This window comes from Pristis pectinata, chromosome 8 (assembly GCF_009764475.1).
Source record: "Pristis pectinata isolate sPriPec2 chromosome 8, sPriPec2.1.pri, whole genome shotgun sequence".
Classification (NCBI taxonomy): Eukaryota; Metazoa; Chordata; class Chondrichthyes; order Rhinopristiformes; family Pristidae; genus Pristis; species Pristis pectinata.
The window spans coordinates 9,208,188-9,784,903 of NC_067412.1; the positions used below are offsets into that span (position 1 = coordinate 9,208,188).

General features: G+C 41.9%; 1 protein-coding gene across 1 annotated transcript; it reads right to left on the bottom strand.

Annotated features, from left to right (window-relative positions):
* Positions 1-72,537: 72,537 nt before the first annotated feature.
* On the bottom strand, positions 72,538-330,125 carry cacna1ha (calcium channel, voltage-dependent, T type, alpha 1H subunit a). The gene is made up of 33 exons (XM_052022258.1): positions 330,012-330,125; positions 329,587-329,720; positions 322,523-322,620; positions 303,977-304,136; positions 278,834-279,143; positions 251,761-251,853; positions 245,092-245,878; positions 234,503-234,894; positions 161,751-161,902; positions 159,298-159,483; positions 157,760-157,877; positions 156,482-156,637; positions 152,430-152,517; positions 152,133-152,341; positions 136,917-137,366; positions 134,256-134,356; positions 131,840-131,963; positions 131,552-131,620; positions 130,485-130,669; positions 127,988-128,114; positions 125,417-125,542; positions 124,875-124,964; positions 120,837-121,029; positions 117,539-117,690; positions 115,814-115,923; positions 105,009-105,142; positions 100,443-100,513; positions 90,016-90,094; positions 89,559-89,680; positions 86,116-86,445; positions 78,487-78,673; positions 77,151-77,323; positions 72,538-74,672 (listed from the first exon to the last, which is right to left on the bottom strand). The coding sequence occupies exons 1-33, from the start codon at positions 330,102-330,104 to the stop codon at positions 73,476-73,478; spliced, it is 6,996 nt and encodes a 2,331-aa protein (XP_051878218.1). The 5' UTR covers positions 330,105-330,125; the 3' UTR covers positions 72,538-73,475.
* Between the last annotated feature and the right edge of the window lie 246,591 nt (positions 330,126-576,716).

Here is a 576,716-nt window from a genome sequence, read left to right on the forward strand (position 1 = left end):
TCTCTGACTGTCCACTTGATCTATGCCTCTTATCATCTTGTACACCTCTATCAAGTCACCTCTCATCCTCCTTCTCTCCAAAGAGAAAAGTCCTAACTCACTCACCCTATCCTCATAAGACATGCTCTCCAATCCAGGCAGCATCCTGGTAAATCTCCTCTGCACCCTCTCTAAAGCTTCCACATCTTATCAATGCATTACCAGATTCAGAGTTCCAAATTAAAGTGTCGCTCATTGCCCAAATATGTATTTTTCAGAAGGCAGTAAATTTGACCAGAAAAGTTATTGTAGTTGCAGTTCTAACCAATTCTATCCTATTAGTAAAAAGACTATTAGTATAGTAAAACTTCAATAATTGCTATCCGACCGTTTGGAAATCCTAATGGTTCCAAACTCACCAGGTAGTGTTTGCTGTGCTCCTTTCCAACTCACCGGGACCCTGATTCCTGTACTCCCTTCTGACTTGCTGGGATACTGGCTCCTACACTCCCTTCCAGTTCACTAGGACCCTGGTTCCTGCACCCCATTCCAACTCACCAGAGCCCCGATTCCCATGCTTCCTTCCAAGTCACAGGAGCCCCAGTTCCTGTGCTCCCTCTGACACACTGGAGTCCCAGTTCCCATGCTCTCCAGCGTCCCATTTCCCACGTTCCCTTTAGAACATAGAACATTACAGCACAGTACAGGCCCTTTGGCCCATAATGTTGTGCTGACATTTTATCCTGCTCTAAGATCTATCTAACCCTTCCCTCCCACATAGCCCCCCATTTCTCTATCATGCATGTGTCTATCTAAGAGTCTCTTAAATGTCCCCAATGTATCTGCCCCCACAACCTCCGACTTTAAACTTACCAGGTTCACTGGGAAGTGTATTATTTTTCCATGTAACATCTAAAAAAGGTAAATTAAACTAATCTGTTATGTATTATTAGGACTAACATCCAACAGTCCAGCAAATCTGCCAGTCCAGCAAGACCAAAGTTCTGAGCATGCCAGATTATCAGAGTTTCACTGCATTGGAGACAATGAAATGGACAGAAACTCAGGAAAGTTGACTGGAAAGAGAAAAAGAGCTGGAAAGTAAGAAAGACAGAAACAAAACTAGGACTTTCATGTCTTCAGGATATTCCGAAGTACTTTACAGGCAATGAATTACCTTTGAGGTGTAGTCAAGGCTGCAATATAGCACATCTTTTAATAAAGACATTGAATCCTGGTACAATATGGCCAGAGGAGAGAATCAGAATTTCAATCAATAATTTTTAAATTTAAGTCAACTAATTGAAATGCCAGAACACAAAGAACAATCTGTTTAAAAAGGTGTTGGCTGTTTTTGATAAATCAAACTAGTTTTCTGCAACTTTGAAGAAATATGATTCACTGTTGATCTCTCAAGAGCTTTGTGTAATATTGATGAATTGATAAGCTTCCAACAAAGTTGTTGTTTTTTCCAATTTGAAGAGTGTTAAAATCCAATGTCCTAAATTCTTATTTTTCCCAACAAGAATGAAGCTGAAAATGCTGGAAACCCACAGCATGGTTGACAGCAGCTATAGAGAGAATACAGGGAGAATTGACATGAGAGTTAAATGCTTCATCCGAACTTAATCAGCAGAAGGTCACGGGTTAATTTTCCTGCTAATCAGGACCAAGGGAACAATAAAGAATTTTTTAAATGATCAGTTCGTACCAACTTCACAAGCATTCAAGGATGCATTGCTAAAACAATTTATAGAATGATAAAATGATATGATGCAAGGCGTCCATTCGGTCCATCAGCTCTATGCAGGCTCGTTGAATGACCAGTTGGTTCCATTCCCCTGCCCTCACCCAATAGCCCTGGACTTATTCCCCCTTCAATTATATAATGTTTTCTATGGCAAACGTTGGACTGCTGGTAAGCTCTACTTTTAAAACTGTTGCCTTCAAGCAAGAGTACTTAATATGCATATGATGCTTAAGGTATACAAACAGACGTATGTGTACATTCACATGATTGCATCATTATGCCCTCTGAATTCAGGACTCTTCGACACATATTATACATAAATACACCACAAAATACTTACGGGTCCTCCCCAGGTTATGGAGGAGTTCCGTTCCAGTGAACTGTTCATAACCTGGACAGTTTGCAAGTCGGAAGTGCAGTCACAAACTGAGTTCCCAGGCAGCAGAAGATGCCTGCAGCAGTTGAAAAGTCCATCCCTCTGGGCAGACACATGGGGGACATTTAAGAGACTCTTAGATGGACACATGAATGATAGAGAAATGGAGGGCTATGTGGGAGGGAAGGGTTAGGTAGACCTTAGAGCGGGATAAAATGTCGGCACGACATTGTGGGCTGAAGGGCCTGTACTGTGCTGTAATGTTCTATGTTCTATGGTCTCCCAAACGCTCATTCATATGTACAGGCTGTACATAAATTGGGCATTCATAAGCTGGGGAGGATCTGTATCTGATTTAGTATTGTAAGTTCCCATTGAACTTGCATTAAATGTCCTCTCCCCATCACCAGCACTGCCACAGGAGCAAACATTTAATTGCGAGAACCAATGCAAAATAGCCTTATAACAACAGCCATGTTTGGATTTTCTATCATAGTCCACATTCAGAATCATTGTGCTTTTCATCTGAAAAAACAGAGTATTATTGGTATCACTTCACACAATCAATCACCGCAATCCTTTTGGCTGATGGTAATATTAAAGTCAACTTCACCTTACAACTACCCCAATACCAAGTCAAATAGTAACTACTTTTTAAGGTTCGGTTGTTGAAGGTTAGTTATATCAAGCTACTTGGCTTCCACTTTAGAAGAGCAACACAACAAAAGTATAATTGTAACACTATGGAATGTATTAACCTGAACAATTTTCAGCCACAATTTCATCAGGGGGTGTGTGGGGGTGGGGGTGGGGGGTGTCTGGGGTTTGGGGAGGTGAGGGTGAGGGTGAGGGTGAGGGGGGTTGGTGGGGGGGATGTTGTGGAGAAGAGGGGTGGGGATTACCTAAAGTGGGAGAATTCAATATTCATGCCATTAGGTTGGGCCTCTTTTGTCCACCCGTCACTGCTCTGCTTTTCCCTCCCATACATTGGGCTTCCCCTTTTCCTATCTTCAGTCCTGAAGAAGGGTCCTGACCCAGAACACTGACCGCCTGCTTTTCTCCACAGACGCTGCCTGGCCTGCTGAGTTCCTCCAGCATCATCGTGTTTTTCATCTAGATTCCAGCATCTGCAGTCCTTTGTTTCTCTGTCTTAAATATTAAATACTATCAGAGTACCTGCCACCACCACTTCCTCAGGGAGTGCGTTCCAGATTCCAACCACTCCCTGTGTAAGGAAATTCCCCCCTCTGATCCCCTCTATATCTCTCACCTTATACCTCCACCCTCCAGCAGCTGTCTCCACCTTTAACCATCCCTCCATCTTCCTTGCTTCATCTTTCCCTTCTTTTTGTCTGCCTCCATCTATTGTCCAGCTGCCATTGACTCCACACTCCACCAGTCCCCCTCCGTAACCTGGCCTGATCTGCGTGGCGTCCTTTAAGGCCCCCTCGGTTCACCAATCACCTCTGGCTCCTGTCTCACCACTCCCCCTCTTCTCTTTATACTATCTCCCATCTCCACTCTTAGATAAGATCAGATCTCTTTATTCGTCTCATGTACATCGAAACACACAGTGAAATGCATCTTTTGCATAGAGTGTTCTGGGGGCAGCCTGCAAGTGTCACCACGCTTCTGGCGCCAACATAGCATGCCCACAACTTCCTAACCCGTACGCCTTTGGAATGTGGGAGGAAACTGGAGCACCCGGAGGAAACCCACACAGACACGGGGAGAACGTACAAACTCCTTACAGACAGTGGCCGGAATTGAACCTGGGTCTCTGGCGCTGTAAAGTGTTACACTAACCGTTACACTACTGTGCCTGCATGGTTTCGACCCAAAACATCAACAATTCTTTTCCCCCCACTGAGTTCTTCCAGCAGACTGTTTGTTGTTCTTACCTTATGCACAGTTGTTTTGTTCACCCCACAACATGGTAAAAAAGATTCTTACTATCTACCCTATCGATTCCACGCATAGTTAACCTCTATTTAATCTAATGTTGTCCAGCTAATGACCCTCCTACCAGCAGAACCAACTGATCCACCCCTTAGCCTAAATATCGAACGGACTTATTAATAGACTAGAAACCCACAAAAAAAGGTAATAGTAGTTGTCGTTTGAAGGTCCTCCATATTCTTTTCAGGAGACGTGGAAATCAATCAAGGCAATGGGTGTACTATTCCTCATACATATTTTCCCCTTTGCACCTTAAAATGACAATTGGACGCATAGACCTCTGTATATTAAAAATACCACCCACCTCATACACTTGCTAAGATGAAGTTGATACGGGCAGTAGATAACCAGATGCTATTTTCCTGCCTGTAATGCCAAGATTTGGTAGCTTAAATTCGTCTCCGATCTTTTGTTTTTGATTAATTTATAGTCTGGGGTACAACATACTATCCTTGGGCTACATCTGCATGCCTTTAGTGAGCAGTGAGTCACTTGTGCTCACCTCTCTGCTATCTGTTCCAACCTGAAGTGGTAACTTGACCCACAAAAGCAGGCTCCCAATCAGTAAGGTCCTGGCAGCTCAGAGACTTTTAGCCCAAAGTAGCAAGCGGCACCTCCCAATAATGATTTGACAGCTGGCTTTTCAGCTCTCAAACATAGCAGGAGATTTCAGATATCTGTGAATTTCTCTGACAAGTATTCAAATACAATTAAAAACTACTAAAGCTAATCATAATGCTGAAAAATATGTAAAAGTAATTTCAAAAATTAATATATTTTAAAATACTTCAAAACATTGAAAACTAGAAAACGCAAAAAAAATTGAATACATTTAACTATATTTAAGTTAATCAATTAATACAAAAAAACTTAAATTACTTACTTCTCTCTGGTGGAGACATTCTTCTCCTGTGATATGAATGAAGTCACTCACTCTGCACTAGCATTAACCTATTAGTGGCTTAGCTGGAAGATTTCCCTGTATAACTTTAGGCAGACTGTAAGTTAGAGTGCAATGTGAATGAGAGTTTGTGGATTCCACATTTGCATGAGAGGTCCTCAGAACTGTCACAGAGCCACTCAGCAGAGAAGCAGGCCATTCGGCCCATCACGTCCTCTTCTATACTAATCTTATTTACCAGCACTTGGTCTGTAGCTTTCTAGGCTTTGCCAATTAAAAAAGCTTCTTAAATGTTGTGGGAGTCCCTTCCTCCACACCCCCTCAGTCCATTCCAGATCCTTCTGGGTGAAAAAATTCCGAGGCTTTCTAAACCCCTCACCCCTTTCTTTAAACCCCCTAGTTTTAAACACATCTGCTATGAAGAAAGATTTCTCTCTGTCTACCCTATCTATGCCCCTCATAATTTTGTATACCTCATTCATATTGTCAGTCCAGCCCTTCCCACGAGGAAGTTGTGTATCACTGATTGATGTGGTGTTGCTGACAAAGCCAGCATTTAATGCTCATCCCTAAGTGTCCTCAAGGAGGCGCTGGTGAGCAGTCTTTTTTGAACTGCTACAGTCCATTTGATGCAATATATTTGCAATTCAGGACAGTGTGTGGCTTGGAGTGGGTCCTGCAGGTGGTGGTGTTCCCATGCATTTGCTGTTCTTGTCCTACTTGGCAGAAGGTGTGGGTTTGGGAGGTGCTGCTAAAGAAGCTTTGACAAGTTACTGCAGTGCACTTTGTAGCTGGTGCTATTGCAACCTCAGAGTAATGGATAGTGGATCAGTCTACAAAGTGCAAATTAAACCCTTAAATCAAAGATCAGTAAATAAACTCATAGTCTCAATACATCTGTGAAACCACTAGATGACAGCAATTCACTCTGCTCACAATAACAGTGCAATAGAACTGCAGACCCTATTCATATAGAAATCCAGGAGCTGATGTTTTTCATATAAACCATGGTTGTTATTTTGTTAATTAGTTAGCCAATTAGGAACATGGTTTCCTGTCCTGATAAGTGACTAGATGACCAGCCCAGTACTCAGAGTTATTAAAGTGGAAGCAATCTAAGAAAAGGAACAAACAGTTTGGTCTGGAAGTCCTGATTAAAATCATGTTGAACATTTTCATGCAGCCAATTAATTATTGCCAATGCCATTCCAGTCCCCTATACCCCAGGTGTAGTAACCTAATAGACTGAAAGTCATAAAATTTTGATGCTGGAAATCTGCAATAAGTAGCAGAAATGCTGGAAACACTCGACAGGACAGGCAGCTTCTGCGGAAGAGAAACAGTTTAACACTTCAGGTCAGAACTGTTAACTCTGTTTTGCTCACCATAGATGCTGCCTGACCAGCTGAGTGTTTCTGCTGTTATAATATAATAGACCCTTTGAGATCCACATGGATAATTTGAATATTGTAATTATTGTAGAGTCCTAGAGTCATACAGCGTGAAAACAGGCCCTTCGGCCCAACTGGTCCATGCCAACCAGAATTTCCCATCTAAGCTAGTCCCATTCCCATTTCCCTGCATTTGGTCCTGATCCCTCTAACATTTCCTATCCATGTACCTGTCCAAGTGCTTTTTAAATGTTGTAATGTACCTGCTTCAACCACTTCCTCTGGCAGCTCATTTCATATACTGACCACCCTCTGGGTGAAAGCATTGTCCCTCAGATTCCTACTAAATCTCTCCCCTCTCACCCTAAACCCATGCCCTCTAGTTCTTGATTCCCCAACCCTAAGAAACAGACTATGCGCATTTACCCTACCTATGCCCGTTATGATCTTAAGAAATTTGTAGTATTGATTTTTAATTTCAATTAAATGTAAAGTAATCTTGAAATATCGGAATTTATTTATCTATTTAATGACAGGATAAGAACAATGCTCGCTGTAGCAGCATTTATTGTCCAGCTATAATAACCCTGATCTGAGAGGCTGCTGGGCCACTTCAGAGGGCAATTCAGAGTTAACCACTTTGCTCCATGTCTGAACAGTCCATGAATCCATGAACAGACCCATCAGCCCAACTGGTCCATGCCAACCAAGATTCCCACCTAAGCTAGTCCCACTTCCCTGCATTTGGTTGGTACCTCTTGTTATTCCTTTTTTGCACTATTTACTTATTTTTGTAACTTATAGTAATTTTTACGTCCTTATGTCTTGTCTTAGGAGGATAGGTTGAGTGAGCTCAGGCTTTTCTCTTTGGAGAGAAGGAGGATGAGAGGTGACTTGATAGAGGTGCACAAGATGATAAGAGGTGTAGATCGAGTGGACAGTCAGAGACTTTTTCCCAGGGCGACCATGGCTAACACGAGGGGACATAATTTTAAGGTGATTGGAGGAAGGTATAAGGGGGATGTGAGGGGTAAGTTTTTTTTACACAGAGAGTGGTGGGTGCGTGGAACGCACTGCTGGCAGAGTTTGTGAGGGCAGATACATTAGGGACATTTAAGAGACTCTTAGACACATGAATGATAAAGAAATGGAGGGCTATGTGGGAGGGAAGGGTTAGCTAGATATTAGAGCAGGATAAAATGTCAGCACAACATTGTGGGCCGAAGGGCCTGTACTGTGCTGTAATGTTCTATGTACTGCTGCCGCAAAACAACAAATTTCATGACATATGTTAGTGATAATAAACCTGATTCTGAGACACTTATCTGACTGAACTCTGCTCCTTGCTCTCTACCCCTCACCCTCACCCTCACACCCCCATGTACAGTGAAGGTACAAAACTGCGCTGTAAAAGCCAAAGCATGCGTTGAAGGTTCCTGCAGGCCTCCAGAACTCTTTCCCTAAAGAACACATTGGCTGCAATGGAGCCTCGCAAATGAATGATTTACTTATTGGGAGTGCAAGATGCCTGAGTACATTTAAGGCAATAAAATGTAAAATCCAACTGAACAGAAGAGATGAAGTGTTTTTTGGCGGGGTTGATGTGCTCTCTGGATTGTTGTTTTGAAGGCACTGCAAGAAGCCATGAGCCAGTAAGGGATCAAGCTAATTATTTATGAAAAAAATATACGGGAAGCCTTGAGCACAGTTGTGGCAGCAAGTATGAAAATCTAAGCAGAGGAAACACAATTTGAAGGATTAAAAGCTTCCTGTTAGGCTTTAAGTGGTTCCCTCACATTTTTTACATACTCCAAGCAGTCAGGAAGCAGAGTGCAATTGTGCTGGGATTGGAAAAAGAAACAGAGGCAAACTAAGTGCATCTATGGCACCAAACTGTGAAACTGCAAAAGAAATGTACAGGAAAACAAAATAGGATTATGATGCTCTGAATGCTTTCCTTGGTTTTAGAACACAGATAGAACATAGAACAGTACATCACAGAACAGACCCTTCAGCCCACATTGTTGTGCTGACATAACTAATCCCGTCAACCTACAGAATGCCCATATCCCTCCATTTTCCTCTCATTCATGTGCCCATCCAAGCCCCTCTTAAAAGTCCCCAATGAATTTGCCTCCACCACCCTATCAGGCAACGCATCCCAGGCATCCACCACTCTCTCAGTAAAAAACACCCCTCACGTCTGTTCTGATCCTACCCCCTCTCACCTTAAATACATGCTCTCTGGTATTGGATCGCTCAATAATAGGAAAAAGATATTGCTTGTCCACACTATCTATGCCCCTCATAATTTTACACACTTCCAACAGATCACCCCTCAGCCTCCACCGCTCCAGAGAAAAGAGCCCAAGTTTGTCCAGCCTCTCCTGATAGCACATGCCCTCTAATCCAGGCAACATCCTAGTAAACCTCCTCTGCACCCTCTCTAAAGCCTCGACATCCTTCCTATAGTGAGGTGACCAGAATTGTATGCAATACTCTAAATGTGGTCTAACCAGAGTTCTATAAAGATGCAAGATTTGTTTTGTTATCTATTGCAAAGTACCCAGCATGCATAATATAAAAACAGAGGCTTCTGTTTTTATACTGCGGAGTTTTTCAAAGCCTCATGTTGTCCCAATGTACTTTATAGCCAATGAAGTATTTTCAAGTGTGTTCACTGTCACAATGCAGCAAACACAACTACCAAGTTGCACATAGCAAGATTTCACAAACAGCAATGTGATAATGACTAGAAAATTAGGGTTCGGGACTGAAAACTGAACCAGTGAAAGTTGATCGATTTGCAACCTCTCTCACCACAGATGTTGCCTGACCTGAGCATTTCTAGCACTTTTTGTTCTTCATTAATTTTAGGTTTTCAGCAGCTGCAGAATTTTACTGTTATTTTATTGATGTTGTCTGAGGGATAAGAGTCTTACAGGGCACTGGGAGGAATTGATCTGATCATCTCATCTTCAGAGTGGTGACATGGGATCTTTTACTTCCGCTGGGGAGAGCACAGAGCGCCTCGGGTTTCCGTCTCATACAAAAGACAGCACTGAAGCATCAGCCTACATTCTTATACTTAAGTCACTGAATCAAACATCTGACTCCAAGGCAGAAGAGTTACCAGCTGTGCCACACTTGACAATAACTTTAATCTAATGTCGATGTTATTGCGAGAAAAGTGGCAACTCTACACCAGGGCACTGGAGAGAGTGGGGTCCATTAGGAATAAGTGAGGATAAGCTTTAGGCATGGCTTTAGCTGTTGACAAATGTTCAAAGTTTGTGACAAGTATCTTGAAATAAGGAACATGAGAGTACACCACAGGAAGGGGATGCAGATCTAAAACATGCAACGCTTAAGCAGAAACCTTGGCTCAACTTTTCTAATCTTGTGTTCCGGTAGTTTGGTAACACACTGAGGATCTTGCATGAGTTCTTTCACCATCTGCTTTATGATAAAGAGTTACGGGAGTAACCTTCCTGTCTTTGCCAGCACACAAGTATCAGCCTCTCACTGTACTCAGAAGCAAATACACGAAGATGAATACAAACAGTGGCCGATGCTCACACAGGAGTTTAGTCAAGTTCAAGTTCAAGTTTATTGTCATGGGCACACATACCCAGAGTATAAATGCCATGAAAATTAGCTTCTTGCAGCAGCACCACAGTACATTGCAAACATAAAAAATATAAATTATACATAACTTACATGACTGAACAAACAAAACTAAACATGTCGACATTAGTGCAAGTTGAGGTAACATAATCCAAGATAGAATTGAGGTTTTACAGGTCGGTCCAAGAACTTGATAACAGTGGGGAAGAAGCTGTTGTTGAACCTTGAGGTGTGGGTCTTCAGGGTCCTGTACCTCCTGCCCGGTGGCAGCATTGAGAAGAGGGCATGGCCCGGATGGTGGGGGTCCTTAATGATGGATGTCGCCTTCCTGGGAGACGTAGATGTTCCTGATGGTGATGGTTTAGGGCTGATGACCAAAGATAAATTTCTCTCCATGGAATATTACAGCATAGAAGGAACCCTTCTGGCCCACCGTAACTGTGCTTTCTGCAAAGCCTGGCAATTTTCTCACCTTAATCACAGCCTTTTTGAAAATTACCATTGAACTTGCTTCCACCACCATCTCCCCCAGTGATATCCACATCATATTAACTTGGTGCCTATAAATGATCCTGCTTATATAGCTCCATTGCGAATTCCTTTACATCTCTACCGAGGCAGACTGTTGTCCACCGTAAGAGACCAAATTTGATAATGCAGCAAACCTTAGCTGATAAAATCTGTAAAACCATTTATCTTTTCCCATTCAACTTCTCTTTAGTGTTCAAAAGTTACCAACAAACCATACCAACAAATTAATGGAGTGAAAAGCTGGTGTGTCCTACAGAGGTTCAAGATATTCATTGCAGTCCAGATGAAGGGTCTTGACCCGAAACATCAGCTGCCCATTTCCCTCCACAGATGCTGCCTGACTCGTTGAGTTCCTCCAGCAGTTTGTTTTTTTTTTGCTCCAGATTCCAACATCTGCAGTCTCTTGTGTCTGAATTCACTGTCCTGGCAATGAGAATGAAAATTACACTCCACTATCTACATGTCACATCTAAGAAGAGGTTATGCATTTGATAATATATCATTTGAAACTATACTGTGGATCCAGTCTGACCCCAAGTAGATGCATAATACTTGTTAAAACCATGTATTTAAGTCCTGTCCCTTCAATTTCTGGATATCAATAATATAGTCTCTCAGGAGCTGACCAAGTGGGTATTCTATGAAACATTGATTTCAATTTAGAGGTCTAGTGTTAAAAGCAAATTCCTAATCTCTTGTTGATCAGTAAATGGCTTTAGGTTTAACCTCCTCTGCCTGTATCCTATATTAGCAGGGAAGCAACAGCCTCAAAATGTGTTACGTATGCATTCTCTGTGTGTATGTAATTTTCCATTTTCCTATGTTAAATATCTAGTGCTCATCGCCTAACCTATCTACCTAATCAGTCCAAATCTCTTCCTGCCCTATTGATTTTATTATGTGGTTGGGGAAACATTAAACATTTTAATAACATTAAAATATCCTCTCTGTTGTCTCCGATTTACAAATGATTTGCACAATAGAGGACTTAAAACTGAACCTGGCGATTGCTTCTTCGGCTTATCATCTTCTGTTCTGCATGTCTCACGTGTGACGGTGAGACCGCCTACCTTCACCTTTGTAACATCGTCCAGCTGTGCCCCTGAATCAGCTCATCTGCCACTGAAACCGTCATCTATGCTTGCTGTTATCTCCAGAACTGCTGACTCCAATGAGAGTCTGAGGGAGAAGGGAAGCAGTATTCCTGTCATTACTGCTAAAAACGCTGAAGTAACACGGGGCACTCTCCAGCACTGATTCTACTTTCTTGTCAAACTTGAAATCTGCTTTAAACCGGCTTGGAGTCCAACTCAAGTTATTGAAGAGATCTATTTGCATTTCGGTAATAATGTTAAGTATCATTATTTTGAGATTCTGCTCTTCAATTCACCAAAACCCTTCCTGGCTCCTTCCTCCCAAAGAGGTCCACGGTGTGGACTCAGTGTTGCATTTATTTTGCCTCGGTTATCTAAGAAATTTATTCCAAAGAATGGAGCATCTTATTTATAACTCTCTTTCATTCCCGTGTTTTGCTGAAATGTTCAATTTCAAAGAAGTGGAGAAAGTGGTTGAAGGCGTGAAGATTGCAAATAAAGATGATTTGACAATTTGCTACCTTGCAAGTTTATTGAATTTGCATTGGGTTTTTTAATACTCTGGTTTCACTTCATGGTGTGGTAAATTCCATTGTTACATGTATTGACTTGCATCAATTCTAACAACAAAATCTTCACTCACAGTCATTTTTAAAAAATTGTTTTGTCACTGACAGCAATCAAAAACCAATTATAACACTGTGTAGAACAAATACGGCCTCAACCCAAACAGAAAGGCAGAGAAATGCTGAAAACACCCAGCAGGTCAGGCGAGCTCTATGAAGTGAGAAACAGAGACAGTGTTTCAGGCCAATAAACTTTCATATTTCCTTATGATTTAGAAGAAGGCCATTTGGTCCATCTAGTTGATGCTGGTCATCAGCATAAACCCATCAATCACATTCCCCCACTTATTTCCCTGTGACCTATGCCCTCTCACATGACCATCAACTGCTCTCTGATTCCCCTCCCACTCATCCACACTAGAGGTAATTTACAATGACTAATTCACCCTCCACCCGCACGATTCTGTGTGTGGGAGGAAGCTGGAGTAGTCAGGGGAAAGCCATGTGGTCACAGGGAGGGAGTGGAACAGGGAATTAAAGTAACAGCCAACTGGAAGCTCAGGGTCACCCTTCCAGCCTGAATGGAGAAGCTCTACAGATTGGTCACCTGATTTGATGTAGAGGAGGCCACATTGTGAGCAATGAATGAACACTGAGCATAACTCAATTGCTGCTTCACCTGAATGGTGGGAAGGGAAAAAATAAAACAGTAGGTGTTGCATCTCCCGCAGTTGTAGTGCAGTCAACATAAATCCTAACAGTAAACCCACAATTGATAAATTACAGCAGTGTTTTCAATGTAATATCACTCTCTGATTCACCCTCCTATATTCTGTGGGAATACCTCTACTTTCACAGGTAATAGGGGAGGTAGTTCGATGAGTAGTGCTATTACTGAAATAAAACCTATTACTGGACAAGTGTTGTACAAGTACGCAATCCTATCTTACAGAGTTATTCCTTCATCTCTGTCCTTCCTCTTCACTAATCCCCCTCACTTCGCGCACATAATAGGCTTAAAACTGCTTGTCAGCACGCTGACAAACTTGTATATTTTGTCTGAAAACTTCCCTTTCCATACTCTTTTTAATTTCTTGTGTCAGTACAGGACCACTGAGCTTTATTGTTCATTACATTTTGGAGGTGGATTACCTGCCGACAGTCTTTCAAAGGTGTCCCTTTTCACAGGTGACTTGACCAGTTCATTGAGGTCAGGAGACGCAGCCATCTGGATCTCCATGGATGTGATGGTTCATGTTCTGTTGTACTGAAGCCTTCGGATAGATTGCGCCTTACAATAGCCTGAATCTTGCCGTGGTAATGACAATGAAACCAGCAACTTTCTGTGACGATATTCCAGGTAGTGGGCAGGCAAGGTAGTGTAGCAGTTAGCGTAACGCTATTACAGCACCAGCAACCTGGGTTCAATTCCGGCTTCTGTCTGTAAGGAGTTTTTACATTCTCCCCGTGTCTGCGTGGGTTTCCTCTGGATGCTCCGGTTTCCTCCCACATTCCAAAGACATACGGGATAGGAAGTTGTGGGCATACTATGTTGGCACCGGAAGCGTGGCGACACTTGCGGGCTGCCCTAGAACACTCTATACAAAAAGATGCATTTCACTGTGTGTTTCGATGTACATGTGACTAATAAAGGTCCTATCTTATAAAAACAACAGTAACTTTGGAATTTCTGTACACCAAATGGCAGATGCATGGCATCTGAAATAAAAAACAGAAAATGTTGGAAAAACTCAGCAGATCGTGAAGCATCTCTGCAGAGAGAATAATTTAATGTTTTAGTTTGAGTACTTTTCATGTATATCCCTTATGTTTCAATATGTATTTATTTAAGCATTATGTATAGTGCTTGAACAATGATATTCTTGACTTCTTGGTTTAAAATATAAGAGAATTCTTTATAATGTCTGGAGGTTCAGCCAGCTTGATGGCATGATGTCTGCTGGGTGCCAGGGTTCCTTTTGAACTGTCAGCAACAGACATGACAGAAAGGGAAATCCATAATACAGCAATTGCTTGATCTCGGCGGAGATCTTTACTGGAGCTCATTGCTTCACCACTGACTGCAAATTCTGAGTCAACATGCCCAGCCTGACATAAATTAGATATGAAGAAGTTATAGGACAAGAAGGATTGGTCAACTTGTTTCATGGCAATTTCATAATGCTTATTGGTATTGGTATTAGTTTAGTATTGTCACTTGTACCGACATACAGTGAAAAAATTGGCTTGCATACTGATCGCACAGGTCAATTCATTACACAGTGCAGTTACATTGGGTTAGTACAGAGTGCATTGAGGTAGTACAGGTAAAAACAATAACAGTACAGAATAAAGTGTCACAGCTACAGAGGAAGTGCAGTGCAGGTAGATAATAAGGTGCAAGGTCACAACAAGGTAGATTGTGAGGTCAGAGTCCATCTCATCGTATAAAGGAGAAGCCCTTGGTTCTGGATTAACTGGTTCAAAAGATGACGTTCCAGGATTGGTGATTGGGTTGAAGAATGATGATAAAATTCCTGGGGTTATGTACCCACCAACGGGGATTATATCCACATTGAAAGGAACCGGGGGGGGGGGGGGTGAAAATTATATTGTTTTCCCAAGAAAAGTTAAAAAAATAACTATTTGGAGATGGCATTTATTCTGAGTTTTGTTCCACAGTGTAATCACGAATTGTTTGACTTAAGACAAGTAATTCACACCGTGGGTAGTAACATTTAAATTAGCAATATCCCTGCTGGCATATTTTTGTAATCAATCTTGACTGAGTACAGCTGAATGCGGAGCATCACAGAACTGAACAAAGGTCACAGCAGCTTTGTTCCTGAATGCACCCGAGACCCAGGGGCTCAAGTCTGCATTAAATAATTCAAAAGAGCCTTGATTTCCTCTTTCTTCTCTGGCTGACTAAGATGCTGTTATTTGGTGGGTCCTGAGAGAGCACAGCTGGAACCTTGCTGAGTGCTAATCACTTATCTCATCAGGCTGTCTGCAGACCGATTTATTCCTCCCAGGATTAGCGCGTGTGCACAACTCGTGGAAGCCTGACAACTCACACCAAGCTTTTCTTTACCTCAGCCACCGCAAATGAATAAAAACGAGATTAAACAAGCTTCATATCGTGAGATGCAGACTGATTTCTAGTCTCACTAAAGCAATCAGTTGCGTCAATAAGCAACAGCCTTCAGTTTTTCACAAGTGATCACCTTCATGCCTTTTAGCTCATATGTACCATAAGAACGGTTACATTAATCTACTATAAATGGCAGGGTGTATGTGGGCAATTTATATACCAATATAATTGATACATTGGTGTGTTTACCTAATAAAATCAGGCCTGGTATATTTTGACATTTATTTTTTAAAAGACCATGCATTTTCAATGTTGTTCATACTTTGCTACGTTTTACTTGAAGCAATAAAATTGTGAATCATATCACGGCACAGCACAGCGGGCGGCACGGTAGTGTAGCGGTTAGCGCGACGCTATTACAGCGCCAGCGATCGGGGTTCGATTCCCGTCGCTGTCTGTAAGGAGTTTGTATGTTCTCCCGTGTCTGCGTGGGTTTCCTCCGGGTGCTCCAGTTTCCTCCCACATTGCAGAGACATACGGGTAGGTTAACTGGGTTTAAAAATGGGCGGCATGGACTCGCTGGGCCGGAAGGGCCTGTTACCAAGCTATAAATAAAGTTTAAAAAAAAATTAAATTACTGAAGTATATAATGTTTCAAAACTTGAAATGTGTTTTTCTCCATTATTGTCCTAAAATTTATTGGTGACAAAAAAACTATAAAATCACGAGTGTTTTCCTAAAATTTTTCCAAAAATTCAAGTCCCCAGAAGCACTTCAGTGGGATTTATAGATGCGTACATTTTATGGTATGTCTATATACATGTAAAAAACCTGCCACTTATGTACTTATTTGCAAAGATCTGACCAGCTAAGAGTTAAATATATCCTTGAATAATTTTACTGATTTAGGCAGAGGTTTGCTTACGGTACTTTGGCAGAGAGATATATTCTGTGGATAAGTCAACATGATTAGCCATCAGTAATAAAGTTGTCAGTGGGTTGTCTTGGCTAAGACCATGTCTTGTGTCTTGAAGTAACCTGCATAAAATCACAGGCTGTATGCATATGTTATATCAGATTGAAAAGTATCCAAAGCTGTCTGTTTTAGATTACCTTCCTACCTCCAGTTTTTTTTCTTTCATTATATAAATTTCTGAACAACTCACAGTGGATTTACATCAGAGAACTTGTTTTAATTCTGTTTCAAGCAAACAGCTGCCGAAGCTGCTCTGAGCAACACTGGCCTCTTGAGCACCCGGCACTTCCTTCACCTCCCCAGCAGGGGCAGTGTCTTTAGCCATCAAGGCCCCAAGCTCTTGGCTTCTCTTCCTAAACTATCTGCCTTCTTCTCCTCCATTAAGAAGCTCCTCGAAATTACGTTTGACTAAACTTTTGTTTACTTGTCTTCGAAAAACATAAAAACGTACAGTAAAGGAACAGGCCCTTCAGCCCACTAATTCTGCACTGTCCATGACGCCAATCTAAACTAACCCCTTCTGCCCGCACTTAGTCCGTATCCCTCCACTCCCTGCCTGCTCATGTGCCTGTCTAAATGCCTCTTAAATGTTTCTATTGCATCTGCCTCCACTTCTCCTGGCGGCGCGTTCCACACAACTACCACTCTGTAAACAACTTGCTCACAATCTCCTTTAAGCTTTCCCCATCTCACTTTAAACCTATGACCTCTAGTATTTGACATTTTCATCCTGGGAAAAAGTTTCTAACTATCAACTTCATCCACACTTCTCATGATTCCATACACTTCTATCAGGTCGACCTTCTCAACCTCTGAAGCTCCAGAGAAAACAATCCAAGTTAATCTAACCGCTCCTTATAGATAATACTCTCTAATCCAGGAAATATTGCAGTGAACTCTTCTACGTCCTCTCCAAAGCTCCACATCCTTCTGGTAGTGTGGCGACCACAATGCTCCAAGTGTGGCCGAACCAAAGTTGGATACAACTGCAACATGACTTGCCAACTTTTATACTTAATGTCCCAGCTGATGAAGGCAAGCATGCCGTATGCCTTCTTTACCACCCTATCCACTTGTGTTGCCACTTTAAGGGAGCTATGGACTTGCATCCCAAGATCCCTTTGTACATCAATGCACCTTAGGCTCCAGTTATTCACTACATACTTCCCCCTTGCACTTGACCTTCCAAAATGCAACACCTCACACTTGTCCAGATTAAACTCCGTCTGCCATTTGTCCGCCCAGATTTCCAACCGATCTATATCCTGCTGTATCCTTTGACAACCTGCCTCACTGTTCACAACTCCACCAGGTTTTGTATCATCTGCAAACTTACCAATCAGATCACCTACATTTTCATCCAAATCATTTATATGTATTACAAACAGAACTCCCAACACCGATCCTTGCGGAGCACCAATGGTCACAGACTTCCAGTCAGATAAACACCCTCTGACTGCTATGACCAAGCCAATCTTGGATCTAATTTACCAATGTGGATCCCATGTGACTTAATCTTCTGGACCAGCCTACCCTGAGCGACCTTGTCAAATGCTTTACTAAAGTCCACGTAGACAACATCCACTGCCTGACCTTCATCAATCATCTTTGTCACTAATTTGTGAGACAGGACCTCCCATGCTAACTAAGCCTAATCAGTTCATGCTTTTTCCAAATGCAAGTAAACCCTGTCCCTAAGAAGCTTCTCCAATAATTTCCCTGTCACTGATGTAAGGATCACTGGCCTATAATTTCCTGGTTTGTCCCTGTTGCCCAAAGGAACAACATTGGCAATTTTCCAGTCTTCTGGCACCTCACCCGTGGCTAAAGAAGTCAAGACCCCAGCAATTGCCTCTCTTTCTTCCCTCAGAGGTAGATCCCATGAGGCCCTGGGGACTTTTCCACCTTAATGCTTTTCAAGACCCCCAACACTCCTCCTAGAATATCAACATACCCTCCCTAATCTCACTTTCATCCACATTCTTTTCCTTGGTGAATACCAATGTGAAGAACTCATTAAGGTCCTCACCTACTTCCACTAACTCTACACATAAATTCTCTCCTTTGTCCTTGAGTGGACCTATCCTTTCCCTGTCTTAAGTCTTGATGTCTTTTTTTTGGCTTGATGCATACAACTTATCTGATGAAACGCTGCAAAGATTTGGGAAATGCTTTAGTGCCTTAGAGGTGCTCAATAATTGGAGGCAACTGTAAATACAGTTTTACAAACCAAATTTGCAACATGTCCCCACTAGATGGCTGTCTGCTTACTGTGTCTCATTCTGACGATTGTGAAATTCATGAGCATGCTACAACAGGGTAATTTTAGGTTCAGTTAACAGGTGTTTTATTTTCTTACAATCGCTGCTTGTTTAATTGGATTTGTTATCATAAATAAATATTTAAAGCACAACCCAATAACAAACATATATCTGTTGCTGGGAACAGTAAGATCTGACAGGTATCTTTTTGAAGAGGTATTTATTCACTGTCGAGTGAGTCTATGGAGTGATTGCAGCTGCTATAATGACACAGGGACACACTCCATCCGGTATGAGTTGTACAGAATGGCCCTAGTATGGTGTAATCATTAATCACTTTCATGATGACAGATGTGCCTTTTGCATCTTGCCACACTAATGGGTGTTGTATAACCAAACATACAAAACAAGCCAATAATTTATTCCTTTTGCTCATTATCCAGCCATCTACAAAGCCTTTATTACAGTAGAGACAGCACTTCAAACAAGCTTTGCTACAAAGACTTAGTGATTGAAAGTGCTGTACATTTGTAGCTTTCTTTAGAATCTGAGTAAGTACTTTAACTCAATCACAATGGAGTAAATAACTGGATCAAGACCCTCAGATGTGGGACGTCTAAACAATAGAAGAGGCCTCTGTCTTATTTTTTCATTCAGTTTCTGCTCTGTATGTGATTAGATAAAATACTCACTTCTAAGAGCTAATGTTCTTTAAGATGATTGTTTTATGAGAGGCAAGTGATTGTGGCCTCTTGTAGGGAGGTACAAGAAGCTTATTGGGAGAGACAGTCTTTTCAGACGTTTGGCATAGACATTTTTATTGCAAGAAAGAAAACAAAATTAAGCCAAGTGGCCAAACTTCACAATTAAAATTCTCTTTTTATGATTTTGATCAGAAATTTAAATAATTTCTTCAATAAATACCACTTAATTGATATTTACTATTACAATTTTACTAAATCCTGCATAACAACAGTGGTTACATGTTAAAAGTAATTGTGTTTATTAAAAATGAAGGTTATATGGGGCACTGCTGGGATCACAACTGGAGTACTGTATTTAATTTAGTCTTCTTATTTAAGGAAGGATGTGAATGTGTTGGAAGCAGCTCAGAGAATGTTTACTAGACTATTGTCTGTATTGGGCAGGTTGTCTTATGAGAAAAGATTGGACAGATTAAGCTTGTATCCTTGGAGTTTGGAGAAGTGAGAGGGGGACTTGATTGAAACAAGTAAGATCCAGAGGGTATCTGACAGGTTGGATGTGCAGAGGATGTTTTCTCTTGTGGGAGAATCTGGAACTGAGGGTCACTGTATAGTAATATGGATAGCCCATACAGGACTGGACATGCATTTAAGGTGAGAGGGGGAAAGTTCAAAGGAGATGTGCGGGGCAAGCTTTTTTATACAGAGAGTGGTGGGTGCCTGGAACGGGCCGCTGGGGGATTGGTGGTAGCAGATCTGATAGTGGCATTTAAGAGGGCTGTTAGATCAACAGATGAATATGCAGGAAATGGAGGGATATGGATCATGCACAAGCAGAAGAGATTTAGTTTAATTCAGTATTGTGTTCAGCACAGACATTGTGGACTGAAGGCCCTGTTCCTGTGCTGTACTGTTCTATGTTCTGTGTTCAAAGACAGAGGTTAGACACTTTATTTTCTCTCAGAGATAAATCTTTGGAACTCTTGCCCTCAAGGCATGGTGGAAAGAGTTTTTTTAAGCTAGGGTGTTAGACACTTGATTGGAAAGGGTGTGACAGGTATCTGCACGTGGCTGGGATTCTGGAGCTATGATGGTCAGATTAGCCACGATCTTCTTAAATGATGGAGCAGACTGAGGGTCGAGTAGCCTACTCCTGCTTGTAGTTCATCTGTTTGTACGTATAGAAAAAACATTGTATATAGTGCACGTTCTTCTTTCTTCTTTAACCTGATACAAAAGGAACAGGTAAAAAGAGAAGGTCTACCGAGTTCACTTTCTGCTCTCCCGAGAGTTGCAAGGTGAAATGTTAATGCATCTGTTGCTTGATCACAGTTTAAAAAGGCCTGGATGTATTTTGAAGAGCTGTGACCTGCAGGGCTACAGACCTAGTGCTGTGAAGTGGAATTTGGCCAGACAGCTCTTTCTCAGTCAGTATAGACATGGATGGTCAAATGGTCTTAATCTGAGTTGCAAATGAGCCATTGTTTTCTATAATCATATTAGTCAATCCCTAGCTACTTCATACTTAAGTAGGTGCCTGCTGTTCCTGGCATGTTCTTCCACTGTTCTCATCCAATTCCTCAGTCACACAGCCAGCAGAGCTGCTGCCTCACAGTTTCAGAGACCCGGGTTCAATCCTGACCTCCGGTACTGTTTGTGTAGAGTTTGCACATTCTCCCTGTGACCTTACAGGTTCTCTCCAATATGCCAAAGATGTGCGGGTTGGTAGGTTAATTGGCAACTTCGGAGTCAGGGATTCATAGAGTAATACTGCACGGAAACAGGCCCTTCGGCCCAGCTGGTCCATGCTGACCAAGATGCCCCATTCAAGCTAGTCCCATTTCCCAGTGTTTGGCCCATAACCGTCTAAACCTTTCCAATCCATGTACCTGTTCAAGTGTAAATTGCTCCTAATGTGTAGATGAGTGGTAGAATTTGGGGAGAGTGAATGGAAATGTGAAGAGAATAAAGTGGAATTAATGTAAATGGGTGGTCAGCACAGAATTGATGGGCTGAAGGGCCTGTTTCCATGCTGAGTGACTCTATGAACTGGAGTCTATCCCCTAACTTGTTAGCAGATGCAGTGTGAGGGAAACAATGGGCCATGGGGTTACAGATTGTGATGTAACACAATTGCTGAGTGCTGACATGCTTCAATTTTTACCTGCAAGATTGGATTTGAATCTGGTCCATCTAACACAGCAGTAGTGCCACACAGCAGGATGGAGAATTGATGGATTGATGATGGATTTTGCTTTCACATACTTTTCAGTTCACATGAACTGGTGGTTCTTTAGACTGGAACTTCCCAACTAGAATGTAGGGATACCTACACCACAAGGACAGCAGAGGTTTAAGTGGCTCACCACTGCATTCCAAAGGCAAAAAGAATGATATTAAACACTGGCTTTCTCAGCAACATTCACATCCCATGAGAGAATAAAAGATTCACTATGACTCTAACATTGTACTGAACATTCTTCCCATGTACCAGGTTATTTGCACTCCTGAGGAATTTAATCCCCATTTTAAGCACAGTCCAGAATCACATGAAGATTTTAATTTGGTAGCCTGGTTACAGTGCATCGTGGGTATCCAGCACAAGACCCCAGAAATTAATGGGGGAGTTTGTCAATGTGACTTTGCCCATTTTCAGTGTTTGATGAAAGTCAGGATCTCTCATGCCTGACCTACACCTAAATTTCAGTTGTCACCATTAAGTATCACGTCAGTTTGAGGTAATTGGATCTACAACAAGCCCCTTAAATAAATTAATTCGTGGGTTGTACCTGTGAATCACAGACTCATAGAACATTTACGGCACAAGGAGGACATTCTGCTCTTTGTGTCTGTACTGCTCGAAAAATTTCAGCTTCCAGCACTGGGTCCATAGCCCCACAGTTCAGAGCTCTTCATGAAACATATCCAAATATTGTTTTAAATATAAAGGGGGTTTCTGCCTCCATCGCCCTTTCACACAGGGTGAGTTTTAAACTCCCACCACCCTCTGGGTGGGAAGGATTCATATCTTCTCCCCTTTAATCTTTCTGCCAAATCTATGCCCCCTGTCTTTTAATCCCTCAGCTAAATGACATCAAGAGGATAGATTAAATACTGCCATTGAATGGAATGTCCAGAACAAGAAGTATGATGTTAAAGGCCAGAGGAAAATTGTCCAGGGGTGATGTTAGGGAGAATCTTCTTCATTCAAAGGAAACTCTTCGTGAAGAAAATCTTTCTAGCATCACCCCGAAACTCTCTCCCCAAAATAAGATGTTGGAATTCAAGAACAATTAGGAGTTTTCAGAACTTAACAAAGGCTTTAATGTTTATGGAATAATTAAGATCTAACTAAATGCAGAGCACACTGTAAAGGATCAATGGCCCACTCCATTTCTTGTATCTCAAGTCCTTGATGCTAAAATCTCCAGGAATGACCCATCAACCTGATCTTCGATAAGGTAAGATATCTTTATTAGTCACATGTACATCGAAATACACAGTGAAATGCATCTTTTGCATAGGGTGTTCTGGGGGCAGCCCGCAAGTGTCGCCACGCTTCCGGCGCCAACATAGCACGCCCACAACTTCCTAACCCGTACGTCTTTGGAATGTGGGAGGAAACCGGAGCACCCGGAGGAAACCCACACAGAGACAGGGAGAACATACAAACTCCTTACAGACAGCGGCAGGAGATGAACCCTGGTCGCTGGCGCTGTAAAGCGTCATGCTAACCGCTACACTACCGTGCCTGACAGGGACTCCTGGAGGCCACCAATGAAGGGGCATACTTTCCAGCTTCCATTTGCCTTGAAATGGTGCACGTCTACTGGCCACTGCCAGCCCTTGCTCACCCTGTCCCATGCACCGATCCCCTGTTGGGAATGACCTGCGGATCAGCTTGGCTTTAATCCAGCTGATTTTCAGGAGCGTCAAAGAATGATGTTTAGGGCATGTCTACAGGGCCATAAGGATCTGAGGATCTCCATTACCAGCCCTCCATTTTCAGATCCCTCCTAATTTCCTGCTGTGGTCAATTTCTCCTCCAATTAATTGTCTGCATTTACAACTACTTTTACCCAAACATTACATCATGTCACTCCAGTAAGAGGGACTCAGGTTTTAGATAACTCAGGTTTCATTCAGAGAGTCTGAACTGCAAATCTGCAATGTGACTTACGAACTTATCAAGGAACAGGATGCTCTTTACAGCCTTTGTGAAAAAGACCTCCACATATTCCGTCCAACCTGTCTTTTCAGAAATTCCTTACATGCTTTAGATGAAATCACATTGAAATATCAGGACTGAAATTGGCCATAGCCACCAGCTCATAGACTTATACAGCAATGGATAAAGGTTTACCTTTCACCCGACCAAATCTGCATTGATTATCAAGGGCTAATCCCATTTTGTTCCCCCCACAGTCTCATCCTCTTCCCTCAAATTCTACCACTCACCTACACACCGGGAGCAATTTACAGTGTCCAACTAACCTACAACCTGCATGTGGGAGGAAACCCACACAGTCACAGGGAGAACGTCCAAACTCCACACAGACAGTACCAGAGGTCAGGATTGAACCGGGTCGGCAAGGCAAAGGGTCTACCACTGTACTGCTAGTATGATGGACACAAACCTCTCACCACCCCACTTCATCTCCTCCTCATCAATGTATCTTTCCACTGCCTTTTCCCTCATGTGCTTACACAATATCCTCACTCATACCTTGCATAAAGAAGTTCTATATTCTACCCATACTTTTGGCAAAGAAGCTTTCTTCATGTTCCTTATCGGATTTATTAGCGAATATCTTATATTTATGACCCTTAGTTTTGACCTCCTCCGCAAATGGAAATTCTAAACCTCTTACCTCGACTTGCAATAAGCTGCATCCACAAGATGAAAGTGAAACCTCTTGCCATCATTGTCAGTGTGTACATCTGTTGCAGGCAACAAAGAGACAAACGACACCAAAACTCCTTGCTCTTATCAGTCCTCCCCCAGGTGTAGATCTTGGCACAACTGAGTATCTGTCATCAATCCTTCTGAAAATAATAATTGAATTTAACAAGTAGCATGAGCTCGAAGTCGAATTTCGAGCAATTTACAACAGTGTAACAGGACAGCAGCTCTCCGTGGTCCACTGAAGGAAGAGTTTTGGTACTGGCACACTTCATGGAAATGAAGCAGCTCAGATAAACCATTCTGAGCACTGAATGTCTTTCAGAAGCTTTATGTTTGTTAGCTGTGAAATAAATAGTTCCAAGCCTGCTTCTCAGCTTTACTCTTCCATTACTGATGCCATTCAACATGTTTTTGGCGTAAGTATAGTCTCTCCACCTCTTTATGTTTGGGATAGAAACACATATTCAGTTTTTGTTATTAAATTTGCAACTTTGACACAATGGCTAAATTATCAGACTGGTAATCTGGATTAAACTATCCAGAGATACAACTTCAAGTCTGACAATCATAGCTCTGAATTTGAATTTGGTTAATTAAATAATCTGAGATGGGCCAGTAAGATAACCTTAATACAGGTGGATTTTTATTAAAAGCAGATCTGATTCACTTTAGTTGTTGAGGGAAGGAATCCTACCTATTCCGGCCTATAAGTGATTCCTAACTCATAGCGGAGTCTTTGTCTCTAAACTGCCTGCTGAAATGACCCCATTGGCTAATCCAGAAACACAAGAGACTGCAGATGCCAGAATGCAGTCTGGATGAAGGGTCTTGACCCACAACATCAACTGTCCATTTCCCTCTACAGATGCTGCCTGACCCACTGAGTTCCTCCAGCATAGAAACATAGAAACATAGAAAACCTACAGCACAATTCAGGCCCTTCGGCCCACAAAGCTGTGCCGAACATGTCCCTACCTTAGAAATTACTAGGCTTACCCATAGCCCTCTATTTTTCTAAGCTCCATGTACCTATCCAAAATCTTAAAAGACCCTATCGTGTCCACCTCCACCACCGTTGCTGGCAGCCCATTCCACGCACTCACCACTCTCTGAGTAAAAAACTTACCCCTGACATCTCCTCTATACCTACGCCCCAGCACCTTAAACCTGTGTCCTCCTGTAGCAACCATTTCAGCCCTGGGAAAAAGCCTCTGACTATCCACACGATGAATGCCTCTCATCATCTTATACACCTCTATCAGGTCCCCCCTCATCCTCCGTCGCTCCAAGGAGAAAAGGTCGAGTTCCCTCAACCTGTTTTCATAAGGCATGCTCCTCAATCCAGGCAGCATCCTTGTAAATCTTGTCTATGCCTTCCGCATCTTTCCTGTAGTGAGGTGACCAGAACTGAGCACAGTACTCCAAGTACTCCAAATCAGCAGCTCATTTTTGTGCAATAAGCTATACATTGTACAGCAATGGGCAATTAATTCTGGCTTTGCCTGTGAATTCTATATCCAAATAAATGAAATAGATATGTAGTGGTGGCTGCAAGATATCTGGCTGAGAGTTATAATGCAATATTAACTCAGGTATCCCAACATTGTATCCTGCTTTTGAAATTTCATTCCATCAAAGTCACTTGATTAAAATTTCACAGGTGAAATGCATATTGTACTTCGCCTCTGAAATTTAGATCAATTGATTTGATGGAACCAAATTTCAAAGCAGGGTATGATATTAGGTGGACTTTCCATCTGTGTCAACATCACACTATAACTGTCAGCCAGATATCTTCCATATAAAACCCTGGTTTGGCTCCAACTAGAGCACTGAGGCCAGTTCTGGTGACACACTTTAAAAACAACATGAAAGACTTAGAGACAGTGCAGGAGAGATGAACTGAAATGATTCCATGGACGAAGGACTTCAGCTACCTGGATAGATTGGAGCAGATGGGATTGTTCTCCTTGGATCAATGAAGTTAATGAGACGATCATGAAGGATATGGACAGAATAAATGGAGAGAAACTTGTTCCCATTGGTGGAGGTGTCAAGAGCCAGGGGATATACAGTGAAGGTAATGGCAAAAGATTCAGAAGTGACATAAGGAAAGTGATGGGCTGTGTAGTCTCCTTCCACACTATATGGCAGGTCCCCTTTGACACTCACCAACTTTTATTGATGTACCATAGGAAGTATCCTATCTGGATGCATCACAGCTTGGTACGGCAACTGCTCTGCCCTGGACTGCAAGAAACTGCAGAGAGTTGTGGAAACAACCCAGCACATCACGGAAACCAGACTGCCCTCTGTGGACTCCGTCTATACCTCTCGCTGTCTTGGTGAAGCAGCCAGCAGAATCAAAGACCCCACCCACCTGAGTCATTCTCTCTTTTCCCTTCTTTAATCAGGCAGAAGATACAGGGCCCTGAGGGCACATGCCACCAGGCTCAAGGACAGCTTCTATCCCGCTGTGATAAGACTATTGATGAGATGGACTCTTGACCTCACAATCTACCTTGTTTGACCTTGCACCTTATTGTCTGCCTGCAATGCACTTCCTCTGTAACTGTGACACTTTACTCTGTATTCTGTTATTGTTTTTACCCTGTACTACCTCAATGCACTGTGTAATGAATTGATCTGTACGAATGGTATGCAAGACAGGTTTTTCACTATACCTCGGTACAAGTGACAATAATAAACCAATACCAATATTAATACCAATACAACTAAGCATCAGAAGCTTGCCCTGTTGGAAAATTGTGGTTGCAACAATAAGTTTCAACATAAAGGAATGTTCCCAGGCATTTCACAGGAATGTTATTAGGTAAAATCGATAGATCAAATCCTGCTTGAAGAAATAGGTTTAAGGTGCGTTTTATGAGTGGATAGGTGATGAAGTGACTGAACTTCGAAGGGGACTCCAGAGCTGAAGGTGCAGGGATGAAAAATGAAGATATGCAAGAGGCCAGTAATGGAAGAATTCAGACATCCCAGGATTTCTTGTTCACCCGGGCATCATTGGGAAGGCCACCAGGAAGGCTAACACAAACCCCAATCCTCTTAGAGTTCCAGTTTAAAGATACAATCACATATTTCCAAGTCAGGGTGATGCCCAACTTGGAGGGGATCTTGCAGCTGGTGATGTTCCCATGTCTTTGCTGCCCCTGTAAGGTGGTAGAGGTTATAGATTTGGAAGGTGTTGATGACAAAGCTTTAGCATGAGGCAGCAGTGGAATTTATAGATGATACGTCCCTCAACCAGTTGGTGGGGGAAGTGAGTGTTTAGGGTCATGACTGGTTCCAATCAATGATTTGCCTGGAGGAAGTCAGGCTTCTCAAGTTATTGGAGCTGAACTCAACGAGACAAGTTGGGAGCATTCCATTCCCCTCCAGACTTGTGCCTTGTGAATGATGGAAAGACTTTGGAGAATCTGGAATGCTGTGGGATAGGCAACTGTAGACTGCTCTTGTAGCCACTTTGTATATGTGGTTGGCGCAATTAAGCTTCAGGTCAATGGTGGCCCTGGCTGGTGACGATGGGGAACTCACAGAACAATACCATTGAATGTCTTGCTGACCACATTGCCTCATCATCTGAGCAGTTGTGAATATAACTCACTATTGTGCAATGAACGAACACCCCTACTTCCGATAGTATAATGGCGAGTTTCACATTTATTCCCATTCTCCAATTTCATGAAGACTCCTTGATGTCACAATCAGTCCAATGCTTCCTTGATATCAAGGGCAGCCACTTTCACTTCACCAGGATTGTAGGAACTCAGAAGGGTAGGGGAAGATGAGACCGGGGGGAGTGTTCCTTGAAGCAAGCCCATATTCTACTACATACAGTGTTGTACCACCCAACCTTTTGAGAAAATTACAATGGAAAATGTATGCACACTGCCTTTCTCAAGCTGCTGATTTATACTATGAGCTATAATTGTGATATAATTATTGTGATGTGATTATTGTAGGTTTATTGCAAATTAATGCACAGTTGGTACAAGAGGAAGTTCTTGCTGTAATTGATTGCCATCTGTGATTCAGTCCAATGGATATGAAAATGTACATAACAGAACTGTCTATGTTAATTATTTGTGAGGTAGGGTGGAGCTTGTGTTGTTTTCAATCCCTTAATGGTGAAGAAACAGTGCAAAGAGTTTACTTAGTGATTATATTTTGATCAAAATAGCACATCTGTGCCTTTTAAATGGTGTCCCAATGTTTCAGTCTGCTATTCATACCTTCCTACAACCTGCTCACTGACTCCCTACCAGCCTGACTTAAACAAGTCACGGTATGGCATGGCACGGTAGCGTAGCGGTTAGCGCAGCGCTATTACAGCGCAGCGATCGGGGTTCGATTCCCATCGCTGTCTGTAAGGAGTTTGTGCGTTCTCCCGTGTCTGTGTGGGTTTCCTCCGGGTGCTCCGGTTTCTTCCCACATTCTAAAGACGTACGGGTAGGTTAATTTGGGGGTTTAAAATGGGTGGTGCGGACTCGTTGGGCCGGAAGGGCCTGTTACCACGCAGTAAATAAAATTTTAAAAATTTAATTTAAAAGTCAGAGCAACAGCCTGCAGCAGAACAGCTGTGAGCTTCTTGAATTAGAGAGCTTTGACTTGTTGGCCAATAGACACTGAGATTTATGACAGTAACAGTTGCCTCCATGAGCCTCAAAATGGTGGCGAGGCACTCCCTACAGTGTTTCTATTTGATGATCTTCTGTCTTGGTTAGAGGAGAGGAACTTTATGGAAAATGGGTGGTAAAAGGTGGGTAGGTTCAACAGCGATACAAGGAACAAAGGAAGACAACACAAGAGAGACTCCAGATGATGGAAATCTAGAGCAACACACACAAAATGCTGGGGGAAATTTCCTCCAGCATTTTTTTAAAGATTTCTTTATTATTCACATGTACGTTGAAACACACAGTGAAATGCATCTTTTGCATAGAGTGTTCTGGGGGCAGCCCGCAAGTGTTGCCACGCTTCCGGTGCCAACATAGCATGCCCACAACTTCCTAACCCGTACGTCTTTGGAATGTGGGAGGAAACCGGAGCACCCAGAGGAAACCCACACAGACACAGCGAAAACGTACAAACTCCTTACAGATAGCGGCCAGAATTGAACCCGGGTCGCTGGCGCTGTAAAGCGTTACGCTAACCGATACACTACTGTTTTTGTGTTCGTTGCACAAGGGAAGGCAAGAAATTGGATGCTGACTGCCGCATCACTTCACTGAAAGCAACAAAGGTGGTTAGAGCATTTTTTCCATTTCTCACAGGGTCAGACCACTCCTACCTTTCCCACACCCTGCCATTTGCAGTCACGGTTTCTCCAAATGTCTGACACCAAAAGCAGTCATTATGGATCCGTGGACTTTACCTCAAGAGATCCGGATCGCAAATGAGAACTTTTGCCTTCGTTATACAGGGCCTTGGTTAACTTAGGAAATCGGTACAGGAGAAGGACATTTGGCCCGTCGTGCCTGCTCTGCTATTCAGTACAATTATGGCTGATCCTCCATCACAATGCCATATTTGCGCTTTCTTCCTATATCGCTTGATGCCATTTGTGAATAGAAATCTAATCCCCTCTTCAATATATTTAGCAACTTGGCTTTCACATCCTTCTATGGTACCTCCTTAGCTCTGAGTGAAGAAATCAGTACGAAATGTCTCACCCTGTATCCTGACATGTGACCTCCCTGGTTTACTCCCCCATCTCCTGCCAGGGGAAATATCCTCCTTGCATCCAGCCTGTCTAGCTCTGTTGGAATTTTGAGATCACTCATTCTTCTGAACTCTAGGGAAATCAGGCTTTTTTTACCCAATCTCTCCTTCTATGCCAGCTCCACCATCCCTGCAATCAGTCAGGTGAACCTTTGCTGCACTCCCTTTACAGCAAGTACACCCTTTGGAGACTCAAGCTGTACATGATGCTCCAGGTGTGGTCTCACCAACACCCTGTATAATTGCAGTGAGATATCCTTGACCCTATTCTCAAAACCTCTTGCAATGAAAGACAAATTAAAATATTTAGCAGATCAGGCAGCACCTATGGATGGAAATGGACAGTCGACGTTTCAGGTGGAGACCCTACATCTGGACTTCATAGCCTTCAGCAGTCCAGATGAAGGGTCTCCACCCAAAACGTTGACTGTCCATTTCCATCCATAGATGCTGCCTGACCCATTGAGTTCCTCCAGCTCTTTGTGTGTTGCTCCACATTCCAGCATCTGCAGTCTCTGGTGTCTCCAATTAAAATGACCCACTGAGTTCCTCCAGCTCTTTGTGTGTTGCTCCACATTCCAGCATCTGCAGTCTCTGGTGTTTCCAATTAAAATGTTTAGTTTGGTAGGCAGAACAATTGCAGACAAGAGCAAAATGCTGCACGTTAAAGCAAATAGGAAGCACGTTACTGTAGGACAGTTAACGATAATCAGTCATTCACATCTAGCTTTATTTTGTCTTCAGGACAGCATGCTACAACCAATGGACTGTTTTATTCATTTGCACAGTAATGATCACATACTCCTTTGTTTACTTGGACACATTCAGGCATAACAAGAAAGAAACTATCCTTACTCCTTACCCCCGTGAGAATCAACAGAATAAATGGGTCAGATACAATCATCTCAATTCACATACTGTAAATTAATGAAGCTGTATGTGGTACAAATCAAATAAGATAAGATCTTTATCTGTCACATGTACATCGAAACACACAGTGAAATGCATCTTTTTGTGTAGAGTGTTCTGGGGGCAGCCCGCAATGTTGCCACGCTTCTGGCGCCAACAGAGCATGCCCACAACTTCCTAACCCGTACGTCTTTGGAATGTGGGAGGAAACCACCCAGAGGAAACCCACGCAGACACGGGGAGAACGTACAAACTCCTTACAGACAGCGGCGGGAATTGAACCCGGATCATTGACGGCAGTGCGCTGATGTGATACATCTTTAAACGGACTGGGACAATATTCAGGAAACGGTAGAGAAAATTATACATTTTGAATTAACTAATTTACATGAGAATAAGCTGTGATAATACCTTTAGTGAATGCAGTGTTACAATGCTGACAACAATTGGCATCTTCTTTACAACGTACTCACACAAACACTTTAGCATTAACAAAAGGGAAGCACATTGAGCACAAGAGACTCAGAACAATAATGACAGCTTTACATGGAGAGGACTTTGTTCTGGAAAGATCATATTCCGCAGAAGATAAACCAATAACAGCTCATGGCTGGAAAGGTGGTTATATTTGCCTCCATCTTATACTCCATGAGGATTTGAAAGGCACAACGTAATAAGCAGTGCACTGAATTTTGTTTTATATTCAGCAGGTGACTAACTCTGACAAGAACTTTTGTCAGATAATCAGAGAGAAGTGCCACTTCTATCAAGGAGAGGATTCAACTGGAAACGTTTTTACTCTAATTCTTTTCTAGTCCTTCCAAGAACACCAGTGAAGAATAGATAAAAACATAAAATACAGGAAGATCAGGCAGTATCCGTGGAAAGGGAAACAGTCAACGTTTTGAGTCTGTGACCTGTTGTCAGAATCTCTATCACCTAGAAGGACAGAGGCAGCAAAGGCAAGTCAAGACGGTACTCAAGTTTCCTTCAACGTTGGGCACCATCTTGCCTTGCAAATATGTGATTGTTTCTTCCTTGTTGCTGGACCTATAAACTGAATTCTATAAGGGTTGGAGTTAGATTTTGGTGGTTCAAGAAATCAGCACACCAGCGTTTTGTTAAGAGTATTTGGGGAAGGATGCGGGATGCTGCTGGCCTTTCCAGTGATATCCAGAAAATCCCAGGATGCCTGAACTCCTCCAGTACTTTCCTCAGGCACATCTTTATCCTTTATCCCTCCAAAGGTGACTGCTTCATCTTCAGCTGTAGAATTCCCTGTCCAAGTCCAGTCTTGCAGAGAAGGCATGGGAGAGGTGGATAGGGCAAAGTGGGCATCACTGAGAGGTGAGGCCAGGACTGCTGGGGAGGATAAGATGTAGGTGAAGTCACCTGATTAATAATGGCAGTCAGAAAGAAAGGGATGACATGAACAAAGGAAGATAACCTTTCTCATCTTCACCACTCCCCCTTCTCTGCCACATTTTTTCTAACTATGCCCAGTTCTGTTGAAAATTCATTGACCAGCATCGTTACTCTCCACACTGATGTGTCCTGACCTGCCGAGAATTTCCAGCATTTTCTGCTCCCTATGAAAAGGCCATCTTGAGTGAGACAGGTCAAGACTGACAGCGACCTAGGAACCACTCCTGCGTCCATCCACCAAGGACAAGAGATCAGATAATAATGCATGAGAGAAAAAGGGAAACATCTTCAATCAGACCTGATCACATCACAAGAACTGATCGGGGAATTGCCTGTCACGAGGTCCAAACAGAATGTTTTCTGTCACTGAGAAAAAATATATGTGACACAGCGAATCTGTCTCCGCTGTTACAGCAGAATAACTCCTAATCACTTAAAAATATGAATAAAGACAGTGGAATAAAGACTCACACTCTAATAGTTTTGTTTACAGAAGAAAGGGACCAGGAAAAGAGACACAAACTGAGATTGATAGATTTTCTTGGAGTGTGCCATTGTGTGTATAATAGTCCATTTGTCTCCGTTGTTGCAGGAAGTACAGAACATACTGTACTTCACTGTAATCTCATGCACTTCCCAAGAAGATATTTATTTCTAACAATAGTGGGTTTTATTTTGTATAAAATATCCCAGCACTACCCTGCAGATATAGAATTTTTTTTGTCTCTGCTGTTTATCCAGCTGGGCTCATCAAGGCAAGAATGCCAGTGATGATTGGAATACTTTCTCAATATAGTTTGCAGAGAGGTTAAAGGACAGAGCTGAGTTCCACAGTAAAATAAACTAAGAGAAAGATAAAGAGGGGGAAATTGGGGTGGCAGGGCAACTGCTGCGTCAGAGGGGTGTGTTGGGCTGGAGGAAGATAATGTGAGCGAGGACGAGAAAGAGGGGAGATTGAGGTGGTGTGGGTGGGGAGGAGGGGGACCCCGTGGGCCAGTGGGATGGGCTGGGTTGGAGGAGGATAATGTGAGAGAGAAAGAAAAAGGGGTAGGTGGTGGGTGGTGTTGAGAGAGAGAAGAGGGAGAGGGAGAGGGAGAGAGAGAGAGAGAGCAGGGAGAGAGCAGGAGAGAGGGATGGAGAGGGATGGAGTGGGAGAGGAAGGGGAGGGGGAGGGGGAGAGGGAAGGAGGGGGAGAGAGGGAGGAATGGGGGAGGGGCTGGGAGGTAGGGGAAGGAGGTGGAGGAAGGGGAGAGAGGCAGAGAGAGGGGAGAGGGAGGGAGGGAGAGGGGGAGAGGGTGAGAGAGGGAGGGAGAAGGGGGGAGGGAGGAGGGAGGAGAGGAGGAGAGGGAGGGAGGGGGAGAGGAGAAAGGAAGGGGGAGTGAGGCAGAGAGGGGGGAGAGAGAAGGAGAGGGAGAGGGGGAGGGAGGGGGAGTGTTGGGGAGGAAGGGGGAGAGAGGGGAAGGAAGGAGGAGAGGCAGAGAGAGGGGGAGAGGGGAAAGGGGGAAGAAGGGGTAAAGGGAAGGAGGGGGAGTGGTGGAGGGAGGAGGAGGGAGGGGGAGGAAACGGGAGAGAAGCAGAGGGGGAGGGAGAGGGAAGGAGAGGGGAGGGGGAGGGGGGAGAAAGGGGAGAGCGGGAAGGAGAGTAGGGAGGGGGAGGAAGCAAGGGAGAGAGGGGTCGAGAAAGAGAAAGAGGTAGGTGGTGTTGAGAAAGAGAGAGATGAACTGGATGACCTCATCTACAGCTCATCCCCAGGGCAATCCTGGCCTCACCAGATCAGACATGTCCCCTTTGTCCTATCCATCTCTCCCACACCGAGTCTGCAACTTAAAACTTAAAACTAACTTATTTTCTCTCTCCTCAATTCTGATGAAGGGTCTTCAACCTGAAATGTTAACTGTGTTCCTAGCCTGATCTATTGAGTGCTTCTTGTACTTTTTGTTTTGTTTCAGACTTCTAGCATCTGCAATCCTTTTGCTTTTCAGTTAAAGTAGTAATGAATGTAGGGTTGTCCTCAAGTCTTTTACAGCCAATGAAGTACCTTTTCAAGTGCAATCTTCTGCTATTGCTCTTTGATGAAGATTATTGCTGAGGTTGTAGCTTTATGTAAGGCGGTGGATGCTAAACCATTGCAGGAAGATCTTTTAGGGGACAGGTTTCTAAACTTGCTTTGCTTCTCCTGCAATTCTTTTCTGCAAACCACTACCCCCATTCTCCAGTCTATAAACATTGAATAAAAGCATTCATTTTCAGTATTGCATGTTCCTTCCAATATTATCTTGGCCAGACCACTCTGCACAACTCTGACCCACAAACCCCAGGAAGATCTGCCTCTCAGTCAGATTTAGGAACAGGATGCTCTATGAACCACAGTCTAACTCCTGTGACTGCATTTTCCACTTGTCCAGCCAGAGTGTCCCTTTATACCCTGGCCCATTCACAAATGGTCCAAAGTAGACCGGGATTCCTGAGGAAGGTTGTAACTCAAGACCTCCAGACTTGGATCCTGCAGCACTGGGAATGGTCTGCAGCTCTGGGTCCTGAGGGGCAACTTCCTCCTGCAGAAGGTGGTGTGTATATGCAATGAGCTGCCAGAGGAAGTGGTTGAGGCAGGTACAATACTAACAACGGCGCCAGCAACCTGGGTTCAATTCCCGCCGCAGTCTGTGAGGAGTTTCTACGTTCTCCCCGTGACTGCGTGGGTTTCCTCTGGTGCTCCGGTTTCCTCCCATATTCCAAAGACGTACAGGTTAGGAGGTTGTGGGCATGCTATGTTGGCGCCAGAAACGTGGCAGACACTCGCGGGCTGCCCCCCTGAACACTCTACGCAAAAGGTGTATTTCACTGTGTGTTTCAATGTACATTCTGACTAATAAAGATATCTTATTTGAAAGACACTTGGACAGGTACATGGATAAGAAAGTTTCAGAGGGATATGGGCCAAACACACGCAAATGGGGCTGGCTTAGATGAGCATCTTGGTCAGCATGGATGAGTTGGGCTGAAGGGCCTGTTTCTGTCTATGACTCCAGGACTCTCACATTTGGCTCATCAGTCACTTCATAATCGACAGAGCTGGACTGGAATGAAGTCCTCTGTTCTGAGTTAGCTCCTGAAAAGAAGAGGACTGTGAATAATAAAGCTGGCACAGTGAAAATGAAAAGAAAAATGGCCCAGGACCTTTATACTCGAATCATGCCATGAAATCTTTGAGGTCCTCCTGACCATGTAGAAAGTTAACATTTGTTAACAGAAGTTGTGTGTGGACTAGTTCTGTCAGTGATCTTATGGTCTATTGAAATAAGTGGTACAATCATCACAAATTTAAGCAGCAGCAGTTTGACAGGTCAGATCCAAACATTTGCCACCCTGTGTCCTGCAGTCATCAGAGGAGCGCAGCGCTCAACACTTTTCGTCACGCTTGGCATGCTCTCTCTATGCCAAGTGAGTGAATAAGCCGCAACAGTATATTACTGCAGCCCTAAATGGGCAAGGCAGCAGGATGCTTCACTTAACCATTACATTCCCAAATTCACCAGTAGCACAGAGGCTGGCACCAATCATAGAGCCAAAGAGCCACAGAATCATCGAGTAAGACAGCACGGAAACAGGCCCTTAAGCCCAACTCGTCCATGCCAACCTAGGTGCCAGTCTAAGCTGGTCCCACTTGCCCACATTTGACCCATATCCTTCTAAACCTTTCCTATCCATGTACTTATCCAAATGTCCTTTAAATGTTGCTATTGTACCCACCTCGACCACTTTCTCTGGCAGCTCGTTCCATATACGCACCACCCTCTGTGTGAAGAAGTTGCCCCTCAGGTCCCTTTTAAATCTTTCCACTCTCACCTTAAACCTACACCCTCTGGTTTTTGGTTCACTTTCCCTGGGTAAAAGACTGTGTGCATTCACCCTATCTATGCCCCTCATGATTTTATACACCCCCATAAGGTCACCTCTCAGTCTCATACACTCCATAGAATAAAGTCCTAGCCTGCCCAACCTCTCTCTATAACTCAGGCCCTAGAGTCCTGGCAACATTCTCGTAAGTCTCCTTTGCACTCTCTCCAGCTTAATGACGTCTTTCCTTAAAACAGGGTGACCAAAGCTGTACACCATTCTCCAAGTGCGGTCTTGCCAACGTCTTGTACAACTTGACATATCTCCTCGGCCAATGCTGTTCAATCAGATTTTACAGCACAATGTGCTTGGCAATCAACATATTTAAGATAAGATTTCTTTGTTAGTCACATGTACATTGAAACACAGTGAAATGCACCTTTGCATAGAATGAGCCCAAGTGTCCCCTCACTTCCGGCGCCAACATAGCATGCCCACAACTTCCTAACCCGTACGTCTTTGGAATGTGGGATGAAACCAGAGCACCCAGAGGAAACCCACGCAGATAGGGGGAGAATGGTCAAACTCCATACAGACAGTGGCTGGAATTGAACCCAGGTCGCTGGTGCTGTAATAGCGTTACGCTAACCATTGTAGACATTTGGTATCATTCTTCCTTATCCAATATAACGCAAGTATCTCCTGCACGGGCTTCTCTTCTCACATGCAGGCTATTACCTTCAGCTCCCTCAAGGCCATTCTGCAACCTTCTGCACATCCACAATTTGTCCCTTGGCAACATTGTCCACACATATGGGTTCCGTGTGCACATCCAGCTCTGCTTGTCCACCATCTGTCTCCACTCCCTTTATTCCTAGACTACTTGCTTTCCTCCAATCAAGCAACATGGTCAAAGCCTCAACCATTCACCACAAATTGTTGATCCTCAGCCCATTCCTTTCCCCAGCCATTGACCCTGGCTGGACCAGACTGTTCCCACTCCATTCAATCCTGAGCAGAGGTCCCAATCCCTCATCCCTCCCACCATGAGGACTATCCGCTTCCATCTTAGTCTCAGCCACGTCCACACTTTCTGTAGCTATCAACCCCATTTATTCCCATTATTATATCCACTCTCAGTCACTACAGTGCCCACCAAGCTGTATTCTATCAGTATTTCTCTGCAAACTTTAACTCATCTAAAACTCTGCCACCCATAATACCAGATCTCACCCTGCCTTTGCTGAGCTACATTGAAACCTAGCATTCGAATGCTGCCAGTGTAAAATATTCATGTGTTTGAATCCCTTCATGGCCTCCCTCCCTCTATTACTTACTCCACTCAACAAGCTCCCACACTGAGCTCTGTTTTTACACCCTGGCTTAGAACATAGAAGAGTACAGGAACAAGCCCTTTGACACACACCATCTATGCCAAAGATGATGCCAAATTAATTTAAATCCTTTCTGCCTGCGTGTGATCCATATCCCTCCAGTCCCTACATATTCATGTATCTGTCTAAAAGCCTCTTAAATGCCACTATCATATCTGCTTCCACCACTACCCCTGGCAGCGTGTTCTAGGCATCTACCACTCTGTGTTATAAACATGCCCCGCACATCTCCTTTGAATATTTCCTCTCACACCTTAAGTGCATGCTCTCTGCATGCCGGGCAGGCATGGTCATGTAGTGGTTAGCGTAATGCTATTACAGCACCAGCGACCCGAGTTCAATTCCAGCTGCTGTCTGTAAGGAGTTTGTACGTTTTCCCCGTGTCTGCGTGGGTTTCCTCCAGGTGCTCCGGTTTCCTCCCACATTCCAAAGACGTACAAACTAGGAAGTTGTGGGCATGCTATGTTGGCGGCGGAAGCGTGGCGACACTTGTGGGCTGTCCCCCAGAACAATCCACACAAAGATGCATTTCAGTGTGCGTTTCGATGTACATGTGACTAATAAAGATATCTATCTCTTTAGTATTAGACATTTTGACCCTGGGAAAAAGACTGTCTACCCTATCTATGCCTTTCATAATCTTAGAAACTTCTATCAGGTCTCCCCTCGGACGCTCCAGGGAAAACAACCGAAGTTTGTCCAAGCTCTCCTTATAGCTCATAATCTCTAATCTTGGCAGCATCCTGGTAAACCTCTTCTGCATCCTTTCCAAAGCCTCTACATCCCTCCTGTAATAGGGCAACCAGAATTGTACACAATACTCCAAGTGCGGCCTAACCAAAGTTTTTAAAGGTTTCTTGTGCATTTCCCATTGGCAAGCTTACTTTGAAATGACTATCCCCCCCACCCCTCCAACTATCTGAAATTCCCCCTCCACTTCATTCTGAGGGGCTCTTCTTGAAACTTACCTCTTTGACCAAGCTTTTCATCATTCCTTGTATATCCTTCTTTGGTGGAGTATTTTTGAGGAAAAGGGTATTTGAAGATTAAGACCTCAGATATGGCACAAATCTCATCTTCTACCCTACCCTCTTTTATGCTTCTGAGACCTGGACCGCTAGGCATCTCAACTCACTGGAAAATACAACCATTTGCAAAATCCTTCAAGTCTGGGTTTTTTGTTGGATAGATTTGCTGAGGTTATAAATGCGCTCTGAATGAAGCTTGAGAGCACGTACCACCAGGCTCAAGGATACCTTCTATCTTGCTGTTATCAGACTCTTGAAATGACCTCTCATACGCTAAAGGAAAAACTCTTGATCTCGCAATCTACCTCGGCGTGGCCCTTGCACATTATTTGTCTACCTGCACTGCACTTTCTCTGTAACTGTAACACTATATTCTGCATTCTGTTTTTCTTTTTACTACCTCGATGTTCTTATTTATGAAATGATCTGTCTGGATGGCACACTAACAAAAGCTTTTCACTGTATCGTGGTACATATGACAATAATAAACCAATTCCAATTCTGTGCACATGTTAGAGTTTATGAGGTACACAACTCACTTGAATACCAGGGTTTTATTCTGAGAACATTGGAAGATTTTCCCATGGCAAAGAGTCGAGGGATTAGAATCCCCAGAGAAATTACTCAAAGGCTACGAGTCTTCCCCGCACAATTTTCTTTTCGTTTCCCATCATTTTCCATGGGACATTGATTCACATTAAGTTATTGAAGTTGCTGGTCTTTTGTTGACAACAAGAAGCAATCATTGACCTTTCACATAACTTAAACTGCCAAACCTCTTCCTCAGGACTCAACAGCAACTGTATATGGAGAAGAATCTCAAAGTTGAACCATTCAACTGGCAGAACTAAAAATATTTTTTGAAGTTTTTTATATATTCAGATTATTCAAATACTTGAAATTGGTAAAACGTAATTGCAAATGTGCATGTATTTTATAAACATCTGCATAGTTCTTTTTAAAAGAGATTGAAGCACTTGGTGTAATAATTTTCTCATGGGAAATCTACAAAGAAAACAAAGGGGTTGAGTGTGTGGATGGGTATGTGATGCATTTGTAGAGTGAGTGCATGCATGAATGTGCAGTTGCCTGTGCGCATCCATGTACACCAATGGTGTGTGATATATGTGCGCATATGAAGCTTTTGTGCATGCGTATGGTATGATTGTACGTGCAGATGATGAAGAGCTGAGAATTGTCCTCTTCTGCAATACAACTATTATCTTTAAACTGAATTGACACTCTGAGCCTCACATAAATCTGGTTCTCCTCATGAACTTAATTCCTTATGGGTTGTTGAGGAGCAGCAGTGAAGGACTTTGCGGCACACTACCTCACAGCTCCAGTGACCTGGGTTCAATCCTAACCTCCGGTACTGTCTGTGTGGAGTTTGCAAGTTCTCTCCATGACTGCGTGGATTTCCTCTGGGTGCTCTGGCTTCCGACCACATGCCAAAAGTGTGCAGGTTGGTAGGTTAACTGGCCATTGTAAATTGCCTCCAAATTCAAATCTAGCAGTTTATACTTAATGTTCAAAACAGACAAGTGGTAGAATCTACTAGTAGAATCTAATGGTAGAATCTGGGCAGGCACGGTAGTGTAGCGGTTAGCATAACGTTATTACAGCGTCAGCGATCCGGGTTCAATTCCGGCCATTGTCTGTAAGGAGGTTGTACGTTCTCCCTGTGTCTGCGTGGGTTTCCTCCGGGTGCTCCAGTTTCCTCCCACATTCTAAAGGCATACGGGTTAGGAAGTTGTGGGCATGCTATGTTGGCGCCGGAAGCGTGGTGACACTTGTGGGCTGTTCCCAGAACGCTCCACGCAAAAGATGTATTTCACTGTGTGTTTTGATGCACGTGTGACTAATAAAGATATTTTATGGTGTGGCAGGGAGAGGTGATAGGAATGTGGGGAGAATAAAATGGGCTAGGGCAAGATTAGTGCAAAAGTGGGTGCTTGATGGTTGGCGTGCAGTCAGTGGGCAGAAGGGCCTGTTTCCATTCTGTGTGACGTACCTTAATCCCCCCCTTAAACCCCAACACACAGCACTTGGCTCCTGCCTGCCAATTCCTATCACGATGGTAAGGGCTGAGGTGGTTTACACTGCAGGCAACAGTACCTGTGGTGTTAATATGTGTTCAACCATCACTGCAAAGACCGAACAAATCTAAAAGAAGTCCAAAGCTACTGGCAATAAATACAAGCAGCATGAGAGGAAGTTGGCAGCGTATGATGTGGCAGTCATCCATCAGTGCACAGACAAAGGAGTGGGTGAGAACGGAGGAGGCAGCAGCTCTCCAATCATTTCTCTGCAGGAAGCACCATCAATAAATAGAAACCTGTTGTTCAACAAGTCCTTCCTTCAACCATGTGAAGCTACAATGGAACCTGGTCTTTAAATCTTAATCAAAGCTGCTGCAAATTATTAATTGTGCATTATGCTCCTACAAGTAATATCCAACAGCACTCTCTGCATATTTGTCATTCAAATACAGCAGTCTATAGTTAATGTTCATTTTTCACAACACATTTTTATGTTCCCTTTGTAATTTTTTTTAAAAAAGGAATACGTTTTTGGTGTTTGCTTTCTTGCGTGTTCACCTCCTGGTATGTTGTCTGACCAACATCTGCTGCTAAAGGTCATGATTAGATTTGGACTTGGCTTCTGCCCCCTTCTTCTGATGTTGAGTGCTTGGATATAGAGCATGCCTGACCTGAGGTTAATGTGTAGGGTCTGGGTCAGGTTACTCATCAAAATACGTTACAGATCTTTGAGCTCACGTTGGCTTTGGATAGCCAACATAGGGTTGGGTTGGGATAAAGTTTTAATTCTTGACTCTTCACTGGAACTCTACCTACGAAAAATCCCTCACTGATGCACTGAAGTATTTGTTTCTGTGGCATCCTTGCAATTGGAAATTCAAGCTGAAGGACATTGATAGATGAGATGTGAAATCTAAAGTATCTAATTTCTCAACTATCACCTCAGTCTGTCTAACAAAATTGCTTTAGAATATGCTCTACAGGGGGAGTCTGTATTAAAACTTACTGCACTCAATTAGTCCCGCTCTACTGCTCTTTCCCATAGTTTGACTTTTATTTTTCCTTTTAAATATATATATAAATACTTCTCTTTTTTAAGATTAACAAGCAATCTGTTTCCGTTGCTCTTTCAGCAAATGCTTTGACGATCCTAACAATTTGCTATTGGAAAGAAAATATCCTTATTCATCTTGACTGAGTATTTAAACTTCTGTCTGAAGGCCTGCTCAGGAGATTGCAGTTATTGGTAGGAATGAGCTGACCTGAAGTTAAAATATTTCACACATAAAAAAGCATTTAAGAAAGCAGCATTGCCTTGTTAACTACAAATATCTGCTAAGAGTCACTAACTTGAAGAGACAGAAAAGTCTAAAACTACTATTTGCAACAATTTCATTGCTATTTTTTATCACTAATTAAAAGAAATGAACTAAAAGGCTCATTACATTCTCCATTTAGGATCTCCCAAAATGGTTGTGACAATGACAGGAGTGCCACATCTGAAAATAGATTAGTCACATTCTCCCACAAATACACAATATTGCAATTACACTTTGACATTTTTCCTCTCTTTATAATGCATAATGAAAATGAGATAGCAATTAATATATTGCATTGAATCTATTCCTACTTTAAGCAGCACACGAGCATCAAAAATGACTTCAAAATGAGTCCCTAGTATGTACAGAAACAGGCCATTCAGCCCAAAAGGTCCATGCTGGTATTTCTGTCCCCATCAATTTCCATCAAACCTTATCGAAACCAGAGAATATCCTTCCTTTCCTTTCTCCATCATGTGCCTATTTCCCTTCCCTTTGTATTCACCTCAATTACTCTGTGTTGTAGAAGTCACTGATGTAGTAGTGATGTACTAATGACTACTCCATGGGATAAAGACTACTCTCCAGAATTCCTTATTGGATTTATTAATGATAGCAGCATAGAATTGTTATGGCAGAGTAGGTGACTCTTTAGCTTATGAGGTCTATACTTAATATTTATAAGGTAATTCTATCAGTCCCATTTCCCTGTTCTTAATTACGCTGTAAATTACATTCCCTCAATGCCTATCCAATTCCCTTTGGAAAGTCATGATTGAATCCTTACATCCACCCTATCAAACTGTTTCATTATCCTCTAAGCCCTGTCTATTCCTTGTTTGGGGAAGGAGTCTCAGCTTGTTCAACCCTTCCTGTCAGATATCACCCATCTGATATCATTTTTTTGGTTGGATGAAAGGCTTCACACTCTGCATCTGGGTGGGGATTGGAGGAATCCTTCTTGGGCACAAGCTGGAAACTGATTTGGGGGATGGAAATTTAAAAAAAAACTGCAGATGCTGGAAATCTGAAATAAAACAGAAAATATCAGAAATACTCAGCAGGTCAGACAGCATCTGTGCTAAGAGAGACAGAGCTAATGTTTCAGGTTGAGGTCAGCCGTGAGTGATCTTGGGGAGACTGATTAAGAGCAAGTGTATAGACAGTTCCTTCTAATCAACAGCCACTGCAGTCTGCCTTAGGTTAAGGTAAAACAGAACGCAACTCAGTGAAGATGCAGAAGGATGGGAGCACCATCACCTTGGGTCCCAGAGTGGGGTTGGCACCTTCAGAAGAAGGCGGTGTCATCTGTAAGAAGAAAAATCGTACTACAGACATGTTTTAATCCACAGCAGTTTCATGAATTATGAAAGGCAGAATCATATTTGTACAACATTTGGGGTTTCCTGCAGCATTATATTAATAGAGGTTCAAGAATATAGGTGTCAGAGTAGTGCAGCTAGGAGAGCTGCTGTCTCACAGCTGCATGAGTCTATGTTCAATTCCGACCGCAGGTGCTGTGTGCGTGGACTTTGTACATTCTCTCTGTGACTGCATGGGTTTCCCCTGGGTGCTCCAGTTTCTTCCTACATCCGAATGACGTAGAGTTTGGTGGGTTAATTGGCCACTGTAAATTAGTCTGTAGGCAAATGGTAGAATCTGGAGGGAGTTGATGGGGATGTGGGAAGAATAAAATAGGATTAGTGTAAAAGTGGGTGCCTGGTGGCTGGTGAAGACTCAATGGGAAAAGGGAACTGTTTCCTTGGTGTATCTCTCAATGACTTGGATGTTTCTGTGTCTTTACGTCATGGTTCTGTTTTCAATCTACCTCTACGTTTATGTCCCAAGTTATTATTTAAATGGTGAAAAATTGCAGCATGCTGTTGTGCAGAGGGACTTGGGAGTGCTTGTGCATGAATTGCAAAAGTTTGTTTTGCAGGTGCAACAGGCGATCAAGAAGGCAAATAGGACGTTGGCCTTCATTGCTAGAGGGTGTGAATTTAAGAGCAGGGAGGTTATGCTGCAACTGTACAGGGTGCTGGTGAGGCTGCACCTGGAGTACTGCGTGCAATTCTGGTCTCCTAACTTGAGGAAAGACATACTGACTTTGGAGGTGGTACAGAGGAGGTTCACCAGGTTGACTCTGGAGATGAGGGGATTAGCCTATGAGGAGAGTTTGAGTTGCCTGGGACAATACTCACTGGAATTCAGAAGAATGATCGGGGATCTTATAGGAATATAAAATTATGAAAGGAATAGATAGGATAGAGGCAGGAAGGTTGTTTCCACCGGTAGGTGAGACTAGAACTAGGGGACATAGCCTCAAGATTCGGGGGAGTAGATTTAGGACGGAAATGAGGAGGAACTGCTTTTCCCAGAGAGTAGTGAACCTGTGGAATTCTCTGCCCAGGGAAGCAGTAGAGGCGACCTCATTAAATATATATTCAAGACACAGTTAGATGGCTTTTTGCATAGTAGGGGAATTATGGGGAAAAGGCAGGTAGGTGGAGCTGAATCCACGGCCAGATCAGCCATGATCTTATTGAATGGCAGAACAGGCCTCCTCCTGCTCCTATTTCTTCTGTTCTTATGTAAGTTGTTCCTCTGATATGTGTCCCTGCCAATGGTGTCTATCTTCTCCTATTCTGTCCCTCCTCCTGACCACACTCCATTCCATGCACAACAGCTTGTATTGATGTGGCTGGGGTTGGAATGGAGGGCTGTGTGCTTTAGGTCATCAAACAATTCATCTCAACACAAAAGGTAAATAAGATAAGATACCTTTATTAGTCACATGTACATCGAAACACACAGTGAAATACATCTTTTTGCGTAGAGTGTTCTGGGGGCAGCCCGCAAACTTCACCACTCTTCTGGCGCCAACATAGCATGGCCCACAACTTCCTAACCCGTACGTCTTTGGAATGTGGGAGGAAACCAGAGCACCCGGAGGAAACCCACGCAGACACGAGGAGAACGTACAAACTCCTTACAGACAGCGGCTGGAATTGAACCCGGGTCGCTGGCACTGTAATAGCGTTACACTAACCACGACACTACTGTGCCTAACTTGCAACAGTTTGATGTTCTTTTTCATATTAAATATATTGGGCAATAAATGGGAATAGGGACACATTACAAAATACTGGTCAATGAAGGAAAATTAGGCAACTCAATGCCAACTCAAACATGTTGTGGAAATCCAACTAATTTACTTTTTATCTCCTTGGTTTCTCCTGATTTACCCCTGATGAATGGTTCAACTTCTTCCTTGCTGAACAGAGTGCTGATTTTAACCCCCTCTGCTCAGCAGAGTCAGAATGTCATGAGCTACAAGCACAATTCCTGCCACATTCCGACTCTGCTACCATTTTATCAGAGGCGTTCCACTCAAATGGCCAGGGACCTCCATAACCTAAAACAAATCACCCTTCTCTGAGCTCCGTGCTGTTTTGAAGGGCTCTTGGGCAAATCCGGGGTAACATATGGTTATGTGAAATAGGGGCAGAAATAGGCCACTCAGCCCCTTGAATCTGGTCCACCATTCAATAAACTCATTGCTGATCTGATGGTAACCTCAACCCTGCATTCCTGGCTACCTGAGGTAACCATCATCTTCTTCTCCTGAGGAATCTATCGCAGCCTTAAATACCTACCACTGTCTTTTAATGAAGAGAGATCCAAAGGCTCACAAACCTCAGAGAGAGAAAAAAAATTGACTCTTCTCTCGTGAACGGATGACCATTTATTTTTAAACAGCGATCCTTAGATCTAGATGCTCCCACAAGAGAAAACATCCCCTCCACATCCATCCTGTCAGGACCTGTCCTTCCGTGTAGGTACATTGCACGTCGCTGAAATAAAGAGAACATTGTTTTGAAAAGTTGTATTGTACTACTATTTCTATTTCTTCTTGTCCTTAAGGACAAACTTGGGCTCTTTTCTCTGGTGCGGCGGAGGCTGAGGGGTGATCTGTTGGAAGTATATAAAATTATGAGGGGCATGGATAGGGTGGACAAGCAATATCTTTTTCCCATTTTTGAGCGATCCAATACCAGAGGGCATGCATTTAAGGTGAGAGGGGGTAGGTTCAGAACAAACAGGAGGGGTAAGTTTTTTACTCAGAGAGGGGTGGATGCCTGGAATGCGTTGCCTGATAGGGTGGTGGAGGCAATTTCCTTGGGGCCTTTTAAGAGGGGTTTGGATGGGCACATGAATGAGAGGAAAATGGAGGGATATGGGTATTCTGTTGGTAGGAGGGTTTAGCTATGTTGGCACAACATTGTGGGCCGAAGGGCCTGTTCTGTGCTATACTGTTCTATGTTCTTATTCTACCTCAAAATAGTGACGTGACCCTGAGTCAATCACTCTCCAGTCGGTTGCTGTTAATTTCACGTGTCCCAAGACAATATAGAAAATATAAGTAAATTAGATCTCAACAACACATGCTGCACACAAAGGTCATTAATTTTGCTGAATTAACCAATACTTACATTGTGTGACTATTGGGAGTTGTTTGTAAACCTGCTACTCTCCTATTCTCACTCCTACCTTGCAACTTTCCTCCTTTAGACGCTGTTATAGAGAGAGGTTGAGCAGGCTTAGACTTCATTTACTGGAACATTAGAGACTGAGGGGTGAGCTGTTATAAGACTGTTGAACGGTCCCCTAGTACGATAAGATGGACTCTTGACCTCACAATCTACCTTGTTATGGCCTTTCACTTTATTGTCTGCCTGCACTGCACTTTCTCTGTAACTGTAACACTTTATTCTGCATTCTGTTATTTCTTTTCCTTTGTACTACCTCAATGCACTGATGTGATGAAATGATCTGTATGGATGGCATGCAAAACAAAGTTTTTCACTGTACCTCAGTACATGTGACAATAAAAAACAATTTAAATTTACCTTATAGAGGGATGTAAAATCATAAGGAGCATAGATAGGGCGAATGCACACAATCTTTTTCCCAGAGATGGGGAATCAAGAACTAAAGGGCATAGGTTTAAGGTGAGAGGGGAGAGATTTAATAGGAACCTGAGGGGCAACTTTTTCACCCAGAGGGTGGTCAGTTTATGGAATAAGCTGTCAGAGGAAGTGGTTGAGGAAGGTACATTAAGAACATTTAAAAGACAGTTGGACAGGTGCCTGGATAGGGACGGTTTAGAGGGATATGGGCAAAATGTGGGCAAATGGGACTAGCTTAGATGGGCATCTTGGTTGGCATGGACCAGTTGGGCCGAAGGGCCTGTTTCCATGTTGTGTGACTCTATGACTTCAAGCTAATTGATCTGCTGTACATTTCCAATGCTAAACTTTTGAATTTGCATCAATAACTAGATGGTTGTCGCAAATCTTTTGAAATTTAAAAAAAATTTTATTTACAGTGTGGTAACAGGACCTTCCGGCCCAACGAGTCCGCGCCGCCCATTTTAAACCCAAATTAATCTACCCGTACGTCTTTGCAACATGGGAGGAAACCAGAGCACCCAGAAGAAACCCACGCAGACACGGGAGAACGTACAAACTCCTTACAGACAGCGACGGGAATCGAAACCCGATCGCTGGCACTGTAATAGCGTCGCGCTAACCGCTACACTACCGTGCTGCCCGTAACTGAATAACTAAATGGTTGTCGCAAATCTTCTGAAATGACGTAGCAGCAATGTTAAGTGCCTTGTTAGCTCTTTCCCTACAACCCTTTCTGTCTCCTTGTCATCCCTGACCCTCTCCCTTACCCAGGCTGCTCCTGCTAGCTTCCTGTAGACAATGAGGTCTATCTGCTGCAAGTCATGGTTAGTGATAAGACAAAACCTTCAAATTGTCAGTGCAATGTCATTAAAAAATCCTAATCTCTGTGACCGCAAAGATCAAGTGATATTTGCAGCAGGATGTGGGAAGAGACTGCTGTTGCCTAGGAACAGCAGCTGCTGCTGTCATCTGTGAAGACTGACTTGTCTGACTTAAATCAAGACTGACTTCATTAGCCTGCATGAGGGAGCAGAGGGAAAACATCACAGCACAGGCATGATTTATTTCTGAAGTAACAATATCAATCTGATACCGTTGACAGGATCAGAAGTAATCAGAGAGAGCAAAAGCAGAGGTCTAATTAAATCAGTGGATTTAGGAGTGTTATCAGGAGAGCAAGCAATTCCTGAAAGATGTTAAGAGCTTTGACAAAGGGTTCATGGGGCATGGATTCACCCTGAGCGATGTACAAAAATGGGAGACCACAGATTTTTACACTCTTGCTTAATTTTATTCTCCACTGAGGCGTGCGTTAGAATGCTGTCATTTTACTCCATTCCCTCTTACTTTATAGCACTGCAAGCAGGTCAACAAATTGGTGCAGTAAACGAGCCTGCTTTGTCTCTTTGGGAGCCAAAAGGGCACCAAAGACCATTTAAAAATGGACAGAGAGATTTGCATTCAAATAGCACCTTTCACACCTTCTCCAAAACGTCGCAAGTGCTTGACAGACACACAAGTATTTCTGAAGTGCAACCACTGTTGCATTATGGGAATAGTAGCAGCTACTCCTGCACAGTAAGCTCCCATAAACAACAATGCGATAATCTGTTGTAGGAATGTTAATTGAGAGATAAGTGTTGGCTAGGATTCTTGCTCTCCTTTGAAATGTTAAGAGATCTGTTTCATCTCCCTATGAGGGTTGGCAGAACCCCAGTTTAATGTCTTTCCTGAAAGATGGCACCTCAGACAGTGTAGCATTCCTTCAGTACCATACTGGACCGTCAACCAAGATTTTTGTGCTCTGTTCTCCAGGATGGAGCTCAAAAGCATAACATAAGCAGGGGGCACGGTCCCTTCTTGCCTGTTCCAATCTCCCCTCCATCCCCCCACCCATTCTCTCCCACAAGTCTGGGCCCCTTGGTACTGCCCAAATGCAATGATGCTCAACCCTGGAATAGGATATCCAGGGGAAGCAGTGGTCCACTTGTACTCCTTCCAATCCAGTGTACAACATTCGGTGTTCACACTGTGGTCTCCTCTACAGTGGGGACACCAAATGCAGATTGGGTGACCATTTTGTGAAGCACCTGTGATCGGTCCACAGGGGTAACCCTGAGCATCCCATTGCCTGCTACTTTAATTCTCCTTCCCACTCCCACTCTGACCTATCAGCATCCTGTACTGTTACAATGAGGCCCGAGGCAAGCTTGAAGAACATCACCTCATCTTCTGTCTGGGCACATTGTACCCTCCTGGACTCAACATTGAATCTACAACTTCAGGTAACTGGACTTCCCTGTCTGTATTAGTCATTCATCTGTGATATTGGCTCATTTTGTTTATTTTTCTTCCCTTTATTCCTTTTTTCCCTTTGGGAGTCTAGACATTCCCAGCCTGACCTGCCGGGCACATCTTCCTGCTCTGCATTTTGCAACTCCTATATTCTTTTGTCTATGTTCTCACTCTCCAATTGCTCCCATTCACACATTGACCAGACAACCTTGTTCACAGCTTATTCCTGTGGTCACCCTGGTTTTACCCCACTCTGAAGCTTAACAAGCCTCTTTTGTCACCTTTCCAGATCTGACGAAGTGTCTTTGACCTGAAACGTTAACTATGTTTCTCTTCCCACAGATGCAGCCTGGCCTGCTGAGTATCTCCAGTGTTGTCAATCTTTATTTTAGGATTTGCGTCTCTAGATAGGAAAAGCCAGCCCTGCCACTGACGTAGAACATTATGATCCTGAAGCAAGAGGGTCACTCACTGAACCACAGCTGACAGAATATAAAATGGAAGATATTGTCGGAAGTATTCGGCTGCTCAGGTTACATCTGTGGGAGGTAAGAACATAAGAATTTGGAGCAGGAGCTGAACATCAGGCCCTTTGAGCCCTCTCTACCTTTCATCATGGACCTGGCTGATTTTCCACCTCAGCATTTTCTTGCACTATCCCAATATTCCTCAATTCCTTTTTTATCCATAAATCTTTTGATCTCTGTTTCGAATGAACTCAGTGACTGAGTCTCCACAGACCTCCGGGGTAGACATCTGCGGAGACTTAGTCACTGAGTTCAATCGCTACTCTCTCCTTGAAGAAATTTCTCCTCATCTCAGTCCTAAATGACCTACCCTTTATTCTGAGACTGTGGACCCTGGTTCTAGATTCCTCAAGCCAAGGGAAACATCCTTCCTGCATCTAGCCTTGTGACTCCTGTAAGAATTTGTAAGTACCCTCTCATTCTTCTGCACTACAGGGAACACAGGCCTCATCCACTCAATCTCTGCTTAAACGCCATCCTGGGACACAGTCTAAGAATCATTGCTGAAAATGAAATAAACTGCAGTTGATGGAAATCTGAAATAGGTAAGATATCTTTATTAGTCACATGTACATCGAAACACACAGTGAAATGCACCTTTTGCGTAGTGTTCTGGGGGCAGCCTGCAAGTGTCACCGCGCTTCCGGCGCCAACATATCATGTCCACGATTTCCTAACCCGTACGTCTTTGGAATGTGGGAGGAAACCGGAGCACCCAGAGGAAACCCACGCAGCCACGGGGAGAACGTACAAACTCCTAACAGGCAGTGGCCGGAATTGAACCCGGCTCGCTAGCGCTGTAATAGCGTTACGCTAACTACTACACGACTGCGCCTCCCTACACCGTGCCTGCCTACTAAAACCAGAGAGTGCTGGAAAAACTCAGCAGGTCAGGCAGAATCTGTGGAAAGAGGAACAGTTAAAATTTCAGGTCTGGGATCTTCATCAGAGCTGGGAAAGAGAGAAACAGTTAGTCTAAGTAGCAGGGAAAGTGGGGGAGGGCGATGGGTGGAACTAGCAGAATGTCTCTGATAGAGTCACGGAGTCATACAGCATAGAAACAGGCCCTTCAGCCCATTGGGTCTATGCCATCCATCATGCCTATTTATACTATTCCCACTTGCCTGCATTAATTCCATATCCCTCTGCACCCTGCTCATTCAAATACCTGTCAAGATGCCTCCTTCATGTTGCTACTGTTCCTGCCTCCGCCACCTCCTCTGGCAGCTCATTCCAAATACTAACTACTCTTTGTGGAGGAAAAAAAATTACCCCTTCAGATCTCCTTTAAACATCCTCCTTCTCATCTTAAAACTATGCCCTCTATTTCAGACACTCCTACGCCCTCTATTTCAGACACCCCTACAATAGGAAACACGGCTTGGTATGACAACTGCTCTGCCCAGGACCACAAGAAACTGCAGAGAGTAGTGGACACAGCTCAGCGCATCACGGAAACCAGCCTCCCCTCCTTGGGCTCTGTCTATACCTCTCGCTGCCTTGGTGAAGCAGCCAGCAGAATCAAAGACCCCCACCCACCCGGGTCATCCTCTCTTTTCCCCTCTCCCATCAGGCAGAAGATACAGGAGCCTGAGGGCATGTACCACCAGGCTCAAGGACAGCTTCTATCCCGCTGTGATAACACTATTGAACGGTTCCCTTATACGATGAGATGGACTCTTGATCTCACAACCTACCTTGTTGTGACCTTGCACCTTATTGTCTATCTGCAATGCACTTCCTGTAGCTGTGACACTTTACTCTGTATTCTGTTATTGTTTTTACCCTGTACTACCTCAATGCACTGGGTAATGAATTGATCTGAACGATCGGTATGCAAGAGAAGTTTTTCACTGTACCTCGGTACAAGTGACAATAATAAACCAATACCAATACATTGGATGTCAACCCCATCTATGCCTCTCGTAATTTTATACAACTCTATCATGTCACCTCGATAGGGTGATAAAATGTGGCGGTTAAGCTCCATCATCCATGTAAGGTGTTGCTCATGTTACATACAGACCTTCCCTGGCTAATGAGCACCCGACCTCTGTATAGCCCATACATATGAATGAGTGTTTGGGAGACCGGCGGGATGGATTTGCCGGCGTTTGTTCTTGACTCCAGCAGGAACTTTCCCACATCGAACCCAAGAAGGAGACATTCTAGTTAACACGTTGATGTCCATTTTCCTGTCCCTATCTAGAGACACACCATCCAGTGTCCATATCAAAACCATCGATAGCATTTAAAACCTCTTCTGCAGTAAAATCTTTTAAAAAGAGTATCAGTATTAGCCCAAGATAGACTTGGGCTTAATTTGTTATATCAGCTTTATTATTAAGAATGGCAAAACAAGATTTAAAGTGCTCCTCCAGACTAATTATTCCGATGGGACAACCCAGCTCTGCAGGCACCTTCTGTTGTGTGGGCACTCGGTTCATGAACTGTCCGGGTTATGAACAGTTCACAGGAACGGAACCCCGCTGTAACCTCGGGAGAACCCGTGGTCGGTATAATATTGTATTGTCCGGCCTGCAGCTATCTGAAGCTGGAGAATTTGAGAGCGAGTCCTGTGGACTGTAATGTGCCCAGATGCGACAATGAGATGTTGCTCCTCGAGGCTGCATTGGCCCTTGGACAACAATGCAGGAGGCCACAGGCAGAAAGGTCAGTGGGAGTGGGATGATGAATTAAAGTGGCAGGCACCCGGGAGCTCGAGGTCACTCCTGCTGTCTGAGCACAGGTGCTGTGTAAAGTGATTGGAGAAACCAAATGCAGATCGGGTGATTGCTTTGGTCTGGAATATCTCAGCTTGATCAAAACAGCAGCACAGGCACAGATCTTGTGCCTCAAAGGGGGAGAGAAATCAAAGAAACCAAGCAACATTTTTTACTGTGTTATGGAGCACACTTAGATCATAATGTTAGACTAAAGCAGCATCTCACTTTAACTTTTATTTGGCTGCCAATGTTCTTTGCCTCTTAGGTGAAACCAAGCAGCAGCCTTGGCCTTTAGAACTATAGATGACTCTGCAGTTCTGACAGAAATCCTCTAGTGAACTTATAGGAGCAAGCGTTCATACTTTTACATCTGGCAATGGGCAAGATGGATTCTTGGCCTCCCTCTGGTTTGGGATTAAAGAACTGTCCGAGTTCACAATGCAGAAATTTAATTCTTCACATTCCTGAGTCTGAAACCTCAAACTTTCACAGAGAGACGGAGAGGGATAGAGAGAGGGGGGGGGGGGGGAGCGAGAGAGAGAGAGAGAGAGAGAAAGAGAGAAGGAGAGAGAGGGGAGAAAAAAGAGAGGGGGGGTGAAAGAGGGAAAGGAGTAGAGAGAAAAATGGGGAGAAAAAGAGAGAGAGTGAGAGTGAGAGGGAGAGGGAGTCTCCTGAAGAAGGGTCCTGACCTGAAACATTGACCGCCTGCTTTTCTCCATGGATGCTGCCTGGCCTGCTGAGTTCCTCCAGCATCATTGTGTTTTTCATCTAGATTCCAGCATCTGCAGTCCTTTGTTTCTCTAGAGGGAGAGGGAGAGGGAGAGAGATTTGAACTCTATATGTAATAAGAGAATCAATGTTCTCAGTCCTTACTGACTGCACAACTATGTGTATTAAAACTAACGTAAGGTGTCTAATCTATTGCTCTGTCTGTGCCATGTCTGTGTCAATCTTTGGGGTGCAAAAATAAATCAGAGTTTTATCTGTCCATCAGCCACCGCGATCAGAGAAATGTGATTCTGATCCTGTGCACATCTCAATGTCAAAAACAGTTATTGTTCAGTTGGCCGTCACAGATTTCTTTATGTTCGAGGCAATGTTGTGTATCACTGGGAGAGGCCTTACTTTCGGATGCAGAGAATGAGGCTAATATGGGAGAAACCATCCTCAGATAGTGCTCTCCACTCACTTCCTATTGATGCTTGGCTTACTTTGGAAGGACAGTGAATAGCTTTTCTTGTGGTTCAGTGGACAAACAGAGAGTTTGGTGTGGGTCAGGCACATCCAGAAACACTTTTGATCAGATGCCCCATCAGGTCTGAGTGGGTGATTTTAGGCTGGGCACTGAAAGGGAATTTCAATGTCTCCCTCGGAAAAGGAGGAGGAAAAAATGCTTGTAGTTACACAGTGATATTACCTTACCTATTCAAGTGTCTCTTAAACATACTGATTGTATCGGACTCCATCATATCCTTTGACAGCGAGTTCCAAATATCAATCACTCTCTGTGAAAAATAACTTTTTCTTCAAATCCTCTTTAAAACTCCTTCCTTTCACCTTAAGCCAATACCACCTTGTTTTTGACATTCCCACCATGGGAAAAAGGATTCTGACTATCTACCTTTCTGTGTGTCTTATAATTTTATATACTTGTATCAGGTCACCTCTCAGCCTCCTTCATTCCAGGGAAAACAAACCCAGCCTATCTAATCTCTACCCATAACTAAAGTCTTCGAATTCAGGCAATGTCCTGGTGAATCTCTTCTGCACTCTCTCCAGCACAACCACATCCTTCTTATAATGTGATGACCAGAACTACACACAATAATCAATCTTGACCGCTTGCTTTTCTCATACGGATGCTGCCTGGCCTGCTGAGTTCCTCCAGCATCGTCGTGTTTTTCATCTGGATTCCAGCATCTGCAGTCCTTTATTTCTCACAATAATCCAAGTGTGGTCTAACCAGTGTTTTGTAAAATTGCAACATAACTTCCTCGCCTTTATGTTCCATGCCCCAAACACTGAAGGCAAGAATGCCACATATCTTCTTCACCACTCTATCCCCTCTGTTGCTACTTTCTATAGACTTCAATACCAATGTCCCTCTGTTAGTCAACATTCCTTAGTGCCCTACCATTTCCTGTATATATGTATCTCTATTTAACTTCCCAAATTGCATCACCTCATACATGTCGGGATTAAATTCCACCTGTCAACACTCTGCCCAACTTTCCATCTGATCTATATCCTACTGTAGCTTTAGACAACCTTGCTATCCACACCACCAGTTTCACGTCATCCACAAACTTACCAATCATACCTCCTGAGTATGCACACGGGAAGGTGAAACAATGACAGGAGACACGAGAGACCGCAGATGCTGGAATCTGGAGCAACACACAAGATGCTGGAGGAATTCAGCGGGCCAGGCAGCATCTGTGGAGGGAAATGGACAGTCAACATTTCAGGTCAAGACCTTCCATCTGGACAATGACCAGATTGTTAACAGGTTCCCCTATAGTTCAGTCATTTCCCACACTCCTTGTCAGAACAGACCTGTTTAAGGAGGTGGATACTTGGTGTGTGGCTCAGTACCTTCAGTGGAGAGTCAGTCTCATATCATTCTCATACAATATTGGAGGCCATTTGGCCCATTGAATCAATGGTGGCTCTCGGGGCATTCCCACTCATTTTCCTGTCACATGTCCATCAACTCTACCCTGAATCTCCCACCAGCCTCCTACACCAACAGTTCATTACAGTAGTCAATTAACCTACCAATCAGTATATCTTTGGGATGTGGGAGGATATCAGAGGACCTTGGAGAATGTGCAGTCACGGGGAGAATGTGCAAACTCCACACAGACAGCACCGGAGGTCAGGATCGAACACGCGTCAGTGGAGCCGTGAGGCAGTTGTGTGTTTTCTGCCGCGCCACTGTGCCATCTCAAAGTTGCGAAAAGGTAGAGTTTTTAAGGGAGAAATAATAATAACACTGACTTGTATTTATACAATGCCTTTAACATAGTAAAATGCCCCAAAGTTCTACACAGGAGTGTGATCGGCCAAAATTTGTCATCATGTCACACAAGGAATAACTTTAAAGAGTGGGTGGATGTGAAGATAGTACTAGAAAGGCCAGAAGGTTAAGAGGAGGTATTTCATAGCACAAGGCTCACTGATGGCAACCCCTTTAATGATGGAATAAAGGTAATGTAAGAGAGGAGAACTAGAATTAGGGGAATGAAGGTACAGTAGAGGGTTGTAGGGCTGGAGGAACCCATGTAGGTGGGGAGGGGCGTGGCCATGGTGGGACTTGTACACCAGGATGATAATTATAAAACGGATGACCAATACTCTTGCGGGACCGAGAGACAAGTGAGGTATGATGGCTTGGAGTGACTTAGGGCAGCAGAATTTTGGATATGCTCATGTTTACGGAGAGTTAAGAGGAAGGTTGGCCAGGGATGCAATAGAATAGACAAAAATAATGAAGACTAATAGCAAGGTTCTAAAAGTTTTGCTGATAATGCTGAATAGATTACCTATTAACGACAATCTGCCCAAAGCACCATTAAGAAAATCAAAGTCAAAGTTGAGTTTATTGTCATCTGCACAAGTACATGTATACACAGGTGCAATGTAAAACTTACTTGCAGCAGCATCACAGGCACATAGCATCAGCTAAGCAGCATTCACAAGAAATTCATCAATAAATAATTCCTAACCCAGCATTTTTATTTAAATGCAAACATAAAGACGAAAATTTCAGAAAACAGATTTTTTTGTGGCCACTTGAGTAACAAACACTTGAAGCAATTAGTACCTGCCTTATAATGCCCATTGTTAACAGTTAACAGCCAAGCTGCACCAGAATGTTTGTCCCTATATCTGCAGTCGGAATCCTGTACACAGCAATCTCCTGATTGCACAGCCCATATGGTGTATTTGCAATCAATGGTTCAGGGACCTTTAGCATTACTTTGTAAATCTGTGAAAATGATACTTATCAAATGCTGAATACCCTTTTTGTTGGTGTTGAGGAAGCAGAACTCCCCATTTACTTATCACATACATCAAGAATTTTGTTTTAGTATTGGAATAACTGAGAACTTTACAACACATTGGTAGGTGTCATTTTTCATTGGAACAACGTCTGCATAATAAAACAAATGGCAAGTCGTTTTCTCCCTGTCATACATTGCCAGTGTATAGCACCAAAGATAAATCACTGCTTCCTCATTTCACTAATAAGCTAACAGAATGATTCCTTTTTTCCCCAATGACATTCATTAAATTATGAATGTGGGTCAAAATTCACGGTCTAACTGTCATGCGCTCATTACATTTTCTGCCTCTTTTTATATCCCAGATGATGATTAAAGGAGAAAATTTGTTGCAACATCTTGCCGGATAATTATTGCAAATTCACATCAAGTAGTTTATTATGCCTTTGGGTCTCATTTCGTTTCTAGTACGGATTGCACTTGTTAAAGAGATGGTGGGCTACCAAGAAACTTTGATTATAGCACTCAGTCTTTAATGCTGAAATGAATCATTTGTAGCCACAGGAAGCATTCTGTTTCATATTCCAGTGTTAATTTGATTATCTCTTCCAAAGTATTGAGTTCTCCAGATGGCAGCTTTTGAAATAAATGGAAGTTCATTAAGGTTTAATGATCCAACAATATGGAACTGTTGCAAGTTCACAAGATAATTACAGCTGAGGAAGTGCTCGACCATTCTTAATTCATCCATCCACAGCGGTATCAATGTAACCCACTGCAGCTATCTAATTGTTTCTTCGATATTTCCAGGCCTTTTCCTTGGCATTCTTTCCTAATCGTATGACAAAGAGTTTTCTGTCACCTGTCATAGAATAGTTTGTATCTATGTCCTATGCTCTGCTCCAAAAGTATTATTTCAATTAACATTCGATTAACTTTTCCCCTTCACTTTCTATAAGGTAATCTCTCAGATGCGTCTTTGCTAGGCTATTAAGTACATTTCTCCATTTCTTGGATGTTAAGCACTTGGGATCAGCCTTAGGACTATTCACTGGGCTTAAATGTCTCTCTTTCCTTAAATTGCAGATGTGATCACAATATTAAAGGAATGATCTGACAAGAGCAACACCGCTGGATTACTGCTTCCTCTGACATGTACGATGTTGCTTTGACAATGGCTTAACATCTCATTGCCTTTGTAAGTATTGTTTCAATATGTTTTAATTTAACTCTGCCAACATACTGAGGTCCCTTCCAGTTTAATCCCTAAGTCTTCCAGTTTTCTCATCTTTCCAAGTCAATTTGGTGAGTCCAACATGAAGGTTTGTTCTGGATCTCCAGGAATTCACAACTCATCCGTCAGCCCCTGCTTGCTGACCTACAGAGGTTGAACAATCCTTAAAATTTTAAATTCTCATTCCGGTTTTCGAATGCTCCACAATCTGTCATTGCTGTCTGATTCACTCGCAGAGCCTTCAGAGATCTTTGGTTTTTCTCAAACTTTGGACTCTTGCTCCTCCCAAATTTAATCTCTGCTCCACTGGTGGCTGTGCCTTCAGCCACCAGGTTCTTGAGTTGTGGAATTGCCCCTTAAATCACTCACCTTTAATGGGTTCCTTAAAGTCTACGCTATGAAGCACCTGGGAACATTTCTGTCATGGCAAAGATGTTGCTGTTGTTATTGTTGAGTTGGTTTGACTACTTGAGTATTGGATATACCCAGGCAAGTGGAGCGTATGCACCATGCTCCTTCCAGGTGGCCAGGGAGGCTTTGACAAGGCAAGAGCCTGAGCAATTCACCACAATGTTAAGTATCTTCACAACTCTTCCGTCACTGAATGGAGCATTTATTTATAGTACACAGCTTGATTGTTTTCTTAATATTGAAAAGTATATTTTTATAGCTATTATTACAAAAGGAAAACTTTATAAGGTGATTAAAAGTAACATGCAGTATAATTTGCTTCATTAACCAAGGCATATATTATAAGGACAGGGTATAACAAAAATATTGTTCTTTCCTGATTCAGCAGCAAGAGGTACTTGCAAACAAAGGAGGCACCATACACATGTTTAAGGTTATAAGAAACTACATTATTAGAGTTAAGTAAAGAATAAAATACAGAAAGAAAGAAGAATACTTAATAAAATGCAGAAGGAAGCAAAATAACACTTATCGACCAATCAATGAACTGATCTATGTAATGCTGGAGAGAACCTCACGTGTCCAACAGCCTTTCACGCAGCTTTCTCTCTGTCTCTTAGCGCAGATGGAACATTCCGATTTGCACCAATAAGTGGCCCCTTTTTATACCTTTTAAAAACCTAACATAATTTTTACCCCAGTACTTTTCCATCCCCTTGTAGTACCCGCCTGTACTTTCTTACCTCTCGTGAGCTTCGGCCTAGGCACATAACTTGGAAACAGAGACAGCAGGTCTGTAAGGAAGAAAACGTTCTTCACCAGTATCTAATCTCAAGGACGTGCGTCCATCCATGCACATCTTCAAAGTATTACCACATTCCAAACTGACACCATTTTGTCTTACAACCACCATTTTGTGTTACACACTACTGCGCATACTAAGGAGGAATCAGAAATGACTTTTGGCTAACTTAACTCTTTCCTTACAGCTGGTTATACTAGAAATATACAACTGCACTTGGTGGATGAGCTTGAGTACTGCCGACAGATCAGATCACCACATTACAATGGGATCAAACTAGAGACACTGCAGAGAAGATTTGCAGAAGTGTTGCAGACTTTAGCCACGAAGAAAGATTGGATGTATTCTTTCTTTTGGCTGAGGGAGGATTAAATTGAGGAGCATAAAATTATGAGAGGTCAATAAGAAGGACCTACCTCCACTTAACAAGCAGTCAAAAACCAAGGGGAGATGCAAGAGACTGCAGATGCTGTAACCTGGAGCAAAACCCAAAACGCTGGAGGAACTCAGTAGGTTGGGCAGCATCTGTGGAGGGAAATGGATGGCGACATTTTGGGTAAGGGTCTCGACCTGAATCGTCGACTGTCCATTTCCATCCACAGATGGTGCCTGACCTACTGAGTTCCTCCAGCAGTTTGTTTTTTGCTCCAAAAACCAGGGGGCATTAATTTAAAGTAATTGATAGGAGGATAAGAGGGAAGATGAAGAGTTTTTTTACCCCTGAGAGGGATGGGGGTCTGGTACTCACTGCCTGAAAAGGTGGTAGAGTCAGAAACCCTTCTCATGTTCAAACAGTACTTAGATGTGCAGAGCTGGGATCAGGTGGGTTGCATGGACAAGATGGGCCAAATGACCTCTTTCTGCTTTATAAGTATTCCATGATTCTAGGATTTGCTGGACTGTGGGAATACTGCAGGGAAATTGGACCAACCCCTTAGCAGTTTAAAAGAGCCAGCATAGAATGACCTCCTGTACTGAAAAATCCCATTATAGCTTTCTAATAACATTGGTTCCATTTGGTTCCTATCTAGATGAAATTATGTGGGAAATCCAATTAAATTCTGGTAATAGTATTGCAAAGAGTTACTTCCTCCTAACAGCAACCAGCTCTTAATGGCAGATAATTAGCAGAATGGGTGTTGGGACGTTGGATTGTGCCCAATGATAATGCATTGATGTCATGTGTAGAAGCCTCTGAATACATCTTGTACAATTGAAACCATGGCATTTTCATTCATAATAAAAAAACGACACTTTTCTCAGTAGTTTACGCCCAATTCATTTGTTCTTCTTGTCTCATTACATAAGATAACAGATGAACATACAACCTCATTGAACATTATTTGCTTTAATCTTTTTCAATGTTTCTAATGTTCCCATAGCAACATCTTTTGTACAAACAACCTGCCAAGTACTGTCTGCTTCACTGAAGCCATTAGATCAGAGCAGGAGGTGCATAGTACAAAGCCTTACCTTCAATGTTTTGCCTGTAGTCTCCTGCAGTTCTCAGATTTTTGTATTAGTTCTGTGAATAAACTTTCCAAGTTCAAGTTCAAGTTTATTGTCATGGGCAAACACACCTAGGGTATAAATGCCACGAAAATTAGCTTTTTGCAGAAGCAGCACAGTACATTACAAACAGGACAAACATAAGTCACATAAACTTAATCCCACAGTTATAAGACTATTGAATGATAAGATGGACTCTTGACCTTACAATTTACCGAGTTTTGGCCATGCACCTTATTGTCTACACTGCACTGCTCTATAACTGTGCACTTCACTCTGCATTCTGTTATTGTTTTCCCTTGTACTACCTTGATGCACTGACATGATGAAATGATCAGTATGGATGGCAAACAAAACAAAGTTTTTCACTGTGCCTTGGTACATGTGACAATAATAAATCAATTTACCAATTACAATAAATTATACATAACTAACACGACACAACAGACAAAAATAACTGCCTAACCTTCTGAGTTCCTCCAGCATTTTGTGTGTATTGCTCCAGATTCCAGCATCTGCAGACCTCTTGTGTCTCCAATAATGACATTAATACAAGAGAACTATAGTCTGAGGTAAAATTAGAGATTTTCAGGTTGGTTCAAGAACCTGATAACACCTTCCATTCTAGATGTGATAAACCGTCACTAAAATACACTTCTGAGACACATTATTTGCCATCTTTATCCAGTAGGTGATTCTGGCTAAGTCATATATTGTGGCCACAAACAATCTTCAGAAGGAACTCAGCGGGTCGAGCAGCATCTGTGGGGGGGTGGGAGGGGGGGAAGGAATTGTTGACGTTTTGGGTCTAAACTCTGCAGTTCTGATGCAGGGTTTCGACCTGAAACATCGCCAATTCCTTTCCTCCCACAAATACTCTTCGAGCCACTGAGCTCCTCTGGCAGATTGCTTGTTGCTCCAGATTCCAACATCTCTGTGTGTCTCCTCTCTTGTGCCTCTTGTGTCTCCACACTTTGTGGCAGCCCTGTTGCTTCAGAGGTGATTGATTGGTGGGGAAGTATTGGTATTGGTATTGGTTTATTATTGTCACTTGTACCGAGGTACAGTGAAGAGCTTGTCTTACAAACTGATCGTACAGGTCAATTCATTACACAGTGCAGTTACATTGAGTTAGTACAAAGTCTGGTGGTACGTGCCTTCAGGCTCCTGTATCTTCTATCTGATAGTGTTCCAATCCGAGCTCTGTCATGGGAAAGGATTACCAGGCGGACAGAGGAGAAGATTCAAGGATGTGCTCGAAGCCCACTGGAAGGAATGCAACATCACCACTGACTTCTGGGAATCTCTGGCCCGTGATTGCTTCAAATGGAGATGCAGCATTCAGGATGGGATAGAGAACCTCCAGTTCATGCATTGGGAGCTCACAGGGACCCAAAATAAACAACAGAGGGAGCATATCACCTCACAGGCTACCCAGCCGCCCACCTCTTCAGCCACCACCTGCAGAAGGGTTTCACATTAGCCACCTCAGAATTCACAAAATCAGCGAAGGACTGCCTCAGAAGAATCTGCTTTGGAATTGTCTGAAGTTGAATGTAAGTTTTTTGTTATTAACACATGAACAACATTATCACAAGCACATCAGGACTATTATTTTCCTCATTTCCCAGATAATCACTGGGAGATTCACCAGAATGCCTTCACCGGTCAGGGCATAGAGTCAGGAAGTCATGTTGTAGCTGTATAAAACTGTGGTTAGGCCGCAGTTGGAGTATTGTGTGCAGTTCTGGTTGCCCCATTACAGGAAGGATGTGGAGGCTTTGGAGATAGTGCAGAAGAGGTTTACCAGGATGCTGCCTGGATTACAGGGCATGTGCTATCAGGAGAGGTTGGACAAACTTGAGTTGTTTTCTCTGGAGTGGCGGAGGCTGAGGGGAGACCTGATAGAATTTTATGAGAGACAGAGACAGGGTAGAGAGCCAGAATCTTCCTCCCTGGGTCGAAATGTTGAATATTATTGAGCATAGCATTAAGGGTGAGAGGGGAAATGTTGAAAGGGGATGTGTGGGGCAAGTTTTTTTTTTACGCAAAGAGTGGTAGGTGCCTGGAACAAGCTGGTGATGGAAGCAGATACGATAATGGCATTCAAGAAGCTTTTAGACAGGCACATGAATGTGCAGGGAATGGAGGCATGTGGATCATGTGCAGGCAGAAGGGACGAGTTTAATTTGGCATCATGGTCGGCACAGACAGCGTGGGCTGAAGGGCCTGTTCCTGTGCTGTACTGTTCTATGTTCTTAATGTTGCCTGGGACGGAGTGTTTCAGTTATGAGGGGAGGCTTCAGAGACTAGGTCTGTCTCACCCGGAGCGGAGGAGGTCAAGAGAGGACATGACTGAAGTGTATAAACTTATGAGGGGTATAGATAGACTGCAGGAAAATTTTCCCCATATCAGAGGTAGATAAAACTTAGGGTCAGGAGGTAAGAGACTTAGGATGCAGACTTAGGGTCAGGAGGTAAGAGACTTAGAGGGGATCTGAAGGGGACTTTTTTCACCCAGAGAGTGGTGAGTACCTGGAACACACTGCCTGAGAAAGTGGTGGAAGCAGAGTCACCAACAACATTTGAGAAGTGTTTGGACGGGCATTTGAATCACCCAGGCGTAGAAGGCTACAGGCCAAGTGCTAGAAAATGGGATTGATACAGATGGGTGCCCACTGGTCGGCATGGACATGGTGGGCCGAATGGTCTGTTTCCATGCTGTATGACTCTTTCTCTCTATTGTTTTATATAGAATAAGGAGATAAATGAGAATAAATTTATTTCACAAAAGTCACTCAACAATCAAATAAAAGCAATAAAACTGAAAGAAACTGAAATTGTGCTATGATCTGCAATGGAACAAGTAAAAGTTGTGTTGTGGAGTCATATAGCACGGAAATGCCCTTCGGTCCATCGGGCCTGTGCTGACCATCAAGCATCCATTTACATTAATCCAAGTTTATTCTCCTCGCAGACTCCCCTTGGATTATACCACTCACTAACAAACTAGGGGCAACTTACAGCAGCTGATTAACCTACCAATCCACGTCTTTAGGATATGGGAGGAAAGAATGAGACAGAATCTGACCTCACGATCTACCTTGTTGTGACCTTGCACCTTATTGCACTGCACTTTCTCTGTAGCTGTGACACTTTGTACTGTTATGGTTTTTACCTGTACTACCTCAATGCACTCTGTACTAATCCAATGTAACTGCACTGTGTAATGAATTGATCTGCTGATCTGTACGATCGGTATGCAAGACAAGTTTTTCACTGTACCTCGGTACAAATGACAATAATAAACCAATACCAATACCAATATCAGAGCACCTGGAGGAAACCCACGCAGTTACAGTGAGAACGTACAAACTCCACAGATAACACCCGAGGTCAGGATTGAACCTGGATTGCTGGAGCAGTACTATGAGCTGCATTACCACATTATGGATTAGCTTTTCATGGCTTTGTAGCACTGAAACAGTTCACAGATTCTACAAGGCTTCTCAATTGTTATACTCAGAAACTTTGATAGGATAAAAGATACATGTGCTCCAGGAAGGGAACATCAACACATCTGTATGAAGTTCAAAGAGGACAAGCTCTTCTCATGGAAACAGGACAGAAAATGGTAATCTAAATGTAGTTTGTCACAATGTACCAATCCTGAACAGCCTTTGCTCTGAATATTGATGGCTCATTGTTCTTAAAAAGCACACATCTCAGCCAAATGAACCAGCACAATCGAAGTCAGCAGTGCACTGCTGGAGAAAAGATGCAGTAAGCTTCTTCCAATGAAAGGGAAGGAACTGAAACAAAGTCAAATGTCAACCCTTCAGGAAAGGTTGAACTCCATTTATAATTTCAGCCAAAGGAAAATCAGAAGAGCAAAACACAGAAGTCTAAAAAAGTTGGAAGGACAAGATGTGGGGGAAATTATATCAACAACTTTGCAAGCAGTTGCTAGTCACAGCAAATTCAAGCCAATAAAATGGGAAGTAACATTTACTCCTGGTTTCTGCAATCTTTTAATAACTTTCCTTCCAAGAATCTAGTCACACAGTTAGAAAATTGGTCCCCTACCTGGCATCTTGCTCATAGAAAAAGATCCAAGACTCAAGCATCCCAAAGAAATCAAGCTTCAGCTGTCAGGGATTCTGAAACAGTGGAAAAAAATAAGTACGAAAAGGACTTCATCCACGGTTTAGAAAGATTAATAAAAAATCTGCCTTGGTTTGAATAAAATATTTTTTTGACGAGTAAAATATAAAATTTGATACTTAATTGAAAGCTGCAGGAATACTCACCGTCTCTGTTTTGACTTTGCTGTCATCATATTCACACCTTACGCCATCTTCCAGGAGGACAAGGAACTGGTCCAATTGGAATTCAAGCCAAATACTTGTGGCATCTTTTCAGAACTTCATATCCTTCGTTAAGTCAAATCCAAATTCATCCAATACTCTTCTCAAGTTTTAGTTTGACTTTTAATTTCTCTAAAGCCAAGGAGATCCAACTTTTACTGCACCACTGTTCCTTATTATGGCAATGTATATCTGAACCCAATTCATCCTGTTAGAATGTTTCTATTTATCTTACGTCATTTTACATTAAAATATTTCACTCCAGTTATAAGGTTTGGTTCCATTTTTATCTTGCCTGTACCCTGTGCCTTTAAACCACCACTGTGTCCAAGGGCTCACGGAAACCGATAGGGAGATGTCTAGGATACTGTACCCTGCTTGGGGGTGAAAGGAGTTTGAGAGGGGTTTGATTAGAGAGCTCCTCCAGCATTTTGTGTGTTGCTCCAGATTCCAACATCTGCAGAATCTCTTGTGTCTTCGACCAGAAGTGTCCTGCTCACATCACCCACTGTTCTTTCTCAAGATTTTTATAACAAACTGAATTCATAGTCATTGAGGAATATTGCATAGAAACAGACCCTTGAGCCCTCTGAGTCCATAGCAACTATCAAGCACCCATTTACACTTATCCTGTACTGACTGATTTTCTTCTCCTCAAATTCCCATCAACTCCCCCCAAATTCTACCACTCACCCACACACTAGGGACAAATTTACAGTGTCCAATTAACCTATCAATCCATGTGTGTTTGGGATATGGGAGGAAACCAGAGCATGCAGGGGAAATCCAAGCAATCACAGAGGGGATGTACAAAGTCCACAAGACAGCACCAGAGGTCGGGATTGAACCCAGGTCACTGGAGTTGTGAAGCAGCTGTGCCACTGTGTTGCCCTTGTTTTTAGTTTCTTTTTTCTTTATGTCACACCACTAAGGCTCTACCTAAATTGCAATCCTGAAGAAATGACAGGGCCCAGTATATCAGCTTTCTACCACAATGGATTGGATTGTCCATCCTGTTCCAGTCCTGTGGTTTGTGACCTCCCTCTTGGTTGCTCCCACAGATCTCCAGCTTTCCTCCTAGCTGCCCGCAAGCTGCCCCAGACTAGCTTGTTTTTGGAACAAATTCCATGAACCAAACTGATCATGTCCCCAGATTGGTGATATCCATTGCATTATACCGAGGGATATGTAGTGAAAGAAAAATGGATAATTAATGAGATAATACACTCCACAGACATGATTAAATATTTTTAAGTATAACATTTATATGGCTTAAGCTGCTTCCACTTCTGAAACAAATATGCCTTCTGACCTTTAGCAAATTACAACTAATAAATATTACCTCACGATTTTGCAGTCCAGAACTCAGTCACAATTTTTTTGATGGTTATCTTGTGATTTAACTATTAATCACCTTTAAGATCTCTTTATTAGTCACATGTACATCGAAACACACAGTGAAATGCACCTTTTGCGTAAAGTGTTCTGGGGGGCAGCCACGCTTCCGGCGCCAACAGAGCATGCCTACAACTTCCTGACCCGTACATCTTTGGAATGTGGGAGGAAACCAGAGCACCCGGAAGAAACCCACATGTTCACGGGGAGAACGTACAAACTCCTTACAGACAGCGGCGGGAATTGAACCCAGGTTGCTGGCACTGTAATAGCGTTACGCTAACCGCTACACTACGGTGCCTGCCCACAATGCATACATCCACTACTTTATTTCTGAGAAGTAGACTCAGTGCTGCCTCTTTATTTATTTTTTTGTGGGACCTGGACATCACTGGCAAGGCCACTATTAATGCTCTTGAAAAGGTGCTTGTGGGCTGTTTTCTTGAACTACTGCATTCTTTTTGGTGAAAGTGCTCCCACACTGCTACATTGACTGTTATGGAGTCATACAGAACAGGCCCTTTGGCCCACTAAGCTCATGCCAACCATCAAGCAAGCGGCTGCACCGATTTTACTCTCCCCACGTTCCTATATACTCCCCTCAGCTTCTACCACTTACACAATAGGGCCAATGAACCTACAAACCCGTACGTCTTTGGGAGGTGGGAGGAAACCGGGCGAAACACATGTGGTCACAGGGAAAATGTGCAAACTCCACACGGACTGCAATGTAGGATTCAACCCGAGTCACTGGAACTGAGAGGCAGCCGCTCTATGAGCTGTGCCATCTATATTGCTGGTTAGGAAGTTTTAGGACTCAGACCCAATGGTGACATATTTTCAAATCAGGACGGTAGGCAACTGACTGGGGAACCTGCCAACGGTGGTGTTCTTTCGGCACTGCTGTTTTTGTCCTTCTTGGGGGTAGAGGTCACGTGTTTGGAAGATGTTACTCGACTAGCCTTGGTGAGTAACTGTAGTGCGTTTGTAGATGGTGTACACTGCAGCCACAGTGAATGAAACAGAGTGAAACTTAGACAGAAAATACTGGGAATACTCAGAGTCAGAATCAGGTCTATTATCACTGACTTATATGACGTGAAATTTGTTGTTTTGCAGCAGCAGTACAGTGCAAGGACATAAAATTGTTATAAATTACAAAATAAATAAATAGGTGCAAAAAAAAAGGAATAACAGGGTAGTGTTCATGGGGTCACGGACTGTTCAGAAATCTGATGACAGAGGGGAAGAAGCTGTTCTTAAATCATTGAGTGTGGGTCTTCAGCCTCCTGTACCTCCTCCCTGATGGTAGTAATGAGAAGACAGCATGTCCAGGATGGTGAGGGTCCTTAGTGATGGATGCCACCTTCTTGAGGCACCGCCTCTTGAAGATGTCCTTGATGGTGGGGAGGATTGTGTCCGTGATGGAGCTGGCTGAGTCTACAACCCTCTGCAGCCTCTTTTGATCCTGCACATTGGAGCCTCCATACCAGGCGGTGATGCAACCAGTCAGAATGCTCTCCACCGCACATCTATAGAAACTTGCAAGAGTGTTTAGTGACTTATGAAATTTCCTCAAACTCCAAATGAAGTAGAGCCACTGGCGTGCCTTCTTTGAGATTGCATCAATGTGTTGGGCCCAAGGTAGATCCTCCGAGATGTTGACACCCAGGAACTTGAAGCTGCTCACCCTTTCCACCGCTGACCCCTCAATGAGGACTGGTGTGTGTTCTCCCGACTTCCCCTTCTTGAAGTTGACAATCAATTCCTTGGTCTTGCTGACACTGAGTGTGAGGTTGTTGTTGCGACACCACTCAACCAGCCGATCTATCTCACTCCTGTACACCTCCTCATCACCGTCTGTGATTCCACCAACAGTGTCATCGGTGAATTTATAGATGGTGTTTGAGCTGTGCTTAGCCACACAGTTATGAGTGTAGAGAGAGTAGAGCAGTGGGCTAAGCACGCATCTTGAGGTGCGCCTGTGTTGATTGTCAGCGAAGAGGAGATGTTACTACCGATCCACACTGACTGTGGTCTCCCGATAAGGAAGTCGAGGATCCAGTTGCAGAGGGAGGTACGGACACCCAGGTTTTGAAGCTCGTTGATTAGTACTGAGGGGATGATGGTGTTGAACACTGAGCTGTAATTGATAAACAGCAGACAGACGTATGTCAGCACATCAAGCGATCCAACAGAGAAACAGGCCCTTTTGCCCACCACGTCTATGTCGAACTGTGGAGAGAGAAATCAAGTTCATGCTTAAGGAGCTAGAAAAGTGAGAAATAGGCTCAGAAAGAAAAAAACGGAATGCTTGCAGTAAGCTAATGAATGAGTCCTTTGATGTAACACAAAGGCTGTCTTAGAGAGGGTGACCAATGCTTCTTAATGACAGCTGATCTGTAAATAGAGGGAAGTGAATGCTGGTAGGAGGGGGCCAAAGTCAGTGCTGGCACTGTGGCATGTAGAACAAGGTGGTTGCTGGAAATCCAAAGTAGAGGAAGATGCTGCATCAGGCAGCATCTGTGGAAAAGAACAGGTGGGTGATCTTACATTAGACCTCTCATCTTAAATGCCTGCCCTCTAGCATTAGACATGTTGACCCTGGGAAAAAGATACTGCCTGCCTACTCCATCTATGCTGCACATAATTTTATAAAACTTCTATCAGGTCTCCCCTCAGCCTCCAGAGGAAACAGTTCTGGCCAGTTCTGATACAAACAGAAGGAGCTGGTTATGTGAAATTGTTGAATTCAATATTGGAACATAGAACAGTGCAGCACAGGAACAGGCCTTTTGGCCCACGACGTTGTGTCAAAGAAATTCAGCAAATGACACCTAATTAAACTAATCCCTTCTACCTGCAGATGGATTGCAGACTCTGTGTAAAAACTTGCCCTGCACATCTCCTTTGAACTTTCCCCCTCTCACCTTAAATGCACAGTATTAGACATTTTGACCCTGGGAAAAAGATACTGGCTGACTACTCTATCTATGCCCCTCATAATTTTATAAAATTCTATCAGATCTCCCCTCAGCCTCTGCTGCTCCAGAGAAAACAATCCAAGTTTGTCCAACCTCTCCTTATAGCACATGCTCTTTAATCCAGGCAGCATCCTGGTAAACCCCTTCTGCACCCTCTCCAAAGCCTCCACATCCTTCCTATAATGGAATGACCAGAATTGAATGCAATACTCCAGATGTGGCCTAACCAGAGTTCTATAAAGCTGCAGCATAACTTCTTGACTCTTGAATTCAATGCCTTAACTATTAAAGGCAAGCATGCCTTATGCTTTCTTTACCACCCTATCAAGTTGTGCAGCCACCTTCAGGGAGCTATGGACTTGGACCTCAATATTCCTCTGGACATCAATGTTGTTAAGGGTCCTGCCATTAGCTGTGTACTATTGATACCCAAGTGTTCAAAACAGGGGTGAAATTGACTTTTTTTGTTTTTGAATGATTTTAAGATCTCATCAGGATTTACTTTACCCAAATAATTTGCTGAGAACAATAACCAACATATAAGAAATCCTAGTCATACTAGAGCATTGGCATCTTCCTCTGTACACTTTCAGATTAGTAAATTGTCATATATACCAGGGTGCAATGAAATTCCTTGCTCGAGTAAAGCTGACAGAGTAAACAGTATACATGGGTTAATAAATACAACAATAAGTACAGCGATGAGCACAAAACCAAGGGAATGGTGCAAAGTATAGCAGTGCAAACTGAGGTAGTGCAAAAAGAAATGCTAAAGTGACAATAACAGAAGAGGTAGAACTAAGGGTTCGAGATCGTGGCAGCACCACCGGGATGGGGATGTGAAAGAGGTGATTGGTTCAGGAGTCTGACAACAGGGGGGAAGAAGCTGTTCCTGAGTTCGGACATCTGGGCTTTCAAACTCCTGTATCTTCTCCCAGAAGGTAGACGAGAGAAAAGGGAATGGCCAGGGTGGCAGGTATCCTTGACGATACTGTCAGCCTTCCTGATGCAATGCACCGGGAAGGTGCACTGGATGGAAGGATATGACGAGCCTGTGATAATGGTGGAGTCATACAGCACAGACACAGGCCCTTTGGCCCACCATGTGCATGCCAACCATCAAGTACCTAATGATACCTGTTTCCCAGTACTTGGTCCCCAGTCTGTGAAAGAAACACAAATCAAGATTTAGAATATAAATAAGTATTCGCCATGCCACAGAAATTACTTTAAACACAAGGGTGAGTATATTAACCTCTTGCGGAAGTACAACTCATTAATGTATTAACTAAATTCATTAGGCTTTTGACTTCTCTTTAAAGCACCACCCTCCTCAGTGGGAATTTTCAAATGTCAAAGCATTACTCAGAAATAGCAAAGTCATTACTGTTCACTGAATAGCAAAAGAAGCTCAAATCTAGGATCACGCCCTGAAAAAATAGCCCATTAAAAATAATTTAAAGTAATGATTCTTTTACTCATAGTGATGCAGAAATGGAACATGATTCCTTTTCTTAACAAGCACTCCCAGGTCAGCTACATGGAGATAAAGGCAGAATAAATTCATTCCTCATCGTTAATGAGCCTTAATCCTAAACACTCACGACTATACAATTCTGAAGTCCTCAGCAATCCTTCGATCCTTTTTAAGTAATACTGACACTATCAGTACCAATTAATACCAAACTGAGAACAGCTTTATGCTTGTTTAAAAGTGGAGGAAGCCAAACCAAACTTATTTTACTTTGTACTTGGTAAAATAGAGAAGGCTTTGATCTCGTTAGGCTGTGTTTAATCCACACATTAGAGACAAATGGACAACATTCCGACCCAGTGAATCAATTGCTTCCCACCAACATGTGGAAAGCATTTAAATTCAGCACTGATTCTAAGTCTTCAAAGTGTTTGATAAATGTCTTTGAAAGTGAGACTGAATGAAAAAAAATAAACAATGAACAAACTTCCAATGTCACATTGCTAAATTGTACACATTATTATCACAAGTTATGCCGTTGAGATTTCCTACTGTTAAACACAGTTTGGAACAGCACAAACCGATGAAGTGTCCACTGTTTGCCATGATCGATGGCAGATTGATGCTTATTTCCAAGAATTTTTGTTTCAAACATTCCTTATTGTAAGCAACATTCTCCACAAGATACACTTGTGATATGGGTTCCAGATACCAGATGTCAAATGGATTGAAATGCTAAACTGGCCAACAGTTAGTAACTTAACAAACTTTGCAACTCAAATCCCTCAGATGGCCTGATATGAAGAACTGTCATTTTCATTACAAATTACAATTAAGTATTCAAAGGGAAACAAGATAGGAAATAATTATTAGAAATCAGTCATCAAAAATTTGGACCAACATTCTTTAACCGAGTAATCTCTTAATGCTCACTTTCCTTTGAATATGCTTCCTCAAATATAATCCCAACATTGAATACTGTTCCAACCATTTCCTTAGGAGTTCAAAGTAATACCAAAACTCTGATAACATATCTTGCCTAGCATTTGATAGTTTTATTCACGTGCGAGAAACTGGGCTAGAAATTCTTCAGCACATAAAAAGGCATGTCAAAATTGTGCTGTGCAGGACATCAGAGTAATATTGGGACATACGTGTTATAAATATGATTCCAGAGCTGTGTGATGTAATCATATGTTAGGCTCAAAGTTGAGTGATAAGTACAAAGTTTAAGCTACATGCTGTGAACAGGTAAAGTAATGGCTCTAATTTTTCAACTAGCCTTGGGGCAAACTCAGTTGGCTGATGTGGATGGGCTCTTCATGCCTCCAATAGATGATGGGACATTGTGCCGTTGAAGTGGACATCATGATGATCACAGCATCCTCCCACTCAGAAGGAGAAAGAAGGACTAGTCATGCAGAAGGAAGACCTCAGAACCGTACATCATCTCTTTGGTTGACTCCCTGGGTTGTGGCCTTTAACTAATGCAGGAACAAGCCGTCATCCTCCAGTGAAGATGTGCACCTGCGATTGAAGCCTGATGAAGTTATGTGTTCACGATAGAAAGAACTGACCTCACTCATGCATTGCATGTCACTTGACGTCAGCACATACACAATGCCCTCTGTGCGTACACTCCCCTGCACATCCGCTACAATTCCTGAAATACCGAATGCATGCACAGCATGGTGATAGCATTTTAGATAGAATTGCATTATCTATGGGTCAAGAATTTCTAGGCCACTGTCTTTTAAAATCCCCTTAGGCAAACATTTGATCTTATCCCAAATTTCAGAAAACCACCTTGTCAATATTGTTTCTCTTCCAAAGTGAAAAATAAATTCTTTAAATAGTACATAATTAAAAAAGTGTTTCTTATTTCTGTCAATCGTCTTCAATTATTGATACTTAGAGTATTACAGTGAATATGCAGTTTTTTTAAAGACAGAAGCGTTGATTTATTGTACATTTAAAAACAATTTGAACATATTTTTATGTGAAACAGATTAGCGAAAAGCTCAAATAAAAGTTGAGCACAGAAACAGGCGTTTAGGAATGAAGTCACAGCTATCCCCCTTGGCATGATAGATGCAATATAGTAAACATAAACAGGTTTGCTTTCAAAGGTTACACAGAACACCACTGACCAGGAAATGCATGTAACGTTACAAATACCATCAATAACTTACCAAACTGTAATGAAAATGCAATTGAATAAATAACTTGCTGTTTAATTTTAATTTTTTTTTGTTCGATGTGTTCCTAATATTAGTAAGCCTTATTATTCTCTATGGTTTCTTTAATTTATTGCAAATTAGACTGGTTGAAAACACGATTGTTTAAAAAAAAACAATGAATTAATCTATTATTGCACTGACTACAATCCAGTAGTAATTTGGTTCTCGATAAAGGAGCTTTACGCAAAAAAAAGTAAACATTTAGAATATACGGCTAGTATGAGCAAGCAGAAAAGGAAACCAAAATAAAAATCTAAATTATATACATTCCACCCAAACACCAGAAAACACCACTCAACTTTGATTTCAATTTTAAGTGTGCAAAACATTACTGTTCTATATAAAAATATGTGCATTATGAAGACATAATTAAATTATTTGTCACTAATACGTAATTATTTGTATGTACATTGCAAACATTACAGCATTGTACAGTTCTCATCTTTTCTGCACTTCTGTATACTGTGGGTTTGCACAATAAAGTGCCAGTACACAATTCTGACTCAAATCAATGTGATTGAGCTATGGGGAGCTAATCAAGTTCCATTCTAAAAATGTTTGCATATCCCATTTTTTTTTTGCATCCCTTTACAAACTCCTTGAAGCAATGACAAGGGATCAAACGACAGGTTCCATTAGCCAGAGTGATTGTCTCTGCTTTACATTGGTTAACTGGCATGAATTAAGTCATTTTGCCCCGGTGTACATCCATGCCAGCTATACCACAAAGTCATCTGTGTCTTCCCGTGTGCTAACCATTCGAGTAAGTCCCCGCTTCCTAAGGGGGCTTCTGGTGACGTTGAGAACATCTTTACCGGTTTCAACATTGTGAGGGTCAGAGTTTTCACCTGGCTTTTTTAAATGGTCTACTTTCTTCAAGTCGGTGGCCACCTTGGAATCTGCCGAGATATTCGAAGGAGTTGAGTGGTTGCTGTCGGAAAACAGGTCAGACAAACTGGTTAATGAACTCATGTCGGATTGGTCAAATGAAAAGTCTGGAATGGTAAGATGTTTCCTTTGACAAGCAGGGGGCAATCGGCGCTCTGTTTTGGATGTCTGCTCCCCAGGCTGCAGATCTGTGGGTTGTGAAGTATCTCTATGGACCACCGATTCAATAGATGGCGTGCGCCTGCGTAAATGTATCCTGGGTCGGGATTCAGAAGCTGGCCTGCTTTCCCTCTCGACCGGAGGCTCTACTGAGATGCAAGGTGGACTCATCTTCTCCTTCCTTTGGGCATTAAGAACACATTCAGGATCTGAATGAATATGGACGGAAGGCTCCGGGTTACCTTCGCCAGAAGACTTGCCTTCAAGCTCCAAGTCTGCGTCTTCATGGTCAGTCGATGGACATATTTCAATGGAATGTCTCCTGGAGTCAACAGCCCAAGAAGGCTTCATTAAAAGTCCCTTGGCATCAATATTTAGTAACTTCTTTAAATCCTTCTCCCTGACAACTCCAGCCAGACTCGTTGTGCTGTTGGAATTCTTTAAGGCCACATCGGACGGGCTGGGAGAGAGGAAAGGTGACAGCGACAGGCTCCTGGCTTCCGACTGCCTCCTCCGGTTTCTGGCCCGGTTGATGTGCCACACCTCCTCGTCGGCCCAGTCCCCGGAGTTGAAGAGGGAGCCGGCCGGGCTGTTGCTTCCGCTGCTGGGGCTGGGAGAGCGGCTCGGGATGCTTCGCTGGCTGTAGACCTGTCTGTGCGTGTGGACGCTTGACTGCTTGCTGCGTTGTGTCAGCAGCGGCGAAGGTTGGGGGCTGACCTTTGGAGACAACGGTGTCGGGTGTATCAGCGGCGGAACCAGGATGCGATGAGGTGAAAGATTTGGGTGCAGGCCGTCATTGGACTGAATCTTTAGGCTGTTCTTAGAGTCAGCATTCAAACAATCCACAGAATCATTCCTGATAGACTCCTAGAACATAAGTAATCGCTAATGTCAGAGAGAATTGACACTGCTGATGTTTTATCATAAGTAATTTGTAAAACCTTGCTTCTATTAAACACAGTGAATTTAAACCACGGCTTATATCCTTGGTATTACCACACCCAGTCACACCATAAATAATTCGTCACTTCCTCACCTAAGGCCAGTAACTCAAGTTATGGTGTAGAAAGATTTGTTTTTGTTGTGTCGTTCATGACGAGTTAACAACTTTAAACAAAAACTGTTGTCACAGATGAAGTTGCTCAAACTCATTTCAATATAACTCAGTGGCTTGCAGCAACACACGAGATGCTGGAGGAACTCAGCGGGTCAGGCAGCATCTGTGGAGGGAGACGGACAGTCGGCGTTTCGGGTCGAGACCCTTCATCTGGACTGAGAGATAGAGGGGAGATGGCTAGTGTACAGAGGTGGAGGGAAGGGGCGGGGCAAGAGCTGGCAGGTGATAGGTGGATCCAGGTGAGGGGGGGGTGATAAGCAGATGGAGGAGGGAAGGGTGGGAATAGCGACAGAGGCCGGGAGGTGATAGGTGGAGGTGACAGAGGGCCGCTGGTGATGGAATCTGATAGGAGAGGACGGTGGAACCAGATAAGGGAGGTGGGGAGGGCAGATGGGAACAGTGGGGGGAGGGGACCCAGTGGGAGGAGTGTGTGGGTGACGGGCAGATGGATTGTGTGGAGGAGGGGAAAGAAAGGGGGTGATGGTGGGCTGGGGGTGGGCGTAGGAGGAACTGGGTTGATCAGGAGGAGAGAAAAAAGGGGCCTAGGGGGAGCAGGCTACCTGAAATTGGAGAATCCAATGCTCATGCCATTGGTTTGTAGACGACCCAGCTGGAATATGAGGTACTTTGTCTCTGGTTCACTTCACAGGGCTGTTAAGAGCCAACTTTCTGAGGTAGGATCATTGACCTGAAATGCTAAGTCAGGTTTTCTCTTCACAGATGCTGCCTGAGCTGCTGAGTATTTCCGGCAATTTTGGAATTGGTATTGGTTTATTATTGTCACATGTACTGAGGTACAGTGAAAAACTTGTCTTGCATACCGATCGTACAGATCAATTCATTACACAGTGCATCGAGGTAGTACAAGGTAAAACAATAACGGAATGCAGAATAAAGTGTCCTGGGTATAGAGAAAATGCAGTGCAGGTAGACAGTAAGGTGCAAGGTCACATCAAGGTGGATTGTGAGGTCAAGAGTCCATCTTATTGTACTAGGGAACCATTCAATAGATTTATAACAGTGAGATAGAAGCTGTCCTTGAGCCTGGTGGCACGTGCTTTCAGGCTTTTGTATCTTCCGCCCGATGAGAGGGGGAGAAGAGAGAATGTCTGGGGTTGGTGGGGTCTTTGATTATGCTGGCTGCTTTACCGAGGCAGCAAGAAGTATACACAGAGTTCATGGAGGGGAGGCTGGTTTACGTGATGTGCTGAGCTGTGTGCACAACTCTCTGCAGTTTCTTGCGGTCACGGGCAGAGCAGTTGCCATACCAAGCTGTGATACATCCAGATAGTCTGCTATCTATGGAGCATTGATAGAAATTTGTGAGGGTCGATGGGGGCATGCCAAATTTCTTTAGCTTCTTGAGGAAGTAGAGGTGCTGGCGAGCTTTCTTGGCTGTAGCGTCTATGTGGTTGGACCAGGACAGGCTCTTGGTGATGTTCATTCCTAGGACCTCGGAATTTTCCATTGTTTTTCAGGTTCCCAGCATCTGAAGTTTTTTTTATTTTACATGAGCCAATTTTAATTCAAGAGTCCAGTCACATATAGACCAGACCAGCTAAAGAGACTGATTATCTTCATTAAAGGACACAGATTAACCATTTCCCATTTTAAGCCGATTAAAAGCATCATTGCCGCTTTTCGTGAAACCAGTTTTTTTCTTCACTTATGTAGTTTTGAAATTGAATTTATGTTCTCAAACAACCATGGGGAGGATTTGTTCAGATCAGACCTTTGCATCACTAAAATATAATGTCTGTACAAGTAACATACATTTTTTGAAATGTAGTTATTGTTAAAAGATGACAGGGATGCAAGCTAATGGCACTAATCTGTAATATTTGGTGCCCCTGGGGTAATAACTGCAAGCCAGAAAGCCAAGAGAATTCATTGAGCAGTTTATCTCAGTTGTAATTGAACAGTTCAGAGTCCAAACCCGTTCTAATATTTAATTCAATACCACAGAAAACAAAATAAAGGGGAAGAAAAATAGGACATAGAGAAGGTTGAAATATAGGGAAAGAAAAAAAGCTCCATTAACAATTAAAATCTGAGGGTTTCTACGTTACCAGTGGTAAAGGAGATCATTGTATAAGATCAAATTCACTAACAACCTGTGCTGCAAAACAGCCACTGAGTGAAAATTAGAACCAAATGTCACTGATTTTTGTTCCAAGCCGCATTAATACAACTAGTGAAGGTTTTCTTAAAACAAGATCTATTAATACCTGTCTATGTTGCAGCCTGTTCATACTGGGTGATCGCGGTGGTCTCTGTGGAGGAGGGATTTTGGGGAGGGTGATGTAGCTGGTCGAAGCGTAGTTATGATGAATTACCTCAGGGGGAAATCCAGGACAAGCAGAGACTTCAACAGGCTGGGACTGCACTGAAGACATGGAGCCTATTGAAAAACAAATCAAAGAACAAGGAAACAAATTAAATACCTTCAAAGAAGTGATTCTTCTTGTTTGCCCCACGATACTTTAACCCTCTTGCAGAAGCTATGACTAACTGATTATAACTGTAATTGAAAAGCAAAAATCTACAGATACTGGAAATAGAAATCTGAAATAGAAATAGAAAATGAAAGAGTCATTTACCTGAAGCATTAAATGCTTCGCTCTTCACAGATGCTGCCTGACCTGCTGAGTGTTTCTAGCATCCCCTCTTTTACCTTTTGATTACAGTTTTAATATGTGGAAATACAAACTGGTTCCTTAAGAGGGATTATATCAAGTTATTCTGTTAGTCTTTGCTATCAGAAGAAACAACAACATGATTGAGTCGAGACAGAGTTCAGAGATCTTGATAGCACTTGTTGTAGCCCTCGACTTATAGCATGATCCAAGACATTTGTGAGTAACACAAGAGCCAAACAGTTAGGTCCAGAAATTGTGCATTGTTAATGCAGACCTCATAACGAACCTGTGTAGGAACCCACGAGATATCAGATGTGTCGGATCTTTAAGATTGGGCATTGGGTCTACGTCCATCTATATGAGGTGTGGTAGTCAAAGGACTGTGATCAGAAGCTTCTGAATTTGGAGACTGAGTTCGTTTCAAGCACACTACTGAAGCTATTATGCGGCCATTAAAAAAATGAGCCTGGTTGAGAGTAAACAGAAGTAACCCAGGCCTAGGAGAGAGGGGAGAGGGGTCCAAATGGGGGCAAAAGCCTGGATCTGTGCAGGGTGGGGAACAGAGTGTTTCAAAGTGACCTTCAGATCTGAGGTCATGGGAGCCGCCAAGATCCCTGTGTGGAGAGAATAGAAGAATCAAGGCTTTGTCCTCCACCCCTCACCCAGCCCCCCTTGCCTGGGCAGCTGAAGGCAGCACATTGGACCCCTAGATACCTGTGTCTGGAGGGTGTCTCCCAGAGCTTCCACAAACCAGTGGTGGAATTGTACAGCCATAGCTCTGGACTGATGCTCATAGATATTCTGGGAGGTATTTCACTCTTTCACTCAAGCGACTGAACTTCTTAATAAGGAAAACACAATTTTCCAAGTTTTTGACCTACTGACTGAAAATGTTCTCAAAACTATTTTTTAAAAAAATATATACCTGTGAGTGATGTAACCTGATAGGGATCAACTTCAGGCAGTGGAAAATGAGCTTGGACTGATCTAACAGGTCGGAACATGTAGCTATCATTTGGCAGAGAATGCATTCGAGATACAGAGGCTTTCCGAACAGTTAGCAAGTTTTCTGTTTGCTTCCCTTCTCCGGAGTTGCTATTTCGAGGATCCTCCTGTTCAAAAATAACAAGGCAAGACCGTAAATTGTTTGCATCATGTAACGTTATACAAGCATTACGCAGCATTGCTACTTTCTGACCCATACTGGGCCAGAATTAGTAGAGAACCATTCCTCTCAAAACACTTGAAAATGACTGCTTATAAAATCCAAAAATGATATTTGTTTATTCACTCAGGATGGGGATGTTGTTGATTCTATTCTACATCCCTATTTTCCCTAAGCTAAAGAGCATTGCTGAGTTTAGAGTCACATATTGGCCAAAATGGATAAGGAGGACAGACTTCCTTCCCTAATGTGCAACAGTCGAATAGTTTCATGGCTACTGTTACTGATACCAGTGGCACGGTATTGTAGCGTTTAGCATAACACTATTATAGCACCAGTGACCCAGGTTCAATTCCGGCCGCTGTCTGTAAGGAGTTTGTACGTTCTCCCCGTGACTGCATGGGTTTCCTCTGGGTGCTCCAGTTTCCTCTGGGTGCTCCAGTTTCCTCCCACATTCCAAAGACGTGCGGGTTAGGAAGTTGTGGGCATGCTATGTTGACGCCGCAAGCGTGGCGACACGTGTGGGCTGTCCCTCAGAACATTTGATGCAAAAGATGCATTTCACTGTGTGTCTCGATTTACGTGTGACTGATAAAGAAACCTTAATCTTAATTTTATTTACGTTCTATATTTACCTATTCTGTGATTCTTTTGCCATTGGATGGTTACTGTGGGATTTAATGCTTAAGTTGCACTTTCCAGCAGATATATTAGTGAACACTAATCTTACCTGAACCCATTTTATTCTCCCCACATTTTACCACTTGCATATACACTAGGGGCAATTAGCCTACTGACCTAAACATTTTTGAGATGTGGGACAATACCAGAGCACCTGAGGGAAACCCATTGTGGTCACAGGGAAAACGTTCAAACTCCACACAGACAGCACCTGAGGTCAGCATTGAAACCGTGTCTCTGGAGCTGTGAGACAGTGGCTGCATTAGCAGTACCACCAACCACCACCAATTGTAATTGAAGCCCAAGCAAAATATTGTCAGCATAGACTCATTGAGTATACAGCATGGAAACATGGCCCTTCAGCCCAACTCATCCATGCAGGCCATGGTGCTCACCAATCTAGTCCCACTTGTTCACATTTGGCCCATATCTCTATAAACCCCTCCTATCCATGTACTTATCCAAATGTCTTTCGAATGTTCTTACTGTATCTGCCTCAACCACCTTCTCTGGCAGCTTGTTCCAAATACGCACCGCCCTCTGCATTAAGAAGTTGCCCTTCAGGGCCCTTTTAAATCTCTCCCCTCTCACTTTACACCTATGCCCTCTAGTTTTAGGCTGCCCTTCTCTGGGGAAAAGACTATGCGCGTTCACCCCATCTATGCCCCTCACGATTTTATACACCTCTATAAAGTCATGTCTCAATCTCCTACTCTCCAAGGAATAAAGTCCTAATCTGCCCAACCTCTCCCTATAGCTCAGGCCCTCGAGTCCTGGCAGCATCCATGTAAATCTTCCCTGCACTCTTGTGAGTTTAACGGCATCTTTCCTATGGCAGGGCGACCAAAACTGTACATAGTACTCCCAGTGCGGTCTCTTCAACATCTTCTACAAAGCAGAATGCTGGGTGTAAACATCACATATTTAAGACCATAAGATATAGGAGCAAAATTAGGCCATTCAGCCCATCGAGTTTGCTCTGCCATTCAATTATGGCTGTTAGTTTTTCAACCCCATTTGCCTGCTTTCTACCCATAACCCTTAACTCTTTTACCAAACAAGAACCTATCAATCTGCCTTAAATACACCCATCGACGGCCTCCACAGCCCTCCGTGGTACTGAGTTCCACAGATCACCACCCTCTGGCTAGAGAATAGTTATATTGGGTTCTATAAACTCCTCTTGTTGCCTTGGTCTCTACTCAGTGTTGTGTATTAATAGCACTGCCAAGATTGGGAAAAAAAATCTCACTGCATCTATATCACTTCAGCACTTTGTGGCTGTTATGGGTCTACAATAGCAGTGAAAGGCAAGCTGATATCAAATCAGTGGTTGATCTTTCTGTTCTATCGGCTACACAAATACTAGTAATGCAGAGCATTTGGGAATGCAAACACAATCTCCACATTCTTGCAATTGACATTAAGTCTAAGAGTTAAGTTTCAGGCAGTTTATTGCATTTCAGCAATGCTACAACAAGCTGCCATTAAAGATAAATCCAGCAGAGCTGCTTATAAAACTGTATCCTCTTAACAGATTTAAATGTTGAATTAAGTGCATCTTAAATAGTGCAAACACACTTTGCAGTGCCAGTCATTATTACTTAAGTATTATTGTTATTTAAAATATTTTCATCAAAAGTCAACAGATACTTTACAAACCACACATTGGTCACAACAGGGTGGATAGTTGCAGAAGTAAATGAAGGGTTTTGGTAAGAAAACAAATGCAGCAAAACACAACACAGCACTTAATAATACAGTTAAACAGCTTCAACATTCTGATTTCCATTGGTAAATTTAAGAATGGGCAACATGGTGACTGGATGAAGCTAAAATATTATCCATCCTCAGAACTGTCCTTATTATTGAGTCTTGATGACTAAAAGACTTTGTTGAAAGCAAATTTGTTTTTTTAAATAATTATTTGCATTGTTATTTTTTATTTCACTTCTCAATTTCTATTCCAACCATAGCTATATAACAAAATGTGTAAGGTATGTCACTGGCTGGAATGTAGACATATATTCTTAATCTGCTGAAACACTCAGCAGGTCAGGCAGCATCTGTGGAGAGAGAAACAGTTAATGTTTCAGGTTGAAGAACTGCCTGAGCTGCTGAGCTTTTCTAACATTTTCGGTTTTTATTTCAGATTTCCAGCATCTGCAGATTTTGTTTTGATCTTTATCTACTTTTAATCTTTACCTCTGTTAGTTTTTGGCCTTCATTAGCTGCTGGAAGATTTATTGCCTCAGTTGCTCTCCCTTGCAGGTTTTTCCTGATTTAGAGGACCTGACTATGTCAGTAGTTTTCATCATGATGCATGGATTAAAAGTCACAAACAACTCACATTGTACTATTTTTAAATTCTATAATCTTTCAATTTGGATTTATTTAAATTATGGGCTTTTACACTAATAAATCATTGAATATCTTAAGGTCAAATATATACATGGAGTTGCATGGACACTTGGATTACTTCACCGTAGAGATCTTATGAATGGTCACAGTCAAGATGGTATTGGTTTATTATTGTTACTTGTACCGAGGTACAGTGAAAAACTTGTCTTGCATACCGTTCGTACAGTTCAATTCATCACACAGTGCACTGAGGTAGTACAGGGTAAAAACAATAACAGAATACAGAGTAAAGCGTCACAGCTACAGGAAAGTGCATTGCAGGTAGACAATCGGGTGCAAGGTCACGACAAGGTAGATCGTGAGGTCAAGAGTCCATCTCATTGTATAAGGAAACCATTCAATAGTCTTATCACCATGGGATAGAAACTGTCCTTGAGTCTGGTGGTACGTGCCCTCAGACTCCTGTATCTTCTGCCTGATGGGAGAGGGAAGAAGAGAGAATGACCCAGGTGGGTGGGGTCTTTGATTATGCTGGCTGCTTCACCAAGGCAGCGAGAGGTATAGACAGAGTCCATGGAGGGGAGGCTGGTTTCCGTGATGTGCTGGGCTGCGTCCACAACTCTCTGTAGTTTCTTGTGGTCCCAGGCAGAGCAGTTACCATACCAAGCCGTGATGCATCCAGATAGGATGCTTTCTATGGTGCATCGATAAAAGCTGGTGAGTGTCAAAGGGGAGATGCCAAATTTCTTTAGCCTCCTGAGTAAGTAGAGGCACTGGTGAGCTTCCTTGGCCATGGCATCTGCTTGGTTGGACTAGGACAGGCTATTGGTGATGTTCACTCCAAGGACCTTGAAGCTCTCAACCCTCTTGACCTCAGCACCATTGATGCATGTACACCGCCCCCCTTCCTGAAGTCAATGACTAGCTCTTTTGTTTTGCTAAGATTGAGGAGAAGGTTGTTGTCATGACACCATGTCACTAAGCTCTCCATTTAAATTAGGATTTCTGTAAACCTCAATTAAAATGAGTGATTTTCATACTTTTCAGTTAGTTTTTTTTGACATGACTTAAACAAAAGAAAGTGTTCATCCTCTCAACGGTGACGCTCTCTTCAAAGTGAGGTATGGCAGTGTGTTGGTGATGCTTGACAACCCTATGATGGCAAATGAGCCAAGATAACACAAGGTTCTTAGTCAGGGGAAAAAACCTTGGTCTACCTTACACCGTTTCAACCTCATTTTCAGCTGCTCACTACTTAACCAGGAGTTTCTTACACTGATTACTGTACCAAGGCACAGTAATCAGTGTAAGAAACTCCATCTGATTTTACTTCTCTGTTGCCCAACACAGTGCTCCCCCTCCAGCAGTTATTTAGGGTTGACCATCTGTAATGGTAACGATATAGCTTTATAATGGAGGCAAGTGACATCAAAATCCACAAGAAGCAATGATCAATCCTCTGTTGAAGGAACTATCCAGCCCTTTCTAATGTAAAATACGTCAATCTTTTTAAGAACCTTATTAAAACAATCATCACGTTCCTGATTCTTGCCAATTAACAAACCAGTTGTAGGCAATAAGGCCTTAGAAACTGCTACTGAAATAAGAACCAGTCTGGCAGTATTGTTGAACAGAGTTTTAGGTATTCAAGTAATGGTGAATAGTCTGCTGACGAAGTAGAGGAGTTAAGCACAGGGCAATAGACTGCAGAAAATGAGTGTTCATCTGGGTTATGATGCCAATTAATTTAGTCTGAGATAACATATTTCACTAACTTCTGAACTTAATATTTCCAGCTCACTCTCTTGATCTTTTCACATTAATTTTGGTTGGATGAGGCTTTGCTAATCCCTGCTGGTACATGGAATTTAAAGCTGCACTGTTGACAAGCCATTTCACTTCCAAGAGTAAGAATAACTTGGGAGATTATTACGTGCTTTGCTTGGCTTCATTATATCTGTCCTCAAATGCTTTGCGACACCCAAGACCTTTTTGCCCAGAACGTTCTGTGGTGGTGAGGGTAATGCATCTGTGGATTTCACAGTGAAATCATTTTTTAATAAATGTGGAATAGACGTGAACACTACACAAGTGGCATGGTAGTGTAGCGGTTAGTGTAACGCTACTACAGCACCAGTGACCCGGGTTCAATTCCAGCCATTGTCTGTAAGGAGTTTGTACCTTCTCCCCGAGTCTGCGTGGGTTTCCTCCGGGTGCTCCGGTTTCCTCCCACATTCCAAAGACGTACGGGTTAGGAGCTGTAGGCATGCTATGCTGGCGCCGGAAGTGTGGCGACACTTGCGGGCTGCCCCCAGCACATTCTCAATAATGCAAAAAGATGCATTTCGCTGTGGGTTTCGATGTACATATGACTAATAAATAAATATCTTATCTTATCTAAATGTTATCCTGCAACATTATAAATATATGGTATTGTGGTTTCAAATAGAATTGTCAAATAAATTTGTTACTTATGAATGGCATTGTTCAACGTTCCATTTAGGAATTTGGAGCTAGTCCAGTAATTAGGTATGGATAATAAATGCTGGCCTTACCAGTGGAAGATCCCAGAAATGAATATAAAATAAAATTAGGTCTTTTAAATGCTGAATCTACTCCACTTGTAACACAGTGTGAATTCAGCAATAAAAGTACAGGAATTTGCTGGTGACTTTGCGATTCTGCTTGTGAACTTTCTTGACATGGTGAGGTTGTTTGTGCAGATCAGAAAGCAGAGGCCTGGGTTCTGGTGAAAGGTCATCAATTTAAAATGTTCACTCGGTTTCTGTCTCCACAGATGCTGCCTGACCTGCTGAGTATTTCCAGCATTTTCTGTTTTTATTTCTAAGGTCAGGGTACAGAGTAGTATCGTGGAGCAGTGAGTAGAGCTTCTGCCTCTCAACTCTAAGTGATCGAGGTTCAATGCTGACTTCCAATGCTCTCTGTGTGGAGTTTGCATGTTCTTTTCCTTTGCCCGGATTCTACCCCCTCCCCCAACACCCTGGACTCTGGTTTTCTCCCACATCCCAAAGGTGTGCTAGCTGGTCTATTAATTGACCGCTGTAAATTGTCTGTTATGTAGGTGGGAAAATTAGGACAGAATTGTGAGAAAGAATGAGATTCCTCTGAGGGCTGGCACAGACTTGCTGGGTTGAATGGCCTCTCCCAATGCCACACGAAAAATGAGAAATCAGCCAGAATTTAAGGTACACCCAAACCAGCAGGTTATCGAGGGTAACTGCTTGCCTTTGTCACTGGGAGCTCACTCTTTGTGAGGCAGCTGATTTTCACTGTAAGTGCATCACTTGAGTTTCATACACATTCTTACGACAAAGCACAATGAATTATATTTGAAAAAGGCTGGTGCATCCTAAAAAGATAAATTATTTTAACAAGATTTTTTATATTACAATATTATGCTATGCAGGTGTCAGTAGTAACACCCACACCTCACGAATCTTCTCACAGCCACCAATGGGCAGGAGGTACAGAAGCCTGAAGTCCCACCTCACCAGGTTCAAGAACAGCTGCTTCCCTTCAACCAGTTGGTTCTTGAACCGACCTGCACAAGTCTAAGCACTACCTCAGTATAGCAAGACGATGACAACTTTGTACTATAATAGACTTTGTTTTTTTTTGTTCTAATTATGTTCTTTCTGGTATAATTTTGTATAATTTATGTTTAATTTATATTTTTCTTGGGAATGTTGTGTCTCTGATCCCATGTGCCTGCAATGCTGCTACTAAGATTTTCATTGCACCTCTGCATACATGCACTTGTGCAGGTGACAATAAACTCAACTTTGACTTTCATTTTGAATCACAAGGTTTCATGTTCAAATTCCATTCTATAGGCAGAGGGAATGCTGCACAATTGGAGGTGTCATCCTTCAGATGAAATATGAAGCCCAGGTTCTCATCTGCCCACTATTGAGACCACTTCTGAAAATGGCACTCTTTTGAAGAACAGCCAGTGAGTTCTCTCCAGCATCCTGAACAATGGTTACCCCTCAACCATCAGCACTACAACCACTATCACACAGTGGTTTACAAAATGGCTGCTGCATTTCCTAAATTATGAACATGAGTCATCTTTAAAAAGCACTTAACAAACTGTATGGAGCTTTGGGACTTCCCAAGATCATAACAGACCTATGTATTAAAACAAGCCTGCTTTTCTTACTTGATAGATCAGAAGTGTTTGCAGCCTATGCTTCTAATTCAAGTGAAGGTACCACATCTTTCTCGAGGTAATTCTGAACGCTTTTCAATTATGCCGCCAAGATTTGATCAACAAGCCAGCTGATGATCATTCTGAGTAAAATATTCAAACAAAATCACACCCACCGTTAATTGTTTTACGTGTACTGGTGATTCAAATCTTAGTGAATCCTGGCTAGATCCCGTGCCTCTGCTGTCAGGGGTAGGGTTTTGCCCAATGTTGCTGGATGGAGTTCCCTGTGCACGTAACATTTCCAGCTCAATTTCGGCATCAAGTTCGGCATCTTCTTTGGCTTCCTTGTTGCTCTCTTCCAAATGCTTCATTAGCACGGCGACCACAACGTTGACCAGCACAAACTGAGCAATTAGAACAAACGTGACAAAGTAGACAGGCGAGAAGAAAGGGAGGTAGGTGAGGCAATGCCTATCCTCACTTCCACATTCTCGCAATGTATCCTGCAAAAACACAGAGGGAGTAACGAGTTAGCTTTTAGTGACAATGCCTTCTGTTGGTGCACCATTTTCAATGAGGTGACATTTTCCCAAGGTTTTCAACATGGTGAAAATGGATGGAAGGAGTTAAGGTAAGGAGAGTCATGGTGAAACATGTGCGCTTTTGGTTCTGGGGGAAGAGGCATCATGGTGAGAGATTCAACAAGAGGTCAAGGACAAGACAGCTCGAAGCTCAGGCCCTTAAAGTAGGACAGAGAGAAAATGGGGTCACCCAGTTCAGGATGATGAGGAGGAATTTTCTCTCTCACAGTGTCATGAGTCCTTTGAATTCTCTCCTCTGAAGAGCTATGGAGGCTGAATCAATGAATATGCTACGGCTGAAATAGACGGACTTCTGGAACTCTGGAAAGTAGAGGATTACAGAGGTCAGGCAGGAGAGTAAAGTTATGGCCAAGATCAGGTCGGCTATGATCTTACTGAATGACAGAGCAGACTTGAGGGGTTGTACGGCTGAATCCTTCTATTCCTTATGTTCATTGTCTGAGAAACTAAAGCTGGACAAGTGGAGAGCACACAGTGGAGAGAAAGAGACAGAGAGACAGAGAGAGAGAGAGAGAGAGAGAGAGAGAGAGAGAGAGAAAGAGAAAGAGAGAACACTGGGCTGGTGGAAATCTGAATGGGAAAGAGGGTTTGCAAATGATATTAATGATTTGGAATTCTGTCAGACACGGAGGAGAGATGTGATGGGAAGCCAGGTTTAGTGAGGGATGGGATGAAGGTTGAATGATAAAGTTACACAAGGAATATTGGATGAGAAAGAAAATGCTGGAAATATTCAATACATTAAAGGTCTCCATTTCTTTATATTTTTACATCAGAATTTGAAAATAATGTTGTACTTACCTGTAAAACATAAGGCCACATTATTTGGCACTTTGTTCTTCAATAGAATATTTAGTGAATGTCATCATTTTACTGAGGCTAGCAAAGTTTAACATTTATTGCAATACCCCCTTAAGAAATGAAGAACGTGTGCGCTGAAGGGCTTGTAAATAACCCTCAGGTGCAGGTTACACTGATAGACCAATCACACTTCACCCCTGTAATCCCAGCCAAAGCCACATGATAAAATCAGTGCAATGACTATTCCTAACAGTCTGTAATTGTACATTTAGTCGGTATTGTTAGGTGGTGGGTCTCTCTTTTAAAAACCTACTAGGTATTTCCTTCTATGATGTGACTTCTGACTGCTGTCCTCTTTATCTCTTTAGGGAATCAAGTTGATCATTAGTAAATTCTCTCTCGTGAGGCTGCTGTACCTGGTTCAATCATAATTATAATAATTTTACTGAACATTTTAAAGAGACTGTTCTCACGTGAAGATCCTTTCACTTTCTGTGAAATGCAGGTGTCATCATTTTGAAAGGAGATTATTAGTTCAAATGACTACAGTCCATGATATTGGAGTTTTAAGCTTTATCCATTCCAAGCTCAGCACAAACATGTAGCCTGAGATGGTCATGCAACTGTTTCAAGAAGAATATAATTAAAATTCCCATTTTTAACCCAATGTATGAACCCCAGCAGAATGATAAATTGCAATATAATGTGAAGGACATAAAAGCAAGAATTAGTTTTATCTCAGCCTTGTCGTGGTAAAATACCAATATCTTACTCCCTGTAATGGATGTAGTTCCTTTGTAGATTAAACACCCATAAAAGGTCACAGCTCATCTAACAAATGCGATTAGTTTCTTTGAATTCCTATCCACCCTGGGTAGATCCCCAGTGGTATGTCATTATCATTTTGGACTTGTATCCCTGTCAATTCCGCAAATGCAGGCTTAACCAAGTTAACCAACCTATAGTCAGATTTTTCAGGAAGCCTGTCAAAAGAAAAATCATTGATAACTCTGTCAGTGACAAGAAGATTCATCGGGGTGAGGGAAATAGACCTTTAGGGAGTGACTTGAATGATTACTCAGACCAAACAAAGTCAACCATCTGAATAGAGCTGTCATTGATCTCACAGAGTCATACAGCACAGAAATAGGCCCTTCAGCCCATCACCTCCATGCCAACCATCAAGTATCTATTTATACTATGTCCATTTACCAACACTTGGCCATATTCTGGGTTGTCATCCTAAATGACTTCCCAACCAAAGGTGAAAATGCAACGTCATCTCTTTATTTGAAATTGTTCTCCCTTCAGGACTAGGACCCGGTGGCTTGCTCCCAAGACTGTTTTTTGTTTTGACTAGTGCTACTCTGTGTTCAACTGCAGGAAAGATTCAGATGCCTTGCCCATTATTTTCTCTTTTCTACCTCCTGCCAGCTCTGTTCACTGACAACCAGCACAGCTGGTAGCAGGTGGGTACAGAGACAAACCAGGAACAAGCCCACCTTCATTGTTCAGTGGCAGCAAACTGAATAATGTCAACAAACCAACAAAAATAACAATAGTACCATCAGTAGTGTTTACAGGAGGCGCTGCCTTAAGAAGGCAACATCCATCATCAAAGATCCCCACCATCTGGGACATGCTGTCTTCTTGTAGCTACCATCGGGCAGGAGTCCCACACCACCAGGTTCAAGAACAGCTACTTCCCTTCAACTATTCAGTTCTTGAACCAACCTGCACAATCCTAATCACAAAAGTTTAGCAAAACTATGACAACTTTGATCACTTTGCACTAAAATAGACTTTGTTTTCTTCTAATTGTGTTCTTCCTTGTAAAAATTGTGTATAATTTATGTTTATGTTTTTCTTATGAATGCTGCTTACATGATGCTATGTGCCTGTGATGCTGCTGCAAGTAAGTTTTTCATTGCACCTGTGCTTACATGTACTTGTGTGTAGAACAATGAACTCGACTTTGACTATGAATGTCGATAACCAACCCACATCTTCCCTGTAACATTTACTTTCAAAAACATTATCTCAGAATATATTTCAAAGTAGATATTAATAATTACAAATGAACAAACCAAAGCGACTTGAGTATAAATACAAGTAAGTGAGATCATTCAGTTTTTCTCAGGACGTTATAATTAATAGGTTCCTGGCGAATTACTAATGCTTGAACTGACAGTTCAGTGGAATTAATTACATACCTTCATTATTCCATTCCAGTTATCACCAGTAGACACTCGGAATAAAGTAAGAAATGCCATCCCGAAATTCTCGAAAGTTGCATGTCGACTCAAACCCTCGCATGGATTTTCATCATTACACACTGAAGGGCAAAATAATCCAATTCCATTTATTAAAGACCAACAATTTCCATATTCCAAATGTCTATTGATGTAGTTCACTTTTTAGTTGAACATTTGCTGTTTTGTATTAACCTTTAGATCAGAATTATTCTGTGACATTGTAAGCAAACGGGATGCAGTATTACATTTTACCTTTAGAATGAAGAATGCTACACTGCATCAAACCCCGCCAGACTGTTCAGCTGAATAAGTTACTGCAGTTTCATCTACATTAAAATAAAACACACAAACTCGCAAATACTAATTATTCCTTCTCACTGGATATAATGAGGAGATCGGTCAATTAAAGTCTCACCCAGTTTTCCGAAGAGTTCAACTCCAAGAGCCGCGTAGATAAAAAACAAAAGCATGAACAATAAACCAAGGTTTCCCACCTGAAATGTAAAAGAAGAAAAATCTTAAAGAATCTTAAAGAATGCAGAGAGATCAATGTGCACAAACTGATGCATGGTATCATTTAAATTCTGCGAGCATTTGAGTGTACAGGACCAAATAGATTTTCCTTCAAAGGGATAGCACAGGCTAGAGAAACAAAAGACTGCAGATGCTGGAATTTAGGTGAAAAACACGATGATGCCGGAGGAACTCAGCAGGCCAGGCAGCATCTGTGGAGAAAAGCAGGCGGTCAACGTTTCGGGTCAGGACCCTTCTTCAGGGACTGAAGATAGGAAAAGGGGGAAGCCCAATACATATATGAGGGAAAAGCAGAGCAGTGATAGGTGGACAAAAGAGGGGAGGCGGGGTGGGCACAGGGTGGTGATAGGTAAGAGATAGTGATAGGCAGGTGCGGGGGGAGGAGGGGCGAGCAGATCTTGACCCAAAACGTTGACTGCCTGCTTTTCCCCACAGATGCTGCCTGGCCTGCTGAGTTCCTCCAGCATCACTGTGTTGTTCAGATAGCATAAGCTCACTGGGCTGGATGGTCTTCTGCCTTGTAAGATCTGATGTCCTTATATTTTAAAATAGGAGATACAGGTGTTTGGCATATAATGGGATAGAGCTTGCTGAACCTGGCACATGCCTTGCATGGGTCACACTAGCCTGTTGCAACCTCATGGTTCCCAAGCGCCCCAGAGGTTTCAGTGCCACAGCCATCCTGCGAGATGGAATGGTTTATGAATGGTGGCCAGGACTCAACCAGTAGATCCTTAAGATCCACTGGGGGATGGGTCAAAGGCACCTGTCTTTCACTATCTCTTACCTGCATCTACCTATCACCACCTTGTGCTTACCCCGCCTCCCCTCTTTTGTCCACCTATCACTGCTCTGCTTTTTCCTCCTATATATTGGTCTTCCCCTTTTCCTACCTTCAGTCCTGAGAAAGGGTCCTGACCCGAAACGTTGACTGCCTACTTTTCTCCACGGATGCTGCCTGGCCTGCTGAGTTCCTCCAGCATCACAGTGATTTTCATTCTTGGACTCTTAATTTTACCTCTCATGGTTATTCCATTAGAGTCACTTCAGCAATCCTGTTTGCACTACCTCAGTTTGCACATTCTGTTGCTTTGCCCTCATCACTGTAGCTGTTGTTGCATTTATTATTACCATGTATGCTGTTTAGTCTGTGAGCTTCACATGAGCAAGGAATTTCATTGTACCCTGGTGTACATGACAATAAACAAATCTGAATCTTTAACATGCTTAATGATGATTGTGTGGGTGGGGTGCTCCTGTCAAATCTAAGCCCTTGCCCCACATTACCCAGACTAATCCTGATCTATGTCTATGTTCCAGGTTACGACAGCCTCTATTAATAGAGTAGATCAGGAAATATCTGTGAGCTGTTGTTAGGGCACTGATTCTGGGATTTGTTCACACCTCAGCAGACAGAATTGGGTTGTCAAAAAAGACACAATTAAGCACTAAATATCTTTTGTCAGAAGTGTGCAATACAATAAATTGATTGAATGCCAATTAATCCAGGAAACTATGTGCTGGGCCATTTAATCAAAGAATGAAAGATGTTTTTTACTGAGGGAACTCCAGACAAAGATTGTTTTATGACTAGCCCCAAGAACAAAAGCTGTAACAACACAACATCACAGAGGTTAAACTACCATGTTTTTCTTCATTACATCAATAAGGGGATTATTTCAGGGATTTTTTAGTGACTTAATTTCATAGAACATAGAACATTACAGCACAGTACAGGCCTTTCAGCCCACGATGTTGTGCCAACATTTTATCCTGCTCTAAGATCTATCTAATTCTTCCCTCCCACATAGCCCCCTATTTTTCTATCATTCATGTGTCTATCTAAGAGTCTCTTAAATGTCCCTAATGTATCTGCCCCACAAACTCTACTGGCAGTGCATTCCATGCACCCACCACTTTCTGTGTAAAAAACTTACCCCTGACATCCCCCTTATATCTTCCTCCGGTCACCTTAAAATTATGTACCCTCGTGTTAGCCATTGTCGCACTGGGAAAAAGCCTCTGACTGTCCACTCAGTCTATGCCTCTTATCATCTTGTAGACTTGTATCAAGTCACCTCTCATCCTCCTTCTCTCCAAAGAAAAAAGCCCAAGCACACTCAACCTATCCTCATAAGACATGCTCTCCAATTCAGGCAACATCCTGGTAAATCTCCTCTGCACCCTTTCTAAAGCTTCCACATCCTTCCTATAATGAGGTGACGAGAACTGAACACAGTACTCCAAGTGCGGTCTAACCAGGGTTCTATAGAGCTGCAACATCACCTCACGGCTCTTGACCTCAATACCCCGACTAATGAAGGCCAACACACCATACGCTTTCTTAACAACCCTATCGACCTGTGCGGCAACTTTGAGGGATCTATGGACATGGACTCCAAGATCCCTCTGTTCCTCCACACTGCTAAGAGTCCTACCATTAACCTTGTATTCTTCTTTTGAATTCGATCTCTCAAAGTGTATCACTTCACACTTATCCAGGTTGAACTCCATCTGCCACTTCTCAGCCCAGGTCTGCTTTCTATCAATATCCTGTTATGATCTACAGCAACCTTCTACACTATCCACAACACCACCAACCTTTGTATCATCAGCAAACTTACTAACCCACCCTTCCACATCCTCATCCAAGTCATTTATAAAAATCACAAAGAGCAGGGGTCCCAGAACAGATCCCTGCGGAACACCACTGGTTACCGACCTCCAGGCAGAATGAGCTCCAATTCTGAGCCAATTCTGAATCCACACAGACAGACTTCCCTGGATCCCATGCCTCCTGACTTTCTGAATGAGCCTTCCATGAGGAACCTTATTAAACGCCTTACTAAAATCCATGTGCACCACATCCATTATTCTAACTTCATTAATGTGCTTTGTCACATCCTCAAAGAAATCAATCAGGCTCGTGAGGCACGACCTGGTCCTCACAAAGCCATGCTGACTGTCCCTAATCAGCCTATGCTTCTCCAAATACCCATAGATCCTGTCTCTAAGAATCTTCTCCAGCAATTTGCCCATCACTGAAATAAGACTCACTAGTCTGTAATTCCCAGGGTTATCCCTACTCCCTTTCTTAAACAAAGGAAAAACATTTGCCACCCTCCAATCATCTGGCACTACTCCTGCGGCCAGTGAGTTACAAGATTTCATGTTAAAAGATTAGGCTCATTGATTAGCACTTTGAATGCTGACATAGTACAGTACAGCATAGGAACAGGCCCTTTGGCCCACAATATCTGCCCCAAACACGATGCTGAATTAAACTAAACCCTTCTGCCTGCATGATCCACATTCCTCTATCCCCTGCATATTCATGTGCCTAAGATAAGATAAGATCTCTTTATTAATCACATGTACATCGAAACACACAGTGAAATACATCTTTTGCGTAGAGTGTTCTGGGGACAGCCCGCAAGTGTCGCCACGCTTCCGGCGCCAACATAGTATGCCCACAGCTTCCTAACCCATACATCTTTTGGAATGTGGGAGGAAACCGGAGCACCCGGAGGAAACCCACGCAGACACGGGGAGAGCGTACAAACTCCTGACAGACAGTGGCCTGAATTGAACCCGGGCCGCTGGTGCTGTAATAGCATTACGCTAACCGCTGCACTACAGTGCCTGCTCTACACTACCTTGCTTGCCCTCTTAAACAGCCTCTTAAATGCCACTATCGTACCTGCTTCCACCACCACCCCAACAGCTCGTTCCAGACACCTACTGCCCTCTGTGTAAAAAAACTTGACCCACATCTCCTTTAAGCTATCCCTACCTCCTCTAGTGCTTGACATTTCTACCTTGGCAAAAAGATTCTAACTTATACAAAGGAATTTCAGTCTCCAGTCCAAATGGTTTTATTTGCTTTTAGCTCCTCCATTGCAACAAAACTATTTGGAGCATTTACATAATAAAATTCTGCAGAAGCACTTGGGATGTGTAGTCAAAAACTCATCTTGCAGTGAAATATCACATCAAGGTTATGGAGAATGTTGCTCAGCTTTAGAACGTTGACAGTGAGAGGATAGAATTCAATGGCAAGGAAGCAGACTCTGTGGCAATGATTAAAGACAATGGCTTTGAGAACTACATGAAGGTTACAGCACCAGAGACGGCCATTCAGTCTATTGAGTCTGAGGCTGGGTTGCTGGTGCTCTGCTAGCTGTGCCATTGTGCTCTGTTCTGCGCTCCCCCTCTTCTGCATGAGAAACACTGTACAAATTTGACTGTAACCTTGATAAATTCTCTAAGTATTTTATGGTGAAGTGCTTGTTGGTACTGTTTATGGAAATCAATACACTACAAGCCTTAGACTGTCTGAAACACTTCCATTACACTGAAATCCGATCTCAGCTAATCATACAGATTATTTTGTAATACATGGAAAAAGTTAATTAATTCAGCTGTTTTGTTATTTGTCTGAGATGTTAATTTGAGCATTTATTAGATTTTTCAATCGGGAACCCTCCATTAAAAACCTGGACTGGTTTAAACGTGACTATGTTCATACTCAGGAGGGAGGCAGCTTGGAATGAATACTGTCAGTGTAAAGCAAATCAATTAAGACTCAGCAACAGATCAGTGACTTCTTTCAAGTGAACATGCAAAGAAAAATATAAATTGCTTTGAAAGTTATCACATTCCCAGGTAAAATAATAGTTTTGCACAAATCCCGCTGCAAAATCAATTTAGTTTGAGATATTTTAAACTGGTAAACTGAATTGACAACTATTGTTTTATAATTTCTACATTGGCAATCATGGACTCATTGCAACTCATGAAATTAGAAGTGAGAACCATTGATTTTGAAAGTTTAGCTCAGATACCCAAGATGGATAGGAAAGGTTTGGAGGGATATGGGCCAGATGTGGGCAAATGGGACTAGCCTAGGTGGACACCTTGGTCGGCAGGGGTGAGTTGGGCCGAAGGGCCTGGTTCCGTGCTGTATCACTGTATGACTCTATGACCTGTTCTGTAATGTGTTCTGAACTGTATTCTGAACTGAAATGTAACTAAGTTCTGAAGGGATATACTGGAACTTCTACTTAGCATGGTAGTTGTAGGAATTAACACATCCAAGGACAGAACAGGTTATACAATAAGCCATTCACTTTATCCCAATATCCTTGTGCAATGGTCTTTGTTTTGCATTCTGACCTGTTCTAATTATCTGTGAGAATGTAGTGTTAGATTGTGAAAGATTGCTATCCATGTTCAGGAGGTGCACCGCCAGGGGTCAGAAGAGAGGCTCTCCAATTCAGGACAGAGATGAGAATAACTTTTTACATCCAGAGGGCAGTGAATCTCTGCCAACGAGTAGCTCAGTCGCTCAGTATATTCAAGAGAGAGACCGATAGATTCTAGATACTAAGGGAAGCTAGGGATCTGGAGTTAGTAGTGCTGAGGTAACAGTCCAGACATTTTGAATAGCAGAGCAGCCACAGGGCTGAATCGCCTACTCCTGATTTTATTTATCTTCTTATCTTTGGGGAGAAACTCTGGTGTTAGAGGCACTGCCTCATGAAGGCAACATCCATCATCAAAGATCCCCACCATCCGGGCCATGCCATCTTCTTGCAGCTACCATTGGGCAGGAGGTACAGAAGCCTGAAGTCCCACACCACCAGGTTCAGGAACAGCTACTTCCCTTCAACCATTCGGTTCTTGAACCAACCTGCACAACCTTAATCACTACAGTTTAGCAACACTATAACCACTTTGATCACTTTGCACTAAAATGGGCTCCTTTTTTGTTCTAATCGTGTTGTTTATTGTAAAAATTGGTTATAATTTGTGTTTAATTTATGCTTTTCTTGTGAATGCTGCTTTATGATGCTGCTGCTAGTAAGTTTTTCAATGTACCTGTGCATAAAAGTACTTGTGCATATGACAATTAAGTCGACTTTGATTTTGACCTTGACATCAATGAACAAATGGAGAAGGACACCTAAATAAGGATGAAAAGCACCTTGGAGATGATGATGTCGCCATGCATTCACTGTCCTTTGTTCTCTGAGACACAACCTCTCCTCCTTCCTCAGAACCAAGACTCCTCCCTTCACCCATAAACACCACACCCTCCCCATCCACCAGTGATCCTCCCCACTCACGACCAATGCCCCTCCCCACCGACAAGTAACAATAGTCCCTTATCCAAAATCACCACACCCTCCCCACCCACAACCGCAAGAAACTGCAGAGAGTTGTGGACACAGCTCAGCACATCACGGAAACCAGCCTCCCCTCCATGGACTCTGTCTACACTTCTCACTACCTCAGTAAAGCAGCCAACATAATCAAAGACACCATCCTCCCCAGACATTCTCTCTTCTCCCCTCTCCCATCAGGCAGAAGATACAAAAGCCTGAAAGCGTGTACCACCAGACTCAAGGACAGCTTCTATCCCACTGTGATAAGACTATTGAACGGACCTCTTGAATGATAAGATAGACTCTTGACCTCACAATCTACTTTGTCATGGCCTTGCACCTTATTGTCTGCCTGCACTGCACTTTCTCTGTAACTGTAACACTTTATTCTGCATTATGTTGTTGTTTTTCCCTTGTGCTACCTCAATGTACTGATGTGATGAAATGATCTGTATGGATGGCATGCAAAACAAAGTTTTTCATTCTACCTCAGTACTTGTGACAATAATAAACCAATTACCAATTTAACCTCTCCACCTACAATTACCCTCACACCTACACCTACACCACCCCCTGCCCCCCACCGAGATGCTCCTAAAATTCATTTGCCTATCAACAACGACAACATCTGTCACGAGCCAGGATGAGGAAGTTCTTTAAAAAGTCTTGCTTTAACTTGATATATTTAGGACTGGTAGCTTGGTAAAGTTTGACTGACCACGCATCTGAAAACAGGATTTTCATATAAAAATATAAGCATTTTGAATCACAATGTCAGTTCAACAAGTGACATTTGAAAAGTATATGAAACCAGTGACATTTACAAAAATAGCCAGGACCAGTTCCGATAGATTGGGGCTTTGTTGCAGTCTTTCAAGAATGATCCATTAGTGTCCTCCTGGCAAATGTTGCGGTTTGATTTCTGAAGCCTCCTGAAGGTGTATGAATGAGTGGAAGTGGTGGAAACTCTCAAAACTGATGAATTCTGCCGTAAACTTGAAGCAGGTTTGTGAACATCATCTACAAGAACAACCTTCTTAAAACAAACACACAGGGAAATCTTGGAATCTCAATTTGCTCCAAATTCAACTTATGCTAAAAAAAAATTCAGCTATTTGCAATAATTACATTGATGGCCAAGAAATTGTGCCAAACAAGATTCAAGTTTATCCTTCTGTGGTGTTGTTCTCCGAGAGTGGCGCTAAACATGCACCCGTTCAATCACACTGCAGTTCGTTGGGTAATCAGGAGGTGAACTACTTGCATCTGACTTGGTCTGATAAATAGAGCCATGCAACATGGAAACAGGCCCTTTGGCCCAACTCATCCATGCCGACTGAGCTGTCTACCTGAGCTTGTCCCGTTTGCCTGCATCTGGCCCATATCTCTCTAAACCTTTCCTACCCAAGTACCTGTCTAAATGCCTTTTAAACACTGTAATTCTATCCACCTTTACCACTTCCCCTGGCAGCTCGTTCCATTTACCCACCACCCTCTGTGTGAAAAACTTACCCCTCAGTTCCCTCTCATCTCAAACCTGTGCCCTGCAGTCTAAGACTCCCCCACCCTGGTAAAAATACTGTGACCATTCACCCAATGAATGCCCCTCAAACAAAGGAGTTACATGGCTAGCCCAGTTGAGACTCTGGTCAATGGCTAACCTCACCCTTAATGGTGAGGCGGTCAGTGAAGCTGATGTCATTTAACATCCAATGTCAGGTAGTTTTGTTCTTCCCTGCTCCAGATGGCCATTGTCTGACTCTGGTGCAATGCAACCAGAGTAACATACTGCAATGCAAATGTTACTTCCCAATCACTGGCCCATGAGTGGATGTTATCCAGATCTGGCTGCATGCAATAACAGGCTGTTTCATAGAACATACAACATTACAGCACAGTACAGGCCCTTCGATCCACAATGTTGTACCAATATTTTATCCAGCCCTAATATCTATCTAACCCTTCCCTCCCATTTAGCCCTCCATTTCTCTATTATTCATGTGTCTATCTAAGAGTCTCTTAAATTTCCCTAATGTATCTGCCCCCACAACCTCTGCTGGCAGTGCGTTTCACACACCCACCACTCTCTGTGTAAAAAACTTACCCCTGACATCCCCCTTATATCTTCCTCCAATCATCTTAAAGTTATGTCCCCTCGTGTTAGCCATTTTTGCACTGGGAAAAAGTCTCTGACTGTCCACTCGATCTGTGCCTCTTATCATCTTGTTCACCTCTATCAAGTCACCTCTCATCCTCCTTCTATCCAAAGAGAAAAGCCCGAGCTCACTCAACCTATCCCCATAAAACATGCTCTCCAATCCAGGCAGCATCCTGGTAAATCTCCTTTGCACCCTCTAGTAAAGATATCTTATCTTATCTTACCTAAAGCTTCCACATCCTTCCTATAATGAGGTGACCAGAACGGAACACAATAGCCCATAGCGTTCAGCAATATTTTCATTGGCCCATTGAAAGATCCTGGGTAGTCTTGGCTTGACATGTAGCAGGAATTGGGCTATGTCAGAGATTCAGGAGGTAATTTTCACAGAAAAGATTTCATTGTAATGGGTGGGATAACTCCACTTTATTCAGGCTCCTTGCCGCGGAAAGAATAACCTTTTGTCTGCACACATTGGAGCCTAAACTCTTAATTTCCAAGGTCGACTAGGGCATAACCGTAGAACCTGACCCAAACCAGACCTGACTACAGCCAGTCCCAACCAACCCCAGTCTGAATACTTGTAAACTTCTTAATCATAGCCAACCTCACTATCACTGTAAATAAAATAATCTCAAACATGCTATTTGATCTGTCTGAGAAAGACCAACAACAGAGAATACAAGTGATAATTGAACCATAGAACCATAGAACAATACAGCACAATACAGGCCCTTCAGCCCACCATGTCGTGCCTCCCAACGTGAGCAAATCATCCTGAAATTAAATTAGAGAGTGCTAGAAATACTCAGCAGTCTGGACAGCATCTGTGGAGAAAAAACAGGATCAACATTTCAGGTTGATGATTTCTCATCAGCACCAGTTCACTGACCTGAGACATTAAACCTCCTTCTGTCACCACAGATGCTGCCTGACCTTCTGAGTATTTCCAGAACTCACTTTTTCATTTTAATTTCCTATGTTTGCAGTATTTTTCTTTGGGACAGATCACCCTGATCTGCATAAAATGCAGAGCCAGACCAGCATGGAATGCGTCAACCCGATCTAAACTCAAGTGTGTCTTCAGAAAATGCCTGTACCTGAGCCTGATACTCAGTCACTTTCATTGTGTTCAGGTCAGGTGGACAGTATCCATGAGGTGGCCCGACTCTCTGAAGTCTAGAACCATTTATTTCTATTTGTGCTATCAACTCATCTATCTTGTTTTGAATGCTGCACACATTCAGATAAAGAGTCTTTATTTTTATCTGATCTTTCTGACCCCTGACACATTTTTAGGCAAGCTGCAAAAAGTGTGAAGGAAATGCACCTTCATGCCCAGATCATCCTTCCCTTGCTATCAGTGACTTCTGCATCAATTGCCAACACTACAGCCAGGCATGAACACAATGCAAGGAGAGCAACGAATGCCTAGCCTGCTTTAGGGAAGATTTCGACCCTGCAGACTTCATTAACAATAACTGCAGTCCAACCGTACCCTATGGTAGTTATAGAAAGGGTGACTAACTCTGATACAGGGTTTCAACCCTTAACATTGATAATTCCTTTCCCCCACAAATGCTGCTCAATCCACTGAGTTCCTCCAGCAGGTTATTTGTTAACTCTGTATATTCCTCCATAACATGAACATTGTTTAACATTCAATGTTTCAGAAGCCAAGAGTATAATAATTATACTATTAACGTTATATGCTACTTTTCAAAACAAATCCATATTTTCCTGCAATAATTACATATCTTTCATCAATATTTCTGGATGTTAGGCAGAGCTGCCGAAGCAAAACTGTTGGGTAAAAGAATGACATGACAAAGTTTTTTGAAGTTTGCAATTATGCTCTCATTGTTCAGAGTTCTGTTTCCTCAAAATATTATTGTTTAACATGCATGCCAACATTTAAGACCAAGAAAGTAATAGTGACACAAACACTGAATACTTAAATAGTATTAAAATTGCAGTGCATACCTGCGGCAAAGCCTGCACAACTGTGTCGAGTAAGGCTCTCATTCCAGTTGCCATCTTGAGTAGTTTCAGCACTAGGAAAGCAGAAAATTAACAAGACGCATTTAATATGGGTCGAGCCAAATAATTATTGAGTCATACAGCATGGAAGCAGGCCCTTCAGCTCACTGAGTTCAGATTAACCATCAAGCACCCATTAGCACTACTCCAATTTTTTTTACTTTCCTCACATTCCCAGCTACTCCCCTCAGATTCTACCCTTCGTCTACTCACTAGGGGAAATTTACAGTGGCCAATTAACCTGCAAATCTGCATATCATTGGGATTATTATAAATCAAGGTAATTATATAATGATGTAAATATTATAAATCAAGTATTGCAAAATATAAATGAAGAAAATTTATATTTTGTTTATATAATAATATAAATGAAGAAGATGAAGAAAAAACTGCTTTGTTGTGTTATTCAAAATATCATGATGGCATTTCTGTCTACTTTGGCTGGGTAGAAAGCATCTTATAGGTGCAGCACCAGCATGGAAATTTGGCAGAAAGTCACGCATTCATCGTCAAACCAGCTTAACTTCCCTTCTGCTGCAAATGGTCAGGTTCTGATATGAAACACAAAGTCTTTTGGAACACAGGAGGCTGCTGAATGACCTGATAAGGGTTTATAAAATGATGAGGAGCATAGATAGACCGTCAGAATCTTCCCAGGGTAGAGGAGTCTCGAACTAGAGGGTCAGAGAAACAAAGGACAGCAGGTGCTGGAATCTAGATGAAAAACGTGATGAAAATCTAGATGCAGGCCAGGCAGCATCCGTGGAGAAAAGCAGGCGGTCAACGTTTCTGGTCAGGACCCTTCTTCAGGACTGAAGATAGGAAAAGGGGAAGCCCAATATATAGGAGGGAAAAGCAGAGCAGTGATAGGTGGACAAAAGAGGGGAGGTGGGGGGGGGGGCACAGGGTGGTGATAGGTAGATGCAGGTAAGAGATAGTGATAGGCAGGTGCGGGGGAGGAGGGGAGAGCAGATCCACCGGGGGATGGGTCAAAGGTAAGGAGAGAGAGGGAAATAAAAAGGGGTAGAAAAAAGAGAGAGAGGCTAGGAAAGGGTGCTGCTGCTGCTGCTGTCTGTGTGGAGTTTGCATGATCTTCCTGTGACCTCAATGATTTCCTCCTGATGCTCCAGTTTCCTCCCACATCCCAAAGACATGCCGGTTGGTAAGTTAACTGGCCACTGTAAACAGCCCTTACTATAGAGGTGAACAGTAGAATCTAGGGTGTGTTGATGCAAACTTGGGGAGACATTACAGGGAAAATTATTGTGGGAATGCAAGTTGGCATAGACTCAGTGGGCTGAATGGCCTCCTTCTTTATCATAAGGAAAGAATGAACAAAAAAATAGAAACTAACAGTTCCCAGAATGATACACATTTCTAACACAGAGGATAAATATCTCTCCAGTCCAAAGTTTGGCTATCTGTTTGAAGAGGACAGCTAATGTGATGGATGTATCATTATTTGGAATGTCAATTGGGTTCCAAATTAAATGCACCATCAGGTTTCTAATGGGAAGTGGGCTGATACTGTCTATGAATTAAATGAGGCATCTTACAGACTGAAGAAAAGCTCTTCATCTCATTACCCTGAGACTGAGTTGATCACAAAGCCAGACTGAGCTGGATTCAACCTGTTACCTGGAGCCACCAAGTGGACCCAGCACATCCACGCTCTCATGCGGAAAGGCAAGTTCTCTGGCCCTCTGCACCCTCCAATCAAACAACCAGGCTTCTAGCAGCACAATTCTGAAGCTCCACCTTCAACAGCCCCACCCCCCGACCATTTTGATGGAGGTTGCAGCAGAGCTATGCCGGCTGTCAAGGATTAATTAACTTTTAAATCTCTCTGTCATTCACAAATGTAGAAAAGATACTGAAAATGAAGTAAATGATTCAGGAAAATGATTCATTCAAAAAAAAGTTAATTGAGAGCTCAAAAACACCTGGCAATATTTAAAAAGACTGAAGTGTTCAGATGATGTGAGATTTAGAGGAGTTGTAGATAGCAAAGAAATTTGTCAAACAATACTGCAGGATAAAGATCAGTTGGAGATATGGGCAGAGAAATGGCAGGTTATCCAGACAAGCACAAAGTGATACATTTTGGAGCGAATGCAAGAGGAAAGTATACAGTAAATGGCAGGACCCCTAAGAACATTGATGTACCGAGGGACATTGAGATGCAAGTACATAGCTCTCTGAAAGTGGCAACACAAGGGAATAGGGTGTTAAAGAAGGCATATAGCATGCTTGCCTTCATTAGTTGGGGCATTGAATATAAAAGTTGGCTAGTCATGTTGCAGCTGTATAAAACCTGGGTTAGGCCACATTTGGAGTATTGCATGCAGTTCTGGTCACTGCATTACAAGAAAGATGTGAAGGTTTTGGAGAGGCTGCAGAAGAGGTTCACCAGGATGTTGCCTGGATTAGAGAGTATTAGCTATATGAAAAGGTTGGATAAACTTGAATTGTTTTCTCTGGAGCATCGGAGGCTGAGAGGTGACCTGATAGACGTATAAAAAATTTGAAAGGCATAGACAGTCAAAGTCTTTCCCAGAGTGGAAATATCAAATACCACTCTGTGGCGATTCCCCAGTACATAAGGCCAAGTGACAGACAGTAATAACAGATGTGGCACCAATGTGCCACTCAGTAACTCTTGGACCTCTGTACTCCGCAGTGGAACACGCACACAGATCTGAGCCTCACTGGCATTTCAACACATGAAAGTTGGAACTTCCTGGAATCGTCGGCTCCAAGCAGCAAAACTGACCCCATAGCATTCAGCAGGGTCTGCATTTAAACCCACAATGTGCTCTAAATTTCTGCATTTTTAAAGGTCAAAATATTCCACCAAATTGCTCACGTTGCGAAGCAGATGGGTCAACTATAAAATGGGTATTGAATGACTTTTGGACACAGAATAAATGAAATAGTACAAGTGAAGCTGGTCAGTGTAAGCATGTTCTTATAGATCCTTTCTTCTTGCTGTTTCTCTCTACTCCTCAGCTCTTGTGGTCACCTCTGTTCCTTTCTTTGTTCGACATTTTTCTGTACTGTTCTGCAATTTTCTCTTTCTTTTATTAGATGCTTTTTGGGTGAGAGGGGGTGAGAGAGCATAAATGGAGAACTGCAGCTTTCCATATGCAGGAGTACACTGTAAAGTGGGAAATGTAGGTTATAAATTAGCCACTAATGTTCAAAATGATCTGGAAGACCAAGTAGTGTGTCCATAGCCATCTCTAAAGATCCTGCTACACATCCAGTCCCTTGCTCTCTCCCTCCTGATTTGGTTCTTTCCCTGTGATATTTCAGTCTTTGCGAAATCTCTCTCCGACATGGTATTAATGCCGACACAAGAGATTCTGCAGATGCTGGAATCTGGAGCAAACACACACAACATGCTGGAGGAACCCAGCAGGTCAGGCAGAATCCATGGAGGGAAATAAACAGTCGGCGTTTCGGGTCAAGGGGGTCTCAACCTGAAACGTTGACTGTTTATTTCCCTCCATGGATGCTGCCTGACCTGCTGAGTTCCTCTAGCATTCTGTGTGAGTTGATGATATCAATGCTACCTTCTTTTGAACTAATGCTTGGAGCTTCTTCTAGTGTCATTCACTTGCCTCTATGTTCAGTTACCTTGTACTACTGCTACTCTTTTGTAGGGATGGAGACTGAAGTGAGTGAATTAGAACACAAAGCAGTCTATCCATTCCAAATTTTGGAACAAGACAGGTGGATTGAGACTGGAATGGCCCAATCTTGAAGCAGTGTCTAAGCAGCCCTGAGCTAGAGTGGATCAAACAGCAGGCATGACTGAGGAATGGGGTCTGAATGACTGGGAACAAATGGCGCAGAGGAAGGAGTAGGATCTAAACAGCTCCGTTATCAGGAATAGGATTAGTGGGCTGAGACGGGAAATAGAACAAGCTTGGGGACACATTTCTTTGGAAATGCTGACATGCTTGGTTGACAGAGATGCCATTATAGCCTGATCTGTAAACGGTGATGTTCCCTATTGAGACAAAAGCACGCCTCAAAAATCCCGACACAGGAAGAAAGATTAGGGTGCATAGGACGTGAGTATCATACTCAAATTATACAGATTTGTGTACTGTTATTTTACAAGTTTTATTCATCTGTGAAAAAATCCTGCCTGCAGCTAAAAATCCACCTCCCCCTTTATTACTTCTAGTGAATTAGGCCAGAGGCTTGAGTTGCCAATTGCCAGTGACGTTGGCATGATTCAAATCCCGAGGGAAACTCTACATCTGAACCATACCAGTTGATGCCAATTATGGTACCAGGTACCATCTGATTCCCATGCACAGATGACACTGGAAATGTCACAAGCTTTTTCTCTATTAATCTTTACAACATGCAAAATTACTCATAATAATTGGTAATCCAGAATGTGCAAGCTGGAAGGAGATAAATAAATACACTTAATTAAAAGAAAGCTTCTAGCGTAAACAAGAAACCTTTAAAAGACATAAGAGATAGTCGTACCTCTTGCAATCCGTAGTACTCTCATAATGCGAATGATAGTGGGGTTTATAGGGAGTGAGGCATTGATTTCAATTTCTTCCAGGGTTATTCCCATTATTGAGAGAAGCACAATAGCCAAATCCAGTTGATTCCACCTGAAAAATATAAAAGATCGTAGATAAAATACAAATTGCCAGAAATACTTAGCAGGTCAGGCAGTATCTCTGGAGAAAGAAGCAGGACTGACCTTTCAAGTCAATGCCCTATCTTCAGAACTTGGGAAAGTTAAGGATAAAACATATTTTAAGATGAGACAAAAGGGGGAATGAACAAAAAAAAAGGGAGATGTGTAATATATTGAAGGGCAAGAGTGATTGGGTGACAAAGGGGGTGTTGAATCTAGATGAAAGAGATCATGCAGTCTTATCATAGAGCATCTATAAATTCGAAGAATACTACAATTTAAGCTAATCTTGTACAGCATATACCACAGAAGCAAAGTTTATCATGAAATAAATCAGCTGCAATTGACCCAAAAATTCAACTTAACTTGCACCATGTATTGAGAAATGAATGAATACATTCTTGCTGCACACACTTTGCCAGGGATTGTGTCCACCTTTAAGGACTCGGCATCCAGAGATGCCTATATCCTTCAAGCAAGTTGTCTCCAGATGGTATCTGTTTGCTAACTTTACTTTTTAGATTAAGAAATAAAATCACGCTTGTTCGACATTCAGTAAGTAAAATTTACATCGACCAGATGCAACTCACCAGGGAATTGTTTCCTTCCAAAACGACTGACTGTAATTAACAAAGGGCAGAGTGAGGGTGCAGGGAATCAACAGTCAGAGATTAGGAATGATGAGGTTCCATGTTGCAAACTGCTGTTTATTGACAAGTGGTGCAGGAAAGGACTGGTTGGTGAAACTTAAGGGGATTTGCAGAACAAACATTAGTTTAAAATATTTGCGGGTTTTTTTTGCTTTGGGGTTTGGACTGAAGAATTGGATATAAATATGCAGTGCTTTGTTTTTGCTTCTGATAATGTGTTACTGCCCGCAACGGGTGGTAATTCACGAGAAAGCCTTTAGGTGCTAAGTGCCTGCTGACTGTGTAAGACATAGCAGTGTTTTTTCGTGATAAATTGTCACATTAAAATCTTCCCATGCTGGGAACCAAACTAATACAACTCCTTTCTAACTTCAGATGACGTCTCAGCAAATGCATAGTTTCTCCCTCATGAAATATAATTTGGCAGCAGAAATCTGAAATATTTACTTTATCAAACGTAATTAAGCAAAACAAAAAAAAATGTCTTACAGCTAAGCTGTCTCCTCACCCTGTGCTAAATCAATTCACTTGTACTCAGGACCACAGCCTAAGGATATAGGATAAGCCATTTAAAACAGACAGGTGGAGGAATTTCTTTATTCAAAGACTGGTGAACTAGTGGAAATCTCCACTGCAAAAGGCAGTTAAGGCCTGATCATTAATTGGAATTGGTTTATTATTGCCACATGTACTGAGATACAGTGAAAAGCTTTTGTTTGCATGCTATCCAGACACATCATTCCAAACTTAAGTATATTAAGGTAGTGAAAAGGAAAAGCAGAATGCAGAATATAGTGTTACAGTTACAGAGAAAGTGCAGTGCAGGCAGACAAATAAAGTGCAAGGGCCACAACGAGGTAGATTGGGAGATCAAGAGTTCATCTTTTAGTGTATAAGAGGTCCATTCAAGAGTCTGATAACAGTGGGATAGAAGCTGTCCCTGAGCCTGGTATTACATGCTCTCAAGCTTTTGTATCTTCTGCCTGATGGGAGGGGGGAGAGAATGAACGGGGTGGGAGGGGTCCTTGATTATGTTGGCTGCTTTCCCAAGGCAGCAGGGAGTGTAGACAGAGTCAATAGAGAAGAGGCTGGTTTTCATGATAGACTGGGCTGTGTCCACAACTCTCTGCAATTTCTTGTGTTCTTGGGTAGAGCAGTTGTTATACCAAGCTTGATGCATCTGAATAAGATGCTTTCTATGGTGCATCTATAAAATTTGGTAAGAGTCATTGGGGTCATGCCGAATTTCCTTAGCCTTATATATTCATGAAGGAGTTAGATGAAGTACAAATGGGTAAAGAGATCAAGGAATACATGGAGAAAGCAGGAACAGAGTACTGAATTTGGACGATCCCTCATGATCATATTGAATGGTGGGCAGACTATTTTCTATTTACGGTGTTTCTGTGTTTCTTGGCTGAGAAAGCATTCATTTAAAAAAAGCACCCCTTGATTTTTGTTTCTAATTTGTGCTTAAATTTTTGTATGCTTGGGCATTGGTATTGGATTCAAAAAGAAGTAGGGCATTCTAAGTAAAAGTTTTATCCTTTGAAAGTTTAGAGGATCACTCTTTGACTTCTTCTCAGGCAGTCCCATGAGGTCGATGACTTGCCTCCACTTCAGTTCTGAGGTGGCCAGTGAGACCAATGTGAGACCTGCAGACTCTGCCACAGACGGGTCAGAAAATGCCCGTTAGGCCAGATGATGGGATGTTTAAGAGGTTAGATGACTTCCATGTCCTTCCATCAACAAGACTCAAGGTGCTCAGTGCCTTCCTAGTTGCTCTTCCCCCTTGAGACTGGTCACAGAAGAGGGATTCTATGAGTGAGTGAGGACGTTGCACTTTTGCAGGGAGACTTTGAGTGTTTACTCCATCAGAGAAGAGTGCCTGATTCAGGAGCTTGGTATCATGTACATGAATAATTCCTCCAGCAGTTTGTTTTTTTTTTGCTCCGGATCTGCAGTCCCTTGTGTCTTCATGTGAATCCTGTGGCCCACCCATTGGAACTTAGTGTTGGCCTGAGAGAGAACACCGATGGTGATTTACTTATCCTGTCAATAGATTTGTAAAGTATTGCAGAGACAGCATTGGTGGTACCCCTCTGCTGTTTAAAGCCCCTACAAGATGTCATTCATGTCTCCAGTGAGGTGGGGAGTCCTTGTGCCCACTGGACAATGAACATAGCGCTGGGTTTGAAGTCTTGATCTGCAAACACTCTTTTCCTCAGAAGGCCGTGGAAGTGACTGTGAACTTCATCGTTGATGTCTGTCTTTGCTGAGGAGGGGCTCCCAATATATGGAAAGTAGTCCACATTTTACAGGGTCTAGTCATGGACCTTGGTAATTGCAGAAGGAGGGTGGGAAATGTTTGTCGCAGGGATAGGTAGGTAGAGGACCTTTATCCTACAGATGCTAAGCATGAGCACCATCTTCTTGTACAGTGAACAAGTCAATGACAATCTGCAGCTTGGCCTCCAAATGTGCACAGACACAAGTGCTGGCTGTGGCTCGATGGCTGGGGTTGGAAATGACCTTGGTTCTGGAGTGGAAGCAACACAATGAACAGTTCCTCATCCATCCGGTACGTTAGCTCCAGTCCACTGGGAAGCTTGTCGAAGGCGAGGTCCAATATTATGATGAGGAAGATTGAGAAATGGATTGGAGCAATGACGCAGTCTTGTCTGACCACAGCCCGGACTGGGATTGGTCTTGGTTTATTATTGTCACTTGTACCGAGGTACAGTGAAAAACTTGCCTTGCATACCGATCGTACAAGTCAATTCATTACACAGTGCAGTTACATTGAGTTAGTACAGAGTGCATTGAGGTGGTACAGGTAAAAACAGTAACAGTACAGAGTAAAGTGTCACAGCCACAGAGAATAGACAATAAGGTGCAAGGTCACAAGAAGGTAGATTGTGAGGTCAGAGTCCATCTCATCGTATAGGGGAACCGTTCACTAGTCTTATCACATTGTATCTATAGTGAACCCGTTGATTAGGTTGAGGGTTTACATGTTGATGATTGGCTGTTGTAAAGTGGAAACAAGTTTCTGAATGAATTTGGCAGAGGCAGGAGTCAATCTTCCAGTGTGAGGAGGGATCTGTTAACCTCGATCAGCAGTAGATACACCAATATGTAGCAACCTTCCCACACTAGGAGAACATGGCTGGATAATCACAGAGTGCATCTGGATGGCTGCATCCCTACCAATTGCTCTCAGACGAGGTCCGGTGTGAGGATAACACAGCCTTGGATGGCATAACCACCGGGACTGGAAGACCATAGCCACTGGTCTGAGGGAGTGAAGAAGGATGGATGTATGGGGAGGGATGTGGGGATAGGGATAACAGGAGAGGGAAAGGCGATGTCTCAGGAAGGTAACATCCGTCATTAAAGACCGCCACCATCCGGGTCATGCCCTCTTCTCAATGCTGTCACCAGGCAGGAGGTACAGGAGCCTGAAGACCCACACCTCAAGGTTCAACAACAGCTTCTTCCCCACTGCCATAGGGTTCTTGAAGCATCCTGATAAACCCTAATTCTACCTTGGACTATATTTCCCTCAATTTGCACTGATGTCGTTATGCAACACACAGTCTGCTGGAAGAATTCAGCGGGTCAGGCAGCATGCTGCTCGACTCGCTGAGTTCTTCCAGTAGACTCTGTGTTGCTCCAGATTCCAGCATCTGCAGCCTCTTGTGTCTTCACTAACGTTTCCTGACCCAGAACGTTGACTACTAACCCGTGGCTTCCCCCTTACTGTGGTGGAGAGAGCTCGGACCCGCATCTCTGCCATTTCCCGCACCTCTGCTCCCACCCCCACCCCTCTCAGACCCAACAGGGATAGGGTCCCCCTTGTCTTTACATTTCATCCCACCAGCCTACGTGTCCAACACATCATTCTCCGCCTCTTCCGCCATCTCCAACGGGATCCCAGCACCAAGCATACCTTCCCCTCCCCACCCCTTTCTGCCTTTTGCAGGGACCGCTCTTGCCATGACTCCCTAGTTCACTCCTCCCCCAACCCCACCCATCCCGCTCCCACCCCAGGAACTTTCAACTGCCCCCGTTATAGGTGCAACACCTGCCCCTACACCACCTCCATCCAGGGACCCAAACAGTCCTTTCAGGTGAGACAGAGATTTACCTGCACCTCCCTTAATATCATCTACCGCATTCGGTGTTCCAAGTGTGGCCTCCTCTACATTGGCGAGACCAAACGCAGACTAGGTGACCTGCGCTCCGTCCGTAACTGCAATCTGCATCTCCCCATTGCCAGTCACTTCAACTCTCCCTCCCACTCCATCACTGATATGTCAGTCCTCGGCCTCCTCCACTGCCAGGAGAATTCCAAGCGCAAACTGGAGGAACAGCACCTCATTTTCTGTCTTGGAACCTTGCAGCCTAACGGCATGAATATTGAATTCTCCCACTTTAAGTGACCCCCAAAACCACCACCGTCCCCCACACCCACCATGCCTTTTCTTCCTTTTCCTAGTCTACCTCTCTTTTTTCTACCCCTTTTATCTTCCTTACCTTTGACCCATCCCCCGGTGGATCTGATCTCCCCTCCTCCCCCGCACCTGCCTATCACCATCTCTCACCTGCATCTACCTATCACCACCCTGTGCCCACCCTGCCTCCCCTCTTCTGTCCACCTATCACTGCTCTGCTTTTCCCTCCTATATATTGGGCTTCCCCTTATCTTCAGTCCTGAAGAAGGGTCCTGACCCAAAACATTGACCGCCTGCTTTTCTCCACAGGTGCTGCCTGGCCTGCAGAGTTCCTCCAGCATCATCGTGTTTTCTTCACTAATGTTATTATCATTATTTTTGTTTTCTTTCATTGCATGAGTTATGTATAATTTATGTTAATTTAAGTTTATGTAATTTATGTCTGTCATGTTGTAAAGTACTGTGCTGCTGCTGCAAAAAGCTAATTTTCGTGGTGTTTATACCCTGGGTATCTATGCCCATGACAATAAACTTGAATGTGAGAGATTGAAGAAGGCAAGGAAGAAAGATCAAAAATTAAAAGGTAATGGATTGCATCTATTCCTTCATGTGCTGTTGTAGCGCATGAAATGTAGAATAACTCAATGAGGTATGCATTATGTAACTCTTATGTAACTTAACTGGGGAGAAAAATCCCTGAGCCTTGATTGAAACAATATTGTACCATTTTGAGACAGTTTTGAATTAACTAACCAGCTGTTATTGTGAGGGTGTGTAATTATAATGGGCTTAATTATCAAGAGAATATTTGCAAGAATGAGCTCTTTAGTCACAGAATTATAACTTTTGATTATCTGATAAATACTTTGGGTATATCCTTTCTCATAAACAGTTCTATCATTGTAATTCAAAACATTAAATATAATTTAATTCTAATGAAAAAAAAAATTCCCACAGCCTTGCTCTTAAACATTAAACAGAACAAATATACTGGTCATTGACGCAGAATATATGGAAGCAAAACCAAATCTGAAAGTAGCTTATTAGAAAATGGATATTACACTCAAGATATTATATATGAGATTTATTGTCAATATTAACAATGAATAATAGCTCTACACTTGCTTTGATCAAAATTAACTTCATTTAGAATAAAAAGACAATGTTCTACTGAACTACTACATGCTGCTTTAAGGAACCTGGCATCATGCAATATTGACAAAAGGGAACTAAAAATGCTCAGAGCTGCTTTCTGAAAGCGAGCATCTTGACAATACAGTGAGCTCGTACAGGTTTCCGGGTACATTTTCAATTAATCCTGTCACTGTCAGGTTGAGTAGAAAATCATTAAATGTGTTTTGCACATAATATTTCAGTTATTCAGCAGCTTGGCACTTAATTTGTGTTGTGTAACAAATTTGACATCAAATCTTCTTTGGTTAAACAAGGGAAGCTTTCTGAATTAGCTCTTCAGATTCTACTAACAAGAATTGCAAAATATGTCTGTCAGGTTCCGAAGAGACCCATGGTGTGTGTGTGTGTGTGTGTGTGTGTGTGTGTGTGTGTGTGTGTGTGTGTGTGTGTGTGTGTGTGTGTGTGTGTGTGTGTGTGTGTGTGTGTGTGTGTGTGTGTGTGTGCGTGCGTAAAATATATATATTATTATGTTGTTATTGTAGTATATTTATTTCATATATATTATTTATATATTTTATGTTATATATATTATATATATGATATAAACTCAATATTATATATAATATATAAAATGTATACATAAAATGGGGGTGGGTGAGGTGGCCTATTATAATGGGAGTACAGGATAAATACATTGTTTATCAAGTTTCTCTCGAGCAGTCTGTATGTAGCTGGTGATCAGGTGCCAGCCAAGTCAGCCTTGCCAAAGTCATTCTGAATTACTCAAGAATTTCAGGATAGGAAAAGAAAAAATAAGGTTCTTTCTCCTACAAAATACTACAGTTTCCCTTCATCCATTAGTTGTTGCCTGCTGGGTTTAGCGGCTTGTTTGTTCAGAAGACTACCGTTGTTGAAACTGTTCTTCCTTTCCTAGGCTGTTCCATTAACGTTGATGTGGCTACTTGTAATGACAGCTTTAAGATCCCTTAGACAGACAAAAGTTCAATGACTGAGCAGAGGCGTGGCATTGTTTCTGAAAAGTATTTTAACTCTCCTTTCTATGATATTCAAAGACATTTATTAATTCATGGGAGGCAGTTAAGAATTAATTACATTGGGGCAGGCACAGTAGTGTAGTGGTTAGTGTAACACAATTACAGCGCCAGCGACCCGGGTTCAATTCCTGCTGCTGTCTGTAAGGAGTTTGTACGTTCTCCCCGTGTCTGCGTGGGTTTCCTCCGGGTGCTCTGGTTTCCTCCCACATTCCAAAGACGTACGGGTTAGGAAGTTGTGGGCCATGCTATGTTGGCACCGGAAGCGTGGCGACATGTGCGGGCTGCCCCCAGAACAACTCTACGCAAAAGATGCATTTCACTGTGTGTTTCAATGTACATGTGACTAATAAAGAAATCCTAATTTAAAGTCATATATAGGCCAGACTAGGTGAAGCTGGCAGACTTCCTTCCCTGAAGGACATTAGTGAACCAGATGAGTCTTTGCATCTACCTAGTAGTTTTGTGGTTAGACTGATTTTAATTTCAGATTGGTTTAATTACTTGAATAAATTCCCCAGTTACCTTTGGGCTAAATCATACTGGGGTAGGACATTTAATGGCTGGTGGCATTAGACAGACAATTTTCTGCACTTGTCATTTCAAAAATCTTCTTGCCAGAATTGCAAGCAGATAGTGACATGTTGAGGACAACAGCACATCTGCAGATGTAGTGCTAACCAATCAGGTTTAAAGTATGAGAAAAATGCAGGAGTTGACGAGGCTGAATTAAAGGCGGTGAATTAAAGTCAAATCATAGAAAGAGAAAAAGTGGGAGAGAAAAGATCGGACTAAGACAGAAAAAAAAGGGATGCAAAGTAACAAAAAACTGTAGAATTTACAATTTAACATTTTTTTCAGAACCTCTTGCCACCCGAAGGAATGAGACTGGTTAAAGTTGTTCCCTTTCCTTGTCAGGGAGTTTAATTGGCAATCCATTAATGATGATTATATGATTAATAAAGGTACATATGTTCTGAATTACGAGCCTTAGCTGCCTGTAGCAAGTTTAATGGAAAATTAATGTGCAATTCCAAAAAAATTCTTAAAAATAATGATGGCTAAGAACTAGAGAGTATTTGCATAAAGAAGTTGCAAGAGGCATAAACCAATCAGTATGTACTGGAGATTTGTAATCTCTTCTAATGCATAGAATTTGATGAACATTTTACAGATTGATAACAGTGTTCAAAGTTAACAAATAATTATTTTCCCAGGAAGAGTTGGTCTAGCAATTTTGTTTCCTTCAGGATATAAAGGCCTTTCTAAATGATTATGGAATCACCACCACATTTTGATGCCTGCACACACTGCCATTTCAATACTCTCTCCTCTCTTGACAAAAGAAATGCCTCTTTATTAAATTAAACATTTGACTTTGATTTTGACAGATCACAGAAGCTTTTGCAATCTTCATCCTTCTGTGTTCATGGGCAATGCTTTATCTGACTTACTAGAAAAGACAGCTTGTGTGTCACATCAGCACTTAACCATTAAACATTGCTTCACTATACTTCTGGTGACAGTGTCAGCCTGATTTCTTATTAATTCCCTTTCAAGGTCTCTGACTTCAGACTGAATTGGCACAAATTTCAGGACAGTGGGGTCTTATTAATTGACTACTTACCTTCCATGTCTAATTGAATAACAATCATATTTTATTCATCCTCCGTTTGTGCTCTATTTGATAATGGCATAATGTAAGCCATGAAATTTAAAATATATATCTGCTAAATTTCCTTTCAAAGAAAGGCATCTGTTAAACTTTAAAGTTAACTCCAAAGTTCTATGCTCCATTTCTCCTTTCCAAACTATTGTTAATTCATGACATATTGCCTTTTATTCTAGATCTCTTGCCTCTAATAATGTAAGTAAGTGCATTTCTTAAGTTCATGTACACAACATCCATTGCATTTCCTCCTTAAGGAAATCCCCAAGGCCTGTCAAGCTCAGTCATCTCTTCACAAACCATGCTGACTACTTCCAACTAATATTCTTCCATGAGCAGCATACTTAAGTAAAAATATTCTTTTTTTTAACATTGCTGTTAATTGAGCAGCCTCTAATAGCTCTGTCTGTTTTTTTTTATATATACATGATACTACAACAGCTAAATTTGCCACAAATGTGCATTCAGATTCAAGAGACAATATTTCAAGAGTTCCCACAATTTCTTCCTCAGGGACTCATTTGGTAAAAATGTCTTCCTTTGGTCCTTTTTTTTACTTCCTTTAGCCAGGAAACAGTTAAATAAAATTCTTTTGTCTATCTTAATATCATCATGTTAACCACTTTAGGATTCACCCTCCCTCTCATTTTATTTGCTTGAGCAATGACTTGTGCAAAATGCTTTTTAATACCTCACATTTCCATCAAATTGATAATTCTATCTTTTCATTTTTATCTGCTCCCTTTTTACTGCCACACTTGTAAAATAACTTACTTTTGATATATTTTAAAATCCTTTCCTTCTACTCATCTTTCCTTATTTATTCCATTCCTTCTCAATATATTCTGCTTTGATGTTTCTATATCCAATTTTCGTTCATCTCGCAGCCGGATTTATGCTAAGCCTTGTATAACATAGTGGAAAAGGAGATCGAAACAACAGGACAGCAGTTAGTTCTGAAGGGATAGCACCTCATAAACCAGGGGACACAGCTACAAAATAAGGGGCTGGTCATTTAAAACTGAGGTGCGTAGAAATTTCTTCTCTCAGGGGGTAGTGAACCTCTGGGATCCTCTGCCCCTGAGAGGGTGGAGGCCAGATCATTAGATATATTTAAGGTGGAGATAGATAAATATTTGATAGATCAAGGGATGGGGAAATGGCACCGAAGAGGAGTTGAGGCCAGCATAGATCAGCCATGATCATATTGCATTGTAGTGTAGGCACTATGGTAGTGTACATGCAGGCACGGTAGTGTAGTGGTTAGTGTAACGCTTTACAGCGACAGCGACCAGGGTTCAATTCTGGCCACTGTCTGTAAGGAGCTTGTACGTTCTCCCCGTGTCTGCGTGGATTTCCTCTGGGTGCTCCGGTTTCCTCCCACATTCCAAAAGACGTACGGGTTAGGAGGTTGTGGGCATGCTACATTGGTGCCGGAAGCATGGTGACACTTGCGGGCTGCCCCCAGAACACTCTATGCAAAAGATGTATTTCACTGTGTGTTTAGATGTACATGTGACTAATAAAGATATCTTATCGTCATATCTTGAATGATGGGACAGGCTTCAGGGGCCTGGTGACCTACTCCTGCTGCAAATTTCTTCTACTTTTATGATGCTCCTTTTATATAACTTTTGTAATATACCAGCAGGGAGGGGAGAACAAAACAGTGTGACATACCTGTCTTTAAAGAATCTCCTGAAGCCAAAAGCAATGAGCTTAAGAACAGCTTCGAAGACAAAGACAATGGTGAATACGTAGTTACAATACTTCAGAGCCTCTTCAAGGGACTGGTGAGAATAAGGGAAGGAAGAGACATTGTTAGCACACTAATAGCAGATTAGGGTGCCCAGTGGGAGATAATATATTGACTATTAACATTTATCAGTCAGGCAGAAGCATGTACCACCAGCTCTTGAACGTCTCCCCAGGTAAAGCATACTGTGTGATTTTCGTCAGTGCCAAATGCACATGCATGCTCTTGGCATGAGTGGAAATAAGTACCTTGGCAGAGGAAATAGCCACCTTATTTATAACACCCAAAGGTATAATCTGGTTGTGTTAACAATGACTTATCCTGCAAAAGGAGTTGGTCTTTCACCCTGGCAACATAAGTTTAAACTGGTCTACTCTGTTGGGCTGGAAGACTTTTTGTTGTCTCAAACCAGGTCTTATTTTGCCAATAGCTGCCCACCACACTTAAAGGCGCTACAGTGAGACTGGAAAAGTAAATTAGAAATGTCAGTCCAGCTAACCCATGTGAACATTCCTAACTATACTGTATCCGCCCTAACTCTATTGCACAAACTGGGGATACATAACTGCGCCCATAAATTATTTTTTATTTAATATGTTACTGTTAAAATATTATTAAAATATTTAAACATTTTAAAAAGAGAATATTTGACACTCTAGTGGTAACTTTTCTCCAGATGCTGAACAGGTTTCCTCTCATGGTGGAATCTAGAACCAGGACCTATGGTTTCAGAATAAAAGATCACCACTTACGACAGAGACGAGGAAGGATTTCTTCCCTTGGGGGCGAGGTGGGGTGGGATTCTTGGATTTTTGGAATTCTTCACCGCAGAGAGCCATGGAGGATAAATCATTGAATATATTTATGATCGGGATGGACAGATTTTTAGTTTTTCGAGGAGTCCTAGGATATGGGGAACGGAGAGGGATGTGGAGCTGATTCCAAAATCAGATCGACCATGATCATAACAAGTGTTGGAGCAGGGTTGGAGGAATGTTGGCGCTGCCTCAAGAAGGCAACATCGATCAGCAAGGATCCCCACCATCCAGGCCATTGCCATCTTCTCACAGCTGCCATCGGGCAGGAGGTACAGAAGCCTGAAGTCCCACACAACCAGGTTCAGGAACAGCTACTTCTCTTCAACCATTTGGTTCTTGAACTAATCTGCACATCCCTAATCACTACCTCAGTATAGCAACACTATGACCGCTTTGCACTACAATGGATTTGTTTCTTTTTGTTCTAATTGTACTTTTTTCTTGTAAAAATTGTGTATAATTTATGCTTTCTCTTGCAAATGTTGTGTCCCTGATGCTATGTGCCTGTGATGCTGCTGCAAGTAAGTCTTTCATTGCACCTGTGCACACACATACTTGTGCATGTAACAATAAACTTGACTTTGACTTGAAGGGCCAAATTCCTCTCTTGCTCCAGTTTCTTATATTCACATTAGTGTAAAATTCACAAAAACAATTCTTTTAAAACATGCACTTGTTTAAAGTCTGAAAATGACGCATTATGTGATATCAGAGCTATTTTACTCAATTTATGAATGAAACTGGAATTTAATATTTACAGTTTATGGCCATCTCAAGCATTTTTAAACAACATCATGGTTGTGGGTCCACCTGTCAGTCGTACACACTTACAATTGGTTGGTGGTAGTGTTCCATGGACATGGTGATGACATTTATACCAATAATGAATGTGATGAACAGATCCAGATAGTGGTTGGTACATAATTTATGGATGTAAAGTCGAGCAGGGGAATAGTCAGCATAATATGGTCTACGTTGAGCTTCTGGAGGAGACAAGAGCAAAGAATAAAAACTTAATTATATTACAGAGAGTAAATAATAAACAGTAATGTACACATATTTGTATGTCATGCTGATTACATTAAACTGACAACACAAAATTATGTCTTCTTGGCTAATTCTCAAATGATTTGGCACAAAATAAGAATATAAATTTTCTGGTTGACTAGATGGGAGTTGTAATATAGGAAGTGCTGTTGACATTTATTGCATTTCTCACTGTGAAACACACCAGAAAGCTCAGAGTTAAATTCTAACTTCCACTGATATTCACATGTCCAAACTAGAATCTCCTACAAGTCCTCACATACAACTCTGAGGAGAGACAAGCCGGTGGGTGTGAGAAGGAAGGTTAGGGGCACGAGACCACCAGCCAATGTCACATCATCTCTATGCATCTAATCCACCAAGGGGAACAGCAGAGAATCTGCACACAATGGATGGCCAGCGAGTTCAGCACCTCTTACAGCCATACAGGAATGTCTGAGCACATGATTCACAGTGAGAGGATGAATGCTTTAAAAATTATAGAAATAAATATGTTGGTGGCAAAACTTACACATGCAACATTGTGCCTCACATATATTATATATATATATATATATATATATATATATATATATATATATATATATATATATATATATATATGATTATATAATATAATAGTGACATGAGAAGCCACAAATTGGTCTTAACACTAATACTTATGTAGCAAAATAATGTTGGTCATTCAAAGAACTTTGTCACAGAGTTCTGGGATGAAGAAAAAGAGAAATGTTTTAATGCACTAAAGCCGTGCCAACAGTCACAAGAATATCTTGTTCATGATATAGGTCAAATTTGTTCTACTGCAACTATTAAGAAATATACCATGCACATCCTACATGCTTGTTTTGCATTAACGCATGCAATTTACCATGCACTGTTGCATTGCACAGTGCTAGGTCTGAGGGACGTCATAGTTGAGGGAACAGAGAATATAACTGCAGATCTTACAACATAAATGGTGTACACGGAAGGAACCTTTCCCTTCCCACCTCAGCATCTTTTATTAATGCTTAACTATGAAGCACTGTGGCACTCCCTTTCCATTACCAAGTACAAGGTGCTAACATCACCTGTCATTGTGATTGGACACCACTATAAAATATGCCAGTGATACTTAGAACCGACTTTATCCATTGTTCATCTGGAAAGTGCCTCATTCTTGCCTAGGTTAAAATGCAAATAATAATAATATTTGGATTTGTTGTTGCTCTTATTAATCTGAGTAGTAATATAAGGTTTACTCCGTGCTACTTGTTTGATCAGTAATAAAAATGCATTTTATTGTCATAATAGTTATTTTCAGTCAGAATATTTGTTCATCTCAATAAGTAGAATTTGTGTTATTAATTCAATAGTTAAACTTTACAGGATATAAACTATATATGTTAATCCTCCTTGCAGTCTACAGATCAATTTAATACCCTTTTCCATTCATGATACAAATGAAATCTCTGCCAAGGGTGAGGGAGTTTGTAAAAGTTTAAACTGGATTGGACGAACATTGCCCAATCCCTCACCTCAAATGATGCAAATTAGTTACACAAAATGAGTCCTAGTTGGACTTGTGGAGTGCACTTATGGACAAAGGGCTGGTCAATCGTCTCCCATAGGTGAGAGACCACAACAGTGTCTGATTTTGTATTTGCTTCCAAATGTTACATAGGTGATCTCATTTCCTAAACTCTGTGATTCCGATCCTTCTTTTGTGAAAAGATCTCATTCTGCTCATTTAGTTGAAGTTTGTCTTCAATATATTTACGAGAAGTGCAGAATTAGATCATGCAGGTAGAGTAATGAACAGAATTTATATTGTAAAGAGGACTATGTAATTCCCACAGAATCAGATCGACAGAATAAGGTTCACACCTTCTCAAGCATGTACCCTGAGTAGCCATATTCTGAGAACGAAACAAAAGATCTATAAGTGAAAATCAAAAACACTGCAGATGCTGGAAATCTGAAACAAAATCAGAAATTGCTGGAAACAGCACTGTATTGCTGCCGCATAACAAGAAATTTCACGTCATATAAATCATTGATAATAAATCTGATTCTGATTCTAACACTCAGCAAGTCAGGCAACTGTTATGGAAAGAGAAACAGAGTTAGCATTCAGGTCTGAGACATTTCGACCAGCACCGAGACCAGTTCAATCGAAGGGTCTTGGATCTGAGATGTTAACTGTTTCTCTTTCCACAGGCTGCCTGACCTGATGAGTAATTCCAGCATTTTATTTTTTTTGTTAAGGAAAAGGTCTAAACAGCTAAGTTGTTCCAAACGGTACAACTGCAAGCTGTAGGTCATAGCCTTTTGGGTATGCGTAGCTGTTAAAAAGTATAGCGGGAAAGGCAATGCAATTAATTAAGTCCAAAATTCTTCAGCTAAGCTGAAAGCAGAGTTGTAATAAGACATATTCCTTCCAACCACAATACCTACACTTTATCGTTTGATAAACAGGTCACAACATCAAGACAGCACTTAAACGGACAGCACAAACTACACATCTTTCTGAGTCTGCCGCATTCAACCAAAACCTTGGGATTTCTCGGGGTTACTGCTGATGGCAAATGCGAAGTGGGAAAAAAAATCATTTGCTTTTACAATCAAGCATTTTTTTCCTCTGTTTCCCTATATCCTTATGAGATATGTGCTGAAACATGTTGTGATTTTTCTGCAAATTGCAATCAGGTAATGTGTACCTTGAGAGATATCTATTTACAAACTAGTCCATTCAATGTAGCTGAGAAAGCATATTTATGGAACAATTTTACTGGGGGAGAGAAGAACAGACTCCTGATTCTCAATGAGCAGAAGGATACTGCTGTAAATTAACCCATCCTCACTCCCATCACGCCTCTGTGCGGGTTTTTGTCTGAAAGGATTAGGAAATTTTTTTCATTTTAGAAAAAAATTCTTCAAAATAAAACTGCAATGCAACCAGCCTTATCAGATCCTCATGCAAGGTGAACTTGGCGTGCACTGGCATGCTGTGGGGATCGCAATTCTCTTCCCAGTTTGGAAACAGGCATGGCTCAGAAAGATTAAACGTACTACCGACCAGCTAGGCACAGTTCCTTACTCCTGCGCTTTTTCTCCAGCCGGCGCAGGCGCTTCTCCTCCCTCCGGCGGGCTTCCTCGGCCTCCTGATGCTGCCGGCACTTGTGGAAGTTCTCCACCACGACGCCCACAAACATGTTCAGCACGAAGAAGCTGACAATCAGGAGGAAGGAGATGAAGTACAGGAGCATCCATGGGTTGTGGTTCCTCTGGGGCTGTCAGTTGGTAGGAAGGGCAAAGGGCAGAGTTAGAACATACTCTCATCTCATATTTTGCATGAGGGAGGTCATTTGGGCCATCCAATTTATGCTAGCTCTCATAGAAATCCCATCAATCCCATTCTCCCACCTATTTCCCTGGAGCCTATTCTCTTTCAGACTGATTCTGCTCCCACTCACTTACACTCGGGGTAATTTACAGTAACCGATTAACCTAACAACCAGCACATTATTGGGATGAAAGCTAGTCACCCAGAGGAAACCCACGCGGTCACAGGGAGAACATGCAAACTTCACACACGCAACATTCGAGGTCAGGATTGAACCCGGGTCACAGGAGCTGTTCAGTTCTGGTTGCCTCACTATAGGAAGGATGTGGAAGCTTTAGAGAGGGTGCAGAGGAGATTTACCAGGATGCTGCCTGGATTGGAGAGCATGTCTTATGAGGATAGGTTGAGTGAGCTAGGGCTTTTCTCTTTGGAGAGGAGGAGGATGAGAGGTGACTTGATAGAGGTGTACAAGATGATAAGAGGCATAGATTGAGTGGACAGTTAGAGACTTTTCCCAGGCTAACACAAGGGGGCATAATTCTAAGGTGATTGGAGGAAGATATAAGAGTAAGATATAAAATATACAGAGAGTGGTGGGTGCGTGGAACGCACTCCCAGCAGAGGTTGTGGGGACAGATACATTAGGGACATTTAAGAGACTCTCAGACACATGAATGATAAAGAAATGGAGGGCTATGTGGGAGGGAAGGGTTAGCTAGATATTAGAGCAGGATAAAATGTCGGCACAACATCGTGGGCCGAAGGGCCTGTACTGTGCTGTAATGTTCTATGTTCCTTGCAGTGCCAGTGCATTGCGCACATCAATTCATTTCACTTCTCTGAAAATACGTAATGATAAAAACAACATCACTTTTGATCTCATGTGGTGATAATTTCCACTCTTCCACACAGAACTGATTCACGGAAGGCTGATATACACTTAAAGCCTGATTGTAGATGGCAGTTAACTGTTGACACTAAAGTTAGTCCATACATGCTGCAGAACACATAAGTCTGGGATTTACTGACAGGCTTGGAGGGCTGAATCTAATGGTTGGTTCTGTCATGGGACCCTCATGGTCAGGTCTAACACTGGATCTGAAACCTCATTCTTTTCAGTGTACGGCAAAGATTTAGGGGAAGGTGAGATATTTTTTTCTCAATTATTTTGCTCTAGTAGTGCACGGTACGGTAGTTTAGCAGTTAGCATAACACTATTACAGCGCCAGCGACCCGGGTTCAATTCCGGCCACTGTCTGTAAGGAGCTTGTACGTTCTCCCCATGTCTGCGTGGGTTTCCTCCGGGTGCTCCGGTTTCCTCCCACATTCCAAAGACGTACGGGTTAGGAAGTTGTGGGCATGCTATGTTGGCGCTGGAAGCGTGGCGACACTTGCGGGCTGCCCCCCAGAACACTCTGCGCAAAAAGATGCATTTCACTGTGTGTTTCGATGTACATGTGACTAATAAAGATATCTTATCTTATCTTAGTTTAATGTTTTTAATTGTTAATGTGCTATGTATTCTTAACAGCTGAAAAGATATTAAAATTAATGACATCAGTCACAGGTGGATCCCAAGTTTGCCCGCCGTCAGTGGAAAGGGGAAGTTGGGAGACCACGCGCCAGTTCTCATTGGTGGATCAGAGATGGAGAGAGCCAGCAGCTTCAACTTCCTGGGTGTTAACATATTGGATGACCTGTCCTGGGCCCAGCACATAGAAGCAATCACGCAGAATGCACGCCAGTGCCTCTACTTTCTTAGAACCTTAAGGAGATTTGGCATGTGACCAAATACTCTAACAAACTTCTACAGATGCACTGTTGAAAGTATCCTGACCGGTTGCATCATGGTCTGGTACGGCAATTCCAACGCACAGGAATGCAGGAGGCTGCAGAGAGTAGTGGACACAGCCCGGTCCATCACGGGCACAGCCCTCCCCACCAATGACAGCATCTACATGAGGTGCTGCCTCAAGAAGGCGGCATCTATCATCAAGGATGCCCACCATCTGGATCATGTCCTCTACACGCTGCTACTGTCAGGCAGGAGGTACAAAAGCCTGAAGTCCCACACCATCAGGTTCAGGAACAGCTACTTTCCTGCAACCATCAGATTCTTGAAACAACTTGTACAACCCTAACCCTACCTCAGCAACGGAACACTACAGACCACATCTTGCACTACCATGGACTTGTCTCTGATTGTGTTTTTTTTACACTAACGTCTTGTTTTACAGTCTTTTTCTTCACTGCCTTGTATAATTTATAGACAATTTATGTTATGTGTGTTGTCTGAACGTACATGCCTATGATGCTGCTGCAAGCAAGTTTTTCATTGTACCTGTACCTCACTGTACTTGTGCACATGACAATAAACTCGACTTGAACTTGGTGTTTTGGAGAGAACCTCTGCTCTGTGCCAATAAGCCCTGACGCAGGGTTTCGACCCAGACAATTGACAATTCTTTCCCCTCCCCCACAGATTCTGCTCGACCCGTTGAATTCCTCCAGTAGATCGTTTGTTGCAGCAGAACCAACAGTACTGTGCTGGTATTTATGTTAAACGGAAACCTCCTTCCATCCCATGTCATTTGGATGACATCTGCATGCCCCTCCATTCCTTTTTCCTTTACAATGGCTCTGTTAGTTGCATATTCTAATCACTCCTGGAGTAAATAAATTTCTCGTAAATTCTTTCACTGCAGGGACCAGCTGGAGTACATAGACTGTGGCCCATGAGTAAGTCAGAGAGCAGAGCATGCTTTAACCATTGGGTTTTTCTCCCACAGTATTCACACAAAGCCCTGCCCTCAGCTTTACCACCTGTCAAAGGAATTCATAGCATTGCACAGCACTGAAACAGGCCTCTCAGCTGACTGTCAACAACCACTTACACCAATCCTAGATGAAAACCATTTTATTCTCCCCACATTCCCAGCAACAAATCATTCACCTACACATTATAAGTAATTTACAGTGGCCAAGTAACCCACCAATGCACATGTATTTGGAATGTGGGAGGAAACCGGAGCGCCTGGAGGAAACACACAGTCACTGGGATAACGTGCAAACTCCACACAGACAGCACTCGAGGTCAAGATTGAACTTGAGTTGCTGCTGCTTCAAGGCAGTGTCTCCGCTGGCTGCATCATTGTTACGTCCACATTAATGGTGTTTTGGCATATGACTCTGCACTGTCCATAAGATAAGATAAGATCTTTATTAGTCACATGTACATCGAAACACACAGTGAAATGCATCTTTTGCGTAGTGATTTTGGGGGGGCAGCCCGCAAGTGTCGCCACGCTTCCGCCGCCAACATAACATGCCCGTAACTTCCTAACCTGTACGTCTTTGGAATGTGGGAGGAAACCGGAGCACCCAGAGGAAACCCACGCAGACATGGGGAGAACGTACAAACTCCTTACAGACAGTGGCCGGATTTGAACCCGGGTCGCTGGCGCTGTAAAGCATTATGCTAACTACTATGCTACCGTGCCTGCCCCAATGACAGAACAGCCTTATCTCATTTTCTTTCATGTCAAGAACTTGGACAGTCTATGTTTTGGCAACTATCTTACAGTTATCACCCATAGTTTTTTGGGTTCCAATGAGTGGAAATATGACGAATGACTCTGTAAACAGATAGCGTTGCTTGTATTAGGAAGAAAAATGTCATTAATTCTCGTAGCTTTAAGTTTATTGCAACTTGTGATATAATAAAGGACAATAACAAACTGTTAATGGAGGTAAATAATTAGAAAGGTATTATGAACAATGTTTCAATATTACCTGTTTGTCTATCCCTATAGCATCGAGGCCATGGTACATTATATTTACCCAGCCATCTTTGGAGGACAAAACAAAGAGTGACATCAATGCCTATAAAGCAAACAAAAGGAAAAAAAAACACATGATCTCTCCTGAAATTTTGATTTCTCTTGCCTTTTAACACAAATGCAAAGCTTGATAAACAAAATACAAACCACTCCCAACAAAGTGATGTGCAAAAGAATTTTATTCTGTTGAGGATACCAGTATTACTTGCAAATGATTATGAAGGTGATACTGCCAGCCAAGTTTTCTGTACACATTAGTTGAATGAGAAAAGCAACACTGTGTTATTACACTTGAGAGCTGATAAAGATATTACACCAATTCCACATCTCATATTACACGCACCAGTGTTTGCTGGCAACATGAACAGAACAATTACCCTTCAATTTCAAGTCTTATTATTTTACAAGAAGGACTATACATTAACTAATGTTCCCCATAAATAGCATGCTTTCTCTAATTGATTATTCCATTAAGTGCACATGCTTACTGCATACCTGTCCCAGATTATCAAAATTATATTTACGGCGAACCCATTTGAAGTTAGCTTGGAAACAATCTGACTTGTTTGTGATGTTCCTGGTGTCATGTCCAACACAGTGGTAAAACTTGCCTTTAAACAGCTGCAAGGAATATAGATCAATCTTAGATAATTCAAACTACAAGGTTAAAAATGAACATAACTGGTCTCCCCTTCAATCTTATGCTCCAACACCACAGATTTCCCCACCCCCTCCAAGCCCACATTCCAGGGAATTATCCTAAAATGTGTGAACATACAAACAGATGAATTAGGAGCAGGAATTGGACACTGACCTTTCCAGCTTCTTCTACCATTTAATAAGGTCAAGGCTGATTGGAACCTCAACAATAAATTGTTTACTCCCCAGTAACCTTTCACTCCCTTGCTTATTCAGAACCTTCACATAGAACATAGAACAGTACAGCACAGTACGGGCCCTTCAGCCCACGATGTTGTGTTGACCTATATAAACCTACTCCACGATCAATCTAACCTTTTCCTCCTACACAGCCTATAACCCTCCACGTGCCTATCTGAGAGTCTTTTAAATGTTCCTATTGTATTCAGCCTCTACCACCACCCCCAGCAGTGCGTTCCATGTACCCACCACTCTCTGTGTAAAAAAACCTACCTCTGACACCTCCCCTAAACTTTCCTCCACTCACCTTAAAACTCATGTCCTCTGATATTGGTCATTGCTGCCCTGGGAAAAAGGTGCTGGTTGTCCTCTCTATCTATGCCCCTCATAATCCTCTACACCTCATTCTTAAAAATATGCAAAGACTCTACCTCCACTGCCTTTAGAGAGAGTTCCAAAGATTCATGACCCATTGAGAAAAAATATTCCACCTTAAATGGGTGATCTTGATCCATATACAGGAGGAAACATCATCTCCATATCCACCATGTCAAGGCACCTCAGGATCTCAATTGACATCCCCTATTGTATAAGCTGTCCATGGGACCAGCTATTAGCAGATCATGGCGAGAATCCTCAGAGCCTGAGGATTAACTGTCAATCCTTTGCTCTGTGCGGCTGTTGCCAAGGCTGGGCCTTGGTCCAAAGTGAGTCATTTCATAGAAGACTGTCTACCTCATAAAGTCTTCAAATGGTTCACTGCAAATGTTCACGTCAAGCTATAATTTATATAAACTCACATAGTCTGGAAAGGATTAACATTAGTGCTGACAGAGACAGAGAAGCTCTCCCCTCCCAATCGCTAGTCCAGTTTACTGCATACAATTGAAGGACAACATAATATTAAAAAAGATAGAATGCTTTTACCCAGTCTTCCAAGGCATACAAAATTGCAACAACTAGAGTGGCAAGAAAGTATGGAAAGTTTTTAAAACATAATTCATCGAACATTAAGGCATTCCAGTGACTATACCTGTTGTGGAGACACCTTTTTTGTTTTTCTTTTGAGACAATACAATATTGTTTGCAAGTTAGTAAATGGAAGGGTTTCACTCACTAACTGGATGTAGCAAGTTGTTAGAAGAAACAAAGGACTGCAGATGCTGCAATCCAGATGAAAAACACAATGATGCTGGAGGAACTCAGCAGGCCAGGCAGCATCCGTGGAGAAAAGCAGGCGGTCAATGTTTCGGGTCAGGACCCTTCTTCAGGACTGAAGATAGGAAAAGGGGAAGCTCAATATATAGGAGGGAAAAGCAGAGCAGTGATAGGTGGACAGAAGAGGGGAGGCGGGGTGGGCACAGGGTGGTGATAGGTAGATGCAGGTAAGAGATAGTGACAGGCAGGTGCGGGGGAGGAGGGGAGAGCAGATCCACCGGGGGATGGGTCAAAGGTGAGGAGAGAGAGGAAAAAAAGGTTGGAACAAAAAGGCTAGGAAAGGGAAGAAGAGAAGAAGTACGGTGGGGGGGGGTGTTGTGGGGAAGGGGAGTGGGGATTACTTAAAGTGGGTTTCCCCTTTTCCTATCTTCAGCCCTAGGGTCCTGACCCGAAACGCTGACCGCCTGCTTTTCTCCACGGATGCTGCCTGGCCTGCTGAGTTCCTCCAGCATCATCGTGTTTCTCATATAGCAAGTTGTTTATATTTGTGCTTGTGGCATAAAATTGAAGAACAACATTATATTAGAAAAGAAATGAAGTTTTGTGTTACATAACCTGATCATATTCTCATGAGGTACTTTTCACCAATACTGCTGGATAAGTTCGCAGGATGTACTGTTTGTTGACATTGACCAGGATTTAGGGTGCTGTAGTGATTTCTTTATCATGTAGTTAAGTGGTATTAGATTTTACACAGAACCACCCTAATTGCTGTGGTGAGTTGCTCCACACACCTTAAACTGATTTACTGTGTATTTGTAAAAAAAAAGTTGAGAGGTTTGACAAGGTTTAAAGGTGGCAAATTGTCCTTTGGTGCAACACAATATAACTTGTCTGTTTGCTAAATCCAGTTTTAGTTACTTGAAGGAAAGTCAATTTCCTTGGTCCGTGGGATTGGGGTTGGGGTGGGAGCTGCTGGGATGCAGGGAAAGAAAACACTTTGACCTCTCATTGACAAATCAAATATACCTGGACCCCCAGGATTCCGAAGATGATGAAGAAAGCACAGCAGATGAGGACAATATTCCCAATAGGTCTCAATGAAGTGATTAAGGTTTCCACTACCAGTTTAAGACCTGGGGCTCGACTGATGACCCTAGCAAAAAGAGGAAACTGCTGTCAGTAATCATTGTCAATGGAATGAGAAGCTCCCAAAGTTACTATTAATGGTGAATAAAGAATTATTTAGCTAGGTTCAAAGAAGATGGTTTGATGAGTTTGCCTCTATAAAGTTACAGGGAGAGAAGCACAACAAAAGCATTGACAATACTGAAATAAAATCAGTTGGAGCACAGAAAGTAAGCTGACTTTTTCAAGCACGACCTACATTGAGCTAATAAGATTAAAACAGTCTCTTCATATTTCCTTACAATTGGAATCTCCAGCTCCCCAAATCTCTTAAACCAATATACTCACTATAAACATTTCAACACATGTGGTGGTTACAAACGACAACATTTCTGCTGATTTTCTTGACTACAGACTTTTATCATTTGCTCCTATAATTCAGCACGTCCTGCCGTCAGCAATATTTAGCTTTTATGATAAGTATTGTTCAAGGAGTTTAACATGGGTACTATCTCTAAACGATTCATTTATATTTGAGATTTGCTTGGGTAACTTGGAATGAAATGCTACAATATCCTTGTGTGGTGTGCATGTAGGTGTTCAGGAGGGGTGTGCGTATGTGGGCTGTGTATGTGTGTGCAAGGAGTGTGCGTACATGTAGGTTAAGCATGTGTGAGGTATATTTCCTATCCACTATTCCTGAAACAAGCATCACTTCATCCGTATGCATGCTTATATCTAAGAATACAAAGGCAAAATAGAGAGTTGTTTTTAATGACAGCAGAAAAGTACACTGAAGGTTTTACACTGCCTATCCATTACACACTACTTTCCACTTATCTTTCCATTGATAAAAGTGGCAAGGAAGATGGTCAGACTGCAAAATGTGGCAATCAATCCATCACCGTCTATTGCCCACTTTTACCAAAACTTGCACCATCTCTTAGACCAAACCTGCATAGGGACGTACTGGGACATTCTCTCATCTTCCCTCTCCCATCGGGCAGAAGATAAAAAAGCCTGAAAGCACATAACACCAGGCTCAAAGACAGCTTCTATCCTGCTGTGATAGGACTTTTGAACAGATCTCTTGAATTATAAAATGGACTCTTGACCTTATAATCTACCTCGCCTTGCACCTTCCTCAGCATGGACCTTATTGTTCACCTGCACTGCACTTCCTCTGTAATGTAACACTATATCCTGCATTCTGTTATTGTTTTTCCCTTGTAGTACCTTGATATACTGAAGTGCTGAAATGATCTGCATGGATGGCATGCAAAACAAAGTTTTTCACTGTACCTCGTTACACATGACAATGATAAACCAATTACTGCCTGGCCAGTGACAGCAGACCACATTGCAGGTCTCCTTTAGCCAGCCAGGCTTGGCTGTTTGAAGGAAATGTTAGTTCCCCTCATTACCTCACCATTACTGTATTTTATTTCACAAAACAGAATTAAGGTTGTGTGCAGCAATGAGGCAGGAAAACATGGAGATCACACCTGGTTGGTAACTGCGACCAACCTGCAAACTCATTCTTTCTCAGTGTATTTCCAAGTTCAGTGCAAGAACTGACTGAAGAAAATCCTCCCACAGAATAACCAGAAGGAAAGAATAGCTGACGTTAGGTCCTTTTCCTTGACTTTGAAAAGATTGATTAAGTGAATTCAATATCAAGTTGCTCTACATCAACATTTTTTCTTGTAGGTTTACCAGAAAAAAGCCTGGGGAGTCAATTTCCTTCTGGTTCAAACAGCAATATTTCATAAATTTCATGGATGGCAGAAGCCAGCATGAACCTAAGAGGTGTCAGGAAATGATTTTGAGTTCAATAATTTATGAAAATTATTTTGGAAAATGCATTAACTTCATTTGAATTAAAGTTGTAGAATAGGTAAGGTGGGAAAATAGGAGAAAGATGAACCTCTTTTTCGTTTTACTTCAAGTCGTTCATTGAAGGTTTGTATTGGCACAGTGAAATGCACATCACACATAATCGCACGCACAAACACATCTGCACATGCACACAAGGATACAAACACACATGTACATCTACACGTACAAATACATGCAAGTTTCCATACATTCGGACACACGGACCCACCTCCACAAACACGCAGGCACACGGATGTACACACACACACACACAAACATGGATACACTCACACACGCGTATGCATACAGGCCCCTGCAGACAAACACATACATATGCATGCACATACAAACACACACAATTCCATACACATGATCCCAGCTCAACACACACACATACACAAATATTGTAGTATGCAAATAAATTAAAAATAGTATTAATGTTAAGCTCCTGAGGATCCTGCAGCCCAGGGAGGTAGGAATTTCTACTGGCTATATCAGTATTTGTGAAGACTCATCTTACCGGAGAGGGCGCAGAGTTCTCAAGAGACGGAGCACCCGGAGAATGCCAAGGATTTTCGCTCCTCCCGCTGATGCCAGGGAGACGATTATGTCAATTACAGAGACAAAGACTAGGATGCCATCCAAAATGTTCCAACTGCTCTGCAGATAGGCACTTTCACCAGAAAAGAATCCTAATGCTACAACCTGAAGATATAGCACATTATTAATAGAACAATGCCTTACCATTGCAAAAAAGATGAATATATGTACTAACTTGGAATGCAGTTGAAGAATTGTCATTAGCAATATTGTGAGCTCTGCACTAAAAGATGAACGAGACTTCAGAATGTTGTAGACTGACGCAAAGCATCTCTAGCCAATGCAAAATATGAATAATAAAACTAATTGGAGATTAAACTACAGAGCCAAAAGACTGGAATTATAAATAGGAGACAGCAATAAAATAGTAAAATGCTCTGGTGAAATAGTGTCTATAGAAATGCACAAGAAACAAGAGAGACATTTAAACATTGCTGATGCCTAGTCTTCAGGGGTGTGAGATAATAAGACCGATGGGAAATACTCCATTTATCAGTCTGTCTGAAGGCATCTGAGAGGATATAATAGTTGTACAGTTAAGAAATAGGAAATAATTAACTCAGTTTTACCTCAAATTAGACGATGAGATTGGTGTAGAGAACATGGCTCCACACAAGTAAAAATAATCATAAGATTCACATCAGAAAATTCTTCCCCCAAAGGTGAACTATGTGTTGAATAAAAGTGCAGATGCACAAATAAAGGCTTTGATGGTTTCAAGAAAATGGATGCTTCATCAAGGTTGGATGATGAGGTGTACTGAATGAATTAATTAAGATCAGCTAATCAGCATTTAAATTACCAAGTGACCTATCAACTTGAATTTACCTTGGAGCTTCGGTGACCTTAAACATTAGCTATTTCTTTCTTTATGGATGCAGTCTGACCTGCTGAGTATTTGCAGCACTGGACGATGTAAAAGGTTGGATTTATTCAGACATCTAATGACAAAGAGAGCAAGTGCAAAAAACAAACATGGGAGATTACCTTAAGGGCCATTTCAACCACAAAAATAGCAGTGAAGATATAATTTGAGACACTCAGAAACATCCGCTCCTGTTGAGAAAGCAAAAAAAATAATGTTCTGAAGTGTTGGGTAGTTGAATGAGAGCAGTGAACCGTGACACAATCAACAATCTGAAAAATACTTCCAGGTATATTATTAAAATAGTACAAAGAGTGCTGTGGGGTAAAGGAAGTGATTAACAATTACAGAAAATGAAGTAAAGTGAAAACATAAAAGAAGTTGGCAGAGACGGAATGACAGATACTCACCGTACTGCTCGGGTCAATCTCAGGTCTTTCAAGGGCAATGGTGATGCAGTTGAGAAATATGAAAACCAGTACCACATGATCAAACATTTTGTGAGCAATGACCTTCTGGCACATGATGCGGAATCTTAACGTAATGAAAATAAGGACATGTCACTCATTTGTAAATTTTATCGAGAATACAGTTAATTTACTGGACAGAAACATGTCACTCAGCCCAGCCCTTCCAATCCATGTTGGTGTTTGTGTTCCACCCAAGATTACCCCTATGCTTCTCATGTAAACTCATCCTGGGACGAAGACCAGGATGGAGATAGGGTTCTTGTCATTGCTTTGACTAATAGCTTGACAGGAGAGAAGTGAGGCGTTGCATTGACATGTGTTCATCATGGTTCATGAAGCTGAGTCTTGGGATGACAAGCTTGTTTAATGAGGAATAATTGAGCAGGTTGGGCTTGTACCCTCTGGAGGTTAGAAGAATGAGAGGTGATCTTCTTGTCAGCTCAAAGATTCTGATGGTCCTTGACATGATAGACGCTGAGAGGATGTTTCCCTACATGGGGACTCTAGAACAACAGGGAATTGTTTCAAAGTAAGGGGTTTCCCATTTAAGATAGAATTTCTACTCTGGAAGGTGATGAATTTTGCTTATTTATTACGGCACAGAAGAACAATGGGCCATTGTGTCTAAGTTAGTTCCCAGCAGAGCAATCCTATCAGTCCTATTGTCCTCCTTATTCTCCCTTCCCTCTGCAACTTGTTATCTCTCACACAAGCCCATCAACTCCCCTTTGGCTCTTTCACTGTTTATCTGCACTATAAGGGGTAATTTGCAGCAACCAATTAATTTACCAGCACATCTTTGAGTTGTGAGAAGAAATCAGAACACCCAGAGCAAACCCACAGGGAGAACATGCAAACTCCACAGTACTCGAGGTCATGTTAAAACCCAGGTTCATCTATGAGGCAGCAGCACCAACTGACCACCCTTCTGTAAGTACTGTACATGCTCAGCAATCTTTGAAATTCTCACCTTGGAGAACTCTGGAGGCTGAGTCATTGAATACACTCAGGGTACATCTTTGGACAACAGAGGAACTACAGTTTATGGGCAGCAGGAGGAAAGTGGAGCTGAGATTAACATCAGATTGGTTATGATCCTATTGAACGCAGGAGGAGGCTCAAGGAGCTGGTTAGTCAACAACTTCTGTTACTCATGTTTCAATATAACCTATATATACATGGTAGTGTAGCAGTTAGTGTAAGGAGATTGTACGTTCTCCCCGTGTCTGCGTGGGTTTCCTCCGGGTGCTCCGGTTTCCTCCCACATTCCAAAGACGTACAGGTTAGGAAGTTGTGGGCATGCTACGTTGGCGCTGGAAGCGTGGCGACACTTGCGGGCTGCCCCCAGAACATTCTATGCAAAAGATGTATTTCACTGTGTGTTTCGATGTACATGTGACTAACATAATCTTGTCTTATCTGATCTTATTTGCAAAGCATTCAAGGTACGTTGCATTCAGTTCTGGTCACCCCATTATAGGAAGGATGTGGAGGCTATGGAGAGAGTGCAGGAGACGTATAACAGGATGCTGCCTGGATTACAGGGCATGTCCTAAAAGGAGAGGTTGGACAAACTTGGGTCATTTTCTCTGGAGCAGCGGAGGCTGAGGGGAGACCTGATAGAAGTTTGTAAATTATGAGAAGCATAGATAGGGTAGACAGCTGGTATCTTTTTCCCGGCATTGATATGTCTAACACTAGAGGGCATGCATTTAAGGTGAGAGAGGGAAAGTTCAAAGGAGATGTGTGAGGCAAGATTTTTACACAGAGAGCAGTGGGTGCCTGGAACGCGCTGCCAGAGGTGGTGGTGGAGGCAGATACGATAGAGGCATTTAAGAGGCTCTCAGATAGGCACATGAATGTGCAGAGAATGGAGGGATATGAACCACGTGCAGGCAGAACGAATTAAGTGTCATATAGCTTAATTAACTCGGTACAACATGGTGGGCTGAAGGGCCTGTTCCTGTGCTGCACTGTTCTATCTTCTGAAGCTACAATCCTCTTCTTATACAGTTGTTTGGCCTTTTTAGTAATGGACATCATTTCAAATTTATCATGTAATTATAATAATTCAATTACAGAATAACTAGACCAATTTATTATGATTTGCAGTATTTATATTTTACACAAATGTTTTCCATTGTCTTGTTAATTCAAGAGTTGCATTTTTTATAACTGAAAGGTGAAAAGAAGCATTTAACATTTTCGAGTAAATTTACGTTATTTTGCAGAATACTTCAGAATGAAACTTGAGACTAAATTACACAGATAGGATAATATTTTTGACTGTCTGGTAACAATGCACTTTATGTCAAAACAAGGATAAAAAGAGGTCGGAAATGGAAATTGAGGGTACCGGTTTTGGGGAGCGAAGAGGTAGAGAGCCCAGTCCTCATGTGTTTTACACCATGCTGGTTTGTAAGGCTCCAGAAATCTACGGATTCTAAAACAGTAACCCTGGAAAGGAAAGAAAGACAGATTGTTTACTTCTGAAGGTACATCAATACCTACAAATAATCTGTGAAACATAAATATGTGGTCATAACGTCGTACAGGTCCTTTGGCCCAACAAGTCCACAGCAGCCATCAAGCACTCACTTGCACTAATCTCATTTTTCTATTCTCCCACATTCTCATCAACTCCCTCCAGATTCTACCACTCACCTGCACACAAGGGGCAATTTACAGTGGCCAATTAATCCACCAACAACCACATCAACACACACAGTCAAAACGGAGATTAATATTGAACCTGAGAGATGAGATAGCAGCTCTACTAGCTGTGCCACAATGCCCGCCGAATGATGGACAGCTCTATATGCATTGGTTAAAGGGAGAGTTGTATTACAGGCATATCGAAGATTAATGGAAAATACTGAAAATACTCAGCTGCATATTCAGCAGCCTCAAACCTGAAACATTAACTGTTTTTCGTTCCTGCCTGACCTGCTGAGTGCTTTCAGCATGTTCTGCTTTTATTTCAAATTTGCAGCTTTTTGAGCTTCATGTCAAATTCACGTTTTATTTTAACAATTTAGAAGCAGCTTCTTCCCCTCCACCATCAGACTTCTGAACGGTCCATGAACCTGTGAACACTACCTCGTTATTCCTTTTTTTCTGCACTATTTGTTTATTTTGTAATTTATAGTATTTTTTATGACTTTGCACTGTACTGCTGCCGCAAAACAAAAAATTTCACGACATATAAGTCAGTAATAATAAACCTGATTCTGAAGCTTCTTAGAATAATTACTTGACTTTTGTTATGCAAAAGTTGAGACTCTCAGAAAAGAATAATATCAAAGTTGGAAGGAGAAGACAAAGAATGAGTGGTTTGGTGATGATTTTATACGCCTGTGATTACTGCAAGGTTACCGTGGGTTCACTTGCATGCGATTTTGTGCCTACAGAATAATCCTTCCAGTTTGTGAAGGGGGTTTGTGCCTGGAAGACACAGGACACACTGCCCGCAGTGCCCCCTCCTTAATTTTGGAAGCCTGCCACTCGATAAGAGTGCTGTCCATGCTTAGGTACCATGGAAGAACTGAGGAAGGTCATTGCCCCTTCAAGTGAGGCATTCTGTCACTCCTTCATGTGTCTTCCTGTTGTGAGCTATCCTACCATTGTGTACAATAAGCCAGTGGTGTAGACATTCAAGGCAGCAATTGCTTGGCAACCACAGCAGTGGCAAAGAAGTCCCAATCCTGAAATCTGTTCCAATTTTGCCTGCAGAATGTGGCACAATGTTGTCTTTGAAACTACCAAGAATTTTAATTTGCTAATAGAAATATCCCCTAAAATATCATGGTTCAACTTGATCTCCAAACAGATGCCAAATCAAATGTGTCGTGCCTCCATTTTATCCACTCTTCACCAGCAAACAAAGAGATGTAACAAGTAGAATGCCCACAGCTGTAACTGTGAGGCTGCTACACTTACCACCCATGGAAGTACATTGGTGAGTTGTCATAACCAATGAACTGCACCGGAAAACATGAAAAGTCAAATCAACTAGTGCAAGCAGCCAACAAAATTTACCAGACTGCCTGTTAAGATCGAGTGCCCGCAAATGACTGGGATGGCTGTGCAATCCATAGAATCCCCCCCGTCCCGTGCTAAAGGAGGGGAAGGGATAAGCATTAGTTTATGAAACATTTGCGGTGCCTAATGAGACCCAAAGCCTGACAATGTGCAGCTGGTTTGCAAAATGCTGAATTGGTGCTATTTCTGCACAGCAATCGTCCCTGAACTGATCAGAAGTACCGAGAAACAAAACAGTAACCTTACTCCAAAGATCAAGTGCCTATTGTAAAATACTCAAAGAGGTACTTGACTCTGTTAGATATATTGCCATTAGGTTTTTGCTGCAGCATTAACAATTAGAATTTTGTTAAACTATTAAACATTTACATGGGATAGTAATAATTAGTTTTTTAAAGTAAAGATGGGAATAATGCTAACACATAAATACATTTGTATAAAATTAAACTGTCTGCTATTTTAAGGGGGCATTAACTTTTATTTTAAATTAACTAACTTTGCGGAGTAATTTCAGCTTTATATAGGATGTGCAGCACAATAGCAGGCCATTCCACCAAACTAATCCACACTTGTGTTTATGCTTCTTTTAAACTTCATACCATCTCTCTTGATCTAAATATATCAGCAAGACCCTTTATTCCCTTCTCCTTCATATCATTATGTAGCCTCCCTTGAAATGCATCTACGTTATTGCCCTCAACTACTCCCATTTCACAACTTCACTGCTCTTTTGTTAAAGACATTACTTCTGAATTCCGTATTGGATTTTGATGGCTGTGTTCCATTGATGGCCTCTTGGTATGTGAAAACACTCTGCACTCTCTCAAAATCTTTCACCATTTTAAAGACATTCATTATATCAACCTTTTCTCATAAGCTTTGAAGATATAAAGTGCTGCCTTATATAATTCCATGCAGCCTATATTTAAGCATCTCTCAAAATGCAAAGGATTAATCAGCAGGGGAAAAAAATTACATCATCTATCTCGTCTTCATAATCATTTGGGTCATCTTTGTGGTTATCCACACGAAGGAGAACCTCATTTGGAACACGTAAGGTTTTGCCATTGCAGTCTTGATAGTCACAAGGTGTTATGCTTATAGGATTCAGTGTGACAGGATGTCGCATAACTGGTACTTGAAGTAACTCGGGTAGGTCTAAGGATCCTTTGATGTCCAAAGATTCAGCCCGATGTTGCAAGGACCAGCCACTCAGACTGCCGGCCTTGCTGGACTTGGCATCTTCTGATTCATTATCTTCCTCACAGCTTCCGTGCCCTTCGCCGGAGAGGAGAGATTCCCGTTCGCTTGACTGATTCTTCTTTTTCAGACTGGGTGCCCTTCCGAGGCTGTGCCAGCTTGAACGACGACTGCCCCAGTTGCTGTTGGTACTCCAAGGGGCACATGGCGAACTGCGAATGCTGGACTGGAAAACAAAGGTAGAGTTGGCAACAGAACAGTGAAATGATAAATGAAGTAAGCTGCAATATGCCACGGCCGAGAAAGCTCACCAGTGTCTCTACTTCCTCAGGAGGCTAAAGAAATTCGGTATGTCCCATTTGACACTCACCAATTTTTATCGATGCACCATGGAAAGCATCCTATCTGGATGCATCTCGGCTTGGTATGGCAACTGCTCTGCCTGGGACCGCAAGAAACCGCAGAGAGTTGTGGACACAGCCCAACGCGTCACGGAAACCAGCCTCCCCTCCTTGGACTCTGTCTTTACCTCTTGCTGCCTTGGCAAAGCAGCCAGCAGAATCAAAGACCCCACCCACCCGGGTCATTCTCTCTTCTCTCCTCTGCCATCAGGCAGAAGATACAGGAGCCTGAGGGCACGTACCACCAGGATTAAGGTCAGCTTCTACCCCACTGTGATAAGACTATTGAATGGTTCCCCTATACAATGAGACTCTGACCTCGCTAGCTACCTTGTTGTGACCTTGCACCTTATTGCACTGCACTTTCTCTGTAGCTGTGACACTTCACTCTGCACTGTTATTGTTTTTACCTGTACTACCTCAATGCACTCTGTACTAACTCAATGTAACTGCACTGTGTAATGAATTGACCTGTACGATCAGTATGCAAGACAAGTTTTTCACTGAACCTCGGTACAAGTGACAATAATAAACCAATACCAATAAAGCTTCAACTTTTCTATTATTCTAACTGCTAAACTGTTTCCTCTCCTCCTGCCCTGAATCTTCCATCCTCTTCTCCTGTCTATACTTTTTCTGGGGTATGGGGTAAATAGAGCTATAGAGTAATACCGCATGGAAACAGGCCCTTCAGCCCAACTCGTCCAAGCTGACCAAGATGCCCACCTAAGCTAGTCCCATTTGTCTGCGTTTGGCCCATTTCTCTCTAAACCTTTCCTATCCATGTAACTCTCCAAGTGTCTTTTAAATGTTGTTGATATACCTGCCTCAACCACTGCACTGTTTCCACCATTGCAGCCCTCCCCATTAATAGTTAGCCATCACATGACCCTAACGTGAGTTTTCTCAGAAAGACATTGAAGCCTCTAGCACTGTCCTGCTGCCACCAAACAACAACTTTCACGACATATAAGTCAGTGACAATAAACCTGATTCTGATTATTTGACATTTCTACTCTGGAAAAGAGACTCTTACTATCTACCCTATCCACACTTCTCATAGTTTTATAAACCTCCATCACGTCTCCCCTCAGCTCTAACACTCCTGAGAAAACAATCTAACTTCTCCGTATAGCCAATACTCTCCTCACTCAAGACCAAGGGACAGGTACCATCTCTGTGGGTCACTGGGTTGTGTTTGGAAGTAGGAATTTTTGGGTAACTTTCCCTATGGATCACATTTCCCTTCCTACCTGAATGTCATGAGGAGTTTTCATGGCAAGATCATCACACTGGCAAAGATCAGAAAGGGACTTTCCTAACCTATAAGACTCCGTATTACATGGGTGGTGAAGTTGCACATACATACACTGTGTGAGAATATAGTGAAACATTTCATGTGGGTCTTCATGTGTAGCATACTGGCCTGAATTTTGTTGGGTTTTCCAGTTTAATAAGGGATTGCCAGAGTTTCCTAGTAAGTTTTGGGACCCTTGTGCAAGGGCAGAAGTCATGAATTCATTGGCTGAGTTCTGCTGGCAAATTTGAACAGTGCTCAGCCATTGGACCAGACTCTATGGCAAATCAGGACCTTGCTGAGCTTCCAGAGTGTTTACGTTGGAGATTCTGCTTTTGGATTTTGTCCCAAATCTAATCTGACAGAACATTTCCAAGTCTGTTCATTTGAAAGCTGGTTAAAGAAAACTTCTGGGAAGAATAAGATAAACTGCATTTGGTCTAATTATTTGTTTTAATATTTTTAATTATTTTGAAGTGTTTTTGTGTGTTCGTAGTTAGCTTTTATTTGTGGATTTTGTCAAGTTTATTGTCAAATGCACAAGTGCAGGTGCAATGAAAAGCTTACTTGCAGCAGCATCACAGGCACATAGCATTAAAGGCACAAAATTCACAAGAAAATCGTAAATTCAGTATAAATTATGCACAATTGTACAAGTAAGAACACAGTTAGAAACAAAAAAAAGTCTATTGTGGTGCAAAGTGGTCATAGTGTTGCTATACTGAGGTAGTGATTAGGGTTGTGCTGGTCGGTTCAAGAACTGAATGGTTGAAGTTGCTGTTCTTGAACCTGGTGGTGTGGGACTTCAGGCTTCTGTACCTCCTGCCCGACGGTAGCTGTGAGAGGATGGCGTGGCTTGGATGGTGGGGATTTTTGATGATAGATGCTGCCTTCTAGAGGAAACGCCTCATGTAGATATAGATACATTTTTATTGAAAATAAGAGAGATTTGGGATCATTGAAAAAATCACCTTGCTTTGACAGACAGCAAAGCTTCAGGTTGTGGGGTGAGGACTTGGCATTAGTCAAGGCTTCCAGTGTATTGGGGATTGTCCTGACCCACCCACATTAATTGATACATCATTTGAGACCTTGCCCTTGCTTCTGGCCTCACTACTTGCATCACCTGGGCCAGTGAGATTGGCCGACCAGATCCAGATATGTCCAGCAGAGTGGGGGGTGCAGGCAGCAGGCCTGACTCAAGAAAACTTGGGCTTTCTCGTGAAAATATTAAAGTTGGAAAGAAGATTTCAGAGACATTTCAACTGGAGATACAATGGTGCAATATAGAATACCAGAAAATGGCTGTGATTTGGGGAGATTCTGTGAAAGATTTTCTGAGGAAGTGTCACATTCTAGGAATGCACAACTAAGTGTTATAAATCAGCTACAGGAAAAGTCTTTGTTCTTTCTAAAAGACTACCTTTGGTAATGGAACCAATGAACATCTATCGCCGAGGAAATTCTTCAAGAATCAAATGGTCAGAGAACATGTTTATTACCTTTGTGCTTCTTGCTGGCTATCTATTACCCATAACCACCACCAGTACTCCGTAACAACATGAGGTTTTATCGAAACCTTATATCCTATACATAGGTCAGTTTTAATTGTACTCAATGTCTTTTGCTCTCAATCCGTTCAATGTGAGGTAGCATATCATTATGAAAGATCACATCCTTGCTATTAGGGATGTCTTTGAAGAATTGTTGCATATATTACTTTATGCAGAAAACTCTGTGCAAGAGTTGGCAAGGTGTTTAAAAGTGTGGCAAGGGAATAGGTTATTTTAGATTCACATCGTGTAATGAGACAGGGTTAATTAGTAATCATAATGAAGGATTTTCTGGGGAAGTATGATTATTAAATGATGAGTTTACATTAAGTTTTACAGTATTGTAGTTAAGTACAAATCTAGCATCATTAAATTTAACTAGCTAATTATATAGATATGAGGAGCAGGTTGGCTGAGGTAAGTCAAGAATTGAAAGATATTATGGCAGTATAACAATGGCAGACATTTAAAGAAAGGTTTCATAATTCTTGAGAAATATACATTTCCTTGAACGAAAACCTCACTGGAAAGGTAGTATAACCAAGGGCAACCAGAAAAATTAAGGACAGTTTTATATTAAAAGTTTACAATATTGCAAAGATTAATAGGACTACAATAGGATATTAAGAGGATTGGAGGTTGTATCGATAGTGGATGCAGTGGCTTTAACCTTCCGATATTTTCTAGATCCTAGAACAACCCCAGCAGAATGGAATGCAGTAAGTGTAATCCCAGTGCTTACATTGAAAATACTGGGCAATTAGTAGCAGGGAATATGTTGGAATCTATATTTAAGGATAGAGGTAACACAGGTTGATAATATAATTGGGCAGAGTTAACAATGGATTTATGAGAGGTAAATTGTGTTTGACAAATACATTTTTTGAGGATATATCCAGCAGGGCGGTTCAGGGGCACCAGTAGATAGAGGCATAGAGTTGTACAGCACAGAAGCAGTACCTTCAGCCCAACTCATCCATGCCAACCAAGATGCCCACCTAAGCTAGTCCCATTTGCCAGCATTTGGCCCATATCCTTCTTACTCCTTCCTATCCATGTACTTATTCAACTGTCTTTTAAATGTTGTTATTCTACCTGCCTCAACTACTTGCTCTGGCAGCTCGTTTCATATACACACCACCTTCTGCATGAAGAAGTTGCCCCTCAGATTCCTTTTAAAACTTTCCCCTCTCACCTTAAACAAACCTATGCCCTCTAGTTTTTGATTCCCCTTCCCTGGGAAAAAGACTGTGTGCATTCACCTTTTCTATTCCCCTCATGATTTTATACGCCTCTATAAGGTCACTCCTCAATCTCCATGGAATAAAGTCCTAGCCTGCCCAACCTCTCCCTTTAACTCAGGCCCACAAGTCCCAGCAACATTCTTGTTAATTGCTGCACTCTTTCGAGCTTAATAACATCTTTCCTATAAGGGCATAACCAAAACTGTACACAATTATCCAGGTGTGGCCTCACCAACATCTTGTACAACTGCAACACAACTTCCCAATGTTCTCAATGCCCTGACTGATGAAGGCCAGCAAACACCTTCTTCACCACCCTGTTTACCTGTGGTGCCACATTCAGGGAACTATTTATTTGTACTCCTAGGTCCCTCTGTTCTATCATACACCCAGGGCCCTACCGTTCACCCTGGTTTGACTTCCCAGTCAAAATGCAACACCTCGCAACTTATCTGAATTCAACCATTTACCATTTTTTAGCCCACTTACCTAGCTGATCAAGATCCCCTTGTAGTTTTTGATAATGTTCTTCACTGTCGATACCATCTATTTTAGTGTCATCTGCAAACTTACTAACCATGCCTTGCACATTCTTATCCAAATTGTTTACGTGAATGAATAACAATTGGCCCAGCTCCAATCCCCGTGGCACACCGCTAGTCATGGGCCTCCAGTCCGAGAAACGAACCTTCCAGTATTACTCTCTGCTTCTTACCGTCAAGCCAATTATGTATCCACTTGGCTAGCACTCTGTGGATCCCATGTGATCTAATCCTTTAGACTAACCTTCCATGCGGGACCCTGTCAAAGGCCTTGCAAGATTCCATAAAGACAATATCCATCACCCTGCCCTCATCAATCCTCTTGGTTACCTCTTCAAAAATCTCTAACAGATATACATGGATCAACAAGAGGCCCCATTACAAACTGCTGCACAAAACTAGGTTATAGAAGATGAAAGACACGATGATGCTGGAGGAACTCAGCAGGCCAGGCAGCATCCGTGAAGAAAAGCAGGTGGCCAATGTTTCAGGTCAGGACCCTTCTTCAGGACTGAAGATAGGAAAAGGGGGAAGCCCGATATACAGGAGGGAAAAGCTGAGCAGTGATAGGTGGACAAAAGAGGGGAGGCGGGTGGGCACAGGGTGGTGATAGGTAGATGCAGGTAAGAGATAGTGATAGGCAGGTGCGGGGGAGAAGGGGAGTGCAGATCCACTGGGGGATGGGTCAAAGGTAAGAAGACAGAGGAAAAAAAAGGCTAGGAAAGGGAAGAAGAGAAGAAACATGGTGGGGGGGGGGGTGGTGTTGTTGGGAAGGGGGGTGGGGATTACCTAAAGTTAGAGAATTCAATATTCATGCCGTTAGGCTGCAAGATTCGAACATGGAAAATGAGGTGCTGTTCCTCCAGTTTGCGCTTGGAATTTTCCTGGCACTGGAGGAGGCCGAGGATTGACATATCAGTGATAGTGTGGGAGGGGGAGTTGAAGTGATTTTCCATCTTTGAGGTAAGGGGACCGAGTGTAATAATTGAGGTAAGTGTAATAAATTCAAGTTTACAACATTTACAAAGCCATATGAGAAAGTAAGCTGTGTGGAGAATGCAAAGACGTGCAATGGAATAGAGACGGACTGGTTAACTGATCAGACAAAAAGGTGGTAGGTGGAGTGTAAGGTGGGAAAATGTAGAATTATCCACTTCTGTGGCAAGAAGGGGTGAGAATGGTCATTGTTGCTATTCAAAGGGATTTTGAATTCATATACATTAATCCTAAAAAATCTGATGCGCAAGTACAACAAGTGCTTAGACATGCAAACGGTGTGTTGGACATTATTACAAGGGAGTTGGGCAAGGAAGTCTTTTCAAATCCAATTATGAAGGGGTTTAGTGAGATCTCACCTGAAACAATGAACACAGTTTTGGTCCCTTTAGTCAGAGGTGGTGCAATGAAGGTTCACTGGATGGATTGTTGGGATGAGGGCAACATCCCAGGAGGGGAAATCCAGTAGAATGAGAGGTGACCTCATTTAAAAAAAAAAATATATATATATACGTTTAGAAAGGGTTTGAAAGGGCAGATGCTTAGAGCTCCCCCAGTCTCCAGAAGCAATATATTGGTGTACGATTTCAGGTTAAATTTAGAAGGTTGTGAACTTTTGCAATTCTCACCCTGGAGTTCTGTGCACAGTAGATGAAAATATTCAGCACTGAGCTTGCTGGATTTCTGAGTTCTCAGGCAAGCAATGAACATAGCAATGTTGCTTACATTTTCTGATGACATAGAAGGAGGCCATTCAGCTCTTTGAGTCTGTGCTCTCTCTCAGAGCAATCCCATCAATCCTATTTCCCCACTTATTGTAATCTATTCTTTCTCACATTCCAGCAAGTGACCCCTCCCCCACCCACATTCTCCTGTCAGCTACCTACACTTGGGGTAGTTTACAGTGGTTAATCAACCAACCAGAGAGACTTTGGGATGTGGGAGGAAACCAGAACACCTGGGGGAAGCCTACGCAGTCACAGGGAGAATTTGCAAACTCCACACAGACAGCATCGAAGGATAGGGATTGAACCCAGATCACTGGTGCTATGTGATGGCAGCACTAACTGTTGTGGTGCCTCAATGGCAATAGAACAGGAGATTGATATTGATGAATAAGGTTATCATGATTTGATTGAATGGCAGATCCCTTTTCTTAAATTTTATGTGACAGGTTTTCTGGATAATATAGCGTTGGAGAGATAGATCATTTTTATTGGTCAAGGAAGTACCAGTATTCCTTTATCAAGTATCTGGAATAATAAAACATACCTCTCATATAATACTTACATCAGTATTACATTTTACAATTGTATGAAGTAATACAGAAATTTATGTGGAGAAGATAAACCAGTAAGAATGTTGTGTTATTAATGAAAAAATGTAATAAAGCAACACATTATATCCTTCTTTGATTTTGTTAACATTTTGAGACTTTTCCCATTCGCTCTTTTTCCATTGCTGAGACATACTGTTCTGTGTCAACAATGTGGGGCAATAAAATGTGCAAACAAGATAAGCAGGTCATTTTGCTTTAGAATTTCTGGACTCAAACACATGGAGATCACTTAACACAGTACATTCAGCAATGAATTACCTGCTCAGTGCCTACATGAGAGAAGGAATTGCATTTATGAAATTGCCTTTAACTTTTCTTCCATCCCAAAGTACTTGACAGCTAATGAATTATTTCTGAAATACTTGTTTCCTGTTGTAGTGTCAGTCAATGAATGACCAAAATCTGCTCTGGATGGTTTTGATGAGGCAAGATTGTTGGTCAACAGGCAAGAAATGAAACCCAACCATCAGATCAGCAGTAACCAGATAATGTTTTAGTTAGGGGTGTCTTCACCATTTGGAACCCTTTTTAAACTTATTGGCAAACAATTGGTATTCACTCTAATATCCCTTTCTCTTATCAGAACATCAGGTTAGGGTTGGGGTTATAGGTTCTTTTGTTCTTGGCAAGATTGGAGGAGCAGTTATGGGAAGAGACTGGACAAGCTGGGTTTGTCTCCCTTGGGGCTGAAGGGTGACATGACAGAGATATAGAACATTATAAGAGGTGGAGATGGGTAGATAGTCAGAATATTTTTCCCATGGTAAGGGTGTCAAAAACAAGAGGGCATCGGTTGACAGTGAGAGGAAAGGATTTTAAAAAAGGATCTAAGGGGATCTTTTTGTTTTACACAGAGAGTGGCTGATACACGGAACTCACTGCCGGAGGAGGTAGTGGAACCAGATACAATCACTATGTTTAAGAGACATTTAGACAGGCACAGAAGGATACAGACAAATGGGATTAGTGCAGATGGGCAAAAAGGTCAGCATGGACATGGTGGGCCGAAGGGCCTGTTTCTGTGCTGCATGGCTCTACTACTCTATGACTTACATCTTGAAACCTTACTCTGGAACTTGAGCACTCGTTGTGAGGGGGTGCTGCCCTGTGAGAGCCGGCAGTCAAAGGCATGTCTGCTTGATGTATATTGAACAACCTGCAGAACTATTCCAGGAATGGTGTCTCCTGAGCATCATTAATGCAGTCCAGAACAGATTAATCTCCATCTATTTACTGTTTGTAACATTTGATGTATTGAACTGAGGTATTAACTCTGTTTCTCTCTTCTCACACTCCACCTCACATGTTAAATATTTCCAGTACTCTCTGCTTTTATTCAAATTTTCCAGTATTTTGCTTCAATACGATTTCTCTAGTGTACTTGACAACACGAGAACAATTAGTGCATTTCCAATTAACTTATTACAAGTGAAGTGTTATGAGGCATTTCTTAAAAGGTGCAGTATAGCACTAAATAACAGAAGGATTTATTCTGGTTTTCTTTGATGATATCACTGGTAATTTTGGCTAGGAGGTGTCATTTAGCTCAACACTGACAGAATACAGCTGAAATAACAATTATTAATGCATCTGTGCCGCACAACCATACTTGCAAAGGAATTACTTCAACTTCAATACACTGCTGAGTTTAGTACCACCTTACAATTGTTAACTGAAAATACATCATCAGTCCTTGCTTAATGAAAACTACCTCAGAGAAACAGAAATATGCACTAAAGTGTTATAATTTACCCATCTTATGCACTAAAGAGTTATAATTTATATACCTTTGTTCTGGATAGAGTAAATGGGAAGGGCTCCTTACAGGGGGATCTAAAGCCAATGGGCATTGACTTAACAGTAATTGTTAGAAGGGTTAGAAGGGAGGTGAGGAAATATTTTTCTCTGAGAAGGTGCTGGAGGTCTGGAACTCACCGCCTGAAAGGGAGGTAGAGGCAGAAATCCTTATCCTGTTTAGAAAGTACTTGGACGTGTACTTGGAGATCCGTGATCTGCAGGGCGATGGACCTGGTGCCGGAATGTGGGATTCGGCCTGGTAGTTCTTTAGTGAAAGGCATGGACAGCATGGGTTGATGGCGTCATCTGTGCAATAAAGTTCTCTGGCTTCCATGAAGAATAATGACTCTTCTTTAACACTTGAACCTCTTTTGTCCTACATGCAGACTGCAGTGTACATTCAAATGTGGGAGGAAGAAAGTGGACATGATTCTAGTCAAAGGGACTTCTTTCTCAACAAGACTTAGGCAGAAGGGAGAATTTGACAAAACGTTCCCCTTTCCAAACCTTTGTTCTGCCCCTCGGTTTGATCAAAACTTGATTCTAAGGCTCTCTCTCACTTTTACACTTGGGAACTGAGCATCACTGGACACTGTGGACCACTGGATATTCCTGGTCTCTGTCAGCAGCTGTAATCAAACAAAGTTAGGTAAGTGAGACCAGTGCAGTGAATTGTGTGTGTGTGTGTGTGTGTGTGTGTGTGTGTGTGTGTGTAGGTGTGTGTGTGTGTGTGTGTGTGTGTAGGTGTGTGTGTGTGTGTGTGTGTGTGTAGGTGTGTGTGTGTGTGTCTGTGTGTGTAGGTGTGTCTGTGTGTGTGCTGGCAGGTGTGTTGTGTGTTGGTCTGTGAGTGTGCATGTATGTTGGCATGTTGGTGTATTTTGTGTGTGTTGCTCTGTGTGCATATGTGTTGGTGTGTGTGTGTTGCTGTCTTTTGTGTGTGTGTGTGTGTGTTTGTGTGTGTTAAGGGGACGGCAGTTGGTGGGAGAAACTAGGGAATGTTTGCCTGCAAATTTGGCAACATATGCATCCTGAAAATGCTAAATGTCTCACAGATGGATGATCTAGAATACCAGTGGCCATAAAGATATTAGCTCAAGTATCAATATCAAATTCAACAATTTCAGATAACTCACTTTTCCGGCATGTATCAGAACTGGCCATTTCTACCATCAGGTTATCTGTCTGCAGTATTAACCCAGTATTGTTCCCTTTGCACAAACACTGCCCGATTTGGGCATTTCTGGTGTTCTGCTTTTGGCTTCGGGTCTGAGCAATAGTTTTGAACTGCATTTCACAGCTTTACGCGTCCTTTTGTGTGTGCGCACTCTCTCCACCAGCCCTCATTAATCTATTCACCACGTGGCTCTGTGAACAGGGTAACCCTGACCTCACCCTATCAAAGATTTTCCATTTGCCCTGTCCATCCCTCCCCCACCCTCTCTACTATTCAAACTATTTTCTTTCTTTCCCAGTTCCTTGATCTGAAATATCAGCTGAGTGTTTCTCTCTCTACAGATGCCGTCTGACCTGTTACACTTTCTCCCTGTGTTGACGTGGGGTTCCTTCCCACATCCCAAAGACGTGCTGGTTGGTTGGTTAATTGCTTCCTGTACATGACCCCAAATGTAAGTGGGTGATAGGAGAATTAGGGGCTGTTAACGGACATAGAGTCATGGAGTTGCACAGAGCGGAAACCGGCCCCTCAGACCAGTCTGTCCATGTCGACCAACTTGCTTACCTCAGCAAGTTCCACCTGCCTGCGTTTGGCCGATATCCCTCTAAACCTTTCCTATCCATGTACTTGTCTAAATGTCTTTAAAGGCTATGATCTGTGCTGACCACGATGCCAAGTTGACCTAATCCCATCTGTCTGCACACAATCCACAATCCCTCCATTCCCTGTCTGTTTATGTGCCTGTCTAAAGTCAAGTCGAGTTTATTGTCATATACACAAGTACATGTCTGCGTAAACTCGACTTGACTTGACCATTTCCTCTGGTAATTTGTTCTATTTACCCACCACCCTTAGGTCCCCTTTTCTGGCATGTGCGAAAGCAGAACTTACATGGAAATAAAGCAGGGGAATGGGATTGAGGGCACAGCCCTCCCCACCATCGAGGACATCTTCAAGGGACGGTGTCTCAAGAAGGTGGCATCCATCATTGAGGGCCCTCACCACCTGGGACATGCCCTCTTTACATTACCACCATCGGGGGAGGAGGTACAGGAGCCTGTAGACCCAAACTCAACGATTCAGGAAGTTTCTTCCCTTCTGCCATCTGATTCCTGAATGATTCATGAACCCATGAACACAACCTCATTATTCCTTTTTTGCACTATTTATTTATTTTTGTAATATAGATTTTATGTCTTTGCACTGTACTGCTGTTTTTGCAGCAGCAGTACAGTGCAAAGACATAAAATCTATGTTACAAAAATATGTTTCATGATATATAAGTTAGTGATAATAAATCCGATTCTGATTCTGCTTTGAGAGTTGGGAGGGATTCGATGGACTGAATGGTCCCCTTCTGGGGCAAATGGGAATGACTTTCAGAATGCAACAGAGGCAAACAGTAGGGCAATGACTGCTTGGGGAAAATATCTCATGAAAAAATTCAGAAACATTGAGTGAGATAAGCAAAGGTCTTTGTCCTGGGAGGTCAAGAACTGAAAGATCAGAGTGGGAGTGAGATCAGAGACTTAAAGTAATAGGCAACTGGATGTATGTGCTCAGAACAAACTATTTGTCTTTCACTAAGGGTACAGTTGGGAGGAGATTTAATGTTGAATGACGAAAAAGTAATTGTAAATTAATCAGAATCAACTGGCTTTAACCAAGAATTGCAAATATAATGTAGTCACATCTATTGGAAAAATAACTGTATTTCATAGTTGATTAGATGTGCACATAATGTCACAGACCATTAAGCACAGTTCCTACATGACCAAAATGCTAAAATTATTGACTCCCACTATCTAGTTGCCTGTCACTTTAAGTCTCTATCTCACTCCCACTCTGATCTTTCAGTCCTTAGTCTCCTACGCCGTTCCAGCAGTTCTGACACCGTTCTCCATCCACCATCCTTTGGTACCTCAGTAATTATCCTGCATTTACACCTCCAGACTGACTTATTGTCCCTTCCCTTTTCCTTTTACCATCTTATTTAAACTGCAAAATCAAATCCATTTGTCACTGAATCCTTCCAGCTTTCTACCCTGTCACAGAACTTCCTCCATGCCCTTCCTCCCACCTCCCAATAACCCCTCCCCACTTAACACGAACTTAACCTCCACCTATGTCCAGTGCTACTGAAAGTTCGTTGACCTGAAACACGAGCTCCACTAACCATAGGGATGAGCTGGTTACCATGGTTGCCATGGATACAGAGGCACCCCACTCCCCCCCCCACCTTAACGACCTTCTTTTCTTCCCAATCCGCATGAAGGATCTTCGACCTGAAACATTGACTCTTTTCCTCTTCCCACAGATGCAGCCTGACCCATTGAGTATTTCCAGCATTTCCCGTTTTTATTTCATATTTCCAGCATCTGCAGTTTTGTTGACTTTCTATCTCCACAATTGGTGCCTGATAGCGTTTTCTGTTTTTATTTCAGATTTCTGGCACCTCTGCTTTTGTTAATAGTGTTAATGTTAAAAGTATTACTTATTCTGAGTGAGTCAAAGTAGGCTTTCTATATTATTTCAACATCTTACACAGAAATAACTTGTGCATGGTATAGCAATGACAATAAACTTGCTGCTGAATGCTGCTATTTTTGCAGACAAATACAACATCAAGTCCACAAAACATCCGACCACAAAAATCTGGGATCACATTCCAGTACTGAGTCTGTGCTGGGTTTTGCTTTTGAGTGAGCCATTGAACCAAGAGAGCCCGTGGATCTGCTGGTCGGTTTGCTCCTGGGCCTGGCCAAGGTGGCCATTCACGGGTCCGGGCGGCGGGCAGTCAGGGGTTCTGCCCGAGCCGATTGCCTGCCCCTCTTCCGGGGTTATGTCCGTGCCCGTGTGTCCCTGGGAAAGGAGCACGCGGTATCCAGGGGTGCATTGGGGGCTTTCTGGGACCGGTGGGCTCCACAGGGGCCCGAGTGCATTCTGGGTAGAGATGACTGTGTTATAATTTGAAACTATTGACTGTAAATAGAGGGAATTGTGGAATACTGTAGTATTGTAATGATGTGATATTGTGTAGTGGTTAGCGTAACACTGTACAGCGCCAGCGACCCGGGTTCAATTCCCGCCGCTGTCTGTAAGGAGTTTGTACGTTCTCCCCGTGTCTGCGTGGGTTTCCTCCGGGTGCTCCGGTTTCCTCCCACATTCCAAAGACGCACGGGTTAGGAAGTTGTAGGCATGCTATGTTGGCGCCGGAAGCGTGGCGACACCTGCGGGCTGCCCCCAGAACACTCTACGCAAAAGATGCATTTCACTGTGTGTTTCGATATACATGTGACAAATAAAGATATCTTATCTTATAATCATTGAATAAACCACATTTGGAAAAGGAGAAAAAAGAGAGCCCATGGTACTACTGTAAATAGCAGAGCTACCACTGGTATCCTGGCAAGAATTTATCCCTCAGTTAACATGTTCTTTGGTTTATCATATTCTATTGCATTTCTCATGACACAGATCGAGGCCACTCAGCCCATCGAATCTATGTCAGTTCCCAGAGCAATCCCATCACCCCACATTTCTCAGAACATGTTCTCTCTCACATGCACATCCACTCCATTCTGAACTGCCAATGACCCATCTATGCAGGGGGCAGTTTAAAGGAGCAGCCAATTAACCCAGCAATCAGCACATCTGTGGGAGGAAACTGGAGCACTCGAGGGAAACCCACACCATCGCGAGGAGAACATGCAAACTCCACACAGGCAGTACTGGAAGTCAGGATTGAACCCAGGTCACTGGAGCTGTGAGGCAGCCATGTTAATTGCAGCACCCATCATGCTACCCAACAATGGTCATTATCACAGCGCAGTTTGTATGTATAAAGTGGCTGTCATGTTTCCAGCATCACAATAGAGAATACTTCATAATGTAAGGAGCTTTTAACAGCCTGACTTTGCAGACAACACTATCTAAATGCAAGTCTTTCTTTCAAAGACTTTGAGAGTCCAGAGGAGGTTCACAAGAATAATCCCAAGAATGAAAAGCTTAACATATGAGGAGCGTTTGATATCTCTGGGCCTGTACTCGATCAAGTTCCGAAGGATGAGGGGGGATCTCATTGAAACTCACTGTATACTGAAGGGCATGGATAGAGTAGACGAGGAGTGGATGTTTCCATTAGTAGGAGAGTCTAGGATCCAAGGGTACAGCCTTTGTCCCTTTAAAACTGAGATGAGAAGGAATTTCTTCAGCCAGAGGGTGGTGAATCTGTGGAATGTGTTGCCACAGAGGGCTGTGGAGGCCAAGTCATTGGGTATTTTTAAGGCAGAGGTTGATAGGTTCTTGATTGGTAAGGGGGTTAAGGGTTATGGGCAGAAGGTAGGAGAACGGGTTTGAAAAAGAATCAGCCATGATTGAATGGCAGAGCAGACTAGAGGGGCCGAATGGCCTAATTCTGCTCCTATATCTTAAGGTCAACTTCATAAACTGTTGGGAGCTAATTTTAAGCTGAAAGAAAATAAAATGAAGGAATATTTTCTGAGACACTGTTTGCACATCACTGAAAATTTACCCCAGGTAGACTTAAATTCCACATGTAATACAAACTCCTGGTATAATAGTTTAGAGGTGGACTTGAACATATGACAAAAATAAGTAAAAGTCTGACAGCGTCGACAACAGCTTACCAACGACCTCTGGTCATAATTCAAAGGATCAATGGAAGCACTGCTGCCCCGTCTGGACTCTGTGTAGGTGTGGACTGAATCCATATAAGGTGAACTCTTTGGTGTAGGCATCGGGGTTGCAGCAGTCCGCATAATAATTGGTGGTGGTACACTGCCTCGTGAATCCAGGTGTCCGTTTGATGTCATGACAACTGAGTACATTTTTAATTCTGTGGAAGGCAGAATGGGTAGTTATACAAAGGTAGCAATCATGAATGGAAGATTTCTTGGTACATAATCAATAACAACCACTCTCACCAGGAGAAGGATCTTTAAGTCGTTCACACTCATCGTCGAAATTGGTTGAAGTCTTTTCTTCATCTGATTCTGATCTGTTGGCATCTCCCTGAAACATTTATTTATTAAACAACATTAACAACCTCAAGAGGTAACTTAAAATACCGTGGGTGGCATGGTAGCATAGCGGTTAATGTTACGCTTTACAGCGCAAGCAACGTGGGTTCAATTCCCACTGCTGCCTGCAAGGAGTTTGTACGTTCTCCCCGTGTCTGCGTGGATTTCCTCTGGGTGCTCCAGTTTCCTCCCACATTCCAAAGACGTACGGGTTAGGAAGTTGTGGGCATGCTACGTTGGCGCCGGAAGCGTGGCGAAAGATGTATTTCACTGTGTGTTTCGATGTACATGTGACTAATAAATAAATATCTATCTATCTAAAAACAGAAAATGCTGGAAGTACTCAGCAGGTCAGGCTGCATCTGTGGAAAGATAGACAGGGTTATGGATACACAAGACACTGCAGGTGCTGGAATCTGGAGCAAAAAACGAACTGCTGGAGGAATTCAGTGGGTTATCCAGCATCTGTGGAGGCAAAGGGATTGGTTGACATTTCAGGTCAAGACTTTGCATCAGGATTGAGAGTAGTCAGAATAAAGAGGTGAGAGGTGGGGCCACACAGAGTTAATGTATCAGGTTGAAGACCCTTTATCAGAAATAGACCATAGAACGTTACAGCACAGTACAGGCCTTTCAGCCCACAATGTTGTGCTGACATTTTATCCTGCTCTAAGATCTATATAACCCTTCCCTCCCACATAGCCCTCCATTTTTCTATCATCCATGTGGCTATCTAAGAGTCTCTTAAATGTCCCTAATGTATCTGCTCCCATAACCTTTGCAGGCAGTGCGTTCCACGCACCCACCACTCTCTGTGTAAAAAACTTACCCTGACATCCCACTTATACCTTCCTCCAATCACCTTAAAATGATGTCCCCTCGTGTTAGCCATTGTCGCTCTGGGAAAAAGTCTCTGTCTGTCCACTCGATCTATGCCTCTTATCATCTTGTACACCTCTATCAAGTCACCTCTCATCCTCCTCTCCAAAGGGAAAAGCCCTAACTCACTCAACCTATCCTCATAAGACATGCTCTCCAATCCAGGCAACATGGGAAGGAAACAAAAGAATCTTGTTAAACTACAGGGGGGGTGTGGGAGGGTGGATGTCTCTGTTAGGGTAAAACTGGAGTGACCATGGGGATAAGCAGTAAACAAGGTTATCTGGTCAGTGTGCGATTGGGAGTAGTTTGCAAGTGAGAACATAGACAAAAGAATATAGGAGTTGTGAAATGCAGAGTGGGAAGTCGAGGCCGGCAGGTCAGGCTGGGAATGTTGTCCACTCGCAGAGGAAAAAACAGAAAGATAAGGGAAAGACAAACAAACTGAGCCAATATCACAGACAGACAACTGATACAGACAACAGACAGAGAAATCAAGTTACTGTAGTTGTAGAATTCACTTTCACAGTTTACTCTATTTCTCTTCCTGCAGGTGCGGCCTGACCTGCTGAGTATTTCCAGCATTTTTTGGTTTGTATTTTAGATTTCCAGCATATGCAGTTTTTTTGATTTTCATGAAAAGTAACATTATTTTTGTGTTAGAAAGCAAATTGGATTAATGGATCCCTTTAACTTAAGTTGATGGATTGTATGTTTGCCTGCTCGTATCCCACATTTCTGGTGAACCTCTGCCGCATACTCATCGAAGCCAACACATCTGGCAGGCTTGCGGAAAGAGAGTGGAGACCGATTCTAATGTTGTCTCCACTTCTCGTCCTGGACGTGCAGTCCAGAGTCCAGTCACTTGCTGCAACGTAAAGTTTCTTTTCATGTCGTTTTTAGTTCTTCTGTAGATCATTTTATTCAATGTCCCCTTGTTCTTGCCCTTCTGTCAATGAAACCAGGTTCTCTTTACAATATTTTTATTAATTCCACAAGGAGAATGCAGAGTACATGAATCAAAAAGATAAAATACTATGAAATACATTGTGTTAAATCATACTTGAAATCACAATACTCTATATTAGTAATCAAAAATAATAATTAATTAATAACAAATAAATTGGAATAATTTTATTATTAAAAAAAAATCTAAACCCACTACCAAGACTGAAGCTGTTTAGTTAAAGAAAAGGACAAGGAAAAACCCTTGACACATAATGATATCAGCCAATATCTCTACTTCAACCACCAGATCAAAGGTTTTGAAAATAGTTCAAAAAAGGTCCTCACAGTGTTTGAAAGTCTAAGTTAGATTCAGAAATTGAACAACGGATCTTCTCTAAATTTAAGTATGACGTAACATCCCGTAACCATTGAACATGAGTAGGCGGAGTAGTAGGTTCTCTCTATATATTCTTTCCTTGCAATTCGTGATTGTAAACCCCTCTATCTTTGGAATCCTTCTGAATCTCTCCAGCTTCTTGTTTATCCATATTAATAAAGTTCCTTATCCCTGTAAACACTTCAAGTAAATCTCTTCTGCATCCTTTGCAGACACTTCACGTCTTTCTTCAATTGTGTTATGCCCTAAACTAAACAACATACTGCAGTTGTAGTCAAATGAGTTACCCTCACCCCTGACAGAGTCCTGATGCAGGGTTCTGACCTGAAACGTTGACAATTCCTTTCCTGGACAGCTGCTGCTTGACCTGCTGAATTCCTCCAGCTGATTGCTTGTTGCTTCAGGTACCAGCATCTGTAGTCTCTTGTATCCCCTCACCCCTCCCTCCCCTCCTCTCCTCCCCTTCCTTGTTCTTGCTTCTCAGGATCCTTTACACCTTTTAAACTACTTTCTCAACTTATTCTGCCACATACCCAGAGATATCACAGTTCCTCTGCCCCCTTATAGAACTGTGCCCTCTACTTCATGTTGCATCTTCTCAGTCTTCCTATCACAACGTAACACTTCACACTCCTCAGGTAATAGATTTCATCTCCCACCCCTTCCTTCATCCATTCTACCATCACCTCTATATCTCATAGAGTCAAAGAGTAATACAGGAGGGGACCAGGCCTTTCCGTCCACTGAGTCTACACCGACCTTAAAGATCCTACTTACACTAATTTGTGGCGACTCACCGTCTAGTCGGGCGAACCGGCTCGGCAGTCGGGTCGCGCGGTGTCGGAGCGACGAGGCCCAAGATGGCGGCGGGCCTCGTCTTTCCGAGCGACGGGGAGAACCCGCGCGCGGGAAAGTCCTGATGACGTAGGACTTACGTCATTGCCGGTTTTTTTGGGCGGGAGTTTTCTCCCTTAAAGGGCCCGCGCGAGGCGGGAAAATAAACCAGTTCTGTTTGGCAACCCTCCGAGTAGAGTCTTTTGTTATTCTGCGGTAGCAACCGCTACAAATTCCATTTTATTCTCCTCACATTCCCATCAAGTTCCGCCATATTCTTACTCCACTCACCTACACACTAAGGACGACTTACAATGGCCAATGAACCTCCTAGCCTGCATATCTTTGCAAGATAGGAAGAAACCGGAACACCTAAGGGTTATCTATGAGATCACTCTTAACTCACCTAAGGGTTATCCACGAGATTAGGGAGAACTTGCAAACTCCACAAAGACAGCACCCGAGGTCAGATTTGGACCCGGGTCACTGGAGCTGTGAGGCAGCAGCTCAACCAGTTACACCACTGTGCCACTTTAGAAGTTTAATGGTTGCAAAGGAATAGAAACAGATGAAAGAGATGGCCATTCAATTGCTTGTGACTGCTCCACCATTCAATAAGTTCTTGGCTGATCTTTCTCTCTCACTGCCACTCTCCTGCGGCAACTCCATATCCCTTGATTCCCATAATATCTAAAATTCCAATATCTTACCAGAGGTTTATGAAAGCAGATAGGAGGGAACCATGTGGAAAATTTCAGAAGATGGAATTCTGCAGGCTAAGAGTGGAGTTGCCATTGTTAGACAGACAGAAATGTGAGACTTAAAGTCTGAACCTCATTGGCAAAGTATCGGGGGAGCTCAGACAGATACTTAAAACGAAGCCTAGCGAACAACATACCTCTGCTTGGAACCCTTCCACGAGAATAGCAACCAGTAAGTTGAAAAGCACATAGTTGCCAAAAGTCATTAATGCCACAAAGTAGAGGGCAGCCCAGGGTGAGGTTGAGGCCATTCCATTATATAGGACCACATTCCAATCCTCCTGAGTTAGGATCTGAGGACAGAGATATCGTGTTACTGTGGGGTTATCTGAGATTTCTCAGTATTCCTATTTCTAGATTGCCAGCACAAGACATGTCAGCACTGACTGAATGCTAAAGTCACTCAACGTACATACCCATCACACCAGATCCACACAGATACATATAGTTAAGAATACAATGATACAGAGTTAGTTTTAATTCATTTTAGCAAAATTATACTTAATAACTAAAAATAAACATGCACCTGCTGTGTGTAAGTAATGGCAATCTAACAGCAATGCACAACCTTCCTTATACAGGAGCCTGAAGACCCACACTCAACCATTTAGGAACAGCTGCTTCCCCTCCGCCATCAGATTCCTGAATGGTCCATGAACCCATGAACACTACCTTGTTATTCCTTTTTTTTGCACTATTTATTTATTTTGTAATTTATAGTAATTTTTATGTCTTTGCACTGTACTGCTGCTGCAAAATAACCAATTTCTCATCATAAAAGTAAGTAGTAATAAACCTGATTCTGATTCTGATGTGAGAAGCTGCAGAGAGGAGTGGACTCAGCCCAGTACATCACGGTCATATCCCTCCCCACCATCGGGAGTATCTACAGGAGGTGCTGCCTCAAGAAGGCAACATCCATCATCAAAGATCTCCACCATCTGGGCCATGCCATCGTCCCGCTGCTACCATTGGGCAGGAGGTACAGAAGCCTGAAGTCCCACACCACCAGGTTCAAGAACAGCTACTTCCCTTCAATCATTCGGTTCTTGAACCAACCGGCACAACCCTAATCACTACAGTTTAGCAACACTATGACCACTTTGATCACTCTGCACTAAAATGGACTCCTTTTTGTTCTAATTGTGTTCTTTCTTGTAAAAACTGTGTATAATTTATGTTTAATGTATGCTTTTCTTGTGAATGCTGCTTATCTGATGCTGTGTGCCTGTGATGCTGCTGTAAGTAAGTTCTTCATGTACTTGTGCACATGACAATAAACTTGACTTTGACTTTGACAAACTGGAAGAATAAATTGTAAATTCGTCACAAGTAGATGGCTTTTTTACATACATTCAATTTAAATGTTCTTGTCATTACTTACAATACAGCAATTCCATCTGGGAGAGCCTCACCTGAAAGACAGTGACAATGGCCCACAACAAAGAATCAAAATTCTTTCTGTCTGGAATAGTGTCTCCACTCTCAGTCTTCAAGCTGAATTTACATCCAAACAGGTGCATGCCCAGAATACTGTGTGTCAAAGCAGAATAGCCTTTACAAAATTAGGAATAGTAGACAACAGCATCTCATCTGGAGCCCAACAACCCTTTCAAAATAAATCTTACATAATCAAGGGCAAAATACTTCAGATAAAATGGAACATCTCCTTAAAAGTGGAGCCTGGTTCTTGACAGGGAGAGATGTGTCTCATTTTGTTGCTAAGATCTCCTTAACTGGTTTTTACATCGGATTACACAGGGGAATAGAGACAGTAATAGGCCATTTGACACTACCTAGAATGAGGGACCACAGTCTCAGGTTACGGGGCAAGACATTTTGAACTGAGATGAGGAGAAACGCCTTCACTCCAGAGCGCAGTGAAGCTGTGGAATTCACTTCCACAGAGGGCAGTGGGGGCCAAGTTGCTGAATATATTTAAGAAGGAGATTTCTAGATGGAAAAGACATCCAGGGATGTGGGAGAGAGTGGGAATGCAGTGTTGAAATAACTGATCGGCCACGGTCGTGTTGAATGGTGCAGCAGATCTGAGGGGCCAAATGGCCTACTTCTATTTCATGCTCCATTGAAGCTCCTCCTGTCTTTTCTTATCTGAGACAGTCAGCATGATCCTCTATTTCTTCCTCCCTCATACAGACTCTGATCAAGTGGGTCTATACTATTGCTTCAACCACTCCCTGTGCGAGTGATCCTCAATGCTTTTTGGATAAAGACATTTCTGTTGGATTCCCGACTGACTCTCTTATATCAGAGCAGGCACGGTAGTGTAGTGGTTAGCGTAACACTATTACAGTGCCAGTGACCCGGGTTCAATTCTGGCCGCTGCCTGTAAGGAGTTTGTACGTTCTCCCCGTGTCTGCGTGGGTTTCCTCCGGGTGCTCCGGTTTCCTCCCACATTCCAAAGACGTACGGGCTAGGAAGTTGTGGGCATGCTATGTTGGCAGTGGAAGCGTGGTGACACTTGCGGGCTGCCCCCCAGAACAGTCTACGCAAGCGATGTATTTCACTGTGTGTTTTGATGTACATGTGACTAATAAAGATATCTTATTTTCTAGCTGTGCCTTTTACTCGAGGAAACATTTTCTCTGTATCCATTCTGTCAAAACATAGTACAGCACAGGAACAGGCCCTTCGGCCCACAATGTCTGTGCCGAACACGATGCTTAATTAAGCTAAACCTTTTCTGCCTGCACACGATCTGTATCCCTCCATTCCCTTCACGTTCACGTGCCTAAAAGCCTCTTAAACGCCACTGTCATATCTGCTTCCACCAGCAACCCTGGCAGTTCCAGGCACCCACCACTCGCTGTGTAAGAAACACTTGGCCTGCACATCTCCTTTAAACTTTCTCCCCTCTCACCTTAAATGCATGTCCTCTTAAGTAAAAGATACACTGTGCTGAATTAGCATGCAAATGAGTTCTCATACTCACCTGAAGATAAATATGAACAACATGAGCAGCATGCAGAATGTAGCCACGTTGTCCATGGTCTTCATCAGGACCACCAGTTGTCGCCTCAGGGCAGGTAGGAAACGGACCAGCTTCAAAACTCGGAGGAGCCTGAAGGTTCTCAGTACCGAGAGGCCACCATCGGACTGACCAATAATTTCCCAAACACTGTCAATAACAAGAAAATTATGTTTATTGCATTATACTTAGAATGGGAAGAGGGAACAGTCTCTATGAAAGGCTTGATAAACACGAATGATGCTGGAGGAACTCAGCAGGCCAGGCTGCATCTGTGGAGAAAATCAGGAGGTCGACTTTTCGGGTCAGGACCCTTCTTCAGCATGCTGCCTGGCCTGCTGAGTTCCTCCAGCATCACCGTATTTTTCATCTAGATTCCAGCATCTGCAGTCCTTTGTTTCTCTATGAAAGGCCTTTTTTTTCAATAGCTGGTAGTTAAATTCTTTGTGTTCAGTAGGGGAAGTTTTGTAATAGTTTCATATTTCTTCATACTTTCAAGGTTAGAGTGGTGTAAAGGAATTGTAAATGCAGGAGAGGGGAAATTTCCAAGGAATAAGCAGAACTCATTCTGATTATTGCTGTCATTTTAACGAAGTACTTTGGCAAGCTGCCAGATGCAAACCATATGGGTTGAAGTTATGGCAGACAATATGAGTAACAAGCAAGTTAATCTTTTCAACATAACAAGGCAATGCTTCCTTTAAAATCACAGGCACAAGAACTCCACACACGTCTTTGCTCATAGTATATTACGTGACGAATTTGCCTCTGCTTCAGCTAATATTTTCAAATTGTGTACATTATTCCTTCTTTTATTCAGCTTTTAACGCTACCTGTAGAATCTCACTTGTTCCACAGTTGTGCGCAGGACTATACAAGTTGCAGTTGGTTGAGGAGCCCTGGGATGAAGAAATGTGCTGCATGGCTCTGTCACTCTGTGACAGGACAGTCTGAGTAGAGAGAACTAGACTCGGAATTAAGGACAGCACAAATCCAGGGATGATCAATGAGAACGTAGCTGGGGAAGGAGCAAATACTTGCTTGAGTTCCAATGTTCTTGGAATGGGTGTAGGAACAGTGATCGAGGGTGGTCTAGAATGTCTACTTGTCAGCCAGTCTTTGACATGTATTGCTCCGTACTGAATATTGACTGATTTTCATACGCAAAGATTTTAGGGTATCTCCAATTCACGATCAGTTCCATTTTACAACCTCAATTAATTATCTACTTTCCTGTTCTGGCCAGACATTTGGGGAGTAAAGATTGACGACAATAGCAAATCAAAATTATTTCTTTTTAATTGTTTAATAAACAATTGTTTAAATAAGAGAACACAGTGGGTGTTTCACATCTTGGAAGAAAATGATGACTGGCATATTCTTCTGAGTTGCAATTTACATTATGTCTCTGTTAAATGAGTAGATGTTCAAATAGAACCATAAGATGAAGGCTAAACCTCATGGCTCTCAGAGATAGGAACATAGAAGATAGGAGCTCTTATAGGCCATTCAGCCCTTCAGACCTGATCATCTACCTCAGTGTCCTGTTCCCATCTTCTCCTCATATCCCTTGATTCCTTTAGCAGTAAAAAATATAAATCCCTCTGGAATATATTAATGATTTGGATTCTGTCATAGAGAATCCCATAGGTGCATTACCCTCTGGGTTAAGAAGTTTCCCCTGATCTCATTTCTAAATGGCATACCCTGTATCCTGAGGTTGTGATTCTTGGTTCTTGACTCTCCAGCGGTTGAGAACATCTTCACTACATCTAGTTAGTGTAGTCCTATTAGAATTTTATAGGTTTCTATATGATCCCCTCTCGTTCTTCTGAAGTCCAATGAATATGCAGCCTGATCACTCCTCGTATCTGTACTGCCATTCCAGGAATCACTCCAGTAAACTTTAATTATGCTCCCTCCATTGTAAGAATATCCTACCAACCAAAGCTTCCACAGAAGTTCAAATGTGGCCTCAACAAGGGCCTGTGGAGCTTCAACTGAGAGTCATGTGGAAATTTCAAAAATGGGTTTATTAGACTTTTGTTAGGGGTTAAGGTAAGTGGAGTTAAGATACATTTCGACTATAATCTGGTTGAATGATATCTGTGGTCATTTACTTCTGACCTGACACTTATCCCTAAGTTTAAATGCTCTAACACTGGCCCTAACCTCTGGATTTCCCTCCCTACATCTTGCTGCCTCTTTCTCCCCCTATAATATGTTCCTTAAAACCTCTCTCTTTGACCAAGCTTTGAGCATCTGCTCTGATATCCCCCTTATGTGGCAGGACATAATGAGTTGACTCCCGTGAAATATTGTGGGCCCTTTTGTGAAAGTTGCTATATAAATGGAAGCAGTTGGTGTTGTTGTTGCATGCCACAAAACAATAAGACAGTAAAAAAATGCAAATCTACCTGATAATGACAACAATTCCATCGAAGATGTTGTATGGATTCTTAATGTAACCAAAAAGACCAAATGCAAGAAGCTTTAGGATCATCTCCAGTGCAAACATGCTGGTGAATACAATGTTGCTGATCTCCAGGGCATTGGTCAATTCTTCAGGCTGTGAAAAAAGTTGAAACGGTTTAATAAACATTTGATAAGAGTATTTTATTGATTTGTTAAAATGGCAAATTATTATTGCCCAATTGATGCAGCGATACAATCTTAACATAGGCTGATCTCACTTAGTCCTGTACGTATCAGATACTTTGAATACAACAAAAATTATAGAGGAACATGTGGGTGACTTTTGCCACGGTAACATCCCTTTAAATCATGCAGGATTCACTGCTTTCAGCATAATGTGCTCCTTTTTAAATAATCTTTCAAAGGTTATAAATTGCACATTTTCATCCAACTCCTGCCATTAAGCAACAAATGATTTCCGTTCACAACTAAGAAGTCAGCACATGCAGGACATACTAGAGGGAAGTAGTTCAACATTTTGGTGAATTGCAACAGTCTAACTTTATGAAAAGCAAGGCTAACCAGTATTTGATACAAGCTCTTGATGGGTACTTGGTGGTCAGCATGGATGGGGGAGGGCCAAAGGGCCTTTTTCTGTGCTGTATGACTCTATCATTCTTCAAAAAAGGTACAAGTTTTTTATGTGCTCCTTCTGCATAAAAGAAGGAGCACATAAAAAACTTGTACCTTTTTTGAAGAATGATAGAGTGGATTTAGTCTAATGCAGAGACACAGGGAAAAGTGCACAGAAATATTCGAGGTGCTGGAGGAACTCAGCGGGTCAGGCAGCATCTGTGGAGGGAAATGGACAGTCGACATTTCGGGTCGAGACCCTTCATCTGGACTGAAAGATAGAAGGGAGATGGCCAGCATAAAAAAGGTGGGGGGAAGGGGTGGAGCAAGAGCTGGCAGGCGATAGGTGAATCCAGTGAGGAAGGGTGAGAAGCGGTTGGGGAAGGGGAGGGTGGAAATAGCCGACAGAAGCTGGGAGATGATGGGTGGAGGTGACAACGGGTGGAATCTGATAGGAGAGGAAGGTGGAGCATTGAATCGAGTGAGGGAGGTGGGGAGGGCAGATGGGAACAGTGGGGGAGGGGACCCAGTGGGAGGAGTGTGTCTACAGAAATATTGTTCTCTGGATTAGCCAGAGAAAGCTCTGCTTTGCTTTGCTTAATTGCAAAGCACCATTTTGCTTTTGAGCTGTCTCAGAAATTCCAGACCCATATTCCTGGAATGATACCCCACAGGATGAAGCCACAGTACCATTTAACCACAGTAGAAGCAACAGAAGGAGTAAACAGATTACTTTATGGTTATGCAATTACATGATTTTGTTCTGGAGAAATCAGTCACACAGAACTATATCTTGCACATTAGATATAATTTGTCAGGTGATAAGCGGAGCCTTTCCATTATAGTGAATGTTAGTTCCAGAATCCTTCATTTAGAGTTGTCTGGTAGATGTCACATTAGCTGCTGGATGGGGATGATGTCACTAACTACACAGCAACACTCCAGAGGGTTTACAAATGTCATATGGCGCGGAAGTTAAAAGCGAGTCTCATCTTCTCTTCAGGTACTTGTTAGTCACAACCTATAATTTTGAATCCTAAAAAAGGAACATTTGCTTTGACAATTAGTCACTCAAAGTGATAAACAATGGCTGCACTGTTAACACAATGTTCAGTCAAAGGCAAAGCTTGCGGTGAAACGTCAAAGGAACAGCCATTGTAGACTGAGGAACGTTAATGATGCAGTGTGTGTCGGATATACATACTGCACTATTGGTTGATGATTAAATGGAGCATCCCAATTCTGGAAAATACGGAAATCCTTAAGAGAACTTTGTACATTCTACACAGGTTTATTCAAGAAGATTTTCTAATTCTCCTTGTTTTTTCCATCAACAAAGCAAACGTAAGTTGTCAGTCTTAATTAAACTTGCTGCTAACTGCTCACATGGAAATAGTGAACTAAATACAAGACCTATTTGTTAACCAAGCCAATGATTAGCCATTAACTACTTACATTAATAAAAATGTACAAAGAGGAGCAGGGACAGAAATCAAAATTCCAATCCTGGAGTGGAAAGGAATTTGATCAACTCGAGGAACGTTTAGGTGCATTAAAGTGAGGATGTTGAGAACCTACAGTACTGCGCCTGTGAATTAAACTTCCCTAAATTAAATAATATTGAAACAACCAGCTATCTTTTGTAATGGTGATTGTAAAACCAAGCCGACTCACCATCTGGTTTATGGGCAACTCTAGATCCATGGAAATTTGAGTGACTGTAAATAACCCTCTGAAATAGTTCAGCTAGCCACTTATCCCAAACCGTTAAAACCAAAGATGACGGACCAAATCCTGCTGCATGGGAGCAGTAGCTACAAAGTTCTTTGCCCAAGTCCCAACTTGCTGTGAATCTAGGGTTTATCCAGTGAGAGATGTCATTACAACCATCAATCCCACATGGAGCCCAAGCACACAGCTCAGTCTTGTTGGGATTTCCTAGCGTTTTGCTGGGAAATTCACCCCTTTGATCCAATGCCAGTAATCCCATTAATTTAAATCAGGATTCTTGGTCCAGAGAACAGCACAGTAGTATAGCAGTTAGCATAACGCTATTACAGCACCAGCTACCCGGGTTCAATTCCGGCCACTGTCTGTAAGGAGTTTGTACGTTCTCCCCGTGTCTGCGTGGGTTTCCTCCGGGTGCTCCGGTTTCCTCCCACATTCCAAAGACACACGGGTTAGGAAGTTGTGGGCATGCTATGTTGGCGCTGGAAGCATGGCGACACTTGTGGGCTGCCCCCAGAAAGATGTAGAAAGAACACTCTACGCAGAAGATGCATTTCACTGTGTGTTTCGATGTACACGTGACTAATAAAGATATCTTATCTTATCTTTTTGTTTTGTTTTTAATTATTTCATTTTAACATTTTTATTGATTGTGAATATTTTAATGAGGGAATAACATTTCTGTACAGAAAGCCTCACTGGCTTTAACTGGTGACTCCACTGCCTGTGTTGCTGCTGCAAGCAAGTTTTTCATTGTACCTGTACCTCACTGTTCTTGTGCACATGGCAATAAACTTGACTTGACTTGACTTGAGAGCACCTTCACCAGCAGTTCAAGGAGGCAGCTCACCATCATCTTGACAGGAGTAATGAGGGATAGGCAATGAATGCTGGCTTTGCTGCATCCCAAAAGTTGAATTAAAAAGGACTTTCAGGGAATTCCAGCAATGGTCCCTCACCATTACATCACCTGAGGTCTACAGCCCCGGTGTGGAGGGTCAACATCACATCCTCTGGGGGAAATAAAGCCCCAAGACAGAGATGCAAAACATTTCATTGCTCAGTATTATTTTGTATTATCATGCAATATCACAATCAATGGATTCTAATGTATCACTTACTTAAACCTGGGATATCCAAAGAATTGAACAAAAATGTCTCAAACTTACATCATATTCCCCCAACTATAATATTACTTCTACATGGGTATGGGAGAGCAACGCTCCTCAATCAGGCACAAGGGGACCAAGTGCTGGTAAATGGGATTAGTATAGATAGGTACTTGAGGGTCAGCAAAAATATGGTGGGCCGAAGGGCCTCTGTACTGTATGGTTCTATGGATCGACTGCAGGAAGATGTCATAAGCTGATAACATTATTGTTGCAACACAAGTTTAAGTTGTCAAATCAAGAGGTCTTTATTCTAACAAGTATGCCAAGGTAAGATCAAGCCAAGCAAAGTACTACAGAGAGAGACACAAGAGACTGAAGATGCTGGAATCTGGGGCAACACACAAAACACTGGAGGAATCAGGCAGCAGCGATGGAGGGAAATGGACAGTCGACATTTCTAAAAAAAACCTCTTCTACAGGTTCCTTTGAGCCAGGAAGAGGAGAAATATCCCCTCCAACCCCACAAAGAACCCTCACACTACCTCCTACTCTCAGCAACTAGTCAGGAGAGTATACACGTTGTCACCAGTGTAGCAGTAAAAGACATTTGGTTTTAAAACAATTTCAAAATACAATTAAGATTCACGCCGTACAGAGAATTGTGCTCACAGACTATAGCTTATTGCAAGTATGAAATTAATTTGTATGTGGCACAGTTGTAGTTTCCAGTTAATTAAAAAAATTATGCTGTGAGTCATGTAGTAATGTATTCTCCTTTAGACAACACAGAAATAATGAATCTTATTAGTGCCGAATGTCAATGCACTAATTTCTATCAATCTATATACTTCTACAAATGATCTATTTTAACAATATGCTATAGCTTTGTTCATTTGGGAGTGGTTGTGGGATCTCTTGTAGGATGAAAGGCAAAATGCCCAAAGAAAATTCACCTTTCTGGATGTTGAAAAGGTTGCATTAAATTAGTTTTATGATAAATTTGATCATTAACAGGATTTCTTCAAGTTATTTAGAACATTTCATCTCAAGACTGCCTGAATAGATATTGAGTTATAATTAAAATAAAATCAAGATTCAACAATTACAATAAAGGTCTTCCTTTGTGAAAAATATAAAGACTGCAGGGTATTTGAAACCTCTGACTGTTGGAATGATTTTTGTTAATATTCATTAGCATAGTGCAATAAAGCATCACACCAAAACTTCATTCAAAATTCTGCTAGGGTTTGTTAAGCAACTTTAATTAGAAGTTATGGGGGCAGCAGCCAGTAACACAAATAAGAACCGGTCTTCAAACCATTCAAAGGAGTGGGAAATCCTTTGAGTATTGCACCATTGTAAATCACTTAGGGAAACAACAGATAAATTTCCATGTTAATCGGACTACATTGAAACCCCCAGGATGAAATCAGAGAAGGGTCCAGACAGGCTATCTTACATCATGGATATATAGAACCATAGAACACTACAGCACAGAAAACAGGCCATTCGGCCCATCTAGTCTGTGCCGAAACTTTACTCTGCTAGTCCCATTGACCTGCACCCAGTCCATAACCCTCCAGACCTCTCCCATCCATGTATCTATCCAATTTATTCTTAAAACTGAAGGGTGAGCCCGCATTTACCACGTCAGATGGCAGCTCGTTCCACACTCCCACCACTCTCTGAATGAAGAAGTTCCCCCTAATGTTCCCCCTAAACATTTCCCCTTTCACCCTAAAGCCATGTCCTCTCGTACTTATCTCTCCTAGTCTAGGTGAGATAAGTCAAATACTTATTCTGCAAATCAGTATTTGCGAAATTTGTGTATCCAGAGATCCGTCTCTCAATACAGTGGTAAACAAAGACTGTCTTGCGTGTCTGGATTCCTAAAAAAAAGGTGTTTGAATATTCAGAGGTGGCCTTGTCAGTTGAGATTTGCTCCCATTGTAAATATGTAATTCTACAGAAAGACTTACACCCAAACTGTTGAAGTAAACCATGTAATTGTGACTATTAAAGCTGTTATCTTTGTGCTAAAAATTCATAAAACCTCAATGTACTTTTGAGTTCAGAGAGATTCTTCCAAGAGGTTCTCCCAGGGGATTCAACCAAGAGAATTTCCCTCCGTGTTTCCACTGTGTGTCTACCTGTGTTGAAGAAAGACCTTTGAAATCTACAGCTGGGGTCTCTGTGTGGCTCATTCAAAGTCACAACACCACTGATACGATAGCCTGGCTAAATAATAAGGCACCAAGTTACTAATATAGTGACCAGAACTTCAGGTGTCCTTCCAAGTTCAGCAGTACTGCTGTTGTGACTGGCAATAGTTAACTTGCTGACAAGCAGCAAAATGCTGAGCAGGTAAACAGGATTATTTCTGCTGGGGTTTATGGACAAGGGGTAGACTGATTTTCAATCACCTCAGGAAGAAATTCCAAATAATGTCTGTTCTAAGTCACGGTAAAACTACTAATCACAGTTAATCAACCAAGCCTGCAGCACACACTGTTTGTGTATGTGCCGAACAACTCAAAGTCAAAGGCCACAGAATTATTACATGAAAAGAAGCAGCCTGGGCTAAAACAAACCATTAAATCAGCTCATCAAAACCTAGTACTTGAAATGTTATGGCTGCACTTTTGCCAACTGCAGATAACACTGGATGGGATTTGAGTCCCAGAGAACTGTTAAAATAATGTAAATGCAGGAGAATGCAGATTTATGCATCATTATATCATTATTTCAAAGAGCAGAAGAAGCTGTAACCAAAATTGGAAATGCGTGAATCGGACCCGCTACAAAATTTAAAAGGTCACTATATTCCTCATAAAGCAAAATAGGCAAAGGCATTAACAACTCCAAAGGAAAGTTTTGAAAGTATCTCAACAATGTGTCACTACTCCAGACTTCGGATCTCATAAAACACTTCTTGCTGCACACTTGAGAAATTTTCAAGTTCATGCATCTGTCACCTCTTTGGTTTCTCTGTACACGACTGCCAATTTAGTGGCTGTGAATATTAAAGTTTTCTATTGTGGATTTGTGCCCGCTGGAAACTAACTATCTGGACACAGACTCTAACAGCTGTCAGAGACAGAAGCTTTTCATCCCAACAATCTGGACTGCATTTGAACCCCAGGATTTGAGCTGGAGGGCAAACAATCTAATTCCCTCCACCATTCTGGTTGTCGTTATTGCATAACTCTGCAAGAGTTGGAAATCAGAAAGAAAATCATCTTCTTTCCAAATGTACAGAACAAAAGGTGGAAATAAGGGATACATTTGTACAATGTTATCATTTAAAATTAACCAGCAAAGAAGTTGATTGAAAAATAAGGTGGAATCATACAATATAGAAGACCCTTTGATCCATCATGCCAATGGTAACACTTTGGAAGAGTTACTGAATTAGTCTCAATCCCTGTACTCTCCATAAAATTTTCCTCTTCCAATATAAAGAATCCAAGAAATGTCACACTACCAGAGCAGTCATTTAGCCCACTGAGTCTATGCTAGCTCTGAAAAGAATAATCTTGCCAGTCTAATTCCCCTCCTCTCTCCCCGTAGCCTGCAAATTATTCTCTCTGAAGTGTCCATCCAATTCCCTTATGATGGCACTGATTGATTCAGTTCTACCATCCCATTAGGCAGTGCATTCTGTTCTTTCTTCAATCCTCCTTGAATTTTTCCCCCAAATTATTCTTTTAAAATTGACTATTGAATCAATTTCAGCTACCTTCTGCGAATAGTGAATTCTATACACATTCTGAAATATACCTAATTTGTCTTAAGTACAGTATGTGTTCTTCTGAAACGTTGTTCCAGTCTAGATCAATAGTTCCGTTTCGGGTTCATTGATCGCTAATGATGTACTTGAAGACACAACATTGCAAAATGATGATGACTTCACTAAGACATCAAAGTGTATTGAATCCAAATGACTAAGTTAATTAAAAGCAAACAAAATTAATCCCCCTACACACTAGAAGACAAATTGCAAATATTCAGTATTTGCAACTATGTGAACCATAACACGCAACACCTCCTGTGGATATTTTTTATGACAGTTACTCTTACACTTCCTGGAACCAGAATTAGTGGTTATGAGCTCCATTCATGAAAGCTGTTTTTTTTTTGTTTTGTTAAGATTTGACCCTCAAAATATTGCATGGAAAAATTGCACTAAACAAATTCACAGATCTTGCACCAAAAGTCAGGTGTAAATTCAGACATTCTTGACAAATTTTTACTTTCCATTTTGCTGCTTTGCCTTTGATGATCAAATTTTGGCAGATCACTAATGGACTGAAGTTGAGTTTGGACTGGACACTAGTTGGGTTTAAACAATGTTAGGTTAACAATGAGCCTGCTAAGGTAACAGATCTTCCAGATTAAGACCAGTTCTGGGCAATTCTGGTGAGGTTATTGGAGTAGGTCATAAGAGACCGAATGATTTATCACTCACTAAAGCACATACTAAATCAAAAAGATGTAACATGTATTAGTAAAGGATAACTCGTATCTGACTAACAGTTGAAGCTTCTGAGGAGGTCAGTACTCTTGTGGCCAGGGGAATGTCTATGGATGCTGTATGCAGAGCCCTCTTATAAGGTTCAAATTACTCTGGACCGAACAGCCCTCTGACATTAAGAGTCATGGCAAAACCCTGAAAAATGCTTCTCATATCTCAGGAGTCACCTTCCTCGCGAAGGCGGACATTGATGATGAAATTCACCACCACCATCGGTATGTCAGTGTATCCTTTGATCATTGAGGAAAAGGGCGTTTGAAGATCAAGACTCCAGGATATGGCACAAAATTAATTGTCCATCAGGTAGCACTGATCTCTGCCCTTACATGTGCTTCTGAGCGATGGTCGACCTACAGTAGGTGCCTCAAGGCACTGGAAAAGATAGCAACAACACTGTTTCCACAAAACTCTCCAAATTCACTTGAAGGATAAGTGAATCAACTGTCAGTGTCCTATCCCAGGACCTAATTACACGACTTTGTTTGAACGCCCGATACCAGACTCGCAAAACAGACACACTGTTCTGAGCTCTATCATGAGAATAGAGTATTAGGCGGACAGAAGAAAAGAATTAAGGATGTTCTCAAAGTCTCCTTGAAGAAATGAAACATCCCATTGACTCTGCCTCATGGCCACTTAAAGTGGAGGAGGTGCTTTCCGGACAGCACTGAGGAGTCTAGAGTCCTTGCACTGGGAGAACAGAAGAGTGAGTCCGCCATCTCATGAATCCCCACACAAATAAATGCCCTCCTGCTCCATCTGTGGAAGGGTCTCTAGGTTATACACTGGCCTCATCAGTCACCTCAGAACCACAAAACTGGAGTGGAAGCAAATCATCCTCAATCCTGCGTGACTCCCTATGATAACCGTGTTACGCAGTTACGTCAGAGGGAGCCATTGGGCACATTGTGGTCATTCACCAGGTAAACTGGTTGATAAGATCTTTATTAGTCACATGTACATCGAAACACACAGTGAAATACATCTTTTGCATAGATTGTTCTGGGGGCAGCCCACAAGTGTCGCTACGTTTCCAGCGCCAACATAGCATGCCCACAACAACCTAACCTATAACGTCTTTGGAATGTGGGAGGAAACCGGAGCACCCGGAGGAAACCCACGCAGACACGGGGAGAACGTACAAACTCCTTACAGATAGTGGCGGGAATTGAACCTGAGTCACTGGCGCTGTAATAGCGTTATGCTAACCGCTACACTACCGTGCATCAGCAAGTCTCCCACTGAAGAAGGAACAAGGCAAACAGTTTGCTTGTCTAAGAAATGCAAGTCAATGAAATCTGGTCTATAACATTTTTACTTCTATTACTTTAGCTGGTGGCTCAGTAGAGCTGATGCCTCATAGCTCCAGCAACCTGGGTTCAATCGTGACCATGGGCGCTGTCTGTGTGGAGTTTGTGTGTTCTCCCTGTGACCACTTGAGTTTCCTCTAGGTGCTCGGGTTTCCTCCCACAACCCAAAAATGTGTGGGTTGGTCGGTTAATTAGCCACCTTATATTGCCCCAATGCATGAATGAGCTGTAGAATTTGTGTTTGTGTTGGGGGAGGGGGTGGATAGAGTTGATGGGAATCTGGTGAGAATAAAATGGGTTTGGGTTAAGGATTAAGGATAAAAATAGGTGCCTGATGGTTTGCATGGAGTCAGTGGGTTGTATCTCTCGATGACTCTATGAAGTAGAAATACTAGTCAGTGCCAAGACTAAGACAGTCATTACTAATACCATAGGAACATGAGATACAAGGAAAGGTTGCTCAAAGTTGGGTTGTTCTCCCTGGAGCGTCAGAGGCTGAGGGGAGACCTAACAGAGGTCATTAAGATTATGAGAGACATCGATAGGGTAGACGGTCAGAATCTTTTCCCCAGGGTAGAAATGTCAAACACCAGAGGCCATGCTTTTAAGGTTAGGGGGGAGATGTTTAAAAGTGACGTGAGGGGCAAATTTTTTATGCAGAGAGTGGTAGGTGCCTGGATTAGGTTACCGGGGTAGTAGTGGAAACAGGCAGTTTGGTGGGGTTAAAGAATTTTTTAGATAGATACATGAATGTGAAAAGGATGTGGATGATACACAGGAGGAGGGCATTTAGTATAAATTGGCTTCAAGATCAGCACAACATCGTGGGCCGACTGGCCTGTCCAGTGCTGTACTTTTCTATGTTCCATGTAACAATTTAAAGATAATTTAATTCAACTCCAGCTTATCATCGTGCCCCATACCATTCTATAAAGAATCTGAGCAACCATCTCAGATCTTTAGTGATGCCAGTCACCAGTCCGTCTGAGAGGGGCAGAAAGTGTGTCAGAAAATTGCCCCATCCCTTACACACCAACTGCCTCAATGGATACTACCCTCCTAATGTAACTGAGGAGCAACTATGGACACAAAATCAGGTTGTTCTGTGTTGGGCATCAGATAGATTATCTCTCTGCTTCACCCAAAAGCCCTTCTTTTACAAATAAAAAGGCACAATAACAGTTATTGTCTGATCTGTAAAATGATCTGTCTGGAAGGCACGCAAAGCTTTTCACTGCATCAGGGTACATGCGACAATAATAAACCAATTCCAAAGAGCAGATTGCAATGACCATGCAACAGGTAGCAGTGTTGTGTACTCATTCGTCGTCTCCTGGTTTTGCTTATTTGTCAAACACAGAGTAAAAGGAACAAAACATATTTGAAACCAAGCAAGAACTACGTCAATTCATTGTGAAAAAGGCTTTCAGGAGGAAGCAGAATCTCGATTTTGATCCATGCACATTCATCAAACCATTTGATAAATAATGTGTTTTCAGTATCAATGCTGCGGCAATCAACACTTCCAAGTACACAACTCCTTATCAAAGGTGGTCATGGCACTGCCTTTACGTAGATTGCAGAAAAATATGATTTTAAATTCTGCATTATTTAACAAAACTGATCCTCTGTTTCCTCCTAAAGTATATTTTCTGCATAAAATATTACAAACCTATGAACACCACCTCATTATTCCTCTTTTGCACTATTTATTTATTTTTGTAACTTATAGTAACTTTTATGTCATGCACTGTACTGCTGCCACAAAACAACACATTTCATGACATATGTCAGTGATAATAAACCTGATTCCGATTCTGTTCCTATCTATTTATTCTGGTTTTAAGATTGTTGACAGTTCAAACAAAATACTTTATTAAGCACGCATGGGTAAAATGGTGATGCAGCACTTCGTAGCAATAAGTGTGGGTCAGGGAAACGAGCATAACAACAACTTGGTTCCAGATTCCCGGGAGAGGTGTGAAGTAAAACTTTTCTCATAGGGGAGGGATGAGGGGGATCACTGTTCAGCTGCATTCACCCATCTTTTAGTAATCCATTCAGCAGTAATAAAGGCATTTGAACAGATTGCTTGCAAGAGTTGGATAATCCAGGGAAACATACTGGGGCTTCAGGGGTTAACGGCCACTGAGTTTCTGATCTTATTGCAGAAAGCCTATTTGCTAGTGTGTCTCAGTGGCACTGCAGAAGGTGTAGCTGTCTCATAACTCCAGGGATCTGGGTTTGATTCTGACCTCTGGTACTGTCTGTGTGGAGTTTGCATGCTCTTGCAGTGATGGTGCGGGTTTCTCCGAGTACTCTTCCCACATCCAAAAGACATGCTGATTGTTAGGTTGATTGGCAACCTTAAATTACCCCCAGCGTAGAAAGCTGATGGGAGAGTCAAAGAGAAGTGAAGGGCATGTGTGAGAGTTTAGATTACAGAGAAATAGTGGGTGGATGGTGTCGATGGGATTGTTCTGAGGGCCAGCCTATACTTACTGGCTTCCTTCCAGCTCAGTGTTCATTTCGAGAGAACTAGAACATAAAAGCAATGCTGAGACTTTATAAGGCATTGGTCAGGCCACATTTAGATTATTGTGAGCAGTTTTGTAGCCCATATCTAAGGAAGGATGTGCTGGCGTTAGAGAGGGAGAGGAGGTTTATGAGAATTAACCCGGCAAATGAAAGGGTTAACATATGAGGAGCGTTTGGTGACTCTGGGCCTGTATTCACTGGAGTTTAGAAGGATGAAGGGAGATCTCAGTGAAACCTACCGAATATTGAAAGGCCTGGATAGAGTGGACGTGGAGAGGATGTTTCCAGTAGTGGGAGAGTCTAGGACCAGAGGTCACAGCCTCAGAATAAAAGGACATCCCTTTAGAACAGAGATGAGGAGGAATTTTTTCAGCCAGAGGGTGGTGAATCTGTGGAATTCATTGCCACAGACAGCTGTGGAGGCTAAGTCATTGGGTATATTTAAAGCAGAGGCTGATAGGTTCTTGATTAGTCAGGGCGTCAAAGGTTACGGGGAGAAGGTAGAAGAATCGGGTTGAGAGGGAAAAATAAATTAGCCATGATTGAATGGTAGAGCAGACTCAATGGGCCGAATGGCCTAATTCCAGACTTATGTCTAATGGTCTTATAGGTCAGTTGGAAATATGGATATTTACATGAGGATACAGTATTACAATAGTGATATAGTATAGTTCAGATACAACTTAACAAATTCTCAAATCCCAGACCAATTATCCAGAGAAATTGGTTCAAATCTCACCAGGGTTGCTGGGGAATTTAAATTCAAATAACTAAATAAATTGGTAAATTGGTTTATTATTGTACAGTGAAAAACTTTGTTTTGCATGCCATCCAGACAGATCATTTCATTACAACAGTACATTGAGGTAGTCCAAGGGAAAAGCAATAACAGAATGCAGGATAAAGAGTTACAGTTAGAGAGAAAGTGCATTCACCTGTCTTTTACTAATCCATTCAACAGATTGCTTGCAGGAGTTGGATAATAAGGCAGAGAATAAGGTGCAAGGCCATAATGAGGTGTTTTGTGAGGTCAAGAGTCCATTTTATCAAATTAGGGGACAGTTCAATAGTCTTACAACAGCAGGATAGTAGCTGGTGGTACGTGCTTTTAGGCGTTTGTATCTTTTGCCTGATGGGAGGGGGGAGAAGAGAGAATGTCTGGGGTGAGTGGGGTTTTTGATTATGTTGGCTACTTTACTGAGGCAGCGAGAAGTGTAAACAAGAGTTGTCTCAGTGGTGGTAACCATAAAACTATTAAATTGCTAATAAAAACCCATTACAGACAAGTGGGATTAGTTTAGATAGGCATCTTGGTCAGCATGGATGAGCTGGGCTGAAGGGCCTGTTTCCATGTTATATAACTCCAGGGGTCTATTAATGTTCAATAACATTCTTCAAGAAAGAACATTTGCCATTGTTACCTTCCTGGCCTATTTGTGACTTCAGATCTACAACTCTTAATTGCCCTCTCAGCCCAGGGCCACTTAGGAGAGGAAAATAAATATTAAAAATGTAAAAATCCTAACAAAACTAATGTTAAAAATGACTGTGTTTATATATCAAGGTTGAGGATCTTAAAGATGCTATTAAACTGTGTTGGATTCAACTGTCTTAATTAGTTTTTAACGTGAATAGTGTTTAATACACCTCAAGTGGCTGCACAGGGAATGGCTGCTTCCTAGTTTATTGGCTCGTCCATCGGGTGAATATGTGTTTTTTCATTGGTTGGTTTGGCCACAGGTATCTAATAGGTTTCCTGATTGGATTATTGTTAGCTAAGGAGTACCTCTTATCTCAGGTATAAAAGGTGTCAATCTTTGTTAATCCCTCTCTTGCTCCCTTCCCTCCCTGGCCCCAGCTCACCTTTAGTTCCCTTTGTCTCGGCTCATCTCCCAGTAGTAAAGCTAGTGCCATGTGCTCTGTGACTGTTTCTTTGTTTTAAACTTTTTCAATAAAACTTTGAGAAGCACCAAGTTGTTTTCAACTCATTCCTGGACTCCTGAAAGAACCTGCGGATTCAAAAATAACCAGATCCGACAGCTGAAAAGAGTGCCAAAGCCGAAAAGATTTACGAGAATGCTGCCACAACTCAACAGACCGAGTGATAGAGGGAGGTTGGGCAGGTTAGGAATTTATTCATCAGGGCGTAGGAGAATGACAGGTGATCCTAGACAGGTGTGTAAAATGAGGTGAATGCAGGGTTGGGGAATCAAGAACTAGAGGGCATAGGTTTAAGGTGAGAGGGGAGAGATTTAATAGGAACCTGAGGGGCAACATATTCACCCAGAGGGTGTTCAGTATATGGAATGACCTGCCAGAGGAAGTGGTTGAGGCAGGTACATTAACAACATTTAAAAAGGCACTTGGACAGGTACATGGATTGGAAAGGTTTCGAGGGATATGGGCCAAATGTGGGCATTTGATGGACATCTTGATCAGCATGGATTGGTTGGGCAGAAGGGCCCATTTCTGTGCTGTAAGACACTATGACTATTTTAAAATGAATGTTTTGTTGGACCAGGAATCAGGGTAGATCAGCAAGATTGAGGAGTTTTGTAGGACGGGAGATGAGAAGATATTAGGAATAGAGGTTACAAAGGCATGGGGGAGGTTTCAGCAGCAGATGACCCGAGGAAGGTCAGATTTCAGCAATGCCACAGAGATGGAAGCCAGTCTTGGTGCTGGTGTGGGTAGACAAATGGATTCTCAACCTGGGATCAAACATTACCAAAGCTGCCAGCAGTTTTACTCAGTTTCAGAGAGTTGCCAAGATGGACATGAAAGTCAAGAGCAAAGTCTGGTACGAGGGTCAAAGGAATGGCTTTAGTCTTCCAATATTTAGATGGAGATCATCTCTACTTATTTGGAAATCACACAAGCAATGTGTCAAAGGAGCTTCTGGTGAAACAGAGATGAGCATGGTTTCAGATGACATCACAGAGGGCAGCCAGTGGGTGAGAAATAAAAGGGACTTCGAATAAATCTTTCTGGGATTCCAGGGGTAATGATGCAGGAGTGGGGAGAAAAGCCATCGTAGACAATTCTCCAGTCACAGTTCAATGTAAGAACAGAATCTGGTGAAGGCCAGTTCACCCAGCTGGGCAGTGGAGAAGGATAAGATCAAATTTTTTTAGGTGCAGAGTGGTTCAAAAGAACGTAGAGTCATAGTCACATAGTACATCAGCTGTATCATTGGTGAAGCCTATTTCCATGGAAAATGGAGCCCTAGTTGAAGGGATTCATACATGGAATTTGAGGAAAACTGGGTATGGATTTTGGAGGGATATTACGTTGGAGGGCTTGGGGAGTTAAAATGGTTGGAGAAAGGCAGTAACCCGAAGAAAAAGAGAGATCAGGGTCAGGCTATTTAGAGGGGAGATGAAGGCAAATTTGGAAATGGGGTTGGGGGGGCTAAGAGTGTCCAGAGATAATGGAATTGATTATATTATGAGCCAACAGGGGGCTTGATGGGCCAGGTGGCCTTCTCCTGCTCTTATGTTCTAAGAGGGAAATCTGATTGGTCAATAGATTGCTGGAAATAGGACCATGGGAGTAGGACATGAGTAAAGGAGTAAAGGGAGCTGGAGAGATCTCTGGAGTAGTCAGCCAGCAACAGCATGGAGGAATCAGAGTGCATTAGAGTCCAAATTTTTCAGTGGGCTGGAGGAAGTCAGAGATGTGGATGGATGAGACCATGGAATAACTGAGGAAAAGAATGAGAATATTAAAAGTGTTGCCCCACATCTCCAGGTTCAGTTCTGCCCCGTGAAGCTCTCTATGTGGAGTCTGCACCTTCTCCTTGTAACTGCATGGGATCCCCCTTCCCCTCACCAGATGCTCCAGTTTCCTCTCACGTCCTCCCTGGTTAACTAGTTACTATAAGTTACCCCTAGTGGAGGTGGCTGGCAAAAGAATCAGGGTAGAGTTGATGGACATGTGAGAGAGAATAGGTTACATGAAAACAAGTGGGGGAATGGGGTTGATGGGATTGCTTGGGGGCTAGCATAGTTTTAATGGGCCAAATGACTTTCTTAGAACATGGAACAGTACAGCACAGGAACAGGCCCTTCAGCCCACGATGTCTGTGCTAACCATGATGCCAAATTAAACTAAATCTCTTCTGCCTGCACATGATCTATATCCCTCCCATGTCGTAAATCGAATATGAGGACAAAGAGCCTTTATATATTGATACTCTGACACATTATCAACTTTCTTTAAAGTTTCCACCACATTTAGTACATCACCATTCATTCTCACTGAAACAGACTCACTCAACTTCCAATTGTTTGTACATAATTTACAATTTACCTTTTTTATATTGTAAGAATATGGGATGGAAGTATTTCAAAATAAGTACTATTTTAGCAGTTTTAGTTTATTCCAGGATTATTTGAAGAGGTCAACATAAGGAAGTAAAAAACAGCGAAGTAGGAACCACATAGTAAAGCAAAATATGAACGGTGCGGGGCAAAGGGCAAAAGATCTTTTGCTTTTCTTTAAAATCCCTGTACAACATAGTCTTATTATAGCACGGAATTGTTCCTTAATGGTGGAGAATATTTTTGAAAAGCCTGTAAAAATTATTGTATAATAAACCACACAAGTTTAAGATGGCAATAACTTTTCCCAATTTAACACATGATTATTTTGTACAATAAATGTTCTCAGTGCCAGGGAAGGATAACTCACATGTTCACGGAACTAGGTACAAGAAAATTGGACCAAAAGTACCAGACTTGAAAAAACAGACCCATGCTTGTGAAGGGAGGCTGCCACAAGGAGGCATCAAGGAGTGAAGATGCCTTTCTGATTATAAATTAATAATAATCATACCGGTTAACAGCATGAAGCAAACCTTTGTAATAGACCAAAAAATTAAACAAAAATCCAAAAATAGTCATTATCAGGTCACAGGAGTCATTAAAATGACAGCCTTCCAGAGTTCATGTACATTTAGCATACATCTAAAGTATAATTTGCAGAGGTAATAATTACTATCAGTCCTCCTTTTGAAAATCTCAGTTTTTAATACACTGTGGAGTGTTTTATTTGTCTGAAAAAAAGTTTCAAAAGCGTCAGTGAGAGCAATGTCTCAGGAGGAGCTTCTGCACTTTGCAAGTGACAGAACTGAGTCAGTAACCTAGAGTGTTTTCAACAATCTTGTCATTCAACTCAACGCATGTTAATTCAATTCCTGAAAACTGTTACACTTAGTAACCCCCTTCAATTCCCTGATGACAATATTCTACAAAAAAATAAACAGGAAGAAAAGTTAAACTGTGTGATTTGATGGTTGGACTTCTCTTCAAAGGGTTTCCATCTTCCTGTAGAAAACCTCTGTCTCATGAGATGGAAGACTGAAATAGAACCAGAACATTTGAGAAATACTCAGCGGCTCAGGCAGCATCTGTGGCGAGACAAACAGATTTAGTGTTTCAGGTCCACAGATGTTGCCTGACCTGCTGAGTATTTTCAGCATTTTCTGTTCATATTTCAGATTTCTATTATCTGCAGTAGATGAAGGGTCAATGAAATGACCCTGTTTCTTTCTTCTGAGAGGCTGCCTGACCAACTATTTCCAATGCTTTCTATTTTTTTCTAAATTCTAGCGTCTGCCGTATTTTGCATTTTTCATGCAACGTAGATTAACAACCCAACATTTCCAATCAGTAGATTCACTTTTCCAAAATCATTCAAACCACTTTGATGAAACCACACCTGGTTGATATCAGAGTCCCCGGTGAATCTTTGGATAAACAGGGCAGGATCCAGTATTTGCTTTGTGGCTGAAGATTATGGTCTTGATTGAACTTTCTACCAACAATTTTAATGTACTCATCAAATCAGCAGCAAACAATCTGGCGCACATTACTGAACTAATCCCTTTGAAATATTAATGGGGTATGATATTACACATTGATGAAACCCAGAAGGAGGTGTAATGCTTAAAGCAGAGAAACAGAGAGGGAGGGAAGCTTGGAAAACCTGGCAGAGTGGAACAGGTTTCAGTGGCCTGGGAGTGTCGTCCCCTCCATCACAAGCCCATGCTACTTGAGGATGCCCTGTTTTGACTGCCTTCCCTTCCCACACTCTGGTATTTGCTTTAACTATCTGTCCAACCTCTAGCTCTACTCCATACCTTATATTTCACCAGTTTCTTTCATGTCTTAACACAACCATTCCTTCCATTTAATTATTTATTTTTCTTGACATAATGTTTAGGTCATAATGCTATTATTTGAAGACCAAAATGGCATTCAACTTGCGCATACACTTGGGTTGTGAATCACGCTGAAGCCAAGCTGGACTAAAGTGCAATCAACTGGTATCCTTCAGAAGCATAAAGAGTGGGCAGGTCAGGACCTTCGGCATACTGCGCTGATTTGGTGACAGAGCTCAAGCCTCCAGTCAGTGTCCTCTCAACCTCATTCAGGATGCCTGTTTGGAGAGATTAGTAATTTACAGATTGGTTGTTTCTTATTTATTCTAGTTATTGCTTGAGTTCTCCAAAGATGCATGGAAGATGAACACTGCATATGAAATTTGGCATGATTTCATATATCATTTTCGAATGTTCGTTTCTGTGTTGGGCTCAAGCGATGGTTAGTGGCAGAGGGAAGATAAAGTGAAGGGGAAATCAGGGTTTAGTTTACCGCATTGTGTTTTAAGATTTCCTTGGCACATCATGCAGGAAGAGGCCTGCTCTGCCCAGGACCACAAGGAACCGCAGAGAGTTGTCGACACAGCCCAGCACGTCACGGAAACCAGCCTCCCCTCAATGGACTCTGTCTATACCTCTCGCTGCCTTGGTGAAGCAGCCAGCATAATCAAAGACCCCACCCACCCGGGTCATCCTCTCTTCTCTCCTCTTCCATCAGGTAGAAGATACAGGAGCCCGAGGGCACATACGATCAGGCTTAAGGACAGCTTCTATCCCACTGTGATAAAACTATTGAACGGTTCCCTTATACGATGAGATGGACTCTGTCCTCACGGTCTACCTTGTTGTTACCTTGCACCTTATTGCACTGTACTTTCTCTGTAGCTGTGACACTTTACTCTGTATTGTTATTGTTTTTACCTGTACTACCTCAATGCACTCTGTACTAACTCAATGTAACCGCACTGTGTGATGAATTGCCCTGTACGATGGGTATGCAAGACAAGTTTTTCACTGTACCTTGGTACAAGTGACAATAATAAACGAATACCAATATTGCCTCTTTTCTCCTTGTTGCTGAACAGATCCACAGGCAGCTAATGTGAAAGGCTTCTCCTAGCAATGTGAGATTGTGCAGCACCATGCATCTCCACACTCACTTGGCCAAGCACTTCAGGACTTCTCAGAGGTCTAGGCAGCAGGGGGGGAGTGTTGATTCACGTTCTGGGTAACAGCATGGCAGTCATGTGGTCTGCACTCTGGAGTCATTGGTCACATCCAGCGGAGAGCCTTTGTTACCCAGTAGCCACCTTTTGGTTTGTTGTCACAATCCAAGTGCAGATGGCAAAGTGACTGCCTCAGAATGAAGGCGTCATGACTTGTGCTGGATGGTGCATTGTGATCTGAAAGATTCACCGTCCATTGTTGTGTAACAGTTGGATGTTGAGCTTCCAGTGCAGGGCAAACTGATGGATGCACAATCAATGGAAGCCCATGCCAAGGGTGAGCTTGCAAAGTTTGCAAACCTATGTGCTCTCTGTCCACTGCTTAGAATGAAATGTATTGGTATTGGTTTATTATTGTCACTTGTACCAAGGTATAGTGAAAAACTTGTCTTGCACACCGATAGTACAGGTCAATTCATCACACAGTGCAGTACATTGGGTTAGTACAGAGTGCATTGGTGTAGTACTGGTAAAAACAATAACAGTACAGAGTAAGGTGTCACAGCTACAGAGAAAGTGCAGTGCAATAAGGTGCAAGGTCACAACAAGGTAGATCGTGAACAAGATAGTCATCTTCCTTTTAACAGAATGCCTCAGTGAAATCCCTTACGTAACAGTGGATATAAACCTACAAATATCTCCGTCTTTAGAATCGGAGGAGTGAAACATACTGACGTCTTCACTCCAAACATCTTCACAGCCATGGGCAATGTGGTCCTTGCACTGCTCTAAAGTTTCAGTGCGGGTCACAGCAGATGCACACATTAATGAGGATATTCTTTTTGAAGTGTGAACTTGAGGTGACAAAGAGTGAGGGCTTGAGCAAAAGCTGAGCGGAGGCGAGGATAGGGTCTAGTAATGTAAAGGAGATGGGAGATGGCATTTGGAGACAGTGAAGCATTTGGGAGAGAGGTGCTGGTGACAGGGGACCAGATATTGGGGCAGACATATGAAAAATGGCATTGCGCTTTCAGACGGTATGGCCAAGAGGCAGCATGTAGCAAGAAAATGGTGAGGATCAGGCTTAGATCCTTAGGGGTGTGACATTCCAGGCGAGTAGCTGGCTACTACTAGAGAGATAACAATGGAATCAGGCGAGTGCAGACCTGTTAGACAGTAGGGGAGGGACCATGGGAGAAGGATGGGAGGGGAAACTAAGCAGGCAGGTCGATAAGCATAGTTAGATTAGCAGGTTATTACAGTCACAGATATATTTTCACATTTGTTTTAATATTCAATCCATTTCAATATCTACCTGCAATGGAGTCAAATTTTATTTTGCTAACCCTCAAAGCATAGAGATCTTTCCATTGCACAGCCATCAGGTATTCTGTATATGATCTTTTTTTTAACAACTCATATTAAATAACTCATATTAAATTAATTATTCATATTTTGGCTTTTCTAATGCAATGTGGCTTTCAGTGCAAGCAGAAACAATGGGAAGCCAGCCCCCCAGATGATGAGTGGAGTGAATTAAATTGCAGCTGTGGCTACCAAATGGACTAGTCTGACACAGGTAGATGTAAGTTATCATTAAAATGTTAAGTGATGTCAGAGCACTGTGCTGCATAATTTTAAAGCAAGCAATGAGTTTGGTCTTTAGTTTTAAATAACCATTTGTGGGAATAATTATTTCAGACAGGGGTGGGGAAGCTGGGCTAGAATTTTCCCTTTAACCTTAATTTGACAGAAGGTACCTTCAGAAACAATAACCCCTCTCTTGAATAGACTGCTTGCTGTTTCCAATTGCCATATCATATTGACCAAATCAGATGTCTTATCCATAAGACTTCTGGATCAGTTTCCTGCATGTGTATCGACATTCCACGGAACGCAACTTTCTTTCAGACTGATTGCTCCCCGACAACTCACAATATCAGCCACAGCAAGCAAGGTTTTGAGAGGGACTAGAGAATAGCATAACACTTCATAACAGGTTTGTGCACTTGAACTTTGCTGACTGATTAATGCTGTTTTAAAGTAACATGAAGACGTTCACACAAGTGCAGTTCATAGCCTGTGTTAATTAGAATAGAGGAAAGCCTTCCCCTAACTGTTGGGTGATACTATTAATCGAACAACTTAGCCGATACTAAAAGACGTTGAACGTCTTTAATGAACCCACATGAGAACAAATAGCATGGTTAGTAACTCATAGATATTAGTTTTATGCAGATAATAACTGTTCTCATTTCCATAATATCCCCCGGCTTTGAACTTCCATTGCAATAATATTTTTCACTCATATTCCAGCCGATCAGTTAGTGATACTTCACATAGATTCAAGGCTTATTGTGGATTAATCCCTTTTACATTACAACAGCGAATGCTTTGGTTAGAATAGGCACTATATAAATGCAATTCTATCTTCCTTCAAGGACACTAAGAGTAGAGCATGCTGTATTTGATTACATCACAAGGCTGCTTGATGTGCTTAATAAGTTCACACTCATTACAATTTAATATGTTATAATATGCTTGAATGTTGAGCATTAACACGTTGATCTGCTTGTCATTTTAGTTGGAAAAAAAATGAAAACAGAGCTAAAATCAACTTCAACATGTAAATTGAGACACTGCAAAAAATTGCTCTAAAATAACAATTACCTCCTGTGGTTACTGTAGACAATTAATTTGTGAAGCAGATGGCATGCCTTGAATTGCTACTAAAAATTTCATCTCAGATTCAATCCACTGTTTCCTTTACCATATGCAATGTATAAAGAAAATTTGGTGTAAACCCTTGTTTATTCACAAGTTTACAACTCCCCAGGGTACACAGCAACATTTGTGTGTCTGCGAATAGCTGCCAGGGAATTCTACTGTCCAAACATATGCAGATATGCAGAAACAAGGTCATCTTTCTTTTTAAGTGGATGTCCTTTTAAGAGCTTGATTAATGCCCCTGGGAGAGAAAGTGGTTACATGCAACCGAGTTACTGCCCCCAAACACTATAAATTGTACCATTCTTAATTATAGACTTTTACAATCCATTTAGTGCAATATTTATTGTCCAAACCACCCACCCCCTCCATTCTCCAATGCTGGACTGGAATTTGGCAGCTGCTTGCTGATATTGTAACAGGGAATGATTAGGTATGTTCCTTCCAAGGCTTGCTAGAAACCTTGCAATGCCCACTGTTTGTGATCTGCCAATCTATATCTCAACCATAACGCCCACTATTTCCATCACGCATCACCGAAATATTGACATCCTGATAAGCAGGGACCAAACACGAAAGGCATCATTTTAGAGAAACCTGCCCAAATATAAGCCGATGGATTTTGGATAGAAATAATTGATAAATTTTACCCAGTGATTTAGTAGGTTGAAATTGTCCTCAAAGATTCTAAGCTGGAGGTCACCATTTGGGAGTATCCAAAACCACAACTGGACCGTCCATATAAGTACTGTGGCTACAAGAGCAGGTCAGAGGCCAGATATCCAGCCCAGTGCGTCACTAAAACCAGCCTCCCCTCCTTGGACTGTGTCTTTACCTCTCGCTGCCTTGGTGAAGCAGCCAGCATAATCAAAGACCCCATCCACCTGGGTCATTCTCTCTTCTCTCCTCTTCCATCAGGTAGAAGATACAGGAGCCTGAGGGTACGTACCGCCAGGCTCAAGGACAGCTTCTATCCCCCTGTGATAAGAACGGTTCCCTTATACGATGAGATGGACTCTGACCTCACAATCTACCTTATTGTGGCCTTGCACCTTATTGTCTACCTGCACTGCACTTCCTCTGTAGCTGTGACTCTTTACTCTGTACTGTTATTGTTTTTACCCTGTACTACCTCAATGGACTCTGTACTAACTCAATGTAACTGTGTAATGAATTGACCTGTATGATCGGTATGCAAGACAAGTTTTTCGCTTTACCTAGGTACAAGTGACAATAATAAACCAATACCAATACCAATCCTGTGGTGAGTGATTGGCAGTGACCATTTCCTGATACCCCAAGGACTTTCCACCATTTACATGGCACAAGTCGGTGACTCTCCACTGACCTGGATGAATGCAGTGCCAACAAATCTCAAGAAGTTTCACACCATCCAGGGCAAAGCAGCCCACTTGACTGAGAAGGCATCAACCACCCTAAACTTTGTCTTCACTGCCAGCATACAAGGTGTACAACCTACGTGATGCACTGCAGTTACCCACCCAGTCTACTCTGACAGCACCACCCAAAGCCGTGACCTCCACCACCAAGAAACAGGACAGCAGGTGCATGGGTTCACCACACCTGCAAACTCCTCTCCAAGTCACCCATCATGTTGACTTGTATCCTTTATGTTTAATAGGCAGGCACGGTCGTGTAGCAGTTAGCCTACTGCTTTACAGTGCCAGCAACCTGGGTTCATTTCCGGCGTTTGTACATTCTCCCCGTGTTTGCGTGGGTTTCCCCCGAGTGCTCTGGTTTCCTCCCACGTTCCAAAGACGTACAGGTTAGGAAGTTGTGGGCTCGCTACGTTGGCGCCGGAAGCGTGGCGACAATTGCGGGCTGCCCCCAGAACACTCTACACAAAAGATGCGTTTCACTGTGCGTTTCGATGTACATGTGACTAAAAAAGAAATCTTATCTTATTTATGTTTTCCTTGTGAATATTGTGTCTCTAATGCTATGTGCCCGCGATGTTGCTGCAAGTAAGTTTATCATTGCACCTGTGCATACTTGTACTTGTGTATATGACAATAATCTTGACTTTTACTCTGATATATGGCCAGACAGTCAATGTTATGTGATCCAAATCCTTCTAACGACATGAATACTGAATTCTCCCACTTTAAGTAATCCCCACCCCCCTCCATACTTCTTCTCTTCTTCCTTTTCCTAGCCGCTTTTCTTCCTACCCTTTTTTTCCTCTCTCTCCTTACCTTTGACCCATCCCCCGGTGGATCTGCTCTCCCCTCCTCCCCCGCACCTGCCTATCAATCACCACCTTGTACCCACCCCGCCTCCCCTCTTTTGTCCACCTACAGGATCACTGCTCTGTTTTTTCCTCCTATATACTGGGCTTCCCCTTTTCCTATCTTCAGTCCTGAAGAAGGTTCCTGACCCGAAACGTTGACCGCCTGCTTTTCTCCACGGATGCTGCCTGGCCTGCTGAGTCCCTCCGGCATCATCGTGTTTTCCATCTGCAGTCATTTGTTTCTCAACTCTTTGCCCAGGAGCATCTTCACCAGAAGGACTGCAGAAGTTTAAGAAGGTGACTCACTGCCACCTTCTCAAAGGCAATGAGGGATAGGCAATGAATGCCAGAGCTGCCAAGATTCCAAAAATGAATTTTAAAAAAGTCATCTCTTTAAGTTATTCCAAATCAAGTTTAGAAGAGTGAGAGGCATTTAAGATCCAAACGGTTCTTGACAGAGTGAATACGCAGAGGAGCTTTCCTCTTCTGAAGAATGTAGGGACAGATTAAATGTAAGAGATTGTCCTCTTAAGACAAAGATGAGGCAATTCTTTTCCTCAATGGTGATGAGTATTTGGGACTCTCTTCCTCAGAGAGCAGTGGAAAAAGAATCTTCATTTTTTCTTAAGACAGATAGATTCTTAATAAGCAAAGGGGTGAAAGGTTACTGGAGACTGTTGGGAATTCAAAGTTATAGTGAGATCAGATGTGATCTTATTAAATGGCAGAACGAGGTTGAGGGGCTGAATGGCCTATTCCTGGTCTTAATTCTTCTATCAGAGAATGATCGTATGAAAGTGGAAGAAGAATCCAATTCTGAAAGTTAGTTTGGAAGAGTTATTCAAGGACCTGATGGATTATCCTTAATATCTTCATGTTCATTTTACAGTAGAGTTGCCAATAGTACAGAAAAATGATTATAGTTCTGTATATAGTAAGGCTTTTGACAAGGTCTCGCATGGTAGGCTAATCCAGAAAGCTAAGGTGTAAGGGATCTGAGGTGTGGCAAACTGGATGCAGAACTGGCTGTGTGATAGGAGACAGAGGGTAGTGGTAGCTGTGTGTTTTCCTGACTGGAAGTCTGTAACAAGTGCTTTACCACAGGGATCTGTGCTGGGACCTTTGTTGTTTGTAGTACGTATATATAAATGACTTGGATGAGAATGCAGGAGGTATGATGTACAAGTTTGCAGATGACATGAAAATTGGTGGAGTCCTAGCAAAGAAAGTTGTCTAAGGATACAGTGGGACATAGATCAGCTGGAAAGTTGGGGGGTGCAGTGGCAGGTAGATTTTAATCCAGACAAGTGTGAGGTAATCCACTCTGGGAGGTCAAATTGTGGTCAGACATAAAGAGTAAATGTCAGGTACCTGAGGAGCAAAGATGTACAGAAAGACTTTGGGGTGCAAGTCCATAGCTCCCTGAAATTGGTGACACTAGTGGGTAAGGTAGCGAAAATGACTTTTGGTAAGCTTGCCTTGATAGGCTGAGGCATTGAGTATAAGAGATGGGACATCATGCTGCAGTTGTACAAAACATTGATTAGATTGCACTTGGACTATTGTGTACAGTTCTGGTCACCACACTACAGGAAGGATATGGCGAGAGTACAGAATTGATTCAGCAGGATGCTGGCTGTATTTATACGGAGAGATTGGATAGACTGAGTTGATTCTCACTGGAACACAGGAGGCTGAAGGGTGACCTTATAGAGGTTTGTAACATTATGAGGGGCATAGATGGGATAGATAGTCTTTTTAGAAAATATTAGGACAGATAAGTCCCCGGGGCCTAATGGAATATTCTCCAGGCTGCTCCGCGAGCTGATGGGGGAGATTGCTGAGCCTTTGGCTAGGATCTTTGAGTTCTCGCTGTCCACAGGAATGGTACCGGAGGATTGGAGGGTGGCAAATGTTGTCCCCTTATTCAAAAAAGGTAGTAGGGATAGTCCAGGGAATTATAGACCAGTGAGCCTTACGTCTGTGGTGGGCAAGCTGATGGAAGGGATTCTTAGAGATAGGATCTATGGGCATTTAGAGAATCATGGTCTGATCAGGGACAGCCAGCATGGCTTCGTGAAAGGCAAGTGTTCTTTGAGAAGGTGACCAGACAGATCGATGAGAGTAGTGCAGTAGATGTGGTCTACATGGATTTTAGTAAGGCATTTGACAAGATTCCACATGGTAGGCTTCTTCAGAAGGTCAGAGGACATGGGATTCAGGGAAGCTTGGCCATGTGGATTCAGAATTGGCTTGCCTGTAGAAAGCAGAGGGTTGTGGTGGAGGGAGTGTATTCAGATTGGAGGGCTGTGACTAGTGGTGTCCCACAAGGATCGGTTCTGGGACCTCTGCTTTTCGTAATTTTTATTAATGACTTGGATGAGGGGGTAGAAGGGTGGGTTGGCAAGTTTGCCGACGACACAAAGGTTGGTGGTGTTGTGGATATTGTAGAGGATTGTCGAAGATTACAGATGGACATTGATAGGATACAGAGCTGGGCTGAGAAGTGGCAGATGGAGTTCAATCCGGAGAAGTGTGAGGTGGTACATTTTGGAAGGACAAACTCCAAGGCAGAGTACAAAGTTAATGGCAGGATTCTTGGTAGTGTGGAGGAGCAGAGGGATCTGGGGGTCCATATCCACAGGTCCATGAAAGTTGCCTCACAGGTGGATAGGGTAGTTAAGAAAGCTTATGGGGTGTCAGCTTTCATAAGTCGAGGGATCGAGTTTAAGAACCGCAAGGTAATGATGCAGCTCTATAAAACTCTGGTTAGACCACACTTAGAGTACTGTGTCCAGTTCTGGTCGCCTCATTATAGGAAGGATGTGGAAGCATTGGAAAGGGTGCAGAGGAGATTTACCAGGATGCTGCCTGGTTTAGAGAGTATGGATTATGAGGAGAGACTAAGGGAGCTAGGGCTTTACTCTTTGGAGAGAAGGAGGATGAGAGGAGACATGATAGAAGTGTACAAAATATTAAGAGGAATAGATAGAGTGGACAGCCAGCACCTCTTTCCCAGGGCACCAATGCTCAATACGAGAGGGCATGGCTTTAAAGTAATGGGTGGGAAGTTCAAGGGAGATATCAGAGGAAGGTTTTTTACCCAGAGAGTGGTTGGGACCTGGGGCGGTGGTGGAGGCAGGTACATTGGTCAAATTTAACATATTACTATATAGGCATATGGAGGAATTTAAAATAGGGGGATATGTGGGAGGAAGGGGTTAGATAGTCTTAGGCAAGGCTTAAAGGTCGGCACAACATTGTGGGCCGAAGAGCCTGTATTGTGCTTTACTGTTCTATGTTTTCTCAGGGCAGGGGACTCTCTAGAACTAGACGGCACAGGGTTAAGGTGAGAGGGCAAAAATTTAGAGGGTGGTGAATATCTGGAACGAGCTGCCAGAGGTAGTGGAGGCAGATACAATTACAACCTTTAAAAGGTGTTTGGACGGTATTGGATAGGAAAAGCACTGAGGGATACGGGTCTAATGTAGGCAAATGGGATTAATGTTGACAGACATCACAGTCGGCCTGGACAAGGTGGGCGGAAAGATCCTATAACCACTTACTCTCCAAGTGTCTTTCCTCCTTTAGCCACTTCCTGCTTTTGCAGCACATTTACCTGAAAAAGTCAACTCTTATTTCTTTCACCACTGATGTTGCCTGGTCGGCAGAGAATTTCCAGCAGTTTTAGAGTCATACAGCAAGGAAACAGGCCCTTCGGCCCAACTGGTCCATGCCGACCAAGACGCCCATCTAAGCTAGTCTCATTTACCCACGTTTGACCCATATCCCTCTGAACTTTTTCTATCTACGTGCCTGTCCAAATATCTTAAATGTTGCTACTGGATTTTTATTTATGATTTCCCGTTCATATTCATGGTGCTCAAGAAAAGCCGAACTCATCTGATAACATTTTCCCTCGGTATTCACTAGCAGTAATGCAACAGAAAATACTGGAAACACCCAGCAGGTCAGGCAGCATCCGTGGTGAAAAAAAACAGAGCTAACATTTCAGGTCGAAGGCCCTTCGTCAGAACTCTGTCGGTTCTGCTGAATGTTTCCAGCATTCTCTGTTCTTATTTCAGGTTTCTGGCATCTGCAGTCGTTTTGCTTTTCATTCACTCATGGTACAAAGCCATGACGTTGAACGATATTACTAAAGGGAATTAAAATCATTAATGTGCCCTGTGCACAATTTCGTTTGGAATCCATTTATAGAAAATCTTCAATTCCAACTCTGGTACCATTTGTTAAGGAAAAACACTCAGTTTTCCTTAATTGGTATCCTCAATCCTTACATTACTCTCAACGTTCTCAATAACCTGAGTTGGTGTAACACCCTCATCATATAATCCAGTTTATATTGCTTTCCTTTGCCAGTAAGGAGGGGTAGATTAGATTGCTCGCAACATTCTTTGCTGCCACTTTGCAGTTGTTCCTTGAAAAACTACAATTATCATCATTTTGAAAAGAGCACTCTGTCAGCAATGTAATTCAAGCTTTACAAGAGGTAGCGGGTGAAAAGGGATGATGACTATAGTACAGAGTGGGAGGTTCTGTCTCTCTGATCATGCTGGTGTCTTCTGCCCTGATCTCGGGGTCAGAGTTTCTGCCTGCAAAGCTAACACTGGAGACTACAAGCAACGCAAAAAGTGCTGGATGATCTCAGTGGGTCAGGCAGCATCTGTGGAGAGAAACGGACAGTCGACGTTTCGGGTTGTGACCCTCAGTGTCTCCACTGGAGACTACAAATTTTGTTTTTCATAAATGTGGTAACAAAACTGGAATGACAGAGAGATGATGAAGAAACTCAGAGGGGCTAAATTCAGTTAAAGATTCAAGTGTCTCTCAAGTTAAACATGGTGAGTTGTCAGACGTTAGTATCTCGCTATACTTTAGCTGATGTCACTTCAGTCTCTGCTGTCAGATGTCTGAGGGAAGGCACTTCCTCAGTGGTTGTAATGGAGGCAATCTTACAATTAGATCTGGAGTTATTCTCACGTTCCCTTATGACAAAGGAAGCCATTCAACCCATCTATTCTATGCAGGATCTCTGAGTGAACCAATGAATTCCATTCCCCACTTACTCCCCTGTAATCTATTCTCTCTCAGATGCCTGTAACTGCTCTCTGATTTTCCTACCACCCTTCTACACTAGAAGCAGTTTACATTAGGCAATAAACTTACCAACCAACCCTGCTTTGGGATGTGGGAGGAAACTGGAGCACCTGGAGGAAACTCATGTGGTCAAAGGAGGAACATGTAAACTCCACACAGACAGCATCAAATAGCCGGATTGAACGTTGGTTGCTGGAGCTTTGAGACAGCTGCACTACCTGCAGCTTCACTATGGCAACCAATTAAAGACATGACTCTTTTAATATTAGCATTTCACCAGCAATGACTTGGTATGTAGTGCCACATGCAGAATTGAGCTGACTGAATATCGGGAAGATTGTGATGGGTTGGCTGGGAAGTACTGATAGGCATTCTGGATACTACGTCTTAGAAAAGATTAAATTACGAGAAGAGATTACACAAATTAGAACTGCAGGTCTAGGTATCCTGTGATGAATGACTCACCTCCTGACACCCCAAGAGCTTTCCATCATTTACAAGGCACACGTCAGGAGTGTGAGGGAATACTCTCCAATTGCTTAGATCAGTGCAATGCCTACAATTGCCAAGAAACTTGACATCATTATCAAGGACAAAGCAGCCTGCTTGACTGATCATTCCATCAATCCGACTGAACACTGATTCCATCCATCACTGTTGCACAGTGGCTGCAGTGTGCACCACCTACAAAATGCACTGTACTTACTCACCTAGGCTACTCTGACAACACCTCTGTAGTATGAAAGCACATGGCTGTCACGTGACAGTGACGACAGTGACCCCTCTAGTCGGATGACAGCATTGCTCATTGGGTCGGAAGTCACACCACTGTCAATCGAGCTTTGGCTCCACCCCACCCATGAGGTGTGGGCATAGGGATTGGCCTGGGAGAGCACCTTTGTTCCTGAACCTGCCTGAACATTGGCCCTGGAAGGCACCTTTGTCCTTGACCTCCAAGCCATTGGCCTGTCTAAATTACCTGGCCGGGTCTTCCAGCACTATGAAGAGTGTTGCACTTCCCTGGCCCTTCCTCTTTTGACTGCCCCAGGAATAGTGAGACAAAGCTGCAGAGACCACTGGTAAGAGTCTGCACTACCATGTGGTTTGGGAATGATTTAGTCAGATTCCAGGGAGTGTTAGGGCCAATGCTTGTTTGAGTCAAGGTATTCAGGCATTGAAGTGTTTATCCCTCAATAAGCTGTACCTTGTTTATTGTGTGTATCTCATCCTCGTAGCGATTCCCCCTCACGTTCGTGGTCTCCTGTGTGTGTGTGAGTGTGCATGTGTTCCCATTCATTCTGTCCTGCGTTTGTCTTTGTTAATAAACCATTTTTAAATTACAAAGACTGTGTCCAGAGTTCCTCTACCTTTAAGATTCCAAAAGAACCTTTTCACACAACAACTTCCCAAACCTACAACCTCCACCACATCAAGACTGACAGAGGGATCGGGGGCATGGGAACACCACTATCTACAGGTTCTACTCCAAGTCACACATTTTGGAAAAATATTGCTGACCATAAAGCCTAGAGCATCCTCCCCAACAGCACTGAGGAAGCACCTTCACCAGAAGGACTTCAATGGTTCAGGAAGGTCACTCACAGCTACAGTCACAAGGCTAATTAGAGATGAACAATAAATACTGGCTTGTTAGTGACACCCAGATACCAAAAATGAATTTAAAAAACCTTTTACTATCTGAGGCAATACAGAGCATAGAACAGTACAGCACAGGAGCAGGCCCTTTGGCCCACGATGTCTGTCCTGACCATGATGCCAACTTAAACTGATCCCTTCTGCTAAACCTTCTCTTAAAACCTTCCCTTCTCTTAAACTAATCACTTACGTTATGTGTAACCATCCAAGTAAACCCGATGTTCTCCCTGCACACCCTGATACTGCAATGCCTGCCCACACTTTTGGGAGAATGGGCAACAGAATATGTTCAAATAAAATTGTTCAGCTGATCATTTCACAACAAGCAGACATGAAGAGAAATAGCCCCTCATCAACAGGTTGACCTTCGAAATAATTATCTCACAGCTCCAGCGACCCAGATTCCATCCTGACCTCCATTGCTGTGTGTGTGGGAGTTTGCACGATCTTCTTGTATCTGCATGGGTTTTCCCTGGGTGCTCCGGTTTCCTCCCACATCCCAAGGACGTGCAGGTTGGTAGGTTATTTGGCTGGCGTACATTGTCCCTCGTGTGTCCCTAGTCTGTCTACACTTCTCTCTGCCTCGGTAAAGCAGCCGGCATGATCAAAGACCCCGCCCACCCCGGACATTCTCTCTTCTCCCCCTTCCCTTCAGGTAGAAGATACAAAAGCCTGAAACCACGTACCACCAACCTCAAGGACAGCTTCTATCCCACTGTTATAAGACTATTGAATGGTTCCCTAATACAACAAGATGGACTCTTGACCTCACAATCTACCTCGTTCTGACCGTGCACCTTATTTGCCTGCACTGCACTTTCTCTGTAGCTGTTACACTTTATTCTGCATTTTGTATTGTTTTACCCTGTACTACCTTGATGCACTGTGTAATGAATTCATCTGTATGAATGGCATGCAAGACAAGTTTTTCACTGTACGTCAGTACATGTGACAATAATAAACCGACACCAATTCCAAATGCGTGGTAGAATCTGGGGAGAGTTGATGGCAATGCGGGGAGAATAAAACATGATTGATGTAGCTTTAGTGTAAATGAGTGCTTGCTGGTCAGTGCAGACTGGGTGGCCTGAAGGGTCTCTTTCCATGCTGTACAGTCCTATGTTCCAGCACTTTCATCCTGAGATAAGAGAAGACTTCTGCTCAGTTTCCTGTGATTCCTCTACCTATATAGATGTGTTTCTTGGAGGAATTTTAGCTCTTCTTGATCAGCAGGAAGTGAGCAGGGAAGCAGTTAAAGTGACGTGGATTCAGTTTTTTGCTCTGTTTCCTTGATCTCCCCAAATTAGCATTGCTATCTTTAGTGTTATAAAACTCTCGCTTTCCAAGCTGAGAGTACCATTCAAATATGTCCTGGCAGCTAAAGTCAGCTTGGCGCTCGACAGAAACCTTTTTTTTTGTACACAATTACTGTGAGTTTATGCTGGGAGTTAAAATACAGCCTTACTGCTCTACTTCCCGGAGGTCAGGATCGAACCGGGGTTGCTGGGGCTGTGAGGCAGGAGGACAGTGACAAGTGCAAAGAAAACCCGGGCATTGGGAAAGACTGCAAACCTGAGACTCAAAAATGAAAGAGTATTTTGCTGCAAGATTTAGGGAGAGTAGCTGGTTTGCTCTTGCACTAATTTTGTATTCAGTATATACCGTTCTTTGCACTAATTGTACTTGCACAATTTTTTTGCCTGCGTTTATTGTATGTCTTCTGTTCTATGTACGTCCTCTGTTGTGAGAGTCTGGGGAAAACGGCATTTCGTTCCTCCATGCGTTTTTACAGCATATGGGTGAATGGCAATAAAGTAACTCGAACTTGAATAGAGCCAGTGAATCTCAAAGGGCTGAATGGCCTCCTCATGTGCTGTTAGATTTGCCACAAACAAATTATTGTACACCAAAGACAAGTTACTTCGAAAGCAAGAATCCATTTAAACAGCAGAGAGCAGAGAAAAAACAGCAACGCCTTCCAATAAAAATAAGGTACTTCAGCATTGGATAGTTACATGTATATTATGTGCAGAAGAACCGTCACTCGCTGCAGTTTGGCCACGGTGCATGAATGACAGGGATATTACCCGATGATTCCCGGCTGCTGCATTGCCCTTGCGGGCATTCAAAATAAAGGTAAAATTATAGGCTGATAAAATGTAGTGCAAAGCAAAAAGAAATGTAGAAACTGAATCCATGAAACAGAAAATACAGAATCTAAGTGCAGAAGTGGGAATTAATGAGAAATTAAATGATAGTTTTAACATAGTCATGTGTCTGCACTCGTTCCAGAAGGAATTATAAACATCAGGTATAAAAAGTAGATTTCATGCAGTGTCTACATTAAAATCTGTGGCAAGGCTTCTGACTCCCACAGTTACAATGATGACATTTTCTCCCACCCTGTGTTCTAATCCCCTCTCCCTGTTTTTGCTTCAGGACATCTGTTCCAATAGTGCCTTCTTCCATACCAGTGGTTCTGACATATCGTCACAGAAGGACAGAATGAAAATAAAAATAACACACTGCAGACATTGTAAATCTGAAATATGAACACTAAATGCTGGAAACACTCAGCAGGTCAGGCAGCATCTGTGGAAAGAGAAGCAGCGTTAACGTTTCAGGTTGAAGACCTTTTATCAGAACTAGGGAAGAAATAAAATGTTAGTTTTAAATTGCAGAGGGGGTGAGGAAGGGACGGATAGGATAGACTGAGCCAGAGTTCACATGGGGATAACTTGTGGAGGTCATCTAGTTGATGGGTTAATGAAGACAGTTGGCAACAGAGAGAAGTTCAATGAAAGTATTGAAAAGAGGTTGGTTAGAGAATGAGAATAGAAACAAAGGAATATAAAATGGGTCTCTTACAGCAGAAATGGCCAGTCCTAACAGAGAAAGTAAGTTAACTGAAGCAGAAGAATTAGATATTGAGTTTGGAATTCTACAATGTGCCCTGACACGTGATAAGATGTTGTTCCTCAAGCTCAGATGGGCTCTATTATAACAATGAGGCCAGAGACAGACAGATCAGAGTGGGATTGAGATGGAGAATTAAAGTAGCAGGCTACAGGAAGCCCTGAGTTACCCCTGCAGACTGAACTACAAAACTGTCACCCAATCTGCGTTTGGGTTCTCTAATGTAGAGGAGACCACATTGTGAGCATCGAATGCAATAAACTAATTTGGAAGAACTGCAAGTAAGTTACTGAACCATACTAGTTTGAAGCAGGAATAGGCTGTTCAAGCCTGTTCTGCCATTCAATATGATGCAAGGATTCCTTTCCGCAGTCATTAACAGAGCCTTCGACTGTGGTCATTCCATTTCCTGCTCTTCTACAGTCATCCCATCCCCTCCCAAACTCCTTCCCACAACCATAACAGGATTCTTCTATTCGCCCCTATGAGTCTCTATGTTCATCAGATCACCCTCTGCCATCTCCAGTGTGATACAACTACCAAACACACCTTCTTCTCCTCTCTTGCAGCACATCAAGGGTTGGCAAATTCTTGGAACACCCTAGTCCTCTCTTTAGTCACCCCAGTGGCTCTCTGGTTCCCCTTTATCTATTCAAGCAAGCATAGAAGCTGCAACATCTCCTTCCTGCCTTCACACCACCCAAAACACCAAACGTGTCTCCCATCTAAAACAGCGATTTGCTTGAGATGACCTTGTGGAACAGCTCCAGTCAGTCTGCGTAAACCTAAGCAGTCAACTGCTGTTTTAATTTTCTACCTTGCTCCCACTACGACCGCTCTACTCTTGACTGTTCGCACGTGCCTGACACCGCACACTCTACTCCAAGCTCTGTCATGGGAAGGGATTAGCAGGTGGACAGAGGAAACGATTCAAGGATGTGCTCAAAGCCTTCCCGAAGAAATGCAACATCCTCACTGACTCCCGGGAATCTTTGGCTCACGACCGTTCAAATTGAAAAAGAAATTTTCAGGAGAGTATTGAGACCTTTAAGTCCATGCTTCAGGATTACACAGAGACCCAGCATAAGCAGTGGAAGGAGCACACCAGCTCACGTTAGCCACGTGCCCAACACCTCGACTACCATCTGACCCATCTGTGGCAGAACCTGCAGTTTGCACATGCCTGACGCAACTAGCTCTGTCTTGGGAAGAGAGTAGTAGGTGGGCAGACGAAAAGATACATCAGGTAACTCAGAACTCCCAAAACCAGAGTGGAAGTAAGTCATTCCTAATCCAGAAGGACTGCTGCGGAAGAAAATACTCCTTAATTGTTGTCTTGTTGAGGAACGTGTCTTCCATTAGACACATAGTATATTTCCTGGACTTAACAATTGTCACTTCTTGACAGGCTATCAATAATGCTTCTGCTATTGCCATATCCAGCTCCTCGAGACCACCTTCCTGTCCCTTTCCCACATCTTGTCCCCTTGTAATGTCATCTCCTGTAAGATTTAGTGCCTCCTACCTTCCACCTTATCTCAAACCTACCCTTGTGCTCTCTCCTGTCATCTTCTCTATCCTTGAACTTGGTTGAAGCCTGTTAAATCCCTCACTTATTTCAGTTCTGATGACGTGAAACATGATCTTTGCTTCTCAATCCATAGGTGCTGTCTGACCTGCTGGGTATTTCCAGCATTTGCTGCTTCATTTCAAGCACCGTTTGATTTGTGATCCACGGACACTGAAGGTTCTTCATCTATTATAGGCATTTTCTCATGAAAATTATTGCTAATTGCCCCTGGCAGTGAAGCTCCGGAGATAATTAGTGTCAAGATAATAGTTATTTTGTCTCTTCCAAACCAACTCCATTTCTTCTCAAGACAACAGTACTATTTAAAAATGATTTGGCATTTTTTACACAATCTTTTTGAGACCAGCATATACTAATTAAAAACTGTAAACCTGCAAAAACACAGTTTCGTATGTTCCTGAATAAAACTGCAGGTGCTGGAAATCTGAACCAAAAAAAGAAAACGCTGGGAAAACTCAGCAGGTCAGGCAGCATCTGTGGGAAGAGAAACAGTTAATGTTTCAGGTTGAAGGTCCTCAGAACTCTGATGAAAGATCTTGGACCTGAGACATTAACTCTGTTTCCCTTTCCACAGATAATGCCTGACCTGCTGAGTATATCCAGCATTCTCTGTTTTTGATTCAGATGGTTCTGTTGCAACAACAGCGAAAGATAACATTAAAGAATCTCAGATCTACAATGAGTTGGGTCATAAGCTGAGCATTGGCTAACTCACATCAACAAAAGAACAGCAGACTGGTGCCTTATTGCACAAAACTACACAGAATATTCTAAACATGAACTCGGAATAGAGTATGTGCTTGTGGGCCGCACATTAGCACAGCTGGTAGAGACGCTGTCTCACAGCTCCAGCGATCTGGGTTCAATCCTGACCTTGAGTGCTGTCTGTGTGGAGTTTGCTTGTTCCCCCTGTGAACATGTGGGTTTCTTCCGGTGTTTTGGTTTTCTCCCACATCCCAGAGATGTGTGGATTGAGAGATTAACATGGCATTGTAAATTGCTCCTAGTGTGTAGGTGAGTGGGAGAGTCTGGGGTAGTTGATGGGAACACGGGGAGGATAGATTATAGGGAAAATTAATGGGGGATTAGCTCTGTCATCTGCATGGACTCATGGGCTGAATGGCCTCCTACTATGTTGTGAGAAATATGAAAATATATGAAATACACCCCTGACCCCATACAGCTTGTGGCAAGTGTAGAAACAATTTTCAATCGTTTGGAAGTTCTGTGTAGAACAGAATGGCCTCCTTTCTCCCACGTAATGGATTGAGGGAAAGCTGTGAAATGGATTCTCTGTGGCTAAAGGAAATGGGTCCCAGTTGGAAAACTTTGTCACAGAAAATATGGAAAAGGAAGGCTGCCTTTAACTTGCAGTTAAATGTCCTTGGGATGAATCATAGGATTATTAATTGGTTTCATTAATAATTGGTTCCTCCTTACTGAGTACCAATGGGTCAATAATCATATCGAAAACTTTCTTTTCATCATTGTATTGTGACGAAGCTCACTTCATTGTCAGATGGTTCAATGTGCAGGATTTTCCATCATTTGTAAAGGCCTCCATAATTTTGAAAGCTCAATATGAAATATTTGGAAGACAACTTATTTCCTACACTTTTATGAATTATTTATTTTAAAAATCAATCTCTGGATTCCATAAACAGCAGAGAATTCAGTTCCTGACCAGAAACTCCTGCACTGCCTTCCAGTTCTATCTCACACCAAAACTGGCCCCCTTTAGTTGGAAAGCTCCGTGGATTCCCATAAGTTGCTCAGAAGGGGGGGGGGGGGGGGAAGGGGGGATGGGTATATAGAGGCAATGTATTCAGCGGGGTCACACGATTAAATAATCTCCTGCTTTAAATATACCCACGAATGGAGCAATCTGTATGACCAGTGCAAGGTATTTCCAAAACTGCAACATCAGGAGCCAGCGACAATGTGGCAGCAAGATTTAAACAGAAAAATTTATTCACTGTAGGTGTAGGCACCCTGATTTTAGTCTGCCAGTGATTTTTAAAATACTTAGTTGATTTTGGCTTTCTTTCGGCTGACTGTGGAAAGAATTGCATGTTTTATCTATTTTCATCATCAAATTCTGTAAAACAAACTCTGAATAAAGAATTTATCAAATGATGAAAACAACTCATCACCCTTGGGTGATAGGGCCATGCACGGCTCAGTTGACCAAGGAGAAGAAAGATTTTGGAAAAGCCTAGCACATAAAAATAAACCTCACAACTATTAATTACGTGCTGTGATGAAAACCGTTTCTGAAATTAATTTAAAATCATGGACACCAGCAAAGAGCAGTGATTGTTAACCAATTGGTACTGAAGCAAGTTATATTTAGAGTTATTGCTATATTTACAGCTTCCTTCACAGCTACATTGCTATATATACTGTTGTCGTGCAAATTATTACAGGCTATCTGAGAGATCTTGGTATTGGTATTGGTTTATTATTGTCGTTTGTACTGAGGTACAGTGAAAAGCTTGTCTTACAAACTGATCGTACAGGTCAATTATATCTTATGGTTATATATAAAACTTCATCCTATTTAGTAGAGAGGATAACAATTCCCTTTTTTATATGGATAAGATATCTTTATTAGTCACATGTACATCGAAACACACATCTTTTGCATAGAGTGTTCTGGGGGCAGCCCGCAAGTGTCGCCACGCTTCCGGTGCCAACATAGCATGCCCACAACTTCCTAATCCGTACATCTTTGGAACGTGGGAGGAAACCAGAGCATCTGGAGGAAACCCACGCAGACACGGGGAGAACGTACAAACTCCTTACAGACAGCGGCCGGAATTGAACCCGGGTCGCTGGCGCTGTAAAGTGTTACGCTAACCGCTACACTACCGTGCCTGCCCATTAAAAGTATTTTCAGACTACAAATGTAATTTTCTGCAAACTCTATTTAAAAAAATACTTCTGTGGGAATTGCCAAGATTAAACATAGGTAAATGACTGTTAACTAGTGAAAGCATTAAGCTAAATTGAAAGGCAATATTTTTATTGGTATTGCTGTGACATCTGCAAGTTAACATCAAGGGCACGGAGGTGGTGCAGGGTTCTGGTGGGGAATGCATTATATGAAAGAAGGTTACACAAGAGATTCTGCAAATGCTGGAATCTAGAGCAACACACACAAATGATGAAGGGTCTCAACCCGAAACGTCGACAGTTTATTTCCCTCTATTGATGCTGCCTGACCTGCTGAGTTCCTCCAGCACTTTGTGTGTGTTGCATATGAAAGAAGGTTACAGCGCTGATTCCTGATAGTGGATGGTTACTGACACATTCACTGAAACATGAATTACAAAGTTATGCTAATTGTTTAATGCAATGGTCTAGAAATTCTATGGTACTGGGAAAGGTGCATTAAACTCAGAGTGCTAGACACACCAGTACATGTTTCCTATAAGGGCCTGCTCTACAATATTTTATTCACTCAAGGCTCAAAGTGTTTGTAAAATCATTGAAATCTATGACAAAGAGGCCATGTGGCCCATTGCATTCATGCCAGCCAAAAATTGACTTCAGCTTGTTGTCTATAAACTGGAAGATTACAGCTCCTCAAGTATTCATCCAGGTACTTTTAAACCACCCTTTCAGGCAATGATTTGTAGACACCCCACAACATGTTACGTGAAAATAAAAATTCTCAGCCTCCTGCTAATCCTGCTGCCAATGAACTTAAATCTCTGGTAAAGGAGATAAATTATTACTCTTTACCCAGTCCAATCATCTTATAATTTTATACATCTCAATTAAATCTCCTTTCAGTCTTTCTTGTTTCAAAGAATACATCCAAGAGTAGACAGTCTCTCTGCATAACAATAACTCTCCAGCTTTGGAAACGCTAGTAAATCTTCTCTGCACCCTCTCCCACACTATCAATGTCTTGTAGTGTGGGGTCCAGAATCGCACCCAACACTCCAGTTGTGGCCGATCCTCGTTCTTTTAAACAGCTCGAGCGTGACCTCCTTGATCTTATATTCTAAGCCCCAGGCAATAAAGACAAGCATGACGGTTGCATCCGATAAAATAGGCTTTACGTATTTAATATGCAGACTAGCCTTCCTTCTTCATATTTCGTTATCGGGGGGTAAATGGGAGAAAGCCAACAGGTTGCCAGTCTGAGTTGCAGTGGATGACGTCCTCAAGGGAGATTGTCCTGGGAGGAGGAGGGGCATCAGTCTAGGAGGAATCAGAATTTTGAAGCCAAGATCATTGTTGGGACTAGGTAGAAGAAGGTGTCATAAGAAACTGCTGGTGTGGAACTGAGACAGCGATCAAGAGGGGAATAGGTGAGAGGGAAAGGGTGGGTTTGTGACTCTTTGGTGTAAGGCTTGCTTCTGCTAGAGTGAGCTGCACCACCTGTGGGCCGTGCACACAAAAACAACGTCCCCAGGGGAAGCTCAAGGAAGTTACACGTTCAGGCATCTCCATGCAGTCGGGTCTCTCACACACACGCACACATACAAACGCACACAAACACATGCATGCACACACACACACGCACACACAAACACACTCACACTGAAATCCCAGAAAGAAAATTGCAAACTTCAAGATAACTTGGTAAGCCCCAGACAGCGGTTCATCAGAAAACCAATCAGTTAGAACTATACGATAAAACTTCGTGGTCTATATATCTTCCCAGAATAGTCTGGTTGAGATGCTTACCATTTGTTTTCTGGATGTGGCTTTATTATGGGGCTGGAAAATAGCCAGGCCCAACAGTAACAAGTGTGATAATATTTAGATAGATTACTAGAAGTACACTGGAAATGCAGAACAGGTCACAATAGGATGAAATTCTTCCTTTAAAGTAGAAAGCAGAAGAACAAACCAAACGTATATTTTAATTAAAGCTTTTTACAATCTCAGGACTTCTCAGAGCACTTTACAGCCAACAAAATATTTCATTTTGGGTTGAGTAAGGTAAAGAATGCAAACAGATGAAAGCTTCAACTGACTGAGGAAAAGAATACTCAAACAACAAGACCCGAAACCCAGAACCAAGCTCATGATCCACCAAGTGGCAGCGATGTTGACATCCTACAGGAGGCACCTCAAAGCCCCCCCTACCATCCATGCTGTCTTTAGAAAGTCCTCTAAATTAATTGGCAGGGCAGCAAATTGACATCTGCATTCTCTCCTGATATTCAACATCCCTGCATGGAAAACCTTATCACGTTCAACCAGCTCTGGTGTGTGAGCTGCATCCTCTACCTGAATCCTGAAGCAAGCATCTTACTCCGAGCTCTGTCATGGGAAGAGGTTGCTAGAGGGAACAGAGAAAATGTTTCAAGATCATCCTCAAAATTTCTTTAAACATATGCAACATCTCCAATGGAAATCCTAACCTACAACCACTGGAAATTGAGGAGCACCTCAAGTTTCTACAAGAGGAACATGGAATGTTAGGCACAAACAACAGAACCTTCTGAATTACCTTCCCACCTGCTCCATCAGGTACCATCCTCCCCTTCTTTGGCCGAGTCTCTGATCCCATATAAGCCTCACTTGTCACCTCAGAATCCATGGATAGTAATATTGGTATTGGTATTGGTTTATTATTGTCACTTGTACCGAGGTACAGTGAAAAACTTGTCTTGCATACCGTTTGTAACAGTAACTCAGTTTTTCTCCCACTACTGCCTCTATTGGACATCTCTTACAGCTCTCTCCTGCATTTCACAGCTTTTACATGTCCCTTTGTTTTGAACCCCCACAGTACTGCAAAGAATGCCAAGCATTCTTCCAATCAATGGCTTGCTAATGAAATAGCATTTTCATTGTACATCTCAAAGAACGCACCCCGATGCTTCTGTTGATGACAAAGAACAGTGAGCATTCTCCCATTTTTCTATTTAGAAAGAAAATTCTCTCCCTCCCCGGGTAGATGAAAAGAGACAGAGGAAATTAGTCTCTGTTGCAGAACACAAGACGTCCACCAGATCAAATCCCACTCACATTGATCTATTATAACCATCAGAATGCTGCATTTTGCAATTATTGGAATAAAAAGACTTATCGTTTTATAAATATCCTGCTACATCTGACTCCAGGACATCCCCTGTGACAATCCCTCAGCTAAAACAATGGCTGTCAGTGAAGCTGGCAGTTTATAATTAAGTGCCTCATCCAAAACAGTTATATTTAGTTGAGATGGTAGCTGAGTATTCTGGTAACAACACTGCAGTGTTCAGCACTAATTTTCTTTCACTTTGATTGCACATCCTTTGGAAGGTAGAGAACTAAAAATGCACATGAGATTCTTACTGATGCAATTAAATCCTTGACATGTGGCAAAGGAACCAGAAGGCAGATGAGGGGAATGCTTTTCAAGCAGAAAGTTACAGTGATCTGGATGCACTGCCTGGAGACTGATTCAACAGTTAACTTTCAAAAGTCCATTTGAAATGCATTTGAAGTTACAAAGCTCTGAGGAGAAAGCACTGAGTGGGACCAACTGAACTGCTCTTTCAGTTAACAGGCACTAGTAATAATGGGCTGGATGGTCATTGATAGACTGGATGCCAGCCTATAGAGCGGGCAGCGTCGGAGTGGGCAGCGGAGTGAGTGGGAGCAGAGTGGTCAGGCTTTGGCTCAAGGGGCTTTGGTGTGAAGGGGCAAGGAGGGTAAGTAGCTGGTAAGTAGGTAAAGGTAAGGTTTTCCTGTTGTCTATTATAGATTTGTAGGTGGGATTAACTAGGGGGGAAAGAAAAACAAGGTAGTCAGATGGAGGACATGGTCATATGCTGCAGCTGTTTGATGTGGGAACTCGTGGACCTTGCTGCGGTCCAAGATGGCCACATCTGCAGTAAGTGCTTGAGGCTGGATGAACTTCGGCTCAGAGTTGATGAGCTGGAGTCACAGCTACAAACACTGCGCAGCATAAGGGAGGGAGAGAGTTATGTAGACACGGTCCATCAGGAGGCAGTCACCCCCCTTACAGCAGGTACATCTGAGGTTCAGGATGCAGATAGAATGGTGACTGTCAGGGGAGGGAAGAGGAAGAAGAAGTCAGGCAGGCAGACAGAGCAGGGAACCCTGGAGGCTGTTCCCCTCAGAAACAGGTTTTCCGCCTTGGAGGCTGTTGAGGGGGATGACCTGCAGGGGCCTAGCTGCAGTAACCAGGTCTCTGGCACTGGGACTGGTACTGCTGCTCAGAAGGGAAGGGTGGGAAAGAGACATGCGGTAGTGATAGGGGACTCGATAGTCAGGGAAACAGACAGGAGGTTCTGTGGCAGTGAGCATGAATCCCGGATGGTATGTTGCCTCCCAGGTGCCAGGGTCCGGGATGTCACTGATCGGGTCTGCAGGATTCTTGAGCGGGAGGGAGAGCAGCCAGAAGTTGTGGTCCATGTTGGCACCAACGACATAGGTAGGAGGGGGGATGAGGTCCTGAAGAGCGAGTTCAGGGAACTAGGCGGAAGACTGAGGAACAGGACCTCAAGGGTAGCAATCTCGGGATTGCTGCTGGTGCCACGCGATAGTGAAGGCAGGAATAGGAGGAGGTGGCAGATAAATGTGTGGCTGAGAAGTTGGTGCAGGAGGGAGGGTTTTAGATTTCTGGATCATTGGGATCTCTTCTCGGAAAGGTGGGACCTGTACAGAGAGGACGGGTTACACCCGAACCAGAAGGGGGCCAATATCCTTGCGGCTAGGTTTGCTAGGGTGGTTCGGGAGGGTTTAAACTAGTTTGTGAGGGGGAAGGGAACTGGAGGAGTAGGTCAGAGGAAGAAGGGAATGGGGAAAAGTTAGATCAAACAGGTAGAGAGGCTTTGGGGAAGGAGAAGCAGAATACAGGCTAGAAAAGTAGTAAGGTAGATGGACTGAAGTGTGTTTACTTAAATGCAAGAAGTGTCAGGAATAAGGGAGATGAACTGAGGGCTTGGATAAGTATGGGGGACTATGATATCGTGGCTATTACTGAGACGTGGCTGACGTCAAGGCAGGAGTGGATATTGAATATTCCTGGTTTTCGGTGTTTTAAGAGGGATAGGGAAGGGGGGAGAAGAGGAGGACGGGTGGCGATACTGGTCAGGGACACTGTTACAGCTGTGGAAAGGATGGATGTTGTAGAAGGATCATCTCTAGAGTCTGTATGGGTGGAAGTAAGGAACAAGAAAGGAGCAGTTACTCTACTAGGAGTATTCTTTAGGCCCCCCGGTAGCGGTAGAGATATAGAGGAGCAGATTGGCAGGCAGTGTTTGGAGAGAAGCAAAAATAACAGGGCTGTTATAATGGGAGACTTCAACTTCCCAAATATAGACTGGAACCTGCTCAGTGCCAAAGGTTTAGATGGGATGGAATTTGTTAAATGTGTCCAGGAGGGATTCCTGATGCAGTATGTTGACAGGCCGACTAGAGGGAATGCCATGTTAGATCTAGTTTTAGGAAATGAACCGGGACAGGTGAAGGATCTATTGGTGGGTGAGCATTTGGGGGACAGTGACCATTGCTCCATAACCTTTAAAATTGTCATGGACAGGGACAGGTGCAGAGAGGACAAGAAGATATTTAATTGGGGAAGGGCGAACTATGAGGCTATAAGGAGAGAACTTGGGAGTATAAAGTGGGATGTCCTTTTTGAAGGGAAATGTACCACGGAGATGTGGTCGATGTTCAAGGATCTTATGCAGGATGTTAGGGATAAATATGTCCCGGTGAGGCAGAGAAGGAATGGCAGGGTGAAGGAGCCGTGGGTGACGAGAGAGGTTGAACGACCAGTTAGGGAGAAGAAGGTAGCATATATAAGGTATAAGCAGCAAAGTTCAGACAGGGCCTGTGAGGAATATAGAGTAGCGAGGAAGGAACTTAAGAAAGGGCTGAGGAGAGCTAGAAAGGGACATGAAAAGGCATTGGCTAGTAAGGTTAAGGAAAATCCCAAGGCCTTTTTCACCTACGTGAAGGGTAGGAGGATGGCTACGGTAAAGGTAGGTCCGATTAAAGACAAAGGTGGGAGAATTTGCCTGGAGGCGGCGGAAGTGGGAGAAGTTCTCAATGAGTACTTCTCTTCGGTATTCACCAAGGAGAGGGGTCTTGAGGATGTGGAAGGGAGTGCTGGTAAGGGTAATGTTCTCAAGGTTGTAGATATCAAGAGAGAGGATGTGTTGAAGTTGTTAAATAATATCAAGACAGATAAATCTCCGGGGCCTGACGGGATTTTCCCCAGGCTGCTTCGAGAGGCGAGGGAGGAGATTGCTGAACCGCTGGTAAGGATCTTTGAGTCCTCGTTGTCCACTGGGATGGTGCCGGAGGATTGGAGGGTGGGGAATGTTGTCCCCTTGTTCAAAAAAGGTAGTAGGGATAGTCCAGGGAATTACAGACCGGTGAGCCTTACGTCTGTGGTGGGTAAGCTGTTAGAAAGGATTCTAAGGGATAGGATCTGTGAACACCTGGAGAATAATGGACTGATTAGGGACAGCCAGCATGGCTTTGTGAAGGGAAGATCTTGCCTCACAAGCCTGATAGAGTTCTTTGAGGAGGTGACGAGGAAGATTGATGAGGGCAGTGCGGTGGATGTGGTTTACATGGATTTTAGTAAGGCCTTTGATAAGGTACCTCATGGTAGGCTTCTTCAGAAGGTTAGAGGCCGAGGGATCCAGGGAAGCTTGGCTGTGTGGATTAGGAATTGGCTTGCCTGTAGAAAGCAGAGGGTTGTGGTGGAGGGAGTGCCCTCGGATTGGAGGGCAGTGGCTAGTGGTGTCCCGCAGGGATCGGTTCTGGGACCTCTACTTTTTGTGATATTTATAGATGACTTAGACGAGGGGGTGGAAGGCTGGGTTAGTAAGTTTGCAGACGACAATAAGATCGGCGGTGTTGTGGATAGTGTGGAGGGCTGTCGGAGCTTACAGAGGGATATTGATAGGATGCAGAGCTGGGCTGACAAGTGGCAGATGGAGTTCAATCCGGAGAAGTGTGAGGTGGTACACTTTGGAAAGACAAACTCCAGGGCAGAGTACAGGGTAAATGGCAAGGTACTTGGCAGTGTGGAGGAGCAGAGGGATCTGGGGGTTCATATTCACAGTTCACTGAAATTTGCCTCACAGGTGGATAGAGCAGTTAAGAAGGCCTATGGGATTTTAGCTTTCATAAGTCGTGGGATTGAGTTTAAGAGCCGCAAAGTGATGATGCAGCTTTACAAAACTCTAGTTAGACCACACTTAGAGTACTGTGTTCAGTTCTGGTCGCCGCATTATAGGAAGGATGTGGAGGCGTTGGAGAGGGTGCAGAGGAGATTTACCAGGATGCTGCCTGGATTACAGCGTATGGAAAATGAGGAGAGGCTTAAGGTGCTAGGGTTTTATTCACTGGAAAGGAGGAGGATGAGGGGAGGCATGATGGAGGTATATAAAATATTGAGAGGAATAGATAGAGTAGACAGCCAGCGCCTCCTTCCCAGGGCACCAATGCTCAAGACGAGAGGGCATGGCTTTAAGGTTATGGGTGGGAGGTTCAAGGGAGATGTCAGGGGGAGGTTTTTCACCCAGAGAGTGGTTGGTGCATGGAATGCACTGCCTGGGGTGGTGGTGGAGGCAGATACATTGGACAGGTTCAAGAGTTTGTTGGATAGGCACATGGAGGAAAGTGAGATAGAGGGATATGCGGGAGGAATAGTTTAGATAGTGTGAGGGTGGTTTGATGGACGGCACAACATGGTGGGCCGAAGGGCCTGTTTTGTGCTGTATGGTTCTATGGTTCTATGGTTCTTTTGTATGTACGGCTAATGATGTCTTCAAAGCAAATGAAATCTTTTTAGTTATTGATGAATAAGTCACATCAAAATCTTTTCCATTCTCCATCATTGCTAATTTGGATGCAAGTCCTTCATTTTTCCTCAATATTTGCAGCTAATAATCGTCTGACAAAAACAGAAAATGCTGGAAACACTCAGCAGGTCAGCCAGCATCTGAGGAGTCAATGCTTTAGGCCATGACCCTTCAATAAACTTCTGATGGAGGGTCATTGATTTGAATGTTAACTCTGTTTCTCTCTCCACAGATGCTGCCGAGTGTGTTCCCAGCAATTTTTGGCCTTATTTCAGTTTTCCAGCATCTGTAGTGTCTTTCTACCATGCAGATAATTCCTGTTAGCCTGTATAATAAGTTCTTTAAGGAATGAAGAAAGCCTGGACCATTAGTGTCGATCAGCAAGGAACTCTGGACAAAATTGTAGCTTGGTGCAACGCTGCAATGATAACTGATACATGTATGTTGAAACTAGAAACCTTGATGGGCTATAAAGAAATAAGAACTGTAGTAATGTGGGACTTAAAATCCTGGAGTAGCAAACAAATTTCTGGACCAGTGAAAGAGATACACATGGTACCTGGGGAACTTGTAATCAAGTAGTTAAGTAATTCTGGAATTTAAGAAATAGCAGGTTTCGGTATCAATAATCATGAAATTGTTGGAATAGTTTAAAACCCATCTGATTCACTGGCATGTCATAGGGAAGGAAATCTGCCATCTTCACCTAATCTAGCCTAAATGTGACTCCAGATCCAGCAATGTAGATGAGAAAACAACAAGATGCCGGAGGAATTCAGCAGGCCAGGCAGCGTCTGTGGAGAAAAACAGACGGTCAACGTTTGGTGTCAGGACCCTTCCTGAAGATGAAAAACACGATGATGCCGGAGGAATTCAGCAGGCCAGGCAGCGTCTGTGGAGAAAAACAGACGGTCAACGTTTGGTGTCAGGACCCTTCCTGAAGATGAAAAACACGATGATGCCGGAGGAATTCAGCAGGCCAGGCAGCAAGCTGAAGAAGGGTGCTGACCCGAAACGTTGACCACCTGCTTTTCCCTCCAGCATCTTGTTGTTTTTTCATCTAGATTCCAGCATCTACAGTCCTTTGTTTCTCTAGATCCAACAATGTGTTTGACTCTGAACTATCTCCCTACCACAGGGGTAGTTAAGGATGGACAATAACAGTAGGCATTGCCACTGACATCTGTATTCTGAAAATGAAGAAATAAAGTCATTTCTTGCTAACACAACCTTCGGCCCACCTTGTCCATGCTGACCAAGATGGCCATCTAAACTAATCCCATTTGCCCACATTTGGCTCCTATCTCTCTAAACCTTTCCTTTCCACGTACCCGTCCAAATGTCTTTTAAACTTTATTATTGTACCTACCTTAACCACTTCCTCTGGCAGCTCGTTCCATATAATAACCCTCAAAACAAATGGCTTTGAAGGTTATTAGTAAATGCACCAAGGGAGTATTGTGGAGCAGAGGGTTTAATAAACCAAGGGTCTGCTCTTGCCTGAAACTATCACTGTGCCACTACCAGAGAGAGTTGATGAAACCATACAGACACATTTAGTCATATTTTTGTACATGGAAGTACCACTGCGATAAAACAACCATCTGCCAATAAATAAACCTTCCTTCATGTGCTGCTTGTACATGAAGTACTCTTGAAAGGACAAGACAAGAATACTACAAATTATCCCACAGAAATGACTGGACAAGAGTATTCCTTATTTTGTTTAGTTTGTTTTTTTGGTCCAGATTCCAGCATCTGCAGTCTCGTATCTCCGAGAATACTCCTCGTGATTGATTTAATTTGCACAGCACAATTCCTCTGCGTTAGGATTGCACTCATAAGGAAGTTAATTATTTACACCAGGAAATTTACAGTTGTCAAATTACTCTGGAAATTGATAAAGCTTATAACGGATTACCAGCAGGACATCGTGACGTCAACAGAAGGAAAGGTCCATGTGGATAACACCCGCTGATGTGGATGCCATCTTAATTGAAATCGTTCAAGTTGCAGGGTTTGTGTGTCTGGTTTAAATTACTGGGTTTGATTAAACCTAATGGATCGTTAACAAAAACAATTAGTACCAAGTGTCTGCAGTCATAACTAATCATGAGAGCAAGTGATTAGTTACCTCTGTCAAAGACTTGATCAATGTTCCATGACTACTGATGTGACTGTGACCATTGTAAACCACTTTCTCTTGACCACCATGTTCTTTACTATCCATCCATGGGCAGCCAGAGAAGCATCTCTTCTTTCTCCAGCACTGATAACTCTGGAGTTCTCCCCATCACACAACTTACCTCCACCCCAACCCTGCCCCACAAGAATGTTGCTTTCTCCCTCAACCACTTCCCTCCTCACTGCCAACTCTCACAGATACCAGCCTTCCCTCCAATAACTCCATCTACATTTCCTGCTGCCTCGGGAAAGCAAATAACATAATCAAAGACTCCTCCCACCCTGGTCATTTTCTCTTCGCCCCCCCTCCATTCAGGCAGAAGATACAAAAGCTTAAGAGTACGTATGATGAGACTCAAGGACAGCTTCTATCCCGCTGTTATCAGACTCTTGAATGGACCTCTCATACGCTAAAAGATGAACTCTTGTACTCTCAATCTACCTTGTCCTGGCCTATGTACTTTGTCTGCCTGCACTGCACTTTCTTTGTAACCACAACACTATATTCTGCATTCTGTATTCTTCCTTTTGTATCTCAATGTACTTACGCATGGAATGAACTGTCTGGATGGCACGCAAACAAAATCTTTTCATTGTATCTCGGTACATGTGCCAATAATAATTTAGTTACCAATTACCTCCCTGGGGAAGTGAGATCATCTGAAAACAAATGAGGTTCCAACGGCAACTGATAACTCCACTCCCATCCTTTTCCAACTCCCCACATTGTTTGCCCAACGTCCTCCCTTAGATGAGCAGAAATTCACTCAAACTGAATATTGGCAAGGTTACGTGTTGCCCCTGCATGCCAGCTGTTCACGTACCGGGATCTCCGTCTGCTGCTGAACACATGAACACAAGAAAATAGGAGCAGGAGTAGGCCATTCAGCCCCTCAAGGCCTGCCCTACCATTCAATATAGTCATGGCCGATCTGCCTCAAGACTCATCTCCTCCTCTGTTCCAGTCCCAGATAGCCCTCAAATCCCCAATCGTTCAAAAATTTATCTATTTCCTCTTTAAATACCCCCAATGATTGAGCCTCCACAACTTTCTGGGGTAGAGAATTTGAGGTTCATTCCCCTCTGCAAAGAGAAGTCCCTACAAACCACAGTTTTAATCTTGTAGCTATAGTCCCTCTTTCTAGGTTTTCCCCCAACTGGAAACATCTCGACATCTACCCTGACATACCTTCAAGGATATTATATGTTTCAATAAGATCATCCCCTATTCTTATATAAACTCCAAGGCCATCTCCCCTCTTCCATGCCTTTGTCATGTCTATTCCGATATTGTCCGTATCCTCACTCACCACCAATCTCATTCATCCATCACTGTGGTGGTGACTGACATGGATTGGATCCTGGGCCAGCAATACCTCAATTTAGAATGTTCATCCTCGTTTTCAACTCTCCCTGGGCTCTCACCCCTCCCTTTCTCTGAAGCCTCTTCCTGCCCTACAACCCTTCACGATCTCTGCACTCCCCTTGTCCAACTCTAGTTTTAACGCTCCACTGTTGGTGGACGTACTTTGCACTGAGCTCTGGTATTCCACTGAGCTCTGAAATTCTTCTAAACTCCAGAATTCCCTTCCAAAACTCTGCCACTTCCCTCTCTCTCCTCCTCCACTTTATGGCATGTCTTTTAAAGTTCCATCTGTCCTGACAGCTCCCCATCTGGCTCTGAGATACATTTTTGTTTATAGCACTTCTGAGGGGTGACGTGGGATTTTGCATTAAAACAGGCCATTCGCCACAATTAGTCCAATCTTTCATTATGTTAAAGATGCTATATAAATGCAAGTTAATAAAAGAAAATCACTGTGTTTATTTAAAAAGTCCCATTTGCTCTTCATTTTGAGAATTTCTGAGATTTCTAACCTCCTCTCCTTCTTACAAATGGCTTCCAGATTCTCTATGCTCTCAGTTTCAATGACCTGAGTGTTCTTGTTGTTTAGATGGAATAACTGGTTCTGTTTATATTCTCATATTATTTGATTTTTATTTAGGAATGGCAAGAACGTGGAACTCACTTCCAGAAGGTGGGGTTAAGGGGATTGGGGTTAAATACATTTCAGGGGAAGTGAGGCAAGAAGAACACGCCGGTGGTGTCAGATAAAGAGGGGTGGGAGGAAGATCATGTGCAGCAAAGTTGCCAGCACAGGTCAGGTGGACCGAATGGCCTTTGGGTTCAGTGTCATCAGCTCAGTATACTTCCCAAATCTTCTAATCTTCAAACACCTCATCAATTGTGGAATATGCTGTTGATTAAAATAATTAAATTGACCAGGAAATGTTCATATTTTCCCCTTAGATTATTGGGTAGGGATTTCTGGGCCACAGATTTTGTAAGTGTCCAACTTGCTGGTACCTTCAGAGTGAAAAGTTTGCATTCCCTCAATGTTCTGAGAATAGAATTTTAAATTCTTGGGGCCATGCAGTTATCACCAGTTTGTCCTTCAACCATTTCTAAACACTTTGCAGTACTTCAGTTTTTTTTTGTTTCGAGATGGGGTCTGGAGACAGCAAGCCTTGTATGCTGCTCTACTTGTTAAGATTACAGACCGGTTGTCAGGCACAGTCTCTGGAAGCTGATAAACAAAAGAGGAATGCTCTGCTTCAGCCTTTCATCATAAAACAGTAAAAGGCACTCCAATCCATGCCAAGTAATTTATCTCGAAGAAAGATTTTAACCATGCCCAAATGCGCTCCTCCATCTCCTCACACCTGCATGTTGCTCCCTCTTCAACAATCTGACATGGTGCAGGCTTGTGTTCTTTGCCTCTTGATCAGTCACTCAAACCTTCTGATGCACTGCACACAGCTCAAGTTTGTCCCTTGCTCCCTGCAGCATTGAATGGTGTTCAAATATCACCAACAATTTGTCCTGGTCCAGCCATGTGGAAGCTATGGCCAAGAAAGCTCACCAACACCTCTACTTCCTCAGAAGGCAAAGGAAATTCAGCATGTCCCTGATGAATCACATCAGTTTTTACAGATGCACCATAGAGAGCATCCTATTTGGATGCACCACAGCTTGGTGTGGCAACTGATCTGCCCAAGACCGCAAGAAATTGCAGAGTTGTGGATGCAGCCCAGTCCATCACGTAAACCAGCTTCCCCTCCACTGACTCTGTCTATACTTCCCACTGCCTCGGGAAAGCAGCCAACATACCCCTCCCACCCAGGTCATCCTCTCGTCTCCCTCCTCCCATCAGGCAGAAGATACAAAAGTTTGAGAACACGTACCACTAGGCTCAAGGGCAGCTTAAATGTTATCAGATTCTTGAACAGACCACTCATACGTTAAAGTTTTTAAAAAATTTTTAAAATTTTATTTACAGTATGGTAACAGGCCCTTCCAGCCCAATGAGTCCACGCCGCCCATTTTAAGCCCCAAATTAACCTACCCGTACGTCTTTAGAACGTGGGAGGAAACCGGAGCACCCAGAGGAAACCCACGCAGACACGGGAGAACGTACAAGCTCCTTACAGACAGCGACGGGAATCAAACCCCGATTGCTGGCGCTGTAATAGTATCGCGCTAACTGCTACGCTACCATGCCGCCCCTAAAGATGAATGCTTGATCACCTCATCATGGCCCTTGCACTTTATTTGTCTAACTACACTGCACTTTCTCTGTATCTGTTATATTCTGTGTTTTTTTTTCCTTTTGTACTACCTCAAGTGATCTGTCTGGATGGCATGCAAACAAAAGCTTTTCAGAGTATCTTGGGTACACATGACAATAATAAACCAATTACCATATGTGGTCATCTTTTTGACACACTACTTCTACCCAATAAACTGCACAGTGACCTGCTGAAGTTTTCTCCAGGAATTTCCCACTCCTCCTGATGCAGTGTGCAGTGCACTGAGCTCAAATATTATTCTTTGCTTTCTGGCAGATTGTTTAATTAACTATTTTGGCATTGAGATGAAATAATCCCTTTTGCCTCCTCAACACATGTGCAATGAATAAACCGTCTCTACCACCCTCCCACTGCACGGATCAAATATTCGCTCCTGCCTTCTGATACTCTCCACCATGTTCAAACACTGATTCTCTTCCCTGCTGCATTGCTTAATTACTCTTGGTTACCACCTGAGAGACTGCACAGTGCTTGCTCTCGACACACTGCTCTCCTGGGGTCTGCTTGGCTATAAAATTAACACTCAACTCAAACCTGAATGACCATGGATAAATCAAATCTGAATGAAGCCCATGCTGTCAGAGCTTGAGGGACTGAGTTATAGGGAGAGGTTAGGCAGGCTAGGATTTTATTCCGTGGAGTGTAGGAGACTGAGGGGTGATCTTACAGAGGTATATAAAGTCACGAGGGACACAGATAGGGTGAATGCGCACAGTCTTTTTCCTGTGTTTGGGAAATCAAGAACTAGGGGGCTTAGGTTTAAGGTGAAAGGGGAGAGAATTAATAGGAACATGAGGGCAACATTTTCACCCAGAGGGTGGCCAGTATATGGAACGAGTTGCCAAAGGAAGTGGTCGAGGCAGGTACATTAACAACGTTTAAAAGGCACTTGGGCAGGTACATGGATAGGAAAGGGTTAGAAGGATATGGGCCAAAAGTAGGCAAATGGGGCTAGCTTAGATGGGCATCTTGGATGGCATGTATGAGTAGGGCTGATGGACCCGTTTCCATGCTGTATGACTCTGTGACGTATAATTGTTTCCATTGCCGACTCGACCCAGAGACATATCAAACCCTGGCACTGACTTCAACTCAGATGTAGCATCCAAGCCTAGAGAAAGCACGGCCACCCCACGCAAAGTCCCTCATACCCTCATCGTGACTGGCATGGCCCAACAACATTCTTACTGGGTTCAACATGCTGGACGCAGGGAGAAAAAGTTTCCCCTGGCTAATGTAATCACAGCCTCAACATAAGGCTAGACTATTTAGGATTCAGATGGAAAAAAACTTCTCATGTCAGGGGGGTGGTGAACCATTGGAATTCTTGGCCCTTGACGGTTGTAGAAACTCAGTCTGAATTCATTGAAAACAGAGAGTGATGGGTTTCTGGATACTGAGGGAATTAAGGGATATGGGGAAATTGCAGGAAAATGGTGTTGAGGTAAGTGATAGCCATGATCTTAATGAATGGCAGGGTAGGCTCAAAGGGCCGAATGGCCTAGTCCTGCTCCTAGTTATGTTCCTGCTCCACTTCTTCCCAGTTATCACACGGTGCCGCTCCCAATTTGAAATGGACACCCGAAAAGCATCTTCCCATCCTGGGTCAAGTCCCTCATCTGCTCCCGAGTGTTTATCTAACACACTCACTGATGCCAGGTCAAACTGACCTGGACAAAGTACCGGCAAAGCACGGCCCAGCCCAACTGCAAGGTGACATATTGGACTTGGGACGGATAGCCAGGCTTGAACATTCATTCCCATAGTACAGCGCTCATACTGGAGTATATGTAACTGTAAAGACATGAACCCCTTGATACTAACATTATCAGAATAAAGTGCAACATATTGTGTTTTACACAGGAATATAGGGCAGCTTTTTGTGATGCCATGAACACTACAAAATAAACTACAACACAAATCTCATGAAACCACTGATAAAGATACAAGACCTGATGATAACAGGTGAGATGTCATACTGTTCACTCTTGTGAGATCAAGCTACTTTACAAAATGAAGACAGTCATTTTAGAGTCATATGTCTTGCCTTGTTTCAATGACAAACACCTACTCTCATAAGTCAACCTCTATTTAATAGCTGTACACCCACAGAACTGGAGGCCTCTAGTTACATCCATTGAAGTGGATGGTTTAAAAGTAAACTGTGCAAACTGAATAAACGATATGATTTCACATTTCCCCTCATATTATATATTTTTTTTCCTATTTTGTGCACATCTTCTTACATTTAAATTGACAAAATAAACTAGAACAATGCCTTTATATATTTAAATTAACAAAATACACTAGAACAATGTTAATATCAAAGGCTTCATGTCTAGACACACAAACACAGAGCCAGAATCCAAACTCAAGTGTGTTCCAGATGGAATTTTGCCAATGAACTTCTTGTCTGATGCATGATTTGATAATTCATTTAAATTACAAGTGAAACACTAAAGTAACAGGATCAGGAAGATCAATTTCTCTGTGGATAGTCATTTGCCATTATTGCGAAAAGCATCATTTAATTCTGGAAATGAGTGCTGATTGAGACTAATAAAGAACATTTATCAGAAATGTGACACATCATACCTATAAGAGTAGGAATTTCATTTGAGGACCACACAATACAATAAACAAAACTAGGCACATTGTAAGGAAACAACACATCCTAATGTTCAGATAAGGTCATCTCATGGGAGAAATATGAAGTAATTTATTTTGACATTTTAGCTTTTAAGGTGCATTACTGTTTGGAAGAAACATATGCGAGTTATGTATATCACCAAATCGCTTGTGGCATTTTCAGGTTGGATGAAAGAGTTTTGTAATAATGGTCATAGCAGTCATCGTTTGCCATAGGTTCCCACTACCTGGAGAGTGAGGGTACCTAAATGATGTATCAGTTTATCCTCAAGGCATGCAAGCCGTGGGTGATTTTTGTGATGCGTGCTTTGCCAGATGAAAGAGAGGGATGACTTCCAGCAAATTAAATTTCTAAAGACACATATTTACTCGTGTTTTAGCATCTTACAATAGTCAACCTTCCCAAAAGCACAATCAGTACCTTTGTAATGAACTTGTCATCCTTGACATCGAAATATATAATTTTCTCCTGCTTTGCAGTAAGATCCATGGGGAATGAGTTAATATTATTCTACCAACATTTCTTTTATCAGTATTACTAATAATGAAACCTTTAGAAAAGAAAAACAATGGAAGGTAACAACAGTAAAGCAAGCATAATATTTTTATGTGCTATATCTCACAGTGGAAGTTCCATGGCTGCCTCTGTGAGCTTGTTGCAAATTGCTAGAAAACCAGTGGCTGTATTCCATGAATCCCATTCTTGCTTGCTTTTGACAGATCTAATCAGTGACGCCAGTTTGCTCTGGCTCTCCCCACACCTTTAGCTATTATTGTTGCCATCAATTGGGACTGCTGAAGTATCTGAGACTGCACTTTGCATTAAATCCACAGGGATATTTTACTAATATTTCAACCAACAATTGACATTTTTTTGTCTTAGTTCACATACTTAAACCTTTGGAAAAGGTACACAATGGAAGGACTACAAAGAAAGTATGGTACTTCATATTTCCTATAAATAAGGATAACCTTTAGTAAGGATAAATGATCCATCAAACCTCTGTGCTCGAGTAAAAAAAACAATTCTGTCAATCTAAGCTGGGAAATGGAGTTCGGAATAAACAGCAGGCACACCAATGTCTTAAATAACAAAATCTGGTAACCTTTAATAATAGCGGATATGTTGAGAGCCAATGACTCAATGATCACGATAGGGAATTTTGACCTGCACTGTAGTTAGAGCATGTTTTATTTTTAGTGAAGGTGCCCTGTATTTGTAACATTCATCTGTGCCTTTAATGGAGTTATTTACTTCTAGTGGGAGCCTGTTCCACACATTCACCACTGTCAACATAAAGCACTTTCACATTTACAATCCCACATGAGCTACACAAATGTTATATTTATTTCTAAGTTCCTCAAATAACCAGCTTACATATAAAGGGAAATAACTTGGACCACATCTTTCAAGTATAGTGTGTACCAAGTACTTCTGACATACAGAATCTAATCAGATATCCTCTGTTTAATATTTTACATATTATCAAAGGCTAGCTCCCAGAATCTCCTTGCTTGCAGTTCTTGGCAAGTTTAAAGACAGAATGGTTGTTCATTTGAGAAACTACCATTTTCAGTTTATATAAGTTCACTCCCCAGAGAACATTTGTTGGAAAGATCATGGTATTTTTACTTTCAATCACAAATTAATATTCTGTAAAGCCCAAATGTCTTCCTGTCTAATGTCCCATGCTGTTCTTATTTTAGTTGTAATTTTAATCTTTTCAATTTTCCTTGTGTGATCTTTTAATACTGATTGCATATGTTTACTCCATCAAAGCACAGTGCTGTGTAAAGCTTACACAGATAAAATGGGTGCAGGAACCCCGGAGGAGAAATGAGAAAGGTGGCCAAAAGCCTGATTAGAGAGCAAGTTTGAAAGAAGGAAGAGTTGGAGAAAGTGTGTTGCAGAATTCCAGGTCATGGGCCCAAGATTGCCAATACTATAAGTACCATTCTTGCCAATGGATGAGAGGAATTATATAAGAGATCAGAGTAGTAGGAACCAAAGACCCAGCAAGGAGGGAGGAGGTTTGGAATAGAGAAGAGAAAAGCTACGAAGTGGGGGGTTGGTGCAAAGCTAAGGAAAGAAACCCGGGGGACTCAAGGGATAATGCAACAAAGGATTTAACAGAGACACAAGAGACTGCAGATGCTGGAAGCTGGAGCAACAAACAAGATGCTGGAGGAACTCAGCAGGTCAGGCAGCATCTGTGGAGGGAAATGGACAGTTGACATTTCGGGTCGAGACCCTTCATCTGGCTCTTGGTATTTTTTTTTATTTTCAATGATTTTGAAGAATCGCAAATTAATATTCCAGATGAAGAGTCTCGACCTGAAACGCAACTGTCCATTTCCCTCCACAGATTCTACCTGATCCACTGAGTTCCTCCAGCATTTTCTCTTAAAGGATTTAGCATCCTGAGCAAGTCGAGCTGACTACCTGATCCGAGCCTGAAAGGACCCACATTCGGCTTGGGGTAGACGGGGGTACATTCTGATAAAACATTTGTGGTCAGGCTGGCTGGGGCTGTGCATTGGTGACCCAGCACATTAATTCATGCAGGTCAGCTTGATGTGTTTAGTGTTACAGCATGTATCAATGGCAATCCTTGTGGGCAATCGCAAGTTTTTTTGCTTTTCTGCAAAAGACACCTGGTCAGCTCAGACCAGGTACGGAAAAATGCATCTCTTCTGGGCTCAGATTTATACTCAAGCAGGTCTCTGTGATCTATGGTAACCCATGGCATACATTTTGCTTTAATTAACACAAAGGTCAGGAGTTTCCTCCATCTGTTAATTCGGGAAAGACCAGAAACTGAATTGGAAACTTGAGAATATTTATTCTCAGTATTCTGAATCACAGAATGGTTACAGTGCAGGAGGAGGCCACTCAGTTCATACTAGCTCTTTGTGAAACACTCTAAGTGGTCTCACTATCCTGTCTTCTCCTTGTAGCTCTGCAAATTATTTCACTTTCATATACTTGCCCAGTTTCATTTTGAATGATACAGTGCATTCCAAACCTTAACCACTCACTACATAAACAAATCCTCATGTTATTTTTGGTTTTGTTTGACAATCAACTTTAATTTATGTCCCTTGGTTTGTGACCCTACCATCATTGGGAAAAGGCAATTTTAACCAAGCTTCCCCTGCAGAAACCTGGGGTGGGAAGAGAAGCCACTGTTGGACATGCTTTGGTAACAAATACAAAACAGAATCAAGTACAGTCCTATTTGCCTAAGGAGGACGGTTAACAATGTGAGGAGCTGTGTTAGGGTGGAGATGGACAGGGATATTACTGCCCCCTGGTCACAGACCCAGAGAATGTCACAGGTGACCTTGGTTCAGGCCATGTCGGTCAGATTCAAAAATCATGATGCAATTAGAATGAACATGATCTTGGGGAATGACAATATATTTAGAGATAAATAGGTTACAGATTGCCTGGCAGATGACAATTGTAGGTGCATCAAGGCTGAGCTTTTACAAGGAAGGCAATGCCGATAGTTTTGCACACAAGACAGACAGAACTGGAGAAAGATTTGACAAGCATGGGGCCATGTCAGGAAATTACTTCTTAGTTTCATTCTTTTAGTCCATTCTTTACCTCGTTTTACTTTTGAAATTAATTTTACTTTGTGTAATTCTACTTCTTTAAATTTTGTTTTTACTCTTTTTACTTCTATCCCTTTTGTTTCTTCCAACTGCTTCTCTTCCAAGTGGCTGATATCTCGTCACCTTTGCCCCACTTCACACATTTCTACATTCTCTCATTGTATTAGTACAAGTCAGTGAATCCATCCACCCTCACTCTCTCCACAGTTACCCTAAGATTCCACTAAAGACTTTGCTTACGTCCATATGAATCTTAGAACATAGGACATAAAACAGTCTCACACAGGAACTTGTTCTTCAGCCCACGATGTTGTGCCAAACTATTTAAACTAGTAATTAAATGCCAAACTAAACTAATTCCTTCTGCCTACACAATGTCCATATCTCTCCATTCTCTGCATATTCACATGCCCATCTAAGAGCTTCTTAAATGCCACTATTGTATCTGCCTCCATCACCACCCCCAGTAGCACATTCCAGGCACCCACTACTCTGTGTAAAAAAAACTTGCCCCGCACACCTCCTTTGAACTTGCCCCTTCTCACCTTAAATGCATGCCCTCTAGTACGAGGTGTTTCAACCCTGGGAAAAAGATACAGACTCTCTACTCTGTGTATGCCTCTGATAATCTTGAATCACATTGGAAGACGTCCCCATTGTATTTAGTTGGATTGGTGTGGGATGGTTGTCTGGCCATTTTAATTGGAGATGCAAGAGATTGCAGATGCTGGAATCCAGAACAGCAGTCCTGATGCAGGGTTTTGACTTGAAAAGTTGACAATTCCTTGCCCTCCCACAGATGCTGCTTGACCCCTTGAGTTCCTCCAGCAGACTGTTTATTGCTGTCCATTTTAATTGCTCATCATGGTAGTTTCTGCCAGGCAAGTAAAGTTAAAATTGTCCCTTACGGATACCAAAAGTAAAGATTCTTGTCAGCTTCTAGAAGATCTACAAGGTGTACAAGATGATAAGAGGCATAGATCAAGTGGACAGTTGGAGACTTTTTCCCCAGTGCAACAATGGCTAACCATAACTTTAAGGTGATTGGAGGAAGGTATAAAGGGGATGTCAGGGGTAAGTTTTTTTTCCCCACACAAAGAGAGTGGTGGGTGTGCGGAACGCACTGCCTGCAGAGCTTGTGGGCACAGAAACATTAGGGACATTTAAGAGACTCTTAGACAGCCACATGAACGATGGAAAAATAGGGGGCTATGTGGGAGGGAAGGGTTAGATAGATCTTAGAGCAGGATAAAATGTCAGCACAACATTGTGGGCCGAAGGGCCTGTACTGTGCTGTAGTGTTCTATGTTCTTCTTGGTTTCTTCTGAGTTAGTGATCTTAGGTGCAAGGAACAACATTGTGCACATGGCCTATCAGCAAAGTAAAAGCAGAATTTGTGCCATTGATCAGTCCTTGCATGGGACCTTCGATGACTCTTATTTGTTTCTGGTGGAATCTTTATAAGAATGGATGTCATGCATTCACAAAAATGTGATTTCTCCCACGTTACACAAGCCGTCAACAATCTCAACCCAAGTCCTCATGGGAAGGTGGGCAAGGTGCCAGACAGCTGTCAACACCTGTGCAAGTGTATCCTGACAGAAATCACGGAGAGGAGGAAATTAGGTGGCAGGGATGGAACCTTGTGAAGTACTTGGCTTGTGATGAGTAGTTTATAATGACGATGGAATGTACAAGGAAGACAATTTTCCAGAGTCTGGAATCAGTTTACAAATCCGTGGAAATTGCAGCCAAGCTCATACCATATTTTTGGTACAGAATTTAGATTCTATACATGAAATCCTTCTGAATGCATTTGGGTTTCTCTCAAACAGAACTACATTTCAAGGGCAAAGACACAGTGTGATTGGAACACTAATACCTAAACGATAAGGCTGCTACAGCATACCTTATAAACACTGCAATTTTTTTCTGGTTACTGGAAGCAATGCCAGATAATGAGAAGACAATTTTGAGAACTTGGGTAACATTTATAATTATCAGCAGATACAAAGAGTATTCTTTGTCACCAACAACCTACCTCCAATGCCCCACACAAAGACACAACAGGAAAAGGAAAAAAATCAGACATATAATTCCACTAAATACCATATTATTTGGTTTCATAATACACAGTGGCCTCTACAATTAGTTGGTGACACAGTTTTGCACAATAGTTGAAGATGTCTGACACTGAAATGTCAAATGGCATCTGTAATTAAAAACTATTCTAAAGACATTAAATCTCTGATAATGACGGTATCCTTTATCGAGATATTAAAATGCAGAGTATGGGAAGAGAGCATGCCCTTGATCACATGTATCTAATAACAATGTAATTTGCAACAGCTCTGGTCAAAGGAACCCGTGAATGTGTGCAATTATCTTGTGGTCATACACTTCTTGTCGAAAGTAAAATACATCACAGCACATTTCTGCTGAACAACTTTTGAAGGTCACCATTTAATCACTCACTTGAGTAAATATGGTTTTCCTAATGCTGTGAAATGATGCATTATGTCAACGACTGAAAGTTAAAGGTCACATGTCATTATGGAATGCAAGGTACAGATCACAGAAGAGGAAATTCTGGTTATCATTGTGGAAAGATTTAGAATGTACCCGTGTTATATATTTGTTCTCGCCTGCGTCTTTGCTGTTGATTTGATCAGATTAGTTAAACTATCAATATCTGGCACAGCCAGACATGTGGAGTGTAACTCCACAAATCAGATGTCAAATCAATATCAAGGTAAAGCAGACTAACTTTAGAAGCTGATGTCGTCAGAACTGAATCAGAAATATGACACTGGGTTTCAACCTGTGGGCAGAAACGCAGGCTCGATCAATTCGGATCTGTTAACACGCCACCAGTGAAGTTCCAGCCCAAAACAGGATGTTTCTTTCTTGTAAAAATTAGATCATAAGACCATAAGACATAGGAGCAGAATTAGGCCATTCTGCCCATCGAGTCTGCTCCGCCATTCAATCATGGCTGATTTATTTTTCCCTCTCAACCCCATTCTCCTGCCTTCTCCCCGTAACCTTTGACCCCCTTACTAATCAAGAACTGATCAACCTCTGCTTTAAATATACCCAATGACTTGGCCTCCACAGCTGTCTGCGGCAATGAATTCCACAGATTCACCACCCTCTGGCTGAAGAAATTCCACCTCTTCTCTGTTCTAAAGGGACGTCCTTCTATCCTGGGGCTGTGCTCTCTGGACCTAGACTCTCCCAATACTGGAAACATCCTCTCCACATCCACTCTATCCAGGCCTTTCGATTGTGTATAACTTATGTTTATATTTTTCTTGTGAATGTTGTGTATCTCATGCTATGTGCCTGTGATGCTGCTGCATGAAAGTTTTTCATTGCATCTGTGCATGCGTGTACTTGTGCATATGGCAGTAAACTCGACTTTGATGTTGGGGGCAGCTCTTGGTCGTTGGGAAGTACAGTAACAGGAGAAAAGAGGATTTTGATAGGGATTGGAGTCTGGGTCACAGGAAAACTGACATACAGAACATAGGAAATGGAACAGTACAGCAGAGTACGGGCCCTTCGGCCCACGATGTTGTGCTGAACTATATGTACGCCTCCTCCATGATCAATCTAACCCTTCCCTCTTGCACAGCCCATAACCCTCCATTTTTCATACATCCATGTGCCTAAGAGCCTTTTAAATGTCCCTATTGTATCAGCCTCTCCCACCACCCCTGGCACTGCATTCCAGGCACCCACCACTCTGTGTTTAAAAAAAACCTACCTCTGACATCTCCCCTGAACATTCCTCCTCTGACCTTAAACGGATGTCCTCTGGTATTGGCCATTGCCACCCTGGGGAAAAGGTGCTGGCTATCTACTCTATCTACGCCTCTGAGGGCCCCTCTCCCTCCCCCTACCTTCTTATTCTGGCTTTGCCCTCTTCCTTTCCAGTCCTGATGAAGGGTCTCAACCTCAAACGTCGACTGTTCATTTCCCTCCATGGATGCTGCCTGACCTGTTGAGTTCCTCCAGCATTTTTTGTGTGTATTGCTTCATAATCTTACACATCTCTATCAAGTTGCCTCTCATCCTGTGTCGCTCCAAAAATAAAAGCCCTAGCTCGCTCAACCTATCCTCACAAGACATGTTCTCTAATCCAGACAGTACCCTGGTAAATCTCCCCTGAACCCTCTCTAAATCTTCCACATCCTTCCTATAATGAGGTGACCAGAACTGAACACAATACTCTTAAGTGTGGTCTAACCAGAGTTTTATAGAGCTGCAACATTACCTCACAGCTCTTGAACTCAATCCCTCGACTAATGTAGGCCAGAACACGATACGCCTTCTTAACCACCCTATCAACTTGCGTGGCAACTTTGAGAGATCTATGGACGTGGACCCCAAGATCCCTCTGTTCCTGCACACTGCTCAGAATCCTGCCATTAACCTTGTACTCCGCCTTCAGCCTTGTTCTTCCAAAGTGTATCACTTCACACTTTTCTGGATTGATATAGCTTGGGGGATTTCTCCTCTTGAATAATTAATAGGCTTAGCACCTAAGGCTTTAATGCAACTTGTAACCGTGCACTGTCAGCAGGATGTGGGACCTCTTTTTAAAGTGGTTCCATGGCAGACTAACACGAATACATACAAAAGTGGGACTGAAGGGATAATAGGAAAATGAGTTTGAAACTGGGAATAGCAGAACCAGGAGGGGCTAGAAAGCAAAAACATACATAGAAAAAAACACAATCTGTGTTCATGGGGACTGACTTTCACTTTCATAAACATTGAACATTTATTGTGGCTTTTCCACTTAGACTAATTCTTGCTCTATATACAAGTACGGGAAGCTTGGCTAATAGAGTAATCTTAAGTATATGAACTTAGGCCACTCAGTCCCTTGAACTTGTTCTGCCTTTCAAAATGATCGTGGTTGATCAGATTCTTACTGCAACTCCACATCCTCAGCAACCCGTACTAATCATTTAACACCCAGTATCTATTTACATTTGCTTCCGTCACCTTTTAAAGGTTCCAAAGGACCATCAACCTCCTAGAGGAAACATTCTGCCTCATCTCTGCCCCAATTGGGCAACACCTTATTGTTAAACAAGATATTCCCACAAGATGAAACATCCACACTGTCAAAACCCCTCAGGAACTTACATATTTCAGTCAAGTCACTTCTCACTCTCCTAAACTCCAGTGAGTATATGTGTGGCTTTTTACCTTCCTTCATAAGACAACCTACCTATTCCAGATATTGGTCTAGTAAACCTTCTCTGAACTACTTCCAATATATCAACATCATTTCTTAAATAAGGAGACCAATATTGTGCACAGTACTCAGATGTATTGGTATTGGTTTATTCTCACATGTACCGAGATACAGTGAAAACCATTTGTTTGTGTGCCATTTAGACTGATCGTACCATAGATAAGTACACTGAGGTAGTAAAAAGAAAAACAGAATGAAGAATATGGTGTTGCAGGTACAGAGAAAGTGCAGTGCAGGTAGACAAAAAGTGCAAGGGCCACAACAAGGTAGATTGGGAGATCAGAGTTCAAGAGTTCATTTATTATTGTTTGAGAGATTGGTTGTGGTCTCATCAATACCCAATATAACTGACGCATAATCTCTTTACTTTTGTATTCAATCTCCCTTGTGGTAAATGATAACATCCTGTTAGCTTTCCTTGCATACTAGCCTTTTGTGAATTATGCACTAGGACACCCAGGTCCCTCTACATCTCAGAGCTCTGCAATCTCTCACCATTTGGATAAGAGACTTCTATTTTAGTTTCCTGCCAAAATGAGCAATTTCAATTTTAACCCATTATACTCTTTCAGGTCTTTTTTTCCCCACTCACTTCACCTACGTAGCCTCTTTAAATCCTCTTCACAACTTACCTTCCTGTCTACCTTTATATGAATTTTGGTCCTTTTGTCCAAGTCATTTCATATAATTTGCTAAGTGTTGAGACCCCAGCACCGATCCCTGTGGCACATGACTTGATGTATCTTGCTAACCAGAAGGAGACCTGCTTATGCCCACTGTCTATTCTCTGCCAGTCAGCCAATTTCCTATCTGTACCAATATGTGATCTTCTACATTGTGGGCTTTAATTTTCCTCAACAGTCAAATGCTTTCTGGAAATCTAAAGTATAACACATCCGTTGGCTTCCCTTTATCCACAGCACCTGCCGCTGCTTCAAAGAACTCCAGTAAACTGTTCAAACCTGATTTCCCTTTCACAAAACCACATTGATTTTGTCTGATTACCCTGAGTTTTTCAAAGTGCCCAGCTATAACATCTTCTCGCATTTACCCAATAACAGATGCTAAGTCAACAGGCTATTAGTTTCCTACTTTCGCTCACTCTCTCTCTTTAAATAAAGGAGTTACATTCACTATTTTCCAATCTTTCCAGAACCCAGGAAATTTTGGAAGGTTAAGACCTATGCAGCAATTTTCTCACTAGCCACTTCTTTTAAGATTTTAGGATGAAGCTCACCAGGACCAGAAGTTCAATTTGCACTAATGTTATGTTTATTTTGTTGTGTAAGTTATGTATCATTTATGTTAATTTAAGTTTACGTTGAGTAACGTTTGTCATGTTTGTAATGTACTGTGCTGCTGCTGCAAAAAGCAAATTTTCCTGGCGTTTATACCCTGTGTGGTGTATGCCTGTCACAATAAAGTTGAACTTGACCTGGAGACTTGTCAGACTACAGCTCCAACAACTTCTCCAGTATTACTGCCCTGGTGATTATAACTTGCCTGAGGTCCTCCCTCCTTTCCAATTCCCAATTTACTGCAATTTCAGGATGTTACTGGCATCCTGTGTAGTGAAGACTGCTGCAAAATAACTCTTTGCTTTCCATTATTAAATTTCCAGATTCACTTTCTACAGTAAATGAAACTCAAAGAATAAACACAGATGTTTGAAATCTGAAACAAAACAGAAAATGCTGAGAACACTCAACAACTCAGGCAGCATCTGTGGAAAGAGAAACAGAGTTAAAGTTTTAGGTTGAGACCTTTCTGGGGTCTTGGATCTGAAGCACTAACTCTGCTTCTCTTTCCACAGATGCTTCCTGACCTGTTGAGTGTTTCTAGTATTTTCAGCTTTTATTTTTTATAGGATCAACGCTCACTTTGTTAATTCTTTCCTTTTTTAAAACTCCATAGAAATCGTTACTATTTTTACATTTCTAACTAGCTTTTCCTCATACTTTGTATTCCTTCCTTGTTAATCTTGTCATTCTTTGCTTTTCTGTACAATCTACTGACCTGTCACCTGTCTTTGCTTTTTTTTTAATATACTGATAGGATCGTTTACATTTTTAGTTCACAACCAATGATGGGTTCTTCCCTTGGAAATTGTTTTTCTCATTGGTATGTATCTATTCTCTTAACTTGGAAACATCCCCTTAAATGTCTGCCACTACATCTTGAATGACGCATCCCCAGCTTACTTTGCCAGTTTACTTTGCTAGCACTGCTTTTAACGTCCTTATATTCATTTAATTATGCACCTTGGGCCCAGTCATCTCTCCCTCAGACTGAATATAAAATTCAATCATGTTATGAATGCTGCTACCAAGGGTGCCTTAACAACGAGGGCATTAATTAATCTCATTTTAGCATACATTTCTGGGGCCAGCGTAACCTACTACCCGGTTAGCTCCAGAATGTGTTGTTCTAAGAAACTCCCGGTCCAGTCCAGATAAAGGGTCTCAACCTGAAACATTGACTGTCCATTTCCCTCCACAGGTGCTGCCTGACCCATTGAGTTCCTTCAGCAGTCTGTTTTTTGCTCCAGATTCCAGCATCCGCAATCTCTTGTCTCTTTTGAGTTATATTACTCTAATGACCTTAGTATATGAAATCACGGTCCCTGATTTTTCAGACAAAATTAAACCTTACTGTTGAGTAAAGCTTACATCTAATTGTTCACCAGAACAGTAAAGTTGCAACTCATTATATGTTAGCTGACTGCAAACCTTCTAATGAGCCTTGAGCTCATTTCTTCTGGAGAGAATGAGCAGAGGGCACTCAGAGCTGGACAACAAAATGGTTGAAGGAAGGAAAGGAGGAGGGTGATTGGGGTTCTGAGCAGGAGGCCAAGTCCATCAAGGTGTTCAAGAAAGTTCAGCGAGGAAGAATCTGTGATGCACCTGTTCTTCACTAAACATGTTTATAAGATTATGAGAGGCAGAGATGGAGCAGACAGCCGTTATCTTTTTCCCAGGGTCAAAATATCTAATAGTAGATGGCATGCATTTAAGGTGAGAGGGAGTAAGTTCAAAGGAGGTGTTTCTTTTACACAGAGAGTGCTGGGTGCCTGGAATGCACTGTCAGGGGTGGAGACAAGTATGATAGAGGTGCTTAAAAGGCTTTTAGATAGGCACATGAATATGCAGAGAATGGAGGGATATGGACATTGTCTAGGCAGAAGGGATTAGTTTAGTTCGGCATGTAATGCAATGTTCAGCACAACATTGTGGGCCGAAGGGCCTGTTCCCGTGCTGTACTTTCTGTGCTCTATGCAGGCACGGTAGGGTAGCGGTTAGCATAACGCTATTGCAGCACCAGAGACCCGGGTTCAATTCCCGCTGTCCATAAGGAGTTTGTCCGTTCTCCCCGTGTCTGTGTGTGTTTCCTCCAGGTGCTCCAGTTTCCTCCCACATTCCAAAGACATACGGGTTTGGAAGTTGTGGGCAAGCTATGTTGGCACCAGAAGTGCGGCGACACTTGTGGGCTGCCCCCAGAACACTCTACGCAAAAAGATGGATTTCACTGTGCGTTTCGATGTGCATGTGACTAATAAAGAAATCTTATCTATGTTCTGTGTCAGTAGGATCTGCCACATTCACAGCCTCAGATCAGCTGCATTGCCTGTGACTGTCCGGATGACTGCGGCAATGAAATTTGAGCGTTTCTGTCTCCTTCCAGTTTCCAGCTGGAAATATCTGCAACGTAGAAATTAGGAACAGGGGGAGGTGAGCAAGCAATTCAGTCCTTCATCCTGCTCCAAAATTAATAAGATCAACCTGATCTGACATTACCTTTATTCCCATCTGCCCACCGTAGCCTTTCACTCCTTTGTTTTTCAAGATTCTCTCCACCTCTGCCTTAAAAACATTGAAATTCTGTTCTTTGAGGGTGGTGGAAGCAGAGTTCCAAAGATTTACAACCCTCAGAGAGAATAAAATTTTGTCTCAGATCTGTCTTAGATGGGGACCCCGTACTTTTAAACAGTGGCCTTTAGTTCTCTATTCTCCCACGTGACAGAATATCCTCACCACATCCAGCTTGTCAAGACCTCGAAGGATTTTGTATGTTTCCAACTTCCTCTTCTAAACTCTGGCGGATGTAAGCATCGCCTGTCCAACCTTTTTGCATAAGATAACTGGCTCATTGCAGGTGCCAGTCTAGTAAACCACTGAACTGCTTCTAATACATGAACATCCTTCCTTAAATAAGGAGACTGATACTGTGCACGGTGCTCCAATCTTGTGGCTATATAAGCGAGGTTGCAGATACTTTCTCTTCAAACAAGTTGACTCAAAGAGAGAGAGGGAGAGGTTAGCAGGGGGAAACAAGACCTCATGAGGAAGGAAGGCCCTGCCATCTGGCAAGATGGCATTGATTGGATAGTGAGTGGCACTTGTCAACTTCTCCCTCCCAAGTTTAACTCGCTGGATTGCACCAGGTACAAATAGATGTCACACCATGTTTAGGTTGACAATATCTGAGTGTAAGTGACCAACGAAATGCTGGAAGAACTGTGCATCTGGGGAGGGAAATGGACCCGAAACGTCAACTGTCCATCTCCCTCCACAGATGCTGCCTGATCCGCTGAGTTCCTCCAGCATTTTGTTTGTAGCTCCAGATTTCAGCATCTGCAGTCCTTTGTATCTCCATTCTGAGTGGAGTTGACTGTTGGTTCCACAACATTCTCTTGACATGTCTTGCCCACCGGATCTGTGATCCTTTCAACAATGTATAAATGCTGAAGATGTATCGTGCTGTTGTCATACGCACTTTATACTTGGGAGCCACGAACAGCATACAGCAGACGTGTCAAACAGCTTAACCACATCCACACGACCTGTCAGTGCAGAATACTTCACATCAAGTGGCAAGACAAGATTCCAGACACGTAGACTCTGTCCCAAATAAACCACCCCAGCGTTTACACATTGTTGAAAGAATCACAGATCAGGTAGGGAGGACATGTCAGAAGAACGTCTGACGTCAGAATACCAAAGCAGCTACTTTATGGAGAGCTGGCTGAGGGTAAGTGATCATGTGGTGGACAGAATAAGGGATTCAAAGACTCTCTTATAACATCCTTGAAGAGTTTCAACACTGGGAACAACAAGCATCGGATCGTCCTGTCTGGCGTACCCGCAAAAAAAGAGGTGCTCACTCATATGATGAAGCTAGAATAGAGAAAGCAAAGAGGAAAAGAGAATCTCGAAAGTCAAGAACCACTTTTGCTACAGCATCCCTGCACCTCTGTCCGCTGTGTGAAAGGAGCGTTCAAGCTCAAGTTGGTCTAATCAGCCACCTCCGTACACTGGATGTCATGGTCTTACTTGACGAACAGTAACATTGGCTCCACAGTATACAGGAGAGAGACTCCAAGCTCTGTGGAAAGCTCTGAGCCCAATTGCTGAGGGACTTTTTGCCTAGTTCTAAGCTTGCAGTTATGTTTGTATGTATGTTTGTTTGTATGTATGCACATTCCAAAGACATACGGGTTGGGAAGCTGTGGGCATGCTATGTTGACACCGGAAGTGTGGCAACACTTGCGGGCTGCCCCCAGAACACTACACAAAAGATGCATTTCACTGTGTGTTTCTATGTACACGTAACTAATAAAGATATCTTATGTATGTATGTATATCTCAAACATCATTCCTTGTGAAGGTTGAGGTTGGAGAACATCTCAGCATCTAAGGTAGATCTGCATTCTTCTGAAAATCCTTCTTCCCCCCTCCTCCTCCATCTGACAACACCACATATCTCGTTCTGCTTGACGCCAGGTGATCTCCACAGGCAATCTGTACTTCAAGTGGAATCCATCCATGTTCGGGAGCAATTCATTTGCACAAAAGTCTAAAGTCAGCAAGAACTCCTTCAGCACCTGCCACACTCCATCATATGGATGTTTGCACTTGAATCAACTCCTACAAGTACCAATCACTCATTGAGTCACAGCTACAGCAAGAAGGAATAAATCAACAACTAACATGAATAGAGTTCATGACCCCCTTAAAAGGGATCAGCCATTCTGATTGAAATGTCATTTATTCAAAACTTCAAGTCTCTTTCTCTTCCAAAGGATGTTTCCCATCCTTGCTAAGCATTTCCAACATTTTGTCATTATTTGAGCTTTCTAATGTCTACAGATTGCTTTTGCATCCTTTCAAATCGTGCTCCTGCGTGAGTCAACCATGTATTCTTATGCAAGGGTCTTAGCAGGATGTTGTGCTCTAAAGAGGCTGCAATGACATCAAATTAGAGTCGCAAATTGAATAATATGACTTGCCTACAATGCGAGCTACTGGCAGACTTTCAATTGACATACAGTAACCCCTTCACCAGACATGTTGGTTGTAATGTTGAACATTAAGGAACCCAAAGCAACAAACAATCTGCTGGAGAAACTCAGCGGGTCGAGCAGCAGCTGTGGGGGAAAAGGAATTGTCGACATTTTGGTTCAAAACCCTACCCGAAACGTCAACAATTCCTCCCCCAACCCCACAGATGCTGCTCAACCATCCGAGTTCCTCCAGCAGATTGCTTGTTTCTCCAGATTCTGGCATCTGCAGTCTCCTGCGTCTCAAGAACTCAATTTTGCCCCATCAGATCAAACAAAGAATTTTTGCTTACATTCCGAAGGAAATTAAAATTCCAGATTATACTAATTGTTACATCAGAGATAGATGACAACAAGAGAAAATTAAGTGAGACAAGAAAAATATCGCAAAAATGGAGACGCAAGAGACTGCAGATGCTGGAATGCTGTAAAAAGGGTCTGGATTGCTTGGTGATTTTCTCTGCTTAACCACAAAATGTGAAAGATAATTAATGTGCCCTACTTTGAAATACTGTACAATACTTTATTAAAGCAAGTTGTCAAACCATAAAATATAATTACCATAAAACATAATGACCATAAAATTATCTCCCTCCAGCAGAATTAATCCATTATCCTTTATTAGTCTCTATGTTACTGTAAGTATACTTGAACACAAAGAGCCAATTCAAGTGTTGAAGACAAAAGGATATCCCAGCTTAAAAAAAGTTGCTAACAAATGCTAACATATTAATAATGGCTTTACATTCTATAAAGATAATACTGAATGTATTATAGTAAATTCATTTCCTAACTCAGGAAAGTAAGGTTGCAGAGAACAACTAGAATTGGTTTGCTTTGTGTTTTAAGTTATGTGCCTTAATATTTAATGCACAGTCCTACAGTGGAATCTCCTTATAAGCAATCTCATATTATAACAAACTTTCTACTTGGTTTCTGGGAAAATGTCTTTATAGTGTCCAAACAGAAACCAAAACTTCTGTAAAATTAAATCTTAATAAGAATTGCTTTACCAATTAAAATTTATAAAGGTTGTCATTCAAAACATAGACAAGCATTAAAAACAAGGAAATAATTTCAGTGAAACTCTGATGTTATATCTCTGCCATCAGGCAGTCTGCTGTCAGGTAGCAACTGTGATAGAATTTAAAACTTGACCAAATATCTTTTCTCCACATGCTTCCTCAGCTCATACAACTTCTAACTTATCCGACTGAATCATGCATAAATGATAATCGAGCGGCCTATTCCCAAATGTTTTTTCCACGTCTCTCCGAAGTATAAGCTGTGATTTCAGTCAATTTCAAATTTCCATTCCCTTCCTTCTCACCTTCCACCCCACCAGACTTTGCATTCAACAGGTCATAGAACAGTACAGCACAGAACAGGCCCTCCGGCCCACAATGTTGTGCCAAGTTCATCATTTGCATTTTCTGCCAGCTTCAACAAGATTCCACCAACAGACAGATTCCCTCCCACCCTCCCTTCCCCTTCCAACATTTAGAAGAGTCCCTTTGTGACTCCCTAATTTGCTTTTTCATCTCCACCAATCACTCCTTATCTTCCAGCACTTTTCCATCCAACTGCATAGAGTCGTACAGCATGGAAACAGGCCCTTCAGCCCAAGTGGTCCATGCCGACCGAGATGCCCATCCAAGCTGGTCCCATTTGCCCGGAGATACAACACCTGTGCTTTCACTCCTTCCCTTCCCGTCAACCAGACGCAAACAGTCTTTCAAGATAAAGCACTAACTCACTTGCACTTTGTCCAATCTATTGTATTGCATTCAGTGCTCACAATGAGGTCTCCTCCACATTGGCCAGACCAAATGCAGATTGGGTGATCACTCTGCAGAGCACCTGCATTCGGTGACTCTGAGCTTCCTGTTGCCTGATATTTAATTTTCCACCCCACCCCCACTCTGACTTATCTGTCTATGGCCTCCTACTCTGTCATAACGAGACCCAGTGCAAGCTTGAGCAACAGCACCTCCTCTTCTGTCTGGGTTCATTGCTGTCTTCTGGACTCAATATCAAGTTCAACAAGGTAACTCACTTTCTCCATCAGTATCAGAACTGTCATTTCTTCTGCAAGTCATCCAACTGTGATATTGACTCAGTTCTTCTCTCTCCGTTAGCATAGTCTGACCTTCTGGGCACGTCCCACAGCCCTGGATTTCACAATTTTTTTCCCCACTAACTACCCTCATTTCATTGTTTTTCTTCTTCTTTCTCCCTAAGTGCCCCCATTGACCCACCAACCAGATGACCTCTGTAGCTTATCACCATGGCAATCTTGGCTGCGCTCGATCAGAGATATTCCCTTTGTCCTATCCCTCTCTCCCCCATCTTCACTGTGACTTGAAACCAACTTTCTCTCTCTCTCTCTCTCTCTCAGTTCTGACAAAGGGTCCTCAACTTAAAACGTTAACCATTTCTCCTTGCACAGATGCTGCCTGACCTGTTGGGTGTTTCCAGCATTTTCTGTTATTATTCAACTCCAGGACCCCAATTTAGATGCTATCCTCCAATGGCTGCGTTACGCTAGAAGATAATTCTACTTGCTACTTTATCTGGTTGTTCCACCTTAATTAAGAGCAACGATCTCAGCAAGACAATTGGCTTTCAATGGCAAATAATTTCATTCAAATGATAAGCATTTAGTAATACTTTCAGTCTAATTACTTTTCAAAACTTATTCAGCAGAATAGCAGAAAGGCATAACTGTGTCAAAAAACACTGAGGCGCAACCATTTCTTTTGCAAGAGATTCCAGCTATGAGATAGATTAACACTAACCTGCTCATGATACTCAATACCCATGCTCAGTGTGTTGATCAGAATGGCAATCATAATCCCACGATTGAAATATTTGCTTTCAACAATTCTTTTCATCTTTTCAGAGAACAATGTCCAGAGCAGCACGCATTTATTCATTTCCTTTGGTTTCTTTTTGTTCTTCTGTATCTGATCTCTTTGGTCACCTTGCCTGACGTCGTGTGTGAATTCATACACACCATCGGCATCAGAATCACCACTTTCTGAATCGTTGAGCTCGAGCTCTGGGTTTTCCAAGACACGGGCACAATACGGACAGTTCTGAAGCTCACAGGTCAAGTCTCCAGCCTGAGTACTTGCCGTAGAACACGGCATATTGAGCCCTGACAACTTGCTTGCAGCTCGAAAGATCCCTTCAATAAAGACAGCCAGACAAAACTATCAAGATACAATGAAATTTACATAGTTTCTAGTTTATCACTTATCTGGAAACCTTAGTAATGCTCTCTATTATTATTTTTATAACATGGCAATATGAAGATACAGCTACTGTTCATTTAGACTGCCAGATTAATGGTATAAGTCATTCATTTATTTCATGAGCACAAATGACATATGTCAATGGCAGCTCTTGAATATTATATTCCTCCTTTCTTTCCTTTAGTCTTATGGGGTAGATCCATTCCCAATCCATTCACCAAATGAGCAAGTAAGACTGAATAGCCTATTTCAATACAAAGCATTGAATATAAAGACAGCTAATTAAAATCTATTATAAAAATAATCTAAATTGTATCTTCTATATTTGATTCAATAACTTTTTTTGCATTAAAATAGGAAGGATGTGATTAAGGTAGAGAAGGTGCAGAAAATATTCACAAGGATGTTGCCGGGACTGGAGGGATTGAGTGATGAAGAGAAACTGGATAGGCTGGGATTATTTTCCCTGGAGCGAAGGAGGCTGAGGGGTGACTTGATAGAGGTTTATAAAATCAGAAGGGGCATAGATAAGGTGAATGTCATGGTCCTTTTCCAAGGGCAGAAGAGTCTAAAACTAGAGGCAAAGATTTAAGCTGAGAAGGGAAAGCTTTAAAGTAGAGGTAAGTTTGTCCACACAGAGGGTGTTGGGTACATGGAAAGGTGTGTACAACTACAACGGGTATATGGAACAAGCTGTCAGAGTGAGCGGTCAGAGAGGTGTGTACATTTACAACATTTAAAAGACATTTGGTCAGGCGCATGAATCGGAAAGGTTTAGAGGGATATGGGCCAAATGCAGGCAAATGGGACTAGCTCAGGAAGGCACCTTGGTCGGCATGGACAAGTTGGGCCGAATGGCCTGTTTCTGTGCTGTATAACACTGACTCTAAGGGAAGTGTATTATATTAAAGTTACATTTTTGAGTGCAGTTAAAAAGCAAAGACAGATAAAATATTGAGAACATCTTTCTTAGTAGGGAGGGAGAAGAACCATGGTGATAAAGCATTACCATTTTGGCCCTTTTATATCTCCAAACAGTAATGGGGAACTTCCAGCAACAAGAAACCAAAATAGCCTCTTCGTTTAAAGATCAGGGTAAAACAGTAAAGCATGGCATCTGGGATTATATTTGCTGTTTAGTGCACAAAAGCTAAATCTTTGGATGTTTAAGTCACATGATAAATTGAGAATGTAGAGCATTTCAGATTTATCAGCTACAAACCCAAATTTGGCAAAAGAAAATGGCCCATTTTTGATGTTTATTTTCCAAGGTGCTGTTGATGAACATTTGCAGATTCACCAGATGTCTCTCCCTCAATGCAATCGTTCAACATGAGCAGAAAACAATCCGTCTCTCTGTATGGTGGCTGCCCCACAAAACGTTTCCAAAGAACACATTGCACATGTCTATAGGATGCCCCAGAAAATCCTTATAGAGTAAATGCTCCAAACAGGGAAAATATGTATGGCAAAAACCATAAACTATTATATAGGGAACAGGTAAAAGATTTCAACAGTGTTTCTTTCAATAGAGTTCCTTCCCTAAATTACCTAGTTTTAAACTGTGCATATGATGTGCTGGTGATCAGAAGCAACAGATAGTGGGATAGTGATAAGTCAATAATCTCAAGTCATAGTGAAGGTATAACTGATGTTGCACAGGAGGACATTTTATGGAGTTTTAATTTCATCTACTTGAGGCAATGGCACCCCAGGCCACAATCAGACTACGTAAGATTGACATAGCAATTTGTGCATTTATCCTAAATTGCTTCCTGTGGTACATTCAAAGGACAACCAGTTGGTTGCATGGATTAATTGTGACTGCAAATCCAAGCAATAATTGAGTCGACTATTGCATAGGTGATTTACTTTGAAGTACCTATTTTTAAATTATTTTTCATTTGTATCGAGTTTGTAGTAACTTCTCCTTTCTCATTCCTTTTTTTCCTGAAAAAAAAAGCTTGTGTTCTGTTCCTGCATGACCCATTTTTTTTTATTATCTTGCCTTTAGCTCTATACTTGTAAAGCCTGATCAGCAATTAATCCAATCTGTTTCCCACTGCTAGCTACACAGTGGTGGGAAGGAGAGGTCTTTGTGCCTTGTTTGCAATAGAATATTGCACAGTGGCACAGCTAGTCGAGCTGATGCCTCACAGCTCCAATGACTTGGGTTCAATTCTGCCCTCGGATACTGCACTGCATGCTCTTCATGTGATGGCATAGGTTTCCCCCAGGCACTCCAATTACCTCCTACATCCCAAAGACATGCAGATTAGTACGTTACTTGGCCACTGTAAATTGCTCCTCGTGGTAGATTCTGGTGGAAGCAATTGGGAATGTGGGGAGGTCACTGGGAAAATTAGTGCGAGAATGGGATGGCTCTGTGAGCTGATATAAACTTGATGGCCAAAATACCATCCTCCATGTCATAAGGAAATACAGTTAATAGATATGAAGCACCCATGCATAAGCAGGTTAGTAGACCAGTAGCAAGAAGCTTTCACCTCTGAACCAGATCCGTGAGCTCAAATCCCACCATGGCAATTGGAAATTTAAATTCAGGTAAAGATTATGAGGGGCATATTTAAGACAGACAGTCTTTTCCCCAGGGCAGGGGAGTCTAGAACAAGGAGGCACAGTGAAAGGAAGAAATGTAAGGGAGATCTGAGGGGCAAATTTTTCACACGGAGAGTGGTGGTTATCTGGAACAAGCTGCCAGAGGCGGTGGTAGCTGCCAGAGGCGGTGGAAGAAATGTAAGGGAGATCTGAGGGGCAAATTTTTCACACGGAGAGTGGTGGTTATCTGGAACAAGCTGCCAGAGGCGGTGGCAGATACACTTACAACGTTTAAGAGGCCGTTGAACAGATACTTAGAAAGGAAAGGGATGGCAAAGAGGGATATGGGCCGAATGCAGGCAAATCGGTAATTCGGGAAGAAAAAATGAGGTACGAAGGCAAGCTAGCCAGGAATATTAAGGAGGATAGCAAAAGCATTTTTTCAGGTATGTGAAGGGAAAGAAGTTAGTTAGGAACAATGTTGGGCCCTTGAAGACCGAATCGGGTGAAATTACTACGGGAGACAGGGAGATGGCAGTCGAATTTAGTAAGTACTTTGGATCTGTCTTCACGGGGGAAGACGCAAGAAATCTCCCACAGGTAAGGATGGACAAAAGGCAGAGGGTGACAGAGGAACTGAAGTGGATTGACATTAGGAAAGAAATGGTGATGGGTAGACTAATGGGGCTGAAGACTGACAAATCCCCAGGTCCAGCTGGTCTGCATCCCAGGGTACTAAAGGAGGTGGCTCTAGAAATTGTGGATGCATTGGTGATCATTTTCCGATGTTCCTTAGATTCGGGGTCAGTTCCTGAGGATTGGAGAATGGCTAATGTTATCCCACTTTTTAAGAAAGGAGGGAGGGAGAAAACGGGGAACTATCATCCAGTTAGCCTAACATCTGTGGTGGGGAAGATGCTAGAGCTAAGGATGAAATAGCGGCATATTTGGATAGCAATGATAGGATTGGGTCGAGTCGACATGGATTTACCAAGGGCAAATCATGCTTGACTAATCTACTAGAGTTTTTTGAGGGTGTAACCAGGAAAATAGACGAGGGAGATTCAGTGGATGTTGTATACCTCGACTTTCAGAAGGCATTTGATAAAGTGCCGCACAGGAGATTGGTGGGTAAAATTAGGGCTCATGGAATTGGGGGGCGGATATTAACATGGATAGAAAACTGGTTGGCGGATAGGAAACAAAGGGTAGGGGTGAATGGATGTTTCTCAGAATGGCAGGCCGTGACTAGTGGGGTGCCGCAGGGCTCGGTGCTGGGACTGCAGCTGTTTACGATCTATGTTGATGATTTAGATGAAGGCATTGGGAATAACATTAGCAAGTTTGCTGATGATACAAAGTTGGGTGGCAGTGCGACATGTGAAGAGGAAGTTAGGAGAATTCAAGGTGATTTGGATAGGTTGGATAAGTGGGCAGATACTTGGCAGATGAAGTTTAATGTGGATAAGTGTGAGGTTATCCACTTTGGGAGCAGGAACAGGAAGGCGGATTATTATCTGAATGGTGTGGAGTTAGGTAAGGGGGAAATACAAAGGGATCTAGGAGTCCTTGTTCATCAGTCACTGAAAGTGAATGAGCAAGTGCAGCAGGCAGTGATGAAGGCTAATGGAATGTTGGCCTGTATTACAAGGGGAATTGAGTACAAAAGCAAAGAGAATCTTTTGCATTTGTACACGGCCCTGGTGAGACCACTCCTGGAGTATTGTGTACGGTTTTGGTCTCCAGGGTTAAGGAAGGATATCCTGGCTATAGAGGGCTTACAGCGTAGGTTTACGAGGTTAATTCCGGGGATGTCGGGACTGTCTTATGCTGAGAGGTTGGAGAGACTGGGATTGTACACGCTGGAATTGAGAAGATTGAGAGGGGATCTGATTGAAACATACAGGATTATTAAGGGATTGGACAAGATAGAGACAGGAAATATGTTCTAGATGTTGGGGAAGTCCAGGACCAGGGGGCATGATTTAAGAATAAGGGCTAGGCCATTTAGGACAGAGGTGAGGAAAAACTTCTTCTCCCAGAGGGTTGTGAATTTGTGGAATGCACTGCCTCGGAGGGCAGTGGAGGCCAATTCTCTGGGCACTTTCAAGAAGGAGCTAGATAGGTTTCTTATAGATAGGGGAATCAAGGGATATGGGGACAAGGCAGGAACAGGATATTGATTGTTGAGGATCAGCCATGATCTCAAAATGGCGGTGCAGACTCGAAGGGACGAATGGTCTACTTCTGCTCCTATTGTCTAAATCGGATTAGCGTGGAGAGCAATCATGGTTGGCATGGATGAGGTGGGCCAAAAGGGCCTGTTTCTGTACTGTATGATTCTATGATACTAAAAAAATGGAAGTTTGCAATAAAAAGCTTGTCTCAGTAACAATAACCATGAAACTACCCAATTGCCATAACAACCCATCTACTTCACTCAGGGAAGGAAATGTGTCAACCTTATCCTGTCTGGTCAATATGCAAGTTTAGACTTCTGGTTCACGGGCAATTAGGGATGGACAATAAATGCTGGCATTTTCAGTCACATCCAGATCCCTTTAACATTAACTCTGTTTCTCTCTCCACAGATGCCGCATCACCAACTGAGTACATCCAACATTTTCTGTATTTTTTTCCATTGCTAACTTCAAGTGGAACGAAGCAGTACAACCAGCTTCCCAAATTTGTGTTGTTTTTTTTTTGTGTGTGTGGGGCCTACTTCAAAGTTGGTGACTGCCACATTTCTGGAAGCATCATGCACACTCGTGGCCTTCAGGGGCTGATTTACCTGATGATTAAAATGGAGACAAGGGACACATTCAATAGAAAGAGACTGAAGTATCTGGAGAAGATGTAGCAATAGGGTTAATTGAAATATATTTAAATTAAATATAATTGAAATATATAAGAGGCATAGATAGAGTGGATAGTCAGAGACTTTTTCCCAAGGTGAAAATGGCCAACACGAGGGGACATAATTTTAAGGTGATTGGAGGATGGTATAAGGGGGACACCAGGGGTAAGCTTTTTTTTCATACACAGAGAGTGGTGGGTGCGTGGAACGCAGTGCCGGCAGAGGCTGTGGAGGCAGATACATTAGGGACATTCAAGAGGCTCTTAGATAGACACATGAATGATAGAAAAATGGAGGGCTATGTGGGAGGGAAGGGTTAGATAGATCAGGATAAAATGTCGGCATAACATCGTGGTCCGAAGGGCCTGTACTGTGCTGTAATGTTCTATTTAGGACAATGGAAGAGATTTTTATATTTTTGACAGAAGATTGAGAGGCTGTGACATGTACCATAGTTAGTGATTGAAACACAGCTCATGGTCATTTAAGAATTTTTGTGCAACAGCCTATGAGGGATGGACAATAAATGCTGACCTTGCCAGCAATGCCCAGATCCCAAAAGTGGATATTAAAAAAAAAATCAACATTGAATTTATCAATTTCAGATAATCAGCCATTCCAGTTTTGTATCTCACATTTTCAGCTTTCATTTATCCCCTCTCCCCCTTTTTTTTTATATATAATCGCTATCACATATCTCAGTTAATCTCCCCTGGTCTCCACCTGTGCCCCTCTGCATTTAAAGGACATCTCTAACTTTCCTCAATTCTGGCGAGGCATGATCAACCTGAAACATCAACTCTGCTTTTCCCATCGCAGGTGCTGCCTGGCCTGCTGAGTATTTCCAGCATTTCCAGTTTCTGTTTAACATTCAAGGGTTGGATGTTGAAGGAATGGGCAGCAAGACAATAAATAATAAAGCAACCACACAGGGTTAGGACTATTGGTCATGAGGAGGAAGAATACAAACACAGGGTGATTGGTGCTAATTGCTTATGTCATAATTTCGGTGTACTTCTCTAATCTTTAGTCCCAATCACTTTGGACATAGACTTTGTCTTATATAAAACAAAATGGCTGCAACAATGCCAGCCTAAACTGTGCTTATTTTAGACAAAGAATTTAGTTAGCATTCAATTCTACTTCAAGTTAACTCTGATCCCAGCGCACAACATGAGAATTCTTGTTATTAATGTCCGGCTGTGGTGAAGTACTGAGACATAGCGGTTAGAAAGTCAGTCTGCAAGGTTTTTGACAAGCTCGCATATAGCAGGCTGAATGAAAGCCCATGAGGTCCAAGGGGGAGGATGGCAAATTGGATCCAAAATTGATTCAGTGTCAGGAAGCAAAGGGCAGTGGTGGACTGGTGTCCTTCTGACTGGAAGGCAGTTCCCAGTGAGTTCCACAGGGCTCAACACTCAGTCACTTGCTGTTTGTGGTACATGTTAATGAGCCAGTCCTGAATGTTGGGGACATGGTAAAGAAATTTGCAGATGAAACAAAAATTATTTGTGCGGTTGAAAGTGAGGGGAAAGCTCACTGTGCTAATTTTCATGGCATTCATACCCTGTGTATGTATGCCTCTGACAATAAACTTGAACTTGAAAGCTTTAGACTGCAGTAAGATACAGTTAGTCTTGTCAATTAAGTAGGAAAGTGGCAAATGGAATTTAACGTAAAGAAACGTGACTTAAAGCATTTGAGGAGGTGCTTTGGGACCAGAGAAATGAAAGAATACTGAGAAGTGGGCAGGAGAAGAGAAACCTTGGAGTAAATATCCATAAATGCTTAATGTTTTGATTTGTAAGCTAAGGTACAGAATTTAGGAGCAGGAATGTCATACTACAACTGTGTACAATACTAGTTAGAGCACAGCTTGAGATCAGCATGTGATTCTGGTCACCATGTTACAAGAAAGATGTGAATGCACTGCAGAGCAGTCTTTCAATGAATTGTTGGCAGAACTCAGCAGGTCAGGCAGCATCAATAGAGGGAAATGGACAGTCGATGCTTTGGGTCGAAACCCTTCGTCTCGACCTGAAACATCAACTGTCTGTTTCCCTCCCCTGGTGCTGCCTGACCCACTGAGTTCGTCCAGCAGCTCATTTTGTTTTTCTCCAGATTCCAGTATCTGCAGTCTCTTGTGTCTCCAGTCTTTCAAGCATGTTGCTGGTGTTGGGAAACTTTAGCTTAGATGTGATTGGATAGGCCAGAGTTGTGGTATTTGGAGTAGCACAAGTTGAGGGGAACTTAACTGCGGTGTATGAGTGGCCTGGATAGATAAGATATCTTTATTAGTCACATGTACATCGAAACACACAGTGAAATACATCTTTTGTGTAGAATGTTCTGGGGGCAGCCCGCAAGTGTCGCCACACTTCTGGTGCCAACATAGCATGGCCCACAACTTCCTAACCAGTACGCCTTTGGAATGTGGGGGGAAACCGGAACACCCAGAGGAAACCCACGCAGACACGGTGAGAACGTACAAACTCCTTACAGACAGTGGCCAGAATTGAACTCGGGTTGCTGGTGCTGTAATAGCGTTACACTAACCACTACACTACCATGCCTGCATAGTAAATAGGAAAGACCTGTTTTCTTTAGCTGAAGTATAAAAAGCAGGGACAAAGACTTTAAGCAACTGGTAAATGGATTAGAGGAGAGATGTGAAAATAAAGATTTCACCCAGAGATCTAAAATATAAAAAAAATGCTGGAAGAACTCAGTAGATGAGTGTGCGGTTCTGATGAAGGGTCTTCGACCTGAAACATTAACTCGATTTCTCTTCCCGCAGATATAGCCTGAGCTTCTGAGTATTTCTGCCATTTTATGCTGTTATTTTAGATTTTCAGCATCTGCAGTTTTTTTGATTTTCACCCAGAGTCCGCTCAGGGGCTAGAACTATCTGCTGGTAGCTCAGAGGTTCTCACGTCTTAAAAGTACCTGAATATGTACATTGCAGTGTCTGAAACTGCAGGGCAATGCACCCAGGGCTGGAAGCTGTGAGCAGCGGAGTAGCTCTATTTTCACTAGCGTGAACATAATGGGGCGGCACGGTGGTGTAGCAGTTAGGGTAACACTATTACAGCACTAGCGACCAGAGTTCAATTCCCGCCGCTGTCTGTAAGGAGTTTGTACGTTCTCCCCATGTGTCTGCGCAGGTTTCCTCCGGGTGCTTCAGTTTCCTCCCACATTCCAAAGACGTACGGGTTAGGAGCTGTGGGCATGCTATGTTGGCGCCGGAAGAGTGGCGACACTTTCGGGCTGCCCCCAGCACATTCTCAGTAACACAAAAAGACATATTTCACTGTGTTTTGATGTACATGTGACTAATAAATAAATATCTCAATATCTCATCTCATCAAAATATGTCATAAATTTTCTGTGATTTCAAACAGATTGAAGAATGTAGGGAAAAGATGTCTGGTAGATAAAACAGCTCCATCTGGGACGGTGACAAGTTAAACCCTGGCATCAGATGTATAAATTAATAAATACATAGTGCTCCAAGATAGGGTGTATGAGGAAGCCCATATTATTTAATTCTGTTTTGTTTTTGCAATATCTGTATTAACTTAAGTGAAATTCTAAATCGTTAATCACAATAATTTTCCATTAAAAATAATGATACAGAATACATCTTGGATATTGTGTAAATTGTAGATGGGCTTGTTGTTCATTTTGAAATTATCAAGATAAAGGTGGTTATCAAACCTAGTGGGGCCACAGTGTGTGCAAGGTTGCAAGGACTTAATTGCAGAACAACTCAAAAATAGATTAAAACTGATGTATAGTGACTATGTTGACCTTCAATTAATAAAGTTACCTGATCCTTTATCTTTCAGTGAATACATTATCATACAATAGACAAGTAACTAATGCCGGTCACACATATCTACAAGACCTGTACCCAGCAATGGATGGGTTTATTGGTCCAAGTTCAATAAAACCAAACTGCTATATACAGTGCAGGATATGAACAATAATACTAATATTTTCAAAGCCATTGTTTTGTCCACAATTCTTATAAGCAACTTGAACTGAGCTTTGAAGACAGAAAATGCTGGAAACATACAACCAGTCAGGCAGCATCCATGGAGAAAGAAACAAGAGTTAATGTTTCAGGTCAGAGACCCTTTCTCAGAGAGGAGACAAGTTAGTTTTAAAGCTGGAGGCGTGGTGGAGAGGGATAGATAGAAAGCAGGGAATAACTCCGAGGTCAGATTTGTTGTGGTGATTAAATGAAGCCATCTGGTTGGTAGATTAATCACCGTAGCAACCCTGCCCTCACCCTACTGGAGAGATTCCCTTTGACACATTCATCCCTCCCTCGCACTCTCCTCAACTTAAAACTAACTTATTTTCTCTATTTTCCAGTTCTGATTGACCTGAAACGTTAACTCTACTTCTCTTCCCAGATGCTGCCTGACCCGTTGAGTGTTTCCAGCATTGTCCGTCATTACTTCCAATTTCCAGCCTCGGCGGCCTTTTGAGTTTCATTTACTGTCGAACTTTGCTCTGTCGGTTCATCACATTAGAACTCAGCTGCATAATCAGTTGTAAATCTGCATTACTCTTAATCTCTTTGTTTATCCTGCTTTAATAGGTTTTAACTATCAGAGAAATTGCAAAATTAATTTACTTCATCATGAAGCCTTTAACCCATTCGAATGGATGTTGAGGTGGCTACGGAATAGTGACATTCTCTTACCATGGTCTCCCACCAAGTGGTGTAGTTTGCCAAAGGAATCTGTCAAGTTCATCTTAGGCTTCACTTTGCCCACAGCGAAGGATGCATTACCACTTCTCTTGTCCTTTGGTTTTGGTGTGGAGCTGTTTGTGCTAGTCACAGATGGGACTATAGTCGGATAGTTCATACCCCCGTGGTGCGTAAGGCCAGCCATTAGCTTCACGTTAGCTGCAGTGGAAGACTTGCGCGTTACTTGTGGCCCTTCAAAGTGGCAGTCAGCATGGTAGATACTATGGACGGACTCAGCCCCTGAAGGGGGGCTCTGATGGTTGAGTGCAGAGGAAGGAAGCATGAGCCTGCTGTCAACCCTCAGGGTTTTCATCTCCACGTCACAGACCTCTGGGCTGCCCCGCTGTGCCCTTGAACTGCCGTTGCTGATATGATAATGATGGTGGTGGTGGTGGTGATGGTGATGAATTAGATGATGAATCGACTTCACGCGTCCCTTATTCCGGCACTTCCTCTCCTGTCCATCTGAGCTGCTTGAGCTGACCTTCTTACGCCTTTTGTTGCGCCAGGTATTATAAAGCCGCAAAGTTCGGCGCTTCACTTTCCTGTAGAGGTGGCAAATGTACCTCAGGAGTTCCTCGTAGCAGCTTCCTGGCTCAGAGAAACTTGCAATTGTGCTATCGTTTGAAAGAAAGCGAGCTCGCTGCTCCTGCATTAATTGATTTTCGCGTTGCTTTGTTTCTGAAAATTGTGTTGCTATGACAACCAGGCACAGGTTAATCATGAAGAATGAACCAACCTAAAAAAATTTTTTTAGAGATAAAAATACATAATCAGTTTTAAATTTGTAAAGATATGTTCAATTGCAATGATCACACTATAGCGTTCTTAAGCTCTAATGTTTTGATTGCAACAAAATGGATGAAATTCATCTCACATTCGAGGGAATAAGTATCTCAGAGGTGCCTCACATGAGTGTTCTGCTTTGGTTGTAAAAGTTGTGTCAAATATGCTGATGTTATATATTTTGTTAGGATCAATACAAACCTTTGTAAGAATTTGGGAGGAAATATGGGCTGGAAATTGCTGTGTTTTTATGGAGTTAAATCCCTGTTGTGGGTCACCTGACGCTGTTTGTGCAAGTCACATTAAGAGGGAGAACTCTGACTGTGAGGTTCACAGAACAGTCCTGTTGATCTCAGCCCAGTGTTTTCTATTGACGCATTGCCAGTCTGTGCAGATGCCAGCATGTAGCCCAGCAGGTGCGATCTTTGCAGCTAGCTCTTAAAGGAACAGACCACAGTGTAAGCAAGACTCTTTCAGCTACCGGGTAGTGTTGCTACTCAAAGAGTGTATGCTGCAATGTTGGAAGGTGAGTGCGAGAGGGTTCCTAAGGGATCAGAATGACTGGACAGGCTGGTGAGGAACAGAGCATACAAAAACATTTCTATGCACATGGAGGACACAAAGATTCTCTCGGGGGAACAGCCAGGCACTCCTGGAAGGAGGATGAGGGCATGGGTGACCCTCTCAATACTTGCACTTTGGACAAGCTTGCAGAACAGGCAAACATACGATAAGATATCTTTATTAGTCACATGTACATAGCATGCCCGCAACTTCCTAACCCATACGTCTTTGGAATGTGGGAGGAAACCGGAGCACCCGGAGGAAACCCACGCAGACACGGGGAGAACGTACAAACTCCTTACAGACAGCGGCTGGAATTGAACCTGGGTCGCTCTCCTTGAGTATAGAGTTGAGTGATCCTCCCAATACAGCAGTGAGCTGCAGACTGTCAGATGGGGCAGAGATCAGAAGCTGCAGCCTGGAAATGATCCGGAGACGGGATCATAGCTGAAAGTCATCATAGCGTTCCAGGCACAGTTGCAAGGCTGCATGGACTTCTTTGGTGACAATGAAGGCAGTCTAATTGTTAGCCCTTTAAATAACACTGTATCAGGGAAACCAGGGTTAGTAAAATCTGACTGTTCTGTGAGTAAATAAGTGTTTTCTTGCTGGCCTGAAAGTGGCTGAAAATTCACAGAAGACTGCTGACATCATTTGGGGACATTCTACAGCAGAAAACAATGCCAGAGAAAACAAAAATCTCCCCAAATAACAAGATGTAAATTGCCCCCCTAGTGTGTAGGTGAATGGTAGTACTGGGAGGGGAGGCGAGTTGATGAGAATGTGGTAGAATAAAATTAATGTCGGACTAGTGTAAAAGGGTTATTGATGGTCGGCACAGACAGTGGACTGAAGGGCCTGGTTATGTGTTGACTCTGTGCCAAACTCATCAGTCTGGGAATCAACCTGGTGAATCCTTCCTGCTTTCCTTCCATTGCATCCCACAGCAAAATATTTCATCCAGCAGTTTGTTTATTTGCTCCACATTCTAGCATCTGCAGTCTCGTGTCTCCAAGATGAATTCACAGACAGGCACTAAGTCACCCAGAAATTTGTGCAAAATCTACTCTAATTTCCAACTGCACAGTGTCATTCTTTGAACAAATCTTGGGTGAAAACATTCTCTTTCAATAGTGATCAGAATAACAGTTTGTTCTACCAGCTGGCAAAGAGTGAATCTTCCATCATGAGTGCTTGAGAGAAGTGATTTTCCTTCCTAAGTACCCAGGAACATTGTGCTTTTGAATTTCTTCTTTGCTTGAATGGCAATCGCACCTTCATTTTCTCTGTGGGTTTTAGGATTAGGAGACACAAGCATGTGGAATATTGTCTGATGCCTCTTTCCACTAATTTCCAATAAAAATCTTGGCACCACAAGTTCCAGTGCAGCCATTTGGATGACATTTCCTTCAAAGATGCCATATCTGTCTTAATGGCATCATTGACATTATGAAGAAAGGTTGGGGCTTTTGGCATTCAAAATGGTGTTGCAGCCTTAACAGCTGTTTCAGAATACCATTATATATTTTTAGGTTGTGTTCAGTACCATGGGCCCTCTCACCCCATTACACTGAGACTGAGCAGTCCCCTTGAAGAAAGCTGGTGGTCACCGCAACAACTTCCATTTACGTAGTGCCTTCAGTATGCCAAACATGAGGCTGTTCACAAGAGAGTCAGCAACAAACGTGAACTGATCAAAAAGGCATCATTTTATGGTGCACATCCAAAAGCTTGATCAAAGAACCAGGTTTTAAGGAGCTTTGTAAAGGGGCGAGAAGCATAATGAAGGAATTCTAGAGCATTGGGCTTTGGTAAGTGTAGGCACAACTGCTAATGGCAGACCAATTACCTTCATGGATCAACAAGGGGCTGAAATTGGAGGCAGAAGTTGGGAATTCATTTAGTTCACATGCTTATTTGAAAATGGTCCAAAAAGGCAGGAACACTAATCAGGTCATGAAACGATTAGGTTATTGTAAAAACCCATCAGATTTAATTATGTACTTCTATGGAAAAGATCTGCGGTGCTGAGCCAGTCTGGTCTCTGTGTCTCCAGACCCACACAATGTGGTTAACTCTTAACAAATCTCCAATATAGCACCAGCAAGCACCTCAGTTACATTAAATGCTTGGAGGTGTTCAAGAAGAGAAGCTCACCGCCAGCTGTTCAACTCATAAAATCAGACAGCATGGAAACAGGCCCTTTGGCCCATTGAGTCCATGCCAACCATCAAGCACTCATTTACACTAATCCTATTTTATTCTCCCTACTTTCCCAAACTGGGGAATTAAGGATGGGTAATTAATGCCAGCCGTGCCATAATGCCCATGTCCTGTGAATGAATAAATTAAAAACTTGGAAAGCTTTTGCTAAGGTAGCTGGGCATACCTCAAACACCAGTTTAAAGAATGAGTAGTACAGGATAAATATTATACAGATAAAGGATTTTAATCGCTGCTCTCTTAGGGCAATTTGCATATTGTTAGAATAAGTGTCAGGGTTTAAAATTATAGTGAGGGTAGGAGGAGGGTAAAGGTTGCCAAAGGTTTTAATGCTGAACATTTACAGCGTCTTCTTCTGTACCTATTCCACCACCCAGACCTACACGTTACAATAAGGAAACTTTAATCTGACTGGTTGACGAGACATACGGTTGCTTTCCTGCTCGTGTAAGATCAGGATTCCTGAAGAAATATTCCACAAATGAACCTCTGATGACTGCAAATTTCCATGCCAAAGCCAATTGAACAGCAAATGAACGATGAGCCCAATTTACTACAGTATTTAAAATCCAGGCTTTTTTTTAAAACACAGACCTAGAGTGATACCTGGAGTTGCAATCGTAGAACAATACAGAGTAGTAGAAATTCAAGATGCAATTTTTTTTATATAGTAAACACTTAAAATTAATTATTATTACAACTATCATAGTAAATGGCAATTTTAGTCCTTATAGCAGAACACATTCTATAAATATAAAAGCTAATCATAAAATATTCAACATAGAAATAAACTGAACAAATATTAAATTCAAAATTTCTGAATCAGCATGTTCAACTAATGCTTTTTTTTACTGGAATTGAACTCTCAGCTAGAAAATTGCTTTCATTGACTGTTAAGTAAATGGAGGAAATATTTCATACATCAGTTCATAAAATGTGAAATTTTAATTATATCGGCTTCATATTGATTGTCAGCAGAATGAATGCCTTTACCTCTGAATTATGGCTCTAAACTGAGTTACAAGTTTTTTTCCCATTTATATTTTTTCTGTTTAGTCAGGTAACTAACTCATAAATTACGTATATTGTGATACCCTGGTTTTCATTTTAAAAAGTGTTTTGGTCCACCTATCAGTACAAATGAATTCCTACATTCACTTAACAGTAGCCAGAGCATCTGTTCAAGTCTCCAATGAAGTGTTGTTTAGAATGATGCTGATCCACTTCTGTATGCTTCTGGAACATTTGCCCAAACTTAGCTGACTGCTGCCCATGCACAACATATGGAATGACCCTCACTGTCTCTGAGATTCTGGAAACTGGACAATATGTGGCACATTTACTAAAGGAAGTTCCATGAACATAGCAAAAAGCTGTAGGTACAGTGATAGCAACTTTCAAACCATATTTTGGAAAATTGTGATTATGATACTTTTTCCCAGGGCGACAATGGCTAACGTGAGGGGACATAATTTTAAGGTGATTGGAGGAAGGTATAAGGGGGGTAAGCTTTTTTTTTACACACAGAGAGTGGTGGGTGCGTGGAACGCACTGCCGGCAGAGGTTGTGGGGGCAGATACATTAGGGACGTTTAAGAGACTCTTAGATAGACACATGAATGATAGAAAAATAGGGGGCTATGAGGGAGGGAAGGATTAGATAGATCTTAGAGCAGAATAAAATGTTGGCACAACATTGTGGGCCGAAGGGCCTGTTGTGTTCTATGTTCTATGATACTTGCTTCGGAAGGCAAGGTTCCTAAGAGGTCAGATGCAAAGGAGGTTCACCAGGATGTTGCCTGGGATGGGGTGCTTCAGTTATGAGGAGAGACTGGGTTTGTTTTCCTTGGAGTGGAGAAGGTTGAGGGGGAACCTGATGGAGTTATACAAAATGATGAGGGGCATAGATAGGGTATATTTTTCCCCAGAGCAGAAGTCCAAGGCAAGGGGTAACAGGTTTGGAGGGGATCTGGGGAGGACTTTCTTTCAGCCAGGTGGTTGGAATCTGAACATACCACCTGAGGGAACTGTGGGGAAAGTCAAGCACTTCAATCACTAAGGCATGCAAGACTACAGACCAAGTGCCGATAAATGGGGCCAATGTAGATGAGTATATGATGGTCAGCATGGACACGATGGGCCGAAGGGCCTACTTCTGTGCTGTAGGACTCTGTGACTAGTAATGATGTGGCCATGTATACAATGTGGCCGTGTTGTTGCACAGGAAATTGAACTGTAATTAGTTTCACTAACCAATAGATTTTAAAGCACAAACATAACAATTTCAGGATTAAATTTTGGCAAACATGCAAATGTGCTGCATGACACGAGTTACAAGGAGGGGTTGTGTAGACTAGGACTCTATTCCCTGGAACGTAGGAGATCGAGGGGTGACCTGATAGAGGTATATAAGATCATGAGGGGTATAGACAGGATGAAAGCACACAGTCTTTCTCCCAGGGAGCGGGCGCTCAAAAACAAGAGGGCAGAGGTTTAAGATCAGAGGCGAGAGATTTAAAGGGACATCAGGGGCAGCTTCTTCACGCAAAGGGTGGTGGGTATTCAGAATGAGCTGCCAGAAATAGTGGTTGAGGCGGGCACATTAGCAACAGTTAAAAGTCACCTAGACAAGTACATGGATAGGAGGGGTTTAGAAGGCCATGGGCCAAACGTGGCCAGGTGGGACTAGCTCGCTGGGCAACACAGTCAGCATGGACCAGTTGGGCCGAAGGGCCTGTTTCAATGCTGTATGATTCTATGACTCTATGACATCACCCGATTTGACTTCTGTATCCTTGAAATATACTTTTCTATGGGCAAATAACCTATTTTATATAGCTTGTACAAAAAACTTTAAAACTTAAGTCTTTTAAAATTAAATTATCATATATTAATCAAAAGTCATTAAACATCACCCAGAGTTTACAGTCCATAATAATATTCAAAACTAAACCTCATCCTCCCAAGTCATATTTTGGAAACAAATATGCTAATTTTCACTATTTTTCCACAAAGAAAGAAAGAGATTTAAAGCCTTAGACATACTTACTATTATAAGCAGTATAAAATATATAAAATTGTAAAAAGAATGTGCATCCATAACATAATACATGATATCCACCCATCCCTCCAGGGTAATAACCTGGGGAAAAAAAGCAAAGAAATATTACATTATTTTGGCACTATTTAAATAACAGATGAGAAAAATAATCAAGGTAATATACAGTGATCATTTTCCTATTCAATTTTGTACAATATTGTTGGATGAGGGCAAAGATATTTAATAATGCAACACAAATCTGCAATTTTTTATTAAATGCTCCATGATGCATATATTTATGAAACATGAAGTGATTAATACACATTTTTGACAAATGATTCCAGCACTTTTCCTTGTTCTGTTTTCTCTTTTTATGATCACATTACCAGTCGGGGACCATTAGCTTGTGATGTGAGTTCAAGCCAGATAGGAGCCACTTAATGTTTCCTGGTGGACTGATGGACATTTAAACTGTCCTGCCTTGGAGTCCATTCTCTGTGCATCTAGTTACATCTTTGAGCAGAGTCCTTCTGCCCCAACGTCATAGAATCAGTGAATGCTTATTGTATAGAAAGAGGCCATTCAGTCCATCATGTCTATGCTGGTTCTCTACCATTCCCTGTCCCTTTCTCCATCGTCTTGCAAATTCTTCTTCACCAAACACTTAACTATATCTCTCCTGAAGGTCACAATGGAACCTACCTTCACCATACCTGCAGTCAGTGCATTCCAGATTCCAATCACTCGCTCTGAAAAAGTTTTACTCTGTGTCACTTTCAATTCCTTCTCTATTTCACACCTGTAACTTCTAATCTTTGGCCTCTCCACCAATGGGAACAGCCTTCCACTCACCTCTCTGTCCAAACGCCTCATCATTTTATATACTTCCATCAAATCTCACCTCAGCCTCCTCTTTCCAAAGAAAACAGACCCAACCTCTCTAATCAATCCTTGTAGCTTCAGTCCTCATGTGAGGAACCGTCCTCATAAATCCCTCCTGGACCATTCCTAATGCCTTCACATCTTTCCGATGATGCGGTCACCAGAACTGAATGCTATATCCAGTTAAGGCCAGAGCAGTGTTTATAAAAGGTTCAGCATAACTTCCCTGCATTGATATTTGATGTCTCCACTGACAAAGCCCAGAAATGTGCCTTATTAACTGCTTTCTCAATCTTCACTACTGCTTTTACTGACCTATGCACACATACCCTGAGGTCCCTCTGCTCCTGCATCACTTTTAGAACAGAATCCTTTATTCTATATTGTCTCTCCTCATTCTTCCTACCAAAATGCTCTTTCCAATTTTTACAGATGCACCAAAGAAAGCATCCTATCCTGATGCGGCACAGTTTGGTATGGCATCTGCTCTGCCCAAGACCGCCAAGAAATTGTGCAGAGTTGTGAATGCATCCCAGTCCATTGCGCAAACCAGCCTCCCTTCCATTGACTCCGTCTACACTTCCCGCTGCCTCCGGAAAACATAATCAAGGACCCTTCCCACCCAGGTCATTTTCTCTTCCCCCTCTCCACTCAGGCAGAAGCTCTAAAAGCTTGAAAGCACATACCACTGAGGACAGCTTCTACTCCACTGTTGTCGGACTCTTGAATGGATCTCTCATACGCTAAAGATGAATTCTTCATCTCCCAATCTACCTTGTTGTGGCCCTCGCACTTTATTTGTCTACCTACACTGCACTTTATCTGTAGCTGCTGCACTATATTCTGCATTGTTTTTCTTTTTACCACCTCAGTGTACTTGTGTATGGTATGTTCTGCCTGGATGGCACACAAAAGTTCTTCCATTGTTCTCAGTACATGCGACAATAATAAACCAGTTCAATTCAAACCAATTACCTCACATCCGTTCACATTAAACTTCATTTGCCATGTCTCGGTCTGTTTCACCAGCTTGTCTATAACCTGCCACAATCTATCACTCTTTGTGGTGCACAATTACACCAACTTTTCTCTCACAGCAAGCCACACTGATTTTCACTCTGTAAGGTGTTGGAACAACAAAAGGTGAAACTGCCCTTTCTAGGCTACTGCAGAGTCACAGCTGAACCATTTCCTGAAGGAACAAAGTGCATTACAAATGGTGAGACATGACTACATAAGTAACAGTAACAGCAGTCTATGCGCATTTGGTGAAGGTCAATCACTTATGAGCCGATATAGAAGATAGGAAGACAATGATAACATTTGCTGCTGTGTAACGTTTACAGGGGCCAAACCTTCTTCCATTATAAACTGAAAAATCAATAAACAGCGGATGCTGGAAATCTGAAATAAAAACAGATAATGCTTAAAATACTCAGCAGGTCAGGCAGCATCTGTGGAAAGAGAAACAGAATTAACATTTCAGGTCACAGACCCATTGTCGAGGAACTAGGAAAGGTTTTCTTTCATCAGATGCTGCCTGACCAGTTGAGTGTTTCTCACATTTTCAGATTTTATTTCTCCTGTTATACTTCGTCAGCTAAATTTCCTGCAATATTCGTCCTGCTCTTCCAGGAAAATGACTTAAAAAGGAATTCCCAGAGGGAAACACATGCTGAAAAAATGGGTAACACATGCTAAAAAAAAATGGGTCTCTTTTATTTCTTTGGTATGTGTTGAGTGTGAGGCAGTCAGCTACATATTAGGAAGGGAGTCTATAAAACAGTCAATCAATTGAAAAATTACCATAAAAAGTATTGTTTCTATAATGCATTTTCTTCTTTGACCTGAGGCAATGGTACAGCCAAGAAAGCACACCAACGCCTTTGCTTCCTCAGAAGGCTAAGGAAATATGGCATGTCCCTGATGACTCTTACCAATTTTTACAGATGCACCATAGAAAGCATCCTATCGGGATGCATCACAGATTGATATGGCAACTGCCCAAAACTGCCAAGAAATTGCAGAGTTGTGAATGCAGCCCAGTCCATCACGCAAACCATCCTCCTCTCCATTGACTCTGTCAACACTTCCTGCTGTCTTGGGAAAGCAGCCGACATCATCAAGGACCCCTCCCACCCTGGTCATGCCCTCTTCTCCCCTCTCCCATTGGGCAGAAGATACAAAAGCTTGAGAGCACAAACCAGCAGACTCAAGGACAGCTTCTATCCCGCTGTTATCAGACTCTTGAACAGATCTCTCCTACGCTAAAAGATGAACTCGATCTCCCAATCCACTTTGTTGTGGCCCTTACACTTTATTTGTCTACCTGTGCTGCACTTTCTCTATAACTGCAACACTATATCCTGCATTGTTTTTCTTTTTACTACCTCAGTGCACTTATGTATGGCATGATCTGTCTGAAAGGCATGCAAACAAAAGCTTTTCACTGTATCGCGGTACATGTGACATGCTAATTGTAGCAGGTGTTCTTTGTGAAGAAGGGGCAAGTCCAGCGGAAGAAATGAGATTGGGCCCAGTGAATACCATCCTGACACAGTGGAGGAATGAAGTGAGCAGAATGTAAACACTGGTGAATGCTCTGATCTTGATGCATTGAAGCAATTTTAACAACACACAACAAATTGACAGTCAACTATCTTATCTAACCAATGACCAAGAAAGGTAAGAGAAATTAACCTCGTGCAAATTGTTACTTTTGAACTAATTGTCACAAATTTTCTGAAATCGTTTGAATAAACTTGGAATAAATTAAAAGACATTTGGATAAGTCCATGGATAGGAGGGGTTTAGAGGGATATTGGCCAAATATGGGCCGATGGGACAAGGTTGGTGGACAACATGATTGGCATGGACAAATTGGGCCGAAGGGCCTGTTTCCATGCTGTACAACTCTATGACTCAATTTCTCAAATGTGGCTTGCTAACAGGGAGAGACGATCCTTTTCCAGGGAATTACAATCTGCTCTACAAATGCACCTAATTTATAGATGTGTCACTGAGTAGGACACTGAACAAAAAAACACAGCAATGAAAAAAATGAACTTGTCTCCAAATACAATTAGTGGTTCATTAAAGTAAGTGTTATTTAAACTACACCATTCAACTTTCCATTTTTAATGAGGTAACGGTTCAATTTGTCAACAGTTTCACATTGGGAAGCAACTGAGAACCCAATAAAATGCAAGAAAAGGGGGAGTTAATGTTGAATTATTGAAAACCGTCAGCTCAGTCAGAAAATGGTGCTTTCTTGACATTGATAGTAAGATGAACTCTAAGAGTCTTCAATGTGTTTCTTCAGTCTGAATCTAAACCACAACCACCTCCACATTTAGGGAAAAATAAGTAGGACAGTGAAGCTGACCATTTCCTCAAATGAATGTAATAACAAGATTCAGGCAACACAAACAGGCATTAAGCACACTGCAAGATAGTTCAATCAGTACACTGCACTATTCCTTATAGACTGAACAATTTCAGGTTAATATTCAAGAATCCAAAGTTGGTGGGCGTACTAGCAGCTGTATTCAACGTTTCTCTTAAGATCCAACTGAATTAAGGCAGTAGACTTACTGTATTGCTTGTCTACATTGCAAGTTCCAGTTAAATATACAAATGCTTAATCTGCTGTTATTGTTTTACATAGCACTCAATGTACATGCAAGCATAGCTTGATCAATTGACTATAACCTTTACCGTCTTCACTTAAGCTGATGTACGACATGGCGTAAGAAAAGCCTCAAGCAGCACACTTAAAGAAAGAGGGAATAAAGAGCCCTGGAAACTCAAAATATAAGCAGAAGATACCGGTAAAGGGAGATGAGGCAAGATCTCAAAGTTAATTCTGCTGGCATTCTTTAAATTGGAAACAGAAGACATTTAAGACCCACAGACATATATACCCTTCAGAAGTACAGCTTCTTCCATCACACACATTATTAAACCACAACCTTGGGCCACAGAACTCCAGTTCTACACAAACTCACTACTCAAGCCAGCACCACTTTCCAATCTATGAAGTGAAGTCTTTTCTTTCTCAACCAACTCCTTTTGCCAATAATGTGGTGCAAGGTGGATCTCCCCTGACTCAGTTTTAGAGGGAACCCATCTCACACATAAAGAACTGCAAAACCCTTAGGTTACAGCATATTCAACAAAAAAATAAGGGACGCTGATAAAAAAACGTCAAACAGTTATAGCGGGCGATACCGTGTGCAGCATACCATAGCAGCTGTGACAGCAGGTGCTTGCATTCTGGTTTCAGCTCTTGCTAAAAAGACACTTCAGATATCCACAGCATATTGTGTGTTGTTTATTTATTGGATCTGCTGTCGTGTTCCTAATCCCTAATGGGTGACATTGACACCTGAATGTTTGAAAAGCTGTAGACATACTTCTGCATTCAGGCTGCTTCTGTCAGCACTAGCAAGGAGTTCAGGAGAGTGAAAGCACAGGTTATTTTTAAGTCACAGCAAATATTGGTTGTCATTGACTTTCTACTTTATTAACAGCCACCAGGAGATTAAGTTGAACCAGTGCTGCCAACTTCAGTTAAGGGAAAAACAGCAACTAAACTGATCGTTTTGGAATCACCAGCAGAGAAAGTGATTGTGGAAACCACTGATGGATGCAATGATTTTGCCAAAAGTAGTAAGATAGCTGTGCAGTAACATCCTCCCAACTTCTGCCGAACTGAACTAACCCTGAATACCTACAGGCTCTTGCCTCTTCTTTGAGCGGCCCTCTCTCCCGCTGCTTTGTAAAATGTCTAAGAACCACAGGAAACGTATCTTCTGAACTTTCACAAATACTATTTAACAAATCAAGTTGAATTATGGCACCCTGCAGGTGGTCACTAATTACTTATCAGTGTGTGTAATTATATAATAAAACTGTTGAATATTCAGCAAACCTAGTCAGCAGAAATTTACATTTCTCCATGTGAAATATAGTGTTTGAACTCAGAGAAAATGTACATGTTTAAAATAGTACTGCATCAACCCCAATATGAACATCCGGTACTGTCATTTAGAAGCATTCCATTTAAGGAACTGAGTGAGAGGAGAGTGGGGATATAAAGAGTGCATGAGAGCTAAACAAATGCATATTCAAAGGTGTGAAAGTGTGAGAGGGTGATGGAGAAGAGGAGGTAAAACTTGGGCAGGGGTAGTTGAATGAGACTGGGGACTCAAGAGACCGCAGACACTGGAATCTGGAGCAACAAACAGTCTGCTGGAGGAACTCAGCGGGTCGGGCAGCATCTGTGGGAGGAAAAGAATTGTCAACGTTTCGGGTCAAAACCCTGCATCAGGACCTGAAGCGTCGACAATTCGTTTCCTCCCACAGATGCTGCTCGACCTGCTGAGTTCCTCCGGCAGATTGTTTGTTGAGTGAGAGTGGAATTGGGTTAAAGGGAACGAGAGGTAGGGTCAGAGAGGGTGACACGATGACAGAGAGACAGAGCAAGAGTGGAGTGAAGGCATAACGGGGTGTACGAGCAGCTCGAGAACAGCAAAAATAAGGTGGGTTAGTAGTTCATGAGTATGACCATCAAGCTTGTTCTCTAAATAAGTGGCTTAAATAACACAGGGAATACACAACTGCGAGATTCCAGCATTAGAACATAGAAGACTACAGCACAGGAACAGGCCCTTCGAACCACCAAGTTTGTAATGACCATGATGCCAATTTAAACTACACATCTGCCTGCATATGGTCTATATCCCTCCATTCTCTGCCTGAACATGTGTCTAAAAGCTTCTTAAAAGTTGGAAGTTTATAAAATTATAAGAGGCATCAATAGGGTAGACAGTCAGAATCTTTCTCCCAAGGTAGAAATGTCAAGTACTAGAGGATATGCATTTAAGGTGAGAGGGGGAAAGTTTAAAGGAGATATGCGGGGCGAGTTTTTTTTTAGAAGATAAGAAGATAAGATATCTTTATTGGTCACATGTACATCAAAACACACAGCGAAATACATCTTTTGCATCGGGTGTTCTGGGGACAGCCCACAAGTGTCGCCACAAATCTGGCGCCAACATAGCATGTCCACAATCTCCTAACCCGTACGTCTTTGGAATGTGGGAAGAAACCGGAGCACCCGGAGGAAACCCACGCAGACATGAGGAGAACGTACAAACTCCTTACAGACAGCGGCTGGAATTGAACCTGGGTCGCTGGCGCTGTAATGCATTATGCTAACCGCTAGTGGTAGGTGTCTGGAACAGGCTGCCGGGGTGGTGGTGGAAGCAGATATGAAAGTGGTGTTTAAGAAGCTGTTAGTTAGACGCATAAATACACAGGGAACGGAGGGATATGGATCATGTACAGGGGGAAGAGATTTAGTTTAATTCGGTATCGTGTCAGCACAGATATCGTGGGCTGAAGGGCCTGTTCCTGTGCTGTACAGTTCTATGTCCTATGTTCTATGTTCTAAACATTACTAAATATCTTGTCGCTATTGGAACGGGATAGGGAAAGATCAATGACATAGGTACAACTATAAATGAAGTACTACTGAGGGAGTTTTAGGACCAGAGGGGTAAATTACTGAAAAAATACTCAAAAGGCAAACTCCCCTGAATTACTACCTGAGCCACATGCCACTTGGGATATGGTCAAAAAGATCAGAGAGCTGGATGTGTAGTTCAAAAAAGATGTGATATAACAGTATTTTGATTCACAGGCAATGCCACCAGCACTGGAGAAAGAGAGGCTGTTCTGCTGGGATGGGATCATTGTCATTGGTGAATCGAACAACCAAAGCTGTAGACAGAGCTTGAAGCTAACAAAAAGTGCCTGGACACGGGAAAGCTTGTACATCGAAGGGAAGAATTGAGGCCACAGAACAATACCATGAAGGGGCCGGTTTAACAGCATCAGTCAAATCAGAGAAAAACTGTAAATGCATGGTGGTCTAACTGAACATCCAATGTATTTGTAACGATCAAAAGATGAATGATTGGCACAAATAGATTTGATCTAATAGACATTGCAGAAATGGGACTGTATGATATTCAGGTTTTTAATGATCATTCAGGATCTGGGCAGCACTGGCTGGGGCAGAATTTATTGCCCATTGTTAATTCCCCTTGAGAAGGCAGTGGAGTGCCATAGTTTTTCTGGTAGCTACACTCCCAGAGTATTCTTGAATACAGAAGTAAGTTGTGAAGACGACACAGTTCTTCACAACAGTTAAAGATTTTAGTCCCAGTGATAATGAAGGAAAATTGATGCGTTGCCAAGTTGATAGCCGACCCTAAACTGCAGGTGGTTATAGAGTCATAGAGTTATACAGCACGAAAAGCAGGCTGTTTGTCCCAACTTGTCCATGCTGACCAAGTTGCCGAACTGAACTAGTCCCATTTGCCTGCGTTTGGCCCATATGCTTCTAAATCTTGTCTATCCATGTACCTGTCCAAATGTCCTCTAGTTTTGCATTCCCCTACCCTGAGGAGAAGACTGTGACCATTCACTCTATCTATGCCCCTCATGATTTTATATCCCTCTTTCAGGTTACCCCTCAGCTTTCTGTGCTCCGGGGAAAAAAATGTCCTAGCCTATCCAGTCTCTCCTTATAACTCAAACCCTCCAGTCCCAGTAACATCCTCGTAAATCTTTTTTGCACTGTTTCCAGTTTAAACTTTATTAAACTTTATTTATACAGCACAGTAACAGGCCCTTCCAGCCCAAAGAGCCTGCACTGCCCAATTACACCCATGTTAACCTCCTAACCCGTATGTCTTTGGAATGTGGGAGGAAACCAGAGAACCCGGAGGAGACCCATGCAGACACAGGGGGAAGGTACAAACTCCTTACAAACAGTGGCGGGAATTGAACCCAGATCACCAATGCTGTAAAACCGTTATGCTAACCGCTACACTACCACGCCACACTGGTTTAATGATATCCTTCCTATAATAGAGCGATCAGAACTGTACCCTTGCGACCACTGCCCTAGTCCTCCCTGGAGGTAGAGGTTATGAGTTTGGGAGATGCTGTTGAACAAGCAGGGGTCCCCACTGCGGTCACAGTGAACGGGTGGAGGAGGAAGGAACTTTGAAAGTGGTGCCAATGAAGAGGGCAGCTTTGTCCTGGATGGTGCCAAGCTTTTCAACTGTTGGTGGCGTTGCACACATCGAGGCGAGAGACAACACTCCATCTCATTCCTGCCTTGTGACTATTTGTAAGGGCCAAGGCAATGTATGTAAGTGTATTTGAATATCAGAGAGCCTTTTGAAACAGGTCCTCTTGAAAGACTCGCACTGAAAATAATGAAGGGAGGGAGGGGAAAGTATTTCACAATTGATACATCGTTGGTTGGCAGAACGGGGCTTATCATCAGCCTGAAGAACGTTACGTATTGAGGCATTCAAACATACAAATTAGGAGCAGGAGTAGGCCACTTGCTTCCTTCGAGCCTGCTCTAGCACTCAATAAGATCGTGGCAGATGTGACTGTTACCACAACTCAGCATTCTTGTTGGCCCCTGCAGAATAACCTTTCACCGCCATGCATTCCTTTGCCTTAGGAAGCTCTGCTTCTATCACCTTATGAGGAAGAGAGTTCTAAAAACTCACCAAGTCATTTTTTCTGCCTCTTCTCTCTATAAAATGGGTGACCCCTTATTATTAATCACTGACCTCTAATTCTCGATTCTCCCACATGACGAAACATTCTCTTCACATTCACACTGTCAAGAACTCGGGATCTTGTATGTTTGAATCATCATCTCTCACTCTTCTAAACTCCAGTGGATACAAACCTAGCCTGCCCAACCCTCCCTCACAAGATTTGTCTGAACTGCTCCCAATACGTTAACACCCTTAAACAAATACAGCACTAAGTGCTCCTACAAAATATCCGATACCACTGAAGCATCACTTTCCTACTTTTCTATTCAGTACCATTCTCAATAAGTGGTAACATTCCTAATTACTTGCTGTACCTGTGTACAAGCCAGATTCGATTGGCACCCAGATCCCTCTGCATCTAAGTGCTCTGCTATGTTTCATCATTTAGATAAGACGTTTCCTTTTTATTTTTCTTGGCAAAATGGACAATTTCACATTTTCCTCACCTTACACTCTGCTAGATTTTTGCCACCCATTTAACCTGTCTCTCTCTCTCTCTCTTTATAACCTTGTGTTCTCTTCACAATTTATTTCCTTACCAAGCTGTGTCATCAGCAAATTTGGTACCTTCATCCTGGTCATTTAGAGAAATTGCGGAAAAAAAGTTAGGAGTCAGTACCAATCCCTGTGGAGATCAACTCTTTGTCAACCAGAAAAAAGATCCACTTAATTTTTTTTGTTTAATTTCACAAATGAGCTAAAGGTTCAAATAAAAAGGTTAAAATTGCAGATTGATACAAAGCTAATGAAAGTAGATCGCAAAGGTGAATATAATAAGCTACAGGAATTGAGCAGAATGGCGGCAGATACAATTAATTCTAGAGAAATGCAGAATGCTTCATGTGGGAATATAAAGCACTCAGGACTGGAAAGTTACTTAAATGGAATAAAGTGCTTGATAACTGAAAGAGATGTGGGGTGGTAGGGGGTGAAGGGGTTGATGATAAATTAAAGCTACTGCAAGATGAATAGTTCTAATGGCAGTGAGTAAAGCAAAAAAGATATTGGGATGTATTTGAAAATTCAACATCAAACAAAATAGTGAGGTTATCCTCCTAGTTTTGAAATCACTGGTGATTCTGCACACAGAGCTCACCGCTGCACTACAAAGTCAAAATTTCAGCAACTGAAATGACTGGGGAATAGACTATCATATATGGTTAAAATGCCTCAGGCAAGGCCTAATGTTCAAAAGTAATTTTTCCGCACACATGGTAGTTTGACTACATATGACACATGATGATAATTTACCATTTGTTTACATAAGATGGACCAAATGAATTATTCGGATCAGGCAAAGTGTTAACCCCAATAGAGTCATACAGCATGGAAACAGGCCCTTCAGCCCATCTCATTCATGCCAAGGTGCCACCTGAGCCCATCCCATTTGCCACTTGCCTGCACTTGGCCCATATCCCTCTAAACCTTGTACCTGTCCAAATGTCTTTCAAACATTGTAAGTGTACCCGCCTCAACCACTTCCCCTGGCAGCTTGTTCCATATACCCATCACCCTCTGAGTGGAAAAACTTGCCACTCATGTCCCCTTTTAAATCTTTTCCCTCTCACTTTAAACCTATGCCCTCTAGTTTTAGACTCCACTACCATGAGAAAAAGACTGATCATCCACCTTACCAATGCCCCTCATGATTTGATAAACGTCTATAGGGTCACTTGTCAGCCTCCTGCACTCCAGGGAAAACCGTCCCAGCTTATCCAATCTCTCCTAATAACTCAAGCCCTCCATTCCCGGCAACATCCATGATTTTTTTTCTACACCTTCTCCAGCTTAATCACATCCTTCTTATAGCATGCTGACCAGAACAAATAATACAATAAAGAGAAGAAAATACATTATGGAACAAAATGTTTCCTGAGGATGAAGGAGACATCATATCTAGTAATGCAACCGGACACAGGTTAATTGTACATGTTGCAAGTTAAATAAATACTTTAGAACTAATTCTATGCGGTCAGTGGAAGGAATAGGTTGTGTGGTTTCCACATTCCTTTGTATTCTGTCCTTTTCTATATTCTTAAAATATTTAGGTATCAAAAGCAGTTTTACTTTCAATGAACAAAGACTGTACATTTGGCCAGATTGCACATTTGGTCTTCATTGTCAAATGAAGTTCAGGGCATAAGCGAAGGACTTTGGTAAGACAAAATAAGCAGCTCACATATTACTTTTGAAGTACGCACCTAAATGGGATTGAGGAATAAATCTGTGATCAACGTGGCCATAACAAGGTAACCAACCACAAGGGTGAATGAATCTAGAGCAAAAAACCAATCTGCTGGAGGAACACAGTGGATCGAGCATCATCTGTTGGTGGGGGGGGGGGGGGGGGGGGGGGGGGGGTTGGAATTGTCAAGCACAGATGGTGCTCGACCTACTGTGTTTTTTGCTCCAAATTCCAGCATCTGCAGTCTCGTCTCTCTAGGGAGGGAAGGGTGAGATAGATCTTAGAGTAGGATAAAATGTTGGCACATCGTGGGCTGAAGGGCCTGTACTGTGCTGTAATGTTCTATGTTCTAGGGTTTATGTCCAGATGGACAGAATTGCAAGGTAGAGTAGTTATACTTGTGCAGAACTATGTTTAGAGAAACCTGGGGAGCACTATGCACAGTTTTGGTCGTCAGATTATGAAAAGAGGCAACAGAGAGGGGGCAAAATATACAAATATGATGCTGGAAGATGGCATAGATTTAAGGTGAGAGACAATAGATGTAAAAGGGACCGGAGGGGCAACTTTTTCACATAAGAGGGTAGTTGGTATATGGGAAAAGTTGCCAGAGGAAGTGGTAGAGGCAGGTACGATGTTTGAAAGAGATTTGGGCAGGGACATGGATAGGAAAGGCTTAGATGGATATGGGCCAAACATGGCAAATGGGACTAGCTCAGGTGTTTACCTTAGTCAGCATGGACGAGTTGGGCCAAAGAACCAACTCTATGAGTCTGTGACTCTTTTGGAGTTTAACACTTTGCCCGATCCTAATAATTCATTTGATCCATCTTATATATTTGTCATACTCTCTTATATTTATGACATAGGAGGATATTTGGCCCACTGGTCCATGCTAGCTCTCAACCCATTCCCACCAGTCCTGGATCACTTTCCTCTCTAAAGGGGGAGACTGAAAGATCTTGCAAAGATCTACAATATTATGGAAGGTTTTAGTAGAGTAGACACAGAGTCTATACGTCAGTTGGTGGAAGGGGTAAACCACATCCATGGATCGAGGATAAGCACCAACAAATCAGGCTGGGAATTCAGAGAAAACTCTTTAACCCAGAGAGAGAGGCAAGGATGCGGAACTTGCTCTCAAAGAGGGCAGTTGTGGTAAATGGTACAAATGCATCGAAGGGGCAGTCAGAAAAACATATGAGATAATGGAAGGTTTTGTTGATAGAAGTAGATGAAAAAGGAGGGGAGGAGACTGGAGTGGAACATAAACATTGCATGGAATGCTTAGGCTGATTTATGTCTGCATTTTCTAAGCAATTTAAAGCAACAGTACTGTTCTACGTAACTAGTTTCTGTACTGTTTGAGCAGTCCCTACATAAACGCTGGTGGTGCCTTAGACTATTGTACTTGATAACTTCAGTAATCTTTACTTTTTTTTAAATAATGGCCAACCTTTGCCATTTCCCCAGTTATCACAAATTTGCTTTATGAGTAAGATTTAACCTAATTAGATGTATTTTGAACACTCTTGTTCAGTCACATTTACAGTGATGTTTATCGATTTTCATTAACTTTCAATCTGAGTTTGTTAAAATTTCAGAATTCCATTTTCAGTGAAACATGCAGTGCTAAATGCAACATTACTTCCATCTGAATCAAAGTCAATTATTTCTGAATTTCCAAGGTAAACAATTCCAGGTCATTAGGTTTAACACAAACAATAATGCTTTTAATTAACTGTAAAATCTGAAACGAGAAGGGAATTCATTTGGGATTTAAGTAAACAGATCTTTGCTTTAAAGGAACCTCATTTAACCTCTGGGGTTAGCTGCTAGTTTGTTTGATGCATTAGGTTTTTGACCATATTTAGATGTTAGTTATGGTTCAATGATAACATCCTTGCTTGAGTCAGGCTCTGGGTTTAACCCCCACTTATATCAGTGGTTATTTTATTGCTGTATTTGAGATAAAATGGCTGCAGAATAGCCATATTATAATAGCAACAACACTCAAAAGTATTCCTTTTTTCATCTTCAATTATATATATCGCTTTCCCATGCCATCTTAAGTGGTTTCAAAGTTTGTTTTGTTCTATTTTTAACCTAGAAATAGTTCTCACTGAGAAAGAGTAAGTTCTTACTGGTTCTTGCTATAATTTTGCTGGCTGGAAATTCCACCAGTACCATGACTGGCATGATAGAAGAGAGGTATCGCTAAATATGCGTACTGTACACACTTCATTCCCAAATAAGTCACCCCAAGGGATAAATGAGGGAAATCATTGCCATTCCATACGACTGATAATGATTTGCTGCCTGCCCATTTACAGCTAGTGCTACTATTCTGCTGTGGGAACGCAGACAGCAACAACAGTTGGAACAGAGTATTCCTGGTAGGACAACAGATCCATTACTCCCAATTGTAATGCAGAATCCACTCCCAAAGGAAAGAGGCAGCACTGAGGCTACTCCAGGAGATCACAGAAGAGTGGTTACCTCGGGGAAGAAGGCTATTCAGCCCATTTTAAGTCTGTGCTGGCTCTATGTAAGATCAATCAAACTAGTCCCCCTTCCTTGCTTTTCTTTTTGGATACTTGTCCAGCTCCCTCTTGAATGCTACAGTTTAATCCGTTTCCAGTCCATTAGCGACGCGTTCCCCATTGGGGCATAGTAGTGAAATAATAGAATCGCTGCCTCACAGCATCAGTGACACGAGTTCAATCCTGACCTCTGCTGCTGTCTGTGTGGAATTTGCACGTTCTCCCTGCGGTTGCGTGGGGTTCCTCTGGGTGCTCCGGTTTCCTCCCACATCCCAAAAGACGTGCAGGTTGTCTGCACTTTAGTCGACCACTGCAGTCTACCCCTAGTATGCAGGTGAGTGGTAGAATCCGAGAAGGCACTTATAGGAATAGGGGGACTGTGAAACGGGACCTGTGCAGGATTGGTGTAAGTGGTCGACCTGAACTCGATGGGCTGAAAGGCTGTCCCACTATCTGACAATCCCTACCAATTGGCTATGCAGAAATGTTTTCCCTCATACCACTCATGAGACTCTATTGGGAATGGAAGGACATCATTCTGTGCAAGAGACAATGATGCTCCAGGCAGCTTTTTCGAGAAGAACCAGTCTACTTGCCTGCTGAATATATAAACCCAAAAATAAATTTATACGTCCTACTTGTTTTTATTTTCAATTGTTAGTCTGAGGGCTGTGAAAGCAGAATACCTCAAGAGCTTCAATTCGAGTTGGTTTACTGCTGTGAATACATATGCACTGTCAGCAAGGTAAACATCCAAGTGTGTGTCACAAGAGACTTTAACCCAGAAATTGGATCCATTTGCACATGCTTTTTAAGGCAGTGATTGTGCGTAAAAGCTGTTGTGCTCACATTAGATTGCTTAGGCAAACATTTTTAGGTTGATTAGTGACCATCAGGAAATTGGCTTCGGCAGCTCCTGGCGTGGTTCCCTTTACCACCGCTAACCTTTGCCCGGCATCAGTTCTCAGCTAATGTTGTCATAAGAGGTGCAGTGTAAACTCCCTCCTCTGGCAGCTGAAATCAGAGCTTCTGGGAGAAAGCTACGACCTTCATTATCAGCTCTCAAAAGCAGCACATTTTGGGAATGATTCAAGGGTCCGTGCTGTCAAACTGATTTCTTGCATACAGTCCCACTCTGTGTCACTTTTCAATGTTGCAAGTAAAAAAAAGAGAAAATGATTGACATAGCAATGGGAGTTCTGAGAGACCCTCTCACTGCTCCCCCTACTGTCCCCTCTAGATGAAGGGTCTTGACTCAAAACACTGACTGCCCATTTCCATCCACAGATGCTGCCTGACCCATCAAGTTCCTCCAGGTTCTTGTTCATTGCTCTACATTAAACCTATTTGATTCTCCCCACATTCCCATCAACTCCCCACAGATTCTACCCCTCATCCACACATTGGAGGCAGTTCAAAGTGGCCAAGTAACCCGCTGACCCCGCACATCCTTGGGACGTAGGAGGAGATCGGAGCACCCGGATGAAACCCACGCATTTACAGGAAAAATGTGCAAACTCCACACAGACAGCACCCGAGGTCAGGATTAAACCTGGGTCGCTGGTGTTGTGAGGCAGTGTCTCTACTAGCTGCACCACTTACATTTTATCAACCCTTGAACATTTCAATAGCTTAACTTTTGCAGGTGAGGCAGCATCTATAAGAGGCAAGTGCAATCCAGATGAAGGGTCTCAACTGGAAACATTGACAGTCTGTTTCCCTCCATAGATGCTGCCTGACCCATTGATTTCCTCCAGCACTTTGTGTGTTGTTCCCAATTTCCAGCATCTGCAGTCTCCTGTGTCTCTACTTTTGAGCATTGATTGGAACATTTGAAAGATGGAGCTTGCGTAGTAAATTAATCTGTGGGCACAATATCTACCTTTCAATAAAGGGGGTTGCGAAAAGGTAAAATACCAGAAAAAAACTAAAGGGTCTATCAATTGTTTAGCAAGTATGAAAAAAGTCAGAGCAATTCAAAATTGGATTGCCTAATTGATGTTGGACCATTACCTTGCTTTAGCCTGGAGCTAGCACTGATAGACTCTGTGAAACTAGGAAATAGATCATTTGCTCAACTATTCTGGAGTTTATTCCTGCTCTGAACCAATCTCAATCTTCAATTCTTCTGTAGCTAGTGGAACTGAAACAACATTGTTGAATTAATTCTGAAGACTGGTTCAAAGCACAAATATCGTAATACCTACACCGTTATCCACTTGGTTATAGTTTACCAAATCAAATTATGACTTGCAGTATAACAGCTGCTATAATTGTTGAAGAAGCTTGAATTCTTGACTGCTAAAATGAGAGACAACTGTGAAAGCAGTGTGGACAGAATGTAAATTATGAGAAATATTCTTTGTCAGGCCTTTCATTGAGGCCATGTAGCAGTATACCAGAGGTTGCTTTGAAATCCAGGCCTGTGCTTGGTAGACTAATGGAATTCTTCCCATCCTTCAGTTCCCTGTGGGATTGGCAGCTCAGCAGGTGTCCTTTGAATACAGAAGAGAGCAAAGCAAAGATAATTGTGTTGAATGGGAAAAAGAGATATACTCAGAGAGATATACTCTTTTCCTTGGATTTAGTCCTGATGTATTAGTTATGCAAACAACTGTTTGCGCTTCAAAAATGGGCTGTGTGGTTGACAGAGAAGAAAGCTTTAATCTGCAGTAAAATGGCAAATGGAATTCAGCGTGGAGGAATACTAGATGAAAGCAAACAAGGTAAAGAATGATAGGACACTGAGAGTGTAGAGGAACAGAAAGATCTCGTGGCGACGTCCACGAATCACTGAAGGCAGCATTGCAGAGAGCAAATATGGTTAAGAAGGTACACAGGAGATCTTTCTTTATTAGCCTAGGCACAGAGTATCAGACAGGTCAGGTTCGAACTGTTGAGGCCACAGCTACCTAGGTCTCATTAAGGGAAGGATTGGTACCCACAGAGAGGATGAAGGATATTTATGAGGTTCCTGTTAAGGCTAGAGAAGTGTAGTTTAGGCCAGGGTAGGGATTATTTTCTTCAGACTGGGAGGCTGTGGGCAGAATTAATCATAGTTTATAAAACTGAGGGCCCTGGTAGGAAGAACATAATTAAGGGCAAGGAATGGGTACAATTAAACCTTCCAGGAACGACACAGCTCAGGTATATTTCTCCATGCCACCCTCTCTGGCTCCCACAAGCCTGAATCACATGCTTAGGCAAATGAAAAGATCCAACGTTCAAATCCATTCACAACTCCTCAGCAAGGGAAGCATACAGCAAGACAATCTACAGGCAGAGGCAGGTAAGTGGCAAGTAACATTTGTATCCCAGAAGTGGGAAACAACGACCTCCAACAAGAGAGTTTAACCCCCTACTCTTGACAATGGTATGATCATAACCAAGTCCCCCACCACTGACCAAAATCACATCTGGACAGCGAAGCAAATATTGCAGTAACAAGAGCAGATCAGAGCCTGGGGTTCCTATGGCAAACAACTCGTGGCAAAGCCTTTCCGTCATCTACAAGGCACAAGTCAGGAGAGTGTTGGAATACTTTCCATTTGTATGGATGATTGTAGCTCCACCAACTTTTGAGAAGCTCAACAAGGACAAAGGACAAGGCAGCCCACTTGATTGGTATCTCATACAAGACTCCAAGGATTCATTCCTTCCACCACCGCACCCAGTAGCTACAACACGTACTATTTGCAAAATGCACTGTGGTTACCCACCTGGGCAACACCTACAACCTCTTCTGCAAGGGTTTCAGGAAGATGGAAACACCATCACTGGGATGTTCCCCTCCGAGATGCACGTCAATTGGCCTAAATTCTCCACCTATCTGTACTGTGGTGCAGCGGATCAAGAAGGCATCTTACCTCCACATTGTCAAGGGCAATTAGGGATGGACAATAAATGCTGGTCCTTCCAGGGATGACCAGATCCCAGAAACTACCAACAAATGTTTTTTTTAAAAGAATGGGCAGTATTCTGAGAGTTTATTCCTGTGTAGCACTCTATGACATTTGTGCCTGAACTTTGTTTCTATAATCAACATCAAATTTAAGTGACATTTCATTCAGCATTTAACAACTTGGTTCAAATTCTTTTGCATTCTTGTCTGGAATAAAAATAAGTTCATCAAGCTAACTGGTGATCTTTTCTTTATGTCTTCACAACTGTCAAAGTACAGCCCAGCCCACACATTGTTCTGAACTAAATTAACTTCATTGGATCTTTAATTAAATTTTCTTGAGATATATCATCACACATTACTGGGTTTGTTGATGGACAAATATACCAGAAATACATCCAGAAAAAGCACAGAAATTAATTTCCTAGGTGTTATGGTGTTAATTATCATTGAAGTTGAACATTAGATATTCTGGTTTAGTAACACTCCCAAGGATTCAGCTGCATTACCAATGAAACTATGCAGAGAAGGAATATTTGCGTCACTGTCAGAGAAAGTTAGAATGGACCCGGGTCCCATCCTCTAAGGTTTATTATTATTTATATCACCAGTGGGGAGAGAGTTAATGAAAATCTCAGGCAACAAACTCCACAGAATGAAGGGAAAAAGATCACTTATTATTATGTCCTTCTCCAGTACTTCCCATTTTATTACAGGCCTATAATATTAACAGTTGATTACATATATGCATACCTAACCAGGAGTCTTACAAAGAACAGGAGACAGTTCTACCACCTCAATGGCAGCTGATAAACTGCCCTTGGGTCTCCCCCTGATGCAAACCAGATACCTTGTTCTCTGTCTCTGAACAAAGACAATGAGCCTGTGTATCCTGCTCAAAGTACCTCAGTGCTGGTAAGGGAGGCGTAGCTGGACAGTTCTGTCTATGACACCACAGAAATGGAATGTGGTCTTACAGTCATACAGCACGAAAACAGGCCCTTCAGCCCAAGTAGTTCATGCTGAGCAAGATACCCATCCAATAGCCTTTGGCCCACATCCCTCTAGACCTTTCCTATCCATGTACCTGTCCAACTGTCTTTTAAATGTTGTTATTGTACCTGCCTCAACCACTTCCTCTGGCAGCTCATAAAGTCAAGCCCCTCAATAACTCATCAGTTCTCCATTTTCTAACAATAATGTGTGATTATTTTTCATTTTGTAACGTGTATATTTATAAATTACTGCGTGTCTAACTGTTGCATTGCTACTTTCACCTCAGCCATCTCTAACAGTCACTATTATTTGTCTTACGTTGCTCTGAGCCAGTAAATGATGGGGTCCCAGGGTCGTGAAGCTGAACTTGGATAGGAATCTCATTCCTGGTCACCAGTTAAAACAATAGCAAAGTAATTGATATGGCCTCCTTTAATGTACAATATCCCAAGGCTGGCAAGAATACTAGACAAAATTTGGCACCAAGCCTCAAAGAGATTAGGAATGATGACTAAAACCTGGTTTAAAAAAGATTCCAAGAAGGAAATGGAGAAAGACAAACAGAAACAAGAAGGGAGTTCTAGACCTTAAACTGCCAAGAGCACGACTCTGGTGGTGAAGCAAAGAAAATTACGTGCTACACAAGAGCCAGAATTGTAGGAACAAAAATCTCAGAGACCTGTAGGATTGAAGATTACAAAGGTAACGATATAGACATGTCTGCTGTTGGCAGCATAAGTAGTTTAGACAGTAACTGAGGTATGGACCAGACCTCACCGTGGTGAAATACTTTGCTGACAACCACAAGGTTCACACGCTGGTAACAGCCATCTGGGAGAGGATACAGCAAAGTTCAAAGAATTAAAAACATTAACTCCTTCAGATGTGGGGGGGGGGGGGGGCGGGGAAACATATGGCTGTGGGAGAGAAATAAGGGGTCAGCCATTCAGGACTGAGATGGGAAGAAATTTCTTCACACAGGGAGAGGTGAATCTTTGCAGTTCACTACCTGAGGGGATCATGGAGGCTCAGCAGAGCATATCCAAAATATTTTTAGATATTAAGGCAATTCATTTTGAGAGGATAAGAATGAAAAAAAACAAGGATGTACTGCTGAGGCTTTATAAGGCGTTGGTCAGACCACATTTCGAATATTGTGAGCAATTTTGGGCTCCATATCTGAGGAAGGATGTGCTGGCCCTGGAGAGGGTCCAGAGGAGGTTCATGAGAATGAGCTCAGGAAGGAAAGGCTTAACGTATGAGGAGTATTTGATGTCCCTGGGCCTGTACTCAATGGAATTCAGAAGGATTTGGGGGGGGGGGGGGGGGGGATCTCATTGAAACCTACCAAATAAAGAAAGGCCTGGATAGAGTGGACGTGAAGAGGATGTTTCCATCAGTAGGAGAGTCTAGGATCCGAGGGCACTGCATCAGAATAAAGGGACGTCCCTTTAAAACTGAGATGAGGAGGAATTTCTTCAGTTGGAGGGTGGTGAATCTATGGAATTTGTGGCCATAGAGGTCTGTGGAGGCCAAGTCATTGGGTGTATTTAATGCAGAGACTGATAGGTTCTTAATTGGTAAGGAGGTCAGAGGTTATGGGGAAAAAGGCAGAAGAATGGGGTTGAAAAAAATCAGCCATGATTGAATGGTGGAGCAGACTCGACGGGTCGAATGGCCCAATTCTGCACCTATATCTTATAGTTTTAAGGAATATGGGCTTTACTGCAGAAAAGTGGCACTGGTGAAAGAGTTCAGCCAGGTTCCCATTGAATGGTAGAGCAGGCACGAGGGGCTGGATGGCCTAATCCTGCTTTTATTTCTTATGTTCTTCAATCAGTCTTAGACTGGGACTCAAAGTATATTGAAGAAACCAGGAAGTATCACAATGCAGTTCAACTTTGCATTGCACAGTCTGGAAGGTTGGCATCAGTGAAGGCATTGTTAGTGTTTGTTATTCTGCGGTAGAAGAAATAGTTTTCTTTTCTTTCTGCATCTCTTTGTATTGTATTCAGAGGTTGAAATGTCCTCTATTAACCAGAGATAAGGCTAAAATAAAAACAATATTTGGAAGGCATTTTGTTCGCTTTTGACCACTGAGGGTATTTGTGAAATATTACATTAAAAAGCATCAGTCCCGCACAGTCAACCAGACTGCAGCCGAAGCATCTATTGGGAATCAGAGTTCAGATGCCAACACTGTAGCATTTATTAGGGCTTTTTATTATGTGGGGCGAATCAACTCCATCCCTATGGTACAGAAACAAACAAGACAAATGTAGACACACTGAAATTTAACCAGATAGAATCAACAGATCTTTCAAACTTGAAAGTTCTTGACATTTCTGCATGCCATTATCTCACTGTATGGAGTTCTGTCACCTTCAAAAGGAGAGAAAGGAACATTCCAATACCAGGAATCAAGAAAAGAAATCAAATCTAGATTCACTTTCTATATTTATTTTTTCTGGGCATAATCGTCACTGGCAAGGCCAGCATTTATTACCCATTTTCAGACAGAGGTGGTCCCTCTGGTGAAGGGATCACATGTTACTGCAAATATTTGATAAGGAATCTATTTGTAATCATTCCCTAATTGTAGTAAACTGAAATGGGAATGCACAAAAGTATATGTGCAGACAAAACTCAGTCATTATTATTTTATCGCTTTCTTTTCGACAAATTCTGGAACTCTCTTAGTTATCCATATTTTTCTCCCACTGTTTTTATCAAATAGCTTCCTTATGGGAAAAAAAATATAGGTTACCAATGTTGGCTTCTTGTAATCTATTCCGTGAAATGTGTTACATTGTTGATCACGCCATCTCAAACACCTTGCCATTCCCAAAATCAAAAATAGAGTTAATGCTGAGTGGAACCAGCTACTTGGTGCCAGGAGTCTCAAATTCTGACGATTTTTGTTTGAAGTATTTCTAGGAATGAGTTAAAGACAGACCAAAGCTTTATGTTTACAGGCAGTATCCAGGCTGAGTCTGAACTTTGAAGTGCTGTGCCAGCCAATACTTCAACGCATGTAGTTTCAGTTGTCAAAAAAATGCCTGATATTTTCTCTTAAATAAAATGTTTAATGTGGTTTCAAAACTATCCAGATACCAAGACAACCTTGTGCACAAATCATTGCAAGTGGAAGAACTGTTTAAGAAAGCAAAATAAAACCATGATCTTAGGTTGTATTGAGTATGGAGTTTAAAGCTGAACCGCGAATGCTGAGTTTCTATAAAACACGGGATCAATCATAACGATAGAATAATGGTGCCAGGGATCAGGGACTTAAAACTTCAGTGACGTGGATAAACTGGAGATCGAGTGTCCTTTAACCTAAGAAGAGAGGCATTTCAAAAGAATTAGTCCGAAACATCGAGCAAGGTGAATAACGCAAAGGAGGTTAGAAAACCAAAACATTTAGAGATCAACAAACAATCATGGAGAGCTCACATGGTTGTATGAAGGCAGAATTTTGTTTAATGAACAGGGTGGATACAGGGGAAACAGTAGATGTAGTATATTTGGATTTTCAGGAACCAAAGGACACAGAGGAAAAAGGAGGGTTAGCACGAGGGAAAGCTAATTCACTCAGCTCGTAGTTATGACCTCCAATTCACTGAAAGAGTGATCTAACGAAGTGAATTATCATTTTCTAAAAGGAATTGGATAAATACTTGAAGAACATAGAGCGAGGGAGTGGGATTGACTGGATTACTCTTCTAGAGAGCCAGCATGGGTTTGATTGGTTGAATAGCTTCCTTCCAAGCTGTATTTATTCTATATCTATAATTACATATTCAATCAGAAGAACTTACAACCCAAACTTGCATCTCCAAGCTTTTGTCACCATTTTGCAATGGGAGTTAATGGATCTGCATTCTTGTTTTACTTCTTGTGAGTACCCAGATGGGTAGATTCAGGAAAAGGGGAGATGGTGGTGATTTTGACAGTGCATCAGTCTTTGTGGTAGGAAGTATCCCAATGATAAAAAAAACAATCAAGGGGCTATAAGGAGGAAGAAACTTAAATTCACTTGATTGATTGAAAAGGGCTAAAAGTCCCCTCGACCTGATGACTTGCATGCCAGGTCTTAGACGATGTATTTGAAGATAGTGGATGCATTGGTTGTAATCTATCAAAACTCCCTGGATCCTGGAGAGGTCCCAAGGACTGGAAATGTGCAAAAGTAATAGAACTATTCAAGAAAGGTGGTCGGAAAGGCAGGACATTTAGAACATCGAGAAACAACAATGGAGAGCTCACATGGTTTCATGAAGGCAAAAATTTGTTTGACAAACAGGGTGGATATAGGGGAATGAGTAGATGTGGTATACTTAGATTTCCAGGAAGCATTCAATTAGGTACCACATAAAAGGTTATTGCATAAGATTTTAGCACACAAGATTGGGGGTAATTTATTGGCAGGTGCAGAAGACAGGCTAACTAATGGAAAACAAAACATTGTGGATAAACAGGTCATTTTGGATTGGTTATCAGTAACCAGGGAGGTGCTACAGGGATCAGTACAGGGGCTTCAACAGCTAATAATCTACCTATAACCTATTATGATGACTTGGATGAAGGGACTAAGTGTACTGTGACAAACTTTGCCGATGATACAAAGATAGATGGGCAACTTGTGAGGAGGATACTAAGAGGCTGTGAATGGAGAGAGGTAGGTTAAGTGAGCAGACAAGAGGAGAGCACAGATGGAGTAGAATGTGGGAAAATGTGAGGTTATTGACTTTGGAAGATAGAATGATAAAGGAAATTATTACTTAAATGAAGTGACACTACAAAATGTTGCATTACAAGGGTTTCCGAGTACCCTTTCTTTGTTCCACTTGTAAAAGGGTCAACCCGAAACATCAACTGTCCATTTTTCTCCACAGATACTGCCTGACCTGCTGAGTTCCTCCTGCGTTTTGTTTGTTGCTCCAGATACCAATATCTGCAGTCTCTTGTGTGTCTGCCAAGCAGAGGGGAATGTTGGCCTTTATTCCTTGGGGTATGAAGGGTAAGATGGGGTATGATGCAACTTTACAGGGCACTGATGAGATCACACCTAGAGTACTATGTAGAGTTTGGTCTCCATACTTAAGGAAGGATGTGACTGCAGTGAAAGCAATGCAGAGAACATTTAAATTGCTTAATTCCTTGGTTGAAGGAGTTGACAGATGAAGAAAAGTTGAGCAGGTTGGACCTACACTCAGTGGAGTTTAGAAGAACGTGAAGTGATGTTCTGGAAACAAGAATCTGAGGGCGATCGACTGACTCGATGAACGTAGAACATAGAACAGTACAGCCCAGGAACGGGCCCCTCAGTTCACCAAGTCTGTGCCGAACACGGTGCCAAATTAAACTACGTCTCTTCTGCCTGTACATGATCCATATCCCTCCACTCCCTGCATATTCATGTGCCTATCTAAAAGCCTCTTAAACACCACTGTTGTACCTGCTTCCACCACCACCCCGCAGCCCATTTCCGCCAGCTAACACTAAAAAAAAAACTTGCCCCACACATCTCCTATATTCCCACTCTCACCTTAAATGCATGTGCGGGGCAAGTTTTTTGTACTTTTAGTATTTAACATTTTGTATCTCTAGTACTTGACATTTCTATCCTGGGAAAACGATTCTGACTGTCTACCCTATCTACAGTTTCAGTATTGGGGTTGCCATTTGAGACAAACGAGGAGGATTTTTTTTTCCTCTCAGAGGGTTGTGAATCTAGGATTCTCTACACAAGAGAGCTGTGGTGGCAGAGTCAATGAGCACGAGGTGAAAACTGACAGACACTTAAATTACACAGGAGTCAGGGGGAATGAAGAGACTGTGTGAAATTGGTATCATAGCCAAAACTGGAACAGCCATGATCTCAATGAATGACGAAGCAGGCTCAAGGGTCCAACTAGCCCTGGTTCTTACGCTCTTACGTAGACCCGGTTGGTACACGGATGGGAGACCACCTGTGAATACTGTAGGTTTGCTGCCCGGAGGTTAAAATGATCCAAAGAGCAGGCTAAATTCAACAAGGACCTCAGCCACATTTCACTGCCCAGGCTAAACAAAGACACTTCCAACATCTCACATGGACTGCAGGCCTTCCTTTATTAATGGTGAAAAAAGTGTTTGATGAACAGTTTATTCTTCATGCTGCCAGCCCAAGGTGGGGCAGTTTATCCGTCACGCCAACTCAGAACCAAAGATCCCGAAAGGGACTAGCCCATTTCCAGTATTATTCAATGCTGCCGTTCAAAATCAGGGTCCTTTACGGGGAATTTAAACATTGGATTTAATCAGTTCCATCATGTTCAGTAATCTTAAGCATTTTTATTTGGAGCAAACACAACTCAGAGCACTGATGCAGCACACACAAAATGCTGGTAAAACTCATAGCATTGATGAATTTGATTTCCCCTGTGTAAGTATCTTAGTCAAATGTAGAAAACTTCCGTATCAACAGCAACTAGGTAGTATTTACACGAGGAATTTACTCTTTCCGCATATTTTCTAATGACATACAAAGAGGCCACTGAGCACGTCGAACAATCAGAGCACTCCCATCAGTCCCATTCTCCCACTTATTTCCCTGTAACCTATTTTCCCCGTAACCTATTTTCCCCACATACCCATCAACTTCCCCCCCCCCCAACTCCTCCCAATTCCCCTACACCAACCCACACCAGGGATTATTTACAAAAGCAAATGAACCAACCAGAATACCTCTGGCATGAGAGAGGAAACTGGAGTACCCAAGGGGGAACATGCAAATTCCACATGACTCCAATTTTCCTGTACTCTTCACACTGCCAGCACTGGAAGTCAGAATTGAGCACTGACTGTTATTCTGTGAAGATGTGCATCAGAGAAGCTTATTGTCAATTGATTATGCAAAGTGAAGAAGAGCAAATAACTTGCTGTCAGTCCCTCATCTCTACAGTCAAGCATTAAGAACACTAGCTTGGAATACATAGAACAGAGAACAGTGTAGTAAAGGAACAGGCCCTTCAACCCATGATGTTGTGCCAAACTAATTAGGCTAATTACACCTAATCCCTTCTGCCAGCACATGGTCCATATCCCTCCATTCTCTGCATTTTCTTGTGCCTTTCTAAGAGCCTCTTAAACGGCTCTATCATTATCTGCCTCCACCACCACCCCTGGCAGCGCATTCCAGGCACCCACCACTCTGTGTAGAAAAACTTGCCCCTCACATCTCCTTTGAACTTTCCCCCTCTCATCTTAAATGCAGGCCTTCTAGAGTATTAGGTATTTCTACCCTGGGAAAAAGATACCGGCTATCTACTTTATCTATGCCTATTCTTAATTTTATAAACTTCTATCAGGTCTCCCCTCAGCTCCACTGCTCCAGAGAAAACAACCCTAGTTTGTCCAACCCCTCCACAGGCCATCAGATATTAGATTTTACTTCAACTCCTTGCATGCCACCTTCACTTCTTCCCAATGTCTCTGAGCAGGGATCGATCATGTGACAAGAGAAACTAACATTGCATAGCAACGCCGTATCACAAGCATTGTTGCTACCCAATCAGACTCACAACAGTGTTCTTTAGCAGGTGAGTCAGTCGTAACGTTATCACATTCACAGCCTCACTCACGTGAGCAACGTTAGGTGCAGGCATTTGAGTAATATCACACTAACGTCTATTTCTTGGATCAAATAAAATACTCAATCCCACCGATGATGATTCCACACTGTAATATATTAATACCTTACTTTGTCACACCTATACACATATTGCAAAGGCCTTCTAAACTATAGAATTTAATCAGATGAATACCTCAAAGACAATTACTTAATTTGGAGTGTGGATAATTTTGTTACTTATTATCTGAAAAGGAAGTAAAAAAAATAAATAAAAATACATATATTAATGCTCCTGGATCTTACCTGAAAAATAGCAATCCATGCATACCCTATGTTATCAAAATTAATGGCACCCTTATGTGGGTTTACATCTCCGGTTCGGCACACATTGTAATATTGATTCCAGTTTATGCAGCCACTTGTGTTCTTCAGTTCCAGGCCGTACTTTGGGTGGTTGTTAGAATCTAAGCTAAGAAAACATTCAGCTCCATTTTCCTTGAAATTTGGAAGGTCCTGACACTTCTGCATGCCATTATCCCGTGGCAGTGAGCAAATGAATGGAGTCTCATCACCATCAATCTGGTAATATAGAGGTAAAGAAACATTGTAATACCTAAGAAATAAAATGAGAGGGGAATTAGTCAATATTCATTCTCTTCAATTCTGTATTCACAGTGTAAATTTAACCCCTAAAGGTTTATATTGCACAGACAGTACAGAAAGATCCACGACGACACCATTAATTGGTAACTTAGGCTTCATAAAGTGAATGCACATCTCTGCCATTCACTTTGGATGATGGTGGCTCATGTTCAAAGTATTTTTAAACTACCTTTTGTGCTTAGCAAGGAGCGTTACTGTAACTGCTGTGGATTTCTTTCAGAAAATAATAGTTCAGGAGTTGCTGGGAATTTATTGGCTCTCTCTGGTTTCTTTTGGGAAGGTTATGGTGGGCTCGCTTCATGATAGGGGAGCTTTATCATTCTCTTATGGAAGTATATTTGGAAAGAAAAGATTTGTAGGGCAATAGGAAAATCTCAAATGAAGGGACACCCATGTTGTTGATGGGTGGGGAGTGCCAGGATTGTGATCCAATGCATCTAAATTACGGTGATTAGTGGTCAGGTCAGGATAACACTTGGCTTGGAGAGATACTTGGGTGGAAGGCGTTCTCGTGCAGCCAGTGTACTTGTTCTGAAGATCATGGGTTTGGGAGGGCAGCATGTAATGTGTGTGTTCAGAACCATGATCAAATAATACCAGATCCGGCATAACTTAAATTACACAATCAGGCACATCATGTTACAGATATCCTATTTTGGCACCCTGGGTACTGTATGCCTTCTGTGGGCAATTTTTGTTACACACACCATTAGCTTCTGTGATTTAAGATGTTTATCATACAGTTACACAGGACAGAAAGAATACCCATCAGGCCCTTGTGTTTGAAAGAGCTATCCAATCAATTCCACTCATTTGGACTTTTCCTATTACCCTACAAATCTTTTCTTTCCAAATATACCATCCATAAGAGAATGATAAAGCTCCCATCTTCATTTCAATGTGATGGACTCCATGATCAATAAGTAGTGATCAAACTACTCATTTTAGCACATGAAAATATTTTGGATCAAAGATAAACTTCTATTTAGAATTATTCGACAGAGTTAACATTTAGGTTATTGAAACAGTAACTGTTTCTCTCTACAGATGCTGGGTATTTCTAGCATTTTCACTTTTTATTTCAGATTTCCAGCATCTGCAGTATTTAACTTTTAGATTTCAAGTTCAGCCTCCAATTTTTTGGGAAAATAATCAGCGTGCTATTAACTAAACCTGTGTTTCCATTAACTTCATACTTTGAAGTAGTGACTTTTATTTCTTGAAGACATCGAGATAGGAACCTGTCATCAGTTGCATGCACCAAAATTTACAATGGGGTAGCACTTGTACATTGAATTCTACTTCTGAAATTCCATTGACTAACAAACATTGAAAATGATGAACAACATGCATGAACTGTCCCACTGTGCATTTTGCGCACAGGATAAAGTTTGAATTCCCATCACTTTGTCTCCTTGCTAGGGCAAGATTTCCTACATACTAGATGCAGTCCATTTGAGTACAGACCCCATGACTTTAATCATGTGATACCCACTGTGCACACCTTTTCAGAGTTTTTTTTGATAAAAATCAGAAGCCAAGATCTTGGGTGATTTTTCCTCAGGCTAAATGCTGCTTTTCTGAGTAATGAAATTGGCAGAGATTAGGAATAAAATCTTCCAAGATCTTCACACTCCCACTGTCTCCCTTGTACAACATGCACAAAACCCATACTCATAATATATCATAGCAATATGTACAACTACTTGCATGACTTGCAATTGTGTTTCAAACCAGCATATATTTTTGGAAATTAACATTTAATCAAAAATGTGATAGAGAATATTTAATTCTGAGAAAGTCAATTCCAAAACCATTAAAACATAGAAGATTAGAAGATTCTGAAAGGTCTTGAAAGGGTGAACGTGCAAAGGATTTCTCTTCCTGTGGGAGAACCTAGAACCAAGATGTCTTTATTAGTCATATGTACAGAGTAAAATGCATCTTTTGCGTAGAGTGATCTGGGGGCAACCTGCAAGTGTCGCCCTGCATCCAGCGCCAACATAGCGTGCCCACAAACTTCCTAACCCATACGACTTTGGAATGTGGGAGGAAACCGGAACACCTGGAGGAAACCCACGCAGACACAGGGAGAACGTACAGACTCCTTACAGACAGCGGCCGGAATTGAACCTGGGTCACTGGCGCTGTAATAGCTTTACGCTAACCGCCACACTACCGTGGTGAGACACTGCTTACAAATAAGGGTTTGCCCATTTAAAACAGAGATAAAGCAAACTTTTTTTCTCCATAACACTTTAAAACTCTCCTTCTGAAATGGCTTTGGAAACAGGGTCTTTGAATATTTTTAAGGCAGAGGTAGATAGACTTGATAAGCAAGAGGGTGAAAGATGAGAGGGTAGCTGGGAATCTGGATTTGAGGGTCAATCAGACCATGATCTTAGTCAACGGGGAAGCAAGGCTTGAGAGTTTCTCAGGTAAAATCCAGATTGTCCATGTGATGTACGTGTGGACACTCAGAGTTTCATTTGGCTAACTGATGACGTGAGGGGTATCCATTTGTTGTGATTCTACTGCAATTCTAGGGTGGCATAGTGGTGCATCAGGTTCAATCCTGACCTCAGGTGACGTCTGAGGAATCTGCGTGTTTTCCCATATGGTTTTTCCAGGTGCTCTGGTTTCTTCCACATCCCAAAGGCAAGGGTAGGTTGGTAGGTTAATTGGCCACTGTTAATTGTCCCCTGGTGTGCAGGTGAGTGGTAGAATCTGGCTGGAGTTGATAGGAATGCGGGGAGAACAGGTTAATGGGAAAATTATTGTGGAATGCGATTTCTCTGTGAGCTGCAATGCACCTGACGGGCTGAAATGGCCTCCTTCTAGGGCATAACGAAGTATGAAATACGGCTGCTCTAGCTAAGCCTAGATTTTAGAAATTTCCCAGATACGTGGTTTCTACCTGATAAATCAATTGAGTCACTGATCCGTTCATGAACTTAAGCTGTTTCCTGCCTATATATTAGCTCCTTTGAAGAAATCTTTGGCTGTGGGCAAGTGTAGTGCTTGTGTCATTGCAAATCATGACAACCTACTTCATGTATCCCATTAATTGGAGAACAACATCCAATATCAAACTATTCGCTAGCTGTACCTTCAAACTCGATAACATCAATTGCAACAAAACTCATTACTGGCTGGGCCTCCATTCTCAAAGGCTCATCTCTCACACAGCATCTGAACTCTACTCCAATTACCTTAATACCATGCATGAATTTGCATTACTTTCACACAATTTATCTTCCACTGAACCCCCCTCACAATGGGAGATAACCTTCCCTTAGACAAGGACCATTATTTGCTGAAAAAAATATTATATAATACTTTTTAAGTGCATACAAACTGAATGTGGTATCTAGAAATTTGATACACCACAGTCAGAATTCTATTCCTTTAGTTTTTTTGGAATTAACTCTCAACATGAAAACAGAAAATGTTGTAAACAGTCAACAATATTCAGGAGGATCCTGGGTGTGGTTATTATTTCAAGTTAGTGACATTTCTACAGAAATTAGTTGGATATGTAACAGTTTTTAGATCTGTGACAGAAGGAAAAGCAAGAGAGATTAAACATTGACAGGGATAATGGTGGAAGGTCCAGGATAATGGTAATGGGCAAATAAAAGAAAAAACGATGGGACTTGAAGCAGAAATGGAAACAGCAGAGTCTTTGGTAGTAAGTGCCGTCGAAAACCAAAAACAGGAACAGTAGCCTTGATATGAAGCTGTTGAATCCACAAGGCTGGAGAATGCCTAATCAAAAGATGAGATGCTATTCCATGAGATTAGATGGAGTTCCAAATGTCTCAGAGTAGAAAACCGTGGATTGAGCAGGATTGGAATGGGAAGCAGAATTGAAGTAAATCAATGGTCAAGGTCACGCTTGCCAGTTGAACCATATTTTTGACTCCTAGGTCTTACCATCTACATTCTTAATTGTTCTGATACCATTCATTGATTCTAAGTTTCTAGTTTGCTGGCCATATCTCCTTCTCATCCATTACAGATAAATCCCTCCTCGCAATGGTCTTACACCTACACACTCCCACTTCTTCCATGAACAGCAGTCAACATGCTCCCTGACCATCACCGGCTTCCTCTTTTTGGCTGAGCTGGTTCTCATTTCACTTAACATGCTTCAGCAGAATTCAAACTGAGCACTGTGTGGGTTATTAGTGAGCAGGTGCTGCCTGATAGCACTCTCAACAACACTTGCAATGACTGGGGTTCTATTGTGTTGCTATGTGCATAAGCAAATAAAAAGAGACGAAGCTATAAAGAAAGCAGAAGGCAATAACTCTCATTTGGCTACAGTGTCCGGGTACACTGCAGGTCATACCATGTAATGACACCAAGTTCTTAAAAGGTACATCGCATATCCAGAACTCGACACCCTCCATAACGGAGGCAACAAGAGACTGCAGACGTTGGAATCCGGAATGTCACACAAGATGCTGGAGGAACTCAGTGGGTCAGGCAACATCTGTGGAGGGAAATGGACGGTCGACATTTCAGGTTGGGACCCTCCCTCTGGACTGCTCTGGTCCAGATGAAAGGTCTCGACCCGAAACATCAACTGTCCATTTCCCTCCTTAGGTGTTGCCTGACCCGCTGAGTTCCTCCAGCATCATGTGCAACACCCTCCATAACTTTGTTATGACTGAAGGTAGATTAACGAGAGTAAATTTGCTGGACTGGACTAGTCCTGACTTTTGTTGGACAGTCCATCCTGTGAAGTCTACAACTTGTCAGATCGCCGTGAGTGTTGAAGCTGTGCTGGGACAGCTTGGCTCAAGATCGGGCTAGTTCACAAGTAGGTCTTCAGCAGGTCAGCTTGGATGTCCACATCCTTTGTCTTTCCTACATCCAATCCATTCAGCCTTTTATTGGTATCACATAGAACACAGACCAGTATAGCCCAGGGACAGGCCCTTCAGCCCAGCATGTCTGTACTGACCATGATGCCGATCTTAACTAATACCATCTGCCTGCACATGATCCATATCCCTCTATTCCCTGGCTAGTCATGTGTCTAAATATCGCTATTCTATCTGCTTCCATCCCCCCTGGCAACACATTCCAAGCACCTACAACTCTCTATGTAAAATAAAACTTGCCTTGCAAATCTCCTTGAAACTCCACCCCCCACCCCCCCATCACCTTTAACCTAAGTCCTCTAGTATTTGACACTTATTTCCTATCTACACTTCTCATAATTTTACATACTTCTATCAGGTCTTCCTTCAGCCTACTACATCCCAGAAAAAACAATCCAAGTTTGTTCCAACCTCTGCTTATAGCTAATACACTCCAATCTTGGTGAATCTCTTCTGCACACTCTCCAAAGCCTCCCAATCCTTGCTATAGTGTGGTGACCAGAACAAAGAATGACTTAATTGAATGACGACTGATGGTGGACTCCTTAGGAACAGGTTGAATAGGATCGTCCAGATAGCACCAAGATCATTAAGATGATTTCTTCCCCAAATTTCACCGATAAAACTGGGGACTTCACAAGATCACAAGACAAGGGAGCAGAAGTAGGCCATTCAGCCTGTCGAGTCTGCTCCAAAGAAAAGGGGAAAAGAAAAAAAGTGAGAAATGGGGAAATGGGGAGGGGGGGGGGGAGAGTCTGCTCCATGAGGAAAAAAAACTATTCTAACCCCAATTTCTGGCCTTATCCCCATATCCCTTGGTCAATTAGATATCTATCTCCTCCTTAAATGCCTCCAATGATCTGGCCTCCACTGCTGTACGTGGCAAGGAATTCCATAAATTCACTACCCTCTGGCTAATGGGTAGATTTCTCCTCATCTGTTTTAAACCTGTACCCTCTAATTCTAAGATTGTGCCCTCTGGTCCAGGACTCACCCACCAAGGGAAACAGCTTGGCCTTATCTACTCTGTCCAGTCCTTTCAACATTTTAAATGTTTCTATGAGGTCCCCTCTCATTCTTCTGTACTCCAGTGAGTACAGTCCAAGAGCTGACAAACGCTCATCACATGCAAGCCCTTTCATTCAGGAATCATCCTCGTAAATCTCCTCTGAACCCTCTCCAACATCAGCACATCCTTCCTAAGATATGGGGCCCAAAACTGTACACAGTATTCCAAATGAGGCCTCACTAGTGCCCCGTTGAGCCTCATCAACACTTCATTACTTTTATAATCTATACCTCTCGAAATGAATGCCAACATAGCATTCACTTTCCTTACCACCAATCAGACCTAGTGGTTAACCTTTGGGGTATCCTGCATGAGTACCCCCCAAGTCCCTTTGTACTTCTGTACTTTGAATTTTCTCCCCTTCTAGATAATAATCTGCCTGTTTATTTCTGTTTCCAAAGTGTACAACTGCATATTTCTCAATATTGAGTTTCATCTGCCATTTCCTTGCCCATTCTCCTAAACTACCTAGGTCTCTCTGCAACCTTCCTGTCTCCTCAATACTCTCTACTCCTCCATCTATCTTGGTGTCATCCGCAAACTTAGCCACAAAACCATTTACTCCATCATCCAAATCGTTAATGTACAAGGTAAAAAGAAGCAGCCCCAACACCGACCCCTGCGGAACACCACTAGTAACCGGTAGCCAACAAGAACAGGATCCTTTTATTCCCACCCTTTGCTTCCTGCCAACCAGCCAATGCTCCACCCATTCTGTTATCCTACCCGTAATTCCATGACCTCTCATCTTATTAATCAGTCTCTTATGCGGCACCTTGTCGATGGCCTTTTGAAAGTCTAAATACACATCTACTGCCTCTCCCTTATCCACCTTACCTGAGATTTCTTCAAAAAACTCCAATAGGTTGGTCAGGCAGGATCTTCCCTTCACGAAACCATGTTGGCTTGGACCTATCTTGCCTTGCACCTCTTGGTATTCCATAACCTCATCCTTGAGGATCGATGCTGATAACTTTCCCACCACCGATGTCAGACTAATAGGTCTGTAATTTCCTTTATGCTGCAACCCACCTTTCTTATACAGCAGAACTACACTTACGACCCTCCAGTCCTCCGGAACCATGCCAGAGTCTATCGATTCCTGGAAAATTATCACCAGTGCCTCTGCAATCTCTAAAGCCACCTCCTTCAGAACCTAGGGATGCACCTTATCTGGTCCAGGAGACTTATCAGTCTTTAGTCCATTTAGCTTTCCTCACACCTTCTCTCTAGTAATCTTAACTGAACTCAGTTCCATTCCTTGAGACCCCTGACTATCTGGTATATTGCTGATGTCCTCCACAGTGAAGACTGATGCAAAAGACTCATTTAGTTCCTCTGCCATCTCTTTATCATCCACTATAATCTTTCCCACACCGTTATCGATTGGTCCTATATCAACCTGTCTCTTTTACTCCTTATATTTAAAAAAAACTCCTAGTATCCTTTTGAATGTTATCTGCCAACTTTCTTTCATAATTCATCTTTTCTTTCCTAACGGCCTTCTTAGTTTCTTTCTACAGGTTTTTAAAAAGTTCCTAGTCTTCTGTTTTCCCACTAATTTTTGCTTCCTTGTATGCCCTCCCTTTTGCTTTTATTTTAGCCTTCACCTCTCTCGTTATCCACATTTGTGCTTTTTTCCCCCCATTCAAAACCTTTTTTCTTGGAATATATCTATGCTGCATTTTCCTTATTTCTTGTAGAAATTCCATCCATTTCTGCTCCAACGTCCCTCCAGCTAGCTTACTCTTCCAACTAATTTGGGCCAGCTCCTCTCTCATACCACTGTAATTTCCTTTGTTCCACTGAAATATCGATACACCAGTTATCAGCTTCTCCTTCTCAAATTTGAAACTGAACTCACTCATATTGTGATCACTAGTTCCTAATGGTTCCTTTACCTTTAGTTCCCTAATCACCTCCGGTTCCTTACACAGCACCCAACCCAAAATAGCCGATCCCCTGGTGGGCTCATCAACAAGTTGCTCCAAAAAGGAGTCCCATAGACGTTGCACAAACTCACTCTCCTGAGATCTACTGCCTTGCTGGATTTCCCAGTCCACCTACATGTTAAAATCCCCCATAATTATCTTAACGTTGTCACTCTGACACACTTTTTCTATTTATAACTGCAACTTATGGTCCACTTCCTGACTGTTATTAGGGGGCCTATATACAACTGCTACTATTGTCCTTTTACCCTTGCTATTTCTTAGCTCCACCCATAAGGATTCCACCTCTTCTGACCCAATGTCCTTCCTTTCTATTGATTTTATATCATTACTAACCACCATGGCCACAGCACCCCCTCTCCCTACCCGCCTATCCTTCCTATACACTGTGTACCCCCGGACATTTATTTCCCAATCACATCCGTCATAAAGCCATGACTCAGTGATTGCACTGAGCGATTCTTTGAGATTGCAAATCAGTCAAAGATGGGTTTCCTTCAAACTTAGTAAACCTAAATATTCAACAATATTTTCTTATGATATGGCAACACATTACACATTCCATAGAAGACAGAGGGTGGTTGTAGATGGAGTGTATTCTGACTGAAGGTCAGTGACCAGTAGTGTTCCACAGGGATCTGTTCTGGGACCCCTGCTCTTTGTGATTTTTATGAATGACTTGGATGAGGACGTGGAAGGTTGGGTTAGTAAGTCTGCAGATGACACGAAGGCTGGTGGTGTTGTGGATAGTGTAGAAGGTTGCTGTAGATTACAACATGACATTGATAGGATGTAGAACTGGGCTGAGAAGTGGCAGATGGAGTTCAACCCAGAAAAGTGTGAAGTTATCAAATTTGATCTTCCAAAGTGTAAGGCAGAATACAAGGTTAATGGTAGGACTCTTAGCAGTGTGGAGGAACTGAGGGATCTTGGGGTCCACATTCATAGATCCCTCAAGGTTGCCATGCAGGTTGATAGGGTTGTTAAGGCGGCGTATGGCGTGTTGGCCATCATTAGTCAGGGTATCGATTCAAGAGCTGCCAGGTAATGTTGTAGCTCTACAGAACTCTGGTTAGACCACACTTGGAGTATTGTGTTCAGTTCTGGTCACCTCATTACAGGAAGGATGTGAAGTTTTAGGGAGGGTACAGAGGAGATTTACCAGGATGCTGCCTGGATTGGACAGCATGTCTTATGAGGATAAGTTGAGTGAGCTAGGGCTTTTCTCTTTGGAACAAAGGAGGATGAGAGGTGACTTGATGATGAGAGGTATAGGTCGATTGGACAGTCAGAGACTTTTTCCCCCAGTGTGAAAATGGCTCACACGAGGGGGTATAATTGTAAAGTGATTTGAGGAAGGTACGGGTGGGGGGGGGGGGGGGTGGATGTCAGAGGCAAGTTTTTTTTAAAAAACAGTGGTGGGTGTGTGAAACGCACTGCTGGCAGAGGTGGTGGAGGCAGATACATTATGGACATTTAAGGGACTCTTAGAGAGCCACATGAATGATAGAAAAATGGAGGGCTCTGTGGGAGGGAAAGGTTAGAGCAGGATAAAATGTCGGCACAACATCGTGGGCCGAAGGGCCTGTACTGCGCTGTAATGTTCTATATGTCATGCTGACATTAACAACACAACAAATGTGTCATTGGATTCAATTTCTTATTCATAGAAGAACTAAAGGTTATCTAGCTTTGCTACCTTATCTTGGGTGAATTGTGATACTGTTATTGGAGATGCATTTCTTAATCCATCAACCAATGTCAAATCTTTCATTTATTGTCAGCTATGGAGCAAGTATATAATCCACAAGCTGATGATCAAGTAAAGATGAATGTCAAAGAAAGACCGACTCAGGTCACTCACCCGCTTATGCATACCAAAGGCAAGGATGCAGCAACCAATTGTAACATAACCACCAATAATTTATTATCTTGCTCCCCACCACAGTCTACATGTCCCATTATAGAAGCAGGTAAATGACTGTAGCTGCAACAAAGTTATTTTTATTTGTAATTGAATAAAAACACGACCTAAAGTTCCAAGTCTCACTGCGGCTATCTCACTGAATTAATTCAATGAAAATAAAAAGATACATGGAGACAATTTGCCTCTTGATGAATTGTCCTTACTGCTGGGATGGAACATTAAAACCCCTTGGAGCATGGTCTGCCCATTTAACAGAAAATACTAACTCCTGGAGCAATAATTAAAAGAAAAAGACTGCTATGTATTCCAGCTCACACATTTCATTGGAAACCAGGTTAAAATTAGGATTTTTTTTTGTTATTTCCTCTTCTTGGGGGAAAATAATTTCCTGTGTTACAAGAATACATTTACCAAGTTTGGACCAAATAAGAGATTGATTATAATATAAAGACTGTTAACATCAGCCTAATTCTAACGTAGTGTAAAGCAGTACAATTGCCTGGAATACTAATTATCTGCTCTAATGACACAGCTACTACAGAATCTGGGACACTCAAGACTAGTTAAGGCATCATTATCACTTGTCTAGGTTTGAAGTGTGCTTAAATACAGATCTATGATTAGAAATATCTTGCAATTATTCACATTTCATTTTCTGCTCACAGAAAACGAAATTAAAAGCAAACTAAATGAACTTCTTTATTGCAAGTTCTAACTATTTTCACATTGCATACAGCTGAAGTCGGTGCATTACTTGCAAACATGTACAGATTGACAGAAAACAAACAAAATTCCATTGAAGCTCTGGAAGAGGCACTTCGATTTATATTCTGTTCCATTATACCACTTGAAGGTAAATAGAGTCATAGAGCCACACAGCACAGAAACAGGCCTTTTGGCCCAACTGGTCTATGCTGACCAAGATTCCCATCTAAGCTAGTTGCATTTGTCTATGTTTGGCCTATACCTCTCTAAACATTTCCTACTTATGTACCTGTCCAAGTGCCTTTTAAATGCTGCCTCAATCACTTCCTCTGACAGCTCATTCCATTTACTGACCACCCTCTGGGTGAAAAAGTTGTCCCTCAGGTTCCTATTAAATCTCTCCACTCTCACCTTAAACCTCTGCCCTCTAGTTCTTGATTCCCCAACCCTGGGAAAGACTGTGTGCATTCACCCTATCTATGCCCCTCATGGATTATAATGAATTATAATAACTTTGGTTCCACTATGGTTTTACTTGACTTATTTTACTAACATCAGCTTGAAGGTGATAAGCATTACAGGCAAAGCAGCGAGACTAATAATCCAGAAACCAGGATATCCAAAAGGTACGAGTTCAAATCCCACCCAGGCATCTGGGGAATTAAAATTCTCTTAATTGAATAATCTAGAGTTTTCTAAAGTGTTAATGTCAGTGAAGTGACCACACAACCTCCAGATTCTCATGTAAATCCTTCTGACTTACTGCTGCCCTCTGAGAAAATCTTGTTTCATATGTGACTCCACACTTAGGCCTGATATTCGGAGATCTTCCTCACAAATATCCACACTGGTCTGAGAATTTTTTGGTAATAGCCAAATAAATCTTTTGAGAAAGATTTATTGTAAGTGTCATCTGAAATAATGAATCAACGTAACAACTTTATTCCCCCCAAAGAGGAGCCACTACATTATAAGATATTTATTAGTCACATGTACATCAAAATACAGTGAAATGCATCTTTTGCATAGAGTGCTCTCGGGGCAGGGTGCAGGCTACAGGCTGCGAGTGTTGCCAACATAGCATGCCCACAACTTCCTAACCTGCAAGCCTTTGGAATGTGGGAGGAAACCGGAGCACCTGGAGGAAACCCACCACACACAGGGAGAACGTATAAACTCCTTACAGACAGTAGCCAGAATTGAACCTGCATTGCTGATGCTGTAATAGTGTTATGCTAACTGCTACACTACTGTGCCTGCCCTTTTCAGTTATCAGTAGGCATTTCTGCCATAAATCTCAGGGTTTACAACATGAAACTAGTCATGAAAAGATAACTTCATATTATGCTTTTCTTCCCAGTTTAGAAGCTCTCCACTTTCAAAATGAACTTTTTATCCATTTGTGGATAATACATACAGTGTATATATGTGGAAACGAACTATGATGTGACATGAAAACAGAAAATGCCAGAAACACTCAATAGAAAGAGAAGGAAAACAGAAATCACTGAGGATGAACAAGGTAAAAAGAGAGAGTGAAATCCCAGAAGAGGTAGTGAATTCACCAGTAAATAAAAATCAAAACTAATATGTGCCGGTATGTGCATTGCAGTGGAACTGGATAAAAAGCTACAATGCAAAAGAAAGCAAGAAATTTTGCCTTGTTTGCATTAATTAGGCATATCAAATCCTCCCTGATCAGGTATTTCATGGGAAGTCAGTTCTATTGACAGTATGCCAGCCAGAACGACAGATGTATGCACACTGTGCCATTGCTACTATCCACAATTGTTTAAGCTTCCATGTGAAAATGCCAAGCGCATGTGAACCTAAGCAAATTTAACCACAGTTTTACCAGAAAATGGAGTAAGACTTCCCAAATACCCAACTTGAGTTTCATAAAGACAAAGTGTAATGCCTTTCACCTGATCAGATTTTAGTAAAGGAATGTGACTAGTCTAAACTAGGATTTTTTTAAAAAAAATAACAAAATTTAAAGTAAAGTTACTCATGCAAAAATCACCCTTTTCCCATTAGTGTTTTATTTGGTATTAGTAGTGATTAAATTAATAACTCTTTACTAATAGAGAATGTCCTCTGGATGGCTTAATGACAGATTTCTTGTGTATTAATAAATAGAGAAGTACTGAAAGTACTGAATGGCACGGAGGAACAGAGGGATCTTGGACTGCATGTTCACAGTTCCTTAAAGGTAGCAGGACAGGTCGATACAGTGGGTTGAAAAGAAAAAAAGACACTTGGGGTTCTGAAACAAAGCAGGGGAGGAACTGCATACATTACAGTAGCTTGAGTACTACGTACTGTTCTGGTCACCGCAAGGCAAGAAAGATGTAATTCCACTGGAAATTGTAGGAAAGATTGAATACACTGGGAATATTTTCTTTAGAGTTGGCTGGGGAGGGAGTTAATTGATATTTGTAAAATTATGAAGGATATCGATGGGGTAAATAGGAAGGACCTATGTTCCTCAGTAGACAGGAGTGTAGATTAAGGTGATAGGATTAGAGAGGAAAAGATATTATTGTGCAAGATGGTGCTGGGGTTCATGACCAGGAAAGCTCACCAGCACCTCTACTTCCTCAGGAGGCTAGAGGAAATTTGGCATGTCCTCTTTGATCTCACCAATTTTTACAGATGCACCATAGAAAGTATCCTACCTGGATGCATCACGGCTTGGTATGGCAACTGCTCTGCCCGATACTGCAGGGAGTTGTGGACGCAGCTCAGTACATCACAGAAACCAGCTGGCCCTCCCTGGACTCTGTCTACACTTCTCACTGCCTTGGAGAAGCAGCCAGCATAATCAAAGACCTCACCCACCCTGGACATTCTCTCTTCTCCCCCTTCCCATCGGGCAGAAGATACAAGAGCCTGAAAGCACGTACCACCAGGCTGAAGGGCAGCTTCTATCAGCTTCTATCCTGCTGTTATAAGATTATTGAAAGGACCTCTTGTTAGACAAGTTGGACTCTTGACCTCACAATTGACCTTGTCATGGCCTAGCACCTTATTGTCTGTCTGCACTGCACTCTCTATAACTGTAACACTATTCTTCATTCTATTATTGCTTTTCCCTTGTACTGCCTCGATGTACTGATGCGATGAAATGATCTGTATGGATGGTATGCAAAGCAAAGTTTTTCCACAGTACCTCAGTACATGTGACAATAATAAACCAATTTACCAATTATAGCTTCAAAAATGGAGTTAGAAACACTCGCCACATTAAACAGTATATGGATGTATCCTTCAAGAATTATGACCTGCTGGCTGTTTTAGAAAGAGGCATTAGGCTGAATATGTCTTTTTCAACTAGTACAGGCATAAAGGGCCAAATGGCCTCCTCCTGTTGTAAATTTCCTTTGATTTTACTCACTGACCCAGTTGTCCATTTCATGGTGTATTCCTTACCCAAGCACTAATAGCTAAAACAAACAAATAAAAGATCTTTAATTTTTTTTAAATGTTTCTGAACATCAAGCACTTTTCTAACAAGTGCTGTCAGCAGATGACTCTCTGACCCCTTGATTCTTTGACTCAAATTATAGATATTCCTCCCAGTTCACAAGATATCCCCAACGGGAGGTCAACAAAGTTCAGGAATAAAACCTGAACATTCAGAACTACTGAAAAAAGCTCGAGTTTTGACAGTCAGCAAGGCGGGATGGGTGGGGCTTTGCCAGCTCTCAAAGCTTTCCACAAGTTTCATGCAGGAGGAAGTTGAGGGTGTGTTTGTTCTACTTGAGTCTACTTATCTCCAGGATTGACTCTGCAAGCAAGACCAGCTTTGTGATTCCAGAATCTGGGAATAGAGGGTAGTGGGGAAATGCAGGCTTCCGGTGTCAGGTGTGGAAATCCAGACTGTTCATTCTCACCATTTCTCTAATTTTGATGGTATTGTTATGGGATTAACTCTCTCCAAGAGACAGACTTGAGCAACTGTATGTGACAATCACAAGCCTAACATGTTGATATACTTTGCATCCAGTTACTCTAACTGTACAAATCACACAGATAAATAAATTACTGTCAACATTCTTCACATGCCAGATTTGATCCCTGGACACTGTTGACCTCAGCTTGGGTTATTTTGTGAGTGAGGAGGAATGAGAGACATCTACAATCTGGCAATGGGCTGACAGCACTTGCTGAGGCTTATCGCCTTCCAACAAACTCTGGTTTAAAGATTCTAATCAAAGGCTCACATGGATGGCATCTGATTTTTGAAATAATCAAGATTTTCCAATAAACACACAATAATATCTGCTGCACATTTAAAACAGAATCCCCAGCGATTTTCCGAGCAAGCAGGGAAAGGAAAATAAAAATGAATGGGAGAAGGGAAAGAGGCAAGTTATAATTCCAGCCACTGCACAAGTAAAATATTGGATTGCAAAAACTCCACAATTTCGATTAAGATCTAACAGAAGACAACAAATTTGTTTTTGCATTACTTCTATCAGTAACTACAACATAATTTTAATAAATGTTTTATACTGCCAGCTATGGAGTACTTACTGGTGCTGAGACACTGAGTCCTGTGTATTACAAGTTCTTAAACAATTAGTACAATCTGCTAACCAAACACTGCAAACTTTTTAGGTCATCGGATACTCCAAATGCACTTCATCTGTTTACTGTTTTTTTGTGTAATTGCATGGAGTTGACAACCTCAGTCACAGTAAATCACAAGATAAATAGCAAAGATATTAATTGCTTAACAGGAAAATGGGAAGAGGGACAAAAAACACAAAATACCAGATGCATTCAGCAAGTCAGGCAGAATCCATGGATGGATCCATCACGGACACAACCCTCCCCCCCATTGAGGACATCAAGAGGCGGTGCCTCAAGAAGGCAGCATCCATCATTAAGGACCCTCACCACCCGGGATATGCCCTCTTCTCGTTACTACCATTGGGGAGGGGGTATAGGAGCCTGAAGACCCACAATCAACATATCAGGAACGGCTTCTTCATCCCCACCAGACTTCTGAATGGCCCATGAACAGTGCCTCCTTATTCCTCTCTTGCTCTATTTATTTTTGTAACTTATAGTCATTTATGTCTTTGCACTGTACTGCTGCCATGAAACAACAAATTTCACATCATATGTCAGTGATAATAAAGCCGATTCTGACTCTGGAGAAAGTTGACATTTCAGGTCAAGGACTTTCATCAGAACCATTTCTTGACCTAAATGTTGACTCAGTGCTTCAAGCTCTGTTTTTTGTTTTGGATTTTCAACATCTAGTCTTTTGTTTCAACATAGAAAGAGAATTTTACCATTTAGCCCTTTCAGCCCGTTTCCAAATCCAATGAGAAAAAGGACTCAATCCTGTGCCCAACACCATAGGTCCACCCTTTCATCCCTATACACCTTAATACAGTCAGACTCTGATATTCCAGCTGGACTTTGGTGGGACTGGATTGGCAGATTTTTCTTTAAAAACAGACTATTGGATGCCACTTCTATTAATACCCAAACTGACTGGGTCCCAATCAGTTTAGATATGCTGGGTTCAGAGTCCCAGGGAGCTGATAAGGAGCATGGAGAACAGAGCTCCAATGAATTTAAAAGGAGCATGAGAATCAGGCCCCTGTGAGTTTAGGAGGAGTGTGGTAACAGGACCCTGATGAGTTTAAAATGAGAAAGCAAACATCTTGTAAGGCAGAACCTGAACCATCAGGATTGCCAAACAGACAGTGGATTGTTGCAGTTTTACTGATCTATGGTTAAGAAAAAAATAAAACTCAAATTTCAAATCAATTAATCTGCCATCAAGTGCTATTTGCAAATGAAACTCCCAAGCATCTTTTGTGTTGAAAAGTACGAGAATGGACTTGGCTGAATCTTTGGTCCATTTCAATTCTAAGTTCTAGGTCTGCACCCTGCAGAACTGCAACTCCCAAAACGTAGACAAAATTAGTGATATTTAAAATAAAAATATGGTTGTTGCCCCTTGATATTTTTGAGATTGCTCAAAGTCATGTTTTTCTGTATCGTGCAAACTTTTTTTTTTGCATCATTTCACAAATTTGCAAAGGGTAAAGGGACTAAGCCTATGGCAATTCTAACTTGTACAGCACAAAGGACAAAATAACTAATGGAGATAATAACAGATTTTGTTTCCAACAGTCCAAAGGCTACTTGTTCAGATTCAGAATATGCTCTAGAAAAACAGGAATATTCAGTACAGTGAATATGCCATATATATTATAGAGGGTGATTGCCAAGTAAATCTTCCTGAGGATTTTTCTGCAGAAGAATTCAGGACAAGCAGTTGTTCTGTGTTGCCACTGGAGGGAAATGAGTAGATTTATGTACAACTTTCAACTGTTATCCCGATGGCATAACAATTACGATACAATGAGATTATAGTTTCTCAGGTATTATGTCAGTACACTGTTTCACAGCAAAGAACTATACCAAAAGGAAAGGAAGACAAACATTTTTATGGTGCCTTTCACATCCCTTTCAAGATGCTCCATAACACTTCAAAGTTAAAATAGTATTTCTGAAGTGTGGTCATCGATGTATTGTAGGAAATTTAGCAGCCAATTTGCACCCAGCAAGTTTCTACAAACAGCAACATGATAATGACCAGCCAATCTATTTTGTTTTAATAATATTGGATGAAGAGGAGTTATTTTTCAGGACAGAAGGATAACTACTCCAAAACTATGCACTGTGATCATTTCTATCACTTCAGACAACAGTGGGGACACCATTTAATGGCCCATCTCTGATAGTGCAACAGTTGTTCAGAAACTAGTTGCTAACAAATGATTGTTTTTTTTAAAAAAAAATGTCTTGACACTGATTGCAGAATAGGTTAACTGCACGAGTCAGTACTCAGAACCTTGAGTGTCAGTCCATGTACTATCCCAAGTATGCTTCACCACAATGAGAATCTAAGATTCCTTCCATTAATGCTTAAGCTAACAAAAAAAGGATGGCATTTGTAATGCTATAAGATTAGCACTGCCCTTTTATCAGGAGAAGTTGGATTCAAATTAAGTTTTGGTATTGGTTTATTATTGTCACTCATACCAAGGTACCGTGAAAAATTGTTTTGCATACTGTTCATACAGATCAACTCATTACAGTGCAGATACATTGAGTTAGTACAGAGTGCATTGAGCTAGTACAGGTAAATACAATAACAGAATACAGAGTAAAGTGTCACAGCTACAGAGGAAGTGCATTGCAGGTAGACAATAAGGTGCAAGGTCACAACAAGGTAGATTGAGAGGTCAAGAGTCCATCTCATTGTATAAGGGAACCGTTCAATAGACTTACAGTGGGACAGAGCCTGGTGGTATGTGCCCTCAGACTCCTGTACTATTAGGCATGATTAATAGGGTGAAAGTTATCTGAACCTCTTAAAGACCTGTATCTTGCAGACTAGTGTGAAGATACATGGGTCAGCCAGCAGAAAGGCAGGTTAGCGCTTCGCGAGGATCGTCCTTCGTATATTGTGAGATTACTCAATGATGACACTGATTAAAAAGAATAATTACAACTCATCCCGACAAGGGCACAGTCTCTGATTGTATAATTAACATGTCACCAAATTCAACATATCTACACCTGTTATTTAAAATGAAGGGAAGTTAGAATGTGAGAGAAAATACTCTGAATATATATCCTTAACAATGTTTGTATCTTTGTTAAAATCAAAAGAAACTTGATTTCACTATATAAAAAAATTGTTTTGTCTTGCCCATGTGCCCATTCTGGGCAAAGGTTCCATAACCAGCAGAGAATTTAACATCTTCAAAGGTTAATATTGATCTCAGCAGAGTGACACCTAATGCATCAGCTTGGCATTCATTTGTTTCACTATTTTGACAAGGTGTTGAGTTTACTTTAAGCATTCATTTTCTGATATCATCAACAGTCAATTCTAACATTTCAAATATGAAGGAGGTTAGTCATATGAAGAAGAAACAATCATTTCAAATTTCAGAGATTTCTCACAGTAATGATGTGAATTCCAAGATGTGTATTTATCTGTGTATTCCACCCGATCCACATTTTTTTTGTTACAGAGTGGTGGGTGCTGGGGGTGGTGATAGAGGCTGATACAACTGGAACATTTAAGACTCTTCGCTAGGCGCATGGATCTTAAAAAAAAAATGGAGGGTTATGGGCTGTGTAGGAGGGAAGGGTTAGATTGATGGTGGGGTAGGTTTATATAGGTCAGCACAACATTGTAGGCCGAAGGGCCCGTACTGTGCTTTACTATTCTATGTTCCAAGATGGACCAGCTGCATTCTCCACCAGACACCTAATTGGCTCTGACCAACTCTCATAAGAATGTTGCGGAGTATTTGATAGTTGACTTATGCTAATGACCTAAAGTCATGCTCTGAACTAGGTAATTGTCCAATTAATTAAAAAGCCACCATTCAATATATCATTACTGCTTGCAGTACTCCATTAGCACTGATCATCCACTGAGAACGATGCTTTGAAGCATTTAGCGAGACAATAGCTCAGGGCTGCTGAGTACAGGCTGAAGTTCAGCCTTCTGCATCAAATGTGTGCCAGTCTCAGGACATCCGCACTGTGCCACTGGGCCCATCATGGAGTTCGGAAAGGTAGCACAGAGTTCCTTGGATTTCCCAGTGTGCCTGCTCAACCTGGACATGACAGGGACATCAATAAAGTAACAATCCATGGAAGCCAATGGAAAGTTACATCAAGGATCGACTTAATGACAGGAAGCAAAGGGTAAAGATCAATTAGGGTTTTAATAACTGGAAGAATTTTTTTTCCGGGGTTCAATCTAGGACCCTTGGTTTTCCAAATTGGTTTATTATTGTCACATGTACCAAGATACAGCAAAAAGCTTTGCTGTTTGCCATCCAGACAAATCATTCCAACCACATCGACGTAGTACAAAAGGAAAAACAATAACAATGCAGAATATGGTGTTACAGTTACTAAGTGCAGTGCAGGTAGGCTGATAAAGTGCAAGGGCCATGATAAGGAAGTTTGAGAGATCAAGAGTTCATCTTTATCGTACAAGAGGTCCATTCAAGAGTCTTATAACAATGAGATTGAAGCTGCCCTGGAGCCTGGTGGTTTGAGTTTAAGCTTTTGTATCTTCTACCAGATGGAAGGGTGGGGGGGGGGGGGGAGAGGAAGGGAGGAAAGAGAATGACTTGGGGGGGGGCACAGTGAAAGGGGTCTTTTATTATTTTGGCTGTTTTCCCAAGGCAGCAGGAAGTGTAGATGGAGTCGATAGAGGGGAGGCTGGTTTGAGTGATGGACTGGGCTGTGTTCACAACTCTGCAATTTCTTGCAGTCGTGGGTCGAGCAGTTGCCATGCCAAGCTGTGATGCATCCGAATAGGATGCTTTCTATGGTGCATCTGTAAAAATTGGTGAGGGTCATTGGGGGTATGCAGAATTTCTTTTAGCCTTCTAAGGAAGCAGAGGTGCTGGTGTACTTTCTTGCCTGTAGCGTCCACGTGATTGGACAGGGACAAATTGTTGGTGATATTTACATCTAGGAACTTGAAGTTCTCAACTGTTTCCACCTTGGCACCATTGACACAGACAGGAGCGTGTAAATCACCCCTCATCATGGAGTCAATGACCAGCTCATTTTGCTGACATTGAGGGAAAGGTTGTCAGCTTTGCAATAAGGGGATATGATTAAGAAATGTCCAGATGTAAAAACTGGTTGAGCAGTTGATAGTGAGAATTAATGCTTAGACCATGGAAGATATCAATGGACCAGTGGCCCATCATGTGGAATTCAAACTGAAGTGTGAAGGAATGTGTTTGGGGAAGACAAAGCAGTGAAATGGTTGAAAACTAAGAAATACAGAACAGAGGGACATCACAGTGCACGTCCACAGATCCCTGAAGGCAGCAGAACAGATAAATAAGACAGTTAAGGTAGCTTGCAATGTATTTTCCATCATTGGCCAAACCTTAGAACATAAAACACATGCTAAAACAGCATGAATAATTTAATCAGACTACAGATAGAGTGCTGTGTAGCTCTAGCCAGCACATTATAAGATGGTTGTGATATCACTTGAGGATGAAGATGTTGCTGGGGAAAAATTTAGTTAGGCTGTGTTGTGGTCGTTAACCTTGAGGCTGTGGTTATGTTATTCAGGTGAAAGGAGACTGAGTGGGATTTAATTAAGAGATAACAAGAATTGGAAGGACCTACTTCCCTTAGTTGAGAAGGCAATGAGTAAGGCCTACAGATTTAAGGTACCACAGAACAATACAGCACAATACAGGCCCTTTGGCCCACCATGTTGTGCTGACCTTTAAACCACACATAAGACTATCTAACCCCTTCCTCCCACATATCCCTCTATTTTAAATTCCTCCATATGCTTATTTAACAATCTCTTGAACTTGACCAATATATCAGCCTCTACCACCACCCCAGGCAGTGCATTCCATGCACAAACCACTCGCTGGGTGAAAAACCTCCTCTGATATCTCCCTTGAACTTCCCACCCATTACCTTAAAGCCATGCCCTCTTGTATTGAGCATTGGTGCCCTGGGAAACAGTTGCTGGCTGCCCTCTATCCATTAGTCTTAATATTTTGTATACCTCTATCATGTCTCCCCTCATCCTCCTCCTCTCCAATGAGTAAAGCCCTAGCTCCTTTAAGTCTCTCCTGATAATCCATACTCTAATCCAGGCAGCATCCTGGTAAATCTCCTCTCTACCCTTTCCAACACTTCCACATCCTTCCTATAATGAGGCAACCAGAATTGGACACAGTACTCCAAGTGTGGTCTAACCAGAGTTTTATAGAGCTGCATCATTACCTCGTGGCTCTTAAACTCCATCCCACGATTTATGAATGCTAACATCCCATAAGCTTTCTTAACTACCCTATCCACCTGTGAGGCAACTTTCAGGGATCTGTGGATATGGACCCCCAGATCCCTCTGCTCCTCCACACTACCCAGAATCTTGCCATTAACCTTGTACTCCACTTTGGAATTTGTCCTTCCAAAATGTACCTCACACTTATCTGGATTGAACTCCATCTGCCACTTCTCAACCTAGCTCTGCACTTCTCAGCCCAGCTCTGCTGGTAACTGGTAAATAGATTAAAAAGGAGTGAAGGAGTTCTCTCCTCAACCAAAGGGCAAGTGGAGGCTGGAAGTCACCAACACAGAGGGTGGAGGAAACATTTAAAAGCTACCTGGAAGAGCACTGTGATCAATCTCAGTGATTAGTCAAAGTCCTTCAATATAACAATAAAATTGATGCTTTTGACAATGTCAAAGGAATTTCATCTGAGAGTATTACTGTCTAATATAAAAACCTACAGTACTTTAATCAAATAAATTATACCCCGATAATCTTTTGTTTCCACTTTAAGGAATTCAGTGCAAGCAGCCAGACCACATGATGCTGGTCTGGCAATTGATGGTTACTATTTTGTGTAAATGATCAGCAAGAGTGACACCTATTTTACAGCATACTAGTTGAACAATGAGGGGTTTTACTAATGAATCTTAAAACATCCACTGATGGATAGCCCCATTAAGAGGTTCCTAATGTGAGCCTAGTTTGTTTTGAAGAACTGATCTGTTATGTTGGTGATTTTTTTTATATGTCTGTATCCCTGGTTTTACCGTTTGTCCTCAGAGACTTTTTATTCACTGCAGCCCAGTCATTCCAATATGGATTACATTAAACCTTGAGAACCCAAGTACAAATTGGGCTGGTGGCACCTCAAGGTAAACAGAACACGTCAAAGTATTTCACACTGTTGGCCAGAATATTAGGATCCTGGTTAGTGTATCAACATATGCTGACAAAAATCAATGTAATACTCCCAGTTCCGGCAACTAGTGTATATAAAATGCTCCTCTTAACGCTTTCCCAGTTCCAGTAATCTTGATTGCAACCTCTAAACCCATGAGCACTCAAAAATAGGAAGGAGCAAAACGTTGGAATTCCAAGCAAGAATCTCACCAAGGATGGAAGTAACTTTAAAGCAAATTCATTCAAGGTCAATTTCCCAAGGTTTCTTGACTGAGCTGATGTCACTGACTTCATAAAAAAATTATATCAACCAGGGCTTTCAAAGAGAAATTTAGTTAAACTTTAGAGTAAAATTTTACTATCCAAATGCACATTTTGCAGCATAATAAACCACAGTCAATTTTTCTTCACATATAATCTCAAAGGACAACTTTTCTTACATAAACACTCAAAGTAGTTTAAAACGGGAGTTGGAAACTTTAACTCTTGTTAAATTTTCTCAACTTCTTCTAACTTATCAATTGTAACTTTGTCCACAGGGTTCTATGTCCCCCCTAAGTCGTGATCCATTAATTGGTATAATTTTAAATAGTGACCTTGATCATGTTTTATTAGTCATGGGAGTTATACAGCATGAAACATCCTTTGGCCCACTGAGTCTAAACTGACCGACTATAATCCAACCATTTTCTCTAATCCTACATTAATCTCATTTTTTATTCTCCCCACATTCTCATCACCTTCCTCCCCCCCCCCCCCCCCCCCACCCCCACCCACTCTACCAAGGGGGAACTTATTGGCTAGGGGACATAGCCTCAAGATTCGGGGGAATAGATTTAGGATGGAGATGAGGAGAAACTGCCCCCCCCCCCCCCCCCAGACAGTAGTGAATCTGGAATTCCCTGCCCAGGGAAGCAGTAGAGGCTACCTCATTAAATAGTTTTAAGACAGTTAGATAGATTTTTGCATAGTAGGGGAATTAAGGGTTATGGGGAAAAGGCAGGTCAGTGGATCTGAGTCCACAGACAGATCAGCCATGATCTTATTGAATGGCAGAGCAGAGTCAATGGGCCAGATGACCTACTCCTGCTCCTGTTTATCTTCTTAGCTACCAATTAACCTCCCAACTTGCATGTCTGTGGGACATAGGAGGAAACCAGAGCACCTGGAGGAAACAGAGGATGTCACAGGGAGAACGTGCAAACTTCACACAGATAGCACTCAAGGTCAGGACTGAACCCTTATCTCTAGTGTCATCTGTTATCATGCAGATAGCAAATTAAGTTTGGACGAGGGCTAGAATATGCCTCCCAAATCGGGACATCTGTTGTCCTGAGATTCAGAGGGATCTTGCAGCCTTTCAATGAACCAAAACCATCTTCGTCCCCCTCTCCCTCCTGGTTCCATCCACCCACCACACATGCAGTTCACCCACAGACTCCTGCCATCTGCCACCTCTCCCCTACTTAGAGTTCAGCACTGGGAGCCCTTTGTGTTCCTGCTTATCTCCCTCCAGCAACCATCTCCAACTTTGACACTCCCCTCCCTCCATCTGCCTTGTTTTTTCCCCCCCGTCTGCCTCCATCTATCATTCACCTGCCACTATCCCCCAACTGCTCCACTCCCCGACCTGATACAACCTGCCTGCCATCTTATACCCCTCCTCAGTCCACCAATCACCTTCATCACCACTCCCCTTCTCTTCATACTGGCCATCTCACCTCTCCACTCTCAGTCCTGATGCAGGGTTTCAAAACATCGACAATTCCTTTCCTCCCACAGATGCTGCTCGACCCACTGCATTCCTCCAACATTGTTTGTTGCTCCACAAAACCACACAATGGAAATAGCTACAAGGAACTAAATAACCACTGCAGAATTTCACAGCCAGTGCCTTGTTTTTTGAGACAATATATTACTTAACAACTTGTTTCATTGTTTATTAACATGATCACCACAAATAGGCATATTAAATCCTCTCATTCCACTTACTTACACTAGTTATGTTCAATTTCATGCCGTTACATCTTCCAGAGCTCAGGTCAATATTCTACAAGTGGAGGGATATCATCTTGGAGATGCAACTACAAGGAATGAAAAGCCCTTTGCAATGTTTGTAATGACCAAATCCCACATCCTTTATATGGAAGGGCAAGTCCTCATTTGTTCTGGTAAAAAAAATAGGCCCTTCCCACATTGTAGAAAGCACCTCACTACAAGAGTAGCTTTCACAGTGAATTATCCTTATACATACTTGAACAGGTTATTGGGTTTCATTGAGAAAATAACCACATCGGAGGAGGCTTCCCACATTTTTTTTCCCCAGGACATGTCATAGATTTTAGGCAAGTGATTTTGGAGCACTGTCATTCAATTTGTGTTAGAAAGTCAAAACTTTTTACAAGAACCATGCCACATGCAGTTTAAGTGACTTTGGAGAGACTACTTACATTGCAAAGCTGTCTTCATAAAAACATCTGTTCCTCAGCAGTCCAGCCCAGAGCTGCACTCCAACAATCCCAAATATAAAGAAGACAAAAAAACAAAGGAGAAGAACATTGCCTAACATAGGCAGAGTATCTAATAGTAATGTCACTAGTATCCTCATACCTGTAAAATATAGAAATGCAAACGCACAATTAGTATAAAGTACAACATTACTCAATGTTGAGTTACCTTGATCATAACTTAACTCATTTTCTTCCAGTTTTGTAGAAATTTTTTTGCTCTAAAAAAATGTTAAAATGTAATGATTTGTGTATGGTTATTAATCTATTGAAATATAATTGCATTTTAAAAAAAGGGACAATGAAATGTTGACCAAAATCTAGCAAAAGCAGCCAGTTCAAAAGTTAACAATTGCTTGGTAAAGTTGGACATGCAGGCATTCATACTCAATTTCAACACTATCATAAATTCAATTATTTTATTTCAGGTAAACTAATCCTTCTGCAAAAATAAAACAGAAAGGAATGTACTCGAGATTATTATGCTTCCATCTTACTGTAAAACAACAATATAACTGAGTCATCTTACAAAGGTTTATATATAATTTTCAGAATACCAGCTAGAAAAGGGTTGAGATCTACTGCAGTGTGAACATGTCCCTAGATGATTAATATGAATATATTTCAGTGCAAAGTGTTCTAAGAATTCAACCCACTTAAAAAAATTATTATATGACAGCAGCAGCTTGTTTGGTAAAAGTGATGCAATTCTTTTTTCAAGCCTTATGCAATTACCCATCAGCATTGCTCCATCAAAAGTATACCTAATCCCAGGCTTCTTGATCCACTTCTATCTGTTCCAGCAAAATTAGATGAGACAGCGAGAAGTGAGGAAGACAAAATGTCTGTAAAAAGACGAGGACACATTGAGGAAGGGCAAGAGGCAGGAAATGGGACAATGTGGAACAAATGTTCATTTGGTGGGATGGAGAGAAAAAAAAAGAATTTTTTAAAAAAAGTCAAAGATATTGCTGTACAGTGCAACCTCCGTGTGCTATGTTCATGAAACAAACTTTGATACATCAGCAATGAGAGAAAAGGTATGGTGGTCTTTCATGCCAGAGAGTTGGAAGACAATAAGCAAGTCCTGCTGCAATTCTATATGACTTTAGTGAAACCATATCTAAATTGCTGTGTGCAGTCTTGGTTTCTGTATCCAACTTAAGGATAATGTGTGCAGTTTTGGTCACCACACTATAGGGTGTGAGTAAGCTGGAGAGGGTACAGAACGGATTCACAAGGACATTGCCTGGATTGGAGTGTTTGAGCTCTCAGGAGAGATTGGATAGGCTGGGTCCTTTTTCTCTGGCACAAAGAATGCTGAGAGGTAACATGATAGAGGTATATAAAATTATAAGAGGCATAGATAGGGTAGATAGCCAGTGTCTTGTTACCCCATGGACCAAAGGGCACAGGCTCAAGGTGAGATGTAGGAGGCTTAAACGGGAACTGAGGCATAAATCTTTCACACAGAAAGTAAATAATATCTGGAATAAGCTGCCAGAGGAAATGGTGGAGGCAGGGACCGTAACAACATTTAAGAGGCATTTTGACATGTACATGAGCAGGACATAAATGGATATGGAATTAATGTAGGCAGGTGGGAATAGTATAGATAGGCATGATGTCAGCATAGACACAGTGGGCTGAAGGGCCTGTTTCTATACTGTACATCTCTATGACTGTGTGTTGAAGGTGGTCCTAAACAGGTTTGTTGTATTGATTCCTGAGATGAAGGGGGTTGTTCTTTGAGGAGAAATTGTGCACTTGCTGGAGTTTACGTAGAACAATTTCACTGAGACATGCACGGTTCTGAAAGGGATTGAGAGGCAGTTTCTTTTGGATGGAGAATCCACAGGACTGAATGCGTTCGATAAATGTCCCAGAAACCTGCCACGTCAGCAACCTGTCCATACTGGTACTGATGTTCGACCAGAGCACCCATCTTCCCCAAATAAATCTCAGTGTAACCCTCCATTCCTTTCTCCCTCATGTGCTTGTCTTGCCTCCTCTGAAGTGTCTCTATCACATTCTCACCACTTTTTGAAGAAAGAAGTTTCTTCTGAATTGTCTTTAGATTTCAGTGACCATCTTATATTGAAGCTTTTAATTATGCTCTTCCGTGAAGTGGAAACATTCTCTATCCAAGCCTTACATAATTTTAAAGACTTCTATTTGGTCACTGCTCAGCCTTCTTTTCTGTTGATACTTCCCTGATACGCATCCTCATTTCTGGTGCTATCCCTGTAGATCTTCTCCGCAATCTCTTCAGTGCCTCCTCGTACTTATTGTTTGGTGATAAGTACAGTACGTAGTGCTGTAGGTGTAGTCTAACAAAGGTGCATAGAGGTTTAGTATGATTCCCCTATTTTTCAATTCTATCCCTCTAGAAATAAACTGTAGGCTTGGTTGCTTTTTTAAGGCCTGACTAATGTATGGCACAACACTTGGTGTATTCTGTACTCTGAGAAACCTTTGTTCCCCTATCCCACTTGGTCTTGCATCTAGAACATAGAACAGTATGGCACAGAAACAGGCCAACACACGCAAAATGCTGGAGGAACTCAGCAGGTCAGGCAGCATCTATGAAGGTAAAATGAACAATCAATGTTTTGGGCTGAGATCCTTCATCAGGAGTGGGAAGAAAGAAGGCAGAAGCCAGAATAAAAGGAGAAGGGGAGGGGAAGGAGCTGGCACCCCATATCTATGCTGACCATGATGCTAATCTGCATGCATGTGGTCTGTATGCCTCTATTCCCTCACTGTTCATGTGCCTGTACAAAGACCTCTTAAACACTGCTGTCATATTTGCTTTCATCACCTCCCCTGGTAGCATGTTCCAGGCACCTACCACCCTCTGTGTAAAAAAAACTTACCTCACACCTCTCCTTTAAACATCCCCACTCTCACCTTAAATCTATGTTCTCTAGTACTTGACCTTTCTATCCTGGGGAAAAAGGGTATCTACCTCATTTGGCCCCTCAATTTTATGCACTTCAGGTCACCAGTCAGCCTGCAACACTCCAGAGGAAACAACCTCTCCTTACAGCTAATACACTCCAATCCAGGCAACATCCCGGTGAACCTCTTCTGCACCATCTCCAAAGCCTCCACATCCTTCTTGCAGTGTGGCGACCAGAATGGCACACAATACTCCAAATGTGACTTGAAGTCTTATACAACTGCAACATGACTTGCCAACTTTTATACTCAATCCCCCCAGCTGATGAAGGCAAGCATACTGTATGCCTTCTTTACCAACCTGTCCACTTGTGTTGCCACTTTCAGGGAGCTATGGACTTGCATCCCAAGAGCTCTCTATGCTCAAAGGGAGCTTATATCTAACGGAATTCAGAATTGTTATCAATGTTGATCATTTGCCAACTACTTGCCTAATCTGCAAGTTTCTGTAAGTCCTCCTGTAATTTTCTGCCATCTCTTCAATATTAACTGCCCTACCCACCTCCTCGATCTGATATCATTCTCAAATATGCAAAGTGCAGTTCTGATTCCAAAGCATTAATGTCAATTGTGAATGGCTGGAATCCCAGGAGGGATTCTTGTGAAATGCCATCACCCATCTTCTCCCACTCCCTGCTGAAGCACCTTGCAATCAATGCAATATTTGTCCTGACTTTATTCATTAGGCTGTTACGGGGTGCTCATCAGAACCTTCTGAAAATCTAGATAAATTACTTCTACTGTATTCCCACTGTCTATACTGTTACCTCTTCAAAATATTAACTAAGCTTGTACAAGCATGATTTTTATACTTATACTTTTCATTTCTGGATGATCTGTCTTCTCCTTCAGTAGGCATTCCAATATTTTTCCTCCCACTGATGTTACACTGAGGGTTGAAAGCTTGAAGTTGCTAGGAGTGAACACCAATAGTCTGTCCTGGTCCAACCATGCAGACGCCACAGCCAAGAAAGCTCACCAGCGCCTCTACTTCCTCAGGAGGTGAAAGAAATTTGGCATGTCCCCTTTGACACACACCAATTTTTATCGATGCACCAGAGAAAGCATCCTATCTGGATGCATCACAGCTTGATATGGTAACTGCTCTGCCTGGGACTGCAAGAAACTGCAGAGAGTTGTGGACACAGCCCAGCACATCATGGAAACCAGCCTCCCCTCCATGGACTCTGTCTATACCTCTCGCTGCTTTGGTGAAGCAGCCAGCATAATCAAAGACCCCACCCACCTGGGTCATTCTCTCCCATCAGGCATAAGATACAGGAGCCTGAGGGCACATACCACCAGGCTCAAGGACAGCTTTCATACCACTGTGATAAGAATGGTTCTCTTATACGATGAGATGGACTCTTGACCTCACAATCTACCTTGCACCTTATTGTCTACCTGCAATGCACTTCCCTGTAGCTGTGACACTTTACTCTGTATTATGTTATTGTTTTTACCCTGTACTACCTCAATGCACTGGGTAATGAATCGATCTGTACAGATGGTATGCAAGACAAGTTTTTCCACTGTACCTCAGTACAAGTGACAATAATAAACCAATACCAATAACCATTTATTCCTTTGCATCTCAACTCATCCATGGAGTTTTATGAATGTATAGTTTGTTCCTCCCTTCTGATACAATATAAAAATTTCCCTGCATGCTATTGAAGTTTTAAATGACTCCCATTATTCTGTGACGCAAGAGATTCTGCAGATGCTGGAATCTGGAACAACACACAAAATCATCAACACATCGCCTTCCTATCTGCCCAGGCAATCTCAGCGGCTGTGGCTTGCTGCTCGTGTGCTCTTCCAGCTGCTAATTTGACTGGTTTGCAGCCAGGAATAAATATCAAAAATAACACTGAGGACCTGAACATCTTCATGGCCCACGGTACATTGGGTTCCTAACATTTAAGAGACATTTGTCTAAGGATATGGGTAGGAAAGCTTTGGAGGGATATGGGCCAAATAGGACTAGTCTAGGTGGGCACCTTGGTCAGCAGGGGCAAGTTGGGCCAAAGGGCCTGGTTCCATGCTGTATCACTATGACTAACTCAACAGGTCAGGCAGCACCTATGGGGGGAAATAAACAGTTGATGTTTCAGATCGAGACCGTCATCAGGACCCATTGTTCTGTATCCATTTTATCATTCCATGTTTATTCTTAGTTCCTCAAAATCTGCTCTGCTTCAATCTATTAACCTGGCATTCGTCATACTTATTTCCTTCTGCATCAGGATAAACAGTTAACCATTTAGGTTGGAGAGGAGAATAAATTTCTTTACTCAGCAATGTTGCAAATCTTTGGATGCTGACTCGTTGAATATCTTCAAAGACAAGACTAATTTTTGGATGAAGTGAGTCAGAGGATAGCAGATCAGGGGATGGGGAAGGGGAAAGTACAGCCAAGATGGAGTGTCAACTCTGAATAGCAGATCAGGCTTGAGGGTTTTTTTTTCCCAACTCCTTCATGAAGGAGTACTTTCTAAATGTCGTACAAATCAGTGCCACTACTACCTACCAGCGAATCACGACAAAACTAATGTACAACTTGAACAGCTCATCCTCAAATCAATGCCAAAGGCAACAAGACTTTCCTAATGCCCGTTTTGATTCAATGAGTCACATTTATAATGATCCAGTAGGATTCTTGCAACATCACATCATCAATAGGCACTGCTCCATTTCAAATTGCCTTCCTCTCACCAAGCCTCATGAGAGTTTGCTGAAGAAATGAATCAAACCCAAGCATAAGAACATAAGAAACAGAAGGAGGCCATCTGGCCCTTGTCTCTGCTCTGCCATCCAATAAGATCAAGGCTGACCCCTGCACCATTTTCTTGCATTAGCATCACATCCCTCAAGTCCCTTAATATCTAAACATTTAGCAATCTCTCTTGAATATGCACATCACTGAGCTTCTACAATACTCTTGAGCAGAGAATCCCAAAGATTCACCATCTTCTAGATGAAGGAATTTCCCCCAATCTGTCCCTCATGGGTGACCCTTGATTCGGAGGCTGCGAGCCCTGGTTCTAGATGCTCTAGTCAGGGGAAATATCATCTCCTGCATCTACAATGTCAAGTTCCTCAAGAATTTTACACATTTGAATGAAATGATCTCTCTTTCTTCTAAAATCTGCTTCACCCCTCTTCATGGGACAAACCCACCAGATCAGATGCAGGAGAGATGTTTCCAGTGGAAGCGGAGCCCAGGACCAGGAGTCAGTCTCTGGATAAGGGGTAAACTATAAGAATGAGATGAGGAGAAATGTCTTCCCTCAAAGAATGGTTAACCTGTGAAATCCTCTCCTATAGACTGCAATTGAGGTCAAATCATTAAATATATTTGAGGAGTTAGATATCGTTCTTAGGACTAGCAGAATCAAGAAACAGTGATGCAAGAAACTGGAACACAAAACAACCTGCTGGAGGAACTCAGCAGGTTGAGCAGCATCTGTGTGTGTGTGTGTGTGTGTGGGGGGGGGGGGGGGGGGGTGGGGGCAGAGACAGGGATTGTTGGTGTTTTGGGTCAAGACCCTGCAGCAGGACAGAGTGGAGAGGGAAGAAAGCCAGTATAAAGAGGAGAGGAGTGAGACAGGGCCCGAGGTGGACTGAGGAAGGGTGAAGGATGACGGGCAGATGGAGCCAGGTGGGGGAGGGAGAGGGGAGGAGTTGGGAGATGGTGGGTGAGAGGCAGAGGCAAACAAGGAAGAGGCAGACGGAGACTGGTGAGGAAGGGAGGTTGAAGGTGGAGACAGCTGCTGGAGGATGATGAACAGGGGCACGAAGGCTACCAGTGCTGGAATCTGACGGTGAAGTAGTGAATTGTGGAGCAGGTTCGAAGAGGTGAAAGCCCTACTCCTGCTCCCATTTTCTGTGTGACGCAACCTACTGAGCAGACAAAAGCAACAACTTGGACGCAGCTTTAAGCTGACATTGTGTACCTGACCACAGTGCACCGAATCTCCCACAGCATCGGAGCGTTTCACCTCATTAGAACTGATGGGATGGAAAAAAAGGAGAGAAAACAGCTGGCATCCTGCCTGATGTTAGATTCCATTTGCAGAAAGTTATGAACTAAAGCAGCCTGAGTTTATTAAATCACAACTGTTGACTGTTCTAATATCCCTCGTCAAGCACAGCAGAAGCTTTAGCTTGATGAGTAGTACCAACCACAACCCCAAGGCAAAACAACAACTGTATCAGCAATTCACAGTCACCCACACACCAGATTCTCAATGTCAGTTTAAATGGTGCACACTGATGCACATCACAAACCCAAGCACAGAAAGATTGTGTTTTTTTTTATTTTCAGAAGCAGTACAAAGATCAAGGGCAAAGCATTACTGTCTAGGAACTCTACTGCATCAATGTTAATTGTGGGCTTTCCCAGGGATCAAGTGTTGGATGCCACTGGAAGGTCATTGGAGCATCGGCATGGTTGCCACTCAGGACTGAAGCTGGGTCGGAGGCGAGGGAGGGTGGGTGATGTGACGGAAGGCTAGCAGCCCAAGGCCATGGATCCTGGTCATCAGTGGTCATCCCTGGAGCAACTGTGTGTTGAACTGGGACCACCATAAGCTAAGTCACATGCCATCAACCACTCCCCCCACTCTAACACCTCTCCACCAGTCCCTGGCCAAATTGGTCCAACCTCTGATCTCACAAGGTACTTAATCCTTTGATTCTGCAATTCCTCCGTTGGAGGCCCTGGTCTCCACCAGAGAGGAAGTGGGTGGAGAACTCAAGTAACAGGTAACTGGAAGCTCAAGGACACCCCTGCAAAGCAGACAGAGTTTCCACAAGGCAGTCACTGAATGCCTGTCACTTTAATTCTCTATCTCACCCTGACCCATCAGTCTACACTGTTCCAATGAGGCCAAAGGAACAACACCTCAGCTTCTGCTTGGGCACATTGTAACCTTTGGGACTTGAGATCAAATTCAATTATTTCACCAGCTACCAGTGGAAACAACCTTCCTGCCTCTATCTCATCTATCCCTTTCATAATTTTGTTTCTATAAGATCCCCTCTCATTCTTCTGAATTCCAGCGAGTATAGTTCCAGGCGACTCAATCTTTCCTCAGAGAGTAACTCCCTCATCTCCAGAATTAACATGGTGAACCTCCTCTGCACTGCCTCCAAAGCTAGTATATCCTTCTTCAAGTAAGGAGACCAGAACTGCACGCAGTACTCCAGGTGTAGCCTCACCAGTACCCTGTATAGTTGCAGCATAACCTCCCTGCTCTTAAATTCAATCCCTCCAGCAATGAAGGCCAACATTCCATTTACCTTCTTGATAACCTGTTGCACCTGCAAACCAACCTTTTGCAATTCATGCACAAGCACTCCCAACTCCCTCTGCACAACAGCATGCTGCAGTCTTTTATCATTTAAATAATCTGATCTTCTGTTTGTCCTTCCAAAGAGGATGACCTCACATTTATTGATATTGTACTCCATCTGCCAGACCCTTGCCCACTCACTTAATCTATTTATATCTCTCTGCATCCTCTGCGCAATTGGCTTTTCCACTCGATTTAGTGTCATCAGCAAACGTAGATACACTACACTTGGTCCCCTCTTCCAAATCATTAATGTACATCATGAACAGTTGTGGGCCCAGCACTGACCCCTGTGGCACCCCACTCACCACTGATTGCTGACCAGAGAAACACCAATTTATACCAACTCTCTGCCTTTTATTGGTTAACCAATCCTCTATCCATGCTAATACCTTACCCCCCAACTCCGTACATCCTGATCTTATGGATGTCTTTTATGCGGCACCTTATTGAACGCCTTTGGGAAATTGAAGTATACAATAGCCACCTGTTCTCCTCTATCTGCCGTGCTCATCATATCCTCAGAACTCCAGTAAGTTTGTCAAACAGGACCTGCCCTTCCTGAATCCATGCTGCGTTTACCTGATGGAACCACTCCTATCCAGATGTCTCGCTATTTCTTCCTTAATGATAGCTTCAAGCATTTTTCCGACAACAGACATTAACCTAACTGGCCTATAGTTATTTACCTTTTGCCTACATCCTTTTAAACAGTGGCACGACATTCACTGTCTTCCAATCTGCCAGAACCTGCCCAGAGTCCAGAGAACTTTGGTGAATTATAACTTTCCCCATTTCTTTCAGTACCCTGGGATGCATTCATCAGGACCAGAGGACTTGTCTACCTTTAGGCCCACTAGTTTGCTCATCACTACCTCTTTAGTGATAGTAATTGTATCAAGGCCCCCACCTCCCATCACATCTCCCTATGGCATGTTAGACATGTCCTCCGCCATGAAGACTGACACAAAATAGTCATTCAAGGTCTCAGTCATTTCCACATTACCCAATATTAATTCCCCCTTCTCATCTTCCAAGGGACCTACATTCACTTGAGCCACCTTTTTCCATTTTATATAATTATAAAAACTTTTACCATCTGTTTTTATATTCTGTGCTAGTTTACTTTCATAATCTATCTTCCCTTTGCTTATTGCTTGCTTAGTGGTTCTTTGCTGCTTTTTAGTTTTCCCAATCTTCTAGTTTCCCACTACTCTTGGCAACTTTGTACGCATGAGCTTTTAGCCTGATGCCTTCTTTTATTTCCTTAGTTATCCAAGGCTGACCCTCCCCACCCTTACTGTCCTTGCTTTTAACTGGAATATAGTTTTTTTTTTGAGCACTGAAAAATCTCTTAAAGTCTTCCACTGTTCTTCAACTGTCCCACCATCTAGCCTGACTTTCCAGTCTACATTAGCCAACTCCTCCCTCATCCCGTTGTAGTCTCCCTTGTTTAGGCACAATACACTGGATTTAGATCGAACTATTGCACCTTCCATTTGTATGAGAAATTCAATCATACTATGATCACTCTTTCCAAGAGGATCCCAAACCACAAGTTCGTTAATTTTACCTGTCTCATTGCATAGGATAATATTTTCCCTTGTAGGTTCACTAACATGCTGTTCAAGAAAGTCATCATGGGTGCTTTCTATGAAGTTCTCCTCAAGACTGCCTCACCCAACTTGGTTCACCCAGTGTGGAAGTTAAAGTCCCCCATGACAACTGCCGTTCCATTCTTCCATGCATGGAATATTTTTTGCTTTACTGCCTGTGCCACCATAATGTTATTATTCAGTGGCCTGCAGACATCTCCCACCAGTGATTCCCCCCCCTCCACTTACTATTCCTAATCTCTCCCCAGATGGACTCAACATTCTGCTCCCTAGATCTTAAATCGTCTCTCACTGTCACCCTGATCTCATTCTTAAGAGAGCTACCCCACCTCCCTGCCTATCCTCCCCTATTACCTGATGCACTTGGATATTTAATTCCCACTCATCTCCAACCTGCAACCACTTTTCTGTCATGACCACTAAATCATACCTCTTTGTACTTATTTGTGCCACAAGTTCGCTGACCTTGTTTCAAATACTACGAGCATTCAGATAAAGTGCCCTTACACTCATTGTCCTTCTAGAATCCAGTAACCTTTGTGTCCTTAGCAGTTGACTTTTCTGTACTCCACTCTTATTTTTCTCTTTCATAACCTTTACTCTGGTTTCTGCTTTGCTTCCCTCTGTCTCTCTGCATGGATTCCCATCCCCCTGCCATATTAGTGTAAACCCTCCCCAACAGCACTAGCAAACAATCCCCCTAGGACATTGATCCCAGTCCTGCCCAGGTGTAGACCATCCAGTTTGTACTGAAACCACCTCCACAGAACCAGTTCCAATGCCCCAGGAATCTGAAACCCTCCCTCCTGCACCACTGCTCAAGCCACATATTCATCCTAACTATGCTGCTATTCCTTCTCTGACTGGCATGTGGCACAGGTAGTGATCCTGAGATTATTACCTTCAAGGCCCTACTTTTTAAATCCATCTCCTAGCTCCCTAAATTCAGCTTGTACCACCTCATCTGGCTTTTTTCCTATATCGTTGGTACCTACATGCACCATGACAGCTGGCTGTTCGCCCTCCCCTTCCAGAATCCCCTGCAGCCACTCTGAAACACCTGGGAGGCAACACACCAGCCTCCCCTCCATGGACTCTGTCTATACCTCTTGCTGCCTTGGCGAAGCAGCCAGCATAATCAAAGACCCCACCCACCCAGGTCATTCTCTCTTCTCCCCTCTCCCATCAGGCAGAAGGGACAGGAGCCTGAGGGCACATATCACCAGGCTCAAGGACAGCTTCTATCCCCCTGTGATAAGACTATTGAACAGTTCCCTTATATGATGAGAGGGACTCGATCTCACAATCTACCTTGTTATGACCTTGCACCTTATTGTCTACCTGCAATGCACTTTCCTGTAGCTGTGACACTACTCTGTATTCTGTTATTGTTTTTACCCTGTACTACCTTAAAATGCACATGGTGATGAGTTGATCTGTACGAACGGTATGCAAGACAAGTTTTTCACTGTACCTCAGTACAAGTTACAATAATAAACTAATACCAGCTAGGAGTCCCGTTTGCAGCCACAGAAGCTCCCGTCTATTCCCCTTACCATGGAACCCCCTACCACTATAGCTCTACCACTCTTTTTCCTGCCCTCCTGTGCAGCAGAGCCACTCACGGTGCCATGATCCTGGCTACTGATGCCTTCCCCTGATGAGCCATCTCACCCAACAGTATCCAAAGCAGTCCATCTGTTTTGGAGGGAGATGACCACAGGGGACTCCTGCACTACCTTCCTCAGCATTGTGGATTCTCAGCATTGTGGATGCTCCAAAGTGAATCCATGCGCAGCTTCAGTACCATCATGCGGTCTGTCAGGAGCTACAGCTGGACATACTTCCTGCACACATCGTCATCAAGGACACTAGCAGCCTCCCCAAGTTTCCACATTGATCAGGAGGAGCATGGCAGGGATCTTAGCTCACCTGCCATGACTGAAAAGGTTTGAGGGAAAATAAAGAACCAGAAAAAATGAATAAGAACCTCACCTCACTTTATCTTAGTGTTGCTTGCCCTCCTCACTGAAGCCTGGTAGTCACTCTCAAAATGGCTGGTCCACTTGACTAACTTTTTATTAGCTGCTGGTACTTAGCTTATTAGCCAATCACCTATTAACTAGCAATTAGCTGTCTTACCTTTTAAATTCCCACAAGTGAAACTCATAAGCAAGCAAGGAGACTCTTCTTTTCAATTCTCCTGCTCTTGCTCCAAGTTGCCAACTCATTAGCCTCCACCTCTTCTCACCAAAGCCTCAGCTCCCCCACTCTAACACTGGCCCACTCGCACACTGGCCACTCCACTTGACCTTTACTTCTTTTTATTGGCTGCTTTTAATTGGCCAATGAGCCAACCAACTATTAACAACTTGCAAACGTGCCTCTTTTAGATTCCTGCAAAGTGAAACTCCCAGGCACAAGATAGACACTCACCTTTTTTCAAATCTCCCACTTCAAATCCCGACTCCTGCAAGGTGAAGTTCACAAGCGATGATTTGGAACACAAGAAAATAGGAGCAGGAGTAGGCCACTCGGTCCATCAAGCCTGCCCCACCATTCAATATGTTCATAGCTGATCTGCTCAAGCCTCAACTCCTCCTCTACATAGCCCTAGGTTCCCCAATCTTTCAAAAAGAATCTACTTATGGTACTACTTCATGACAAGTAAGGAGTTCTGCTCAACATTTCTCCATAAATAGAGACCACTTTAAAAATATTAAGCCTGTCATATATCCCATGACCAAGTAATATGCTTCAATCATAATAGCTGCCTCTCCCCTACCATTGACCCAAGTATGAGCCAGACTGAACCATCCAGCTCATGCTAGTCTAATCATTATCCTCATGCTGATGGACCAGAACTTAATTTTACCAAGGAGCGTAAACGCTCTGAGAAGAGAAAGCTATTATCACAGTCGACTGAACTAAGATGAAATCCAGCTCTTGAGTTGAATGTAATTCATCACTATATCATCCAGTAACCCTCAGTTCTTTGAGAAAACAAAAGCAAATGGTTATTTGATCACTTTGAACTACAGCCTACAAAGACAAGGAATCAGAGATCCTGTCTTTTACAGTCAAAACATAACAGAAGCAAACAAAATGTTCTAAACCTCATTATTTATAAATGATATATTTCACTGCCGTAGTGCACTATATGAAAAACTACAGACTGGAATGGTAACAGGACTACTCTTATTTGCTGTTAAATGATTAATTCCAGCCCTCCACACTGCCCTGCATCTGACCCAATGTTTACACAAGGAAAAAGTTAGCAGACTCAATCTTATTCAGCAAAAAATCACTACCTGACTCAGTAGGAAAAAAGGACCTTAGTATTATACTGTGTGAAAGAGTACAAAACCTGCCCATTTACCTGACAGGACACCTCATCTTTCCAGAATAAAATGTTCTAAAACTGGTCTTAATTTGCTTCTTCAAGAAATACTTATACATTATTTTAACTAATTCCTTTGAGATGAGCTGACATTTATAGGGATGAATTACTTTTTTTGCAATGGAGATTCTTCAAGGGCAGTTACTCTCCAAATGCTGTCAGGAATATAGTTTCAAACAATTCAAGTTATGCACTAAATAAGAACCTGAAGATCCCAAGGGCTTCTTCCTGATGCCTGTGCAAGGGTATAAATGTTCTCTATCACTGACTGGAAGAAGGTACATGAGTTGGTACAGCGGGGGGGGGGGAGGGGAGAGAAACAGTGGGCTTTCTTGGAAGATTTCTCTGGGAGCCTTCTGATAAACACCCTCGGCAATTGATCTGGGGTGAAAGGGGGTTGATGATTGGTGGGGGGCGGGGGGTATATTGAGTTGGGACCCCCTCAAAGTATGGTTCTATGAACTCTTTAAATTAGGATCAATTTGCAATCTCCTTGCCTGCTATTAAATAGCAGTCCTTTCAGAGTCCAGATCTACCAACATTAGCACAATCTAGTAAATTTAATAGAATAACTTCCTACTGAATTTTTTTTTACAAATTAATGGAAATTAATTAAAAAAAAGACTGATGGACGCCAAACTAAGCCAATTTTGAAATTCTCTGCACAACTTGGGGGGAAAAAAAAGATTTGTTCTAACTTTAATTTCATAGTCTTGATAGGGTGTTAAAAAAACCATATTGCAAAATTGTTGGACAGCCATTATATGAGGCTTCTTGCTGTAATAACAGCAGGAACAAGATTAAATTAAACCTGCATTTTGCTGGATATTTGGAATCCTTTATAAACAGGAGATCTCTATTTCTAATGCTTAAATTCCAAGGGAACCTGAGGCAGACTGCTCAGCTCCAAAATCCTTAAGAAGAATAGTTTTGCAAATGGAGTCCTCTTGCTGGGATTTGGGTAAATTAGCATAAAGCTAAGCCACTGATTGAACAAAACTTACAAAAACATTTAAGGGAATTGATAAGTTAACATTAAGACAATCACCCGTGTTGAAATAGGCCACATTCCACGGGATTCATTTAACTTTCAAGTGCAAAGGAAAGACTGAAGGCCCAATCTTAATTCCTTGGAAGTTTTGGGCAAGTGAGAAGCCATGTGGGAGGATCGTCAACCAGAAGCAAGGCCTGTGTATTTTCCCTCCTGCATCTTATCTGGTTCCCAGCGGCCTAACTACCTTCTTGTATCCAAGGAGATGTACGAAGATGTGGAAAATTATGCAGCTAGGATTCCATCCATTGACAAGAGGAGGGGTCATGGGATTGACTAGCAGACCATTCTACAGGCATCATGCACATCGGTTGGAGTAACAATTGTGAAGGGAGCTATCTTTGTGACTTAGAGTCAGAGCGTCATACAGCAGGGAAACAGGCCCTTCGGCCCAACTCATCTATGCCGTCTAAGATGCCCATCTAAACCAGACTGATCTGCCCGCATATCCTTCTAAACCTTTCCTATCCATGTACCTGTCCAAATGTCTTTTTGTAATCAGAAGGAACACTCCTTCTGACCACCTCAATAAAATTAAGTTGTATTTTGTTTTAAATTAAATACACAATTTAAGGTTTAATTTCTGGCCCTGTACCTCATCCTTCCTGCCTTCATCTGGCAGAGAGATATGATAATGAACCATTGTGAATACAGGAGCAGGTCTGGACATTTGAGTGTGACAGTTTAAGTAAAATTAGATGCATTATAAAACCATGCATAACACAATTATTCCTGAATTTCCTACATCATTTCCACTGGAAAATTCATTTAAGCTGTAAATTATCACGTTGTAGGGTGCAAATTAACAGGAAGTTCCAGTGTTGAATTGCAATTTTGCTGAAAGCTCACATCAAAATTAATACGTTTTATGTTGAAGACCATAATTTTTGTTAATGTATGAACCATATCAACAGCATCCAAAGCTGATCGTCCATTAAACCTCACAAACCCATTGCTGCATTTCCTTTCATTAAAGATTGATTTCTGAAAAATTGTAAGGAAATGAGATTGTAATCCCTGAAATCGATTACTGAATAACAGTTTTCCATCACAGAACTGTGGTAAAGTTAATTACTTTAAAAAGGTAGTGAAAGAGACTTGTAGAACTTCAATCAGATTTCTGAACACTCTGGAATGGTAAGAAATTACATCCAGAATAGAATTTATATACTTTGAACCAAAAGGTCACATTCTAGTTACAGATCTTTTAATTTAAATTCTGCTGTTAAAGTTAGTGAGATCAATTGACATTGGATTGTCAGATATATTGGTTTTCAATTCTATGCAATGATCTGCCGCAAAACTGCCTGGAGAATTCATATTTCCTATGTTATAGAGATATATTAATTTTTTACGTATATGTAAATTTACTAAAATAAGCAAACTAGTATGCATAATGTATATTTACTAAAAGATCCACTTTATTCTAGCCCCATTCCACTGTTTTTTTGATACTAAGACCAACCTGCAAAGACATATTCACCTAACCAATACGCTGCTTTTATGATTTTACATGCACTACCAAGACATGTAATGAAAGCACTCACTGTTAAAGTCTCCAGTCTTTAGTTTATTCCTTTGTCCTCTATTGCATTGTTAAGTTCCCAGTTAAATGTAATTTAACCATGATCTGCACTACTTAACTGCACATGTCACTGCAAATGCAGAGCCCATTTTAGTTATCATAATTAATGTTCAAAGGGATAACATAATTACCAGTGTTTCCAGGAACAAAGAAAATCACATACAATTTTCACTATTAACATAAGAAACTGACAAAATAGATAGCAGTGAAACATCATGACCGCATCATATTTTCATTAAGTTCTAAATTGGTTTTCAAAATCACTTCAAAGAAAACAAAATAATTCTTTGCATCTGTTTCTTGCAGTGTTTCACTTAACACTCCAATATTATGTTCAACATAACAATAATACCTGGATACGTGCTCTTTAAAATGTACCAAATGCAGTAATGAGACAGAGGTAGTTCCCACAGCGTTAATGTTTTAAGAGGCTGAAGAGTGGTTGATTGGACATCCTCACAGTGAGGAAGAGGAACACAACAGGAAGAGAAGACACATCCTCAAGCCCATCACCATGAAAGTACAAACTAGTAATTCACATTCTCCTGTTGTTTTTAACATCTGCATCATAAAAGCATTAAAATTACATAGGATTACATCAGGTATATGACAAAACCAGTTCATGCAAGTATTTGAGCATCCTCCCATTTTCCCTCATCTAAAATCTGTCAGTGTAATCCTCTGCTCCTTCTCCCTTGTATGCTGTCTAGCTTCCTCTTAAACATATCTACACTATTTGCCACAACTACCTCCCTGTGGTAGTGACCACCACAGTTTCACCAGTCTTTGGCTAAAGTAGTTTCTACCAAGTTCCCTGCTGGATTTTTTTTTGGGGAGTCTGGCTTCTAGCTGTACATCAATTTAAATATCTCATTTTTTCTTACAACTTTTTGGACAGACACATGAATAGGAAAGGTTTAAAGGGATACAGGCTAAATAGGACTAGCTCAGGTAGGCAATTTGGTTGGCATGGAGGAATTGGGCTGAGGGGCCTGTTTCCACGCTGTATAACTATGACTCTACAGCTCTAACTTAGAAGCTGCAGTTCAAGTAGTTTCTTATGTTTAAGAACAGCAGCTTCAATACTAGAACGGTTATTGCAACAACTTTAATTTCTGTCACAAATTTTGCAAATCCTCATGAAATTAGGGGAAATAACTTGGCATCGTCAGAATTCTGATCACAACATCTCATCTGGGAACAACAAATAATATGGAGAGACAAAACTGGAAGAAAATGCAACTAGAAGGAACTATACAGAGTTTATTCTATTTATCTTTAGAACTGTTAACAACAATACAATTAGGATTAAGGTTCTTGTCTAGTTGTAGCCTTTATTGAGGTGCTATTAATAAACTGACACACGAACTTAATTCAATACAGTAAAATTGTTAAACCCTTCTTTGCTATTCTGCATGGATAATTTGGCAACAGTGCAGAATTCATTTTTGAAATCTGTGCCTTTTAAGTTAACAGAGCAAAGTTAAGCACTGGATCTGCTAAAAAAAAAAGGCTACAGAACCTTTCCAGCCCACACCGCCGTAATTCTGGCAGAATCCCTATCCCCGGACAAGGAAGGTCACGACTATCACAACAATTTTGGGAATGTAACCCCCAAAACTCTGCAAGGTTTGGTGGCTCAGCATGGGAAGTCATTTATGGGTGAATTCCAACTTTTTTCCCATGATGGCAGAGCCAGCATTTATCGCCCGTCCTAAATGTCCTTGAGAAGGTTGCAGGGAGCCACCTCCTTGACTTGCTGCAGTCCCGCTGGTGAAAGTGCTCCCACAGTGCTGCTGAGTTGGGAGCTTCCTGCATCCAGTCCCAGTGATAATGAAGGAAAGATAATATATTTCCAAGACAATATGGTGTGGGACTTGAAACTCTTGTCCTTCTTAGGGGTAAAGGTTGCAGAAATGGGAGGTGCTATCAGAGTGGCCACGTTGAGTCACTGCACTGCAGTTTGTAGATATCACATATTGCAGGCACTGTATGACAGTGGTGGAGGGAATTAATATCTAGGGTGGAGAATGGAGTATCAATTAAGTGGATGGTGCCAAGCTCCTTGAGAATCATTGGAGCTGCATTCATCCAGGTGGATGGAGAGCATTCGGTCGCTCTCCTGACTTGTGCCCTGTGGATTGTGGAAATACCTTGAGAGGCCAGGAAGTGAGTCCCTTACCCAACTCAGGATCCGTTCATGTAGCTATAGTATTTACGTGACCGGTCCAGGCGAGTTTCTGGTCCATGGTGACCCTGAGGATGTCAAGGACTCAGAGATGGAAATGCCATTGAATGTCAAGGTTAGGTAGTTAGGCCCTCCCTTGTTGGAGATAGCCAGCATCAAAGATTGCCAAGTGTTCTCTTTATTCCTCATAATAAAACTTAACCATGCCTTGAGAGTTACACGTGAACAAAACTTTGCAATAAAGTCAACAGCGGGTCTAGTGTCAACCAGAACCCAGGCAGAAATAATTTATGTCAATCTTGAAAGTAAAAGGAGATCCTAAACTTACTAGGAACTCTGTTAATGGCTCTTAATGGCCTGAGGACTCGGACAGTTCGTATTGCTGAGAGACTCACATTGTGTCCATCCAGTGAATATTCCAGCATCCTACAACCAAGAAAACATATGTATGAGTATCATTAAACCAGTGCTGTAAGTTATGTTGTGGAGAAATAATTAGATTTTCCTTTTAACATGTTTCTCTGTAGCTATAATTGCCCATTAACATGATCAGGAACAAAGTGTATCCAATATATCAAGGTTCATTTTCCGGCATTGAGTCCCCAGATTGGGCCTTCTCTGCCAAGATCACAAGCAACAGTCAAAGCATGTTTGTTTGTATGATAGCATATATCTGTTCCCTTAACAGTGTAATAACTACTCCAAACATGGCCTGGTAACATTTTAGGTACTTATAGCAATTACATCAGCTGAAGCAAACAAAGAGAGCAAAATTATTTTCTTCTAATTTCAAATTCAATTTTTCTGTTCAACAAAAATCAAAGGGGCCTTGAATGTGTAATACAAGCAGTTCAATCGGTAAGTGAGATGCTTTAGTCTCTGACAGTTGAAACAAGAGAATAAATGAACCACTTATCATGGACAAGGGCATGATACAAAGTACGTATTGCAGCATTTTACACACTGTTGACAAAACATTTCATTGCATTCATTGGAGCAGTGTGGATTCACAATCCTACTTACAATGACACAGAAAGAAGCCATTTGGCCCATTGGATCTGTCCTGGTTTGCCAGGAAGCAATCCCATTTGTCCTATTTTCCCCTCTCCTTAATCCTACACTTTATTATCTCTCCCACATGCCCATCAACACCTCTTCGATTCTTTTGCCATTAATCTACACTAAGGAGTAATTTACAATGGACAATTAGCCTACCAGCCTGTCATTGGGATGGGGGAAGCAAACTAAAAGCACCCACAGGATACACGGAGAGAATGAGCAAACTTCACACAGACACCACCCAAGGTCGGGATCAAACCCAGGTCCCCGGAGCTTGAGGCCACGGCAGCACCTCCCTGTATCCGAGCCTGTAGCTGTCCTGGTGTCAAATGTGGTATTGTTCTACAAGTGTCCTCTTTGTCTACTTTTTGTAAAAATCCACAGTTAATTTGCAAATCAAGACCAATCTAAGTGTGATTGATTGATAGCCCAGGCTATTATTATAACTTGGAAACATAAACTGCAACTGTATATTCGAACTGAGTCACTAACACCACACCTAAATGTTTGTCAGGTTAAACTGTGCTAAATATTCGTCTTGGGTCATGCAAGGAAGAAGGGCGATGAAACAACTGTGGAGGGACGGATGACAACTTAAGCACTTCAATATGTTTAATTGTAGGGAAAAATTATACAAAGCATGGTTTGCAGCAGGGATGCATTTAAATGCTACTTAAGGAGCTGTGAAGAGCAAAGAGAATTGCCTTTTTTATACTTTTGCATTTGTTGGTATGTTAGTTATCTTGCCTTTTGCACCAAAATAAAGTTTTGTTTAGAAGGACAGATACTTGAGGAGGAAATTAAAGAAAAAACTTCAATAACTCAAAATAAATGGGTTAATGTCCTCCCACTAAAATGCCAGACAGAGGAATGTCAAACAAAAATGTTAATCGCTTTTTTCTGCTATTATTGTCAACATGTAATTTATTGTCTGTTGCCTTTTTGAACCTTCCACGGAAAATAAAAGTCATTGGTTAAAAAGGGTGAAGAGCACAACATGTGACTTGCAAGAATTTTTATTCATGTGTTCATGGGATGTGGTATTGTTAATGTTTGTTGTCCTTCCCTAAGTGTCTTCTGAACCAATTCAGAGGGCAGTTAACAGCTGATATTGGGGTTTTTGTTATCAAGGCTGGACCGAGTAAGAATGGTGAATCCCCTTGTCAGATATTAGGGAACTGATTTAGTTCTAAAGACAATCTGGTGGATTTTTGGTTATCAATGGCGATACTGGCCTTTCACTCCAAATGTACTTAATTATTTGAATTTAAGTTCCCTAGCTGTGCAATTCAACTCGTATCCCTAAGTTAAAAGCTGTGGTGTCAGGATACTAATCCAATACTACCTCACCACACCACAAAGAACTGACTATTATGCTACCTTAGACAACTGGTCCCAGAGGGTTTACAACTATAATCGAGATTTCCACTCTGATTATAGTCGTAAACCCTCATTAGCAAGTATGGGTGTTGATTGCTGTACTACAAGGGGATAAAGTTGCCCAACAGAGTTCAGAGGGAACTGGTGAAGCGGAACTCTGATTTCCTGAAAGTTCTGCGCAGGGAGAAACAAAACTAAGGTGCAATGTGAGGCTACATGATAGCAGGTGCGATGGCATTGAGCTGGATCATTCTATCAGTGTAATTTCCACTAGTGGGACAGTCACAAACAAGGGAACATAGCTTCAAAATAAGAGTCAGTCATTTAAAACTGGGGTGCAGAGAAATTTCTTCTCTCAGAGGGTAGTGAATTCTCTGCTCCTGAGGGAGTGGAAGCCAGATCATTAGATATATTTAAGATGGGAATGAGTAAGTATGTGAAAGATCGAGGAAGTGAGGGCTATGAGGAACTGGCACAGAAGAGGAGTTGAGGCCAGCAGAGATCAGCCATGATCATATCAAATGGCAGGGCAGGCTTGAGGGGCCGAATGGCCTACTCCTATTTTCTTGTGTTGTTGTGTTCTGGACTTCCACAGCTGTTACAGAACATGCTGGAGATAGGGTGATGGTGCATATAATGTCCCACTCTAATTCCTGGACTCACCAGCTCCACACCAACCAAAACTGGTGAATCTGGGGCACCTCATGCATTTGAATGAGGTTGCTGACCTAGATGGAAAGCATAGTAAAAGTAAGCTTCTTTCCTACATTATTTTAATTAATAATAATTTTAATGAATTTACCCGAGGTGAATGTTTTGGCTTTTTTGATAAATTTTAAAAGTAACATTTGGAGCACTTCTTTCTTCAAAGATCTGCACTATAATTCCATTAATGTGATGTGGCTCCATTACCACGATGCCCTCAGCCCCCAGCAGACGGTCGGGGGGGGGGGGGGGGGTGGTGGCGGGGGGTGGTGCTCAAGTACTTACAGACTGGTGCTCAAGTACTTACAGGCACATAAACAGACAGTCTGAACAGAGTTCCCCAACGTCCACCCACATTCTCTCCAGTTCATCTGTTCCAGAGCTATAATTTGTCCCACACATCCGCAGTGCTGGACTGCTGATCCTCTTGCAGAATCTATTGCTGCCTCCTTAACACTACCTTTGTCAGAGGATTTTTTTTGCAATAGTCTGGATCCCATCATGATGAGCAGTTCTCCTCTCCCATTCTGATTGGCTCCAGCAGCTTACAGTGATCTGATTACAAGTTGTCAACAGGAACCAATCGCAGTGGGAAGAGCTTAATAGTCTTGAAGAATGTTGACGAGGGAACAAGTCACAAAGCCAACACTGGTCGCAGATCTGTTGCCCAACAAGATGCAGTTTAAGGCAAATGAATTAGAATTGTGGTCTCCTAAAAAGGATCTCTGCAGGGAGAAACAAAACTGTTTTCTGCTTCATGTGGGACATGAGGCCCTGTTATGGTAAATGAGGTGAGACAGCTACAAGAAAATTGATATAATTTAAATGCTTTTTAAGGAGTCAAATAGATGGCTGGGATATTTCAGTGAATTTGCATCAGTGCAAACGGAGGATCCTATCTTGCCAACCTTGCTGTCTTTTTTGTTTGAAGTTACATTGAACGTGGAGTTTGTGAATGTTTGATCCAGTTTCAACTTAAATAGGCAAAAGTAGTGGGATTAAAAATAACACCCAGGAGTGGATACGAAATTAGTTAAAGGGAACTTGTTTACAAATTATTTTGGAATAACATGCCTCACAATATTGTTATTTCATTTCAAAAGAAGTTTAAGTCTGTAGTCCACTCTGTATGGATACATTATGTTATTGGGTTGTCTACTTTTATTAATGTTATTGGATTGTATAGAACTTACAAAAAGAAGTTAATGGATTAAGTGACTGGGCAGAGTTGTGACAAATGGATTCTAATGTAGGCAAATATTGAGTTAATGTCTATAGACCTATTACCCAGGGAAAATCAATGTCTGTTGAAATGTATCCCAGTGAGAGTCAGTGTGTGTGGGACACAACCTTGGGAAGAGTCACTGTGTGTATATCTGTCTCCTGCTCTGTATAGTTATGTGGGATTTTAATGTTCTTAGTGTGCTCCCTGTGCTCATCTGTGCCCCAGTTATACCAGGGTCACTGGGATGCAGTATTACTCCCCAGCAGAAAGTAATAGACTGAAATATCCCAGCCATTTACTTGATATAATTTAAATGCTTTTTAAGGAGTCAACTTTCTTGTAGCTGTCTCACCTCATTTACCATAATAGGGCCTCATGTCCCACATGAAGCAGAAAACAGTTTTGTTTCCCCCTGCAGACATCCTTTTTAGGAGACCACAATTCTAATTCATTTGCCTTAAACTGCATCTTGTTGGGCAACAGATCTGCGACCAGCATTGGCTTTGTGACTTGTTCCCTCGTCAACATTCTTCAAGACTATTAAGCTCTTCACACTGTCATTGGTTCCTGTTGACAACTTGCAATCAGATCACTGTAAGCTGCTGGAGCCAATCAGAATGGGAGAGAACTGCTCATCATGATGGGATCCAGACTATTGCAAAAAATCCCTCTGACAAAGGTAGTGTTAAGGAGGCAGCGATAGATTCTGCAAGAGGATCAGCAGTCCAGCACTGCGGATGTGTGGTACAAATTATAGCTCTGGAACAGATGAACTGGAGAGAATGTGGGTGGACGTTGGGGAACTCTGTTCAGACTGTCTGTTTATGTGCCTGTAAGTACTTGAGCACCAGTTAGGTACCTGTCTGCTGGGGGCGAGGGCATCGTGATAATGAAGTCATGACACGTTAATGGAATTATAGTGCAGATCTTTGAAGAAAGGCGGCCTCCAAATGTTACCTTCACTTATAATGCAACTAACTATGCTGCTGCTGCAAAAGGCATTTATACCCTGGGTATGTACGCCTAAGGCAATAAACTTGAACTTGAGGTACTAAATTTTCCCCCTAATGCCCACAATATAATCAAGGCTGTGTGTAATTGGAAGCATCTTAGAAGGGTCTCAGAGACTGGTGGTGGCACTTTCATTAATACCTTGGGTTCAGAAATGCAAGGCAAGCTAGTAGTATTCATAAGACTAAAATGCAAATCTTTCAGAGACTAAGAAAAGATCTGGGTGATCCAACTACTCCAAGAACAACAGGGACGTGGCTGAGAAATATTGAAAGAGATTTGGTTATTTAAACCATTTAACTTGCCAAGGCAAGGACAAAGCTGAATTCAAAGTTGAAGTTACCTACAAAATATTTACAAAATACCTATTTGGAGCCAAATTTAACTTCAGGGTTTAATCTTGCTCAAGTCCCAATAATACTCAATTTACTAACCTCTTTTGCATGTGTACTCACAAGTCCAGCTCTCAACAAATTTGAAGATAAAACAGGCTTTAGCCAAGATTAAGGAAAAGTGCCCCCATAGATGCAGGAATAAATCTGCAGACAAGTGACTCTGCAACCCCCAGGATGGCTGTGGGTGCCCAGTCACAGTGGCAGTGCCCGAGATGCTCATGAAGATGGCTTTCCTCTGTGCCACTCTTTAATGCCAACCTGCCGGCCAGCGACATACCTGCCTGAGAATGAAAGTGTCAACAAGGCTCGAATCACTATCCCTGCACGTCAGCAAGATCCAGGTGATTTATCTTAGATGTTCTTGCAGACAGCACAGCCTTAACTTGATCTAAATTCTGAGATGATAAGATAAGCTAATCATTCCCCGTTATATTTGTCAGGAGTCAAAGGGATTGTTGGTGACATCTCAGCCAGTGTATAACCATGCCTCCTTTCATTAACCACCATGGGAAGCTTGGCAATTGGTGATTCAGCCCATCAACTTTATGATGGCAACACCGATTGCATCATGGTCTTGTACAGCAACTTGAATATGCAGGAATGCAAGAAGCTGCAGAGAGTAGTGGACTCAGCCCAATACATCACGGGCACATCCCTCCCCACCATCGGTAGTATCTACAGGATGCGCTGCCTCAAGGCGGCAACGTTTATCATCATAGATCCCCACCATCCAGACCATGCCATCATCTCGCAGCTACCATCGGCCAGGAAGTACAGAAGCCTGAAGTCCCACACCACAAGGTTTCAGGAACAACTAGTTCACTTCAACCATTTGGTTCTTGAACCAACCTGCACAATCCTAATCACTACCTCAGTATAGCAGCACTATGAACACCTTGTGCTACAATGGACTTTTTTTTGTTCTAATTGTGTTCTTTCTTGTATAATTTATGTTTCTAATTTATGTTTTTCTTGTGAATGTTGTGTATCTGATGCTATGTGCCTGTGATGCTACTGCTACTTGTATGCACAGTTGCAAGTTTTTCATTGCACCTGTGCATACATGTACTTGTGCATATGACAATAAGCACAATTTTTGACTTTGACAGCCTTCCACCATAGAAAATGGTCAAGTATTCACATCTCATTTTGGTGTGACTGGTTGCAATGTTCTTAGATGTGGACATCTACAACAAGAGCCTCCTTCTGTGCCATTATATCTGGTCTGGGGTACGCAACCTCCCTTTGCAGATGCCCAAGATGAGTGTCCCAGTAAGGAAGCACTCAGCAATTTTTGGGCATCCTGACCTGTGGGACAACCTCTCCCAAACCTCCTGCTCCTTCCTCCGCATGTTACAGTTCAGAGGATCCACATGAGCAAACATTTCTGGTTCCAATAAACAGAAATTGGGTGAAAACAAAATGACGACATTTGTCATTTATGTGTTTGTGAAAAACTAAATGCCAGTTAAAATGAAAATGGTTAAAAGGGCTTTTGCCAACTTGTTTAAAATCCATCAAGCTGTTAAAATTGTTCCAGTTTTGATTCAATTCACAATGAGATTCCATGAACAAGAAGTGCACAGATTTTTTTTTAGGGAAAAAGAAGTTACTAACCCTGCCATTACAATGAAGAAATCCAGACGATTCCATGTGTCTCCTAGGTAACACTTCTGCCCAAATATCCCAAGAGCCACCATCTTTGTGACCATTTCCACAGCAAAGAATGCAAAAATAAAGTCATCAAAGGCCTGATGGTTTAAAAAGAGTTTTAACACATTTAAATTCATGCATTCTCATCTCATGTAAATAAAAATCATTCTCCTCACATATTACATATTAAATTATTCTACAAAAACTATTGCAAAATGCAGAATTATGATCACTTCTACTTTTATAAACTTTGCCTCATCAAACCAAAACGCTTTATTGTCTTTTGCATTTACGAATTATCCAAGCATCATTTACGAACCTGTCTCTGGTTGAACTGCTAAGGCATGTTTTGAATTTTATTTTACAAAAGCAAAAATGGGACCTCTTACCTGAAGTATGGTACACCTTTCAGACTGACATTTCACATCTTCACAGGGCTGAAACATTCCCAATGTGACACAATTCAAAAGGATGACCAACATGCTGACATGCTCGAACCATGTAATACATTGAGTTAAGGACAATAACAAGTGGAAACTAGATTGAGAAACCCACAGCAAACTAATCCAAGGAAAAGAGATGACAAACGTATGACCTCAAACAACTATAAACTGGAAACTGAGAGAACAGAATTAACCCAGAGAAAGTAGGTAGCAGGAATGTTGACAGAATGATGTTAAATCTCTCCTCTGATGGCCCCAGTGGGTTAATTATAATTCTCTGAATTAAAAAGCCATACATTTTTTATTGTGATTAAGAAGAATCTCCAATTTAATTTGAGTCCCAAATATGAGCACTTGTGTCCAATGTATTCCAGTGAAACCTGCAGGTAGGAAATGCAAGCCTTTACCTCTCTGAAGTGCTCTTGCTCTACCTTGAGGCAGCAAGAATGAAGGAAAGAAAGAAAATGAGAGGATAAGAGAGTGTAGCTCAACTAACTGATCAGAAGGTTAGCTTTCCCAAGCTCCCTCAAGTTGAAGGACCTTTTAGGCATCACAGCATTCAAATGTAATTTCAGGATATCTTTACTCTCTACTGCCATTCCCATAACTACATCCCATGAATTGATTATTCCTTGCAAGATAAAGAATTTTCCAACATCAGTTCTAAATCTACAGTTACTAGTTTTTAACCAACATCACTTACCTTGCTGAAATGGTTTAGAATGAAGAAGCGCTTCTAGTCTACGTTTATCTCTGTAATTTGCTACTTTACTTACTTCTGTATCATCACCTTTCAGTCACTTTTTCTATATAGCTGCTGCCAATTGCTAATTTGGATTACTTAATTAAAGAACACCTTAACAACCATACTTATAGACATTTTAGATGTGTGAAAGTAACCATTTTTTGAAAGACTAATTGAGTAAGACTAATAGCCAAATCCTAGTCACCAGGTGTATGAAATTAGTAATTATTTTTCCCAACTGTCAGCAAACTGAAGGTGCATTATCAGCAGGCTTAAAATTTCAAAAGAGTGCTTTGAAAGACATTCACATGAAATCTTGTGCTTTGACCACTGTTTTAATACAGTTACTGAACTTTATAGAAGGTAAAAGCGATAACAGCTATGTAGGGAACTTGGTATTTTTGTGCTCACTTACAGAAAATTTCCTCATTCAAAAAATACAAATACATCACAGAAATTAAAACTTATCCTTTCAATTTTTAAAAAGGTTTGAAGAAAAACAACCAAGTTAAAAAGTGTGAAAAGGCATCTTAAAATATTCCATGAGTATAGTTGATGAACAGCTGTGCTGTATCCTTGAAAATTAGTAAAGTTGCACAATCCAAACTCACAGACTCTCTCCTCCAGGCAAAGTTATTAAAGACCAAACTAAAAACAGAAATTGCTGGAAACACTCAACAGTTCAGGCAGTGTATGTGGAGAGAAAGAGAACGGTTCTGATGAAGGGTCGTTGATCTGAATTGATTTTGATTTTTCTCTCCATGGATGCTACCTGACCTGCTAAGTCTTTGCATTTTCTGCTGTTATGTCAGATTTCCAGCCTCAGATTTTTGCTTATCAATGAATTCCACACCCAGAACGATGGCTCAAGTGTCCTTACAAAGTGTTTGATGCACAGGCATTTTCTATTGGTTAAAACCAAAATGGTAACTTTACCCTAACTCAGCAATTGTAATTAGAAGCGAGTCTGGCTTTAAACCTGGCCTGATTTTGCTCTCCGGTGAAGTCAGTGGAGATAAAAATTATGGAGTGAAGGCCTGGAAGGCATGTAAACCTAACCAATGATTTCTTTGCCACCTGGTCAGTCAAGTTACCCCTGAGGAGGTGAATTATGCCAACTGGTCTCACCTTCTCCTCTGGGTCAGAAGGTTCCGAGACTGAGTTGTATTCCAGTAAATTGACCGTAAAAATATACACCTACACTCTGGTGCTGTATCAAGTGGTTACACTGAACATGGCATCCTTTGGATGAGAAGCTAAGTTGTGGAGCCATCTCCAAGCAGTGGATGTAAAAACTCCCATTTGAAAGAAAAACAGGGAGTCATATCAATCCCTCAGTTAACATTTCTAACAAATTATTTAGCCAAATTTACTTTGCCATTTGTGGGAGCTTGCTGTGCATGGATCATATGCTGTATTTCCTATAATACAACAGTAACTACACTTCTGATGAATTTCCCAGCTATAAAGAGCTTCAGAACATTGTGGGAGGTATGTTAGAAGCACTGTAAAAATATTCAAGCCTTTCTTTTACAGAAATGCAAACCACCTCCTGAACAAGTTGAAAAGCTGGCATATATGTTTGTGTCATTTTACTAGGTATGAAGCAAATGGAAAAATTAATCTTTTGATTCTCATCCTGAGTTCAATTTAATTAGTGCATGGTAAAACAACAATCTTTGCAGCAAACTCATATGACCAACATAAAGAACTGACGCCTAGAAACTGGATTTCAACTGGAGGTGACTGTCCAGTTTCCTGATCGGTGCATTTTCATTTGGAAACAATGGCTAACGCAATTTACTTCAGATTAAAATTGATTATGGATAACAGTGTGCTAAACTAAACCATCACCACACAACAAGTTTCGGACATGAAAAAAGTTTCAGAGAAATGCAAGATGAACAAAATAATTTTTCTGCATACAATTTATCGTTTGCAAAAACAGTTTCAAATCACTAAGATATAAAGACATTACCAGTATATCATATAGGATACCCAACAAATTTCATGCAACGGGAATGTGAGCAGCACAGTGGTGCAGCCAGTAGAGCTGCTGTCTCACAGTTCCAGCGACCCAGGTTCAATGCTGACCTCCAGTCCTGTCTAGGTGGTTTTCCATTCTCCCTGTGACTATGTGGGCTTTCTCTGCGTATTTGAATGTCCCAAAAAAGATGCAGGGATCATGAGGTTAATTGTCCACGGTAAACTGCTTATACTGTGCAGGTTCATGGTAAAATTTGCAGGGCAAATGATGGGAGTATGGCAAATGGGATTAGTGTAGAAATGGCTGCACTATAGTCAGCACAGACTCGGCAGGTGGAAAAGACTATTTCCATGCTATATAACCGTTTAACTAGTTCCAAAGCACCTGAATAGACCCTATATAGACCCAACTTTCAGAATTTGTAATGAGATCACGTAATGTCTTTACGGGTGTCTAAATCTACATCAAAATAATGCTACTGATATGATAAAAATGATCAATGAAAATATCAGTATTGTTTATGGCTTTTTGATTAGTGCCATGCTTAAACGTTTTATACAGGGAAATAACACATTGAATAATAAAATCAAGCCAATTTGCAATACCATATTTAATTGAAAATTGTGCTGAAGTGAAGTTAAGGAAAACAAAGTACTATTTAAACCTTCCATTCCATTTCCCAAATGGGTTAAAATCTTTTTTTTCCCCCAACGTTTATCTTAATATTTACAGAAATCATGGAAGAGCGCACTGTATTGATATCATTTCAATGAAATAAATTAAACTGCTTCACATTCACAGAAGACGAAAGAAGCAAGCACGTGAAAGACTTTAAGCAGAAACAAGGGAAAGGGAAGTTTTTAAACAAAACTGGTAAAACTTTTGACTTAATTGACTGTTCGAATGGAATGAGAAGCAGGAGTAATTTAATAGATTTTGCTGTGAGCTTCACCATTCACCTTGCATACAACTATCTAGAGAGCTTCTGTAGGCTCATCAACAGTCAGGCATCTGATCCGATGTGACATCTGAGGAAGACGAACAGCGAGGCAAAACCTTGCCCCATCAGTTAAACACATAGGTTAGATAACGAGAAGTTAAAAAAAAGAGAAATACATCCACTTTAAATCATATACAGAAAATGAAGTAAAAATTGGTACAAGAGACCAAGGGAAATAAAGCAGAGAATACCAAAAAAAAGTATGCATATTTAAAATTACAACTAATACATTTCTTCTGAAAAGGACTCCACACTTGTAAACTTACTTTTCCAGAGAGGTACTTCAGCAATAATTACAGTTTATCTTGCAGTTATTCATAATGGTGAAAGTCCCAAAGCTATCATCCATCTTTCGCATGGGAATAGCAGATACATAGATGAAGTTCACCCTATTACAGTGATGTCTGTGCAGATGCATCAATAGAGTCTGCAACAGAACAACTTGCGGAGGGGCTTTGTGTCACTGACTTCATCTTCTGAACCTCCCTATCTGTGCCAATGGCAGAACTTCATCTTGTAATAACCACAAGTACCGAAATCCCCACTGATATTTGTGCAGGCTATGAACTCGACGTTCTGAATGTTTTCCATTACTGACCATGCTTTTATAGAGTTAGAGCTATCAGACCCATCCAATTTACAGATTTAACCGTGAACTGACACATTTTACTTACTTATACATAAGCTGCTTTCTGCATGGATAAGATGTCTTGACATTTTCAAAGGGTAGAGGAGGGGTTCATGATAGCCCACCCTCACCCAAACACAATAATTATAATGGCCTACATAAAGTGGTTTTGACGCAAACAGAAAAGAAAATGCAACAAAACAGCGAAAAAAAAGACAGCACATGAAACACATTGCCAGTCCTACCAACGATGTATTCTGAATGTGAGTGTTAACCTCATTTCAACATTTCCGCTGTTACAACCAGTAAACGTGCAATAATCATGCATCATTCTTAAGGGCGGATACAGCCTCCACCTGGGGTGTTCTAACAAGGGGTCACAGTCTCATAATAAAAGGTTGGTCATTCAGGACAGGCAAGGGGGAAAATTTCTTCCCCCAGATGGTAGGGAACCTTTGGAATTCTGTTCCCAAAGGGGCTGTGGAAGTTTAGTCACAGTATGCATTCAAAGCAGATTTTTCAATGTTAAGAGTATCAAGGGACATTGGATTCATGTAGGAAAATGCATTGAAGGAGAAAGATCAGCTATCATTTCACTGAATGGTAGAGCAGATACAAGGAGTTGAATGACTTACCCCCGCTTCTATTTCTTATACTTTGCACTTAATGTAATTGGAACCTCAGTGGATAAGCACTGGAATCCTCCTTTGGACAACTCTTGTAAGCAATGGGTATTCAGCAAACAGTACTTAGACAAATTATACCTGCATCATCTTAAAATAATTATAAGCAGAATTGTCATTGTGTTTCCTTTGATGGTTTTACATTTTACCCAATTACAGAATAAGGATTTGAAATCCTACCTCAGCGACTGCAAAGTATTTTTCCCCCTGTGTTTCCACCAAAAAGCAAAGTTTATAAATTTAAATACAAGTACTAAACTGATATGGAGTCTACAGAGGATCACTTATTTTCAATGATTATCTTAATTACTTATTAAGTAATTATCTTAATTACTTCCAGCTCAAACGTTGGAAAGACCAAAGCTTTATGCCTTTGATACTTATACCATTGTTTTTGCTGTAGTTTTTGCACCATTGAATCCTTTGTCACTTTTAGTGACGCCAATATCCTCCTAATTGGCCACCCAGTCCACCACAAACTCCACATGTTCTAAATTCTGCTGCTCACATCCTCTTCTGCAATAGTACCTTACTTTTTCAGCACATGCTCGCACTTCATCTTCCAGTATCTCAAATGTAATCTCTCCTGCAATAAATTTCACACAGCTCTCCATCCTGTCTTGCATTCCTCCTGTCTTTTCGCCCCACTAACAGTGGCACAGCCATCAGCTCTTTGGTTCTCCCCTGAAAAGGGCGGCACAGTGGCACAGCTTGTAGAGCCGCTGTCTCACAGTGCCCGGAGACCCAGGTTCGATCCTGACCTTGGGTGCTATCTGTGTGGAGTTTGCACGTTTTCCCTGCGACCGCATAGGTTCCTACAGGGTGCTCCCGTTTCCTCCCACCTCCCAAAAATGTGTGGGTTGGTAGGTTAATTATCCTGTTTAAATTACCCCTGGTGTGCAGATGAGTGATAGGATTTGGGTCTGGGGTTGATGGGAATGTGGGAAGAATAAAATGGGTTAGCGTAGGATTAATGTTAAAATGGGTGGTTGATGGTCAACACAGACTTGATGGGCCAAAGGGCCTGTTTTTGTGCTGTATCTCTCTATGAGTTTTTGACCATTCTGAATGCTCCTTCTTCACTTTGAACAGTCATAGGCCAGGAGGGGCCAGATTCCGAATCATGGGTCAGGTTCCAGGAGTCAGTGGGGATGTTACATTTTTTCATGGAGGTTTTGTAAACATCCTTGAACTTTTTCCTCTGTCTGCCTGGTAGTATCTTCCTAGAGAGTCTTGGATCTGAGGGCACAGCCTCAGAATAAAGGGACGTCCCTTTAAAACTGAGAGGAGGAGGAATTTCTTCAGCCAGAGAGTGGTGAATCTGTGGAATTTGTTGCCACTGAGGGCTGTGGAGGCAAAGTCACTGGGTGCACTTAAGGCAGAGATTGATAGGTTCTTGATTGGTAAGTGGGTTAAGGGTTACGAGAAGGCAGAAGAATGTCATTGAAAAAAAATCAGCCATGATTGAATGGCAGAGCAGACTCGATGGACCAATTGGCCTAATTCTGCTCATATATCTTATGACATTATGACAGAGATCAGAATAGAGTGTCTGCTATGGGAACCTACAGTCAAGCCTGCAAGCAACGCAGCTTGCCCAGCTTCAATGATTGGTTGTAACTGGGGTTGCCAAGATTGTTGGTGTAGGAGAAGACACTGATGTTAGTTCGCTCAGCCTTCCAATCAAATCGGAGGATTTTGTGGAGACTGCACTGATGGTATCTTCCTAGTGCCTCGAGGTATCTGCTGCAGGTAATCCAGGTTTGAGATGCATACGAGAGAGCAGTGATACCTGTAGTTGTTACCCATCTAGACTCTGCTTAACTAGCTCAACATGTGGTCTGTATCCACCCATCCATTGTACGTACCTTGAAATGGCTATTTCATTAACAGCACCATGGAAACACATAAATGCAAACTGCTGTTGGTGTTGTTACCTGTATATGTACAGACAAGAATATGTTTGATTACAAGATTACCAGAGGGTAGCTGACCAAGGAATACCTTCAATTGCAAAGATATGTAAAAACTGTAATATAAAAACATTTTAAAAAAATGTTTCTCTCAGGATACATTGCTACTACACTGAATAGAATAACATCTGTAAGCATTGGTTACAATTGACAAGCCTTGAAGATTCACATCAGCATGCTTTTGCAAAAAAAATGCCAAATACTGACAATTATATTTTGTCTGTCAGTTTAAATTTATTCTGCTAATGTCTTAGTAATTCATACATGGACCAAATGTTCACTCTGGTATCCATGGATACAGCATTTTGAGCAGCAATGCAAGTTTAAAGACAGTGACCATCAATGCAGCTAGTTCACAAATCGAAGTGGTCTATCGAATCATAAACATTTTGAAGGGAGCAGAGAGAATGAAAACAGAAATGATGGTATTGATTTCACAAATTTAGTCAGTACTATACTAGAAACAACAGTGATCTGAACCAGTGAAGAAACTCCGGCTACATTGTCATTAAAACTAAGGTATCTAAGACATTTTTCATATACCTTTGATAGTCCATGGTACACATCCCTGTGTGACTTTGACCTATTTCTGTCAACACGTTTGTCATTTGGCTGACATTTCTGCTTATTGAACTCTCCCAAAGGTATTTCAGGTCATTGGAATCACACCTTCGTGAATTTATATTCCTTTTGTTGTGTTAAAGTTGGAAAGGATTTTTACTCCAAAGAAACTTTAAGTTGCTTGTTCATCAACTGATAGGCAACATTGCCACATTTTGTTGGTTGCGACTCAAGGTGCTCCCTGTGTCAGGAGCTGGTTGATGAGAGTGCTCAATCTCTCCAAATCATCAATCCTCTCCAACTTGGTCTTATTCACTTGTCTGAGCCTTGTAGTGTTAATTTTAACTTTGCATATGTGCAAGATTTCTGAAATTTGCTTATTTACTAAGCTCTAGAAATCAATTCAATAGTTAGCGTAACGCTATTACAGCACCAGTGACCCGGCTTCAATTCCGGCCACTGTCTGTAAGGAGTTTGTACGTTCTCCCCGTGTCTGCGTGGGTTTCCTCCGGGTGCTCCAGTTTCCTCCCACATTCCAAAGACGTACGGGTTAGGAAGTTGTGGGCATGCATGTTGGCACTGGAAGCGCGGCGACACTTGCGGGCTGTCCCCAGAACATTCGACGCAAAGATGCATTTCACAGTGTGTTTCAATGTACATGTGACTAATAAAGAAATCTTAATCCTATACAGCAACTGTTAAATGTATGTTTTGTCTAAGGATTCACTCCAAGGACCTTCAAGGTATAATAGTTGCTAAGCTCTTATCCCCAAAGCCAACATACTTAAGTGAACATTTATCAAAGAAGCTTGGCACCTTCATTTGTCTTATATTTAACAGTGCAACTTAAAGAATTAATGATAGTGAGTTTCAACAAGTCAAAGAGTCAAACTTCCAATGTCTAATCACTCAAAAAAGTGTTCCTGTCACTCAAAATGCTCTGAAAAGACCCAAGTATCTCATCCCAGGGCTTGCCATCTCTAGGAGGTGTTCTCCAAAGCAGTCATTCAATCTGCATTTGGTTTTGCTGATATAGAGACTGCATTGTGTACCAAATAAAGCACAATATCTGACAAAGCACAGTGAATTACTGTTTCATCTAGAGAGAAGTTTGGGTCCCTGGATGGTGGGAAGGGAAGGGGTAAAAGAGCTGGTGTTTCATCTCCAATAGCAACATGGCATGATGCTGTGGGAAGGGGAGTGGAGGCTGGTGAAGATGGGAAAGTAGACCAGGGAGTTGTAGAAGGAGTGGGCCCTTTGGAATGTGAAAGGGGAAGTTTAGTCTGTGTAGCCTCAAACAGCCCAACATGAGGAGTGAACGCACAGGTTCTTTTTCCCAGGGAAGGGAAACTTAAAACTAGAGGGCGTAGGTTTAAGGTGAGAAGTGAAAGGTTTAAAAGGAACAACTTCGTCACGCAGAGGGTGGTGCATATATGGAATGAGCTGCCAGAGGACGTGGATGAGGTAGGTACAGTAACAACATTCAAGAGACATTTGGGTAAGTACGTGGATAGGAGGGGTTTAGAGGGATATGGGCCAATTGCAGGCAAACGGGACTAGTTTGGTTGGCACCATGGTCAGCATGGACAAGTTGGGCCAAAGGGCCTGTTTCTGTGCTGTATTACACTATGACTCTATAAGTGGAAAGAAGAACATCTCCTTTTGTGATTAGGGAAGTTACAGCCCTCAGGACTGAACACCGAGTTCAACAATTTCAGATAATCATCCTCTTCCAGTTTGTATTAGAACTGGCCAGTTCCAGTGAAAGGTCATCAACACATCATGTTAACTCTGTTTTTCTGTCTCCATTGATCCAGCCTGACTGATCATCTCCGACATTCTCTTTTTACTCCAGGTTTCCAGCAGCTGCAGTATATAGTATTTCAGCATTACTTTATTTACTTGCTCTTCCATTCCTATTCATCTCCTTCTGTTTACATCTCCTACAGACAGGTCAGCTACAATCAGCCAGCTCTTACTTGCCTGTCACAGTTGGTACCACCACCCTCTCAGTCATAGAGCATAGAACAATAAAGCACAGGAACAGGCCCTTCGGCCCATGATGTCTGTGCAGAACATGATGCTAAATAAAACTCGATCTCTTCTGCCTGCACATGATCCATAGCCCTCCATATTCATGTGCCTATCCAAAAGCCTCTTAAACGCCACTATTGTATCTGCTTCCACCACCACCCCTGGCAGCACATTCCAGGCACCCATCACTCTCTGTGTATAAAAAAACTTGCCCCGCACATCTCCTTTGAACTCTCCCCCTCTCACCTTAAATGCATATCCTCTAATATTTGACATTTCTACGCTGGGGAAACAATTCTTACCGTCTACCCTACCCATGCTTCCCATAATTGAAAAACTTCTATCTGGTCTTCCCTCAGCCTCTGACGCTCCAGAGAAAAAAAAAATCCCAAGTGCATCCGACCTCTCCTTCTAGGTCATACCCACTAGTTTAGGCAGCATCCTGGTAAAACCTCTTCTGTTCCCTTTCCAAAGCCTCCACATCCTTCCTGTAATGGAGTGACCAGAACTTCAATATTTCAAGTGCAACCTAACCAATGTTTTATACAGCTGCAACGTGACTTCCTGACTCTTATACTCAATACCTTGACCGATGAAGGCAAGCATACCGTACACCTTCTTTACCACCCTATCTACTTGCATGGCCACTTGCAGGGAGCTGTGGACTTAGACCCCAAGATCCCTCTGTACATCAATGCTCTTAAGGGTCCTGCCATTAATCATATACTTTCCCCTTATATTTGAGCTCCCAAGTGCAACACCTCACACTTGTCCAGATTAAACTCCATCTGCCATTTCTTCACCCATATCTGTAACTGATCTATATTCTGCTGCATTCTTTGACATCCTTCTTCACTGTTCACAATTCCATCAATCTTTGTATCGTCTGCAAACTTACATTCAGTCTCTCCTAGTCTCCCGCCTCTCACGAACGTTTTCCTTCCTCTCTGCCTCACACCCCTTTTTTCTGCAACTTAAAAAGTGTTTTATTTCTAACTTTACCCAATTTTGATGAAAGAGCAGAATCCTGAAACAATAACGGCGGCACGGTAGCATAGCGGTTAGCGCGACGCTATTACAGCGCCAGTGATCGGGGTTCGATTCCCGTCGCTGTCTGTAAGGAGCTTGTGCGTTCTCCCGTGTCTGTGTGGGTTTCCTCCAGGTGCTCCAGTTTCCTCCCACATTCTAAAAGACGTACGGGTAGGTTAATTTGGGGGTTTGGAATGGGCGGCGTGGACTCGTTGGGCCGGAAGGGCCTGTTACCACGCTGTAAATAAAAAAAAAACTGTTTCCCCCCTAAAAATGCTGCTTGACCGGCTGAGTATTTTTATTTAAGATTTGCACTCTTCTGTTTTTTAATCACTGAAAAGAATCTAAGACAAAGAAATAAACTGCCATTACTTTAAAAAGCGAGTTATGTAAAATAAAACAACTCTCCTCCTGCTTGATAACCGCTTTTTAATCTTGCTTCTTTTTTTTAACTTTTAGAATCATTTTGTGAAAATTAACAGCTAAATTTTGGTAAAAGAAACAATGGACACAATAGCCCTGTAACTGCTCTGTCTTTGGCAAGAGATACTAAATTTAGTTGCACATACAAAAATGTTGGTTGAATACTCAGTTTGAAGCTTCCAAGATATCATATTTACACAAAACAGAAGTACAAAAGTGTCTGAATCTGGTGTAAAGCCAAATTATTTGCTTGGAAGTCTTGCTGGACTATAAGTTAAGCAATAGACCCACTTCATTATAGTCTAAATAATTAGCCTTTTAAACATTTTGAAGTTGCCATAACATTCAGAGAAAAAAAAAGTTTATTCCATTTTTGGGCTTTTCATTCATCATTCCTGTTAATATCAGTTTCCTGTCTAACACTTGCTGATTCCTAAGTTTTTCTGCTTGACAGACTTTCTCCATACAACTGGAATTCTGCTTCTATCCTCCCAGTAGTACCCCTCCACATTTTTGAAATCTCCTTTCTTGTCATAACAAATTTCCTTATTGTTTATCATGCTCATATCCCTAAGATCTTACTCCACCATTTTGGGATTTTGCATCTTGTCTACTTTAACACAGGATCTCATCTACCTTAATTGAGTTTAACTAAGGTTCGGCCCTAACTATACTGAATTTTCATGTTTTGCACTCTGACGTGGTTAAGCATAGTACTCTTGAAAGCACAATTACTCGTTAGATAAACATTGAAACTCTTGTATTATTACGGTCAACAACACCATTGTTATTGGATGAATCATAGGTGGTGCTGAATCAGCGTACAAGAGCAAGATAAGACACCTGGTTGAGTGGTGCACAACAACAATCTCTCGCTCAACTAAAGAACTGATTGTTGACTTCAGGAAGGAGAAGGAGGGTGAACATGCGCCAGTCTACATTGGGGGATCGGCGGTGGAGAGGGTCAGCAGCTTTAAATTCCTGGGCGTTAACATGTCAGATGACCTGTCCTGGGCCCAGCACATAGATGCAATCACAAGGAAGGCACGCCAGCGTCTTTACTTTCTTAGAAGGTTAAGGAGACTCAGCTTATTACCAAACACTCCAACAAACTTCTATGGATGTACTGTTGAAAGTATCCGGACTGGTTGCATCACAGTCTGGTATGGCAATTTGAATGCACAGGGACACAAGAAGCTGCAAAGAGTAGTGGACTCGGCCCAATACATCATGGGCACATCCCTCCCCACCATCAGTAGTATCTACATGAGGCACTGCCTCAAGAAGGCAACATCTATCATCAAAGACCCCAACTATTCAGACCAAGCCATCTTCTCCCAGCTACCATTGGGCAGGAGGTACACACCACCAGTCCCACACCACCAGTTTCAAGAACAGCTAGTTCCCTTCAACCAGTCTTGAACCAACCAGCACAACCCTAATCACTACCTCAGTGTAGCAACACTGTGACCACTTTGGAATACAATGGACTTTGTTTTTTTTTGTTGTAATTGTGTTCTTTCTTGTAAAAATTGTGTATAATTTATGCTTACAGTATGTTTTTCTTGTGAATGTTGTATATCTGATGCTATGTGCCTGTGATGCTGCTGCAAATAAGTTTTTCATTGTACCTGTGTATGCGTGTATTTGTGCATGTGACAATAAACTTGACTCTGATTTTGACTTTGGTAACAACATTGGTTCAACCCTGACCTTGGGTGTTATCTGTGAGGAGCTTACACATTCTCTCTGTGGCCATGTGGGTATCCCCTGGATGTTCTGGTTTCCTCCCACCTCCCAAAAGACAAGCTGGTAGGTTAATTGGCTACTGTAAGTTACCCCAGGCATAGGTGGATGACAGGAGAATTAGGGAGCAGTTGGTGGGCACATGAGAGGGAAAAGGTTGCTGGGAAATAAGTCAGGGAATAGGACTTTGGGAATGCTCTATGAACCAGCATTGACATACAAGCTTGCCGCGCAGGTCGATAGGGTTGTTAAGAAGGTGTATGGTGCGTTGGCCTTCATTAGTCAGAGTATTGAGTTCAAGAGCCGCCAGGTAACGTTGCAGCTCTATAGAACTCTGGTTAGACCACACTTGGAGTATTGTGTTCAGTTCTGGTCGCCTCATTATAGGAAGGATGTGGAAGCTTTAGAGAGGGTGCAGAGGAGATTTACCAGGATGTTGCCTGGATTGGAGAACATGTCTTATGAGGATAGGTTGAGTGAGCTGGGGCTTTTCTCTTTGGAGAGGAGGATGATGAGAGGTGACTTGATAGAGGTGTACAAAATGATAAGAGGCATAGATCGAGTGGACAGTCAGAGGCATTTTCCCTGGGGCAACAATGGCTAACACGAGGGGACATAATTTTAAGGTAGTTGGAGGAAGTATAAGGGGGATGTCAGGGGTAAGTTTTTTTTTACACAGAGAGTGGTGGGTGCGTGGAACGCACTGTCGGCAGAGGTTGTGGGGGAAGATACATTAGGGGCATTTAAGAGACTTGTAGATAGCCACATGAATGATAGAGAAATGGAGGGCTACATGGGAGGGAAGGGTTAGATAGATCTTAGAGCAGGGTAAAATGTCGGCACAACATTGTGGATCGAAGGGCCTGTACTGTGCTGTAATGTTCTATGTTCTACGTTCTTGACACAAGGGGCCAAATGGCTTCTTATTATATTGTAAGAAAATAAAATATGAGAAAATAAAAAAATGACCTCATAGAGGTTAACAACGTCATGGGAGCATAGATAAGGTGAATGGTCTTTTTTCCCCCAGGGAAGGAGAGTCTAAAGCTAGAGGATGTAGGCTTAAGATGAGAAGGAAAAGATTTAAGATGAACCCCGAGGGGTAATGTTCATACAGAGGGTGGTGGGTATGTGGAACAAGCTGCCAGAGGAAGTGGTAGAGGTGGGTACAAGCACACATTTAAGACATTTCGACAGATACATGGATAGGAAATGTTTAGAAGGATATGGAACAAACGTGGGGAAATGGGACTAGCTAAAAGTAGAGAACTTGGTCAGCATGGACGAGTTGGGCCGAAGGGCCTGTTTCTGTGCTGCATAACTCTATTAAAGGGTTAATGCACAAGAAGCAATTGTTAGCAGTTTCTTCAGTAATATTCAAGCCTGTATATTGTCAGCCCTGGTGGAACTAGAAGTGATCGTGCACAAAATATACAACCTAAAATCTAATTCAGGTTTTGCAGGTTCTCCTGTTCACCATAGATAGGATTATTATAGAATCAGAGATGTCCTTATTGTTGCAGTTTTAAAGTAATGTTAATGGGGTTAGGCTGGCTGCTTAGATTTCCATAACCGCGACCTACATCTCCCCGTTGCCAGTAACTTCAACTCCCCCTCCCACACTATCACTGATATGTCAGTCCTCGGCCTCCTCCACTGCCAGGAGAATTCCAAGTGCAAACTGGAGGAACAGCACCTCATTTTCTGTCTTGGAATCTTGCAGCCTAATGGCATGAATATTGAATTCTCCCACTTTAGGTAATCCCCACCCCCCTTCCCCACAAAACCTCCCCACCCCCAACCATAGTTCTTCTCTTCTTCCCTTTCCTAGCCCTTTTTTCCTCTCTTTTCTTACCTTTGACCCATCTCCCATTGGATCTGCTCTCCCCTCCTCCCCCGCACCTGCCTATCACTATCTCTTACCTGCATCTACCTATCACCACCTTGTGCCCACCCACCTCCCCTCTTTTGTCCACCTATTCCCTCCTGTATATTGGGCTTCCCCTTTTCCTATCTTCAGTCCTGAAGAAGGGTCCTGACCCAAAACGTTGACCGCCTGCTTTTCTCCACGGATGCTGCCTGGCCTGCCGAGTTCCTCCAGCATCATCATGTTTTTCATCTGGATTCCAGCATCTGCGGTCCTTTGTTTCTCCAGCTTAGATTTTAAGGAGGGGCAGCACAGTGACGCTGCTTGTAGAGCTGCTGCCTCACAGCTCCAGCAACCTGGGTTCAATCCTGACCTCTGGTGCTATGAGTGTGGAGTTTGCACAGTCGCCCCTGTAAGTTCTCTCTGGGTGCTCTGGTTCCTTCCACCTCCCTAAAGTTGTGCAGATTGGTAGGTTACTTGGCCAACGTAAATTGCCCCCATTGTGTAGGTGAGTGGTAGAATCTAGGTGGGGTTGAATGTGGGGAGAGTAAAATGGGATTACTGTAAATAGATGCTTGATAGCATGAACACACTGAGCTGAAGGGCCAGTTTCTGTACTGTATGACTATAATTACGAATTCTTGCAATGATATGGTTTTCCGAGCCGGAAGATCATGGAATCTGGTCCATTTAACTATTTATTAATTTGTTCAAAGATTACTTTGAAGATAGAGTTTAAGGATTCATGGGATCACTTGATTTACTTAAAAATATGACCATGTAAGTCATTAAGTTAAAATACTAATTTAATTGCAATCAATTTGACTTTTTTGGTTAAATTAGTATCTTAAATGATAATGGGTATGTGTAATATAACAGACCACAATCCAGATACTGACAAAAAAAAGACACTCCTATGGTCAAGTATTCCAAGGTAGCAAGGAGTTTATTATTGCGATTTAATGACACTTTATGAAATGAAGATTTTTCTCTTTTTGCATTTACAGTTCCCTTAACAATCATTTATGGCAAGATCTGAGGTAGCTGAGAGACAATACTGCAAATCAGCAGTCTCACTGGCCCATTTCCCTGGTAGTCTATGTTTTAACAACTTGGGTTTTCTGAAAAAACAAATCCAGCAGCTGTGAAATGCCTTCATGTCTTAGCATTGATTACAGACCCTTGTCAGATATTATTTGTTAATGGTGAGTTGCATGGGTTGTCAATAGTTTAAAAAGCAGGGATCTCGACTTGAACAAACTCCAGCAGAGAAAAAAATCCAAAGCAAGTTGCCTGATATTACAAAAGCCAAATCATTTTCAATGATTTATACACTTCATGAACATCACACAGGATGTAAGAAAATGTTGATTCATTGTTTAAAACATCAGTTTGATATTCGGGTCATTGCTATTGTAATCTTCTACAAAAGGTTACTTCACCTTACTGTAACTAAACCTATCAGATTACTGGAGATGGATATAGTCTGCCATTAAGTGAAAATATATTACTTCAATCATCATGCTTTGCTGCTATATCTCCTGCGGGATGACATATAAATGAAAAAGTACTGTTATTAAAAGGCGGTAACATGGAAGGCTCAAAACATTATGCTTTGAAGATTATTTTTCTCCAAACAAGAACAATAATTAACTGAGTAAAGACTTCAACTTTCAATCTACCACACACTTTTTCAAAATCAGTACAAAAGAGATGCAAGACTCACTTATATCAGCAACCTGTTACAATGCCATACTGCTGTCAGGACTGAAAAGCTGCAAAATGTTCCACATCCCGGTTCACTTTTATCTTTTCAATTTCCACAGTTCCCACATAAAGAAAGCAATAGCACATCCAATTTCTTTTTTTAATTTAATTTTTTTTTGCATTACATTTTGTGCTCTAGGTTAGAGACATCAAGTGTTGGAAAATGTAATTTTTGGCAACATCCTTGCCCGGATAAATTATGGATCTTCCTAGGCTCTTATACCACTCCAATTATTTCCCTACAGTGTCTTGCTCTTTAGAAGATCATTCCTTCCTGACGCAACAGTGTATATTTTTGCATTTAGCATGCCCACTGAACTTCATCGTACATGATTACCAATTGCTAATATTCAACTGAAGTCAGTTTCATGTCACTTATTTCACCAGGTAAGGTCTGCATAATCTCATTTCACACTCTCCTTCATCCCTCTGACTACACTGACTTTTATCACATCAGCAAGTTGGATTCATAAACAGCCACAGAGGATGAAAGATGCATGCTAACTTAGTGTAACACATGGACTCCAAAAATCTGGCTTCCTAACATATAGCACAGAAGTAACTGAACAATTATTTGCAGTGATCATGTCAAGAAACATCGACTTTCTACCTTTCTGCCAATAGTGAGCAGTTTAGTAAAATGATTGTCACAATGCTAAAAGGTTAAGCATTTTTTGTCCAAATGTAGACTCTAAGCTACAAATTTATCCTATTCTACATGCCAAATTATGCACCTCAGTTGTTTAATATCTGGCTTCTTTCCAGCCAATTATATTTAATACTTCTTTGAATCTTTGGATGCATCACACAAATATCGGGTATCCCATCATCATTTGATTTTATTAAATTTACAAGTCGTAGACATGCAGACTCTATTATGTCACCATCTTGGCCAGCAGCAGACATAAAATATTTTCACATTTACAGAGAGCGAAACAAAGAAAAGGAGCTTTTAAATGTATGACACACACACTTCTTAAAATCCTTTATTGTACGTCGTCCTCGTTTCCTGTGTTTATTCAAAAAAGGGATTGATAGATTTCTGCACATCAAAGGATATGGGGATCGTGTTGGAAAATGATGCATGTGTAGAAGATCAGTCATGATCTTAATGAATGGCAGAACAGGTTCAAAAGGCCAGATGGCCTAATGCCAACATGAACAAAAATATTTATTACATTCAATTGTAATGAATGTACTTTCAGTTTTGGAAGTGGGAGGAGGAAGATGAGGAAAGGTGAACCATTCAATATATTGTAACCTCTGATTTTTTTTATATGCACTTCAACATTTTATTTTAATCTTTTCTGCTGAGCAGAATTTTTCACTTTATTGACCTTCGCAGAATTTTGGAGATGTTACTGAAATATGGCAACATTTAAATATCCTGCAATTTTTTCCCCACTCAGACTATTCAGTAAAAGCAAACTGTGAAATAATATACAAAGAGAACATTGTGAAAACAAACTTCAGAGTTCTTAATCACCCACTGATGCATACTTCTTCTGCTGAGGACTTCCAACATAAAGTCACATCTGTATACACGTTAGGGCAATGAGAGAAAGGATTCAATTAGGAAACTGTTACAGATCACAGGGGTGGATTGGGTTGGACTTGGCCTGCTGCCTCCATTTGCCACCTACCCAGACTCCTCTTTCCAAGATACAAAGAGCCAGAAGAAGCATCCCATGAGGTGATGGATCCTGAGGTTTGCCCTCAAACACCCCAACAGCCTTTGACAGTTCAGCTACTCCAGCACTATGCTTAAATTCTCTGATACTAACCAATAATTAAAAGTTATTAAAGTAGCCTCTTTTACAGGGTCGGCACTCTCAAGCAAATGAAAAGAGCTGTTGTACATAGACTGTGTCTCTCCCTGGTGCAAAGTGAGGAGCTAAATGCAAAATGTAACCAGCCCATCTGTGCTCCATTGCTGGACATGGTGAGTCAAGTGATGGAGTACAATGGGAGATACAGTGGTCACTGGCCTCCAGGTCTGCAAACCAAGGTCTGCAAAGGAAGACTGTTCTTTGGAGTTTAGAAGAATCTTCTTCTGGTGATCTTATTGAAACATATAGCATGCCAAGGAAACATGACAGATGTTTCCACAAGGACTAGGGTCTCAAACAAGGGGACATAGTTACAAGGTAAGGGACAGGTCATTTAAAACTGAGTTGATAGATCTCTGTCCCAGAGGATTGTGGAAGTCATATCAGTTAATGACAAGGTAGATCCATTTTTGAAAGATCAGGGAACTGAGGGGCAATCGGGAACTGGCACAGAAGAGGAGTTGATGCCCATGGCAAATCAGCCATGATGACATTCAATGATGAGGCAGGCAAGAGGGGCCTATTTTCTTGCATAGATTTACATTTGATCTGAACAATGAACAACATTAAGCCCAACACCAAGTAGTTGGCAATCTACCAATACCAACATTAAGCACCTTGGGAGAGATATGGAAGACAGAACAGTTTTCTGCTTGACATTTTGAGGAAAAGCAATACCAATTACAACCTGCAGCCAAGTTCAACAAATACAATTGTCTACTGTGGGTAGAATTAAGGAATTGGTAAAATTCCAGAAGAGCACAGAACAATGGAGATGAACTGGATGGGGGAATCTGCAAACAATTTCAAATCGGGGAATAAAATGAGCTGATATTACCTCACCCAATATTATACTGCCTATACTGAAAATGTGGTACCTTATACACTGGAGAAATCATACACAGATTGGGTGACCACATTGTGGATCACCTGAGTTCAGTCTACAGGGGTGACCCTGAGCTTCCTGTTACCTGCCACTTTAATTCTTTATTCCACTCCTTCTCTGACCTATTAGTCTGTGGCCTCCTGTAACATTACAATGAGGCCTAATGCAAGCTTGGGGAACAGCACCTCATCTTCTGAGCACATTGCAGCCTTCTGGACTTGATATTCTACAACTTGAGATAACTTGATTTCTCTGTCTGTATCAGTTGCCCATCTGTGATATTAACAACTTGTTTGTTTCTCCCCCCCTGCCCCTTTCTACCTCCAGGAGTAGAGGACGTGCCCAGCCTGACCTGCCGGGCAAGTCTTCCTGCTCTTCATTTTGCAACTTCTACATTCTTTTGTCTATGTTCTCACTCTCCAAATGCTCCCATTCACTCATTGACCAGATAACCTTGTTTACAACTTACCCCACATGGTCAGCCCAGTTTTACCCCATCAGAGATGTCCCTTCTCCCTCCCTGCAGCGTAACAAGCTTCCTTGGTCCCCTTCACCTTTTCCAGTCTATCTCCTTCCACTTCCAGAACCGAGAATACATTCCTAACAAATGATTACACTTTTTTGTTGATATTGCTATGAAAAAGTAGAAGACCCAAGGATAACGTGCAATAAAAGTGTGTCTTGCACTTAAAAGCAGCTTTGCTTTCGCTCTTTTAAGTGTGAAGTGTGCCTGCTACCAGCCAAGCTGGTGACAATAGCGTGGTCAATAAAAATTAACACTAAGAAGTAGACTCATCGGAAAAGAGAACAGTAATAGTAAAATCAGAAGGAATAGCAGTCAGTTATTCAGACCCACAAGTTTGCTTTCTCATTCATGGTTAATGGAATTGTTGGCCCTAGAGTTTCCTGCCTGATTCTCATAACTCTCGATCTCTCCGCAGTCCAAAAACCTATCTCAACCTTGAATATATTTATTGATTTGGCTTCCACAGCTCTCTGAGGTAGAGAATTCCAAAGAGTCATAAACTTCCTCATCTTGGTCAAGAACAGGCTCCCCATATCCTGAGTCTCCTCCCCCTGGTTCTAGATGTTCCCACAATAGGAAACATCCTCTCCACATCTTTCATGTCAGAATCTTAAATAATTCAGTAAGAATATATCTCATGTCCAGATGGTATACAACCAACCTGCTCAATCTTTCCTCAAAAGGTAATCATTTCATCCCAGGAATCAACCTAATCAACCCTCTTTGCACTGCCTCCAAGACAAGTACATCTTTCCTTAAATAAGCAGAGCAACACTGTGTGTCTCTCCCTCCAGCTGTGGTCTCACCAGTTGTCGAGACCTCCATCCATCTTGCAATCATGTCCAACCTTCCATTTGCCTTCCTCATTACAAGCTGTACCTACACATTAACTTTGTGTTTCTTGTACAAGGACAATCAGATCTCTCTGAACACTGTTACGGACTCAGTGAAAGTCCCTTTAAGATGGAGAGTGTGTGTGCGTGTGTGTGTGTGGCGTGCTTACGTCAATAGAAGATAAAGGACGTAATGACGTTGTTGAAGAAGTCAGAAGAAGAAGAAGAAGAAGAGAGAGAGAGAGAGACACCAGCCTGCTTGTTTTTCTCTACCGATGGATGAGAAACAATAACTGTGTCTGCCACTGAAATCCATGTATGGAAGTTGGAAGTAATCCGGTGGAGTTCACTTTGTTGCTGACCTGGAGAAGGAAACAGGTATTTGTGTGTGGACGACCACGGTTCGGATGCTTTTCGGGGTGAGGAAGTCACTACCGAGTAAACACTGAAGTGTCGTTTGGGTTCCATCATGGAACATTTGGATTTCGTATGTACTCTCTCTATGTTTTTCTACATCTACATCTTATCTTCAGACAACGGTGGTTGTTGAAGAAGCCCTTGCTCATGTTTCACCTTATGGCTTGCGGAACTGAACTTTAAGAACCATTCTGGAACTGGGAGTTTTGGACTTTGTCACACATACACACGAAGAGTTTAGGTTTGGGGTTAACGTTCGAGGTTTAACATTCTTGAATTCTAACATACTAACATTTAAGAACCATTCTGGAACTGGGAGTTTTGGACTTTGTCACACACACGAAGAGTTTAGGTTTGGGGTTAACGTTCAAGGTTTAACATTCTTGAATTCTAACATACTAACATTTTTACTTTTATTTTACGTATTATCATAAGTAGTGATTAATAAAATAGTTTTTAACACTGAATCATGCTCAGTGTGTTTCTTTTGTTGCTGGTTTGTGACAACACCAACATGCAATAGTCTCGCATCAATTAAATATTTCTGCTTTTCTATTTTTCCTACTCAAAGTGGATAATATCACATTTCTTCATGTTGCACCCCATTTGGCATCTATTCCCCCAACCAGTCTTTATCTCTTTGCAAACTTGACTGTGTCCTCCTCACGACTTAATTTCCCACCTATCTTTGTATCAACAATTCAGAAACAACGTCTGCCCCTCCGCCATCAGATTTCTGAATGGTTCACAAACCCATGAACACTACCTGTTTAATTCCCTCCATGGATGCTGCCTGACCTGCTGAGTTCCTCCAGCACTTTTTGTGTATTGCTCCAGATTCCAGCATCTGCAGAATTTCTTGTGTCGTCTCATTATTCCTTTTATTTTTGCATTATTTATTTATGTTTGTAATTTATTTCATGTTAAACAACACATTTCAGGTCATGTAAGTCAGTGATAATAAATCTGATTCTGATTCCTGAATACATTATACTTGGTTGCTTCATGCAAGTCACAAATAAAAAAAAAATGTAAATAGTTGAGGTCTCAGCATTGATCCATGTGGTATGGCTTGCCAAGCTGAACCTATGCCCTACTTATGCCGTCTAGTGCACTGCATTTGGTGTTCACACTGCGGTCGCCTCTACACTGCAGAAAACAAATGCAGATTGGGTGATCATTTTGTGAAGCACCTGCGTTCAGTCTACAGGGGTGACCCTGAGCTCCCCATTGCCCGCCACTTTAATTTTACATCCCACTCCAGCCTATTGGTCTGTGGCCTCCTGTACTCTTACAACGAGGCCTAACACAAGCTTGAGCAACAGCGCCTCTTCTCCCGCCTGGGCACTTTGCAGCCTTGTGGGCTCACTATTGAATTCTACAACTTCAGGTCCTCCACATGTGATATTGGCTCAGCTTTTTCTCCCCCCTTTCTCTCTCTGACTTGCCGGGCAAGTCTTCCTGCTCTGCATCTTGCAACTCCTACATTCTTTTGTCTATGTTGTCACTCTCTAACTGCTCCCATTCATCCGTTGACCAGATAACCTTGTTTACTGCTTATCCCCATGGTCACCCTGGCTTTACCCTATCAGAAACAACCCACTCCCCCACCCTCTCTGTAGCTTAACAAATTTCTTTCCCAGTTCTGTCATAGGGGTCTTCAATTTGAAACATAAACCTTGTTTCTCTTCCCACAGCCTGCTGAGTATTTCCAGCATTTTCTATTTTTATTTTGGATTTCCAGCTGCAGTTTTTGTTTTGGTTTTCCCTATCTATTCTACTACCCTGAGCCTTTAACTTATCAAATGCATTTTTGGGCATCAATGTACACTCTACCAATTGCCCTTTAAACAGACTGCTAGTTACTTCCTTAAAGATCTCTAATAAATTTACCCAAAACAGCTTTACTTTCATACAATCGTGTTGACTCTGCCTTTCTGAGTGTACTATTCCAAATCTGATGTCGTATGGTAGGCTAAATGATTTAGAATTCCTTGCTTGTTCTCTCCATTCTTTCTGGAGTTGGAAAAAGATAAAGATCATATGCTAAGAAGAGATCTAATTAAGTTAATGTGCAATGTTTAACTGCCAGCTCAACTGGTTAGTCCTTCTGCATGGACAGTTCGGGTCAAAGGTTAAGCTTCTGCCTTTCTGTCCAAGTATCAAATGACATACAAGATCTGTCTATATATAAAAAATAACAGGAGATTTTTTTTTCCATCAGGCTTTTGCATTGTCAAATCGTTTACAGAACAAGAATCAAACCAAAATAAAGTTAATCAAGGCAGGTCACTGCCAGCTGGTGCGTATCAACCATTAGAAAGAAAAAGGAATTATTTAATTAAGATGTAATTAAGCGAGACAGCAGGATTAACAGCTGAAGGCACTTAACAATTTTTCAGGTACACTGAAAATTAAAGTACTTCACTGTTTTTTTTCCCAAGTCTCCAAAACAAGCAAAAACAAAAAGCCCCATTTGTTAATGCCTCTCTCTCCATAAAAGGAGACTTGCCCTTTTATTTAGCTGTGCTTCAGATACCATTGTCATTCCAAAATGTTTCAGTAATGGATACTGCAGATGAATAAAGACACACAGGAGTGGCAGTTGCCCAGTCTTAGCTGAACATTGCAAACCATTTCACAGTTTTTATGTATATATTTTCATGGATAAGAAATACAAATCATAAAATTTATGACAACAAACTTAACATTATTGGCAAGAAGCTTTGAGACTTGACTTGCCAATTTATTCTATTCCTTTGATGCAGGGCTATGGTACTAGAAGCATTTACAAAACATAGATTACAGAAACCTTTAGAGATTGTTTGTACTCCTGCTTCCACTCAAATGCTGAAGTAAATTTATTATTGCATCATTCTTACTCTCCACTGAATTATGATGAAAATTTTCAAAGCAAGTTGTTGTTTGGATCAGGCCACCATTTCCCACCATTATCTAGACTCCTTTTTTCCCTGCTTACAGTTATATGTAAGTGAAGAAAGTTGAAGCCCTCACATTAAGTCCAACACCACCGCAGCGTTTCTGTCATTTAAAATCTCCAAATCTTCCTGTTGCACCAATTTAATAACTTTCCCCATGTGATTTTAAAGTTAAAATTTCAAACAATTGTCTTAAACGGCCTCCATGATTTTCATGAGACATTTGTCATTAAAAAAGTAATACGTGCTCTCACTTCCATTGTCTGACAAAGTCCTGACAGAGGTATACAGAGGGGATGCGGGAAGGACGTTTCCCCTGGTATGGGAGGGAGGAGGGTCGAAACAGGAGGCACAGTCTCAGGATATGGAGTAAGACATTTAGGACTGAGGTGAAGATAAATTTCTTCACTCAGAGAGTGGTGAAACTGTAGAATTCACTTCCTCAGAGGACAGTAGAGGCCCGGTCACCAAACATATTTAGAAAGGATGTAGATAACTTTGCAAAAAGGAATCTGTGGCTCTACTTCCTCAGGAGGCTAAGGAAATTCAGCATGTCCCCCATTGACCCTCACCGATTTTTATAGACGCGCCATAGAAAGTATCCTACCTGATACATCACAGCTTGGTATTGTAACTGCTCTGCCCGAGACTGCAAGAAATTGCAGAGAGTTATGAACACAGCCCACTCCATCATGAAAACAAGCCTCCCCTCCATGGAATCCATCTACACTTCCTGCTTCCTCAGGTAAGCAGCCAATATAATCAATGACCCCTCCCACCCCGGACATTCTCTCTTCTCCCCCCTTCTGTCAGGCAGAAGATACAAAAGCTTGAAAACACGCACCACTAGGCTGAAGGACAGCTTCCATCTGCTGTTTATAAGACTCTTGTATGATAAAGATGAACTTCTTGATCTCTCAATCTGCCTTGTCATGAACCTTGCCATGTCTACCTGCACTGCACCTTGTCTGTAACTTTAACACTATATTCTGTATTCTGGTATTGCTTTTCCCTTTGTACTACCTCGATGTACTGATGTTATGAAATGATCTGTATGGATGGCATGCAAAACAAAGGTTTTCACTGTATCTTGGTACATGTGACAATAACAAACCAATTACTCGACTCAAAAAGGCATCTAGAGATGGGGGGGGGGGGACAAAGGATTATCAACAATCGTAGTGAGTTGTGGAATAAACTTGAAGGGTTAATGGTGACTCTGAGTTCAGATTTTTTAAAATATTTCTATGTTTTGCACTATCTTTCTTTTATTATATTTTTGCTTGGAAATTCAAATCAACTAAACATTAGTTATTACTAAAATGACACCACCATCTGGTGCTATAATTTATTCTGGAAATTTACACACTTATACTTGCAAAACAAGGCCAATAGCTCAGAATGTTTTTTCCATTCATTCATTGTTGGCAATACCAGCATAGAACCATAGAACTACCATAGAATTATACAGCACAAAACAGGCCCTTCGGCCCACCATGTTGTGCCATCCATCAAACCACCCTCACACTATCTAACCCTTTCCTCCCGCATATCCCTCTATCTCACATTTCTCCATATGCCTATCCAACAAACTCTTGAACCTGTCCAATGTATCTGCCTCCACCACCACCCCAGGCAGTGCATTCCATGCACCAACCACTCTCTGGGTGAAAAACCTCCCCCTGACATCTCCCCTGAACCTCCCACCCACAACCTTAAAGCCATGCCCTCTCGCCTTGAGCATTGGTACCCTGGGAAGGAGGCGCTGAAGGAGGCATGAATTGCCCATTCCTTTTTTCCACAGAATTGAGGAGGTAGTTAAGAGCCAACCACTTATTGGCAGTGGTTATAGCCAGGTAAGGATGGCAGATTTCCTTCCCTAAAGGACTTCAGTAAACCTGATAGGTTTTTACGACAATTAATAGTTTCACGGTTACAATTACTGAGGCAAAATCTGTTTCTTTTTCAAATTCAATTCTTTTTTTATTTAGTTACTTGAATTTAAATTCCTCATCTACCATGGTGGGATTCAAACTCATGTCTGGGGATCAATTGTCCAGGATACTGGTTGCCGATCCAGCATGATGAGAATAACCCTGAGGGTTTCAATGCTACCAAAGAGGAATCTGACAGATCAATTGTTAAATTTAGATGTTGTTAAGAGCACATCCCAGGTTCTCTGTAAGGTGCACCTTCGCATCCCTTCTGCCATAATCAGTGAACTGGTAAGTGTGCCACACCGTAGAATTGTCAAGGCACAGGAGGAGGCCATTCAGCCATGCTGGCTCCCAATTGAGCTAATTCACCGGCTCCCTTCTCTGCTCTTTCCCTATGGTCTGCAAATTATTTTCCTCCAATTCCCTTTGATAGCCAGTGCTCCACTCAACCTTCCCACATATCTCCCCACCATCAGTAGTACGGTACCTCAAGAAGGCAACATCTATCATCAGAGATCCCCACCATCTGGGCCATGCCATCTTCTAGCAGCCACCATCGGGCAGGAGATACAGAAGCCTGAAGTCGCACACCACCAGGTACAAGAACAGTTCCTTCCCTTCAACCATTTGGTTCTTGAACCAACCGATACATCCATAATCACTACCTCAGTACAGCAACACTTTGACCACTTTGCACTACAATGGACATTGCTTTTTTATTGTTCTAATTGTGTCCTCTTTGTAAAAAAAAGTGTATAATTTATGTTTAACTTACAGTTTTCTTGTGAATGTTGTGCATCTGATGCTATGTGCCTGTGATGCTGCTACAAATAAGTTTTTCATTGCACTGTGTGTACATGTACTTCTAAATATGACAATAAACATAGGCCACAGACTTGACTTTGACTTTGTTCCGCTCAACCTTAAAAGGCGGTGAGCTTCAGATCAGATCAAAACTACCCTCTGCTTAAGCACATCTTCCCTCAAGTTCCACTTGTGTCTTTTGCCCAGAATGTTAAATCTGTGCCTCCTGGTTGTGGAGCCATCTGGTATTGGGAGCAACTTCCAGCTATTTACCCTTCCCTACCTAAAGCAGACCTCTATCAAATCTCTCCACTTTCTTTGCTCTAAAGAGAACAATCCCAGCTTCTTCAGTTTAACTCTGTAGCTAAAATCCTTCATCGCTGGAATCACTCTGCTAAATCTTTTCTGCTCCCTTCGTTAGATGATTACCCTGTGGTTGGAAAATGTAATGATTATCATGAGTGTGCCTTCCTTGTTTATCTGTGTCCTCAAATAATATTGTTTGTTATGTTTTTTTCACCCCCTAAAAATGCTGTATCTTGTGGAATGAAGTGTAACTAAGTTCTTAAGTGGCATACTAAGCCACAGTTACTACTTAACAACCCCTCTGGCCCAATAAGAATGACTTTTTACGCATGGATTGCCATTGTCTCATCATTAACACAAGCATATAATTTAAAATAAAAATACATTTTTTAACATGTAAGCATCTACCTCTAACTTATATGCATATCCAAGCCTTTATTCCACTCTTGGCAAAATATTTTAAACATTGATTAAAAGGTTAGAGCTTTTTCTTTCCATGTGTGAGAAATCCTCAATGTAATTATCTGCTCGACTGCCTGGGCAGATCACAGATACCGTGTGCCAGAGGTGCACTAGACAAGATGCCTGACAGCGACTGGGGTTGGAATTCAACTCCAGAGATCCGTGTGGGTAGCAAGCACTTCAATTCACCCCTCACCGCAGCATCCCAGTTATTACATTTTCACAGATGTACCACATTTATTCTGATATGAGCCATTGTTGGTAAAGTGAAGAAATGGTGTATTTGGAGAACCTGGAGGAAAATAATCATGCCATTTTGTGGTTTTGTTCGGGCAAGAGGCTTTGCAACTTTATTTGCAAATTTATTCTATTGCTTCTTGACTTAATTCGGGTTGAGACACAAGAGACTGCAGGTGCTGGAACCTGGAGCAACAGACAATCTGCTGGAGGAACTCAGCGGGTCGAGCAGCATCTGCGGGTGGGAAAGGAATTGTTGATGTTTCAGGCCGAAACATCAGCAAGTCCTTTCCTCCCACAGATGCTGCTCGAACCGCTGAGTTCCTCCAGCAGATCGTTAATTAAGGTTGAGATTGGTAGTGCAACCAAGCTGAAGTATTGCGGGTTGTGAAGAGGAGAGATTCAGGTAGGACCCAGAAGGGGGGTGGCGGGTGTTGATGCGTTATGGTTAGTCATGGCATTTAACTTAATAACTGAGGCAAGTGATCAGTTGGAGGAGGGGTTTTGGGGCATTTGGAGTGGTGAGAGGGCCATTGTAGGTAGGAGAGGCTAGGACAAAGACATTTTGGCATATAGAACATTACAGCGCAGTACAGGCCCTTCAGCCCACGATGTTGTGCTGACATTTTATCCTGCTCTAATATCTATCTAACCCTTCCCTCCCACATAGCCCTCCATTTTTCTATCATTCATGTGCCTATCTAAGAGTCACTTAAATGTCCTGAATGTATCTGCCCCCACGATCTCCGCCGGCAGTGCATTCCATGCACCCACCATGCTCTGAGTAAAAAAAACTTACCTCTGACATCCCCCTTATACCTTCCTCCAACCACTTTAAAATTATGCCCCCGCATGTTAGCCATTTTCGCCCTGGGAAAGTCTCAGAAGAAGCTATCAAAGGAAAAGTCAGAGGAAAATCTAAATGTATTTTAAATATTATTGCTCGTCTTACTTACTTATGGAACTTGGCTACCAGCTATAACAAAGCCTCAAACAGTTAGGACATAGAACAGTACAGCACAAGAACAGGCCCTTTAGCACATGATGTCTGTGCCGAGCATGATGCCAAATTAAACTAATCCCTTCCACATGCACATGATCCATATCCCTCCAGTCCCTGCATACTCATGTGCCTATCTAAAAGGTTCTTGAATGTCATTATCATTTCTGCTTCCACCACCACCCCTGGCAGCGCATTCCAGGCACTCACCACTCTCTGTGTAAAAAAACTTGCCCCACAAATCTCCTTTAAGCTTTTCCCCCTCTCACCTGGAAGCTGTGCTCTCTTGTATTCAACATTTCTAGCCTGGGAAAAAGATTCTGGCTGCCTACCCTATCTATGCCTCTCATAACTTTATAAACCTGTCAGGTCTTCCCTCAGCCTCTGACGGTCCAGAGAAAACAATCCAAGTTTGCCCAACCTCTCCTTATAGCTAATACCCTCTAATCCAGGCAGCATCCTGGTAAGCCCCTTCTGAACCCTCTTCAATGCTTTACAATGACAAATCCAAAGTCGGAACCCACAACAGCATACATACTTCACATATTTTGGTATTGGATCCCAGTATGCTATCGTATATTTATTTCAACCCGAAACAGAATGACACTTAACATTTGAAAACTATTAGAATCACCTCCAGAGATAACTGTTAATGTAGCCACAACTGCAATGGGTTAACTCAGTGGAAAAAGTCTGAAACAGGAGTTTGCATTTTGATAAGGAATAGTGCTAGCAGCTTTTGGATATTAATTTCTAAATATATACATCAGGTGGATTTATTTCACAATATATAACATTTTGGAAATGTGCATTTTAAGATGTGACATAATTAAAGTGTTGGATGCTCAGGAAGACAGAAGGCTTCATCAGGTTTATAGTTCCCGAAACTTGGCATCTCTGGGTTTTCTTCATCTAATGTTTGAATCTGTGGCAGACTAATTGATAGAGATTGATTGCTTTGATTAGTCGACAACTCTGTTGTCATGGCAACTTATCATTATCAGGATGTTACAAAATGAGACAGATGGATTATAGTCTTTTATCAACTAGCAATTCCCATGTTCAGTTTTAACACATAAATAACCACATTAGAGTTGGGTGATTACAGATATTATTGACATGGTTTTCCTTTCAAGGGAGAAAAGATAACAGATTAGATGAGCCGACTGTACTACATTAGTAGTTAAACTAAAGTATGCACTGTCTTTGATTATGAAAAACATAGCCACAAATTGGGGTCAAAGGATTTGACACAATCGCATTTGTATTTAATAAGGAATATGAATAAAATAATCATGCCTCGCTGCACAAAAATAACGACAACAGTCGAAACTTAAGTGCAGTGTTCTGTATCTGCTCCTCTGGAAATCTAATTTTTCCATCGGCTTAGAATTCTGATGAATCAAAAGAGTAAAATATTTGATTCTTTTAGTAAGGGGATAAAAAGTTTAATCCATCTGTACAAAGTAACCATATCCATTTCAAAGCAGCCCTTTCCAAATTAAGGTTAAAATTAGAAGCAACCAGATGTAATACCATGGGCAAGAAGAGCAGTGCACAACAGATGATCCGCCCAATATTTATAGCAACATTTAGTAACCAGATTACATTAACAGATTTCAGCACGACTGATTAACATCATGTATCTCAAATCTCAACCGACAATTAGGAACTGTTCCTCAGAAGCAATAGAATAATGCACCCGCAAGTCAGTCCTCAGAAAAGAAACACCAATTTCTTGTCAAATTATTTTGCTGAGAGCAATCTAGGCTGAACTTCTAATATATTGTGTAAAAGCAATACCAGTCTGTATTTATGTGGTGCCTTTAACATAGGAAAATATTCCAAGGTGCTTCACTTGAGCAAACAAAGAAGATATTGGGATAGGTGAGTAAAAGCTTGATTAAGGACATCACTATAGCTCCTCAGGGTAGTGTCCAAGATCTTTGGATGCTTCATTAATTACACTTCCTACATCATAAGTTCAGAAGTGTGGATGTTCACTAATTATTGCATAATGTTCAATGCCATTAGCAACTCTTCAAATAATGAAGCTGACACACAGCAAGACCTGGACAAGATTCATGTATCACACATGCTGAGCAATAATCAAGAGATTCTAACCACCTTCCTTTGGCATAACTGTCACTAAATTCCCTCACTATCAAATCCTGGGAGTCACCACTGACAAACTTAACTGAACAAGTCTCATAAAAAATGGCCTCCTCCAGATCGGTGAGACCAAACGCAGACTAGGTGACCGTTTCGCAGAACACCTGCGCTCTGTCTGTAACCGCGATCTGCATCTCTCCGTTGCCAGTCACTTCAACTCCCCATCCCACACTATCACTGATATGTCAGTCCTCGGCCTCCTCCACTGCCAGGAGAATTCCAAGCACAAACTGGAGGAGCAGCACCTCATTTTCCATCTTGGAACCTTGCAGCCTAACCACATGAATATTGAGTTCTCCTATTTTAGGTAATCCCCACCCCCCTTCCCCACAACAACCCCCCCAACCACCACGCTTCTTCCCTTCTTCCCTTTCCTAGCCACTTTTTTTCTACTTTTTTTCCCTTTCTCTCCTTACCTTTGACCCATCCCCCGATGGATCTGCTCTCCCCTCCTCCCCCGCACCTGCCTATCACTGTCTCTTACCCGCATCTACCTGTCACCACTCTGTGCCCACCCCGCCTCCCCTCTTTTGTCCACCTATCACTGCTCTGCTTTTCCCTCCTTTATATATTGGGCTTCCCCTTTTCCTATCTTCAGTCCTGAAGAAGGGTCCTGACCCGGAACGTTGACCGCCTGCTTCTCTCCATGGATGCTGCCTGGCCTGCTGAGTTCCTCCAGCATCATCGTGTTTTTCATCATAAAAATTGTGGCTGCAAGAGCTGGTACACTGTGGCGAGAGATTCATCTCCTGACTCCCAAAAGCCCTTTCACCATCGACTTGGCACTTGTTCGGAACATGATGGAATATCTCCATTTACCTCGATGACAGAAGTGCCAACAACATTCAAGAAACATAAGAATAGATGTATATAGAATCATGAGGGGCCTAGATAAGGTGAATGGTCACAATCTTTTCCCCAGGATAAGGGAGTCTAAAACTAGACGATGTAGATTTAAGCTGAGTGGGGAAAGATTTAAAAGGGACCCAGGGATAAGTTTTTCACACAGAGGGTGGAGGGTATATGGAACGAGCTACCAGAGGAAACTGCAGAGGTGGGTACAAATGCAACGTTTAAAAGATATTTAGACAGGTACATGGATAGGAAAGGTTTAGAGGGATTAGACGCAGGCAAATGGGACTAGCTCAGGTAAGCAACGTGATCAGCATGGATGAGTTGGGCTGAAGGGCCTGTTTCTGTGCTCTATGACTATGACTCTAAATATAGAAAATATGAACAGGAGTAGGCTGTTCAGCCCTTCAGACCTGCTCTATCGTTCAATATGATCATGGTTGATCATCCACCTCAGTATCTGGTCCTATTTTCTCCCATATCCCTTGATACCATTAGCATTAAGAAATATATCCACCTCTTTCTTGAATATACCTAATGATGTGCATTCAACTCCTTCCTGGGGTAGAAATTCCACAGGTTCACCACTCTCAGGGAGAAGAAATTTCTCCTGATCTTGGTTCTCAATGGAATACCCTGTATACTAAGGCTGTGGCTCCTGGGTCGAGAATTCTCAGCTATCAGAAACATAGAACAGAGAACATAGAATGTTACAGCACAGTACAGTACAGGCCCTTTGCCCAGCAATGTTGTGCCGACATTTTATCCTGCTCGAAGATCTATTTAACCCTTCCCTCCCACATAGCCCTCCACTTCTCTATCATTCATGTGCCTATCTAAGAGTCTCTTAAATGTCCCTAATATTTCTGCCCCCACAACCTCTGCAGGCAGTGCATTCCACACACCCACCACTCTCTGTGCAAAAACTTACCCCTGACATCCCCCTTATACCTTCCTCCAATCACCTTAACATTACGTCCCCTCGTGTTAGCCATTGTCGCCCTGGGAAAAAGTCTCTGACTGTCCACTCGATCTATGCCTCTTATCGTCTTGTACACCTCTATCAAGTCACCTCTCATGCTCCTTCTCTCCAAAGAGAAAAGCCCCAACTCACTCACCCTATCCTCATAAGACTTGGTCTCCAATCCAGGTAGCATCCTGGTAAATCTCCTCTGCACCCTCTCTAAAGCTTCCACATCCTTCCTATAATGAGGTGACCAGAACTGAACACAATTACACCTTCTCTTCCTTCCTACACCTTCTCTTTCCCCATTCTACTACCATTCAGATCACAGTCCATCTTTCTGTTGTTAGAAAAAAAGTGGATTACCTCATAAAGGTAGTTCTGCTATCACATGTGTTTCCATAATGCATATTGATTATAACGCTATTGATGAATTAGGGAACTCTACTTGCATTGGTTATAGTACAGTCATGATCAGGAAAACCTGTTTAATTTTGTGTTTTGAAGGCAACTATAGCCTGTTCTGCTATAACACGACTTTCTATGATGCAAGGTTTCTTAGGAACGAAACAGTCATGTTAAAGCAGAACTGCCTGTATTTATCTACATTTGCCCATTCACCAAACTTGTCGAAATAGCATTGGACTTTTCGCACATCCTCCTCACTCCCCCAAACTCCCCCACTCCCAGCTTTATGTCATCTGCAAATCTGTTACATTTAGTTCCCTAATTAAAACCACTGATATAAATTATGAACACTAAGGCCCAAGTACTGATCCCTGTGGCACCCTGCTAGTCATTGCCTGCTACCCTAGTTATTCCTACTTGTTGTTTCTCGTTAACCAATTTTCAATCCACACCAGTAAATTGCCCCTGATCCCATGTGCCATAACTTTGTGCACAAACCTCTTACGGAGGACCTCATCAAGTCTTCTGAAAGTTCACATATGCCACATACACTGGTTCTTCATTATCTATTCCACTAGTTACATCCTCAAAAAAACTTCAATGGATTTATTCCACATAATTTCTCTTTCATAAATCCATCCTGACATTGTCCAGTCCAGTTAAGGCTTTCCATGTATTCTGTTATTGGTAATTGATTTATTATTGTCACATGGGAGGGAAGAGTTAGATAGATCTTAGAGCAGGATAAAATGTTGGCACAACATCGTGGGCCAAAGGGCCTGTACTGCGCTGTAATGTTCTATGTACCAATATGGAATGAAAAGCTTTGCTTTGCATGCCATCCAGACAGATAATTCCAAACATAAGTTCATTGAGGTAGTACAAAGCAATAACAGAATGCAGATTATAGTGTTACAGTTACAGAGAAAGTGCAGTGCAGGCAGACAATAGGGTGCAAGGGCCATGATGAGGTAGATTGAGAGATCAAGAGTTCAGCTTTATTGTACAAGGGGTCCATTCAAGAGTCTTTTTCAGTCTTTTGTAAGCATCTTCCTCACTACTGATGTTAGACTTATTGGCCTATAATTCCGGTTTCCTATTCCTTCATTTTTTCCAAACAGTGGGGTTACATTTGCCATCTTCCAACCTGCATCAAATCTTCCAGATTCCAAAGAATTTAGGAAGGTGACACCAATTGTCTCCATTAGTTCGAGAGCCACCTTGTTTACTACTCTAGGCTGTAGATAGACCCTGAGGATTTGTGAGCCTTTAGCCATATTAATTTTCCTAGCACTATTTCTTTTCAATACTGATCTATTTCAGTACCTCTCTCTCACATTAGAGCCTTGGTTCTCCAACAGAATGTTCAAACAAGAAATTACCATGGAGGTACAGTGCAATATTGACCATTACTGCAAAGGAGGTGTTATATAAAAAGAGATGAATTGGAAACAAATGTTCACGGTGTTGGTCAGACCACTGAGTTTTCACATCAATATAAAATTGACAGACAAAGCAAAGGCTAAAATGATGGATTTCCTCCTGTTCTCCTTGGAGTACTGCATACAGTTTTGGATGGATATGCTTGCATTGGAGGCAGTTCAGAGAAGGTTTAGTAGGCTGATACCTGGGATGAAGAGATTGTGTTATGAGGAATGAATAAGTAGGTTGAACTTCTACTTAATGGAATGTGGAAGAATGAGAGGTAACCTTATTTGAAATAAACATGATTCTGCAGAGGTTTGGCAAGAGTAAATGATGTTCCCCTTCATGAATTAATCTAGAACTGGGGGCATAGTCTCAGTAAGGCACAGCCCACTTAAAATGGAGGAATTTCTTCTCTCAAAGAGCAGTGACTCTTTTGAATATTCTACCCTGGAGTGCTACGGAAGCAAAATCATTGAATATATTCAAGGATGAGATGGACTGATTTTTGAACCACTGGGACGTGAAGGAGTATGGGGAACTGGTAGGAAAATGGACCTGGATCTGATCAGACACAATTTCATTGAGGAAACCTGGGGGTGGGGGGAGGACGGGGGGGGGCAAATGGCCAATCCTGGTCTTTGTTTTTATGTTATGTAGTAGATCAAAAAGGTGACTCGCCACAACCTTCTCAAGGGAGGGTGAGAGATGGGAAACAAATGCTGGCCATACCACATTAATGAAGTTGTAAAAGTCTGGTTAGGTGCTGTTGATGTTAAGCAGGCTGGGCATTTGAAAGCTAAATCTCACCTCTAAGTATTGCCAATTATCTTTCACTTGATGACTGGCAACCAGATCCCCTACACCATCAGAACCGGGAATCACAAACGTCCAAAGACACTGATTCATAGCAGAACATCAAAAATACATGATTTATTACTCTGGGATTAAATTTACACCCATTCTGAATCCATTAAAACTTGAATCACTAACACTGCTACAGAAATTGTAAATATTTTATAAATTCAGGTCATTTGGATTACACTCTGTTACTTCATTATTCACATTCGCAAATTGCTGAGATTTCACTACTCATTTATAATTACATACCTTCGTCAGATCCAGAGTGAGTAAGGAGCTAACCGTGCACAACACAAACACAGATCTTGCAGAAGTTTCCCCAGTTCCACAACTAGATGAAGTACTAAGTAATATTATGTCTGGCATAGCTGTTGACTCTGGCAAGTCCCTCTCCCCCAAAGCTTTTGGAACAAGTGCTTGAATCCTGCTCTTTTTTTTTTGCTAGGCTCATGAGTTTAAGAATACTGAGGTAAATCTGATGCAGGGCAAATGATTGGCTGGCCAGAAAACTGTCAAGACCCAGAAGAGGTTTATCAGGATGCTGCCTGGATTAGAGAGTATTAGTTATAAGGAGAATCATACAGCACCATAACAGGCTCTTTGTTCCAAATGATCCATGCCAACCAAGATGCCCATCCAAGCTAGTCCCATTTGCCAGCATTTGGCCCATATCCCTCTAAGCCTTTCCTATCCACATACCCATCCAACTGTCTCTTACAAGTTGTTACTATACCTGCCTCAACTACTTCCTCTGGCAGCTCATTCCACATACAGATCACCCTCTGTCTAAAAAGGTTGTCCCTCAGGTTCCTATTAAATCTTTCCCTTCTCACCTTATAGTTATGCCCTCTAGTTCTTGATTCCCCAACCCTGAGGAAAAAAACTGAGTGCATTCACCCTATCTCTGCCTCTCATGATTTTTATACAACTCTACAAAGTCACCTCTCAGTCTCCTATGCTCCAAGGAAAAAAGTCCTAGCCTGCCCAACCTCTCCTCTTAACTCAGTCTCGAGATAGGTTGGGTAAACTTGGATTGTTTTCTCTGGGGTGTCAGAGGCTGAGGGGAGATCTGATAGAAGTTTATAAAATTATGAGAGGCATAGATAAGGTAGACAGTCAGAATCTTTTATCCCCCAGGGTAGAAATGTCAAATATTAATGGTATTGGTTTAGTATTGTCACTTGTACCGAGGTACAGTGAAAAACTTGTCTTGCATACCGATCGTACAGGTCAATTCATTACACAGTGCATTGAGGTAGTACAGGGACTAGAGGGCATAGCTTTAAGGTGAGGGGGGAAAAAGTTTAAAGGAGATGTGCAGGGCAAAATTTTTTTTATATACACACAGAGAGTGGTGGGTGCATGGAACGGGCTGCCAGGGGTGGTGGTGGAAGCAGATATGATAGTGGCGCTTGAGAGGCTTTTAGATAGGCAGGAGATGGAGGGATAGGGATCATGTGCAGGCAGAAGAGATTTAGTTTAATTTGGTATCATGTTCAACATGGAGGTCCTGTTCCTGTGTTGTAGTGTTCTATAACCAAGTATTTCTCTAAGCCAAACCAGGCGTCAAGCGACCATGCATTATCGCGACTCCCTGTGCATGGGGTAACAGAGCAGTGCAGCAAGTAGAACCACTGCCTCAATCCTGACCTTGCGAGCAGTCTGTGTGGAGTTTGCACATTTCCCCTGTGGCCACATAGGTTTCCTCCGGGTGCTCTTTTACTCCCCTCATCCCAAAGACACACGGGTCGGTAGATTATTTAGCCACTGTAAGTTGCTCTTAGCTGAGTGGTAGGATCTGGGGAGAGTTGATGGGAATGTGGGGAGAATAAAAGAAGAGATGAACGTAGGATTAGTGTAAGTTGGTGTTTGATGCTCAGCACACACTAGGTGGACTGACGGGCCTGTATCCATTCTGGAATATCTCGCTTGCACATGAAATAATGCCTTAAATGGAAAAACATCAACCAAGCAGCCACACCACCAGGTTCAAGAACAGCTCCTCCCCTTCAAGCATTTGATTCTTGAACCAACTGACAAACCCTAATCACTACAGTTTAGCAACACTGTGACCACTTTGCACTAAAGTGGACTTTTTTGTTCTAATTTTGTTCTTACTTGTAAAAATGTATGTACTGTATGCTTAATTTATGTTTTTCTTGTGAATGCTGCTTATCTGACGCTATGTGCTTGTGATGCTGCTGCAAGTAAGTTTTTCATTGCACCTGTGCACACATGTACTTGTGCATACATGTACTTGTGCATGTGACAATAAACTCGATTTTGACCTATTCATTAACAGTCTGATTTATCTTGGCCTGGCCCTGACACTTTACTTGTCTACTTGCACTGCACTTTCTCTGTGGATGCAACACTATATTCTGCATTCTGTTTCTCCTTTCACCACCTCGATGTACTTATGCATGGAATGATCTGTCTGGATGGCACGCAAGCAAAATCTTTTCACTGTATCTTGGAACATGTGACAACAATAAACCAACACCAACAGTCTGGAGACAGGCACAGTGAGGCAGTTTACAGGGTCTCTATCTCACAGATCCAGCAACCCAGGTTCAACCCTGACCTCCAGTGCCGTCTGTGTGGAGTTTGCACGTTCTCCCAGTGACCAGGAGGGTTGCCTCTGGGTGCTTCAGTTTCCTCCCACAGTTGTGATCTTACTGAATGGTGTAGCAGGCTTGAGGGACAGAATGGCCAACTCCAGCTGTTTAAGTTCTGCAATTATATTTGCATTAGATTTTTTTAACGCATCACTCTTTACCTAAATATGAAACTGAATATTTTTAGACTTGAATACAAGGGTAATTGCTTAAAAATTGCACCTTTAAAACTGAAAGAACATCCCCAGGAGCTTCATCAAAATATAAGGAAGATCTCAGAAAATTTAAATGTCTTATTTCTCTTTATTGCAATTTCCACTGCAGGGAAAATTGCAGTGTAACTTACATTGTGGTTGATTAAGGAGTTCAGTGCAAAAATTTGAATAAATAATGCAGGTGGTAATTAGGAACAACTCTATCCCCTGGGACTAAAAGTCTTTTTAACATTTAATTGTGTAGCCAATTTCAACAGTTTGGGCATGTTTATATTGACCCTGTGTGTCAGTTACTAAAGGCAAACAAAAGATATATTTAGGAACAGGATTTAGATTTATAATAAGACAGCAGAAAGCTTCACAGTGACATTTCCATAATCTTGCCTTCAGTTATAATTGAATAATGAAGCAATGGACTGACCCAATTAGTTGACTGATTAACAAATTGGCATTTGGAAAACTAAGTGTGATGTGTATTATAGATGCAGTCTACGTAATACACAAATCAAAAATAATTAATACTTAGAAACAGTTTTCTACAAACTAAAAAGGGAAGACCTTAACTCTAAGAAAAGTTGCAATTGCCTTTTGAATGTCAGTGACAAAAGGTTAACCAATCGTTTGTGTTTTCATTCCATTATAGCAATTTCTTTAAATGACTAGTGGCACAGCCAGTAGAGCAGCTGCCTCACAGTGCCAGTGACCTGGGTTCAATCCTGACTTCGGGTGCCGTCTGTGTGGAGTTTGTACATTCTCCCTGTGACTGTGTGGGTTTCCCCTGGGTGCTCCAGTTTCCTCCCACATTCCAAAGACACATGGACTGGTAGGTTGATTGACCACTGTAAATTGCCCTAATGTGTAGGTGAGTGGTACGATTTGGGGGAGTTGTTGAGAATATGGGGAGAATAAAACAGGATTTTGGTAGGATTGGTGTAAATGGGGGTTTGATGGTCAGAATGTATTCGGTGGGCTGAAGGGCCTGTTTCCATTCTGTATCGCTCTATGATGAAAAACACCCATCTACAGTCCTGAACTCACTCAGCCCACCCCGCCTCCCCTCTTCTGTCCACCTATCACTGCTCTGCTTTTCCCTCCTATATATTGGGCTTCCCCTTTTCCTATCTTCAGTCCTGAGGAAGGGTCCTGACCCGAAACGTTGACCACCTGCTTTTCTCCACGGATGCTGCCTGGCCTGCTGAGATCCTCCAGCATCGTCACGTTTTTCATCTGGACTCCAGCATCTGCGGTCCTTTGTTTCTCTAGTGTCACTGTATGACTCAATGATTGTTGATGATATCATCCGATAACTGGGATGCTGAGCCAGATCATACAAAAAAAACATAATTGGCATTCCATTACCATTAATGCAAGTGATGGAAGATAGATAAATAAGGGGGTAAAGTTGCAGGAAACAAAGCATACGTAAAGCACATTGGCTGTGTGTGGAAGTCTGTTTGTACATTATGACAGATGTTGCTGAGTGTATTGCAGAATTCCCATATATACTGCCATTATCAATATCTTTTATTAAGGTGTTCAACGTAAAATGAGTTACCAGTTGTGACACAAAGTTGTGCCAAACAGATGTTATGGGAAAGGAAGTGTCTATGGCACACAAGATATTTAATAATATATGGATAGATATAAATGGAAAAAAGTCCATTAAATATGTTATATATTTTACAAGATCTGTTCAAAGTTGAAGAGAATTCCAGAAATGATGTTATTCTTTTTGCACTTTTACTGATTCAACACTTCTCTCCATTTAATTATAGCATTGGTCAATTGAACTTCCTGAAGGATCCTGGATCTGAACATTAACGGTTTCTCTTTCCATAGATGCTGTCTGACCTTCTGAGTGTTTCTGTTTTTTTTTGGTTTTTGTTTGCATTTTAATTACCCAGCATCTACAGATTTTTTGATTTGCATTTAAAGTTGGTAACTGCACAATATACAATTAAAATAATTACCACTTGGTAAACAGACTTCTACGAACTAAAGAAATTGAAGAAAAGTTGCAACTTCTTTTTGGATAGCAGATGCAATGATTAACAAATCATTTGTGTTTACATATTTGGGATTCATTTTTATGCAGATGACATAGCAGAAGTATTACTACAGACACATAATTCACCTTTTAACCCTGATAAAGTTTAATCAGATGCCAGAGAGTAAAATGGGCACATTATAGTTCAATTATCATAAAGGTGAAAGTTCTTTTCTAACATGGGGTCAGATTTGAGGAATTAGTGGGGTTCTCTTTTACTCAGTGGTGGTTTTATTATCAGAGAAATCATCATTGTTAAATACCAATTAGTTTTTCAAGTTGGTTATCAGTGGATCTATCTTACTGCAGAAATGAACCAAGAATTTGCCACAAAAGGTATGAGTTTGCTCTCTCGTACAAGGAATGTTTGCAAAAGGAAAAATCATTGGAAGCTTAACAAGGTGGGTCTTGCTGCAGTGTTTTCCTATTTCTAAGTTTTAGTGTTGCTATAAAATGTAAAAGTAAATAAATAATGTTTAATACATCATGGGACTTCTCACATTAGTTTGATCACCAGATTTATCTTAGTTCTTATCCAACTATTGCTCTTTTCCATTGTAGAGACCATGGCAATGTAACTTGTTTAAAAGAAGTTCAATGGTTATCAATACCCAGAGCACACATGATTAAAGCAAAATTGGTTCAGTTTTTAAAATCAACTAGAATTTTGCTTTAACAATGGTGCTTCAGGTAAGAGGCATTTGATCCTATTTCAAACTTAACAGATATTACCAATTTCTGGATTGTAAATAGCCAACAACTGTTCATAAACAGAGATGATAGAGGATTAACTAGAAGCATTTACCAAGTAGAAAGATCTCTGACAAACAATTGCTAGCATATGACCTGGCACTAGATCCCATCTAAAGCTTTGATCACCTTGCTTGAATGAGATAGAATATTCTAAAATATTTTCAAATATTAATTAAGCCTACAAATAGGCTTGGTAGAACCACCTTTAGTGTAAAAACATAAATATATTTGCATTTTGCAATTGAGTTTTTGTAACTCACAATCTAATCATTAAAGTCAGCAATAGTGAATCTGATCCCCACATTCACAATAAACAGTAGCGTGTTGCTTCACCTAGCATTTATTCCCAACTTCAGATTATTATTTGTGATATTTTAGAGATCAACTGATACTTTAATGCCTTTATCACAGCAAACTGTGTACACGTACACAAAAACATACACACACAAGCACTCACTCACATGCATACATGCACACAAGCAAATCTGGTTGATAATGTAGCTTAATGCTTACCAACAAATTTGTAACTAATGAGATTTGCCATTTTCTACAGAGTTAGTTCAGCTATCAACCTTTCATTATTCTTACTTCCGTACCAATCACATTGCTCCACCAAGTCTCATATTATAGAAATGTCATGTTCTGTTGAAGGGAACACTCAGCAAAGGAGCCCTCTGAGAAACAATTTTAAGCTGGTCAGCCTTGTGAGATGTTTGCTGCCATTTGATTACTGTGTGACCTTGAACATCGTCAAGCATTTCTCTCCCACACTCAGTGGGTGGATTTGATGCACCATTTTGAATTGTGCAAGCTGCTGTTTCTGTTTCTCCTGTTCACTCTGCATGTTTAGACCCTTGTCCTGAACTGAGAGACATCCACCCTTCGTTAGAGTACAATCAGAAATGTTTCAACAGAGAAAGAAGCCATTCAGCCCATTGTGTTCATGCTAGTCAAAAAAGAAAACCCCAGGCTAATCTCATCTTCCAACACAGGGTCCATGGCCCTGTTGGTCACAGTTATTTAAAGGACATCCCAGTACTTTTTAAATGAGTTGAAGGTTTCTGCTTTGACCATCCTTTTATGCAGGGAGTTCCACACTCACGATGCCAGAGCCAGAAGAGCTGCTGCCTCTCAGTTCCAGTGACCCAGATTCCAACCTGACCTCCAATCCAATCCTTCCTGTGTGGCAGTTGTACGTTCTCCCCAAAACTGCATGGGTTTCCTCCAAGTGCTCTGGTTTTCTCCCACATCATAAAAAATGTATGGGTTGGTCATTTAATTGCCCCTGGCATGCAGATGAATGGCGAAGCCTTTAGGGGAACTGATACAGGAATGTGAGGGGAATGAAATGGATTAGGGCAGAGTTATTATAAAAATGGGTGCTTGATGACCAGTGTACACATATTGAGCTAAAGGCCCTCTTCCCCTGCTCTACCTCCCTGTGACAATGATTCCTGTTGAGTCCTCATTCTGACAAAACCTTCAACATACTGTGGGCCGAGAAATGGCGGATGGAGTTTAACCTGGATAAATGTGTCATTTCTCGGCCCACAGTATGTTGAAGGTTTTGTCAGAATGAGGACTCAACAGGAATCATTGTGACAGGGAGGTAGAGCAGGGGAAGAGGCCCTTTAGCTCACTATGTCTACACTGGTCATCAAGCACCCATTTTTATAATAACTCTGCCCTAATCCATTTCATTCTCCTCACATTCCTGGATAAGTGTGACGTGTTGCACCTTGGTAGGACTAACGTCAAGAGGCAGTACACTCTTAAGGGCAAGACCCTTAACAATGTTGAAGAGCAGAGAGACCTTGGGGTGCATGTCCATGACTCATTGAAAGTGGCTACACAGGTAGGGTGGTTAAAAAGGCTTATGAAATGCTTGCATTTATTAATTGAGATATTGAGTATAGGAGTCAAGAAGTTATGATGCATCTCTATAGAACTCTGGTTAGGCTGCACTTAGAGTATTGCATGCAATTCTGGTCATCTCATGAGAGGAAGGATGCCGAGGCTTTAGAGAGGATGCAGAGGAGGTTTACTAGGATGCTGCCTGGATTAGAGGGCATGTGCTACCAGGAGAGGCTGGACAAACTTGGGCTCTTTTCTCTGGAACTTCAGATGCTGAGGGGTGATCTGTTGGAAGTGTGTAAATTTATGAGGAGCAGAGATAAAGTGAACAAGCCATATCTTTTTCACATTATTGAGCGATCCAATACCAGAGGGGGTAGGTTCAGAACAGACGTGAGGGGTACGTTTTTCACTCAGAGTGGCAGATGTCTGGAATGCAGTAGGAGGGATTAGCTATGTCGGCACAACATTGTGGGCCGAAGGGCCTGTTTTGTGCTGTGCTGTTCTATAGTATTTGCTACACTTACTATTGTGGTAGTGACTGGACTTTACACTCCTCATAAAGTTAACTCCATACCCAAAATGAACTAAACTCTTCCCTTTCTGATTTGATTCTGCCACTCAACAACATTTGGTTATTTGACTTGACTCTTGAATCAAATATTCAGACCTTAAAACAAAAAACCTAAAGCTGCTGCAAAGAAGTGTCGTCTTTCTGATGATGTTGATCATGTAAAACAAGACGAGGCCCATGTCCAGAGCAAATATATTTTCTCTCGCAACTTCTAAGCTTCACTGCATCATATTTGGAGAGTTTCAAATTCATAAGAGTGAACATCGGCAAGTGTACAGTTCACATTTTCTTCTCATATTACAGCTCATTTTACTCAATGTAACCAAAGAGAGGAAAAAAATCAACCTCCAAAGTGATCTGCTTGTACCTATATTGGCACTACACTGTGCTTTTCTTAAAATAATTTTACAGTCCATCCCACTTCAGACATCCCACATTGCCTGTCAGTCAAGAATAATTCAAGAGTAGAACCATAACTCATTTTCAAAATAACTTTAAGCATTGCAGGAGCATTGCCATTCTCCACACACAACCTATCTGCAAACTGTGTGGTTCTGGCATTGCATTTTTATAAGGACATTTAACATACACAGTTGGATATTTAACTTCTATGATCAGTTTGAACCTTTGTTCCAGTTTTAACCAAGTAACAATGCCTGTGACATAACTAACTTCTTGTATAACTTCTTTTAACTTCTTAAAATCAATGTTTTCGAAAGTCTTGATAGCAACCATCATTTTTCTACACTGTACTAATGAAAGCAAAAGCAGTGATACAAACTAAAAATTAAATCAAAAATAGGATTCAGTTGCCATTATATAATTACACCAAAATTAGGCTGAAGGATTTGCTTTTTGTAATGATCAGGATATCCTAAAACTCAGTCCAGTATAAATGTGCATGTGTGGCATTAAATTATGTCCAGAGCAGAACAGATTCACATGTTATTAAATATAACTCAATGTGAAATGTCAAACGTCATCTTTTAAAATCTTTTTAACAGTCAATCTCTTTTGTTTAACAGTGTGGGTTAGATTGGCTGATATGGTCAGACCTCATGAAGGAACTAAATTACTGGCACTGCTCCTGTGTTAGAATGAAAGAGGCTCTGTTAACTTTTGTTTGCAATTGCAAGAATCTGAGGAAATGGTGAAAGCAGCATCAGGTGGACTTCACTTGAAATTATTTATTGGAATTATGAACGGGAAAATGAGTTAACTGATCTCGACACTGTAACTGTAACATGATGTGTGACAAATACATGAAGGACACTAGCACTTAGAACAGATTTTCACTCTAACTGCAATAGTCCCAGTGGGAGATGTTATTGCAAAGTATTATACAGTGACAATCCATAATGTGAATGCATGTTATTAAAATGTCAGATATTGATATATAGTTAAATCTATGTGGAAAAAAAAACCCTTGGGTGGTGTGAACCTAACTATACTTCAAAACTGTCAGCCACTTATAATCTAAAATCTGAAAATTCCCAGATATTTCCTGCATACTTTATTTACAAATTTCTAACATTGGCCTTCAGGCCTGGACATACCAACATGGCTGGGTGACAGCTCTAAATATAATTGCAAGGCTTTTACATCAACACCTAATGATAGTTAAACAATCAGATAATTTCCTTCTTGAATGTTTCTTTCAAGCCATGCCTATATTAGGCAGTATCATAAAACTTATCAGAATTGGTGCCAAAGTTGTAAATAGCTTTTAAATAGTCAATGCAGGCAGAGCCCAGAGACAAACATAGCACAAACACAACTTGCACCTCTGCCCAATGTTTTTATATCACAGCCTTCATTAACTCCCCTCTGCTGGTTGTGCATATTAATTCTAGGGAAGTTAGAGGGAGGGAGGTTGTAATAGAAGGCCACATTTCATTATTTAACTCAATGTACTCAAGATCAAAACAACATGTAAATAAGAAATTACATTCCAATAAGTTAAACTAAAATGCCCCTGTAATTTGAAACTTTGATTTACTTCACCGACTTACGCAATTAGTTTGCAAACCTTTCTTTGTTGACAAGTTGCAGGTTTTGATTTCTACCTTAAAAACAGATAAAATATTTTAAAAAATGGGATTTTTGGAAATATTCAGAAAATCAGACAACCCCTGATGGAGAGAGAAAATACAGTTGACGTTTCAGGTCAATGACTAACAGAAATTGCAGCTTTTTTAAAAATTTATTTCCGATTGCAGCATCTATGGTATTTTGTTCGTGTGCAATTAAATCTTGATTAAGCAAGATGAAGTTGCCCTAATGCTTACATGGATTGTTAAAAAGTGCAAATTCCAGCCTCAATCTGCAGCCAAATGTTACTGAGAAACTTGATCAAAACCTGGATGGAGTACAAAGCAGAATGCAAAGATGTCAAGTACATTACATTTCAGTCTAGAGCAATTCAGTTCTAAGGACCTGTGCCCATGATGGAGTCTCAGCAGAATGACCATATGTGGTTGAGGGAAACAACTCGGGGAGAAGGGCAAGAGGTACAGGGAAACACAAGGAAACTAAAAACTAACATATTGAAAAGGTTAAACAATTCTTTACATAGATGGCACCAAGACAACTACACTGAGCAATACGAGTAAGAATGCGAGAGACAGCTGAAAATGGAAGGACGACTCTGAAGTACAAGTTCCTTGTTTTTTCTGTTGACAAACATCCGAGTCAGTCAATCGTTAGATTTGAACTGTACAGAAAATATCACTGAAGTCATTTTCTTGCATGTAATTTCACAGTTGCATGGCTGGAGTCCAAGTATTGCCTGGAGCACAGCCACAGGGAAGATCAATTGACTAACAAACACTATGGCAACCTCATCTAAGGCTTTTAGGAAAAAAGCTCTCTCCAGATGATGACTAATGAGAATTTAAGTGGTGAAGAAAGCAGAGCGACAGTCAATTACTGGCTTAGAACTGTTAACTCTCCCAAAGCTGTCTACCCAAGATAACACTGACTCCTGCATGTACAAGTTGGAACTAAATATGTGTTGCAAGATTGAAAGCAACTTTGCATTGGAACAAGAAGTAGGCTTGATCACAATTCTTTTTCCAATCACATTATCTACTTTTTATTCCAGTGTTTTTTAAATTCAGCAAGAATTAACTATTAACATTAAAGAAAGTTTCACATTTTTCATGAAAGATTGTTCTGTAGCGGTTAGCGTAACCCTATTACAGCGCCAGTGACCCGGGTTCAATTTCCAGCCGCTGTCTGTAAGGAGTTTGTACGTTCTCCCCCTGTCTGCGTGGGTTTCCTCCGGGTGCTCCAGTTTCCTCCCACATTCCAAAAAGACGTATGGGTTAGGAAGTTGTGGGTACGCTATGTTGGCACCGGAAGCGTGGCGACACTTGCGGGCCGCGCAAAAGATGCATTTCACTGCGTATTTCGATGTACATGTGACTAATAAAGATATCTTAATCTTAATTATGGATCCTATAGTGCTGTGCACTACATGTTAGAGTTACCTTAAAGATGCATCACCCTCATGAGGAATGAAAGATCTATGATCATTCATGTGGGGTGGGAATAACCTCTGCTTTTCGCTTAATGGAAACTATAAAATCAATTACAATCAAGTGATTGCTGGACTATGGAAAAAAAACATTTAACCATTCCATTTTAATGTTATATCTCCTCACTAATTTTTTCACTGCTTACATTTGGTCCAAAGGCCAATGTCAACTTAGGAGTCAGAACAATCATTGTGATGCTTTGATTATGGAAGTATCGCAGCTCTGCACCCATCCATGTACCAACATCCAGTATCAGTTGCAAGGTAGCACCCACAAAAAAAAATGTGCTTCCCTTCAACCATTTGGTTCTTGAACCAACTGGCAAAAACCTAATCACTTACAACTTCATAACACTATGATCACTTTGCACTAAAATGGACTTTGTTATTTTTGTTCTAATCGTATTCTTTCTTGTAAACATTGTGTATAATTTATGTTTAATTTATGTTTTTCTTGTGAATGCTACTTATCTGATGCTATGTGCCTGTGATGCTGCTGCAAGTAAGTTTTTCATTTCACCCCACGGTAGTGTAGCGGTTAATGTAACGCTTTACAGCGTCAGCGACCCGGGTTCAATTCCCGCCACTGTCTGTAAGGAGTTTGTACATTCTCCCCGTGTCTGTGTGGGTTTCCTCTGGGTACTCCGGTTTCCTCCCACATTCCAAAGACGTACGGGTTAGGAAGCAGCGGGCATGTTATGTTGGCGTCGTAAGCGTGGCGACACTTGCGGGCTGCCCCCCAGAACACAAAGCAAAAGATGCATTTCACTGTGTGTTTTGATGTACATGTGACTAATAAAGATATCTTATTTTATCTTGTGCATATGACAATAAACTCAACTTGACATAGCCAAATTTTCTTCTTGCCAATTGCAAGTCCTCTATTGACACCACAGCCACAAATTAGCCAGCACAGGACAGACTGGGTATTGACCCTGTAATATTCCTGCTCTGCATAGTTCAGTTAATCACCCAATAAACTGATAGCCATATGCCTTTTTTGGGTTTTTCATGAAAATGGAAGAGCAATTATAAAATTCACTTTATTTTAAAATAGAAATTCCTCTCCCATCCAAGTTGATCACCACCAAGCCTCTGTAAGGGTGTCCTGTGTGGGCAGATTAAGGTGGGCAATTCTAGATTATCCTCCATCCCAGATTTATATCAGGTTGGTGCTTCACTCCAAGTAGCCAGATCTCAGCTGACTGTGGCCAGCTTGAAAGGCAGGCAAATCATAAAGTTAAACTGAGGAAAACATTTAAATTATAACCAGCAACAACGGATAGCCACCCATTGTAGAAACTGTCCCATATTCCATTCCTCAGATTTTGGCAAAAAGAAAAATTGAGCAACTTCTATAATAGATTACTGTTCACTGTCATAGCCCTACCATCATTTGTCTTCGCAAAATGCAACACCTCACACTTATCCAAGTTAAACTCCATTTGCCATATATTTTCTCCAAAATTACTGGGCAACATGAGCTTCTCAGGCTAACTTACTTACTCTTTGTGACACAGGAGACCATTTAGCCAATCAGATCTTTGCTTACTCCCAGCAAAGATCCCCCTCTTATTTCCCTGTAGCTCTGCACCTCAATCCCTTTCACATGCCTATCAACCCTCCTTCAATTCTTTTGCCACTTGCCTATACTAACTTACAATAGCCAATTAACCAACTACCTTATCTTTTTGATGTGAAAGTACTATTGGATACTGGAGTATCCAACAGAAACCAACGGGATCACAGGGAGAATGTGCAAACTCCATATAGAGAGCACCCAAGGTCAAGTTCAAACATGAGTCCCTGGAGCTGTGAGCTGCTTCACAACAGCCATTTTATGAAAATACTTCAGCTCATAGACACTCTTGCATTTTTTCTTACATTGTTAATCCTTGTTAAAGAAAACAAACTCTGCTGATTAATCAACTAAAAGACATTAAAATTGCACATTTTACACACCTTATCTTGGCACCAGTTTAAATTTGATTCTTTTTCATGTTCGATTAGGTGCAACCTTCTATGAAGATGTAAAAAAAATCGACAGTATGTAAGCAAAAGGGAAAATTCAAACAAAAACTCAAATAAGATAAGATATCTATTAGTCACATGTACATCGAAACACACAGTGAAATGCATCTTTGCGTAGAGTGTTCTGGGGGCAGCCCCCAAGTGTTTTATGTATTTCCTTTCCCAGATTGATTTCCAATTGAGATGTATTGTAATTTCAGGAGGGGGGGAGATGTTAAATAGAAACATTCTGTAAAATTCTCTTTCTTGATTTTGTGCAATAAACCAGGTCTTTCCTCCTATAATTTAATAACCTCTTGTGGTTTTTTTTTTCTTTTATGCCCACGGTAATCTACCGACGTTCTGACAAAGAGTCCCAAACCTGAAATGGTAACACAGCTTTTCTTTCCACAGATGCTGCCTGACCTGCTGAGTGTTTCTGTTTTTGTTACAGATTTCCAGCATCTGCAGGTTTTTTTTTGTGATGCACTTATGCTGTGGAGCTGTTAAAATCAAAGTCTGTCACATAAATGAATGCATACTGCACATAATAATGTAAAATTAATTTGATTAAAATGTAGGCATGGAAACTGAATATGTCATCTTCATGACTCAGAAAAATGTGCCTTCTATTTTGGCAAAATTGTTGTCCTCAGGGGTTTTGTACTGATAAACATTGGACATGCAAGGTCAACTTAATGGAAGAACTAAACTCACTGTCTAAACCATGAGTAAAACACATGGCACAAGTTTTTCTCTGGTCTATTCTTGTTAAAAGTTATCCTTAATGTTACCACCTATGACAAGATGCAATACACTTAATTGGCATTTGCAACCACACAGGTGTCTCGATGCCTCAGTAAACACCACTACAACTGATTAAATGATTGTTTAACTTGCTCTTCTTGTGAAGCTTGCTGTGCAGAAATAAATGCCATATTTTAGTGTCATAATAAAAATTACATTTTAAAATACTTCACTGAATTGATGCGAGATTGTGTGAAGCAAGTGGTAGTCCTAAGGGTTAAGGTTAAATTTAAAAAGTCAGAGACCCAGTGTCAGGGTTTTTTTACCCACTCTTTTGTCTTCCCTCATTCCTGTGGCCCCCCTCCCCCCTACTGTTTCCCCTTCCCTGCCCTCATGACCTGCCCATCTATTCCCCACCTCCTTCCCTTTATTCCAAGGACCACTGCCCTCTCCTACCGGATTCCTTCTTCTTCAGCCCTTTGCCTCTTCTACCTATCACCTCTCAACTTCTTATATCTCCCCCTCCCCCTCCCCCACCCACCTACCTTCCCCCTCTCACCTGGACTTACCTATCACCTGAACCCACCCATCACCTGCCAGCCTGTGCTCCTCCCCCTCCCCCAACCTTCTTATTCTGGCTTCTGCCCTCTTCCTTTCCCGTCCTGATGAAAGGTCTCGACCCAAAACGTAAACTGTTTATTTCTCTCCATACATGCTGCCTGACCTGCTGAGTTCCTCCAGCACTTCTTGTGTGTGTTGTTACAGACATCTCCGCAGGGTTGGAGAATAACTTGGGAGTGGGAATGGGAAATCCCAGTTGTTAGGGAGTGGATAGGAGCTAGGAATGAGATACCACTGAGAGGATTTGTGCTACAGATCAAATTAAAATGCTAATAAATCTTTTTTTGCTAAATCACATATAGAAAGGCACAGCTTCAGGAAGTTAAATAGATGGAATGGATGGAAGAGGTTTCAACTCATGGGACACTGGAATCAGGATACTGGAGGAAATAAGCTATTCCATGGGGAAGGGTTTCAGTTACACTGATTGGTCCTCCTTTCTTAAGGATATTAGCTCCATTGAACTAAAAGCAATTTTGGTTCAGGTTATTAAGTTAGTTTCTTATCTCTGAGGTTTGAGAATCTGTGGAATTATCTACTCCAGAATGGTGTGGAGATTGAGTCACTGAACTGAGATGAGCATCACCATCAGAAGTATCTACAGGAGGCACTGCTCAAGAAGGCAATTTCTATCATCAATGACCACCACCATCCGGACCATGCCGTCATCTCGCAGCTACCATCGGGCGGGAGGTATAGAAGCCTGAAGTCCCACACCACCGAGTTCAAGAACAGCTACTTCCCTTCAAGCATGTAGTTCTTGAACCAACCTGCACAGCCCTAATCACTACCTCAGTATAGCAACACTATGACCACTTTGCACGACAATGGACTTTGTTATTTTTTCTAATTGTATTCTTTGTTGTATGATTTTGTTTAAATTATGTTTTTCTTGTGACTGTAGTGTCTCTAATGCTATGTGCCTGTGATACTGCTGCAAGTAAGTTTTTCACTGCACCTGTGCACACATGTACTTGTGTATATGACAATAAACTCAACTTGACTTTGAAGGGTTACAGGTAAAAGGCAGGAAAGTGGAATTGGGGCCAAGACCAGATCAGCCATAATCTTATACAGTGATCGAACAGGTTCAAGGGACCTTGTGACCCACTCCTGCTCTTACTCCTAACGCACTAATTCGGACAGTCTAGAACCAGTGGTGACGTCTCATAATAAGGGGACAAATAACCAGGACCAATACAAGGTCAAATTTCTTTACAAAGAGGGTAGTACATCTCTACATTGTGAGGTTCTGGTTGCTGCCTCTGAGTTGACTGATGTTTGGACACTAGGTGGAGGAGGGAATAAGGAAAACAAACATGAAGAACAGGCCATCTCGAGGGATCATACACCCTCCACGGCTGATATTTCTTGTGTTCTTGTTTCACAAGCCCTTTTAGGACTGAACAGAGAATAAACAAAACTAACAAGACACACAAATAATTTCTTAAGTTACACTTCAATACATTAAAGAAAGTTCTTACTTTATTTCTCCCAGTTAACAGTAAACAGTCCCATAAAAAAGTAATGGTCCCAAAGGGGCATAGATTAAAAGTAATACATTAGATTTGACACAGCATATTGCCTAAAGTTTCACTGTCTCTTTGAATTGAACACATATTATTTGATATACTCCACTGTAAGTCCAATTATATTAGATAAACATGTCTATCTAAATATAAACTAGCAAATAAAATCCTCGATAAAGCTTTTGACTGGACTTTAAAGCCTAACCCTGATCATTTTAGGAATTTCCTGGGGCATAATTTTATCCAATCCACTAAGGAAAAGCGAACAATTATTACATGATTCAAAATATGATTTGATCAAGCAAAATCGTTTAAGCTATCCATGGAAATGGCAGTGGGTTGGAGATGGTGCAGAGATATTGGGGTCACTTGCTAATAATCTGGATATACAATCTGGCCTTCAGTGTCTGTTCCTTGTCCAGGATTAATTCTATATGAAAGGAATCATTAATATTTTGTGATAACCTATATTCATAAATTTCATATGTATCTTACTCTCAAGGGACAACATTGTACAGGTGTTCCTTAGGAAACTAGAGTTACTTAACCACAGACCAATTAGCTCACTTCACACTGTGGAGTTCCAGATACAGTCTCTGTAATAGCCAGGCAGAGCACCATATGAATCTATAAACACATTGCACATCAGCTGCTTAATGCTTAGAAATTACAGAAAAGGGCAGACTCCTACAGATAAAAACCCATCATGAGCTAGGGAATGGAGCAAATCAATTGGCTACTCATTCTGCTGCGCTTTATAAATAATTTTATATGTCACAGTGACTAACCACACAGACAGTATTTGTCACTCTGTGTTAGGATGTCAAGCTGATATCAAAAGGAATAACTTTAATTTTTCCAGACATGGTGTACACAGGGGATTTTAATGAATGATATTAAATTCGATTCAGTCAGTTTAGATAATGGTTCTTCTAACAGGGAAATGACAGGCCTTTGTGTTAGATGTACGCTGGCAGTAAACTACTGTATTAAAACACTTTGCAGCATCTCAAATTGGAAAATTTGACATTAACACGTGATGGTCATAACCTGACCATCATTAGTTTATATTCCCTTCTAACTAGTTTACATTTGGCATTTTAGAAAAGCAGACAGAGAGAGAGCATGAAAAATATCTAGGTAACAGTTTTATAACATGGCCTTTCATGCATCATAACAAAATCATACAATTTAATGTCACGTGGATTCTAAATTTCTTGACACCTTTGTCACAACTTTGAACAAAATGAAAACAAAACAAAACAAAATCATTTTGATTTAATCCTTGGCAAATATGCAAAATATAGGGTTTTATATATTTAAATTAGCATTTCTGTTAACACAGCCAAAGCTAGCATGATATTATCCCTTATGCATCGTTGCAAAGTATTTTACATGTGCTGAGGTTCAACCATCTTGTGTAGTGAATGGAGCCTGGAGCTGTGGGTTGTCTTGCAGTGATTGACTCACTGACTTTGTAAGTTTGTGGATCTTTAGCATTAAGCTCGTCAAGAAATGGAGGTGACAACTTCAAGCAGCTTTGCAAGCCACAATTGTCAGGTTGATAACTCCAATTTAACATTCTAAGTTTACAGGATAGAACACTGAAAATAAGTTCAAAACTGGAACTTCCTTAAACAGATGGGTTGATTTTGTGACCTTCCGTTCGAACATTGCAGTCTTATTTGTACCACACTTTCCATGGGATTAGCTTCCCTACTGAGAGTGCAGGTTCCTGAAGTCATAGAGTCACAGAACATGGAACATTGAGAGAGATACAGCAGGGAAACAGGCCCTTCAGCCCACCGAGTCCGTGCTAACCATTAAACATTTATTTCACTAATCCTACATGAATCCCAGTTTTTATTCTCCCCACATTCTCATCAAAATCGGTTTAAAATGGGCGGCGCGGACTCGTTGGGCCGGAAGGGCCTGTTACCACGCTGTAAATAAAATTAAAATTAAAATTAGAATTAAACTCTCCCTACATCCCATGACTCACCTACACACTAAGGGCAATCTACAGTGGCTAATCCTCCAGTTGTTTTAACCTAATATCTGACGTTACAAATGCCCCAATATTACGCTTTAGAGAATTCTGCAACCAGCCAGTTGCTGAAGGGAAGTCCATTTAAATCTATTACATTTTTCATGAGGTCCAAATTCACCACGAGCAGTGGGGCAGGGCAGAACTTCCAGATGCAGTATATTAACTCTTCCAAAAAATTGTGTGATCAATATACTTATTCAGAGGTATGAAGGCAGTGCAAACCTCTTCTACAGTTTCACAGGTGCTCAGGCAAGGACTCATCCCAGAGGCATATTAACTGGAAATCAAAGGCAGGGGGTGGAAAATAGAAGCAGAAAATAATTTTGCAGCAGCAGGATCCAAAATGACGATGGAAAGTTACCAAGTACAGGAGTTTAGCATTGGAAGAGAGGCAAAGCAGGGAGAAACAGTTACTTGGAGCTGAGGATAGGAGATTACTCACAGGAATTCAGGAAGATTTCAATGGTGGGGATAGTCTCAATGATCACAGCTAGTATGTCCCTTGAAAGAAAACTAATGACCTTGCTAGAGCAAGAAAGGGAACATAAGATTAATTCATAATTTTGACTTATATCCTTGCCTGTAACACAGGAGATTTCAGGGTGGAAGTTGAAAATGATGATAAGGGAATTAGTGAGTCTATGATCAAAGAAATCAGTAGCACTGAACCAAATACATCTCCTTAGGAAAGGAAATTAGGGATATGGGCCAAATGCAGGAAAACGGGACTACTGCAGATAGGTATCTCAGTTGGCATGGACCAGTCAGGCTGCAGGGCCTGTTTCTGTGCTGTACAACTCTATGACTCTAAGGTAGGGCTTGATAGGACTTGATAATCATGGACATTGGAATCAGGCCAGAAAGTGAAATAAAATGGAAAAGCAGCCTTGATGGGCCTTGTGACCTATTCATGTTCCTAATCCTATGTAAAACAGAGAGTGCATTGAAATTTTTAAGAATTATTGCCTGTGTATGATTTTGGTGGGCACCTAATTTATTAAGTCTCCTGTGTGTGTGGAGCATGGTGATTACATACTGCATTAGCAGCAAGATGTACTGATCCAGAGATGTGAATTCAAATTTTGGTGAATTTAAGTCCAAGTAATTAAATAAACTTTGAACGAGATGCTAGCTTTACTCATAGTTTCAGTCATAATGAGCATAAAACTATTGCACTGTCATTAAAATCCATTTGTTTCACTGATGTCCTTCAATTGCCAAACTACCCTAATGTGTACTACTCTTAACTGAAACAGTTTAGCAATCCATTTAAATAGAGGGCAATAAAGATAGACAATAAATGATTGCCTTACCAGTGACAATCGCAACCTATGAATAAATCATTGTGGTTATCAAAAAGCTGAATACCTATGGTAACACTTTTAAAGAGAATGAAATAAATATTTAAATGCAAGTGTTTCATTTATTCATTTATGACATTTCCTCAAAAAAAGCAAATGATTCGTAATAGCTTCACTTCCTTGACCAGGTGCATTTTGCTGCATTCCCCACGTATCATTATGCTATTCCTGTGACCTATAGCACAAACAAAATAAAGATTTGAATGTGAGCTTTGCATAATATAGTACGTGAAATTATAGCAGGATAATTAAAGAGCTTCGGATTTGGAAGTTCACTCTTTTGTATTTGGACATAGTTCCAAATATTAAGTCATGATTTGATTTGCCATCAAACTCTACCAATGCTTACACTTTGTTCCCACTGAATCCAGCACTGAACTCCATTAACCTGCCCCTACTTTCCTTGCCATCACAGTCTGTCTCCTTATCTGCCAAAGCTGCCAATCATGACACATCTAAAATAATCTCTAGGCTTTAGTCTGCACAGTTTTCACACAGGGCACCCACATCTCAAATAAAAATCAGTTAAATTCAATCCACTAGTGCCAGATCACATTGCACAAGGATCATCCCAAGTTGCAAAAAGATCACCAAAAAGTTTTCTGAAGTTATTTGAAAGTTTTAAATAAAACTTTTTAGTATTCATCACAAAAGCTGATTACACATGTTAGTTTATATGTCGAAATAGAATAGAGATTGAGTCAGAATTCAACTTTAGCTGTCATCAGGTCTAAACGGATAATAGTCCTGATGCACAATAACATTTCTATCTAAATTGAACTTTCACCTTTATGATGTGTAAATGTGCCTACTTTTGAGACAGATTTGGACCAATCACTTTTAACAAAGTTATATTAGCAATGAATTAAATTTTTACTAAATATTGGAAGTGTACAAGAACTGAAGTAATTAATCACTAAAGTGTTTCCTTGGTTCTGGTTGATACTCATTAACCACAATGATATAATATTCTTTGTGTGCTATTTTAATACAGTTGATCTGACTAGAAGAAAAATTGACCATCATGACATTATATACTCAATACAAAGATCAATAATCAAAGAGAAAGGTAAAAATAATACAATGCTGGAAGCCTGAAATAAGTACAGAGATTGCTGGAAATTATCGGCAGGTCAGGCAGCATCTGTGGAGAGGAAAACAGAGCAAACATTTCAAACTGATGATCTTTCATCTCCTCTACTGTCAGGAAATCTGCTGTCCTCACTTGGTCTGGTCCATGTGCCTCCAGACCTGCCATTGTGGTTGAATCTTTAGTGTTTCCCTAGTTCAAGGTCAATTTAAGATGAACAATAATTCCTGTGGCATCGTGATGTTCCCATCCCATGAGTAAATGCATTTTTTAAAAAAATCACATGATAGATTTGGAAGGAGAAGCAGGAGGCTTGTAAGCAAGCCAAAGTGGTTTAATCTTATTTCACAGAAACTTACTAAATTTATGACCCATATAGCCATGCCAGCCATCAAGGGAACAATTCAAAAGGAGCTGAAGTGCTCTCAGTCCACAGCCTTCAATGTTACAGGTCCTCAGGTTCTCAGCCACCTCCTTCTTAAACTACGCTGAGGGTTTTGCCCTTCACCAACCTTTCACTTAGTGCACTCCAGAAAATACCCCTGCCCCACAACTCCTATTTTCTTTTAAAAATCTTAAATAAAAATAGAATTATGTTGGAAACATTCAGCAGCTCAAGCCCCTATGGAACGAGATGCAGAATTAACATTCCAGGTCGCGTTGTCATTGACTCGAAACATTAACTCTGTTTTTCATTCCACAGGGCAGGCATGGTAGTGTAGCGGTTAGCGTAATGCTATTACATTGCCAGGACCCGGGTTCAATTCCCGCTGCTGCCTGTAAGGAGTTTGTACGTTTTCTGCATGGGTTTCCTCCGGTTTCCTCCCACATTCCAAAGACATACGGGTTAGGAAGTTGTGGGCATGCTATGTTGGCGCCAGAAGTGTGGTGACACTTGCGGGCTGCCCCCAGAACACTCTAAGCAAAAAGATGCATTTCACTGTGTGTTTTGATGTACATGTGACTCATAAAGATAAAGATCTTTATCTTTAAAAATAAAGATGCTGCCTGACCTGCTGAGAGCTTCTAACATTTTCTGTTTGTATTTTTCATTTTCTTTTTAAAATCTCAAAATGAAATAGCACAGAAAGAGGCCCTTCGGCCCACCAAGTGCATGCCAGCAATCAAGCAACCATTTTGATTCCATTTGGTCTTTGAAAATGGTGATCCTGTCGGGATGCAGTACACAAGAGCCAATCTGTGTGTTTGGAAAGAGGATGGCAAAAGGTGACCCAAGCAAAACCACTTCTGATCTTTCTCTATATTTAAACATTACGAGTGACTGGATAGGAATCCAAAGTGTTAACTATCACAGGAACTCCCCTCTTGCTGGATGAGACCAGACAAACCAAATAGTGAGTGGAAATTAAGTGCCAAGAGAAGTTCAGCAGGAAATTACCCATTTCAACTGCATTCCTGGCTGCCTGTGACAGCAGGTTTAATCACCAGGTCTCATTAACATTTTAGTCACTGACCTGTCCAAAAACCTTGGACACATTTTTCCCCTCCAGTCGAGTTTTGATTTGATCTTGTGTGGCAGGAAAGCCAAAAATTCTCAATCACACAGATCATGATGCACATGTAAAGAAAGACCTTGTCGGTTCTGGGGATAGGGGAGAGGTTGCTTGATGCCTCTACACCACAGTGCAGCTAAAATTGAAGGGTGTGATTGGCAAACAATTTGGTTACCTGGTTGGTGCTGACTACCTACTACCTGGTTTCTTTCAGACAGCTAGAACTCAAATCAACCCAACAAGTATGAACTGAAGGAATTGTGAAATGTGTATGCCTTAGTTCCACGCCTGGCAGAATGCTTTCCAACCAAGTCATCAACATAGTTTAACTGCATCATTTTCAATGAGAGAGCTTTCCTTTAAGATTGATCTATCATGTGAAGTACAATTAATCGACTTTGCAAGAAAAAAGAAACATCACAACATGGATCTGCTGGGATTCCATCTGCTGGGATTTCACCTGCTGGGATTCCATCTGCTGGGATTCCATCTGCTGGGATTGCAAGTCATGAATTCTGGTACATTCCCACAACCATCAGGTTCTTGAACCGACCTGCACAAACCTAATCCTACCTTAGCAAAGGAACACTACGGACCACCTCTTGCACTTGTCCCTGATTGTGTTTTTTGCACTAATATCTTGTTTTGCACTGTTTGTTTTATATAATTTACATCTAATTTATATTCTGGGTGCTGTCTGAACCTACATGGCTGTGATACTGCTGCAAGCAAGTTTTTCATTGTACCTGTACCTCACTTGTGCACATGACAATAAACTCGACTTGGTCTGAAGATCAATGACTCCCCCCCAGGATTTTCCAATAATTGAACAAAGCCACATATGAATTCCCAGTAAGAGTTCCCAACTCCTTCACACCCACACTAGTTTCACATAGTTGAACTTTCTGTGTTAAACACCATAAGTAAGCAAGCAGTGAGTGAGAGTTTATTAACAGTGGACCATTTACCAACCTGCAAAGCATTACTCCTCAGTTTCTATTTGCTAAGGAAAAGAATCTGTCAGTTCCATTGGGCTCACACATAAGAATGACAGCAGATAATGTAAATTTGATGATGCTCCATTGAATATCATCTCCTTACTACAAGTGATATTACCAGTGAACTGATTCTGAAAGGCTCATCCTCACTGAAAAATATTTTCAAGGATATAGTTTTCAAGTCTGTATCTTTGGATCTAATAAGGGAGCAGGAGGTAAATATTAAAAAAAACAAAGTGGCATTTTACCTGTTACCAAAATAAACCTTGTATCTGTAAAAACAAATTTGAAAAGGGCATTTATTTTAATGCAGGGAATGAGTCAGAGAGGCAGTAGACGCTACAGGAATTTTAAACAGGAGAAGCTCCATTGTTAGAGTCATAGAGAGATACAGCACGGAAGTAGACACGTCGGCCCACTGAGTCCATGCCAACCATCAACCATTCATTTACATGAATCCTACATTAATCCCATTTTTTAGTCTTCCCACATTCTACTTATGATACCACATTGGTCGACTCCATATTACCGTGCCTTATAAATGTGATCAGACACATTCCACTGCCTTGAGAGAGCAGTCAACATAATCAACAACCCCTCCCACCCCGAACATTCTCTCTTCACCCCCCTCCCATTGGGCAGAAGATACAAAAGCCTGAGAGCACGTAGCACCAGGCTCAAGGACAGCTTCTATCCCACTGTTATCAGACTCTTCCATGGGCCTTTCTACGCTAAAAATGAACTCTTGATCTTCCAATCTACCTCATTGTGGCCCTTGCACTTTGTTTACCTGATTCTGAAAGGCTCATCCTCACTGCAATACTATATTCTGCATTCTGCTTTCCCTTTTACTACCTCGATGTACTTATGTGTGGCACAATCTGTCTGGATGGCACACAACTTTTCACTGTATCTTGGTACATGTGACAATAATAAACCAATAGCAATACCAAGAGAATCAGGAGCAGGCTACTTGGTTCCTCAAGCCCATTCTGCAATTGAATTAGCTCATGATTGGACCATACCTCAACTCAATTTGCTTCATATCCCTTTGTCTTTATCTGACAAAAACACATGCAGTGTTCATAATCTAACTGATGGAATTGACCTGATTTAGGAAACTGGCTGAGTGACAGGAGACAGACAGCAGGGATAATAAGTATGATTAGTGGTGTCTGCAAGCATCCGTGTTGAAGCTGCAATTATTCACCACGATTATAAATGACTTAAAAAATAGAATAGATTGCTTCATTTCCAAGTTTAGCAATCTCACAAAAGTAGGCAGCACTTTAAACAGTGTGGGTGGAAGCATTAAAGTACAAAGAGATATGAAAGAAAGAGCAACGAGGCAAAACTGTAACAAATGAATCTCAATGTAAACCAAAATCAAAATCCTGAGCTTCTGGTTGCCTGTCACTTTAGTCAAAGACCCACTCCCACTCTGACCTGTTTGTCTGTGGACTCCTGCAATGTCACAACAAGGCACAAGGCAAGTTTGTGGAACAACACCTTATCTTCTACCTGGGCGTGCTGCAGCCTTCCAGTCTCTATACTAAATTCTCCAACTTTGGGTAACTCATGCCTTCTTTCTGTCTCTATCAGAACTGGATATTGTTGCTGGAAGTCTGTGATTTTGACTCCATTAGCCTGGGCATGTCCCACAGTTAGCAACACCTAACACAGACAAAAGAAGCATTATGCGCTCTTAACTGCCACGTTAACCCACTTGGACTCATCCTATCAGAGATATCCATGCTGTTCTACACACCTTTCCCCAACTTGCTCTACAACTGAAAACTAGCTTGTTTCCTCTCTTTCCAGATCTGATGAAGGATCATGGACCTGAAATGTTAAATCTGCTGCTCTCGCCACAGATGCTGCTTGACTTGCTGAGTGTTTCCAGTGTTTTCTGTTTTTATTTCAGAATTGCAATGTAAAGTTGTCAACTTTGGAACTAAAAAAATATCGAACAGGTCACTTTCTAAATGGGGAAAATCTACAAGCAGTGCAGGTCCAGTGGTCTATGCATGAAGGTCATTTAAAGGTTATGGTAATGGATTGCTGTCCTTTATACCTAGAGATCACTGCACCTTAAGAAGGATATACTAGTCTCGAAGAAAGTGCAGAATAGATTTACTGTTGTGATAGCCAGACACAGGGGTTATACTGCAGAGTGAGATTACACAAACCAGGATCGTGTAGTCCATGATTTAGAAGGGGGCGCTGCAAAGATTTGCAAAGCAAAACTCAGATTGAGGTTTGTCCAGTAATTTGTGAAGGTGCATTGTGATTGCTTTGTTTTTGTACTCAGTCCATACTATATTTAGAAAGCTAAGTATCCCATGCATTATAAGATTTCTTTATTAGTCACATGTACATCAAAACACACAGTGAAATGCATTTTTTGCTTAGAGGGTTCTGGGGGCAGCCCACAAGTGTTGCCACACTTCCGGCGCCAACATAGCATGCCCACAACTTCCAATCCTGTATGCCTTTGGAATTTGGGAGGAAACCGGAGCACCCGGAGGAAACCCACGCAGACACAGGGAGAACGTACAAACTACTTACAGACAGCAGCCAGAATTGAACCCGGGTCGTTGGTGCTGTAATAGTGTTACGCTAACCGCTACACTGCCGTGCCTTATTATCTTAACCATCTTATTAACTTGCCCTGCAGCTAAAGATTTCTGAATATTAAAAGCCCCCAACCCCACCCCCAGGTTCAACTGTTCTTTATATAATACCACCTTCCAATATAGTTTCTCCTAAAGTTATCACTTCATGCCTACCTTTAATAAATTGTGTCTAATTCTACTGCATCTTCTAGTTTTATTCTGTGAAATTAGGATGGTAGGACTTTAAACTCAGTGTTAAATTCCCAATCCATATACATTACTCTGAGGAGTTTCTGCTGCTTCCTCTCTTGGTGGCACAGTAGTGTAGCTGGCAGAGCTGCTACCTCACAGCTCCAGTGACCCGGCTTCAATCCTGACCTCTGGTGCTGTCTGTGTGGAGTTTGCACGTCCTTCCTGCAATCGTGTGGGATCCCTTGGGCATTGCAGTTTCCTCCAACATCCCATAGACATGCCAGTTGTTCGGTTAATTGGTCACTGTAAATTGCCTCAAGTTGTAGAATCTGGGGTGGGGGGGGGAGGAATTGATGTGAATGTGGGAAGAATAAAATGGGATTAGTGTAGAATTAGTGTAAATGGGTATCATGGAGCAATACAGCACGGAAACAGGCCCTTCGGTCCAACTCGTCCATGCCAACCAAGATGCCCCTCTAAGCTAGTCCCATTTGCCTGCATTTGACCCATATCCCTCTAAAGCTTTCCTATCCATGTACCTGTCTAAATGCTTTTAAGTGTTGTTATTGTACCTGCCTAAACCACTCACTCTGGCAGTTCATTCCATATATGTATCACCCTCTGTGTGAAAAAGTTGCTCCTCAGGTTCCTATTAAATCTTTCCCCTCTCACCTTAAACCTATGCCCTCTATAGTTCTTGACTCCACAACCCTGGGAAAAAGACTGTGCATTCACCCTATCTATGCCCCTCATGATTTTTTACGCCTCTATAACATCACCCCTCAGTCTCCTACACTCCAAGGAATAAAGTCTGAGCCTGTTCAACCTCTTGCTATAACCAGTCCCTCGAGTTCTGGCAAGATCCTCATAAATCTTTTCTGCAGTCTTTCCATCTTGATGGCATCTTTTCTAATCACAGGGTGACCAAAACTGAACACAATACTCCAAGTGCCCCTCACCAACATCTTTACAACTACAACTGCAACAGCTTGATGGCTGGCATGGATTTAGTGGGCCAAAAGGAATGTTTCTGCATTGTAAGACTGATTTTTCAGCTAATTGCTGATCCAGCTCCACCCTTACCAAGAGAAACTTGTCTTATGAGGATAGGTTGAGCGAGCTCGGGCTTTTCTCTGTGGAGAGAAGGAGGACGAGAGGTGACATGATAGGAGTGTACAAAATGATAAGAGGCATAGATCGAGTGGACAGTCAGAGACTTTTTTCCCAGTGCGACAATGGCTAACAAGAGGGGACATAATTTTAAGGTGATTGGAGGAAGGTATAAGGGGGATGTCAGGGGCAAGTTTTTTTACACAGAGAGTGGTGGGTGCATGGAACACTCTGCCTGCAGAGGTTGTGGGGGCAGATACATTAGGGACATTTAAGAAACTCTTAGATAGACACATGAATGATAGAAAAATAGGGGGCTATGGGGGAGGGAAGGGTTAGATAGATCTTAGAGCAGGATAAAATGTCGGTACAATATTGTGGGCCGAAGGGCCTGTACTGTGCTGTTCTTAAACCTTGCTATCTTTAATCTTCTAAAACGTATTTTATACAGAACCATACTGAAGGCTTTAATCAGCATCCAGTTAACACTGGACATAACAGGCACATAGCTCCAAAGGATCTTATATTTTCAAAATTACTTTCAAAATCAATGATGCTTCAAAGCAAGACATTTTTTTTATGACACACTCCAACATAACAGTCAGCAAAAGAATAGCGTTCTTACACAGTCCTTATCCTCTCATTGGGGATCTACTTCTTAAAACATAGTTTTGAACTTCAAGAAAACGAGATAATGAAGAGCAAAACAACAAGAACAAATTAAATTCACACATGAAAAATGTTATTAGTGTTCTGCTCAATCTCCTGTAGTTCAATTTGCTAACATAATTAAACCCACATGGACATTTTCCCAGATGGCCACAGACAACCTTGAAGTGGTCCGACAACTTCAGAGAAATATAAAATGTAATTTGCCTGTTTTTTGATTCAAATCACATCACAGGAATCTTGTGACACAAAACATCCACTGTCCATTGCTTTTATATGACTATCAAAATCCCCCCAAAAGGGCTTGTTAATAAAACATTTCAAAGCTGTTTGAAATTAAATTCTGAAGTTAATAACTTCTTACAGATTAAAAAAAATAATCTTCTGACATTTAGACCCAAAGGAAGAAGTCTTCCATTGGGAGAGGAAGAAACCATTCCATCCTAAAGAAAACCTTATTTACCCATCTTATTTTTGTTAATTATTCATCCACGACATGGGCTTCACAGGCTGAGCCAGCACTTAATGTCCTATCCCTAATTGCCCTTGAGAAGATGATGGTGAACTGTCTTCTTGAGCTGCTGCAGTGCCTGAGAAGTGGGTATACCCACAATGATGTTAGGGAAAGAGTTCCAGGATTCTGACCCAGTGATGGTGAAGGGACAGAGATATATTTCCAAGTCAGGATGGTGTGTGGCTCGGAGGGCAACTTCCAGGTGATGGTGTTCCCCGTGCTTTTGCTGCCCTTGTCCTCCTAGCTGGTAGAGGTCGTGGGTTTGGAAGATGCTGTCTAAGGAGTCTTTGTGAGATGCTGCAGTGCATCCTGTAGCAGCTACAGACTGCTGCCACTGTGTGTTAGTGGTGGAGTGAGTGGTTGTGGATGGAGTGCCAAGATTTCATTTGCTAAGCACTTCAGGCTATAAACAGAATAATGTGCATTTGTTGATTTTGCCACGATGCCTCAGAAGTTATCCAGACAGTACCTTTTACTTTAATTCTCCATCCTGCTCCAACTCTGACTTCTTTGCCCAACACTGTCCCAATGAAGTTCAGCATAAACTGGAGGAACACCACCTCGTCTTCCTACTTGGCACATTGCAGCCTGACAGATTCAACGCCAAAACCAACAATTTCAGATACTCTGCCTTCTACGTCATATTTCTAACATTCATGTTCTGCTCTTCTGGTATTCCAGATTTCACTCATTTCCTATTTACATCTCCCCTGGCACCCGTTTTATTATTCACTAATCCTTAACATCTTCACTTAACCACTTCTGCTGCCCAACCACTCTTACCGTTGGTAAAATCATGTCCTCATCGAAGACCTTCCCTTTTGTTCTCCTCTTCTTTTTCTGTTTCTTCCCCCCTCCCACACCCTCCCTGCAAATGAAAACTTGCTTCTTTTCTAATTTTTCCCAATCCTGGTGAAAGCTACCTCAACCGCTGTATACATCTGCACTTCTTGTTATATCTGCTCTTCAGATATCTGACGGTGTAGAGATCAATGCTTACTATTACAATTGAAGATTATTACAAATAATTCATATGTTTAACTTTCTTTTACTTTATTATGCCATTAATAATCAAGTGATTTTTTTGCCCTGAACATTATTTAACTTATGACTAAGTAGTAGGAATAAATGGCACAACTACTCTATCCAGATCTCAATACGAAATATCACACAGAATAACCATCTCATTCAACCTTCTTCTCTTGCAATACATTTGTATTCTAGGTACCAGCCTGAGATATGCAGCTCCATTTTATCTACCAGCCATGAAGTACAGTACTTGGTTATTACATGGCCTGAACTCAAACCACCTTCCCAGGCAAGAGCTCTGCACAGGTCTTGATCCACCTGCAAGGATGGGTGAATCCCTTCTTTCTAAACACCTGAATTCAGCATAAAGTTTACGAAGTGATGAGACATCCTTGCTGGAACTGTGAGGCAGTGGTTCTACTAGCTGCACTACTAATCTTTAAAATTATGAAAGGATTTCACAGAATATGCAGGGAGAGAAATACAGTGCTGCCATAGGTGGAGACAAACAAAATTAGAGACCAATGCAAGATGATTGCCAACAAATCTGACAGAGAATTTAGTAGAAACTCCTTCAGCTTGAGAGTTGTGATAACATGGTTACCATCTGGAGCGGTTGAGATGAATATTATAGATATATTTTTAAGATGGGTGGAGAGGGGAGCTGTGTAAAGAAGATGGAAAGGGAAGGTCATGCTGATAGAATTAGTCGGGAGTAGCTCGGATGGTGCCTAAACCAGCATATACTAGTCAGGCCGAATGGTCCGCTTCTATGGTGTAAATGCTAATGTAACCCCAAGCAATTAAATGTTGGGAAAACTGCTCAATTCATCTGAATTGGGACTCTTGAACTCTTACACTGGTCTCTAATTTTGTTTTACTCCACCTACGGCAGCATTCTCTTTCTCTCCCTACATGTTCTATGAAAACTTTTCATAATTTTAAAGGTTAGTGCAGCACAGTAGTGCAGCTAGTAGAGCCCCTAATCACAGCCTCAGTGTAGCAACACGATGACCACTTTGCACTACAATGGACTTCCTTTTGGTCTAATTGTGTTCTTTCTTGTATAATTTTGTTTAATTTATGTTTTTTCTTGTGAATGTTGTGTATCTGCTTCTATGTGCCTGTGATGCTGCTGCAAGTAAGATTTTGATGGCACCTGTGCATACATGTACTTGCGCATTTGACAACAAACTCCACTTTGACTTTAGTGGACAGGAAACATAGGTGCCACAGAGAGATGCCTCCTAGATCAGCATCTTGTGACTGAAGAGAAAACTTTCCAAGAGAAAGTAAGGCAAGAGCAAGGAGCTAGACACCAAACTAATAGAATTTCAGACTCCCTTCTGTTCTCTCAGACTAGTCCTGACATTAATTAAATAATGTATCATTTAGATTCATTCAGGCAGATAGTTCAAAAGCAAATGAGTGAGCATTTGCAATAAATTCATAAAGGCATCTCAGGGATACGTGCCCCTGTGTGTGTGCCAGCTGCTACCAGATATAGATGATAGAGCATCCTGCAAATTAATTTTAAATCTACCTTCATTCAATACAGATCAAATTAGACAGATTAAGAATGTATGCATTAGATGTTGTTTTTCTCATGCAAGATCATTTAAATTTCATTATTTTTATTCTTATTCTATGTCAATGGAATCCTGAAAAATGGAGACATAAGAGACTACAGATGCTGTAAGCTGGAGCCAAAATCAAACTGCTGGAGGAACTCAGTAGGTCGAGCAGCATATGTGGAGGCAAAGCGATGGTCAGGGCTTCGGGTCGTGACCCTGCATCGGGACTGAGAGTGTTAGAGGGGAGATAGCTGGTACAAAGAGATGAGAGGGAATCTGCAACCCTTTCTTCACACCTACAGCCTCTGATTCGACCTCCATCCTCCCCTCCCCGACCCCTGACTCCATCCGCCCATCATGCCCCCTCCTCACCTGTTTCCACCTATCACCTGCCCTCCTTCCACACCCCTCCCCTTCACCTCTTTATACTGGCTATCTCCACTCTGCACTCTCAGTCCTGATGCAGGGTCTTGACCCGAAATGTCGACCATCCCTCTGCCTCCATGGATGCTACTGAATTCGAGAAAATGCTCACTTCCACATAAATATAATTTATAGATATCTAATGTATTTAGGAACACAGAAGATTCAAATATGTACTTAAATTACTCCGTACTGTTATTGTTTTTACCTGTACTATCTCAATGCACTCTGTACCAACTCAATGTAACTGCACTGTGTAATGAATTGACCTGTACAATCAGTATGCAAGACAAGTTTTTCACTGTACCTCGGTACAAGTGACAATAATAAATCATTACCAATGCCAATACCAAATTAAGAGAGCAGGTAAATGTTAAATCAGGGTGTTCCAGATGTAATTTTAAATATTTATATTCCAATGTGTATCCATTGAACTGTACCATGGTCAACCTTTATAAAACACCGGATCAGCTACAAGCGGAGTATTGCGTCTGGGTCTGGATACCTTACCTTAGGATGGATGGGAAGGCTTTAGAGACAGTGTAGAAAAGGTACTTTAAGTTTAGTGAGCAGAATTGGAGAAGCTGGGATTGTTCCTAAAGGTGAAGGGGTCAACAAAGAGGGTCATGGGGGCATGGTGGCGCAGTTAGTAGAACTGCTGGCGTACAGCTCCAGCGATCTGGGTTCAGCCCTGATCTCTGATGTGGTCTCTGTGCAATCTGCACATCCTCCCTGTGACTGGGTGAGTTTCCTCCAGGTGCTACAGTTTCCTCCTACATCCCAAAGGCATGTGGGTTGGTAGATTAATTGGCCACTGTAAATTGCCTCTAGTATGTACTGTAGATGAGTGGTGGATCCTAGGAGGAATTAGTGGGAATGTAGGAAAAATAAAATATTAGGATTAGTGTAAAAGTGGGCGCTGAATGGTCTGCATGGACTCAATGGGCTGAAGGGCCTGTTTCTGTGCCGTATCACTCTATGAGGTTGTGAGGAGATGTGATGGAGCTATTTAAAATCATGAAGAGTACAGAGAGAGCAGAAGGGGAGAAACTGTTTACCTTGGCAAAGGCGTCATCAAAGAGGGTCATGACATGAAAGTGATTGGCAAGAGAAATCAAAGCGACATGATGAAAAATCTTTTTCCACAGCGACGAGCAGTGAGAGTCAGGGAACCAGTGGAAGACGTTCCAATCATAGCACTCAGTAGGGATAAATATCAGAGAGGTAAAAATTTGCAGGGCCATGGGGAGAGGGAGGGGAAATGGGGGTCTTATTTAGCGCAAGTATGGACTCGACAGATAGAATGGGCTCTTTCCCTGCTGTGATGCTGTAAAGCTTTAGGTCAACACAGGGGCATTCTTACCCTAGACTGCTTGGTGCCCAATGGCTCCAGATCCAGAGAAAGCAGATGAAATTTCATGGTAGTTAATTGTACACAAATAATTCTCAGAGATGTGACTTGCCCACAATGATTTCAAAACTAACACAATGCAAAGTTGCTTGGTACACTGAGGTACATAGATGGGCTGGACAGAACTGGAAAATGTCAAATTCAGTTTGGAAGGGGAACAGAAATTTTCCTTTCCGGTTTAAATGGATCTTGACAGTTAATCTCCATTTCACACCCTGTTTGTCTCTTGTGGTTGACATTGCTCGTTATACACTGAAGGAAATGGAGTGGATCCATTAATCAGCAGGAAGTCCAAAGAATTTGGGCCAGAATCTCCCATTTATAGCAAATCAGATAGATTAAATGGCTCTAATGAAATAGAAAATGCTACAGCGGCAAACTGACGCTGAATGTTTTCAGCATTTTATGTGATTGTTTTGGAGCTTCCAACTTCTGGATTACATGGCTTGAGTTCATTAGTCTCTCTCTCAAATAGCAGCTCAAAGATTACACCAGTTCCCATCTCAATCAGTATAGTACAGCCATCACACAGTTTGGCACTGAATAGCCAAATTTTCACCCGGGAGCCAGACTTGGCTTGCTGTAACTTTTGGGTTAGCCCGCAAGAGGTTTAAATATTCCACCGTGTGTGAACCGTGTGCGGTTGAAGACACCTTCCTTTACGAACAGTATTATGGAGGGTGGGGATGGTGGGGAATAGGAGTTGCAGAAATAATCATGTTGGGTGATTGGTGGGGAAGAGGTGAGTAGAGCAGAGCAGAGGTGGGCACCAGAGAGAAGATCACATAAAATTGCTGGTGGCTCTGGCAATATATTTTTGGTGGGGGTCGGGTGGGGGTCATGGGGGCAAATGAAGGAGGGCACACTGGGCATTGCCAAGCAGCGGATGGGAGGATGTCAGGCAGATGATCAAGTCAAGTCTATTGTCATGTGCACAGGTACGGTGAGGTACAGGTACAATGAAAAACTTGCTTGCAGCAGCAACACAGGCATGTAGGTACAGACAACACACAGAACATAAATTATACAAGACAGAGAGAAGAAAAAGACAGTGAAAAACAAGACACTGGCGCAAAAAATATGATTAGAAACACGTCTAAGGTAACACAAAAGGTGGTCCATAGTGTTCCGTTGCTGAGGGGCTGAGGATGTCATAGTGTGGAATGGAAGTGCAATCAGGAAAGGATGAAGGCAGAGATGTCAGTCTCTCAGACATTGATCCAAGAATGGTTGAGCCCTACAACAGATGCGGAACCAGTCCCTGACCCTTGAATAAAGATCCAGCTCACCGCACCCACTGCCTATGTATCCAGAATACAACTTGACTTCATTCCAGGTTTTCAGCAGCCTCCATGTGTAAAGGTCACATGCAAAGAAGTATCCACAATAATTTTCGCTGCTTAGTGCTCTGTATTAACCTGAAGGCCAAATGCTGAGCTGCTCTGCCCATGGCTAATGTAGTTACTTCTAATGAAGAGGCTGTGAACACAGTCCAGTCTGTCATGAAAACCAGTCTCCCCTCCATTGACTCTGTCTACACTTCCCGATGCCTTGGGACAGCAGACAACATAATCAAAGACCCCTTGCACCTAACTCATTCTCTCTTCTCTCTGCTTCCATTGGGGGCAGAAGATAAAAATGCTTGAGAGTATGCACCATCCTGCTGTTATAAGACTATTGAACAGACCTCTTGTACGATAAAGATGAACTCTTAATCTCTCAGTTTACCTCATCATGGCCCTTGCACTTTATTTGTCTGCCTGCACTGCACTTTCTCTGTAACTGTAACATTATATTCCGCATTCTGCTATTGTTTTTCCTTTTGTATGGAATGATCTGTATGGATGACATGCAAAACAAAGTTTTTCATTGTATCTTGGTACAAGTGGTAACAATAAACCAATTACCAACTACTGAAATGGATACAGAGACATGCAAAAGACTGCAGATGCTGGAAACCAGAAATAAAGACAAGAACATCCTGGATAAATTCAGCAGGTCAGCAGAAATGAAAGAAAGCTGGACTAAAAGTTTCAGTTCGATATCAAACACATTTTAAGTTGCAGAGAAGTTGCTGACATTGTCCCCTCCATCTCTTCCCCTTCTCTGCAACTTAAAATGTGGTTGTTTTGATCAAAAGGTTTGCTGAATTTCTTTCTCCACAGACGTTGCCTGACCTCTTGAGTATTCCAATACTTCATACTTTAATTACTAAAGAGCTTTGCCTATTTCACAAGCAAATCAGTAACCCAGGGAGCTCACAAGAAACTGGCTACCTGGAACAAGAGGTTGTTAACTGAAAAATGTCGATGCCACACTCACTAACAGGCCTGTCTTGTAGTTAACGCAGTACAAGGTTTATCTCAGAGGGCATAGCAGTGGAAAGATTAAGCAAGTCTCTTGCTTAATGAACTAGCAACCTTTCCCTGTTTATGGTGGCAATAAAATATTATTCTTATTCTCTTTTATTTGATACTTAACTAATTGACTCCATTTTAAAGATATTGTACCTTATTAATATCTGTCTTTCCCACACAAGTTGGCAGCTTAGAAGAGGAAACTGCCAAGCCACATCAAAAATATTAAAAGTAGCTGGTGAAGGAGAGTTCAAATGTTTAACCATAAAACTGATTCATTCATCCTTGACTGCAGTGCCTAATATGATACTGGTGCAGATTTTTACCTGAAAATCAGATTAAAAACAAATTGCTTGCATCTGATTTTTAAGCATAACTAATGCATAAAAAAGTGTTTGCAGTGTTTTTAAAGTTTTCACACCTTTTCTGGTAGATACGGTATTGTAGGGAGCAGGCCCGGTAGTGTAATGGTTAGCATAATGCTATTACAGCGCCAGCGACCCAGGCTCAATTCCAGACCACTGTCTGTAAGGAGTTTGTACGTTCTCCCCGTGTCTGTGTGGGTTTCCTCCGGGTGCTCCAGTTTTCCTCCCACATTCCAAAGGCGTACGGGTTAGGAAGTTGTGGGCATGCTATGTTGGCACTGGAAGCGTGGCGACACTTGCGGCCTGCCCCCCGCCCCCAGAACACTCTACGCAAAAAGATGCATTTCACCATGTGTTTCCATGTACTTGTGACTAATAAAGAAATTTTATCTTAAATTGTCCTGCCCATCAGAAAATTGGAGTGGGACCTTCCTGTCATCATTCACCCTAATTTGAGCATCATTTCCCCTTTGTAGTTCACACACATTATAACCATCATCAATGTGTGTGCCATTCATTAATTACTGATAGAAGTTGGATCAAGATGTCACCACTAAAACAAGCAGGAAATTACACTGAAAATAGTGAATCATGCATGATCTGAAATGATGTTTACTAATTTATAAATCCCCAAATCATTGTAATATATTAATAATCTATTGCCGACACCCCTAAACAAAGATCGAAGCATCGGTACGCATCTTCAAGTTTCATAGATGCATCATCAATGGCCCCCGATGTTGCTGTGGTCCACTCCATTTTTCAGTGTGGGAGGTGATGGGTCCTCCACTTTGACCAGAGTGCCATTAACCCTTCCCTTACCTTTCCCAACCATTCCCCTTTTTTAAGGTTCTCCCTTCCTTCCAATTCTCCCCTCCCCATCTCACCACCCACCACTCTCTTCCCACAACAGCCACCTATTTCATCATGCAGGTCAGATTTCAATGCTCACTGTCATTGAGTCATTGACTCGTACAGCACGGAAACAGTCCCTTTAGCCCACCATGTCTGCACTGACTATCAAGCACCCGTTCACATCAATCCTATACTAATTCCATTTTATTCTCTCCCCATCGACTCTTCCCTGGCTTGACTTCCTTAGAAGGCATGTCGTCAAACACTGTAACAAACTTCTACAGGTATACTGTTGAAAGTATCCCGACTGGTTGCGTCATGGTCTGGTACAGCAATTTGAATGCATAGGAACGCAAGAGGCTTCAGGGAGTAGTGGACTCAGCCCACCACATCACAGGCACATCCCTCCCCACCATCAGTAGTATCTACAGGAGGCACTACCTCAAGAGGCAACATCTATCATCAAAGATCCCCACCATCCGGCCCATGCCATCTTCTCACAGCTACCATCGGGAAGGAGGTACAGAAGCCTGAAGTCCAACACCACCAGGTTCAACAACAGCTTCAACTTCCCTTCAACCCATTTGGTTCTTGAACCGACCGGCACAACCCTAATCACTACCCCAGTATAGCAACACTATGACCACTTTGCACTACAATGGACCTTTTTTGTTCAAATTATGTTCTTTCTTGTATAATTTTGTATAATTTATGTTTAATGTTTTCCTTGTGAATGTTGTGTCTCTACTGCCATGTGCCTGTGATGCTGCTGCAAGTAAGTTTTTCATTGCACCTGTGCACCCATGGACTTGCACACATGACAATAAACTTGACTTTGACCTTCTTTGCTTCTAAAAACCAATTTGTTTTCTCTCTTTCCCAGTTCGGATGAAGGTTTCCAGATTATGCCTGACCTGCTGAGTGTTTCCACTAAGAGATGGGTTAAGGCTAAGAGATGTGTTAATGACTGCCTTAGTATGGGAACAGGGGATGGATTCAGAGGAGTGGTATATGGTGTACTGTGGGGCTTGTGGTCTTCCGGAAGGCCATGTTGACCATTGTTGCTAGGAGGCTTGCAATAGGTTCAAGATCTTGCTGAAATGTATATTGCTTTGGCGAGACCCACACCTGGACCAAACCTTGTACTATTTTGGACTCTGTACCCAAGGATTGTAATATATCTACAGCGTAGCATCACTAGATTGATTTCTAGAATGAGGAGGTTTCTTTATGAGGACACATTAAGTAGGAGGGGCTTCTAGTCTCTGGAGTTTAGTAGAATGAAAGGTGATCTCATCAAAATATATAAGATTCGGAGAGGCATTTGTGGGGTAAAAGCTGCAATGTTATTTCTGCAACCAAGGATATCTAGAACTAGAGGTCACAGTCTCAGAATAAGATGCTGGCCATTCAGAAGAACGATGACAAGCCAAGACTCAGACGATGAAATTGTCTACCGCAGAAAGCTATGGATGGTTGGTCTTCATGCACATTCAGGACAGAGATGAATAGATTTTTGGGCCCAAAGGGAATCAAGGGATATGGGGATCAGGTCAAAAATTGGACTTGAGCTATGACATCAAACTTCTCCTTTGAACAACAGAGTAAGTCCAAGGGATTGGGTGTCCTACTGTGGAAAAGAAGGCAGCTCCCACAGATCGAGGATGCAATGGAAGACAAGTGGACCCCAGAGATATGGATCACCCCAATGTCTCTGTTCCAAGAGGGATCCACCCTAATCACTACACCTTTTCCACAAGATGCTGATACATCTAACCACCATTACCACAACATACTGTCTCTCAGAAAACTGGAGAAGTTAATTTATTCTCGCCAGCCAAGGTCTAGTGTTATGACTCTCAGTGTTAAGACCAGATGGCAGTAGGATTGGTATACTGACAATTTGTTTTCAATTCACTTCTTTCACACCATTCCTATTTTAGTTAAGTCAGATCTTTGGTGTGAACCTCATCATTTTATCTATTTAAATGTACTCAACAGCTTCATTGTGTGTTCAAAGCTACATCATCAAACACTGCAAGTAGATTCTACCTGTGCTAATGACTTAAAAGTGAAAGTAGCCTAAATTGTTCATCTTTTTTATAGTCTATATCCAATAAACAGTGCCAAGGACTATTTGTACTATTTTTAACAGTAAATTAATGATTGCTTCAAACTTACAAACTATATAACAAATAGCTAGTGTTTAATTCTGTTCCAAGTATCGAGATGTAAGAGATACGTAACACAGTATTTATGAAAGTGGAATACATGAGATCCTTAAAATAATAGAAGGATTCAAAATGGTAGATGTGGAGAAGTTGCTTCCATCTGTGGTAGAATTCAAGTTAGGGGCCAAAATTATAGTCATTAATACATCCAAAAAGGAATTCAGGAAACACAAGAACATAGAACATAGAACATTACAGCACAGTACAGGCCATTCAGCCCACAATGTTGTGCCGACACTTATCCTGCTTTAAGATCTGTCTAACCCTTCCCTCCTACATAGCCCCCTATTTTTCTATCATTCATGTGGCCATCTTCTTAAATGTCCCTATTGTATCTGCCTCCACAACCTCTGCAGGCAGTGTGTTCCACCATTCTCTGTGTAAAAAAACTTACCCCTGACATCCCTCTTATACCTTCCTCCAGTCACCTTAAAATTATGTCCCCTCATGTTAGCCATTGTCGCCCTGGGAAAAAGGCAGCAGCTGGAATCTGGAGCGTGATTTCGACCCGAAACCTCTCCAATTCCTTTCCCTCCACAGATGCTGCTCGACCCACTGGGTTCCGCCAGCAGATTGCTTGTTGCTCAAGGAGTTCGAAAAACATCTTATTCAGCGAATGGTTGATCAAGGATAGCTCTGACATGAGACGCAGCACAGTGGTGCAGCTAATGGAGCTGTCGTCTGACAGCTCCAGTGACCCGGGTTCAATCCTGACCTTTGGCGCTGTCTGCATGGGCGTTTGCACGTTCCCTCTGTATCTGCAGGGGTTTCCTCCAGTTTCCTCCCACATCCTAAAAACATGCAAGTTGGCAGGGTAAATTGGCCACTGTAAATTACCCCTAGGGTACCGATAAGTGCCAGCATCTGGGGACAGCTGACAGGAAGATAGGGAAAAAAGGGCATCAAAGAAAATTAGTGGGAGAAGGGGATTGCTCTGTGAGCCAGCAGTCAATGGGCTGAATCACCTCCTTCTTTGTCATAAGGAAATATGGAATGTTGAGGAAACTAGCACAGATGCATTTAAAGGGAAGCTAGCTAGCTTCTAGCTATCTTGCCCATTATAGGAAGGATGTGGAGGCTTTGGAAAGGGTGCAGAGGAGGTTTACCACTATAATAATTATACTGCAAACACTAAACCCTGGACTAACCAACATTCATTGCTTTGCACTGTTTGCATTTGGACTCTCAACTAAACTGTTTCCTTTGCAGTTGCTTAGAGTCTGCATTTCAGTCGTTTGACTGAAAGAAGGAAATGGTGAGTAACATTATTTCGACTGTATCAACTTAAATATTATCATAAATGCAATATCAACACCACACAACAGTCAGACATCAGTATTACACTCCTCTGCAATAGATGACACTCAAGCTAAAGCTTAATTTGCACTTTCAATTGCAGCTTACAGTGCATCTACATCCAATAGAGTGGGAGCATATCTAACAAAGTATTGTATTAAGGTACCTGGGCCCAGATTCTCTTTTGTATATACAGCAAGGCACAGCAGCATAAACACCAGAACATTTTGGAACTGGGTGGTGAGTAGTGGCATCTCATAAACTCATAAATCAGAGGCCCAGGATAGCAATCATCGTAACTGATGACCTCAGCTGCTTACTTTGAAACAGCCGACATTTTCTGACAATTTGTTTTTATTGCAGTGTTACAACAACTCATTAGAAAGCACAAGATCAAAGGCGACTTTCTAAAATTGATCCCACATTGATTTAAACTTATCTCCAATCCACAGCAACATTGACTTTCACTCTCAATGACTTTCACTCTTTAGTCCATCTAATCCTTAAATATATTTTCATAAAACCACCCCCACACTACTCAGCCTATGTACAACTCATTCAATATCCTCAACTTCACCTTTCAGCCTCCACTGTGCATAATCCACAACATACCCAGATCTCCACTGACTATATCCTGCTTGTCTATCATTCTCATTGTCTGTCTCCTACACTGGTTCCCTGTTTTCCATTTATAAATTTAAACCTGCCTTCCGGTATTTACTGACAGTCCAACTACAGCACCATTTCTCCTCCACCATCCTTATATTCTCTCCCGTGGTTTCTGCTCCTCCACTCTGGACTTCTGTTGGCAAGATCTTCTGCTGTCAGAATCCCCTCTGAGTACCTCCAACATAGAACGTAGAACAGTAAAGCACAGGATAGGCCCTTCGGCCTACGATGTTGTGCCAAACTAATTAAGCTAATGACACCTAATTAAACTAATCCCTTTTGCCTACACATGGTCCATATCCCTCCATTCTCTGCATATTCATGTGCCTAAGAGCGTCATACACACTTCTGTCATATCTGCCTCCACCCCTGGTAGTGCATTCCGGGCACCCATCACTCTCTGTGTTAAAAACAAACTTGCCTGCACATCTCCTTCGAACTTTTCCCCCTCTCACCTTAAATGCATGTCCTCAAGTATTAGACATTTTGACCCTAAGAGAAAGATACTGGCTGTCTACTCTATCTATGCCTCTCATAATTTTATAAACCTCTATCAGGTCTCCCCTCAGCCTCCCGACACTCCAAAGAAAACATCTCTAGTTTGTCCAACCTCTCCTCATAGCACATGCCCTCTAATCCAGGCAGCATCCTGGTAAACCTCTTCTGCACCCTTTCCAAAGCCTCCTCATCCTTCCTATAATGGGGCAACCAGAACTGAATGCAATACTCCAGATGCAGCCCAACCAGAATTTATAAAGCTGCAAAAAAAAACCTTCATTTCTCTCATTTTTTTTTCAATTTCAATAATCGACTTTATTCAGAAAGAAAGTACAGGAAATACAATCCAATCAGAACAGATCTTTCTTTCACTGTGTCATCAAAACAATACATTCTACTCGCAATGCATCAATGCCGCACCCATTTCCTCTTTAAAAATACACCTATGAAATGTTTGAGAAGATCTAACACAGGAGCCAGCCCCTCACTGTCCAGCGGCAGCAGGAATTTTGACAGTGGTTCTTCCCCACAGAGCCTCTGCAGTGCTGCACAAGCTTCAGTTTGTCCCTCAGCGCGTACTCCTACACCAGCACTGTGCCAACTGGCAGAATTCACTTACCGACAACCGTTGCACTAGAATCCTTAGGAGGCTAGGGAAATTCGGCATGTCGCCGTTGACTGTCATCAGTTTTTACAAGTGCACCATACAAAGCATCCTATCTGGATGCAGCGCAGCTTGGTACAGCAACTGCTCTGCCCGAGACTGCAAGAAACTGCAGAGAGTTGTGGACACAGCCCAACACATCATGGAAACCAGCCTCTCCTCCATAGACTATACTTCTTGCTGTCTCGGGCAAGCAGCCAGCATAATAAAAGACCCCACCCACCCGGGTCATTCTCTCTTCTCCCCTCTCCCATCAGGCAGAAGATACAGGTGCCTGAGGGCAAATACCACCAGGCTCAAGGACAGCTTCTATCCCACAGTCATAAGACTATTGAACGGTTCCCTTATACGATGAGATGGACTCTTGACCTCACAATCTACCTTGTTTGAGCTTGCACCTATTGTCTACCTGCAATGCACGTCCCTGTAGCTGTGACACTTTACTCTGTATTTTGTTATTGTTTTACCCTGTACTACCTCAATGCACTGTATAATGAATCGATCTGTACGAACAGTATGCAAGACAAGTTTTTCACTGTACCTCGGTACAAGTGACAATAATAAACCAATTCCAATGCCAAAAATTACTTTCAACCAACAGTTTCTGCCCTCTGAATCCCTTTGACTGTGGTACTGTCTCAGTATTCCTTCTTGCTGCAGGCCATCCCTGGGTAATGAACAGGTTCTGCTTTTACAGACGTCCATAAGTCGATTTTGTCCGTAGGTTGGAAAATACTTGACATGGTAACCATATCTCCACAGTATTGCAATGAATGGCATCAAAAGCACTCAAGACTGATAAGAAAGAACAATTACTGAAAGTGGAGAGAGAGAGGAAACTAGTTCTGCCATTCATAGGAACAAACGTTTGTGTGTACATTGGACTTTTGAATGTAATATTATTGGAGCTCGTTCGTTTGTAGAAGTGTCTATAAGTTGGGTGTTCGTAACTTGAGCACGGCCAACCTGCACCCGGTAATTTACATAGTTCTTTGTATATTTACATACTTTTGAGATGAATTACACATTACATAAGAATTACATGAGAATTCTATACATTACCTCACAAAAGATGTACTTCCCTTAGAGAGAGAACAACAAAAAATTACTAGATTGGTTCTGAGGATGGCAGGTTTGACCTATGAGGAGAGACTGATTAGATTGGGACTATATTCTTTCAAACTTAGAAGAATGAGAGGAGATCTCATTGAAAATTACAAAATTCCTAAGGGAGCAGGCAACAAACTGCTGAAAGAACTCTGTGGGTCAAGCAGCATATGAAGAGGCAAAGGGTTGGTCAACATGAATTCTTCCAGTAGTTTGTTTATTGTTCCAGATTCCAGCATTTGCAGTCTCTTGTGTCTCAAACTTCCCAAGGGGCTTTACAAACTGAATGCGAGGAGGATGTTTCCCCTGACTGTGGAGTCTAGGACCAGACAGTACAATTTGAGAATAGGTATGGGGCCAGTTGGGACAGAGATGAGGAGAAATTTCTTTAAAGAGGGTGGTGTACCTTTGAAATTCTCTGCTCTGGAGGGCTGTGGACTTGATCATTCTGATTATTCAGAGCAGAGCTGGGCATGAGGGGAATCATGAGCAGATAAAGGAATTGTGTCATAAAATGATGTTGAAGTAGATGATTCAGTATGATCTTGAAAAATGGTGGAGCAGGTTCGATAGGCCAAATGGCCTACTCCTCTTCCTATTTCTTATATTCATAGTAATTCATAGTTATCCACTCAGTACAATCAGGTGAAATGATTCATTGAACATTGTCATGGAACATAGAACAGTACAGGACAGGAACAGGCCCTTCGGCCCACAAAGTTGTGCTAAACTAATTAAACTAGTAATTAAATACCTAGCTAAAATGAATCCCTTCTGCTTACACAATGACCATATCCCTCCATTCTCTGCATATTTACGTGCCTATTTAAGAATCTCTTCAACAGCTCTGTCATATTTGCCTCCACCACCATCCCTGGCAGCTCATTCCAGGCACCCACCACTCTCCGTGTAAGAAGCTTGCCCCTCACCTTAAATGCATGCCCTCTAGTCTTAGACACAAGGACACTGTCGTCATTAAACCAGCTTCACCACACACACCTCCTGAAATGTGGGACATTTAGACACTGCAGGAGAAGGACTCGATGGATACCGTGGGGTGGTTCCCTGAGCAGACTGTCCAGACCACCTGGCGGAATGCCTCATCACCAGAACTCACCAACAAGCACCAAGACCTCGCTTGGCTGGCAGTGAGAGGGGCCTTCCCAGTCAGATCCTTCCTACATGGTCGGAACATCAGTCCCAGTGCGCGTTGCCCCCAGGAGGACTGTGCTGGGAACAAGACAGTCGCCCACCTCTTTGCGGGCCGTGGGTTTGTGAGGAGAGTGTGGTAAAAGATGCAAGGGGTCCTTGTCACGGTTCATCCCCAGCAGCTGCGTAACAGAAGATTCTCTGATCTACAGGCTGTTCCCGGGGATACACACAGAGATGGACATCAACTCGGTGAAAGATGCCCTTTGGGCTGCCCGAAACTTGTTGGTCTCCCAGCACTGTGAGATGTCCATAGGTGAATGCTGCCGACTGGCAAATTCCAGGCTGCAGGAGTACGTGCTGAGGGACACACTGAAGCAGGGTGCAGCCAATGCAAGGGCTCCGTGGGGAAGGACAACAGTTTAGGGTTCTTCTGCCACAGGAGAGGGAGGGGCGGGGTCAGGCGAGGAAGCCTCTTAAAAATTTTAAATATGGGATTGGGGTATTACCCCAGGGAGCCACACGAGTGGCATCAGTGCTGTGGCTTGTATAAATTGTAACACTAATAATTGATCTGTACACGAATGTAAGGGTTTGCACTGTTTTATCATTGTTTTATTATTGTATATAGTTTGTCTTTTATTATGAATAAAGTTTATTTTGGATAAAAAAAAATTTGCTTTAAGATACTCAGAGGAAATTTAAAAGCATAACTGCCTAAAAGGTATTTCTATCTTAAGCTAAAACTGTTCCTGACAGTAGTGCTAGTTTCTGGCAAGTTCTTCATCGGCCCACTGGGTTTGCAAAAAAAGCTTTTATTTCAGCATTACATCGTGACTGCTCAATATTCTCTGAAATAATATTAAGCATAATGAAATAATTATTAACCTTACTTCACCCAATTTTTTTGGTGGGGGGGGGGTGGATTTTACACAATTTTCATTGGAAATTCAAGACCAATTTAAATAAAAGGTTAACTGATGAGTAAATTTCCCTCAGTTGGAATGAGTAGATTTGCTCATTCATGGTTATAGAGCTCTGACACCACATGTTAAAAAAATACCAATTGTGGCAGTTTTTTCAGTACTTAATGCAATATTTTGCAATGTCATAAAAACATAAAAAGGTATAGAAAATCAAAGAAAATGAAATCTAGGAAGTGCAATTAAGGCTGTGAAATATTTTTTCTATCAACGATCACATCAAATGTTTTAGCCAGCGACTCATTAAAACACAACTTCCGATACATTTGCTGGCAATAGATTGAAACCCAGCTCCACGTTTCACTCCAAAATGCCACAATCTGACAGGGAAAATGTAGGAATTATTTAGCCAGTGCAAAATGGAAGGGTCAAATTCTGCCTAAGATTAAATTTTCATTCAAGTCCCATGTGATTTAAGACTAAATCCTCTGATTTATCTTCCCCCCCCCCCCATCGTAGTTAAGTGTGAACCAAGTTGCTTTGCAAATAAACCTGCATAGCTGCAAATCAATTCAGAGGTGTAAATTAAAACATCTATCTGACATTTGAAATAAAACTGACATTAACGAATTTAATGACTGAGGCATAATTTACCGACTATTTCGACAAGCATGAATCAAATTCTGTGCAGTTTTTTTTAACCGTTTGTTCAGTTTGCACTTTGTGCAATGCTATTTCTGAAATTGTTTAGTCCTCCTCAAGTGTTTTTCCCATAAAATGCAAGGAATAAAATAATTGAAAAGAATTCATTAATCTCCACTCCCCTCGGCTGGTCCATTGTGGGAATGAATAAGTCAGTAAGAAATGATAAAAGTAATCAAATAAAGAAGAAGAATTAAATCACAAAGTGACCGTGATTGCTTGGAGTTAATTCCCTTACGGAGGAAAATTTAACTCTTAGCATTCAATGTATAACTATTTTTAGCAGAAGTTCTGTTTCATTGGTTTGACTTCCTATCCAGGCAATGCAGGGGGTTTAGATAATAGGCAAAGGGAGTGAATGACTGAAAGTGAAACAACTCTCACTAATTACAAACTCTCTCCCCATGTGAGAGTCTGACAAAAGCTTACTTTGTGGGAGTAGAAGGCATCCATGTCCATAACAATTACTCGACAACTAAATAACAGGTAAGTCACAGAGATGTTAAAAAATGAACATAGAACATTACAGCACGGTACAGGCCCTTCGGCCCACAATGTTGTGCCGACATTTTATCCTGCCCTAAGATCTATCTAACCCTTCCCTCCCACATAGCCCTCCATTTCTCTATCATTCATGTGGCTATCTAAGAGTCTCTTAAATGTCCCTAATGTATCTGCGCCCACAACCTCTACAGGCAGAGCATTCCACGCACCCACCATTCTCTGTGTAAAAAACTTACCCCTGACATCCCTCCTATATCTTCCTTCAATCACCTTAAAGTTATGCCCCCTCATGTTAGCCATTGTTGCCCTGGGAAAAAGTCTCTGACTGTCCACTCGATCTACGCCTCTTATCATCTTGTTCACCTCTATCAAGTCACCTCTCATCCTCCTTCTCTCCAAAAAATGGGACAACTTTGTAATAAGCTGACCCAAGTGATAGAAAACAACGAAGTATAAAATGAAGGAGTGAAGGATTGGATTCTTTTACTGATTCTGTTCTGATATCGGGCTAATCAATTTGATTGCTGTTTGGTTCACTGAGCTCTTACCTAAAGTGCACAGAGTTTAGATAATGGATGTTTAGCATAAAACAAGACTGCGATGCTAGCATACAGATAAACACAACCAGAAAGTGCGTGGGTAACACAAACATTTAGAGCAGCCTCACCAAATGAACAGAAAAAGATATTCTACTGAAACCCTCTCACATTAACACTGTCATTCAAAGGACTGGTTCACAGGAACTTACTGCATTCACGATCCTTTCCTGTATTCATAGACTTAGGCTAAAAAAGGAGACCACTATAAGTTGAATATATTCAAAGGAGTTGAATATTTTTTGAAAACATTTTTCTCAGGAAGAACTGCTAGATTATCTACAACTTTGAACATTTTTATAAAATTACAAAATAGTGCATTAAATACAGAAAAACTGCCACAATTGTATTTTGGGCTAAGATGCTGAGAATGCAGGAAGAATAGGTCTACAGGGAAAATTAGTGAGGGAATTGGATTGCTCTATGAACTGGCATTGTCTCGATGGGCAGAAATGTCCTCCTATGTCGTAAGGACATATGGAAATTCCCCAAAGGTAAACTCTGCTGAGACTCATTCATCAAAAGGAAAGTTGGACAGTTGGAATGTACAAGTTTAGTGGAGCACGCAGAACCATAATCTGGCTGCTTTTGTAAATACATTCTTTCTTACTCTCAAATTAATAATTTAAATTCCAAAAAAAGCAGCTTTGAAAGTTGTTTCTTCTTACCACTACCATCTCCTCTCCAAAAAAAAACATATTCCGTGGCCAACAAACTTCAAGCACCACACTGTTCCTGTGTCAGAACTGTGCATGCCTGACTCACATTTCAATGCGAGGATTGTTAACATCACATTTCAACAAAATAGCAACATAATGATCAACACGAGAAAACAGAAAAAAAAACTTCCTCACTAATCACAAGCTGAAGGCTAAATCTTAAATATTTTGCAAGAGCTTGAATTATTGCAATAAACTTTGCAGACGTTTTTCTGCCAATGTTAGTTCCTCCCAATCACTGTTGTCCATACCAGTTGCAGTAAATTGCTTGTCATTCTGATGACAGAAAGCAATCAGTCTTGCAGAACATCCTGGGCTAGAAATTCGTCTGCATGGTGCAATATTCCTTTGTGCAAAAACCTGATTGCTGAACACAATCAGACATTTTGTGCACACAAATTGCACTTCCAGGAATCCAGCTTGTATCCACGAGATGCCCAAATTTCAAATGTCATACCCCTGGAATACTCGAGGAGATCTTCACCAGAGGCTACTGCAAGGGAGTCTGAGACCTTATTAGTGATTGGCACACCATCCATTCTTCTGTTCTTATGATTCCTGTGACCTTTCCCTGCAACCCTGCTCCCTTAATCCACTATTCACAAGTCCCAGTCTTATAAAGGACCCCTCCCAACCAGGTCATTCTCTCTTCTCCACATTCCCCCACCCCCCCCCCCCAACTTTGATTGGGCAGAAGATACAAAAGCTTGAGAACACACACCACCAGGCTCAAAGACAGCTTTTATCCCACTGTTATAAGACTCTTGAACAGACTGCTTATACAATAAAGATGAGCTCTTGACCTCTCAATCTACCTTGTCATAGCCCTTGCACTTTATTTGTCTACATGCACCGCACTTTCTCTGGAACTATAACACGATATTCTGCTTTTATTTTATCCTTTCGTAATACCTCTATGTACCTATGTATGGAATGATGTGGTTGGATGGCATGCAAACAAAAGCTTTTCACTGTATCTCGGTCCATGTGATAACAATAAACCAATTAGTTTATTATTACTAATTGATTTATTATTGTCACATGTAGTGAGATAAAGTGATCTGTACAGTGATACAGAATTGCCTGATCTCTTCCCTAACCACCCCTCCCAAACTTCTCCTCAGCCCCCAGACCATGACTGTTCTCTTGGACCCTAGGTCTACTCCAAGCTCTCCAATCACCTCCTCAGCTTCCCAGCCACCATCTTCCAATAATTGCTGAGGTCTTCATGCTCATCCCCACTGCTCCCAAATGTTCTCCATCTCTTCCCAACTCCCAGTATTCCCCACAGACCATATCCCACCCATCTCCACCCCTCCCCATCCCAACCCACATAAACAGCAACCCATCACTCAATGATCTCCGGTCTCCACAATGGTAGAAAATTCCAGAGGAAAAGATGTTGTGTGTGCTTGCTGTTATAAGGTCTATCAAGCATGCTGCCTTAGGTGTTGTGCACGTTGATATATTATTGCTTCAGGACTTCACACCAGACTGACATGACTCACTCTACACACTGCATGACGAAAGCATTCTGGATCAAGCATCAAGAAACACGCTGAAGGATTTGTAGGTCCCTTATATTTTAGATCCATCCTGTAAAGACCATAAGACCATAAAATATAGGTGCAGAATTAGGCCATTCGGTCCATCGAGTCTGCTCCACCATTCAATCATGGCTGATTTTGTTTTCAACCCCATTTCCCCCCTTCTCCCTGTAACCCTTCACTCCCTTACCAGTTCAGAATTGATCAATCTCTGCCTTAAATACATCCAATGACTTGACCTCGACGGCCCTCCGTAGCAAGGATTTCCACAGATTCACCACCGTCTGGCTGAAGAAATTCCTCCTCACCTCAGTTCTAAAGGGGTGTCCCTTTATTCTGAGGCTGTGACCTCGGATCCTAGACTCTTCCACTCATGGAAACATCCTCTCCACATTCACTCTATCCAGGCCTTTCAGTATCCAGTAGGTTTCAATGAGATCTCCCCTCATCCTTCTGCACTCCATCAAGTACAGGCCCAGAGCCATCAAAGGCTCTTCGTACCTACGTCAGACTATTGTTTATTGACTACAGCTCCACCTTCAGTACTATAATTCCAAGCAAGCTCATCACCGAACTCTGAGACCTGGGACTCAACACCTCCCTCTGCAACTGGATCCTTGACTTTCTGACCAACAGACTGCAATCAGTGAGGAGAGGCAGCAACATCTCCAGCACAATTATTCTCAACACTGGTGACCCACAAGGCTGCGTCCTCAGCCCTCTACTCCCTATATACTTATGACTGCATGGCCAGATTCTGCTCTAAGTCCAAACTACAAGTTTGCAGATGATACCACTGTAGTGGGCTGATTCTCAAATAATGATGAGTCGGAGCATAGGAAGGAGATAGAGAGATTCGTGACATGCTGTCATGAAAACAACCTTTCCCTCAATGTCAGAAAGACAAAAGAGCTGGTCATTGACTTCAGGAAAGGGGGCAGTGCACATGCACCTGTCTACATCAATGGTGCTGAGGTCGAGAGGGTTGAGAGCTTCAAGTTTCAAGGATCAAACATTACCAATAGCCTGTCCTGGTCAAACAACGTAGATGCCACGACCAAGACAGCTCACCAGCACCTCTACTTCCTCAGGAGGCTAAAGAGATTTGACATGTCCCCTTTGATACTCGCCAACTTTTATCGATGCACCATAGAAAGCATCCTATCCAGATGTATCACAGCTTGGTATGGCAACTGCTCTGCCCAGGATCGCAAGAAACTGCAGAGAGTTGTGGATACAGCCCAGCGCATCATGGAAACCAGCCTCCCCTCCATGGACTCTGTCTTTACCTCTTGCCGCCTTGATGAAGCAGCCAGCATAATCAAAGACTCCCCAACCCGGGTCATTCTCTCATCTCCCCTCTCCCATCAGGCAGAAGATACAGGAGCCTGAGGGCACATACCACCAGACTTAAGGACAGCTTCTATCCCGCTGTGAAAAGGCTATTGAACAGTTCCCTTATGTGATGAGATGGACTCTTGACCTCACAATCTACCTTGTTATGACCTTGCACTTTATTGTCTACCTGCATTGCACTTTCTCTGTAGCTGTGACACTTTACTTTGCATTCTGTACTGTTTTCCCTTGTACTACCTCAATACACTGGGTAATGAATTGATCTGTATGAACGGTATGCAAGACAAGCTTTTCACTGTACTTCGGTACAAGTGACAATAATAATAATTCCAATATATAAGGTTCTTGTTACCAGGCTTCCTCCATCCAGAACTACCCTACATCAAAATAAACCCTGAAATGGTCTTTCTGCCTCCACAACTTAGAGCCCATAGATCCCCATAAATGACCACTTTCTCTACCAGTCCTTTCCTGATCCAACACGGCTCCACTCACTCTCTGCTAACCTACAAAGTCTCCCCATCCATTCCTCTGATTCGTGTCAATTTTTCATTCCATTCCCTTCAGAATTTCAGCATTATCTCTTTAAACCTCCATACCACTTTTACTTAAAACCCTAATTTTATGCAAATTGCACCACTTAGCATTGTATTCATTCATTATTCATTTCCTCAGCCAATTCAAATAGCACTTTGAAGCCTTCCTTTTCCCTAAATTTGTTGCTATACGAAGGGGTCATTTTTAGTGAAGACTGAAGCAGTTTAAATGGAAAATCTGAATGACATCCTGAATTCAAATACATTTAAGTAGACAATACCAGTAACATTTGCACACTCACAATAAATGATACAAATTAATTTAAGCTTCTCAGAAGTTATACTTCTTGATGTAATGTTGAAAAAATATACCAGATATAAAATGGTCCAAATCTCTGTTTTTATGTTCCAGGTGAAAAGCTGACGTAATTGGCTTTCAGAAAATGTTTTGAATGAAGTTATAATTTGTACTATTGTTGTTCAGAATATTAAGTTTGATACCATTAATGAAACAGAAAAGTAGCCAATGTAGAGTATTGCTTAGAGCTGCGGGAATGAGAATAAATATTATGAGAAAGATTGAAGTGGAATTGAACAGAAAGAGAAGAAACAGAAACGCTCTGAGACAGAGAGAATGTGTGAGTGTGAGAGAGAAAGAATGTGTGTATGTTAGAGACAAAGAATGTGTCTGTGTGTAAGAGGGAACGTGTGTGTGAGAATGTGTGAGAGAGAGAATGCATGTGTGTGAGAGAATGTGTGTGTGTGTGTGTGTGTGTGTGAGAGAGAGAGAGAATGTGTGTGAGAGAGAGAATATGTGTGTGTGTAAGAGAGAATATGTGTGTGAGAGAGTGAGAGAGAGAATGTGTGTGTGTGTGTGTGTGTGTGTGAGAAAGTGAGAGAGATAGAGAAACAGATATGGACAAGAAATTGCATTCTCCAACTTGCTAGATACTAGACCAAGGGATGTTTTCAATTGTTAAAGAAATAATTATGGTAGGCATACAATTTCGAACTCAACATTGCAACTTCCAGTAAAGCCTTCTAATTGCTCTCCTTTGAAATTTCTTTTGCACAAATTATTCAAATCCCTGCAATGCCAAATGACTGATATTCATACTCCTCTATGCACGCTCAATGCAAATGGTTCCCGGCTGACTGACCACAAGGTAAACGTATCAATTCTAATTGCTAACTATTAGTTGTAAATGGGTGATGTGAACATTTCTTTGCAAGAAGGTAAACCAATCAAACTGTTCAAGCTGCTTTTAGCAAAAAAAGATGACCATTTTTATGCTTTAGCTGAACAACCGGACTTGCAATAAAAAGACCATTGTTTGCATAACAGCTGTTAAAAATGATTCTGCTATTACCATCTACACCTCCACACCACCCATCCCTTAATGATACTCCTCCTGTTTACCTTACCTCCCTTATGTCCTTTACTGTCTGCTACCCTTCACTCAGTCTTTCTTTGTTGTTCTATCCTCTCCACTTCTTGCTTCATCTGTACTTGTATAAAGCCTGTTATCATCTATAACTTTGAAAAATTGCAGAGACTTACTTGTCCTCTCACACAATGAGTGCCTCCATCATCCTATCCTTAAAACTGTAACACCTGTTACATTATCTGAGAATATCCCTTGCTCACTTCTTTACAAATCCCTTAAATGGTGGCATACCAGTCGGTTGTTCTCTGCCTCAGCACGATCTTCATTACAGTGAGCAATGCCACATAAGATCAGCTAGATATTCTTATAAGGATAATGAACATTTATGTTTACTCTTAATTTTAGAGGATGCCTTCAATTTAGTTGTCATAATTTCAGATATTGTAATTACAATTATTTCGACGACCATGAAATGATGTTAATTTTTCATGTACACTGTTAAAAGGGACACTAATCACAGTGTGTTTGAGAGACCTCTCATTTATTGGTTTACAAACAAGTGGTAATTATATCAATGAATATCATAGAATTTGCATATTATGTACATACAATGCAAACATCTCTGAAGACAAACAACATCACGAACGGGAAAGGGTGAACTAAACTTGTAAATCAGGGACAGAAGAACCAGAAGATTAAGAGAGCAGAAGAGAGAATAGGAGGAGTAAAACAGCAATAAAGACAAAGTATAATTACATTAAAAGCAAATAATATAAAAATCAGATCGGATGTAAAAGAGCATATAAAAAGTGATAAGCCAAGAGAGAACTTTTGTTTGTACCAGAAGATATTTTTCTTAATGTGAGATCCCATGAACTCCACACTGATTGAAGTGGCACATGCCACCTTATTTCAGATTGTGAGCATCATGACAACATAATAGGAAAAATAAGCTCATGGCATTGTTAAAAGAGATAATTACCTAATTTGTTATTCCATTAAAAAGCCATTGTTATTTTGGGATAAAACAAATTGGAATTTAATAGAAGTGTGCTATAACAAGCAGCTGCAGGCAAATTAAGATAATAACTGCACTTTAATGGAGAAATCAATCATTTTAAGATTTATAAGGCCAATGTCATGAGGAATATTTGTCAAGACATTAATTCCTTGTGGTACTGAACTATTATACCAGAAAGAATCCAGTTACAAAATGAAATTTTCTTTTAGCCTAACCTTCATATTGTTTGGCCTACACTTCAGATCATTACAACCTGTTGAATAAAGTACTTCATTCTCGTACCATTCACAAGAATCAGCGGAAAGCACTCCGAACTAATTAGTGGTCAAGTGCAGCTCCAGTTTAATCGTGGCATAGAGGCATGATTTCAATAACCAGACTATAATGTTAACTGATCCTAGCCAATAAAGTCGACACACTTTCAAATTAGTGGAACAATAGAGAAGAGAAAGAAACGCAGGCTGCCCTATTCTCTTGCCCACATGTGAAGTATATTACAAACAGGGAATCAGGAGTTATGTATTTATTTAGGAAGTACTAATATCACTTCAGCTTTCATATTAATTTTTTATCTCATCTCAAAAATATTCTCTGCAATTTCAAAGCCGATTATAAATACACAGCCAATTATCCAGTAGTGCTGTCCTAAGTGCACAGACCCAACAAAACCAGACTACACAACAAACCAAGCTGCCTCTCAATCGTTCGCACTGCACAAAAAGAAAGATTGGACCAAAGTGGACAATGAGAAAATGTTTATGAATCTTCTCCCCACACCCACCAGGATTGATGATTTTTTTTTAGTTAAGAAGCAAACAGTTGAATAAATAGGACTTGAGATATAATGATTGAGATACATGCCTGGAGGTTGGAGTTCTCCGTTTCTCATTAGGCTAAACGGAGCTGTGTAATGCATTAGCACCAAAGCAGACAACCAGCAAATAATCAAAAAATTGGAATAAAACCTGGATAAAAATTCATTAGGATGGTTTTCCTAGGCTGAATCTTGAGGTGGCTAGTTTGTCATGGGTGGAGAGCTGAAGCAGGTTGGGCTAATGTTCCCTTAAGTTTAGAAGACTGAGGATGATCTCATGGAAAAATACAAAATTCATCCAGGTTTTGACAGTGAAGATGTGCTGAGATGATGTTTTCCCTGGCTGCGATATCCAGAATCAGGGGTCTCGGTCTCAGAATAACGGGTCAACCATTTACGGCGGCATGAGAAGAAATTTTGTTACGAAGAAGGAAGAGAATCTTAGAGTCATGGAAAGTCTCCAAGGAGTTCCTCAGGAGGGTAAAGAAATTTGGCATGTCCCCTTTGACACTCACCAACTTTTATCGATGCACCATAGAAAGCATCCTATCTGGATGCATCACGGCTTAGCGTGGCAACTGCTCTGTCCAGGACTGCAAGAAACTGCAGAGAGTTGTGGACACAGCCCAGCGCGTCACGGAAACCAGCCTCCCCTCCTTGGACTCTGTCTATACCTCTCGCTGCCTTGGTGAAGCAGCCAGCATAATCAAAGACCTCACCCACCCGGGTCATTCTCCCTTTTCTCCTCTCCCATCAGGCAGAAGATACAGGAGCCTGAGGGCACATACCACCAGGCTCAAGGACAGCTTCTATCCCATGGTGATAAGACTATTGAACGGTTCCCTCATACGATGAAATGGACTCTTGACCTCACAATCTACCTTGTTTGACCTTGCACCATATTGTCTACCTGCAATGCACTCCCCTGTAACTGTGACACTTTACTCTGTATTCTGTTATTGTTTTTACCCTGCACTACCTCAATGCACTCTGTACTACCTCAATGCACTGTGTAATGAATTGATCTGTACGAATGGTATGCAAGATAAGTTTTTCACTGTACCTCGGTATAGTGACAATAATAAACCAACACCAATACCACGGTAGTGTAGTGGTTAGCGTAACGCTATTACAGTGCCAGCAACCCGGGTTCAATTCCAGCCACTGTCTGTATGGCGTTTGTACGTTCTCCCCATGACTGCGTGGGTTTCCTCCAGGTGCTCCGGTTTCCTCCCACATTCCAAAGACATACGGGTTAGGAAGTTGTGGGCATGCTATGTTGGTGCCGGAAGCGTGGCGACACTTGCGGGCTGCCCCCAAGAACACTCTATGCAAAAGGTGTATTTCACTGTGTGTTTCGATGTACATATGACTAATAAAGATGTCTTATCTTATCTAATATGGAAATAGATACTATGGCCCAACAAGTCCACACCAACCATCAACGACCCATTTTACACTAATCCTACATTAATCCCAATTTTTATTCTCCCTACGTTCTTGTCAACTCTCCCCAGATTCTACCACTCACCAACACACTATGAGCAATGTACAGTGGCCAATTGACCTGAAGACCAGCATGTCTTTGGGATATGGGAGGAAACTGGAGCACACGGAGGAAACCCACATGGTCACAGGAAAAATCATTGGAATTACCTAGGCCAAGAGGACTATGGAAGTACAACTGATGAAAATGTTCAAGGCAGATCTTCATAAATCTTTCGATGTTAAGAGAATCAAGGGATATTGGATTGGCACAGGAAAGTGGTGCTGAGAGAAAAGATAAGGCATGATCTCATTGACAACAACCAGGGACTGAATGGCCTGTTCTGATGTTCCTCACCCTTAATCATGTGTTATAACATCACTTACACATTCCTGATGGCAGCTGCCTGCAAACATTGCAGCGGGCATTTCACTGTCATCATAAAGTATAGGATGCAATGCAGAACCTTAAGGAACCTCAAGGCAGTTATAGAGCAGATGCAGAAAGGTTGATGTGCAGGTGAGGTGGGAGGATGGGGATTTGAACACATGTCTTGAACATATCGGGCCATCTTCCACTGGGGTTGTTTACACAGATGGAGTCCCATGCCCCAAGTGACCTCAAGTCACCGTGAGGCAGACAGAAATCATACTGGCAGAGACTGCAGCATGTACCTCTGCTGTATTCTCCCCAAAGCCTTCATTGAATAATGGGACAACCAGCAATACTGTGTAAAACACACAGAGTAATAAAAACTGAGACTGATTAGATGCACCACATCAACAGAGCAGTTGGAGACCCTTTAATTCACAGCCCCTTGCGGATCAGCTGTGCAGTTTGTTCCAAGTTCCTTCTGTGAGTTATAATCGCAGGTCATGGGTCACATATGCTATTACAGGGCCAGCGACCTGGGTTCAATTCCGCCACTGTCTGTCTCCCTGTGTCTGCATGAGTTTCCTCCAGGGGCTCCGGTTTCCTCCCACATTCCAAAGACGTACGGGTTAGGAAGTTGTGGGCATGTTATGTTGGTGCTGGAAGAGTGGCGACACTTGCGGGCTGCCCCCAGCACATTCTCAGTAATGCAAAAAGATGCATTTCACTATGTGTTTCAATGTACATGTAACTAATAAACAAATAAATATCTGAACAATCTAACAGCCAGCTTCTGTCAGTGATCATGAAAATAGCTGCTGCATGACCTCTGAGTTTGCAGTGTGTACCTCTGGCATTAAGGAACAACTGTGATAAGGAGAAATAATCCACATAGGATTGTATAGGTTCATAATAAAGTCCTGATAGGTTTAATTTACTGATGATTCAAAGATTCTTAGTTCAGTTTTGAAATACAAAATTGGCAGCTGTCGCGTATTGATGGAGGAGATTTATAGTTAATGCTGTGCTTGTGAAGAAGGAAGGTGTACATAGATCTGTTCCTACTGTGGCCAAGTGTAGCTAAAAGGAGGTCCACAATATGATATTACCTACACTGTCTTAATGCAATGTATTGTCTTCTGCCCTGTCTTGAGGCTTCAGCTGTTGTGCTTGTTTCTCACGAGGGACGTTACCTTCCATGAGGCAAATTGCATGGTCACTATGGCTGATACCAGCTTTTAGTTAATTACTTTTCATTTCCCCAATGACTGTGTTTGGGATTTGAACTTTTGTTTTTAGATCATTGAAGTCCAGGCCTATGGATCACTAATCCAGCAACATAATCATCACACTGTTAGACTTCAGCTGATAAGGTACTTCTAAATCCATTCAGAGGGGAATTCAAATCCACACACTTAAAATGTAACTTTTTTGAGGCCAAAGAAGTCACCAAGTAATTATGGTTTAGGACACCACTTATAAGATCACTTCTCCCCAGTGCAAAGAAGCATGAGAGTTTCAGATGACTTTACAGCACGGAAAATTCTTAAGTATATTAGGTAGGAATTTGTTTCCTGTTAAATGCAATGCAGTAATGTAGTGGTGTATATACCATATGGACTTCAGTAAGGCATTTGACAAGGTCCCACATAATCGGTTAATCAAGAAAGTTTGGATGCATGGGGTCAGTGGAGAATTGGCTGTGTGGATCCAGAACTGGCTTGCCCATAGAAGACAGAGGGTGGTGGTTGAAGGGACTTATTTGGGCTGGACGCCCGTGAGTTGTGGTGTTCCGCAGGGATCTGTACTGGGACCTCTGCTGTTTGTGATGTACATAATTGACCTGGATGAGTAGGTTGATGGATGGGTTGGTAGATTTGCAGACGATACCAAGATTGGTGGAGTTGTGAATAGTGTAGAAGACTGGCGACAGATACAGTGCGATATAGATCAGATGCAGATGTGGGCAGAGAAATAGCAGATGGAGTTTAACCCGGATAAATGTGAGATGTTGCACCCTGGTAGGACTAATGTCAAAAGGCAGTACACTCTTAAGGGCAAGACCCTTCACAGTGTTGAAGAGCAAAGGGACCTTGGGCTGTGTCCATGACTCATTGAAAGTGGCTACACAGGTAGACAGGGTGGTTAACAAGGCTTATGGAATGCTTGCATTTATTAATCGAGATATTGAGTATAGGAGTCAAGAAGTTATGATGCATCTCTATAGAACTCTGATTAAGCCACATTTAGAGTATTGCGTGCAATCCTGGTCACCTCGTGAGAGGCAGGATGTCGAGGCTTTAGAGAGGGTGCAGAGGAGGTTTACTAGGATGCTGCCTGGATTAGAGGGCATGTGCTATCAGGAGAGGCTGGACAAACTTGGGCTCTTTACTCTGGAGCGGCAGAGGCTGAGGGGTGATTTGCTGGAAGTGTATAAAATTATGAGGGGCATAGATAGGGTGGACAAGCAATATCTTTTTCCCATACTGAGTGATCCAATACCAGAGGGCATGTATTTAAGGTGAGAGGGGTAGGATCAGAACAGACATGAGGGGTATGTTTTTTACTGAGGGAGTGGTGGATGCCTGAAATGCGTTGCCTGATAGGGTGGTGGAGGCAAATTCATTGGGGGCATTTAAGAGGGGCTTGGATGGGCACATGAATGAGAGGAAAATGGAGGGCTATGGGCATTCTGTAGATAGGAGGGATGAGCTATGTCGGCACAATATTGTGGGCCAAAGGCCCTGTGCTGTGCTGTTCTATGTTCTATGTTCTACAATTGTTGAACATTCCTTCCAATATTTGGTTACGCTGAAGTCAGAGGAAATGAATTTCGGAAATATGGTCAACAAGCATAACTACTACATCGTACTTTTAGTGATGCAAAGAGAGCCAGCTTCTACTTGAACTTTTGATTGTTGATTTCTGAATATGTTATTGGAAAAACCTTCAGGAGGACCAGAGAATCACTGAAGAAGCTTTAGAATTTCTATCTTTAACTGTACATGTATGTACTTCAAGAAGTATTTTCAGTTTTGCTGTATAACAGTGGTGAGCACTAATAGTTTTGCTGTCATAATTTGGAAGTCAGGGCCATGAGCAGTAATTGTTATTGAGGAAGCTATTAAAATCAAGAAATAAAATTATTCCACTCTTGTAACATAGTAATAAAGATCATTGTCTAGAAACTGGACCCATTTGTGTATGATTTTTATGGGTGATTTGTGCATAAAGGCCATTTTGCACTTTTACTAATGATAATTTCTGTGTCAATGAGCAATCAATGGAAAATTGGCCTGAACACTTCCAGGCACGATTCAACTTGGAAGGTCTGACATTTGATCAGTTTCAGATGTGCGTCTGATCATTGGTCATGCAGTAGCTATTTTCATGATCATAGACAGAAATTTACTGTTAAATGTGTGACCCATGACCTGCGATTATAACTCACAGAAGGAACATGGAGCAAACTGCACAGCTGATCCGCAAGGGGCTGTGAATTAAAGGGTCTCCATTGCTCCATTGATGTGGTGCATCTAATCAGCCTCAGTTTTTATTATTCTGTGTTTTACACAGCATTGCTGGTTGTCCCATTATTCATTGAAGCTTTTGGGGAGAACGCAACAGAGGTATATGTTGCAGTCTCTGCCAGCATGATTTGTGCCTGCCCCATGGTGGCATACGGTCATATGGGGCATGGGATTCAATCTGTGCAAATACATTCAAGAAATGTGTTCCAACCCCCTTCTCACCTCACCCACACATCAGCTTTACTACACCTGGTCCACATAGATGCCATGGCCAAGAAAGCTCACCAGCGCCTCTACTTCCTCAGGAGGCTAAAGGAATTCATTTGTTCCCTTCGACTTTCACCAACTTTTATCAATGCACAATAGAAAGCATCCTAGCTGGATGCTTCACGGCTTGGTACTGCAACTGCTCTGCCTAGGACCGCAAGAAACTGCAGAGAGTTGTGGACACAGCCCAGCGCATCATGGACACCAGCCTTCCCTCCTTGGACTCTGTCTTTACCTCTTGCACTCTTGGTGAAGCAGCCAGCATAATCAAAGACCCCACACACCCGGATCATTCTCTCTTCTCTCCTCTTCCATCGGGTAGAAGATACAGGAGCCTGAGGGCACGTACCACCAGACTTAAGGACAGCTTCTACCCCAGTGTGATAAGACTATTGAATGGTTCCCTTATACAATAAGATGGGCTCTGACCTCACAATCTACCTTGTTGTTGACCTTGCACCTTATTGCTCTGCACTTTCTCTGTAGCTGTGACACTTTACTCTGTACTGTTATTGTTTTTACCTGTACTACATCAATGCACTCTGTACTACCTCAATGCACTCTGTACTAACCCAATGTAACTGCACTGTGTAATAAATTGATCTGTACGATCGGTATGCAAGACAAGTTTTTCACTGTACCTCGGTATAAGTGACAATAAAAAACCAATACCAATACCAATAAATGTAATCTGGTGTTTCCCGTGGATGTTGAGTGATGAGACAATGATGGCTGATTCGCTATTACATCCGTAGATTAACCTATCGGCATTGAGGTGACAATCATGACTTCAGATGGCTTTGGTGCAGTTTGAAGTTCTTCTGCTCCTATGGGTACTTTGTGTTGGCATGGAGAGGTCTTATGGGCAAGCCTGTCTGCACTGCCATCCTGAGATGGAGCAAGGTCATGGGTCTCCATTAGTTATTAGCTCAAAGGGATCTGTCTGTGTTGGCCAAGATCTGTGGTAAATTGGAACTAAATGATACCATGGATCAGTGAAACCTTACAAGATACTTGTATACAATACAGCCCCTATCAAACAATAGCTGGAAAAGAAAGCCATATTAGTGTGTCACTCCAGACTTGTGAAGTACATTTTCCTGAAGAAATGCTCGATCCTCTGCAAGAATCTTTTATTCACAACAGGCTCTGACAGAGCTGAATCTCCAGGTTCATCAGCTGAGTGCCATTGTCAGATCTTCCAGCTATTGATCTTGTGCAAACAATTTCATTACTCCTAAATGAAGTGCTCAATTCAACAATTAGTCCACTTCCTTCTGACACACTGCAACTCCCCCAGATGAGATATGGCTGAAATGATGAGGATAGAAGAAGATAAGGCCATCAAATACTGTGAACTGCTGACAATACATTTAAGCTAAAAAGTTGGTTCTTTTCCTACCTTTGTTTCACCTTCAGGTGCAAACCAAGGAAATGACCACTTGAATGGGGTGGTTGAAATTCTACACCTTTCTTGTCATTAAATCTGCTCTAGCCATCTTTTACCACTGCTGTTGTGCCCCTAAATGGCTTGAGTCATTTCACGCCAAGCAACACTTTGTTCCTCCTCTTAGCTCCATGCTGAAGACTCTTGGTGCTGTTATCACCAGTCTCAGATTTGCCGAGCCTTCTTGCAAACTACTCAGTCGAGTCATCAAGCACCCAAATTGGGCACCCAAAATATTTCTGTGTTAATGTTTTAATCGACCATATAGCCTGTTCAAATCTTCACAGGCATTCACATGATAAGGCAGCATTGCAGGTTATAAATGGCGAGCTCCTTAAATCAGGATCTCATGCTCATGACGTTGCTCAGCCCTACCCGGGACCTTGAGGTGGAATCGGGTGAAATTCATATTCTACAATTTCTCTGCTTGGCATTGAATTGAAGAAGGAAGTCTAAGTGATTGCATGATATTTATTATCTGTTCTCCTCTGCCTTCAACATATTGTTGCTTATTTCATTTTTTAACCCTCTGGATAGTGAAAAAATTCAATGTTTGGCTTCTCACCCTCAGGTTCCAGCGTGTGAATTAAATAGCCCAGTGTTCCACAATTTAATAATGCTCAGATGTGCTTTGGCCTTGTTTTCTTTAAACCAGAAAGATCAACATTAACCCTCCAGTACTCAGTTTTTTCAAATTACCTTCAGTGGAGAAAAAAAACAACTTCGGAGGCTTCGTGGGTTTCGCTTCGGAGGACTTCGGAGCAGATAAGTTTTAAGTTTTACTTTTTTTTAATCTATTTCTTAATAGGGTTTTAATTATAAGGTTTAGTTTTTAATAGGGTTGTGACTATTAGGGTTAGATTTTTATAAGGTTCTTTTTTAAGTGTTTCTATAAGTTTTAGTCGGGAAGAGTGGGGGCTGGACTGTGCAGGCGCGGCGCGGGCATTTTAAAAAGCAAACCGCCATATCCAGCGGGCAGCATCGGAGTGGGCAGCTGAGTGAGAGGGAGCAGAGTGGTCGGGCTTTGGCTTAAGGGGCAAGGCAGGTGAGTAGCTGGTAGGTAGGTAAAGGTAAGGTTTACTTGTTATCTGTGATAAATATTTAAGTAGGACAAACCAGTGGGGAGAAAAAAAGGAATTAGTTCAGATGGAGGACAGGGTGGTGTGCTGCAGCTGCTTGATGTGGGAACTCACGGACCATGGCCACATCTGCAGTAAGTGCTTGAGGCTGGAGGAACATCGGCTCAAAATCGATGAGCTGGAGTTACAGCTTCAAACACTGCGCAGTATCAGGGAGGGGGAGAGTTTTGTAGATACTGTACATAAGGAGACGGTCACCCCCACTTAGAGCAGGTAATTCTGGAGTCCAGGAAGTAGATAGAAGGGTGACTGTCAGGGGACAGAAAAGGAAAAAGAAAACGAACAGGCAGATAGAGCAGAGGACCTCGGAGGCTGTTCCTCTCAGTAACACGTTTTCCGCTTTGGAGACTGTTGACGGACATGACCTGCTGGGGCCTAGCAGCAGTAGCCAGGTCTGTGGCACTGGGACCGGTCCTGCTGCTCAGAAGGAAAGGGAGGAGAAGAGGAAGGCAGTAGTGATAGGGAACTCGATAGTCAGGGAAACAGATAGGAGGTTCTGTGGAAGTGAGCATAAATCCCGGATGGTATGTTGCCTCCCAGGTGCCAGGGTCTGGGATATCACTGATCGGGTCCACAGGATTCTAGAGCAGGAGGGAGAACAGCCAGAAGTCATGGTTCATGTTGGTACCAACAACATAGGTGGGAAGAGGGATGAGGTCCTGAAAAGTGAGTTTAGCGAGCTAGGCAGAAGGCTGAAGGACAGGACCTCGAGGGTAGCGATCTCGGGATTGCTGCCAGTGCCATGCGGTAGTGAAGGTAGGAATAGGAAGAGATGGCAGATGAATGCGTGGCTGAGAAGTTGGTGCAGGAGGGAGGGTTTTAGATTTTTGGATCATTGGGATCTCTTCTGGGGAAGGTGGGACCTGTACAGAGAGGATGGGTTACACCCGAACTTGAGGGGGGCCAATATCCCTGCGGCCAGGTTTGCTAGGGTGGTTCAGGAGGGTTTAGACTAGATTGCGAGGGGGAAGGGAACCAGAGGAGTAGGTCAGAGGAAGAAGGGTATGGGGAAAAGTCAGATCTGACAGGTAGAGAGGCTTTGAGGAAGGAGAAGCAGAGTACAGGCTATAAAAGTAGTAAGGTGGATGGGCTAAAGTGCATTTACTAGAATGCGAGAAGCATCAGGAATAAGGGAGATGAACTGAGAGCTTGGATAAGTACATGGGACTACGATATTGTGGCTATTACAGAGACATGGCTGACATCGGGGCAGGAATGGATATTGAATATTCCTGGTTTTCAGAGTTTTAAAAGGGATGGGGGGGGGGAGAAGAGGAGGAGGGGTGGCGATACTGGTCAGGGACACAGTTACAGCTGCAGAAAGGGTAGATAATGTAAAAGGATCCTCTCTAGAGTCAATATGGGTGGAAGTTAGGAAAAAGAAAGGGGCAGTTACCCTCCTGGGATTCTATAGGCCCCCCCAGTAGCAGTAGGGATACTGAGGAGCAGATTGGGAGGCAGTTTTTGGAGAGATGCGAAAATAACAGGGTTATTAGAATGGGAGACTTCAACTATCCAAATATTGATTGGCACCTACTTAGTGCCAAAGGTTTAGATGGGGCGCACTTTGTTAAGTGTGTCCAGGACGGATTCCTGACACAGTATGTTGACAGGCCGACTAGAGGGAATGCCATATTAGATCTAGTTTTAGGTAATGAACCGGGTCAGGTGAAGATCTATCGGTGGGTGAGCATTTGGGGGACAGTGACCATTGCTCCATAACCTTCAGAATTGTCATGGACAGGGATAGGAGCAAAGAGGACGGGAAGATATTTAATTGGGGAAAGGCGAATTATGAGGCTATAAGGCGAGAACTTGGGAGTGTAAATTGGGGTGACATTTTTGAAGGGAAATGTACTATGGAGATGTGGTCGATGTTCAGGGATCTTTTGCAGGATGTTAGGGATAAATTTGTCCCAGTGAGGCAGAGAAGGAATGGTAGGGTGAAGGAACCGTGGGTAACGAGAGAGGTGGAACAACTAGCTAGGAAGAAGAGGGCAGCATACGTAAGGTGTAAGCAGCAAGGATCGGACAGGGCTCTTGAGGAATATAGAATAGCAAGGAAGGAGCTTAAGAAAGGGCTGAGGAGAGCGAGAAGGGGACATGAAAAGGCTTTGGCAAGTAGGGTTAAGGAGAATCCCAAGGCTTTTTTCTCGTACGTAAAGAGAAGAAGGATGGCTAGAGTAAAGGTGGGTCCAATTAAAGACAAAGGTGGGAGGATGTGCCTGGAAGCTGTGGAAGTGGGTGAGGTTCTCAATGAATACTTCTCTTCAGTATTCACCAAGGAGAGGGGTCTTGATGATGCTGAGAACAGTGTAGGTGAGGGTAATGTTGTAGAGTATGTAGATATTAAGAGAGAGGATGTGTTGGAGTTGTTAGAAAATATTAGGACAGATAAGTCCCCGGGGCCTGATAGAATATTCCCCAGGCTGCTCCGTGGGGTGAGGGAGGAGATTGCTGAACCATTGGTTAGGATCTTTGAGTCCTCGTTGTCCACGGGGATGGTGCCGGAGGATTGGAGGGTGGCGAATGTTTACCCCTTATTCAAAAAAGGTAGTAGGGATAGTCCAGGGAATTACAGACCGGTGAGCCTTACGTCTGTGGTGGGTAAGCTGTTGGAAAGGATTCTGAGATAGGATCTACGAGCATTTGGAGAAACATGGACTGATTAGGGACAGCCAGCATGGCTTTGTGAAGGGAAGATTTTGCCTCACAAGCCTGATAGGGTTCTTTGAGGAGGTGACCAGGAAGATTGATGAGGGTAGTGCAGTGGATGTGGTCTACATGGATCTTAGTAAAGCATTTGACAAGGTTCTGCATGGTAGGCTTCTTCAGAGGTCAGAGGCCAAGGGATCCGGGGAAGTTTGGCCGTGTGGATTCAAAATTGGTTTGCCTATAGAAAGCAGAGGGTTGTGGTGGAGGGAGTGCATTCGGATTGGAGGGCTGTGACTAGTGATGTCCCGCAGGGATCGATTCAGGGACCTCTACTTTTTTGTGATATTTATGAACGACTTAGATGAGGGGGTAGAAGGCTGGGTTAGCAAGTTTGCAGATGACACAAAGATTGGTGGTGTTGTGGATAGTGTGGAGGGCTGTCGAAGCCTACAGAGGGATATTGATAGGATGCAGAGCTGGGCTGACAAGTGGCAGATGGAGTTCAACCCAGAGAAGTGTGAGGTGGTACGCTTTGGAAGGACAAACTCCAAGGCGGAGTACAAGGTAAATGGCAGGATTGTGGGCAGTGTAGAGGAGCAGAGGGATCTGGGGGTTCATATCCACAGATCACTGAAAGTCGCCTCACAGGTGGATAGGGTAGTTAAGAAAGCTTATGGAATGTTGGCTTTCATAAGTCGGGGGATCGAGTTTAAGAGCCGTGAAGTGATGATGCAGCTTTACAAAACTCTGGTTAGGCCACACTTAGAGTACTGTGTCCAGTTCTGATCGCCTCATTATAGGAAGGATGTGGAGGTGTTGGAAAGGGTGCAGAGGAGATTTACCAGGATGCTGCCTGGATTAGAGAGTATGGATTATGAGGAGAGACTAAAGGAGCTAGGGCTGTTCTCATTGGAGAGAAGGAGGATGAGGGGAGATGTGATAGAGGTATACAAGATACTGAGAGGAATAGATAGAGTGGACAGCCAGCGCCTCTTTCCCAGGGCACCAATGCTCAAAACAAGAGGACATGGCTTTAAGGTTATGGGTGGGAAGTTCAAGGGTGATGTCAGAGAGAGGTTTTTCACCCAGAGAGTGGTTGGTGCATGGAATGCGCTGCCTGGGGTGGTGGTGGAGGCTGATACATTGGACAATTTCAAGAGATGGTTAGATAAGCATATGGAGGAATTTAAATCAGAGGGATATGTGGGAGGAAGGGGTTAGATAGTCTTAGGTGTGGTTTGAAGGGTGGCACAACATGGTAGGCCAAAGGGCCTGTATTGTGCCGTATTGTTCTATGGTTCTATGGTACCTCAATTGCTCTTCTACTGTGTATGGAGTTGGAACACAGATTATCCATGATCTCTTTCAATGGCACATTTGGCTCAAAGGGCTAGATGCTGTAAAATTGCACCATTATTACTAGTCTCAGAATTCCCAAGTTTTCTTGATGACTTGATGCTTAAGTCATCAAGCACCCGAACTAGGCACCCAAAATATTTCCGTGTTAATGTTGTAATCGAGCCTCCCACATCACTTTTCAGCCTCTGCCTCTACCTTTCCCCTCCTCCATTCTCCATTAAAACACACAGTGCATTACATTTGCCTCACAATAGTATAATGGTTAGGTTACTGGAAGACCAACCAGAGTTTTGGACCACTGATCCAAGGACAAGAGCTTATCCACCAGATGTCAAAGTCATGTTCTCACTGCCTACATCAGACTCTTCATGTAGGAGATTAGATTAAAGCATTGGCTTGAACAGTAGATGTCCACTCAGTCTCTGGTCTTAGCTAATCCTTGCCTAACCTTTAGCTAATGTCAGTCTCCCATGTAGTAAGCTAACATATTATAATTGCAGTCATTGGCCATTAAAACACACAATACATTACATTTGCCCCACTATATTCTGTACCATAGTATAATGGTTAGGTTATTGGAAGACCAGCCAGAGTTCTGGATGGCCAATCCAAGGGCAAGCACTTATCTACCACAGCATCTGGTGAATCTAAATTCAAGTAATTATATAAATCTGGAATTTTAAAAAAAATCAGCTCAGGAATAGTAACCACGAAACTACTTTTTTCTGTATCTGTTTCCACCTATCAGCCACCAGCCTCTGTCTCCACACTCCCCTCTCCATCTGGGTCCATCTACATGTCATCCCCTACCTCACCTAGTTCCACCTATCATCTACCAGTCCCTGTCTCACCCCTCCCTCTTACCTCTTTATGCTGGCCATCTTCCCTCTACACTCTCAGTCCTGATGCAGGGTCTCGACCAGAAACATTGACCATCCCTCTGCTCTCACAGATGCTGAGTTCCTCCAGCAGTTTGTGCTTTGCTGTATTATTACTCTTCTTACATGAGTATCAGGTTTAATCTTCTGCAGCTTCTTTCTTGCCAGTCAGAAGAACCAGTGCCAAGTCCTTGAAGTTGCACTCAAGTTCTAGTCTCTGCTTGGAGCTGTTTCAAATATAATCCCATATCAGGTTGAGGGGCTGATAGACAATAGACAATAGACAATAGGAGCAGAAGTAGACTATTCGGCCCTTCGAGTCTGCACCGCCATTTTGAGATCATGGCTGATCCTCAACAATCAATATCCTGTTCCTGCCTTGTCCCCATATCCCTTGATTCCCCTATCTATAAGAAACCTATCTAGCTCCTTCTTGAAAATGCCCAGAGAATTGGCCTCCACTGCCCTCTGAGGCAGTGTATTCCACAAATTCACAACCCTCTGGGAGAAGAAGTTTTTCTTCACCTCTGTCCTAAATGGCCTAGCCCTTATTCTTAAATCATGCCCCCTGGTCCTGGACTTCCCCAACATCTGGAACATATTTCCTGTCTCTATCTTGTCCAATCCCTTAATAATCCTGTATGTTTCAATCAGATCCCCTCTCAATCTTCTCAATTCCAGCGTGTACAATCCCAGTCTCTCCAACCTCTCAGCATAAGACAGTCCCGACATCCCCGGAATTAACCTCGTAAACCTACGCTGCACGCCCTCTATAGCCAGGATATCCTTCCTTAACCCTGGAAACCAAAACTGTACACAATACTCCAGGAGTGGTCTCACCAGGGCCGTGTACAAATGCAAAAGAATCTCTTTGCTTTTGTACTCAATTCCCCTTGTAATACAGGCCAATATTCCATTAGCCTTCATCACTGCCTGCTGCACTTGCTCATTCACTTTCAGTAACTGTTGAACAAGGACTCCTAGATCCCTTTGTATTTCCCCCTTACCTAACTCCACACCATTCAGATAATAATCCGCCTTCCTGTTCCTGCTCCCAAAGTGGATAACCTCACACTTATCCACATTAAACTTCATCTGCCAAGTATCTGCCCACTTACCCAACCTATCCAAATCACCTTGAATTCTCCTAACTTCCTCTTCACATGTCGCACTGCCACCCAACTTTGTATCATCAGCAAACTTGCTAATGTTATTCCCAATGCCTTCATCTAAATCATCAACATAGATCGTAAACAGCTGCGGTCCCAGCACCGAGCCCTGCGGCACCCCACTAGTCACGGCCTGCCATTCTGAGAAACATCCATTCACCCCTACCCTTTGTTTCCTATCCGCCAACCAGTTTTCTATCCATGTTAATACCCGCCCCCCAATTCCATGAGCCCTAATTTTACCCACCAATCTCCTGTGCGGCACTTTATCAAATGCCTTCTGAAAGTCGAGGTATACAACATCCACTGAATCTCCCTCGTCTATTTTCCTGGTTACATCCTCAAAAAACTCCAGTAGATTAGTCAAGCATGATTTGCCCTTGGTAAATCCATGTTGACTCGACCCAATCCTATCATTGCTATCCAAATATGCCGCTATTTCATCCTTAATAATGGACTCTAGCATCTTCCCCACCACAGATGTTAGGCTAACTGGACGATAATTCCCCGTTTTCTCCCTCCCTCCTTTCTTAAAAAGTGGGATAACATTAGCCATTCTCCAATCCTCAGGAACTGTCCCTGAATCTAAAGAACATTGGAAAATGATCACCAATGCATCCACAATTTCTAGAGCCACCTCCTTTAGTACCCTGGGATGCAGACCAGCTGGACCTGGGGATTTGTCAGTCTTCAGCCCCATTAGTCTACCCATCACCATTTCTTTCCTAATGTCAATCCACTTCAGTTCCTCTGTCACCCTCTGCCTTTTGTCCATCCTTACTTCTGGGAGACTTCTTACGTCTTCCCCCGTGAAGACAGATCCAAAGTACTTACTAAATTCGACTGCCATCTCCCTGTCTCCCGTAATAATTTCACCTGATTCGGTCTTCAAGGGCCCAACATTGTTCCTAACTAACTTCTTTCCCTTCACATACCTAAAAAAGCTTTTGCTATCCTCCCTAATATTCCTGGCTAGCTTGCCTTCGTACCTCATTTTTTCTTCCCGAATTACCTTTTTAGTTAAATTCTGCTGCACCTTAAAAATTTCCCAATCTTCTATCTTCCCACTCAGCTTGGCTCTGCCATACTTCTTCCTTTTTAACACAATGCTACCTCTGACTTCCTTTGTCAGCCACGGTGGCCCCTTGCCCCTCTTTGAGTCTTTCCTTCTCTGGGGAATGAACTGATCCTGCACCTTGTGCATTATTCCCAAGAATACCTGCCATTGCTGTTCCACTGACAATTGTGCTAGGATGCCGCCCAGTCAACTTTAGCCAGCTCCTTCCTCATGGCTCCATAGTCTCCTTTGTTCAACTGCAAAATTGACCCTTCTGATTTGCCCTTTTCCCTCTCCAATTGCAGATAAAAACTTATCATGTTATGGTCACTACCTCCCAATGGCTCCTTTACTTCGAGTTCTCTTATCAAATCCTGCTCATTACACAGCACTAAATCCAGATAGTGGTATACAAAATTCTGAGGGACATAGGGTGGATGATGAGAATTTTTTTCCCATAGCAGAGATGTCTAAAAGCAAAGGTCGTCAGTTTGAGGTGAGAAGTAAGAGGGTTGGGAGGAATCTGAAGAAAAGTTTCTTCACCAAGAGGGTGTTTGCAATTTGGAATGCACTCCCTGAGAAGATGATGGGAACAGGTACTTATAAAAAGTATCTTTACAAGCACTGAATCTCCAAAGCATCAAAGGCTACAGCCCAAGTGCTGGTAAATGAGATAAATATAATGGGTACTTATTGGTCAGCGTGGACAGTGTGGGCTGTTTCTGTGCTGTATGACTCTATGACTTTGTCATTTTAGATCATCACTGGTGATGAGTTTCTCTCCCAGCAACAGTGGTCAGCTGGTAGAGATGATAATTTAATCCTATGCTCCAAAACAATTCAAGTTTCCCAATTTCATTTTATATTAGACATTTCTATGAACCGTATGATTGGTGGCCTCAATCTCTCTAATATTTGGAAGCTAAAAGAGGAACATTTATCTCCAGTAGTATCATCCACTATTTTAAAGCAGAAGACACAAAGCCTCAAGTGAAAGTGAAGCGTCAAGTGGAAATGAACAGTGTTATGAGGTTACTGGAGATGCCATGTCATGGAGAGCTCGAAATTAATGGAATATTAACAGAAAGATTTTATTTGAACTCCTTACAACAATTTGAATCTTCAAATAGTCGGTATCACCTAAGCTCGACAGCATCACACTCTGTCGTAAAATTAAATTCCAATTAAGTGCAGTCAGTGATTTGATGAACTGAAATATTGTCACTTTGCAGACCGCATTTCTGAAATCACACTGATTCTAATTTACTTCTACTAATTCTACACACTTCTACTAATTTAATTGTTTTAAATTATAATTTTCTTCTATTTTTGCTGTTGGGTATCCATATGAATTTTTGCAATCAACATGTGTCAAAGAAGTTAATATCAAATAAAATGAGTCCAAGCAGATGATAGGCTAGTAAGTGCTGTAAATTATTCCTCCATGTCAGTTAACAACATAAAAGAATCAAAAAGGAATTTAATGGACATCAGCTGGTACAGGGAAATAAGAGGATTAGAACAAGTGGGATAGCTTCTCTGGGAACCAGCAAGGACTTGATTAGCTGAATGGACACCCTGTTTACAAGGTCATGAATAGAAATGTAGTTAATCGTTTAGTCAGATAAGTAGAAAAGAGGCAGACCACTTTAACCAATAGTAGAACTTGGTATTCCAGGAGATTATTGATGGCACATTTTGTTTGCCTGTAATACAGGTTCAAAAACTTGGACTACAGACTTCTGTTAAACTCAGATAGCACATAAAGGTCCAACTAAGGTGAATGGAGGAAGGTATAAGGGGGACGTCAGGGGTAAGTTTTTTACACAGAGAGTGGTGGGTGCGTGGAACGCACTGCCTGCAGAGGTTGTGGGGGCAGATACATTAGGGACATTTAAGAGACTCTTAGATAGACACATGAATGATAGAGAAATGGGGGGGGGGGGCGACATGGGAGGGAAGGGTTAGATAGATCTTAAAGCAGGATAAAATGTTGGCACAACATGGTGGGCCGGAGGGCCTGTACTGTGCTGTAGTGTTCTATGTTCTGTAAGTCTACGCAAAGAAAGTTATAAATATATGCTGCTGCAAAATTAAGCTTCTAATTGACAGTAATCTTGTGTTCATGAGAGAATTTGAGGAGAACTTGACACAATATACTTCCAGCTGCTTGGAAGACAGAATAGGACTTAAGGCACGGCATTAGGTTACAGCAAACCTAGCCCATATAGCTATTTTGCACAGATCTGTAAAGGAAACACAAGATCTAGATAAGGCATGAAGTTTCGGAACGAAGTAGCTTCCAGGACACCATACAAGGAAGTTTCATGAAATCTCTCCGGAAATCTTTCAGAAAAATCCATCTATAAGTTTGTTATTTCAACTAAACATTCACAGGAAATATAACACTCTTTTATGAGAAGATTACATAAGACGTTGCAATGCAACCTCTGTTAATATGGTTCAGTTCAGTTCTGCCTGTATAGACAGAGAACAAAATGTTCTGTGGACTACAAAAAAATTGATCACCCTTGTAATTTTGAACCATAAACATGTTATTTCATTATGCACATATTGTGCATTAGCATTCCTTAAAAAATGATAAATGAGCAAGAAATATAAAGAAAGATTGAGCTTCCATAATGAGAAATGGAAACAGGAAAAATAAATGTGGGTCCCACAGAAACAATGACAGCAGAAATTACTACTGGGAATAAAAATATAGTTGAGACATTAAATAAATATTACAGCCAGCAGGTGCAATAAATGTAGTAGAAATGGACTGGGACCAAGTTTTAACTGCAGTGAAGAGTCATAGAGTCATACAGCATGGAAACGGGCCCTTCAGCCCATCGAGAACATGCCAATCAAACAGCACCCAGCTGCACTAATCCTACACTGATTCCATTTTAATCTCCCCATATTCCCATCAATTCCCGCCACAATTCTACCACCCACTTACACACTAGGGGTAACTCACCTACCAACCTGCATAGTTTCAGGATGTGGGAGGAAACCAGAGCACCGGGAAGAAATCCACACTCGCGCAGGGAGAACATGCAAACTCCACAAAGATAGCACTGGAGGTTAGGACTGAACTGGAGCCAGTAGAGCTTTATTCAAAAAAGCCTGCGGGATTAAAACCAAACAAATCCCCTGGAATGTGATAACCTGAGAAAACTGAGAGATACTGGACATCGAGGTGAAGATATTCTGAAAGTCCTCAGATCCTGTCCCAGGAGTCTGGCATCTGTCATCAGCAAAATCCTGGAGTCATAGAGTCATAGAGTAATACAGCACAGAAACAGGCTCTTCGACAACCTCATCCATGCTGACCAAAGTGCCCTCTTAAGCTCGTCCCATTTGCCCACATTTGGCCCGTATCCCTCTAACCTTTCCTATCCATATACTTATCCAAATGTCTTTTAAATGCCAATATTGTACCTGCCTCAACTGCTTTCTCTTGCAGCTTGTACCATTTCTGCACCATCCTCAGATCCCTTTCAAATCTTTCCCCTCTCACCTTGTCACTAAAGCTGTGGTAACAAGGCAGTTTGCAAACCACGTCATGATTAAATGGAGACATATAACTTTAAGAAGGGTAAAGTCGAGATCATATTATTTTTAAGAATGTAACCAGAGGAAATTAGTGGATGCAGAATAGCTGGATTTTCAGAAGGCATTTGGTGAAGTGTCATACAAAAGGTTGGTAGGTTAATTATGGTTTGTGGGAAACATGTTAATATTGAGAGAAGAGAGGTTAAAAAACAGGAAACTGTAGAAATGACCCAGTTTTTTCTGGGTTGGCAGACTGTTACTAATCCTATGGAGACACGAGAGACCGCAGATGCTGGAATCTAGAACAACAATCTGCTGGAGGAACTCAGTGGGTCGAGCAGCATCTGTGCAGGGAAAGGAATGCAGGGTTTCGACCCGAAAGGTCGACAATTTCTTTTCCATCCATAAATGCTGTTCAACCCACAGAGTTCCTCCAGCAAATTGCTTGTTGTTACTAGTGTTAGACTGTTGTTTTTCTCATGAAATAAAGGGACTTCCTGCAAACATCAGGAGACCTGACTGGGCTCCTTCAGCACCAACTGCAGGGTGCCCAAACTTCCAAAATCCACAAGGTGCACAACAGAGTATTTCCTACTGCACTGAGCTGCCGAGCTGCTCATTCCAGGAATGCCTCAGTGGCGACACTGCTGGCAGCTCTCTGTTACTGCAAGCATTAATCCGCTCACGGTTGGCCAGAGGGTGGGTCAGGGGCATAATGAAAGTCACGTCCACCAGCAAGAAGCCAACTCCCAGTGAGTCTTTAGTGACAGCGTTTCCTACCTGGACCCTTCTGATGAACAACGTAATCACCTGGTCAGGTTTTCCAAGACTGCCACCTGTAATTGAATCACCAAGGCAAAGAAGGTTGCAGACCTAATGTGGGTAAATGGGATTAGTATGGATAGGTACAGTAGCAGACATGGACAGAGCGGGCCATAGGGCCTGGTTCTCTGCTGTATGATTCTATGACCATCATCATTGGGATATGTAAGAATTTGGTGCCCAAACTGCTCTCTCCCTGTGATGATCAAGGTCATTTTGACTCACCACTTTTGAGGCGGCAACAGTGGCGCAGCTAGGAGAGCTGCTGCCTCGCAGCACTAGAGACCAGGGTTCAATCCTGACCTCGGGTACTGTCTGCGTGGAGATTGCACATTCTCTCTGTGACTGCATGGGTTTCTTCTGATGCCCCAAAGATGTGTGGGTTAACTTGCCATTGTAGCATAGTGGTTAGCATAATGCTTTACAGCACCAGCGACCCGGATTCAAATCTGGCCACTGTCTGTAAATGTGACAATCTCTCAGTAAATGTGACAATAATAAACCAATCACTGTTTATACTTCTTCCATGTTGACATACCCTCAAGATTGAGAGTGGCCTGCTTCCAAACTCTTCCACGGATGGGGCAGGTGATAATGGGATGTTTGTGAGCTGTTGCACTCCTTCCACCACTTACACAGGGCTACTGTGTTCTCCTGATGCATGATCCTGAAGTTCTCAATACCATCCCAAATGCTTCTCCTCCACTTTTAGTGGTCATGGGCCAAAGATTCCCAAGAGTCAGTGTGGTCTATTCTTCTGTCTGCCTTGGCACTCTTCTCCCATGACAGAAATCAGAATAGAGTGTCTGTTTCGGGATACAGGTAGAAAATGGCCTGCCCAACACAACCAACTGGGAGTATCTCAGCCCTCAATCCTGAGGCTTTTGGCCTGGGAGAGGGTATTGATGTTGGTTCAAGCCAATACATACCATATTGCTTGTCATGAGCTGCATGCAATGAAAGCACAGTTTGTGAAGACCACACCACTGCCCGGGCACTTGCATTGATCTCAAGTCAGTGCTCAGCTGCGGTAGTTGAAGAATGCACTGGCGATCTGAAACCAAAACAGAAAATGCTGGAAGCACTCAGCAGGTCAGACAGCATCTGTGGAGAAAGAAACAGAATCAACACTTCTAGTCAGTGCCCCCTTCATCAGAATCTAATTGCTCCTTGACTAGTTTAGTTCTAATGAAGTATCACTGACCTGAAATGTTGACCGAATCTCTCTCCATGGTTGCTGCCTGACTTGCTTTTGGCATGTTCTGCTTTTGATTTGGATTTGCACTATTTCCCATTTTTATTTGCTCCTATTCTCATTCACAAATCTCTTTTCAACTTTTACATTTTGGAAGAAGGACTTTGCCATTACAAAGCCCTTTTCATGATCTCAAGGCACTGGAAAACATTTCACACCACCATCACTCTTACAATGCAAAAAGGCAACAACATACATAAAAGTGACAGCAGAAATGCATGCTATAGGTTTTAAGTTCCCTTTCATAAATAACATATACTAAACATTTATTTTACAAAGAGATCAAATAAGCTAATGGCTCCTTCCAGTAATTATATTTGAATAACTCTCACCATTTTAAGTGTGGAGACTGTATTTATGATTTGAAAGAACTCTTCTGTGCTCCGAATTAGAAAACAAATGAAGCCACAGAATTCTTCATTATTAAATGAAGAACACTTGAAAGCAGGTTATTGAACTTGATACAAGAAACATGATCTCATTTAAATTTAATGAAAGTGACATCAGACTGAGACTGATGAGATAGCTTATGGAGAATGCTCCCTGTACATTTACAGGACATCACCAGCCTTTGATTCAAACAGTGAAGGAAGTTGCAACCTTTCCCACTTCATGATAAAATCAAGAGAACTTGTTCCATCAGCAGATGTATGGAAGCATATCCCTTACTGTAGGTTGATGGGAATTGCATAGTTTGGATGGATGGAACAAATTGAACAGAAGAGTTCGATTTCTTGTATGGAGCTTTGCTAATCAACTTGAAACTGTGTATAATCATTCAGGGCCAATCTCCAACTCATTGAGGGTAACTTCAACTGAAATAAAGGTGGGGACTTGATATTATTCTGTCAATGTGTGTTTTTTTTCTGCTGGCAAGATAATTATTTATCATCCAGTCCTAATTATCCCTTGACCATTTCAGAAGGTAGTTAAGAACCAACCATATTGGTGGGTCTGGATTCACATGTCGGCCAGAGCAGCTAAGATGTCAGATCTGCTCCAATGCAGCACATTTCTGAACTTGGCGGGCTGTCACCACAGTCTGGTAGTTTCTCTGTCATTATTTCTGATACTACTTTTAATTCCTAATTTATTTCATAACTTGAATTTAAATTCCCAAGCTGCCACATTAGAATTCCATCTCATGTCTCCAGTTTAATAGGCTAAGATGTTGGATACTGATCCAATGACTTTGTAGAGTCATAGAGAGATACAGCACAGAAACAGGCCCTTCGGCCCACCATACTGACCACCAACTTCCTATATGCACTAATCTCATATTAATCCTATTATTTATCCCCCCCTTTCATTCTCAGAGCAGGCATGGTAGTGTAGCAGTGAGCATAACACTATTACGGCGCCAGCGTCCCGGGTTCAATTCCCGCTGCTGTCTGTAAGGAGTTTGCATGTTCTCCCTGTGTGTCTGCGTGTGTTTCCTCCGGGTGCTCCGGTTTCCTCCCACATTCCAAAGATGTACGGTTTAGGAAGTTGCGGGCATGCTATGTTGGCTCCAGAAGAGTGGCGACACTTGTGGGCTGCCCCCAGCACGTTCTCAGTAACGCAAAAAGATGCATTTCACTGTGTGTTTTGATGTACGTGTGATTAATAAATAAATATCATCAACTCCCCCCAGATTCTGCCACTTACCTGCACACGAGGGGCAATTTACAGTGGCCAATTAATCTACCTATCTGCAGGTTATTAGGACTTACACAACTGCACTGAAGACAAACAAAATGAGAAGCCAGCAGTGAGGTCAAACTGTAGAACAAAACTTAACTTGGGCCAGTTGCCATGCCAGCAAACAATGTTACAGAAGCATACAGCATGGAAACAGACCCTTGTCCATGCCAGCCATCAAGCACCCAATTTATACTAATTCCATTGTATTCTCCCCACATGCCCATCAACTCTGCCAGATTCTACCACTCATCGACACACCAGGGGCAAATTACAGTGACTAATAAACCTACCAACCTGCATGTGTTTGGGATGTGAGAGGAAACTGGGTCACCCAAGGAAACCCATGAGGTCACAGTGAGAACGTGCAAACTCCATGCAGACAGCACCCAAGGTCAGGACTGATCCTGGGTCACTGGAGTTGTGAGGCAGCAGCTCTACCAGCTGCACCACTGAGGCCTAATGTATTGGCGCAATTAAATTTCTCAAGAAAAAAATATTATGACTTCGAAAGAAAGAACTAACTTACAAAAGATAAATTTATTTTTGAATGTACAGTAATGAATTTTAAGCCTGCAATTCAAAATATGCTTCACGCTATTCTCTCCATAAAGAACAGTAAACACAAATTACTTATACGACAGCAAGAATCAACAATAAATCCTCTGTGTAACAAACTTTGTGCAGTTTTCAAGCTCACAAGTATTTCCAGCCAAGAGCATATCCTGTAGACTTGTGGCTACAACCTAATATGCCACTAAACACAATATAGAAGAGATACACAGAGCAGAATCCACTATCTAATTTCAGCGTGTGTATTGCTAAGTTAGTGTTCCTCCAAAGAGTCACAATATAGCAGAAGTAAATTAAGTTATTCATGAAACATGAAATATAAGTAACAATTGTAGCCTTGTATTGAAAATCAGTACAAAATGACTGGTTAATCCAGCATGCAAACCAGAAGATGTTGCCAAAAGAAGACAAATCATTTCTGAATTTATTCATAAAATTCTGTGCAATTACTCATAACAAAGTATATTTGTTAAAAAATACAAACTTATCTCCTCTGATACTGCTGATAATGAGTCAAAGGATGTATTGTTTCAGTCCACTCAATGAAAAAATATTGTCAAGACATTATCTCTTGTGATTCAATAAACCAAATACCTTTTATTTAATTACAGATGTGTTGGTATTATTAGAATTATATTTCTATATAATGAGACCCTTCTATACATGATGCACCTGTATTAAAGTGCAAGTTCAGCTGATGTTAATATTTTCATTGTGTTTCTTGGGAACAGCAAGATCGGGGAGAAGGTTTGAATTGTTAGCATCAGCAGTGAAGGAAGAGTTACTATCTGCCCACAGACCACTGGTAGACTTTATAAGAAAGAAGAGGCGGGGGGTCTCCTTGGGCTTTCCCTACAGTCTGTGTTCAAAAAGGAACTGAGTATTGTTCAAGAGCTCAGAGAACATTATAAACAGAGTCCCAGATTGAACCAATTTTGCTGTCTGACTGAGAATTACATTATGTATAGATGTGGGGCATAGCAGTCCTGTTGTGTTGGGCCTCTCTGGTGCCTTGAAATTGGATATCACTCATCTTTGGTGTGATAAATGTGTGTTGTATTTCAGGGGACCTGAAAAACTATCTAAATTGGCAAAATCTACCTTTTAAAAAATGTAAGGATATCTCTTCCCCATTTTGACACGCTAAAATGCAACATGCACCATTCCCAAGTGGAGCTGCCTGCAGTGTTCACCACTGCCATGTCATTGCCACTGGAGACCTTGCAAAGTGTGTCAGAGCCTTAAAGATCACTCTCTGTGACCAGTGCAGTGATTGCACAAGAGGAGCGTTGGGGGGGGGGAGGTGCGCGGGGGAGGAAAGAGTCTCTTCAATGTTTCTATCTGTATCCCCTTCCTCTGAACCCCTGCTCATGCATCCACTCCCAGTGCCCTCAAGCCGCTATAAAATGGGATCATAATGCAGGCAGACTTCAGATAAAATAAGCTATCTTTATTAGTCACACATACATCGAAACACACAGTGAAATGCATCTTTTTGCGTAGCGTTCTGGGGCAGCCCACAAGTGTCGCCATGCTTCTGGCGCCAACATAGCATGTCCACAACTTCCCAACCCGTACGTCTTTGGAATGTGGGAGGAAACCGGAGCACCCGGAGGAAACCCACGCAGACACAGGGAGAACATACAAACTCCTTACAGGCAGTGGCCGGAGTTGAACCTGGGTCGCTGGCGCTGTTATAGCGTTATGCTAACCGCTACACTGCCGTGCCTGCCCCTACACTGTGACGACTGCAGTGAAAAGATGCAGCAGGTCACTAGACACACGGAACTGCCTTGCTGAACTAAGCAGATTGGTGATCATACTGGCAGGCACAATGAGGGAGCAAAACGTCAGTGTCCCATTGGGGCACCCTTTTATTCAGGTATGGCTGTTGACTTGGTGAGGGATTCTCCCCTTGCTTGACAGTGAGTGAAAAAGGCAGCTCCTAGATTGCACAGTTTTGCACCAATTTTAACACTTAACGAAGAAATAAGTGTATCATCGCATGCGTCAATGATAACAGGAAAATGCCACCCGCACTAAGGTGAATCTCACCCGGAGGTGCCTGGTCCAATTTACTGATGGGTGGGATTTCAACAGGAAATGGGCACAATAAGCTTTAAAACATGTCTTTCTATGTGCATTTCATGTGTAAATGACAATTGCAAATGGGTCTAGTTTCGAGGCATAGATGTTTTAGACATGGGGTAGATCTAGTAACACTGGGTACTCCAAGGACTAGGGATTCACCGAGTCCACATTGACCTCATTACCAATTGTCTGGAACTCAGCTCATTGGTCCATGTTTGGACTAAGGCTCTGATGAGATCTGAAGCTGAGTACTTCTGGTAAAACCCAAACTGGGTACCAGCCAGCATTTTATTAGTGAGTAAATCCCACCTGATAGTTCCGTCAATGACACCTACCATCCCTTCACTGATGATTGATAGCAGACTGCTTGGGCATTGATTAGCCAGATCGGATTTGTCCTACTTTTTGCAAACACGCCAGACCTGGGCAGATTTCCACATTGTTGGGTAGATGTCCATTTTATAACTGCACTGGAACAGCTTGGCCGGAGGCACAGCCAAGTCTTGTAGCTGGGATGCTTTCTGGTCTCATAGCCTTTGCTGTAACCAGTGCTCTCAGCCGTTTCATGATGTCATGTGAAATGAATCAAATCGGCTGGCTTCTGTGATGGTGGGGATCTCAGGAAGCAGCTGAGATGGATCATCCACTCAACCCTTCTAGCTTTCATCTGACTTGTTGGTTGTGGATCGCTTAGCTCTGTCAATTACATGCTGTTTTTGTATTTAGCACACATGTAGTCCTGTGTTGTGCTTCACTAGCTTGCCATTTCATTTTTAGATCCTGAACCAGAGTAATGTTAGATGAGGGAGCTGAAAAGTGATGCTCTGGAGCTGATGCAAAGACATTTCTTTTTTTTTTAGAGCTGTTTAAAACATCATTATGGTGATTGTTAACACTGGGACCATGGCAAAAACTTTCAAGGCTTTTACAGTATATCCTTCCTACAGCACATTTCCTCATGTATCTTTGTATCATTAACCAACTCAGATACATTACACTCAGTGCCTTCTAAATCATTAATGTAAATAGCCAAGGTCCCAGCACTAATCCCTGAGGTGCTCATTAGCTGCAGCTTGCCAGCCTGAAAAAAAAGTACCTGTTTATCATTATTCTTTATTTTCTGCCTGTTAATCTGCTCTCTGTCCATTGTCATACACAAGCTTCAATACCATGAGTTCTTGTGCGGTAACTTGTTACATCACACCTTTTGACTACCCCCTGGAAATCCAAATATACTGTATAACATCCACTAGAGTTCCTTCATCTATCTGGTAGTTATTGCTTCAGAAAACTCTTCTTAGTTTCTTAAACACTACTCCTTACAAATATGATGCTGAGCTTGTGTTATGCTAGGTGCTCTGATATCACTCTGGAACTGCAGAATTTTCCCAACAAGTTATGTTGAGCTATCCTCCTTGTTTTCCTTTATCTACGAGTAGCAATGTGACACTTATTGCATGCAAGGTTTGTTTTCAGACTCATGCTCATTTTCATGTCCCTATTGCTCTTGAGGTTGTCTTCCCCACTCATTTCCACCTTAATCTCTTCCATGTGCAGATGCTGGAAACAGGAAAAATCAATAGGTCAGGCAGCGTCTGTGGAGAGAGAAACACAGTTAATGTTTCAGATGAAGGACAGTACATCACAGAGCTGAAATTTTATCTTAAAATAGAAAGGGAAAATGCTGGACAGAGCCAGCTGATCAGGCAGCATCCATGGAGATGGAGTTAAAATTTCAGCTCAATGATGTACTGTCCTTTATCTGAAACATTAACTGTGTTTCTCTCTCCACAGATGCTACCTGACCTATTGATTTTTTCCTATTTCCAGCATCTACAACATTTTTCTTATTATTTCAGGCAATGCTATAGATTTGTGGATATTATTATATCTTCTTTCCTCAACCAATGAGATCTATGTTATAAGCTATGATTTTGGAAGAACATGTTACCTAACTACAAGAGTCAGCAAAACTAACTCAGCTTCCTCTGAAGATTTCAGCTCGCTCATCTACAGCCTAGTCAGTTCACTCACTTCAGATTAATTGTCCACATCCAGAAACAACTCAAAAATAACTAATGGGCGCATTGGGACTTCAATAACTGGCAGTTAGACCAGGCAGCATCTGTGGAAAGACAAACAGTTGATGTTTCAGGTCCAAGACCCTTCATCAGAACTGATAAAAAGAGAAAAAAACAAGTTGGTTTTCAGTAGGAGATGAAGTGGGAGATGGTTAGAACAAAGGGAATATCTCTGACAGGGTGAGACCAAATGGGTTAATGGTTGTAGTTAAAAGCACATTAAGCTTCATTGTTTCTGCAATGTGTTGTTAACAATGAGGCTGTGAGACATGCCCAGCAAGCTAGACTATACAAATGGAGTAAGCAAAACTGAGCCAAAATGATGAGAGGTATTCACCTACCCACCACGTCTCCTACTGTAAACTAACTTGTTTTTCTTTCTTTCCCAGTTCTGATGAAAGGTCCCAGACCTGAAACTCTATTGGTTTCTATCTCCACAAATGCTGCTTGACCTGCTGAGTGTTTTCAACATTTTCTGTTTTGATTTCAGATTTCCAGCATCTGCAGTCTTTTGGTTTTCAGTAAAATGTAACAGGCTGTTTTACATGTATCTGAACAAATCATACAACATGCTGCTTGATTGAGGCTTGGCTGCTCTGTGTTTCAGCTGGGAAGCCAGACCATCTGCACCAAAGAGGGTTGCCAAGTTTTAGGCTGTGACTTGAATTTCACCTATAACTGCTTGTGAGTTGCATTTTCACAGGGGTTCTCCCTGTCTCTGTCGTAAGTTTGGAGCAAGGAAAAATGACGTAAGCAACATGCCACTTTCCCAAGGTTTCCATGGCTTTTCCGCTGTAGCTGCAGCAGATTCCCAGAAGGACACCCACAAATATCCATCTCGGTTAGATCGAACATGGAACAGTACAGCACAGGAACAGGCCCTTCGGCCCACAGTGTCTGTGCAGACCATGATGTCAAATTAAACTAATCCCTTCTGCCTGCACATGATCCATATCCCTCCATTCCCTGCCTATTCATGTGCCTAAGAGCCTCCTAAACACCACTATTGTATCTGCTTCCACCACCACCCCTGGCAGTCTGTTCCAGGCACCCACCACTCTCTATGTAAAAAACATAACCCGCACATCTCCTTTAAACTTTCCCTCCTCACCTTAAAGCTATGTCTTGGGGTATTTGATTTGTGATTGTGCTGAAAAACCACCAACAAAGTAAATCGGGAGAAAAATATATATTTTTCTCTTCTCCTTAAGCAACAAGGTAGGGAGGACTGGAAAGGAAGATTGAGTGCATTGGGGTGGGAGAAAGGAGGGAGGCATGGAGGGGGAGTCTGAACAAAATGGAGGCGTGATAGAGTCATATAGCATGGGAACAGGCCCGTCAGCCCACCCTGTGAGTGCTGACCATCAAATACCTACAATATACTAATCCCATTAACTAGCGCTTGGTCTGTAGCCTGCTAAGTCTTATCGATTCAAGTGCTCACCCAGATGCTTCTTAAATGTTGTGGGAGTACCTGCCTCCATCGCCTTCTCAGGCAGTGCGTTCCAGATCGCAACCACCCTCTGGGTGAAAAGATTCTGCCTCACATCCCCTCTAAACCTCTTACTCCTCAACTTAAACCTGTGCCCTCTGGTCTGAGGCAGCTCCACCATGGGGACAAGGTTTTTGCTATCTACCCGATCTATGCCTCTGATAATCTTGTATACCCCTCCTCCCAGCCTCCACCGCTGCAAGGACAATAAACCCAGACTATCCAGTCCCTCTTCATAACTGGAATGCTCCATCCCAGAAAATGTCCCAGTGATTCTCCTCCACACCCTCTCCAATGCATTCACATCCTTCCTGTAGTGTGGCGACCAGAACTACACATAATATTCCAGCTGTGGCCTGAACAATGTTTTATAACGTTGTAGCAAGACCACCCTCCCCCTGCCAATGAAGGCAAGCAAGTCTTCTTCACCCCCTTAGCTACCTGTGCTGTAGATTTGTTTGGATTAGGTTTACTATGGGAAGTACTTTGTGAGGAACCCGGTGATAGAGGAAGAGGTTTATTTAATTACTTTGACGTGCAAAGTAATTAAATAAACCTCATCTGAATAATGGTAAGCATAGCATGTCATAAAAACCTAATCCCTTTACTGGAGGAATTCTGTTGTCCTTACTCAGTCTGGCCTATTCGTAACTCCAGTCACACCAAAGTGGTTGACTCTTAACTGCCTCCTCAATCCAGAGGGAACTAGGGTTGGGCAATAAATGCTGGCATTTCCAGTGCTGTCCATACCCTGACAGCAGTAAAATTCAGGGGGGGGGTGGTAGTGAGGATGGAAAAGGTATGACTGGTGCACAGGGTATAGCGATGGAGAGGGTCAGCGGCTTTAAATTCCTGGGCATTAACATATCGGATGACCTGTCCTGGGCCCAGCACATTGATGTCATCACATGCGTCTTTACATTCTCAGGAGATTAAGCAGGTTCGGCTTGTCACCAAATGCTCTAACAGATGTACTATTGAAAGTATCCTGACTGGTTGCATCATGGTCTGGTACGGCAATTTGAATGCACAGGGATGTAAGAAGCTGCAAGGATTAGTGGACTCAGCCCAATACATCACGGGCACATCCCTCCCCACCATCGGTAGTATCTACAGGAGGCGCTGCCTCAAGAAGGGAACATTCACCATCAAAGATCCCCACCATCCGGGCCATGCCACCTTCTCGCAGCTACCATTGGGCAGGAGGTACTGAAGCCTGAGGTCCCACACCACCAGGTTCAAGAAAAGCTACAACAATTCAGTTCTTGAACCAACCGGCACAACCCTAATCACTAGAGTTTAGCAACTAAAATGGACTTTTCTTTTGTTCTAATTGTGCTCTTTCTTGTAAAATTGTGCATAATGTGTTTAATTTATGCTTTGCTTGTGAATGCTGCTTATCTGATGCTACGTGCCTGTGATGCTGCTGCAAGTAAGTTTTTCATTGCACCCGTGCACACATGTACATGCGCATTTGACAATAAACTCGACTTTGACTTTAATGAGTGAAGCAAGATGGAAAGAGCACAAGAGCCCATTGGGAGGGGAGGTGGGAATGCCAAGTGATGTACAGGAGGGGCTGGGCTGATGGAACAGAAGGAAGGAAAGGCAATGCCAGTGTGCAGGGTACCCGTGGAAAACATGGACACCTGCAGTGGATCTACAACCGGCAAGGGGTGGCACAAGGATGCAGAGAATGAAGGTACAACTAGGAACTCAAGTGAAAGAGGGTGCAAAATCCACAGGAGTTTCCAGAGCTACATTGGAAACCTCTGTTTTATTAAGGCAAACAGTGCTGCTTAAAATGAAGGCATTCCATCAAAGCACTCACAAGCCCTTAGGAAGTCCTGTATTTCACTAAAATAATGCCAGGTTTTGACCATAAGGGACTATAAATGTTTTATGCACATAAAAATTTACATTTCCTTCCAAGCACTCAAAGCACTTAAGTATCTTAAAAGCTGCCTTACTTGGCAGGAAATAAGATTTGAAGTTGGGCACCGCCACTCATGTGATAACTTTTAACAGGGCTTCCCAACATATACCTCAACCGCTAGAAATTCTGCAGTTTACTATCATTAAAAGCAATAAAAATGTCTAGAAGCTGGGGTGGTTTACAGCAGGAATCCAGAAGCAGAATACCACAGATGCTGATAATATGAATTAAATTGGAAAATGCTAGAAACACTCAGCAGGTCAGGCAGCATCTGTGGAGGAGGAAAACAGAGATAACATTTCAGGTCAAAGACCCTTCAATAGAACTGGGAAAAGTTAGAGGTGCAACAAGATTAATGTTGCAGGGTAAGGGCTCGAGTAGGAGGAAGGACAGAGAGAACAAAAGAGGTTTGTGGTAGGGTTGGTACAAGAGGCCAAATGATGAAGGACGGTAAGGGTCATTGCGGCACTGAGCACAGAAACAGGCCCTTCAGCCTGTCTTCTCCATGCTGCCCTTGTACCTGTCCACAGTATTCCTATTTACCCACATCGTTTCTGCTTCACCTTGCAGTGGCCGTACTCTCTTCATATTTCCAATCACCCTACACGGTCCACTAGTCCATCTCCCTTTCACGTCTGCCCGAGTTCTGTATTGCCATCTCCCTTTCAGGTCTGCACCCAGCATGCCAGATCCACTTATTGACTCAATGCCAATCCTCACTGACGGGTCAGTGGTGGAAAGGGTGAGCAGCTTCAAGTTCCTGGGCGTCAACATCTCAGAGGATCTGTCCTGGGCCCAACACATTGATGCAATCACAAAGAAGGCACACTGGCGGTTGTACTTCATTAGGAGTTTGAGGATATTTGCTACGTCACCAAAGAATCTTGCAAGTTTCTACAGATGTACGGTGGAGAGCATTCTGACTGGTTGCATCACCTCCTCGTATGGAGGCTCCAATGTGCAGGATCGAAAGAGGCTGCAGAGGATTGTGGACTCAGCCAGCTCCATCACAGTCACAACCCTTCCCACCATCAAGGACATCTTCAAGAGGCGGTGCCTCAGGAAGGCAGCATCCATCACTGAAGGACCCCCACCAGCCGGAACATGCCCTCTTCTCGTTACTACCATCAAGGAGGAGGGACAGGAGCCTGAAGACCCACACTCAACAATTCAGGAACAGCTTCTTCCCCTCCACCATCAGATTTCTGAACGGTCCATGAACCCATGAACACTACCTCATTATTCCTTTTTTTTTGCACTATTTATTTATTTTTGTAATCTACAGATTTTGTCTTTGCACTGTACTGCTGCCGCAAAACAACAGATTTCACGTCGTATGTCAGGGATAATAAATCCGATTCTGATCTTGATCCGCTCCGTATCACCCCGCTCCCTCCGCACCCTACGTAGCTCACTCTCACTTTGCTTAATTTCCTCAGCCTGTTCATGCTTCACCCATCCTGGAGCACTGGCCTGTCACCCTGCACATTGCCGGGTCCACTTACAATCACCCCATTCTAACTGCTGCACCCTGCCACCGATTACCATTGCACATTCCTTGGTTAGCTGCCCCTTCACTCCGTCCATCCGTGCCCCTGGTTCGCCCTACACGGTCCGCTTGGCCATTTCCCTTTCAGGTCCACTTGAGTTCCGCCCTGCCCCCTCCCTTTCAGATCCGCTTCAGTTGAGCACTCAAAGGCTGATAAATAAAATATGTTATTTGACAGGGGTGAAAATTCAAGGAGATTAATAAAACCTGAAATTAGCAGGAGAGTAGAGAGAGTAAGACGTAAAGTGTGAGGGTCAAGGCTGGAATGGCTGATTATCTAGAATTCAGCATTGAATCTGGAAGACTGGGACATGCCAAGTCAAAAGATGAGATGCTGCTCCTTGAGCTGTTGCAAAGCCTAATTCAAAGGGTTCAGATTGTGAAGGGGATGGAGAATTAAAGTGACAGACACCCGGAACCTCGGAATCACTCCCTGCGGACTGAACAGAGAGCGTTCGGCAAAGCAATCACCCAACCTGATTTTGCTTTCTCCAATGTAGAGCAGATTGCATCGTGAGCATTGAATGTGGTGTACTAACTTGGAAGGGAACTGTCAACCCAGTGCCAAGGCTTAAGAGTAGGACTGAGGTGTGCAGTTGTCCAAAGCACAGAACTATTTGCCTTGGAGGTCCAAAACAGAAGACTCAATAGATGTATTAAAGTAAAGTAAATGCAGAATATGTCCTTGTAATGGAAGTTACAAGGCTCAGGAAGTAATCAAGGGTGAATAAATAGAATCATGTACTACTTGAGTGATTATTTAATATATGCATAAATAAATAAATACTGGGTTGAAATAACAATCTGTTCATAAATACATCAGACTTTAATGTTATGGGTATATGGAAATTCAATTCAACTTACATGATGATCATGTAAATTGCTCCAATATCTTAAAATTCCCCATTGGAAGGCATTGTCTTAAGGTAAGGATTAGGGAAATGACAGGGAATATTTCTCCTATAATAATGCAATGTAAAACCAGTTCAATAGTATCTTAAACAATCTGCTGGAGGAACTCAGTGGGTCGAGCAGCATCTGTGAGAGGAAGGGAATTGTCGATGGTCTGGGTCGAAACCCTGCATCGGGTTCTGATGAGTGTTGCTCCAGATTCCCACATCTGCAGTCTCTTGTGTCTCAATAGTATTTCATGTGTGTGTTGTAGAGCATGAATATGAAATGTCATTGTGTGATCAGCATCTGGCAAAGATGAATTTAAAAGCATACATCAAAAGTTACTCTAGTTGGTACTTTGGCCATTGCTGCTACTGGTTGTTGTAAGGAAGTGGTAACCATCTTTACCAAAACAATGAGAATCTTGACTTTCACAATATGAAAGTACTAAAAACAGCATAACATGGAATGATGTTTTGCGTGAATAATGTTGGAGGGATGAGATAAACTGATGGACCTCAGTGATGATTCAGCTTCAAAAAGCTCTCAGGAAAAAAAGGTATTTTGTTTGATCCAGCCGGTGTCCTGTGGTTTTGCTTGTAGTAAGCTGGATAATAGGGGAGGTTATATCAATTGATGCTCAATCCTTTATTCTCTGATTAGGGTGGAAGTGTGCTAATGCTGGCCTCCCTCTCCATAACTGCAAAATCTCATTGCCATAGGGAAACACATCCTGAGCTCTGAACGTAATAACTCCTTGGAGACAATGAGAAGGTTCTGGTAAATTACTCGTTCTGGTCAGGAAGAGTTGACTGAAATGCCTGCATATTAAAATAAAAGAATTTGGTTTCAATGAACACATCTTAAGGTGTCTATATAATAGACAGCAGTTGCCTTGCAGAAGGGAGTAGTGTTTAAACCCCTGGGAACAAAGTGGACAAAATGAAGAAAACTGTACTTTCTATAAAATATCATGATTATGTTTGAAAATCGCTTGAAAAATGTACTGCTCTTAAAATATAAATTAAGTCTTTTTTCATGTAGAGTGTACCCCTGTGTTATAGCAGTATGGGTAATAAAATTCACAAATCACTACCAAAAATTTGAGATACAGAATAAAAATTCACTCTTATGGAACTTATGTGAGAAAAAATAACTAAATAAACACAAAATCTGAAAGAAACAGCAAATTTTGTCAATTTTTGTCAAGTGTTTGCATAACGGAAAATCACAATACAGAAGGTTTTCTGAGAACACACCCCTCCATAATGCAGGGTGTGCTGTATTAAGTTGTTTAGGATCTGGACACTGTTGCCCATGGTGGTGAGCTGCTGCCTTGAGCTTCGGTAGTCTTTCTTCCAAATAATAACTAGTGTGAAAATAGAAAAAAAATCCTGCAGATGCTGGAAATCTGAAATTAAGTCAGAGAATGTTGGAAACACTCAACAGGTCATGCAGCATCAACGGAAAGAAAAACAGTGCTTCTTTCCACTGCATTGGAAGCTTCCGAACATAGATTTGCCATTCAATGCTTTTACATTCCAACTGCAATGCCTCATTACATAGGAGTAGAACTCTTGGTTTGGTTCTGTAATTTCTAGGTTCATAGGTCTTGTTAAACTTGAGAGAGAGAGAGAGACAGACAGACAGACAGACAGACAGACAGAGAATGTATGATGATTATTAACTCACTCCTTAGCAACTGTTCTACAATGAGCTGCAATGTAGTTTTCTACAGGCAGAAATCCACCCCTCCCAAAGCTTACCATGATCAATGTTTCCATTGTCATTTCAATGTTCTGATACCTTTGTTAATATAACAAATCTTACTGCTTTCAGAATTTCTGGCACACATTTATTAACATAACAGTTCCCAAACTTTCCTTTGATGTTCTACACTCTGCAGCTCCTGGCAGTCAGCACTATCCGACGATCATCAAGTGAATTCTGGATGGGAATACTGGCAAGGACTGATGGCCAGGAAATCAACTTCTGACCGTAATGTGACAGCAGTTGCTGAAGACAAATCTCAGAGCGCATTTATGTGTCACATTATAATATAGAAACATATATTGTATAAATATAGGATTTGCATCTGCAAGAAACTTGCATCTCAGAATGATTGAAATGTATACTACTTGACATGAGTCCCTAATGTACAGTATAAACAGCTCACACATCCATTAAGTAGACCAAATAAGTGAATAGCAGATGTTCAGTTGACATCATCATTCGGTTTGGGTCTTAGGTGGCAAGTCCCCTCCTACAAAAAGTATGCAATATACCAAATAATTCACACTTACTACATGCACACTTCATCTGCTCATACATATTACTGAGGACTGTCAGAATTATATTGAATACATATGAAGTCCTTTCCAACTCATTGCAGTGTTTTGAAGAGTTAATTCAAGTAATTCTTAAAAGATATGTCAGAAATATACTCGAATCAGTTTCAAATTGTTGAATCCTATAACTTGAATACAATTTTGATTATAGGCTTAGGGCTAGAGCATACTAACTTAAAGCCTAGTAGAGTTAGCAAGGTTTATTCACCCCATCCACAGTAGCTGAGATAGTTTTCCCCTGTAACTAAAGCTCAAAACCCATATCCTCAGTTACATTTAGTTTCTCTGTGTGCTCTTGCATTTTTTCCATCTCTTCCCACCCACATCCACACAAGGTGTGCAGTGGGAGACAAGAAGTTGCCATTCTAGTCTCCCACTGCACACCTTTAACGCCATACTTTTATAGTTCAACCTACGTTGTAAAATATCACCTTGACAACATGATCCATCAGCTTGACAACACTCAGCACCCCCTCTCCAACATTATCCTCACCTCCAAGACCACCAACACCGTCTGCCTGTTCAAGATCACTGCAAGACATGGCATCAATACCTGTGCTCTTGGTTCAGTCAAGGATCTTGCTTACTAGGGTGTGCACAATGGAATGTGGTGTAATTGGTGAAGCTGACCAAATATGATGACATTAATGTCAAAAATCATTCTAGTGTCGATAGGTGACTGTGGTACCAGTCCAAAGCAGGGTGACTGTGTAACTACTGTGTAGGAAGGTGCCTTTGGTACCAGTGTATAGAAGGGTGACCATGTACCTTGCATCTAGAAGGGTGATTGTGGTACGAGTCTGTAGCTGGGTGATTATGACACCAGTGTGTAAAAGGGTGACTGTGGTACCATTGTGTAGGAAGGCACTATGTAACTACTACGTAGAAGGATGACCAATGACCAGAGACTCCGAAGTTAGTTTTCAGCAATAGTTCATGACAATTCCAAACAGACTTCCAAATTTTTTGAGTGAAGACTGACTGACAACAACCCTACTCAGATAAATGAACCAACTTCCACTTTGGCCAAAAGTAGCAGCTTTTGCTCGAGTTTTCCAGGGGGTAGCTAGTACATGGACACTTTGAGGTTATAATGTGGCCAATGTTTCCTGCTGATGTGACAAATCAATAAGTAGTGTCCAGAGAACTAGGGTGCAGACCACAATAAACAAAAGGCCAAAGTCTCCAAAATGGTGCTAATCAAGGCTCCAGGATCATGCAGGCAGAACACTTCCTTAACTTGTGAAAATGTTTGTGGATACAAGTCCTCCCCAGGTTATGAACCCCCGACTTACTGACAGCCCGTACATACGAGCGAGCATTCGGGAGACCAGCGGGACGGATGAGGATGGATTTGCCGGCTGCTGCAGGGCTGCAGGCATCTTTTGCCATCTGGGAAAGGGTCATTTCCATGCGCTTTCTCCCTTACCCCCAGCCTGAGCCACAACAATTGTGGGCTGGGCAGAGCCGGGAGCGCTGAGCAGACTCATTCGCTCACTCACTGGGTCAGTGAGGCCGGCTGGCGGCCGCTCTTCCCACGCCTGCTCGGTCTCCAATCACAACTGTTCATGTGACCCCCCTCCCACACACTCATTCTACTCCCTGTCGTAATCCTGTCGTAACCTGGGGACTGCCTGTAACCACATTGAGTCATAATCATAGATTCACAGTGTCTTACAGCATGGAAACAGTCCCTTCAGCCCAACTTGTCCAGTTGGGCAATGAAGGATCCAAAGGGGAGAGGTCCACTAACATGAATTAGTTCTGTCATAGAATGGCCCAAATCTCTCTGGCACCTAAACCTCGCCCACGGCCAACAGATCCAGTGATCCTACTGACTGACCCAATCCAAACATTTGCTCAACCCTTATGCAGCGTCCTTCATTCATTTATTCTATACTCCATGCAATATGCTGAGAGAATCAAGACAAGCACGGTTTGGAGACGTCAACTTGCAGCCATTATCTCACCAACAAAGAGAACCACAATTTCATGGCAAGTACTCCAGTCTCTCTCCTGTCCCCTCTATCTGCTAATGGTGATTACCATGGGATTCCTCCAGGCTTATGCAACCGTGCCATCTCCACAAATGGTTTCGGAAAACATCTTTGATGAAGTCAACGAGAATCCTGCAATCGCATTTGTGAACCTAGGTTCTACTCATGCACAACCTCGGCACATTAGCAAAAATCATGCATAATCAAGTAATCAAACTAATTACATGTTGATATTTTAGTATGAAAATTATCCAGGGTCCAATTAGGCTTGTGCTTCCACGGGTTAATGAAGTAAATCAGAATAATATTCTGTCAAAAAATGAAATTTCATATGTCTCCAATTATGAGAGAAGTACGGAATTATGATGACATTTCATGTCCTAAATTTAAGAAGTACCTAGACCAGCAGTTGAATTGCCAAGGTATAGAAAACTATGGACCATGTGTTATATGGTACTTGATGATTGGCAAGGACACAATGGGCTGAATAAGCTATTTCTGCGTTGTGTGAGTTGACAAACAGCATACATGGATCAATCACTTAGCACAGCGATATTTCACCTCCAGAACCTGTGCTTAAATTAAAACTAGAACAAATAGATGAAAGTCAGGGGATACAAGAGACAGCAAATGTTGGAATCTGCAGCAAAAAACAAAGTGCTAGAAGAACTCAGCAGGTCAGGCAGCATCTGTGGAGGTAGAGGGATGGTTGACATTTCAGGTCAAGACCCTGCATCAGGACTTGATCAGATGAAAGTCAGGTCTCTCTACTTGGCTTTGTGGGTTCCCTTACATGGTCAGAAGAGAATTCCTGGAGCCCTGCTTCAGAAAAGTGGCTGCAATGTGGTTCAAATCAATATTGGTATTGGTTTATTATTGTCATTTGTACCGAGGTACAGTGAAGAAATTGTCTTGCATACCGTTCGTACAGATCAATTCACTACACAGTGCATTGAGGTAGTACAGGGTAAAAAAAATAACAGAATACAGAGTAAAGTGTCACAGCTACAGGGAAGTGCATTGCAGGTGGACAATAAGGTGACTACATTGGAAATCCAGTTCAGGGAGGTCAAAAGAAGTTAATTGCAAACAGGAACCAGCTGACCCTCCATGGACTCTGTCTACACTTCTCGCTGCCTCAGAAAAGCAGCCAGCATAATCAAAAACCCCTTTCTTCTCCCCCTTCCATCGGGCAGAAGATACAAAAGCTTGAAAATACGCACCACCAAACTCAAGGACAGCTTCTATCCCACCGTTATAAGACTTTTGAATGGACCTCTTGTACATTAATGATGAACTCTTAATCTCTCAATCTACCTCGTCGTGGCCCTTGCACCTTATTGTCTGCCCGCACTGCACTTTCTCCGTAACACTTTATTCTGTTATTGCTTTTCCCTTTGTACTACCTCGATGTACTTATGTTTTGGAATGATCTGTATGGACGGCATGTGAAACAATGTTTTTCACCGTATCTATAAACCAATTACCGTATAATAAACCAATTACCAAATATAGAAAACAAAGGTTTAGTGGGTCCATTGTAACAGTGCCACGTTTCAGCTATTGAATGTATAGCTTTGCATTCAGGTGTTCCCTCAGGTACTTTGTAAATGTACTGAGGGTTTCTGCTTCTACCACCCTATCAGGAAGGGAGCCCAGACCACACTTCCTTTCTTCCCTCGAATCCCTTCCCTATTTTCTCACCTAGTTTGTCCTCTAGTTTTAGACTTCTCTACTTCAGGAAATGGGTCCTTTTTATGCACCTTATCAGACCGTTCAGTTTTATTCACCTCAAGGTGCATGGTACAATTTGAGAAGAGTTGAGAGGATGAGGGGAGAATAAAACGGGAATAGTGTAACATTAGTGTAAACGGGTACTTGATGGTCAGTGTGCATAAAACTCCATAACTCCATGAAAGTTGTTTAAACTGATGCCTTTGTACCCAAATATTGCTACTAGGGAACATGGATTGAGAAAGCATTTACTTTTAGTTCAGATGATTCAGAGTTTAATTCAGATAAATGCGAGGTGTTGCATTTTGGGAAGACAAACTAGGGCAGGACTTACATGTAAACGGTAGGGCCCTGGGCAGTGTTGTAGAACAGAGCGACCTAGGAGTGCAGGCATGTAGTTCCTTGAAAGTGGTAACACAGGTAGACAGGGTGGTAAAGGTGTTTGGCACGCTTGCCTTCATTAGTCAGTATATTGAGTACAGCAGTTGGGACATCATGTTACAGCTTTAAAAGACACTGGTAGGGCCACATTTGGAGTACTGTGTATGGTTCTGTTCACCCTGCTATAGGAAGGATGTCATTAAACTGGACAGGGTCCAAAAAAGATTTATGAGATGTTACAGGGACTGGAGGGCTTAGGTTATAAGGAGAGGCTGGATAAGCTAGGACTTTTTTCCCTGGAGTGTAGGAGACTTGGAGCGAGATCTTATAGATATTTATAAAATCATGAGGGGCTAAGATAAGGTGAACAGCCAAAGTCTTTTCTCCAGGGTAGAGGAGTCCAAAACTAGAAGGCACAGGTTTAAAGTGAGAGGGGAAGGATTTAAAAGGGATCTGAGCAGCAACTTTTTCACACAGAAGGTAAGAACATAAGAAATAGGAGCAGGAGTAGGCCATCTGGCCTGTCGAGCCTGCTCCGCCACGCAATAAGATCATGGCTGATGTGACCGTGGACTCGGATCCACCTACCTGCCTTCTCCCCATAACCCTTAATTCCCCTACTCTGCAAAAATTTATCTAACTGTGTCTTAAGTATATTTAATGAGGTAAACTCTACTGCTTCCTTGGGCAGGGAATTCCACAGACTTACTACTCTCTGGGAAAAGCAGTTCCTCCTCATCTCCGTACTAAAACAGCGGTGAAGTGGTGAAGGCAGGTACAATTACAACATTCAACAGACATTTGGACAGGTACAAGGATAGGAAAGGTTCAGAGGGATGTGGGACAAACACACACAAATGGGACCAGTGGAGTTAGGCAACTTGGCCTGCACCGACAAGTTGAGCCAATGGACCTGTTTCCACGCTGTATAGCTCTATGAATTTTTAATGATACATGAAAGACACAAAGTAATCTAACAGAGGACGGCTGAAATAAAAGTAAACTTTCCAGTGACTGTAAAGAAGTTCAACAGTGATCAATTTTCATTTTAAAGCATTGACCCTTAGTCTTGGATTCTGTTTTTTGAACCATGTTACCACAGTACTCAATTCTTTTTGCGGATAAGCCGAATTGTATTTGTATTGAAAAGCAGCAAATTTATGTCATGAATTGGAAGATACTTTGGCTATGGTCTGAGCCTCCTGTAGTGGCTGGTACCTGTTACTGCATTGCCAAATTAGCTGTGAGCCATCAACTAAAGCTATTATTTTTAAGCTGTACTAATATTTTGAAATAATATTGTCTTTGTACCAAGCTAAGCACGATTTTGTGTAAGCAAATTATATCAATATCAAATAAATTATATACCATATTATCTAATAATAGCATGTTCAAATCTACTGACCTTCCATTTTGGCAAACTATCTTGGGTGCACAAAACAGTTGCTAAGCAACCAATCAATCATTACAAAATGTTTCTTTTGAGGCTATTATGTTAACATTCTTACACTGAAAACACTGGAATTTGAGATGGCAAACACAACAGGTTGATAAAAGGACTTAGTTGGATTAATTTCAGTCTGAAACACTTAAACCAATTCTCTACAATATATTAATAAGGATTAACAGCATCTTACACATTCATTTTAATCAATAATAGATCCAGCTAACCATGATCAATCATCTTGGAAGAACTTTGCTGTCAAAATTCAGCAAGGCAATTTTAATTCACAGTTATGGATGAAGAATATTTAGCAATAGTTAATTGGTAAACGTTTTTCTTTTCAATACATTATCAGAGTAGAGAATATGTCTTAAAAATAATTAAATATCAAGACTAATTTGCACCATGTAGGATTTGGACTAATCTATTACCTCCAACTAAGGAACAGATGATTTGGTCTGTATTGTAGGATATTTGGAGCTTTGATTTGGTTTCAGGCCAAAAAATCTGACTGCAGGAAATGACTATGAATAAATCAAATGAGACAGACACCAAAATGAAAATTTTATTTTAGTAAAATTAAGAACACATTCAGTATTGGAATACATAAACATTCCTGTGCTTATTGAAGTTCCACACAGAGGAAAGTAAGATTGGACACATCACTGCATCTCCTCTTTATGCTGTGTTAGGAGATGGTCTGAGACAGTCTTGTAGTGAGATCCAACCATAATAATCTCCAGGAGCTTCAGAACAACACGAAGCTACCTTTTCTGTATCTGCTTCCACCTACCACCCACCAGCCCCCGTCTCACCCCTCCCTCTCACCTCTTTATACTGGCTATTTTTCCTCTACCCTCTCAGTCCTGACACAGGGTCTTGACCCGCAGCATTAACCACCCCCTCTGTGTCCACAAATGCAGCGCAACCTGCTGAATTACTCCAGCAGTTTGATTCTTGCACCAGATTTCAGCGTCTGCAGTTTCTTATGTCTTCAAACTACAAAACCTGCCTGGTTCACTGATAGCCTCATCGGAAAGGAAATCTATCCTAACCTGATCTGGTCTACATGTGACTCCTGACCCAACGATATGCTTAACTGCCTTGTTTCAGCTGAGATTAGAGATGGGCTATGTGTGCCAGTATTGCCAGTGATAGCCACATCCCCATCAGTATGTACATAAAAATAACATTCACTGAGCAGGTTGTAGAGTCATACAGCATGGAAACAGGCCCTTTGGCCCAACTGGTCCATGCTGACCAAGATCCCCATTACAGTTAGTTATGGGACTAACCGTGCTTTCAACCAAGGTTAGGTAACTGAGTTTTCTGCTGTAGAGATCTCTATTCATGATAGAACAAAGTTAACCTGCATTTCCACTACCTGGTCACTGATCAGCGCCGTGACGTTAAAAACACTCCCCTTCTTGCATTTCCAGTCTTCAAATTCTACATCAGTTCCCGTGTTATGTAGATGCCCTCTTTTGCTGTATTGCTCTGGTTTGCTACCTTGTGCCTGGATTTGCAAGCTGATCACTTTGCACTAAAATGGACTTCTTTTTTTGTTCTAATTGTGTTCTTTCTTGTAAAAATTGTGCTTTGTTTGTTTAATTTATGTCTTTTCTTGTGAATGCTGCTTATTTGATGCTATGTGCCTGGGATGCTGCTGCAAGTAAGTTTTTCATTGCACCTGTGCACGCATGTACTTGTACCTATGACAATAAACTTGACTTTGACTTTGATACTATAGGCCTTTCCTCCAGACATATATTGCACAGTCTCCTTAAAGAAACAGGTCCATGTTGACTGAATGCCATTATATCTGCAGCAAGAATTCGCACCACTTGTACCCACTTAGTGCTGACCCTGTTTGTGGCAGTGGGGTTTTCATTGCTGCCTTTTTGCTATTGGCATGTACCTGGTGATGGATGAAATTCCTTGGCATTTTTCACTTGAAGTTGCAATCCTAATCTAAAAGGAGATGCTTCATGCCTAACGTATCTGTGAAGCTACACAGATATCTATCTTGTGGTGCAGTTTAAACATTCTCCAGATCTTTCACTGCGATGAGAGACTCTTGACTCCTTGTGCTGATTTTATCTCAAACGACTCCAGTTGAAACAATGCTCCAACTTCTGTTCTACTTCTGTGAAGGGAACAACTTTGGCTACCAGTTTAGTAAGCAGAGGTTTCAGAACAAATATCCATCAATAAGATTGCCTCCTTACACCCTTGTGGAGCAGTATTTAGTGTCAGTGCATTCTCACTGTGATCCTCTACCTCCAGAATATTATTACCCATGTCTGCTGAATGACTCATATACATTCCTCTGCTGTTTATATATCCTGTCTGCACAACAGCCACCATTTAGTCCTGCTTCCTAACACTGCTCCACTCAAGGCTTCTCTACACTCTTATTTCTCCTCCTATACAGTATATTTAATTTTCACATGACCAGCTTTTCCCTCAGTGCTAAAAACTGGACATTTGCCTTTGGTTGGTTGCTGTTGCCACAGTGATTCACCCATTCAAGGTAAGATATTTATGTATTAGTCATATGTACACTGAAACACACAGTGAAATGCATCTTTTTGCATTACTGAGAATGTGCTGGGGGCAGCCCGCAAGTGTCGCCACTCTTCCGGCGCCAACGTAGCATGCCCACAACTTCCTAACCCGTACGTCTTTGGAATGTGGGAGGAAACCAGAGCACCCGGAGGAAACCCACGCAGACACATGGGGAGAACGTACAAACTCCTTACTGACAGCGGCAGGAATTGAACTCAGGTCGCTGGCGCTGTAATAGCGTTAGGTTATTCTCTGACCGTGCAGTCTTAAGGTTCCGAGGCTTTGGCCATCAATCAGTAATGTTCAATCAATGCATCAAAAAGTTTCTCTAAGACCTCTTTTCCTGCAGCAGGTTTAATCTAGTTATTGCGAATTGCAGTGCATTAGGAGGTAATGTGTGATGTAATCTTGTGGTTCAAACTAAAATGATTAGTTGGAAGCACTGGGAACTAAAGTTAAAGGTGCATGCTTTATTGTGGACCAGCAACCAACATGTGCTCCCATCAAATCCATAATGATGTCATTACATTCTTACATGACTTACTCACATAAAAATATATCACACTCATCTATTGTAGCGGTTAGCGTAACGCTATTACAGTGCCAGTGACCCGGGTTCAATTCCAGCTGCTGTCTGTAAGGAGTTTGTATGTTCTCCCCGTGTCTGTGTGGGTTTCCTCCGGGTGCTACGGTTTCCTCCCACATTCCAAAAGCGTACGGGTTAGGAAGTTGTGGGCATGCAATGCCGGCACCGGAAGCATGGTGACACTTGCGGGCTGCACCCAGAACACTCTACGCAAAAGATGCATTTCACTGTGTGTTTCAATGTACATGTGACTAATAAAGATATCTTATCAAAACTGGTCAAAGCTCACAAAGCAGAATAGTTCAGTGTTCCTCCAATAGTTTCTCATACTTAAAAATACTATCCCAATACTAATCTGCTATTCCCTTTAACACACTCCCTATAATTACAGTTCTCTATTCTTCATCTGTGGCTTTACAGTTTATGGCTCTTCAAGTGGTCTTCCAAGGTGTCTCTGTCACCTCGCCTTCTGAGCTCGACCTGAACCCATCCAGGTGGGTCAAAACTCAGGCCCAGTAGTGTAGCAGTTAGCGACAAGCTGTTACAGCACCAGTGAATGGGTTCAATTCCGGCCGCTGTCTGTAAGGAGTTTGTATGTTCTCCTCGTGTCTGCATGGGTTTCCTCCGGGTGCTCCGGTTTCCTCCCACATTCCAAAGATGTACGGGTTAGGAAGTTGTGGGCGTGCCATGTTGGCGCCAGAAACGTGGCGACACTTGCGGGCTGCAGCCAGAACACTCTACGCAAAAGATGCATTTCACTGTGTGTTTCAATGTACATGTGACTAATAAAGAGATCTTACCTTATCTAAAACAGATGATTCTATTTGATTGCAATTTTGATAGCAGATCATCCTTTATATTACAAAGGATACAATACAAAGATGGCACATTGGCACAGCTAATCGAGATGGTGGAGCAACTAACACGATGCTGATGGAACTCAGCAGGTCAGGCAGCATCTGTGGAGGAAAATGGACTGTCGGCGTTTTGGCTCAAGACCCTCCATCAAGGGTGAGGGGAGGTGGCCAGTATAAAAAGGTGAAGGGAAGGGGTGGAGCAAGATCTGGCAGGCGATAGGTGGATCCAGGTGAGGCGGGGTGATAGGCAGGTGGGGGAGGAGAGTCTGGAAGTAGCAACAGAAGCTGGGAGGTGAGAGGTGCAGGCAACAAAGGGCTGCAGATGATGGAATCCTGGTCTCTGTCACTATTTTCACTCATCCCTCCTCCGTCTGCCTATCACCCTTCCTCACCTGGATCCACCTATCGCTTACCAGATCTTGCCCCACTTCTTTCCCTCATCTCTTTATACAAGTTACCTTGCCTCTAGCTTTCAGTCCAGATGAAGGGTCTCAACCTGAAATGTCGACTGTCTACTTCCCTCCACAGATGCTGCCTGACCCGCTGAGTTCCTCCAGCATCTTGTTTGTTGCTCGAGATTCCAGCATCTGCAGTCTCTTGCATCTCTAATAAGAGGCTCCGGAGACCCAGGCTCAATTCTGTCATCCGGTGCTGCCAGCATGGAGTTTGCATGTTCTCCTTGTGAGTTTCCTCCAGTGCTCCGGTTTTCTCCCACATCCCAAAGGCGTGGTAAGTTAACTGGTCACGCAAATTACCCCCTCGCGCGTAGGCAAGTGGTAGAATCTGCGGGGAGTTGCTGGAAGTGTAAGCAGAATAACTCAGAGGGAAAATGAGTGGTGAATAAGACCCTTCTGTCAGTCAGTGTGGACTCAATAGGTCAAAATGGCTTCCTTCTATGTTGTAAGGAAATGTAGGTATGTTACAAAAGAGAGATTCAATAAATGTTAAATACTACATAGATAAAGTACAGCCATCAGCATTGCACTTCAAAGAATGTAAGTGGGCTCTCCCTGCCTCCACAGAAAGGTGCAAGTATTCACAGTTGACCCTTGAGCAAGCAGCTACCATCAATTGCATTCATGACATGCTTGAACCGTCTAAACTTCAGCAAGCTTGGACTGCCACACAGGCAATAACATGTAGGACTGATGGATTAACAAACCGCAATGATTTGTTGTGTGCAGTTCTGGTTGCCCCATTACAGGAAGGATGTGGAGGCTTTGGAGAGGGTGCAAAAGAGGTTCACCAGGATGTTGCCTGGATTAGAAGGTAATGTGCTATAAGGAGAGGTTGGACAAACTTGGGTTGTTTTCTCTGGAGAGTTGAAGACTGAGGGGAAACCTGATGGAAGTTTATAAAATTAGGAGAGGCACAGATAGGGTAGGGAGAGAGTCTTTTTCTCCCAGAGTAGAAATGTCAAATACTGGAGGGCATGCCTTTAAGGTGAGAGAGGGAAAGTTTAAAGGAGATGTGCGGGGCAGGTTTTCTGTTTACACAGAGAGTGATGGGTGCCTGGAATGCATTGCCAGTAGTAGTGGTGGAAGCAGATACGATAGTGGCATTTAAGAGGCTGTTAGCCACATGAATATGCAGGGAATGGAGGGATTTGGATCACGTACAGGCAGAAGAGATTTAGTTTAATTCATCATCGTGTTCTGCACAGACATTGTGGGCTGAAGGGCCTGTTCCTGTGCTGTACTGTTCTAACGTTCTAACTACCAGTGTAAACAGATCAGATTCTGTTCATGGACTGCAAAAGTTAAAATTAACTGATATTACTTATTATTAGCAATTTTCTGTTGTCATACTATGCGTGCCGTGGGAACTGCATTAGTAAACAGGTTACAAGCATCACCTATAAATCATACTACTGTTTTCTAGCTCTTCCCATGACAATTCTATGTAAATGGCACTAATGTTTAACGAGCTGCCATTGAATACATACCTTTCCCTGCCCCTTATTAAGCTGGCTACCAGATCTATAAAGAACTTAGTAAAATATTTATCTAACATCCTACTCATAATTCTTCATGAGGTTGACGTAACCATGGTCGTAAGTGGTGTAATCGAGACTGGAGCAGCTTCATCACACTCATTCAAAATGTTAATTTAAAATCTGACTTTTCGTGCAAAAAGGCTCATTGTCTGGGTTATCACAAAAATTATTTATGTAGGTCCATAAAATGAAATTTAACAGCATTTATGTCAGAAAATAATTGAAAAGCAAAAGAAAAACTGCAGAAGCTGGAAATCTGAAATAATACCAGAAAATGGTGGGGATACTCGGCAGGTCAGGCAGCATCTGTGGAGAGCATCAGAGTTAACGTTTCAGTAACCTTTCATCAGAGCATTTGGTGAAAGGAACTTCTGATAAAAGGTCATTGACCCCAAGAAATTAATTCTGTTTTCCTCTCTCTGCAAATGCTGCCTGTCCTGCTGAATGCTTCCTGCATTTTCTGTTTGTATGTCAGTGAGTACATTTACCAATAAATAACCAAGTAAAACACAAAGTACTGATAAAATATTGTTGGTTTTTTTCTACTTCCAAGCACCATAAATGCAATAAGCTGCTTTTTAGTAATTCACATTTCTATATTTAATCAGTTGTCTTACTAGAACTTCAGATGTAGTTTATAGCATTAAAGAAAAACTGCTTGTAGAGGTGTTTAAGAGTTACAGCTCTTATCATTACATCACAGTTCTAATTCTCAATGGTCAGCAAATGAGCAATAAAAATAACAATTTATTAGCCGTAAAGGGACAAGCCTGCAAGGAACACAAATTCACATTAACAAATGTCTCTGAGCTGTAAAACCTGGAGGTGTGAAAGCATTTGGCATATTTGTCTAAAACACGCAACAGCGAACTTCGACAATTGCTCCTGTGTATAAGTTGTCGACCAATAGTTGCTACACTCTTCTTCGAAAATTACTTTTAACTTTTTTTTCCCTAAAGCACATCAAAAACCTTTGAGCACAGACGAAAAACATTACAATACATAGATTTAGCGTTGCTTCAGAAAATGGAAGGCAGTCTCTCAATGGACCTCTGCCAAACTCCCTTAAATGAACCACAGGACCAAAGGCTTGGCTCCACTGGGCACATCAAGGAAGCTTTTTATTTGGAATTACCTACATTAATTCTATTTCCTTCAATACTTGCTACATACATTTATTAACTATCTATTAAATATAGCTTCCTTTCAAGCGTTATGAACTCTGCTAAATGGAGCTTGTGGATAAAACCAGAGGAGAGGTAAAGTCTAGCCATGCAGAATGAAAGAAGGTTCAAGTTGTGTCCCACAAGGATCAGTGTAGGGACCATTATTATTCACAATTTCTATTGACCTTTTCAGAGTTATTAACTAAAATCACAAGTGCAGGCATATCAAATTCAGAAAGTGACGGGGAAAAAAATTCAATATCAAGGAGCCTACAAAAAAAATGAAAGGCAATTGTGCAATTGGTACAGAAGAAGAGTTGAGGCCTGGGGCAGACCAGCCATGATCACATTGAGTGGCAGGGCAGGTTTGAGGGACTGAGTAATCTGTTCCTGCTCCAGTTTGCTTGAGTTCTTGTCCAACATGACAACATTAATAAACTTGGAGAACGAGCAAATGACAGATAAATGGGAGGTATTACTATTTGCTGCATACCTCTTCATATTTATTTCTTAAATATAGCCACCCTTCAAGCTTTACGAACTCTGCTAAATGGAGTTTATGGGTAAGACCAGAGGAGAGGTAAAGGCTAGAGTGAGAAAAACAAGACCACTTAAATATAAAAATCAATGGGGAGAAAGAACAAAGTGATCTTAAAGTACAAATACACAAATCATTAAAAGTAGACGGACAAGACTATAATAAAAACAAACCAAATACTGAGTTTGATTTCTGGACGAGTAAAATAAATTGGTGTAAAATTGACGCTGAGCCATGGTTGATTACACCTGGAGTGCTATGTGCAGTTCTGGTCGCCAAATTATAAGAACATTGTCATCTTGGAGAGGGTCCAAAACAATTTACAAAGGTCCAAAACAATTTACAAGGGTCCAAAACAATTTACAAGGATGATAGCAGAAATGTGCAACTATATCCATCGGGAAGGTTTGAATAGGCTGGGTCTCTTTTGGTGTGAAAAGGTTGAAGGCGGACTGGGGTCTGGAAGATTCAGAGAAGTTTCGATGGTTCACCCAGAGGGTTGGGGTCTTCAATGATGTCTGGAAGAGTCTGAAATTCTCATTGCAATTAAACAATCCTTGGATTAATGTTTGAAGAGCCATGAATGGTGGGGATACAGGCCCAGTGATTGAAGGTGGGATTGGGTGTGCATCACTTGCAAGGCTAGCACAGGCATAATGGGCCAAACAGCCTCTGCCTATCAGTTTAATTTTCTTGGATGCTATGAATAAGAACAAGTCGTGGGCATAATAGAAGACGGTCACCAAGAAATCAAATAGGGTGGGGCAGGGTGGGTGGTTGGTGTAGTGAGGTCACAACTGTGCGTGACAGGGGATGGGGGAAGGAAGATGAGAACAGGAAGGGATCATGTCTGTCATCAGTGAAGGTAGACGCCCTCAAGGGATAGCCAACATAGGGGTTAAGCACGAAAATGGACCAATCTGATGTGCGCCCAATATAAGTCGCAAAATTTGCCTAGGCAGCTCTCTTCTACCAATGCTGAAGCAGGCTTCACATATTTTCTGTATTACTGCCCAAAGCCATCCATGCATGGGACACACAGAGGTACATGAAAATCACTGACATGGTGTACAGATCATGTCAGGGCATCTCGGTGTATTTGCACATCAGATACACAACCCTAATCCTACCTCAGCAATGCAACACTGCAGACCACCTCTTGCACCACCATGGACTTGTCTCTGATTGTGCTTTTTTGCACTAATGCCTTGTTTTGCACACTTTTTTTGCTTCACTGTCTTGTATAATTTATATTCTGTGTGTTGTCTGTACCTGCATGCCTGTGATGCTGCTGCTAGAAAGTTTTTCATTGTACCTGTACCTCACTGTACCTGTGCACATGACAATAAACTTGACTTGACGTGGAGGAACTGGAAGAAAATTCACGGGTTTTGGAATCCACACTATAAATCCTTTTTGCTTCTTTGTGCAGCCAAGATGGACTAGTTGGGCTGAGTGTCCTCCTGCTTTGCTGTAACCTTTCCGCGAAGTTACTGATTTTGTTTAATGAAAACTTTTTCACAGAAATGTAATTGCCCATCACATTAACATACAGTCACGTGATACAGTCATTCGGCTTTCCTCCTCTGACCAGCCCTATTGAAGATTTTCTGGGCTCCTGCACGCTGTTGCAGTTGGGTCTGGCATGGAAACAGGCCCTTCGGCCCAACTGGTCCATGCTGACCAAGATGCCCATCCAAGCTAGTTTCATTTGCCCGTGTTTGGCCCATATCCCTCTGAATTGTTCCGATCTGTCCAAGTGTCTTTTAAATGTTGTTAATGTAACTACCTCAACCACTTCCTCTGGTAGCTCATTCCATATACGGACCACCCTCTGGGTGAAAAGGTTGCCCCTAAGGATTCTATTAAACCTCTCTCCTCCCACCTTAAACCTAAGCCCTCTACTTCTTGATTCCCCAACCCTGGGAAAAAGTCAGAGTGAATTAGCCCTATGCCCCTCAAGATTTTTTACACCTCTAGAAAATCACCCTTAAGTCTCTTACGTTCCAATGAATAACTTCCTAACGTGCTCAGCTTCTCTCTATAACTCATTCTCTCGAGTCCTGGCAACATTCTTGTAAATCTTTCTTGTGCTCTTTCCAGCTTAATTTAATCTTTTCTACAGCAGGGTGACCAAAAGTGAACACAATACTCCAAATGCAGCCTCAACAACATCTTGTACAATTTTGCCTGATACAAATCTTTGAACATGGTGGTGATTTTCTGTACCAATCAATTGTATGACTCACATACTGTAAACATCAAAAGATCCCTTATATTGAAAATTGTCAGGATTGCTTGAACAAATACCACAATGAGTTTTCAATCTTCACAACTAAGTCTAAACAAAAACAGGTTTCATTTCAATTAAATGAAGTTTATCAAAGTGCATTAGCCAAGGCATGATTCTTTATCACCCCATGATATAATTCAACTTAATCTCATCTCTGGTCACTTAATACTACAGCAGTGTGTGTCTTCTCAGTAGTTGTATCATTTTGATTTGCTCCAAAGATCCTCTGAAGTGATTGACTGATTATGAAACAAGATAAAATGTTAAAATTTAGGTCACAGTTTGTTCAAATATCCTTAACATCCTTGTGTCACCTCATTTATTTTAAGCATTTGCTTACTAACCACCAAGTGACTCTATATCACAAGAGATTAATTTATTTAGCATCACCATGAGGTTTGAAGTGCCAATCATTGTTCTAACACACCAGTGATTCCCTCAACACAGAACAGATTTCAGAAGGAAGCATGCAGTGAAGCTTTTACATGAAGGGCAAGGAATGGTAGTGTAGCGGTTAGTGTAACACTATTACAGCGCCAGCGACCCGGGTTCAATTCAACACTCTACGCAAAAGATGCATTTCACTGTGTGTTTCAATGTACATCTTATCTTATATAACCTCAGTAAAAGGAGTTCATAAAATGGGGCTGGACACTGATGTTAACTACAAATTTACGAAAGAAATTTACAAAAGAAACTCTTTCCACACATTTTCTGGTTTAACTACAGAGGGGGAGAAAACAATCAATTTCAACCTACTGATACAAATATAACTTGCACTCTGTGTGCCCTTTTTGTTAAAGATCTCATTGTCTTGTAAAGAGAGACATAGACTAATGTCACCATGTCCACCTTATTGCTCTTTTGCTAAAGATACAATATTCCTTAATTTCAGGTCATTTATAATATCCTTCCAAGTTTGTAGGATATTTCCTTATGACATGGAAGGTGTCCATTTGGCTCAATGAGTCAATGCTGGCTCACAGAACAATCCTGCTTCCCCACGAGTTTTCCCTGTAATCTATTCTCTTCACATTCCTATCAATGCTATCACCCACCTACACTGGGGGAAATTTACAGTGGCCAATTAACCTACCAACCCATATGTCTTTGTGATGTGGGAGGAAACCAGAGCACCCGGAGGAAAACACACAGTCACAGGGAGAATGTACAAGCTTCGCAAAGACATCAAAATGGAGACGTAAGAGACTGCAGATACAGCAACAAACAAGATGCTGGAGGAACTCAGCGGGTCAGGAGGGAAGTAGACGGGTTGAGACATTTCATCTGGACTCTAGCTCACAGGTATGCTAAATAAATCAATTGTGCTATGGATTCATTTGGTGGTTAGTAAGATTGCTTAGGGTCTTAGTAAAACCCTTCATCTGGACTGATCTCACTACCTCGATGTACCTACGTATGGAATGATCTGTCTGGATGGCGTACAAACAAAAGCTTTTCACTGTATCTCTGTACATGTGACAATAATAAAGCAATTATCAATGAATGCATTTGACTGTTGCTCCTTTAAAGTGCAAATACAGGAGAAACAGGGTTAGTAACACCTCTGTTCTATGAATAAATGAGATCTGTAGTGTAATTTTGTCACACTCATTAATGTTGAAAATCTCATTGCAAGCACATTTTCTACATTGTACTCCAGTTGTCAACATTTGGAGATTATTGTTGGAAAAAAAAGTGCTCAGGAGAATGAAGATCCTGCCCAAAAATAAATTTTGCAAATATGCAACAGCACATTTTCCCCCAGAGTTGTATGAATACTTACAAATACAGGCAGGCATGTCAAAAAAAGTCACAGACCATGCAGCATTTTCAGAAAGCAACGCATGTTGCAATAAAGTAATGGTTCAACTATCGTATATAAAATATTTAGCAATTCTTTTTCACTTAAATCAACACTGCTTTGAACGGCCCATTTAGAAACAATGTGGCTGAAACTACCAACCTTGGAACATTAAAGACATTTGGAATGATAAATGTTACCTTTATTCTGTAATTACAAAGTAAACCTCGGTTATGCAGTGTACATACTATATTGCAGTAATCTTAATCCAAAAGCATGCCTTCAGGAAAAATCCTATCACATTCAATTAACTTAGCGGTGTTGGTGTTGTACATAGATTTCAGCCTGATATTTTCAAAGCTTTGAAAAATACTGTGTTCATCAGATACAGTAAATGCTGTTATTACCATTTCTAAGATAAGATATCTTTATTAGTCACATGTACATCGAAATACACAGTGAAGTGCTTCTTTTGCGTAGAGTGTTCTGGGGGCAGCCCGCAGGTGTCGCCACGCTTCTGGCGCCAACATAGCGTCCCCACAACTTCCTAACCCGTACGTCTTTGGAATGTGGGAGGAAACCGGAGCACCCGGAGGAAACCCACACAGACACGGGGAGAACGTACAAACTCCTTAGAGACGGCAGCTGGAATTGAACCCGTGTCGCCAGCACTGTAAAAGCGTTGCGCTAGCCGCTACACTACAGTGCCTGGCCGGTATTTATTGTCACATGACCCACTGTCACATGACCCAATGATCAGATTTTTTAAAAAGGTAAGATACCTACTTAAGAAAATACTTGCACGATTAGGTCACTCTGTCCCTCAAACCTACCTCAATGCACTCTGTACTAACTCAATGTAACTGCACTTTGTAATGAATTAATCTGTACGATCGGTATGCAAGACACGTTTTTCACTGTACCTCGGTACAAGTGACAATAATAAACCAATGCCAATACCTGCCACACCATTCAACATGATATTGGCTGATCTGCCCAAGACCTCATCTCTTCTGTGCCCATTCCCCTCAACCTTCAATTCCCCAATCTTTTGAAAATATATCTGCCTCCTCTTTAAATCCCTCCGACAATATAGCCTCCACAACCCCGCCAGGGCAGAGAATTCCAATGGCGCTAAACGTCATCAGAATCACGTCACTGATATTGGGTCTACGACTATAATATATGCTATTCAGTAAACAGATTACACACAAAATACTGTGTAATGTTCCCTCAACAGTGCAACCTCTACTGCAGGGAAGGTCTTGCAATTGATTCTTTTGATTCATTCAAGTGAGTAAAATTCAACCACTAACATTATTGCTTGGCGCTGTGTCGAAAAGAAAACACAGAATTTGGTTATTGGAAAATAGATTACCAGTTAATAGTTGGGTACAAGATAACTACTGGAAATTGCTCAAAATGTTTCAGCTAATTTGCCTTTGAGTCACGAGAACCTATCAACTTGCTGAACAGCCCCATGAACCTTGTTATTTCTCTTTTGAACTATTTATTTATTGGTAACTTAAAGTAATTTTTATGTCTTGCACTGTACTGATGCTGCAAAACAACAAATTTCATGACATATGTCAGTGACAATAAGCCTGATTCTGAAGAAATATATCTAAGCCTTCAGCTCCCTTTTGGTTTTCTCCTCCAGATTTGAATGAGGTGCAAACTTAAACAGCAATCATATTGAGTCACAGAGTTGTAGGAGTGGAGTCATACACTAGAGGAGCAGGTCCATCATTTCCTTTTAACCCACTCCCCCCCTGCCCCCCCACCGACCTTCCCCCTCTCACCGGGACTCACCTATCACCTGCCAGCTCTGGCTTCTGCCCTCCTCCTTTCCAGTCCCGATGAAGGGTCTCAGGCCGAAACATCGACTGTTTATTTCCCTCCATAGATGCTGCCTGACCTGCTGAGTTAGAATATAGAACATTACAGCATAGTACAGGCCCTTCAGCCTACGATGTTGTGCCGAAATTTTGACAGTTCCTCCAGCATCTTGTGCGTGTGGCTCAGTCAGCACACCATGTCCATGCCAACCATCAAACACGTAACCACACCAATCACATTCATACCTGTCCTATATCTGGGACCCCTGCTCTTTGTGATTTTTATAAATGACTTGGATGAGGATGTGGAAGGGTGGGTTAGTAAGTTTGTTGATGATACAAAGGTTGGTGGGGTTGTGGATAGTGTAGCAGGTTGCTGTAGATTACAACAGGATATTGACAGAATGCAAAGCTGGGCTGAGAAGTGGCAGATGGAGTTCAACCCGGATAAGTGTGAAGTGATACACTTCGGGAGATCGAATTCAAAGGCAGAATACAAGGTTAATGGTAGGACTCTTAGCAGTGTGGAGGAACAGAGGGATCTTGGGGTCTACGTCCATAGATCCCTCAAGGTTGCCACGCAGATCGATAGGGTTGTTAAGAAGGCATATGGAGTGTTGCCCTTCATTAGTCAGTGCATTGAGTTCAAGAGCCGCGAGGTGATTTTGCAGCTCTATAGAACTCTGGTCAGACCACACTTGGAGTACTGTGTTCAGTTCTGGTCACCTCATTATAGAAAGGATGTGGATGCTTTAGAGAGGGTGCAGAGGAGATTTACCAGGATGCTGCCTGGATTGGAGACCATGTCTTATGAGGATAGGTTGAGCGAGCTCGGGCTTTTCTCTTTGGAGAGAAGGAGGATGAGAGGTGACTTGATAGAGGTGTACAAGATGATAAGAGGCATCGATCAGATGGACAGTCAGAAACTTTTTCCCAGTGCGACAATAGCTAACACGAGGGGGCATAATTTTAAGGTGATTGGAGGAAGGTATAAGGGGGATGTCAGGGGTAAGTTTTTTTACACAGAGAGTGGTGGGTGCATGGAACACACTGCCGGCAGAGGGTGTGGGGGCAGATACATTAGGGACATTTAAGAGGCTCTTAGATGGACACATGAATGATAGAAAAATAGAGGGCTATGTGGGAGGGAAGGGTTAGATAGATCTTCGAGCAGGATAAAATGTCAGCACAACATTGTGGGCCGAAGGGCCTGTACTGTGCTGTAGTGTTCTATGTTCTATGTTCTATTTCTCCATTATCAGTTAAACTTAGTAATTGGTAAATGAACAATTGCTTCACCATCACCTGAACAACAATATCAAAATAGTAAGTGCCTATACAAAGCTACAGACCAAAATCTGGAAAGTGAGATTGGGCTAGAAAGCTCCCTAGACATGATGGGCTGAATGGCTTCCTTCATGTAGTAAATTTCTGTGATTCCATTAAAAATTACCATGATTCTAGCAACTTGAAACAATGGCCTAGATTTTAGATCACCTTGACAAAGGGATGGCTCAGTATATTGGTAAATCATAGCCACACCTCATTCAACATGGCCTAACAATGGTTTTCTTAGCAAGAATAGTGCATCAAATATCGAATTGCCCATCAAATCACCACCTCCGGGCTGACTGCATCAGTTGCAGTGGCGAATGAGCAAGGGATCACAAGAAGCAACTTCCGAATTCCCTTGTTCAGCTGTGGAGGTGCAGATGCCAGAAGCTGCCATCAGTTCTGCCCAGAAATGGCAGCAAGCAATGCCAATTTCCCTGTCACTCCAACCTCCAAATCTGGGCCAATATCTTCACTGAGCCAACGCATTAAATAAAATGTAAGGCTGTGGCACAAACCCCCAGGGGAAGCTCAATAACAAACCCAACCTCAGCGCTTCAGAAATAAATGTATAATATATTAGTTAACTGCTACATAATCCCATTTTTTTTCTGGAGCCTGCAATAAATTCAAGGGCTAAAATTGCAGACTTATTTTTAATATTAGATTCTGAGAGGCAAGCAACAGTTCCGTGCATACATATTTTTTATTTCCAATCATCAGTCAAGGCAAGGCTTCATATTCCAGTGATGAGCCATGCAGATATGTGGAACCACTGATCAAAACAACAGACACCCTAATAAATCTTGACCTCTGTCTTTACTCAGAAGATAACAGCATAACAGCAACATTGCACATCCAAGCAAGAGCAGACAGTAAAAAAGAGGAGGAACTGCCAGTGAGAAGCTGTTTCATCTTCTCAATCACATTCATCGGGAGTGCAAGCAGATTACTGGATGTACAGTGATACTGTGCAGTTTAATCTTCCCAACAATATTAATGCACATTTCTGGGCCAGAAGTTCACTTCAACCTCTTTTCCCTATTTTAAATGCAGAATTGCTGTTAAGTTTCAAATTTATTATTAGTACAATTATGATTATATTTTCAACCAAAATGACAAGTATAGAGTCATACAGCACAGAAACAGGTCCTTCTGCCCACGTGCCCACAATGACCGAGATCCCCATCTAAGCTAGTCCCATTTGCCCTTGTTGGGCCCGTATCCCTGCAAACCTTTCCTATCCATTCACCTGTCCAAATGTCTTATAGAACAAGCAATACGCCATGTTAAGCGTGGTGAGTGTGTGGATTGGGCTGCCGGCAACGGTGGTGGAGGCGGATACGATAGGGTCTTTTAAGAGACTTTTGGATAGTTACATGGAGCTTAGAAAAATAGAGGGCTATGGGTAAGCCTAGTATCTCTAAGATAGGGACATGTTCAGCACAGCTTTATGGGCCGAAGGGCCTGAATTGTGCTGTAGGTTTTCTATGTTCTATGTTAACATATCATCAACAGTAGAACTGCTGCCTCATAGCTCTGGTGACCCAGTTCAATCCTGACCTCCAGTGCTGGTTGTTTGTTTGCGCGTTCTCCCTGTGAGACCACGTGGGTTTCCTCTGGGTGCTCCGCATTCCTCCCACATCCCAAAATTTGTGCGGGATGGTGGTTTAATTGGCCCCTGTAAGTTGTCCTGGTGTATGGAATCTGGAGGGAGCTGATTACAGGGGAAAATTGGTGGAGGAGTGGGATCGCTCTGTGAGCCATCATAGACTCGATGAGCTACAGTGGCTCCTTCTAGGTCGCAGGAAAATATATAAGGCAATTTAAATAAATTGCCTGACATATTTTATATATTATGTTTATTTATTTATATTATAGTTATATATAAATATTTATATATTATATTATAAAAACAAAAAATAAAATAAAAAATATAAAGCAAGAAAAAAATTCAACTTGGCAATCCCATCGTAAGATCCATCTCAATTCCAAATTTGTTGCAGGCAGGTTATCAAGCTTATCATCTTGCTGGCATGATCTAAGAAACCTTGTTCATATTCACCCACATTACCACTGAGCCATCATTCAATACTATTAATTCAAATGACAGAAAACTTAACAAAGGGTTGCATGGTTACAGTCCAAAATTGAAAGCTTATATTATTTGCAAATGGTATTTGAAATTCAATTCCACATTTAAAACTGAATATTATTCGCCCTTATCCCCTTTTGCTGGAAAGAGTTTCAGTCATCTCCTCCCAGGTTTCTGTCCACGTTCATTAGTCACTGTGTATGATGCGGTGCCTGAAAAAGGCAGCATCCATCATTAAGGCCCCTCACCACCCGGGACATGCCCTCTTTACATTACTAGCATCAAGGAGGAGGTACAGGAGCCTGAAGACCCACACTCAATGTTTCAGGAACAGCTTCTTCCCCTCCGCCATCAGATTTCTGAACAGTCCATGACCCCATGAACACTACCTCGTTATTCCTCTTTTGCACTATTTATTTATTTTTGTAACTTATCATAATTTTTATGTCTTGCACTGTACTGCTGCTGCAAAACAACAAGTTTCGTGACATATATCACTGATAATAAACCTGATTCTGATTCTGAATGGCCAGAGCTAATACGTAGTCTGATGGAGGCAATAACATTTCACTTAAAGCCTCCTCACGATAGCAGTGGACATCAAGTGGGCATTACTGACATAGTAGTGTAGCGGTTAGCGTAACGCTATTACAGTGCCAGAAACCAGGGTTCAATTCCCACTGCTGTCTGTAAGGAGTTTGTGTTTTCTCCCTGTGTCTGCGTGGGTTTCCTCTGGGTGCCCCAGTTTCCTCCCACATTTCAAAGACGTACGGGTTAGGAAGTTGTGGGCATGCTATGTTGGCGCCAGAAGCATGGCGATACTTGCAGGCTGCCCCCAGAACACTCTCCACAAGAGATACATTTCACTGCGTGTTTCGATGTACATGTGACTAATAAAGAAATCTATCTATCTATCTGAAGATATAAATATATGCACAGAAACTCATATCTGAATCTCTGTATGACATTGCGGAAGTAAACATGATCTCCTTTTAATCAGTTCTGGTCTGCTCAATACAGGTATCAATATTATTTAATTTACAATATCAATAATTGCTCACTGCTAATATTTTCCAGCAGGTGTGTACAAAAGGTGCAGCAGTGCTTGAATCAAAAATCATGACCATTATTCAACAATGTTAAATAAAAACAGAAAATGTTGGAAAAACCCAGCAGTTCAGGCAGCATCTGTGGAAAGAGAGTGTGCAACCCTTTGTCAGAACTGGGAAAGAGAGAGAGAGTGAGACAGAAGTTAATTTTCAGTAGGAGGAGATCGGAGTCATAGAATTATAGAGTTGTACAGCATAGAAACAGACACTATGGCCCACTGTGTCTATGCCGACCATCATGTCTGCCTATACTAATCCCACTTGCCTGCATTAATTCCATATCCCTCTATGCCCTGCTCATCCAAGCACCTGTCCGAATGCCTCTTAAATGTTGTTCGTCTTCCTGCCTCCACCACTTCCTCTGGCTGCTCATTCCAGATACTAACTACTCTTTGTGGGAAAAATTTACCCCTAAGATCCCCATTAAACTTCCTCCCTCTCACCTAAACCTATGCCCTCTAGTTTTAGACACCCCTACCATGGGAAACAGACACTGGATGTCTACCCTATCTATGCTCTTCACAATTTTATATACCTCTAACATGTCACCTCTCTCAGCCTCCTTCACTCCAGGGGAAACAGATCCAGCCTATCTGATCTCTCCTGATAACTCAAGTCCTCCAATCCAGGGAGTATCCTTGTGAATCTTTTCTGCACCCTCTCTCTAGCTTAATCCTGTCCTTCCTAGGACTGCAAACAATACTCACAGTGCAGCCTTACCAACGTCTTGTACAACTGTAACATGAGATCCCAACTCTCATACTCAAAGCCTTGACTAATGGAGGCAAGCATGCCGTACACCTTCCTCGCCACCCTGTCTACTGTGTCCCACTTTCAGGGGAATGTGTACCCCAAGGCCTCTTTGTTCAACAGTACTGCCCAGGGCCCTGCAATTCTCTGCCTCTGCCCTGCCTTGTTTAACTTCCCAAAATACATCACTCTGCACTTGTTTGAGTTAAATTCCATCAGCCATTCCCTTGTCTATATTTTCAGTTGATTTATATGTCATTGTAACTTTAGACAACCTTCGTCACTGTCCACTATACCACCAATGTTGGTGTCATCTGCAAACTTACTAATCACGTCACCTACACGTCATACCTACCGAATATTGAAAGGCCTGAATAGAGTGGACGTGGAGAGGATGTTTCCAGTAGTGGGAGAGTCTAGGACCAGAGAGCACAGCCTCAGAATAGAAGGGAGTCCCTTTAGAAAAGAGATGGGGAGGAATTTCTTCAGCCAGATTGTGGTGAATCTGTGGAATTCATTGCCACAGGCGGCTGTGGAGGCCAAGTCATTGGGTATGTTTAAAGTGGAGGTTGATAGGGTCTTGATTAGTAAGGGCATCAAAGGTTACAGGGAGAAGGCAGGAGAATGGGGTTGAGAGGGAAAAATAAATCAGCCATGATCGAGTGGCAGAGCACACTCGATGGGCCGAGTGGCCTAATTCTGCTCCTATGTCTTATGGTCTTATCCAAATCATTAATATGTATGACAAACAACAAGGGACCCAACACCAATCCCTGCAGCACACCACTGGTCAAAGGCCTTTAATTTGAAATATAAGCCTCCACTACCACCCTTTGCCTCCTACCACCAAGCCAATTTTGTATTCAATTTGTTGACCCTCCCTGGGAGTTGGGGAGAGATGTTTAGAACAAAGGGAATGTCTGTAATAGGACGTCAAAATGGCTAGCTGGCAACAGTATTTCACCCATCACCCTCCCCCACCTTCCCTGCTACCTGGACTGACTTGCTTTTCTCTTTCTCAGGTTTGATGAAGTGTCGCTCATATGAAATGCTGTTTCTCTTTCCGAAGATGCTGCCTGACTTACTTAGCTTTTCCAGCATTTTCCATTTTCTGTTTTTTATACCATAGTCATACAGTTCAAAAATAGACCCTTTGGCCCATCATGACTATGCTGACCTTTTTTGCCTATGTACACAATTCCCGCATTAGGCCCATATCCTACTATGCCTATTCAAATGCCTATTTAAATCTCTCTTAAACATAGTGACTGGATCTGACTCCACCACATTCTCTGGCAGCACGTTCCAGATATCAACCCCTCTGTGTAAAAACTTTTCCCCTCAGATCCCCTTTAAAACCCCTTCCTCTTGCCTTAAATGTATGTCCTCTTGCTTTTGATACCCTTACCATAGGAAAAAATTCTGGCTATCTACCCTATTTATGCCTTTTATAATTTTATATACCTCTACTGGGTTACCAGCTCAGCCTCCCTTGCTCCAGGGAAACTAAGCCCATCATATCTCATCTCTCCCCACAACTAAAGTACTCCAATCCAGGCAACATCCTGGGAATCCCCTCTGCACTCTCTCGAGTGGAACCACATCTGCCCTGTAGAGTAGCAACCAGATATTGGCTCAGTTCATTTTTTCTTACTTGCTAGACCAAGATGTTTAATGTTCTGGTACTACCACATGAAGCCATTTCAGCTCATCCTATCAGGGACATTCCCTTTGTTCTGCACTTCCCTCCCCCATCTTACTTTTTAGTGAAAACTAATTTGATTCTCCTTTTCCCAGTTCTGACGAATGGTCGCAGATACACATTATTTCTCTTTCCACAGATACTGCCCGACCTGTTGAGTTTTTGCAGCGGTTCCTGTTCATATTTCAGATTTCCAGTATCTGCAGTGCTTTTATTTTCATCCCATAATGTTAACTGCCTGAGAAAAAATAAGTTTAACATAAGCATTTGTCTGCAGGCTGCATGCCCTAACGAGGCAAAACGCTATGTAAAATTTCAGTGATTGTTAAGTTATCAGACAGTAGACAGTCTGAAGCTTTGTTTACGTGTTCCAAAACAATATTGAAAAGTAAATTAAGGAGCCTTATCTTTGGTCTTAACTGTGAGACAGAGGCAAATAAAGAGGTAGAAACAAAGATAGAGTGATGGAGAATGAGTAAGAGAGAGAGAGAGAGAGAGAGAGAGAGAGAGAGATTTCTTCAAGTTATCTAGGAATGTCAATGTGCCATTTGTGTTTTATGGATGTTAGTATTATACAAATTTAATGTAATTTGACCATATTCCACCCATAATTAGTGACATCAATAAAAAAACACTAGTGCTGACATTGGTGTCAGTAAAACCATTAGACCTGTCATAATATTCATTAATTCAGAATAGTAGCTGTATCACTTCCTTGGTTCATCCATTACAATAAAATAAATGTGAAAAAAATACTGATTTATCTCCACTACATCATGTTTGTCTCCAAGCAGTTCAAAGGTTGATCACATTTTAAGTTTTCCAGACTGTCATCAAGATGTTATCATGTTGAATTAATCTGTTAGAAATGTTATTACTAAAATACAAGTAAGCTCGAATATCAGATTTTTTTCTAAGGGGAAAGACAGGATGGTTACTTGAAAGTTCATGCTATTAAGTGGGAGAAGATTTCTGAGACGTTGGTGCATTCCTTTCAGTATACATCTGGATGATAATAGAGAAGTAAGTCGAAAATAAAACCCATGTATAACACATATTATCATATGATGTGAAAGATATTTGATGTTAAAAAACATTAAAGTCAAACAGTTTAAACTACTGAGGTACAAACAGGAATAAAATAAATCCAAGTAAAATACCTTTAGGACATTTAAGTGGCAGGAGTATTAACTGAAGTGACTATAAAATGTCACTAAAGTGCTTGACAGTGACTGTATTGAATAAACTTTCTAAATTTCAAGGACATGACAATAATTAAGAACTTGAGCTCTATAGTGTAGGATGGTGGTGCAGTTACCAGACTTGTAGTCTAGAGACCTCAACTAAAAATCCAAAGACTTAAATTCAAAACCAACCCTGGTAGCTGTGGAATTTAAATTCAGTTAATCTGGAATTTGGAACAACAAGTGGTTTTAGTAATTACAGTGCCAGTGACCCGGGTTCAATTCCAGCCACTGTCTGTAAGGAGTTTGTACGTTCTACCCGTGTCTGTGTGGGTTTCCTCCGGGTGCTCTGGTTTCCTCCCACATCCCAAAGACGTACGGGTTAGGAAGTCGTGGACATGCTATGTTGGCGCCGGAAGCGTGGCAACACTTGTGGGCTGCCCACAGAACATTCTACGCAGAAGATGCATTTCACTGTGTGTTTCGATGTACATGTGACTAATAAAGAGATCTTATATCTTATATATCTTAACCACACACAAAAAAGTTACTGGATGGTCATAAAAACACTGGTTTATTCACGTTCATCAAGGGAGCAAATCCACTGTCCTCATCTTGTCCGGACTATATGTGACTCCTGACCCACCCCATGTAATTGACTCTCAAATGCCTTCTGAAGTGGCCTAGCAAGATAGTCAGTTGTACCATTGCCTCTGCATTCATATTAAGACTATAGTGGTTCAAGGAGGTAGCTCACCACCACCTTCTTCTGGGGAATGAGAGATGGACAAGGAATACTGCCCTCACCAGAAATGCCAAGATCCTGGAGAATGAACCAATTATAAAAAATTTTAAGGTGCCAGTCGTATCTTAGAACAACTACCTTATAACACTAGCCTAACAATCAATTAATTGCCAATGCCATCTGTTGTCTTGAATTGGAAGATTAAAGAAGTTATTAAGATTCACATATTATTGAATCTTCACAAAAGATTCAGAAGCAATTTCCATTGAACATTCGGGGTCAAATTACATAATGACAAGCACTCAAGTTTTACAGTCATGTTATCCACAATCCAATGACCTTTGGGCCAATTTCAGAAATTCCATTATTAATCACCATTTACTTTGGACCAATTTAAAGGAACAGATAGTTCCACTAGTATATAAACCTTTCAGTAAGATAAAAGTACTCCAATCATTTGAGTGACTTTTTAAGCAGTGAATTTCTTAAGAAAGTTTCATCAAGACTTTTTGAAAGGACAGGGAACCTAACATAATGCAAGCCACTTAAAGAATAAGGCCAGAAGTGGCAATATCGAAGACCTTTACTTAAACCACCGGCAAAATAGTACTGTTGAAACAATATGAAAACCAAAATTACGCCAAAATAAAAAATTGGGTTCGTTTCTTGTAAGTGAGCATGAATCAGTAATATTTTCCCTAATAGTAAAGTGATACACAAAAATATTGGTGTAGTTTGCAATGTTTTATAGTACTGCAATCAAAAAAATTAGTTTACCCAGCACACTGTCATGATGGTTTATTCATTTGTACTCAGAGAACTGGGACATTGTCAGAAAATTACATTATCAATAGCATCTTTTTAAAAATCAAACAGATAGAACATATATTGATCAACTTTAACTTTTCATTCTCAGGATGCCTCTGTTTCTGTCAAGCTCTTGTTTCATATAACTTACAGTATGGTTGCCATTTCTGTTAAGCGTCACTCACACTGGTGTGGCACTGGAGTGGGTAAGGGCACACCACCAGGCTTTGATCCAAGCTCTGGATTCACACATAACAAAGTGCTTCCCGCACATTCAAAGTCCTTCTCACAAACATCTAGGAACTGACGTCTAAATTGGGTTGACATCCCATAACTAATCAAGCAACAGCCTGACATTGATATCCTCACAGAATCATACCTTATAGCTATTGTATCAGATCCCTTATCACTAACCCTGAGTACATCCTGTCACACTGACAGGACAAGCTCACCAGAGGTGGTAGCATAATGATATACAATTGGGAAGGAGTCACCATGGGAGTCTTAGCATTGACTGGACTTGATTAATTTCATGCAACAGGGCAACACGGGCAAGTAAACCTACTATTGATTATCACCATCCTTTTATGGAAATACATCGCTAGTCATTCATCGGCCCGAGTCCACATTGCAAGTCATTCATCGGCCTGAGTCCAGAAATTCTCCAGTCAACTGCAAAGACCTAAACTATATAGCTAAAAGCACTGCAGCCCTTCAGGAAGGTTTCTCAAGGGCAGTTAGGGATAGGCTGTGAATCCTGGCCTTGCCAGAGATGTCTAGACCCTGAAAGACGATCTAAATAAAAATCACCAACTGAAACTGAATCAATACTCCTCTGTATTGGACCAATGAGAGTTGCAAAGGCACAGAATGCACTGTGGGAGGGGGATTTCCATATCCACCACCAAGAGTGGTTTGGTAGCTCCACCAATGACCAAGCTGATTGAGCCTGAACAACTCAAGAGCCATGCAGGTTGGTTGGAGGTGCCACGAGAACAAACACAGGAGATAAACTTGCTTCACCTTGCCCTCTACCCCTTTCAGAAGTATCTGTCCATGACCACATTGGTGGGAGTCACCAATGCACAGCCCTTGAGTGGTGACAAATTCCATCTTCACAGCAAGGACACCCGCCATCTTGTTGAATGGCACTTCAGAACAGATGTGGAAACTCACAACTGTGCATCCATAAAGCATGGTGCATCTTCAGCATCAGCTGCACCACAGTCCATAACCTCATGGCCCAACACATCCACCATGAGATTCAGATCAGGAGACCAACCCAAGTTTAGTCAGGAGCACAGAAGGGTCTGGGAGGAGCAGCACTAGGTATCACACCTAGAACCTCATCCGAACCACCTCCAGTGCAAGTACGTCCTTTCTCAATAAGACCACCAAACCAGTATGCAGTATTCCAGATGTGTAACTGGGGGAAGGACAACACATATTTCACCTTTTCCACTTCTTATAAATCACTGCATGTCCACAGGCTCCAATGACACAACCTTGCTTCAGGACACTCAATCTTTCAGCTTAAACTAGAGTGCCAGGTTCTGTATGATATAGTACATGTTACTTAATGATACTTCACTCAGAAGGTAAAGGCTTTGTTAGTGCCTCTGACTTACTCAAAGCATTGGTCATAAAGGAAAAAAAAACTCTTCAGTAACAGCTTGATGAGGGGAAAATAACTTGTTGGTGTTCAACATCACGAAACAAATTCAGCATTACAATTACCACAGGCAGTGCTATTTTCTGTTCATTTTTAAATGCCTTGCCTTTTTTTATTGTCTTAAATAGGAATCTTAGCTGCTGGGAATTTTTGCACTAACTATCCCTAGGCAGTGAAAATGAAGATGTCCAAATGGATCCTAGCAATAACAAATGATTTGTCCTCGTCTTTGTCACAGTGAAACTTCAATTTTTAAGCAACAGGTTCAAAAATAAAAATAGTAAAATGCGACAGATGATGGAAACCTAAATTAAAGCAGAAGTCAAGAGACACAAAAGACTGCAGTTGCTAGAATCTGAATCAGTCCTGATGCAGGGTCTCAACCCGAAACGTTAGAATTTCTTCCATATTCATCACAACTTGGAATCATTTCCAGAAAAGCTGATAGAAAAGACTTGTTAAGCTTGGCAAACATTGCTATTGTTTGAGAACAGCAGATGTATGAGGAAATACGAGAAAATTATCCTGACTTATAAAACACTGAGCCAAGTCCGAAAGGTACAGCCTAACCCAACCTTGTGATATTTTTGTATCTAATTATGTAAATAAGTTGGGTCAGAGGTTGCCGTGACGTCATCCCTGTGTGTACATAGTGTACATATATTACTGTATGCATTACATGAGATAAGTTACTTGCTCCTGTGTCCTGTAATTGTTGTTGCAGGTAGAATTTATCAGGACTTCAGCAGTATGCAAGGCCCATCCTAGAATAACTTAAAAGAGCTTCACTTGAAAATACACTCAACCAAAAACTCAGCTGTGCACTTCAGTCCTGACAGGCTCTGCTCAGGGTAACCAGGGTCTAATCCGTTCCACAGTTTTAGTGTTTGCTATTTTAAATCTTTACCTAAATCCTCCAACTTTGATGTATGATGTTTGCAATCTCAGAAGTGTTTGCAGAGCAGAGGTGAAAGTAAACTGGTGTGGGTTGGCATGGTGTACTGGTAAGTAAATGGCCAATGTTATGTTAGCAATATTACCAGTAAGTTTAAGTCACTTTCACCCCTGAAGTAGAGTCATATTTTTCACAATTTAGGATTCCATGAATGGTAAAACTCAAATACCACAAAGTGATTGTGAGCCCAACCATACAGGACAGTAAAATCTCAAAAGGCAGCCAATTGTTTGTAAAATTGTCAGATTTACAGACTCCACAGTATTATATTTTGCAACTATAAAATGAAACCAATAGAATTCATATATGAAATGCAATATGAACAAGTATAGACATTGTATATTGGAAGAAATACAGGGGAAATGTGTGCTTGATAAATTATATCTAACTGGCCAAGGATGAGATTGAAAGAGACGCAAATATGTTAGCAGATGTCTAGTCATTGTGGAACACAAATCAAATAAGAAATTTGTGATTTAAATGATACAACTAAACCAGTTACAGGGGACAGATCAGACCACAGTTTAAATACTACATGCAGTTTAATCACAACTGCAAGTCCAGGAAACAATGTAAAAAGGACCCAAACACAAATAAAGCAAGGGTTAATTTAACTCAACCTGCCAAGAAGGAATGGATTAGCCAGCACTTTCACATCATTACTGACCAACATCCATTGTAGTTATAATCGAGTTGGGAGTAATCCCACACCATCAGTTTCCCATTTGACAGGTTAGGTTTAAGTCAAAACTGTAATAACAGAGGTTTGAATCCAGAGATAAAAATAGAGAAACTTAATGCACTAAACATGATACAGTTGCATTTACACATTCTACACTACTCTCAAATTTAGGTTCAGAAGTCAGCAAGACCTAATCCCAATCACAGGAACTGAATTTCAAAAGTGAAGGAGAACCAGACTCCACTAGACAGCAGAGACACAAGAGTCTGCAGATGCTGGAATCTGGATGAGGAAGGATACGTGGCAGCAGTAGCGAGTCTTGGTAAGAACGTGGTCGAAGAGCCGAAGGGTGGTAGAACCCACAGAGGGGGAGCAGTGAAAGAGGGTCTCACAAACCTCCCGTCGGAAAGAGGAGGAAAACTTCTTCAAAGTCAGCATACCTTGAAGAGACTTCACAATGGAGCAGTACAATGGAGACACAAGAGACTGCAGATGACGGAATCTGGAGACCTGATGCAGGGTTTCAACTCGAAACGGCGACAATCCCTTTCCTCCCACAGATGCTGCTCGACCTGCTGAGATCCTCCAGCAGATTGTTTGTTTCTCCACAAGACAGCACCTTCAGCACACCATCAACGTTTAGGCATTGCACTATTCCAATATGAAACAAAACAATGCATGCATTTTCCAGAAACATATAGTTCATTTCCTGCTGTCATGCCACCACAGATCACATACATATAAACAAGCTTACACATAAGCTCCCTTCTCCCCGCTCCCATCGGGCAGAAGATACAAAAACCTAAAAGCACGTACCACCAGGCTCAAGGACAGCTTCTATCCCACTGTTATAAGACTATTGAATGGTTCCCTAGTACGATAAGATGGACTCTTGACCTCACAATCTACCTTAATATGTCTACCTGCACTGCACTTTCTCTGTAACTGTAACACTTTATTCTGCATTCTGTTATTGTTTTCCCTTGTACTACCTCAATGCACAGATGTAATGAAATGATCTGTATGAATGACATGCAAAACTAAGATTTTCACTGTACCTCAGTACATGTGACAATAATAAACCGATTTACCAATTTTCCAATTTAACTGGTCACGCCACTAGCAGCTAACCATTAACTAGCAATTTAATTGAAAGCTATTATTAAGATGCCCATTAAATGCTATGTCCTTTTCCCAAACAAGATACCACAAACAGCAAGCTGATAAGAGAACATCACTTTTAACAGTTTACCAATTAGATATTTTTTATGGACAAAACATCGAGAAACCAAGCAGAAGGAAGGCAGGCACCCACACAAGAAAATAGGGGCAGGAGTAGGCCACCAGACCACTCAAGCCTGCCCTGCCATCCAACATGATCATGGTTGCTCTGCCCTAGATGTCAACGTCTCCTCTGCGCCATTTTGCCATAGTCCTTACTTCTCCAAGGAAAGTGAGAAAGACTGTGAAATGTTAAAAGTGACATGATAGTCGTTTGCTGGAGCAACACACGCAATATGCTGGAGGAACTCAGCGGCTCAGGCAGCACCTATGAAGGAAAATAAGCAGACGGCGTTTCAGGTCGAGCCCCTTCATCAGGACTGGTCCCAGTCCCGAAACGACGACTGTTAATTTCCCTCCATAGATGCTGCCTGACCCACTGAGTTCTTTCAGCATTTTGTGTGTGTTGCTCCAGATTCCAGCATCTGCAGAATCTGTTGTGTTTCCGCCGTTGTTTGTTTGGAAGTGTTTTCACGACAGAACTGCATTCTGCATCACCAACAAGATATTGTGCTTAGGGAATATGAAGCACTCAGGCTTCTCCTCCTGACAGGTTCCTACCACTTGGCCAGTAACTGAAGTGTGCTGATTCTGTTGATTTTCCAGCCTCAGGTAATTGAAGTGTGAGAGTGTCAAGCTGGAACCACCACTTTAACTTTGATGGTTGCACCAAGAAAGTTGCAGCGACATTCGGGGAAAGTGAAGCAGCCAAGACAGTTGCTGACTGCCCCCCAATTACAAAGGAGCAGACCTGCGACTCTGGTTGCTGAGTTTCCAGTGCAGTCTTCCAGCTCAGAGACCACATCTGGATCATTCGAAGCTTCAGAGAGTTATACAGCACAGAAACGAGCCGTCCGTCCCAGTATGTCTGTCAAGTAGCCGTTCCCTTATATGATGAGATGGACTCTGACCTCACGATCTACCTTGCTGTGACCTTGCACCTTATTGCACTGCACTTTCTCTGTAGCTGTGACACTATACTCTGTACTGTTATTGTTTTTACCTGTACTACCTCAATGCACTCTTGTACTAACTCAAAGTAACTGCACTGTGTAATAAATTGACCTGTACGATCGGTATGCAAGACAAGTTTTTCACTGTACCTCGGTACAGGTGACAATAATAAACCAATACCAATACCATTTATCATCAGGTCCATAACCTTCCATGCGTTGGCGATTCATGTGTTCCTTAAATGCTGTGAGAGTCTGTGCCTCTACCACTTACCCAGGCAGTGCACTCCAAATTCCAACCTCAGGCTGAATTTTTATTTTCTTCAGATCCCCTCTAAATCTTTTATCCCTCATCCTAAACCTGTGCCCTCTAATTTTAGACATCTCTACTTTGAGGAAAAGTTTCTTACTACCCACCGCTATCTGTGCCTCTGGTAATTTTGTACACCTCTATCAGGTCCATTCTCAGCCTCATCCACTTCAAGGAAGACAAACTCTGCTTATCTCAACTCTCCTCAGAACTGAAATGCTCCATCCCAGGCAACATCTTAATGAATCTCCTCTGCATCCTTCATTTTGACATCTCTAACATGGCCAAAATGGTACCCCACTGATCAGCTAGCAAGAAGCTTATCGTGTGCCACTTAAATAATCTGTTTGGTTTTGCTCAGTCAAACTCCATTACCCATCTATTGGCAGACTAGGGTTGTCTGGTAGGGAAAGGGAGGAACGTAGAGAAGCATTTGATGGCTCTAGGCCTGTACTCGCTGGAGTTTAAAAGGATGATGGGGGGATCTCATTGAAACCTACCAAATATTGAAAGGCCTGGATAGAGTGGATGTGGAGAGTATGTTTCCAGTAGTGATAGAGTCTAGGACCAGAGAGCATAGCCTCAGAATAGAAGGGAGTCCCGTTAGAAAAGAGATGAGGAGGAAATGCTTTATCCAGAGGGTGGTGAATCTGTGGAATTCGTTGCCACAGACGGGTATGGAGGTCAAGTCATTGGGTATATTTAAAGCGGAGGTTCGTAGGTTCTTGATTAGTAAGGGCATCAAAGGTTACGGGGAGAAGGCAGGAGAATGGGGTTGAGAGGGAAAAATAAATCAGCCATGATCGAATGGCATAGCAGACTCGATGGGCCAAATGGCCTAATTCTGCTCCTATGTCTTATAGTCTTAAAATAATTACCTGCATGGTCTGTCAACCAACAGTTAAACTTGCAGGACTACATTCAGAAAGTTTAACTGTCATAACCCCAGGGCTTATTAAAGTCAAACAAGGAGAAACAGATTTGTCTTCTCAGATCAATAATTCTTCATCATCAAACTGTAATGTGTTGCTCTCCACAGATGCTGCTAGACTGGAGTGTTCCTGGTATTTTCTGTTCTTACTTCAAATTCGGAGCATCCTCTCTATTTTACTTTTGCAGATTTGCCTCTATGTCTGTGGGGAGATTATATGCATTGTACATCAGGTAGATAGAAATTCTGCCAGTTCAGATTTTCTTCAGTGTCTTGATTTGCAAACCCAAAGATGATGGTGGGTTTTTAGTTGTCCTACAGTATACTGGCCAAGAAGAAATCAAAACAATTTAAAATTGAGTACAGGTCCTCCCCAGGTTACAGCAGGGTGTGTTCCTGTGAACTGTTCGTAACGCGGATAGCTCCAAGTCCGAAATACGGCTGCAAATTAAGTTCCCACATGGCAGGAGATGCCTGCAGCCCTCCAGCAGCCGGCAAATCCATCTTGTTTGTCTCCCAAACACTCATTCGTATCTATGGGCTGTATATAAATTGGATGTTCGTAAGCTGGGGAAGACCTGTACTGTTGGTGAGGGAAAATACATAGAACAGTACAGCACAGAACAGGCCCTTCGGCCCACAATGTTGTGCCGACATAGCTAATCCCTCCTGCCTACAGAACGCCCATATCCCTCCATTTTCCTCTCGTTCATATGCCCATCCAAGACCCTCTTAAAAGCCACTTTCAGAAATACTTCCGCGAAATCTGAAACATAATTCACATTATCTCGTACAGACTGGGCGTGTGAGAGAGAATAGATTACAGGAAGGTAAGTGGGGGAAGGGGGTTGACGGGATTCCTCGGAGGGCTTGGCCCCCATCGATGTCATGAGAAAACATGAGAAATATTTCCCAATTTATAGTCAGAAATATATGGAGCAGATTCTCATGAAAGGAAACTAATCCCGTGTACAAATGACAAGCTGAATAATTATTTGGTGAAGAATAAACAGAAACATTAGGCTAAGCACAATCTGGAGATGAAGGAAGGAGAGAAAATTGGAGGACGTATAAAAAAATAGAATGAGACAACAGCAACTTAATAAGTTTACCTTGGAAAGGAGTATTTATTTTGTAAAGCAATGGCAATATTAAAATCCATGGTAAATTGGTGATAGGATCAAAAACCCAGACTATAATTGAGTCTCTGGGACTACTAAGGGCTTTAAAATTGATTTCAAGCAAATCATGCTGTCAAACACATAAAAACAGCAATCATGCATTTTAAATAAGGAAGCCATTATTGATTTGTTGTTTGGCAGGAATCACAGAATAAACTGGGCCTTTAATAAACATTACAATTTGCATCTTTGTAGGACTAAAAATATCAATATGTAGTTACGCATGGTTAAAGCAAAACTCGCTTTGCAGAAGTGGTCTTCAGAGGTTATGGGGTTGCAAATCTGGCCTCACCCACAAAAAACTGTGCTTTGGGTCAAAGGTCCACCCTATAATATTCACACAGTATAAGATATCTTTATTAGTCACGTGTACATCGAAACACACAGTGAAATGCATCTTTTGCGCAGGGTGCTCTGGGAGCAGCCTGCAAGTGTCACCACGCTTCCGTCGCCAACATAGCATGCCCACAACTTCCTAACCCGTACGTCTTTGGAATGTGGGAAGAAACCGGAGCACCCAGAGGAAACCCACGCAGACATGGGGAGAATGTACAAACTCCTTACAGACAGCAGTGGGAATCCAACCCGGGTCGCTTGCGCTGTAATAGCGTTACGCTAACTGCTACACTATTTGTATTGGAGGTGGGGGTGTATGACATCACTTCCTGTGGGAATGAGATGGATCAGGCTGCTTCTGCCCATTTCCGTCAGGAGCTTCCCACCCACACACACTTCCCTTCAGGAAATGGGCAAAGTAGAGAGTGACCCATGCCCCAGTTTTCAGAGGGAGGTGGGAAGAATGCAAGAGAGAACAACATCAAAATCAGAGTCAGAGTGATACAGCACAGAAACAGTCCCTTCGGCCCAACTCTCCCCTGCTGACCAAGGTGCACACCTAAGCTAGTCCCATTTGCCTGCATCTGGCCCATATACCTCCAAACCTTTCCTATCAATATACTTATCCAAATGTCTCTTAAATGTCAGGACCCAATGTACCGTGGGCCATGGAGATGCTCAGTGTTATTTTTGATATTTATTCTTGGCTGCTAACCAGACAAATTAGCAGCTGGAAGCGTGCACTGGCAACAAGCCACAGCCGCTGAGATTGCCTGGGCAGATATGAAGTCGATGTGTTGATGATTTGGGAATGGGAAAAAGGACAGGCACCAGTAGTGCTGTGGTTAGTGCTGCTCCATCACAGCTCGAGTGATCCGGATTTGATCTGACCTCGGGTGCTGTCTGTGTGGATCTTGCATGTTCTCCCTGTGACCACGTGGGTCTCCTCCAGGTGCTCAGGTCTACTCCCACATCCCAAAGACACGCTGGTCGGTAGGTTAACTGGTTACTGTAAATTGCCTCTTGTATGGCAGAAGAACCAGGTGGAAGTCAGTGGGATTGTGAGAGAGAATCGATTATTGGGAAATAAGAAGGGGAATGGACTTATGAGAGCTGGCAGAGTCTCGATGAGCCAAATAGCCTCCTCCCATGACATAAAGGTACAGTAAATATACAGGGAAAGATGCAGCAAGTTATAAATCAGCCTCCCGACTGAGCAGAGGGAGTATTAATACACTTACTAAGACATATACATAATATGTTAACAAAATGTTGATATCCACCATTGGTAATGGCATGCATGGTGTTCGGGGATCCATTCCTCTTTTCCCAAACCTTTATCCCAGCCCTTCCCAATCACATGAAGGGGAGGGGTGGAATTCTTTTCAAGGACCCTGTCTCCTCAAAACTTCAGGAACCAGTGTACAGTGGAAGAGAAGGAAAACTGCTTTTAATATGTTCAGGGTGTTAAGAATCAGCCCAAATTGGAACTGGCTAATACATGTCAGCGGATTGCAAATAGTTAATTACTTTGCCTACCAGACATCCCTCGTGTAACTATTTTCTAATGTCACATGCTTGCAAATCAAATAAATCAAGCTTTGCATTTAGCAAGTCTTTCATCTGTTTAATGTGGGTAATTTATACAAACCTGAGTATTGGTGACTTTGTTACCATAGTAACTTTATTCCTGGGAAACTTGATGATACGGAGGTGTCAACTCATAACCACACTAACAAGAGTAAAGAAACCCTAGAGATTCATTAGCAGCAAGTTCCCATGACAACTGCAGATAAGTCATAATTAGTATTTTCTTATTCCATATGAAACTGTCAAATTTCCCTGGGGAAGGGGTTATAATCCAAAAATGAGGTGCATACCTAAAAAAAAATCAACATTGAACAAAAAAAACCTAAGATAAACTACTGAATTAACATCGTCTACGTTCACCAAAAAATTGAATTTCTGCATGCAAGAACGTAAGGGGCAGGAGTAGCTCACTCAGCCCTTTAAACCTATCCCACCTTTCAATATGATCATGAACTAATCTGCCCCAGGCTTCACTCCCGTTCCCCAGAGTGCTCAATTCCCTGATCTCTCAGAAATGTATCTACATCCTCTTTAAATATCTGCAATGATCACACCTCCACAATCTTCCGGGGCAGAGAATTCTAGAGATTCACCATTGCCTACAAGAAGTAGTTCCTATATATCTCAGCTTTAAATGACTCCCCCCCCCCCCCAACAATCGTGTAATTATGTCCCCTCTTCATTTATTTAAGTTCAAGTATGAGAGTAAGTTGCTTCAATGTACGTTAAAAAATGTTTATCATTAAATGAATCCTTTCTCAATACTTAATACAGTTAAGATGGTTGTTAAACACATAATTAAGATAGTTCTAGCCTCACCCAAAGTCATCTATAACTTCTTTTGGCATACACTGGAGAAGAAACCCCACCAGCATGTTGAGTGCAAACACATTAAACAGGCATCTCACACAATTAATTAGTCAACAACTTATCTTTATGTAGCATCTTTAACACAGCAAAATATCCCAAAGTATCTCACAGGAGAAATGTAAAACAGATTTGACAGTGGGCCAAATGAAAATATATTTCGGAAGATTACCAAAAGTTTGATCAAAGGAGTGTTTTGAAGGAACATCAGAGTTGAGAGAAACAGAAAGGTTGAGGAAAGAATTCCCAAGTTTAGGGCCTTCACAGCTGCAGGAATGGCTCATAATACTGGTGATTAAAATTTGGAAAGTTCAAGAGGACAGAATTGGAGGAGTGCAGGTATCTCAGTGCACGTAGGGCTGGAAGAGATGATAGAGAGGGTCTTAAGAAAAAACAGTGAGGATTTTACAATTAATTAATGGGGCTAATTGAAGGGCATCAAGCACATGGGCCACGGATAAACAGAATTGATCAATATTAAGACACAAGCTGCAAAGTGTTAGATGGCCTCAAGTTTACAGAGGGTTTGACCAATGAGGGTTGGCCAGGAGTGTGAGGAATAATCACGTGAAATATAACAAAGGTGTGGATGGGGCTTTCAGCAAATGAGCAGGTGGGATAATAAGAGAGATAGGGGGTTCCAATCATCTTGGTGATGCCATATAGATGTGGTGGAAAGCTCATCTTATGGTCGAAATGTGGATCCGAAGTTGTCTGGTATAATTTTAGACATGGAGGCGGATCAGTGACCAGGCAATGCTGCTTGTGGCAACATTGGAGGAGTTTTCCCAACATCTGGAGGAGGTTTCTGTTGATTAGACATCTGGCAGTCCAACTTTCGGATCGTGAGGAGTCAAGAGAGGCGGGAGTGAGCTAGAGCTTTCTTATATTTCCTTGAAATGTCTTATGAGGATAGGTTGAGTGAGCTAGGGCTTTTCTCTTTGGAGTGGAGGATGAAAGGTGACTTGAGAGAGGTGTACAAGATGATAAGAGGCATAGATCGATTGGACAGTCAGAGACTTTTTCCCAGGGCGAAAATGGCTAACACGAGGGGGCATAATTTTAAGGTGATTGGATGAAGGTATAAGGCAGAGGTAAGTTTTTTTAACACAGGGAGTGGTGGGTGTGTGGAACACACTTCCGGCAGAGATTGTAGGGGCAGATGCATTAGGGACATTTAAGAGACTCTTAGATAGACACATGAATAATAGGGAAATGGAGGGCTACGTGGGAGGGAAGGGTTAGATAGATAGATATTAGAACAGGATAAAACGTCGGCACAACATCGTGGGCCGAAGGGCCTGTACTGTGCTGTAGTGTTCTATGTTCTATGACATAGAAGGGGGCCAATTCAACCCATCAAGCATATGCTGGATCCCAGAGCAATTCCATCAATCCCATTTCCCCACTTATTTCCTTGTAACCTATTCTTTCCCACATGCCCATCAATTCCACCCTGTTTCTCCTATCAGCCACCTACACTAGGGGCAATTTACAGCGGCCCAATTAACCTACCAACCGACAAGCCTTTGGGATGTAGGAGGAAACTGGAGCACCTGGGGAAATGAAGACGATCACAGGTGCAAAGTCCATAAAGGCAGCACCAGGATCGAACATGGGTCGCCGGAGCCATGAGGCAGCAGCACTACCTGCTGTGCTACTGTGCTGCCCACGTTGGTGACATTGCCTTGGGGGATACCAGGGGTATTGCAGAAGCAAGGTGTAGTTGGAGAACCACAGCAGGTGATTTCCTGGCTGTGACAAGATAGACAAGAACCAATCAAATGGTGTCCTAAGACATGGTAGAACGGCACTGAAAAATGATCAAGGTTGCAGAGAGAACAAGGAGGGATTGATGACCTTTGTCATTATCATTACAGGATTTCATTCGCGATTTGAAAACAGCTATTCCTGTGCAGCAGTGTGGGTTGAAACGCCACTGGAGATTTACCACAAGGATTTACACAAGGATTCCGGGAAAGATGGGCATGGATTTGGGAATCCACAGCAAATTCAAGAGCAGGGAGGAGGAGGATCGGGATACAATTTGCAAGGGTGCAGGAATCAGTCAGAATCACAGAGAACGATACAAGCTGTTGAGCTTATACTGAATAAAGAAAAATTAGGTTTTCTTGTGCCCGTATTTTATTTAGAAAGATACTTTCGGCTATTTCTGGTTGGTGTTGCAGAAGTACATAGAACATGGAACAGAGAACAGTACAGCACAGGAACAGGCCCTTCAGCCCATGATGTCTGTGCCGAGCATGATGCCAAATTAAACTAATCCCTTCTGCCTGCACATAATCCATATCCCTCCAATTCCTGCATATTCATGTGACTATCTACAAGTCTCTGAAACGCCACTATCATATCTACATTGTGAGGTTATCCATTTCAATAGAGAAAGCAGAAATATTGATTATTTTTCATATGGTGAGAGATTCGGAAAGAAATACATTCAATGAGTCCTTGTTCCCCTTATACACAAGATACTGAGATGTGCAGCAAATGATAAGTGGGCAGGTATTGCAAGATAATTTCAGTACAAGAGTATATACTTGCTGTAGAGGGAATGCTTCGAAGATTCACCAGATTAGATCACAGGATGACAGTCTGTTACATGCCGAGAAGTTAGAGGTGATCCCATTGTTACATACAAAACTTTTAGCAGAGTCAACAGGGTAGATGTGAGGAAAACACTTCCCCTGGCCAAGGAGGCTAGAACTAAGGGTGACTGTCTCAAAATAAGGGGTAGAACGTTTATAATTGAAAAGAGAAGAAATTTCTTTAGTCAAAAGGAAGTGATTCTTGGAATGCTCTTCCCTGGAAGGTTGTGGATGCTCAGTCACCGATTGCACTGAAAGTTGATATCAATAATTAGAGGCATTAAGGGATATGGGCGTTGGGCAGGAAAGTGTTGTGAGAGATCAAAGATCAGCCATGATCTTTTGGATGCCAGAGCACACCTGAGGGGCTGAATAACCTACTCCTGCTCCAATTCCTTAAGTTCAAACTTACCACAGTGCATGGTACACCATTTGTAGTTGGGTACTGTATTTAGTTTCTTTCTACCTAGCTTTATAAGTTATTCATAGACGGCACAGTGGAAAGGCAGAAACAAAATAATGGACAGTTAATGAAATTATTTAGGAGACATCTGTTAAAAAAAATTATGCAGATGATCTGGAGAATGCAGTCCAATTAAATTTCAAGTAATGAAATGAAAGTAATTATTTCATCACACACAGCTAAAGGTACTTAAGGTTTGAAAATAGTTCTATATAATTACATAGAATACACAGCACAGAAACAGACGGTTCAGCTTACCCACTATGTGCACATCTGTGTACTCCATGTAAATCTCCTCCCATTTTATCTACCTCATTCGCGTTGCCAATAGTTTTTTTCCCTTAAAGTATTGATAAGTTGAATATAAGAAACAGATTTCAACCACTGTTTATTATCAAATTGATGCACTATCTGTAATAAAGTCCTTAACCCTTTGTTGCCACACTGCTGTACGTAGATCCCTGTCTCTCTCTGTCTCAAAATGAGAACATGACAAAAATTAAACATCTTAATCATTGTCTGGTAACGGCGGTTCCTCAAACTTACTCACAAGAACCATGGAGGATTACAGAATCGAAAAACTCATCCTTAACTAAGCGTGGTTCTTTGCTTGAGTAATTCACTTTTTCTCCATAGACCACTACTTCAATTATTTAATGAATCCTCTGTCAAAAAACTCCAATATAAACTGCATCAACTTCTGCAGATAAGCACTTCCTGCTTCAGAGGTTCTGTGCAGATATAGTTTGTCCTCATTTTGTGACCATTTTGAATTGATAATCCCTTCAACACTCAGATCCCAGAGTAAGCATTGAATGGCTATTCACTATCAAAATGTTTCGTGGTTTTAACAGCTTCTCTATTCCAGTGGAAGTGTTTCAGTCAGCAGTGAAGCAACAGCACCCACTGCTGATCTCATAACCTCCACCCTCTGCCAAGGTGGCACTGCGGTGCAGCTAGTAAAGCTGGTGCCTCACAGCTTCAGTGACCCAGGTTCAATCCCGACTTCCGGTGCTGTCTATGTGGAGCTTGAGTGACCATGTAGGTTCCCCCCACCCCACATCCCAAAAACATGCAGATGGTAAGTCAATTGCCCACAGTGTAGGGAGGATCTGGGGGCAGTAGATGGGAACGTGGGTAGAATAGGTTGCAGGGAAAATTAATGCAGGAAAGAGAATGCTCTAAGAACTGGAATAGACTTGATGGGCCAAATGGTCTCCTCTACATCATAAGGACATTTGGAAATAATATGAAATCTTTTGGTCTGATTGGAATTTTGATCTTACAGAGGTGTATAAAGCCATGAAGGGAAATACACCCAGTCTTTTTCCCAGCTTTGGGAGAATCAAGAACTAGAAGGCATATGTTTAATGTTCAAGGTGAAAGGTTTAAAAGGAACCTAAGGGGCAAGTTTTTTCTTAGAAGGTGGTCTGTATATGCAATGAGCTGCCAGAGGAAGTGGTTGAGGCAGGTATAACAACAACTTTTCAAAGACAGTTGGATAGCTACATGAATAGAAAATGTTTAGAAGGATATGGGTCAAATCTGGGCAAATGATGGGCATTTGGATGGGCATTTGGTTGGCATGGACCAGTTGGGTCAAAGGGCCTGTTTCTGTGCTGCATGACTCAATAACCCTTTTGTTGTCAGGCATTAGCTCAAAAGGACCTCTGACATCCTGCATCTGTCAGTTCATCAAACTGATTGCCCAACCAATCACCTTAAAACATTTTAACAGTCTAAAAAAATAAGAAGTATAAAAGCTAAATAAAAACTGGAACATACAATAAAGGTTAAGATGGCTGCTGAAATAACAAAATAAGTCCACTCTGTTTTCACCAAAGTTTAAAATAATGGGAGGGGATTCTTTGGAAACATGGAAAATCTGTCAGTACTCAATGGTCTGGATGCAGGAAGGGTGATTCCCCATGCTGGGGGAGTCAAGGGTCAAGGGTCACAGTCTGAATCAGAATCAGGTTTATTATCACAGGCATATGTCGTGAAATTTGTTGTTTTGCGGCAGCAGTACAGTGCAAGACATAAAGATATTAAAATTACTATAAGTTACAAAAATAAATAAATAGTGCAACAGAGGAATAACAAGATAGTGTTCATGGGTTCAGGGACCGTTCAGAAATCTAATAGCGGAGGGGAAGAAGCTGTTCCTGAAATGTTGAGTGTGGGTCTTCAGGCTCCTGTACCTCCTCCCCGTTGGTAGTAATGTGAAGAGGGCATGTGCCGGGTGGTGAGGGTCCTTAATGATGGATGCCGCCTTCTTGAGGCACCGCCTCTTGAAGATGTCCTCGATGGCAAGGAGGGTTGTGTCTGTTATGCAGCTGGCTGAGTCTACAACCCTCTGCAGCCTCTTTCGATCCTGCACATTGGAGTCTCCATACAAGGCGGTGATGCCCCAGTCAGAATGCTCTCCACTGTATATCTGTAGAAACTTGCAAGAGTCTTTGGTGAGATACCAAATCTCGTCAAACTCCTAATGAAGTAGAGCCACTGGCGTGCCTTCTTTGAGATTGCATCAATGTGTTGGGCCCAGGATAGATCCTCTGAGATGTTGACGCCCAGGATCTTGAAGCTGCTCACCCTTTCCACCGCTGACCCTTCAATGAGGACTGGCGTGTGATCTCACGACTTCCCCTTCCTGAAGTCCACAACCAATTCCTTGGTCTTGCTGATGCTGAGTGCGAGGTTGTTGTTGCGACACCACTCAACCAACCGACCTATCTCACTCCTGTACGACCATATTCGCCATCTGAGATTCTGCCAACAACAGTGGTGTCATCGGTGAATTTATACTTATCTTATGGGTAAGGCATTTAGGAGGAGAAATTTCTTTATGCAGAGGTTGATGGACCTGTGGAACTGGCTTACCACAGAAGGCTTGGCGGCCAAATCACTGAAAATATTTAAAAGGGAGAGAGGTAGATTCCTAGTCAGAAAAGGCATCAAGGACATGGGGAGAGCGTGGGAATATGGTATTGAGAAAGAGGACTTGGGAGTCGTAGTTCAGGATTCCCTCAAGGTTAACTTGCAGGTTGAGTCAGTAGTAAAGAAGACAAATACAATGTTAGCATTCATTTCAAGAGGACTAGAACATTAAACCAAGGACGTACTGCTGAGGCTTTATAAGGCATTGGTCAGACTGCATTTGGAATATTGTGAGCAGTTTTGGGTTCCTTATCTAAGGAAGGATGTGCTGGCCCTGGAGAGGGTCCAGAGGAAGTTCACAAGAATGATCCCAGGAATGAAAGGCTTAACCTATGAGGAGCGTTTGATGTACTCGATGGAGTGCAGAAGGATGACAAGGGATCCTATTGAAACCTTCTGGATACTGAAAGGCCTGGATAGAGTGGACATGGAGAGGATGCTTCCATTAGTAGGAGAGTCTAGGATCGAGGGCACAGCCTCAGAATAAAGGGACGTACCTTTAAAACTGAGATGAGGAGGAATTTGTTCAGCCAGGGGTGGTGAATCTGTGGAATTCGTTCCCACAGAGGGCTGTGGAGGCCAAGTCACTGGGTGTATTTAAGGCAGAGATTGATAGGTTCTTGGTTGGTAAGGAGGTTAAGGGTTACGGAGGAGAAGGGGAGAGAATGGGGTTGAAAAATAAAATCAGCCATAACTGAATGGTGGAGCAAACCCAATGGGCCGAATGGCCTAATTCTGCTCCTATATCTTTTGGTCTATAGTCTTAGGAGAAGCCATTATTGTATTGAATGGTGGAGCAGGTTTGAGTGGCGTACTCCTGCTCCTATTTTTCCATGTTTCAACAAAATGCACAAGGCTAATTTTCTTTTTATGGGCAAAGAATTTACTAATTATGCCTTCATATACCACTGAAAACTCACTGAGACCCCATGCAACAAAGTATAACATTCCCAGGGCATCTCATACCAAGACTAGTTCATAAATAATCTATGCTCATGGCAGTTCAAGAGATTTTCCCTGACTCCACTGGAGAAGATCACAAACTGTGCAAACTGCAGAGAAGACTCAACTGAGCAGAGATCCCCACATTGCTGTCAGTTCCCTGGACTGATATTGGCAAACAGTAATCGTTTCACCATCATTACTACTGCAAAGTCCAGGCCAATGGCTTTAAAATGAGGTGCCCAAAACTGCAAAGAGCATTCTAATGATTTAATAAATGCTTTCAAAATATTATGACCATTGTTTTCTGTGATCAGTGTTTCCAAGATCTCGTCCTTACTTCTTAACTATGATTTCCACGGCACATTTAGTCAGCACCACTACCTCCCCTGCGTCATTCAGTCTCTCCGCCCTCCTCCGATCACAAACACTCCCTTTCTTCTCTCTACCACTCGCCCTTCTCTGCAGCTTCAACATGCTGGCTTTCCAACTTTCTCTCATTCTGATAAAAGGCCATTGGCCCAGAACATTAACTCTGCTTCTCTCTCCACAGATGCTGTTTGATCTGCCTGAGACATTATTATTTTAAAAACTAATTCCTTTTCAACAGTTATTTTAAACATTTTCCAATCCTCTTCCAAGATATTCAGAGTGTAATTCCATTATTTTAAACGTTTTCTAATCCTCTTCCAAGATATTTAGAGTGTAATTCCATCCACCTGTTAAAATGAGTTCCGTTTTTATTTGACATCTCCTCTATCCCACAGTAGTGCAGCGGTTAGCGTAACGCTATTACAGCGCCAGTGACCTGTGTTCAATTCTGGCTGCTGTCTGTAAGGAGTTTGTACGTTTCCTCCGGGTGCTCTGGTTTCCTCCCATATTCCAAAGACGTACGGGTTAGGAAGTTGTGGGCCTGCTATGTTGGCACCGGAAGTGTGGTGACACTTGCGGGCTGCCCCCAGAACACTCTACGCAAAAGATGCATTTCACTGTGTGTTTCGATGTACATGTGACTAATAAAGAGATTTTAGCTTATCTTTCACTTCCACTTCGTTAAGAGAGGACCTGGGTAGATCAGGAGAAAAAACAAATAAACAAAGGGGGATCCGGACACCTGAAATTGGAGGATTCAATATTCATGCTGTTGGGTTGTAGACTGCCCGAGCTGAATATTAGGTGCTCTTCTGGAGAACACACACCAGCCCTCATTGAGGGGTCAGCGGTGGAAAGGGTGAGCAGCTTCAAGCTCCTGGGTGTCAACATCTCAGAGGATCTATCTTGAGCCTAACACATTGATGCAATCACAAAGAAGACAGGCCAGAGGTTCTATTTCATTAGAAGTTTGAGGAGATTTGCTATGTCACCAGAGTCTCTTGCAAGTTTTTACAGATGTACAGTGGAGACCATTCTGACTGGTTGCATCACCACCTGGTATGGAGGCTCCAATGCGATTGAAAGAGGCTGCAGAGGGTTGTAGTAAGAGGAAGAGATTGGGTTTATTCTCACTGTAATGTAAGAGGCAGAAGGGTGACCTTACAGAGGTTTATAAAATCATGAGGGACATTGATAGGATAGATAGAGTCTTTTTCCCAGGGAAGACGAGAACTAAAAGGCACTTGTTTAAGCTGAGAGAGGAGAGATTTACAGATCTGAGGGGTAAGTTTTTCACACAGAGGCTGATGTGGAACGAGCCTCCAGAAGAGGTCAATAATTACAACATTTAAAAGGCATTTGGACAATAATTGGTAAGGAATGGCATAGAGGAACATAGACCTAATGCAGGCAAGTGGGATTAGTGTAGTCATCAGAGTCAGCATGGACAAGATGGCTCGAAAGGGCCCATTTCTGTGCTGATTGTTTCAATAATTCCATGAGTGAGGTTATTGGATGGAAAATCGAAAACATAATCACAATCTTCTTAAGCACCACCAGCAGGGTACAATCTTCCACTGGTGGATAGGCCCTTGGAAATTTGCATGTCGGCAGCTTTCAATACAAATGTAGTCACAATTATGACTTAGAAGAGCTCCCAATGCACAAAGCTGCCCAGGATTTAGCAATTTCACCCAGTAAAATTCTAAGGAATGCCAGAATTTAGCAACTTCACCCAATGAAATTCCAAGGAATGCCAGAATTTGGGAAGGATTATCCTGGTGCAGAGGACTACATTTCCAACATTGTGTTCAAGGTAGTTAACACAGGGATAATGTGATAACAGCTTTGCTTTGCACCTTTGTTTCATGCTACCCATTCCCTGGGAGTGTTTAAAGGTAATAATATTTGATCCTGAAAAATACCATGCTTTCTTGTAATGACAACAATTCAGTTTGATTCTTGCAAAAAAAGAAATCACCACACCTTAAAAAAAGGAGTCAATCGAAACATAAGAAGCAATGAGAGGAGAGAGGCCCTTGGCCATTATGTCATTCAGTATGATCGTGCCTGACTGTATCTCCACTTTACACACTATCCTTTTCTCACTTAGGTACAAAATGCTATAATTCTTCAATGTGACTACACTTAGCTTCAGAGTCTATGGAATAAAGAATACAAAAAATTCACAAGCCTCTGAGTGAAGATATTTCATTTTGTCTCAATCATAAGTGGCTTTGCAGTTTTCATGAGAAAATGAACCATAGTTCCAGTCTCCTGGCATTGAAAAATGTTATCCAGTGCAGAGTGAAAAGTGGCTCAGAGAAGCAGGGAGTGATTTAATCTCAAGCCACTGATGTTGTTAAAAGACATCAATTCAATGAACATGTTGCATTTCACTGCCAGCCATTATTCTGTACTTACCTTCAGTCATTGGCACCAACTGTACGAGTGTGGCACATTGATTAGCCAGTCCTCACATCTCAATACACACCTTATTTTCCTTTCATCCTTGTCTTTTCCTACTTTCTCCTTCCTTTTCTATCTGCTTTCCATTTCTATAACCCAAGTTTCACTTTAAAAAAAACACCTGCCTCAAACCCTCTGTTTTTTTTTCTCTTCTGTAGTAGTTAGCACAACGCTATTACAGCGCCAGCAACCTGGGTTCAATTCCCGCTGCTGTCTGCAAGGGGTTTGTACGTTCTCCCTGCGACCGCACGGGTTTCCTCTGGGTGCTCCGGTTTCCTCCCACTTTCCAAAGGCGTACGAGTTAGGAAGTTGTGGACATGCTATGTGGGCGCCGGAAGCGTGGTGGCACTTGCGGGCTGCCCCCCAGAACACTCTATGCAAAGGATGCATTTCATTGTGTGTTTTGATGTACATGCGACTAATAAAGATATCTTAGCTTATCATTTCTACATTTTGCAGTGCCAAATTGCTTAATGTTAAAGTTTAAAAAATGTGAACTAGATAATCACTGACCTCTATCGCTGTAACACTAATTCTAAAATAATGAGATTTAGCAACTGATACAAGACTTAATCATAGAAAATACATTCGTAAAATTTGAAATGCAAGAATCCCTCTCGATATTTATTCACGTTAGGTCAGTTGTTAAAGCAACAAACAATATCTTTGAAGTTACAGTTCTGGATAGTTTATGATTCAATTACTCTCTTGCATCTTCTGTACATTAAAAAGACTAATACACTTCTTCTCCCAGCTTTTGTTTTAAGTGGAATGAATTGCTTTTTACTCACAAATGATCTGCCAGTTTCCAGCCAATTTAGTTCACACTGTGATATCAAGGAACCACTGAGTGCATTTTATTAGTAAATGAAATGGGTGTGGTGCTGAGGATGTGCCCCAGAACCATACTCACCTCTAGGTGATCCATAACAGTTAAATGCAATGACAGCTCCCCAACAATACAGATATATCCTGAGCACTGACAGGAGGATAAGTCAACTCTGGTGACTTACTGCCCCACCGGTCTGTTAGCTGGCTGTAGATGGGAAGGTGTTGCTGATGGTATTGGCTCAAATAATCTACGTATTCAGCTCCAGAACTCACTCCGCCTTGGCACAGTGGTGCAGCTGGTAGAGCTTCTGTCTCACAGCTCCATCGACCCAGGTCCAATCCTGACCTCTGGTGCCCTGTGTGTGGAATTTGCTTGTTCTCCCTCTTCACTGCTATAACTGTCTCTGCTGAAGGGCAGGCACGGGAGAGTAGCGGTTAGCATAACGCTTTACAGTGCCGGCAACCCGGGTTCAAATCTGGCCGCTGCCTGTAAGGAGTTTGTACATTCTCCCCCCGTGTGTCTGCGTGGGTTTCCTCCGGGTGCTCCAGTTTCCTCCCACATTGCAAAGACGTAAGGGTTAGGAAGTTGTGGGTATGCTATCTTGGCGCCAGAAGCGTGGCTATACTTGCGGGCTGCCCCCAGAACACTACACAAAAAAAATGTATTTCACTGTGTGTTTCAATGTACATGTGACTAATAAAGATACCTTAATCTGTGACCATGTGGATTTCCTCCAGGAGCTCTGTTTTTTCTCTCCACATCCCAAGTACGTGAAGGTTGGTAAGTTATTTGGCCTCTGTAAGTTGTCTTTAGTATAAGGGGGATGGGAATGATAGGAGAAATGTTACAGGAAAAATTAAGTAGGGGGGATAGGATCGTTCTCTGACCCAGCATAAAGTTAATGGAGTGAATGGCCTCTTAGCCATAAGGAAATATGGAAATATGATCCGGACCCCCACAAAAGAGCCAAATCCAAGACCTCAAAAGCTCAACTTCATCAAATTGATTAGAATCTAACCCCCCTCCCTAAAGTGTCACTCACTCCACCAGCCACATAGTCACTGTGCACAAGTTGCACAAAACACACTGCAGCAACTCGCCAACACTTCTTCAATAGCACGTCACAGATACGTGGCCTCTGGCTACCCCAAAGGACAAGCAGAGCAGGCACATGAGAAAACTAACACCTACAATTCTCCAGTGTCACATTCCATCCACACTTGGCTTTGTATTATTTGCCTTCATTATCACTCGAACACTTCTCTCTCCAAATGTACTGTGGGAGTACTATCACCACAAGGGGTTCTAAGTGGCTCACCACCACCTTCATAAAGACATTTAGGAATGAGCATTATGACCTAGCACCTTATTGTCTACCTGCAATGCACTTCCTTGTAGCTGTGACACTTTACTCTGCATTCTGCTATTGTTTTTACCCTGTACTACCTCAATGCACTGTGTAATGAATTGATCTGTATGAACAGTAGGCAAGACAAGTTTTTCACGGTACCTCGGTACAAGTGACAATAATAAACCAATACCAATACCATTGTTGGTCTTGCCAGCAATAACTAGATCCTGAATATGGGAAAAGAAAAACTATTGAATATTGACAATTCTAATTGATTGCCAATAAAATTATTATGTTCATAAATTATTGTTAGAAATAGAAGTGTTTGCCACTTTTTTTAAAAAAGTAAATTGTCTGATACTTAGAGAGGATGACTATTTGCTGTACATAAAAATTAGTAAGTCAAATGACGATGGCAGGTTGTGGAAGTTATTCTGGAAATCTGCAATGACAAACACAGCAAGTATGACTAATACCATGCCAAGCTTCAAGTCTTTTAAACACATTTTGGAACCTGTACAATGACACCTACATTTCAGATTCTGAAAAGAAGGCTTGTCTGACATCAAATAAACACTAGAATTAATTGGGAGTTCCCTTCTGGGTTTTTTCCATACACAGGCCAGGAAGATAGTTCAAATTTTCTGTGCTACAAACAATTTTAGGCAGTTCAGGTGTAAGTAACATAGCAAATCCCCAGGAGCAGAGGGAAAGAAAATAAATTAAACATTACTGGCCTTCTTATATTTCACACATCTAGTCAGTAAGCATTTTTGCACATCCTTTGTGCTTTTATGACCTACTAAATAATTCCCTTTAAACATGCAAGAAAATGCTGAGTCTCAGTTTAGCTGGTAAAAATTTCAGCATTCAATGTTTTATGGCGAAAGTCAAGACGTCATTAGCAGGAGCAATGACCTTTCATATGAAAATATAATTTGGATTGAAACATTCTAATTGTATGCAATGGGGAGCAATTTTAACCACTAAGGAGAAGGGGGTTGGAACATTATTTTGAAATTCAAATTGAACCCAAAGCATCTCAAAACCTCCCCATTTGGGTTATAACATAAAATAAGAAATATAAGCTGGAATAACCAGCTGGACCTTCAAGCCTGCTCTGCAATTCATCAATATCATGACTGATCCTCTACCTCAGCAACAATATCCTGCACTATCCCTTGATTCCTTTAACGTCCAGAAATGTATCCATCTCTATTTCCAGTGAACCCAGAGACTGAGCCTGCAAAACCCTCCGAGGTACAGAAGTCCAAAGATTCCAGCCCACTGAATGAAGTAAACTCTCCTTATCTTCATCATAAATGGCCTACTATTTATTCTGCAAACAGGGATGGGGCCAGCTACCAGCCCATTCCCAATGCCTGAAATATTTTGAGTCAACTGCCATGTTACATTTTTCCTCCTGCTCAGTGTTAACCCACTCTGCTTGCATTTCCTTTGACATCGGGCAGCCAGAGGGAGGTGGGAACTGATGAATTCAGTCCTGAGGTATCTTTCTAGCACTAGTCCCAGACCAAGAACGCTTTCCTTCTTCTTCCTCTCAAAACTAAATGGTCAATCACAACCTGTCTGCATAATTGGACTTCACCCTAAGAGAGCGATAATGTCCTCCCCCACAAGCCCACCACTCACCGTCTTCTTTCTCTCTCAATCCATCATCTTCCACCAAACCTGGAAATGAAATACAGCAAGCTCCCCCTCCCTTACTCCCTGCCCCCAAAAAAAATCATAACCCTTGACTGCACATCAAGGAATCTGGCTCTTGGATTCCTACTTCCTTCCTCTAAGCTCCACAACTACCATGTTCTTTTTCAGACCGATACCCAATGAACACAGATTTTACCCAGAAAAGATGACAATTGAAAGCACTGCAAGAAGTACTGGCGACCCACAAAACAAATGGAAATGGGTGAAAATCCCAGTGGAAAGTCGTTAAGATAGTTGTCATTCCTTACAAAGCTGCTTGCAAAGCTCATAGTTGCCATGTCATTCCTATATTGACCACTGAGTGTGACTCAACTCTTTAAGGTACACTTCCCATGGTGGCCAAAGTATAATGGCAGAAAGGCTGCCATGACGAAAAAGGTGAGGGGTTGAGACAGGATGGGGAGGGATTTAGTGGTGGGAAACATGGCTCTCTGTACTGGTATGAACAGCCCCTCCACAACAATCTGGCCCAAAGGACCTCTGTGTCTTGAGTGACCCCAAGCCTTTGCAAGGTACAGGACCATTAAGGTGCCTGTGAAGGGAACATCTTGTGCTGAAGTGCATAATGCTGGGAAGCTGTGACCTTTGTCTGTGATGCCTGTGGACAAAAGTGCAGGGCAGACAGATGATTGAGGCAAAGTCACAAAGTCAGCAGTCAAAGCATCATCTTTCATTTAGTTCATATACTGGTGCCAAACTGCTACGGAGCTTGCTTCTTATTTTATTTAGGAATTAAAAAAAGGCCGTGGGCTGCACATAATGACTCCAACCTCCAAGTAAGGTAGAGATAAGTTTTATGCACTTATAATGATGTTATTATATTCTTGAATGATGCTGAGAAAAAAATGGGAGGTGCATTGAGGTGCAACACATCCAAAAATACCCAGTCCAATTTCCCAACGGGCAAGACGTCCACTGGAAATGTGTTAGCGTGGTATATACTTGGAGATTGACTGATACAATTTAAACAGCTAATTTGGTCAATGTTCAGAACAAGATTATTTCATCCAATTCCAGATGTATGTGAGAGAATGGGGCCTTCAATCAAAGACTTGAATAAAATTAACAAAAGACAACTCACTCAATTAGCATAACTGAGCTTTTGTGATGCATAATCTTCTGCTGCTTTTATTTTAAAAGCTTTATTTTGGTCAGGAAAAGCATTTCTATTTACTGTGGAAATAATGCTCCATTCACCCATTCCTCCACACACACAAAAATAACCCGAGTGATTCCTATGGTCACCTAAAAGGGTAGGCTCACATGAATATTTATTCTAATCACATATTCCCTTTGTAGATTCATTGCAAGGCTATGACATAGGAGACCATTGAGCCCACTAGTCCTTTGACCCTCACCAACTTTTATAGATGCACCATAGAAAGCAACCTATCTGGATATATCACGGCTTGGTATGGCAACTGCTCTGCTCAAGACCGCAAGAAACTGCAGAGAGTTGTAGACACACCTCAGCACATCATGAGAACCAGCCTCCCCTCCACGGACTCTGTCTACACTTCTCCCTGCCTCAGTAAAGCAGCCAACATCATCAAAGACCCCACCCTCCCTAGACATTCTCTCTTCTCCCCACTCCCATCGGGCAGAAGATACAAAAGCCTGAAAGCCCATACCACCAGGCTCAAGGACAGCTTCTATCCCGCTGTTATAAGTCTAATGAACAGACCTCTTGTATGATAAGATGGACTCGAACTCACGATCTACCTCATCATGGCTTTGCACCTTATTGTCTGCCTGCACTGCACTTTCTCAGTAACTGTAACACGATATTCTGCATTGTTATTGCTTTTCAATGTACTGACATGATGAAAATGATCTCTATGGACTGCATGCAAAACAGTTTGTCACTGTACCTCGGTACATGTGACAATAATAAACCAATTTACCAATTAAGTCCATACAGGAGCGATCCAGCTAGTCTCACTTGCCCACTCACTCTGCACGGGCTCACATCTGATTTGCTATTGTTCAATTTTGACCTAATCAATAGATACAGCAGGATGCTGACAAATGTTTCACAATTATTAATGCTGATGCACAAGAGTGAATAAAAGGGTGCAGATAATGCAATCCAGAAAAGATTTTTAACTATTTTCTTATAACATACTTTGGAAAATCTCTGTAACTAACAGAGAACTTTTGCAGTTGAGGTCCTGCAGAGCCACCACTGGAGAAAATGTGTCACTGCAGAGTGACATCTTTGCATGGACAGTTTCCTTTGTAAATGTGGCATGGGATCAAAATGGAACTGTTGTCTAGCAGTAGGCTAGATTTTTATCATTATGAATAACTAGATATAGGTATAAAAAAGTTAATAAGTGACAGTTCGGTAGAACTACATAACCTAATGGGAGGCTCGTACATCTGCTGCCTCACATGTCCAGCGACCCAGGTTCGATCCTGACCACCAGCGCTGCCTACGTGGAGTTTGCACGTTCTCCCCGGTGACTGAGTGGGTTTCCTCCAAGTGCTCCGGTTTCCTCCAGATGTGTGGAATCAGTAGGTTAATCGGCCACTGTAAACTCCTGGCGTGTGGGTGAGTGGTGGACTCTGGGAGGAGTTGGTGGGAATGTGGGAAGAACAAAGTGGGACGCGTGTAAGTGGATGCTTATTGGTCAGTGTGGACTCGATAGGCCGAAGGGCCTTTTTCCATGCTGTATGGTTCTTTTGCCTATGGTCTGTTGCCCACAGTAAATTGGACTATGTATTTATTTCTCAGGATCTAAGCACTTCCCCTATCCTTATTCACCTTCATCTGACTGACTTGCTGGGCCACTTTAAAGTCAAGAACAATGGTGGTGTGGAGTTACATATAGACCAGACTCTGTAAGGATGGCAGATTTCCTCAATAAAGGACATTAATAAACCAGAAGGGAGTTTACAACAACCCAGCACATTTTATATAAAAAAATACAGATTCTTAACTGAATTTAAATCCCATAGCTACCAGGCTGGGATTTGAACTTGGGCAACTAGACTACTTTTACCAGTAACTTAACCAGTGCACTACTAGCCCACCCAGGATGTTGTTTTATGTCACTTAATAAAAGAGGGACATTTTCCTGGATGACTTACAACTTTAGCTGCGAAAATGAAAATTTAAAGTCACACACTGCTTTTTTGAGTTAAAGTGAGTTAGTGCTTAATTGATGAGGATAAGGTAAGATTTCTTTATTAGTCACATGTACATTGAAACACACAGTGAAATGCATCTTTTGCGTAGAGTGTTCTGGGGGCAGCCCGCAAGTGTTGCAATGCTTCCGGTGCCAACATAGCATGCTCACAACTTCCTAACCCGTATGTCTTTGGAATGTGGGAGGAAACCGGAGTACCCGGAGGAAACCCATGTAGTCACAGGGAGAACGTACAAACTCTTTACAGACAGTGGCTGGAATTGAACCAGGATCGCTGGCGCTGTAATAGTGTTACACTAACCGCTACACTACCGTGCGAGTTTGAGCAATCAGAACATTTTGAAGTGGGCTTAATAGAAACTGTTTAACAGGCGGATGAGCAGGTACCATCTGATTTAGCCACTGTCCAAGAACCTTCCCTCTTGGTTTTGAGTTCTCTTCAAAGCAAAGAAAAAATCCATGATTGAATGGAATAAATCTGTAACGTCAAACTTCCGGACCTTGCTGATACAACCAGCTCCGACTTTTGCATTTTCTAGAAACATATAGTTCATTTCCTGCTGTCATGCCACCACAGATCACATACATATAAACAAGCTTACACATAAGCTCTCTTCTCCCCGCTCCCATCGGGCAGAAGATACAAAAGCCTGAAAGCACGTACCACCAGGCTCAAGGACAACATCTATCCCGCTGTTATAAGACTATTGAACAGTTCCCTAGTACGATAAGATGGACTCTTGACCTCACAATCTACCTCGTTATGACTTTGCACCTTATTGTCTGCCTGCACTGCACTTTCTCTGTAACTGTAACACATTATTCTGCATTCTGTTATTGTTTACCCTTGTACTACCTCAGTGCACCGTTGTAATGAAATGATCTGTATGGATGGCATGCAAAACAAAGTTTTTCACTGTACTTTGGTACATGTGACAATAATAAACCAATTCCAATTACAAAACAAAAACATATTTCCATTCATCCTGGGTCTAATACTGTTCTAGCCAATATAAATGTTCACGTGGCAATGGACATGCAGAACCTGTATGTACCTTCTTATATTTGCTAGTTTTAACACATCTTGTTAAGGTGAATTTATAGAGGAAATGATTGGAGAGAATGCATCCTATAAAATTGAAAAGCAAAACTGGGATTTGAGAAATCTAAAGCACATACTAATCTAGAAATCAGCACATTACAGGAAATAACGTTACAGTTTTTTGTGCATTTATAAGCATTATGAATGGGTGCCTACACGAGATGAAACATTGATTGGAGTACTACTTAACATGACACATATTTGTATGTGATATTCAGAAATGTACTTGTAATTACCCAGAAGCACAAAATTTTAGCTCACAAAACATTAGAACATTTCTCCAAATATGAAAGAACATTTCTGGACAAAATGCACAAATGCTATTGGTAAGTGTTTTGTTTACTTAATCCATTATAGGTTTAGATTTTAAAAAATCATAACACTTTACAAATTTATATTTAAATCTAAGTACCAGGAACAAATATAAATCAGTGTTCAAATACACCCTGTATCTTTTGCCACATTTCTTCAAAACCTTTTAAGGTCGTGTACAACTCTGCAGTGACTGCAAAAATGAAACAAAATATTTTTGTTGAGTCATATATTTCTGGGCCATGCAGCCATAAATTATCATTAGTCGTTAGTGCAGTGTCTGAGCCATTCTATTGTTCCCTTGCATCAAAACAATGACATCTTCCTTGCTGAGCTACTCTCACTGCTTCTTTCAACGCCATTACACAAGCTGAACAAACAGAGTATCTCAATATATTTTAAAACAAACAGTTCATCAATGAGAAGAATTTGAAGTCTGACACTACCCTTGGTAGTGATTCACAATATTTTCAGAGGCAGCAATATAGCATAAATTCCCAGTCTCTTTCAGAAACTGGCCTTTTGTATTCAACCTCATGAGCAGTTTAGAAAATGCCTTAAGAAGGAACAAATGGTGAGTCATGAAATATGAATGTTTTTCCTTATTCAAGTATCTGATGTGCAAAATGTCTTACTTCACCCTGTTCAGCTCCTGACCTTAATTCAAAACCATCAAAGTAACCCTTTCTTTGGTAGTAACATGCTTTTATAGAATGGTTAAATACCATTTGAAAAGTAAGCGTCCAAATCTGATATCCAAATGTGATACATGAACAAAAATGTAGGTGCGCTGATTAGCAAGTGTGCAGACAATACAAAACTTGGCAGAGTTGTGGATAATGAGGAAGGTTGTCAAAGGATTCAGCGAGATATGGACCAGTCGGAAATGTGGGCACAGAAATGGCAGACACAGTTTAGTCCAGACAAGTGTGAAGTGTTGCACTTTGGGAGGTTAAGTTTAAGAGGGAAGTATGCAGTAAACGGCAGGACCCTAAGGTGCATTGATGCACAGAGGGATCAAGGGGGTGCCAGTCCTTAGCTTCTTGAAAATGGCCACACAAGTGGATAGGGTGGTAAAGAAGATGCACAGCATGCTTGCCTTTGTCAGTCAGGGAAATAGGGAAGTCATCTTGCAGCTGTATAAAACTCCGGTTACACCACATTGGGAGTGTTGTGTACAGTTCCGGTTGGCCCATTTACAAGAAGGATGTGGAGGCTTTGGAGAGGGTGCAGAAGAGGGTCACCAGGATGTTGCCTGGATTAGAGAGTATTAGCCCTAAGGAAAGGTTGGGCAAACTTGAATTGTTTTCTCTGGAGGCTGAGGGGGAGATAACATAATATAAAATTATGAGAGTCACAGATAGAATAGATAGTCAGAATCTTTTTCCCAGGATAGAAATGTCAAATACTAGAGGGCATCACTTTAAGTTGAGAGGGGGAAAGTTTAAAGGAGATTTACATGGCTTTTCTTTTTATACAGGAAATGGTAGGTGCCTGGAACACATTGCCAGGGGAGGTGGTGGAAGCAGAAACGACAGCAATGTTTACAAGGCATTTAGACAGACACAGGAACAGGCAGGGAATGGAGGGATATAGACCACATGCAGGCAGATGTACAGTTTCATTGGTTAGCAAAGACAGCGTGGGCCGAAGGGCCTGCTCCTGTGCTGTACTGTTCTATGTGCCATGTTCTAAATCCCATTGCAGTTAGACATTGGGCAAACTAGACAGCTGATAGCAAAATGGTACGTTATCTTGAACCCTGCAGTTATGTTTGTTATTGGTAAAAATGAACAACCTTTCCCTTAAACATCAAGACAGTCTATACTATTTAGGATGACAGTTATAATAACAATGTGTTTACTACTTGCATATGTTATAGTATTATAATACCATTGGGGTCTTTGATTTGCAAAGTGATTTTTCACTATAACTAATAGCTTGCCACTCTGACACAGGGATGCACAGTACCAAAATATCCACACCGCAGAAATTTCACTTCACAAAATATTTCCCAGAAATCCATCCCTTTCGTAAATTGAGGAATTATTCCAGTAAAGGAAGTCAATGAGTGCTTAACGAGACCATTCAAATAACCTTCAGCTCCTCAATACTGCAATACTTACAAGTTAGACAAGACATAATGCTATGTAGTGATGTTTTGCAACTGAATAAAAAGTAGACAGTACTTAAACACTTGTATCGGTGTCACTGAAACACTAAATTTGTTGTCTGAGATAATGGAATCTGCCATTCTAATTGGGCCAATTTTCATCTACTGCAGTATGTCTACCTCAAGATGTGGAGCACTCTTGACAGATGTGCTAAAATGCAGGGATCTCAAAAATTGTCTCCAGCAAGCCAAAGGTAGTTACAAAGATGGAAGAAAGTCTGAGCCAACTGTTAAGTACTTAAAGTGACAGACAATAGTACACAGCCAAACACAACATGCCAGCGTTTTTTAATCTACATTTAGTCTACATTTGAAAATGACAGTTATGCAACTGAAATATCATATTTTTCAAAAAGAGACAAGACGTATCCGAAATGTGAAACTAGACTCAGCATAAAAGAGCACATTAGATCAAAAGACACTGCAACTGTAATGTCCAAGATATTTACATATTTATTCTCTGTTTTTTACCAAGGACAGTGTGTAACCACGTCAGGAATAATGTCATAATTCTTTTTGCAGATTCTTGCACTAACCAATTGAACAGGGCACTCAAGATACATACTAGCATACAGACATCTATCTGCTCCACCATGTGATAAGATCATGACTGAACTGACTGTAACCTCAATTCTAAATTCCCAACTACATCTGCTTAACCTTTCACCCCTTTGCTTATCAAAAATCTATTCATCTGTGCCTTAAAATTATTCAAAGACTCTGCTTCCTCCACCCTTCAAGGATGGGAGTTCCAAAGACTCACAACATCAGAGAAAAAAATTAGCTCACCTCTATGTTAAGTGGTGAACCCTTATTTTAAACACTGACCCCTAGTTCTGGATTCCCCCATAAGAGGAAGATTCTCTCTACATCCATCCTGTCAAAATTCCTCGGGATCTTACGTTTCAATTAAGTCACCTCTCACTCTTCTAAACTCCAGTGGATGCATGCCCAGCCTACCCAACTTCTCCACCCATTCCAGATACAAGTCCAGTAAGCCTTCTCTAAACTGCTTCCAATGTATTAACATCCTTCCTTGAATCAGAGACATTCATAGTGTTGGATGGGTTTAACAGCTGGCAAAAACTAGGGGCAAGCCACTTAGATATTTACAAAACTGTTATGTGAGAATTGTTCTGATCCAGCTCAAGTGATGTCAATGGCCTAGATCAGGATAACTTCAGACAGCTAATTGACATCAGTCTATCCCGAAGTTACATCCATGCTTAATAAGTGTGTCAACATGTTATGGACTCAGTGAAAGTCCCTTTAAGATAGAGAGTGTGTGTGTATGTGTGTGTGGGGCGTGCTTACGTCAATAGAAGATAAAAGACGTAATGACGTTGTTGAAGAGGTCAGAAGAAGAAGAAAGAGAGAGAGAGAAGGGAGAGAGACACCAGCCTGCTTGTTTTCTCTATCGATGGATGAGAAACAATAACTGTGTTTGCCACTGAAATCCATGTATGGAAGTTGGAAGTAATCCGGTGGAGTTCACTTTGTTGCTGACCTGTAGAAGGAAACAGGTATTTGTGTGTGGACGACCACGGTTCGGATGCTTTTCGGGGTGAGGAAGTCACTACCGAGTAAACACTGGAGTGTCGTTTGGGTTCCATCGTGGAACATTTGGATTTCGTATGTACTCTCTCTATGTTTTTCTACATCTACATCTTATCTTCAGACAACGGTGGTTGTTGAAGAAGCCCTTGCTCATGTTTCACCTTATGGCTTGCGGAACTGAACTTTAAGAACCATTCCGGAACTGGGAGTTTTGGACTTTGTCACACACACACACACGAAGAGTTTAGTTTTGGGGTTAACGTTCGAGGTTTAACATTCTTGAATTCTAACATACTAACATTTTTACTTTTATTTTACGTATTATCATAAGTAGTGATTAATAAAATAGTTTTTAACACTAAATCATGCTCAGTGTGTTTCTTTTGTTGCTGGTTCGTGACAAAATTGGGGGCTCGTCCGGGATAGTTCCCAAGGTTAACGAGTGTCGTCTGGGATTGTACCCCAGATTGACGAGATTTGTTCGAGATTCAATCCAAAGATTTTTGAGGGAGGTCTGATAAATTCTTTTTAATTGGCTTGTGTGTGTGGAAACCAGCAGCAATGGATATTAAGGCATTTTTGGAGTCACCAACCCAAAAGGGATTGGAGGTGGCGAAAAAGGATGATTTGATAAAGATTGCTACCAGGCTAAACCTTACAGAAGTAAAGCAGTCTATGAGAAAGGCAGATATTCAGAGACTGATAGCTGGCCATTATGTGGAAAAGAAGGTGTTTGAGAAGGAAGTGTTAAAACAGTTTCCTGGCAGTGAAATAGCAATTTCTGAGGCACAGGTGCAGCTGGCAAAGATAGAAGCTGAACGAGAACAAACCCAGTTAAAGATAGAGGCCGAACAAAAGCTAACTCAGATGAAGATAGAGGCTGATCTAGCAATGAAGCAGATGGAGCTGGATAACGAGGAGAAAAAGAGGCAGCATGAGTTACAAATGAAGCGTAGGAGTTCGGAATCTGATTCTGATGATGGTTTTTCAGCCAGCAGGGAGGTTCGATTAGTCCCTCCTTTTGAAGAAGATCAGGTTGATCAGTATTTCCAACATTTTGAAAAGGTTGCTGTGAGTTCAAACTGGCCAAGGAAAGGATGGGCTCTTATGGTACAGAGTGTGATTAAAGGTAAAGCTCAAAAAGCTTATTCTGCTTTGTCTGTTGAGGATGCAGCTGATTATACCAAGGTAAAACAAGCTATTTTGAAGGCCTATGAATTGGTCCCTGAGGCTTATAGACAAAAATTCAGAGACTTGAGGAAATCTACAGATCAGACTTATATGGAATTTGCCAATGGAAAGAGAATATGTTTTGAACGATGGTGCCTGGCTAAAAATGTAGATGGGGATTATGATAAATTGACAGAATTGATACTGGTGGAAGACTTTAAAAGATGTGTTCCAGCTGAATTAACAACATATTTAAATGAAAAGGCAGTGGAAACTTTACAAGAAACTGCTAGGTTGGCAGATGATTATGCTTTAACCCATAAATCCAAATGGGGACAACCTAAAACCTTTCAAAAGAGTTACAAAGACAATCCAGGTAAACCAGAGATTAAATTGGGAGGTAATCAAAAAGGAAAAGATGAAAAGAAGCCAGGGCTGGAGAAACCTGTTGAGCGTACTTGTTATTACTGTAGGAAACCTGGCCACGTGATATCTAATTGTGCCCTTTTGAAGAAAAAGAAGGAAGCTGGGCCCAATGCTTGTTTTCAGGCAATTAAAAATCAAAAAGGTTCAGGAGATGCTGTTAAAGATCAGTCCTTGCAAGAGGGAAAAGCGGAAAAGTTGGAGGAGGTGAGAAAGGAATTCCGTTCGTATGTATCAGAGGGTTTTGTTTCACTGAATGATGAGTCACCCCAGGTGCCAGTGAAAATTCTTAGAGATACTGGGGCTAGTCAATCTCTCTTGCTGGACAGTGTTTTAAATTTTGGTGAAGAAAGTGACACTGGTGAGGTAAATCTAATACGAGGCGTTACAGGTGAGACCATGTCTGTCCCTTTTCACAGGGTGATTTTAAAGTCAAAGTTCGTAGAAGGACCAGTCGAGATAGGGATAAGACCTAGTTTGCCAGTGGAAGGAGTTTCTTTGTTATTGGGAAATGACCTTGCAAATGGAGAAAGTGATCCTGTGGTACGGTTAACAACCAAACCAAGGATTGATGAGTCTGAGGATGATTCAGATGTTTACCCATCATGTGCGGTGACTCGAGCTAGAGCTAGAGAATTAGCCAAGACAGACAGTCCGGTGCAGCCTGATGTGGTTCCTTGTGACAGTCCTAAACAGGAAGAAAATTATGATGCCTTATCTGAGACTTTTCTGTCTTCACTGGAGGATCAACATCCTTACAGTGAGCTTGAATTTAAAGATTTGTCTTTGTCGAGGAAGGATTTTATGGTGGAACAGACAAAGGACCCTGAGTTGACAGAATTGAAAGAAAAAGCTCTCTCATGTGAGGAGATTGAAAAAGTGCCAATTGGATACTATGTCAAAAATGGAGTGTTAATGAGGAAGTGGAGACCTCCTCATGTTCCTGTTAATGAGGAATGGGAAGTTATTCATCAGGTTGTTGTTCCAAAAGTTTATAGGGATGAGATTTTAAACCTGGCCCATAGTATGCCTTTGGGTGGTCATTTTGGTGTGAATAAAACTGTAGGGAAGATCTTGAAACAATTCTATTGGCCTGGTTTGAGAAAAGATGTGGTGATGTTTTGTCGAACCTGCCACACATGTCAGATGGTAGGTAAACCAAATCAAAAACCCCCTGTGGCTCCTTTGAAACCAATTCCTGCTTTTGGTGAACCCTTTTCGAAGGTGATTGTGGACTGTGTTGGCCCCTTACCAAAGTCTAAGACTGGAAATCAGTATTTGTTAACCATCATGTGTGCCACTTCTAGATTTCCAGAGGCAATACCCCTTAGAAATATTAAGGCCAAGACGGTGTCAAAGGCTCTTGTAAAATTTTTTACCTTGTTTGGTTTGCCAAAAGAAATCCAATCTGATCAAGGTAGTAATTTTATGTCAAAAATTTTTCAACAAATAGTCTATGAGCTGGGAGCAAAGCAGATTGTATCATCTGCATATCACCCAGAATCTCAAGGAGCTCTGGAGAGATTTCATTCTACTCTCAAAAATATGCTGAAGACTTATTGCTTTGAAAACACCAAGGATTGGGACGAAGGTATCCATTTACTTTTGTTTGCCGTTAGAGAATCGATCCAGGAGTCAATCGGATTTAGTCCGTTTGAGCTTGTGTTTGGACATAGGGTGAGAGGACCTTTGGAGTTGTTAAGAGAGCAATGGGTTAATGAGGAAGTTCACTTGAGTCTGTTGGACTATGTCCAAAAATTTAAAACTCGGTTGGAGAGAGTCTGCCAGCTAGCGAGAGAGAATCTGAAAACAAGCCAGATAAGAATGAAGACATATTTTGATAGACGTGCTCGGCCTAGGACATTCGCAGTGGGGCAAAAGGTATTGGTATTTTTCCCTAGCCAAAATAATCCCTTGCAAGCTCGTTTTTCTGGACCCTATGTTATTGAATCTCGAGTGACTGATCTAACATATATAATCAAAACACCAGATAGACGCAAGAAAACACAACTCTGTCACGTAAACATGCTAAAACCTTATTATGAGAGGGATTCAGTGGTGGCCTTGGTGGATGGTGTAAAGGTTGTTTCTAGAATGCCTGATGTTGATGTTGAGGAAGGCCAATTTAGACCAAATATTGTTCCATCAAAACTAAAAAACCAAAATATCCTGGAGAACCTTGAAACGAAGTTGGACCATTTACAAGTTTCACAAAAACAACAGATGAGAGAATTAATTTTAAAATTTAAAAATCTGTTCCCAGATGTTCCAAACAGAACATCGATAATTACCCATGATGTTGATGTTGGGGATGCAAAACCAATCAAACAACACCCATATCGAATGAATGTGGAAAAAAGTAAACTTGTTGATCAGGAAATAAAATACATGTTGGAAAATGATATTATTAGACATTCTACTTCAAATTGGAGTTCGCCCTGTGTTATTGTACCTAAACCTGATGGAACTGTTAGATTTTGCACAGATTACAGGAAAGTGAATGCTGTAACAAAGTCAGATGCTTACCCTATTCCTAGGGTGGATGATTGCATAGACAGAGTGGGAAAGGCAAAATTTCTTACAAAGATTGACCTATTAAAAGGGTACTGGTGTGTTCCATTAACAGATAGAGGAAGGGAAATTTCAGCCTTTGTAACCCCTTCTGGATTGTATGAATACAATGTTTTGCCATTTGGAATGAAAAATGCTCCGGCAACATTTCAAAGAATGATTAATTCAGTGATTCATGGGTTAAAACATACAGATGCCTACATTGACGACTTAGTGACTGGGAATGATACATGGGAGGATCACATCTCTGCGTTAGAAAGGTTGTTTGAAAGACTTTCCAAGGCTAACCTTACAGTTAACTTGGCTAAAAGTGAATTTGGCCATGCCACTGTGACGTATCTTGGTTATGTTGTAGGTCAAGGCAAGCAAGCTCCTGTTCAGGCAAAAGTTCAAGCAATATCTGAGTTCCCTATTCCCACAGGTACGAGGACTGTTAGAAGATTTTTGGGAATGGTTGGATATTACCGAAAATTTTGTAAAAACTTTGCTGATATTGCTCTTCCCCTAACTAATCTTCAGAAGAAGGGAGTAAAGTTTGTTTGGACAGATTCTTGTCAAGAAGCATTTGAGAAGCTGAAAGCCATTTTATGCTACCATCCTGTGCTCAGAACACCTGACTTTGAAAAGCCATTTTCATTAGCAGTAGATGCCAGTGATGAAGCTGCAGGAGCTGTGTTGTTGCAGAAGGGTGACCTTGATGATATTGACCATCCTGTAGCTTACTTTTCAAAGAAATTTAATGAGCATCAAAAGAATTATTCCACCATAGAGAAAGAATTACTGTCGCTTGTTTTAGCCTTGCAACATTTCAGTGTATATGTTTGCACCGCTCAGAAACCATTGACTGTGTATACAGATCATAACCCATTGGTGTTTCTGAGCCGAGTCAAAAACAAGAACAGAAGGCTGTTAAACTGGAGTTTAATTTTGCAAGAGTTTGATCTCATGATAACTCACATTAAAGGCAAAGATAATGTGATTGCTGATTGTCTTTCCCGATGTTAAATGGGAAACATGTATCTGTACTAATCTGATAGTCTGTAGTTGTGTAGCATGATAATTATTAACATTACTAACTGTATGCGCGGTTGAATTTTTCTTGGGAAAAATTTTTTTTAGGTGGGAGGTGTTATGGACTCAGTGAAAGTCCCTTTAAGATAGAGAGTGTGTGTGTATGTGTGTGTGGGGCGTGCTTACGTCAATAGAAGATAAAAGACGTAATGACGTTGTTGAAGAGGTCAGAAGAAGAAGAAAGAGAGAGAGAGAAGGGAGAGAGACACCAGCCTGCTTGTTTTCTCTATCGATGGATGAGAAACAATAACTGTGTTTGCCACTGAAATCCATGTATGGAAGTTGGAAGTAATCCGGTGGAGTTCACTTTGTTGCTGACCTGTAGAAGGAAACAGGTATTTGTGTGTGGACGACCACGGTTCGGATGCTTTTCGGGGTGAGGAAGTCACTACCGAGTAAACACTGGAGTGTCGTTTGGGTTCCATCGTGGAACATTTGGATTTCGTATGTACTCTCTCTATGTTTTTCTACATCTACATCTTATCTTCAGACAACGGTGGTTGTTGAAGAAGCCCTTGCTCATGTTTCACCTTATGGCTTGCGGAACTGAACTTTAAGAACCATTCCGGAACTGGGAGTTTTGGACTTTGTCACACACACACACACGAAGAGTTTAGTTTTGGGGTTAACGTTCGAGGTTTAACATTCTTGAATTCTAACATACTAACATTTTTACTTTTATTTTACGTATTATCATAAGTAGTGATTAATAAAATAGTTTTTAACACTAAATCATGCTCAGTGTGTTTCTTTTGTTGCTGGTTCGTGACAACAGTAAGCACCTTTGCCAACAGGTTCTGGGCCAAGGTTCAAGAGATTGCATTATAACTGCTTGGTCAGTACTTATTTTTCCTCAGTGCAAATATTTTGTGGATGATACATATGTTTTTGTTACACAAATTTATTTATTATAATCTTGTCAATAAATGAATATTCAATGAAGTGAATTAAGGAAACTGAATTATTAAAAATGCTTTTGTATTTCTTTTTTTGTCTGCCTTTCACTCCATCAGACTGCCAACCAAAGGTTTCACTATGTTAATAAAACAAAAATATATCGAACATATATCTCTCATTAACATAGTTGTGTCCTTGACTACTTTCAATAAATATTATTCTGTGGTGATCTTAGCCTCTGTCTAAGTATTATGTTCACATAACTACCACACCTAGCATTGCCGGAATATCACATGCAATAGGTAGAACAAACAAGAGATCTTAATCTAAAAAATTCTCAATGCACGCAAACATCACTTTTCACAACTTACAACATTTCTCTGCTAATTTCTCCAAACCAATTTTAGAAGTATACAGAGGCAAAAATCATTTGACAGCTAATACAACATGTCTTCTTACTTTGAATAAACCTGTGGCAGGTGATAGTATTGAAACGAAGGGTGAAAGTGTGATCAAGTAGTCATGGGGTAAAAAGAGCACTGTGAATGAAAATCAGACAAAAAATGAATGTCAGATAATTGCAGATGTTGAAAATCTGAAATAAAAACAAAAAAATGTTGGAAAGACTCAACAAGTCAGGCAGCATTTGTGGAAATAGAAACAGAGTGCATGTTTCAGATTAAGGACCCTTCATTAGAACTAACCTGCCGGGTACTTCTAGCATCTTTTGTTTTTATTTGTATAAAAGTACATGGGTAAAGAGAGAGATGGTCAAGGCAGTGAGATGGGGGAGGGAAGAGAGGGGAAGGAAACAGAAAGACCACTGAGGGGAGAGTGAAAGGGGAATGGAAGGAAGGGAAAAGCTTCAAAGGAAAAGGTAAAACTGGTGAAAAAAAGACCCGACACTAATCGATCTGCAAATACAGATTCACACACATACACATATATTACATCAAATATGTATTGTATAAACAAGGCATTTGTTTAAAAACTCTGAGCTTACACAGCAAAATATTCTTCCTACACAACAGCTATTTAACACTTATCTTCAGCTTTTACTGACTTCTGAGATGTGAAAAACAGTCCCTATAATTTCCACCTCCACATCAGTAGATTTCATTCAATTGTAAGGAACATTACTTCTCAGCAATCTTATTCCGGACATTTTTTAAAAATTGGTTCTGTTAAACGTAACATATTATAGCTCCGTATCAATAAGAGGAACAATAAAACGAACAGATCTATGTTTTAAAGCCACAAATTCATTTATTCAATTCTACACCACTTAGTCATCAACTTGTTATAATTCAGCTCTCACCCCACTCTCAGGCAGAACAGAGTGAGTGGTCCTCACCCTTCACCTCACTGGCCTCTACATCCAGCACATCATTCTGTGCTACTTCCACCAGCTCCAACAAGATCTGACCACCAGGCACATCTTCCACTCTCCCCCCATCCTTTCTGCTTTCTGTGGGGACCATTCTCTCCACTCTTGGTCCTCTCATCCCTTCAAACACACCCATCCCCATCCCCTGATACTTTCTCCTGTGACCGAGGAGGTGCAACACTTGCCCCTAAACCCCGTCCATCACCACCATCCATGGACCTAAACAGCCCATCCAGGTGAGGCAGGGATTCATCGTTGACTACAAAATCCAACCAATACAGGATGACCCCTGTGTTTTGGCAGTTTGGGTAATGAAAATTTGCCTTTACAGAATTCACAAATCACTACCAAAATATCTGGGATATGGAATAAAAATTCACTCTTAGGAAATTTATGTGAGAAAAGCAAATAAGTAAACATAAAGCTTATGTTTTTTGCAACTTGCATTTCTTGATGCATGTGCATACGATGCGGCTTTGCGTTATAGAAAATTGCGATACAGACCATCTTCTAGGAACTCAACACCCTCCACCCTCCCCCCCCCCCACCTCCCCGCCCGCCACCCATCCCATAAATGTGGGCATTCCCTGGACTCATTTTTTTTCTTCCAAATCCTTAGTTGAAATCAGAAACATTGATCTTTGGGAAGAGTCTGAAAAACTTCAGGGTGAATAACACAGAAATGCCAGGGTAATTCTTGGGATGAAAAGGTTAATCTATCATGAACAGAAGTTAGATCTGTACTCTTTGGAGCTCAGAAGAATGAGGGGTGATCTTATTGAAATATAGGAGATCCAAAGGGGTTATGACAGAATAGATGTTGAGATGTTTTCCACCACTGGAAGAATCTTAACAGATGAGACATAGTTATAAGGGGGAGGTCATTTAAAACTGAAGTGCGGAGGAATTTCTTCTCACAGAGGGTAGTGAGTTATTTACCCCAGAGAGTTGTGGAGGCTGGATCATTGGAAATATTTAATGAGGAGATTAGGAGATTTTTGAAAGATTAGGGGATTGATAGCTATGGAGGACTGGAGTGGATCGGCCATGATCACAATTAGACCACATCGGGAGTATTGCGTGCAGTTCCGGTTGTCCCAGTATAGGAAGGCTATGGAGAGGGTGCAGAAGAGGTTTACTGGGATGTTGCCGGGATTAGAGGGCAGGTGTTATAAGGAGAGGTTGAACAAAGTAGCTCTGTTTTCTCTGGAGCAGCAGAGGCTGAGGGGAGACCTGATAGAAATTTATGAGATTATGAGAGGCATAGATAAAGTAGACAGTCGGTATCTTTTTCCCAGGGTCAAAAGTCTAATACTAGATGGGATGCATTTAAGGTGAGAGTGGGCAAGTTTGATGTGCAGGGCAAGTTCTTCTTTACACAGAGAGTGGTGGGTGCCTGGAATGTGCTGGCAGGGTGGTAGTGGAGGCAGATACAATAGAGGTGTTTAAGAAGCTCTTAGACAGACACATGAATATGCAAAGATGGAGGGATGTGTAGGCAGAAGGGACTAGTTTAGATAGGCTTTTAATTACTAGTTTAATTATTTCGGCACAACATTGAAGGGCCTGTTCCTGTGCTGTACTGTTCTGTGTTCTATGTTCTACATTGAATGGCAGGGCAGGTTTGAGGGGCCGAGTGGCCTACTCCTGATCCCGTTTTATTGTGTTCTGTGGCTGCACACACCATTTTTGCAAATCATTCAAAAACTGAGAAAACAATATACTAGTTCCTTGTACATGAAGTTGAGTCAGAGCTCATGTTGTTTTACAACAGGGTTCAGTTCCAATGAATGAATAAGACAAATTCTACTTTTATTACTAAGTATTATGGAGTTTTTAATTCAATTACTTTTCATTTTCCATTAGAAATGTACATTCTGTTACCTCTATGTAATTAATTTTGTAGCTTTTTGAAAAAACCATACACTAGAAAAATTATTTTAATAGATTGAAGGTAACTATGTGGAACACATTAGTGAGAGCGATAGGGTTTACCAGCAGTTGCGTGGGAGCTGGAGGATTTTAATAGCATTGGGCTATTTCAGGTGAGGAAAAATATAGATTCAATAGCACTTTGTGTGTGCAACGTTGGACTCTACTTAACGCCCGACTGGAATAGGTCCTGAGGCTTGGAAGAACTAGGGAGGAAACCACGATGAGAATTGGAAGGGGAGGTGGCTGCAAGGTTGTAATATAATGTCGCGACTGGTACAGATCAGGTGGGGTAGTGATGGCACCAAGAAACTAGGGATCAGGATGCACTGAGGGAGGCGCCATGGTGTGGTGGCACCTTGCAGTTTATCCCCTCCCCAGGGTCTGGGTGCTGACATCCACCAGGGTCAGTTGACAGTAGGGGAATAGTAGGGGACTGGATGGCAGGATTTTGGAAGGGTGAGCTGTTGTTACTCGGAAATGTCGGTACTGGTGGTTGACAGTCCCAGGGTGTAGAGTATCCCATTGGGTACACGTATGGAAGGGGAGGGCCTGGAATGTAGATGGCAGAGGGTGAACCGAGACAGGTCCCAGAATGGGAAAGGGGGGAATTGGCGTGTCCTGGAGTTGAGGAGATTATCAAGGTTGCCATAAAGAATGATACCCATGTGCTGCAAGCACAGGGAAATTGACATCAGGATTTCAGATTATTCAGGAGTCAGGAGCACCACACAGGATCAAGGAGCATTCAGTCAGAATATAACCTAATTTGCAAATAGCAAGCTGGGTAGGGACAAAGTAAGGGATCGATCTGGATGGCCTTTATGTTGGACATTAGCAAAAGTGCATAAAGGCAATACGGAGATCAGGCAAGGGACTAAGGAGGTAGAAAACTTCAAAGGTGTGCTGCACTTCAGATCGCTGAACAAAGCAAAAGTACTCCTCGCACAGAAACGCTGGAAGAACTCAGTGGGTCAAGCAGCCTCTGTGGAGGCAAGAGGTGCAACATTTCAGGTCAGGACCCTGCCTCAGCACTGAGAGGGAACAGGAAAGATCACCAGAATGTAGCAGTACGTGAGGCTGATAGGTGACGGGTGGAACCAGATGGGAGGGGACGATGGGCAGATAGAACTAGGTGCGGGGAGGGATGGGAGAGATGAACAAAGGGAGAAGAAAACAAGGCGGACAGGGGAGTGTGGGGGTGAGGAGAGCTCCGGGGGAGTGGGTTACCTGAAATTGTAAAGTTCAGTATTCATACCACTGGGTTGTAAGCTACGCAAGCAGAATATGAAATACTGTTCTTCCAGTTTGCCTTTGGCCTATCCATAGCAATGGAGAAGGGCAAGGACAGAGAGGTTGGTGTGGGAGCAGGAAGGAGAGTTAAAATGACATGTAACAGGAAGCTCGAGATGGCCATGGTGATCAGAACACAGATGCTCTGCAAGAACAGTTGGACAGTCTACACTTGGTTTCCCAGTGTAGGGGAGGCCACGCCATGAGCACTGACTGCAGTGGACCAGATCGGAAGAGGCGTCGGTGAACACCTGCCTCTCCTGTTCTAGTTTCCCGCATCTGCAGTTTTTTTTTGGCTTCGCCACACTTGAAGCATTGTGTTCAGTTCTGGTCGCCTCATTATAGGAAGGATGTAGAAGCTTTAGAGAGGGTGCAGAGGAGATTTACCAGGATGCTGCCTGGATTGGAGAGCATGTCTTGTGAGGATAGGTTGAGTGAGCTAGGGTTTTTCTCTTTGGAGTGAAGGAAGAGGAGGGGTGACTTGATAGAGGTGTACAAGATGATAAGAGGCATAGATTGAGTGGACAGTCAGAGACTTTTTCCCAGGGCTAAAATGGCTAACACGAGGGGGGATAATTTTAAGGTGATTGGAGGAAGGTACAGGGGGAATGTCAGGGGTAAGTTTTTTTTACACAGAGTGGTAGGTGCATGGAACGCTCTGCCGGCAGAGGTTGTGGGGGCAGATACATTAGGGACGTTTAAGAGACTCTTAGATAGCCACATGAATGATAGAGAAATGGGAGGGAAGGGTTAACATTTGGGAGGGAAGGGTGAGATAGATTTTAGAGCAGGATAAAATGTCGGCACAACATTGTGGACTGAAGGGCCTGTATTGTACTGTACTGTTCTATGTTCTATGTTCATACTCCTTACATAGGCTGTATTCAAATCTACCAAATTACCAAAACTATTTGAATTATTTTACAAAGTGCCTTCAGTTGTAAAACATTCAATGCATTTACTCAACTATGAACATGAATCAAACAGTGAAACTTTCTAGTTCTCCACACTCTATGCTCCAACATTCATGCATGTTGATACTTAATAAATGATGCCGAAAGCAGATATGTTATGATGATTTTAAACCTATACCCAAGACATGCAGAAATGATTTTTTTTATTTAAAATGTAGCCATCTATTTACAATCTATCAAGACAAGCTTTCAATTCTCTTCATTGATGCAGATTTCAGTTCTGACAAGTAAACACATTTCTTTTTAAGTGTTTAGATGTTATCCTAATCTGTGCGCACATTGGAACATTCAATTGATAATATACTACCTGTACTCTTCAGTTAGTTATATTTCCTCTTGAATATAATATGACTGCTATATTAGACATTGAGAGTATTATATGTTTCAGTATCTACATTAAACTGCTTCAGTATATATTTTCCTTCGTAATAAAAGCCACATAAATTCATTCACGAGGAACAAAAATTAACAGAGTAATGAGCTAAAATGTATCTAAAGCATACTATTACTATCTACTCCTTCCACATTAAAGCAATGAAAGGAGAAGCATAAATCATCCAAGTTATAATCAGAGAAAAAGAATTACTTGCTATTTTATTAACAGATGAACATCAGCACAGATTAGCCACAGGAAAATAATGTTTGACAGAGTTAAACATGAAGTAGTAACAGAGGGAAGTGATGAAGGTAAAGTGGTTCAACGTGGAATTTTAAAAGGCACTTGACAAAGTATTGCTTAAGTCATTAGCGCATAAAAGCCCATGGGCATAGAGGGACAGTGTGGTGGTGCGGAGACAAAATTGGCAACTAGACAAAAAGAGAAGTCATGAACACCATTTCATACAGAATACACTTCTCTTTTGATCTATATTGATGACTCCAAATCGAGAATACAGGGTATAATTTCAAAATTTGCAGTAGATACAAAATGTAAAAATGTAAACAATTTGGAAGAATGCAGCAAATTTTTGGGTGATAATCTTGATAGTCAACTGGTAGATTAAATTCAACATATGCAATTGTGAAGTGATACATCTTGATAGGAAGAATGAGGAATGCGAAGCTATTTAAATGAAAATTATATAGTTTTAATGGGGCACAGGAACAATGGCAAGACTGTGCATACATACAAATCATTGAAGGTAGGACCAGTTGAAAAGGTGGTTAATAAAGTATATGGGATCCTTTCCTTGATTAATGTACAAAGTACAAAAGAAAGGCAGTTATCCTATTCCTTTGTAAAACACAGTTTATCTCACAATGAGAACATTGTGTTCGATTTTGGCCTCTACACTTTGGGTAGGATGAAAAGGCCTTGAAGAAGAAATTTACTAAATAGATTGGCCACAGTGAGAATATTATGTCCATAGATGAAAGGCTAAGTTGAAAGTAGGACAAGTTTGCCAAACAGAAATATACTTAACTAAACTCTTTTCTTTAATTAAGTAAAAGACAGGATTCACGAAAGTGGTTGATATTGTTTACATGGATCTTCCAAAGGACAAAGGCAGCAGACACGTGGGAACACCACCACATACAGGTTCCCTTCCAAGTCACACACCATCCCGACTTGGAAGTATATCAGCAGTCCTTCACTGCCACTAGGTCTAAATCCTGGGACTGCCTCCGCGACAGCAGCAGTTCGTGAAGATGGTTCACTACCTCCTTCTCCAGGGACAAGTGGGGATGGGTAATAAAGGCTAACTTCCCAGCAATGCAAACACCCTGAAAATCAAAAATATAAAATGGATTCCTGATAAAATATTATATGATAAACATGAGACTATTACAGGGACAGTGACAGGTGGACATGAAATTGGCAACTGACAACGTCCAAACTGGTTATTCTGATTAGAGGAAAGTCAAAAGATTTGAAGACTGGTGCTTAAAATAACGAAGGCATTGACAGAGTACATAATGAGAAACTGCTTTCAGAGGGAAAAGGACCAATGATCAGGGACAACAAGGTTAGAGAACTGGAGCTAACATGAAGAAGTCTTTCTTCATACTCTGGTCTGTAATATATCCCCTGAGAGGATGACAGAAGCAAATTCAATATTGAGTTTCCAGAGGGAATGGATAAATACTTGAAGGAAAGAGACAGGCCCTCGAGGAAAGAGCAGTGGCGCAGACTATCTGGATGAGCTGAACGGCATCCTTAAGTGCTCTGTGGAGTTGTGATTGAGAAAGCAACTTTTTGAGTTTATAGCTCAGAGCTCGTGTTAATTACATTATGATCTGCTGATCGTATCATCAGATTATAACAGCATCTAAATGCAATTTTTAATCTTGTTACTTTCAAGAAGTGTCTTTAAGGCAATCTTTATTGAGTATCCAATATCCATTTCTTCGAGACCCTCCTCCCAATCCGAACACGCTGAGCCCCAAGGACCTGAAATGCAATAGCTGGTCTGCTTACTTGCGTCTGTCTGATCTGCAAATCCTGTCAATGTCAGCTCAATGACAGTTAATTAGAAAGTCATTCCACCTCAGGTCCCGAAGTACAGAACAGCACAATTGTGAGCCTTCATTTAACACAGACATAATCCCAGAAGTGAGCTGTTAAAGTAACCTTTGCAAGGCATGGTCTCAACATTGCACTTCTCCCGGAATTAATATTAATTTCCCCTAATTTTTACCTTATCATTTTTCCTGACAGTCTAGGTCAAAATTAAACCTCCATACTCATTTCTGCAAGGAGCACAGCTGCAACAGAGTACATCCAATTTCTAATGCACTGCTGAATTGCTGTATCAAATGGTCATTTCAAATTCACACCCAACATGTGGACGATATCACAAGCAACAATTTAATTAATATATAGTGACGGGAAAATACTTGAGCATCTAAATACATGAGGATGCAGGAATGAGAGATAATCACTGGTGGATGAGCTATAACCATCGATGTAAAATCACCAAAGGATGAAAAGGAAGAAGAGTGCCTTATTGCTTAATTATTCAATTATATTTTAGCTAGTAGTGATCTTGTTACAGTAGAACTATAACTATAATGTGTTAGGTGATAATATATTAGGTGTAAAACCCATGGTAAAAAAAAACAATATATAACTATGCTAAATAACAGCTTCAAATGCACATAATAATTCCAAGCAGTGAGTCTCATGGATTAAGTGTTCAAAATGTGCATTTATACAGCAGCTTTAACATAGTAAAATACCCTAAGGTTTTTCACAAGCTTGTCACCAGACAAGATTGGATACTGAACCCAATAATGATATATCACGGCAGATGACCAAAAGTGTAGCCAAAGTGACAGATTTTAATTTGACCCAAAAAGAGCGGAGAGATGCAGGAAAGGAAATCCAGAGTGTAAAACCTTGACAGCTGAAGCCAATAGTGGAGCAGTTAAAATTGCTGATGTATAAGTGGTGAGACATGGTTTGAATGGGGGACCATATTGAGGTCAGTGATCATAATTCAGTTATCGTTAGCAGATTTACAGAACAGGACAGAGACAGACTGGGGGTTAAATTTTTAAATTGGGGCAAGGCCAAGTTTATCAGACTAAGATATGGTTCAGCAAACACGGACTAGAAACAGCTCCTTGAAGGTAAATCAGAACAGTGGGAGACATTCAAGGAGGGAATAGTGTTCATATTAAAACAAAAGTTTGTGTTCACGTTAAAACAAAAGAGGAGCTCCCATTTCTAGGTGGCTATGGTTGGCAAGGAATATACATACAAGACAAAGCAACAAAAAAAAACTTATGAGAGATACAAAGAGCTGGCGAGATATAGGAGGTGTACAGATGAAAATGAAAAGGAAATTAGGAAGGCATAGAGAGTGCCCGTTTAAAAAAAAATGACAAAGTAAAATCAAGGAAAACCCCCAAGATATCCCAAAAATCCGAGAAAAGAAAGGAAGGAGCAGGTTTAATGAGAGACCAAAATGGCAACCTTCATGTTGAGGCAGGAGAAGTGTTTAAAGTTCTGAACGGACGTTTTGCATTTGTCTTCATTTTTTTTAAATTTAATATAATTTGTTACTAAGAAGTTTATAATGAGAAAGATCAAGAGCTCGGGCATATTTTTATAGGCCAGCCGAAAGACAGTTAGCTGAGTTTTACTAATGTCCCACTATGATGCTGGAGGAACTCAGCAGGCCAGGCAGCATCTGTGGAGAAAAGCAGGTGGTTAACGTTTTGGGTCAGGACCCTCCTTCAGTCTTGAAGAAGAATCCTGACCCGAAACATTGACCGCCTGCTTTTCTCCACGGATGCTGCCTGGCCTGCTGAGTTCCTCCAGCATCATCGTGTTTTTCATCTGGATTCCGGCATCTGCGGTCCTTTGGTTCTCTAGTATTACTGATGCCCCAACCTGGTCAGGCAGCTAAGAGTTACTGTTGGATGGTTCAGCAAATTGGATGAGGATCCTCTCTCTCTCTTCATGGGAGAGGAGGACGATACAGGCATTGACATTAAAGAGAATGTGAAGTACTGGAAACATTAAACATGAAAATAGAGGATCTTTACAAGTGTATAAATTGCTAGACCCAGATTAAATGTATTCCACACTCATAAAGGAAACAAGAGAGGAAATAGCATCAGCTCCAACTCTCGTTTACCAATGCTTACAGGTGTGACACCAGAGGACTGAGGGTAGCTGATGTAGGTACCACTATTTAGAAAAACAGAAAGAGAGATTTCTAATAATTACCGTCCAACATTGACATTTATAGTGGTAAAAATATTGGAAGATTTACTGAAAGACAACACAGGTCAGAATTTAGAGCCACAAGTTAATAAAGTTAGCATGGATTTGAAAAGGAAATGTCATATCTGATTATTTACTTACTTACATACTGTATTGTGACAAATAAGGAGGCCATTCAGCCCATTGGATCCATGCCAGCTCCCAGCAGAGCCATCCCATCGGTCCTAATGCCCCTCTGCTTATTACCATGTAACCCTGCAACTTATTCTCACTCACATGTCCATCAATTCCTCCAATTTCTTCTGTCTGTACCAGTGGTAAGTTACAGTAGCCAATTGACCCTCTCACCTTAAACCTACGCCCTCTAGTTCTTGATTCCCCAACCTTGGGAAAAAGACTGAGTGCATTCACTCCTTCTGTGCCCCTCATGATTTTATACACCTTTATAAGATCACCCCTTATTCTCCTACGCTCCGATGAATAAAGTCCTAGCCTGCCCAACCTCTCTCTATAACTCAGTCCCTCAAGTCCTGGCAAAATCCTCTTAAATCTCCTCTGCACTCTTTCCAGCTTAATGGCATCTTTTCTGTAGCTGGGTGACCAAAACTGAAGGCAATATTCTAAATGTGGCCTCACCAACATCATGTACAACTGCAACATAACATCCAAACCGTTATACTCAATGCCCTGACTGATGAAGTCCAACCTGCCAAAAGTCCTCTTCACCACCCTGTGACACCACTTTCAGGGAACCATATACTTATACTCCAAAGTCCCTCTGTTCTACAGCACTCCTCAGCAGCCCATAATATTTCCTGCATTAATTGAGGTGACTTTATTCCTAAGATTAGAAGTGAGTTGAGACAAAAAAATAATTTCACTCAGTGCTGGGAGCCTGGAACTCTGCCCGAAAGTGCGATGGAGGTAGAACCCCTCAGCACATTTATAAAGCAGACCTAACTTGCAGACCTAGGCACCAAGAGCTGGGAAGTGGGGATAACCTTAAGTTAAGTTTTAGGGAACATGGAACGTGATAGCTGAAAAACACGATGATGCTGGAGGAACTCAGCAGGCCAGGCAGCATCCGTGGAGAAAAGCAGGCGGTCAACGTTTCGGGTCAGGATCCTTCTTCAGGACTGAAGATAGGAAAAGGAGAAGCCCGGTATATAGGAAGGAAAAGCAGAGCTGTGATAGGTGGACAAAAGAGGGGAGGCAGGGTGGGCACAGGGTGGTGATAGGCCGATGCAGGTAAGGGATGGTAATAGGCAGGTGGGGGGGAGGAGGGGAGAGCAGATCCACCGGGAGATGGGTCAAAGGTAAGGAGAGAGAGGGGAAAAAAGAGGCTAGGAAAGGGAAGAAGAGAAGAAGCGTGGTGGGGCGGTGGGGGGGGGGTGTGTGTGGGGAAGGGGGGTAGGGATTACCTAAAGTGGGAGAATTCAATGTTCATGCCGTTAGGCTGCAAGATTTGAACATGGATAATGAGGTGCTGTTCCTCCAGTTTGCGCTTGGAATTCTCCTGGCAGTGGAGGAGGCCGAGGACTGACATATCAGTGATAGACTGAATGATAGCTGAATAGGCTCCTTCTGTGCCACAATATCTACAATTAATGGATTAAAAAAAAGAGGTTGGTGGATGGGTTAAACTGACTCTTCCGCAGTTCCAAACACAATGTAATAAATTATATGTTTTTTTTCCAGAAAAATGAAGGATTCGGTCACAAGGACAGAAATTGTCTGAATTTCTCTTCTGACCTCAGTCAGGTTAGGGGCAATGATGCTGAACAAAAGCAGTGAAGCAGTAAGACTGCAGTTTACCACTCAGGCTATGTGGGTCGCCCAGTGGGATTGCTCAATCAGTGAAAGAGATGGGACGAGAAACCAGGCATAACAGTCCTAGTACTAGACCTACATTACTGTTGCTGCTACAATCATTTACGGTATCATGTTGCCTTCAGGCCATTTTTCATTGTACAGAAGACATATACATATGCATGAGCCCTTTGGATTAAATATGCATAAGTCACTATTATTTTACATTGTTGAAGATCGATGGGAAGTACGTCACTTTTTTGCACACTTCTGTGAGGACTTTAATGGTTTAAACTATCGCAAACACTGGGATATTCACTACAGAATTTTAAATTTACTCATGCAATTCTTTCAAACACAGCATTAATTAAACGGCAGGCACTGTAAGGCGATTGTAATAAACGCCTTATCCTGTTTGAATTTCAGCGGAGAGACACCATTATTGACACTCGCGGAACTTGTATCAGACACGCGTGCCAACCATGTTCCCGCTTTGCAAAACCACAGGCATGCGATAAATCTCCATGAACGTACACCAGGCCACCTAGTGCCAGCCAGTTATCTCTGTCTTAGCATCAGTACATTTCCAAGTGGGGAGGGAGGTAAAAGTGACACAAACGTCAACATAAATTAGACCTGACACATAACACAGTTATGGAAAATGGCATCCCTTTAAGACAGTGCATCTTATTTCTAAGGACATCTTGCGGTACAGATCACAAACCACAACAGCTCTCGGTTATAAAGCGAGCAGTAACAGTGGGTAGTAAGCACTCCACCCGGTGCAAAAAGGAATATGAGAGCAAACTTCGGGTAAAAATAAAAGCCAGATACTTTGCAAATCACAAGCAAGGCGAATAGCATCATGAATCAGCCTTAACCGCACACTGTGGCTCTTCAAAGTTGGCGTGAGTGTAAAGGTGAACTGGGAAAGGATATGGGTTACAAACCACTCTGAGACACCAGCTCCGGGGCCGTGTTGTCTGTTTAAGACAGAAGAATGCGGCGGGCGCTAGGGCCGGGTAGGGCAGCTGCTCGGTGCTGGGGTCTGACGTTATCTCCACTGCTCCGATCTCCTGGGCTGAGAAACCGCCGCCGCTCAATGGACCCATACTTTCCATTGCAATATTCCCACTGCTGTCACTGCACAATCCTCCATCGCCAGCGCTGGCGTCCGCCGGGACCCGAATATCCTCATTACCCAGAGGATGAACCGATTCTCTTCTCCCGCCATCAGTCATAATAGCTTGGATTTGGGAAATCTGGTCAAACAAGAGTCAGCCAAAATATTGATGAGACTTCTGGCAGAAACAAGGAATTCTTCAAAACTCCAATATAGCAACAGCAAGAGACAAAAAAATAAAGCAGAACTTTCTTAACGGGAACCCCAGACTCATTCTGTTTCTGCTTTCTTAAAAGGGCAATGCCAACGCAAGGGATTCTTTTAATCCTCGCCCTACCCATCCAACCCCTGCCACCTGACTTGGAGCCTTAATAGTTAAATTTGTCCCGTCACTGAAAGCTTCGCCGCTGTTTAGTATGGGGATTGACATAATGGGTGGGCCCCACTAAAAGTCTTGAATTGGGTATTGTGGAGTTCAAACATGCTTTATTCAGACTACGGATTGAATGAAGGAAATAACATTTTTAAAAGCTATAAAAAACATTATTATTTACAAGATGAAGGTCTCCTTACCTTACTACCGGTGAGTGGTGTGTTCCCATAAGTGTAATGTTTGTCGTTCGATGATATTAAATAAATACAGTTCCCTCGCTCTCGCCAGCTCTGTGCATGCCCGTCTCACGTTGATTTAAACTCAAGGAAACCAGAACACGAGGGGAACTGCTGGCAACCGGTGCAAGGGTAGCCTGGGACCCGGTGGGGGTGCAACGATCTGGAGTTTCCTTCCAGCAGAGAGGGCAGAATTTGTGTCTCCTTGCGGTCCTCACCTCCGATCACCGGGGGAAAGTTCTGTTTCAGTCCGAGCGGCGAACAGAAGACACGTGATTCTGCGCTCGGAACATGGGGAGATCAGCGACCGATCCTACTTGGAGAGAGAATTCATCCCAAGACCAATGCAAAGCCTCGCCCCGATCCTCGTTAGTTGAGTTTTTAAGATGCGCGTATGTATTTTTTGCTGTGAGATGCATACGTCGGATTCGCTTTTTTTTCCCCCAGTTGAGGATCCTCTCTCCCACCCCACTGTGTTGGGAATTATTTCCCCGCAAGCGTTAGCTGCAGGTGCGACAGAGGGGGTGCTCCGAAGACCCAGCTGAATTGTTACACCATTCCCCGGATCGCAGCTGTGAACTTCACTTTGGAGAGGGTGGGTCGTACAAATAAGTGGAATCCCGGTTCACCAGTCCTGGTTTTCCTCTCCCCCTCGTCTTCAGCTGTTATTCCTCTAATCTCCCAACTCCCCCAAACAAACTAAACCCTCGCCGCAATAAATCACAGAGCAAGTGCGAGACTTTCTTGTCACCCGTTCCACACGAGTTAGTTGAAGGGGAAGCCCGCGAGTTTAATTGCTTCCCGCTTTGACTCCAGCTGTTTGGAAGGAGAGCTGGGTGCAGAGGTTCTTTTGGCTAAAATAAATCAGTCCGCATTTAATAACACGTGGGGTTTGCTGTCATAGGGGAGGGAGGAAGAGTTGGAGACGACACTTGAACATACCACTACCCGCGGAGAGGAAGCCTAATGTGTCTAAGGTGAACAGTTGTGAGACTTCGGCTCCTTAACAGAACAGGCGACGGCGTAGTGTGTTCCACCTCGGTTATGTAAATGATCTAACTGGAAGTCTTTTTTTATTTAGCGCCTGCGCCCAGCCTTCTCCGTTCAACTCCGGGATTTCCCTCTGGGGGACGGGGGGTTGTTATAAATCCCTGAATAGAGGAAATAAGCAGGCACAGAAAGAAAGATTGGGAGCTTCTACCGGGCAGAGGAGAGACCTTCTTCGCCGGAAAATATTGTCCGGTTGAGCATCACGCCCCAATAAAGTTGTAAGATGTTTACAGTGTTGATCTGTTACTGTAGATGGAGGATTCCATTAATGGTACTGGAAGGTAAACGCACAAGACAAGCTGTGCAAATTGTGCGCTGTTTGGCTTTTTTTTTAAATCCTTAAACATCATTGCAAACATGGTCCATGCTCGATCTGCATTGTGCACAGTTTAATGCTTGCAGATCGGGGCGGTAGAAGTTGTTTTTCACTGGGCTTGGTGGCATGGTGCTGATCTTTGTAACTTCAGTGGTTGAAAATTCGATTCCCACTTCCGAACAGGTTTAATTTCACGGCAGGAAAGTCCAGACAGACTTATTGCCACGTTGGTCGTGAGATCCATATGGTTTCTATGTGAAAGCACTTGCGTCCCTGAAAAATATGATAAAAGACAGCGTGGGCAGGTCGACAGAGGGAAAAATAGTCGCTGGAAACGCTTAAGTCGCGACATGAGTATGATGTAGAAGTCAATATTATCAGTCGAAACGGAAAGTAGCGTCTAGGAAGAAGGGAAGGCTGTATGTTATGGGACTGCTCTCCGGTGCGTCTTTGGGGGACAGGTCTGTCCTGAGACTCCGCGCCCTCCGTTTGCAGCATTCAGGTTGAGTGCGTTACTTGGGCAGGGTGGGGTACACCAAAGATACGGTTTCAAAGTGGCGTCAGACCCCGTCTATAGTGGACACGGCTCTCCACAAAGTCCCCTCTTGATCAACACCTTAGAGGGTTTCCAAAAGTTTTGGAAAGTCGCGAGCCAGTCGGAAGATTAAGTCCAAAAAAAATTCCTCTTGGTCCTTAACGCACCTATTTGTTCCCTGCGTGTTTCTAATCGCAACAGTAATGATCGCGGGTTCGGGACTTGAACAGTGGCGCTAAAGAACAGGGTGATATTAAAAAAAAGGCTGGATGAAGCTTCCTTGAAGGTTACTTGTCCTGCAGCAGTCTCGACCGTCAGTTTTCAGCCCTTTTAATGGGGTCAGGGTGATCAGCACTGTACCCTGCCTTTTTTGATACTAAAAATAATCATCTGTCTATTGGCCAAATACTTTATATCTTCAAAGTGTATCGACTTGTAAGGTGTCACCTTGAAATAGTCTTCAAGGTGTATGGAGACAGAGTGAACACTAGATATACGGCGAAAAATAATGATATAGGTCAAGAGAGCATCACTACAGATAGGATATGGACATTAAACCTACTTAAATCCCAAGTGATATTTACGTGGGCATTTCAATAAGAGTGCCGGTCTATCAAAACTAAATATTGATGTCCTTTTGAGGGACATCATATCCATTTGGTAGTTTAGCACGGAGCTTCCCTGTGAATCCATTTATAAGCAGGAGGAGGATCAAATGTTACCGATCTTCTTTCACACTGATGGCCAATATGGCAAATGACCTTGAAGTAAATTGAAGACGCGAGATTCCGATCCTCAATCTATATCTTTCCCAGATTTAAATTAATTTAGAAAAACACTAGAAATCCTCGACAGGTCAGACAGCATCTCTAGAGAAACAAAGTTAAAATCTCTCCTTTCTTGTTTTCACGAGCTTTGACTTGACTCTAGCTTCGGCAGGAGGGGAAGATGTAGAGTTTACTGCGCTGATGGTTTAACAAAAGATTCTACAATATTAACTGATGTTTGGGATAAGCACCGGCTAATTCATCCCGTTGGTTTTACACAATCAGCGGAGGTTTCCGTATGTCGGCTCTGCGCTGAGGGAAGATTATGGGCACTTGGTTTACAGTGACTTCTCCCACGAACCCTCGCCACATCTGCTTCCTTCCCTTCTCCAGTGACTCGCTCGGGCAGAGCTAAACTCTTGATGTGCCATTGAACGCTCAGCTTCAAGCTTGGTCATTGGAAAGCAAAAACGCCGCGGATGCTGGAAATAAAAAAAACAGAAGCTGCTGGAAACATCCGGCAGGTCAGGCAGCGTCTGTGGAGGGAGAAACAGTTAACACTTCTATTAACTAAAGGGGGGCCGTCTGCAAAGCTGTCGCCTCAATCCAGGCAACACAAAGCGCTGGAGGAACACCGTGGATCATGGAGGGAAATGAACAGTAGACGTTTTGGGCTACTTTTGATTTCCTCAATATAGAGGAGACCGCATGGTGAATATTGAATGTAAGGGTGACGTTGAACTTCCAGATGCCCGTCACTTTAATTCTCCATCCCTCTCTCATTCTGACCTCTCCCTCGCTCTTTGGCTTCTGACAATGTTCCAAAAAGATCAAAAGTAAACTTGAGGAAGGTCATCTCATCTTATAGAATCATAGAACAGCACAATACAGGCCCTTTGGCTCACAATGTTGTGCCGACCTTTAAACCTCGCCTAAGACTATCTAACCCCTTCCTCCCACACATCCTTCCTATAATGAGGTGACCAGAACTGGACACAGTACTCTAAGTGTAGTCTAACCAGAGTTTTGTAGAGCTGCATCATTACATCGCAGCGCTTAAACTCAATCCCACGATTTATGAAAGCTAACACCCCATAAGCTTTCTTAACTACCCTATCCACCTGTGAGGCAACTTTCACGGATCTATGGATATGGACCCCCAGGATCCCTCTGCTCCTCCACACTACCCAGAATCCTGCCATTAACTTTGTACTCACCCCTGGAGTTTGTCCTTCCAAAATGTACCACTGATCCAGCACATTGCAACATTGAATTGAACAGTTTCAGATCACCAGCCTTTCACATTTGTGTCAGAACGGCTCATGGAAAATCATCCACCTGTACCGTTAACTCAATTATTCCCTATTCACGGATGCTACCTGTCTCACAGCACCAGTGATCCAGGTCCTGTGGTCTTGATGTGGAGTTTGCACATTCCACCTGTGACTGTGTAGGATTCCTCTGGGTACTCCAGTTTCCTACAACACCCCAAAGACCTATTTAAAGGACCATTATGGAAATGTCCTTCCTGTTGTTTCTCATCAAGGCAAAAGTTCACTTCACAGCAAGGCCAAATCATTGGGTATGTGCTTCCACTTTGGTCCTACAAGTACTTTTTTGTATCACAAGAGATGCAAAGGAAATGCCATTTAACAACCTTCTTAAAATGAATTCAGTGAGCTTCAAGATCTTTATTACAGTGAAGGGTGGGGTCTCAATGTCTGGTAGTTCCATCTCATTCAAGGTCATTTTCCAGTGCTGATACACATTGGAAGACTGCAGTACCAATCTCTGAGCATGGGATATTTGCAGTGGGAATAAAACACAAGTTACGAGCATATGCAGACACCTCTAACGAGTGGTGCTTTGGTTGTCAGAGTTCATTATGGTTGAGGCATGGCTTCAAAGGTTGATTTGCCAACTGGTAGGGAAGCTTCCCCTAAGTAGAATAAATCATAGTTCTACTTTGAACTAGCCTCATTATAGGAAGGATGCGGAAGCTTTACAGAGGGTGAAGAGGAGATTTACCAGGATGTTGCCTGGATTGGAGAGCATGTCTTATGAGGATAGGTTGAGTGAGCTAGGGCTTTTCTCCTTGGAGAGAAGGAGGAGGAGAGGTGACTTGATAGAGGTGTACAAGATGATAAGAGGCATAGATCGAGTGGACAGACAGAGACTTTTTCCCAGGGTGACAATGGCTAACACGAGGGGACATAATTTTAAGGTGATTGGAGGAAGGTATAAGGGGGATGTCAGGGGTAAGTTTTTTACACAGAGAGTGGTGGGTGCGTGGAACACACCGCCAGCAGAGGTTGTGGAGGCAGATACATTAGGGACATTTAAGAGACTCTTAGGAATGATAGAGAAACGGGGGCTATGTGGGAGGGAAGGATTAGATAGATATTAGAGCAGGATAAAATTGTGGGCCAAAGGGCCTGTACTGTGCTGCAATGTTCTATGTTAAGATTACAGGAAGGGATAACAGAGAATCAAAGTATCAGAATCAGGTTTACTATCACTAATATATGACATGAAATTTGTTGTTTGTGGCAGCAGTACAGTGTAAAGACATAAAAATTACTATAAGTTACAAAAATAAATAAATAGTGCAAAAGAGGAATAACGAGGTAGTGTTCATGGGTTCATGGACCATTCAGAAATCTGATGGTGGAGGGGAAGAAACTGTTCCTGAAATGTTGAGTGTGGGTCTTCAGGCTCCTGTACCTCCTCCACGATGGTAGTAACGTGAAGAAGGCATGTCCTGGATGGTGAGGGTCCTTAATGATGGATGCCGCCTTCTTCAGGCACTGCCTCTTGAAGATGTCCAAGATGGTGGGGAGGGTTGTGTCCGTGATGGAGCTGACTGAGTCTACAACACTCTGCAGCCTCTTTCGATCCTACGCATTGAAGTCTCCATACCAGGCAGTGATGCAACCAGTCAGGATGCTCTCCACTGAATGCTAAATGTAGAAATTTGCAAGAGACTTTGGTGACATACCAAATCTCCTCAAACTCCTAATGAAGTAGAGCCACTGGCGTGCCTTCTTCAAGATCGCATCAATGTGTTGGGCCCAGGATAGATCCTCAGAGATGTTGACGCCCAGGAGCTCGAAGCTGCTCACGCTTTCCACTGCTGAGCCCTCAATGAGGACTGGTGTGTGTTCTCCAGAAGAGCACCTCATGTTCAGCCCAGACAGTCTACAGCCCAACAGCATGAACACTGAATCCTCCAATTTCAGGTGACTGGATCCCCCTTTGTTTATTTGTTTTATGTCCTGATCTACCCAGGTCCTCTCACACGTACCCATCCTTCCAAACCACTCCCTTTACAGCCCCCTATTACCCAGTTTCTTTCCCCTCCACTACCTACATCTGCCCATCACCCACACACTCCTTCCACTGGGTCTCCACCCTGCACTGGTCCCATCTGCCCTCCGTACCTCCCTGACTTGGTTCCATGCTCCACCTTCCCTTCCAATCAGGTTCCATCATCTGCAGCCCTTTGTTGCCTCCATCTATCACCTCCCAGCCTCTTTTCCACCCCTTCCTCCCCCCACCTGACCCCATCTGCCTGTCAACCCCTCTTCACCTGGATTCACCTGTCACTTGCCAGCTCTTGCCCCGCCTTCACCTCTTTACACTGGCTCTCACCCCTCTACTCTTTCAGTCCAGATGAATGGTCTCGACCTGAAATGTCGACTGTCCATTTTCCTCTACAGATGCTGCCTGACCCGCTGAGTTCCTCCGGCAGCTCGTTTTTTGCTCCAGATTCCAGCATCTGCTGTCTCTTGTGTATAATTTTATCCACCTCCGTCAAGTTGCCACTCGTCCTGCATCACTCCAAAGAGAAAAGCACTAGTTTGCTCAACCTTTCCTCATAAGACATGTTCTCTAATCCAGGCAGCATCCTGGTAAATCTCTTCTGCATCCTCTCTAAAGCTTGCACATCCTTCCTATAATGAGTTGATCAGAACTGAACACCAAACTCTAAATGTGGTCTAACCAGAGTTCTATAGAGCTGCAACAATACCTCACGGCTCTTGAACTCAATCCTCTGACTAATGTAGGCCAGCACACCATAGGCCTTCGTAACCACCCTATCAACTTGCATGGCAACTTTGAGGGATCTATGGACTTGGACCCCAAGATCCCTCTGTTCCTGCACACTGCTCAGAATCCTGCCATTGACTTTGTACTCCACCTTCAAGTTCGTTCTTCCAAAGTGTATCACTTCACACTTTCCCGGATTGAACTCCATCTGCCACTTCTCCGCCCAACTCTGCATTCTCTCTATATCCTGTTGTAACCTGCGACAACCTTCTATACTATCCACTGCATCTCCAACCTTCGTGTCATCTGCAAACTTACTAACCCATCCCTCCACTTCCTCATCCAAGTCATTTATAAAAATCACGAAGAGTAGGGGTCCCAGAACAGATCCCTGCAGAACACCACTGGTCACCGACCCCCAGGCAGAATACTTTCCATCTACTACCACACTCTGCCTTCTGTGGGCAAGCCAATTCCGAATCCATGCAGCCAAGTCTCAATGAATCTCATCCCTCTGACTCACTGGATGAACCTACCATGGGGAACCTTGTCAAACACTTTAGTCCATATACACCACATCCACTGCTATACCTTCATCTATTTGTTTTGTCACCTCCTCAAAAAAATCATGATCTGCCCCTTACAAAACCATGCTGTCTATCCCTAATAAGACTATGCTTCTCAAATGCTTGTAAACCCTGTTCCTAAGAATCCTCTCCAATGATGTAAGACTCACTGGTCTATAATTCCCAGGATTAGCCCTATTACCTTTCTTGAACAAGGGTACAACATTTGCCATCGTCCAATCCTCTGGTACCACTCCTGTGGCCAGGGAGGATGCAAATATCGTCATCAATGTCCCAGCAATCTCTTCCCTCACTTCCCGTAGTAACCTGGGGTATATCCCGTCTGGTCCCGGGGACTTATCTATCCTAATGCTTTTCAGAAGCTCCAACACTACCTCTATCTTAACCTCAACATGCTCCAGCACATTAGCCTGTTCTACGCTGACCTCACATTCGTCAAAGTCCCTCTCCCTGGTGAACACTGAGGCAAAGTATTCATTAAGGACCTCCCCTACCTCCTCCACCTCCAGGCACATGCTTTCCCCTTTATCCCTGAGCGGTCCTCACGTACATATAGAATGCCTTGGGGTTTCCCTTAATTCTACTCGCTAAGGCCTTCTCATGCCCCCTTGTAGCTCTCCTAAGTCCCTTCCAGGCTATCTTACAATTTTCGAGAGCCCTGCCTGATTTTTGCTTCCTAAAGCTCCTTCTTCCTCTTGACTAAATGTTTCACCTCTCTTGTCAACCATGGTTCCTTTACCCTATCATCCTTTCCCTGTCTCAGTGGGACAAACCTATCCAGAACTCTATGCAAGTGGTCCCTAAACAGCCTCCACATTTCTTCTGTGCATTTCCATCTGCACATTTGTTCCCAGTTTACACTCCCAAGATCCTGCATAATGCATAATTAGCCCTCCCCCAATTAAAAACTTTCCCATATCATCTGCTCCTATCCCTGTCCATGGCTATACTAAAGGTCAGGGAGTTGTCGTCACTATCTCCAAAATGCTCGTCCACCAACAGGTCTGTCACCTGACCAGGTTCATTGCCTAGTACTAGATCCAGTCGGCCTGTCCACATACTGTGTCAGGAATCCTTCCTGGACACACCTAGCAAATTCTGCCCCTTCTAAACCTTTTGCACCAAGGAGGTGCCAATCAATATTAGGGAAATTGAAGTCTCCCATGACAACAACCCCGTTATTTTTGCACCTTTCCGAAATCTGCCTCCTATCTGCTCCTCAGTGACCTGGTGGCTATCGGGGTGCCTATAGAATACTCCCAATAGAGCCATCACTCCCTTTCTGTTTCTAACTTCCACCCACACTGACTCAGTAGATGACCCCTCCACGACGTCCTCCCTTTCTGCAGCTGTGATACTATCCCTGATTAGCAATGCCACTCGCCACATCCCCCCCACCCCCTTACCTTCTCCCCTATTCCTTTTGAAACATCTAAACCCTGAAACATCAAGCAGCCATTCCTGCCCTTGCGACAGCCAAGTCTCTGTAATGACCACAACATTGTTCTTCCACGTATTGATCCATGCTCCGAGTTCATCACCCTTATTCTTTACACGTCTTACATTTAAGTAAAGACACTTCAACCCATCCAATTGACTGCATTTATGACCTATCCACTGTCTATCCTTCCTCGCAGTCTCTCTGCATAATGCATCTACTTTTACACCAACTGCTCCATCATCTGACCTAACACTCTGGCTCCCATCCCCCTGCCAACCTTCTCCATTTGAATGTATAAACTCCTTACCTGAATGTTACTGAAAATCTACATTCATTGATTGCCAATATGACCATATTTACAGTGTGCAGTATATTTTCTGATAATCTCTGGGCAGGAACAAACTGTACCACTATTGTATCAAGCACACCTTCTTAATTTTGTCACCTTTTTGCCTCTGTTCTAACAACAGGAGAGCATCATAAAAATGCAAAGGGACAGAGCAAATGGTCCCTCGAGGTTGCTCTGCCACTCCATGAGGTGATAGCGGATGTGACCTTGACCTCAGCTCCACCTGTCTGTTTCCATATCTCTTGACTTCCCCATAGACCAAAAAGCTGCTTATCTGAGCCTTGTTACTGTTCAATGACTCAAACTCCACAACTCTGTGGAGTTGAAAATTCCAAAGATTCAAATGCTTCTCATCCCTGTCTCAAATGGGCATCAACTTGTTCTGAAACCATGCCTCCCACTTTTAGATTCCCCCATGAAGGGAAACATCCTTTCAGAATCAGACATATTTCAATAAGATCACCTCTCATCCTTCTGTACACTGATGACTAGAAGCCCACATCACTCACCCTTTCTTCATCAGACAATCAGAAGGTTGATGAGGGAAAGGCGGTGGACGTTGTCTACATGGACTTTAGCAGGGCCTTTGACAAAGTCGCTCATGGCAGGCTGGTCCAGAAGGTTAAGTCGCTTGGCATTCAGGATGAAGTCGTCAAATGGATTCAACATTGGCTTAGCGGGAGAAGCCAGAGAGTGGTAGTAGATGGTTGTCCCTCTGACTGGAGACCTGTGACTAGTGGTGTGCCTCAGGGATCAGTGCTGGGTCCGTTGTCGTTTATCATCTGTATTAATGATTTAGATGATAACGTGGTAAACTGGATCAGCAAATTTGCAGATGACACCAAGGTTGGGAGCGTAGTGGACAGCGAGGAAGGCTATCAAACCTTGCAGCGTGATCTGGACCAGCTCGGAAAATGTGCTGAAAAATGGCAGATGGAATTCAATGCAGACAAGTGTGAGGTGATGCACTTTGGGAGGACAAACCAGGGTAAGACTTACACAGTGAATGATAGGACTCTGAGGAGTGTGGTAGAACAAAGGGACCTGGGAATACAGGTCCATAGTTCCTTGAAAGTGGCGTCATGGGTAGACAGGGTTGTAAAGAGAGCTTTTGGCAATTTGGCCCTCATAAATCAGGGCATTGAGTACAGGAGTTGGAATGTTATGTTGTACAAGATGTTGGTGAGGCCGAATTTAGAGTATTGTGTGCAGTTCTGGTCACCTACCTACGGGAAAGGTATCAATAAGCTTGAAAGAGTGCAGAGAAAATTTACAAGGATGTTGCCAGGACTTGAGGACCTCAGTTAATGGGAAAGGTTCAATAGGTTAGGACTTTATTCCCTAGAGTGCAGGAGAATGAGTGGAGATCTTATAGAGGTATGCAGAATTATGAGGGGTACAGTATAGATAGGGTGAATGCATGCAGACTTTTTCCCCTAAGGTTGGGTGAGACTAGAACTAGAAGCATAGGTTTAGGGTGAAAGGTAAAATATTTAAGGGGAATCTGAAGGGAAACTTCTTCCCTCAGAGGGTTGTGCGAGTGTGGAACAAGCTGCCAGCAGAAGTGGTGGATGTGGGTTCAATTGTAACATTTAAGAGAAGTTTGGATAGGTACATGGATGGGAGGGGTTTGGAAGGATGTGGTCCAGGTGCAGGTAGATGGGACTAGGCAGAAGATCAGGTCGGCATGGACTAAATGGGCCGAAGGGCCTGTTTCTGTGCTGTAGTGCTCTATGACTCTATGACGCTAATCCTTTCAACCTCGAGATTCTATGGTTAGGGGATTGACGGTGAAAAGTTGTCTGGTCACAAATTGAAAACTCCAGAAGTAAGCAACAACAAATATTTGGAGTAAGGTTTCAAATTGCAATTAGGAAGTAGCCTGGGTTTAGTGGTAGGATTACAGCTTCTGAATCTGAATGTGATTCAGATACAGATACTTGAACATAGACTTCCTGTTGTCATCTCTACTATGTTATAGATCCCAAGGCAATTCTTCCTGAGAGTGACTAGCAAGTTTTCTCTAGCTGCTCGATCAATATTTATGTCCTCAATCAACATTACTAAGACAGAGTACATGATAGTGTACAACATTGCAACACTGACAACACATTCAATGTTCTTATTCCAGACTTGCTATATACAAGTTCAGGACAATGGGATTGTCCAATGAAATTCAGAAAATATCACCTGCCTTATAATTATCTGGAAATGTGGAAGCAATCTTAATAATGATTTACATCAGTTTTTTGATTAACTTTGGCAGTTAACCATCAATTTAAGAAGTATGACAGTCAGCAGTGGCTTAGGTTTTCAGCACTCCTGATCCTGAGACACAAGGTTCAAGTCTCAGTCCAAAACTGGACATAAAAGTCTAGGTTCCCACTTTATTCCAGGTCTGAGAGTGTGCCCACTGTTGGGAGGTGTTATCTTTCAGTTGAGAGATTAAACCAGACCTCATTTGCCCTCTTAGGGTAAACTTAAAAGATAGCATGTCACTATTACAAACGGGACCAGGAGGATTACCCCCTATTGTCATGACAAACATTTATTCCTCGGTCACCATCACCAGCAGTTCATTATTATGTGTTTCTGGGATCTTGCTGTGTACAAAGCAGCAGGTGAACCTTCTACATTACAATAGTGATTACACTTCACAAGTTCTTCATTTGTGTTTTATATCCAGGTATGTCAATGATGCTCTTTCAAGTTTCACTGGAATTTCAGGATCAGTATTCCATTTTCCCCCACTTGACTCATTATAAGGAAACATACAATAATATATATTTATTCACAGATTACATTGAGGTCTTTACTGCTTCAATAACACAGTTAGGAACTACTTCTGTGATCTGAATAACCTGTCAAGATGGGTGCAAAATAACATGGGATTGGAAGCAGAACATTTTACAACGATGATAACACAACTGGATCACAGGAGATATTGCTGCTATCAGCATAAAACCACAGAGGATGGGGAGAGTTTAGCATCTATTTAAACAATCACCGACATATTAAATGGAACATGGGTCCACTTTGCAATTGATCTACACAGTTTAGCGCAGTAAAATAGAAAGTATCTGCAGCAAACAGGACATTAGTAAAATAAACATAATCACATTGTATTTATTTTAAGTAAATCCTGTCAAAGTGGAGATTTTCCATATTCCTTTCTTTGGGATGAAACTGCTAATGAATTAGTGCTCAACTTCTCCCACAAACTCATTTTCTCCTGACAGGGAGATGAGCAAAATTTTTAAAAAGATTTTATGACACGAGTTCTGTATAAATAATGTGTATGCAGAGGTGTGCAATATCACAACTGTGGAATTGCTATTGAGGGAATACTTCATGTAAATAACCATGGTGGAGCTATTCATTGTCTGCTGTGCATACATTTTATCTTGGGTGAAAGCTTAGAGGCAGTACTATACAATATCTGAAATTGGATTTTATTTTAATGGTGTCAGTTCTATATCGTTTGACTTGCAAGGTTTTACTGGGAGAGTTAATCCATCAGTTTTTGAATGTATTTGCATAATAATATAGTTTGTGCCTATCATAATCTAAGTTTTATTTTGTTCTTTCACATCTCTGATATAAAGTTATTATAATAAAACGATGGCTCTTTAGCTCACCTCCTTGACATAATTATGTTCCACGCTGAGATAATGATGAACAGATATTCTGTTTAAGGATGGTATTCTTAGGGTTTTTCTCTGCTATTCTGTCAATTGGATATGCTTACACAAACTCTTTCCACTAAAGTACATAAACAATCCCAAAAGACATCACTGATATTGGTCTTAATTTATTAACCCAAGCTGGGGTACAGAGGGAAAACCAAAATCAATTACCACGGTCGCATTGGTCACTGTGTTATTCAATTACCTGTTATTACTCGTTTCATAAAATGTGATTGCTGCTTGCGGGTTATGTAATGTGTTTGCGGCTGATATGCTATACTTATTAACCCAGCTAACTCCATACTGACCAGAGTTTGTGCTTGCTGCTACTAATTTAACTGGATGGCATTGAATTATGTAAGATTATTTTATAGCTTATGGTATTTACCAAATCTAAAATGTCTTCGAGAACGATCTCCTAGAATTGCTTTAAAATTTCTTCCACAATTGTGGTCTGTGAATTCATCTTTCTTTAACTGTGGACCTATGAGGTTTTTGCAATCTTTTGTGAATAGAATGCAATCCATTTCTTTTTGATGATTAAGATATTAAATTTAAGACAAAAGAAGTAGTGGCAATTGGAATTAGATCCTAAGTGAGAGGAGATGAGAAGAAAGAACGGTTCCCTTCCAGACTCATTAAGGAGATATGATCGACTGAAGGACCTGTGCTTCAATTGTCCAATCCTGCATCATTCCAAGGATTCTGAGTTCAATCCATGACTGTACAATCCAGGAGAAAGAATATAATGAAAACTACTTCATTCATTGCTATTTCAGTGCATTGAATAATCATCTGTAGAAAGTAATAATTCTGTACAATATACTGGACAGAAACAAGTTACTTGGGCTGAGTGATCTCTGCTGGTGCTTATACACAAATATAATCTCTTCACGTGATTGCAAACTTTCAATGTATCTTTTTATTTCCATTTTTAAATAATTAATTTAGGGGATTTTGACAAACCAGTGTTTATGCCCTTCCTTGGTTGCCCTGCAGAAGTTAGTGATGGTTTCTTGAATAATTGCAATCCTGGGGAAGGCATTCCCAAGTAGGGTAGGGAATTCCAGGATTTAGACTCAGTGGTAAAGGAGCAGTGAGATATTCCTAATGTGGGATGGTGTGTGTCTTGGAGAGGATTTGCAGGTGGTGGCATTTCCTTATGTTTGTTACCCTGAGGTTTAGGAAGTACTGCTGATGTAGGAACTGCAGTATAGTTGGCAAGTTTATTCATGTGATTTCTTTTGCTGTGGAGTTCTTTATTATTTCAAGCTTGCTTTTAGACAAATCTATAGAGATAAAAACATGGCAGGCTTTGTATGGCAGAAGTGTGGCTGAAATAATAACAGAAAATGCTGGAAACATTGAGCAGATCAGATAGCATCAGTAGAAAATGAAACAGAAAACACTTCAGGTTGAAGACACTTCAACTTGAAAATTAATTGTTTCTTTTTTCACAAATGCAGACTTTCCAGTACTTGTGTTTTTATTTCAGGTTTCTAGAATCTCCATTTTTTTTTCAGTTAATGGTTACTTCATTGATGTTTACGGGAGCTTGCTTTGTGCATTTTGACTGTTACATTTCATATATTGCAACAATGACTGCACTTATAATATATTCCATTGCTTGCAAAGTACTCTGGAAGATGTGGGATGTGCCAAAGAAATGCAAATCCTTTACACGTGTTGAAAAAATTAGGATTTTTTGGGTTTTCATATACTATCTAAATCACTTCCTTAAAACGTCTGAAAGCAAGTCCCTGGAGAGTAATTCCTTCCAAATATCATTAGACATGGTTTGAATACAAATGTGCATTTTATTGAAAGCCAGAAAGAAGCAGTAGAACCAGAAAAAGACCTTTAAGGCTAACTCAGCTTGTTTGTTTATTCTCTTTTCTTTTTTCCCTCTGGGAGTGGAGGACATTCCCAGTCTGACCTACTGGACACGTCTTCCTGCTCTGCATTTTGCAGCTCCCACATTTCTTTGTCTATGTTCCTTTGTCTATGATCTCCCTCTCACTCAATGAACATGTGACTTTTTTTGCAGTTTATCCCCATGGTCCATAAGACCATAAGGCAAAGGAGCAGGTCAGCCATTCGGCCCATTGAGTCTGCTCCACCATTCTATCATGAGCTGATCCATCATCCCATTTAGACCCACTCCCCCGCCTTCTCACCAATAACCTTTGATGCCCTGGCTACTCAGATACCTACCAATCTCTGCCTTAAATACACCCAATGACTTTGCCTCCACAGCCACCTGTGGCAACAAATTCCACAGATTCACCACTCTCTGGCTAAAGAAATTTCTCCACATCTCTGTTCTGAATGGGCGCCCTTCAATCCTGAAGTCATGCCCTCTTGTACTAGACTCCCCTACCATGGAAAACAACTTTGCCACATCTACTCTGTCCAGGCCTTTTAACATTTGAAATGTTTCTATAAGGTTACCCCCTCATTCTTCTGAACTCCAAGAAGTACAGCCCAACAGCTGTCAAACGTTCCTCATATGTTAACCCTCTCTTTCCTGGAATCGTTCTAGTGAATCTTCTCTGAACCCTCTCCAACGTCAGCACATCCTTTCTTAAAAAAGGAGCCCAAACCCGCACACATGGTCACTCTGGTTTTACCCTGTCAGAGACCTCCTCCTTCTCCCACCCTCCCTGCAGCTCCACAAACTTCTCTCATCTCGTTTCCAGTTCTGACAAAGGGTCTTCAACCTAAGATGGTAACTCAGTTTCTCTTCCCACAGATGTGGCCTCACCTGTTGAGTATTTCCAGCCTTTTTGCTTTTACCTTCAGAATCCACCTGTCCCTACCAGAAAATCCTCCTCCAAAAACATATCCATCTTACTTCAACTTGCTGACAAAATCCGTATCCCATTGCCATCAATAATTCTTTTCACAGTTGGCTCATTCTAAATTGCCTCTTCATTCTACTTCTTCCTGAAACTGTTGTCCTTTATTGCAGACCATGTTTGAAATATTAACTCGTCTTGTTTGCAGCCTTCAGGATGTTGGATACTTCAGTAAGAACACCTTGAATCTGTTCTTCATTATAAGAATTCCCAGCTTCTCTCCACATCTAATCCTGGCTATCAATTTAGTTTATCTTCACTGCAAAGAATCCAAAGCCTGGTATAATACAGCAATCATACACTCAGAGAGGACTCCACTCCAAGTGGGAGCAGTTCCCTATAATTTCAGAATCATCTCTTGAGATTTATGTTCCATTTCTTTGGCTATGAATCCTCCAAACCCTATTTACAGTCTTCAACCACATCACTTACTAATCCTGTAGACTTCAGTTAACTTATTCACCAATACACATAAAATTGCTCTTCTTACCTTGTATTTCAGAGTCATTAAATTATGGAGTCCAAATGACCACTTGCTGCTGTAGTAAGATTTGTTCTCAAGTCTCACCTGGTACTTTTGTCCATCGCAGTCTGATGACAGGTCATTTGCACACACTACCTGAAACATTAAGCACGTTTCTCTTTCCACAGATGCTGCCTGGCCTGCTGAGTATCTTCACCATTTTCAGTTTTTATTTCAGGTTTCCAGTGGCTGCAATATCTTACTTCACATTAAGTTTGTGTCTACTAGTTACCGAATCTTTTTTTTTCACTTTGATTTTTTATTTTTTTCACTTTGATTAAACCATTCATAATTTTGAACACCTGTATCAAATCACCTGTCAATCTATGCTTAACTAAGGAAACACCACTATTTAGTTGATATTCTATTGTATATTATTCCTTACCAAAAATATGTCTTACATTAAATCCCATCGACCAATTATAAGCTCAGCTTTCCAATCTATGCCCAGAGCAGCAACTGGGCAGATGGGTGCTGAGGTAAGCACCAAGCAAACATATAACTATTCAACTTAGAAACAGGAGTAGGCCATTCAGCCCCTCAAACCTGTCCTGCCATTCAATAAGATTGTAGCTTCATTGCTTCCTAACCCCAGGAACCTTTCACACCTTGCTCATCAAGATTCGCTCTACATCTGCCTTAAGAAAATTCAAACACTCTGCTTCCAACTCCCTCTGCAGAAGAGAGTTCCAAAGATTCACAATACCTACTCTGGTAGACAAAACCTGCATCTCTGTTGCAAGTGGACAACCTCTTATTTTAAAAATCTCGATCCTTAGCTCTACAAGATAAAATGTCCTCTCCAAATCCACCCCATCAATGCACGTAAATGTGGCCATATGAAAAAAATGCTCTCTTTTTCCTATCACAGATTTGATTGAGTTTTATGAGGGAATGTGGAAGATGATCAAGGTTAGAGCAGTGGATGTTGTCTATATGGACTTCAGTAAAGCATTTGACAAGGTCCCTCGTGGTAGATTGAATTCAAAATTGGCTTGGCCACAGAAGAATGAGGGTACTGGTGGAGCGGCATACTTCTAGCTCGAGGTCTGTGACTTGTGGGGTTTCGCAAGGATCAGTGCAGAAATCTCTGGATGAAAATGCAGGTGGACTAATTAGTAAGTTTGCAGATGACACAGAAATTGGTGGTGTTATGGATAGTGGGGAAGGTTGTCAAAGGATGCAGCTAGATGTAGATCAGTTGGAAATTTGGGCAGAGAAATGGCAGATGGAGTTTAATTGGACAAGTGTGAGGTGTTGCATCATGTCAAATACTAGAGGGCATAGCTTTAAGGTGAGGGGTGAAAATTTTAAAGGAGATGTGCAGGGTAAGTTTTTTTTCACACAGAGCGATAGGTGCCTGGAACATGCTACCAGGGGAGGTGGTGGGAAGAGATAGGAAAGCAGTGTCTGGGGCGATTAGACAGATGCGTGAACAGGCAGGGAATATTGACCATGAGCAGGCAGACGGGATTAGTTTAATTTAGCATCATAGTCTGCACAGACGTGGTGGGTGAAGCGCCTGTTCCTGTGCTGTACTGTTCTGTTCTGTTTCTGTTTCAGAAGCAGCACAGTGGCACAGCTAGCAGAGCTGTTGCCTCACAGCTCCACCAACCCAGGTTCAATCCTGACCTCTGGTGCTGACTGTATGGAGTTCACACATTTTTCCTCTGACTGCACGGGTTTCCTCTGGGTGCTCCAGTTTCCTCCCACATCCCAAAGACGTGCAGGTCAGAGGGTTAATTGGCCACTGTAAATCATCCCCAGCATGTTGGTGAGTGGTGGAATCTGCAGGGAGTTGATGGGAATGTGGGGAGAACAGAATGGGTTAGAGTAAGGTTAGTGAAAAAGGTGGGTGGCTGATGCTCGGTGAAAATTCAGTGGGTCAAAGGGCCTGTTTCTGTGCTTTACCCCTCTGTGACTCTATGACTGGCCCTTATCCCAAGCAGCAATTCCCATCTCAGCCACTTTCTGGTCACCACTTTCCTCGACCACACCTCTTTAGAAGTTGTATCATTGCACCTTCATGATCTCCACTGTAACCTACCACCACAAGATTGCACTCCATTCCTTAAGTTCTTCCTTTTTTAGATGCAAGCTTGCCATTGGACGTTATGGTAACTGTTTCCATGGTTAACTGTAATCTGCTCCATTCATGCAATTGAGTCCAATGTGGTTCCTCCTTATTGACTTTCTGATTAACTCTTCAAATGAGAATCTCCTGATGCTTATGACAATTTTTTTCTTTGAGGTTGTAATTTGTTTTTAAATATGCAACTACTGAAAGAATGATCGGCATTATCATAATGCCTTGAAGTTTTGGAAACTATGAAGAGGAAAATATTGAATGAAGGGAAATCATCTTTGATCAAAGATGTTCGCTCAAAAGCACGTCACCAACATAACAGGATATTAAAGTTCATCCATCTTTGGTTATTGGATGATGGTTGAGGTTCATTCAAAGTTCACAAGTAGATGAAGTAACCTCTCTGATGTCCAGAGACATCCATGGGGACAAGGTATAACATGAATTCATGTGTTACTGAAACAGTCTTATTGTCTGAAATTTATTAAGTTCAATCAAACATGATTATTGAATTGTACAGCAGAGAAGGAACCGTACATGCAATACGGTAACACATAGCATAATTTCATACAGAAAAGAGAGAGAAGGAATAAATGGATTGTCTTCATACTGGCAAGGTGTAACTAGGGGGATGCTGGACATCATTCACGGTTTATATTAATGACTTAATTGAAGAGACTGAGGTTATTGTATCCAAGTTTGCTGAGAGTATAACGGTGGGAAAGAAAGCTACAAGTAGATCACAACAGTTACACAAGGGATATGCATAAAATAAATGAAATAATTCACTTTGCTAAGAAGAATAGAAATACAGAATATTGCTTGTGTGATACTGTGGAAAGCTGGTGTTTAGAGAGACCTGGATGCACTTGTTCAAGAAACTGTTCAGAAACAATAGGTAAGGAAGAGTAGACATGGGCCAGTTGGCTCCTGAGGTCTGCTGCACCATTCAATATGATATGGCTGATCATGGCTGATCTAAACTCTAACCTCTACACTACCTGCCCACTATTTCCCCATAATTGTTGACTCCCCTGTTTTAATTGTCTGTTAATCTCCACCTTGAATACATTCAATACCTCCAAGGGGGAGAGAATTCCAAATATTCAGAGCTCTCTGAAAGAAGAAACTCACCCTCCTTTCTAACTGAGATGGACAACCCCTTGTTCTGAAACTATGAGGTGATCTTATTGAATATCATAAGATAATGGAATCTTGCATGCTTCAGTAGGATCACCTCTTATTCTTCTATAGTCTGATGAGTATGGGCCAACCTGCTCAACCTTTTTGCATGTATCAACACCTCCATTCCAGGAATCAACCAAATAAGCTTCCTCCGCACATTGTTCTAAAAACAAAACTGTACACAATACTCCAGATTCCATTACACCAATGCCCTGTAAAAATTGCATCAAAACTTTGCTACTTCTACACTCAATACTCCTTGCAATAAAGGCCTATGTTCCATTCCCCTTCCTAATTACGATGTGCTGCATACTAACTTTTTTTGTTTCACGTACTGGAACCCCCAGATCTCCTTGTATCACAATGAGCTGTGGACTCACTCCATTTAAATAATAATCGCATTCTCCCACATTTTATTCCTTCTGCCAACTTCTTGTCCACCCACTCTACTTACCTCTCGCCATGCCTTCAACGCAACTTGCTCATCTATTCTTATATCATCAGAAAATCAAGCTACAGTGTATCCACCCCTTCATCTAAATCATGAATATAAACAGTTAAGGCCCTAAGTAATACCCCACTAGTTACTGATTGCCAACCTGAAAATGACCCATTTGTCTCAACGCTCTGTTTCCCGTTACTCAGCCACTGTCCTATTCATGCCAATATTTTAACACCAACCCCTTGTTTACTTACCTTGTGAATTCCCTTTTCAGCTGCATTTTATCAAATTCCTTCTGGAAATCCAAATATACCACATCTACTGGTTCCCCTTTTTTCATCCTGTTTGTTGCATCCTCAAGGAACTCTGGAAAATTTTTCAAGCCAAATTACTTTTATATAAAACCAATTTGAGCCTAATAATTTTCTAAATGTTCTGCTACTATCTACTTCCTAATGGATTCTCGCATTTTCCAAAGACAGAGGTTAGACTAAATAGCCCATGGTTCCCTATTTTCAGTTCTCCTTTTCTTGAATAATGCTGTTAGCTTTGTCACTGTTAATTAGGAAGGGAAGTGGAATATTCCCTTTTATTGCAGGAAGAATGAAATACAAATGTAGGGAAGTCTTCTACAGGGCTTTGGTGAGACCACACCTGGAGTCCTCTGCACAATTCAGTTTTCCTTTTTAAGTAACGATAACCTTCCTGGGAGATGGGTCCGGGATTGAACCCTGTGATAAAGGGGTTGCCTTAGGAGGAAAGGTTGAATAGATTCAGCCTACACTGTCTGGAGCTATGTATGCAAAGGGATCTTATTGATTCTGAGGGCTCAACGAGGAGAATGTTGCGAGAATGATTCATTTTAAATGGGAATCTAGAATAGGAAGCGTTAGAAAATGACAAGTGATCCTTAAGGTAAGATAAGATATCTTTATTAGTCACGTGTATATTGAAACACACAGTGAAATGCATCTTTTGCGTACAGTGTTCTGGCGGCAGCCCGCAAGTGTCACCACGCTTCTGGCACCAACATAGCATGCCCACAACTTCCTAACCTGTACGCCTTTTGGAATGTGGGAGGAAACTGGAGCACCCGGAGGAAACCCACACAGACACGGGGAGAACGTACAAACTCCTTACAGACAGTGGCCGGAATTGAACCTGGGTTGGTGGCACTGTAAAGCATTATGCTAACCGCTACACAACCGTGCCATTTAAGACTGAAATGAGGAGAAATTATTTTCCTTATGATGCTTTGGAGTTCTTAGCTGAGTCAAAATATATACTCAAAGGTGACTAAAACTGATTTTTAGCTACATGTTGTGGTGTTAGGATTCCTGGGTTTGACCCTGTTCTAAATATTGCAGCTATATAAGAGCATAGGTACAGGAACAGGTTATTCACCCCCTCGAGCGTGTGCCACCTTGAGTTCATGGATAATCTGCATCTTAATTCCACCTACCTAATTTGCAGAGCTGAAAGTAACCTAAATGTCTTAACTGTGTGGTCACACCACAAAGATGGTGCCTACCACCTTATTATTAGCATGCCATACCAGCCCATACTGGCTTACTTACTTCTGTTCCCTTGGCTCCATATTCTTTAATATACTCGGCAAGCAAAAATAATGCATGGATCTGTGCGATCAATAGATGGGGATCAGACAGAAAAGTGCCATTCAGATGACAGATCAGATCAGCCATGGTAGAGTCATGGAGTTATACATAGTAGAAACAGGCCCTTCAGCCCAACTCATCCATGCCATCCAAGGTGCCTACCTGAGCTGCATTTGCCTGCATTTGGCCCATATCCAACTGAACCTTTCCTATCCATGTATCTGTCCAAATGTCTTTTAAATGTTGCGATTTCACCCACCTCTACCACTTCCCTGGTAGCTCAATCCATATACCCACCACCCTCTGTGTGAAAAAGTTGCCCCCTCAGGTCCCCTTTAAGTCTTTTCCCTCTCACCTTAAATCTACGCCCTCTAGTTATCTAGTTACCTTAATGAATAGGAGCGTAGGCTTGAGGGGACATTTGGCCTACTCCTGCTCCTGTTTCTTGTGGTATATACATATTTAAGTTCTGGTGATACTTTAGGAAGGATATTTCATCCTTTGTAGGATACATCATACCATTTACAGTGGAATGCAAAAGGGCACCTCGTTTGGCCCAACTAATGTTTATTCTGTACCCAAACCACCTCAAAGCCCTCTTCATCTCACCCTATGTCTTTCTATTCCATTGTCCTTCTTCTATTCTCTCCAGCTTCTCTTTAAATGCCGTTCACCTCAAATACCCCACGATGTACCAAGTTACACATTTAACAAGAAGACACAAGAGACTGGAGATGCTGGGGATCTGGAGATAAAAGCAAACTGCTGGAGGGATTCAGCAGGTCAGGCAGCATCTGTGGAGGCAAAGGGCCGGAGTATCCCTTTTCTTCCATGGATGCTGCCTGACCCACTTAGTCCCTGAAGCAGTTTGTTTTTCGTTCTACATTTATTAAGCTCTTTTTTCATTGTTCCTGAACCATTCACTTGTCTTTTCCCTATACAGATTCTGACCAAAATGTACTTCCAGCATTTCAAACCTCAAACGTTCAGAAATGTCCCTGATATATTAAATTTTGACCCAGTATTTAAAGTTGCGTTGTCTTCTGTGTTAAAAAACATAATCCACAACATTAAATATAGGAATCAATTACGAAGCAAGGGGTATATAGGTTAATAGCAGCAATCTGGGGAGGACCTAGATGTGTATATTCCCATATTATATCCAAAAGTTACCAGAGTAACTAACAGGTTGGTAGGATTTCTGAAACTGAAGGAACATTCGATATAGAATAAGAGAAGTAAGAGTAGTAAATATAAGAGGAAGACTAAATGGCTCTGTTGTTGCAAGAAATGAACCATGAAGAAACTGAAATATAAATGTCAATAAATGACTTTTACAAGCAAAGGTCTTTAGTATGAAATGCTGCTTCAGACTAAAGTAAATAACATGAGGAATGCTAATGATGCATGAAGGTTGTGTTTCTGGGTGTAGGAGGTTGATGTAATAAACCCAGTAGAGATTGGTTGAAGTCTAAAGAAGACTCTTTGCATCTGTTTCGTGAGGCTTCAGAAGGCAAGTGGGGGAAAATCCATGCCAAAGATTAGAGGATGTGCTGCTGCCTCCCTCAATGGGAATCTGAATATTGGAAAAACAAATCGTAATGGGGATTAGGGAAAACATAGTTGGATCTTTCTGGTATATTTGCAGCATGCAACATATTGAATGTAAGGATGAAACAGTAAGCAGTTTGACAAGATCTGAATGTTGTTCACATTTGCATTTTAAATATATATCAGCTACAACAAGAATGAAAGCCCAAGTGAGCCCAGTAACTTGAATGTAATGTACCAGATATTCTACTTCATCTGAAGGGAAACTATTCTTTGACATAGCAGGGCTTGCCCACAACCTTGGCTCTTGATGAGCTGGCTGGCTTCTGTCGGCAATTGAACTAGAGTGAGTGCCTAGTTCTGCCTCCAAACTGCCAATAAAGCTTTTAAAACTTTTAAAAGGAAAAGTTTTCGAATTTAGCATTTCAACCTGTGCAATCAGTTAGTGCATTGCTGAGGCATACTGGATTTTAAAAAAATCAAGATCTCTCTTCTATTGCAAAGGTATGAGTCAACTAAAGCTAAATACATCAGATGGTGCAATTTTGACATGTTAATATAGGAATGAATGAACTGATGAAACCTTTCACAGTGGGAGATTCGGTGAGCATGAAAATGGATGAAGATTTAATGCGGTTGATTTCCATTATATTTTTCCACCTCTGGTTGGTGAGCAGGGATTGGAGTCAATATTTCACATATACTATTGTGACAATGGTATCAGATGAGGGTATTGTCATCAAAGCCAGCACTTATTGCCCCTCTGTAATTGTCCTTGAAAAGATGGTGGTGAGTCATCTCTTTCAACCAATGCATGATCTTAATGAAAGGGACAGTAGGCTTTCTGGCCCAAAACAGAATGGCACCAAAGGTTATGGTTGACAAGCAGAGGAAGTGATGGCGAGATGAGCCAGGTCTCTAGGAAAGATTTGGTCATATATCAGTCGACCGAGTTTCTAGGATACTCTTTTCAATGGAGTGACTGGGTTGGCATCAACCACATTAGGACAATTTACATATAAGAGATGTAACACATCCAGCCCCATCTCATTGTAATGCAACTAAAGTGAGCACAACACATTGAGGTCAGGGGTCATTGTGCTACCAAGATGGAGGACAACCATATTGTGGTCATGTAAGTAGCACCAAAACATCTTAAAATATGACTCTACAAGATCTAAAAAATGTACTTTACTAAGAATAAGAACAAGCTACTGATAACACAATACCACAGTTGTTCGAAACATCCAATGTGTGAGATGGTGGATACCCCTACTTGCCAAAACAAAGAAATTAAGATAATCCACTATGTAATATAAACCCTATGGATTCTTATAGAGAAGATATTGCAGAAATCCATAAAGCATCATCAGGATGAGATATACTCATTCAAAACCAACTCAGTATTGACTTTAATGGAGAGTAAGAACAAGCATGACATAATACTGATATTTAATGGTCCCATCAATTTCTTGACTGCAGGGCAGGTTCAAATTGCTCTGAATGGCTCTCTACCCTCTTTTTCCCAAAACTTGTCCCTGTGGACAAGACATGATTTAAGAACAAAGGTGATGAAAAGTGGTGTCTACGTGTCTAACATGCTTTGTAGAAGTTGTTCAAATCTACGATTAATGCATTATAATATCTTTAAATCAGATCAGCATAACCCTACTAAGAAGAAAACCTCTTCTGATACGAAATGTTGCCTTTGCCAAACTGAGTCGAAACAACAGTAAACAATAATTTGCTGGTTTGTTTAAATTTGGTTAGCCAACTTTCTTTTGAATGGTGTGTGATAGTTTTAAAAATATTGCATTAAGATTGCTTTTCTTCCTTTGAATTGGCATTCACACTTTAATTTTAACTTTCTTAAACTCAATTCCTATGTATAAGGGACATTGATAAAGATGGAAATTCATACAATTGTTGCCCTGCACTAAGCTAATGGAATGTGCATTGCAAGACTAATGAGAATCCAGCATAAATTATCACCTTTATCCACGGTATCAAATGAAAGCTGTTACAATTCATGTAATAAATTATACATTAAGATAGAGAGTTATAGCTCAAGGTAAAAGATGATTTGAAAGGAAAACAAAAGCAGATATTGTGCTGAAAATGCAAAAAGTGTACATTGTTCTCCTCTGTATTGGTAACTGTTGTATAAAAAAGGCAACATCATCATGGCACACAAAGCTCTCCATTTATTTAACATGAGCAGGTGGACAGGGATGACTTGCTGAAAATACTTCTTGTTGGGGTTCTGGGCGATGGCCATTGGTCTCTAAGGTAGAAATGGTCATTCTGATATCTCCTTGTCGGCTTAAGAAGAATTCTGATCCCCTCTCCCACCCTTGATAAATGCAACAGACTTGGAACATTAAGTAACAATAGTTTTCAATAAATATTTTATTCAGTTGGAACTGAACATGTCTGAAAATTCTGGAATCCATGATTTTAAGATAAAATCAGTGCTTTCTGGAAGTTTAAAGAGATCCATGGAGGCAAGGGTGATGACTTTGAAATTAGGGTATAGGCAGCTAATCAGGTCAGTAAAGATGAGGTGTGTGGCATTCGTGTGGTTGAAGTGGATTTGGTCCATTGAATTCTGGATGAAGGTAAGTCGGGCACAAGAAGGTAATCAAGTGGGCATTGGCAAAACCAAGCCTTGTTGTAAAAGACACAAGATTTCAGTAGCAATCAGGATCAACAGAAACTGACATTATTACTGAGGTGAAAATAAATACTGCTTGTGATATGCAGCACTTAAAACTCAGGCTGGTGTTGAGTAAGCCATCATTGTTCCTTATCTTTGGGTTTAACAACCAGAACTATTAGAAATGCTCAGTAGGCCATTGAGCATCTCTGGCGAGAGAAGGTCTCAGACTTACGAACTGATGTGATTCATCGTAAGTTTTTGCTTCTGTAGCTTTGGATTTTTTTCGAATGGGCAGTAGAAGAGAGAGCTAAAAATGGCATCTCAAGCACAGATAGTCGGTAATATCTGATTTGTTTGTGATTTTGCTCATCTAGGTTTCCATGATAGATGGACAATTGGATAGTATGGCCAACATGATTAGGGTATGGGGAAGGCGGAAGAGTAGATGGGCATCAATGGCACAGGTATAGAAGTGGAGCCCAGCTTTTGAATGATGTGACCGAGATTTAGCATTTGGTTCATAAGATATCTCTATATGCAGATGACCTGTTACTTTATATTTCTAACCCAGAGGAATCTATCCCCACAGTATTATCACTGCTTGCTCAGTTTAGTGGTTTTTCTGGTTATAGATTAAATCTTAATAAGAGTGAACTTCTTCCATTAAATATGCAAACCCCAATTTATAGCCAATTACCATTTAGATAAGTAACTGACTATTTTATGTATTTGGGTGTTAAAATTACCAAGAAGCACAAGGACTTGTTTAAAGTTAACTTGTTACCTTTAATTTATCACGTTAAACAATTATTTACGAAATGGTCCCCATTATCTCTATCATTGATAGGCCAAATTAATGCGGTTAAGATGAATATTTTACCAAAATTTCTATATCTATCTCAGGCGATTCCAACTTTCATCCTGAAATCTTTTTTTGACACTATTGATTCTAAGGTTCTTTCATATATATAGCAGAATAAAAACCTACGGTTAAGTAAGAAATATTTACAAAAATTAAAAAAGGATGTTGGTATGGCTTTGCCTAACTTCAGATTATATTACTGGGCAATTAATATCAGATATTTAATTGTTTGGGCACAAGATTTAGATGTAATTCAATGTCCCAAATGGGTATACCTTGAATATGAATCAGTGCAAGGATTTTCATTAGTTTCTATTTTAGCAGCCTCACTCCCTTTTGCACTTACTAAATTGAGTAAACATTTGACTAACCCAATAGTTAAACAAACAATATGAATATGGTTTCAATTTCGTAAATTTTTTGGATTGAACAAATTTAACTTATCAAGTCCCATTCAATCTAATTTTTTCTTTCAACCATCTAGAATTGACTTAGCTTTTTCTTTATGGAAAATGAAGGGAATAACATGCTTCCGCGATTTATTCATTGATAACTGTTTTTTATCTTTCGAACAGTTGTCGAATAAATACAATTTGCCAAGATCACACTTTTTTCGATATTTACAGATTAGAAATTTTTTAAAAGTTACTATACCTTCTTTTACGACCCCATATAAAATTGAAATTACGGAAAAAATCTTAGGTTTTAACCCCTATCAGAAGGGCTTGATAGCAATAATTTATGATCTAATTATGAAAATACGTCCAGAGACACTTGATAAAATTAAGAATGAATGAGAAAGAGAACTCCAGATACTTTTACCCACAGAGACATGGAAGAAAATTCTTCAATTAGTTAATACATCTACAATGTGTGCCAGACACTCTTTGATACAGTTTAAGGTGGTTCACAGGACCCATATGTCTAAGGATAAGCTAGCCCGTTTTTATCACCTTATAAGTCCTTTATATGACAGATGTAAGTCGAAGGTGGCTTCCCTGACATAAATGTTTTGTCCTGCCCTCTTTTGGAAAAACATTGGAAAGACATTTTTAACATTACTTCAACTGTATTGAATATTGATTTACAACCTCACCCTATCACTACAATTTTTGGGCTACCAAGGGTGGAATCTGGCCACTTATCTGCTTCTGCTTGCCGTATGATTGCCTTTGTCACATCAATGGCCAAGCGATCCATTTTGTTTAAATGGAAGGATCCAATACCCCCTACTACTTTTCAATGGTTTTCTTAAACTATATCATGTTTAAACTTGGAAAAAATTAGGAGTGGCACTGTTGATCCTTCGCTTAAGTTCGAAGATATTTGGAGTCCATTTATTCAATATTTTCATATGATATAGATCCTTTTTCAATAACCTTTGAATTTAGAGGAGTGGAGTTGACGACATAATTATGCTCTTTTTTCACCAAGAAATATCAGTCCAGTTTTTTTTCTTTTGAAATTTTTTTAGTTTGTTTTGATTTATTACTTATAACTTTTTTTGATTTGGGTTTTTTTTATTATACAATAAATCTTTTTCTTTCCCTTTTGATTTTTTTTGTATTATATTTGCTTACTAAGAGACCGTGGGGTCTAGAATATATGTTTTATTCTTTATGATTATATGTCATGATTGTCCTCTTTGTATCACATGTATAATCGTTGATGTTATATATATATATTAATCTGTATTAATTTGAAAATTAATAAAAGGATTGAAAAAGAGATTTAGCATTTGGATAGGCAATAGGCAGAGACTAAGAGTGGAACTTTGGAAAATTAGGACGCAATGAAAGATGGACAGGAAGTGAAGATATCAGGGAGTGTGTACCGACTGCTTTGGAATCCACAGGCTTGACACTTTAAAATAAAAATGGAATTGTGGTGCAGAGGAGGGCCATTCAAGGCATCAAGTCTATGCTGACACCTAGCAGAGTAATGCTGTCAAAGTCAAAGTCAAGTTTATTGTCATATGCACAAGTACGTGCACAGATGCAATGAAAACTTACAGCAGAATCACAGGCACACAACATCAGATAAGCAGCATTCACAAGAAAAACATAAATTAAACATAAGTTGTACACGATTTTTATAAGAAAGAACAAAATTAGAAGAAAAAAACAAGTCCACTTTAGTGCAAAGTGATCAAAGTGGTCATAGTGTTGTTATACTGAGATAGTGATTAGGTAAGATATCTTTATCAGTCACATGTACAGTACATCGAAACACACAGTGAAATACATCTTTTGCATAGAGCGTTCTGGGGGCAGCCCGCAAGTGTCACCACTCTTCCGGCGCCAACATAGCATGCCCACGACTTCCTAACCCGTACGTCTTTGGAATGTGGAAGGAAACCGGAGCACCCAGAGGAAACCCATGCAGACACGGGGAGAACGTACAAACACCTTACAGACAGTGGCCGGAATTGAACCCCGGTTGCTGAGGCTGTAAAAGCATTACACTAACTGCTACACTACTGTGCTGGTTGGTTCAAGAACTGTTCTTGAACCTGGTGATGTGGGACTTCGGGCTACTGTATCTCCTGCCCAATGGTAGCTGTGAGGAGATGGCATAGCCCAGATGGTGGGGATCATTAATGATGGCTATGCCTTCTGTAGATAATTCCACCCCCTTACACCCCCCCACCCCCACACTCTTTCCCCACACCTTGAAAATTATTTTCTGTTCAGTGCATATCCCATTCCATTTTGAAGGTACTGGTTGATTCAGTTGCCACTACCCTGGAAGCAGTGAACTACAGGTAGAATGCAGTGGTGTGTCGGTGCTGGAGGACAAGGTGTTTAATTTACAAAATTAATAATCGTGCTTAAGAAAGCTAACATGGTCACAATCACACAGATGTTAGTCAAACTGACAGAGGCTTGGAAATTGGGGTTGGTTGCCCTCCTTGTTAGAAAATAATGCAGAACATAATGAGAAAGTAAAGAGGATTAGGAGAAAAATGAAGCTCAATACTTTTTATGAAAATTAGATTGTGAATAGCAGTTTATGGGAGTTATTGGCTTGAGAAAACAAGTGTATATATACAAGAAATAAATGGCCCCATTACAGATTCAACAGTCCTGCAGCAATTATCTGCAGAGAGCATGCCTGAGGTTTGAGTAAATGATAGAGATAATGCCACTGCAGGAGAAAGGAAATAAAATAACACCAGTATTAATCCAATCATCAAAGGAAGCCATTAAAATGAAACATGTAATCAATTCAATTAAGTAAAAGAGTCACCATAAAGTACAAGATGATATGAGTTCTGCATTTGGGTTTAGATAATGGGGATTTGTTGAAAAAGCTTGAGCTAATTACATTCTAAAGCATTGACATGTTACCAGCTGACTTGGTTCTCTTCATAGTCGATAGCAAACAAAACGGATGTTGGCCAAGAATTATATACATAAAAGGATAAGTAGAAGGGTCTAAGAAAAGGAAGGCTTAACATGGGTATCTTTCGAAGGGCAAGACTAGAATTATGCAGGGTGCTATATTCATGAGTTGTGTCAAATTCCTCATTCAGTTGGTTTCAACAGATGGGATTGTTTTAGAAATTGAATGATACTTTGCTTATAATTTCCAGGCTCATTGGTGCCCATAACAATAGCCACAAATTCCTTCCAATGTTCTGTTAAGAATTAACGTGTGGTTCACTGAAAGCTTCAGGGATGATTGACTTCTGGAAGCTTACTCCCAGTATTGTTACTTCTCTTGTGGTCTTCCTCACTCAGGTTAGAGTAGCCAGCAAAAAATCAATACAAATGATCCTTTAGGTCAAGGATGAACTGCAATTAGGAGGCAGTTGAGCTTCTGAAATACATCAGTGTCGGAACCAACTGTGTACTCAACAAAATTGCTGTAGACAAAAGCAAAATGCCATGGATGGCAGGAAACCTGAAATAAAAAGGCCAGTGCTAGAATCACTCAGTGAGCCAGCTGTTATCTATGGAGAGAGAAACAGAGTTAAGCTCTCATCAGAACTTGGCATTTGGCAATGAAAAGTGAGCGAAACCAAAAAAGCAAACAAGGAGGTTGCAAGCCATACCACAAGAGGCGAGGTGCACAATATACTCATTTAAAACGGCTATTTATAGTGACTAATTATATAGACTTGTTACTGACCAGATGGTAAAAATGATGGCTATATTCTTTGGCACTACCCCAGGGTTATTGGATGGGCTCAGAACTACATGAAGTCTGAAAGAGGAAACCTAACATAGCAAGAACGTGAAATAAGAAACCTCATTCCTCCCATGTATTACAAGAATCATTCTGATTTTCCTAGTCTTTATATCACTTTGTTATAAAGTCACTCAGATATGAGAGAGGTTTCTGCTCCCAAGATGGGGAATGCTCAATAATTTCTGGATGTGAGGGAATTGGATTTCAGTAAGGCCTTTGACAAGGTTCCGCATGGTAGGCTTCTTCAGAAGGTCAGAGGCCAAGGGATCCAGGGAGGCTTGGCCGTGTGGATTCAGAATTGGCTTGCCCGTAGAAAGCAGGGGGTTGTGGTGGAGGGAGTGCATTCGGATGGGAGGGCTGTGACTAGTGTTGTCCCACAGGGATCGGTTCTGGGACCTCTGCTTTTTGTGATATTTAATAATGACTTAGATGAGGAGGTGGAAGGGTGGGTTACCAAGTTTGCAGATGACACAAAAATCGGTGGTGCTGTGGATAATGTGGAGGGCTGTCGAAGCTTACAGAGGGATATTGATAAGATGCAGAGCTGGGCTGACAAGTGGCAGATGGAATTAAATCCGGAGAAGTCTGAGGTGGTACACTTTGGAAGGACAACCTCCAAGGCGGAGTACAAGGTAAATGGCAGGATTCTGGGCAGTGTAGAGGAGCAGAAGGATCTGGGGGTTCATATCCGCAGATCACTGAAAGTTATCACACAAGTGGATAGGGTAGTTAAGAAAGCTTATGGGATGTTAGAAATTAAATTTTTTAAATTAAATTAAATTTTTTTTTAAAATTTATTTACAACGTGGTAACAGGCCCTTCCGGCCCAACGAGTCCGCGCCACCTATTTTAAACCCCCATATTAACTTACCCGTATGTCTTTTTAGAATGTGGGAGGAAACTGGAGCACCCAGAGGAAACCCACAGGGTTTCCCAGAGGAACCTGGAGGAATGTACAAACTCCTTACAGACAGCGACAAGAATCGAACCCCAATCGCTGGCGCTGTAATAGCGTCGCGCTAACTGCTACACTACCGTGCCACCCCATAAGTTTTCATAAGTCGTAGAATCGAGTTTAAGAGCCGTGAAGTAATGATGCAGTTTTACAAAACTCTGGTTAGACCACACTTACTGTGTCCAATTCTGGTCGCCTCATTATAGGAAGGATGTGGAGGCATTGGAAAGGGTGCAGAGGAGATTTACCAGGATGCTGCCTGGATAGACTAAAGGAGCTAGGGCTTTACTCATTGGAGAGAAGGAGGATGAGGGGAGACATGATAGAGGTATACAAAATATTAAGAGGAATAGAAAGAGTGGACAGCCAGCGCCTCTTTCCCAGGGCACCAATGCTCAATACAAGAGGGCATGGCTTTAAGGTAATGGGTGGGAAGTTCAAGGGAGACGTCAGAGGGAGGTTTTTCACCCAGAGAGTGGTTGGTGCATGGAATGCGCTGCCTGGGGTGGTGGTGGAGGCTGATACATTGGCCAAGTTCAAGAGATTGTTAGATAAGCATACGGAGGAATTTAAAATAGAGGGATATATGGGAGGAAGGGGTTAGATAGTCTAAGGAGTGGTTTGAACAATACAGCACAACATGGTGGGCCGAAGGGCCTGTATTGTGCTGTATTGTTCTATGGTTCTATGGTTCATCTTCTTCGATCTTGAAGTGACCCATTTTGAATTCACCTACAGTGAATGGAGTTTTCATTGCTTTGAAGAATGAGGCATTTCATGTGTTGCTTTGCTAACTATATGGTGCTGTGTGGTTCATTTTGTGGTGGTCTCTTTCACGTCATTTGGAGGTGGTTGCTTTCCAGTGGAATAGGGATTGAACCCAGGTTAATGGAACCAAGAGGCCGTGAAACTACCTGCAGTTCCACTGTGCCTATCTTGAATATGCTTAGTGACTGAGCCTCGACAGCCCTCTTGGGTAATGAATTCCAAAGATTCACAGTTCTTTGGAAAAGAAATTTCTTCTCATCTCAGTCCAGAATGGCCAAACCCCTTGCTTGAAATCACAGTCCCTGGCTCCAGACATCACCACCAGGGAAACATTATCCCTGTATTTACCTCGTCAAGACACAAGAGATTCTGCAGATGCTGGAATCTGGAGCAACACACACAAAGTGCTGGAGGAACTCAGCAGGTCAGGCCCATTTATGGAGGGAAATAAACAGTCGACGTTTCAGGTCGAGGACGTCCTGATGAAGGGTCTTGACCCAAAACGTCAACTGTTTATTTACCTTGCCAAGCTCTGTCAGGATTTTGTATGTGTCAATGCGATCAGCTTTCATTCCTTCTTTCAAAGATGAAAGTAACTGGTGGTATCCTGGTCACTTTTGAATCTTTGGAATTGACAGCTGTGCCTATTCTAACAGATACCCGGATTCACAAGTTGCAAATGTTTACTTCAACTGTGGTTGTGTCAGGCTTGGTCACTGGGGTGCAAAGATGAAGTACATAAAGTTTTGAAAGATTGGCATATTCAGAACTGTGGGGACTTGGCACAGAAGAGCAGTTGAGGCCTGGGGCAGATCAGCCACGATCATATTGGATGACAGGGCAGGCTTGAGGGGCTGAGTGCTCCTATTTTCTTGGGTTCTTTTGCTTTAATGATCACTATGCTTGTAGAATAATCAATATTACTCATTTTAAGTCCAAATGAGTTTTCTTTGGCAGGCAAGCTGTAGATCTCAGGCTTATCGTTCCATTACTAATAATGTCTTGGGAAGAATCAGGGAATGTTATTTGCAAAAACAATGGGGAAATGGCTATATGTGATACAAATTGCATTGAGGTCTGCCATTTTTAACTGTGTGTGTCAAGCCAATGCACTTGCAAGGGTGAGAAAACAAATTCCAAGCTATTTTTGGCTTGACAATTGTAAAATAAATCACGTAAAGGTTCATTGTACTCTGAGGGTCTTGCATTAGCATTGTCAAGGTAAATGGACTAAAATCAATCCCCCAAAAAGCTGCATGTTGATTTGTTCTAAGCAGTTAGTTACTTCAGCAGTTAGTTACTTCAGCAGTTTGATAGCATGGATTACCACAAGTACCAGGTTCTGTTTTATTTAAAACATAGAACATTGAACTGTACAGCACAGGAACAGGCCCTTCGGCCCACAATGTTGTGTCAAGCTAATTAAGCTAGTAATTAAATGCCCAATTAAACTAATCCCTTCTGTCGACAGAAGGTCCATGTCCCTCCATTCTCTGCACATTCATGCGCCTATCTAAGAGCCTCTTAAATGCCTCTATCGTATCTGCCTCCACTACCACCCCTGGCAGCACATTCCAGGCACCCACCGCTCTCTGTGTAAAAAAACTTGCCCCACACATCTCCTTTGAATTTACCCCCTCTCACCTTAAGTGCATGCCCTCTAGTATTAGACATTTCATCCTTGGGAAAAAGATACCGGCTGTCTGCTCTAGCTATGCCTCTCATAATCTTATAAACTATTAAGTCTCCCCTCAGCCTCTGCCAGTTCAGAGAAAACAACCCAAGTTTGCCCAATCTCTCCTTACAGCACATGCCCTCTAAACCAGGCAGCATCCTGGTGAACCTCTTCTGCACCATCGCCATAGCCTCCACATCCTTCCTATAATGGGGTGACCAACTAATTTGAGCTCTCACCATTGAAATAATGTCTATTAACTTTTGTTGAAGGAATGCAGAGAAAATAATTTCAAACGAGGAAGAAGGTTCTGCAGTTTGCTCCTAAGGAGATAAATGTACTAAGTTTGAACCCATCCAACAGTGTAGGTGCTATTGGTTGACTGGAAGTGGGGAGTGCACACCATATAGGATGATCACTAACTGCAGTGAAGATGGGAAGAGTTATTCATCAAACCTGTCTCCAACTGCCAGGAGGATTTAAGATAAGGTCTACCACCCTTCCAAAAACAGCACCCAACTGAGTCAACATTCAATGAAAATCAAAAAGTTGCAGGTGTTGGAAGTCTGAAATAAACACAGAAAATGCTGGAAGTACATAAAACATTAACTGTTTCTCTTTCCCTGGATGCTGCCTGACCTGCTGAGCTATTCCAGCATTTTTTGGTATTGTTTCTGAGTCAATGCTCATCCTACATAAAGTATGGTAAACATCGCAGTTTCTTCACAAAATAAGGGAGAGAAATTCATCATCCTGTGTGCGAATATCAGCTGTTGGGTGCATCCAGTCCCATACAAGGCAGCTCCACTGTGGGACCTACAGTGTGGGCGACGACAACAACTGATGAAAGATTTCTTCCCCGTGTACGAGGATAGGTGGGAGAAGAGACAGAGAGAGCTAGGTACTGAATGGCAATAAAGCAATTAAATCTTCGATCTTGGCCATGACTTTGTTTCTCTTGTGAGGGTGACGATTCAAGAAACCAATATTCACTCACAATTCATCTGTCCCTGTCTGAGGGTACAAAGGTTGTTGTTATCTACACTGGGACTGGGCATTTGGTTTAAAGGAAGCAGCTGCAATTACGTAGTGATATGTCACTCCATTGCACCTTCATCCTCTTAAAGTCAGTGGGATTAAAATGGAAGCCACTGGCTCCTCTGTTTCTATGTATTCACAAAAGGTTAATCTTGACATTTGTAAGATTTTAACAAAATATCAGGGGAAATCTTTAATTCCACTTTGTGAAGGGGGAAATGTAATAATCCAATAATAACGTCTTTGGTCTTTTGTCACATCTCTTCTAGAGAGTATTGGTATTGGTTTTTTATTGTCACTTGTACCGAGGTACAGTGAAAAACTTGTCTTACAAACCGATCTTACGGGTCAATTCATTACACAGTGCAGTTACATCAAGTTAGTACGGAGTGCATTGAGGTAGTACAGGTAAAAAAAACAGTACAGAGTAAAGTGTCACAGCTACAGAGAAAGTGCAGTGCAATAAGGTGCAAGGTCACAACAAGGTAGATCGTGAGGTCGTGAGGTCATAGGTCATAGTCCATCTCATTGTATAAGGGAACCGTTCAATAGTCTTATCACAGTGGGGTAGAAGCTGTCCTTAAGTCTGGTGGTACGTGCCCTCAGGCTCCTGTATCTTCTACCTGATGGAAGAGTAGAGAAGAAAGAATGTCCTGGGTGGGCAGGGTCTTTGATTATGTTGGCTGCTTCACCAAGACAACAAGAGGTAAAGACAGAGTCCAAGGAGGGGAGGCTGGTGTCCGTGATGCGCTGGGCTGTGTCAACAACTCACTACAGCTTCTTGCGGTCTTGGGCAGAGCAGTTGCCATACCAAGCTGTGATACATCCTGATAGGATGCTTTCTATGGTGCATCGGTAAAAATTGGTGAGAGACAAAGAGTACTTGAAACAATTAAAATTTTTAAGTGTTTTTTTAAACTTATTTATGAGTTAACTTGCTGCAAAAAATTTTCAAAGCAGAACTTCACTGTTAATAAGATTAGAGAAATGGCAAGGGTATGCACAAGTCTGATGTGTTGCAATGAAGCCATGGTGGTGGCATTATTGGCTCTGAGTCACAAACTAGGTCAAGAGATTAATCTGAGGCTCCATCTGTTCTCTCAGGTGGGTATAAAATAACCCATGGTATCATCTTAAATAAGAAAGGTGACCTGACCTAATCAATGCCACCAAAACAGAAAGCAAATGATCTGATAATTATCACATTGCAGTTTCTGGGAGTTGAGTGTGCACTAATTGGCTGCTATATTTCTCATGTGACAACAGTGACCGCACTTCAAAAGTATTTCATTGGCTGTGAAGAGCTTTGGGACATCTTGAAGACGTGAAAGACACTGTAGAAATGCAAGCCCTTTAATTTTGCATTACATCTCAACAACCCTAGCAAAACGGGTGCCTTTACAAGATTTTTTTTTAATTTCCCCATAAGGAGACACACAGCTGACACAGGAGATGCAGTGTAACATTTTGTGATGTTCGTTAGAATGATACACAGGGGCATTCCTGCAACATCCTCTCTGAATCTCACATGTCCAAACTTGCAATGGAAGGGATGTCCAGAGACTTATGGTAAAGAAGTGGCATCTCTCGTTGGTATATCGGCTCACTGAGTTGTATTGTAACAAGGTATTCTTACAGATTTTACATTAATCTATCCCCATTATGGCACATCTTACCAACTGCCTTTAAAATAAGAATTTATATCACAAATTAGTCCAGTTCAGCTTCATGATTTTATGATAAAAACAGAATATGCTCAGAATATTTAACAGCATCTGTGGAGTGAGAAACGGAGTTCAGTAGAACTGCAATCTTATTGAACAGAAACATTAACTCTTGTTTTTCTCTCTCTAGAGGTGCTGAATAATCTGTATTTCCAGTATTTTGCATATTAATTCAGATTCCCAGTCATAGTGCAGGCACGGTAGTGTAGCGGTTAGCGTAACACTATTACGGCGCCAGCGACCCGGGTTCAATTCTGGCCGCTGTCTTTAAGGAGCTTGTACGTTCTCCCCATGTCTGCATGGGTTTCCTTCAGGTGCTCCGGTTTCCTCCCACATTCCAAAGACGTACGGGTAAGGAAGTTGTGGGCATGCTATGCTGGCGCCGGAAGCATAGCGACACTTGCGGGCTGCCCCCAGGACACTACGCAAAAGATGCATTTCACTATGTGTGTTTGATGTACATGTGACTAATAAAGAAATCTATATCTATAGAGTGGTACAGCACAGAAACAGGCGGTTCAGCCCATTGTGTTTATGCCGACCTTTATGCCTATTTATACTAATCCCACGCCTGCATTAATTCCACATCCCTCTATGCTTTGCTGATTCTAGATGCCTCTTAAGTGTTATTACTGTTCCTGCCTCCAGCTCCTTCTCTGGCCCCTCTGATCCCCTTTAAACCTCCTCCCTCTCACAAATCTATGGCCTCTAGTTTTAGACACGCCTACCATGGAAAACAGACAGTCGGTATCTATCCTAACTATGCCTCTCAGAATTTTATATACAGTACCTTTATCATGTCACCTCTCAGCCTCCTTTGCTCCAGGGAAAACAGACCCAGCCTATCCAATCTCTCCTTTTAACTCAAACCCTCCAGTCCAGGCGACCCAGTAAATCTTTTCTGCAACCTTTCTTGCTAAGTCACATTCTAACTGTGTAACAACTAAAACTGCATGCAGTACTCCAAGTGCAGCCTCACAAACATCTTGTACAAAAGTAATATGACTCCATCTCTTACACTCAATGCCTCAGCCGATGAAAGCAAGCATGCCATATGCATATCTCACAACCCAGGACTGATGCAGGGTTTCAACCCGAAATGTCGACAATTCCTTTTCTCCCAACAGATACTGAATTCTCCCAGCAGGTTATTTGTTGTTCCAGATTCCAGCAGCCACATGCTCTGTGTCTCCATTTAAAATTAGCACCTCTGTGTGGGATAGGTGCAATGTTATACAGATCCTCTTGCCCTCTGTTCCTTGAATTTGAAATAAAAGGTTGATCTGGGAATTCTAACCAAGGACACAACAGTAGACATCGAGACTGCTTTGTATGAGGGACTTGGCTTTCACAAAGTGCTGGCCAACACCAAGCAGAGCCCTCTGTGAGCCTAAACCCCAAAGCAAGTAAAGTCCTTGACCCAAAGCAGGAGGGGTTACCTTGCCAGAATTTGGCAACCTGACCCAAGTTGTGCAAAAAATACTTAAAGCTGCAATTGGAGCTATTGATGCAGGGAAGGTAGAACACAGAATTGTGAATCAAAGGCATGTAGGCTAGTTTGTGAAAAAATGTGTCTGACTGTTGGTATAAGGCTTCCTACATCTTTAAAATATTTCTGCTACTTGTGTTCAGTGTTAGTCACTATTCTGTCCAGAGCCAAAAGCTGTTAACCCTTTGTTGTTAAAGTGTTCAGTTCCATATGTGTACACTTTGTTTGCAGTCCTTGAATAATGTTTTTATTTGGAAAAGATGTAAAGTGGGTTAGTCTTCTCTGAACTTAAGGTTTTTGTTTCAGAGATAAGATGTGGTCTTGAAGCCTAAATTGTAAATCACAATGTTTAGATTTAAAATGATCAATTTGCAATAGAAATTGCTCTTGTTCCATGCAAGTTAAATTAAAACAAACGGGTGCCGATTAAGTTTCTGGAGTTATATTTGTTTCCATTTCAGGTGCTTAAAGTATCCCAAAAGCACGTGAAAAAAACAAAGGTGGTGTAACTTACGGAGTTTATTTTCATAAGCATGTGTTCTTTCTATTTTTCTCTCCTTTCCCTCTCTTTTTTAAAATCACAACGCAGTTGACAAAGTATTGACCTAAACTGAATTTGCAAGAAATCCTAAGGATCAGAATTCCACAATGGGCATGTGCAAGTCTTGTTAAAGTTGTCCAGTTCCAGACAAGAGCCTGTCACAAATCAAAAGTTGTGAGTTTTAAACTTCACAATGACAGAATAATTCAAATTGTGACTCATTTTCAGCTTCTCTGTTGTTATGACAGATTTATGATTCAAGTGTAAAAAACTGAGCAACACTTTAAAAGTTATAAAGAATGCATACCCCCTTACAGTGTCACATTGAACCTCAGTACTCTTAACAAGAGCTATAAAAGAGCTTATTCTTTTTAAATGTGTGGCAATAACTTTTTGGAGTTGCAAGAGGCAAAGCAAGAAATCCAACAGTGTTGACAACTTTAAATTTGGCTGCAAGCATCAAATGTCATGGGGTGGTGGTGGTGAGGGAAATTTGAATTTAAAGCTTTAGTTGTTAAAGGTTCAGATATAAGCTATTTAGGGTTGCTATTTTTCCCAAACAAAATACAGGGATAAATGATTAAATCTTTATTAGAAAGAAAACACATAAGTTTTAATTGCATGAAACCTACCAGTCCAACAATGTTTATATTTGGTATTTTATAAGAAACAGAAGCCAAACATATTTGCTCTTTTGGGACATATCCAGTATTTCAATTAATAAAATTAAGAATGTGCTAATAACTTTATCCTAATGTTTACATTTGATTAATTAATGGTGGAGGCACAGTGGTG

Bases quoted from the DNA above. Each gene is read 5' to 3' on its own strand.
- cacna1ha (XM_052022258.1), bottom strand. From the start codon at position 330,104: ATGTTGGTCATCCTTTTGAATTGTGTCACATTGGGAATGTTTCAGCCC. The intron at 124,965-125,416 runs GTATGCAGTAAG...TTTGCTTTATAG, and splicing joins ATTTTGATAATCTGGGACAG to GCATTGATGTCACTCTTTGT. The intron at 86,446-89,558 runs GTATGTAATTAA...GTGTTTTTGCAG, and splicing joins ACTGGAATGGAATAATGAAG to GATACATTGCGAGAATGTGG.